Raw genomic sequence first — 485647 nt, 5'->3', positions numbered from 1 at the left:
CACTGTGCCACCCAGACCTGCTGGGACCTGCCAGGAACACTGGGACCTCCTGTGCCACCAGGACCTACCACCACTGGGACCCACCATGCCACTGGGACCTGCTGGGACCACCGGGACCCACTGTGCCACCCAGACCTGCTGGGACCTGCCAGGAACACCGGGACCTGCTGTGCCACCAGGACCTACCACCACTGGGACCCACCATGCCACTGGGACCTGCTGGGACCACCGGGACCCACTGTGCTACTCGGACCTGCTGGGACCCGCCAGGACCACCAGGACCACCGGGACCCACCACCACCAGGACCACCGGGACCCACCACCACCGGGACCACCGGGACCCACCGCACCCACGGCCTCCCCGCTCACCTTGCAGCCGCAGGCGGCCAGCGCGGGGGCGAGCGCCAGGCTGACCTTGTCGCCCACGCCGCCCGTGGAGTGCTTGTCCACCAGCCGCCCCCGCCAGCCCGGCGGCCACGCCAGCGCCCGGCCCGAGGCCGCCATGGCCCGCGTCAGCGCCAGCGTCTCCTCCGCGTCCATGCCCCGCAGCCGGATGGCCATCAGCATGGCGCCTGCGGGCGGCGGGCCCGTGGGGCGGCCGGCGGCACCGGCCCCACGGCGGTGGCCCTGCTGCCCCCGCGCCCCGTGGGGCCCCGCTGCCCCCGCGCCCCGCAGTGGGGTCCCCATCGCCCCTGCACCCCACGGGGCCCACTGCCACTGCACCCCACGGGTCCCCATCGCCCCTGCACCCCACGGCGGGGTCCCCATCGCCTCTGTGCCCCACGGGTCCCCGTCACTCCCACGCCCCATGGCAGGGTCCCTGTCACCCCTGTGCCCCACAGGTCCCCATCGCCCCATGGTGGAGTCCCTGCCACCCCTGTGCCCCAGAGGTCCTCATCACTCCTGCGTCCCACGGACACCCACCACTCCCGTGCCCCACGGCAGGGTCCCTGCCACCCCTGTGCCCCATGGTCCCCATTGCCCCATGCCCCACAGGTCCCCATTGCTCCCGTGCCCCGTGGTGGAGTCCCTGCCACCCCTGTGCCCCATGGTCCCCATTGCCCCGTGCCCCACAGGTCCCCATCAGTCCTGTGCCCCATGGCAGAGTCCCTGCCACTCCTGTGCCCCACAGGTCCCCATTACCCCCTGCCCCATGGGTCCCCATCACTCCCGTGCCCATGGCGGAGTCCGCACTGCTCCTGTGCCCCATGGCAGGGTCCCCACCACCCCTGCACCCCACAGGTCCCCACTGCCCCTGCGCCCCACAGGTCCCCACTGCTCCCACGCCCCATGGCGGGCTCTGCACTGCCCCTGTGCCCCACAGGTCCTCACTGCCCCTGTGCCCCACAGGTCCCCATCACCCCTGCACCCCACAGGCCCCTGCCACTCCTGTGCCCCACAGGTCTTTATCACTCCCACGCCCCATAGCAGGGTCCCTGCCACGCCTGCACCCCCCAGGTCCCCGTCAGTCCTGCACCCCACGAGTCCCCGCCGTGCCCTGCAGACCCCCAGTCTGACACCCCCGGGACACCCCGCCCTGGGGTCCGGCGGGGCACCCCCTGCACGCCCGGCCGTGTCCCCACGTCGTGTCCCCCCGGCCACGTCCCCCACCACATCCCGCCAGGCCGGCCCTTGGCCATGGCTCCCCTGCCGTGTCCCCTGCTGCGTCCCCTGCCGTGTCCTCCTGCCACGCACCCCGTGCACCCCCCAGGTCCCCTTTCGTGTCCCCTTGCCATCCCTCAGCCCTGCCCTGCCGTGTCCCCACCGTGCCCTCACCATGTCCCGCTGCGCCCCATGGTGTCCCTGTGCCCCCGTGGTGCCCCACTGTGCCCCGTGCCCCTGCTGTGCCCTACACCCCCGCCGTGTCCCTGTGCCTCGTGGTGGCCCTGTGCCCCATAGTGCCCCATGTCCCCATGGTGCCCCATGTCCCCACGGTGCCCCACAGTGCCCCGTGCCCCTGCTGTGCCCCTGTGCCCCATAGTGCCCCATGTCCCCACGGTGCCCCGCTGTGCCCCGTGCCCCTGCCGTGCCCCTGTGCCCCATGGTGCCCCGTGTCCCCACAGTGCCCTGCTGTGCCCCATAGTGCCCCTGCCGTGCCCCTGTGCCCCATGGTGCCCCGTGTCCCCACAGTGCCCTGCTGTGCCCCATGCCCCTGCCGTGCCCCTGTGCCCCATAGTGCCCCATGTCCCCACGGTGCCCCACAGTGCCCCGTGCCCCTGCCGTGCCCCTGTGCCCCATGGTGCCCCATGTCCCCACAGTGCCCTGCTGTGCCCCATAGTGCCCCTGCCGTGCCCCTGTGCCCCATAGTGCCCCATGTCCCCACGGTGCCCCACAGTGCCCCGTGCCCCTGCTGTGCCCCTGTGCCCCATGGTGCCCCGTGTCCCCACAGTGCCCTGCTGTGCCCCGTGCCCCTGCCGTGCCCCTGTGCCCCATGGTGGCCCGGTGCCCCGTGGTGCCCCGTGTCCCCGCGGGGCCGCGGCCGCCCGCACCGATCTGGCCCTCCTGGACGGTGCCGGCCGTGACGCCCTGCACGAAGCGCTCGATCTCCTCGTCGCTCAGCCGCTCGCCGTCGCGCTTCCTCCGGATCAGCGCCGGGATGGAGGCCTCGGCGGCCATCGCCCACGCCGCACCTCGCAGCCCTGCCCGCCCGCGGCGGCTCCCGGTCCCCGTCCTGCTCCCGGTGCCGGTCCCGGTGCCGTCCCGCCCCGTCCCGTCCCACCCCCGAGGCGTCGCGGCGGCTGGACTCTGCCCCAGCGTGCGGAGCAGCGGCAACGGGCCAGCACCACCGCCCCGCGCCCGGGGCGAGCTCCGTGTCCCCGGGGCTCCCGGGGCTCTGCCGGGGCGGCGGCGGCTCCGGAGCTGCTCCTGGTGCCGGGACGGGCACAAGGGCCACCGCTCCGGGTGCAGGGATGGGCACAGGGGCCACCGCTCCGGGTGTGGGGACGTGCGGGGACGGGCACAAGGACCACCGCTCCCGGTGCGCTGGGACGTGCTGGGACGGGCACAGGAGCCACCACACCTGGTGCACCGGGACGTGCTGGGACGGGCACAGGAGCCACCACACCTGGTGCACCGGGACGTGCTGGGACGGGCACGAGAGCCAGAGTTCCTGGTGTGCCAGGACGTGCAGGGACAGGCACAAGGGCCACCACACCTGGTGCACGGGGACGTGCAGGGACGGGCACAAGGGCCACCACTCCCAGTGCACCGCGATGTGCACAGGGGCCACCGCTCCTGGTGCAGGGACGTGCCGGCATGTGCACAAGGGCCACCGCTCCCGGTGCGCTGGGACGTGCAGGGACGGGCACAAGGGCCAGCGCTCCTGGGGCACTGGGACGTGCAGGGATGTGCACAGGGGCCAGAGTTCCTGGTGCACTGGGACGTGCACAGGGGCCACCGCTCCTGGCGCTGGGACGTGCCGGCATGTGCACAAGGGCCACCGCTCCTGGCGCTGGGACGTGCAGGGACGGGCACAAGGGCCAGGGCTCCTGGTGCACCGGGACATGCACAGGGGCCACCACTCCTGATGCAGGGATGTGCAGGGACAGGCACAAGGGCCACCACCCCCAGTGCACCGGGATGTGCTGGGACGGGCACAGGAGCCACCACACCTGGTGTGCCAGGACGTGCTGAGACGGGCACAAGAGCCAGAGTTCCTGGTGCGCCAGGACGTGCTGGGACGGGCACAAGGGCCACCACCCCCAGTGCACCGGGATGTGCTGGGACGGGCACAGGAGCCACCACACCTGGTGTGCCAGGACGTGCTGAGACGGGCACAAGAGCCAGAGTTCCTGGTGCGCCAGGACGTGCAGGGACAGGCACAAGGGCCACCACACCCGGTGCCGGGACGTGCACAGGGGCCACGACTCCCGGTGTGCCGGGACATGCAGGGACGGGCACAAGGGCCAGCACTCCTGGTGCAGGGATGGGCACAAGGGCTCCCGGTGCTTGGACATGCTGGGATGGACACAAGGGCCAGCGCTCCTGGGGCACTGGGAGGTGCCGGGATGTGCACAGGGGCCAGAGTTCCTGGTGCTGGGACATGCAGGGACGGGCACAAGGACCATGGGTCCCGGTGCGCCGGGATGTGCTGTTACGGGCGTAAGGGCCACCGCGCCTGGTGCTGGGATGTGCAGGGACAGGCACAAGGGCCACCACGCCTGGTGCACTGGGAGATGCACCAGGGCCACCGCTCCCGGTGCAGGGACATGCGGGGATGTGCAGGGACATGCCGGGCCTCCCGGTGTGCGCAGCGTGCCCCCTCCCCGCCCAGCCTCGCCGCCCGTGCCCCCCCGGCGACGCACGGCACTGGGAGACGGCTCTTTGCAAGGCGTCGTGTTGCGGCCCCGCGGCGCCCGGCCCGCCTAGTCGGGCACCTCCAGCACCAGCGGCGCCAGGTAGTCCGAGTGCCGCACGCCGAAGGTGATGCCGCGGGGCCGGCCGCGCTGCGGGGCGAGGGGGCGGCCGTCAGCCCCACGGGGCGCCCCACGCCGCGGCCGCCCCCCAACCCGTCCCCCCTCACCTTCTCGGGGCTGTAGGCGCCGGGGCCGGGCTGCCGGGAGCCGGCGGCGGGCGGCGGGTTGCGCGGCTGCATGCTGTACCGCGGCGCCCGGCGCTTGTACACGTCGGCGTCCACCACGCGGTAGCCGCAGGGCCCCGGCGTCTGCGGGCGGAGGCGGTGAGGGGCCGCCGGCCGCCCCGGTCCCCCCCCCCCCGGTCCCCCCCCCGCCCCGTCTCACCTTGCTGAGGTCGGCGCAGAAGCTGCCGGCGGGGCGGCGGCCCAGGATGGAGAAGGTGGGCGCCGAGCTGCGACCCACCACGCGGGGACCCAGCATGGGCGGCAGCTCGTAGGCGGCGGGGCCTGGGCGAGACGGGCTCAGCGGGGCCGGCGGTGACGGCGGCGGTGACGGCGGCGGCGGCTCCCGGGCCGGCCCCGGGCCCTACCTGGCGTCTGCTGGGCGGCGCGGCCGGCGGTGCGGGCGGCGAGGGAGTGCGCGGGGGCGCGGGGGAAGGCCCACTTGCCCGCCAGCTCCGGGCGGTAGCGACCTGCGGCGAGGGCGGGCGCTGGCACCGGGCCGCCGTCCCCGTCCCCGTCCCCATCGTCCCCGTCGTCCCCACCTGGCCCCGGCGTGCGGAAGGGCGGCGGGTCGCGGGGGCGGCCGTGCAGGGAGAAGGCCGGGGAGGCGTCGCGGCCCCTGGCCGTGGTGCGCGCCGGCACCAGGTAGGCCGGCCCCGGCGAGCAGGCGTCCCGCGGCTGCGCCCGGCGGCTGCCCAAGCTGTAGGCGGGCGCCCGGTGCCGCGACGGGTCGTGCAGCTGGTAGCCTGCGGCGCCGGGGAGCCACGGACGCCCTGGGGCCCTGCCGCTCCGTCCCGCCACCCCACGGCTCCGTCCCGCATCCCACAGCTCCATCCTGCTGCCCCATGGCTCCATCCGCACCCCACGGCTCCGCACCATGCCCCACAGCTCCGTCCCATGCCCCACCGGTCCCATTCTGCCATCCCGTGGCTCCATCCCGCATCCCACAGCTCCATCCTGCTGCCCCACGGCTCCGTCCCGTGCCCCCCCCAGCCCCATCCCGCTGCCCCATGGCTCCATCCCGTGCCCCACGGCTCCTTCCAGCTGCCCCGTGGCTCCTTCCCATGGCACCAATGGCTCCATCTTGAGTCCCACAGCTCCATCCTGTGCCCCATAGCTCCATCCCATGCACCACCGGCCCCATCCCACATCCCACAGCTCTGTCCCATGCCCCATGGCTCCATCTTGCTTCCCCATGGCTCCTTCCCGTGCCACCAATGGCTCCATCCCACATCCCACAGCTCCGTCCCATGGCACTGATGGCTCCATCCCGCTGCCCCATGGCTCCATCCCACACCCCGCAGCTCCGTCCCACCACCCCACGGCTCCATCCCGCTGCCCCACAGCTCCATCTTGCCACCCCACTGGCCTCGTCCCACCACCCCATGGCTCCGTCCCACCGCCCCACGGCTCCGTCTTGCACCCCACAGCTCCGTCCCACACCCCATGGCTCCATCCCGTGCCCCACAGCCCTGTCCCACTGCCCCGCAGCTCCATCCCGCTGCCCCACGGCTCCATCCTACCGCCCCGGCAGCTCCTGGCCTCCGGCCTGCCCGCCCGGCCGCCCCGCTCGCCCCCCGCTCACCTACGCTGCTGGGGAGCCGGTACTTGGGCCCGGGGCTGGTGTAGAGGGCCGCGATGGGCCCCCGGGGCCGGTGGGGCCGCCAGGTGCCCACCCAGCCGTCGGCCGACATGCCGGGCGAGCCCCTCCGAGCGGGACCTGCGGCGGGGGGGGGGGGGGTGCGGAGCCGTGGGGTACCCGGGCGCCCGGGGCCGAGCTGCCCCCCGAGATGTGGGGGCCCCGCGGCCGGGACGCGAGCGGCTCTGCCTCGGCCCAGCGGCACGGTAGCGGCGGTGGCGGCGGCGGCTCCGGCAGCCTGCGGCTCCGCTCGGCCGCTGTCACAATGGGCCGGGGGGGCGGAAGGGCTAGAAGCCCCCCCCGGGCTCCGCCGGCCCCCGGCCGCGGCTTGCGGGGAGCAGGGATGAAGCCCCGGGAGGAAGGTCCCCGCTCCCCGGGAGTGCAGCCCCGGCATCCCAGGAATTCAGCTCCTGGAGCCTGGGGATGGAGCCCCAGCACCCCGGGGAGGAAGGACCCGCTCCCCAGGGATGCAGCTCCCGGCAGCGCCTAGATTAACCCCCCCGCACCCAAGGGTTGCAGCCCTGGGCATCCCGGGGATTCAGCCCTCAGCACCCCAGGGAAAAAGCCTTCTGGATCCCATGGGTGAGACCTCCAGATTCCCAGGGATGTGGCTCTCAGCCTCCCAGGGATGCAGCCCTCAGTGTCCCAGGGATGAAGCCCTCAGTGTCCCAGGGATGAAGCCCTCAGTGTCCCAGGGATGAAACCCCCATCGCCCTGGGGACAAAGCCCTCAGTGTCCCAGGGATGTGGTCCTCAGCGTCCCAGGGATGAAGCTCCTGGCACCCTGGGGACAAAGCCCTGTGGATCCTGTGGATGAAACCTCTAGGATCCCAGGGATGCAGCCCTCAGTGTCCCAGGGATGCAGCCCCCCAGCCTCCGGGGGATGAAGCTCCCAGCACCATGGGGATGCAGTCCCCAGCATCTCTTGGAGTAGACTCCCCACACCCAAGGGATACAGCCCCTGGAATCCAATGGATTCAGCCCCTGGAACACCAGGGATGAAGCCCCAACGCCCTGGGGATGCAGCCCCCAGCATCTGATGGGCGAAACCTCCGGCAGTGAAAGGATTGCATCCCTCAGCATCCCATGGATGAAGCCCCCAGGATGAAGCCCCCCAGACGGGCTGGGCTGGGGACGGTGCCTTACCGGGTCTGCCTGGGTTTGGGGAGGTTTCCCGGTCCGGCCGCAGAGCTCTCCTCCTTCCCTCGCCAGCCAGTTACTATGGCACCGAGGACAACAAACCCGCGGCAGCCCTGCGCTTGCAGCCCTGGCTCGGGGCAGGGCGATGGTGGCCCGGGGCTGGGCAGGGCCTGACCGACTATGGCCATGACCCCCCCGGCGGCACTCTGCAGGCTGGGACCCCCCGAACCGCCCCTGTGCAGGGACCAGGAACCCAGCACCCTCGTGGCCTTTCCAGCCCAGGCAGGGCTGTTGCAGCCCGGGACACTGCTGATGTGTGCAGTGATGCAGTGATGCAGTGCTGGGACGCTCTGCTGCTGTGTGCAGTGATGCAGTGATGCAGTGCCGGGATGCTCCCCAGCCGCGTGCAGTGATGCGGTGATGGGACGCTGCCCAGCTGCATGCAGTGATGCAGTGCCAGGATGCTCCCCAGCCGTGTGCGGTGATGCAGTGATGCAGTGCCAGGACGCTCTGCTGCCGTGTGCAGTGATGCAGTGCCGGGATGCTCCGCAGCCGTGTGCAGTGATGCAGGGATGCAGTGCCGGGATGCTCCCCAGCCGCGTGCGGGGACGCGGTGCCGGGTGTGACCGGCCAATAAAGCCCCACAGTGGGAGAAGTCTCAGAGGAGACAGATGAGGGCGAGGTGCCCATGGAGCTCAGGAGTAATGCAGGATGTGACTCATTGACCACGTCTGCACACGAAGCGGAGCAGAGGGTGGCCTTTGGTTTAGACGAGCAGTGCAAATGTTTCTCCCCGAGATAGCCAGACCGGCCTGGGGGGAGCGTAGACGTGGCTCAGCCCAACACAATATAAAACCTGAACAACTAACAGAGGGATTTCAGAGAGAGCAATGGTCCTGAGCTGGCTTCAACCCACCTATTCCTTCCCAGCGCCTGGGGATGCCCAGCATCCTAACGTTGGGCGTGTTATAGAGACGGGTGATGGGAACCACACTGGTGGTGTGACCGAACTGTGTATTGCAATTGCTGTATTTTGCTAAGTGCAACTTACACTGGTATTGTGATTTCAGTACATTGCTGTATCACTCTGCTAAACCAAAAGTCCCACGCAACATCACATACCTTCAGAGTAAACTTTTATATTAAACATTAACCCCCCCATGTGAGTGATATCTAAGGGAACAGGGTCAGGGAGCCCTGGACTCTGACACGGACCCTGGCCGGCCTCGCGGTCGGGGCAAAGTGTGATAGTCACAGCGGGTGCCAGGTACCGTGGTCATTTCCCTGCCGTGCCGCTCCGCACGGCTGCTTCCCTGGATTTCGGACCTCTGTGGATCAAGCTCGTACAGCTGCTGAATTTGTCCACATTGGCTGTGAGATAATGAACAAAAGGAGAAGGGTTTTGACCAGACTTTTTTGGGGCAAAGCAACATGAGTCTGGCATCGTAGCGCAGCGTCTGGGCAAGAAGCATTGGACGAATTTCTTGAAATGTTGCCATTTGGTGAATCCCGCGTTGGGGTATCGGACTGCCAGCAGCAAGCAGCGCTGCTTCAAGCAGAGCTTCTTGCTGAGAGCCCAAGCCCCCGGCAAGCCGGTGAGGAGGACCGCGAGTGGCCGCCCGCCTTCGGGACTGGGCCACCGAGTGAGGACTGGCTGCGGGAAGCCACCTCTTTCCTTCGGCACGCTGACGTTGGCTGTACGGCCCGTCGTTCCCCAAGCGTGGGAGCGGCTTGCTCTTCCCGCTGCACCCGTCGTTGCGGAAGCTCTGCAGATGTCTGCACCATCCCAGCGGCCACGGCTTCAGCGGTAAGGAACCTTAAAATGCAGGACATTGCTGCTGTTCGCCCTCAGCATTGCATTAGGTTCAGCCGTGAGCTGTTGGCATCATCCCTAAAATGCCTTGCATGCAGCAGTGCTGCCACTCACAGACCTTTTGTATGTAGTATTGGATGCTGAAACGCTACTGTCGGAACTCATAACCCTCTTAATGCACCGTTCCCACCAACCACGTAACGGCTTCAACTTGATCCGTTTTCACAGTCGCATCTTCCCTCTTTCGAAGATGTTTGTGGCGTGTCTGTAGGATTCTCAGAGCTACTTTCAGCTGGTTGCAAGAGGCTGGGAAGGATTGACGGGGACTTTTGCTGTTTGTGAAAGTAGCAAATAAAGCTCCTGAGTGTGCAATCTCTCAAAAAAAAATCTGTCGAAAGGCTAAGGTTACTTCCTTGGTATGGAAAAATCAGAAGGATTAAATATTCTTCAGGTTTCCTTTTGACTTAGGCTTCTCAGAATTTGGTTGCGGTTAATATACCTTGATTCGTACATGGGGAATACTGAGCGATTCAGAGCTCTTACGCCGACAGCTCTGCTAAATGCGTGTAAAGGACTTCAAACTGATTACCTTGCTTTTGAAGCCTTGCGGTGTAAGAAATCAGTTAACAACACTTCTGTCTGCTCTATTAATTGTGCTGCCATGAAGGATGGACTATTTTTTCCCATCTTCAGCCAAGTTTTAAATTCCTGTTTTCTTTTCAGGAAACATTGTATTAAAGAAGCGGCACTGAAACCTGCAAGTTTTCATTCCGTGTTGTTTTTCTAGGAAGCACTGTAAGACCAGAGCAGCACTGAAGGCACTTTTATCTAGAAAAGCTGCTTCGATTATCGTGAGCGTGGAAGGAGAGAAGCTCTGAACACAAATTGTGTTTTCCTCTCATGCAGAGTTGAACTCTGTTTTCATGTGTGGGTGGGGGTTTTTGTTTGTGTTTTTGGTTTTAATTTACCTTTAATGTTTTTTTAAATCCTGCGATGGGATAGCAGCAAGGTGGGACGGATTACTGAAACAACAGCTACGGAAGAGTGAATCCATGAATCCCTGTAAATGGGGATCCTTTTGTGGGAAGTTGAGTCAGCTAAACAAGCCATCACCAGAAGCCATCAAAGTGCTGCAGCGAGTGTCACCCCCACGCTCATACTGTTAGTAGTCACTGTGTGGTCATTTACTGTAACCTTGCGCTTGAGCTGCTGTCTTAGAAATCGAATAGTACACATGAACGAAACATTGGCTCAGGTTAAGTCACATACCGACCCGCTGTAAATTACCGGTTTCACACATATATGTGTTCTTAGCCTCACTGCGCACAGGGAAGAGAGCTGCTCACGCATACGATGACTGTGTTAAGTTCACGTGAGACACCAGAAGTCGTAAATGTTGCCCTGAGCCGAGGGGTGGAAGGTGACCGGCCAACAGCCCCTGCGGCGGAGGAAGGCTCGGAGGAGACGGGCCAGGGCGAGGTGCCCATGGAGCTCAGGATGAGGGAGGAACCACGCTGGTGTTGCAGTGGGACTGTACATTGCAGTTGCTGTTTTGCTGAGTGTAACTTGCACCTGTACTGGACGTCAGTGAGTCGCTGTGTCACTCTGCTAAAGCAAAAATCCCGTGCAACATCGCACACCGGCCAAGAAAACTTTCGTATTTAGCATCGCACCCTCCTGCGTGCGGAATAGCTAAGAAAGCCTGGTCAGAGCGTGCTGGACTGTGGCACCGGGACGCTGCCCAGCCACGTGCGGGGACACGCAGCAGCGGGCCCGGGGCTGCAGGGGCGAGCGGGGCTGCCCCGCCGTAGGGACCCTGCCCCACGGGGCCTGGAGGCACCGCGGGAGAGGTGGGTCCCCTGGGGGCACGCGGTCCCACGGCGGTATGCTGGGGCCATGGGGGGGGGGGCCCTGGGGGCTGTGGGGTCTGCTGGGGCCATGGGGATCCGTGGGATCCTGCCGGGACCATGGGATCCTGCCGGGACCATGGATGTCCTGCTGGAGCCATTGGGGTTCTGCTGGGGCCAAAGGGGCTCTTGTCCCTTGGTCCATGGTGGTCCCATGTGTGCTATGGGATCCCACCAGGACCGTGGGGATCCTCATGGGGCAGTGAGGGTCTGTTGGAGGCATGGGGGTCCCATGTGTGCTATGGGATCCCACCAGGACCGTGGGGATCCTGATGGGGCAGTGAGGGTCTGTTGGAGCCATGGGGGTCCCATGCCTGCTATGGGATCCCACCAGGACCGTGGGGATCCTGATGGGGCAGTGAGGGTCTGTTGGAGCCATGGGGGTCCCATGGGAGCCGTGGGGTCCTGCTGGGGCAATGGGGGCCCAGAGGGGCCGTGGGGATCCCCTGAGGCCATGGGGGTCTATTGGGGCAATGGGGGTCCCCCGGGTCCTTGGGGGTCTGTTGGGGCAATGGGGGTCCCCGGGGGCCACGGGGCTCCCACGGGACGTAGGGCGAGGCCCGCTCAGCTGCCCCCCAGCCACCCCGGTGCAGGAGCCGGCCCTCCCACGCACCGTTCCCCGTCCCGCACTCGCCAGCGTTCGTGTCCTGGGGCGGCCAGGGGCCACGGAGCCCCTTTCCGAGCAAAGGGAACCGGCTCGGCACGGGGACGCATCCTCCGTGGCCATGCATCAGCCCGGCCGTGACCACGCGCCGGGGCTCTGCCGCGTCCCGGGCTCGCACAGGGACGCCGCGGCTCGCAGAGGGACCCCCCCCCGCGCCCGGGGCCCTGCCCTGCCCTGCAGCCTGCGTGGCTGTGCCGGGGCCGCGGCTGCGTTTCCCGGGGGCTCAGGGACAGGGAAGTCCCTCTTTCGGGAGACGGGCTCGGTGCGTGCAGCAGAGCCCGGGCACCGCGTGCGTGTGAGCCCCGCGGGCGGGTGCAGCCACCCCGTGCTGCCGTGCCAGCAGCTTCACGGCACCGCCGGGTTTGACGGGCACCAACGCAGGTTCCCCGGCCCGGGAGGACAAGGCCCCCGTGTCCCCGAGAGGCCGCGGGACGAGGGACGAGCAGACGAGGCTGAGTACTGGGAGACGTTTACTGCCGGCCACCGGCCGCGAGGGTTTGCGCGGGATGGAGACGGGGCTGGTGGGCCGGGGGCGCGGGGGGCCGCGGCGCGGGCCGGGGGCCGGCGGCGGCTGCCCTAGGTGCGGTAGGCGCAGATGAAGGGCTTCCTGTCGCTGCAGAGCTCCACGTCCCAGCTGGCAAAGTCTGGAAAGGAGAGAAGGGCCCTGAGCCTCCGGCCGGCCCCCTGCCCGGTGGTGCGCCCGCGTGTGCACGTGCGTGTGTGTGTGCGTGCACACGTGTGCGTATGTGCATGCACAGGAGTGTGTGTGCATGCATGCACGTGTGCGCGCGCGTGCGTGCATGCATGTGCGTGCAGGTACATCTCTGTGCGCATGCGGGAGTGCCTATGCGTGCGCACGTGCGGGCGTGCATGCACACGCGTGTGCCGCCTGCTCCGGCGGGAGCCCGCGCAGCCCTTCGCTCACCCGCCGTGTCCTCCAGCGCCGCACAGGCTCTCCGCCGCGGCAAGACGTCCCTGTACCAGGAGCCGTAGTCCAGCTTGGTGCCGTCCGACCACTCCCAGAGGCGCCTCTGCGGGGCGGGAGGGGATGGGGCGCCGGTGCCGGGGCGCTGCCGGGCTCGGGGGCACGGAGAGCCGGGAAGGCGCCGGCAGGAGCGGGCCGCGGCGGTGCGGCTCCCCGTGCCCGGGCCGCGGGCGACGGCAGGCACTCACCAGGGAGAGGCGGAGGCCGATCCAGACGTCGCCGTTGGCCTCCTGCTCCTCGCTGTCGCTGTAGGGCTGGGAGGAGGCCAGCATGCTGATGATGGCCTGGTGCTCCTCCTCGTTGTGGATGGAGACCAGGTGGGTCCTGGCCCCCAGCCTCTGGCAGAAGCTCTGCGGCAGGAAGGGCAGCGTGACGCCAACGGGCACGGCAGGCCCCGGGGACCGGCACCGGGGCTGGCCTCGGCCTCACCCCGCTCCTCCTCGCAGCCCGGCACGGCTGGCGTGGGGCGGACGGACGCTCTGCTTGGAGGGAGCTGCCTTTCCCACCCGGGCACGGCCGTGCCAGCTGCTCCAGCCCGCGGCGGTCACCTCCTCGGAGAGGCTCCCTGGCCGGGGGACTCCATCCTGGAGCGCGCCGGGACCCAGGTGGAAGCCCGGGGGCCGCCTGGAGACCCCAGCTCCCGGCCCTGCTGCCTCTCGGCAAAGGCCACGTCCCACCGCGCTCCCACGGGTGCTCGCTGCGCCGCAGCCGGGGCTGTTTCTGCATGCGCACACGCACGGGCATGCAGATGTGCACACGCATGGGCATGCAGATGTGCACACACACGGGCATGCAGATGTGCACACGCATGGGCATGCAGATGTGCACACACATGCGTGCACACACACGTGCATGCAGACATGCACACACACACACATGCTTGCGGATGTGCGCACACACATGTGCACGCACACATGCATGCAGACGTGCACACACACGTGCATGCAGACGTGCACAGACATGCACATGCACACGTGTTTCTGCTGGGCTGCTCCAGGGTGCCGCTCTCAGAGCTGGGGACACGTGGGGCCAAAGCTGTCCCTCGTGAGGGCCCCCCCCCGGCCGCGGGCCCCCCCGGCCCCTCACCTCGGCTCTCCTCCAGCTCAGCTCCTGGGGGAAGAAGCCGTAGCATCGCCCGTCGAAGGGCACCCAGCCGCTGGTGCAGCCGATCTCCTCCTCTCCTGCAGAGGGGCAGCGTGGGGGACGCCGTGAGCCCGGGGGCAGCGGCAGGGCTGCCCCGTCCCCCCCGAAACCCGGGGCCGGCAGCGCCGGGCGGGCGCTCACCTTGCAGCAAGGGCACGAGCAGCAGGCCGCCGAGAAGGCCGAAGCCCCAGCACGTCCTCCAGCCCATCTTCTGCTTCCCTGGGGACACAGCACGGCAGGGCCGGGCAGGCGGCTGCTCCTCTGGCATCCCGGGGTGGGGGGGCACCCAGCCCGGCACCGTGGGGGCATGGGGGGGTGCCAAGCCTGGTAAGGTGGGTGTTGGGTGCAGGGCAGCCCGTGGTCATGGCCTGGGGGGCCCAGGGTGCTCTGACAACGTGCGCAGGAGCAGAGGTGAGATGCCGAGGTGAATGCCGGCCATCAGGAGGTGAGAGCATCCCCGTGCAGGGGCGTGGGAAGTGCAGCTCTCCCTTTCTGGGGAGCAGGGCGTGGGGCGGGGGGGCAGAGCGTGGGGTGCAGCGTGCAGGGTGTGGGGTGTGAGTGTGCGGTGCAGGGACGGAGGGAGCAGCATGCCGGATGTGGGGTGCGAATGTGTAGCGCAGGGACGCAGGGCACAGGGGAGCAGCGTGCAGGGTGTGGGGTGCGGGTGTGGGGTGCAGGGACGCAGGGAGCAGCGTGCAGGGTGTGGGGTGCGGGTGTGGGGTGCAGGGACGCAGGGAGCAGCGTGCAGGGTGCGAGGTGCAGGGCGCATCGGCGCAGCGCAGGCAGTGGGATGCAGGGGTGAAGGACGCACAAAGGGGTGCGGGGCTGCAGTCTGAGGGGGGCAGGGGGGCAGTGCATGGGGTGCAGGACACAAGGCGCAGGGTGCATGAAGGCAGGGGGTGGGGCGCAGGGATGCAGGGTGCAAGGTGCATGAATACAGGATGAGGGCTACCAGGGTGCAGGGTGCCTGGTGCAGGGGTGCAGGATGTGGGGTGCAGGATGCCGGGTGCAGGGTCTTGGGTTACAAGGATGGGGGATGCGAGGTGAGCAGTGCCAGGTGCAGGGCGTGGGGCACAGGGTGTTGGGATACAAAGGGTGCTGGGTGCCCAGTGCAGGGTGCAGGATGCAGGGTGTGGGGTGCAGGGTTCGGGATACAGGGGTTTGGGGTGCACAGTGCAGGGGTGCAGGCTGTGGGGTGCAGAATATGGGGTGCAGGGTGTGGGGTGCCGGGTGCACGGCGCGGGGGGCAGGGGCTCCCGGGCTGCTGCGGCTCCGGGGCTGGGGCAGGGGGGCCCCTGGGCAGCGCCCGCCGAGCCTGCGGGCCCCGCGGCAGCACCGGAGCGGGAGCGGGAGCAGGAGCGGGCGCCGACTCACCTGCGGTCCCGGGGCGGCCGGCACAGCACGGGCGCTCGCTTCGGCGGTCCGGGAGCGCCTGATCGCCGCGGCGGGTTTTATCCCTGTGCGGCCGGGGAGGGGTGGGCAGCCAGGCGCCGCGAGCGCTCCGAAATGTCATCCCTGCCCCAGAGCAAACAGGGCTCCCGCGCCCGCAGCGCCCATCGACGCACGCGGCGCTTCCAGCCTTTGATGGGGCGGCTGTGGGCACGGCCCTGGCTCCCTGCGCGTCCCGGGGGGCCGGACGGGCTCGGTGCCCCGCAGCTCCCGCCGGTCCCGCGCCAGGCCGTGTGCGTCAGGCGCCCGCATGCCGCGGCCAAGTGCGTCCCACGAATCGCTGCCAGCGCCGAGCGAGCGCCCGTGCCACGCGCCTCCCCGGCACCAATGGCACGTGTCCAGCCGTGGGGCAGCCCCGGCTCCGGGTGGGCAGAGCGGGGGGTCCGCAGGACACCAGGCTGGGGGACCCGGCCCGGCACCTGCCGGGGGTTTGCCGTGGTGCAAAGGGCCCCAGTGGGGTCCCACGCTGCAGCGGGGCATCGGCATCCTGCATCTCGCATCCCACATCCTGCACCTGCATCCTGCATCCCGCATCCTGCATCTTGCATCCCACATCTGCATCCCGCATCCTGCATCCTGCACCTGCCGCGGCTCCCGGCCGTCACCTGCACACCGGTGGGTTTCCCGGCTCCTGGTGCTGCCTGGTGCGGGGTCAAGACAAGTTCCCGGCACTGCTGCAGCTCCCGGCCGTCACCTGCACACCGGCAGGTCTCCCGGCTCCCGGCCCAGCTCGGCTCCCGGCAGAGCTGTGCTCCCGGCACCGCCGCAGGTGCCGGCCAGTCGTTGCAAGGTGCCCGACGCTCTCCAGGCAGCATCCTAAACTGGTTATCGGGGAAAACGATCCCTCAGCTCGCAGTCAGCTCTTGCAACTGCATTAGCTGCGTGTAAGGACATTTTGGGGGGGAGGTCAGATCTCCTCGAGGCCGGATGAGTGGCTCTCGTGCTGCCCTCGCCTCTCCGGAAGACCCCGGCGTTTCCGATCCCTGGCACCAGGAAAACGCAGTTAGCTGAGTCTGTAGGATGGCAGAGCCTGCGGACGGGGCGGCTCCGAGGAGAACTGGTCCGGCAGGCCCGGCGAGGGCAGAGCCGCCCCCGGAGAAGGGATTGTCCTGGACACGCTCCCCCGGCGCCTTCCCGGGAGCTGCCGCAGGCACTGCCAGCAGCGGGCACCCACGCATGCCGGCACGGCACGGTGCAACACAGCACGGCACGACATGGCACGGCACAGCATGGCACGGTACAGCACGGCACGACATGGCACGACGGTGCAACATGGCACGGTGCAGCATGGCATGGCACGGCACGGCACGGCACGGTGCAGCACGGCACGGCACGGCACGCTCTGCTGTGCCACCGCCCCGGCCCTGGGGACAGGACGGGTCCTCCGCAGGGAGCCTTGTGCCGGGGTGCCGTGGGGCTGGGGGCACCGGGGGCTGCCCCACACCGGGGCCAGGCCCGGGGTCCGGCTGCACGAGCGGGGTGCCGCGCTCAGCCCTGGCACGGGGCCACGGCCGGCCGCTCGCCCGGGGCGACGTGGCATCGGCGCGGTGCTCTCTGGCGTAGGCCGGCCCCGGGCACCCGGCGAGCCGCGCGGAGCCGTCTGCCGTGCAAATTGCTCGGGAGCGATTCACGGCGCCGGATCAAACGCTGCCGCTGTGCAGCGAGCCAGGCCTGCACCGCCCGCCGGGGCTGCCGCCGCCACGGGGGGGGGGGGGCCTTCCGCGCCCCGCTGCCCCCCGCCCTGGGAGGAGCGGCGTGTTTCGGGCACGGAGACGGGGTGCACGGCCCTGCTGCCCCGCCATGGGGGAGGTTTTGGCGGGGGGGGGGGGCAGAAGGCGACAGCACCAGGGTGGGTGCCGCAGCACGGGATGGTGGGAGACGAGCGCAGGACACGGGGCGCAGCCCCCCCTGCGATGCCGCCCAGTGCACGGGCACGCGGTGCAGAGGGGCCCAGGCGTGCGGGAGCAGGGGGCCCCTCGGGTGGGAGCAACCAGCTGGGCAGCAGCAAACGCTGCGTGGCACGGGCAGGGTGCAAGCAAGGCTCCCCCCCCCCCCCCCCCCTTGGGACGGGATGCTCCAGCCATCCCAGCCGTCCCGTGCAGCGGGGACGCAGGGCCGGAGCGCGCTGTGCCGGTGCTGCCTGGGCTTGGTCCCCGCACGGGCTCGGCTCCAGCCGCCCGCTCGGCGCAGCCTCGGGCCGCACACCCACATCGAGCTGCTGCTTGTCCAGTTGGGACTCGCAAACCTCCGGGGATAGAAATCCCGCGGCTGCTCCGAGCGCAGGCTGCGCTGCTGGAGCGGCCGTGGAGGAAGGCTTCCCCTCGCCCCCAGCTTGCTTGCATCAGCAGGTTCCTGCCACCGCTGCAGGGACCCGCGCGGAGCAGGCGGCGGTGGAGGGGGCCGCGGGGGTCCCCGGGACGCCACGGCCTCGTCCTTGCTCCTCTGCAGGTGGAGGAGGCCATGGGATCCGGCACGTGCTTCACCCTCGTCTTCCTCGGCGCCCTGCTCCGCAGCCCAGCCCCGAGCGGTGAGTGCCGGCCGGCCGCCGCGCTGGGCTGTGCCGGGACGTGGGACGGGGCCACCGGCACCGCTGGCCCCGCGGGGGCAGAACGGCCGCCCCCCCCCCCCAGCCACCCGCGTCCCACCCGGCCGGCGCTGGCAGGGCCTGCGATGGGGCTCAGCACCTCTGGGTGCCCCATGCCGGGGGGGGGTGTCTCAGCACCACTGGGTGCCCCATGCTGGGGGGGGGGGACAGGAGGGTTCAGCCCCACTGGGTGCCCCATGCCGGGGGGGGGGCTCATCCCCCCCAGGTGCCCTCGCACCGGTCCAGTGTCGACTGCCCAGGCTGCACGGGGCTCCCTGGGGCCGAGAGCAGTGGGGCGCGGGAGCACCTCCCTGCCGGGTCCACACCGTCCCCGCGGCTGTCACCGGCTTTCTCACCCCTCTGTGCCCGGAGACGCCTGCCCCCACGCCGCAGCCCACTGGGTGCACGGGCCCCACGGCACCCCGCAGCACCCCACGTCCCGCCGGGTCTCCCCACGTCACGGCTGCCTTGCACGACGCCTCGGGAGGCTCCGTCCCACCCCGGCGTCCCGTGCCGCAACGCCTCGACGGCACGGCTGCAGTGGGGCGGTGGGCACCGGGGGGCTGGAGCCCCCCCCGGGGCGGGGGGGACGGAGGGGGTCCCGGCCATGCAGGCCAGCCCGTGCCCTCGCTGTGCCGGTGCCGCCAGGGGCGGAGGGGAGCTGCCACCCCGGGCTGGAGCAGCACGAGGACGGCAGCTGCTACGGCTTCTTCCCCGGGGAGCTGCCCTGGCGGGAGGCCGAGGTGAGGGACGGCAGTGGGACGGCTGGGGCGGGGGGTGCAGGGTGCCGGGTGCACGGCTGCCTCGCTCCCGAGCTTTCCGGGAGCTTCCCGCTCCGGACCGCGGCTTTCTCAACCCGGGGGTGTGTGGGGCCCTGGCATGATGGCGCAGGTGGCAGCGGGGCAGGCAGCTGGCTATGGGGCTCATTGCCTGGCTGTGGGGCTTGTTGCTCCGCCATGGGGTTCAGCACCCGGCCATAGGGCTTGTCACTGGCCATGGGGTCATTGCCCAGCCATGGGGCTCGTCGCTTGGCCGTGGAGCTCATCACCTAGCCGTGGGGCTCATCATCTGGCTGTGGGGCTCATCATCTGACTGTGGGGCTTGTCTCACAGCCACGGGACTCATCACCTGGTCATGGGGCTCATCGCCCAGCTGTGGGGCTCATCACCCAGCCGTGGGGCTCCTCTCACAGCTGTGGAGCTCATCACCTGGCCATGGGGCTCGTCCATGCAGCCATGGGGCTCAGCACCTGGCCGTGGGGCTCATCACCCAGCTGTGGGGCTTGCCACCCAGCTGTGGATCTCATCACCTGGCCATGGCACTCGTTGCCCAGCCGTGGGGCTTGTCACCTGGCCATGGGGCTCGTCTCACAGCTGTGGGGCTCAGCAGCAAGCTGTGGGGCTCAGCACCCGGCTGTGGGGCTTGTCACCCAGCCGTGGGGCTCGTCTCGCAGCCATGGGGCTCGTCTTGAGCCGCAGCTGCAGACGTGCCCCTTGCACCTGCCGTCAGCGGGTGCAGCGGGTGCAGTGGGCGCAGCGGGCGCAGCGGGTGCAGCGGGTGCAGCGGGTGCAGCAGATGCAGCAGGTGCAGTGGGTGCAGCGGGTGCAGCGGGTGCAGCGGGTGCAGCAGATGCAGCAGGTGCAGCGGGTGCAGCGGGTGCAGCGGGTGCAGCAGATGCAGCAGGTGCAGTGGGTGCAGCAGGTGCAGTGGGTGCAGCGGGTGCAGCGGGTGCAGCGGGTGCAGCAGGTGCAGCGGGTGCAGCGGGTGCAGCGGGCGCAGCAGGCGCAGCAGATGCAGCGGATGCAGTGGGTGCAGCAGATGCAGCGGGTGCAGCGGATGCAGTGGATGCAGTGGGCGCAGCGGATGCAGTGGGTGCAGCGGGTGCAGTGGGTGCAGCGGGTGCAGCGGGTGCAGCGGGCGCAGCTGCCCGGCCGCGGTGCTGCCAGTGCAGGACCTTGCTGCCCGGTTCTGGCGCGTCCGTGCTCACAGCCCCAGCGCCCGGCCGGTGGGGACGTCTGAGCCCGGTGCCACCGCGGTCACGCGCCGTCCCCGCTGCAGGTCTTCTGCTGGCGGCTGGGCGCCGGCACCCACCTGGCTACGCCGTGGCCGACCTCGTGTCCCGCTCGCAGCACTACGACGTGGACCGCGTCTGGGTCGGGATGCACGTCACGGTGGTGAGCCCCCCCGTCCCCCCCCCGGCTTGCGGCTCGCTGAGGCCGCCGTGCCCGCAGGGCCTCGTCTGGACGTGGACGGACGGCAGCGGGCCGGGGTACCGGGCGTGGGACGCGCACGGCGGCAGCAGCCCTGCGTGGCGCTGGAGGCCGTCGCAGGTGGGCGCGGGGCCGCCCCGGGGCCCGTCCGCGCGGGCGGTGGCATCACGGGGCCGCGCTCAGCGCCGCTGCCCGTCCTCGCAGAGCACCCGGCGTGGGACAGGAGGCCCTGCGGTGACGCCCACCCCTTCGTCTGCGAGGCCGGACCCGTCCCTGCCGGGCCGCAGCGCCGTGCACCGCCGCATCTGCCGGGCCGCCGCCGCCACGGCGACAGCAAACCTCCCGCGAGCATCCGCCCGCTCCGCGCATCCTTTGCACGCCGCGTCCCGCCGCCGCGTCCCGCCGCGCTCCTGGGGACCAGCCCCGGGGCTGCCGTGCCCATCTGGGGCTGGGACCCCCGACCAGACCCGTGTCTGGGCTGATGCGGCAGCTCCGTGTGCCGCCGGCGGGAACCGATGCCGTCGCGTCGGCAGTGTTCGCTCAGGGGAGGCTTTTCTGCGGTCTGGCCACGGCTAGCGTGCATCTTCCGTGCCGTGTCGTCGTCCCCTCGTCCCTGGCCGAGGTGCAGGGAGGAAACAAGTCTTTCAGGGGTCTGGAATCTCCAAAGTGAACCGGTCAGTCGGATTAGCCTGAAAGCTGGTGGATGAAGCCGGAGGCTGGCATGAATTTCAGAGGGAAATGGCAAACGCGAGCGGCTGCCCGCGAGCCCGGGCTGCAGGACGATGCCGGGCCGGGCGCACGGAGCTGGGCAGGGAGCAAACGGGAAGCGGCAGCAGTGGGGAGGAGGGAGCCGGCCGCGGCGGCTGGGCACGGGCAGAGCTGCGGGCCGCGTCCTGCCCTCCGCGGTGGCCGCGCTACGGGGGACACTGCCGCGGGTGCTTCAGCGGGGGGAAGACCTGGGCGAAGGCGGGGGTGAGCGCGGAGGGGGACGAGCCCCGGGCAGCCCCGGCTCGCAAGGCGGGCGCCAACTTCGTGGCGCAGCAGATGGGCCGCCTGGATCGGGCTGCGCGACAAGGAGCGGGGGGGTCCCGCATGTCCCCGACCCCCCCGCCCGCCCTCCGTCCCACCCCGTCCCGTGCTGCTGCCGGGGTCCTGGCGCCGGCGCATGCAAGGATCGTGGCGGTGGTGGGTGCCTCCAGCTCGAGCTTTGGGCGCTGGGCCTGGGGCAGCCCGGCGAGGACACGGACACGTCCTGCGCCGCGGTGCGGAGCCGCGGGGGCGGTGGGGAGGGGGTGTGATTCACGTGGGGGGAGCGGGGTGGGCTGAAGGGCGGCGACAGGCACGGAGGGGGTGGGATGGACACGGAGGGGGTGGGATGGACACGGAGGGGGTGGGATGGAGGTCAAGGGCTGTGATGGGGGTGGAGGGTTGTGATGGCCACGGAGGGGGTGTGATGGGGGTGGATGGGTGTGATGGGGGTGTGATGGGGTGAAGGGGAGGTGGAGGGCAGTGACTGGGGTGGAGGACGTGTGATGGACACAGGGGGTGATGGGGGTGCAGGGGGGTGATGGGGAGGTGGGGTGGGGGGGTTGGAGTGGTGTGATGGACGTGGGGGGGTGGGGAGGTGGGGCTGGAGCAGTGGGATGGACATGGGGGGTGGGGGGGTGGAGGGGGTTGGAGCAGTGGGATGGACATGGGGGGGTGGGGGGGGTGGAGGGGGTTGGAGCAGTGAGATGGACATGGGGGGGTGATGGGGGCGGGGGGGGGGTGACGGGGGCTCCCTGCCGCAGGTGCCGCCGGAGCGGGCCGAGGGGGCGGCGGGTGGCCCCAGGGGTCCGTCCTGGCCCCGGCCCCGGCCCCCCGGTGCCCTACCCCTCCCCACGGATTTCCTGGACTGGCACCGCCGCCCCTGCAGCTCCCGCTTCCCCTTCGTCTGCAAGTGCCAGCTCCAGGCGGGCGCCGCTCCCCGCCGGGCCCAGGGCTGAGCCCGACCTGCCCCACACTGACCGGCCCCACGGCACCGCCAACGCCGGCCCCGTCTGCCCCACACCCGCCGGGCACCCGCGCGCCCCGCCAGCAATAAACCTCAGCCTGAGCATGCAGTGTGTGCGTGCACTGCGCTTGCGTGTGCATGTGTGTGTGTGCATGCATGGTGTGCATGCACGTCTGTGTGTGTGTGTGTGTGTGTGTGTGTGTGTGCACTGTGCTTGCGTGTGCATGTGTGTGTGTGCATGCATGGTGTGCATGCACGTCTGTGCGTGTGCGTGCACCGTGCTTGCGTGTGTGTGTGTGTGTGTGTGCATGCATGTGTGTTCACGTGCGTGCACCGTGCTTGCCCCCTTGCTCCTTGGCCCCGTCTCGCCCCTGTCCTCCCTCTCCCACACTCCTTGGCCCCGTCTCGCCCCGTCCTCCCTCTCCCACACTCCTTGGCCCCGTCTCGCCCCTGTCCTCCCTCTCCCACACTCCTTGGCCCCGTCTCGCCCCCGTCCTCCCTCTCGGACGCTCCTCCGGGCTCCCTCAGCAGCGCGGGAGCTGCAGGCGCAGCCAAGGCGAACCCGGGCGCGCTGCGGCTGACGAGCGGGACAAGAGTTTCCCGGGCGTCGTTCTGGCGGGCGAAGGCGGCGCGAGGGCCGGCCCGTGCGGGCTCTCCCTGGCAGCGCCGGGATCGCCGAGCGGGGAGGGGCTGGAGCTGGAAGCCCCCGGGCCGGGGCGGCTGCCTCGCCCCGGGGCGCAGGGGAGGGGGCGGGAGGCGATGGGGGTCCCCGCCGCGGGGCTGGGAGAGCCCAGGGGTTGGGCGGCGGTCGGGGGCTGCTCCCGCTGGGGCCGGCGGTCCTGCCCGGGCCCTGCCCTGCGTGGGTGAGGGCGGCTGCATCCCGGGGGGCCACGACGGCCTGCCGCAGACAGCAACCCCGGCCCCCCCCCGTCCCCCCCTCGGCCCTGCTGGGGCTGGGTGCCAGCGGCCAGGAGCTGATTCCCCTGCAAGGTGGGTCTGCGGTGCACGGACCCACGGTGTGTGCCTGGACCCACGGTGCACGGACCCACGGTGTGTGCACAGACCCATGGTGCACAGACCCACAGGACACGGACCCACGGGTGTGTGCACGGACCCACGGTGCACGGACCCACAGGAAACGGACCCACGGGTGCGTGCACGGACCCACGGTGCACGGACCGACAGGACACGGACCCACGGGTGTGTGCACGGACCCACGGTGCACGGACCCACAGGACACGGACCCACGGTGCATGCACGGACCCACGGTGCACGGACCCACAGGACACGGACCCACGGGTGTGTGCATGGACCCACAGGACACGGACCCACGGGTGTGTGCATGGACCCACGGTGCACGGACCCACAGGACACGGACCCACGGTGCGTGCACGGACCCACGGTGCACGGACCCACAGGACACGGACCCACGGTGCACGGACCCACGGTGTATGCACAGACCCACAGGACACGGACTCATGGTGCATGCATGCACGGTGCACGGACCCACAGTGTGTGCACGGACCCACAGTGCACGGACCCACGGGTGTGTGCATGGACCCACAGGACACGGACCCACGGTGCGTGCATGGACCCACGGTGCACGGACCCACGGTGCACGGACCCACGGTGCATGCATACACGGTGCTTGGGCCCATTGTGCACAGACCCACGGTGTGTGGCCCCACGGCGCCCCGATCCATAGCTCACAGCCCTACAGTGTGTGCCCCCTTGGTGAGCACCCCTGCGACGCCCGCACCCGCAGCGCGTACCCCCACGGTGCACCCACCCGCAGCGAACGCACCCGCCGTGCGCAGCCCCCCACGCACGCCCCTGCAGTGCCTGCCCCTGCGGTGAGCACAGGCGAGGAATTGTGGGGCTCTTCTGTGTCCCTTTTCCCGTGCCAGCTGCTGCCAGGGTTGATGCGGGGTCCCTGCGCCCGTGGTCCCAGCCCTGGTGTCCCCTGTGCTGATCCCCTGCACGGTTCAGCAGGAACCAAACCCCTCGGGCCCTTTCCGGTCGCTGGCCCTGACGCCCGTCGCGACACCCCACAGCTGCCGGCGAGCCGGGTGCTGCGTTTCCGCAGGGAGCATCCAGGCTTTGCAGCCGGGGGGGGGGGGGGGGCAGAGCCCTGGGCACAGCGGTCCGGGGGCAGAACCGTCCCGGCTCTGCTACGGAGGTGCAGCGGGTCACCGGGCCGATGGGGCCAGGGATGTCTCCAGCATCCCCTTTCCCAGCTCCCTGGGAAACAGCTGCAGCTCCGCCTCGTTTCATCCCAGTTTCCCCAGCCAGGTCCAACCCAGGCGGAGGGTGCAGCGAGCTACCGGGGTCTGCGCCCCCCCCCTCCCCCAGCTCGCTCCCCTCCCCAGGCTGCTGGGGCTGGTCCAAGGGGTTTTACAGCTGCATCTCTCCCCTGCCCACTGAGTAAAACCCCACCTCTCTGCATCAACCACTGATCAAATCCCTCCGGTTTTCCCTTTCCTCTTCCAAGCTCTCCAAAACGAACATCCCCATGCTGCATGCAAAATAGGGTGAAATTGCCCTGTGGTTTTTTTTTTCCAAACTACCATAAATTCTCTTCCGCACTGGGAGTTTTCCACCTCGTTTAGCCAAGACAAACTCCTCTCCCCGGCCATGGGGACACCTTGCCACTCACCCTCCGCACCGCCCATGACGGACCAAACGCAGCCCCCGGCACAACGCAGCCTCGCAGCACCCCTGCCCGGGGAGACGCCGCCCCCCCGCTTCACCCGCTGCTGCCGCCGGGAGACCACAGGGAGCCCAGGGCAGCGTCCCGGGGTCCCTTCGTGCCCTGCTTGAGGACAGGCAGAGGGGGCCGCGGCCCGGAGGAAGAGGCGGGTGCCACGGCGTGCTTTGGGGGCTTTATTGCCGGTTCACGGGGCCGTGGGGGGGGCGGCGCGACGGCAGCGGGCGGGAGGCAGGGGCGAGCGGGGCGCAGGGCCCGGGGGAGCGGGGTGCACGGGGGCTCGGGGTGCCATGCGGGCGGGGGCAGCTCGGCGGCAGCCCCGCGCCCTAGGCCGCGTATTTGCAGATGAAGGCGTTCCTCTCGCCGCACGAGTCGTCCTCCCAGGACAAGAAACCTGCCAAGAGAAAGGGGGGGCGAGCGCTGCCGCGGGACCCTTCCCTCCGCCCTCTCGGCGAGCGCGTCCCCCCGCCTGGCCCGGGGACCGGGCGCCCCGGTCGCGCTCCGGGAGGCCGTGCCGGTTCCGTCCTTGCCGGTTTTCAGGACCCGGCTGGATAAAGCCCTCGGCAACCCGCTCCCACGCCAGAGCTGAGCCCGCCGGAGCGGGAGGCAGGAGGAGACCCCCCGCCGCTCCCGCACGTGGCCGCAGGCCACAGGAGCATCCCTGCCCCGGGGGGACGGTCCTGCAGCAAACTGCCCCCCCGACCTGCCCCCTCCGCCCCGGGGACGCGGCGGGGCGGGGAGCGTCCCCCGAGGGCTGCCGGGGTCCCCTCCCGGCGCGCGGGGCTCCGCGCCCCCCGCTCACCCGAGGAGTCCTCCAGCGCCGCACAGTAGTTCCCCTTCGTGAACTCGTCGTCGTCCCAGGCAGAGTAGCGCATCTTGGACCCGTCGGACCACGCCCAGAGTTTGACCTGGAGGCCGCGGAGACGGGCAAGAAAGGAGACACGTTGCGCAGAACACGAGGGGAAGGAGAGAAGGGCCCAGGGCTGGGCGGGGGGGGGGGGGGGGGGGCAGCGGGGAACCGGCAGCCTGCGGCAGCGCAGGGGACACGCGCCGATACCGGCAACAGGGGAGACACGAACAGACGCAGAGGTGCAGCGGGTGGGCACGGACACGGGGCAGATGTTGCCCAGATGCAGAGGTGCAGCGGGTGGGCACGGGCACGGGGCAGATGTTGCCCAGATGCAGAGGGTGCAGCGGGTGGGCACGGACACGGGGCAGATGTTGCCCAGATGCAGAGGGGGCAGCGGGGGATGCAGGGACGCAGAGCAGATGTTGCACAGATGCAGAGGTGCAGCAGGTGGGCCTGGACACGGGGCAGATGTTGCACAGATGCAGAGGGGGCAGCGGGTGGGCACGGACACGGGGCAGATGTTGCCCAGATGCAGAGGGGGCAGCGGGTGGGCATGGACACAGACAGGGCAGATGTTGCCCAGATGCAGAGGGGGCAGCGGGGGATGCAGGGCTGCAGAGCAGATGTTGCCCAGATGCAGAGGTGCAGCAGGTGGGCACGGACGCAGGGCAGATGTTGCCCAGATGCAGAGGGTGCAGCAGGTGGGCACGGACACGGGGCAGATGTTGCCCAGATGCAGAGGGTGCAGCAGGTGGGCATGGACACGGGGCAGATGTTGCCCAGATGCAGAGGGGGCAGCGGGTGGGCACGGACACGGGGCAGATGTTGCCCAGATGCAGAGGGGGCAGCGGGGGATGCAGGGACGCAGAGCAGATGTTGCCCAGATGCAGAGGGGGCAGCGGGGGATGCAGGGCCGCAGAGCAGATGTTGCCCAGATGCAGAGGGTGCAGCAGGTAGCCACAGACACAGGGCAGATGTTGCACAGATGCAGAGGGTGCAGCGGGTGGACACAGACACGGTGCAGATGTTGCACAGATGCAGAGGGGGCAGCGGGTGGACACAGACACGGTGCAGATGTTGCACAGATGCAGAGGGGGCAGCAGGTGGGCACGGACACAGACAGGGCAGATGTTGCCCAGATGCAGAGGTGCAGCGGGTGGGCACGGACATGGGGCAGATGTTGCCCAGATGCAGAGGGGGCAGCGGGTGGGCACGGACATGGGGCAGATGTTGCCCAGATGCAGAGGGGGCAGCGGGGGATGCAGGGACGCAGAGCAGATGTTGCCCAGATGCAGAGGGTGCAGCAGGTGGACACAGACACAGGGCAGATGTTGCCCAGATGCAGAGGGTGCAGCAGGTGGGCACGGACATGGGGCAGATGTTGCCCAGATGCAGAGGGTGCAGCAGGGGATGCACAGACGCAGAGCAGATGTTGCCCAAATGCAGAGGGGGCAGTGAGTGGACACAGACACGGGGCAGATGTTGCCCAGATGCAGAGGGTGCAGCAAGTGGGCACGGACATGGGGCAGATGTTGCCCAGATGCAGAGGGTGCAGCAGGTGGGCACGGACACGGGGCAGATGTTGCCCAGATGCAGAGGGTGCAGCAGGTGGGCACGGACGCAGACAGGGCAGATGTTGCCCAGATGCAGAGGGTGCAGCGGGTGGGCACGGACACGGGGCAGATGTTGCCCAGATGCAGAGGTGCAGCGGGTGGGCACGGACACGGGGCAGATGTTGCCCAGATGCAGAGGTGCAGCGGGTGGGCACGGACACACACAGGGCAGATGTTGCCCAGATGCAGAGGGTGCAGCAGGTGGGCACGGACACGGGGCAGATGTTGCCCAGACGCAGAGGGGGCAGCGGGGGATGCAGGGCCGCAGTCCGAGCAGGAGCCGCGCGCGGGGCTCCCGGACGGCGGCAGGAGATGCCGGGGTGCCGCCGGGGCTGCCGCGGCGGGGACGGGGCCCCGGGCGCTCACCAGCTGGCGGAGGCCGATCCAGACGTTCTCCTCCTCCTCGCCGCGCTGGCACTGGGAGACGAACCTGGCGATGGCTCTGTGCTCCTCGGCGGAGTGGATGGAGGCGAGGTGGCAGCCGTCTCGGAGGGCCCTGCACCACGCCTGCGGCGGGACAAGGGGCAGCCGCGTCCCTGCCTCGGTCACCCGGCCCGGCGGCACCGAGGGCGGCTGCGGGACGGGGACGGGGACGGGGACGGGGCGCGGGGCGGGGGTCTTACCTGGGCCTTCCTCCAGGGCAGCTCGTGGCGGAAATAGCCGTAGCAGTTCCCTCGGAAGTCCAGCCAGCCCTTGGGGCACGGGCTCGCTCGCACCCCTGCTCGGGGAGAGGCAGCGGGGCCGGGCAGCGGCAGCCCCGGGCGGCGCGGTCTCAGCGGCCGGGAGAGCAGCAGCGGCGGCGATCCCGGCTCGCGGCCCGGCGCCGGCTCCGCGGGCGGCCGCTGCCAGCCGCGGGGGCCCCGAGAGCCCCCGGCGCCGGCCCAGGGCTGCGGGCCGCCCGGCGCGGGAGGGGGCGAGGGGCCGTCGGGCGGGGGGCAGAGCGGGGGCGGCGCGGCGCCGGCGTCCCCCCCCGCGGCGGGCAGCGGCTCACCTTGCAGCGCGGGGCGCAAGGCGCGGCAGCCGAGGAGGCAGAAGCCGAGGCCGAGGCCGAGGCCGAGCAGGGCGGGCAGCCTCATCCTGCCCCTCCGCCGCGGAGCGCGCAGACGCCGAGCGCCGAGCCGCCCGGCCCCCCGCGCCCGCCGCCTTTATAGCCGCCGCGGGGGCCGGGCCGGGGCGCGGAGCGGAGCGCGGCGGCGGCGGCATCAAAGCGGGGCCGGCCCTGCCCGCGGCGCCGGGGCCCCCGCCGCCCCCCCGGGCCCCCGCCGCCCCCGCGCGGCTGCCCCGGGCGAAGCTCCGCCGGGCGGGAGCGCGGGCAGCGGCCGCGGCTCGGGGCGGGGGGGGGGCTGCGGGGGGGGGGCGGCTCGGGGCCGGGGTCCGTCGCGGAAGAACGGGCCCCGGGGCAGCGCCGTCGCCGCGGCTGTGATGCCGTCGCGCCTCGGCAGCCCCAGTTTCCGACGCTTTTAGCGAAAAAAAAAGGAAGGGAAGTACTGGCCGACCAAGCCCAGGGACAGCGGGAATCAAGGAGAAAGAGCAAACGTGCCGCTCACCGCTGCGGAGAGGTGCGCGACGGCTCGGGCAGCGCTGGGTGCGGGAGCTCGGCGCGGGCGGTGGGAGCGAGGGCCGGGGGGGCCGCGGCTGCGGTGCAGCCCCAGGCACCGCGCAGAGCCGTCGCCCCGAGCCCGCGGGTTCCCACCCGGCCGCCCCGCCGGAGCCCCGGGCAAGGGGGGCCTGCGCTGAGCCTGGCACCCGGGCTGGGCACCGACCCGGGCACAGACCTAGGGAGGGACCTGGGGACAGACCTGGGACAGACCTGGGACAGACCTGGGCACAGACCTGGGGACATGACCTGGGACAGACCTGGGCATGGACCTGGGCACAGACCCAGGACAGACCTAGGGACAGACCTGGGACAGACCTAGGGACAGGCCGGGGCATAAACCTGGGACAGACCTGGGCACAGACCTGGGGACATGACCTGGGACAGACCTAGGGACAGACCCAGGACAGACCTGGGCCAGACCTGGGCACAGACCCAGGACAGACCTAGGGACAGACCTGGGCATAGACCTGGGACAGACCTAAGGACAGACCTGGGACAGACCTAAGGACAGACCTGGGCATAGACCTGGGACAGACCTAGGGACAGACCTGGGACAGACCGAGGACAGACTTGGGCACAGACCCAGGACAGACTTGGGGACAGACCTGGGCACAGCCTGGGGGTGCTGGGGAGGAGCCACCCCCACCGCACTGGTGCCCACATGTTGTGCACATGGTTTCCCCTCCGAAGCTGGGGCTGCCGCTGAGGAGCAGGGGGTTAACGCCCCGCAGCACCCGGGGACCTGCCAGCACTTGGAGCAGGGGGTTAACGCCTGCAGCACCCCGGGGACCTGCCAGCGCTCTGTGCCTCATTGTTCAGGGAATCAGATAAGGGAGCGAGCTGGTGGGGCTAAGGACCATGAGGCTCCAGACATGGATCAGCAGCTCCCCGTCCCTCGCCCGGGAGCTGGGAGGCTCCACCCGGCGCGGCCCAGCCTGGCAGAGAAACACAGACGGGGCTCCGCTCCCAGCCAGAAGATCCTCCGGGCCCTGGGGCTGAGCCAGCCTTCGGGGGGGCCTTGCTGAGCCCTGCGTCCCGCACGGCACCAGGGCCCCAGGGAGCCCCCGGGGCGCAGGACGCATCCCGAGCACAGAGCCCACGGCGCAGGATGCATCCCAAGCACAGAGCCCACGGCGCAGGATGCATCCCGAGCACAGAGCCCCCGGGGCGACCGCGGGACGAGGGCACGAGGTGACGGCCACTGTCTGTGCCTGCTCTGGGGGGATTCGCTGCACTCCGTGGTGCCACCCCCAGTCACCTGCCCGCAAACCTGCCCCTTCGTGGGGCGAACGGTGCCCGTGCGGGAAGCGGAGGAAGGGGAGCAGAGCGGAGCGCTGGGAGGGGGCAGGCAGCTCCTGCCCGGGGGTGCAGCGGCTCAGCCTCCCCGGAGCCGGGGCTGCCCCTCACTGCCCGGCTGCTCAGCGGGACGAGGCGGCACCTGGGCTGGGATCCCTTAACGCAGGGGCTTGCAGGGAAGCTGGCAAATTAACCGTATTTGCAAAAGATTGCTCCGTCGCCAAGAGATTGTGTGGCGCCTGGGCTTAGACCTGCCTCGCACCAGTGCCAATGTCTGCCCTGTGTGTGCACACGTGAGCGACGGTGCCCGCGCGAGGCCGCGAGCGCCCGGGCTGCAGCCCGCTGGCTGCTGCTGCACGTCTGTGCAAACCTGCCAGGAAACCCGCAGGGGCACGGAAAGTCCGGGAGATGCTGGCGCGTCCCCATGTCCCACCAAGACCCCCAGCCTTGCGCAGGACGAGCCTGCGGCTTGCAACCACGCTCGGTGCTGCAGGTCGCGGCACCGCGAGCCCCGAAATGCAGCGGGGCGCACGCTCCACCGGACGGGCTGCCCCCCGCCAGCAGCACGTGGGGTGCCAGCCGTGCTGGATGCGGCCCACGGGCGCCGTGCGGCCCCGCTCCGAGCGCCGTGCCCCGGTGCACAGCTCCCGTCACAGCTACGCAGCTGCGCGCCCGCTCGGCGGACGCGGCTCGGCGCTCCCGGCCCCTTTCATCCCGCCGCCGCAGCCGGCGAGGAGCCCCGCCGCGCCTGTCGCAGCCCTCCGGCCCCGGCCCCGCGGCTGCAGTGGGGCAGGGCCCCCCAAGACCCCCAGGCTGGTGTGGCACGAGCAACCTTTATGGAGCATTTGCAGGTACAGACGGCCCTGGCCCCTGCCCCCGCGCCGCAGCTCGCTCCCCGCGGGGTCCCTGCGGCATCGGCCGGTGCCCGGTGGCCGGTGGCCGGTGGCTGGTCCCTGCTGCGCGGTGCCCGCGGTGCCCGGCCTCACTTCCGCGCTGCCCGGGGCGGCACGTCGAAGAGCTCGGCGATGTCCAGCATGGCCTGGCGGATGTGCCCGGCAAAGCGCTTGGAGTCCTGCGGGGCGGCAGCGCATGGAGCCCCGGCACGGACCCACGGCAGCCCCACGGCAGCCCTGGCACTGCCCCTGCCCCACGGCAGCCCCTGGTACAGCCCCTGTCCCATGGCAACCTCAGCACAGACCCTGCCCCACGGCAGCCCCTGGTACAGCCCCTGCCCCATGGCAGCCCTGGCACTGCCCCTGCCCCACGGCAGCCCCTGGCACAGCCCCTGCCCCATGCCACCCCCTGGCACAGCCCCTGCCCCATGCCACCCCCTGGCACAGCCCCTGCCCCATGGCAGCCCCTGGCACAGCCCCCTGCCCCATGGCAGCCCCAGCATGATCCCTGCCCCATGCCACCCCCTGGCACAGCCCCTGCCCCACGGGAGCCCCGCACGCCCCCGTCCCCCCCTCACTGTCTCGGCGCTGGAGTGCTTGCTGGACACGTGGAAGGTGATGAGGTTCTCGCCAGCGATGATGTAGGAGACGCCGTAGCCGTCGTCGGCGACCTGCCGGCCGCGGGGCTCAGCGGGGAGGGGGTGCCGGCCGCGGCGGGGGGACACAGGGCGTGGGGCGCGGGGGGTGGTGCGGGGTGGGGGTGAGGGCGGCGGGATGTGGGGCAGGCCCTGACCCAGAGCCCTGGGGGCTGTGTGCTGCATGCCCTGCATGGCCCCCCCCGTGCACACCTGCATGCCCCCCCCTTGCACACGCACATGCCTCCCCCTGTGCACACCCACGTGCCCCCCCCGTGCACACCCGCATGCCTCCCCCTGTGCACACCCACGTGCCTCCACCCGTGCACACCCACGTGCCTCCACCTGTGCACACCCGCATACCTCCCCCCGTGCACACCCGCATGCCTCCCCCCCGTGCACACCCGCATGCCTCCCCCTGTGCACACCCACGTGCCTCCACCCGTGCACACCCACGTGCCTCCCCCCCGTGCACACCCGCATACCTCCCCCCTGTGCACACCCGCATGCCCCCCCCATGCACACCCACGTGCCTCCACCCTGTGCACACCCACGTGCCCCCCCATGCACACCCACGTGCCCCCCCGTGCACACCCACGTGCCTCCACCCCGTGCACACCCACGTGCCTCCACCCTGTGCACACCCGCATACCTCCCCCTGTGCACACCCACATGCCTCCCCCGTGCACACCCGCATGCCTCCACCCTGTGCACACCCGCATGCCCCCCCTGCATGCCCACCCCCCCGTGCACACCTACCGCTCCCACGCCTGCACGCTTGTCCCGTTAGCACGCACACCTCCCTGCCCCTTGCACACCCGCCCCCTGCACACCAGCGCACGCCTGCCCCGGCACCCCGGACGCCCGCCCCACGCCCCGGCCCCCCCAGCCCCAGGGGCTCCGCCGGACTCCCCCGCGGGCCCCCGCAGCACCCGGGGCGGGGGTGCTCACCGGCCCGAAGCCGCCGCCGGTGGAGACGTGGTCCGGGTGCTTGTCCAGGTCGAACATCTTGAGCTGCTGCTGGGGGGTCTGGCTGGTGGAGAGGCGCCAGGGCTCGGCCAGCACCTGCGGGGCCCGGCCGTGAGCACCCCGCCGCGCCCCGCCGCCCACGGGTGCACGCGCGGCCCCGGCCCCCGCACGCGGCTCGGCTGCCGCACGGTTCGTTGCCACGGGCGCAGGGCGCAGCCGCCGCATCCGCGCGTGCCGGCGTCCCGGCTGGTGCATGTCGCCGCGCGCGTGCGTGCGTGCCCCTGCCCACGCGTGCACCGTCCGTGGTGCCGGCGTCCCGGGTGGGCCGGAGGGGCCAGGCCCCGCTCACCTGCGCCAGGAAGGGCGACCGCACGCCCAGGTAGCGGGACACCACGTAGAGGCAGAAGAGGTGCCGGTCGATGCCGGCGCCGGTCATGGCCATGCGGCACATGTGCTGGTGCTTGTCGGCCGCCAGCGTGAAGAGCCGCTTGCGCTCGGCGCGCTGCGGAGAGCCGTGCTCAGGGGCCGGCGGGGGGGCTGGGGTCGGCCCGGCCCAAACCGACCCCCCCCGGGATGCCCTGGGTGTGGGGACCGCCTCGGTCCTGCCTGGGGAAGGCACCCGCTCCAGCGGGGGGGACTCGCCGAGGGATGGGGACCTCCCCAAGGGACAGGGACCTCCTCCAGAGATGGGGACAACCCCAAGGGACGGGGACCTCCTCCAGAGATGGGGACAACCCCAAGGGATGGGGACAACCCCAAGGGATGGGGACCTCCTCGAGGGATGGGGACCTCCTCCAGTGAGGGAGACTTCCCAAGGGACAGGGACCTCCCCAATGGATAGGGACCTCCTCCAGAGATGGGGACAACCCCAAGGGACAGGGACCTCCTCAAGGGATGGGGACCTCCTCAAGGGATGGGGACAACCCCAAGGGATGGGGACCTCCTCAAGGGATGGGGACAACCCCAAGGGACGGGGACCTCCCCAAGCGATAGGGACCTCCTCCAGAGATGGGGACAACCCCAAGGGACAGGGACCTCCCCGAGGGATGGGGACCACCCTGAGCAATGGAGACTTCCTCCCGGGACAAGGATCTTCCCAAGGAACAAGGACTTCCCCAAGGGATGGGGACCTCTTCCAGAGATGGAGACATGCCCAAGGGACAGGGATATGCCCCAGGGACAGGGACCTCCTCTAGAGACAGGGACAACCCCAAGGGACAGAGACCTCCCCAAGGGATGGGGCACTCCTCCAGAGACAGGGATGTCCCCAAGGGATGGGGACCACCCTGAGCAATGGAGACCTCCTCCCGGGACAAGGATCTTCCCAAGGAACAAGGACTTCCCCAAGGGATGGGGACCTCTCCCAGAGACGGAGATCCCCCAGAGGGACAGGGACCTCCCCGAGGGATGCGGCACTCCTCCAGAGACTCGGGGACAGGGATTTCTTCCAGAGACGGAGATCCCCCAGAGGGACAGGGACCTCCCCGACGGATGTGGCACTCCTCCAGAGACTCGGGGACAGGGACCTCTCCCAGAGATGGAGCTGCCCAAGGTGACAGGGGCATCCCCAAGGGATGGGGACCGGTTCCAGACACAGGGATGTCTCCAAGGAATGCCCCAAGGGACGGGGACGCGGGGGCCGGGGAGGAGGGGGGTTGGAGACCCGTCCGCAGCGCGTCGGGGCCGGGAGGGACCCCCGCGGCGCCCCGCTCACGCTCTGCCTGGCGTCCGCCATGCTCCGCACGAAGGCCGTCGACTCGGCGGTGCAGGACCTCACCGTCTCCGTGCGGCCCTGGCGGAAGAGCCGCGTCATGGAGGCCTCGTAGGTGAGGCAGAAGCAGCCCTTGTCCTGGGGGGGGGAGGCCGGGGTGAGGCGGCGCGCGGGGGACGCGTCCCCACGTCCCCGGGGCCGGCGCGGCGGGGGGTCTCACGCGGAAGTGGGCCAGCTGCAGCGACAGCTGGATGAAGGCGTCGGGGCTGGTCCGGCACTGCTTGATGAGGCCCTTCCCGAACTGGGAGAACTGGAAGCAGCAGAAGTCCACGTCGTCCGCCAGCGCCTTGGCCACGCGGTAGGACCTCTCGATGGCCTCCTGGCACTGCGGGGACAGGCACGGCGTGGCCGCGAGCCGACCCGGGGGACCCGGGGGACGCGGGGGACCCGCCACGCGCCTGGCACCGCCGGTCGCTGCGGCCGGGCATCGCGGGGGAGCGCGTGGCGGGAGCCAGCCCCGCGTGCCGACCCCCAGCTGTGCCAAGGGGCCACCCCACAGCAAGGCAGGCTGGGGGGCACGGAGCCTGCGCCGATGCCGTGGGGCTGGGGGGCTGCGTGGGGCACGGAGCCTGCACTGATGCTGTGGGGTTGGGGGGCTGCATGGGGCACGGAGCCTGCACCAATGCCGTGGGGCTGGGGGGCTGCGTGGGGCGTGGAGCCTGCACTGATGCTGTGGGGTTGGGGGGCTGCATGGGGCACGGAGCCTGCACCAATGCCGTGGGGCTGGGGGGCTGCGTGGGGCGTGGAGCCTGCACCGATGCCGTGGGGCTGGATTGGGCATGGAGCCTGCACTGATGCCGTGGGGCTGGGGGACTGCGTGGGGCATGGAGCCTGCGCCGATGCCGTGGGGCTGGGGGGCCGCATGGGGCGTGGAGCCTGCGCCGATGCCGTGGGGCTGGGGGGCTGTGTGGGGCATGGAGCCTGCACCGATGCCGTGGGGCTGGGGGGGCCGCATGGGGGGGCATGGAGCCTGCACTGATGCCGTGGGGCTGGGGGGCTGCATGGGGCACAGAGCCCGCGCTGATGCCATGGGGCTGGATTGGGCATGGAGCCTGCACCAATGCTGTGGGGCTGGGGGGCTGCGTGGGGCACGGAGCCTGCACCAATGCCATGGGGTTGGGGGGGCTGCATGGGGCACGGAGCCTGCACTCATGCCGTGGGGCTGGGGGGCTGCATGGGGCACGGAGCCCGCGCCGATGCCGTGGGGCTGGGGGGGCTGGATAGGGCATGGAGATTGTGCTGATGCCGTGGGGCAGGATTGGGCATGGAGCCTGCACCGATGCTGTGGGGCTGGGGGGCTGCATGGGGCATGGAGCCTGCACTGAAGCCGTGGGGCTGGGGGGCTGCGTGGGGCGTGGAGCCTGCGCCGATGCCATGGGGCTGGGGGGCTGCGTGGGGCACGGAGCCCGCGCCAATGCTGTGGGGCTGGATTGGGCATGGAGCCTGCACCGATGCCGTGGGGCTGGGGGGCTGCGTGGAGCATGGAGCCTGCACCAATGCCATGGGGCTGGATTGGGCATGGAGCCTGCACCGATGCCGTGGGGCTGGGGGGCTGCGTGGGGCATAGAGCCCGCGCCAATGCCGTGGGGCTGGGGGGCTGCGTGGGGCGTGGAGCCTGCACCGATGCCGTGGGGCTGGGGGGCTGCGTGGGGCGCGGAGACCCCAGGGTGCACGGACGTGGGGCCAGGGCTGGGGGCAGGGCTGGGGGGCTGGCAGGCTCAGCCGGGGCGCAGCGGCGCCGTGGGGCCGGACCCACCTCCGGGGCAATGTCCCACTGGAGGCGCTGGGGGGGCGCGAGCTGCGTGTTGGGCTCGCCGCGGCAGTGGCCCCCCTCGTCGTAACCCAGCTGGAACTGGTCTGTGCCCAGCATGAACTGGGAGGAGAGACGGGGCCGGAGCACGGGGGCGGCAGCCCCACGGCGCCCACGGCACCCTCTAGGGCAGCCCCCCCCCCCACGCCCCCCCCCGGGGCAGCCCTGTCGCCCCCCCAGGGGGACCCCACTCACCCCCACTCAGCTCCCCTAAAACAGCCCCATGCACCCCCCCAGCGTGGCCCAACCCCCCCCCCCCCGGCAGCCCCATCTGCCCCCCAGGGCCATGACACCCCCCTCCCCAGCAGGGCAGCCCCATCCAGACCCTCCCGGGGGGGGGGGCACCTCCAGAGCAGCCCCCTTGGACCCTCCTTGACCCCCGCCCGCGACTGCACATCTGGGGGGGCAGCCTGGGAATGCACATCTGGAGGAGCCCAGCCTGAGTGCACATCTGGGGGCACTGCACACAGGTGCAGCCCCACACAGCTGGTGCACATCTGTGCCAGCTTGGGGGTGCCCTGTCCAGAGGTGCACATCTGGGGGCAACATGCAAAGGAGCAACCACACACAGCTGGTGCACATCTGGGCCAGCTTGGGGTTGCCCAGCCTGGAGGCACAGCACAAAGGTGCACTCCACACATCTGGTGCACATCTGGGCCAGCTTGGGGGTGCCGTGTCCAGACATGCACATCTGGGGGCACCACGCAAAGGTGCACCCCACAGGGCTGGAGCACATCTGGGCCAGCTAGGGGTGTCCAGCCCAGGGGTGCACATCTGGGGGAACTGCGGATAGGTGCCGCCCCACACAGCTGGTGCACATCTGGGCCAGCCTGGGGTGCCCTGCCCAGGGGTGCACATCTGGGGGCACAGCGCAAAGGTGCACCCCACACATCTGGTGCACATCTGGGTCAGCTTGGTGGTGCCCAGCCCAGGGGTGCACATCTGGGGGCACCGTGCAAAGGTGCAGCCCCACACAGCTGTTGCACATCTGGGTCAGCTTGGGGGTGCCAATCTAGGGGTGCACATCTGGGGGGGCAACGTGCAAAGGTGCAACCCCACACATCTGGTGCACATCTGGGCCAGCTTTGGGGTGCCCAGCCCAGGGAGGCCAGCCTGTGGTGCACATCTGGGGGCACTGCGCAAAGGTGCAACCCCGCATCGCTGGAGCACATCTGGGCCAGCCCGGGGGTGCCCGGCCCGGGGGTGCACATCTGGGGGCACTGCGCAAAGGTGCAACCCCGCATCGCTGGAGCACATCTGGGCCAGCCCGGGGGTGCCCGGCCCGGGGGTGCACATCTGGGGGCACTGCGCAAAGGTGCAACCCCGCATCGCTGGAGCACATCTGGGCCAGACCGGGGGTGCCCGGCCCGGGGGTGCACATCTGGGCGCACTGCGCAAAGGTGCAACCCCGCATAGCTGGAGCACATCTGGGCCAGCCCGGGGGTGCCCGGCCCGGGGGTGCACATCTGGGCGCACTGCGCAAAGGTGCAACCCCGCATCGCTGGAGCACATCTGGGCCAGACCGGGGGTGCCCGGCCCGGGGGTGCACATCTGGGGGCACTGCGCAAAGGTGCAACCCCGCATCGCTGGAGCACATCTGGGCCGGCCCGGGGGTGCCCGGCCCGGGGGTGCCCGGCGCCCACCCGTTACCTCCCAGAGGTGCCCGACGATGGGCGCGTCGGCCCACGAGTGCTCGGCGTTGGCGCCCAGCTTGCCGTTCTTGTAGACCACCAGGGTGAAGGACTTGTCGAACCAGCTGCGGGGAGGCGCGGGGTGAGCGGTGCCGGCGGCGGGGCCGCGGCGTGCCACGGTCCCCGGCGCTGCTCACCGGTCGTAGCACTTCCCGTGCAGCAGCGACTTGGCGTAGGCGTCCATGCAGTCGGCCCGGTCCGGCGTGTAGCCCTGCGCCTCCTCGTCCAGCGTCAGGAAGAAGGCCGCCCGCTCGATGGCGTCCAGGGAGACCTTGTTCCTGCCGTAGCTGAAGAACCTGGCCCGGGCCTCGGCCCAGGGCGCCCTGCCCGGCACCGGCGAGGGGTGAGGGCCGGCGGCGCCCGGACCCACGCCGCGGCCCCCGTGCCACCACGCAGGTGTCCGCGCTCCCCGCGGGGGCACGCGGGGTCCCATGAGGGCACCTCCTTGCCCCTCTGCGTCCCCCCCCCCCCCCCCCGGGGCACCTTTCGCCGGCGGTGAGGGCGGCCAGGCGCTCCTCGCCGGGCTGCGGGGGCGAGGGGTCGTCGAGGATGCGCTGGAACTGCATCTCCAGGTCGCGGGGCCGCAGCAGCGAGCCGCCGTGGAAGAGCCAGAGCTTGTAGAAGCGGCCCCGGTGGTACACGGCCAGGTGCTTGCTGTTCAGCAAGTGCAGCAGCGTGTCTGCGGGGACGCGGCCCGTCACGGCCCCACGGCGGGGCGGCGGCGGTGGGGCGGACCCCCCCCGACCCCCCCCGACCCCCCCTCCAACGCGGGGTCCCCTTTGGGGCCGCCCGCCGCCGCCTACCCGTGTCCTTGCCGGGGATGCGGGTGGTGTTGAACATCCTCTCCATCTGGTAGGAGCACATGGGCACCAGGCCCAGGGCCATCACCTGCGCGCGGCACGGCTGAGCACCGCCCGGCTGGGCAGCGGGGACGGGACACGCGCCTGCCCCCCGTCCCAGCCCCCTGCCGCCCCCAGCCCCACCGCCAGCCCCCCGCCTTGGCCCCCAGCCCCACTCCCACCTCCAGCCCTGGCCCCCAGCCCTGATCCTCGGCCCCACTCCCAGCCCCAGCCCTGGCCCCCAGCCCCACCCTGACCCTCATCCCTGACCCCCAGCCCCACTCCAACCCCCAGCTCTGACCCCAGCCCCACTCCCACCCCTAGTCCTAACTCCCATTCCTGGCCCCCAGCCCCACTCCCATCCCCAGCCCTGACCCTCAGCCCCACTCCCCACCCCTAGTCCTGACCCCCAGCCCCATTTCCATCCCCAGCCCCATTCCCTTCCTCATCCCTGACCCCCAGCCCCAACCTGACCCTCATCCCTGACCCCAGCCCCACTCCCATCCCCAGCCCTGACCCCCAGTCCTGACCCCCACCCCCAGCCCTGACCCTCAGCCCCACTCCTGACCCCCAGCCCTGACCCTCAGCCCCACTCCCACCCCTAGTCCTGACACCTGTTCCTGGCCCCCAGCCCCACTTCCACCCCCAGCCCCATTCCCACCCTCATCCCTGACCCCCAGCTCCACCCTGACCCTCATCCCTGACCCTCATCCCTGACCCCAGCCCCACTCCCATCCCCAGCCCTGACCCCCAGCTCCACCGCAGCCCTCACCCCGACCCCCAGCCTCACTCCAACCCCAACCCCAGCCCCACTTCCACCACCAGCCCTGGCCCCCAGCCCCACTTCCAGCCCCAGCCCCATTCCCACCCTCATCCCTGACCCCAGCCTTACTCCCACCCCCAGCCCTGACCCCCAGCTCCACTCCTGACCCCCAGCCCTGACCCTCAGCCCAACTCCCACCCCTAGTCCTGACCCCCATTCCTGACCCCCAGCCCCAATTCCACCCCCAGACCCATTCCCACCCTCATCCCTGACCCCAGCCCCACTTCCACCCCCAGCCCCATTCCCACTCTCATCCCTGACCCCCAGCTCCACCCCGACCCTCACTCCTGACCCCCAGCCCCACTCCAACCCCCAGCTCTGACCCCAGCCCCACTCCCACCCCTAGTCCTAACTCCCATTCCTGGCCCCCAGCCCCACTTCCATCCCCAGCCCCATTCCCACCCTCATCCCTGACCCCAGCCCCACTCCCATCCCCAGCCCTGACCCCCAGTCCTGACCCCCACCCCCAGCCCTGACCCCCAGCCCCACTTCCACCTTCGGCCTTGACCCCCAGCCCCACTCCCACCCCTAGTCCTGACACCTGTTCCTGGCCCCCAGCCCCACTTCTATCCCCAGCCCCATTCCCAGCCTCATCCCTGACCCCCAGCTCCACCCTGACCCCCAGCCTTGACCCCAGCCCCACTCCCATCCCCAGCCCTGACCCCAGCCCCACTCCTGACCCCCAGCCCTGACCCTCAGCCCGACTCCCACCCCTAGTCCTGACACCTGTTCCTGGCCCCCAGCCCCACTTCCACCCCCAGCCCCATTCCCACCCTCATCCCTGACCCCCAGCTCCACCATGACCCTCATCCCTGACCCTCATCCCTGACCCCAGCCCCACTCCCATCCCCAGCCCTGACCCCCAGCTCCACCGCAGCCCTCACCCCGACCCCCAGCCTCACTCCAACCCCAACCCCAGCCCCACTTCCACCCCCAGCCCCATTCCCACCCTCATCCCTGACCCCAGCTCCACCCCAACCCTCACTCCTGACCCCCAGCCCCACTCCTGACCCCCAGCCCTGACCCTCAGCCTGACTCCCACCCTAGTCCTGACCCCCATTCCTGGCCCCCAGCCCTACTTCCACCCCCAGCCCCATTGCCATCCCTGACCCCCAGCCCCACCCTGACCCTCATCCCTGACCCCAGCTCCACTCCCACCCCCAGCCCTGACCCTCACCCCAACCCTCATCCCTGACCCCCAGCCCCACTCCAACCCCCAGCCCTGACCCCCAGCCCCACCCCAACCCTCATCCCTGACCCCCATCCCATTCCCACCCCCAGCCCTGCTCCAGCCCAGGGACCCCACGCCGGCCCCACAGCGCCTTGCCCCCAGCCCTACCCCTCCTCTCCCCACAGCCGGCCCCCCAGGACCCCCGCTCTCCCCACCCCTCCCGGCCCTTCCTCATGCCCCACTGCTGCCCCAGAGCCCCCTGGAGCCCCCAGAGCCCCCCAGACCCCCCAGAGCCCCCCAGATCCCAGTGCCCGCTGCAGCCCCGGCCCCCCGGCCCCCGGCGCGGGGTGCTGACGGGGGGCAGCTCGCCGCGGTCCAGCTTGCGGCGGTACAGCAGCATGGAGTGCACGGCGTTGCCGGCCCGGGCCGCCTGCACGCGGCTCGGCGTCACGTACAGGAAATCCTGGGGGCGCGGAGGGGCCGGTGAGCGCCCGGGGGGGGGTCTGGCCCCCGGGACCTCCCCACGCCCCACGGCTCCTGTCCTACCATGGCGTAGTAGTTGCTGTTGACCATGAGCGGGCCGCGGCCCCGCAGGTAGATGTACTCCTCCCACCAGTCGCTGACCTGCCGGAGACGGCGCTGGGCGCACGGCGGGCACCGCACGGGGACGGGGCACGGGGGACGGGGACAGGGACGGGGGACAGGGGACAGGGGACAGGGATGGGGACAGGGGGTAGCAGAAAGGGATAGGACAGGAGATGGGGGACAGTGATGGGATGGGATGGGAGATGGGGACGGGGCAGGGGACAGGGGATGGGCAGGGGGACAGGGGACAGGGATGGGACAGGGTACAGGGATGGGCTGGGGACAGGGAGTAGCAGAAAGGGATGGGACAGCAGACGGGGGACAGCGATGGGATGGGAGACGGGGACGGGACAGGGGATGGGTGGGGGGGAGCCCCCTCCTCTCCCCAGGCCAGGCTGAGGTAGCCCCTGGGCTGCCCGGGCGCCCCTGCCCCACGGGGCTCGCCTGGGTCCCCAGGGCCGTGAGGAAGGACGGTGCCCATACGTCCCCCGCCCAGGACGCGGGCAGGACCGGGGCTGGGCGCTCACGTAGTTGGTGGTCCACCAGGACTTGAGGACCAGGTACTTCTGCAGCTGGGGCGCCGTCTTCTCCTTGAACTCCTCGGCCAGGGCCTCCATCCTACGGTACTTCTCCTCGTCCATCAGCGGGCGCACGGACTCCAGGTACTGCGGGACGGGCGCTGCGTGACCGCCGGCCCCGGTGGCCCCGCGGCAGGACGGCGGTGGCCCGAGCTCCCGCGGCGGCCCCTCACCCTGGTGACGGTGGCCTCCACGGGCGGGACGGGCAGCTTGGGCAGGGAGCTCTGGAAGCTGTAGAGCAGGGGCTTGCGGCCGGAGAGCACCTTCACCAGCGCCTGCGGGCCCGCCAGAGGCTGGGGGGGGGGGGGGCGGGCACGGCGGCCCCCCCGGTCCCCCCCGGCAGCGGGGTGCCCCCGCGGCTGCGGGGCGCTGCTCACCGCCCAGATCTTGGTGCCGCGGCTCATCTTGCCGTGGGGCTCGAACATCCAGCCGTGGTAGGAGAGCAGCAGCTTGAGCGAGTGCCGGCAGAGCAGCACCGCCGCCAGCCAGACGCCGGTGGAGAAGAGCGCGGCGCTCACCACGGTCCGGCTCTGCAAGCTCAGGAAGCGGCTGCCGGGGGACGGGATGGTGGGGACCCCCTCGGGGACGCCCCCAGGCTGGGACTGTGCCCGTGGGGCTGGGGGACGTGTGGGGCAGGACCCCTCGGGGATGTCCCCAGAGCAGGACAGTGTCTGTGGGGCAGGGGGACGTGGGGCAGGACCCCTCGGGGATGTCCCCAGGCTGGGGATGGGGCTGGGGGACATGTGGGGCAGGACTCCCTCAGGGACGTCCCCAGCATGGGACTGTGCCGTGGGGCTGGAGGACAGGTGGGGCAGGACCCCCTCTGGGATGTCCCTAGGCCGGGACAGTGCCCACGAGGTGGGGGGACGTGTGGGGCAGGACCCCCGGGGACATCCCCAGCCTGGGGATGGGGCGGGGGGATGTGTGGGGCAGGCCCCCCGGGGACATCCCCAGACCAGGACAGGACCCATGGGGTGGGGGGACGTGTGGGGCAGGACCCCTGGGGACATCCCCCAGACCGGGATGGACCCATGGGGCGGGGGGACGTGTGGGGCAGGACCTCCCGGGGACATCCCCAGACCTGGACAGGACCCATGGGGCAGGGGGACATGTGGGGCAGGACCCCTGGGGACATCCCCAGGCCAGGGATGGGGCAGGGGGACGTGTGGGGCAGGCCCCCCGGGGACATCCCCAGACCAGGACAGGACCCACGGGGCGGGGGGATGTGTGGGGCAGGACGCCCGGGGACACCCCCAAACTGGGACAGGACCCACGGGGCAGGGGGACGTGTGGGGCAGGAACCCCCGGGGACATCCCCAGACCTGGACAGGACCCATGGGGCAGGGGGACATGTGGGGCAGGACCCCCGGGGACATCCCCCAGACCGGGATGGACCCATGGGGCTGGGGGAACGTGTGGGGCAGGACCTCCCGGGGACATCCCCAGGCTGGGGATGGGGCAGGGGGACGTGTGGGGCAGGACCCCTGGGGACACCCCCAGACCTGGACAGGACCCATGGGGCGGGGGGATGTGTGGGGCAGGACCCCTGGGGACATCCCCAGACCTGGACAGGACCCATGGGGCAGGGGGACATGTGGGGCAGGACCTCCCGGGGACATCCCCAGCCTGGGGATGGGGCGGGGGGACGTGTGGGGCAGGCCCCCCGGGGACGCCCCGGCGCTCACCTGCCGGGCAGGTAGCAGCGGATGCGGGCGATCACCCCCATGGAGGGGTCGAGCTGGCAGTAGAAGGAGCCGGCGGTGGCCATGACCACCACCATCCAGCTGGAGGGGGACGCGGGGTAGACCCCGCTCAGGAAGCTGTTCTGTGGGCACAGCGCGGGGTCAGGGAGGCCGTGCCACCCGCGCCCCACGGCCCTGCCACCCCCGCCCCACGGCCGTGCCACCCCCGCCCCACGGCCGTGCCACCCGTGCCCCACGGCCGTGCCGCCCCGGCGCCCACCTTGGCGCAGACCAAGCGCTTCTTCCACGAGTAGACGCCCGCGAGGTAGAGCTGCTTGAGGGCCTCGCGGCTGAGGTGGAAGTCGAAGCCGTCGGGGGTGACGGTGAACTGGAAGGCCACGGCCTGGTGGGCCTCCGCCATCCTGGGGGTCCCTCGGCACCTGCGGGAGCCCGCGGGGACGCTGAGCGCGGGGACGGTGGCACCAGGAGCCCCGCTGCTCGCCAGGGATGCAGGGACGGTGCCGGTGACCAATGCCGGGCAGCCGAGGACATCTCGGGGACAGCAAAGCTTGCAAGGGGGCTCGGAGGCTCCCCGTGCCCAGGGGCACCGGGGTTTGCGGTGGAGGCAGGACCGGAGCCCCGGGAGCACCCGGGGTTTGCACGGTGCCGGCACCGGGCTGCGGGAACACGCGCGCCGCAGGCTGGCCGGGGCCGTCCTGCTCCTCTCAGCGCGGCCCTGACCCACATCCCGCCCTGCACCGGGAGCTGCCGGCCGGCGCTGGGACCAGGCTCCGGACGCCCCGGCCAGGGGATGCACGGGAACGGCCCGGGGGTCCTGGAGCTGCTGTACCCCAGCACCGGCCCCGCTGAGCACCGCGACGGCCCCGGCCGCCCCAGTCACGCCGTGCACCAACAGCCGCGCCGGGACAGCTGCGTCCGCCAGCGCCGGGCACGTGCCGCGTCCCCGCAGGCCGTCAGGCTCCGGGGCCCGTCCCATCACGCGGGCCTGGCCGGGCGCCCAGTGAGGGAAGGGTGAGATGCCGTCGGCCTCCCCGGGCTGCCGAGCACCGCGGCCGCAGACGCACACACACACGCAGCCCCCCGGCACGCCCGTCCCCGCGGCTCCGGGCGGACGGCCGCGCAGGCACGTCCCCGCTCACCGGGCTGCACCGGGAATGCCTCCAGCCGAGCCGGGCAGGGCCCAGCACCGCGGACCCTCTCCGGGCACAGCCGGGCCCCCTCGGGGGATCCCCGGGCAGCCCCGTCCCCAGGGATCCCCTCCTGGCGCGGGCGAAGCAGGTGCTGCTCCAAGGAGTCTGGGCTCCTGCTAGTGTCGGCATAGCTGAACCCTGCCCGGCTTCAGCTCCCGGGCTGCTCGGCACCTGGGAACGCCGCTCGGCACCTGGGAACGCCGCTCGGCACCTGGGAATGCTGCTGGGCACCTGGGAACACTGCTGGGCACCTGGGAACGCCGCTCGGCACCTGGGAATGCTGCTGGGCACCTGGGAACACTGCTGGGCACCTGGGAACGCCGCTCGGCACCTGGGAATGCTACTGGGCACCTGGGAACGCCGCTCGGCACCTGGGAACGCCGCTCGGCACCTGGGAATGCTACTGGGCACCTGGGAACACTGCTTGGCACCTGGGAACGCCGCTCGGCACCTGGGAACGCCGCTCGGCACCTGGGAATGCTGCTGGGCACCTGGGAATGCTACTGGGCACCTGGGAACACTGCTCGGCACCTGGGAACGCCGCTCGCCTTTCCGGCAGCAAGGGAGGGAGCGGGGAGGTGCCTGGAGATGCCCCCCCGGCGCGGAGTCTTCAAGGGCGCCCTTCCGTACAAGCCGCCGCGGGCTGAACCTGAACAGCAACAGCTCGACAAGAGCCAAGAGTCGCACCAGCTACCACCGCACTGCACTGCATTACACCGCACTGCAGTGCTCCAACCTGCACTGCACAGCACTGCACTGAACTGCATTACACCGCACTGCATGGCACTGCACCAACCTGCACTGCACTGCACTGCATTACGTCACCTCGCACTGCACGACACCAGACGCATGGCACAGCACTGCACTGGACGGTGTTACACTGCACCGTACCGCACAGCATCAACCACCGTTGCACTGCACTGCATTGCCCCGCATCGCACTGCACGGCACTGAGCTGCACTGCACCGCACTGCACGGCGCCGAAGCCCATCACAAAGCCTCAGGGCTGGGGCAGGGACCGCTGCTGGGCCCCGCTCACATCCTGGCCACGTCCCCCCTCCAGCCGCTCCGGAGCCGGGGGGAGCGGCCCGCGGGAGCAGACGCGCTTCACAAGGTCACGGCGGTGGTGCGGAGCTGGGACGGGCCTTGGCGGGACGCGGAGCACCATGGGGGGAGCCGTCCCCGAGGTCTCAGGTGCACCAGGGTCTCCCCAGGGGCGCAGCCCAGGAGGGGCTGCGCGGGCCGCCGTGGTGGCCGGGGCAGAGCCGTGGTGGCCGCAGCATCCCCAGAGCCTCCGGGCAGCGGAGCGGTGCCGGGACGGAGCGGAGCACGCCGGGCGCGTGCTGCTGCAGCCGAGGGGGCCCCCCCGGCCAGGACGTTTGGGGGGGGGGGGGGCAGAGAGGGCAGCTCGACCCCGCCGGAGCTGCCCGGGCCTGCGGGTCCCGGCGGTCCCTTGCGGGCACCAGGCCACAACCTTGGGGTCACCCACGGTCCTGCTGCGACCGTGGCGGGGGGCAGGTACCCGGGCACGGGGGGGGGGGGTCTGCCCGCCGCGGGGGGCCCACAGCAGCCGGGGGGCTCCGGGGGGCTCCGGCGAGGGCAGGGCGGTGCGGGCCGGGAGGGGGGGGCCCCCGCGGCAGAGCTCCGCTGCCCCGGCTCCGCTCCCCGAGCCCCCCCCCCCCCCGCCCGGTACCTGCTCGCGGGGCGCAGACGGCGCGGGCGGCGCCCCGGGACGGCGGCTCCGTGCGCCCCGCGCTGCTCCGCGGCCCCTCGGAGGACACCGGCCCCGCCGCCGCCGCACGGCCCGAAAGGGCAGGGGCGGCCCGGCCGCTCCTCCCCCGCGCCCGCCCCTCCGCCGGGCCGCCCGCACCGGCCGCCGGGGGCACCTGCACCATCCGGCCGGGGCTCCGCACCGCCCCGGGGGGACCCCGCACCGCCCCGGGGGCACCTGCACCACCCCGGGGGGACCCCGCACCGCCCCGGGGGCACCTGCACCACCCCGGGGGGACCCCGCACCGGCCGCCGGGGGCACCTGCACCACCCCGGGGGGACCCCGCACCGGCCGCCGGGGGCACCTGCACCATCCGGCCGGGGCTCCGCACCGCCCCGGGGGCACCTGCACCGCCCCGGGGGGACCCAGCACCGCCTGGGCAGGGACCGCATGGCCCAGGGAGAGACTGCGTCGGCGGGACAGGCACCCTGCACCGCTGGGACAGGGACCGCAGCAGCGGGCAGGGACCCCGCACGGCCCAGGCGCAGGCTCTGCACCCCCGGGCACGAGCTGCACCCCTGGGCAGGGACCCCGCAGTGCCCGGGAAGGGACCCTGCGCTGCCGGGCAGGACCGCGGCGCCCAGGCAGGGCGGTTCGGTGGTGCCCATGTGCTGCTCGCACGGAGCCGTGGGGACCTTGGTGCATCCCGGGCGTCCGTGCGGGGGACGGAGCTGGGCGCTGCCTGTCCTGCCCTGGGCCAGCACCCGCAGCGGGGGCCAGGCCTGGCACCGGAGCTGGGCCGTGCGCGGGGGCGAGGGCAGAGGAGCCCGGGCTGTGCCGGTGCCCCGGGCGCTCCCCTTTCCCGGCCCTTTCCCGGCCCTTTCCCGGCCCTCCCCGCTCCCACTGGGCCAGACTGGCCCCAGCCACCCGCCGCAGCCCCAAGGGCGCCTGGAGGAGACACGGCACCGGCACGGCTCTCCCGGCGGACACGGCACCGGCACGGGAAGGGGGGTCACGGCTGCCCCTGCTCCGAGCCCGGCGGGGAGCCGGGGTCCGGCCTGGCCGCGTCCCTGGGCCTCCGCCACGGTGCCCGGCGCGGGGGGCGGCCGGGAGGGCGCAGCGGGGAGGGGGCCGGGCGCAGCCCAGGCTCCTGGCCGGGTTATAAATAGCCTGGTATGTGGGTGAAAGAGGAGCTGGGCGAGCGCCGAGCGCGGGAGAGGGGCCTGTCCCGGCCCCGGCCCCCCCGGGCCTCCCCGGGCTGCGCTGCGCTGCGCTGCGGGGGAGCCAACGGGGAGATGCTCGTTGGGGCCGGGGGAGCCGGGGCAGGAGCCGGGGCAGAAGCCGGGGCAGGAATCAAAGCAGGGGGAGCTGGGGCTGGGGGAACTGGGGCAGGAGCTGGGGCAGAGGGAGCTGGGGCAGGAGCTGGGCAGGAGCTGGGGTCAGGGGAACTGGGGCAGGAGTCAAAGCAGGGGGAACCGGGGCAGGAGCTGGGGTAGAAGCCACAGCAGGACCTGGGGCCGGGGGAACCGGGGCAGGAGCCGGGGGCAGAGGAGCTGGGGCAGGAATCAGAGCAGGGGGAGCTGGGGCAGGAGCCGGGGCCAGAGGAGCTGGGGCTGGGGGAGCCAGGGCAGGAGCTGGGGCAGGAGTCAGGGCCGGGGGAGCCGGGGTGGCTCAGCCTGGCTGCAACGCTCCCCTCCAGCCCAGGGGCCCGGCACGGCCGCACACCCCGGCGCCGGCGCAGCATCCTCCGGGTCTGCTGCGCCTTGGACCAGCCCCTCGGCACCGGCCCCGACGCTCCCCGGGGCGTCCGTCCTGCAGCCCGGCTCAGCGAGGGGGCAGCCCCCAGGTGACCCCCTGCCCCAGCGCACTCCCAGCTCCTCTCCCCTGCTCCCCATCACCATCCTCTTCCTCAGCGGGTGGCAAGTGCAGCAAGGAGGGCTTCGCGGGGGAGCGGCAGGGCGGCGGGGGCAGCGTGTCCAGCTCCAGCGCGGCTGCCCCACGCGGTGCCCTGCCCCACCGGGCTGCCCTTGGGCTGCGCCCAGCCGTGGGGCTGAGGAAGGCCACGGCGCGGGAGCACGGGGACGCGGCCACTCGCCTGCCTGGATGTCGTAGCAGAGCAGCAGCTCCTCACCGGTGCCCTGCCCGGTGCCCGGGGCGCGGGCGCTGCTGCCATGGGCCGTGCAAAGCGGCACGTCACGGGACAGCGAGACGGTGAAGGTGAGGAGGGTGAGGGGCAGGGGGAGATGAAGGCCCAGGAGTCGCTCCGGGGGTCAGAGCGCTCCGCGGACGTGTGCAGCCCCGTGCTGGCATCCAGCGGCAGCGGCACGTCCGGGTACCAGCCCCCGGCCGCGCAGATGTGCTGCTCTGCCAGCACCGCACCCAAGTGCCGCCGGCACGGGAGGACGGGGCGCAGCGAGCCCGGGGCACGGCGCTCCCCCTGCCCCCAGGCAGCAGCCGTTGGAGCCCCTCGCCGCGGTGTCGAGCTAGGGCATGCCGACACAGCCCCATCCGCCGGCACTCGGCCGTGGCTGCGCCGTGCTGGGGAGGGTCCTGAGCCGAGGGCCGGGCGTCCCACGTCCTCCCCTTCCAGGGAGGTGCAGCCCGGGAGCTGGGGCCGTGCAGGCGATGGGGAGCTGGGGGCCTTCAGGAGCTGGGACGTCCCATGGGGGCCAGGGACCTCCAGGAACCAGGGAGTCCTATGGAAACCAGGGACCTCCAGGAGCTGGGGGGGGTCCTATGGGAACCAGGGACCTCCAGGAGCTGGGACATCCCGTGGGGACCAGGGACCTCCAGGAGCCAGGGAGTCCTATGGGGGCTGGGGGCCAGGGACCTCTGAGACTTGGGGCATCTCATGGGAGCCAGGGACCTCCGGGAGCCAAGGGGACCTAGGGGGTCCAGGGCCCTCCGGGAGCCGAGGCATCCCATAGGAGCCAGGGATCTCCAGAAGCCGGGGGGTCCTACCGGGGCCGGGGACCTCCAGGAGACGGAGGGGGGCAATGGGCACCGTGGTGGGGCAGGCCTGTGCCGGGGCAGCGGTCGCAGCGGGGTGGCTCAGCCCGCACCGGCACCGCGCCGGGAGGGCGAGGAGGGCCGGGGTGCCGGGCTCGGGGCTGTGCCCGGGGGACCAGCGCTGTCGGGGCGCGCAGGGGCCGCGGGAGGCCGTGCCGCAGGCCAGGCTGCCGGCCCAGACCGGGGGGCCTCGGCACCGGGTGTGGGGGGCGGCACGGAGCCTGGCACGGGGCATGGGACCGGCAGCCGGTCCCAACCGGGGCAGCCGTGCCGGGGGCACCATGCCCGCGGGGACGGTGGCACCACGGGGAGAGGGGACCGGCAGGAGCGAGGGAGCGGGCACCGTGCAGGCAGGGCGGGAGGGAGGAGGCTGGGCAGAGCCAGCGGGGCGGGGGGAGCCCGGGGCTGCAGCGAGGCCAGGCTATTTTAAGCCTGTTTGTTGCTGAGAGCTGAGGCCCCAGCGCGGTGCTCTGGCGCGGAGCCGAGCCCCTGGCCCACCTCCAGGCCCCGGACAGGGAGACGGGGACCAGGGGCAGCAGCAGCACACAGGGACCGGGGCAGCACCAGCGTCCCACGGGCCGGGACCCGCGGTGGGGCCGGGCAGCCGAGACACGGGGCAGGCTGCTGCCCTCGCCCACAGGGTCCGGATGGCCCCGAGCACCCGAGAGCGGGGCAGGGCGTGCGGAGGGCTGGATGCTGGGAGGGAGCACGGGCTGGGGCCTCGGAGCCGGGATCTGCTAACTGCGCCACGAGTCACGGGAAAGGAGGTGCCAGGGCACGCTGCCGGAGAGGAGAGGGAGGAGAGGCCCCAGGGGGGGACTGGCTGCTTCCGAGCGCCGAGCAGGGAGCTGCGTCCGTCGCGTGCCCCCGGGAGGACCGCGGGCCGGAGGTACAGGGCGGTCACGGCCCCAGGCGCAGGGAGAAACACAGCCGCGGGTGCACAGCCCTCTGCTGACACACACGCAGTCATCCACACGCAGGCACACACCCAGGCACACGTGCACACGCATGCACACACCAATGCCCATGCGCACACACGCACATGCGTGTGTACACACATTGATGCACACGCATGCACACGCCAATGCATGCACACACAGGTGCACATGCGTGTGTACACACACTAACATGCACACACCAATGCATGTGCACACACATGCGTGTGCAGGCACACACAGAGGCAGCGGGGCTGGGGCAGGCCCCGGCGGACATCGTGCCCCTGCGGTGCCCCCCGCTTGCAGGGCCCTGAGCTGGGGGGGGGGCAGAGCAGGTCGGCCCCTGACCGGGGCTGTTCCTGGGGGGAGTCAGAGTGGGAAGACCCTGTGCGCTTTGGGAGAAGAGCCACCCTGGCCGAGCAGAGCCAAGGACCCACCGGCACAGCCCGGTCTGCAGCCCCCTTGCGCTGCTATCAGTGGGGCAGCCCCCCAGGGCAGCCCGCAGCCCGCCTTGCCCTACTGGGACTCCCTCCCTCAGCCTGGCCCCCTGCAAGGGGAGGCCACAGCTGCAGTGGTCCCCCACCCTGTAAACGTGAGCTGCCAAGGTGGGCAAGAACCTCCTCTCCACACCCACCAGCGGCTGGAGAGGCACCAGCAGCTCCAGGATTTGGGCTGGATACGGGGACACAGCCGCGGGCGCAAAGAGAGCGATGCCCTGGCCGGGACGGGGCGAGGGACAGCGTGCACTGCGCGAGGAAGGAGTGGAGCCGAGCCCGTGCTGGGGGGCTGGAAGGTGGAGCGGAAGGAGCGGAGCCGAGCCCGTGCTGGGGGGCTGGAAGGTGGAGCGGAAGGAGTGGAGCCGAGCCCGTGCTGGGGGGCTGGAAGGTGGAGCCGCCCTGGCTCTTCCCAGCCTCTGCTCCCCAGCCTGGTTTGTGCTCCCCTCACTCCTTGGGCTTCCCTGGGTCCAAGAACTCGGTAACCGCATCTCCAGCACAACCTGCCCTGGCCCCCAGGCCTGAACGGACAAGGCAGCCCTGCCCCACGCCGACACCAGCTGGGGCACCCACCCCCCACCCCAGACTCTCCCCGGGAAGGGAGACATGGCACTGGTGGACTATTTTGGGGAGGGGGCAACGCACACACTGCTGTGAACTACCCCTGCCGTGACAGCACAGCCCAGAAGCGGGAGGACAGCCCGGGCCACCCGGGGCCGTGTCAAGCAGAGCGATGCCACCGTGCTGCCGCCCGGCTCCCGCAGCCCCGGCACGCGGCGGTCACGGCCCTCGCTGCAGCTCGCGGGACAAGGCGGCCTCCCCGACGCGGTGCACGAGCACGGAGGGCCCAGGGGCAGGACAGACTGCGAGCAGAGGCGGTGGAGCCGCCGCAGCGTTTATTGGTCTGCGGGAGCACAGCCTGCACTGCCGTCGGGTCCCCGCCCGGCCAGGGGAGCAGCGACACGGCGCAGCGAGCGCAGCCAGCGCAGGCCGCGGAGAGGCCCGGCCCGGAGGCAGCGCGGGGGCTTGCAGCACGGCCGGCAGCCCCGCCTCGGCCCCAGCGGCTCTGGGAGGGGGCCGGAGCGGGGAATGCAACCGTAGATCTGCCCCGAGCCGCGCTCCAAGCCCCCTCAGCAGAAGGCGGCGGCGGGGCCAGGCAGGAGCATGCAAGGGGCAGCCGGGACGGGCACAGAGCTACCCACTCACCCCTCCTGGTCCGGGCTGCACCAGCCTCCCGGCTGCTGGGGGAGAGGAACAGAGGGATCCCTTCAGCAAAGGGGGGGCCAGGGCTCCCGCCAGCAGCTCAGGGCCCTCGGCTCAAACCCCCACTTGGTGCCAGGAGCGCAGAGACCTGGGCGAGGGACACGTCACTGCGGGGAGAGCATGCCGGAGGGTGACGGTGGGTCAGACCCAGGCAGCGCTGCCGGGACGGGCAGGGAAACAGGGCAGCCGGGGGCAGCGCTGGCCCAACGGCTTCCTCGCTCTGCCAGGGGCCCTCGCTGCAGATGCAGCGCCAAAGGAAACTGAACGCGCGGGCGGCGAGCCCCCGCCTGGGCCGTTCACCCATAGCGGGATACGTCTCCTCTTTCCATGAGGTTCACGCTTGGGCAGACCCACCTTGCTGCCAACGCAGCTGCGGAGCCTTGAGGATTGAGCCACCGCACCTCCTCGTCCTCCTTCCCCTTTTATATACACCGTGGGGCAGCCAGGGCAAGCCCCAGCCCCCTGCTTGCCCCCGCACCGCTGCAGCATTGATCCCAGGCAACCTCGCAGCGCCTGCGCGCCCAGGACGTGGGGCAGCCCCTCTCGTAGCAAGCAAGGAGCCGGCCCACCCGCAGAACCGCGTACCCTGCGTCTGGCCTGCCCGCGGGGCCGCGGCTGGCACAGACGTCACCCGGCGTACATCCGTGCCAGGCCAGGGAGAGGCTGCAGAGTCCGAGCGCGGCACGGGCAGGTCCGGGGAGGCAGCAGGCCGCTCACAAGCACTGTGCCTTCTGCTGGAAGTAGGCCTCGAAGCGGCTCTGCGCGTAGTCCTGGAGGGGAAACGGTGTCAGAGAGAGCTGCCCTCGCCCTCGCCCCACCACCATCCCCAGCTCAGGGTACGGGGGATGCTTCTCCTGCTGGGAATTATCCTCAAAAGCCCGCTCCCATCCCGCCTGGCTGCCAGGTCTAGGGAGTCCAACCTCCCCCAGCCGCCCAGGCAGGAGGATCCCTTCCCACCCCGGCACGCTGTGTCAGAGCGGGGGTGACACGCAAGCGATTCCCAGCAGAACTCCTGCATCGAGGCCTGGCCCGTTCCACTGCCCCTCGCGGCACCGCGGGCAGCACTCACCAGGTACCCAAACTTGATGGTGGAGATCTTCGCCTGCAGAATGGACCACAGGCCCCAGAAGAAGTGAGAGGCCAAAGCAAACCTGACGGAAGAGCAGCCATCAGCAGTCAGCACCCCCTCCTACAGCCCCTCTGGGTCTCCCGCCTCTGCCCTACAACACCAGCGCGCAGCCAGGAGAGGGACACAGAGGATTTGGGGGATGCTGCCTTGTCTGGGCGCTGCGATGAGGAAACGCACACCCGGGTGCTGCTCCCACGGGGTCACAGCGACGCCCCTTCCTCCCCCAGGCCCGCTCCTCACCGGTTGATCTCAGTGAGCATCTCCTCCTCGATGCGTGCCTGCTCTTCGTGTGTAGTGTCCCCGCGTCGCCCCGAGTCCTCCGAGAGGTAGTGTCGAATGAAGTGCAGCTGCGAGCGGAACAGAACAAACAGGCTCAGACGCTGCCAGCCGCCGGCAGGGAGGCAGCGGGCGGCCGACCGTCCTTCTCTGCAGCAAGGGCCGTAAATGGCGCCTGCCCCAGTGCAAGCTCTCCGGCCACGGACCCCCGTGTCGCACCTCCACGCTCCGGCCTGGCAGCACCCCCTCCCCGCTGCGGGCGGTGGGACAGCTCTCACCTGCTGCTGCCGAGTTGGATAGTTCTCCGGGGAAGCCTTGTAGAAGGGCCAGGAATCGTGCGTGTAGTTGTACACCCACTCGCAGAAATGGTTGCCGATGTCAAAGCCCCTGGGGGAAGGAGGGGTGAGCAAGGACCCGGCGTCTCGCGAGGAGAGGGCCTGTCCCTGCAGCGCAGACCCCAGCGCCAGGCCCGGCCCAGCCCAGCGCCCTGCAGCCCACGGCCCCTCGCACCCACCGGTAGTTGTAGCTGCTGTACTCAAAGTCGATGAGCATGAGCTTGTCAGAGGAGGAGGCTTCGTGCCCAGCCAGCAGCAGGATGTTCCCTGCACAGAGACAGCGCTGGGTCAGAGCCGCTCCGGAGACGGGCGGGACGGGAGGAGCCACGAGCTCTCCCCGGAGCTGGGGAGCAGCTGCTGCAAGCAGGGGCAGGGGGACAAGGCTGTGCCCGGGGGCAGGCCAGGCCGGGGGGCAGCAGGCTCCAGCAGGGCAATGCAGGGAGAGAGACGGGCTGCAGCATCAGGCCTCCAGAGGGGAAGCGCTGGGGGAGGAAGCTCAGCTGTGGGGCAGCTCCAGCGCAGGCTGCAGAGCCACCTGCCACGAGGAAAACAACCCGCCCACCCACGCTCACCTTCCTGCACGTCGTTGTGGCAGAAGACCACAGGCGAGGGCGTGGACTCCAGCAGCTCCCTGCGGGTCGCGGAGAGAGATCTCAGCAGAGGCGGGGGCTGCCCTCGCCCGTCCCCTCTGCTGCTGCAGACCTGTTTCTGCACAGACCGATGCCCACCAGCCTCCCCGCAGCGAGGCCGGCTCCGGGATGGGTGTGCGAAACAGCGCAGCCGCCTGCCCCAAGCGGGGCCGCAGACAGGACACAGGGCCAGACTCACCTGAGGCTCTTCATCTCCTCCTGCAGGTTATAAGCCTTGAGGCAGTTGAACTTCTTCAGCTGGGCTTCCTCAGGGAAGGTGAGCTCTGAAATCTGCTTCAGGTACCTGCAGCACAGGGGACAGTCACTTCTGCAGGACAGACGCGCCCAGAAGCTGCGACCGCTGCAACAACATCCCTTCCCTCCTCATCCCAGCGCGGACCCGGGGGCTGCCAGGCCACCAGCCTCTCCGCACCACAAACCCCGCAGGATTTCAGAGGCTCAGGTGTGGACGCCTGCGCCCCTTGCGCAGGAACAGAGCTGCTCTTACCCCTCCATGGTCCCAAACAACCACTTGGGCTCCTTGTTGAAGGGCATCACCATGCCATGGAACCGAGACATCTTCACCGCGATCTCCCTGGAGATGTCGGGGTCCGACAGGTCCTCGGTCCGGAGGCGCCGGCTCTGGGGACACGAAGCAACGTGAGCCAACCCAACCTCAGGGCAGACGTGACCACCCTTGTCCTCCCCCATGGGATCCGACTCTGCCCTCGACGGCGCAAGAAGCCATCGCTGGGTGCCTCCAAAGGGAGGGAAGCACCTGCCGGCTGGAGCGCGCAGCCAGGGAGGAGAGGCCCTCGGACACGCGGCCTCCAGCAGGACGCAGGCGGCCGGGGGAGGGGAGTTTGGCCCGTACCGGAATGTACTGCTCCAGCCGTCCCTGCGGAAAGACCCCGTAGAGCCGGGGCCCCAGCGCCCGCTCCGCCAGGATGGCGAACATCACGCTCTCCAGCACCAGCGAGTCCACGCCCTGCGGGCACAGAGACGTGAGCAGCAGCGGCCCCTGCCCCGGGCGGCCCGGGGGACGGAGCGGGAGGCAGCGGCTGCCCCGGGGTACAGCCGGGCCTTGGCGCTGACGGGTGCGGCCCCTCGGCGGGGACGCGGAGGTCACCCCGGGGCACTCACCTGCAGGATGGCACCGTAGACGCGCAGCAGCACCTGCCGCGGCTCGTCCCCCACGCTCAGGACGTGCTCGGGCAGCGCGCACTTGAACAGCAGGTTGCTGAGCCCCCCGCTGCGAGGAGACGCCGGTCAGGGCTGCGGCACCGGGGCAGGGCCCGCACTGGGGCCGGGGACACCGGGCAGGGGCCGGGGACATCGGGGCCGCCCCGGGCGGGGACCAGGGACACCAGGCGGGGTAGTACCAGGGTCACCCCGAGCGGGACCGAGGGCACCGGGCGGGGACTGGGGACATCGGGGCCGCCCCGGGCGGGGGCGGGGACACCGGGCAGGAACCGGGGACACCGGGCAGGGCGGCAGCGGGGCGGCCCCGAGCGGGGACCAGGGACACCGGGCAGGGACCGGGGACACCGGGGAGGGCGGTGACGCGCCGGGGACGCCGGGCCGGGGAGCACGGGGCAGGGCGGCGGGTCAGGCCGGGCCGGGCGGCGCCGGGAGGCCGGAACCGGGGCGGGGCGGGGCGGCGGGTACCTGACGGGCGCGATGCCGAACTCGTCGGGGCCGATGAGCTTCCAGGAGCCGGCGAGGAACTCGCGGCACCACGCGTAGGCCTGCAATCGCGTGGCGGCGGGCACGGCGCCGCGGGCAGCCCCACACCCCGGCCCCGCCGCCGCCATGGCCGCCCCGCGCCGCCGCCGCCGAGCGCCGGCAGCTCCCGCTCCCGCCGCGCTCATTGGGCCCCGCGCCGGCAGCTCCCGCCCCCCTCCCCAATCATTGGGCCCTGCGCCGGCAGCTCCCGCCCTCCGCCGCGCTCATTGGGCCCTGCGCCGGCAGCTCCCGCCCCCCCGCCCCGTTCAATGGGCCCCGCGCTGGCCAACCGCCGCCGCGCTCGGGGGAGGGGGGAGGCTCTCCGGGGACGGCGGCGCTGATTGGCAGGCGGAGGGAGGGGAGAGCCGCGCGGCAGCCAGTCGCTGCGCAGCGGGCGTGAGGCGGCGCCCAATGAGGAGGCGCGCGTCGCGGCGGACACGTCGGCGGCGGTGACGCAGCGGTGCCGCGGCGCGGGCTGCCAATGGGCGCGGGCAGTGGGCGGGGCGCGCGGGCGCGCCATGGGGCGGAACGTGGAGGTGAAGGCGCGGCTGGGCGCGGCGGCGGTGGCGGCGGTGCGGCGCGCGGCGGAGCGGCTGGGCGGCGGCGCGGGCTGGGCGCGGCGGCAGCACGACACCTTCTTCCGGGCGCCGCGGGGCCGCCTCAAGCTGCGCCGGTGCTCGGTAGCGGCGGGGGCGCGGGGCGGGTGCAGCGCGTGGGGCTGGTGCAAGGGGGGGGCGGTGCGTGGTGCGGGGGGCTGGTGCAGTGCGTGGGGCTGGTGCAAGGGGGGGCGGTGCGTGGTGCGGGGGGGCTGGTGCAGCGTGTGGGGCTGGTGCAAGGGGGGGCGGTGCGGGGGGCTGGTGCAGTGCGTGGTGTGTGGGGCTGGTGCAAGGTTGGGGGGTGCCGTGCGTGGGGTGGATGCAGTGCCCGTGGAGGGGAGGTGCAGTGCAGGGGGCTGGTGCAGTGCATGATGAAGGGAGGTGCAGTGCACGAGGCTGGTGCAGTGCCCAGGGCAGGGGTGCAGTGCTGGGGGTGTAGGGGAGGTGCAGTGCAGGGACTGGTGCAGTGCCCAGGGCAGGGGTGCAGTGCTGGGGGTGTAGGGGAGGTGCAGTGCATGGGGCTGGTGCAGTGCATGATGAAGGGAGGTGCAGTGCATGGGGCTGGTGCAGTGCCCAGGGCATGGGTGCAGTCCCGGGGGTGGAGGAGAGGTGCAGTGCAGGGGGCTGGGGCAGTGCAGGGGGCTGGTGCAGTTCCTAGGGCAGGGGTGCAGTGCCGGGGGTGTAGGAGAGGTGCAGTGCAGGGGGCTGGTGCAGTGCACGGGGCTGGTGCAGTGCCCGGGGCAGGGGTGCAGTGCCGGGGGTGTAGGGGAGGTGCAGTGCAGGGGGCTGGTGCAGTGCATGATGAAGGGAGGTGCAGTGCAGGGACTGGTGCAGTGCCCGGGGCAGGGGTGCAGTCCCGGGGGTGGAGGAGAGGTGCAGTGCAGGGGGCTGGGGCAGTGCATGGTGGAGGCAGTGCAGTGTCTGCCCTGGGGGATGCAGTGCCCAGAGCCTTGCAGTGCCTGGAGGTGGGAGGAGAGGTGCGGTGCCTGGGAAAGTGCAGTGCCGGAGCTGGGGGGGGAGTTGCCCAGGGGGTGGAGGGGAGGGTGCAGTGCCTGCGGGGAGGGGTGGATGGTGTGCAGTGCGTGGGAGTCAGGGGACCTGCAGTGCATGGAGGAGGCTGCGGTGCCCACGGGCAGGTGAGGGTGCAGTGCACAGGAGAGTGCAGTGCACGCAGGGAGGGGGAGCACGCAGTGCATGGGAGAGTGCAGTGCACACGGCGGGGAAGGATGCAGTGAATGGGAGAGCGCAGTGCATGCGGGGAGGGGGAGAGTGCAGTGCAGACGAGGGGATGCAATGCAGTGCACGGGAGAGTGCAGCAGCCCCTCAGGACGCTCGTGGGGCCCTGCAGTGTGGGGCAAACGTGCCCCGTGCCCGTCCCGGGGGGCTCCCACCTGCCTGACCCGGTGCCTTTGCAGGAAGGACCGGCCCAGCTCATCTTCTACGAGCGCCCGGATGCCGCCGGCCCCAAGCTCTCCCAGTACAGCATCTCCCACACGGACGATCCCGAGGGCCTGGAGGTGAGCGCCGTGGCGGCCTGCCGGGGACCGGGATGCTCCCGCCCCATCCTGGGGCTGAGGGAGGCCGGGATGCTCCTGCCTTGTCCCATGGGGGCAGGCCATGATGCTCCTGCCCCGTCCCGGGGCTGGGGGGGGGCCACGATGCTCCTGCCCCATCCCGGTGCTGGAGGGGGCCACGATGCTCCTGCCTTGTCCCATGGGGGCAGGCTGGGATGCTCCTGCCCCGTCCCGGGGCTGGGGGGGGCCACGATGCTCCTGCCCTGTCCCGAGGCTGGGGGGGGGCTGGGATGCTCCTGCCCTGTCCCGGGGCTGGGGGGGGGTCTGGATGCTCCTGCCCCATCCCGGGGCCGGAGGGGGGGCCGGGATGCTCCTGCCTCGTCCCACGGGGGCCGGCTGGGATGCTCTGCAGGCGGTGCTGGCGCAGGCGCTGGGCGTGCTGGGCGTGGTGAAGAAGGAGCGTCTCCTCTACGTGGTGGGGCAGACCCGCGTGCACCTGGACAGCGTGGAGGGGCTGGGGGACTTCCTGGAGCTGGAGGTGAGTGCAGCTGCCTGGCCCGGCCCCCCCCGCGGCCCCCGCCGCCCCGCCTCACGCCGCCCCGCGCCGCAGGTGGTGCTGAGCGAGGACCAGACCCCGGAGCAGGGCGAGCTCGTCGCCCGCGAGCTGATGAAGGAGCTGGGCATCGAGGACGGGGACCTGCTCACCGGCGCCTACCTGGACCTGCTGCTGGCCCGGGGGGAGCCCGGCCCATGAGGCCGCTCTGGGGGGGCCCACGGCCCACTGCGCACGGGGACAGGCTGCCCTCGCCCGCCGCCGGCAGCCGCGAGGATGAGGATGGCACCGTGCCGAATAAAAGCTCTGGATGGATGGACCGGCCTCTCCGGTGCCGCTGTTGGGTGCTGCGTTGGGGCCCCGTGGCGGGGAGGGGGCATCCCGGGGGTCCGTAACGCGTTTCTGGGCCACCGCTGCCCCCAGCTCCCCAGCCTCGCCGGGGGGGACGGAGAAGGGTCGCGGCCGAGAGGGAGCTGGGGGCTGGAGCCGGAGCAGATGGGCGGCTGGGGTGGGGGGGCGCCGGGGGCAGCGGTGCTGCTCTGCCATCTGTTTCCCTGCCATCCGTGAGCAGGGAGAGACCATAAGCCGGTGTCGCCGCTGCCTGATCCCCCCTCGGGGAGAGGCAGGGCTGGGTGGCGGGGATGGATGGGGGTCCCTGGAGGGGTCCCTGCCCGGGGAGGGATGGATGGGGGCCCTGGAGGGGTCCCTGCCCGGGGACGGGGGGCCCTGGAGGTGTCCCTGCCCGGGGATGGATGGATGGGGGCCCTGGAGGGGTCCCTGCCCGGGGACGGGGGTCCCTGGAGGGGTCCCTGCCCGGGGATGGATGGATGGGGGCCCTGGAGGGGTCCCTGCCCGGGGATGGATGGATGGGGGCCCTGGAGGGGTCCCTGCCCGGGGATGGGGGTCCCTGGAGGGGTCCCTGCCCGGGGAGGGATGGATGGGGGCCCTGGAGGGGTCCCTGCCCGGGGATGGGGGGCCCTGGAGGGGTCCCTGCCCGGGGAGGGATGGATGGGGGCCCTGGAGGGGTCCCTGCCCGGGGATGGGGGTCCCTGGAGGGGTCCCTGCCCGCAGATGCAGTGCAGCCTCTCTGCAGGATACAGCGTGCACGATGGGGCGGTGCTGCAGGGTCCGACCGGGCCCGGGGGCAGCGGGCAGAGTGGGGTCCAAGTCCTCTGCCCTGGGCCCCGGAGCTGCCAGGGCCTGCGGCGAGCAGTCGGAGAGGGGAATCCGCACAACGGGTCCCTGGGCCCAGTGCAGTGCCATGGCCAGGCCGGCCCAGCAGTCCCGTGGGAGCACGGCCCAATCCCGCTGTGAGCCGGTTCCCAAGCAGCGGCCAAGCCCCTGTGGAGGGGGGCTGGTGCACCCAGGCCCACCACCCCCGGGCCCCACTGCCCGAGGACCCCAGTGCAACCTGCCCACCAGCGCGCGGACTCCCGTGCTGCCTCCCAAACCCCTCCTGCCTCCAGATCCCCCCCACTGCACCCTGCTCCCCCACCGCCTCCAGCTCCTGCGTGGCTGCTTGCAGCCCCCTTGACCCCCACTGCCTCCTCCACACCCCCGGACTCCCCCACCCGCCTTGGTCCCTGCAAGCGGGACTGACCCCCGGGCCCAGCCGGCCCAGATGCTCCTGCCTCGCGGGGGCTCTGCAGCCCCCAGCATCAGCCCTAGGATCAGCCCTAGGATCAGCCCCGGCATCAGCCCCGGCCGGGCTGGGATCAGCTCCGGTATCAGCCCCGGTATTAGCCCGGGCCGGGCCGGTATCAGCCCCGGCATCAGCTCCAGTATCAGCTCCGGTATCAGCCCCGGTATTAGCCCGGGCCGGGCCGGCATCAGCCCCGGCATCAGCTCCGGTATCAGCTCCGGTATCAGCCCCGGCATCAGCCCCGGTATTAGCCCGGGCCGGGCCGGCATCAGCCCCGGTATCAGCTCCGGCATCAGCCCCGGTATCAGCCCCGGTTGGGCCGGGCGGGCAGCGGCGGCGCCGGGACAGCTCCGGGCTTCAGCACCGGGGCCGGGACAGCTCCGCGCGGGGCCCTGCGCTGCCTCCTGCCCGCGCCCGCCTGTGCGGCCCTGCACCCCCCCCTATAGAGCCCTGCACCTCCCTATACAGACCTGCACCCCCCTTACACGGCCCTGCACCCCCCTTTTGCGGCCCTGCACCCCCCCATAGAGCCCTGCACCTCCCTATACAGACCTGCACCTCTTTATACAGCCCTGCACCCCCCTTACACGGCCCTGCACCCCCCTTTTGCGGCCCTGCACCCCCGCTATAGAGCCCTGTACCTCCCTATACAGACCTGCACCCCCCTTACACGGCCCTGCACCCCCCCATAGAGCCCTGTACCTCCCTATACAGACCTGCACCCCCCTTACACGGCCCTGCACCCCCCCTATAGAGCCCTGCACCTCCCTATACAGACCTGCACCCCCCTTACACGGCCCTGCACCCCCCTTACACGGCCCTGCACCCCCCCTATAGAGCCCTGCACCTCCCTATACAGCCCTGCACCCCCCTTACACGGCCCTGCACCCCCGCTATAGAGCCCTGCACCTCTTTATACAGCCCTGCACCCCCCTTACACGGCCCTGCACCCCCCTACACGGCCCTGCACCCCCCCATAGAGCCCTGCACCTCCCTATACAGACCTGCGCCCCCCTTACACGGCCCTGCACCCCCCTTTTGCGGCCCTGCACCCCCCCATAGAGCCCTGTACCTCCCTATACAGACCTGCACCCCCCTTACACGGCCCTGCACCCCCCTACACGGCCCTGCACCCCCCCATAGAGCCCTGCACCTCCCTATACAGACCTGCGCCCCCCTTACACGGCCCTGCACCCCCCTACACGGCTCTGCACCCTCCCTATAGAGCCCTGCACCTCTCTATACAGACCTGCGCCTCTTTATAAGGCCCTGCACCCCCCTACACGGCTCTGCACCCCCCTTATAGAGCCCTGCACCTCTCTATACAGACCTGCCCCCCCTTACATGGCCCTGCACCCCCCTACACGGCTCTGCACCCCCTCTATACAGCCCTGCACCCCCCCTGTAGAGCCCTGCACCTCCCTATACAGCCCTGCACCCCCCTTACACAGCCCTGCACCCCCCTACACGGCTCTGCACCCTCCCTATAGAGCCCTGCCCCTCCCTATACAGACCTGCGCCTCTCTATACGGCCCTGCACCCCCCTTATACGGCCCTGCACCCCCCTATACAGCCCTGCACCTCCCTGTACGGCCCTGCACCCCCTATAGAGCCCTGCACCTCTCTATACGGCTCTGCACCCCTCTGTACAGCCCTGTGCCTCTCTGTACAGACCTGAACCTCCCTGCATGGCCCTGCACCCCCTATAGAGCTGTGCATCCCCCTATACAGACCTGAACCTCCCTGTATGGCCCTGCACCCCCCTTATATGGCCCTGCACCTCTCCCTACGGCCCTGCACCCCCCTATGGAGCAATGCATCCCCCTTTACGGCCCTGCACCTCCCTGTATGGCCCTGCACCCCCTATAGAGCCCTGCACCCCCTATACAGCCCTGCACCTCCCTGTACGGACCTGCGCTCCCCTATACAGCCCTGCACCCCCCTATACAGCCCTGCACCTCTCTGTACGAACCTGCACCTCCCTATACAGCCCTGCACCTCCCTATACAGACCTGCACCCCCCCATACAGCCCTGCACCTCCCTGTATGGCCCTGCACCTCCCTGTGCAGCCCTGTGCCTCCCTGTATAGCCCCTTGCATGGCCCTGTGCAGCCCTGTGCCTCACTATGCAGTCCTGTGCCTCCCTGTACAGCCCTGCACCTGCCTATATGGCCCTGCTTGGCCTTATACAGATCTGCATGGCTCTATACAGCCCTGTACAGCCCCCTGCATGGCCCTGTGCAGCCCTGCACCTCCCTATACAGCCCTGTGCCTCCCTTTATGGCCCTTTATGGCCCTATACAGCCCCTTGCACAGCCCTGCACCTCGCTATACAGCCCTATACAGGCCTCTGCATGGCCTTGTGCAGCCCTGCACCTTGCTACACAGCCCTGCGCCTCCCTATACAGCCCTATAGAGTCCCCTGCATGGCCCTAAACAGCCCTGCACCTCCCCATATCAGACTTACGCAGCCCCCTGCATGGCCCTGTGCTGCCCCCTGCACCTCCCTATACAGCCCTATACAGCTCGCTGCACAGACTTGCATGGATCTGTGCAGCCCTGAAACTCCCTATACAGCCCTGCATGGCTCCATGCAGCCCCACACCATCTTATACAGCTCTGCACCGCCCTATACAGCCCCCTGGCACAGCCCTATGCTGCCCTATACAACCCTTCACCTCCTTCACAGTCCTGCACAGCCCCACACCTCCCCATGGGGCCAGCTGCAGTCCCCTATACAGCTCTGCACTGCCCTGCGCAGGCCCCGCATAGCCCTGCACAGCCCCTATGTAGCCCCTGCACAGCCCCCTGCCCCCCTTTACATAGCCCCTGTGCCCCTGAACACGACCCTATGCTCCTAAACTGCCTCCTGCCCCCTCCCTATACAGCCCCCCCATACAGCCCCCCACTGCTCCATAGACAGCCCCCCCACACCTCCCTGCTCCCTTCCCTATACATCCCCCTCTCCCCTCCCTATACATCCCCCTCTCCCCTCCCTATACAGCCCCCCACTCCTCCCTGCTCTCCTCCCATTACATCCCCCTGCTCCCCTCCCTATACAGCCCCCCCATACAGCCCCTCACTGCTCCATAGACAGCCCCCCCCACCTCCCTGCTCCCTTCCCTATACATCCCCCCTCCCCTCCCTATACATCCCCCTCTCCCCTCCCTATACAGCCCCCTCTCCCCTTCCCTATACATCCCCCTCTCCCCTCCCTATACAGCCCCCTCTCCCCTTCCCTATACATCCCCCTCTCCCCTTCCCTATACATCCCCCTCTCCCCTTCCCTATACATCCCCCTCTCCCCTCCCTATACAGCCCCCTCTCCCCCTCCCTATACATCCCCCTCTCCCCTTCCCTATACATCCCCCTCTCCCCTCCCTATACAGCCCCCTCTCCCCTTCCCTATACATCCCCCTCTCCCCTCCCTATACAGCCCCCCTCCCCTCCCTATACATCCCCCTCTCCCCTTCCCTATACATCCCCCTCTCCCCTCCCTATACAGCCCCTCTCCCCTCCCTATACATCCCCCTCTCCCCTTCCCTATACATCCCCCTCTCCCCTCCCTATACAGCCCCCTCTCCCCTTCCCTATACATCCCCCTCTCCCCTCCCTATACATCCCCCTCTCCCCTTCCCTATACATCCCCCTCTCCCCTCCCTATACAGCCCCCTCTCCCCTTCCCTATACATCCCCCTCTCCCTTCCCTATACATCCCCCTCTCCCCTTCCCTATACATCCCCCTCTCCCCTCCCTATACAGCCCCCTCTCCCCTTCCCTATACATCCCCCTCTCCCCTCCCTATACAGCCCCCCTCCCCTCCCTATACATCCCCCTCTCCCCTCCCTATACATCCCCCTCTCCCCTCCTTATACAGCCCCCTCTCCCCTTCCCTATACATCCCCCCTCCCCTCCCTATACATCCCCCTCTCCCCTCCCTATACAGCCCCCTCTCCCCTCCCTAAACATCCCCCTCCCCCCTCCCCATACATCCCGCTCCCCCCAGCAGCCTTCCCCCCCCCCCCCCCGCGGCGGCCCCCGCCCCTCCCCGCACCGCCCCTGCTCCTCCCTCGCTATAAGGCTCCGCGCGGCGCCCGGCCCCGGCCCCCCGCGCACCCCGCTCCGCGCCGCGGCCCCCCCCGCCGCCGCCGCCCGCCGCCGCCGCCGCCCCGGTGCCCGCGCGGCCCCGCCCGCCCGCGCGGCCCCGCGCAGCCCCGCGCAGCTCCGCAGTCCGGCGCAGCCCCGGCCGGGAGAAGATGGCGGATCGCGCCGAGATGTTCTCGCTCTCCACCTTCCACTCGCTCTCCCCGCCGGGGTGCAGGTGAGGCCCGGCCCGGACCCGCGGGGCGCGGTGCTGCGGGGCGGCGGCGGGGCCGGGGCCGGGGCCGGGGCGGTGCGGAGCCGCCCGGGACGCGGGGCCCTTTGCGGGCGCGGCACTGCCCTGCGCGACGCGCCGCCCTTGGCGCTGCTGCGGGCCGGGACCGGGGCCGGGGCCGGGCCGGGGGGGCCGGTGCCGCACGGCGGGGCCGGGGGGGGCCGCGGCGGCGAGCGGGGCGCCGCGTCCTGCGGGAAGCTCCGCCGCTGCCGTCTCCCCGTTCACCTTGGGGCTCGCTGGTGCCGGTGCCGCGGAGCAGCGCGGAGCGGCCCTTCCCCCGCGCGGACGCAGCTCCCGCTCCGGCGACGAGCGCTGCATCAGCCGCCGCCGCATCGCCGCCACGGCCAGGCCGCGCCGGGGGCCGCAGCCCGCGCCCCGCCGCCCCCAGCCCGCCCGCATCCCCCCCCCCCCTCCCCGGGACCGGCCCGGGGCGCGCGGGGCCGGCGGGTGCGACCCCGGCCCCACCGCGGCCCCCGAGGCGCGGGCAGCACCGCGGCCGCGTCCTTTGTCTGCCGGCACCCGCCGCCCCTCCGTCCTCCCGCGCCGCTGCCGGGGCCCTGCGTGTTCCCGCACCGGGAAGCTCCCGGGCCGGGGGGCTCCGGGCGAGGAGGAGGAGGAGGAAGGCTGCTGCCCGGGTCTGCCCGGCCCCGGGAAGCCCCACGCTGGTGCGCGGAGACGGAGCTGCGGCTTGGGTCGCTCTCGGCAAACGCCCCGGAGACCTTCCCGGTGCGAGCAGGCCCGGCGCTGCCGAGGTCGGGCCGGGGGGAGGCCGTCGCTGCCGGCCCCTCCGCGCCGCGGAGCAGCGCCCGGGCCCCGGTGCGGCCCGACGCAGGTCACCTTTCCGGCAGGTCCCGCGGGAGCCGGAGGCAGCAGGGCCGAGCTGCCGACCGGCCTCGCGCCAGGCGGGGAGGGCAGACGCCGCAGGGCTCTCGCCCGCCGGCCCCACTGCTGGCCTGGGCAGGGCCTGAGAGGCAGCCCTGGCTGTGGGGCCAGCTTGTGGGGCTGGATGGGAGCTGTGCCAGCGGCGGGGGGAGGCCGGGAGGTGGCCAAGCCGGGCTGGCTCAGCGTGGGGTGGTGGGGACCTGGCACCCGGGGGGTGGCGGTGGGCACCCGGGGAGGCCCGGGGGTCCCGAGGACCAGGGCAGCCGAGGTTCAGCCAGGATGCTGGGCATCTTCGCTGGCTGGCTCTGACCCACGTTGGGTCTCGCGGCTGCTCCCCACGTCATCCCTTTCCCCAGGTCGTGGCGGGACCCCAGAAACGTCCCTGCTTGCGGTGGTGTCACGGGGAGCGTGGTGAGGAGGACACAGCCTCTGCCGTGGCTGCTCTGCTCGTTCCTGCCTCCTGCTTGGGCTCCGGGCCCAGAGCAATTCCCCGGGGGGTCTTGGCCGCCTTTTCCGGGTGGCCGTGTCCCCCTCGCAGGGCTCCCCTGCCCAGCTCTCCCCATCAGCCCCCCGCAGCTCCTACCTACCCCGCCGCGCGATACGCGGGGGATCAGAGCTAGCAGGTCACCTCCGAGGTCGCGGTGCCAGGCCCGGGCCAGGGACACGTCCCCGCAGCTTCCCCGGCAGGGACACGAGAGGCAGCGGGGCCGGAGCCCTGGGCCCAAGCCACCCTCGGGGGCGCGGGGGAGCTCAGGGCCGAGGAAGGGTCTGGCTCCCGCCCCCGGGGAGCTCAACCCCACGGAGGGCATTGCAAACCCCGCGGCCGCGTCTTGGCCAAAGCCACGTCGGATGTGTCTCCCCCTGCTCCCGCGGCAGCAAGCTCCTCCGGCTGGGCCCCGGCAGGGAAACCCTCTCCTCCCACCCCACCCACGCCGCGCTTCCACGTCTCCCTCTGTCCTTGCGCTCCGAGGGACGCAGCAGCCGCCGGCTCCTGCCCGAGGCACATCTGCTGCTCTCGGGGCCGCGGACGATCCCTCTCCCCCCGGCTCGTGCCGGACGTTTCCTCGTTCCGCGTCTCAGGCCCCCGGTGCCGGCTTTGGGCAGAGCCGGAGGGCGGCGGGGAAGCCGGGTGGCGGGGGCAGAGGCCCAAGGAGCAGCGACCGTCGCGCGGGGCGCTGGGACCCCCCTCCTAGCCGGAGGAGGGTGCGGGGTGCCGGCGCTGCACCCCTGCGCCAGGGAACTGGGTCAGATCCCTGGGGAGCTTCCGCCGACGGCTCCGGGTCCGTGCCGGGGTGCAGGGGGGCTGCAGGCTCGGGGGGGTCCCCCGGTCCTGCCGGTGGAAGGGGCTGGAGCCCGGCGCGGCGGCAGCACGGTGCTGCGTCTTTGGGCCCTTCGCACCCCGCCGTGGGAGCGGGCTTGGGTGGGCGCCAGCCCCGCGGCCTCGGCTGGAGCCGGGGGGGCCCCGTGCCCCCCGCGCTGTTCTGCAAGGCACCGCGCCTGCCGCTCGCCAGCGAGACCCCCCAGCAGTGCCGAGTCCGGCTGCCTGGAAGTGTCTCCGTCTGGAAGACGAGGCCCAGGGGATGCTGCCGCCACAAGGGGAGCAGCATCTGCGATGCTCCCGACGGAGATGGGTGGATAATTCCTGCCTTCAGCTGGGCCTCGCAAGGCCTGAATCCACGGTGCCTCCTCCCAGCCGGGCCCTGGGGAAGGTCGCTCCCAGCCCGGGATTCGTGGAGGGGACGTTGCTGTGCTGGGCGCCAGCAGCGGGAGATGCAAAAGGAGACGTGCCGGGGGGCCGCTGTGAAAGCCTGCGCTGCGCACGTGGCTGGTCCGAGACAGGTCCTGCGTCCCGGCCTTGGGGACGGGCCACGGTGGGGACAGCCGCGGGGTGCTCCTGGGCTGCCGCGAGCCGCAGGCGCGGAGCCGGGCTCGGCATCGCGTTGGTGCTGAGCTCCCCGGGTGCTCCTCGCTGGCCCTGCCGCAGCTGCGGGCGCGGAGCTGGGGGGAGCCGGCGGCACCCGGGCGCCCGCTGCGCTGGGTCACCGTCCCCGGCCCTTTCCTGCGGAAGCAGCCGTTGCAATGTGACCACTTCCAGGGAGAACCGCCCAGGGAGCTGGTCTGAAAATAATTAGGAGAACTCAATCTTCCCGTGGCCTCGTTGTCTGCCACCCCCCCGCCGGGAAGCCTGGCCCGCGGCGCTTCGCCGTGCGCTTCGCCGGGCTCCTCTCCCCCCGCAGCGAGGTGCGCGCGTGCCCGGCGTTGCCGTCGCAGCTCCTGCTCCATTGCACTGGGCTCCCGTCCCATCCCGGGCGGTGCCGGTGCCCTCCCGGAGCATCCAGCTCCCCGTGCGCCGCATCCTGCTGCTCCCGGCGCTGGGCGAGCGCCTCTCCCTCGCGGAGCCCCGGCTCCGGTCCCGTCGCTGCAGCCCTCGTTATCCGGGGCCGACGGAGCGGTTATCCCGCCCCGGGCCGGGAGCGCGGGAAGGGGAGCGCAGCCAGGCCGTGGGGCTCGGAGCGGCCGTGTGGGGCGAAGCCCCGGCATCTTCCCGCGCTGGGGACCCTGCGGCGATCGCGCGGTATTTGATGCCATCTTAGTGCCCTACTTCTTGGAATTATGTGATTAGGGGAAAATCTGTAAAACCGGAGTGAGCTCCCGGCATCCGCGAGAGGAGCTTGAAAATGGGAGTTAGGGGTAAAAATAGAAAGCCAAGGAGGGAAACGCAACCCAGTGCAACTCGCTTGCAGCCCAGGTGGGCCGTGACCGGTGGTGCCGGCCGGAGGCTCCCGCCGGCCGGGTCCCCGCGTGGGACGGGAGCAGGGAACCCAGCGGGGCCCTGGGGGCTCCCCTGCCCTCTCCTCCCGCCGGGCAGCCCCAGGCACGGCGCAGACTAAATATTGGCCAGAAACGTTTAGTTTCCGTTTTCCTGATGGAAAATTCTGCCAAGAGTAATCTTTTTATTTTTTTTTCCCCTGCAGAAAATTTTGGTTTCCATGACACCCTCCTTCCTGACAGGGAAATGGCTCGGTTTAATTTTTTTGACCAGCCTTACCCCAGTATTTTTCGTGAGCGGTGGGGCAGCCCTGGGCTTGCCTGTCGGACCGTGAACATCGTGCTGGCAGGTAGGCGAGTCGAGAAATGCCGGGGATTTCAGGCAGAGCCCTGCAGGAGCGGCTCCGCGGGGCGCGGAGAGGAAATCTGTGCAAAGGCGCCAGGTTCTGGTTCGGGCCGAACTCGAAATAAATCCCCAAAGCCGGGAAAGCGGCAACGCACGGGAATCCCGGCGGCGTGGCGTCCCCGCTGCCGGCCGGCGCGCTGCTGACGCCGCGGCCCCCTCCCCAGGCCCCCCCAGGACATCAGCCTGGAGGAGTTTGACGACGAGGACCTGTCGGAGATCACGGACGACTGCGGCATCGGACTCAACTACGACTCGGACCACTACGAGAAGGTGCGGGCCGGGGTGGCAGAGGCGCCCGGCGCGGTGCGAGCCGCGGGGCCGCGCTGGGGACGGGGACGGGGCCGGGGCCGTGTGCCGCTGCCGCTAATCCCGCCCCGCGTGCCCGCAGGACTGCCTGGTGCTGGAGCGCAGCGAGCAGCCGCACCCCGTGTGCACCTTCCAGGACGACTTCCAGGAGTTCGAGATGATCGACGACAACGAGGAAGAGGAGGAGGAGGAGGAGGAAGAGGAGGAGGAGGAGGGCAACGAGCTGGAAGCCCCGCCGTCGCCTTCGGCCTCGCCCATCCCCTCGCCCGCCGTGGAGGAGACGCAGAAGCACCGGCCCACCACCCTCAACCTGACGGCTCCGGGCACCCAGGTAGCCGCGGCTCCGCTCGGCTCGTCGGGGCGGCCGCCGGAGGTGACCCCTTGCACCGGGCTCCCTGCCCGGGTCCCTGCGGCGGGGGTCCCTGTCCCCACGTGCGGGGCTCTGGGGCGCAGTCGGGGCCCTGGGGGTCCCTGCGTGGGGAGGGGTGCGAGGCGCTGAGCACGGCCCGCTCGATGCACGCCACAGCGGGGCGGCTTGTGCAAGGCGCCTTGCGCGGCATGGAGGGTCGTGCGTGCGCGTGCAAGCATGCGTGCGTGTGCACCCGCTGCCTTCCTCCTCCTCCTCCTCCTCCTCCCTCCCCCACGCGGGGGATCGGGGCTGCCGCCGGCTCCGGTGCACGTGGTGCCGCAGGGGCGTCCCCGGGGTCGGCACGCAGGCGCGTCCCCGCGCGCGGCTGCGCGGCAGCGGTGTGTGGGCAGCCCCGCGCGATGCTGCCGGCATCCATCCGGCGCCGTTGCCATGGCGCCGGGGTGTTTCGGGCTCCGCTGCCTCCGTCCGTGGGCGGCCGGCACCGCACGGCGCTGGGCTCGGGGTGCCCGGCCGGCCCGTGCGCGGGGGCGGGCGAAGCCCGGGGCTCCCCGCGTGCCGGCGCGCTGCAGCGCGGCGAGGGGAGGCGGCGGGGTCCCGCGGGGCGCGCGAGGATGGGGATGGCCGCTCCCGGCTCCCGCCCGGGCGCGAGGCACCGTGGGGCGCAGCCAAGCCCGCTCCCGCGCACCCCTCCCGCGGGGACGCCCGGCCCGCCGCTGGCCCCCAGCCCCGTCCCACGGCCCTCCCCGGCGCTGCCGGCCGTGCGCGTGCTCCGTGCCCCGGCGCTAATCCCCGCCGCCCCGCGGGATTATGGCTGGCTGCTGCTTGGCGCCCGGCCGCTCGCGGGACTGATCTGCCCGGCTGGACGGGGCGGGGGCGGCTGCGGCCCCGGCCGCGGCGCGGATGCGGGGTGCGCGGTGCTGCGGCGGTGCCGGACCCGTCCTGACCCCCCCCCCCCCCCCCCGCCGTGGCCCCGTCGCTGCGCGTCTGCCGGCTGACGGGCGGGGGAGCTGGGGACGTCCCGGCTTTAATCCGGATAAGCCCCTGGGCACGTGGCCCCGGCGCTGCCAAGCCGGCGGGGAGCCTCGCGGCGGAGCTGTGGGGTGGCCCCGGGTTGGGATGTGACCATGGGACGGTGCTGTGGTGGTGGCTGGTCCCACGTGAGGTGGCACCACGGTGGGGTGGCCCCGGGTTGGGACTTGAACACGGGATGGTGCCGTGGCGATGGCAGGTCCCACGTGAGGTGGCACCGTGGTGGGGTGGCCATGGGCTGGGATGTGACCATGGGACAGTGCTGTGGCAGTGGCTGGTCCCATGCAAGGTGACACCATGGTGGGGTGGTCCCAGGTTGGGATGTGAACACAGGATGGTGCTGTGGTGGTGGCTGGTCCCACGTGAGGTGGCACCACGGTGGGATGGCCCCAGGTTGGGATGTGACCATGGGACGGTGCCATGGCGATGGCTGGTCCCACGTGAGGTGGCACCACGGTGGGGTGGTCCCAGGTTGGGATGTGAACATGGGATGGTGCTGTGGTGGTGGCTGGTCCCACGTGAGGTGGCACCACGGTGGGATGGCCCCAGGTTGGGATGTGACCATGGGACGGTGCCATGGCGATGGCTGGTCCCACGTGAGGTGGCACCACGGTGGGGTGGTCCCAGGTTGGGATGTGAACATGGGATGGTGCTGTGGTGGTGGCTGGTCCCATGTGAGGTGCCACCGTGGTGGGGTGGCCCTGGGTTGGGATGTGACCATGCGATGGTGCCATGGTAGTGGCAAGTCCCACCTGAGGTGGCACTGTGGGGGGGTGGCCCTGGGTTGGGATGTGACCATGGGACGGTGCTGTGGTGGTGGCAGGTCCCACGTGAGGTGGCACCGTGGTGGGGTGGCCCTGGGTTGGGATGTGAACACGGGATGGTGCCATGGCGGTGGCAGGTCCCATGCAAGGTGACACCATGGTGGGGTGCCCCCGGGCCAGGCCGGCCATGTTGGCAACGCGTGGGCCAGCACACAGCCGTCCCCGTGCCTCTACGTGGCCCCACCATGTGCCTCCGTCCCCTCCGCTTCCCAAACACGGCCGTCCCCACCGGCTCCGCGCCCGGAGCACCTCCCCGCAGCTCCCGGCTCTTCCCTTGCCCAGGACTCCCTGAACAACAACGGCAGCTACCCGCCTCCTGCTCCCGCGCATCGCACCACGTGGCAGGACGCCCTTCTCCACTCCTCCTCCTCCTCCTCTTCCTCGCACGCTGGTGAGCACCGGCCGCGCGGGACGGGCACCGCGGTGCCGGGGGGGACGGCCGCCCCGGGGCTGAGGGCGCTCCGCTCTTCCTCCGCAGGGCACGCGTCTCCGCACCCCTGCATCCAGGACGGACCCTGCCCGGAGAGCCGGAGGGGCCCGGGGCCGAGTCCCGGCGAGGCCGCCCCAGTCCTGGTCCCGGTCCCGGCCCCGCGGCCGCCCGCCCGGTACGACGCCGAAGGCAACAGCCGCGGGCCAACAGCCGGCGGTCACCCGCCGCCCGCGAGCGCCGGGGAGGATTACAACATGAACATCATCTCCGCGCCGCCCAGACCGCCGCTCTCCCCGCCGTGCCGCCGCCAGCCGCCCCCCGCGCCGCCCCTCTCCCCCGCCGGCTCGGACCCCCGGAGCCCCGCGGCGCCCGCTGCCGAGCCGGAGCCGCCAGCGGCCGGCGGCGGGGGGAGCCCGGCGGCGGACGCCCCCCCGGCCCCCGCGGAGCGACGCGGCACCCCGCCGTCCGAGGAGGAGCCGGGCCCCGGAGCGCCCGCCGGCCGGGGCGCGGGGCGGGGGTCCCGGCCGCCGGGCAGCCACGCGGGGCTGGCGGAGCCGCTGAGCTCCGAGGGCGAGGGTCCCCAGCGCGGCCGGGCGGCCAGCGTGCGCGGGCGCCCCTCGGGCTCCTCGGAGACCACCTCGCCCTCCTCGGACCCCGGCATCGAGGCCGACCTCACCAGCAGGAACTCCAAGCCGTTCCTGCCCTGCAGCCGGCACAGCGAAGACCTCAGCTCGCCCGGCTCCGACTCGGAGGTGGAGGGGGAGATCGAGGCGGCTTTCGCCTCCGGGCGCCTGGTCAGCAACATGATCTCCTCCATCTCGGAGACGGAGCTCGACCTGAGCAGCGACAGCAGCAGCGGCAGGTCCTCCCACCTCACCAACTCCATCGAGGAGGCCAGCTCGCCCACCTCGGAGGCCGAGCTGGAGACGGAGCTGGAGGCACCGGGCGTTATGGGCATCAAGGACTCCCTGCTGCTGGACAAGGGCAAGGAGGAGGAGGAGGAGACGCTGCAGCGGGAAATCCCGGCCAGCGGCGTGCTGAGGAGGGAGAGCCTGGCCCAGCTGAAGACGGAGGGTTACTACGACAGCCTGAACCCGGAGGACTCCTCCGCGCCCCTGGACCAGACCGAGGTGTCTGCCTCCAGCCCCCTGGACCTGAAGATCGACCCGGACCACAGCCTGGAGAGCATCCGGCGCTCCTTCTACCTGCCCGTGGGGCCCAAGCTCATGCCCGAGGCAGACGACGAGGACAACAGCGAGTACGACTCCGACTCGGAGTCGGAGCCCGACCTCAGCGAGGACTCGGACTCGCCTTGGCTGCTCAGCAACCTCGTCAACAAGATGATCTCGGAGGGCTCCTACCCCATCAAGTGCCCGGACGAGTGCTTCCAGCAGACCCACTCGCTCTGCGACACCATCTCCCCCGCCTCCGACCTGGAGCCCGAGCTGCTGAGCGAGGCGCTGGACGGGGAGCCGGGCTTGCGGGACTCCCCGGTGAGCGAGGCGGAGCCGGCCGCGCTGTCCCGCTCCCAGCGCAGCATCGAGCTGGTGGACATGGAGACGCTGCGCAGCTCCCTGCAGCGGGCCGAGGACGCCGGGACGGAGCCGGCGCTGGAGCCGCCCGCCGACGACCCGGGTCCCTACCTCTTCCTGAGCAACCCCACCAACGACACCATCGCGCCCGCGTTCCCGGGGCGTCCCGTCGCCGTCGACCGCCTGGGCAGCTCCGAGGTCCTGGCCGCCTTCGGCTGCCGCACGGGGCCGTCCCGCGCCGTCCCACGCGGCTCCCCCGGCAGCACCGCCGGGTCGGAGGCCGCCCCCGGGGAGCCCCGCGCCGAGGGAGAGCCCGCGGGCGGCCCGAAGGACTGGGCCGTCGACAAGGACCTGGACTCGGGCATCCTGGAGGACAACGACATGATCGACGACGTCCGGTTAGAGCCCCTGGGGCAGGACCCCGACGCCTTCCCTCCCGCCCTGGACGTCTCCACCGCCAAGACCAACCGCTGCTTCACCATGGCCTACTCCACGGACGAGGACGAGGCGCCCTGCCCGGGCGGCCCCGGCGGCTCCCCCTTCCCCGAGGACCCCCGGGGCTTCGCGGGGGACCTGCCGCCGTCGCCGGCCCCCGGGGCGCCGGAGCCGCGGGCGCTGGACGAGTCGCTGGCCTACGACTCGGTGAAGTACACGCTGGTGGTGGACGAGCACACGCAGCTGGAGCTGGTGAGCCTGCGGCGATGCACCTCGGCGCTGAGCGACGACAGCGACCTGCTGCGCGCCTGCGACCGCTGCGACCTGGACGACGAGGCGGCCTTCGGGGACGGGCTGGCGGCCCCCGACGCCCAGAGCTCCTCCGAGGACTCCTCGCCCGAGGCCGACCTCCAGTTCTCCAAGAAGTTCCTCAACGTCTTCGTCAACAGCACGTCCCGCTCCTCCAGTGAGTGCCCGGCGCCGGGATGCGCCCGGTGGCACAGCGCGGGGTCTGGCCACCGCTGCCGACGGGATGGGGACGGGGACAGGATGGGACGGGATGGCAGCGGGGGCCGGTCCTTGGGGGGCCCCGCCATGGGCTTTGCCCCTGTGCCCTGCGCTCCCCCGGGGCCGAGAGGTTTGGCCGGGCAGCGGGTCCCCGCGCGTCCCTGCTCCAGCCCCTCTGCCCCGGGGCGGGGGGTCCCCGCGCGTCCCTGCTCCAGCCCCTCTGCCCCGGGGCGGGGGGTCCCCGCGCGTCCCTGCTCCAGCCCCTCTGCCCCGGGGCGGGGGGTCCCCGCGCGTCCCTGCTCCAGCCCCTCTGCCCCGGGGCGGGGGGTCCCCGCGCGTCCCTGCTCCAGCCCCTCTGCCCTGGGGCGGGGGGTCCCCGCGCGTCCCTGCTCCAGCCCCTCTGCCCCGGGGCGGGGGGTCCCACATGTCCCTGCTCCAGCCCCTCTGCCCTGGGGCGGGGGGTCCCCACGCGTCCCTGCTCCAGCCCCTCTGCCCCGGGGCGGGGGGTCCCCACGCGTCCCTGCTCCAGCCCCTCTGCCCCGGGGCGGGGGTCCCCACGCGTCCCTGCTCCAGCCCCTCTGCCCCGGGGCGGGGGGTCCCCGCGCGTCCCTGCTCCAGCCCCTCTGCCCTGGGGGGCTGGAGGTGCGACCCGACGGGGGGTCTCGGCAGTGGCCGGGGCGGCCCCGGTCCCCCCGGCGTGGAGGGGCCATGGGGCCGCCAGCCCCACCGCAGCTGCCGTCTGCCCCCAGGCACCGAGTCCTTCGGGCTCTTCTCCTGCATGGTGAACGGGGAGGAACGGGAGCAAACCCACCGGGCCGTCTTCAGGTGAGCAGCGCGCCCCGGCACGGGGAGCAGGCAGGCTCCGTGGGGCGGCCGTGGGGCGCGGGGGGGGGGGCTTGCCATGCCCCAGCAGCCCCGCGCGGCCCCCCGGCCCTCCTCCCACCCTCCCTGTGCGCAGGTTCATCCCGCGCCACGAGGACGAGCTGGAGCTGGACGTGGACGACCCCATCCTGGTGGAGCTGGAGGAGGATGACTACTGGTACCGGGGCTACAACATGCGGACGGGCGAGAGGGGCATCTTCCCCGCCTTCTACGCCCACGAGGTGGTCGGCCAAGCCCGCGACGTTATAGGTAGGGGCAGGAGGAGAAAAAGCAGGATGGGTCACGGAGGCTGGGCCGAGGCGGTGCTCGTGCACCCTCGTCCCGCCCGGTGCTTGTGCACCCTCGTCCCGCCCGGTGCTTGTGCACCCTCGTCCCGCCCGGTGCTTGTGCACCCTCGTCCCGCCTGGTGCTTGTGCACCCTCGTCCCGCCCGGTGCTCGTGCACCCTCGTCCCGCCCGGTGCTCGGTGCTCGTGCGCCCTTGTCCCGCCCGGTGCTCGTGCGCCCTTGTCCCGCCCGGTGCCCGTGCACCCTCATCCCGCCTGGTGCTTGTGCACCCTCATCGTGCTCGGTGCTCGTGCACCCTCGTCCCGCCCGGTGCTCGGTGCTCGTGCACCCTCGTCCCGCCTGGTGCTCGGTGCTCGGGCACCCTCGTCCAGCCTGGTGCTCGTGCACCCTCGTCCAGCCCGGTGCTCGGTGCCCGTGCACCCTCGTCCCGCCCGGTGCTCGTGCACCCTCGTCCCGCCCGGTGCTGGGTGCTCGTGCACCCTCGTCCCGCCCGGTGCTCGTGCACCCTCGTCCCGCCCGGTGCTGGGTGCTCGTGCACCCTCGTCCCGCCCGGTGCTCGTGCACCCTCGTCCCGCCCGGTGCTCGGTGCTCGTGCACCCTCGTCCCGCCCGGTGCTCGTGCACCCTCGTCCCGCCTGGTGCTCGGTGCTCGTGCACCCTCGTCCCGCCTGGTGCTCGGTGCTCGTGCACCCTCGTCCAGCCTGGTGCTCGGTGCTCGTGCACCCTCGTCCCGCCCGGTGCTCGTGCACCCTCGTCCCTCCCGGTGCTCGTGCACCCTCGTCCCGCCCGGTGCTGGGTGCTCGTGCACCCTCGTCCAGCCCGGTGCTCGGGCACCCTCGTCCAGCCTGGTGCTCGGTGCTCGTGCACCCTCGTCCAGCCTGGTGCTCGGTGCTCGTGCACCCTTGTCCCGCCCCGCCACCGGGTCTCCCGCGGGGCGGCCGTCTCCAGGGCTGCCTTCTCCCCGCCCAGGCCTCAAGAGAAACCCGTGCTGGGTGGAGCGGTTCAACGTGCAGTTCCTGGGCTCCGTGGAGGTGCCCTACCACCAGGGCAACGGCATCCTCTGCGCGGCCATGCAGAAGGTGAGGCCGCTGGAGCCGGGGCTCGCGCAGCTTCCCGGGCAGCAGCTGGTTTGCGGGGGGGGGGTCCGTGCCCCGAGGGTTTCCCTTGGCCGTGCCAAGGGCTGGGGGCGGCCGGGGGGGCCTCTGCCACCGAGGTGGGGCAGACCTGCCCGGAGCCCCCCCGCCTGACGCCCCGTCCCCCGTCCCCAGATTGCCACCACCAGGAAGCTGACGGTGCACTTGCGCCCGCCGGCCAGCTGCGACCTGGAGATCACGCTGCAAGGCATCAAGCTCATCCTGACGGTGAACGAGTACAGCCGGGACGAGGAGGTGAGGGGCGCCGCGGGCGGGCGCGTTGCGCGGGGTGGGCGGCGGGGCCTTCCCGCCCGCTCCAGCGGGGTTTTCTCTTCCAGTTTGAGCGGTGCAGCCACTTCTTCCAGATGAAGAACATCTCCTTCTGCGGGTGCCACCCCAGGAACAGCTGGTGAGACCCCGTCCTGCCCGCGTGGGGCTGCGGCCCAGCGCCGGGGGGCTCCCGGCTGGGCGGGGGGGCTCAGCCCTGGGGACCCCCGCTCCGTCCCTCGCCCCGGGGCCCGTCCTGCCGGCCAGTTCCTCCTCCAGTGCCGGTCTCCCTGGTGGGTCCCATCGCACCGTGGGTCGCGGGGGCTGCGGGGGCCCGGGGTGGGTTTCCCCACGGGCGTGGGGCAGGTTTGGGGGGGCCCCACGGCCCTAACCCTGCCCTCCCGCTGCAGCTACTTCGGCTTCATCACCAAGCACCCGGTGCTGAGCCGCTTCGCCTGCCACGTCTTCGTCTCCCAGGAATCCATGCGGCACGTCGCCGAGTGTGTCGGGTAAGCCGGGGCGGCCGGGCGGGGGGCGCGGGCTGGGGGGGGCCGCACCGGGACCGGGAGCCGGGGCAGCATCCCCGGCCCTGAGCTGCCGCCCGCCCGGCGCTTGCCTTGCAGACGCGCGTTTCAGGAATATTACCAGGAGCACCTGGAGTACGCCTGCCCCACAGAGGACATCTACCTGGAGTAAGGGGGCGAGCCGCTGCGTCTCCTGCTTCCGCGCCCCCCTCCAGCCCCACAGCTGGCCAGAGACTCTGTCCGACCCCACGACCAGCCGGCTTGGCCCCCCCCGCACATGCTCCAGCCCACGCCCCACGGACTCACCGCGCATCCTCGCTGCTTCGCCGGGGCCGGGGCGCCGTGGGGCGCAGCCAGCGCCGCCCAGCCCCACACGCCGCCCCCTGCATGAGCAAAGCCCCGCGGGGCCGGGGCGGCCCGGGGGCCGCGGCGGGGCCGGGGCCGCGGCGGGGCCGGGTACCGCGGGGCGATGGAGCAGCGCCGGGACGAGCATCTCCGGCCGCCCGCGGCCCCCTCGCCCCGGCCGTCGCCGCCAGCCCCCCGCCGCCTGAATGTATCTGCCCCACGCGAGGAAAGGCTGCCCCGGCGGGGGGACCGGCGGGGGGGCCGGGCCGGGAGCCGGCCCGCAGCACCGGGCGCGCGGCCGCCCCGCTCCTCACTGCTGTGCCTGGTGATTTCTTTTGCTTGCCGGCCCCGTATATCCAATCAGTGCTAGTTTAGTGACGGTAACTCCACTCCGCTCTATGTACCGATATTTATCTTGTAACGAAACAACAAGAGGAGTCCTGAGCAACTGTAACTTGTACAAAACCCTGGTCAAAGGTTCTCCCCTCACTGCCTTGTCATCCAGTTGGTCTTTCAATAAAATATATGCTTGGTGTGACCGCGAGGGCTGGGCCACTCTGTCGGAGCCTTGCCGGTGGCGGGGCCCCCCCCAGGGCCCTTGGGGTGAGGACACGTGTCCCCAGGTCCCTGCGTCGTGGTGGTGCAGGGTGGATGCACGGCACCGAGGAGAGCAGGGGGCACCGAGGAGAGCTGGGTGCACCACCATGGGAGCAGGGTGGACCGAGAGGCGTGCGGCAGGAGCAGGGGGTGCAAGGTGCGGTGGTGTCTGCAGGAGGACCAGGCTGTGCAAGGCGCAGCGAGGTGTGCAAGGTGCGGTGATGTCTGCAGCAGGAGCAGGGTGTGCAAGGCGCAGGGAGGTGTGCAAGGTGTGGTGGTGTCTGCAGCAGGAGCAGGGTGTGCAAGGCGCAGGGAGGTGTGCAAGGTGTGGTGATGTCTGCAGCAGGAGCAGGGTGTGCAAGGCGCAGGGAGGTGTGCAAGGTGCGGTGGTGTCTGCAGCAGGAGCAGGGTGTGCAAGGCGCAGGGAGGTGTGCAAGGTGTGGTGGTGTCTGCAGCAGGAGCAGGGTGTGCAAGGCGCAGGGAGGTGTGCAAGGTGTGGTGGTGTCTGCAGCAGGAGCAGGGTGTGCAAGGCGCAGGGAGGTGTGCAAGGTGCGGTGATGTCTGCAGGAGGAGCAGGGTGTGCAAGGCGCAGGGGGGTGTGCAAGGTGTGGTGGTGTCTGCAGCAGGAGCAGGGTGTGCAAGGCGCAGGGGGGTGTGCAAGGTGTGGTGGTGTCTGCAGCAGGAGCAGGGTGTGCAAGGCGCAGGGGGGTGTGCAAGGTGCGGTGATGTCTGCAGCAGGAGCAGGGTGTGCAAGGCGCAGGGAGGTGTGCAAGGTGCGGTGATGTCTGCAGCAGGAGCAGGGTGTGCAAGGCGCAGGGGGGTGTGCAGGGCGCACGGCCACGAGTGCAGGAAGAGCGGGAGCAGCAGGGTCTGCAGGGTGCCCTCCCCCCCATGCAGAAGCGGCAAGGAGCGCTGGGGGCACGGACACGCTTGCAGGAGCAGTGGGGTGAACCAGGAGTGCGGGAGGTGCGGGTGGGCCGGTGCAGGGGTGGGTGGGCCGCAGCGGGGTGCGAGGGTGCTGTGCTGAGCACCTCGCAGCTCTATGACCTCCCGCTGCCTCCAGGCCTGCCCACCTCTGCCCAGCTGCGCCGCAGCGGAGCTGAGGACCAGGCGCTGCTCCCACAGCCCCACTCATGTCCTTGCCTGGCACCGCATGGGGGGCACCGCGTGGGAGCAGGTCTGCGGGGAGGCTGGGGGCTCTTCTGGGGGTGTTCATGCAGCACGGCTGCTCCAGCAGCCCCTGCTCGCTTGCTCCCTTGGCACCAAGGGCTTGCAGCGTGCATGCAGCATGCACCATGCAGCACCATGCACCACCGTGCAGCACCATGCAGCGTGAATGCAACCCCCCATGCCCCACCACGCACCGTGAGGTTTGGGGTGCAGCGTCCCAGCTCTGGGGTGCTGGAGCACTCCGGGGGCAGCAGGCGAGTTACCCCCGGGGGGGTACCGTGGCAGACGAGCCACGGGCTGCTCCCTCCCCACGCCCCCGGGCGCTGCGATGTGGGGTGCGCGGCGTGGGCGCGCGTGCGGGGCTGCACAGGCCCAGCCAGCCCCGTGGGACCGGGCTCCGCAGCTATTGCCATCGCCCGCAGCACACGGGGCCACCGGTGACGTGGTGCCGAGTCCTGCAGAAAGCAGGTTGGTTTGTGTTGGCACAGGTTGATTTACTTCCTTAGGCCTGGGAAAAGGAGTGTTGTGATAAAATGCCCATCAGATGGTCGCGTCGGTCTGGCGAGGCTCCTGGCCTGGGCCCGAGGCGCGGAGGAGAGAAGCCATGAGGGGCGGCGTGATGGACGTGGATGATGGTGCAGGACAGGGACGGCCGGGCACGGGGATGGCTGGGCAAGGGGTCGGGTGGGCATAGGGACAACTGGGCATAGGGACAACTGGGCATGGGGACAGCTGGACAAGGAGACGGCTGGACACGGCTTGGCACAGGGACGGCTGAGTGTGGGGAGCTGGGCATGGGGCTGGCTGCACGCCGGCAGGGGTGGCTGGGCCCTGTTGGCAGGGCAGAGGAGAGGGCGGTGGTGGGACACGGGCTGCCTTGGTGGGACAGACGGGATGGGGGGACACACACCAGCCCCTCCGATCCCTGCTGTTGTGCTGAGGAGGAGGGACGCGCATCGTTCTCCCCCAACACATCCCCGTGGAGTGGGAAGGCCTCGAGCAGAAGTCCTTCGCCAGCTTGGGGACATCCTTGGGGACGTCCTTGGGGACATCCTTGGGGACAGCCTCCTCTCCTCGGACGGTGGTGCCGCAGCTCCCCGCCCGTGGCCAGCGGTGCTGGTGGGACACAGCGCAGGGACCCTGTGGATAAACCAGCCCCAGGTGAGTGCAGTGATTCTGGAAACGAGGGTGTTTCTGCCCCCGTGGTCGGAGAGCCCGGTGCAGCTGGTGCTGCCTCCTGCATCCATCCCGCCCTCCGGCCAGACCCCTCACGCTGCCGGACAGTGGCATGCACCAGGACAGGAGCTCTGCCGGTCCTCAGCGCGGTTGCCCCAGGGACCCGGCTGCGCCGTTGCCCTCAGCCGCATCCGCGGTGCAGCTCTGCCGGTGTTGCCCAAAGTGCTTCGGCTCGTGTATCGCCGAGGGTTTCACGTTTGCAGTTTTAACCTGCCTTCTCACGCCCAAGCTTCACCTGCACACCCCGAGGCTGCCGGGGCGGTGCTTCAGCCGGGGATCCCCAGTGCCCACATCCCCGTGGCATCACACGGTGCAGTCTGAACCATGGCTCTGCGTTCCCGGGAGAAAAGATCATTTTCAGTGTCTAAATCGCCCTCTTTCTTCTCTATTGCCTCTCCCTGTCGCCTTGTAGTGTCGTCTGCCGCCCTGGACTAAGGCCCCCTGTCCACCTGCTAGCTCCCGTGCTGCTGAGTCCATGTGAGAGTAGGCAAGGCAGGTAAGTGAATAATAGTCGTTTTAATATATTAAACTATTGCCCAGTGACAGGCGGGCAAAGTTTAGCAGCCAGTTAGCGTGCAGTGCCGGGACCTCCTCAAGCGCATTCCCGGGAGTCCCACCGGTGCTGTCAGACTGGGAGCAGCACCGCGGAGCTGGAGGCCGTGTCAGCGAAGGGTGCAGCCGTCCCGGGGAAGGCGGCCACGGTCGTCGAGGTGGCTGTGGCTCCCTGCGGGCGGGAGAAGGTGCCCGGGGGGACGCTGGGCCCATCCGGCCCCGCAAGGGCGGCTCGCAGGCAGCGCGGGGTGGAGAGACGACACGGAGCAGAGCACGGCTTTCTTATAAATTTATTACATAATAATAATAATAATAATAATATAATATAAGAAACATAGATCTCTGTGGGGTATGTGTATCACAACGTCAAGGGCGGGAGGCGAATGGCCACACCTCCATGACTCTGGAGAAGGAGAAATCTCCTCAGAAAATCCATACAAAATAAGGGTGAAGTCAAACTGACCCTGTAAAATTAAAAACAGAACAAAAACCCACAGGTGAGTTCATCCGGGTAAGAAACAAGAGTGTGGATGTTGGACACGTGTGCGTGTGGGGGTGTGCGTGTGTTCGCACACGCGTGTGCGAGGGTGTGGGCCTGTATATGCACATGCAGAGTCAGTGTGGAGGCGCACGTGCCCGGGGGCCGTGTGCGGCGTGTGAGCACATGTACACATGCATGCCGGTCACGAGGGGTCTGGGCACGTGTGCCTGGAAAAGTGATCAAGCTGCACTTCGTTGCTGTTCTGAAACGGTCGCAGCTGGAAAAGCTTCTAACCACCAGGAACAAAGTGCTTCGAGTTTTGCTTTCTTCTAAAGTCAGAATTATAGACAGAAGTTTATGAGGAACAGGAATTAATGAATTTAGTCTGGACAAAGAAAAATATCGACAACTTTTAAAAAAAAAGACTTCAAAGCAAAAAAAGTGTATCCTTTTTTTACAGAAGATAACCAAAGTCATTGAGAAGCCATGAGAATCACAGTAACCTCAGCACGCAGCAGATCCTGACGCGACCAGGATTTCCTGGCAGATGGGGTGTGGGTGTTCTCTAATGAACCGCACAGCAAGGTCTCGTGGTTGGGTTCCTCTCCCTGTATTACTCTGCCTTCTCCTGAATGGCTTTTCAAAATGAAATGTCTCACTTTGGAGATGTTTGGAACGGAGATGCCAATGCAATCAGAATAGATATAAAGTCAGAAAAGAGCTATCTACACATGGGAAAAAAAAAGTCCCCTTTGCTTCAGCTGAGAAAAAAAAAAAAAGTTAAGTAGCAGCAGCTGCATTAGCTGGAAAGTTACATTTCCGTCAAGGTGAGACTAGAAATGACCATGGGACAAGACCACTGTCGGCCTTCAAGACATTATGCGATCTGATTGCTCCGGTCACGCGACCGTCTTGGAACTGAACTTCTACGGGTGTGAACAAGGCAGGAGACTCTCCACAGCCAAGCGCGGGTGGGATCGCAAGACCTAAGCCCTAGGCGCGCGCTGCTGAAGCGCGGGATGCGGCTGCCCCAGACGCCGCTGCGAGCACGAAGCCGGGGCTCCGCGCGGGACACGGCCACCCGCCTCGCTCGCCAGCCGGAGCAGACGCGGCGGCAGATGCCTGAGCCACCCGTCTCCTCCGGCCGGCACGAGCGGCAGCGGTGCCCAAGCGGAGCACCTTCGCCCGGTGAGCGCCGGGCGCTGCCGGGACGGTGCTGTCTCCAACGCTCGTGAAGCTCTGCCCGGCGCGTGCATCCAGGAGGGATGCGGGCAGGGATGCAGCCCTGCCCCGGGGGGGGGGGGGGGGAGGTCTCCCGGATGATCCTGCCGCTGCTGCTCTGCGTTTGGGAGGGGAAGGGAAGGGAGCGAGGGTTCTGCCAGACCCGAGCAGCCACGGGGGGGGTGGCATGGCGGTGTGGTTGGAAGTCGCCTTCTTTCGTGTTATACCTGACCGGGACGAGCCGTGGTGTCCCTGGGGCTGACGGCCCGGATGCCGCAGCCGTGCTGAGGGATCACGCAGTGTTTGCCAACACAGGTACGGCTGCAGCTGCTTGTGGCGGTGGAAGCTGAGATGCACGGCGAGGGCAGCGCGGCCGCCGGGCTCTGCGGGCAGCAGAGGTGCATCCACCATTTCCAGCCCTCCCGAGGAGGAACAGTGCGCCGGGGCGGGGGGAAAGGGGGGAGGGGGGCGCTTCGGAAATGGCAAGAAGGCGTCCAGCTTTCCACGTCCCGGACTGAACTTTCTGCAGAAGAGTTAGGCTCTGCAGTCTTCGGGCCTCCTGAAGCAAGAGGCGGGTGCAGGCGGGGTCTCAGGGGATGCCCCAGAAACAGCTGCGGAAGGGGCAGAGACCCGGAGCTCACCTGGGGTGAGCTCAGAGAGCAGCCTGCACTCAGGATAACACACTAGTGTCACTTCAACCAACACAGCCACAGGGCCAGGAAGAGCCCTGCGAGGACGGGCCAGGGGAGTCACTCCGGAGAGCAGCACCGCCTTGTCCAGAGCCGCGTTCAGCAGAGCTGCGCCTCACCCCAAAACGGAGGCGAGGGGCAGCTCCGCGGGTCCCTGGGACAAGCCGAGCTGCTGCGGAGCATGAGGGGCTGTGGGGGCTGCTGGGGTCTACATCGTCTGCGGGTAAGATGGAGACTAAGCTAGGAGTGAAATGGAAATGCTGGGAAACTGGAAGAGATGAAATCCATGGTGGGGCTGAAGCGCTGGCTGGAAAGGGTGGGCGCTTTGCTGCGGGAGAGCGCAGAGCACGGGGTTGGGGACGGCAGCAGAGCAATGGGGCCGGGAGGCCCGGTGGCAGGACCTGCACCGGAGGGCGGGGCTGGGGGGGGGGCCCCAGGGCCCCGGGGAGGATTGCAGCGCGTGGTAGTGCCACGCCAGGGGAGCGGGGCAGCCGGGCAGCGTGGGGGGGCCGAGACGCCCCAGCAGCGGTGCAGAGCTGCGCATGCAGAAGCAAAGCAGGCTCCAGCTGACGGTGCCACGTCGGCCTGCAGCGTCCGGGGAGGCCAGGCACGGCGCTGGGAATGGCCCACGCGGGTGGTGCTAAAATGGAGAGCGGGAGTCAAGGGATGGAGCATGAAAGCCTGCACAGTGGGACACCCGGGAAAGCTCAGGTGCACAGCACAGCTCTACAAGTGCACGGGCCGGCAGCAGACAGAAATGCCAGACAGACCCAGCGAAGGATGTTACTGGCCTGCAAACAAACGGGCACAGGATTCCCATGGCACAATGCAGGCTGGAAATGAGCATTTCTACATCAGTGTGAGGCTCTAGAGCAACTTCCTAAAAGAAGCATTAGGAACAAACAGCCAAACTAACTTTTAAGAGACCTTAATGCTTACAAGGTTGATGAAAGAGACTGTACGATACAGATCCTGGGACATGACCTGATGGAGCAGCAAGGCCCTTCCAGGCCCAGTCTCCTTGGTGGACTGCAAGCTACATTGCAGGCATGGACTAAGCTGCAGCCAGATTGGTATATGGCATTGCAACAGAGAGGCTGCATGCGCACGGGCTTCAGCAGGACACGGCAGTGCTGCCTCACCAAGCATGGACGTGAAGAAGCAGCATCAGCCTGGAGAGAGACACGAGGAATTAGGACGTGATGCACAGGCAGCAAGCCTAGGTGCGTGGCAGGGTTGTGCATCCAGGGGCTACGAAGCACATGGGAGGCGAGAACAGGGGCAAGGCGAGGGGCCCGCACGGAGCAGGGGGGACTCTGGAGAGCGGATGAAGCAGCACGCATGGTGCCCAGGGACACGAGCGCAGCAGAGGCAGCGTTTGCGTGCACGCCCTTGCCGTGCAGGCAGGGCACTGCCAGGGGCACGGGAGGTGTCCGGCGCAGGACTGTCCCCTCCGCGGAGGGTCAGCATGCCGGCAAGCTTTTGCAGCCACAGATTACCAATTCATGCCAGTGCGGGCAGAGGAGCTGGCACCTGGGCGATGGAGGATGAGGTGAGCTGTGAGGAACCGAGTGCGGTGGAGCAGGGACCAGTCCGCGGTGTGTCTGTGAATGCTGCTGGCTTTGGGAGGCAGCACGTAGAAGCCATGGGGCAGATGTGTGGGGCTATGGCTGAGGTGTGAAGGGTGTCTGGGGACAGGGATCGGTGGGGCGAATGCGGATGGAGCTGGGGTACGAGGCGGAGGGCGAGGGGAATGACTGGTTATGGGTGCCAGGTCAGGCACGGGGCAGCGGCTAGCACATGGTCTGTGGTGTTTAGCTCCAGATGCAGAATCGTGCAATGACACAGCAACTGCGTTGGCACAAGTAGGAGGGGTGTGGAGGAGACTGCTGATGGGAAGGGATGGCCAACCTGGTGAATGAGGAGGTGGTTTTGGCAGATGCAATGGTTGCTATTACAATTAGGATGCCCCTTGGCTCACCAGGTTATTGGATGTGAGGCCTGGAGTACCCTAAGGTATCTACAGCAGGATTTTTGCTTGCAGAATAAGAAGGTACAGGTTGAACCCCCCTCTTACCGTCCCCATGCAACCGTCCCAGCTGAGAGCTCTGGGACGCAGCCTGGGGAGAGGAAGAAGTGCAGTGAATGCACAGAGTTCAGCGGTTTCCAGAGAGCTCTGGACAGAGCTATTTCGGGCACGGGGCGGGTTTGCCTCTCTGTGCCCAGCAAGAGAGCTCAGGGAAAAGGAGACAGCACCACAGCTTATCAGGCTCCGTCCCAAAGCGGGCCTGAGCCTGGCGCTCACACGCGGGAGAAGGGGCTGCAGCCCCAACCCTTGGCCTGTGCCTTTTCACCGGCTGAAGATTGTAAAGGTTCGGAGATGTGTGAGGGTCAGAAGGAACCTCCTTGTCCTTCCCTCTAGCACCAGAAGAGTTAATGCCTTCATGGGGGACTCAGCTTTTTGGGAACACCAGTCACCAAGCCATCCCCTCCTGAGCTGGCCGGGGCTGCGCCCCTGGCCACCCCTGAGCCTGGGCATGGTGATGCTTGGGGGACAGCGTGGCAAGGAGAGGAGCACACGAGGGCACCAAGGGGGTGAGGGGACCACGCGGGGGACGGGGAACCTGCCTCCTGCAGCCTCAGCCCCGCTGGGGCTGGCCTGGGGTGCTCTGACCTTTCAACCGTGTCGCATCGCCGCAAGCCCTGCGGTGTCCCGGGGACCCTGCAGCCGGCCCGCTGCGGCATCGCCTTCCCGGCCCCTGGCTGCCAGGGCTCCTCGGAAAGGCGGATCAGGAGAAGACCCCAGGCCAGGCCCAGGGTCTGGAGCAAGAGCTCGATGCCGCCCTCACTGCCTCCCTGCCCGCTGCACCGCCCGCTGCTCCGCCGGGCGCGCGCCCAGCAGAGCCTTCGCTAAGGATGACGATGATGATTAGTCCCCAGGACCGGAGGCAGGAGAGGGACCTGATGCCATGGGAGCCCCGCGCCTGCCAGAGGCGCAGGGTGTCTGCAGTGTAGTGGAAGCTCTCCAGCTCCATGCGTCTCTGCCTGGTGGGGATGGAAGACTTGGCGTGTCCCAAAAACCAAGTGCTATTTTGTGTTTCTAAATCTTTAAAATCCAGAGTGTTTGAAAGGAGCTGTTGGTTTTTAAAAAGACTTTAACATTCATTCAGTCAGTCACTAAAAACTCCCGTGAGTCACGAGCGTCCCAGGGAAGGGGTGCAGGCACCACCTCATCAGCATCTCAACAAGTCTAGAGATATATAGATTTAGTAAAATTATAACAAAATCAGGTGGCTATAGCTATAGATATAGATATATAGATATTTGCTCTCTCTTTTCAAATATATAGCTGATTAAAAAGATGCAAAATAAGGATGACTAGGACGGAGTGGGAATCCTGTAGTTCAGTATCATCTCTTGTAGATCATCAGCTGCTCTCTATATAAATGCACGGAGATTATATATTATCCATCAATGTGTCCCCCTTGGAAACAAGACCCCAAACCAAGAGGAAATAAAACACCTCCCCCCACCCCCCCCACCCCTTTGAACGTTGGCAAAGCATTTTCTGCTGGATTCCCCACCAGCCTCCCTCTGACATCCCCCAAACATGCGTCTATCCATGCGGTTTCGGTCCCTCTCTCGCCAGGGCAAGCCAAGGGCAGCGGGGCAGAGGAGCACACAGTCCCGCGGCTACTCTCGCGCAAGGCTCGCACAGGCTTCTTGCTTTCCTGGCAACGGGCTTGCTCCTCTCCGGGGCGGATCTGCCGGAGGAGCCTGGGGAGAGGGTCTGCCCGGGGGTGAGGGGCTACTGCAGGAGGCAGCAGGTCTGGCGTCACTACGGGGTCGTTCCCAGCCCCTTCCACGGAGGCCTCCGATCCGGAGCCCTTCCCCGTCCGAGCGCCCGGGGACCGCCGGGCTCGCCGGCAGCCACCCTGGTGCCCCGGGCTGGGCAGCCCCAGCGCCGGCCCTGCCCTGCCTCCTGCAGCAGCCCTGGCCGCCGGCCCTGCCTCCGCCACGCGCCTCCGCGGAGCTGCCGAGCCGCTGCGGGCTCCTCCCCGGGGCCGCCCGGACCTGCCCGGGATGCAGCGCGCTCCCTGCCTCGGCATGCAAACCGGCACCTCACCGCCTTCCCGAGACGCCCTCTTCGAGGGCCCGTGACGCGCGGTCAGGATGGGCCCACAGACAAGCCAAAGCAGAGCCCCTTTGCCACGAAAGCCTTCCCTGCACCGGGCTTGGCTCTCGTCTGCACCGGAGACACGGCCCCTTCCCCAGGCTGAGCACGGGCAAACCGGGTGTTACCATCCAGCACGGGTCCTGGAGCGGGGGGCACGGGCCCCCCAGGACGCGGCTCCTCGGCCCCTCCTGCCGCCAGCGACGCCCCTAGGGAAGAGCACATCAAGCGATATACAGGCCAGACTTTCTGGGAGAAACAGAAAAGAGGATGTATTTCATGCAACAGTCCTTTTCCCGAAGGCGTCGTCGGTCTGGTAGAGGCTGAGCGGGGTCTGCGTGTGCACGGCACACCGGGGCTCTGGGTCGAAGAGCAGGAGCGCCTCGGCTCCTCGCCCTTCAGTGCAGTGCTCGGAGTAGAAAGAGAATCAAACTGGGTTTTATTAGTCTAGTAGAAACGCCCCCCCCCCCCCAATGTGGTGGCTCTGGAAGAGGCCAGTGCTGCCTAGGACGGTCAGCTGTCTACCAGCTGCTTGAGTGCCCGCTCAATGTTCATACGGTGCCCGACCCGTGTTACCCCCAACTCCACAAAGTCCTCCTTGGTGAGGGCGGGCAGGTGCGTGCCCTCTATTTCATGGTCCTCAAACTTGTCTCGGTGCTCCACCAAGTTGATGCTTTCCAGCCAGTCCCCGACGTCGTACTTGTTCCACAGGTGGAGGGGCTTCTGCATGAAGGGCCGTGGCGGGTGGAGGGCGTGCAGGGCCGGCCCCGGAGAAGGGGAAGGGGACGGGGAGCGGCTCCGGGCGCTCACGCTCCTCACCACGAAGCGCACCTCCTTGGGCTCGTGCGGGATGGAGAGACTGGAAGATTTGAGGATGGTGGGAGGGGTCAAGCCGTAGGGCCGCACGGTGCTGAGGGGCTCTGTCCGATCCAGAGCGGGCTTCACGGGGCTGGGGGTACGGCGGGTTACGGGGTAGCGACTGCCAGGTCGAACTGTGTAGGTGGTTCCGGAGCTCCGCTGGGAAATGGTGCTGAGTTCTCCTAAACTACTGAAAAGTCTGCAGAAAGAACGATACAGCGAGAGAGAGAGAGAGAGAGAGAGAGACAGAGAGAGAGAGAGAAAGAGAGAGAGAGAGAGAGAGCAAAGGGCAGGGGTGAGGTGGAGGTCCCCAGACACGAGAACACACAGATACAATATACACGGGGGGTGGCCGCTGGAGGGCCAGGCCAGCCTGGGACAGGAGGGGTGGCTCGGTAGCAGTCGGGGGGACACTGCCTCGGAGAACTTTAGCCAAGACTTTCTTGCAAGGTCTGCTCCAGCGGAGGTAGAAAAGGGTTGAGCAAGGATCTCCAGAACCTCCGCATCCTGGCCAAACCTGCCCTAGGTGCAACAGCCCTGAAGCCCACTGAGACCTACCAGGGAGGAATCTGGTCTGAAGCCTTCTGCGCACACAGACTTGCTGCAGCTGAAGCCCCTGCACCTCACCCTGCCTTGCTCTTCAGGAAGGAGCTGCAGCAGAACTGCACTAAGCCGTAGGAGCCCCACTGCCCACCAGGGCCCACGCCAGCGGCCTCTTGCTAATGCCACTAACTGCACTTTGCAATCAGGTCCCACGACAGACACAACAAAACACAAAACTCCGGAGCACATCTGCCACCCGGGGCAGAGCCCTTTTCTGGGACAAGCGGGAACTTTCTGGCATCTCTCCGAGCAACGGTGTGTGGATGGGAGGACCATTATGCCACTCCAGGGTCTGACTGTCACCAGCACGGTGGTGAACTAGTTAGTGCAGGGTGCACAAGGGGTCAAGGCAACAGAAAGGTGTCTGGACTGGTTTTCATCTTGCATTAGGTGATGTCTACCTCCCTGGTAATTTTAAGTCTTGGTCTGCACGCTTGTGAGTGTGGGTTTGGTGAGGACACAGACAGGGAAGGTTGAGCAGTGGCCAGTCCTCCCCAGAGCAGTGAGTTTTACTTATCGAAGAGGACTGTCCTATATGCCTACGCACTGGTCAAAGTGTTCTCCACTGGAAGAGATCTGATGGGAGAAAAGCCACATTGCAAGAACCCTGTCCTTCTGCGATCACCTGCTTTTCTTTATTCCCTCTCTTGTCATAAACACATATTCTTGGTACTTGAAAAGAAATGGATCTAAAAACTGATAGGACAAATTCACGGAGGAGAAGTCTTTTGAGCATAGTGATCTAAAGGAGTCCTTCAGCCTGGGAAGTCTCGAGAAGGCGCACTGCTGGACTGGCCTCTCTGCTCACGCCCTGTTTTGAGTACTTTCTCCAAGAGCATCCACTGTCGATTGCTGCTGGGGGCAGGTTTCTGAGCTAGAGAGACTCTGGGTCTGCCCCACGTGGTGTGTCTCTGTTCTGGCGGTGAAAGCTAAGGTAGCACAGTGAACCACCCCACGGCTTTCGTTATTGCACTCTGGTAATTTCCGATGCCCTTGACTACTGCTCTGTGATTCGGCTGCACTTGGGTAACATGCACCCAACAGAACTTGTCCCGCCGTTACTGCGAGGTAAGGACACAAGCACAGAGCACTGCTGCAGAGCGGCTGGTGCATGGTGTGTGATCAACCTGGGACCCCTCAGGAGCCTCCTTGCACGTCACAGTCTCACAGCTCCCAGGAGAGCAGCAAAGATCAGGTCTGAATAGGGGCCCACGTCCCACAGCAGGTCGGGGCCTGGACGTCCCTATAGCACCAACACTGCAGATTCAGTCAAGTGTGAGTACTCTTGGAGGCAAGCAGGGCTCTAGTGGTTTGGGTCTGCATGCCCCTGTGCCAAGAATTACGGCATTATCAGTGCTGTTCTGGCTACTGCTCTGCTAAATAGTCTGTGTCCACTAATTTGGCTCAATATTGATTTGCTTCTTCTCTGAACTAACTGATGAAATGCCAGAGAACTGCAGCTCTTTAATGCTTCTAGGCTGGAGGCTGGTAAGAAAACATAGCGTGGCTTAACAAACTACCTCTTTAACCCAGCTACACCAGCGCCCAAAGGACAGAAGACAGTTCAAGTTCCTGCGAATCCAGTGAAGTCAGAGCTTGAAGTTCAGTGCTGGAAGGTGTCAACCTTGGGGCTTCCTTGCCAGCATGCACAGATGGCCGGTCATGGTGCTCCTTCCAGGTCCACAGTGAGCAGGGCTCTCCCACTCCTGATGTGGTTCTGAGGTAGGGTGTGAAAAGAGAGCACCTGCATGCGTGCGTGTGTGCGTGTGCGTGCGTGCGTGTGTGTGGTCCTCAGGGCTGTCTCTGCATGACACCTCCATGGAGAGCGCTGATACTCAGTATAGTACATGTGCTTCCCTACTACTCTGCTAGCACTGCCTTTGCATCTCAGGTCATTCCACCTGGAACTCATACTCTGAAAAAGCTGTGGATGGCAACAGGAATCCAAGGTTAACGTTAGCTGTATAAGCCTGCAGTCACTAATGCATGCATACCACACAAGATCCACACTCCTGGGAAGTTAATAAATACTAATGATTTCTTGGAGTGATGGCTCTGAGTAGATTAGCTTAAAAATACAGATGCAGAATGATTCTCCCTGAGAATAAGGGAGGAGGAATAATGGGCAAAGTGAAAACGCTGTGCAAGTATCTGCACTGAATGCCATCATGCCAATAGTTTCAAAAGATGCTGCAGAGACTGGGCATAAAGATGTCACTGGGACCAAAACACCTGCTGACTGCTAACATGTCTGAATATGAAGGTCTGTCCATGGTCTGTGGACTTCAACACATTTCCTCTTGTTCTTATTTTCTTGGTACCTTGGCACAAAAAGCAAAAGAGTTATAAAGAAGTGTGATGATGAATCAAATTTGGGAAGATCCATCAATATAAAGGAGGAAGAACTGAATGACCTTGAGGACTGCAGTAAAAGAAACAGAATGACAAGTGACAGTACAAAATACAAGGTCCTACTCACAGGGCTGGCAAAGAATCTCCGCTCTCAGCTAGTGCTCGTCTACTGGAAATGATGAAGGAAGAGAAAGTTCTGGGTCTACTGAAACACCCCAGGATGGCTGGGAGGCACCAACGTAGCATGGCCATGAGAAAGGCAAAAGAAACCCTGCACTATCTGAAGTGTGAATTTCTCACAAATATAAGGATACATTAATACCACCATAAAAGACACTGTTAAAAATCTCATTTGAAATTCTGAGTACGGTTCTGGTTATTCCTGTTCAAGAAAGATAAATTTGAACAGGAATGGATGCGGACTGTGGCAGCTGGTGTGCCAACGTCTTGTCTAAGCTGGCAAAGATGAGACGGAGAGAGAAATTATTGCCAGGGTCTGTGAAAGGAGAAGAGATACTTGAGCTAGAAGGTAACGAGGACTCCAGGTCACAAACACAGGCTCACTGGCTAGTAAAAGATGACATCGGGTTGTCGAATTGATAGCTTTGCTCGGGGGAAGCTGGTAGTCCACGAGACAGGCGTTTTTCACGAGACCGTAGAATCAGCACACCACTACGACACAGCGTGTGCAGCAGCCTGAGACAGAGCCACGTGGCTGGCTTTTAAGGCATGCAATTAGCAACACAAGGTTATTATTTGAAGATTCCTATTTTGTATGGTTTGGAAAACAAATCAAAGTCTGTGTCCAAGCATGAATTAATCCACGGCCCCTAGTATTAGAGGATGAATGAAGGCTGCTGCCTTCCCACTGACGATTTCAGAGGGCAGCAATGCACTACGTGTTCATGACTCCGGACATCTTCCGCACGGTTATACACCAGGCAGTCATTCAATTTCTGCTTGTACGGTGGGTGATGAAAGCTTCCAGGCAAGGCTCTGTGTGCTCTGTGAATAACATTTTATGTACCATGGAGTAACCAGGGGATTTAGGATGTGAACTCAGACAGTGGAGCCTTGCCCCTCTATTCCCGCAAGTGCTGCAATCTGTCCTGAGTACTTCTGAATTTAGTCTGTGAATAGAAAGGGTTCGTGAATGTGAGGCATCCCTCAGGAAGATCCGGAAAGCTCCATAAATGGGTCAATTGGGCCATTAGTGTCTGGTAGTGTTCTGGAGTTATTGCTGCCTCTTTTCTGAGAGGGTGCTAGGACCAGCATGAAGATGTGCCAGACAACAGCAACCTCAGCACCGCCGTCGCTACGCCTACACCAGGTTTTGACCTGCACGTTGACAAGTGATTAACCATTAGCTGCTGAGATGCTGGGGACACTGTGGTTGCCTGGTCTCACAGATTACATGGCCCCAAGCCCTGACCTGGGCACGTCTTTATCAGCTGCTGGGCCGTCCTCCCTCATCCACCAGCATCACGGAGGAGAGGCACAGAGGCAGCAGGGCCAAACACAGCGCAGTGCTGTGTGTGTGCATTCCCCATGGGAAGTGGGGGCTCCCTGATGGCTGTCCAGCAGCATGGGCCTTGCAGACAGCGAAGATGCAGGTCTCACATGGGACCCACACCACGTGGCAGGCTGCGGTGCCAGGCCCCCACTGCTTTCAGCGTGCGATTTCTCTTGTTACGTGGCCTGCAGGCTCTGAAAGGCTGGCTCTGCCTGCTCCCAGGGCAAGGGCTTGCTGGAAGAGCATGTGAGAAATCAGCTGGGTGCCCAAGCTTCCACGGCCGGCACATCCTTGAAACGCTGAGACGGCCGTGCCAAGACCGAACCTTCCGGGCACGGCTGGTCAGCAGATGCAGTCTGCAGCTCTGCTCCCTCTGCTCTCTGCCAAACACCGGCTTAGTCAGCGCAATGCTGTCTGCGATACGCTGCTGGCTCTCAGTGCTTCCAGCAGCCCTGCTCTGCCAACCACGCGTCCTGCTGCAGACAGTGCGCAAGGCTCTCTGATGGCCTGTCCAGCACTGATGGCTCACTTCAGTGCGGGTTATTAGCACAACTATTTGCTCGCAGGTCCTTCATCCTGGTCTGAAGCCGGGGAAGCTTCTGCGGATGCGCTCCTTTACAAGCAGCATCACAGAACAGTATCGTTTCGGAGGACTTGCACTTAGGCACAGCAATAATACCAGCTGAGAGGGTTTTCCCTAGATCATTGTTTGCTCTTCTTCACTTCAGATTGGAGATGATTTTTGCATGGTGGCATATCATGTCTTCTGCCAGAGGAATACACATTGATGAAGACGTGTACCAGGCAGCCGCAGCCAAGCTGAGGCTGTGCTGTATTTTAGGATGATGCTAGCTAGGCCTTTAGCTTTGTGAGGTTTAATGAATACTGAGGTGTTGTCTACTTCTGCTTTAGGTAGCATCAAGTCGATGCAACTCTGGAGCTCAGTAAGAAAAATGAAAATCTTCCTTCACTTTCCATTTATGTTAGTGCTTCATCTGGGCCTTGGAGACCAGTAGCAAAAAAAGGATGACTTTGATGTGTCCGAGGTTTCAGTGCGAGTTGGGGAGTGGAAGCCCTAACTGCTGCTTCAGGGCTGCCTTCAAGCTTTTCTTTTCTGAACAGGTGAAAAGCAGGATCTGGCAGCGCTTCACTCATGTCTCGTGGAGTTCAGTGGCTGGAATGTGTTAGTAACAGCAGGGTTGCTGGCTGTCTGGATTACTGCCACTTCAGCGTAGACAAAAAAAATTAGTCCTTTGAGACACGGACTGCAAGGCCTGATTCTCACTCCACAGCATATGAGTGGTACCGACTGAATTCAGTAAGAAGAGGAGAACAGGTCTCATGGGAAGTAACCTCCTAATACATGCAAAGAAACATCAACTTACTGAAAATTGAAGTTATAGCCAAAGAAAGAGGAATTGTGGATTTGTAGGACAGCTAATTAAGCCTTCTGGGAATATTTTTACTGAAGGTATTAAAAAGCAGATTTCTTGAATGAGTCACTAATGGATGAGCATTCTTTCAGTGAACTCTGTATTTCAGTACAATTTTCTTCAAGAACAACAAAGGCAAGGACAAATTCAGCAGCTGAAGTAATGCATTTCTTATCATTCCAAAGAGAAATGTATCTCTTGCTTAGCAAGACTTTCTTGGCACTGTTTTGGGCTCCCTAGGTGTTTTCATACTGACCTTAAAAAAAAAAATCCCCTGGCTTTTCATCAGAATTGCATTAACTGTGCTACAGGAAGGATTCACCTCCTGTGATGAACAACCTTCACCAGCCGATCGGCGAGACACAAGACCGCCCGTGTGGTCCTCCGTCAGCGCGCAGCGCGCCGAAGACTCCCGTGCAGATCTCTGCGATAACGAGGTCGGTGCTGCCCGTGACCACGACCAGCCTGTGCTTCAAGGTCAGGGTTAGAGACTGCTCCTATCTTTCTTTGCTTGAAATACAGATGGACACTTTGGATCTTCATGCTTAGAATGGCACATGTGCAGATGCCACCACACTCTATAGCTCCCATTTCAAAAGGACCTTGATTTTGCCTTCCAGAATTTTCTCATGAAAATCGTCTCTGAAGAGGGAGGGCAAGATGGAAGCGTATGGAAAGAGACTCTCTGGACAACCTCCAAAGCGAAAGCCAGAAGCCCTTCTGCTTCATGCCACCATGAGGACAACACCTCTGCCAAACAGGACATAAACTCACTGGCACTAGCTGGATGCTCTCTAATACACTGTTTTGTAAGTGAAGAAGATATGGAAGGGCAAGCAGTATTTTCCATCTTCCATCTGCAATTTAGATCCTGCTGACAGATACAGTTCAGAAAAAATACTTTTGGGGGGACTGCTGGTGAAGGAGTATGGGACTGTTTCAAAAACTAGAAGGAAATATGCTTCTTCACAAAAGCTTGATATAGTCCCTGTGATTGAGGGGCCAAGCAAAGCCTAATCATGAAGGAACTATGAAAGCCCTTCTCTCTCAAAAGCGGTAAGCTCCATCTAGACAGCAAACTCACAGGAAAAAGCTAGTATCGCAGCCATACTGCTTTTCACATAGTAACTGCAGTGGCAGCACACAGAGCTGCATTAATGGAATATTTATGAACTGTTGTCAGGGACCATTTTCCCGCCCACTGCTCTTCCTTAGCTGCTGAATTTCAGCAGGAAATTTGTTACTGGCTTTCAGCAAAGAGAGGCTAATATTTTCCCATAAAGAAACGTTGCTCAGAAAGGGGTGCACAGCAGTGCATGAGGCTTCTCTGAAAAACTACCAAGAACAAGGTTCTAAATTCCTGGTATCCTTTTCTTAGGGCTCTACTACCAAAGCTGGCACTTTCACTGGAGAAGATAAATCTGGCACTCCTAAATTATCCTCTTTCACAGTAGAAAAACAAAGGGATGCTGAGAAGGAACACCTGCAAAACTGATGCAAACAAGTGGGGTTCATTGCACACAATGTACTGTCCCTCCAGAAGGCAATGAAGTAACTGCCAGTATCTGCAGGGACTGAGGCTGCTGAAGAAGCACTGGAAGAGGCGTTCCTTTTCGGATGAACAGAAGGAGCAGAGAAGGAAGCAGGAAAGTAGCTCTTCAATTTTGTAACTATAAGGGTTGCTATACTTTAGCCTGGAGTCTCCTGAGCTGAAATAAACCCAGAACCTACAGGCAGCGCTTGTGGAGGAAGTCCCATGAGCCAGGGCAGCCTGGTCCTGTGGAGCAAGGTCTGCAAAGATAGACTAGTGCGAGCACAAGATCTTGGGCCCTTGGCAGATGTCAGACTTACAATGCATGGACAGATCAACAGCACTGAACATTTGCAACTGGTCTAGTATTTCCAGAAAATGTCAGACCCACATGGTGTCTAGAGCTCAGCTGTGTATACAGTATGTCCATATGAAGCTTTCAGAGGGGTCGGACACTTTATGAAGGGGCACAACTGCATTGTGCATGTGAAATAAAGCTGATACTTTCTGAAAACAAGTGATTTATTGCACAAGCACAATATAATCAATTTGTGCACTGCAGTGGCCATACACAGCACTTTCCAAATGCAATAGCTCAGTCAGAGCGACTGCACAGCAGTTTGAACCAGGATGCATCTGCCCAGAAACCTCAGGTAAACGTGCAAAATCCTCAAATTTTGCTCAAACTTTCCAGTGGAAAGGTACGCATTTCTGGGAGAACTCAGAAATAAGGCTGGTCTATACCCCTCTTCCTGGAAGAATAAGTCCTTTGGACCAGACAACAGGTCTGTTCCTTTCAGTGATGCAGCTGGCTACGAGTGCCAAAAGAGGTCCAGTGAATAGTTTGTGAACACCGTATTTGACAAAATAGCCAATAGGGCAGCAAACAAAACAGCCTTGCATGCACTGTGGTGTCTGGGGAAGGCAAGCCATGAGGCAGCTCAGACAAGGGGGCTAAGCGGGCACCTGCAGCGGGTTTGCCTCATGCAGCACCGGCCGTCTAACCAAGCAGGCGTCTCATCTCTGCCGTGGTTTAGCTCTACCCTCTGTGGTCAATGGAGAGGCAGTGCAGCCCCCAGGCAGCAACCCCTCCTCTTTTCCTTCCACTGGGTATAGAGTTGTCATGGCAACATGCTGAGCCTAAGTACCTAACGTTTAAACAGCTCATGTTTGGCAAGTGGCAGCCCACTCTTGCTGCCCAGTCTTGGTTTACAGTCGTTGTCCAGGTACACGGCAAAGCAGTCGCTGTAACATCACAGGAGTCCTCCTGCTCCTCTCTTGAAGGAAGGCATGAAGGAGGAGTGGGGGAACGGCAGGCTAGTCAGCCTCACCTTGATTCCTGGGAAGGTGATGGAGCAAATAATCCTGGAATCCATTTCCAAACGTATTAAGGGCAAGAAGATGATTGGGAGTGTTCAGCACGGCTCTGTAAAGAGGAGGTCATGCCTGACCAACCTAACAGCCTTCTGTGATGAAATGACTGGCTTGGTGGATGAGGAGAGAGCAGTTGATATTGTTGATCTCGATTTTAGTAAGGCTTTCAGTCAACACCATCTCCCATAACATCCTCATTGACAAACTGATGAAGTATGGACTAGATAAGTGGACAGTGAGGTAGATTGGAAACTGGCTGAACTGCCAGGCTCAGAGGCTTGTGATCAGCAGCATGAAGTCCAGCTGGAAGCCAGTCACTAATGATGCTCCCAGAGATTGATCTGCTGCCAGTACTAGTTTAACATCTCCATTAATGACCTGAATGATGGGACAGCAGGCGCCCTCACAAAGTTTGCAGACGATACAAAACTGGGAGGAATGGTTGATAAACCAGATGGTTGTGCTGTCATTGAAAGGGACCTTGCCAGGCAGGAGAAAAAAGGCCAATGGAAATTTCATGAAGCTCAAAGGGAAGTGCCAAGTCCTGCACCAAGGGAGGAACAAACCCATGTGCCAATAAGTGCTGGGGGCCAATGGGCTGCAAAGCAGCTCTGCAGAGAAGGACGTGGGGGTCCTGGTGGACAAGGTGACCATGAGCCAGAAATGTGCCCCTGTGGCAAAGAAGGCAACAGCCTCCCGAACTGCACCAGGCAGAGCATTGCCAGCAGGTCGGGGGAGGTGATCCTTGCCCTTTACTCAGTCCTGGTGAGGCCGCATCTGGAGTACTGGGTCCAGCGCTGGGCTTCCCAGTACAAGAGAGACATGGAGCTACCGGAGAGACTCCAGCGAAGGGCCACAAGGACGATTAAGAGACTGGAGCATCTCTTACATGAGAAGAGGCAGAGAAAGATGGGGTTCTAGCCTGGAGAAGAGGAGGCTCAGGAGGTCTTATCAATATGTATAAATACCTGTTTGGGAAGGAGTAAAGAAGATGGAGCCTGACTGTTCTCAGTGGTGCCCTGTGACAGGACGAGAGGCAATGGGCACAAACTGCAATACACAAAATTCCACTTAAACATAAGAAAAAGCTTCTTACTGTTAGGATGATCAAACACTGGGACACGTTGCCCAGAGAGGCAGTCGAGTCTCTGTCCTTGGAGATACTCAAAACCCGACGGCACGGCCCTGAGCAACCTGCTCTATCTGACCCTGCTTTGAGCAGGAGGGTTGTTGGACAGGGCGATCTCCAGGGGTGCCTGCCAACCTCAGCGATTCTGTGAGTCTTTAAACTCAGGCTGTGGGGGCCCAGCACAGGCCTGTGCTCAGCCAACAGTGTATGCTCAGAGCAGAAAGCAACGTTTCACACAAGCCTGTTATTATGAGTCACTCCTTTTTGGCTGTAGCTGCCCAGTGGCAAAGCCCTCTGTGAAGCTTTATGCGGAGTGCTTGCACTGATGTCATCTATACTGACCTTCAGCCACTGTCCTCAACTTTTTCTGGCCCACACGAAGCAATCGAACAGCAACATATTCCTGCAGCACAAAGCCTTGCCTTTCCTGCCAACCTGCACCATTTTAGGAGCAGCTTTAACCTCTCGCTGCCTGCGGCTGTGCAGAACACGGGAAGCCTTGTGAGCATCAGGTGCCCACAATTCATGGCTGGGGAATATGCTTTTTGGCCTGCAGATTTTAGCTTTTGCCCTCTGATGTCCATCTCTTCACACTGATTAACACTGAACTTTCTTTGTTGTTGTGCAGTTTATTCCTCTAGCTCGGCTAGTTTCCCCTCCAGTTCACCACTGTTCTCTGTAAGTTCAATGACCCAAGTAGCTTCACGTCTTCCGCAAATCATGATAACTCATTAATCACTGTGGTTTTCGGACAATTAATAAATCCACTAAATGAAATGTGACCCTAGTACAAAATAACGGAGTCTCTGCTACTAAACTTTTTCCACAATGAAAACTGACAACTACTCTTACTCTTCATTTCTACCGTTTTTTTTCCTCTGTAAAACATGTCAATATCGAAATCTTGTTTCTTACTCTGAAAGAACTCCTCCATATTAAGAACTCCTCTCCTATGCCTCAGGTGCCCAGTTCTTGAACCAGTCTGGAACGAGGACTGCGGGGCCTAACTCTGCTGCTTGCATATGGTGCAGCCGGCACGAGAGCACGAGCTCGACTGCCCGAGCGAGCGGCCTTCCTTGGGAGCGCCGAGAGCGGAACAAACGCAGTTCCCCTGAGCCACGCTTCCTTCCAGAGTCAAAGCACACTGCTTTTAGCTCATGTCTCATCACAGTATCTAACAACTGATAAAACAACAAAACACAAACAATGCACAGTCTACAGGGAACAAACCTCCCGCATCAAGGCATGTGCACCGCTGGCACTCCTCTGCATTAAGGCACTGTTTAGAGAGTGTCTCCTGGACCTACCGGTTGTGCGGATGTCGCACAACAGTGCAGTGCAAGGCTCCTCTTCTTGCAGAGAAGGGAGAGGAGAAATATTAGCTTTTAAATCTAAGAAATTTCTGAATCTAGGAAGTAAATTTCTTCTGGATTTCCTCAGTCTGCTCAGAATCTGACTTAATTCTGCTTATGTCAAGAGTGGACGTGGAAAGAAGTCCTAGACCTAGCCTGGATTCAGCATCTTCCTTGAGAGTGAGGATGAAGAAGAGATGAGAAAGCTGATTCTCACAGCCTAAGCAGCATGCGGTGACCATGCAGCAACCACCTGTTCGAGTCACATCAGCTCTACATTGCTATTCGGATGATCAGAAAGAGACCCTCAATGGAGCAATTGAAGGTTTTAATAAACTCTAATGTAGGACCAGCAAAGTTCGTAGGTCACGCTTATGACTAGAGGGCAGGAGTGCAGTGATGGGGACAGAAGCTCTGTGCTACGTGAGCACAGGAGCTGGCAGTGGGAGAAAGGTCTACAGTATACAGCTGTATACAACCACTTTTAAAAAGATGGAGTAACATACAGAAAGCCGCTTAACCGACGATTTCATACATGTCATAGCATGGGGCAGCGATTTCTAAACTTCTGCCACGCTGGGCTGCTATGGCTACAGAGCACGGCCAGCACAGAGAGTCAGGCTGGGTGCTGGAAGCGGCGTGCGTGTGTTCTAGCCGGCGGTCGGGGTAACACCCGTCATGCCACAACAGCGCGAGACTGCCTGTCTCCAACCTGGAGACTGTGCTGCTGCATCGGCACAGCCCGCTCAGCCGGGGTGGTGCATCAGGAGAAAGATTAAGTGACTTGCCTGTGGTCAGGAAACACCATCATGTACAGAAAACACCTTGTACGAAACACTACTCAGTCTAGCAGGGAAAGGAAAATGAATACATCAGTGGAAGCCAAAGGCCAGCAAACATGAATGGTAACTAAGGCCCATGTGTAAGGTTTGAAGATGAAGCTGCCCTGAATGAAGCAGCAGGGAAGACCTGTCCCTTACAACTCTGGGTGTCTTCAAAGCCCAGCAGCCAGGTCCGGGCGCATTTCTGGGGAGGAAGCATCAGTAAAAGAGAAAGCGCGGGAGCTTGAAGCTCTGGTCACTGGAGGAGAACCTAAGACTGATCCAGAGGAGGCTGCACTAGGTGTAAACGAATGATTTTCTGGCCTTGATGCGGTAAGGATGGATTCTAATCACTGTCTGATCACTTTTAAGAAGACTATGGAAATGTACTCCAGAAAGCTATCGCCAGGGTCACTACTTCAGGCCAACACCTCACTATGGGAACACAAAGCAGAAAATGTAAGCAATGCGATGGTATCATTGATGAAGCAGTTACTTCTACTTCTGTTCATTTACTGTTTTATAATGAATAAAAGGTTTTCTGTTCTTCACTCTGTGTAAATTGTCTTGCACGGGAATAGGACACCACTGCAGGCGTACTACTAATGGAAAAGGAGCTGAGAACTTGTGATCTTTCCTTGAACGGATGCTGAGAAGCAGTGGAAGGGGAAGGGAGGACATGGCGGGACACCCCAGTTGATGCCTGGATAACAGAAGAATGAAGTCACTGCGCTGAGACTTTGGGCTTTGGGGCAGCGCAAAGTGCAGCCTAAGACTGGGTCCTGAGTGGACGCTCTGCTCAAAGGGCAATATGGATTTATGATGGTGGAGATGAATTGTCCACTGCCCCAGGTCCTTTTACAAAATGCATTGCCTTTCTTCACAGATGGTTCCTGTATCAGCCTCGCTCATGGTCACATGACAGCAAATTCCATTTTTGTTATGTTTGTTGTTGTTGTTGTTGTTCTCCCAAACTGCTTATGAGACATTATCGCAGTAAAATACAGCGCCTGGATTTTGTGAAGAGCCAGCCATGAAAACCCTTGAGGTCTACTCCCTCTTATGGATTCTCAACGCAATGTCTCCTTGTTTCAAAACTTTTTTTTTTTCTCTCTCACTCTCCATAATTTCCAGCATTTCCCTCTTCTTCTGCCTGATCAAACCTCTGCAGCCAGAACAATAACAGTTATTCCTGCTGGTCATCGTTAGCTAATGCACTTTCATGCGAGCCCCAAAAGCCTAACTGCCCTTCCTTTACTTGTTCCTCCTAGTTCACCACACTGTCCTACGAATCTCAGTAGGACTTGTCTTTGGAGTCAGGACTGAGTCTAACGGTGACCAGTGTCTCTGTGGGCCCAGCAACCCCTGCGCAGAAGATGACGGGATGTTCGAAGCCACAGGCCGCTGGCCCAGCTGTGGCATCTGATGCACATCTGTAATTTAATGGGTCCCTTGTGGCACCTGGTGGCTCAGAAGGGAGGGTCTTGTCTAAAACGTGACTGGAAAAGAAGGACTCGGGAGTCTTCCTATTACTGCTCCTTGCTAGCTTCGGCCCAGCTGGGGATGGGGATGTTTGTGTTTGTTTTTCTCCTCCTAATTCCCAGAGAGGAGCTCTGAGAGCCAAGACAGATTATTCCTTCCTCCCATCATCACCAACATCAATACTGTGCAGGCCAAATTAACCCCTCGAGACACTGCCGTATTCCCCTGCTCTTCTCTCACACACGTCCAACGTGTTTGTGGTGTGGTCAGCAACGAGCCCTAGTTACCCGTTCCGCTGGGAAGGCACAAAGGAAACGCGGATCCAGCACTCCCTTTGCAGGGCTGGGATGAGGCAAGGATTATCAGGGCTGCTAACAGCAGCTCCAGCACTGATGTAAGGGGACAACCTGACCATGGGGGAAAAAATCCTCATTTTAGTTCAGTCGCTTTTCATTGCACACTACAGCAGCTCCTGCGCTCATCCTTCCCTCTGCTAAGAGCCTTCTGAGACACCTGTCCTTTGGGCTAGCAATGCCAGTGTTCACTGCATGCCTGAGGGGCATTCGTATCGGGAAAGGGTACAAATCCAGGGCGGTGCACGCCGGGCCGGGAGTGCCGAGCACGGGTGCAGCTCGAAATGGGACGGACGGGAGCCACCGCTTTACCTGCTTCGTGCCAGCAACAGCCAAGCTGTTTAAGTCCTTTCATTCAGACTCAGCTTGTTCTGTAAATCTCACTGACAAAGAAAACCTAAGCCTGGGTTACACAATCTTTTTTCTGCCAGATGCTGCAAATTATCGGTGCCAGTTGCAGGCTCGGTGTGGGGCCAGACACCACCCCAACACGGCTTGTGCTGTGCACGTCCCGGCCCCTCACCTAACTCACAGGAAGAAAAGCAGGTCTGAAATTCTAAACTTCAGGGGTTGTATTTTGTTATAGAGTAAAACAAAGTTTGGAGAAAACGACTAAGGTCAATGACCAATTATGGGACTAACGAGAGGGGAAGTTGGCCTATGGATGCTCGAACTCTGATGACACAGAAGGTTAACTTACAGGGTCAAAGGACAGGCAATTATGTACACAGAGCTGAACACACGCCTCCAGCCAGCAGCAAGCACTCGTGAAACTTCCCTGATCGGTGCCTGTTGGCTATAGAGTTGAGTCTCCTCACTTCTGCACCCTAAAAATACCCTGCTTTTACACCATCTCTCCTTTCCAGGAAATTAAATGCAAAAACCTGTCCTAAGCTAATATCAAAGGTGCTCATCTAAGCAGACACCAGTGAAAGTAAGCCTGGACTGAAGATCCTGTTTGGTCACCAATACTTTTGGACACAGACTCTACCTAACTTTTTCACAAAATAAGTAGGAACTACTTGCCATTAAGGGCTTTGTGCCCAAGGAAGGATTGCCTTCTACCTCTCCTGTCTGTGGCCAGCTCCCCTTCGCACAGGCCCTGGTCACAGGCGGAGCAGAGCTGCTGGCAAAGGGTCCCTTGCTGGTGCAGACAGTGCAGCAACGGTGTGCAGAAAGGGGGATGGAGAGTGGGACAGACGCAGCCGGTGCGAAGCTCGAGCACTGATGCAGGGGCTGCGGCGCTAGGGAAAGCATCAGCCAAAGCTCCCGCTCGCCCTAACGGTGCTGAGCCAAACACCGTCTGCAGCTTCCGTCCCCCGGACAGGATGGTGGGGAAGTGACGCTGCTCAGGGCTCGGCGGGGCTGAGACAGGCTCGCCGAAGCTTATGCTCACAGCCAGGCAGGGATGCTGGGCTCGGATGAAACAATGTCCAAAGCTCTCACACAAACAGGGCTGTGCACAGAGAGGCAACATCAGCTGACAATCACGTTCAGGCAAACGGTGCCGGGATGCGAGAAGGCACTGGCCGATTCCCCTGCACAGACGGACGCAGGCACGGGGGCCTTTGTCTGACATTTCTGTTCAGCTGACTGAGGATGGAGTCAGCTCCCATTCATTTCAAACACGGATGATCATGTTGATGCTTTCTGATGAGCTGGTGCTGCCACTAGGACTGCTGGGCAGTGTCCTAGGAAAGCGAGGGGTCAGAAGAAAGGTCTAAGCAGACTCTAAATTCACAGTACTGTGCCCTACGCAGCACAAAGCTGAGGCATTAACTTAAGTGCTTGTAGCACTAAGCTGCGAAGCAAATTTCCTCTGGGTACCAACACTCTGAATACTCAGACACTGCATGACACCAGCAACAGGACTGAATGCATGAAGACATGGGACTATGCAATGACATGAGAAGGACCCTCCCACCCCTGACCACGGGCAAATGAAACAAGATCTGCTGTGCCAAACCTGAGGCATGAATGCTCTTCAGCTAGCTCTGGCCAGGACAGTGCTCCATCTCCAGGCAAACCTAAGGGCTCTACAGCTCGGCTTTGTCTGCCAGAAGGACTGAAGTGAGCCTGACGGGTTTCCAGTTTCCCACATTTAACCTAGCTGTGTGCTGCAGCCTAGGAAGGGAGCAGACCTGCTCCTCGTGGAAGGCATCCGTGTGGAAAGCTATACAGGAGAACCAAATAGCCCAGTAGTGCTGTGTGGCATCTGGCAAGAGGCGTTTCCTAGCGCGCTGCCATTCTGTCCTCCCTGGCCAGCTGGTCACTGCGACAGGGACACAGACTTGGAAATTCAGCAACTGGTAGAAAATGACAAGTAAAATCAAACATGAGACTGCCCAGAGCTCTCCGCAGGCTCTGGATTTGCTTTCACACGTGGAAGCAACATTTGTGTAACTAGTTTCATACATACTGCGGGTTAAAAAACCACGTTGGACAGACAGACAAACACAGAAGCGGCACAACCAAGACCACACAGCCAGCCATGCACACTGGGGAAATCCCTGTGGTGGGAGCCCGGATCGGGAGCACAAGCCACGGGGTCAGACCCTCCAGTGCCTTCCCAAGCCTGTGGCTCACCTTCTGGGGGAGCAGGGAGGGAGAGGCGATCCCTGCCATTCAGGTGCGGTGACATTACTTAAGGCCTGTCTCAGGTCCCCCTGCCTAGTCCTGTCCGCTGTTTGGCCCCGGGAAGCCCAGCAGTACTCACACAGCCGCCACTCACGGGTACAGAAGAAGGAGGTGGGCAAGCAAAGATGTCTCTAGCAGCGGCTGTCAACCAGCTTGGTGGGGGGGGGGGTCAGGTGGAGGGGGGGGTCGGTTTTCTGAGCTATCCCAGGTCAACAGTCATCCAGGCTGAAGTGTGCGTCAGGCAGCCTGCGTCTTCCCTGGAGGCACAACCAGCCTCGTGGAGCCAGTCGCCAGGCTGGAGCTCCCGCAGCGCTGCGGGGGCCTCGCAGAAGCCAGCACTGCGCTGCGGGGCTCCTCCAGACACGGCCTGCACTGAGGGTCAGCTGGACCCAAGTCCCAGACTGCTACATGATTTCTAATGCAGAAATAACATAAAAGGCTGTTTTCTCTGTCTCATGATACTTGTACTGCAGGAGATGAGCTATGGCCATTCCCTGACTGGGAAGACATGAACCCAAAGGGAATGTGGAGCTTTGGGCACCTCCAAGCAATTGCATGGTGGGCAGCTGCTGGAGCAGGGGGAGCTAGGAAAAATAAATCTTCTGAGCAGGAGGTAGCTAACTCAGCTACACTTCTGCCCGAGCACCTGCTTACAGGGCGGTGAGTTGCACTAGAGGGGGTCCCGCCCCTACGCGTGCCTCGCCGGGCGTCCCCGGGCAGCGGGGACTGGGGCACGCGGTCTCCTTCGGGCCACGTCATGAGCCACATCAAAGCCAGAGGGAATTTCCTCAGTTCTCGCCTACAAGGCAGCAGCACACGACACCACAGCACGGGGACACAGACATGCGACTGGGGCACGAGGGGACAGGCGGGGTTGACATCCACGTGCCACAGCAAGCTCCGCTCCCTCGGCTCGCCCCGCCCGGGGCTGCGGAGACCGGGGCGTGCGATGGCACGTGGCACGCGGGGCGGCACAGGGGAGACGACATGAGCTCGCTATGAGATGAGAACATGCTCACTTACACAACTCGCCCACCCTCCTGAGGCCTGAGGCGGTTCTAGACAGAGCAGCGCGGACATGCAGATGTGAGAGCAAGAAGAGAGGCAATGAGAGAGAATGTTAGCATCAGTCCAGGGCGTCATCACAACACGGAGAATGAACAGACTTCTTCACAAACCATCCTGGAACCACTGCACCTCCCCGAAACCAGCACGGGGCCAAAGGGCTGGCTCCTCACACCCCCCGTCCCCTGCGGGGACCACGGCTGGACGGAGGGGCTGAGAAGGAAGGCCAACTCCAGCCCAGCCAGCGGGCTCGTGCACCGTTCCCCGGGAGCCGCGGGCGCTGAGCTGTGCCGCAGCAGCCCTGCACGTCCCAGCTGACGCGGTACCTGAGCAGCGCTGCCGAACCGGGGGCTGCCCCGGTCCTGCCCAGGCGCAGCCCCGTGCACTGCGCAGCACTGCGCGTTCGCTCGCCCCTGCCTCCGCTGCTGGAACAGGTCAACCCTTCAGCGCAGGAAAGAGAGTCTTTGACATCTGGGAGGGCCGTGACCGAAATTCAGAGAGCTCTAAGGTAGGTGTCATTCTTGGGAGACAGCAAAGGGACTGAGGAAATTGCCACCAAGGGGCTTTTGGGAGCCAGTTAAGTTCAGGTCAGCTCCATAGTCACTGAGTTTACATTCGTATGCCTACTGCAGGAAAGGGGACATTCATAACTGCAAGGGTTCAACAGCCAAAGCCTGAACGAGTCACCAGTGGTGTTTTTAACAGCTAAGAAAAGAAGGAGGGACGAGGGGAAAGAGAAAGAAGGAAGTGATATAATAGAAATTTGGGGAAAAACAGAAGATGGGGGAAAGGAGAAGAAGGAAAGAACATATGTATGAGAAAAAATGCTCCACAGCAAGAACAAGAGAATGAGAGTGGCAAATACAGTTCACCATCTTTTCTGACTTTACCAAATATCTGTGTTAAAGTGTTTTGTTTTTATGATTGTGAGACTAACAGCTACAACTAAAGGTCAATGGAATATTGTTAGGGCCTTGCAAGTGAGTTAACATTTCCCAAAGGGGATAATCACAGTTTCTCTGGTATGGAAGTTTACTTTAATCCTTTGCTAAGAGTCTGTACTATGACGAAGTGCTTCCCTTGGGCTGGCAAGCATTTCCCTTCAGGAAATGCTCTGGAGGAAAAAGCCCAACATTTGATCTCCAGTAAGTAGATGCACCAATAGCATCTTCTTGGTAGGGGAAAGAAAGACCTTGCACCCCCCTGCCCGGGTGCTAAACGGCTACGCTGTACTTTCCAACCTTTTCTCTTATGCATTGCACAATTCCTCACCAGTGGCTATCAAGGGATGGAGAGGACTCGTTTCAGTTGACACTGCCCACCTCTTCCAAACGGAAACTCCTCATCTCCCTGACCTGCGATTCCAGGGCCCTTCTGAGTCCCTGAAATTCCTCACTCTGCATCAGAAGCTTTCATCAGTGTTTCAGTTTGGCATTGTGGCTACAAACATAAAGGATCATCACTGGTTTCATTTAGCGTTTTATTTATTTTTTTTTGCAGGCAAAGAGGTTGCAATCAGAATGAAAACAAATTCGCAGGAGCAGTGCACAAGAGCACTGCTACCTCTTGCCTGCACCAGACTCCAAAAGAAAAACAAGAAGCAATATAATCAGCCAGTCACACTCTTCCAGTTCTCACTTTTTTCCATTCATCTGTTTGGCCAAACAAGGGACTGCAGGTGGAAAGTACTGGCTAGTAACTGGTACAGAACACAGATACCAGGATCGAGTGAAGACTGCACTGTTTCAGGTAGAGGATCCAGCTCTGTACTGAGCAACTCAACGTGAACACACACAGCCACCCACGGAGGTACGGCCTGGCTTGGGAGAAGCGTGGTTATCCCCTGGGGAACGCCAGTGGCTCCCTAGCGAAGGTGCCGTCCCGGCTGTGCCATGGCGACAAACCTGCTACGCTTAACGAGTCAGGTAGAAGAGCAAGAGGACTTCTGCACTCGCTTCGAACGGCGTCCCTCTCACGCTTTTCAATGCAAGAGGGACTGGGCTGGTAGCCGCTTTTCTCCTTGGGCGATTTTGCAGGCGGTGATATAAACGGAGCACAAGTCATTAAGACGTATGCGCTCCTTGCCTGCCTGTGCTGCTTTTTGGAACAGGGAGAATCAGGAACAAAAAACCTGGGTGTCAATAAAGAACATTTACAACAAGGGCAAGGTCAGAGCATTATGGACTTAAAATCTGCTTATGCCTTAAGTAAACGTTAAACTCTTGTTGCAGTATGCTTCCTTTGCCCTCCTCTGATCTCCTCTTTTTGGGAAAAGGAAATTTAGGGCTAATATCTATTGACTGCTTTGTTGTTGCAATTCTATGACAACTCACTTCATGCTCTTTCGAAATTCCCATACGCTCCAGAGGGGAAGAGGAACTTCCAGTCTCCTTGTGTGTTGCCTCTGGGCATCTTCAAGCCAATCTCTTAGTAAGCCTTCACTTGAGAGTTTGAATAAACACGACAGATTTACAGCAAAATTGCTCTAAGCTAGCATACAGGGATCTTTCTGTATGGTTGCTTTGCTTTCTGTTCATTGACAAAATAATTACGATTTGCATGCATCTCGTGGGATTTCTGCACAAGAAAGGAAAATCCCCTTCTCTGTGACCTCCACCTTTTGTCTGTTATGGCCCTGAAAGGAATACTAGCCCTACAACTGTTCTCCTGTGCTTGGGTGAGAAATAATTGTATCATGGGACTTTCCCAGGGCTATAATTAGCAATGAAGTGAAACTTTCAGGCTTTAATTCTTCTTTTTTTGGGCCACTTCAGCAATAACGTAATCTTGGTGGGACACAGAGTTCTTCTTACCAGCGTCTAGACAACACCTGCACTGTTCTTCCTAAATCACAGTCTGGGAGGGGAGCATGAGCTGAAGTCAAGGTTTGCTCTTCTACTCACTCTGCGGAATAATGGGTGCATGAGCTGTGATTAGTACATGTTAGTGATCAGATGAGGTGAAGCCAGCTGTGCTTGCTGTGATATGGACACATGCTGAGACGTATTGCCCACAGTGCCCCTGTCTCCTTGTAGGCAGTGCACGTCAACATCAAAACCAAAGCCTACCCATCGACCAGTGGCAGGAAGCATTGAACTGCTTTCAGATTTTTGCGTCACCTCTGAATCAAAGCACTCGTTTCCATGCAGCCTGAATTATTAATCCTCCCAGCATCCCTGAGAACCTCCCACCATGTTTTCCAACTACTCAGCCTCCATCAGCTTGTCTCTAAAATGGTTTGTGCTTTCCCCTTCTATTACTGTCTGTGGTGTCAGGACTAAAAGGAAAAGCCACAGAGGCAGACCGAGCTCAGGAACGCCACGTCCTCAGCCTCTCTGACGTCCTTTAGCGAATGCTGGAAAAATGACATGGCAACGAGTGAAGAGCACCTCCGCACACCGGAGCTGTTATCGCAACGCATGGCAAACTCTCCCGTCGCCGGGGAGCACTCTTAGCCCTGCCGGTGGTCACACTGCAGCAGGGCTGCAGGAACAGAGCTTCTTCACTCTGCATGTGGAAGGGGCTTCCCTGAAGGATGCATTTTCATAGTTTATAAAGATGCCTTAAGCATCTTTAAGTATAAATGCTGCAGGAAGAGAGAATTAGGACTCACCCTGCTTCCATTACTTGGCTGCAATTTTGTCCTACTCTTCAAGGGTGGCATGTTCCAGCCTGACCTATCGGGAAAGGTGGGGTATTCGTTGCTGCTCGTGTGCTCACAGAACAGCATACTGTTGCCAGCGTAACCTGGGGCCTCGCTCTCTCTAGGCAACCACAGGCTTGGTGATCATTAGCAGTGAGACTGTTTTAGAGAGGAATACAGGCATTCCCCGTTTCACTTCATCAAAAGACACTGCTCTCGGTCCAGTGAGACCATCTCCCTGTGACGTTAGAAGGGAGGAGTTCAGTCTGCCGATACACCTGTGCCTGGCACTGCTGCCCGTACGTTGCACGGGATTCTGGTCCTCAGCCGAAAGGCCATCTCTCAAAACATGAACACAGTGCAAATAACTTCCTGCGTGCCACTGACTCCCTTTAGGGAAGGTGCTGAGAAGCACGGATCTCAGCTGCCTTGATAAATGCCAATCTTCAGCTTTTCATCAGCTCTCCATGGACAATTCCCTTGACTGCGGACAGAAAATTCAGATCTGTTTCGTGCATGAGTTTAGACACCATGAAGAGACAAAAAGCCTACAAGGAAACAGGGGGTTGTATCTGCAGTGGCTGAAAGCTTGCACCAGAAATGTTACACCATTTAACTGAAACAGAATTAATTGATGAGTTTATATAGAAAGAGGTAGCTTTACCCTAGGAGCTAAATGCCTAAAGGGCTTATTTTTCTTCTCTCTCTCTTTCAGATCTGTAGAAATACAAAGCAGTTGTGGGTTTCCAGAACAGCACCTGAAAAACTCAGTTTTGCATCTAAAATTCTGCTTCACATGATACATTTGGCATGTTCGTTTTTTGCTTTAAGATAAACAAACAAACAAACAAACAAAAACCCTTTACAAAGCACCCTCTAACCCAGAGTCTTGGCTGAATTAGCTGGATCCCAAAACTGGAAATGTGTTGACACTTCAAATGCTTCTGGCTTGAGTCAACATCTGCTCACATTTAGCTTTAAGGTCTGGCGGAGCAGCATCATACCCAAGCTGATCAGCAGAGGTGGGAGGCTTAGGTCGGAGTTTGACTAGGCACAATGAGAGATGACACAACCCTGATGAGGCTGGATGGCCATGCCAGTCACGGGACACAACGACATTAAACAAGAATGCCATCTTAACATACGCTTTAATGCTGCACATTTAACACGTGAATCACCCTGAAGTGCCTGATTTCAGCCTTTGGTGCTAAGATGCGGTTTTTCAGCTGGCATTTTCATAGCTAGCTCTGACTCACTAGGATCACGGATCAGAAATGTGCACCTCCCATCAGTTAACTTCAGCGCTTTATTGTGAGAATGGATGTCACAAAACGAATACGTTTCAGTGTTCAGCAGTAGCTCTGAGCTGCGACTTCCTTGAACTGCTTCTGAACAGTGAAGGGTTGCAACACCAGAGGTACAACTGTGGGGCACATCTTGTTGCGTTAGCTCTGTCCCGGGGCAGCTCAGGAGCTCGTGTCACAGGAAACACTATGACACCTGGTCATCTTCCTGCTGCTCGCGTTAACAAAGCGTATTGCATGTTGGGACACGCAGTCTTCACAGATCACACTCATATTAAACATGAAGATAGCTGCTGCTGACTTCGTTGCGTAACAGACATGCTATATTAAAGTAACCGTCAGGACAGCTCCCAGCCGAGCGGTGTGTGTCCCTCGTTCAAGGGCCATTATACACTCCCACGAGACTGTACGGCTGGAAGACGTCACACCGCTCGGCTGTCATCGTCTCTGCCAAACGATGGGTGACTGCGAGCGCTGTGCAGAGGCTGTGCTGCACCTGAAGCAGCCTCGCCACCGCTTCAGCAGCCAAACCCTCCTCCGGGAACAGGCGTGCAGCGCACAGGCCCCGCACAGCTTCCCTCACCAAGCTCAGCCCTGGCCGGTGCCACCGGGCCTGAGGAACAGGGAGGATGGAATAAATAGTCTCTCTATTGATTGCCTTAACTCTGACCTTATGTTCTCATTCTCAGTATTTCTCGACCTCTTTTTCAGTCATTCTTGCCAAACATCCTCCTGTGGAAGACTGTCTTGGAAGGAGATATAGTCAGAGTTATTTTGGAGAAAGCAGTTTCTGTCTTCTGTTCCTGGAGGTCTCCAGCCAGGAACCTTACAGACCTCTGGAAGAGAAAGGCACCAGGGCCTGTGCTACAGACAACACTTACAAACAGAAGTTACCTGCTCTTAGATGTAAGTACTGTAAATTCAGAATTTAATGTGCTTGGGAACAAATTTCAATAGAGAAACCTGAAACTTCATGCAAGGTGTTCCACCTGCTCTCAGCAGCTCTTGTAGCTGCGGCAGCTCCTGCGAGTGACAGTAATAGCGACAGCAGCAATTACCGTGGATGGTTTCTGTAAGCAGCACCTCACTGCCCTAAAAGTCCTGCGGAATCCAGGAAACGTTCTGGCTTTAGAGAAGAGCTTCAGTTTGGCTCGTGACCAGTGTTAAACATAAGAACGGCAGGCAGAGCCGTAGCCCAAGCACGGACATCGCCCTTTAGCTCTCCAAACGCCTCACCGAGGGGCTGCGACACAGGCTCTGGCGGCAGCATCGGCCGGGCTTTCACGCTGCCTGACCAGAGGAACGCAGCATCCTCCACCGCGGAAGAGATGCTCAAGGACCTCCCTTCTGGCCGGGCAGTCAGTCCCGCACGGCTGCACCTCGCTCCTCGGCAGCACTGCTGTGTCTAGGGGTGTTTGTGGTAGGACCTTTTGGTAATACTGCTACTCTTAGGACAGCCCCAGAATTGGAAAGTATGTCCCGAAATGGGTCATCTAAGCTTATCTAACTGCTCTTTACATTATTTTCTGAATTTACAGTAATTTCATAAAGAGAGGAATTTTCACAATGAAAGAGAGTGACTGACATCATTAAATATTCTATGTATAGCTAACTTCCTGGGAAGTACTTCCAGTCTTTGACATAACCAAGAGTATAAAAATTTCAGAGATGAAAGGCCATGACTTCAGAAAAAGAAATGAGAAACATTTAACTTTACAGGACTCAAAAATGCCAAACACCCAGGGGCAGGGGAATAAAGGGGAGGAGGACGAACTGCATTTCCCTGCAACAGCGCTAGGCAGCGGGATGCCGGGACGGGGACGGGGTCTGTGCCCCGAAGAGCCCAGTGCAGCAGCTGTACGTCACAGGGCAGGAGTTTAGGCAGGGGGTCTGCTGCCTCCGAGGAAGATGGCACCAGGGAAACACACTGCTTACTGGGAACACGGGAACCAAAGGAGGTGGTGGTAGCCCTTGAGCTGTGAAGGACAGGAAGGGTTAAAGAGAGAAAGAGGACGGAGAACTGGTGTCGTCTGGAAACTGCGGGGCACACTTGCAGGTATACGCGGGGAGGCTGCACGGGGAACAGAAGATCGGCAGCGTACCTCACCGGATGGACATGGGAGGCGAGGGGTCTCTGGCAGGAAGGAGAGGGCGTTTCTCAGAAACAAAACATACATAAAGGGGTTACTGAGTTCTGACATCACGGGAGAGGCAGTGGGAGTCACAGACGCTTTTCACCGGTATCGCTAAGAGACCAAGTGGGACTGGAGGCATGTGGTCCAGCAGCCCCTCTAGCAACACCAGGGCAGGGAGGGTCAGCTGGGCCCCAAGAGAGGTCTCTGCAGAGGGCCAATGTCTGGCACAGGTAAGCTGTTCAGGATGCCATGCCTGGATCTCCGTTAAAAGCTGAGAACATCCGAGTTCACCAGCTTCACAGAAGATAGGTGCAGTCAGCACTTCTTAGAAACACGAGGCATAGCATGCCTGGTTTCAGAAGGGTCCCAAAATGCAATTTAACTAACTGCACTCAGTAGAGGACCCAGTGGTTGCCAGCTGAGCAGTGCAGGGAGGAGGGACCATGTGTGAGACACCAGTCGCTAGTGAAGGTCATAATGCGCATTTAGGGGCTGAATCCGGCAGAGAGATAAAAACGTGTAGTAGGGTGAGATCCAGAGACCTTATTCCACACAGTGGTAATAACCCCGAGTTTGGTACCCCCTGAAAGGTGGCTCATCAGTCCAGCCAGGCTGACACTGCCAACACAGACAGCAGCAGGGAGACAAGGGACAAGTTAAGGATGTAGCCACAGGAACACCTCTGGGGTAAGTCACTTTGAGACATTTGCTCCCCCATGCTACAGCCTGAAACACCATCAGCTGTGTTAGCACCACACGGAATTGTAACCCACTGCTGTGCTCACCTGGTCACAAAAACCTTCCCCCGGAGAAGGGCTCCTCTTAGCTCAGGGCACCTTGCTGACCCCCACCAATGGCCATCAGCATCTCAGATCTCCGTCTCTAATTTAGACGTGGTTTTGTTTTGTTTTGTTTTACAGTCAGATCTGTGGGCAAACAGGGGTGAAACCAAGGGCGAAAGGGGCCACTCTGTCCAGGAAAGCAACAGGTCAGGATAAAATTGTGTGTGCAGGCGCTCCAAAGGGACCGGCACCTGCAGACACACGGAGAGAACCTGGCCGGTGGCCGGGGCCGTCCTGGGTCCTGCCGAGGCCAAGAGGGCCATGGAGAGGATCATGAGGCTCAGAGAGAGCATGAAGGTCACAGCTGCAGTGTGGGGGAAGGAAACCGGTGTCTCCTACATGTTTTGAGGGATGGAGGAATCCTGGTACAATTTTGTAAGAGAAAGAGCCTTCTGCATATCCTGGGGATTCCTATCACAGCCTTCTGGACTGTGACCTTTTCAGACCCATAGGCTGGCCAGGCTCTGAGCAGGTCTGCATTTGGAGAAGAGGACTAAAGGGGTGAGAGGATCTGGCATGATGGGGCAGTGGTAGACACCTCTGAGGCAACAGTGGGCTCAAAGGCCGACTGGAGAGAGGAGGTGCTGCACGGAGACGTGTGTAATTCCGTGCTGGTGCTAAGAAGAACACAGTCGATGTGAGTGCCAAAAGGGGAGCAAATCTGAGGCCTAACTGCATGTCACTGTTAAGGGCCACGTGTAATTTCTCCTAATTACAAGCTGCCAAAAAATCTCTTTGCAGTTCAGTCAGAACTTATTCATCCCAGAAACTGAACTGATTTGTATCTCAGCTAATAAAGGTCACGTGTAGTGTTGCTGTGGCCTTTTTAAAGGCTATCATATTCCACCCTAGCGATGGCTCTCTTTCAGCTGTGACCGAGCACAGTTCTAAATACATAGTCTGACAACGTTTGGAGATCCTTTGAAATGAAAAGCACTAGAAAAACATACATTGTTATTAATTGTTCAGGAGAAAACATTTAGAAGTGAAACCCACAACTAAATACAGCAATTTAACAATAGAATCAAGACAGAGAAGGAACATGAAACAACAGGAAGGCAATTTAAAGGGAAAAAGCAACAGTGAAAAGGCTCTGCTTGTGGTGCATATTAGAGAGGAGCCATGACCAAACAGTGCCAACTTCTAGAAAGTATGTCTCAGCCTTTTCTCTGGCCTGTGCAGCTCAGAAGTCCTGACATCTCTGAAATACCCCTCAAAATGCACCCTGAATTATGCAGCACATGTACAGGCCACTTTTGCTTACACACTTCCCTGCCCTTTCGGGTACCTAAACTCCGCACAATCCCCTCCCCTGACCAGCGACCAGTGTCTTACCGTGCTGCGACCACAGGTGACTTCTTCCCGGGATCTAATGCGGACCCGGCTGGTTCCTCCCCCAGTGATCGCGTATCTTTATTCAGCTGCTGTAGTCGGGAACTTAGCTCACTGATCACAGTTGGCTTGTCATCATCAGCCCCATGGATTGGCCTGCTCTCCATGGGGTCCCCCCATAGCTTGGACCTTCTCTGAAAGAGGTAGCGTGGCCGGCCAATGCTGGCTGATGCCAGAGTGGCCGCATGTTGCTGGGAGATGAGCTCGCTGTCCGAAGACTGCTTCAAAAGTGGGTCCCTGAAAGTAACTGGCCCCTTGCTGAGCTGGGACTTGAGTTTTGGCTTTGGAGGCACTGGTGGCTTCTCGAGTATAAAAGTTTGTCCATCCGCAAAGGAAGTGTATGTGTCAGTAGGCTCCCCGCTTTCTGAGGACAACGTAGACATGCTGGAGACCGTAGAGATGGTGCTTGTGGTCTCCAAGTGATGGTCACTTGAACTTCTGGTGTCCACCTCTTCCACGCCCGAGTCTGCAGCAGACTCTGGGGCTACGGGGGCATCAGAGGGCTTCCCTGAGGGTGTTCCGCCAGTGGTAGAAGGTGCTACTGCTGCCGCTGGTATGGATGGCGTGCTAGGCGTAGCCAGGTGGCTGACTGGTGTGCCAGGGGTGGTGACGAGTACCCCGTTTGCAAACTCGTCTGGTGGAGGCACCAGCCCTATCTTGGCCAGCTCCTCCCTGGTCTCCTCATCGCTTGAAGACAACTGAGCTGGTGGGAGGGTAACTGTGTAGGGCTCTACTTCCTCCTCCGAACTCCCTTGTCCCAGTGTCTTGTCAGAGGCTGGACTGACTGGAGGCTTTCCCACAGGACTGGGCTGAGTCTCTGCTTTGGGGGACTCTGCTGGCTCCATGCATGTTTCAGGGACAGCTGGTTTCTCCTCTTTCACCTCAAGTCCTATCTCGTCTTGGCCATTACTTGTGGCATGAACCATGATGAGGCCAGCAGTCTTCTGCTGTGATGTATCCACTATACTAATGATCATGGACTTCTTGTCTTCTTGTTTTTTCTCCTCTTTTCCAGGTGTTTCTGCTCTTGCTTCAGTTTCTTTTCTCAGCGTGGATGGAGTCCCCCACGGGCTCTTTGCAGGGGCCAAAGTCCCAGAGTCTGTTCCAATTGCCCCTTTGCCTCCAGGTGAATACGCAGGTGACACTAAACTCTCCAGCTCCCCCCTCTCTGGTTCTTTGGTTTGGATGTCCACAAACAGAGGTGCCGCTCTTTCCGAGTCTGGGCTGTGAATTGGGGTGGGCGACCGGGATGGGACTTGAGTTGAGAGGGCCCGTTCCCTTGCGGCCAGCGCAAGCGCCAGTGGTGAGTTCGGATCCAGGGGCTTTCCTGTTAGGGGGTGGATGAACGTTGACGATGAGCTGCTAATTAATGGCTTTAAAGCTGAGACAGGGGAAGGCAGTAGTACATCTCGGCTTCCTAACAACCGCTCATCAATAGACCTGGACTGCTGCAAGGATGGCATGTCACTGCTGGGGGGGCTTCCTTCAATGGCCCCAACCGAGAGGAAGACAGTGGATTTCCGCTTCTCATCCAGACGACGTTCTCTGTCCTTCATGACTCCAGCAATGGCAGTGGCGAAGGGGATGCTTGTGGTTTCAACCTGAGCAATGCCAGTGTGGTGCTGATACTCCACTCCACTCAGGCGATGGCTCCTGCGGGTGGGAGACGGCTCCCGGGTAAAGCCTCCAGTGATGGACAGTGCTGCTCTTTCCTGTGCGTCCTCTACTTGTAGCTGCTTCACAAGAGGACTCTTCTTTCTCTGCGGCTTGGTGGGAGCAAACAGGCTGACATTGAACTGACCCATGTTGGCATAAGGGTTGTCAATCACTCTCCCTTTCCTTTTCAGCTTCTCTGGGGGGGTTGCAGATGGGCCAGGCCGGGGGATCTCTGTTGGCTCCACGGGAAGATGAGAGGAATCCTGTAGGATTATCATGGATCGGGCCCTCTTCTGCCTTTCAGGATAAGGTATGGAAGTCCTCGCCTGATCATACATCTCAGCTGCGCTAATGACCTGTGGGAGTCCATGGAGTTTGGCCTCCAGGCTTGGCTTAAAGCTTGATCTTGTGGTATCATAAGCTCTTCCTGGAGGTGGAGGTGGAGAGAAGGACGGAGGGGGGGCTGTGTCAAAGTAATATGGAGAAGGAGGTGGGGGTGGGGCTGTTTGAGGTGGCGGTGGAATCCCGTGTCCTTCCCTAACAGTGTCTTGCATCGATGTGCTCCGGGGAAACTTCCCATCCAGCAAAGAAGCAGCAAGTTTCTCGTCTTCACCTAGAAAACCAGAAGAACAGTGAAATCAGAGAGGACTTCTCCAGAACATCCAGAGTGACAGTACCACATATCGCATATAAGACATCCCTTTCTTCTCCCCACTCCACTTTCTTTCTGAAGTGACTTTCCAGTTCATCTTTTCTTTCTTTGGTATGTGCAACTGTAGTCCGGCCCTTTTGTTCATGCATTTAGACACTCGGCACAGAAGGGCAGTCACAGATTCTTACGTCTTATATTGTTTTAAATCCATCAGTCCTACCTAACACTCTCCAGACCATTGCAACAGTGACAGAGTCGAACGCTTGCTCTGAAACCTCCTGACACCCAACTGCCAAGGTGTGAGACAGCTGAGTGCAACCAGGTTGTGTAACTTGCAGCAAGCGCTGCCGTCTTTCCTGCGCGTTCTCACACTCTGCAGCTAGCTGTTCCCATGCTACACTTCCCCCTTCTTCCCCGTGAGGGGTTACATATGTTTAAATGTGCTAGACTGAATTCAGAAGCAGGGTCTAGTAGAAACGTAAGTTATGTGTTGCGAGAATTTGAAGTACCCAAGAAAGCCAAATTCTGCCATTACCGGGATCTGAGAAAGCCCTCGCTGTGTGCCCAGGTGGTCAGCTGGAGCTTTCCCAGATCCCAGTAATACTCAGTGAAAGAATATCAGAATCTTACTGTGTAAAGCAGTATAAAGGAAAATGCATTAATACAGCAAGCACAGTGACAGAGAAGACACAGGATGCAAGTTAACCCGTTCTGCTTGCTCTAGCCTTCTCTAAGAGCCTGTCCCTCTTTAGGCAGTCCTGCTTTGCTATCATAATCACTTACTTGCCATACCTGGTTCTTTTTAATCACAGTTCAGCTGTTCTCAAGGTTTAAAGATGGTCCTTAGAGAGAATGCTCAAGATGGCTTAAAGCCACATCTTGGCACAGCAGTATGATGACCACCATTTTTTGTCTCTAATGCTTTTTCTTTAATGCCCATAAGCATTCGAAGTGCTTTGGCAACTGTGTACTGCATTACTTAGCAATTTCACCAAATGCCTGTGGATACAGAGTCCGCTGGGAGGAAAAGGGAATATTTTTGCCAATGAGCATTGAATTTTACATCTCATCACATTTTTCTTCTTCAAAGCCATGCTATTTTTACTGAACACTTTATAGGGCTTTTTAATACCAGGCAGCATAATGAGCTGGAGGCATGAAACCAGTTTAGAGAGACTGGACAAAGCCATGGAGGACAATTTTTTTGTGGGCTACTACGTGCACAGAAAGCACTGCGCTGAAAATAGCAGCTGCCTGCGTAGGCGTTCAGAAGAAATATCATATCCTTGCCCTGTTTTCACTCTTCCCTGGGCATCTGCTTATGGGCAGTGCTTAAGACAGGATCTTGTGCCAGACAGAGCCATAGTTTGATTCAGTATAGACATGCTCGTGTACTTAACAGCATTAGGATCCAGGAAGGACCTCATGCCTTTATGCTTAGTTCTACTTCTCATTTGGGAATGGTCAGGTGTTGAAACAGGGTAACTTACACAGCACTGAGCTCTGTGTTTGTCACCATGACCGGACTGTCACAGTACATGATCTAGCCCCATTAAAGACTGTCTTTAGGATGTGCTGCCCATCTTGCAGACAGACACTGCTGGGCCTCAAGCGCAGAGATATTTCAGGATATAAAATGGGAAAGCTGGTTCATCTCTGTCTTTCCTAAATTTCCTGATCTGCAAAGAGCAGACTTGCAAAGTGGCTGCTGGGCCACCGGAAAGCATTATGAACAGCCACCGGCTGCTGATGATGCAAATTCTTGGCTGTTGACTATGAACAGCTCTGGCTGAATTGCACCTCTAGCAGCCACAAGTCCAAGCTCACAGTCCCTGCTGTAGATATCTTTTAATGTGTTAAAAACAAAGTTTTCAAGTGAGGAAGGCTGAAGGGGACAGTCAGATAATCTAAGTGTATTCATTGCACTGGTACTGGTTTTGTTTTATTTTAAATAGCCATTTTTCCACTTTTTCATTTTACTCTCTGCTTCCCACTTGTCATTTCTCTGTAAGTATCTCTCTTGCATTTTTTTTTTAATAAGGTGGTGAAGTGCTGCCCTGAACACTCCAGAAAATGATACCTGAAGAACTACTGAGTTGAATGACTAGCTAGACGTGCCAGGAGAACCTAGACAGGCTAGAGAAATGGGCCCGCAGGAACCTCATGAATTTCAACAAGGGCAAATGCAAAGTCCTATACCTGGGAAGGAAGAAACCCTTGCAACAAGACGGGCTGGGGACTGACGGGCTGGGCAGCAACTCTGTGGAAAAGAACTTGGGGGTCTTGGTAGACAGCAAGCTGAACCGAGCCAGCTGTGTGCCATGACAGCAAACGAGACCAAGAGCATCCAGGGCCATATGAACAGGACCAAAGACAGCAGGCAGAGGGAAGAGATTGTCCCCCTCACTGACCCCTCATGAGACCACATCTACACTACCACATCCAGTTTTTGGCCCCCTCAGTACGAGGAAGACATCAACAAACTGAGGAGAGTTCAGTGGAGGGCCTCTGAGATGGTCAGGGCTGGAGCACTTGACCTGTGCGGAGGGGCTGAGGGAGCTGGGCTTGTTCAGCCAGCAGAAGGAATGGCTTCGGGGGGACCTAATAGCAGGCTTCCCGCAGCTGTGGGGAGGCTATCAATGAGCTAAGCCAGGCTTTTCACAGTAGTGCATGGCAGGAGGACAAGAGACAATGAGCAAAACTGAAACGACGTTCGGAACAGATAAAAGGAAAAACTTCACTATGAGGACAGTCAAGCAGTGGAACAGGCTGCCCAGAGAGTTTGTGCAGTCTCCATCCTTGGAAATTTTCAAGATCAGACTGGAAAAAGCCCTGAGCAATATAGTCTGATCTCATAGTTGATCCTGCTTTGAGCAAAGGGTTGGACTAGAGACCTCCTGAAGTCCATTCCAACTTGAATTATTCTTTAATCCTATGACAGGGGAGAGGCTTCATTCCAGTTCTGATTCCCAAGCTAACCATCTCCACAACACTGCTCCTAGGAATACCAGCAATAATGTCTGTTCCCTGTAAAAAAGAACATCTCCTATTGCTCCTCAGCAAGAAAATCAACACTCAAGAGAGATCACTGATGGAAGAGGTGGGAGGAAAGCGAATTCCTGGCAGGCTCTTTCTTCACTACCTGCAGCATTCGCCATTCTGACATAGCTCCTCTGCTCACTTCATCTGTGTGCTTGCTATCCAAGTCCTGCATACACAACTATATCCATTTACTCATCTGCCTTTTCTCTGCACAGTTTTCTCACTCTCTCATGTTCTGTTGATGATACTGCCTCAGTGCTCCACTTGCTCATCTCTCCTCCAGTCCTGCCGAAGGTAAGGGTAACGACTCTGGCTTGGACCAAAGGCACATCTAGCCCAGTATCCTGCCTGAGAGTGGCCAATTGCATGAGGAAGGACAGAAGAACATGGCAAGCATACAGCTCTATTTTGCCCCTTCCAAATACTCTGCCAGCTACCATCAATTTGCTGATCAAGAACTGCCCGAGTCAGAGTGCCTTTGTATTTAACCCTTGGTGGACTTTTTTCTTCTACACATTTGTCCAGCGGTCTTTGAACTCATGCAAATTGCTAGCATCCACAATACCCTGCAGCAAAGGGCTCTGCAGCTTACCGGCACTATGTACTGAATTACCTCCTCTTCTTCCTTTTGAACCTCCCTCTATCAGTTTAATTTGATACCAGGCTGGTTTGTAAAGGCCTTTTACAAGGCTTTCTTTGAATTGCATCGCTGCGTTATTATGTTCTTTAGTTTAATCTTTCACTACCCTTCCTATTGTAATAGCAAAGTAAGGAAGTAAATCAATCTTTTTTTTTAATGCTTCCCACCTATATGTATATAGTATATTGTAAATACAGTCGTACTGGGTAAATTCCAGCTATCTCTCTAAAACCTGACTTACGGGATATTCACTCTACGGTCAGTATCATCCCATACTATCTGGACTCCAATGTGTTTTATCTTGATCAAGAATTATTAATAAAGTACAAGCATTATTCTATCTATATTTAATGTTGCTTGAATTGTAATATATTTAATGTTGTTTGAATTGTAATCACCAAATCACCTACTTACATTTTGCAAAATAGTCTTTGGTGTGTAAAGAAACCACTCAATGATGTTTAAATGTGATCACACAGGTCAGACAAAAACTCTCCCCTAACATGGAGAATCACCTGTTTATAGTTAAGCATGGGGCTAATCATTATTGAGTTTTATTTACTGTCTACACAGGATACGGTTCTGCTCAGAGTGTCTCTGAAGTTAAAACAAGGGCAACCAATAATCTCTTGGGAGCTGGCTTAAAACCTGATGTCTTGATTAAGCATTGAATTTATGAGTGCCATTTAGCCCTTGGAGAAAAGGTGGACTCTGCATAACCCCTACAGAGATAACAAGCATACGGCCATCCAGAAATCCCTTCAGTGAAAGCAATGCTGAAGACAAGGGTCTTGATAAAAGGTTAGGTGCCAGCCAGGATTTGTGAAAGCAGCCTAGCTGTTTTTAACCTGATGAAATGGATAGAGAGCGATTCTATTAGAGTTTATTTAAAATACTGGTAGCTAAAAGCATGGCTTTCTTTTTTCTATCTGCATTCCTACCGACTGAAATGTTAACAGTTAACTATTTGTAGTAAATATGTTCTTTTTTTACTTTTATCTTAAATTTGCCTGTTGCTAAATGCTGTTTCAGGTTAATGGGGAAATCACAGCCCAGGGGAACGGCAGTCTGTATGACAAGGCATCTGGCCAACGCTTGCAGCATTTGGAACCTTCCACGAGACTCAAAGGTACCCCAAAAATAGCAGAGCAGCTCTCTACTAATTTGAGCACTGATAAAACAGGGTATCAACTGAGAAGAAATGTTTCCCCATGGTAAGTGTAAGTCAGAGTCTCACCAACACGCAGCACAACAGCGGGGAAAGTTCCTGTAAGTTTTTAACTCCTGAACTAGACAGTCTGTTCTGTCAGATCTCAACCCAGCAAATACCAACATGCCACCTGAGATTCTCCCCGGGTCACAGGAACACACGCGACTTCCGAGCTCTCTGCCTCCAGGCACACTTCACTGCTAGGGACTGGGTGCTCCTGCCTCCTCCAGACCTTGTCCCTATACCACAAACCAACCTTCTGCCAGGTGAACACAAAATTTTGAAAGCTATTCCAAGTCCTCGTGATGGATGGTGGAGGTGAGGCTGATCACCGCGAAAAGAAAATACTCGTCTATCACAAATGGCATGGCACTCTGCGCTGCCAGCGACCTTCCTTTTTGCCTGGCTCAGATAGTTCATCTTCCACGTTCGTAACTGGAAGATTAAATGTCAACGAGAAATAAACAACTGTGACTTTTTGCTAACTGCACCTGAGGTTTTGTTACAGCTATCTTCAAACAGCATATTCAGTATCTCCACAGTAGTGGTGTACATATGCTTCCTCTAAGGAGCAGCAAGACATCACCAGGATCGCCCATGAACTACAGAGGCTGGGTGTGCAGGAATAAAGCGCTTGAGTCGAAAAGGACAGCTCTCCAGTGACCAGCAGGGACCGGTGAAGAATACTGCCTTTGAACACCCCAGATTAATCGGTCTCAAACGAGAATCGTGCTCCTGTGCGCGTGCCCCAAATACGACTTGGCACTACCACAAGCCTCACGGTAACCCCCTTGCCACATTTTACAACATGCTCAATGCATTTTTAATTTCTAAAGCAAACAGAAAAACCTCTCCATAATGCCTTCGTGACTGTTGCCATAACAGCCTAAACCCCTGCGAGACTATAACTTTGTGCATTAATTTGGGATGGCTAATGAGGTTCCAACCTTGCCTTCCCCACGCAGGGACGGCTGAGCAAGTCACAAAGCTGCCCCGAGCTCTCCTGGTTTACAGCTCGGAGCGTTAAGGTGCCAAGTGCCAGTGCTCTGCCCATTTTCAGCAGCGGAAAGTGGGGGGGCATCACAGTTCCCGGGTTCGTCAGGCTGACACCGGTTCAATGGCACACTGACAGCAGGAGGACAAGGAAAGTCAACAGCACTTCAAAGAGAAGTGAAAATAACAGACACCGTGCTGGTCGATGCTGCACAAAGTTTAAATCGCGACTCCTGAGAGCCTGAAAACCTGCTTAGAAAAGGGGAAGGCACTGGGAGCTCATCCCGTATCTGTGCAGGGAAGGACAGTCCTGAAAGGAGGAGGCCAAACGAGGGGCACCAACGCTGCTGGTAAAGCCTGCTCCTCCTGCACCAGCTGCCTCGCGCCAGGGCAGCCGAAGGAGGACGCGCGCTCCCCCCGCTCCCGAGCTGGCAGGCAGAGCAGGGGCGCCTGGCGCGCTCGGCATCCTTCCGAGCACCAAGTCACCCCTTCTTTCCTCAGCAGCAACGTGCTAGTCAACAAGGCACATCTGCCACCTATAGCCAGTTTCTGCAGCCCCTGGTGTTTTTAACTGACGAGGGGACATGAACTATTTCTGTCCTTGCAAAAACACTATCTACATCATTCTGATGCTCAGGGGAGGGATTCAGCAGGTACCAGGACCATTCTGCAGACTTTCAAGTGTTTTTAACATCTGATGCTGGAACAGATGGCATGGTAGTTATCTTGGAAGTCTGACAGAAATTCTCTCTCCTATCAGGCTCCACACTGCAATAAATTTCTTTTCTTCAAATTTTTGTCACTCTATTTCTTCTGGTCTACTTTCTTTGTAACAAATCAAGGGTTAATTACCTTTTCTCAGGAAATTTCTAGATGTAAACACGAAATGCTTTGACCTCTTTGCCATGAGTCCCTGGGACTCTTAATCAGCTGTACTTGTGGGGGATGCTGCAATATTCAAATAATTCAGTGCATTTCTTCACCAAAAAAAAAATCAAACCAAAACAACCAACCCCTGCTTATTTTTCATCAAGTTCTTTGCTGTTAGTAGTGGTTTTTATGATGAAGTCAACTGTATGAGCCTGTCATGGTGGGTGTAAAATGACAGCTCAAGGACTACTAAAACAAGTCAACTGCAACCCAATTTCTACTCCTTGGCTATTTTCTATTTTAGCTTATCTGGAATTCCAAACAAATTATCCGGTTGCTAAGCTGCACTGCTTCTGGTGCGCATTGTAAAGGAAAATTGAGAAAAGAAGCTGCTGTCCCCTGCTCAACAGGAATTGTTCTCGTTCAGTTCAAACAGATGGGGGCCACTCTGGGGCTGGGCGTAATTAACAGTTACTTCTGATTCTTTCTTGTTCCTTGTATTTATTGTAGGGTCATGTTTAGATGCTCTATTTGTGACAGCTGCAACCATTCTTGCTCAGCACAGGGAATCTCCAGGTCTGCTTTTAATCTTGCTTGACCCAGGTTAAATGTTGTGTTTCTAATCCCCTTGCTGAATGGCAGGTGCACACCTGTAACGGCTGGGAATCCAGTGCAATGATCAGGGTCCCAGTGTCTTAGGTGCCGACATCCCAGGGAAATCATGTTCCATGCTCATGAAAGAGGCAGAACTGCATTGTACAAACCCTACAGGCTTCCAATCCCTCCTCTCACAGCTCTCTACGTACAGCTATCCCTGAAAGTGCACCTGTGCAAAGAATGCCCAGCAGAGGTTTGGAAGGACTTCCAGAGTCACCGACTCTGCTTTCACAGGCAAAAAGGGAGCTTCTTACAGGCAAGTATTTCATATTTAATGCACACTTCTGCAGTTTTATGATCTCTTGTTGAGTTTAGATGCTAGTTCATTCAATAGCTCCCCTTTAATACGACTTCCAGCTGTTTGTGGCTTGATTATACCTTGAGTAATTTCTGCTTAAAAACATTTTCACAAATATGATATCTTATCTCACAGATGAAATAAACATCTGGGATTTAGTAGGTACTTTAGATATCACTTTAGATATCAACGCCCCGGTTGCTTGTCTAGTACCTCAGCAGTCATTAGATACTCCCTACAGTCAATGGGCACTCGTGCAGGATTCATCTCTTCCTAAGACTGAGTCTAAAACACATCAGGTAAATCATGTGTTGGAAGTGTCCATTTCTCTGTGTTCACTATAGAGGGATACTGAGCACCTTGCTCAGATGGAGATTTCTGCAGTGATGACATATAACGCTGGATGAGATGAATCCCATCCTCCCTGTACTACTGATAATTTTTACCCTAACGAGAAAATCCACTTGTTACTTTTACTCTAGGCAGACATAAGTGTGTGCGTCAGTGCTGTGGTGATCCCAGGTAACGAGGCAGTCAGATCTTCTGCCTTTCAACCATGTACATTAACAGTATTGCAACATATGACCAACAAATTAATGCCCATATTTGCTTCCAATATTGCATCTTATCATCTGTCCAAGTTGAGCTTTTATTTCAGCTTTTCAGAGTTACATGGATTTTATGCCTGTATATTTCAAAGTATGACAGAAGCATTATCAATACGGTATGTAAGTACACACTAGGGCAGTCCATTAAACGCCCACTCCCTTTTTTTTAAGATTATCTCTTAGTTTGTTTTTCAAGCTAATCATACACGTATTTGATTATCTCTAGCTTTCTACTACTCTTGGCCCAAGCTCACATGGGACTACAGGCAGCAGCTGATCTCATACAAACGCGAATATGAGGGATGTATGCACAGTAATTCTGTGCATCAAAAAGTGCATTCTGAATACTAACACTTGCCTTTTTCAGCTTATTTTTTTATATTCTTGCTGGGATTATGCTGCTCTCAGATGTGGCTCTAAGCAGAAGTTTACTTTCTTTTTGTGCTAAACACACAATCTGTTTTGGCATTACCGTCACTATCAAATTATGCCTCAGGGTTAGTTAAAATCAACACTTAATCATACAACACACAACTTTCTTTTCTGCCACTTTTCTTCCTGCCCCTTCTCTAGGGGCTTTCCCCCTCTCTAGGGGCTTCTCTACTTAAATAATAACTTACTCTCCCCAGCTCAAACCTACATAGCCCTCAGACATTGCTAACACTAGGGCTTTGCCATAAAAATGAATCAAATATATACATACTTATGCAGAGCAGTGACTCCCAAGCTCTTCTATGCGACGCACACCTCAGCAAGGCTTAACGTGAGGCTGTGGTGCTGCAGCGAGGGGAAGGGTCTGTCTCCCAGTGGGACCATGTAAGTGAATGCCCCAGTGACATCTGAGGACTGCTCACCACGGCCTCATGGACCACCAGTGGCCTGTGAACCTCTGGCTAAAACCCACTGATACAGAAAATCAAGAAAACTAAATGAGACCAACATACTGTCACTGTGCCACCACCCCTTGTTCACTGTTCCCTCCTCAAATCTTCCTCCTCAAGCATATTTTTGGTTGTAGTTGTATGGTAAGTCTTTGGGGACAGGGTCTAAAGGTCCTCACACAGTCTGCAGATGAGTGTTTGCTACAAGCCCCTATCTTGTTTGTTCTTAGAAAATGTCAGTTGTTACCTGCTCCAGCGGCTCAATCTGTTACAGCTCATGGTCTTAAGCTCAACCACCCATGTATTTAGCACACTGTGCTCCCAGCCCAACTGCAACACAGGCAGACAGAAAATCATCCATTGATCTCAGTTTGCAAGCATGGAGAGTGGGAGAAATTTCCCTACCCCTGGCAGTGCCACAAACAGAATCACAGAAAAAGGGACCTCTGCAGGTCTCTAGTCCAACCTTCTGCTCAAAGCAGACCTAATGTCAATGTTAGATCAGGTTTTTCAGGACACATGCAGCTTTCATATAGAAATCACATTACACATCCATTCTTAACAGATTTCAGTTATAAGATAGCTAAGGAGGCTGAGTCTTTTCTGCAGGCTCAGGTGCTGGCATGAACGCTTCATGAAGACTACCCTTCCTCTTTAGGAATTGATTTCCCCCCAGTTTGTCTTACCTACAGATTTTGTTCGTGGAATTCCTTTGCGCAGTGAAACATGGGGTTTCTCAGCTCCTGAAAGGACCCCTGAATGTGCTGCCATACCCTGGCGTTCGAAGAGTGACTGTGAAAGGAAAAAAAAAAGGAAATTTTCATTCTTGACATCTGTGAGAATGAGCTGAAAGGAAACAATACTTCATCTTAGTCCCTCTGATTCTTCTAACTCTGGATGAAGCTGGGGCTATAGCACCAAGTTAGTTTGTACATCAGACCCTGTCCCTGTAGTGCAGCACCTGGAAGCAGGCTCTTAGACAACCTAACAGAGGGAAGGAAGCCTTCCCTGGGAACGAGTACTGACTCCACAGTTTACCATAATCCCGTTCCTCACTCCTACCTTTAAAAATCTTTCTTCAATGCTTCTCCATCCAGAATGTCTTCAGAATTTGTGACATTAGCCCTTTAAAGGATAAACCCTTCCTCCTCCTCTCCTGCTTGCCTGCTTCCTTCCCCTTGCTGGTTCCTGAGCACTTTGTCACCATGGTGTGCTAATACATAGGACCTCTCTGGATTTCAGACTGCTCCATCAAGGACTGATGGCAGTGAATCCAGACACAGCAGCCTTCCTTGTGCGCAAAGGTTTCAGACAGGCCAATCCCTGCTCAGAATCATCTTGTTCCATTTTATCTCCTGTTCCAGAAGCTGCCTCCCACTGCCTGCAGCGTGCTTTCAGAATTCAGACTAACCTGGAGCTTGCGTCCTCACTCCTACTCCATCCCTGTTTCCCTTCGCAGACGACATTTTTCTCTTTTATGATGCCGCCTAATATCCAGGTTCACATCCTGAAAATCTCAGCCAGACTACGCTCTCCGACTAAGCTCTCCACCCTTTTTCAAATATATTCTTATATCCTTCCTGTCCTCAACCTCATATTTGCGAGAAAGTGCCCAAAGGCCTGGGTCAGCTCCTCCACCACCTGTCTGGGCCCCTGCTCTCCCTGCATCTCTACCTTCACCCAGACTCTGTTTTCCACTCCACCTCGTGAAACCACTTCCTAATCCAAGTCTTTTGCTGCCTGCATTCAGCACACGACCCAGTACTTTGTGCCCTTGCACCAGTCCCTTCCCTCTCCCACCACAAGCCCTCCTGTCTCACACTGATTTCTGCTGGCGTGATGCGCCGGCTTGTTGGTCGCTGCTTCACAGTGGCTGCCCTAGAATCTGCTTCGACAATGTCTGCTCTCAGCGAGGGCTCAGCTGCTGCCAAAATCTCATCCAGTTTCTCTGAAAATCCAAACAAAAGCAAACCGGTTAGCAAGGGCCATTGTACCACGGCAGATCCCCTAGGACAAGCCCATCCTCATTTGTGTGGTTAAGTAGAGAGCAAATTTCCACTTTTGGAGAATGGTTCATAGGCCTGTCGAAAACGGAATTTGAGAAAGCTGCCATTCAGTCTTCTCCTCCCCAACCAGCCCTGCAAACAAAGATTTCTTAAGCACTCATAGAACAGCCCACCCGTCCACTACGAGAAACCAAGCACCGACCTCGCACAGACGAGGGGACTCCAGCTGTGAGCACAGCACAGCACAAACAGTGCTGCACTGCTGCGCTCTCCCATCCCTGCTGCATCTGTGCAGCTGAGGGAACTTTTACCGTTTTAGCTAATGTCTGAGTACTGACTTGCCAACACTCAAGTTTGGGAGTTTGCTTCCAGCTGCAGGGTTTTGAGGCAGCCTATTTGTTTAGCTTAAAAGAGCAAACTTTTGCCCATATATATATATTTTTGCTATTCAGATTGAGATCGAATGTCCCCTAACTGGGTTAATGGGGGGAGGGGGGCAGAGCAACTCCAGATAACGGGAAAACCCAGATGTCACAGGGAACATAAGCTATGTAGAACATCACAGAAGAGAACTGCTCGAGCAACTCTATGGGAGTCGGTCAGGGTCCAGCAGCAGCCAGTAGCAAACTGGGATGTTTCCTCCCTGAGGGCACTAATAGGCCTTAATGGCCCTGACCAGACTCCCCTGGGGCCTCCAAGCACACGCCCTACCCAAGGGCCCAGGAGTACCTGTCTGCAGTGCTATCACAGCCGTGCCTGTGCCTGGCCACCGACCCGCTGATCGGGCCCCAACCCCTGCATCAGCTTCCTGCTTTGACCTTGGCCTTGCCTTGTCACTGTGGACCTGCCTGGCAGTCACCGGGCTGTGCCTGACCCTCATCACCCTCCCCAGACCATATCCTGACCCACTTCACGGCTGACCTCGGACCTTCCCCATCACTACAAACTCGCTTGATGATCTCGACTCCTGTTGAACTTGACTACCACCCAGGTCTGCCCTGCCCCACTTGCACAGACACTGTGGGGCCGGTGCAGCCCCTTGCCTGTTGGCCTTCTCATGCTTGGTCCTGGCTCCCTGTCCTTCAAGAGCAGCTGGCTCTCGCTGCTCCCTAATACCTGCAGAGCAACCCTGTTCTGCATTTCTTTCATACCGCTCACTGCCCGGAGGGCTTGCTCGCTTGGACAGAGCTGCTGGCTGCTATGGGGATTTTCTGTCTGGGGTGGTAAATCCTCCTGAAACTCAGGACGCTGGAAAGCGCAGTACTGAGACACTGGCTACCACAACCACTGACCCTTCCCGAGCTCCCTCGGCACGGAGCTAGACAGGGTCCAGCACAGAGCCAAGCTAACAGAGCCTGCCGGGCTGGTGCTCAGCTTATGTAGGGTCTGTTCGGGCATGGCTGCCCCTGCTGCTGTGGGAACCACGTGCAGTGTTAGTCCTGGAAGGTGAAAAGCTCTGCCTGAGTTCAGGTGGAGGCGTGTGAATGTCTGGTCTCCATCCAGCCTGGCTGTTGAACTTGGGACTGTGAAACGTCACCAGTGTGGTGTGGTGAACTGCTGATCCTAGTGACCCAAGTGACCTGCAGAGCTATGAGCATCACATCTGTAACCCTACAAAACCCTGCTGGGGCCTGATGTAACTCACTGGCCAGCTTCTGCACCTGTGTGCATTCTGGTCACAGGAGCCGTCTGCTCAGTATTTGTGAGACAGCATTTCTGAGTCATAAAAATTAAAACCAAGCCCCAAACATTTCAAAACACTTCAGAAGTCCAGTCTGAGGAGGAGTGAGCCCAGTGCAAGCAACATCTGGCAAATGGTCTTTCCCAAGGGGACTGCACACGACCTCTGGAGCCAACACCATGGTGAGACTAGGGACCTGTGCATATTCCAAGGAAACAGCTCAGGTCAGCTCCTGAATTTTCTTGGCACAGAAACCTTCAGGCCTTCATAGCAGACCTCCTGATGTGGTCATGCACCACCTTTTCTCCGGGAGATTTCACAATTTGTCCTCACTGCTAGGTGGGACTTGCACGGTGCAGTTACCACACCAGGCTCAGGATCGTTCAGCTTGCACAAATGGGAGCTGGCTCAGTCCTTATTGCTAAACACAGCTAAACAAGCCTGTGAGCCTATAACAGCAAGACCTCAAAAGAGGACTGGCCATAGGCTGATTTTTAGAAAAGAGCATTTACTGGAAATGTGCCTCCCGGGTGTCTCTGAAAGTTGCCCTGGGCAGCGCTGTAGTTACGTTCCGTTTCGGGACCCCTGTGTTGTGAGAGAAATAACAGTAACGTCTTAGCCCTCTCACTCTACTTCGGCCTCTGGTTTTATTCGACCTGCAATCTCCTAGCACCACTAAAGTGCAGGGAAACAAATCGTCACTAACTGCACTTTGAGCCTGTCGTGCCTTTGCAGGAGGCAGAAAAGCACTCGAGTGTATCCTGTGTCCCTTCACACTGCCGGCGGTGGGAGACGAGGCAGTGCTGGATGTGCCCTGAAAACCAGGGCTCTCCAAGGATGCTCCATCCTAGTTCTGGCTGTCCAAAGCCACAAGAGCTCTCCACCACGCACCTGCCGACAGCCACCTTCAATGTCAAGACATCCCTAGTGATCTCCTACTGATCCCTCTGATGCAGATGGCTTCTGCTCTACCCCTGTGTCTGAGAGGTCGTTCAGAGACCTTCTGTTTGTAAGCCCTGCTGGGCTTCTTCACTACTTTATCATCCTTAGGGTGAAAGAGTTAGTCCCTCCTATTTCCTCAGGCAGAAATAGAGTTTTGTTTCTGGAAAGATGAGAACTGGGGTAACAGCTCCAGGCTCCCTCCCCTCCACCCTGTGTTCACGTTAGAGAAATGCAGTGCAGTGTGTTGGGATGGGACGAGCCTTCCTGTTCTACTCAGGATTTTCCATTAGTGGCTCTCAGCTCTGGCAAGTACATCCTGTCTTTGTAGTGTCCCTTAGTCACTGTCCCTGCGTGGTGCAGTTGTCGTATACACAGTCATACTCGATCCAGCTTTACCCCCGCTAGCTTGGGCACTGCTAACGGGGCCTTCATAGCGGATGGCCCTCTCCACCCGGAGCCAGGACAACTGGTAGTCAAACCGGCTCTCCTCCCGGGTACCCAGGTACGCCCTCGGAACTGCCATCAAACCCTGACCGAAGAGCAGGATGTCCTCAGGTTATTCCTCAGCGCGGGACTGCTGGGAGAAGCAGGACATCCTGCACAAAGGCAGAAGCAGAGGCAGCACTTGCGTTTCTGAACACGGCAGAGCGTGTGGCTGCTACTTCATCTGACTGAATTCCAGTCTTGATCCAGGGGCTGAAGGAGACTGTACTTTAAGATCCCATAAAACATTCCTGTACAAGGTATATATTCACTGAGGAGCAAACACAAAGCAGTGTAACATCCTGGGGAAATCAGACCTTGACATTCACTGTGCCTGGGCTGACAAACGAGAATCCCTGTCTGTGCACGATGTGACCCCACAGGGTTTTGCCTCTTTGATGGCCTCTGCTAGAGCTGTGCGTGGTGACTGCTCCCTGCCGCTGCTGCACTGGGAGCGGAGGTCAGCCCTGCACACCTCTGCCATTACTCAGGACTTTCTTTAGACTAAGCTTGTTGATGACAACCAGGGGATGGGAACCTGGGGCCAATTCCTTGTGATGCATCATGACCTTTCTCTGGGGAGGACTGGGATGCTCTCTGGGTGTTTGACATGGAAGGGATGAGTCCCAGGATATGCAGTTTCACTCACCCCCTTTTCTTCTCCGCATGGAGGCTTGGAATCAAGAAACAAAACACACAACATGAATGGCATGCACAGTTCCTGCTTTCATTCCCAGCCTTATCCTCGCTATCTGCCTCTTTGCTTCTTCCCCACTCTGTCCTGCCTCCCAGCATGCCGGCAGGATCAGGCTCTCAGAGCGCAGGACACGTCGCTCCCTGCAGTTCCCCACAGTGCAGCTCTCCGGATTCAGGGTCAGGCAGCGCTTGGTCCTGGCCTCAGGCCTGCTTCTCAGATGTGACCGGGCAGCACCATGTGCAGCCTCCTTAGCTCTGCTACCACAAATGCGTGTTCTGGTGCTGTGCTCCGGCGTGACCTGACACAGGCCAGGCCGGTTCCCCCCTGCCCTGCGACTGCACGGTGGGAACGAGATCTGCGCTGACCCCAACACTCCTTTTCACTCAGACTAGCGAAAGAGAACGATGATCAGGAAAGGTGTGATACCAGAAGGAAGCAAGATCGTGAAGAGGCCTGGATGGCATTTAATGCTTGAATTGTGGAGAAATCCTTCAAAAAGCTTTCAATCCCTCCCTGCTCACTGAGCAGAGTCAGCAGTCTCACATACAAGTCTCCCAACGACAGTCTCCGGTCGGAAGTCAGGACTGGGGGACAGGAGTACTTCATTAGCAGCTCACTAGGAATCTGCTTTTCTAGGAGCCTTGGTACAACATGCAGCCTAGGAAATGTTAAGATAGTACCCTGGGCACAAGAGATGTACTACAAGCTGCCAGAGAGGGACAGGCTGACACCTCTCTTCAGGGAGAAAGAGGCAGGGACCAGCCAATAAAATCCCTTTTACGCTGTTGCAGGTAGAAATGCCCTTTCACTAATACCATCTTCTCCTCAGAAAAGGAGATGGGAGGCAGACTGAGCTCTAAATCTGCATAGCACTGAGCTGCGGGGATGCCGACCTGCACTAAAACCCTCCTTTGCAGTACAGGCAGGAAAGGATCAACCAGGAAGAGACAAAGTGGAAGAACAGTCCTCCATTTTCCCTACACCCTCTCCCTGGAGATACGTGATGGGACTGGCTATAAAACACTCCCTGTTCCACATGGTATGAAGCAGAGACTACTCTAAAACTTCCTGGAAAACACGGGGACTCAGAGCAATCTGTCTAAATCCCTCTCCTGGGAGATGTGGGGCAGATGCTTGCCCCGAGTCCCTCTCAAGATAGACGGGAAGCAGAATCTAGATACAAAATTCTTAGGGAGACCTGGAGGACTCATCTTTAATATATTCTCTGGCAGAGATATTCCTTCGCTTTTCGTGACTTCCCTCTCCACGAGTTTGCACCCGTCCCCCTCACGCCCGACAGCTGTGCTTGTCAAAACACATGCAAATTGTGCAGCGCTCCCGCACGCCCGTGCAGGCTGCAGCTTCCGAGGCGCAGGCTGTCCCGTGGCGATGGCCCCTGCTCCACCCGCACACTTGGGCAGTTCTTGCCAGGCGAAGCGCCCAGGTCTGTGTGTGTCTCTGCAAAGGCATGCACGTGACGCGTGCCAGTCTTCCACTCGGGCCTGGCATTCGGCAAAGATGGGCACATGCAGCTAAGGAAAATGCTCTCACGAAAAGCAACATGCTGCCTATCAGTGCAAGCAGACATTTATCATGCTGACTAGAAACCGTTTTCAGTACCAGTAACTGAGAGTAAAAATACGAACTGTGGTGCCTGCGCAGTATCTGCGCAAAGGGAAGAAGAAGAAAGTAGAAGAAACTGGCTAGTCTAAATCCTCTCCTAATGGCTACCACCAAACACAGCACTTCTTCAGGCTCACTGACAAAGGGTCTGGAAAAGCGGGGCACAGGCTAGGGTGAAAAACAGGGCAGTGCACTCAGCATAAAATACATTACTTGATGCACTAAGATTTCTCTCTCCAAGCCGTGTTTGAGAGCATGAGCCTTAAACCTCAAGGTCTACTTCTTTCAGGAGAACCTTGCAAAGCCTGGACAAGCAAGTATTAGGGTGACAGAGACACTGACTAAAAACAAAGAGCGCAAGGGTCAAGCCACAGCCCAGCAGGGCAGAGTGGAGTGAGAAAGGTCACGGACTTTATTTTAATGCCCTAAAAAGGAGGAGAGTGGTGGGGTCAACTGCCTCGACTCCTGTCTCTGAGGTGGTCTCTCGAGCAGGACAGGACTCTGCCACACACAGCGTTTCTGCCATGGCAAGCCACCACATCTGTACGCGTTACCACGTTTTCACGCAGCAAAGATATAAATACGAATAGCACAAGCAAGAGCCAGGACAGTAGGCAGTGCTGAGAAAGGTTCCTTCTTTAGCTCTACCAGTGCTCTAATTCTAGTCTTCTGGCATATCTGATTCCAGCCACGTGTCAGCCCTAAGCAGCCCATCTCAGCAGAGCCAAATACATATGCACCAGAATTGCAAGCCAGAGTTTGACTGTCCTAACGGGGTGCTCAAAAAACAAAGGGCAAGGAGGTCCCTCGTGCACCTTCTGGTGCCAGAACTTCAGACGACCACCGTGCGGTCACCTAGCCAACCAGCCTCCCTGAACCGCACAGCCGAGCTGGCACGTTACGCCTCCACGGAGGCACCTTCTCAGCTGCCCTCTGGCCTTGGTAGTGCACAGGACACGGCCTGCTTCAAAATGTGCATTAATTCTACGCACGAGAAACAACCCGCAGCAAGAAGGCGGTGGGAACACCACCACCCCTACGGCCCTGAGCAGGTCCGAGGCCATCCAGGAGCTCTGCGGGGAGACCAGAGCCTGGGAAGCGTGTGGGCTCGACAAGGTTGCTAGAATATGCAGAGTGAGGGCTTCTTCCCGGGATATCTGAGAGCGAGGACAGAGGGAGGGGGCGGAGAGGCTTTGGGAGAAGACAGGAACATGTAGATGCGAGCTGGGATACCAAAGCATCTGGAAATGTGGGCAGGCTCTGTAGTGGCGGCAGAACGCGTGAGTGTGTGTGCATATGCACGCGTGTGTAAGGGGGGGCGGGGGGGGAGTCCAGGGGGATGCCGGCTTATCTGGCAGCGTGTGGTATCTGCCGAGAGGCAGAGGAAAATAAAAACAACGGGCTGATAGGGCTGCGAGAGGGGCAGGGCGCCGGGAGAACGCAGGCACGGGGACACCAGCCCTCCCGCAAGCAGACACAGAGGCACCCAGCTCCCCCCTGCCCGGTCTGCCTCTCCGAGGAGGTGGCAACGAAAAGGTGGATTGACTCTGCCATGATCTGCTCCCCGAGCCTGCACTGCTGACAGCGACTCTCAGCCCCCTGCACCCCCCGCACGGCTAAGCACGACAGAAACTTCAGCGCAGAAGGCACGAACATCACCTTGAGCTCATACTCATGCACGCCTTAGGAAAACGAAGGCTGAGGGTGCTGTTTGCTCTCAGCACGGCCCACGCATGCTCACCATGCACCGCTGCATGCACGCACGTGCCCCGGGCTGCTGGCTTACCGAGTTCCTCCAGCTCAGCCGTCATGGACTTGGAACGCAGAGTCAGGGTGGTGCTGGGAGCTCTCTTGGGAGGCGGCGGAGCTGAAAGGAAGAGAGACGGCATTTTGCATTTCTTGTCCAGGAACTTACGAGGAGTGGCCAGATGTAGATGCCACTTCTTCTCCACAGCCTGGATCTCCTCGTACTCGCGGGATGAGGAGTCGCACTGCTGCAGGATCTTATTGAGGCTGCGTGTAGAAGCAAACTTCTTCATCGTCTCGGTAGCTCGGTCCCAGGGCATGGGGCAGGCCCCCGGCGCAGAAGGGCTGGCGGCTCCTACAAGGAAGTGCACACGGCCCAGGGTCCCACAGCCCTCAGCAAACGAGAGTCCAAATCATGCCCCTGCGCTGCTCATGCCCCCCCGCAGCTACAGGAGACGCTACGGCTGTGAAAGCCGCTTTCTCAAATTAAATCTGTCCCAGGCAGCTGGCTGCCTGCCTGTGGGACTCAGCAAACAGCTCTGATGGCTGCTTCCCCTCCGCACATGCCATGGGTGGAGGGTAGGAGGGAGAAACAAGTCCAGGAGGTCTGACTTCAGTCTCTCATTCCCGCCTCGCAGCGCAGTGCAGCCCTCAGTGAAACAGCCACCCACCCTCGTCTCTCTCGATTCAGTCTGTATCCAGGGCTGGACGAGGCTCCCGGGGCCCTAGCGAAGCTCTGGAGCTGGAAGCCTCCGCGCCAGGCAGCCGGGACGCATGGCCGGCAGAGCGAGCCCCGCGCCACGGGGCAGCGGCGCTACGGGGCAGGGGGGGCCGGGGGGGCTCCCTGGCCAGGCCCGCCGCCGGTGCTGCCGCGGAGCCGATCCATGCCATGAGCTGGCGGGAGCGGGGACGGGTGGAAGGCTCTTCCTCTTCACTTCGGGTGCCTCCTCCTCGCCTGCGCGGCTCTAACAATACAGGATTCAACGCTCCGGCGTTGCCAAGGGAACCAGCGCTCGGCTTGTGCTGGAGCCGCCCGCATCAGAGACCCCGGCAGGGGCGGATGCAGGCGGAAAGCGCCAGTCCCGCACGGGCCTCCATCACCGGCGGCAGAAAAGGCGAGCCCAGGCTCGGGGGCTCGGGGGGCCCGGCCCCCGCGGCGGCGGTCCCGGCCGGGGGCAGCCCGCTCGGCGCCCGGGGCTCTGCTCCGCGCGGGAAGAGCCGCCGTCCAGGTCCTGGGGCCAAGCGGCCGCAGCCAGAGGCAGGAGCTCCGCCGCGGCCAGCTACGGGCGGCTGCTCCTCGCAGGGGCACGGAGGGCTGAAAGCACCGGGAGAAGCGGAGAGCGGCACCCACAGCGATCGCGGCACCGATTCCCGAGCCTCAGCCTTTCCCACGACTCCTGCTCTTGTGCAGCGACAATATAATTGCAGCTCTTGGTGTCAGCACGCAGCGCCGTCTCCCTCCCCCTCTCCGCGCGTGGTGCTTTCGGAGCGCCTCCATCTCCATGGCTCAGCGCCTGGCTCCCGGCCACGCTCCTCGGGACGACGCTCCTGCCCCGCCGCCCCTCCTGCCGCGGCCGGCTGCCCCAGATGTGCCCCTGCCCTGCACAGCTGGCTGCTCTCAGGATGTCCCCTTACCCTCCACAGCCAGCTGCCCCAGATGTGCCCTGCCCTGCACAGCTGGGTACGCTTGGGATGTCCCCTTACCCTCCACAGCCGGCTGCCCCAGATGTGCCCTGCCCTGCACAGCTGGGTACGCTTGGGATGTCCCCTTGCCCACCACAGCCGCTGCCCCTAGATGTGTCCCTGCCCTCACCATCATCTGCAGCTGGCTGCCCCCAGATGTGCCCCTGCCCTGCACAGAGCGAGTCTTGGGATGTGCCTTCACCCTGCACAGCTGGCTGCCCCCAGATGTGCCCCTGCCCTGCACAGAGCGAGTCTTGGGATGTGCCTTTACCCTCCACAGCTGGCTGCCCCCAGATGTGCCCCTGCCCTGCACAGAGCGAGTCTTGGGATGTGCCTTCACCCTGCACAGCTGGCTGCCCCCAGATGTGCCCCTGCCCTGCACAGAGCTAGTCCTGGGATGTGCCTTCACCCTGCACAGCTGGCTGCCCCCAGATGTGCCCCCGCCCTGCATAGCTGGCTGCCCTCGGGGTACGCCCTTAGCCTGCACAGCTAGCTGTGCTTGGGAGATGACCCTGCCCTCCACAGCTGGCTGCCCCCAGATGTGCCTGGGGGACCCTGACGCCCCCCACAACACCAACCCCCCCGCCCTGGGAAGTACTCCTCACTCCCAGAGTCCCCCTGGGATCATTCACCACCCCGACACCCCTACACTCTCAGGGGGCCAGTTCTCCACCGTGACACCTCCCGAACCTCCGCGGGTGCTGCTCTCCTCCGTGACACTCCCACACCCCCACGGGGGCAGTTTTCCACCACAGTACGTCCTGCACCCCTGAGGGACAGCCCTCCACAATGAACCCCCCCCTGCACCCCTGCGGGACAGCCCTCCACCCCGACCCCCCCGCACCCCTGCGGGACAGCCCTCCACCCCGACCCCCCCCGCACCCCTGCGGGACAGCCCTCCACCCCGACCCCCCCGCACCCCTGCGGGACAGCCCTCCACCCCGACCCCCCCGCACCCCTGCGGGACAGCCCTCCACAATGACCCCCCCGCACCCCTGCGGGACAGCCCTCCACCCCGACCCCCCCGCACCCCTGCGGGACAGCCCTCCACCATAACCCCCCCGCACCCCTGCGGGACAGCCCTCCACCATAACCCCCCCTGCACCCCTGCGGGACAGCCCTCCACCATAACCCCCCCTGCACCCCTGCGGGACAGCCCTCCACCATAACCCCCCCGCACCCCTGCGGGACAGCCCTCCACCATAACCCCCCCTGCACCCCTGCGGGACAGCCCTCCACCATAACCCCCCCGCACCCCTGCGGGACAGCCCTCCACCATAACCCCCCCTGCACCCCTGCGGGACAGCCCTCCACCCCGACCCCCCCGCACCCCTGCGGGACAGCCCTCCACAATGACCCCCCCGCACCCCTGCGGGACAGCCCTCCACCCTGACCCCCCCGCACCCCTGCGGGACAGCCCTCCACCCCGACCCCCCTGCACCCCTGCGGGACAGCCCTCCACCATAACCCCCCCGCACCCCTGCGGGACAGCCCTCCACCCCGACCCCCCCGCACCCCTGCGGGACAGCCCTCCACCATAACCCCCCCCCAAGACCCCCAGCAGGAGCATTCTCCATCGTAACTGCCCCCTTCCCTCGAGAGGAGCCGTTTTCCGCCCTGGCACCCCCCAAGGCCGGCAGGAGCAGTTCTCCACCACGACATCCCCCTACACGCGGCAGGAGCAGCTCGCCACCGTGACGCCCCCCTTCTCCCGACAGCAGCAGTTTCCCACCACGGCAGCCCCTCACCCCCAGAGGGGCAGCTCTCCACCAGGACATTCCCCGTAGCTGCAGCAGGAGCAGCTCTCCATCGTGATGCCCCCCTACTCCCGACAACAGCAATCTTCCACCACGACAACTACTCAAGCTCAGCAAGGGCAGTTCTCCACCGTGACACCCCCCAGGCTCTCAGCAGGAGCAGTTCTCTATCATGACTCCCTTTACCCCCCAAAACAGCAATTTTCACCCATGACAGCCCCTCACCCCCAGCCGGGGCAGCTCTCCACCATGACATCCCCCAAAGCAGAGGGGGCCTCTGCTCCCCGAAGCCCATCTGCCCCCCAGCACAGACTGCCTGCCGGCCGTATGGGTCCTCTCCTAGACTGCAGGAGCCAGGAGCAACTCCGCTCCTGGGAGGAGCCAGCTCCGGGCTTCACTGAGAGCAAACACCAGCAGCGTGAGAGCAGAGCTCTTGGTGCCCTGTGGCCTGGTGCTGAAAGGGACTTGCGGGAGCCTTGGCGGGAGGCTGGGCCGGCAGCCCTTGACTGTGCCCAGCTTCCCCAGCAGCAGCTGCAATGCTCTGACTCAGCCTCCCCACCTAAAGCCCGTCCTGACGGCATCACTGCCTAGTTACGTCCCTGCTACGACGCACGTCCTGGTTTCAGCACGGTTCCTCAGTGCTACACGCTCCGGAGTTTCATGCCCTCAGCAAAGGGCGGCTCCACTTTAGGCGGTGAGTGCCAGGCTGGCGTGGGCAGGTACTCTGCACACCGTGCCCTCCTCTCCCAGAAGCTACCGCTCAGCGGCCTTGTCAGCTGTCCTCGCTACACATCTTGTACGCCGCGCAGACTCATCCCGACAGGCCCCCATGCTTCTGCACGTCTTCTTACATTCCAGCCATGCAAACCCCGCTATTCGGAATACCAGGAAACTCTACACCTACCCTTTTTCCGAACAACTTCTTCTGATTCTGGCTTGCGGCTGACGGAAACAACCTTCATCACCAGGTGATTCCCCCCTTGCCGGATCAATGAGACCACCTGCTTGTGCCCCACCTTCACCACGTTCACACCATTCACCTAGGACACAAACAGAAACAGACCAGTATAAGAACCGCCTATGGCACAGAAAACAGGCAGAGAGCAATACCGCCTGACGACAAGACCCAAACCAGATGATTTTGCATCTCCGCAAATCTTTTCATGCTCCGTCATAGCACATTTTCATGGTTAAACTATCCCTGTGGGATCCCACCTATTCGTGACCTCAACCTTCTGAAGAAGCTGGGAGAGCTGCAACAGGCCAGTAGAAACCAGCACGTACCAGGGCTACTGCCAGGTAGCAAGAACTGAGCTTCCACCTTTCTACTGGGCTGTCAAGACAGATCACTAAAAATTGGGCATTTCCAAGTTCTGGCTGTGTATTTGGCAGTTGTATGGAAGGTTCCTGGATGTGCAAGTCCTGGGCTGCGTCCCAGGCCCCCAAGACACACTGGAAATGCACCTGCATCAGCGCAGAACAGGAGAGGGGGTACAGGCCTCTCATGGGGACCAGTTCAGCTGCCCTGACTTCAGCAGTAACAATCCATATTTCACAGGTGGAGAAACTTATCTGGGCAACCCAAAAATACAGCCCCTCTAGTTGCCGGCAAGCCGATCAAGTCTTTCCAGCAGTCCGCAGAAGACACGCTGGAAGCTCGCTCACGTCACTGCTTTTAGTGCTGGTATAATACATCGGCTTCTTAGGTAAAAAGCACTTGGTTGTGACACCACACTAGGTAGTAAGACTAAGACAGGAAAATAAGAAATAAATAAAAATGAAGTCTCACTACTCAGACATTTAACAAGCAGCGATGAACACAGGGTTCGCCGCGGTGCATTAACGGAATGGAGCCTCACGCCGGCAGCGGAGGTTTAGGTATGACGGCGATGAGAACGCCACGGTTTCGACTGTCCGCAGATGGAAAAACTGGCTTCAATTTTTGTGACTTAGTTACCCACATTGTAAAAAAAAAGACTGACCTGCACACTTTGGCATTCACTTTTTACATCTCTTGTACATTCCAGGGCTGCTGTTACTGGAGACATTAGCTAATTAAAGGTGGCAAATACGAAATATGATTATCTATGGGCAATACTACTAATGTGACTACTATGGGTAATATAAGTGTTTATGCTACGAGAACACATGCCTCCAGAAGTGAAGCACTCAAAAGTTAGGTAATGACAAGATTTAGGTCGTCCATGCAGCGTTAATTTTGTCACCCTAAGTTTAAAGACCAGAAGCATTCTGACCTCTCTTGCACACCACAGGCTTCTGAATTTCACTCAGTTATGCCTCTCGCCAGCCCCACAGAAACGTTTTCAAGTCTCTACTCCAAGATAGCAGGAGATGGAGAATTCAGCCTTTCCCCTAATGCTTATCCCAAATCTTCAGCAATTCCCACTGCTTGAAAAAAGTCTTCCTATTTTAAACTAGCAAGAAATCGATTTTCTATCACTAGTTCTTGTCATACCCTTCTTTACTGCACAGTCCCACCCTCCTCACTAACAGTATCATCCTCTGCATTATAGAGCACATACACTGTGATCGTACAAACAGGCTAAAACGCAGAGTGTCCAGGATGTTGGAAACTTTGATAGTCCAAGAATGCTTTTTTCCTGTTTGTTTCAAATACAGCTGGAGATGTTTTGTCTTACAGTAAATAAAATCTAAGGTGCTTTAATTAATATTAATTCAGCATAGATTGAACTGTTGTTTAAATAATTAAAAATATGTAGGTTATTATAACATTTGCAATTTGTAAGCAGTAGTGCTGTTTCTTGGGAAACAGCATAAAACTATAAAAATGAAAAAAGGCATTGAACTAAATTCTGAAATGGAACATCAACATTTTCTAAGATACAATGCTTTTAAAATTATTGTTTTACCTCAAATATGTCCCACATTCAGTTTTCATGAAAACATACACTTGCCTCTGATTTGAACATCTGATTGTGATGAAATTACCAGTGTACTCTAGTTACATCACTTCTTAATCTTCTTTTTGGATGAACCTGACTGAATGACTGAATTCTGGAGCACAGTTATCTTGTATTTTCTTCTGATCCCAAAACACTTCAGTGGTTATTCTTTGCAAGCTCTTTAATTTTTTAAAATACACTTAAACAGCAGACATCAGGGCTGCATGGAGTATTCCAGTACTGATCCCACTTCTTCGTCTAGCTTCTTTCATCTTAGGATCTTATTTGTACTTCTGCCACAGCACTCGGTGACTACTCACAGTATTCATAATCCTACAGTCATTTTCAGAGTCACCATTTTCCTGGTTTCTGCCTCACATCCTGTGGCTTTGCCTCGCAGTGTTTTTCCCTAGAAGCAGAACCACGTGTGGCTGTATCAATTCTGTTTTATGCACTTTGCCTTGCTAAGTGGTTCAGCTCACTCTGCAGATCTGCTCCGCTCCCTCGTTACCAAACACTTTAGACCTTAGGTCATCTGTAAATCTAATTAGCAGTGATTTCAGGTTAATTTCAGAACATTTATGAAAATACTAAATAGTTTCAGGTCTTGAACTAAATCCTAGACAGACCATCTAGAAAGAGCTAGCAAGTGATGCTTCCTCACTTAATTGACAATTACTTGTCAAGAGCTGTCATTTAGCAAATTTGTGAACCATTTAACATGTGCTCCACTGATTTTGTTAACCACTAATTTTGTAACGGGAATGTCACACAGCACTAAACAACAGCCTTACAAAAATCTGTTACATCTGAACAGTTACCTGTCACCTGAAAGAATGAAATTAATTTCGTTTTATGAGACTTTCTGGTCTACCCTTTAATTCTTTATCAGCTGACTACAGTACCAGCTTGTCCATTTTTTGCCAGCAACTGATACCAGCCTCACAGGTTTATAATTAACTGGATCATCCTTCTTGCCCCTTCTGAACATCAGCACTCTGCCCGTCTTTTGGCATTTCCCCAGTATTATAAAATTAAAAAAATGAAAAAAACATAAAAAAATTACCACCTGGAAGATACCGACAGCCTCAGTTACTAATGGACTGGAAAGTATTTCATCATCTGCATGTGATACACGCACATCACCCTGCTCCTTTCCAAATAAAGAACAGAAATACTGATAGAACACGCCTATGCTTTCTGTTTCATTTTTAATCATCCGAACATGTCCACCCAAATGGGCAGCAGCTTGGATTTTTCAGGTTACTAGAATACAGACAGGAGCAAGAATGAGAAGTTTTGATCCTGAGGGCTAAAAAGGTGAGACTTTCTCTCCCTTCTCCGTCCTGTTGCAGCACTTGTGGCAAAGGCCAGAGCGTGTGGTCTCGAGGGAGCCCTAGCTGCTGGCACTGCTTGGCAGAAGCGGTTTGGTTTGGACCTCAGCATTCATAGTCTATCAGTATTTTGGCAGGCTGTTGAAGTTTGTGCTGACAGCTCAAGTGACAGATGGAAAATGTTGATTTTCAATTGTTTATAACTTAGTAAGATCTGGGATGAAGAAAAGGTATTAATGTGGTTAGAGAGCTTTTTGCCCAGCATGTCTCAAATGCGACCATACATGAATAACTCCTAGAAAAAGCCGTAAGAAACCAAATCATAGACTGCATTAGGCAATTTTATTCTGCTGTTGGGCATTCCTTGACTGTCCAAAGCATGAAAAAGCAGCAGCAGAAGAGATCAACATTAGCTTTACTAAGCATGCTAAGGAACCAGCTGTGAAAGATGGGGAAAAATATGACCTTCGGTAGTAACTGCAGAGATTCTCAGTGCCAGGCTTACCTGGGGAAGCTGAAAAACTGACTTGACTGTGACTCTCTTGTGACAACACCCTTGGCCAGAAGAATGTCAGCCCAAAGCCACAACCAAACTGGCCAGAAATGTGCCAGAGCTGGGTTAGGTTACCAAATCTGCAAAGAAAATCTTGATCATTGGGGTCTGGAATGTGACAACAACTTGGCCTATGGGAAAAAATAACATGTCTGCTGCTGACCAAAACAGGGGGAACAGCACTCTAAAGGTCTTCCAGCTGACAGCCTCAAAGTATCTGTCACATTTTGCCAAGCCATATGTGGAAGATGGAATAAAAACAAGCAGGTGCTCAAAAATCAGGAAACTGCAACTCAGCCTGACCAGCAACAACCATGTCTTGCAAAAAGCAGGTGAGAAAGCAGTCAGGAGGCTAAAATAAAATAGGTCAGTAATGAATGATATAGGGCAAAGCTAACCACAGAGGAAACTGGTCAGACAGTTGCATGTACGGTGCAGGGACGTCTGGAAAGAAGAAAATATTCCTTAACAATATGAAGTCCTGATTCACACCTGGTCGTTGGTGATACCCAAGAAGATGAACTACCAGACTCTGCAACTGTGAAGTTTTTGGTTAAACACGCATCTGAGCAAAGTTCCTCTAATGGCTCATCTCAAAAATTTCAAAATACAAAGAGAAGAACATGTTGGAGAAATAGGTTAGCTCACAGTTGGACACAACTGCTTGGTGAGGATGCCCAGCTGTGAGAGATCATGATTATGGCCCGGAGGAAGGCAACGGATCAAGAATCAAACCATGCATAAAGCAGCTGCAAAGCATAAAAGAGCATACACAGGAATCTGAAGATACCATGTCAAAGTCTGTGGTTGATATAAACTCTTCTGAATAGCGAAATGAGGTATCAGTGCTGATGAAATCCTGGAGGACTCCTCAGACTGAGTTCATGGCAAATGAGCATCCATGTTTCTAGCGAAAAGTCATCCGAACAACGCTATGTGATGCTGAACATGCAACCGGCAGTTACAACTCCAGAAAGGTCTCGGAGTCAGTACTGACAGCTCTCAAAATCATGGGCCCAGTGTGCAGCAGCAGTCAGAAAAGCCAACAAAATATATCAGCAGTGAGGAGACGGAAAGCAAAGTGGACAATGTCGTTTGGGAGTATGTCGATCCTGTATGCACACACCTTCAGTGCTGTGTGCAGGTCTGCTCTCAGCATCTCAGGGAGGAAGCCACGGAGCTAGAGAAGGTCCAGAGAAGGACAGCTAACACGATCGTGGGCATGGAGCATCTGCCCTATGAGGAGAGACCGAGAAGGCTGGGAGTCTCCAGGGTGGAGAGGAGAAGGCTCAGGGAGAGACACAGCCAAGTACTGGGAGGAGGGGGCACTCGATGAACTGCTAGTGGCAGATCAAATTAAAACAGACAAAAGCAAGTACTTTATGCAGCAGGCCGTGAACTTCTGCAGCCTGCTCTCATGGGAGGCCGTGCAGGCGGACGGTACCGGCAGGTTCAAAAAGAGATTAGATGCACTCGTGGACAGCAGGTCCAGACACAGCTATTAAAAGGACTCAGCAGGGTCACTCCTGCTAGTGTCCCCAATATTATGACTCTGGATGCTGGAGGTTACAAGGAGAATGGACCACCCAAAGTGGCCAGGCACATGCGCACTCCTTAAATAGCATCTCCTAATACTGGTGTCAGAGACATGGAACTGGGCTAACGGACCATCGGTCTGACCCAGTTGGGCACCTCGTACATTGTCTGATCCCTCCCAGCAGTTGATAAGGATATGAGCTTTTAGCAGTCTGTCATAGGAGACAATGTCCCCATTCCCCTGATCGTCTCAGTAGCTTTTCTCTGCTCCTGTTCCTGCCTGAATTCATCTTCCTTGGACACAGGTGTCCAGGGTGGGATGTTCCTCCAGATGAACTCTTAGTGCCGAGTGTAACAGTACTAATCCTTCTTTGTGACCAACCAGTGAACACCTACGACGGAAGAAGGCTCAGAAGGGGCAGGCAAAGAAAGCCGAACTTATCTCAATGCAAAGGGAACTGGAGGTGGCCTTTGCTCTAGATAAAAGACTGTATGGGCTGAATGGGTGAGCTGGCTCTATCAGCTGAGTAAATCGACTGACTGCATCAGCTGAGTGGATCAACCAGCTGCGTAACTGTGCATCCCCGCGTTAACGGAAAGAGTGCAAATGTCCTCCTGAGTCAGCCAGACCAGCACGGGTGGGGCAGAGTGTGTGTGTCCATCAGCCCAATGTATAAAAAATGAGGAGCAACATAAAGAACTTCATAGACAGCAACGGGCTTGAGCTGATTTACACCGATGTATTCCTGTCTAGAGACTGGGGATATCCAGCATCATGACGGTGAACATGTTACAGAGACTGATAATGAGAATCACATTTGTACCGTGATTCAGCTGTCTACTGCAACTGCTGTATACGGCAACTGCTATATTCCGCTAAGCATAATTTATACTTGCATTGCGATTTAAGTATGTTACTGTATCACTCTGCCAAATCAAAATCCTGTGCAACATCAAATAACGTCAAATAAGCAGATTTTGCATTAAACATTAAACCCTCCACGTGTGGAATATCTAAGAGAAGCTGGTCAGAGAGAACTGCACTCTGACACCCCTCTCTCTGCAAGAAGAACTGCACAGATCAGTTGGCAGATTTCACGGTTATTTGCAGACGACCTCAGTGTTGCTGTGCTCCAGATTCCTTCCCTGCCTGAAATTCTGAAGATCTGGAGTTCAAATTATTTTTCTCCAGATGGAATTCACCATATATTTTAAAAGAGAATATTCTTATTTGTCCATGTTTCCTGTCTTTCCCCATTTAGTTACTTCTCTGTTCTTTTATATATTAATTTTGCCGATGTCCTGAATGCTTATAACTCAGATAAGGTGCAGAACTGCTAAATTGGGTTCTGCCGACCATGGTCTTCCACTCCAGCTCTCCCCTTGTGCCCCCGGCACTGCTGCAGGCTGCCCAAGAGCAACTCCTAACAGTGATCTCTTTTGCTTTCTTTTAATCTAGATGCATGGAAGCCTCTTCCCTCTTTCAGCAGATTATCTCCGCTGATGAGGATAACGGGCTGGCTAAGTCTGCACACTTAGGTGTAACTATTTGTCAGCAGGAGGAGAGACGGGTACCTTTACCACTACGACAAAGAAGGAATAAAACTAAGGAAAAATAAAAAGGCCACATCTCCAGAAGTACTCTGGGACTTTTGCGGACTATAACAAAACCTGTACCCACCTTCCTTGAAAGCTATTGCCTGCTCTTGTGGTGGTCTCAGTCCCCACAATTGCTTGAGATATGAATCTGGGTTCAGCACAACTAGCTACGCTAAAACGTTTGAGCAATCTTCTGCTCCAAGGAAATGTCACCTGTGTGGAGATCAATGTTACATTCAGCAATCTCCAGCATGGTGCAAATACTGCTGAGACAAACTAAATGTTCCTAGTTAAGGTTAGACTGTGGGAAAAAGATATAAATAGCAGCTTTCTCTATGCCCTTGCAATTGGTTAACGGTTACCGATATCCACAGTTATGATAATGTAACGTGATTGTTAAAGGATGACAAAGGCGATATCCTTGCAGCTTCAGCAAGCATGCTGCAGTCCCATCCCGGGCACTTCATCACCCAAACGACATTAACCAATGAGCAATTTAGCGAAACGCACAGCATTATCAGAAAATTGGGAAGACTGAGTTCTGAAGAAAGACAGAAAGAACCAAATTTATGTGGTATCTGTCTGCACCTTCACAAAGCGGTACGTAAAGAGAAGCCTGACCTGACCGCGAATACCAACAATCAGCTGAACAGTGCAAATTCCAAGGAGTAGGAAGAATGACCTAAAGGAGTGCGAGCTCTGAGGCCAGAAGTAAGTTTGTTCTGTCCCAGAGCTCAGTTACAGCCGTCTGCCAGGAGCACAGTGAGCTCACACACCAGGACACACCAAGACCAGCAGACAAACCCAGGGTGTCGGGGGGGGGGGGGGGAAATCTTCACCCACAGGAACAAACTCATATATCACTCCAGAGAACAGAGCTCTCTGAACTTCCGATTGCCAATTTCAGCCCTTCGGCATTTCAAAGAATTCAAATCTGAGAAAGGTTCCAAGATTCTTTAGAGTGTGATTTATGTCACAAGCTGCTCCTGCTCCTTGTGTCATCTCGACCTTCTTTCCTACCCCTCCCAGCAATTTCATTCTCTGGACAGAGCATGTAGTGGTGCAGAAATGCTTTGAAATGGGATTTCACTAAAATTCATGACTGCAGTATCCAGGGGAACTTCTGTAAACACATTGAGATCTACTGTGATCGGTCTCCCTTCAAACCAGGCAATGGAATTACACATCTGCACACCAGAGTTATTGCCCCTCATCACCCTCCGTTCAACACACTGAACAAGATGAATTCCTAAAGTCTCACAAGCCTTCCTTCATCTCCTGAGTCATTTTGAGGGCCTTTTTTGAATGCTACTCCGTAACTCCAGATTCATCCTGCGGTGTGAATACCTGACTTGCACAAAGTAATTTTTTAGTAGTTTCCCAACGCTGCAGCTAGATATGCAAGTTCACGTCCCTCTTGAAGTTTATACAAACTACATATACAGACAAAATATCTCTATCATATCCTACACAAGCAGATAATTTTAACACAGCTTTCTTGGAGATACCCACGTCCTTTGCTGAGTTAATTTCTCCAAGGTAATCCTATATCCTGTAACCTGTATTTCTGCTTGCAGATATGTTACCTCGCACGGTCACTGCAACTCCGCTGGAATGTGGCTGTTTAAGCAGGAAAGCCAGATCACTGTAACAGTAACTTATCTTTATTGTTAGCTATTCCACCAGTGTTTGTGATGTTTGCAATCCTTATAAACACAGTTTTTTTGTCATTGTTTTGAACACTGATAGAAGTGTTCAGCTGCTGCGATCAAAAAATTTCAGGAAACCTTTTTGGGAAGGGACCCACAGACTGGTGCTTTCTCCTTCGCAGAGGTGTTCTGAAATTTGTCACTGAATGACTTTCTAATGTATCTAAGACACACTCTCCCTGTTTATTCCATTTAATTTAAGTTTATTCATACATATCATAGGGTTATTAAGGAGAAATCAAAACATGCTATACAAGCACAGTCCTCATTTTAACCAGGCCTATAAAGCTGTCAAGAAATACAACAGGGTTACTTCCATCTTCCATGGAACCACACTGTATGATAGTCACTGTATTTTCATTGTCTAATTCTTTGTTGATTGAGTTCCAAATTAAATTCTTCAGTGTTTTAGACAGCATTAATGTTAATCTAAACAAACTATACTTCCCTGAATCACCTGGAATAGCAACAGTGCTCTACCAATGCTTTGGAAATTCACAGATTATCAAGATTTTTTAAGTATTAACATCAGTGGTTCAGGCAACTCCTCAGCTAGGTTCTTTTAGACACTTGGGTATATGTTATTCGAGTCTGTTAATTTGAGTATGTTTATTTTTAGCAAATACTATCTCACTTTCTCCTTGGTTACAGCTGGGAAACTTTCTGTTCCAAGCACATCATATGGGATGGATACATCCTCCTGATTTGTTTCAAATCAGAACAGAACATTTCTGCCTTACTTTTTTTTACACCAGAATATGCAATTTTATCATTTACATGTAGAAATGGATCTCTACCAGATTTTTTTTTTTGCTTCTAATGCTCTAAAATTTCTTATTATCTTTACATATTGGCCTTTGATATTTTCTTTGGCTTCCCTTATCAACCTCCTACACATTTTAGCTCAAATTAACTGCATTTCCTTCTCCTTTACTCACTAACCTTTCCAATGAGCAGGGGTATACATGTGTCAGTGAGTAATATTTAGCTGCTTCTTCATTATCTCACTAAAGTGGGTGATGTCTTGCCCAGCATTTTTTCCCTGACTTTTGGGCTGCATTTAGCACTATGTCCTCAAATAACACTTAGATTTTGTTAATTATGTAACATTTATATTCCCAAACAGCAAAAACTCTGAGGTTCATAAAAATGAACCTTTCAGTCTCAGGAGATACTTACGGGTTGATGACATACTCTGCACATGCTAAGCGTAGCCAAATACTGACTATCAGAGTTGGAACTACACCTGTAAATTTTCAATTGAGCCATCCAATTTTCTTAATCTGTCAAATGAAATCAATATTAAATTACATTATGTGACAGCAATGATATTTAACTAGTGGCAAAAGAGATAACAAGAAAACGTTCTCCTGTTGAACTAACCTCTTACACAACAGGTTTTCCCCATAGAATACTAACAAAGAATCCTTTCCTACAGGCCTAAAAACACCCCTGTGATATCCTGGGTCAATTATTAATTTCATTCTTCTTTTCTTCTAATGATGCTTTTGTATCACTATATAATATATATTTAAATGATGAAAACATTTAGATATAAATGTATATCCATATTTGTATTTGATATCCATAAGTTCTGCGTGTATACATGCACATGCGCAATGCATGTATAAAATGAAAGTGTACTTAAGAAGGTGGTTTTCCACATCACTAGTTATACAATCTTCAAGGAAAAAATTCAAGTATCTAAAAACAGTCAGGCTCAGAGGAAGATACAAGGCTAGATACTACAGACAGCATTCTTGAATTCTGGTCATATAAGAGAAGATTTTCAAATCCTACATCCCAATAGCTCATATCTTTAAAATGACACCCTCCAGATAAGAAACGCTAACTACTAGTCCTATAACTGTTGCACTTTCACAGATAGATGCGATTCCACTGATTCTGGCTAGCCGGATGAACATAAATTGCATAATAAAGTAATTGTTTGCATGGATTTCATTCTGACACTGGGCATAGAGAGGCAGTCATCTGGGTACTCTGTGCGGTAACCAGCAGATTCAAATTCCTCTTCATCCAAAGCAATCTCAAAAAAACCCCAAAAAACATTGCTGAGCTCTGCATGACCATCTGAATCTTTGCAGTTTGAAACCTTCCTTCAAGAAACACAGCATCTTTGTGCAGAACTGCAATTCCTATTGAATTTCACCCAGCTACATGATATTTTAACAATCAATCACATTCATTCCCTCTGCCTTTTAAAGATTATCTGCTATTAACTAGAGGTTCTTCAAGATGCATTGTCCACAAGCACTTTCACACTCTGGGTGGGTGTACTGCCAAAGACTCAAGCCCAGATACTTTTTGCCTCAGTAGCATCTGTAGGATTTACTGACCTAGGCTGTCTAAATATAGTATAAAAGAGTAAAGCACATCCCACTCCTATAGGTCATCTCAATCTTTTAATTCCAAGTGAAAGAGCCTAGAAGGCATGTTGTGGCTGCACACTGGATACCACACTCTGAAAAACATGCAGTTCTAGTCAATAACCTTCCTTCTCCTTCAGTCCTATGTTCATCTTTACTAATGGTTAATGCCATGCAGTAACACCAAAGTGAAGAGGTCACAGGAGAAGACTGAGTTCCTGGACAAAGAGGTTACAGCACTGCTTTCCCCAATCCTGCATCTCACCTGAAGGTTCCACCACTGGCAGTGATGTTAAGTGCAGTATGCACTGAACTCCAAAATGGAGACCCTTCTCAAAGACAACCTGGAGGTCACAAGAGCCCTACTGAAATATGCCTGAGAGTCGCTAGCATTTCCACCTTAGCTACCACACAAAGCCTTGCCCTATGCTGCTATCCAGTAAGACAGTCTCTGCACCGAGATACTGCCTTCTCAGACCTCTCTGTTGTAGGATTTGAGATACGAAGGGGTCTTCCCAAAAGATTTTGTCACATAAATAAAGAAAAATGCATTTAAGAAACAGTGAGAACTCTACTTTAACTGGTCTCTGGAAAGAAAACAGCCAGATACAATTCAGAAGCTAACTTGGGTAAAAGCTTTCAGTATTTCTGCAGAGTCATCTTGTCCTGCAAAAACTGGGGAACCTTATTCAGGGCTTTTGCTCCTTACCCTACCAGAGGTTATTCTCATGGGGAAGACTGTCAGCCATGAGAGACACATAGGACAGAGGCACCATGTGCAAGTCACAACTATTGTCCCGGAAAGTTTGCTGCCTGCCCAAAGCCTGGATTGGTGGTGGTTTGGGAAGATTATGGGGCTCATCTGCCCTTCTGATTTCTATCCCTTGCTGCTCATCCAGGTGGGTACCAGTGATACAGCCAGAAAAACCACAAGCTGCTCAAAGGTGACTACAGGGATTTGGTGTCAAAGGTGGTAGAGACTTAGCAAGAAAGAGTGGTGTTCTCAATTCCTTTGGCTGAAGAAAAGGCCTAGTGAGGAGCACACACTTCTGGTAGGTTGATGTCTGGCTGTGCAGATGCTGCTGCCAGCTATGATTCACCTTCCTTGATCCTGGCATCTCATGGGAGGATGATGAAGGACTACCTGGAAGAGATGGACCCCATGCAGCCAGGAGCGGGAAGAACACCTTTGCAGCTCTGCTTGCTGACATGGAGAGAAGGACTTAAAACTGGGTTCACCAAAGAATGGGGACCTAAGCCCAGAGATAATAGAGGAAGAGCTACAAATAGAGAAGATATGCCAGTAAAAGGGCGATAAGAGGGACATCCATATTCCTGCTCAGAGGATGCAGTATTCAGAGCCCCTCCTCAGGTGCACCAAACTTGGGCAACAGACACAAAGAACTGCAAGTCCTGCAGTGGTTGCAGGGCTATGATGTGGTCAGACTAGTGTAATCTGGAGTAGAGCTGGCTAAGGGCTCATCTAAAAGCAGCCTACAGCTGTTTGAAGGGCACGTACAAAGATGGCTGAGCCAACCTCTCCTTGAAAGTAGCAGATAGTGTAACGAAGGCTGGAATTGTGTATTCCTGTATTCCTCACGTCGGACTTTAGGAAAACTTTTTTCCCAGGAGGGTGGTACAGCCCGAGAACAGATCACCCAGAAAGGCTGTGACAACGCCTTTGCCGGAGGTTTCTAAGGATTGGCAAGGCAAAGCCACAGCCAAACTAATGTAGTCCCCTCTAAGCACGATCTCCAGAGGCAACAGCTAGGTGGGCTGAGAATTCACTGGGCTGCTGGGTGAGAAGGTAGTGACCACTGGTCCAAGCAACGCTGCTGTGATTGTATGGAGAAGAGAATATACAGCTGTGCGTTCAAAACCTAGTTTAGGAGGAAGATCAGCACAAAATTACGGTTTTATTGTGAAATAAAGTAATTTGCTGATGAAAAAAAACCTCAAAAATCCCCTGAGAGGTCTGGCAGGGAATGATGGGGGAATATTCTCTCCACTTTCCCACTGGGAGCTATTTGGTGACTGTACTAAGACACATGCTCAAGGAACTAACAGAAATTCCCTCCACTTCAGGATGTCAAAAAGACTAACACGTAACGGGGGCACAAGTTTCTACAATGGATAAGGATTTCATCATATCTCAGGCTGGAGCCACAAAGATCCATCTGGTAAATGTCCTTCTATTATTAAAAAGAATATTTCTCACTGGAAATGAACAGTCTTCAGAGCCATCTGACATCCAGGCCACGGAGTGAAAAGCTGTCCAGTTTCCAGAGATAGCTAAGAAAAATGTCTGGGAGATTGGAGACCCTGTGGAAGTGCACTCAGCAGCCAAAGGGAGCTAATTGCAGTGCTAGGGGAAGTACCAAAAAAAAGGGGGGGGGGCATATCTCTGGCAGAGACTGGCCAAGTCCTGGCACTATTTAAGAGACAGTACAGTTGATGGAGGCATCTATCGCAGCACAGTCACGGTGTGGCTTTCAGGGCTACGCACAGAAGGAAGACAGGCCTGAATGCATAGCACAGGGTGGCTGGGGTAGGGTATAACATCCTTGCTTACTGCCATATGGCACAACACACCTAGACATGCGGGTCTCTGCAGTGATGACCTTGAGGAAAGGCTTCTGCTACTAAAGTTCTTGGCCCATCATGAGCTGGAGATGACTTCTCTGAGACAGATGGACTGCGCTGACAAAGCAAGCACCCTGGAGACCAAGGAAATGAACCGTCCCTCTTCTTGAGGCAATGAAGTTATCATGCTCAAAATCACCCTCCAAAGACTGAAACTCCAAATAAAAGCGTTATGTCCTGGATGGCTTTCCTTTTTCCACTCCTTGAGGACTGCAGATAAGACAAACTCATAGCAATCCCAGTGTTATTTCTGAGTCTCCAGAGAAGCCAGCACTTCAAAGCATATGGACACCACAAAATTATCTGCCTTCACATGGGAGAGGCACTGCCAACTCCTTGTCAAAGCTTTGCTGCCCATGAACCTGAGAAGGACCAGGGGCGACTGCACACACAGCTATACCCATGATATAGAGGACATTCAGATGCTAGCAGTCCCTCTGAGAGAGAACCCCAACCCCACCAGTGCAAAGAACAAAAACTAAATGCTCCAAGCAGTTGCTCTATGCTTAGTATTTCTCACCTGCAGTGCTACAGAATAATGTGCTTTTTGCCAAGAGATTGCAGTGTTGGGATTCACTGGCAACGCGCTGCCTACAAAATGGGCGCCTATCTTGGAAAAAGTTGCCCTGGGATCTCTATCCAATAAGTGCAGAGTTGGTCAGTGAAGCCACCGGATCTTGAGTACAATTTGTCACGTCCTAAAGTAGACCCTAGGTTAGGTCATATAAACTACTCTCTGAATTCCACCACCAGATTTATTTGGTCTCCACGGATGCACTGGCAGCCTAGACAATGCGCTCCAATGTAGGCACCCAGCGAACTGAAGCCTCAAGTGAGGTGAGATGAATCGCAGCAGGTATCTCTACCAAAGGCAGTGCCTTGAGATCATTTCTCTCTGTGATGGCACAGCAGCACCATGGGATGCAGGACCACAGACGCATTTAGGAAATTATAGAGTGCCCCATGGAAAACTGGCACCTGGATGTTGAAAAGTGAACAAGAACATTGATGAGCCAGCGTGAGCCAAACTAACCAGAAAAGTTAACCACGTGCTTTCATGTTACAGCTGCTTCCAACCACTCTACTTGGAGCACATGTGATGGAAGCACAGCTGAAAGAGACCCTAAGTAAACACTGAGGTTACTTACCTAGGTATTTATATACCTAGACAGGTTGTGGGAGAGCTGGTGAGAGGTAGCATGTCTTAGCACTGGAAGAACAAGGGCAGAGCTCAACGCCTCTGACTGGTCTGTCCTAGGAAAGCAGAAGCCTTGACACTTTTCTTTCCCTTTGCATTCCTGGAACACCTCACATTAACCTACACGAAAGGCAGGACTACCCATGACTAATCTCAGTCATGCTCACCACAGATGGTGAAGGTCACTAAGAAGACAGGGCAGCCTTGTTATTTGTGGTGAACTGATGATCTTACTTGAAAAGACCTGATGATAAAAATAACTTTGTTTTAGCCTAAGGATCTGCAGAACAGGATCTTTGATTCTTGGCTCAGCAGATAACAAAGGTGTGGAGCAGGTGCTGCTGGAGTTTCATCTGGACTGCTTTTCCTAAAACCTGGGCAGATGAACATTTTGGAGGTACCTGGGCCTTTGCCAGGTAAATGAACCAAGCAGTGAGTACGTCCATCTGAAAGCACAACCAGAGGCACTGTTTTGAGCTCAACAGAGATGCCATGGCGGGATCAGGGAAAGGAAAGACAGGGATTATGAAGTAAATGGAAAACTAAAGCCAAGAGTGAGAAAAGGTTCATGGGGAAAATGCTGACAAACGGTAAGAGAAATGAAACTCTGACTCAGCTGGATGGCTTGGCAGCCTTGGGGGGCCGGCAATGCCCTGCCCACTTTCTGCTTTCAGACAGCTCGAAGTGCAGCAGTGAGGCAGGAAGCCTCCGGCCAGACTCATAACGTGGACAGGCCCTCGAAGGAAAGCAAAGCCTGATGCATCTCCCTGTTCTACTTTCGTGTGATACACGAAATGACCTGTGCATCCAATCTGTCTTGCAAGCTTTATTCTTCTCAAGGCAGAATTTTCTCCCTTTGAGCATGTCACTAAATAGGCCGATTGCATGCCAGGTACTTTATAGTTCCCCTGGCAGCTTACAAAAATCTTAAGTAATGATAAAATTAGTGGGTGAAATCTTAAGTAATGGTAAAACTGGGATCAGAATCCCACCCAAAACACACTGCAGAAAGCAGGGGCTGAGTCAACACAAGAAGGAAGAGATTTAGCACTTGTGATCATTCCACAAGTTTTTGTCGGGATTTAAAAAAAATCTGCTCACTCCAATATGAAGAGAAGGCTTAGGTTTTTAGACCTCTTGGGAGACAGGATTTGAAGCACGACAAAGGAGAGGGGAAAAAGGAACAAGCCTAGAAAGCCAGGAAAAAAAAAAGAGAGAGTGTCCCTCTGTGGAAGGAGAGTAAGAGTCATATATTCCAGTCTATTAAGGTATTTTACAGCTGCAAATACTTCCTGCATCTCCCTGCAGGAGACTCTGCTGGTTTAAGGGTCTTGGCATAAGCTGTTAAGGGCAAAATTTTAAATACACTCCTGATGCTTGAATTTCTGTTGACAACTGACCTTGTAGGACTGAGGTTATTTCTTTCCACAGCTCCAGGTCCCCTCTACCAGAGCTCAGAGGTAGAACAGAATCAGAGATGAAGATTCGTAAGAGAGCCATGCAGCCTCGCACAGCAGACTCTTCTGTTAAAATTGTGGGATCAGCAGGAGCTAAAATCCAATGGAGATGAAAAAGCAGGCGAAGGACATGACTACGTAAAGGCTACAGACATGATGCTGGGTAGTTACTGTTATATTATGTGACTAAAAGCTAATTACCATAATCGCAAAGAAGCAGAGGAACAATGACAGGTAGAGGAACCCCCATAACCTAATCAGTGTCCACGGAGCACCCTGACTCCGCAGGAGGACCGTCAGCCCATGGTCTGTGTGTGACACTCATCGGACAAGCCAACGGGAGAGGCTCTCTCCAGATCGCCTTGCAGACTGAGGGAACTACTGTCTATGGGGGTACAGGACTCGTAACGGGATGCCAGGAAGAACATTCTGGGATTGTGCGAGACTTAGGAGCTGTTTAGAGGAAGGACAAAAAGCAGGGGAAGGAAGGGATCAAAGTGGGTCAGGGAAGAAAAGCATGGAAAAGTAGAGGGATAAGGGGATAGTAGGGGCCAGTTGAGTGTACACAGATTGCTGATCAGTATGTGCACCTGGCCATGCCCTGCACCTGATCCACAGTCTGTCCTGTCTTATTATTACACACTGTTTCTAACCATTTTCCTGGGTGAGGATATTCTCTGAGCGTGTGTGTAGGAGAAGGCCTAAGTGCCAGCAACTGGGGAATGGGTCCTGGGTGGTAGGGGCCCGTAAGTCCGGGGTGCCAGCAACTGCGGTGCCAACAATTTGCTAGCAATTTCAAGCCAGACTAGCCAGCAAATAGAATGAGAGGCTTGCAGCCTGGTATCAAAGAGGCCATAGGTCTAGGCCAGATACTGGAGAGACCAGGGGGTCTCCGAGTCAGCTATTGGTAAGGCCGTATGTCTGGATCAGCGAACAGGAAGACGGGTTTGTACGTACGTGTGCCTGTGCATGAGGCATCTGGGGAGACCAGGAGATCTGGGACCTGCTGCTGTGCAGGCTAAGTATCTAAGGCCAGTTACCGGGGAGATCCAACGTGTGGGTCTGTGGGCAACTGGAGCAGGGCTGTAGGTCTCAGGGGTTCATATGCCCAGATGGCAGCGACTGGGGAAACCAGGGGCCCTGCAGGCCAAGCTACCGGAGACTGGATGTCTCAGGCCAGCTACTAGCAGGATCCATATTGTATATATGTGTATATATGTATATATTCTCCACTAATGGGCTTTCATTCTGATCAGCCGGAGAGGGAAACAGGATCAGGCCATTCGTGCTGTTTTTGTTTGCATGAGCGCTGCGTGTTTTCCATCGGTGCTGAACTGTGCGGCTGGCTGTGTATATATGTATATATGTACACACATTATGTGTATGTGTGCTTGCGTTCCTACTGGGGATACATGCTCAATCTTGCTATTGACTGGACATGGGACCTTGGGCCTGCAGCAGGCCCACGTCTATTGGGCAACTGGATTCAGAAGCTCCAGACAACTACTATGGAGCTGTCGCTTTCTGCTTCAAGATTATCTTTGTCTATTCCTTGTGGAAGGGTCTGGTGAAATTTTCCACCTTCACAAAATTAGGCAGAGGTGTTCTTAAACATGGACAAAGACTAGTCTTGCTAAAGAAAGCATCAGGTGAAGACACCAGTGCTCTCCAAACGAGTATACTGAGCTCCATGCAGCCATCCCACGGATCTCACTCATAAGACTAGTATCAATGCACCCCAACCTGCTGACCAAACAGGCTTATGCCCTTGAAGGCTTAAGCCCTTCAAGACTGTCACTTTGGTACAGTCTAGTCGACGCCTTCCATTCACATGGAAGGTGCTGATGAGAAATAAAGGCTAAAAGGACTGCAGAAGCAGCGTGGCACATCAGGTTTGACCAAGGGGCTAGGACATTACAGTTTAAACATACTACAGGTAAGCCAGGTTTTGTATTACAGTTGCTATGAGGTGGTTGCTATTAATCCATCCAACCGCCTCAGTACTAAACGCTGAATTTGCTGGAACTTTTGCTCACGCTTTAAGCAGCAGCTTCCCCTCCGCAGGCCTCCGTCGGTAGGATGGTATTTGCTACCTCGTCCAATTCACCACCAGCTGGACCCCCAGGCATACTTTGAGAGGGCAGCTCTGCTGTCTGTTCAGTTGGAGCTCTTCATGCCAACAACCCAAAGAAATACATTTCCAGTTTCCCCAAAGGGGAACATGCAAACATGCCTCATGGGGGAAAGAGAACTGCCTTATCAGCCACCAGAATTCTTCAAGCCTTTACCTTCAAACATCCATGCTCAGTCACCCTTCTCTCAGCTTCAGAGGCTTATTTAATTCCTGAATTAGTGTGAAGAAGACTATAATAGTTCAGGGCTTGCTTGGAGCTGTAAGCAGTGTCCCTGTCACCTGCTTCTCATATGAGAGAGCTGTTTTGTGCTTATTGGGGTAACTGTTTCCCATCACCGGGCAATCCCAGCTCTCACGTCAGGGAACACTTTGCAGCCCTTAAATGCATCTCAGGTCTTTCCACATGCACTTCTTCATCTGAATGTGCTAATTCTAACATGAAAGTATCTTACATGTGTCTGTTTATCTAGAACTAATCTCCAAAACTAAGAAAGGCTTAAAGCTGAAAGAGTAAGGATTAATTCCAGCAAGAGATGGGCTCAGATTATGAGTTACAAGGCTGGAAATGAAGTCACAGATTTAAAATGCCCATGTAATTTTGATCTAAATTTAACTGCTAAGCACACCTCTAAGCTATAAACTTGGACAGAAGGATGAAGATGTGTCCCAGAGACCTATACAAGGCTTCAAGCAACATCTCCTTTTCTGAATGTTGCCCCCAGGATGTGGCTTTACACTACAGCAAAACCGATGTGCTCATTCTAAACCCAGTTCAAGCTTCCCTCCCAAATGAAACCACACATTCTCATTGCTCCTCTTGCAATGGATCTAACGATCACGTAGCCACAGTGGAAGTCAGTTCAGCTAGCTGATCCAATAGAAAACTAATCCTGCTGAGGGCAGGTTACCAACTACCTACACTCCTTCTGCAGCTGAACATTCAAATTGGGAGGGAGGGGAGGGGGACTGCGAACCTCAGCCAGGGCAAGGCTGCTGGATTGCAGCACTAAGTTGCTCATTGCACCCCATGTGGCTTTATACATGTTTAAAATTCTTTCTTGCTTTACAACATTTCTTATACTACACATCAGAAAAAGTATCAGCTCTATAATGATTTTGTCAGGTTTAGGATAATTGGTATTTTACTGTCTTTCATTAGAGGCTACAGAAGACACATTAACAACACAGATGACTGAAGTGGAATCAGAACATTTGGGTCAAGCAGGCTTGCCAGCATCCTCTTGTTCATAGCTTTCAGGTGACTTTCAGGCTGTTACAATTCTGCCCATGTGTAGGATGAAAAGAGCTAATGGCCCTACCGGGAGCTGCTCATTAGAAGGTTCAGCACAAATACAGGAGAGGAATCTGGGTCCCACTGTGATAAGCAGAGCTGAGGAGAACTGGCCTAACACTGACTGCAACACTGCTCGTATACCCTCAAGCCTGGCTCCATTTGCCCCTTCTTGCCGCAGTCTACAAGCCGCTGCAGTGGAGCAAGAGGGACTGCATGAGTCCCAGAGCACGCAGCTCCACTTTGCGTCACCGAAAGTTGCTTTTAGTGCTCCTGCCTGCACTACGGCAATGCAATAAACATGGGCACGGCATCAGCTGTGGGAGTTTCCATTTTCCCCAAGAAGCTATAGCACATTCAGCACCTTGCCACAGACACAGAATCACAGAATGGTTGAGGTTGGAAAGGACCTCTGCAGATCACCTAGTCCAACCCCCTGCTCAAGCAGGGTCACCCAGAGCACATTGCACAGGATCGTGTCCAGGCGGGTTTGGAATCTCTCCAAGGATGGAGACTCCACAACCTCTCTGAGCAACCTGCTCCAGGGATCTGGCACCCTCACAATAAAGACATTTTTCCTCACGTTCAGACAGACCTTCCTGTGTTTCGGTTTGTGCCCACTGCCTCTTGTCCTGTCACTGGGCACCACTGAAAAGAGTCTGGCCCCATCCTCTGGACACCCTCCCTTCAGATACTTGCACACATTGCTAAGATCCCCCTGAGCCTTCTCGTCTCCAGGCTGAACAGGCCCAGCTCTCTCGGCCTTTCCTCGCACGAGAGATGCTCCGGTCCCCTAATCATCTCTGCAGCCCTCCGCTGGACTCTCTCCAGCAGTTTCATGTCTCTCTTGGACTGGGGAGCCCAGAACTGGACCCAGTACTCCAGATGTGGCCTCACCAGGGCTGAGTAGAGGTGGCAGATCACCTCCCTCGACCTGCTGGCAATGCTCTGCCTGATGCACCCCAGCATACCCTTGGCCTTCTTGGCCACAAGGGCACGTTGCTGGCTCATGGGTTACTTGTCCACCAGGACTCCCAGGTCCTTCTCTGCAGAGCTGCTTTCCAGCAGGTCAGCCCTGTCCTGGTCCATGGGGTTATTCCTCCCCGGCTGCAGGACTCTGCACTTCCCTGTACTTAACATCATGTTAAGTACTCAAATCTCTGAGTTCTGCCTTTCAGCCAGTTCTCAATCCACCTCACAGTCTGCTTATCTCACCTGCACTTCCTGAGGAAGTTGCTACGTTGCCTATGAGGATGTTATGGGAGACAGTGTCAAAAGCCTTACTGCAGTCAAGGTAGACACCTTGCTTTTCCCTCATCTACCCAGCCAGTCGTTCCATCACAGAAAACTAGCAGGTTGGTTAAACATGATTTCCCCTTTGTGAGTCCATGCTGACTACTCCTGATCACTTTATCTCCTTCATATGCTCGGAGACGGCATCCAGGATGAGCTGCTCCATCACCTTTCCAGCGACTGGGGTGAGGCTGACTGGCCTGTCGTTCCCTGGGTCCTCCTCGCCCTTTTTGAAGACTGCAGTGACATCTCCTTTCTTCCAGTCTTCAGGCACCTCTCCTGATCTCCGTGACTTTTCAAAGTTAATCCAGAGCAGCCTAGCAATGACATCTGCCAGCTCCCTCCGCACTCAGTCCCACCAGGGCCCACGGACTTGTGGAGGTCAAGTTTGCTTAAATGATCTCTAAACTGGTCCCCCTCCACCAAGGGAAAGTGCTCTCTTCTCCAGACTTTCTCCCTGGTCTCCAGGGTGTGGGACTCCTGAGGGCTCATCTTAGCAGTAAAGACTGAGGCAAAGGTGGCATTCGGTACATCAGCCCTTTCCGTATCATTTGTCACCAGGGCCCCTGTCCCATTCAGCAGCAGCACCACCAGTCCCCAGCTTTCCATCAACTACTGATTCAAGTTCAAGCCTCATCATTGTATCTCAGGCTCTTGGTCTGGAAAAAGCATCCCACAGATCTAAAAAGATCCCACAGAATACTGAAGGGAGATCTGTGGTACATCAACTCACTGCTCATTACTGAGGTGATGAGCACATCTGAAAAGACCGTTTTTTTCCAGTGTAACCTTTAGGTTGTGGAACGAATCACACAGCAGCTGAGCTTGGGCAGAGCCTCACCCCCACCTTCTCCAGGCCCCAGAAGCATTTCTGAAACTAGTAACATTTCACATTCTCGTGCTAGGAACATGCAGCCCTGCTTACCTTACACCACACACAACCACAACTGACACCACCACCACACTGACCAGTGTAAATATAATACTGCATTACTGGTTTTAAAGCTTCATGATGAAAAACGAAAGCAAGCAAAATCACATGACATGCCTGTACACTGACACATCTGTTCAGTGAGCTTTACTCAGTATTTGCTGTGAGAAGACTCACAGCGCAACTTGACTACAATTCACCTTATAATCTTTCACCTGAAGCTCCCTTTCCCAATCCCACTTGAGACATGCAGCCATTTCACAGATTCAGTATCAGTTAGGTATTACTCCACCTCTTCCACCACTGTTGCTCCCTTGGTAGAGGCAGGATTCATCTCACATCATTTCCTGCACCTACAGGGTATACATCTCCACCCAAAACAAACTCCCTGGAATCCCTTTACAATTAAGGCACAGAAACAGACACCTTGACTGGGTGATTCACAAACACTTTAATCTTTCCTCAGCTGGCTTATTGTGACAACCTTTTCTCTGGCTTCAAGAAATGCAGACTTGGCTTATTTATACTATATCCATTTGGCATGAATTCTGAACATAATTTCAATTTCAACACCATAGTAATTTCTCCTAGATTTTCATCATATAGTGATGAAAACCTCTAAACATTCACAACTTAATATTATCATTCTCTTTTAAATCAGTCCTTAAAAGTATCCTCTGTTGTGTTCGCTAGAAGATTAAGCAGCTGATATGCAAAGACTCCTCCCTGCCACGCTGGCCAATATTATCTCACTCTCTCTGGTATTCCAGTGTGTACCGAGGCACAACCATCATCTCTTGTATCACTCAGGTGCAATGTACTCGTATAGCACCTAGCACAATGTTGTCCTGATCTGCCACTGAGGTTCTAGTCGTACGTTAATATGAACAATGACAAAATAATAATAATGCCAAGCTACAGGAACAAGTAGGTGCTGTCATGGCTGAAGACTTGTCAGCCAACTCCAGAACCCCGTCCAAATTTTCAGTTATGCCTCTTTGTCTGTGTCCCAGGGAGAAAGCATACTAGGGTTTAGTCTCTCTATACCCTGCTGAACCCTCTAGTACCTTTTTTACACAAAGTTGCCAACAACTCCAATCTTTGCTTTTTTTGTTTTAAATATAACATGGAAAATCTAGTCAGTTGTGACCTTAAAGCAGAGCAAAGGCAGTACACAGCCTTTACCATGACTTTCTCAAGAAAAGGAAAGCGCTAATAAAGAGATACAAGAACAGCAGAGCACTATCTATCTGCTAAATCTAATTCTTCCCTATAGGCCCCAATACTTACACCACAGACTACACTGGACAAAGCTCTAATTAATACCAGGATGAAATGATCCTGAACTGGCCTCCAGGAAAGGCAGCTAATGAGTCTTTTCATTGACTTACAGTCTCCTTGTAATTCCAGCTAGCAGATGGGGACATAGGACGTACCAACTTGTTTTCTGGCATGGAAGGCATGTATCTGCCTGAATTATTGTATCTGAAGAACATTTGTTCATGAAGACATTCAGGCAGCAGGCATTTTAATAAAAATTATTACCCAGCTCTCAAACCACCTTATGAAGGAAAATAATTTTGTGCAAGCTGTAGGCTCTTGTACTGCAGAGGCAGATTCTACTGGCAGTCATCAGTCATTCTCCTTGCTGTGTCTGGGCTTACCTCAATCAGAAAGTCTCCTGTGCGAAGTCCTGCTCTCCAAGCAACGCCTTCCACATCCACTGATTCCAGATACTGCAGTGCTGGGAAGGCTGGGGTTGGGGTGAACTCCTCAATTGGGGTTTCAGCTGCAAAAGACAGAGAGAGACTGAGACATTCAACCGAAAACGAAGTAGGAGGCGGACAACAGTGTCCAGAAGCCTAGAAAAAACTCTATAAATTGGATTAGAAAGAACATGCATACAAGGCTCAGCTTGACTTTAGTGCAGGAACCAGAGCGAGTATTACATGTCTAGTGTTCATCAGCCTAGACCCTGAGATGGCCCCAGACCCATGCTTATCTACAACAGTCTCCCAAAAGTCATGTATATTCCCATAAGATCCCTAAAGCCTCATTCATGTCTCAGCATCACAGACAAAATTGGAACGACATCTATAAATAATGCCAGGAGTGGTGGAACTCATCTATTCTGACTTACTATGGAAGAGTTGTCTGTATCTGAGTTAGGAGCTCTAGGCCCCTTTTATAATCAACAGAGAGAAATAGCTGCTAACCACAGAATTGCAGAGTAGCTGGGGTTGGTAGGGACCTCTGGAGAGCATGTAGTCCAACCTCCCTGCTCAAGCAGGGTCACCTACAGCATGTTGCCCAGGATTGTGTCCAGGTGGCTTCTGAATATTTCCAAGGATGGAGACTCCACAACCTCTCTGGGCAACCTGCTCCATTGCTCTCGCACCCTTGCAATGAAGAAGGGTTTTCTTATGTTCAGCTGGAATTTCCTGTGTTTCATTGCCCCTCGTCCACCTCTGCTATTTTAGAAACCTGCTTTTGGTACTCTAGAGTGGTGCCTCTCTCACTGCTGGTCCTACACGATTAGCTCAGGGACATACAGCCTCTTGTTGATGGATGTCTGCATTAGTCATACAAATCCCGTTCTTCTTCACTTAGGTTTTAAATGCATTCCTGGTTGGAAAATCTGCTCCTGCCCCCAAACTTTCCAGGGAAGGAAGTTTCTCAGACAGACCCAGGCAGCGCACATGTATTATCCAGCCCCATCCCATCTTGCTCCACAGCCCATCTACAACAAAGTAATTTTGCATGGGAGATGCCCAGCTCACAGCAGGGAGGAGCATGGGGGACTCCTGCCTTGTGTGACGTGATGAAGAAACAAGCTTTCTTTGTCTTTCATGAAGACTGTTGCGGATGTTCAGAAACATCAGATCCAGCAAGGAAATGATGCAGACAGGCCGCAGGTACTCTTTATATACCTGACTAGACTTTGGTCACCTGAAAGAGTAGCAGGGGCACCCAGATGGGTTGCTTTCCTTGGCACTGGGTATACGAACTCTGGCTGTTTCAGGGGCTAGTTACAATTCTCAGGAAAGATTTTACTTTCCCCTTTGCCTATTGTGAACAGAGCTGCTGGCTGCTTTTGTGCAGAGGGGATTAATGTGTTACTACATAAGACCACATAATTGGATCAGTGAGGTCTGCTTCAGTGGGGCCTTATATGGCTAGAAACATAAAAGTGGATCCTGGAGAAGCTTGAAACACCCCTTTTCTAATAGCATGCTATCTCATTACCGGCTCTTATATGTTACCAGAAACATGGGCTTTCTCCATAATTAACTCCACAGGAAAGGGAAAGATAGAGAAGTAACCTTTCCAAGGAAAGTGCTTCCTCCTGGCACTATGATAACTGGCCACATGTTTCCACAAGCTTCTAGAGAGCAGTATCTATAGGGTCACTCCCAATGCTATCTGCACTTAATGATAGTCTCAAGATTAGAGAAGGGATTGTGCCACCTCCAGTGAACTGCACTGTAATGACTTTGGAGCTGTTCTCATCTGGCAGCAGTCTCAAAGATGAAGCTCAGGATAGGCTACAAGATACAGTGCTCAGCAGGTTTTTTGCGGGAAGGGGGACAGACAACACAATTCTGAAACCAAATATGCCAATTATTCTGCCTTCTCTGCCTGCACAAAGAAAAGAAAGTTCCAGGTCACCTGGCTCTGTCACAGTCAAATAAAATTACCAACACATTAGGAGTAAGATGTGGCTGGAAAAACTAGACACCCTTTGACAGATCCGCACTCTCCTGAAAAAGAGTGATACATACTGGAGGGTCAGCCAGTGGGTTTCGTTAATCTCTGCCTACCTGGGATACTCACTTTGCTCAAGGTTAGTTGTCAAATAACAGATCACAGTTGTACAGCTAAGGTGCTTTCCTGTATAGTAGTCCTTCTGCTGAGAAGCTCTTGAACATATATAAATCAGCAGTAGGAGAGGGTGCTAACAAGCCGACTGTTTTGTCTAATGACCCAGTATGTCATGCACTAAAAGATGTTAGCGCCTAAAGAATAAATATTTTAGATACTGACCAACGGCTGTTTGAGAGCACAACATTACAACTTGCACGGGCTAAGTTTCAAAGCCTGTGATGCACAGCTTCTGGCATTGATTGGGCTGCTCACAAAATCCTAGAACGGCTGAAGTTGGAAAGGACCTCTGGAGATCATCTAGTCCAACCCCCTGCTCAAGCAGGGTCACCCAGAGCACATTGCACAGGATCGTGTCCAGGTGGGTTTGGAATCTCTCCAAGGATGGAGACTCCACAACCTCTCTGAGCAACCTGCTCCAGGGATCTGGCACCCTCACAATAAAGACATTTTTCCTCATGTTCAGACAGACCTTCCTGTGTTTCGGTTTGTGCCCACTGCCTCTTGTCCTATCACTGGGCACCACTGAAAAGAGTCTGGCCCCATCCTCTGGACACCCTCACTTAAGATATTTGCATACATTGCTAAGATCCCCCGAGCCTTCTCGTCTCCAGGCTGAACAGGCCCAGCTCTCTCGGCCTTTGCTCACGGGAGAGATGCTCCGGTCCCCTAATCATCTCTGCAGCCCTCCGCTGGACTCTCCAGTAGCTCCATGTCTCTCTTGGACTGGGGAGCCCAGAACTGGACCCAGTACTCCAGATGTGGCCTCACCAGGGCTGAGGAGAGGGGAAGGATCACCTCCCTCGACCTGCTGGCAATGCTCTGCCTGATGCACCCCAGCATACCCTTGGCCTTCTTGGCCACAAGGGCACGTTGCTGGCTCATGGGTTACTTGACCACCAGGACTCCCAGGTCCTTCTCTGCAGAGCTGCTTTCCAGCAGGTCAGCCCTGTCCCGGTGCGTGCGGCTGTTCCTGCCCGGCTGCAGCACTCTGCACTTCCCTGTGCTGAACTCCATGAGGTTCCTCTCTGCCCATCTCTCCAGCCTGTCAAGGTCCCTCCAGTTCTGTATCATCAGCAGACTTGCTGAGGGTGCCCTCTGTCCCTTCATCCAGGTCACTGATGAATAAGTTGAACAAGATTGGACCCAGTATTGATGCCTGGGGGACACCACTATCTACAGGCCTCCAACTAGCCTCTGCACCACTCATCACAACCCCGTAGGAGTGTGTCTCAGTTCACAGCTCTACACAAGCAGTACATTTAGATCTAGTCTTGATTGGAGCACAGGCAGATTCCTAGCACCTGCTGCATTTGACGCAATAAGCATTACTTTGCATTACCTTCTCTGAAGGGCCAGGTAATACAGGAGCTTGAGGAGAGGCTTGCATCAGGCTCTCTAAATGTCAAGTAAAGAAGTTATATCATGATAATGAGACATATGGTCTCTGTGGAATATCAGCAATGTACTTCACAAGACGGAAGCATCAACATGACATATCAGTACTGCCTTCTTATAATACATGCATCGTAATTAAGTCATGAAAAGGTTAAGTGCCAAGTCCTTCTCCCTGGGAAGGATAGAATTGGACAGATGACAATTTAATTGGTTTCCTAGGCAGAAGAAGGAGCCTGATGTGAGAAAACAATGTCTCACAAAAGACAAAAGAATAAGAAAAAAATTATAGTCTTCCAATTGCATGCTCACAAATGTCCAGCACAATTCAGAAGCGTAGAGGAAGGAAACGTCTGTGCACATTGGCAAGGGAATGTGGAATGGCTTTTAGGATTCAGTCTCCTTTATGTGCTCTTTCTGCCCCACAAACACAAACACAGTAAAAGACCAAGACCAAAACCAGCACTGAGAGGAGCAATGTCAAGTAGCATGTCATGGAGGTTACCAACAGCCCACTGATGTCAGAGAACTCCTAAATCACAGCTTAGAGACGAGTCTTTTGAGGTGCAGTTCGAGTTTGTGTTTTTCTTATTGATAATCAAATTGTAAACTGATAGGGAATACAGGTAAAATTCATCTAGCAAAAACAGTCTTATAGCCTATTTTATCATCTGTATTACTTAGGTGTTATATGAGGACTCAATGCACACCGTTTTCTGTGGGCTGGAAGCTATGTCTGCAGCAACTGCACGTCATGATACATGATTTATAGTTTCACTAGAGCCTTAAAGATTCACTAAACAAGAAAATGTACCCTGAAGTCAGGAACGTATCTTGACAAAAAGTAAATACTGGAAAACATAATTTAATAAAGGAAGGGAAAAGTGTAGAAGAAGGAAGTAACCAGCTCTCTCATGCTACTGCTTGTAGTCCTAGTACTTAGTTACAGGGAACAAGAAAAGCTTGAATAAGGGACAAGTAAACAAGAATTAAACCATCCCATCTCCACACAGGGAACGAGAAGGTCTGTGAGAGCAACTGTTCCAGGTGTCTCCAGCAGCAGCATCAGGCAGGAGATGGAGAGGAGCCGCAAGCTCCAGGAGTAGGTGCAAACCAGCACTGGATTTCCCAGCTGCCTCAATTAACTCAGCCACTAAAGCAATGATGGAGAAACCAACTGTTTAGCAGAATCTTGAACTGTGTTTTCTTGCTTCATACTTCTCCTTTACAGCTGCTTTTAGCTATTCAATCAACTATATCAGTGCTGTGCTTGTACCTAGTCAGTACAGAGTCTGCTCTATACTTTTCTGCAAAGGACTTGCTATAGCTGTACCTGCGGAGATAATCTTCCTGCAGCGTACGGCAATTAAAAATTCTTGGGTAAGCATCAGAAAAATTGTAAAACCAGCTTACCACCCGAAAACCCAGCACTGTCCTGTTTGTCAAGCTGATAGGTACCAGGCACATTGTTTTCTCAAAAGAAACAGAACTAAATAAAAAGTATGTTGCTAGCAGCCCTAGGGAACACCCGCAAACCAAGTCAAGTTTAGGAGACCTTGGTGGCAGGTATGTTTTCTTCCAAACCACAAGAGAGAGCCGAGAGGGAGAGCATACCTCCAGAGGATACTGGTCTGGCAAAGGGTAAATGGTGAACAGAAAATCTATTACTATGGAAGAAACCCAGATTTGTCTGGGTCACACCTCTGCCCCGAGGCAGTCTGTCCCGCTCAAGAGTCTGATGCCAGGAGAATCTGTGCTCCTCTGGGGCTCTGGGAGATGGAGCCCCTGTACAACACACGTTGCTCCAAACACTGCCCTAACCCCTGGGATGCACCGACATCCAAGCAGTGGCTGCATGCAGTATAGCTTTTAAAACACCTTGGACTCAGCGCCAGCCATGATTAAGTGACAAGAGTGCCAACGGCTCAGAGTAAAACCTCAGGAGCAATCTCTGCTGGATCCATCCTAAATGCCGCTGCCAGGAAGCAGTGGGTAGATGTCAGCGTTGTCAGGGCTGGGACAGGCACCAGCAGAGCACCGAGAGGCTCAGTCCGGCCGCAGGGGAGTTCTGCAGCTCGCCAGGCAAGGCACGCTGCCGTCCCCGTCCGACTGACCAAGGAGCAGATCTGACACTGTGATTTGTCCATCGCAGTTGGTTTACTGTCCCGTTTGGGCTGTGGTGATCAAGCACGTGGCTGCTCAGCAACTGCCCCTGCCAAACAGCCCCGACCACACGATATCCACACCTTATTATCCTTTTCCCCATTTCCTGATGCTCCTTTTCACTTCGCCCAGTTTCCTCTCAAATGTACAATCTGCTTATAGCTCTTTTTCCCCATTTGCCCCAGTTTTGGTACATCCGTATCCAAATTCGGCATCTCCAATACCATTTCCTCAGTACCCTTGGCCCCCTCTGGCATTACTGACCCGGTTACCTACTCCGCTCTCCAAAAGGTCCCCAGTGCTCCCTCTCAGCTTTCGAGGAGAGTGGCCATTTCTCACATCGTCCCCCTTAACCACTTATGAAATCCAGTTGTACCTCACAGTGCTGTTTGTAACTCTGTCACTTCTAACACCATCCTCTGTCATGTCCAGCAACTTCTCCGGTCACGTCTGGCAGTTCTCCACCTCCTTTTCATCTAGCCTAACCTCAGCTCAGGGCCTATTCAGCAGCCTAGTCATTTGTCTACAGCCCTAACACCAACAAAACAAGAAATATTAACCAGAACAATGCACAGCGTTCACAGCCGTAGACTCGGTGATGAGGTGTGCAGACTGTCGTGTATACTCCTTAGGAAACCTGACCTCTGATGTCTCATGAAGGTCCGAGTGAAGCCTCAGAGTGGCAATCCAGCCATTACAAAAGTCAGCTTGGAACTAGACCCTCCAAAATACCTTTTCCGGATTAGAGTCTGACAGAAAAGCTTTAGGTCAGAAGTATGTAATATGGTGACAATTTATCTGTAAGTACCTACACAGGAAGAAGATACAATTTAAGGAGGTTCTTTTATCCAATTGACAAAGGCAAAACTAAATCATAAGGGTCAGGAATTAAATTACGAAAATTCATACTGGTAATAAGGTAAAATTTCCTAACAAGGAGGACCACTGTTCATTGCAAAAGCTCACAAGACTTTAAATCATAGAAAAGATAATTCTTACCACTAAGGAAATTATCATGTTAATACTACAGCTTTTGTTGTGCTTGACGATCACTGTGGCCATTTCCTGGTCTTAAAAATCTATTAATCTGGGCTCCCTTACTCCAGAGAATTTAACTTTAGCTGCATCCAGAGAAGTGAGAAGTCCTGAAAGAGCCAAGTAAAGTCAAAAAAGGCTATGAAACCCCCCTTCAACACTCCAGCCATCAGGTTACGGCCCTACAGCACCAAAGTCAAGCCCTTTCCAAAAGCAGCTCTGGCAGCACTCCAGAAATAAAGGGAAAGGGTCTCTGGGAGAGAGGTCGACTCCCTCTCCATCACAGAGCTGGTGCCAGAGAAGAACTACTGCTGGCTTTCCAAGTCTGCCTGTGGCTCTCATCAGCCATCTAAGATTTAAACCAATGTCACAAAGCTATTTCATTGGTATCTACCATGACTGGAAGACTGCCCAGACCCGTGAGCTGTCTGTTCCTGTGGGCTGCTAAGTTTTGCTAGGAATTGCTCCCTAGTACCGTGTATTGTAAATCCCAGACCTGATTTTGACTCTTGCAGCGTCCCAGTCACACAAACTCATTTTGAGATGCAGGCTTCTAAGGACTCTCTGCAAATACTGCTTTACTTCAACAAGTGACTCTTATTATTAGACAAGCTTAAACAAATAATATTGCAAGTTAATTCTAGCAGAGCAAGTTGTTAACATCCCAGTTACTTCACTGGAAACACATTTATAGGGTAAAAAATAAAATGATTATTGTATTTACTGCAATATATCTTCTTATCTGCCTTGGTAGTTCTCACCTAAAATCCCGAAGGCATGTCTCAGCTTAGAGGCCAGGGTAACGACACACACATCCTTTTGGTACCCAAACAGTGCACTGGAGCAACCAGTACCTGCTTGCAGCCAGCTGGTCAGCAGGTATCAGGCACTCATGGAGTATGTGTATTTGGATGTGGGAAAGAAGAGGTGCTACATCGGTCATTTAAGATCGTCTGCTGATTTTTTTTAGATTTCTGAAGCATGTCCCCTAAGGCTGTGCAGTGCAGAGGCTGAGGCGAAGTTAGAGACCCTGGTCAGGGTAGTGAGCCTCAACACCAAGCAGTTCACAACAACCAAAACCCAGGTTGCAGAGGCTTCTGCTGCTGAGCCTAAAGCCCTCACACCGAGTATGGAACAGGGTATGAAACTAAAACTCCCTCAACCAACCTACTGCATTCTAAGCAAATACAGAGAGTTTGGATGGGAAGAACACTGAATTCACCCAAGGTGATTTGCCTCAGTAATTCCAATACCAAACCAGGAAACTAGTATGCTTAAGGATGTCTCTCAGAGAATGAAAGGGGTTAATTTATATCCCCCTCAGACTCCAATGTTTATGTTCTCCCAGAAGTTACAAAAACGTAAGAATGGACATACTGAGGTCCATATAGCCCACTATTCTGTCTCTGACAGCAGCAATAAGCAGCTGCTGAGGGAACAGGATGGAACAAGGGCAACATATGTGATGCTTCCTCCTAGGACTCTCCCATGGTTTAAGCATGTTCAGCTCAGGGACCTCCCGAGCTCCCTAGCAAGTGACAACACATGAAGGCCAAATACCCGTACAAGTCAAGGCATGAAAAATGTGAGTGGCCACACCCCTGGAAGCTAAGGCTTGATGCAAAACTGGACCAGAAGCACTAGTCAAGTAAATACAAATTGAAGTGAATATAATATGTTCGTCAAGGACAAACATCAGCAGGCCTCTTCTCTACAATGGTACCTGGGGAGCCAATCCAGTATTTGTACCTCGAGCTGTGGGGCTGGCGATTTCTACTCCCATGGTCTCAGAGTTAGGATCACAGCCAGAGCAGCTCCGTATCCGACTGTGGAGCTCCCCAACTGCTACTTCTCAAGGCACACTGATGGCACTCAAAACTTACTTTTTAGCATACCCCCTTTGCAGTGAGCTGTTTCAACTCTGACTGTCCTTTAAACAAAGGGATGCAAAACCAAACATCTGATACTGAACATCTAACTTTAACTTTCTTGCAGAGAAAATATGGCAAAAGACAAGTGGGAGTTTGGGAAGCAGAAAAATCCTAAAAGGACATCCATCTAAAGAACTTCCATCACCTGAGCATTCCTGTATTCTCTGAGCATCTCACACAGCCTATACCTTCACAAAGTCCTGCGAGATCAGGAACTGGGTCGTGACCTCAGAACTGAATCACTGGCAAATTTTGAGTGTGTTTATACAACTGGAGAAGGCATCTTGAGATGGGTATGCACAGGCTAATCCGATGACGAGGAACAGGCACAGGGACATTCGAGAGAGCTGCAGGAGCTTCCAAGCTCAGGACTGGAAGCTGTGCAGTTGCAGTGGCCAATTTTCCTGTGGTGCCAAACACAAAACGTTCACAGGGAGTGCTCCAGAGAGACTGCAGGGGCTGAAGACAACGCTAGCTCCCACGGCATCCTGCCGTGCCCTAGCAGGAGGGGACTGGGCTGAATCGCAGACTGACCCTTCACGTGGACCCCGCCTGGTATCTCACGATTGGCACTGGATTATCTGGCAGCCCCGACACCAGCCGGACCCAGCTGCCAGCCACGCGAGATAGTCCCTGGCAGGAAATCCACGCCTGGACAGCTTGAGACCATATGTGGAGCAAGAGACCCTGTCCCCAAAGCACAGCGATACCCACATCCTGCTGTGCCCAAGCTAATAAGCTCTGACAGCTTCACCGCGTGACTTACTGGTTTAATCTGGCCCCACGGGGGTTTCTGCATTACACCCCACTGGACCTGGCAGCTCCTCCCGAGTGAATTTCCCAGGACCACAGAGGAAGCCAGGGACAGCGCACACCACTGAACAGGAGAGGACCTCCCAAGGCAGCCCCAGCCTCAGCAAGGTCCTCCACCTCCAGAGGATGCCTCAGGCAACGTGGCGAGTCCCACAAATACATACTGGTTTTTATGATCTGTGATCTGCTGATTTTTCAAACTCTACTTAACAGTCTAGTTCAAATGTGTGGACTGTCACTGAATGTTAAACGGGGGTGGGGTAGTTGTACAGTCTGGAGGACCCAAGAAGCTGCACCAGGCAGAGAGGGAGGGCAGGGAGAGGTGTGGAGCTGCAGGTAGAAGAAAAGGCACCCGGGGTTGGCAGAGCCGACGGAGCACGAGGCTTTTCCAGGAAGCGGCAAGAGTTGTGAAATGTGGCAAGCCGGGTACAAACCTGGAAAGGGAGCTTTCTTGAGCCAGAGCAGGTACACACTGCAAAAACATGGAATGTTTGCTGTACAGGGGAACTGGCAAAGAAGTAAGAGTTTAGCCACGTTATGGAAAGAAGTAGGAGGAAAACAAGCCCCGTATTGAATCAACACAGTATCTTCTCTCCAATAGAGAAAGTACCAAAATTATAGGAAGTAACAGTCTCAGGAAACCTCCTGAATAACCTGCCCAGCCTGGAAGTTTCTCCCCAAATCAAGCAGTCAGTAGAAAGCTCATGCCCTGAAGCAAGGACTTAGAGCCACTTCCTGCTCTTTTTTAGCAATTCAAATTATTGGTAATATGTTTGCCATTCAAAAAATTATATACTCCTCATGTAGAGTCAGGGATTTGGTGTCCTTCTTACACTTCTACAGAACCCACCATAATCAGATGTCAAACGAATATTAATCAACTTAGAAATAACAGTCCTCTGTTTAAGGTACTGCTGGCATGGGTTTGGTGGGACCTTATGTGAGATGCAGTCACTGTATCAACTGACAACCTCACTTTGTAGGGATGACCCTGGTGAATTCAGGATTTATAAGGCAAGAAATACCATTTCTCAGCATTCTGAGCACAGGTCTATCACCTGCGCATGTGAAAGGCAGGGATGGTCCCTCTGGACAAAGAAATGAGTAAGTAAATCCAGCTGCTCATCACCTTCCTTCATGGATGTCGAGTGAAGGACTGCTACACTGCTTCCCATCTGCTCCATATAATGCTCTAAGGCTGCAAGCAAATCCCATGTCAGAAAGCTGCAGATCATCTCCTGCAGGGATCAAAATAATCTTTGCCCAAATGCTCAGCCGATTTGACTGGGACAGTACATCCTCCAAGGAACTGGGCAGAGATGGAGACGGACAGGGCTGGAAGGGACTGGCTCTCTGAGATGGGGGACAGCAGTCTCTCTGCTAGCGGTGCAGCTGATGGAGCAGCATCATGTGAACAGGAAAATCTGAGGTCGGGAAGGAACCAACCCCCAACAAGACCGGTAGAAACTGTACAAGGTTTTCACTGTTCTCTGCAACCCCAGGTGCTGTTTTCTTTGAGGGTCCCCCAGGCACACCTCACTCAGTCAGTCCCTCCCCTCTGCAGGGACTCCACGGACACGTGAGCCCCTCCTGCTCTCAGACTCTCTCCAGCTCACCTCAAGAGGACCTGAGGGTTTGGGTTTCGCTGATGTCCCTCGACTCAGCGCAAGTAACTAAACGAAGTGTGTGCAGTGGTGACGCAGACCAGGCCAGACCAGAGAACCTAAACACTCTTTCCAGCCTAACTCCCCTGACAGCACCCAGCACCAGACAGGCTGGGAGCCACGGGGCTGCTTCGAAACAGCCACCCCCACCTCCTGGTCCAGGGATGCTGCTCGCCCAAGGGGCCTCGGCAGACTCACCGGTAGCCCTGCCCCAGGAGGCAACACCACGGACCGTGTCCACCCTTTCGAGCCATCACCCCTGCAGCCAAACCCTTCTCAGTTACCCCCGCAGCAGTGGCAGGCTGCGAAGCTGTAAGCCATGCCTAAGTCCCACACAGCCTCACGCCCACCGCTTAATCTGCTCAAGGTCCTCGCTTTCAGCCTCAGCAGACAAAGGAAAATCAGAGCCCATAAATGTTGGGATGGAAAACAGAGGATGAAAAACCTGAAACAGGGCAAAATTCATCCCATTTTGTCCTAACACAATCTACAAGTCTGATCTTGCAAAAAAATGGATGCCATTTTGAGCCCTGAAGTTTCACTTCACAATATACAGACTGATGTGAGCAGTGCACAGACGAACACGTATGTCACATATACAGGGGAGAGGAGGGAGAAGGAAGGAGAGAGACAGCAACCATATTCTGACAGAAACACAAACACACCCACTTGCACAAGAACCCTTCCGTGATACGTGCAGAACAAAGGCAATTCAGGAATCCTTACAGAAAATCACACCTAAGGCTCAAGTCCAAATTAAAAAGATCTTCAGCCACACTGAGGTCTACAAAAAGAGCCACTCGTTTAATCTTTCCCTCCTGCAGCCTGTATCCTACACGAAAGCAAGGGGCAGAAGCATGCACCACTATGCCTTTGCTTGCAATAGCCGTATTTCTGAGCAGCCCACAGCCTCTCCCGCCAGTCCGGCATTGCTGGGGAGGTGACCCCCAGCCTCAGGTGGATCTGCCTCCAGGTACTCCCGAGCCCAGGCGAGGAAGCTCGTTTCCTATGTGGGCATGAACACATTCGTTACCAGTCCCGGAGAGACTCTCTTTTTGGCAGCATAAAGATCAGTTCCCGGGTAACGGAAGCCACAGTACCAAGGTCCGACATGCCGGCTGCACGGGCACAGGTACTCCAGGGCGGGCAGGTAAAGCGCGCCCCGGACACGAGCAGAGCCTTTCTTGCAGGACAGGGTCAAAGACACGGTGACAGCTGCGGAATAGGAGTCTGCCAGCCTGCCCTCATGTCGGGGCTAAACCCCAACGCTGCTAGAGCCGGCAGAAGAAGGACCCCCAACTCTGTATGGTCAAAGTATACGGAAAAACTGAAGCATATAAAAAATAAAAGACCCATAGAGGGGCTTGCGTCTATACCTAACACAGAGCAGATGCGCTTTATGTGGCCAATAAATAGGCAGAAGTGGAAACTCCTACAAATACAAGGCTAAGAATACCAACATCTGTACCAGAAAAATACCCCAAAACGTGCAACAGATGCACACCTACAGTGAACGGCATTTTCTGTACGACACACACAACCAGAATTAGACTGTGCTCACACTGCCTAGCTGGGAGATGGGGAGAAAAGGGAGTCGGTCCCTTCAGAGACCCTGATGGACAGGGGCTCCAGGGCTGCTCGGCGCAGCCCGAGGAAACAGGGTCCTGAGCATTAATAGCAAGTGCAGCGAAGGAGCTTCCCCCCAGCCCCAGGAGCGAGTGAAAGAAGCAGCCCTTACCTTTGGCCCCTCGCAACACAAACCCGAATCCCTCATGCTCCCTCTTCTGCAGCACGGCCGTCTTCTCCTCAATGATGTAGTCACTGGGCAGGAAAGAGCACAAGAGAATGATGCTGGGGTTAGATTTCAGCACCATGCTGCCAGGCGGAGGTGGCCTCTGTGACTGTGACAAGGAGACCTCTTCCGAGCGACCACTTCATCTCAGCAAGGAGTTGGGCACAATCTGCTCCCCTCCCTCCCTTGCCCAGAGTCGGAACAAAAAGACGAGAGCTACTTTCCCTCCATGTGCAGGTGAGGGTAAACCCTGGCTGCCTGGATCACCCGTCTGCCCACCGGCCCCCTTCTCGGTCACCTGCATACGCATGCAGGGAGCTTACTGATCCCCCTCGGGGCTTCCCTTTAAATGCTGCCCTTAGCGTGTAAGTGGAGAGCGAAGCGGCTGAGCAGAGGAGCTGCGGGGGGAGGCAGGCAGCCATCCATCAGGGAAGGTTCTCTGAGACTCTCCAGGTGCCTCTCGTATGGAAAAATCAGGAGCCTGACAAAAGGGAAGGTGCCTCCTAGGCAAGTTCCCGGGCAGCGAGACCAGCAGAGTTTATATCCTCATCCTGGTGCTCTGATCTTCTGCTAAAATCCCCCCCGCGTTGCTAAGAAACGGTCCCTCACTGGAAGAGGGGGGACGCATCGCATTGTCCTATCCTAACAAAGCCGCTCTCTGCCCTCAACGGCAGCTAGGCGAGAAGAACGAAAAAAATCCCGTGGCAAGGAGAGAGAGAGGAACGCAGAGCTCGGAACGGACCCCACGCGCTAGCGACCCTTTCAACAAAAAAATGTCTCCACATTTCGAAAGCGGCAGGGAGGGGGCACGGGGAGGGGGAAGGGAGGGAGGGAGAGATGGAGAAAGGGATCCTCTCAGCAAACGGGAGCTTAAATGCAGCCCTGCAAATCCCTCCCAGCAGAGCCGCATGTCTGACATCAGAGTGGAATTAATCAGACCTCCGTCCTCTCGGCGGCACAGGGAAGGAGTTTTACACGCCGAGCCAGCGCGGGAACGGCGGAGAGGGCGCGGGGACGCGTGCCAGCCCCGAATCCACGCGCACGTGCGCAGCCGGTCGCGGCAGGGAACAAAGAGGCAGAGCCCCGCCGCACTGCACGGAAGCCCGCGGGCCCCGCGCATACGGGCACGGGCACGGGCACACGCACGCGTGCGAAGGGGAGGGGAGAGCCGGGGGCAGGCGGCAGGCAGAGCGGGCTGAGCTGACACGCTGCGGCATGAGGGGCCCCACATGCGCCGTGCCGCTGCTGCATGCGGACGCGGAGCCGGCAGCGCTCCCCTGCCCCGGCTGCGACCCGCACGGGCCACCCCGCCGGCACCGGGGTGAGGGAGACGTGTTTCTGGGTGCAAGACGAGGGACTCGGTGCTGCTCCTCACTGCTGCATGGACTCAGTCGGCAACCCACCTTCTTGCCTTCCTTTAAAGCCACGGACTGCCACAGATCAGCGTCTGAGCAGGATGAAACTCCTCGTATCCTGCACTGTCTGTGGTTTGATCAGCCGGTGACTTGTGCTTAGAAGCATCAAATCCCTTTCTAGGTAATTAGTTCCACGATTCTGCCACTAACATCACACAATAATATCCACCCCCCCATCACGATAGATGGATCCCCTTGTTTTCCAGACCACAGAAGGTAATCACAAAAGACGACACATGCAACGGCTGCGGTTATCCAAGCACTCCAAGAGATTTAAGACAAATGTCTTCCACTGAAATCAAAAGACACAACTCTAAATTTCTTGGACTTCCTCGATATTTCACTTTGACACTGCACTGTAATTTTGGACATCCTTATGCACGATCCCCAGAAAAACTAGGGTGTCTATAAAACCAATGACTTCACGCAATAAAATACCTAGACGTGGAAAAATTTGAACAAAACTACATGAAGTGCTTTAAGGGAGGTGGCTGCTGTCATACAGTCACCCATTTGTGTGACACTTCCAACACATCCCATATCTTTCCACAGCAGAGCTGCCTATGCATAGGTTCCTCAACAGGCATAAAACCCTCCCCTCTGCAACGAAATCCTCTCTCAAGTGCAGAATGCCCTACTAGGAGCAGATCCGTAACTATTACTCCCAAAAGAGGCCATTACGGTAACATCATCCTCCCTTCCACATAACAAAGTCAGGCAACCTCACACTGCGATTCCTGTATCGAGCTTTTATCTTGTGTTTGAGCTATGACTTAACTATTTAGGAAGAGAGCTAGACCCAAGTAAGACATTTCAGGAGACAAAGAACACATCACATCCGCAGGTACATCCCTCTTCCCTGTCACATGTCAATCACCGGTAGATGACTCATGTCAGATCTTAATCTTATTCCAAGAGCAAATTCTACCCCCTGCACAAGCGTGTGTGTGTGTGTGTGTGTGTGTGTGTGTGTGTGTGTGTGTGTGTGTGTGTGTGTGTGTGTGTGTAAGAGAAAGACAGAGAACGGGAAACAAATATTACTTCAAAAAGTTATGATTTTTACTTTACCTGATGGTGGGCTAATGTGCCCAACTAGTCCTGCTGTGATGAGTTTGTCAATGAGAAAGTTAGGAATCGGTGATAAAAGATTAACTGTAATTCTTCCCATAGGACCTATGGTGTTGTTTCACCCACATGAGAAACCAAAGAAACTCTTGACAAAACTGCTTATATTCTCATTCTCCCTTTCTCTCTGTCTCTCTCTCTATAATTTCACCCACCAATCCTCACCTGCCAAGATTTCCTGCGATAATGTAGACCTTTAAATAAGTACAACCTACTGCTGCTCTTATCAGAAGTTATTCTGCAAAGAGAAGACTTGATTCTTTCCATCACCTCCGAATTATTCCTCCTACAAAATAAACTGGCAAGAAGTACTTCAATTCAAAATTCTGAGCTAGTCAGAAACAGTAGGAAAATTCCCCAACGTACTTGTTTCTGTCTCTGGAAGCTCCAGAAGTGTATAAGTAGAGCCACATGTGGGAATTTTTAGAAATAATGGATATACATATATTTTAGCTCCCTCCCTTCCTTTCTGAGATGTATGAAGTTAGATTTCCAAGAGGGATCCTGTAAGATCACTTCCAGTTTAAGTTCCTCTGGAACCTGAAATCCCTTTTCTTTTTGCCATCTACATCTGTAGGCACCTAAAACTCTTCAGGCTCATAACTAGCCAAAGTAAAATTCATTGGACATCTTCACTTGTTTAATATGCAAAATCCCCAACTTGACACCAGTTAGCAAATCAGTCTCTTTCTCACGTTTAAGTACTAAAAGTGTTCCTCCTCCGTGTCACCTGAAGGATACTTTCGGTAGGAGTGTTATTAAAGTAATTAGCCCCATACACACGACAGAGGAAACGACTTCCGTATACCGAATATCCCAGGGATGAGAGCACTCGCTGCAGAGGCTCGGACACTGCTCTGCCTGAGCGGAGGTCCAGCTCTGGTGAAAGCGTGCTAATCGCTGGGCTCTCACCCAACCCAGGGCTCGATCCTTCCACTGCAGATGCACCACATTTTATAAAAATACTCGAGCACTGTCTGGAAAAGGCAACTCTCGTCTCCCAGGTGAGTGCCGTGGGTGTCAGGCTACTGACCCAAGCTGCGCCCTGCTAGCAGATGCACAAGCAGTATTTTACCTTTTAAGCAGAGTAAGGAACAGCTCTGCAAGAGAGGACGAAACAGGCCCACTTTAGGTTAACCCCAGGGGCCCAGAGTTTAATGCGCTGTCCCAGGGCTGGCACACGTGCAGGCTCACGGCCCTGCTCTTACCCGGGAACCGTCACAACCCATAGCAGTGCTTTACGGGTACGGCATGAAGGCCTCACCTCCCAGGTGAGTGCTGGCTGGCTCAGGTGTCACTCAGAAACAAGCCTGCAGCAACGACTTCCGAGCAAGGGGAAACATCTCTAGCGCAGAAGCAGAAGCCTAGCATTTCGGAAAAGAAGTTTTAAGCCTTGGCTGTCTCCTTAGCGTACACAGCTCCTGATCAGACTGCTGGTTTCTGGATCGCTGTTCACAGACTGGGCTCTCCGGGGCCCGCTTTCGGGGACTGACCTCCAAAGGGCAGCAGCGCAGTGCAGGGCAGGCACGGGATCTAACCGCATCCATTTAACTACTTCTACAGGTAGGTGCATATAAAAAGGGAAATAAAACGTTCCCCAATTTTTGTGAAGTGGAAGTACGGGGAAGTAGCGTGACACCTGAGATGCTGCTGATTGACGCTGCTGGAGCTCCGAGGGCTATAAAAGAAACAGTAAAAACCAGTCTGGGGAAAGAGATGAAGGCGTGTAATCAAGGATCTATGATAGTGCCATACTGAAAAAAATAACTCACTTCTCTATTTTTGTCTAAATAAAAGTAGGAACTTTCAAAAGGCAAGAGGTAGTAAGGAGTTAGTTATTTTAATTTTAAAATATCAGAGTAAGATTAAGCAAAATAATGACTTAATATTATTGTAATATGTTAGTGAAGTTATGATAACCAATGCAAAATAGTACCTTAAGTTCATTATCAGATTATTATTCCATACATATAACTGGTAAATGAATATAGAAATTAGCTGACATAATGATACAGGCAATACAAAGGTAGAGAATGGCTTTTCACACCTTTTCCTCAAGGTGATATAGGGCTGACTGGTTCATCTTGTTTCTAATACACCAGGGCTGTGAGTGTCAGATCTCCTGTTTGTTTGTCTTTTCTTGGAACTAAATTAAAGAGAGTAAACTCAAACTATGCTTCACTAAGGCAAATTATCATTTTAATAACTTTTGATTTTTCAGAAGGACAGACCTAATAAATCTATCAAATTAACAATTAAAAAAACATGGTTAACGACTGTACTAAATAGCTAGTTATCTATAATCACCCTGGTAACACCGTAACAGCAGAGATCAGCTCTGATTCTAGAGTAAAAAGACAGGTTTTCAGATTGTCTTGGCACGATGAAATTCACTGAAAGTAATTAGCAGCCAGGTCAAAAAACCTGGGAGCCGTGATGGATCGTCTCTGAAAACTTCTGTAGGATATGTGACACTCCGGAAGACTGGGGGGGAGTGGGGGGCAAATATAATGCTCACCTTTAAAAAAAAGGAGTGAAGAAAGATCCAAGGAATTATTGAATGAGGTAACCGATCTTTAATTCCTGTGAAAATCCAGGAACTAACAAAACAACAGTTCATTAAAACATCTAGAAGAAAAGAAAGTGATAAACACTAGGCAGCATGGGTTAGAAAGAGCTAACTGTGCTAACTCAACCTAATTTCTGTTTCAACACGATAAGTCTCATGGATACAGGCAAGGCACTTCTGTGATATACATCTTGACATCAGTTAAACATTTTGAGGGGTCTCACATGACATTCTTATAAGAAGCCAGGAGAACATAACTACCGCAGGGTGAGTAAATAGCTGGGCTGACACACGTTCCAGTGTCAGGCTGGAAGGACACATCAAGTGGGATTGCACAGGGGTCTGTTTTGGGACAAGCTGAATGTTTCACCAATGACTAGGTTGCAGTAGGGAGTAAGGAAATTTGCAGAAGATACTAACTGAGAGGACAACGGCATGTTGGAAGAGTAGACGTGGATTCAGGTGGTACAGTCACTGAAGAAATGGTCTGAAAAATACTGGAGGAAGAGGAAAAACGCAAGACACTACAGTTAGGGACAATGAAAAACAGGAACAGAAGATGGAGAATGACTGTGTCAGTAGAGAGCTTGCAGAAAAGGTTATTGGTATCACTGTGGATTCATGAGCATCAGCAGCAGTGTCGGACTTCTGCGAAAAAAGGATGGACAAACTGCTTTGGCACACACAAACAAGAGTGCTGCCCAAGACTTGAGATGATCCTCCTGTCCTGCTCCACGTGGCAGTAGCCTTGGAACTCCTCTAGTTAAGCGTGGGTGTCTATACAACAGGCACCGACACTGAGCAAGTGGCTCTGGGCTCCTCTAGACTCAACGGAGAGCTCCGCAGTGAAGTCAATGGAGCTGTGATTCATCCCATGCCGAAATAACGCCTACATCTTGCCAAATGAACGGCACCCCTGGCTCCAGACTGCACACATGGCACCGACTCTGAGGGCAGGCCAGGGTGATGAGCTCAGACACCTACGCGAGGGACACCCACAACGAGGTGGTATGAATCACACTCCTAAAGTTAGATAAAACGAATCCCACTCTAGCTGTCCAGCCCTTAGCAGCACACCTCAGGAAAGATGTGGGTCAACAGGAGAGTTCAGAGAAAGAGAACCTGGAAGATAAAAGACCCAGGAAACACGGTCCTGAGCAAAGACCTGAGGAGCTGGTTGGACTGTTCCTGAGAGCCAGTGTTGGAGGGGTGGCACACAGCCTTTCTGAGGTAGTGATACAGCAGGACTGGAACGGGTGTGGTGGCGAGAGTCAGTTATCGGTAATTTTTAGTTAAATCTCTCTCAAGATAACTTTAAGTTTAGCTAAAGCTGATGTTGGTAGAGATATGAACTAAATGATCTATTTTAGGCCTCTTCTAATAAAAGGCACGCTCACATATTGTAGTGCTCTACGTTCACAGCTAGACAGTGTGAGTAGAGTTTAATTCTGTTTAGGTGTATTTTGCAGAAAATGTCTGATACAACAGAAGGATGATTTATAATAATAGCAAATACGTGGGCCACAGAGTGTGCTCTGTCCCCAGAAGCAAGTGGCAGAGTCCAGGTCTTTATGGACACCCTTCTTCTTCTCTCTCCCTGAAAAAGTGAGAACAAAACACAGGGTAGCCCTACCCGAACTGCATTTTGGAAGTGGTCTCGGCTAGGGCCGGCCTTGAACATGGCTGGGCTTGACTAAGAGTGTGCAATTTGACCCGGATCAAACTTACCCCATGGAGCAAACTAACAATTAAGCGGCGTGGATGACTGCGAGGTCGTGCCAGGGCCTGCTCCCTAGCCCTGCTAGCGTAGGTCGAGTTTAGGGAGAGAGATCACAGACCACGCTCAGATTTATACACCGACACTTCAGCTTCGTGCAGGAATCAGCCAGGAATAGGTGCCTGTCCTGCAGGCTTGGGCTCAAGTCATGATTAAACCCTTTCCCAAGCACACCGTCTCGCGCAGCAGCGGCATCGGTGATCTGCGCAGAGCTGCGCTGGGCAGAAGCTCCCATCACACCGTCCTGCCCGTCTGCACCACGGAGCCAGCCAGAGCCTAACGCAGCGACGTTCGTTGGCTTTATCCGAACGTGACAGAAGAAGAACGGCCACAGCAGGCCAGACAAAGTGTCTCTAGCGTTCACCAACGGCAGAAGCCCAGAGGAGAACACAGGAACAGATCCGAAGGGTACCAACATCCCCCAGCAGTCCCTCACCCTCCAGAGACGGGCAGCAAGGGGACCTCAGCAATCGCCCAGGAAAAACCGTAACATCAGAAGTGAAGCTGGGAGAAGAACTGTCCTGAACCAAAAAAAGAACAGTTTAAAAAACCCTCGTAAAGCAGGAGATCTCTGGAAATGCGGGTGACAGTGGTGCTTTTGTAACGAACGCAAAGGACACCAGGAAACGGAAAGGGAGCTAGAAAGCAGCTCTCTATGTTTGTAAATCATCCCAAAGCACTTGATACCATCAGCAACATTTCTGCTTAATTCAGTCAGCAGGCAGGTAATCAAGACACTGATTATAAACCAGGTCAAAAGCAAACTGACATCAAAACCAGCTCTTCCTCCTGAAGAAACCACCTTCCAGTCACAAGATCAAAAAAGTGCAACAAAAAATCCTAGGAAGGACATAATGTTTGAAATCACATTTCCTTCAACACTGGCTGAATGCGTTTCAGACCTCCGCTAAAAACCCCAAACCAAGGCTGTTCAGTCTTAGAAGAAATACGGGTTGTAACTGCCAGAAAATTCTGAAGACGAGATATTGCAGCAAGTGATGAAGATGATCAGTGCAAGGTATCAAAAAGCAGTATCTTAGTTCCTAATATCGACAGTTTTCACAGGATATCCTCAGTACTGGATTTATTTTATTTAAACACACCGAGCTGATAACTTCTAAGGAGTTAACTAAAACATTAAAAAATAAGACAGCTCATTAAGGGAATGAGAAGTGCAAGAAAGTCTAAGATACGTTTTGCCGTGTCTTCAAACTAACAGCGATACTGAGAAAGCCATTAAGATTTTGCTGTATATGCCAAAATGTAGTAAAGTCAAGCAAAAGATCCCATCATAGAAACCAGGAAAGATAAGTCCCCAGGATAATCAGTTTGTATTTTTACTGGTGTAGGAAATATTTGTGCTGGATTTTTATCCTCACTTGCCAGAAAAGGCGTTGTGACCACATTTTGCTATCAGATTCACCCTCACTAGACACGTTATTCACTTGACGCACTGTACTGACACACAGACCACAGCTCAGTGCGCACGATTTCAATCTGCAGAGAGACGAGTTCAGATCTATCATCCACCGGCTTCCGTTATCATTTCTGCAGCAAGCCGTGGAAAATGGTGTCTACCAAAAAAGGAGGCAAAGGCAGACTCTGATCCGCGCTTAACGCTGCTAAATTACAGAACGTCACCTGTGGGAACTGTGCTCAACAGAAGCAGCGTTGCTCAGAGCTGACATCGGAGTCATTTGCTTGTGCAGATGCGCAGGGAGGCAGATAGAGTAAAACACGATGCCATTGCAAATCTCAGGAGATCTCGCTAGCTCAGGAAATTTATACTGTATATATTCAAGAGAAAAAATGGTCACAAACAGAGGAATGCTACAGGAGTTAGTCCCACTGTTGCCTTCAGTTGTCACATGTACTGGGAAAGAACAGACGATACCTGCGAAAATCTCCCTTTGCTTGAATGAAAGGAGATGAAAGAACATTATGTCTGTTTCTTGCCCAATATGTGCTCAGGAAAGAACAATGCATATTTCTATAAATAATAAAAACAAGACCTAGAAAATCTGAATTCGACAATGTGGATTTATTCCATCCTCACCAAGTGAGGCAGATGGAGACCATTTAAGGACACTGTGCTGGAGACAGTGCAAATACATGCCACATACTGAGAAAGAACAGAAAGAGGCTGGCATGGCTAAACAGCAGGGAAATGGAGGTTATTAAACCCAAGAAGATAACTTTCACAAAGCTGAAACCATGTCTAAATGAGGAACAGAGAAAGAATCATAATCTCTGGCAGGTTAAATGTAAAAGCACAATAAGGCAGGCCAAAAATGAGTCTGTGGAACAATTTGCAACAGCCATCAAAAGTAATAATAAATGAATTTTCAAGCATATATGGAGAGGACAATCTTGGGGGTCAGATGATCACAGTATTAAAGCAGCACTGAGAGAAGGAAAGGCCGTAACAGAGGAACTAAATACATTTTTTGCTTCCATACTGTGGAGATGTTTCTGCTTCAGAACCCTTCTGTATAGAGACACATAGAAAAATACATCTGAAACTGAAGTGTCTTTAGAAGAGGTTATGAAGCAAAAGAGGACAGGCACAAGCCACCAGAACCGGACGGTATGCAGTTAAGCCCTTAAAGCATCTCGTCGGTGAAATCGCTGTACTGCTAATCCAGAAGCCCTCCGGCACCCCAGGCCTGCGCTGCGGACGCGCACCGCCGGTTTTCTAGAGGATTTCAGGAGACGGTCAAGGAGCTACAGGCCTGTGGCCTGATACCTTACCGGGAAAGTTTCTCCTAACTGTAATAAAGCACAGAGCTAGAAAATACATGGATAAATATTACACTGGGGAAAGTCAGTGTGGCATTTTAAGGGAAAGTTTTGCTTCACAAACTTACTGGATTTCTCTGAAGAAGAACATACGAATACAACGGGTGAGGGAGATCTGTAGATAATGACGATAAGCTGAATCTACAGGCTACAGTCACCTACTTCGGGAAGCGATCTATGGTCCCCAAAGCTAATCCAAGTGTGTTGGCTGCACCTACATTGCTCAGGGCCAATACGCTTTAGGGTACACTGCCCGTGCCCATGCTGCACGCTGCTGGGCCTGGCTTTCCGCTGGAACCGAACACACAATCCTATTATTTAACGTGTTTTGGTTCAAAAACGCTGAAGTAACCTGAACGCTGTGCAGCACCTGATAAAGCAGTGTTTTACAGCACGGTGCTATTGCAGGGTGTATTGCAGGGAGCAAGGCATGAGGACAGGCAATAGTGTTTGAGGGTACAAGGCCGGCTAGGATTATACCGGATGATCATGCAGGGTAGGGAGAGCCAAACTCGACAGTCGTATCAGTGGCATCTGTAGGAGCGGTCACTGGAATTAAATTGTCCCTAGACCCACAACCAGCTTTTGTTCCAGAGATCCCATGAGCTCGCATCAGAAGAGAGCGTGGGGTGAGCTGACATACAGGCAGCGAGAACGACCAAGGACCAGGACCTGGGAAAAATGCAGAGACCCAAGTTCTCTGACAACAGAAACTCAACCGTAGTCTATTTAGATTTCCAAAAGTATTTGGCAAGACCCTTCACCAAACTTGCTGAGGAAACTAAGCTGCCATGCAATAAAAAGGAAGGTTCTTGCACATTAAATAGGTTAAAGGTAGAAAACAGAAATAAATGATTGGATTTCATAGCAGAGGAAAGGTCAGCAGTGGAGACTCACAGGGATCGGTGCCAGGGCTTCAGCTACTCCTAGCTCATTTATGAAAGAGAAATGAAGTGAGGTAAAGACATGATAATGCTAAATTTTTCAGGATAAAAAAGAAGAGGAAAACTGTGAGGAACTGTAGAAAGATCTTATAAGCCTGGGGTTAAAGCATAAGATGAAATGTCGTGTGGAGAAAAAGTGATGTACACGGGAAAAAACAATTCTCTCTTCATTCATAAAATGACAGGCCCTGAGCTGACCATTACCATTCAGGATAAAGAATCTGGGGATATGGTGGATAGTTTCATGAAAAATGCCAGCTCAATGTCCTGCAATAGCCACAAAAAGAAAATAAAGTTAGAAATTATTAGCAAAGAAAAATGCATTAGACAGAGAACCATTACTCCACTGGCATATGCAAAGCGGCCACCCATCTTAGATGCTTAGGACAGTTCTGCTCTTCCCCTTTCAGAACAGAATATAGTAGAACTGGAAGAAAAGAAAGGTGACAGAGACTATGGAAAGTATCGAATGATTTTCTGTATGTGGAATGATGCAGCTTAGTATTCCTTAACCTGGGAAAAAGACAACTCAAGGGAAACAGATCTACGAAATCATGAGTGCCATGGTGGGGACTACCAGTGGTGGCCTTCTTATTGTCTCAGCACAAGGACTAGGGTGCAACAAATGAATCTAGAAGGTAAGAGTTTCAAACCAAACACTATTTTTCACACAACATGGAATAAAGCTTCTTCTTGCCACAAGATATTGCAGATGCCAAAAATTTACATGGAATCAAGGAGAGACTGTACAAGCTCCTGGAAGAGAAATACAATATGGATTATTATGTACAAGGCACCACTGTGGATGCAGGATCTCTGATCCACAAGCTGTTAGATGCTGGGGGAGTCGGCTGAGGAAGCATCCCTACATATATGCTCCATTCTTACACTCTTCCCTGGTCATCCAGAACTGGTCTGTGTCAGAAACAGACCAGATGGACTTTTTGCCTGATCTGGCATGGCCATTCTTACGAAAGCCTTTCTCAGCTGGTAAACTACACACCCGTGCTGAAAAGGCCTAGGTCTGCAGTACGCACACACCATGCTACTCAAAGCCTTTTCTTCCAGAAAACCAGCTTATGAGTTTGAAAAGAAATATGGCTCTACGGAGTCCAAACTGTCACACCTAAGCCACTTCTGAAAGCTTGTTGGCAGAAACTGCAAGAGCAGCAGGCTTGGATAGTGAAGACGTATTTGAAGTCTTCACCCAGCTAGAGTCACACTCACTGCACACACTCGTAGCTGTGACAACGCAACGCGAGTTTCTACACAACAGAGCAGAAGGAGACTCCACAGCACATACAACTCAAGACTGTATTTCCACGACCCGTTCAGGAACACGTACCAGTGACCCAGAATGACTAGTGTACTCGCTGTTCTGGAAACACTAATGTTTTAAGTGATTCACATCGATAGCCCTGTTCATGCAGATCCTATCCGGAACACTGGAAAAATCTTCCACATAAGACAAAGGATCCACCTTTATTTGACTTCTCTCAGTAAGTTGACTGTATCCACTCACATTCCCATACCCACATACTCAGAAGTGCCAAAATGTGAGTTACCAAGTAATCTAAGATCACTTGTGTGATGCCGGGTACAAGGGACGCTAGTTGTTAAGTTCTCACCGTCTCCTGGTTTCCTCTTGTTTAGCAAAAGCAAACTGTATTTTGGACAGATATTTTAGACTCTTTAGGTGTCAGCGGTTATGATGACATGATCCTTGTCCTGAATCTTTCTTACTTCATCCTCTGCAGATCTTAGTAACATTGCCACCAACTATTTTTTCTTTCTTCACTTCGGGTGTGTGGTAAACTTGTCACCGTCCTCCTGTTACCGGAGTGCAGATCTTCTGCTGAGGAGTCACCTGTGCTGTGGCATTACGCCAGCACGGGCCTTCTACCCCAGCACAGGCCTTCTGCCGAACACAGCACGAGCACCGCGGTCAGTGCAGCTCAGCAACGCAGCCCTCCGCGTTCACCAGTTTTATTGCTGCTGTGTTTTCGTTAACAATATAGGCTATTCCTTCACTCCTTGATCTGTTGTTTTTCTTGGTGCTTTTTCATACAGACATTTCCAATGATATTCCAATCATACTAGCCTTAGTATTTCTCTTACGAATCTAAGGACTCTCCCAATATCCGATTCATCCAATATCTGGAAGTCCTGTCTTCCCGGCAGAGGAACTCTGGCAGGTGTCACCGTCTATTAGTGGTTATGCTGACCAGCTCCATTTGAGGTTTGCAATAAAGTCATAGCTCATACATGTGCTGACATTTCTTTAGGCTTTTCTTGGTTGCCAATCTCAGGCACTTGGCTTCTCGATAGTGCATCTGCTATGACACAGCTCCTACCAAAAGTAAGATCATATGAATTTCTGCTCTTTGCAGGCAGAGAGAATGGACAAATTAAGATGTTTTAACATGGGCTGGGTTCTCAAGATTTGTGGTCATTTCCAAGAGACACAGCAAGATTTGTGATGAAATCCTGAAAGCAATCATACGTGCGGGCAAGGGAGCTTCCTCTTTTACTTACATGCACCTCTCCTCCATGCAAACCAGGCATGTGCTATCATTCTTTCCTCACTATTGATCTGTGTCTGACACAGGAGAACTCACAATGTGTAAGAAGATGCATCAGTGGACGTGATGGTTGGTCTGTTCAGACAGAAAATGGTCACCTTGGAAGTGTAGCACAAGATTGGCAACACCTTGTCAAACGCTTTCACTGGTCCCCACACTCACTTTGATGAAATACGCACTGGTGGAATGCAGCAATTCATTCGAGGTCACCAGATACCAGGCTTTCTTGACAGAGGCTTGTCTAATGAGCTGATCGTGCTCAGGCAGTGTTTTGGCTCTGTACCTGAAGCTTCCGCACTCTGTGGATGGTCTCCAGCCTTGCTCTTTGAGTTATCTAATGGTACTGGTGGTTATGTGGCCCAAGACATGGCAACGTTTTCTTCCAAGTCACATCTGTTTGCATTAAAGATAAATCCAGCTCCGTAGTCATAGTCACAGTACCTTCTGCAATGATCCTCATGAAGCTCAAAGGTAGATCCCACAAATCACTAAGAACAACTGTCTTATCATCTTTCGAAAGATCTTAGACTCACAGGATATTCAAAACAGTAGGAGCAGGAGCCTGTACCCCCTAAATGGAGTAATGAACGCTATGAGAATATATTTTTGCTGGAACAACGCATTGGCATGCAATCTGCTGAGCGGTTCAGTACCTCACAGCCTGCAGAGGGAGGACCTGTGTTTCACACTTGCTGGCACGGGGCGGTACTCCAGTTTTCCATTCTTGCTGAAGTCTCAGTGCATAAGCACACAGCCTCAGAGGGCTTTGTAATGAGGTCCACGAGCGCACACCGAAAACTCGTCAACCAATCCATTAACTTGCTTGGGGGCCATATGTTGGAACTGATTTTGAACAGTTTCCATCAGTGGAGGTGGATCTCGGTGAGGCATGGCGAAAAAGAAGGATTGAGTAGCCTTCTCAGCAGGGGTCTTGTAGTATTGTTTCAGTTTTTCCAAGCTGCTTTACAAGCAAAGGATTTTATTGTACAGCGTGTACTCCTGCAATTCGATATTTGACCAGTTTAGTCCTAATTCTCTGACAGCCCAAGAACAATTATTTGATTTCTCTGAGAATACAGATGCCACGTATGCAAGCACCTTACACGGCAGCTGCTCCCTTGCTGTTCTGGCAGTCTGCAGGGATGACTTCTGGTGCAAGCAGATTCTTGTCATCAGCTGGTTCATGAGATGAGTCAGAAGAGACCTTTAAATCTCTTGGTGATATCATTAATTGCCATGCCCACTTTGAAGCAGCCTGGTATGTATCAGAATAGAAAAACCCCAAAGCTCAGCTCTAGTCACCAGATCATGCACCCGGACAGCATCCCACTGTTATCATCGGCTGTTAGCCCTGAGGCAAGGCCTTTCCCCTGACTGCACGCATGCACATACTGATCACTCGTGCAACATCTGCAGCAAAAATGCCCTTAGCACCTAGGCATGTCCAGACTGGGCATACATTGCGAGTCAGAAATCTCAAAAGATTATGCTAAGTTTCAAACTCAGCATAAGCAGTGTAGTCACTAGGGAACAAGACACCCAGTATGGGCTTAACTGACAGTACCTTCTCTTTAATGAACGACTTATCACCTCTAGAATGAAGAAAAAACCCTTGACTGTTGTTTTTTGGTTTTATGCCTTCACTTGTCTAGATACCACAACTGCTTTCCCAGGAATCTAACCGTGGAGGAGCTGCAATGTCTCTGACCCAGGATGATCCCTCTACCGTAAACAGCATAACTTCGCTTCCATACCAGGGCTGCACACAGAGCTCAGATTAAATCAGCTGTCACTGCGCTTTGCTCTCAGAGACCACGGACACTGCACACAGTCCTCCCTTGGCTTCCTGGCTCATTTTGAGGCACAACATCATGCAAAGATCATCTCACAGCTTTACTCACAAGACGGAAAGAACTCAGCTTACAGTACTGGACAGGTCCACTTCTCAAAACTGTTTTGCAGTGTTGGGTGACAGGAAAAAGCCACGAGGAAAATCCTCCCCTGTGATCACCAGAGAGCAGCCTCCATCACCATACTCTCTGTTTTCTTCCTGGACTCACATTTCCATGTCTTCCTCATGATACCCCATAATTTGCATGATTCTCCTTCTAATACAGCAGTTGTTTTCCATAGGTTTGACAGATTTCCTTTGTAGTAATTATTATCATTAACTTTTTCAGGGTAATTAAGAATGACCCTATGCTTACACCCTGTGGGTCTCTCAATTATCTTTTGTCATTTCTGTTTAGAACCCAAACACCCAGAAACAACTCTGCTTTAATACCTCACATGCTGATTTCACATCCAGTGCTTATGGTAGGCTTCTGCCTAGAAATCATGTGAAAAACAACTACTTTACTAAGCTGCCTCCTATGTTTATCAGTTATTTCTACTGACCTTAGTGACTACTTTTTTATTTCCTTAGCCCTGCAAAGCTAAAACAGGTAAAAGAAGTGTTAGCTAAATTGCATTTGCATAATCCCAATGACAGCAATATCTAACACAAAGAGTGCTCCTTTGCTCCAAGTCCAGGTAGATGCAGAAAGTATCTTTTCAAACTTACAAGCAGAGCAATTTAGACTTGAATCATCAAGAGATTGTTGCTGTCTGGCATGAGCCAGTTTTCAGAATATTACTGGATTTTATCACCTTCTCTTTCCTTCCCCCTCCTCCCTTGCTACTGTCACATACACGTAAAAAGGACTACAGACACCAAACAAATCTCTCTTAGAGGAAGCTGTACCAGAAATGTATTTATTTCATTTAATTTTGTACTGATAATAATACATGCCAGTTGTCCAGAGCCTTAAGTATACTTCCATCCATGAAAAAGCACCTAGAAATGAGACATACTACCATGAAAAACCATCCTAGCTCCACCTCCGCACAGCAACACGACAACAGCCCATCTGAAAAAGCAACCAAGGACAGTTTCCCTGCTGAAGGACAGTTCCAAAGGACGAGTTCCTCGGAGCACCAGACCTCCACACGCCACAGATGAGATCCAGGACCTGTCAGCCAAAAAGCCTTAGCTCCTTTCTACTCCAGGAGAGTTCACACTAATTTTTAAGAGAGCCCAGGTCACAGCTGATGTTCTGAGTTGGAAATCAGTGCTACGCACATGTAATGATGTGCTTAGTGCAGCTTTCCTTGCTGCTAAGCAAGCTGTCTGTCACACCATGAAACTTCCAAGTACTCTTCAAAAGATGAGAAGAACAATATGACCATGACATAAGCAGGTAATACCATGATAAGGATTGTTCGGGAGAGAGAAAGTAACAATCTGCTCAAAAAACAGATATAGAATAAAGCTTTCAGCCATATTTGCTACTCGAGTAGGCAGAACATATGGATTTGAAACTGCATTTCTTTGATTGTCTGAAATAAAGGAAAGCATACCACCTACCCGGGCAGCAGACACATTAAACAGTCCAGCAGAAGCTCTGCAGACACCAAACCATCACCTCCGTATTGGTGATTCTCAGTTTCACTTTACTCTCATTCAAACTCGCAGCAAGTCTGCACAGCTCCACAGCCACAAAAACACAACGGCAAAGTCAGGTATCATGAGCACAGAAGTAACATGCCAGAGGCTTCTCCTAACACCAGAGCATGATGAACCAGAAAAAATGACCATATTTATTACAGACAGCATTACAGTGCTTTTGACTTCATAATGAAGTTATACAAGGGATTAATTTGTCCACATCTCTTTAAACAAGTAAAAAAGTATTTGTAAAGGCAGCCCTTTAAAAAAACAGCAAGAAAAACCCCAAGATAGTAACAGAAATGGAAATACTTTGATAACTGGTACTTGCACCACGTGGACAAGCGTATATGTATTTCTCATGAGGCAGCAAATGTAGAGCAACCCTAGCAACAATTCCTGAAAAGCCAGGAAAAAACTTAAATGTAGCAGAAACTTAAGGAGTGGAATATTAGGGTTTTTTTTTTCTTTTTTAAGATAAGTTAGCCAAGTAAACACCAGCCTGAAAGTCTAATCAGCACTCCTAACAAAACAAACATTGTAAAATCACCCTCACGAAAATTCACGAGCAGCAGTAGCACATCAGCAACCTTGACTGCTTTGAAGTTACCACTGCACCATCAGTGAATGGAGGAAAAGGGACAGATTGATGGTTTGATTTTCTTCTGCCCTGCAGCTTGAGTCGTAATTTACACCCACACAAAATAATTATAAAACCTATCATGACTTGTTAGTATGTTATTCCTACTGTGCACATGACTGTTAGTATTCATACATGCAAATATATGCATCCAGCATACGGGCAGCTCTACACAGTCTTTTCTGGGCAGATGTGAGCATCCTTTGTCCTAAGAGGCTGAGATCCAGCACTCAGCTGGAAAATGAGCAGCTGCATAAGCTCTAGCAAGTACACTACGTTATTATTCAGGCTTAGTGCCACACAAACAATATTTGGAGGTAACTCATGTTCAGCCAGGAAGCGATAGGGAAAGACTTTCTTCCATATGCCTTAAAAGTGCCAGGTAAAGATGCCCTTTACAAGCATGGCAGGAGAGACTGCAGGGCAACTTGGCAAAGGCTTTTTGCCCCTCTGGCATCAGTGACAAATCTGGAGCTGGTAATTATACTAGGAGATGATTAGCATTCAGGCCTGCTGCTGACAGATTTAGCTCATTATTTATAGATGGGAACGCATGACATGGCAAGTGCAATCCTGGAGATGGAAAGGTGGGTGGAAAGGAAGTTTTATGACTGTTTGTTGATTTTTCTTGTTCAAACCGCATTTATGTTGTATTAATACCATACATCAGGGCTTCTGCTGCTTTCTGGCATTACCTTTACGCCTAGTTTGCATTCTGCAGTTCTTCCGTGCCTTTTCCGAGGCACTGGCGGGCCGCCCTTCCCAGAGGTGGGCTGCTGGCTGAGCATGCTGTTGCTCCCAGCGGTATCGAAAAACGTCTCAAACAGGTGGTTGGTTAGTGCATCTCACTCCCATTCTCAGAGCTAAACTAATTAATATGCAGTCATGAGGTTTTTCTTTAGACTGCTAAGTACCGCAGGTTAGACCATCATGCACTCTTTGTTTCTCTCGCCTTCCTCAGTAACACGAAGCTTTGTCCACCCCCAGGATCATTTCAGAAGTTCAACTCTGTGCACAATTAGGAAACTGCTAAAGAAGCAGCAGCCTCATCTCCCAGCTGAGCTTCCTCCAAGCTTTTAGGTTCAACCTTCTTCTGCCACAAGATCTACGAAACCCACTAGAGAAAGCATGATATTTAACATCATGAGGATGAGACCAATTCTTCTAGAATGCCAGTAGGAACCATTACTAAATAACATCTCTGACTGAAGCTTCCAGTTTCCCATTTGGTGATTGAATTTCCCCTTACCCTCCTGAGGCCTTCATTAGGGAAACCTTTATGTAGAATGCCAGAACCAGCTATAATCATTACTCTGGAATGAATCTTCTCTTCCTCAGCATCTCCTAGAGAAGATGGGCCAAGAAGCTACTTTCAAATCCCTGCAGCTGATGTCAGCGTATTAAATTTTGTATTAACTGGATTCAGTTCAGTTCAAATCACAAAACAAAGACACTACTATTACTGTTGTTTGAACTCCAAGAGTACGTACATACTGAGCAGGTCATGGCCTTTGGCAGAAGACCCCTGCCCAGGACCCTCATGACTGCCTGGGAGTCAGGACACTCCTCTGCCCAGCTCCAGCCCACCCAGCAGCTCATCGGAGGCACCCAGCTCGAGCTGTAATTACTGCATGCGCACCATTAAAATTTATTTATTTAATTTGCTTTGATTTGGCTCCGAACTTCTCAGCGGGAACCTAGGTCACCTGTAACGGTGACCGGCGAGCCTAGCCTTCCGTAACACTGGACAACCTCAGCTACTCCAGCCCCAGCGAGCTTGCAGTCTGAAAGAGCTACACATGGTGTGAGAGGACTGATGTGCTGCTGCAACGGCTCGGGGCTGGGTCACCTCACGTGCCTTGGCACTGCTCACACTTCATCCAACGTGCTCTCCACGGGAACCACAATGCCAACCGCTGGAGATTAGCAGTGGTGATGAATTTGCTCTTGCTATCAATCAGAGGGGGGAAAAACGTATTTCCATCATCTTCAGCTGCTGCAGTGTCTGAGACAACTAACGCTGAACTACCACTACCACCTAAGGAAGCCCAAGGGACAGAACGCAGGAGATCTGAACCTCCCTGCGGGGATCTGCTCAAAGCACAGCGATGAGAATTGGCCTCTTTTTCGCCATGCTCTGCTGCTTGTGGTCCTTCTACTCTGTCTTCAGGGACCCAAATTTTTGAACTGTCCTTATTCAGTCAGGTATTACATCGACAACTGCGGCATGACATCCAGAGACCAGCCGAGGCACTTCTTTTGACAGTCCAGGTGGCCAGTCTGTCACAGGTTCCCGTGAAGGAAGGAGACTGTTTTCATCAGGCAATACAATCTCCTGTACAGAAGAGGACACAGGTTTGCACCATCTAAGTCCTGCTCAGATGCATGTCTGCTCGGTGCTGACTGATCATCTCAGAGAAGGGACTCTATCACATTCCTCCATCATTCAAAAATAAATTACCCTCACTGTTAAAAGTGTTTGTGTTATTGCCAAAGTGAAGGTATTCAGCTTCCAGCCAGCAGACTCTAGTCTTTCTTTGCCTGCTGGATGGAGAAGGCTCGTATTATCCACAGACCCACGGGGAATCTCCCTGGTTCAGCATGACCTGCCACGTCACGATCAGACCAAACCTGCACAGGTAAGCAGGTCTCAGCAGTAAAACAGTGATCACAGTATTTCAGACTGGATGATTTGCAACAGACTTTCAGTCCTTTTTCTTATGTGTTTTGCTGACAGATGTACCAAAAGGATCTGAATTACCCTCCTCTGTAATCTAAGCGTAAGTCACAAGCTACTTCCGTGGAAGAATTACAGCCAGCTGAATTCCAGCAATGCAATCTGAATCAAAATGACACCATAAACCAAAAGCATGTGTTGCATTTAATTCTTTATGATGCTACCAGCACAAAAAATATCTTGGCGAACAATTGCCAAAAGATAGTTTAAAGTACCAAAAAACTAGACTGTAGTAGAATTATCTCTTGTCTTAATTGAGTACAGGGGATGCTATAGTTCCTACTTCTGTTGGAAAGCTAAAACGAGTCCTGCTGAAGTGATCTGATTTCACAAAACTCTAGTGTTTGAATCAGCATGGGTCATGTGGGGCAAAAGATACTTTGTGCACTTGCTAAGTGTTTAAGATGCATGATTCTTCTTGAAGTGTCTGACTCCTTCAAGAGCATTTACAGTGTGTATTATACACCAAAGACTGTTTCAGCAGGTATTCTTAATAGTCTATAAACTAGACCTAGCTCAAGGACGAGACCAGCATGTGGCACATGGTAAAATATAAACTGTAAGGCAGAAAAGATAGAAACGACCAGTTACTGTTTTGGTTCTGAATCTGGAACAAAGAAGGCCAATGTAAGCACCTACATGTCCATGACATGGACAGAATAGAAAATTTGTCACACCTAAGGAAAACACAAGGTAGCATCTGTTGAAAAAAAGCATTTTAAAATCCAAAAGCCAGAATGCTTTACACTGAAGAGCCTTAGAGAAAACAGCTAAGGAGTTATCTCAGTCACAAGCATCAGTATTTAAGAAATTCTGGAAATTTGGAAAATTCCAAAGCCTGGAAGGACTGCCAGAAATGAAACAAGAACTACAAACTAATCGGCCTGATACCAATCCCAAATAAATTAACAGAATGGTTTTTTTGGAAGATGAAGTAAGAAAACTTTTTGGTGTGGTTAATGAAAGGTAGATCATACCAAACTTCTTGTCAAGATACTAAATATAATCAATAAAGGAAACAATAGAAAACCATTTACTGTAGTTTAGAGGTTTGGTATCAATACACACGAATTAACTGCATACAGCGCAAGCTTTTAATAGGGTTTACTAGATTACATTTTGTGAACTGTCAGTGAGCCCACTTTTATTAACCGTAACTGCGCAGACATCAGTGGGGGGAGTTTTCTCTCGTTAGTCCCAAAAGACAAATCCTAATCTGCAACACAAGCAGTGAGCTATCTCTGCACTGACCAATTTTTGCACCTTTACAGCTGTGTCACACCTTCCGCAGACTCACACCTCAGAGCGTGGTGGCTGACTGCACAGACGCCAGGAGACATCCCCAATAATTCTGCAGATGAGATAGAATCCTACGATAAATCACATCCAGTTTGTGGATAACGATGAAAAAACATGATTTAGAAATACAGGACCTTTTTGACGTTTGCAGAAGGCGCACAGAATGCTGCTGTAGCAGAGCAGGAGGAGCGATCGCTAGAGTGGTCTGAATTGTGCCATTAAACAATCAGAACAACAACAAAAAAAGTCTGATACAGGTAAATGCAAGATATGAAAAACACAGGCTCTACTTTCAGTATAAGAGACATTCTTTAAAAGCAACAACTCAAGAAAGGGCACGACATGAGTGCTCACTGCAGTCAAGTGAAGAGAGGAAACCTCTGGACTTACAAAAATGACACAGTAGAAACAGAAAGAGCTCTTCCCCCTGAACACATGGGTAAGACTTTAAGGGAACGGTCCAGCCACTGTCTTCAAGAATGACATGAAAACATTTGAGAGTACAAAGCGATGAAAAAGAGGCCCAGGAGCAGGAAAAGAAGTCTTACAATGTGAAACTTGATCTTGATTTATTCCTATCAAAGAGGAGGTCAAGAGGCATCCACACCGTTACACACAGGTATTTATAGAAGGAAAAATACTTTCAACATTTTAGAATTTTCAAACAATGTTGAGGAAAAAAAATCAGATCTCAAGATGTGACTCAAGAGCCTTGAAATAAGACTTAAATTCCCACTAGAGAGGGCAATTAAGCATTGAACACTGTGGACTCTGGCTTGGGGTTCTTCCGAAGGACAGCTCAGAGATCGCTTTCATCTAACCTCTACAATTACGTATGGGAGAGGAGTCAGCTGTTTGGAAGCTGTGATTCCTTCTGGTCTTGAAGTTTGTAATGCTGACAGCCCCCCACCTTCCCCTTTCGCTCCCTTTCTTCACGGGTGCTGCTTCAGGGAAAGGTGAAACACAAGAAAGCAGCCAGAAGAGGAGGTAAGACAACGGACGGGGCAAGCCAGCTCTCTAAAATAGCAAAAGGATGCTTGCACGCTCGTAGTCAAAACAGCTGCCATATCTGAAGAGGGAAAGAAACGACCTCTCAAATTACACTGTTAAAAAAATCCAGGAGTTCTCACCTTCCTTTGCACTATATGATGCTAGTCATCTGCTGGAAATCTGCATCTTTTAACTTCCCCCCAAAGCAGAAGGGCTTTGGAGGCAAACAGCCGTTTAGTCTTGTGAATGTGCTAATGCCCCAGTCTAGCAAACGTCTTTGTACTCAAATGTGATATCTAGGTAAAATTTAATGGGCTGTTATATACAGAAAGTCAAATTAAAGGTAATTGCCCCTTCTCACTCACACCCTATCAAAACAGAAAACACCTCGGGGAAATTCTTACCTATTTAATTTAACTGCTCTGAGCTGAAGAGGTGTTGGAGAAAAGAATATTTGATACTGCTTTTCACTTTCATTTGTTTATAATGACCTGATTACCTTCTGTCTGGAAGAGCAAGAACCAGCAGTTTCTAATCAAAAGAAAAATCCACCAAAATACATTAAGAAGATGCTGTAAGAATCTGCAGTCTTACTTGCATAGCAGTATCTTTTATAATTCCAGTTTCTGCAGGCAATTATATAGCTCAGAGAAATACGATAAGCTCCTATAATACCGGTGTTTAATTCATTCCTGGAAATAATTACAAATAACTTACAATTCTCCTATGTTGAGGAAATATTTTGGCTTCCTTTTTCTCATGACATGCAAAGAATGGCTACCAAAGCTTGCAGCCACGTTACCTGAAGCCCTGTTGATCAGCAGTGGAATATCTGGCAAAGGTCTGTAGAGACTTGGTACACGCGTGGTCAGAAAAAGCACAGAAACCAGCCCGTGCTTTTGAGAAGGCCTGCCCCATGGCAGAACCAGTTACTTGAAAACATTCATAACAGATGTTTGTCTAAAATGCTCTTTGAGTGTCCCGTGAGAGACCTTTAACTATCTAGACAATCCTTTCTAATGCTAAGCTACCCTTATAATTAGAAATTTTCTCCTACTGCCTAGCCTAAATTTTGTTTGCTGTGCTTGTTGCTGATTACTTGTCCTATTCGAAGAGGACACCATGCACAGTTTACTCTGATGTCTGCAGCTTAGCTTACGTATTTGAAGAATGCCACCACGCATTCACTCGGAGCTCCTCCAGACTAAAACTAGCCAGGCCTGTTCAAACCATCCTCACACTAATATTGTCCAGGCACCGTCGCACTTGCCTTTCCCCCTATAGAATTTTCTCCTTCATATGCATCTCTTGACATTTGGTGGCAAAACGGGACACAACACCTCAGTTTGTACTTTACCAGTGCTAAGCTGGGGAAAATATTTATTTTCCATGTTTATTGGGCTTCTCTTTGAATACCCCAATACCTTTCTTTTTTACAGCAGTTTGATATTGCTTTTTGATGTTTTGTTTACGATTCACTATAATTTCTGAATCTTTTGGGTAGAACTGTTACATAACCAATTGCTCTCCATCCTGCAGTTGTGCAGTTGATTATTTCATAAGTGTGATAATTTGTATTCCCTCTACTGAACTGCATCTAAGCATTTTCAGATATTTTCTATCTGCCAAGATCATTCTGAATTCTTGTCCTGTCTACAGATACATTTGCAGTGACTCACTGAAGGCATTTACTATGTCTCCTGTCCCTCATCAAGTCAGCATTCTTGCCCAGGAAAGGGGAGGAGGATGCTTGTTCCAGTGCCTACCCCCTTTGGGAGCTGAAGTCAATAGAGGTGCTCTGGGGTCTTCTGCTCCTTCAGGACTCCAAGTCAGTAATCAATACTGAGGACACCGAACGCATTCACAGTACGTGGGAAGGAACCACAGCAGCAGCAAGTCTTGGTGCAAAAGCGGGGAAAGGTATCGATTGTGGGGGACGTGCAATTTCATTTCAAGCAACGTATCTGAAGTCAGACAAATCTTGCTTGGAAGACCCTGCTTTTCTGCACCAACTTGCTGGGCAGTTAAATGAGTTGTTTTACATCACAGACACCTGGGGCAGGATGCATCTTGCTTATGTTTTGACACTTATAATGTACATTTCTCCATGTGAACTAGTGCCCCTGGGCTTCCCTCCTAATCTATGGAGGGAAAGATGCCCTACGAAGACATGAATGTTTGTTTTAGATGAAAATGAAGGGCACCCTGGAAGTCCCCTTTCCCACTTCATATTATGAAGGGAACCTTGGTGATAAGGTCAGGTAGAGAGGTACTGAATCGTATAAAGTTACACAAGGTGAACTTCACCCCAAAAGTCAGATGATAAAAGTCTCTCTCCTCCCCCATTCAATAGATGGGATAGAACCACTGCGCAAAGCACAGAGTCAGAGAAAACACCCCCACACTGCTCAAAGACACCGAATTGTTGATATGAAGATATGGTTTTCAAAAACCAATCGAAAAACTGCACTGAGGAAGAAAACATGAAGTTGTTCCACAGTTGTGAAATGGTCGAAGAGACAAGTCCTTCATCTCTAAAGGTGGCTGAGGAGAAATGGAAAGTCTTCAACATGTTCTAACTTATTTCATTCTCTCATCTAGCACAAAGGAACAAGGATATTCCCCCCATGGAACCTGTGAACTTCTTCTGGTTAACAGTAAGTCTTGAGGGACAAAACGCACCCGCAATGTTAAGGTGCACAGAGAGAGACTGATTCCTTTCACCTAATGTCTTTTTGCAATCCAGAACGTAAGAACAACGATACTGCGTAAGACGAGGGATTCGCTGACGGGGTCCTTTCTCCAGTAATGGTCAGCAACAATCAGTAAAGGAAAGAGCATAAGAAATAGAATAAAAGCACAGTGATCCACTTGTGTTGTACCTTCTCTGCTCCTAAAAGCCAGTAATTGAATTCTTCATCTCAAGCCTGTAAACAGATCGTTATGTTTCTTGGTCACAAACACATTTACTCTCCACTAATTTTGCATTCCCTTTTTGAATCCATTTATATTTTTGGCCTCCACAACATGCAGTGGGAATAAATTCTACAATTTAATCACTTGCTGTGTGACAAAGTACTTTGTTTTATTTTAATCTTGCTGCTTGATAACTCCACAGAGTGCCACCTCACTCTTTTGTGCTGAGAATAACTATTGTTCCAGACTCGCATGCTCCTTGCCTACTCAGGATTTCATAAAACTCCATCAAACCCTTCTCAGGCACCTCTTCTCCAAGCTGAAGAGTTCCCGTCTGTTTAATCTCTCCTCAAATAAGAGGTGGTCCATACTCTGGATAAACTTTTTTACTTTGCTCTGAACCTTTTCTAGTTCTGTTTTTTCACATGGCTAAACTACAACTGAAGTATTTTTCAGAAGATAAACAAGCCATGGAGTTACACAGAAGTACAATACTATTTTTAATGGACTTTCTACTTCTTCCCTACCTCCTAACATCCTATCAGTGTTATCAGCTGCTGCCCCAGCTGATAATTTCTGAGAACCATCCACATGACTCAAAAATCTGAGTAAAATATTTCACACAGAATCTTTCATTACGTAGGTACATAGTTTAAAGACTTTCAATCTGAAAAAAGGCAGGAACCAGTAAGACTTTAGTCTCATCTTTCATTTGTAGAAAGTTTAGTGACCAACAGCTCTACCAGTTGTCACCGCTTTCAAATTTTATCTGTATTACCTGACTAAAACCTATTGCAAATACACTGCAGAAAAGAGGACTCCTTCAACCAAGTCTCCTGACAAAAAATGAGGTTGCTGCATGCCCCTTCTCCCCCCACCACATACACACACCACTAAGCCTTTGCCCTTCAGCATTCTGCCTATAGTGGCATTCCCAGCAGTGACATTAGCCATGGCTTCTTTCGCTTATCTAAAAAAGAAAGGAAAGAAAAAGCTAATGGAAATCCCTGCTAGCTCTTCTGCACCTGGCAGATTTCATTGCTGTTCAGACAGAATGCTTGTATATTTTCCCAGGATCTGCTTTTCAAACTCCTAAACTGTTTTCCTGAATATATTTTTAAAGAGAAAAAGAAAGAACAGGGTTCAGTAAACAGTTCCCCTTTCAAATGCTCCTTCAAGCAGTAATGAGCAGTTCTAAAAGCTGTAGCTGTTTAGCTCGGGTACCTTTCTTAACAGACCCCACTGACTGGCTGCACTCTCTTCTAATCATTTCATTTTATTATTCATTATTCATCTGGTCCTACCTCTTGTATAAACCAGGCCACAAAACCTCATGCTTACCATCAATTCCGACTGTGCCGGAGGAGATTCCAGAGGCAGCTGACCAGTCTGCGCTGGGATCACAAGTACAAGGGATGATTACGAAAAAGCAAAGTGGGAATTCACCTTTTACCGCTTCATGTTCCTAAAACTCTCCGTGAAAGAGGTAAGTGGTCCCAAAAGACAACGTTCACCAAAAGATCTTAAAACACAATTTTGAAGGCACTTTAATATGACAAGTGGGATTATACAAAGCCTTTTCAAGAAGAGATTTAATCTTCTCCGTCTACTCCTTCGTTGCTATAGAAATAAAGGTTGCACTAGCCCAGTGCAAATTACCTTCTCCCAACTAGCTGTGCTTGCCGTTACGAAAATCTCTTTCTTCTAATACATCAAAAGCAGGCATCCTTCCACAGCAGCCAAGGCTGACTGATCAACAGTTAGAGTTACAAACTAGATTTGTCAAAGATTCATTTACCCTCGTAGTTTCTAAGCATTAAACTCCTTTTGCAGGGATATTTTCCATGAACCGTTCTGTAGAGCCATTACCTAGGCCTCTTTCAAATTCCTCACTGATCCCTGCTGGTAACACGGATTCTCTCAGAACCTGGTAATTGTCACAACTAGACAGAGCAACAGAAAAGCTGATACAACTTCCAGTTCCCCATCTGCTGCTTGCCTTCTGGATAAGCTTGCAGGAGCAGGCATCAAGCAGGGTCCCACTTGCATAATGCTCAGCACGCTTCAAGGACAGTCCTGTACAAACAAGGCACCAGGGACTGACGGGGCAGAAACAACCAACAAATAAGCTTTGATGATATGAAACTGGGAGGAGTGGCTGATACCCCAGAGGGCTGTGAGGCCAGTCAGAGGGACCAGGACAACCTGGAGAGATGGGCAGAGAGGAACCTCATGGAGTTCAGCACAGGGAAGTGCAGAGTGCTGCAGCCGGGCAGGAACAGCCGCACGCACCGGGACAGGCTGGGAGCTGACCTGCTGGAAAGCTCAACCGTTCTGTGATTCACAATGGAAAAGAGTAAAGAAAGCTGTCTCGGAGCCACACACAGCCAAGAAATAGCTTGATGAAATTCAGAACAACTCCTTTTACTTAGTCTGATCTGGAAACCAGCTCTTTGCTTAAACATTACCACCACCTTTACGGTGCTGCCCATCCTGGAGGCAGACTCCTTACAAAATGAGTGTGCAGAGGTAGTGCAAAGGAGACAGCAGGTTACAGTGACCGGCATAAGCAAAAGTGCTTGGTATCAATAGAGGAGTGAGAGCTGGGACTCCCACTGCCAAAGTGACTACTGTGACTACTCATCATTGCCAAAAAAGATGAATCTTGAATAGGATCTAGAGAAAAGAAAGCAATGGAAGCCATTAGACTCAATCTATATAGGGAAAACTGGTACTATTCTTTTGCATGCCAGGGAAAAGAGAAACTGCAAGTTATTGGTGCAGTCCTAATGATTTCTAAGTGACTGTACCAATCACTTATGTTATTGATTTCCTCATTCAGCCCACCAGGATAGTCAGGGGCTGGAGCACATGATGTAGGAGAGACTGAGAGAACTGGGCTTGTTCAGCCTGGAGAAGAGGAGGTGAAGGGGAGACCTCATTGCTGTCTGACACTACCTAACGGGAGGCTGCAGAGGGGAGAGAGCAGGACTCTTCTTGGAGGTGCAAAGGGATGGGACAAGAGGCAATGGACACAAACTGCAACGCGAGAAATTGCAATTAGATATACAGAAAACTTTTTCACTCTGAGGGTGGTCTAACAGTGGAATATGGGCCCAGAGAGGCCGAGGACTCTCCAATTCTGGAGATATGCAAAACAACCTGATCTAAGTTGGCCCTGCTCCGAGCAGTACATTGGACTAGAAACCTCCAGACATCCCTTCTAACCTAAATTATTCTGTGATCCTGCGTATCCACCCATTTGGCCAGTCACCGCAGTGGAAGTGGAAAGGGACTGCTCCATGCTTCCCCCGTCTTTTAAAGGGAGGCCCTTCCAGATGGCTTGTGCCTGCTCACCATTGTAATCTCTCTCCCTGGTCAACTAATCCCTGTGATTGATTGAATAAAAAACAATCCTGAACTATCTACTGCTCCCAATTCTTCTACTTCCCAGCTGTGCTGTGTAGGATGTGGGTGCTTAATTTTATGTGGACTTAATTTCAAACCACTTTAATCTCTTTCCTTAACATAGTTTATCAGATAAGCCAATTCCCTTTGAGATTGCCTCTTTCTCATAAGAACAAGCTCAGATTTCTCTCCCTATTCGCTTATTCATTTGTGGAGCTCTGTCCTGTACTCCTCATGCTCAGAGGTCCGGGGCAGGTCCCCACTGCAGGCTGGGTGACCTTGGATGCCCACTACACCTGCACTCTGGAGCGGATTTGTGCTTTCTTCTTTAACTGCAGTTATGCTTCAGAACGATTCCGAATGAGAGGTGGATAACTTGCCCCAGAGCAATCTCTTACGCTATGCCAAAGCGGACTGAATACCTATTTTTTGTAACTGGCAGTGTACTGGCGAAGTTTAAAACCCTGAAATAGTGCTTCCCCAGGAGGCTGATTCCACTGAAGAAAAGATTTTTATTCAAAATACAATTCAGAATCTTCTCATATTCTCATATATATCCTTATATAGAAGTATAACTTTCTTTTCACCTTTTAAGAAAAAAAAATCATTTACCCCACCCAAATCTGCTATGCATCCATATGAATACTGCTCCCTGCTCCATTTCATAGGACGTGTGTTCAAACCTGCAACTATTTCAAAGGCTTTCCCTGAAAGTTAGTCACTTGTGTGTAATTTTCTCAAGTACTTTAAAGTTGTTCCTCACTGTCATTATGTTCATCTTTTCCCACATTTGAGACCTCCAGTGAAGTGAGAGAAGATGGAATAAGCACTCTCCTGCAAATCATTTTAATCTATCTGCTGTACTGATCTTGCAGCACCTTAGTAACTCCCTCATCTCTGCTCTAAAGGTATCTGTTAGCCCAAATGTTTAATTTTTTAAAGAATGGAAAAAACATCCATTCTGTTTATGCTATTTATTCAGGCAATCCAAACACTACCAACTAAATACCCGTACCCTATTCCTGCACACCTCCTCGTATGCACATTCTGCCTGGATATCAACTCCAAACTCCATTTCCAGGCCTGTAACACTGGCAAAACATGTCCTCACGCTGCTGGTGCCTCTCCTCTGCTCTCAGCACTCAGGTACATGCTGTAATCCCAGCTAGCAGTGCAAGCTACCCGCTCCAGCAGTAATCACACTCTGAACTCCACGAAACAGAGCAGACAAGCTTCCACTGCAATGGAAAGACACTGCTTCTGTCTCAGGATGTCCATTGGCGAGAGGACGGCTGATGGCTACTGCAGTGCTTTTCACGTCATTCACCTCCGGGCCTCTAGAGAAGGACAGCCAGCGCTGCCCCGGCTTCGGGACAGCCAGCGTGGGGTCTCAAGGAAGAAGGGGAACAACTGCGGTTCCTTGTTGTACCTTGAGCTGGTTTCACCTAACTGAATGGTGAGGCTCTGTTTCACTTTTGCTTTCAAAGCAAGCTAGGAATGAATGACAAGTTTGTATGTTTTATGAAATTTCTAAGTATTTTGACAAAACAGGAGAAGAAGATACGTGCATCGCACTATTTAACACCATCGCTGTCTCTCACCGTCTCCTCCAATGCCAGTCCTAGCTCCATTTCAGGAGAGAGAGTGAAAGCACTTGAGTTACATGTCACTCGGCAAATTAATGGAATAAAGATCCATTAAAGGCTATTAAATACAAAGACATTGCCTCTGGCTCAGGAAGACTGAGCAGTGAATTGCTGCAGGCAGGAATAATATTTTGGGGAGGTACTGAAACATGCTTATTCTGCTCTCATAACTGCACTCAGTACCTGCCACTGGCCACTGTGTGACACCTAACACCGGCCTAAAGGATCCTCAGCGAGCCCTAGAACGGCCATTCTTATGCTGCATGCCTACGCACCACGTTACGGGGCTGTAGCTGATGTCCTTTAGTCTGTTCAAATTCAACCCCCCAGAATCTGTCAGAACCCCCCGCGTTCACAGCCGGCGTTGGCACTGTTACTGCGATCCCAACCGCACCCCAGCAACGCAGCTCAGTGCATCCGGCGCTGTTCTGCGTGTATGGACTGCCTGGGAACGCCAAGACCAACCGGACTACGGTCCATTTAAACTTAGCTTCCGTATCTGATTGGCCATTAATAAACGCTTCTGGAGAAGATGTAAGAAGCCATCTATGGTTGTGGGGAAGGTCCAGAAAAGGCTTTACATCCTGACATATAGTCCTGTGGGACTTCAAGAAGGAAAGACCTCCCCTTCTTCTTTGGTGAGTGGTGTGGTTAAAGACATGCATGTAAACACAGCTGCCTGACCTCCTCCCCTCTTCTCTCCCAGCTGACTCTGCTGCAAAACCATCACCACTAGCGCAATTTGTGTAGTTTGCCTCCAGCTGCCCTCTTTTACGAGGGTCCCTGGAGACCGAGTTATGGGACAGACGGGATAGCTACCTATTCACCTGTGGGAGACCACTCCTGCCTGCCATCCTTCCCAGGGACTCCACGACCCTCCTCCACGGCGCAGCCTCTCCATACAGAGCAATACGGATGTGGCGTGCACATGGCAGTGGAGGGGTCTCCGGTACGAGGGAGAACAGGAACAAGCCACAGCCCAGATGAACTGTTCTGCAGCAACATACAACCCACAGACTGTGTGATGTGCACTCTTCTCTAAGGAGGGTTTTTGTTTTGCCTTACACAGCAAATATTCAGACCCTTACTTTAAGGCCAGCTTAAGAGGCCTGAGTTGGCAAGGGATTCTGAAAGCATGCACCACGTAATGTGCAGTTCCAGAAAATCTACTCAAACACCAGGTTTGTGCCCATTTAGAAGTAGTTCAACAGGGCTTAAACGTTGTCTCAATCTACATCTGCCATTTGGAAAATTCCAGACATCCAGATCAGATTCCCAGGCTTCCTCTGTCACGGAATGAAGAGTTCAGAGCCCAGGAGCAGGACCATAATCTGCCAGGTAGCTGACCACAGGGCCATCTTCAGCAGCCATATAGGACACCGAGGAAGAGGCCAGGCTTTGAAATCTGCTCTCTGTAGGGCTGGGGAACCTCACCTCAGGCTTCAGAGAAAAGCCTCCTTCACCGCAGCTCGTAAGAACAGCCGTACAGGGGCAGGCCAGCAGTCCTTCTGATTTCCTAGCAACAGTGAATCGTGCAAAAATGACGAAGGAAGGAAGAACTGCCTGCGAACACCGTGGTGCTTCCCCACAATGCACGCCTAACCTCCAGCGCTTTATGACTAAGTGAATCCCTGAGTCAGAATTAGTCTCTTTGTGTGCAGAAGCCCACAACGGATTTTTCTTTCTTTAGTTTGTCCCGCTGCTTTCTGAACCCCTGCCAATTTCTAGCACTCAGTGCTATTTAGCAAGGAGTTGCACAGTTTAATTGCACGTTACATGGAGAACTCCTCCTCTGCTCACTGTCACCACTCCACACCCTTGTTTCATTCAGCACCTCGGGGCTGTTGCACCGGAAGAGAGAGAAATCAACTATTCTCTGTTCGCCTTTTCGCATCACTCATTTGTGGACTTCTGCCAAATCCCTGCGCATTCACCATCATTTTCCAAGCTAGAGAGTTCCAGGCTATTTAGTTTCACCTCTTATGGAAGATCTTTCGTAATTTTGAGCATCTTTGCTAGTTTTCTCTGCAATTTTCCAAGTACTACTTTTTAAGTTTGAATGACCAAAACAGTACCCAGTTTTCAAGATGTGGGCACACATAGGTTTATACAAAGACATTAACGAGGTTTTCTCTTCTGTTTTTTCTCTTCCTAATAATTCCAAAAATTCAATTTACTTTTGCAGCTTTGGGCTGGAAATGTGATGGAACAATCTATCTACCCCCAGTTCTTGTTCCTGAGTGGCAGAAGTCAGTCCAATGCCTACACTGAATGTGAAATACTACTACGGCCTCTTCCCACGCGCATTACTTTTTATTTGTCTGTGCTGGAGTTCAGCTGCTGTTTTATCATCCAGTCCCCAGTGTCACAACACTCAGAACTGCATGGTTTTTCTGCAGCTTTCTGCAGTTGGCCTGCATTTTTCTACCCTGACAAACTCAGAACTGCTGACGAATTCTTTTGATATGCTGAAAGAGTTCAAGATAACTAAGGAAACCGAGTTTTTGTAAAATGAGTTCTCACAGTTTGCTCCTGTCATGTCATAAGCAATAATGCCCATTAAGTTATGCTAATGGCCAATAATTATTACAAGTACTGAAGTCTGACAGCAAGCAGAGATTATATTCCACAGAGTAACCCTACATTTATCCCTCAAACACGCCACATAGAAACCCAGTTTCAAAAGCGTATCCCTGTATCCAAACAGTAGGCCTATTCCTACAACCTGGTCTTCTATAAACATGTCCACCACCCCATGTGTTCATGACCAAGCACAAAATAGCAGCATCACCCCTGCTCCCATTAATGATTCCAAGTTTAATATTGTATTGACTTTAATCATCTTCCAAAAGGTCAGTCTTCATGTTCAAGTGAGTACATTCAAATGTCATGTAGCAGAAGACCACTGGTGATCTACAGTCCAGACAGCACATTCAGTACTACCAACAGGCTAGTGACTGCTGTCTTCATGCCATCCCATGCACAGCAGAATCTTCTCTCCCGCTTCAGAGCAAAGCTGCCACTCTACATCTGCATCCAACACAAGTTCTGCTACTCCCAGGGTGCCCCAAAAAATCCCTGAGTCTTAACAAAATGTCATTTTCATGATCCTGGCCTCTCCCATGTCAGAATCTTTATTCCTAAACTAAGACGTGAGCCAGACTGCCCTGTTCAGCGTCAACATTTTATTCAAGTAACTCTCATCTATGACTTATAGTTCAGACTATAACTGAATTGACCAAAACAACTAGGAAAGTTTCCTTCCCATGAAATTAATGCAACATATACTGCTCAGCCAGGAAAAGGAGATATTACTCCATGGAACAAAAACATCTTGTAGTTGCGAAGAAAATACGTGGATGCTTACCTGTGAGAGGTGAAATTGTCATAAGAGCCCACAGTATAATGTCTGAAGAGACGCTTTGTCCTGTCTTCTCTGGTTTCTACAAGAAAAAAGAGACATCACAAAGCTGAGAGCTAAAAGAACGCTGGCCATTGCCTCTACTTTATCTAAATGTGAGAAACAGAGCAAACCCTACTTTCACAGAAGTGTTATATAATAAACAAGCACTAATCTGTGTGCAGGCATGTACTGATATGCTCATTCCCACACAAATTCATATACAGACCCACATGCACACAAATCATTCTGTGAATGTAAGATCTCTTCACTAGACCTTTTAAACCTGCAGAGCTTAACCTACAACAGAAAGGCCTCAAGTTTCACCAAAGCACCAAAGTGGAGAATCAAGCCCAGGTAAGGCAAAAACATACTTCATGTCCCACGGCAGCAGTCACATTCCTTTTCCTTACTCTGTCTGGCCACATGAATCTTATGTGTCTCAAGGCACAGCGGTGCAGTTCCAGCAGAAGAGATGGCAATAGCCCCAGTTAGACTTGCTTCTCACCTGGCAGTCAGTGAGCTCCACGGGTGTGTGGGAGTGACAAGGAAGGAAAGCCGAGAACCAAGACAGACTTCTGTCACCACTCACCTGTTGATCACCGGTGGCATCCCCAACTCAGTGCACCAGGTATTTCAGGCCATACACATTGGAGCAAATCCCCTTTTGGATGTAATAATTCAGGTGTCTACTTGCCTGCCTTAAAACTGAAAAGGCACGAGAACCTACCAGCCTGATCAAACCCGCATTTCTGCACCCAGAGGAACTCCGAAGTCAACAACAAGAGCCATGCTGGGTGCCTCCAGGTAGCTGGATGATGAAGAAAGGCAGCTTGGATTAAGGCTAAGGGGAGACAGGTGCTACTGTAAACAGCTGTAACAGGGTTTGCACCTAATGTGCTTAAGAGAAAGCATTACAGGGAGATGCAAAAGAACTGAAGCCAGACATTCCTAGTGACCACTTTCCTAACACAGGAGGAGTCTGACGACATTACCAAAATGAATTTATTTGTGTGACCCAGGATTAACACGTGAGACTTACCCTGCAGAAAATAACCAAGGCCACACATTACACAGGACCGAATGTGCTACTCTGAACAAACTCATCCACAGCTACAGCGGCGTGCCAGGACTGCCAGGACTGCTAAGATACCCTGCTCCAAACAGCCACGTAAATTCACTTACCTACTCTGTCACCGCTTCCTCACTTTCTTCTGAAGTATTTGGCGCTGCTCACTGAACTCCTGGCTACAACACCAGATTGTTGCTCTGATTTAAGTTCAGCTATTCTTTAAGCATGCTCGATAAGGTAGTCAGCAGGAAAGAACAAATGTGGAAAGAGAGGAAATGAAGAGTAAAAGCAGAGATGAGACTCTCACTTCTAACCTCATAAGGGACACAGACCGTTTGCACCCAAAGCTGAAACAATCCAGAAGAAACATCTGCTTTTCTCTGTGCTGAAATTCAAAATAGCTACAGCCAGTGCGAAGGGGCTGCCTGCGACAGCACAGGGCGCAGGAGTCCCTGCTGCTGTCTGTTACGACTTGGTCCATTCTTAGGAACTTTTTTTAAAGCCAGGATATTTTTTTTAAAGCCAGGATATGATATGCTTCCAAACCTTTCACTCTGGTCTCGCCATCGCATGAAACCACCTCCGCTGTTACAAACGGGAACGCTGCTGCCATGGTCACGACTCCGCTGCTGCCTCGGGGACCGGCGGCAGCGCTGGACGGGCCAGGGGCGGACGCACCACGACCAGCCTCCCGCCTCGCTAGCGGCCCTGCGACCCTCTGCTGCAGGCGCCGTGTCACCTCTGCTCCCCCGAAGGGGCCTTGGCCGCGCACACGAGGTCGGCGATGCTCCGAGGGGGACCGGGGAGCCCCGGGGGCGCGGGCCCCTCTCAGGCCTCAGGGCCGCGGCCTCGGGGGCGGCCGGCAGCGCGGGAGCTCCGCTCGGCAGCCGCAGCCCCGCCCGCCGCCGGCAGAGGGCGCCCGCGCTCCACGGCCGCCGCCGCCGCCGCCGCTCGGCGCCGCCTGAGGGACGCTCCGTCCCGCCGGCCCGGCCCGGCCCGGGAGGCCCCCGGGGGAGGCGGGCGGGGGCGCAGGGAAGGCCCCGGCCGGCCGTGGCCTAAGGCTACACGCAGAACACGTAACTCCCGGTTCCCCACTGCCCTTCCCGTTGAGAAAGGGAAGAAAAAGCTGCATGCGACCATGTTCCCTCTTCCCACCGCGGTTACAAACCTCACGGGTACCCGCTTCCCCCCCGCTCCCCTCAGGCTCTTCCGCCGCTCCCAGCAAGGAACTTGTGCAAAACCCAGGCACTGACATCACTTTGGTCACGGTAATATTTAACCACCTCTGTCACAAGTCTAGGCAAGCTTGTGGTGAAGGCCCTCGGCGCTGCCAGCCGTGGCCCGTGCTCCGAACCCCCAAAACGGGGCAGCGCAGGGCGCAGCCCACGCGCACCGACCCCCGGGGAACGCGGCAGGGCGTATCCGCAGCGGGAACGCCGCCCCGGCCCGCAGCCGTCGTGTGCAAGCGATGCCCGCCCGAAGCACGCTCTGCTGCCAGCCACGCCAGCCGCGGCCTCCCAATTGCCACGGCGGAGACCCTTACGCAGGTGTGTGGTATCTCCACGAAAAAGGTGAGGGCACAGCAACAGCCTTGAGCAGGGCCATGCAGGCAGCAAACACAAGGACGAAGCACAGGGCTGATACCGCCCATAGCGCTGTGTGAATACCGGTATGACCAGTGCCGAGCAGCCCGGCCTGTTACGAGCGTTCACTGCAGGACATCGCCGTGCACAGGAAACGTGTGCGCAGAACAGCCCCTTCGTCCTCACCACCATGATCCACCTTGCTGTTCGGACTTCCTTGGGGCCTTGCTGCTGTGCATCAACGGCCCAGGGGCATTAACGGAAGACGTTTACCTAGTCCGGAGTGAGATTTCCTGGAGCTTAATAGGGGAGCAATGGGGGTTGATGGCTCCGCAAGAATCTTCTGATTAGTCCATCTTCCACTGAGTTCCACCCCTGCTGTCCTGGGAAAAACCGCCTCAAAGAACCAAGGAATTAATTTTACTGACAAGAAGTCTTACTATGGCAAGAAATGGACATGTTAAGGACTGATCGGCACAGCAAAACAATGCAAAGCACGACCAGATGGCTACAAAAGGAGATAACCTTTTCACCTGAATTTTGAAATCATCTGCACCAGCTTCTCCTCTTGCTCATAACCCCCTCAGAAGCAGAAGATTCTCAACTCCTAATTCCAAATGGGGATGCCTGAATTTTAATGCCAGTAGCACAATAAAAGCACATTGCAGCCATAAAGAAAAGGAAGTGTCACATGTTCTCAGAAGGGGGTTGATATGCTGTCAGAGAAGTATCTGCACCACGCACCAGCTCTTTCCCCGCTGCTGTGGAAGTGTTCAGACAGCGGCAGGGAGCAATGCCCAGCTTCAGCTGTGTCAGCACAGCATAAGCCCAGCTGGGCAGCGGGGTTCTGCAGCACGTCTCACTGAGGGAATGCAGCAGAGGCCTAAAATATGCCCGAAACATCAGGTCAAAACTTGTATTTCTAGGAAGTACTCAGGGCCAACAAGCCTGTGAAAAAGTTAGCACCCACAGCTCTTTACAGCTTGACATGGACATGCTAAAAGCGGGAGGGGAGGCGGGGAGAAGAGAAGGCAAAGAAGGCAGTCTCTTTTGGAGACAGCAGAATGCATAAACTAAAGAAGTAGATAGATATATGCAGGTATATGTATAAGGAAATAGACAGAAGAATGATAGTTAAGGTGAGCACATTCACCCTTCTCTGTCTTGTTACATGAGGACACTCTTCAGGTGGGAGACATCTGTAATCCCCTTCGATCCCTGTGAGGGAGGGAACGTGCTGCTGCAGCAGGCGCAATGAACACTGCTCCACACACACACACACCTTTTTCTCCTGCCATTCTCTTTATCACTCATTCTTGCAGGCCTCTAGAAAGTCCCACCCCTCCACCCCTTGCTTTAAACCCTTCTTCCCTTTTCTTTGCCACCCTGTCTCCTCTTTCTTCATCTCCTGCCTCCCTCCCACAGACATTTATACCTCATCTGCAAACATCTCTATCGATCTCATTCCAGATAAAAGAATGGTGATTTCATGAAGGGAGCTGGATTTATGGGCTGTCCACAGCCCAAAGGCTCGTTCGCTTCCTGACTTCTAAATATAGCTGCTGCAGAGTGTGTGTTTAATGGAGCCGTCAAGGAGGCATCAGGAACTGAGGCTGATGGATGGAGAGGAGCGAATGATTTGGAGATAGGTGTGGAGAGGGAGGCTCTATATTTAGAGGAGACGGAGCAAGAGGACACTAAGGTGCTGGATGACGGATCAGCTCAGAGAAGAGCCAGGGGCAGCCCCGTGGGAGGAGCTGTGCTCGCGGGAGGCAGGAGCTCATCGCTATGCATGCGGCAGCCCCGGCAGCTCGCAGAGGACAGGCACAGGCAGGGAAACAGGAACAGGGAACACAAAGAGCTGGAAAACTGTGGCCTGGAAACCAAAAAGAGCATGTAGAGGGATGCAGGCTGTACTTGAGCAACTCTGCATGCTACCTGTAAAGTGCTTTTGCAAAGTTTTTAAAAAACAGTTCTTTCTAGGTAAATCTGCCTCGCGCATTAGATAAAAATATAGGAATATTAGCATCCCATGGCTGACCAAGAGAGGCCAGGACATGCCAAAGAAAATGTCATTGGAGAGAAGCAGCTTTCATGCAAACCGACTGGATATAGAGCCCTGCTGGGCCATGGCTGATTGACAAGAAGCTTGAATGCCATTCTCACGCATCCTCCAGGACCTAGATTATCCCAATCCTCCTCTCTCATCTCAGAGAAGAAAAAATAGGTTGTAAACAGAGAAAATAAATCTTTTGGAATGTGAAAATATACCTTCTTATTTCTACAGAATGTTGAATTTACATTTCTAAATATTACACTTAATCTTATCATATGCAAGATTTATGCATCTCTAATTATTCAACTGCTCAACTGCTTCTGCATCGCAACAGACATTTTAACCTCTCAGAATGCCTGCTATTAATAGGCTAATATTACTGATAGACAGAAATATACTGTGCCAGCCAAACACAGAGTGGTGCCTTGCAGCCAGCATGCCCCAGCACTTCACCTGACGGTTCAGAGCCTGACTGCACTTTGGGCCAGCATGACACAGATCCTGGCACGGGAACACTGGATGAAGCATGAAAAGTCATTTTGTCGAAACAGATCTTTTTAATCATGTGAGGCAGCAGCAGGGACGTCATGGTTCTCACCAAAGAGCCACATAAAACCACCTGAGAGGTCAAGGTCACAGCAAACCATACAGCCAAACAGATAAGGAGTTGAGGATGGCAGATAACATCAGACTGCCCTTTTCAAGAAAAACGGTTTAAAATAGATACTGTCTCCTAAAGCTGAAGTTCTACACTAAGAGCAGTAACAAGCAAGTCAGAGGAGATGAGGTCTCAGGAAGAGGGAAGACTAGGTCTGTATCTGTACCTTCTCCAATACATGGACACTTCTTGTGCCAACGGAGCCCTGGCAGGCTTACACACACACTGTCTCGGTTTCAGTGATCCCTCATGGGAATACTGATTCCTTGCTTTCTGAACCATCTCATCCACTCCTTCCCTTGACCCTGGAAGAGATACACATTCAGATGATGCTCCTGGTCAAGAGAAACGGTGAATGGTCTCATCTTGCAGCATGCCAGATCGTGAGTCCCTCAGATGCTGCTCCCAGTGCCAAGGGAGAGCTGCACGGCTCTGTCGGCACAGCTCACGCTCACCGAAGGGACTGTCAGTGGCAGAACCCAGAAGAGGATTGCAGAGCTGAGCAGGGGGATTTAGTAGGCGAGAGCTTTGGTGCCCTGGTGAGTCTGAGACCCAGTGCTCAGCCCTGCTCGCAGGTGAGGCCCTGCAGCCTGTGTCGCAGTCCGAGAGTTCCCAGTCCCGGCTTTCCACCCGGCGCACTCGGCGTGCCGCGCTGACAGACTGAGCCCACCGTGGGTTTCACCCACGCGTCCCAAACAGTGCACTTCAGCACCTGACTCCGAGGAGGTGGATGAGCAGATGCCACCACAATTAAAGCCTCTTCCAGGCTCCGTGCCAGTCAGCCAATCTGGCTGGGGCTGCCTTAGAGCTCTCATGCTGAAGAGAAAAAAAGAATTATTTCAGCTGAACTACGCTGAGATGGGGGAAGGGCAGGCAGTAGCTGAGATCAGGGAGGCTCCTAATGCTCCTCATTACAGAACAGGGGCTGCGGAGGCAGGTGAAGCCCTGGAGTGTATCACCTCTGTCCCCAGCTGCGGCCGTCCCTGGGAAGTGCTCCTTTAGCAGCAGTGGTTCAGTTCAGGCAGGGGCTGTGCACGCCGACATCGGGGAACCTGATTTCAAATGCAGGAAAGCATGGAAGCCCTTGAAGGAAGGCTCTTCCCTTTCTTACGGGACTGTCAGGAGAATATATTAATTCATATCCCTAGGGCACTTTGGTCTGTTGACTGAAAACAGAGAAAAGCCCAAGAATGTATTTGCTTAGTGATTCATGCTGTTACTATATCTTATGCAGAATGGCAACTAATTTACATTTTCCCCATGACTGATCTTTACTCTATGAAGTTCAAATACAACTTTCCTCTGAAAGTAAATACTTTCAGAAGCGTTGCTGTATCATTCGTAGTTTCATACAGTAATTTACGTGCAAGATAATGATGTATTTGGTGAAACTTTGGCCTATGTTGCACAAATGGTACAAGGAGATAATTGTACTTGCCCCTCTAGCCCTTAAATTATGACTTCTACTTGCAATAAAATCACGCTTTTAAGAGTTTTCTGTTTACTTACAACTGAAAAAAGTGCAAATAAAATGAAAGCATACAGTCAAGTGACCATGAGTCGGAGAGCAGCATCTGTGCGTTACGTCTCATAACGACTTAAACAACCAGGCCGTCACTCTAAGAGGAATGGGAGGTCAGAGAGCAAAACCGGTAATGCTGCACTGCCAAAGGCAGCAGCAGGGTCCTAGAAAGTAATGTTCAGCAGGTCTCTAGAGCTATTTGATCTAGTTTTATACAAATTTCTGTTAACAGAAATATTTTCAGGAAGGGTCGTCGAGGCAGTTGTTGTCTTACATGAATAAGCCCCAAGCCCTCTGAGGGAGAGCTCTAAACTTTACCTTCCTTTAGTGTAATGCTTAGGTACTTAGCTGGTGAATGAACGAGGCAGTCAGTCCTCTTGCACGATCTCCTCAAAGGTTGTATAAAGAGGCCAGGAAAAGCACCCAGCTACACTCCCTGAGCACACTGCTCTTGCTGGAGTCTCTAACTCCATGAGCCCATCAGCCAGACGTATCCTTCAGCAGAGAAGTAATTCCTCTGCAGCACAACAGAGAAGAAAACCCTAATCTTGACCTTCTCTTCTAGCCTGATAAAACAAGCCTCTGAGGATCAGGAACTCCCATGAACTGCCAGTTACCTCCAGGAAAGACCAGCTGGGCTAATGGCTTCCACAGTCAAATTCTAGCTTAAATCCTGGCACTCCTGTACCAATCGTTCTGCATTGGGACAAACGGGGAATCTGAGCAAAGGCTCCTCCTTGCTGTCCAACAACTCCAGCACCATGCAGGTGTCACAGACATGATCCATAAGGAGTCAGTTTGGGTTCTCCAAACCCAAGACCTAGGACATGCACAGAAAATGGGGAACTCAGAAAGCAAGAAACTATAGAGAGTAAAAACGCCTTCTGCATTGACAGTCACATTTGCTTTGCCATGTCTCCAGTTACTGCCTGGTACACGTTACCTCTCTAGACAGCCCTCCTCCCCTCCGGGAAAGGAAAGCCCATCTTTGCTGCGCAGGAACCCCCGTGAGCCAGACTTCCCCCGTTTAAACGGGCCCAGAGCAGGTCAGGTGCAGCTCTGCTGACACAACAGGGCCTGATTTCCTCGGCAAAGCACAAGACACCATTTTCACTCAGAGCACTCGCACAACAAATTACTATCCCACCGTTATAGGGCACCCCAACCTTGCAACCAAGTGCTGAGAAAATACAGGGTAAGCCTGAGCTATATTCACAGCTCCAGAGAAAAGAGGTAGTTTAGATATATGTCAGGTACTGTGGGTGTCAATCAAAGGGAGACGAGACAGCAGGGGAGAGCATTTAATGGTACCAGGCACAGCAAGAGAGAAGCGGATCAGCTCCTCATGTCCACCTGTGAGGTACATGGTTAGGTCAAGTTATCTCCGTGAAGCAGATGGTGCCTGCTTCGAACATAGTTAAGAAACGCCAGGATGAAGTTACCTAAATGTTAATTAGATCCCTTTATGTTGGACTGACTCCCCACTTTATTTCTTTTCTTTGGAAAAGCATCTCCCCCCGCTTCTATTGCATCTCCCATCTGCACTTACTTACCTATGCTGACGGGGGTATAAAAGCAGCAGAGACCATTAAAAACTTTCACCTTTCTCATCACACTTTCCGAAAGTGCAGATGGGTCATGTACAAACGTAACTAATCCCAAACGTAGCATTCAGGTGTTATACAGATGAATCAGTGGTTTTGGTTTTGTAACTGAGGCTCCAAAGTACTGTTTCAAAAGTGGTTTGGGCACCCAAGAATAAGATAGTTGTAGTGCAGGTAACACGAGACACCCAAGGGCAACACAGGTGAAACATTTTGCACCCCCAGCCACTGTGCTTGTTTAACCGGTCCCAGTTCAGAGTCCTCATCTCTACCTGGGTGCCACCAAAACCTCAAACTCCTTCCAGAACTGCATGTTTCCTTGCTAGAGCTTCCCCAATCAATCCCCCCCCCCCAGCAATACCTACATTCACTGCTCCCGACCACTCTGACAGCTCTGCTCTCTCCTCCTTGCTACCCTACAACCACTTCTCTCTTACTACCAGAGCCTTTTTCATCAGAGAACTCATCCTTCTATCCCACACGTTCTACCCACAATTCCCACCCTGGAACAGAGGCTTTTCACAGAAAATAATTAAAACTAAACATAACCCATTTCCATCATACTAAAGAGGAGATTTACACGTATGCACATGCTCAGGTATAAGACATCTCCTTGCTCCAAATTCTTCCCCCCTTGAATCCCCTATCCACGCTTGGCAGAACTGGGAGCAAAGGTGCCTAATTTGTGAATTGCTGCATTAACACAAACAATTAGCCCAGCAGCTAGAATTCTAAATCCTTAAGTGTTTTTGTGGCAGAAACGTAGGGCTAGGCATCTACTTGGCTAGGCAGATTTTTCTGTTAGTGGTAGACACCTAAATCCCATTTGGAATGCAACGTAAATAATCAAGTCTCTTTCCAAATTAGGGCCAGAGTGCAGAGCTTAGCTGCTGCCAGCATGTTGACAAAGACTTGTTTCCCATCTCACCCAAGCTTTACTTAACCCAGCTCTAGCTAGGTTAAAACCTCCTACTTGTTTATCTTCTCTATCATTTCTGTATGCCTTTTATCAGTCGCACTCTTTCCTTCCCTTCACTAATGCTCCCTCCCTCCCAACCCTTTCTCTGAACTGCTCTTTTTTCTCTCCAAGTTTTGTTCCTTTAGTGCTCGCTCTTCTTCCCTATGCAGCACACACCCTTTTGCAGTTCCTTCTGCCTCTCTTCTCCCTGAACTTTCTGGGCCTTGTGGGAAGGACACGACATGGATGAGCTTTAGCAGGAGAGCAGACAGAAGTGCGAGGCAGCCAGCTGACAGTGAGAAGATAAACGCGACTGTTTCCAGGCTCTCCCTCAGCCTCTGCCACTACCATCAACTGTGGTCCAACGAGGGGTACCAAAGCCTCCGCACTGAACAACTGTCCTGTGACTCCTGAGGCCCAAAAAAGCAGAACACGCAGCAAGGACCTACTTGATGATGAGCCAGAAGGATCTAAGCACAATGATGAAGAGAACAAAGCCCAAGCAGATGTGGTGCTCTTAAACAGGGCATAATACCAGCAGTACACAGGTTATCTTCCAGATGCAAAGGCTCTTTAGGCCCATTTCCCCACTCTCTCATTTCAGCAGCAGACCTAGATCTCAGAGGTGCACAGACCACCACCTATACTCAACACTCCTCAGACTAGTACCTTTTATCCAGGCTGTCTCATCTCCAGACTTTTTCTGCAATTCTCCATTACGAAATCCTACAGCTGCTCCCTTCCGTATTTCTTATCCATCAAAGCCTCTGACACACATAAACCCCAGAAGTTCTAACATCTCATGGGAGGATTCATGACCGATTGGAGAGAGCTGTTTAATACCACCATCTTCTAACAGCAAAACCTGTCACAGATCCCCTTAAATCTGTGAAATTTTCCAGGCTAGAAATTTTCCTCCGGTAACTCTCACATCCATCTGGAGTATCCAGTGAAAAGAATTTATGGCCAAGAGCTAGGAGATAGCTACCTGCTCTGCAGCTAGCTGTATTTTCGCTTGTATAATCTAAGGTCTGCATGTCAAAAACACCCTTCCCTCTCCCTCCCCTCCCAATACCCCAAAAGCCTAATGGAGCAGCAATGTATGAACATATATATGAGAGAATGTATATTAAGACAACTTAACTGCAGGGTCCCCTTCGCTTTCTCAGTAACTCTTCTGTCCATACTCCCTTACAACATTCATCTTTTCTATTAGTCTTCTTTCCCTTCTCCTTCTGACTCTACACCTCAACGCTGATTTCTTGGAGGTTATTTTCAAGTACCTTTAAAAAAGTCCAAATTGGCTGAGGTGCCAATTCTGCACAAGGAATGCTGATCCCACATCATTCTCCCAGGGAACTTTTCAGCTTTTCCATGTAACAAAAGGCAATAAAAACGTGCATGTGAACAGATGCACCAGCACATGCTGATCTGCTGGAAAGCCGGTCTGCAGAGAAGGACCTGGGAGTCCTGGTGGACAAGCTGACCATGAGCCAGCAACGTGCTCTCGTGGCAAAGGCGACCCGTGGCTCCTGGGCTGCGTCAGGCAGAGCGCTGGCAGCAGGTTGAGGGAGGCGATCGTTCCCCTCTGCTCAGCCCTGCTGAGGCCACAGCTGCAGTGCTGGGTCCAGTCCTTGGCCCCCCAGGACAAGAGAGACATCGACATACTGGAGTTAGTCCAGTGAAGGACTACTAAGGTGATCAAGGGGCATCTGTCAAATGAGGAAAAGCTGAGAGAGCTGGGAATGTTTAGCCTGGAGATGCTCCACCTGGAGAAGAGAAGGCTCAGGGGGACTTTATCAATGTGTATAAATATCCGAAGGGAGGGTGTAAAGAGGATGGGACCGGACTCCTCTCAGTGGTGCCCAGTGACAGGACCAAAAGCCGTGGGCACAAACAGAATCATGGGAAGTTCTGCCTGAACTCAAGGAAAAACTTCTTTACTGTGAGAGTGACTGAAACTGGAACAGGTTGCCTAGAGGTAGTAGAGTCTCCATCCTTGGAGATATTAAAAAGCCATCTGGAGCCCTAAGACAGGCTATTATCCTTGCTGTACAGTTTGCTAAAAACTAACTGTTAAAAATCTCATACATATTTGTCTTGGATTCTTTGGTCTTTTTTCTTTCAGTGGCATTTTTGGGTCCTTTTTAATATTCATGTTAGTTGTATGAAAATAGAGATAGATTACATACACTTATCAAAAATTCTCATTCACTGTCTTTTGCAAGAAGTCTTTGTCATCTGTCATCTCCAATTTCAGAGAAAATATGCTAAGTTTTTGTAACCATGGGAAGAATCTGGGAAAGATTCATTTTTCCATTCCTTTCCAGTTTAAAAATTGCTCTTAAGACGTAATATCGGTACTTTTCTAGCTAAATAGTATAGTAAGGTACAGCTGGAGAATATGTGCAGTACATTGGTTTCATTAACTTTTGAAGTATTAGGTATAGACTTCTGCAAAATGCAGCTTATCAAACTATGCAGAGAAAGAACTGGTTGCATTTTCAGTCCAAATGGGACTTTGACATTAATGGCTTTCTCTTTAGCTATTCTTTGTTACAACACAGAACAAACTTATTTTATAGAAAAATACTGGCACAAGATCATAAATAGATGCAGACCGGAAAATCAGAAATATCACTGATCAACAGCACAGTGAGATCCTGGAGCAGACTTCTAGTCTGAGCAGGGGACAGACACACACAGCAGTGTGAGAACAAAGCATGACAAACACGGAGGCTGTCTTTAGTAACAGGGCCCCTCCAGAGCAAGCAAGACCTCCATTTTACAGCACTCAGTCTTCACTGGACCTTTTTATGCCAAACGTACATGGCCATCCCAATGCTGGCCAGCTGTTTCACTCTTACGGGATAAGAGCACTTTGGTCACATTTATGCCTCTCATCCTTGCCCTCTGCAGACAGAGCCCATGTCCCCTTGCCTTCAAGGAAAGCTGCCTGCAGAAACCTTTCACACAGATGATCCAGCTCCCCAAAGCACACCCAGTGCTGACTTGAAACTCGCTGGAAAGGTTTCAGGGTCTCAAGACAGCCCTGCAGTGCTTGGATGAATGTGGTTTTGCATCTATCCTTGGCATGAAGATGACACAACAGAGAACAATAGTCCCACCAAAAATTGCATATTGCTAGTAGGGTCAGAGCTCAAGCCGAAAGGATCCTACAGAAGATATGATAGTGGCCAGGCCTGTGGCCTTAGTGGCCAAAATACTCAGGGCAGCCTGCACAGAAGGTCTGGCTATGAACTGAACCTTAACCAAAGTCTGTATTGTCCTTTCCAGAGCTCACAGAATATGCAAATGCAGACATAGCTAGGCTATCCGGGGTGGCATACATTGCAAATGAAGAGTATCTGGTCATCTGGCAAAATGAAAAACATCAGAAGACAAAAACATGCTCTTTTGCCCAAAGCATCTAATTTTCCTGGGTTCAGACCTCAGGGCCCAGCTTAACTAGGCCTTCAAGTGGTACTCAGGACCATGTGAGAGGGACAGGAAGGTATGCGATGGAAAATTCAAGTCCTTTTTCAGAATCTGGTACTATGTCTATTTTTAGAGCTGCAGGTTTTAGCAGGGAAGGAAAATACCAGATGGCCTTAGCAGGTTCCACGATGACCTCACTGACGAACAGGGTCACTTTGACAGAAGCTATGTAGCGACAGACATCCAAGAGCACATATGTTCCCACTGCTCAGAGTGCGCAAAAGATGCAGGAAGTGTGATGTGCCACTGAAGAGGCCCTGAAATGACATTCAGTAAAGCCCACAGAGGATGGTGAGCAGTCTTCCCACGAGGGTCACGCCTCAGTGAAAAGCCCTCTCTCTGATGAAGAACGCTATCCCAACACCCAGTCAAGAGAGGGGATCAGGAAGGGGAAAGAGGGGAAGCTGACAAGTGAGATTTGTCCCTCCAGTACAAACTATTGCCACGCTGAGAGCCACTGGCAGCCCAGTCAAGCTGGAACTTGGTACCAGCTATGGAGAACGGAGATGCTGGTGATGTGGGCACCCACTGGGCCAGTGAGGATGGCAGCTCTGCCAGTAGTGCAGGAGTTAGAACTACAGCCAGTCTGGAGAGAGTAATTCACACTTCTGTCTGGTGATCCTCAAACATTATACTCCTTCCACCGCAGGAGGAGGAGACCTGCATCACACTGACTGTGCAAGAGGAGCTGTGGAGAGCAATGGACACAGACAGGCCCTTGAATTATAAGTGCAAGCATGACAGCCGAGCATTCAAAAGGCACTGTTACGGTCAGCTCAGGCTTAGCAAAAGACTGGCCATTACTTTAAGATTTAGATATGGCAGTCTCCAGCTTGGCCAGTACCATGAGGAGTGGGTGGGGAAGGAGCCTCCAGCCTGACAATGATAAATAACGTGTTGCTGATTCACTGTGCGCTTGGTGCCAAGAACATAGCACACCTGCAGAGGGGAGTCCGTGGAGGCTTTCATCAGGTCTCCTCACGCAGGGTCCTGTATGGACCTGGAACAGTTATGGCCCTTGTTCTTTGGCTTAGTCCGTGGCACCAGACCCACTGCATGAGGACTGGCTCCAAAGACGGAGCTCTCATGCCCCATGGTGACCTACAGGACTGCCCGGACAGAGAAGCTGGCAGCTGGGAGGCTTTGCATGTTGACGAACAGCAGTGGTCAGAGCAGAGGCTAGGGCAGATGCTCTAACAGAGAGGAACAGCGTGCTAGCAAAGGCTTCATTTCTTCCCCTCAGCAGAGAGGTAGAGTATCAAAATCACTACTTTATTAAATCTAACAAACGCAGCCTCCACTAATCTATCTAACCTCCTCTTGGAGCTTTTAATCTCCACAACTCACTGTGGCAATGAGTTCCATAACTACGCGTTGTGTGGAAGAAGTACTTAATTCTGTTGGGTTAAGCTTGCTGCCTCGTTTCATTGACCATTCCTTAACTCTCACGTTAAGAGAAACAAGAAGTGTTTCTGCACACCCCAGCTATTTCAGACTTCCACTATATTCTCCTGACAATCTCCCCACACTTTCCTCTGTTTATTCAGTCTCTCCTCACCTGGAAACCATCCTGTGGCCCACCACTGGCAATGTCCATCCGCTGTAGAACCTGCCTGTTTACTTCTGTCCTCTTTCAGTTAATTAAAAGTAGCCTTTGAGAAAGCCTATTTAACAGCTTTTTAAAAGCCCAAGTACAATATATCAGCCTTCACCCCAATGCTTATTGACTCCTTCAAAGACTTGTAGGACATCTAGTGCACTTCCCCCTACAAAGGTTTGAAAATGAGGAAAAGTCAATAAAATGATGCATTTTTTTTTTTTATTCTAGTGTCCACTAATCTGCATAATAAAATAAATAAATAAATAAGACTTGCTGGTCTTTATACCCTGGCAGTGGTACTGGTCTATTATATTAATGCAGAAATAATGCAGCTAAGGCGAAACATTAAGCAATATTTGTTCTTTTCCTCATACATAGAAAGGATGACACATACCAGTTATGTAGCTTTTATTCTAGTAGTAATTACAGAAGATGCTAAACAACAACTACTGCAGATGAGCACCTTAAAATTAGCAGTTCTGGGTAAGAGTTCTTAGCTAGACTCCTAACTGATGTTCTCTCTGAACATAAAATTTTCAGTAAGCCTGGGAACATTGAGAAGGTAACTGAAGACGGGAAGAAAGCTAAGCGAGTGCAAAGTTTTTAAAGCATGCACAGGGAAGAATCTTGTAGTTAAGGCACGTAAGATTGACACTGAGCTTCAGGAACACGTGAAAGCCTATAAGAACTTGATTAATTAATAACTTGATTGGATTGCTCATTTTGATATTACTCAAAGGGGTCAGCTGGAGCATAACAGCAGTGCTGTATCGTGCTTTACCTCCTGAGTACACATCGCAAACCAGTTCAAGTTGCAGCGCACATCCAGATTGCCCAAAGAGACACCTCACCTTAACCAGTGCTCCACATTAACAGTGAGATTCCTGGACCCAGCAGGGCCGTCCCTACCACCCAAGTTCTCCATGCGGATAGTGGTGGGACAAGTCTTGCTGGAGGCCTCCAGAGGATGAGTCACACCCCTTAGAGGAGGACTTGAGCTGCCCTGTCCTGCATAAAAGAGCTTCCTGGAGCAAACATCTGGGACATTTTCACATGCACCCATTAGGGATTCAGACTGTCCAGCCATCTCTGAGGACAGGCACCTAAGAGCAAGGCCTCCACCCTCAAGTGTGTGAGCAGCTCTGCACAGCAGGCAAGAGAAGCTGCCCCTGAACTAGAAGTGTTGTAGCTAGCTAGCCCCTCTTCAACTGGAGAGGGAGAGAGAGCGCGAGATGGACAGACAGAGAGAAGGAAGGTGCAGCTCTGCCATCCTAAAAGCAGCTCCCCACGAAACAGTCTCGTGGATATATCGAGTGCAGACTCCCCAGGCCCTGCTACTGAAGCCGAGCACTGGGCTCCCAGGGGCGAGACCCAAAGGGGACGGAGATCGCGCGTGCAGAGCCCGGCTCCACTGCAGCAGCGGCATCACTCAGTAGAGGCAGAAACAGCAGCGTGATGCAAGCTCCCACAGCCGATTCCACATCCTCATCCAAAGTCTGTCCAAGGTAAGTGTAGTAAATACTCTTGAAGTGGGGAAAAGAATCCCAAGAACTCCACGCAGCCCTTCCCAGCCGAGTGCTCTAGTCCTTACACTGGAAACGCTGTTACACCCATGAGTCCTGCGGGACAACGCTCACACCAATCTAACCCAAAATTTATTTAGAAGTTGATCAGGGCTTGATTCTGTTCTTGGTGCGACAGAGACTGCTGTGAAAAGTTAGGTCCATGAGCTTGGTGCAATATTTATAATCTAGTTACAACCCTCCATTAAAAGGTGTTCTGTTGTAGTTCTGCTATATAAAATCTTATATTCATAAACTAGCCATTTGTTGCAAGCTCTAAAAGATAAGAAAGTTAACTGAAAAAACAGAAATATACATGGAGGTAGTTATAGATAGAAAACAGATATAGAATATAGGTAGAAATAATGGGAAGTGCACAGTTGGAAGATATTAGCAACTAATAAAGATAGCTTCAAAATATTAAAGGAAATTGCTTAAAAGGCAGAAATTCTAATTTATCATCTGAGCTAATATCAAATATAGTTCTTTAAATGAACAATACACAAAACAGCCCAAACCAAAAGTGAACAAAAGATGCTAACTCCTGTAACTTATATAGTATCAACAGACATAGCAGAAAACTTACAAAGAGGAAAATCAGGGAGATAGTGGACAAGCTCCAAATGACAACAAAAAGGACTGACTTCTTTCAAAAATTCTAGAATAAGCAATAGATAAATCTAAGTCCACCATGTAGAAACCGGTGCTTTGTTGAAATAAAATATGCAGAATTCAGAATTATTGCCATTTAGACTGTCTATAGACAAAATTTCCTTTCCTCACAGCCTACAAGGCACAAGCAGTAGCAGTGATAAAATCTTCATTCCAGAGATTCTCCTGCTCTTTATGTTCTGTAATGTCAATGAAATAACGCTGTTAAGTCCAAATTCTTTCTGTGGGAGGCCAAATAGCTATGTCTTAACTACGTAATGCTACAGACGTTTTTCCTTCATAAGCCTGAACAAATCAGCCCAAGAGAAACCATTGCAAGAAGCTGCTTTTTTATATTTCATATTCCTTTGCAGTCTGAACAATTCAAATACCAGCCTAATAGTGCTGTAAGACATCTACATCCACACTCCTTGGAGACACACTGGAGGTGTGATAAAGGGGTGCTAAAGCATTGATAAGAGGTTTATAAGTTACCGTAAAAGGAAATCTTGGTACCAGGTGTTCTCTGAAGGTCCCTTCCAACCTCAACCATTCTGCGATTCTGTGTATTGTTCCTTGATCTACCAGCTTGACCTCGATCCTGTTTTAACTGTCACTTTAAGGAATATATCTAAACGTTCAGCTCATGACTAGAACATTTGTTAGCACCTAAATTTCATTACTAAACTACTCATTATACATGCACATTTTTGTTGGCAAGTGGTCAAATCAGTATGAAGTGTACTGATTTGAGATACGTCAAGGTAAAAGTGGATCTGAAAAAAAATCTAGTGTCAAAATAGCAAGTTCCAACTCTGAGATGGGGAAACAGTAAAAATGGGTTATAACAATACTGGCAGATCTATTAGATCTTACCTTTAAAATGTAAGCTGCATGTCAGGATATTCATAACATTGACCTTTATTCTTGACTGCAAGAGGAGGCCCCCAGCAGAGCAGCAGATTAATCAAAGAGAGGAGCAAAGTTCGGAGTAGCAAAGGGAATCGCGGTTAAAGGCAGCACAGCCAGATGGGAAGCTTAACCTAAGCAGCAAGACAGTGAGGGCAGGATCGGGCTTGGAAGAGAGTCAGAAAAGGGAAAAAGAAATTAAGAAGATCTTTCAAACGCTGGATGAAGCAGCCCGAGGTCTCAGCCCCATGTCGTGCACGGCACGCAGGGCACGCGGTGGGGGAGAGCAGCCCTGCCTGGAATTCAGATGGCACGTGGGGCCTGCGGGGAGATGGGAGGTTATCCGAGCTGTTAGAAGGTGGTTTTAATTTGCACACTTTTTCAGCAGCAGCTCGCTGGCCTTGTCAATCAGTGCTCCATAATCTGCAGCTCCTGTTGTCATCAGGTCTTCAGCCTCTTCTGCTCATGCTCCCACATGTTCACGTGCTGCACGCACAACGCCAGCCGAGACACCAGTCAGCTGCAGAAAGCTGAACACAAGCTTCTAGCGATACACGAGGAAATTCTGATCCTGCCAGGGAACGGTCGGCCAGCTTACGAACACGACAAGTGAGAAGTCTCATCTCTCTCCAGCCTGGAGACCACGGTAACAGCAGATATATTTCTTTTATCATTAACAAGGAAACAATTCAAAGGTGCAGATCTATTCTCATCACTACTCCTCCACACAGCAAGTTCCTCTTTGTGAAGTTTACCCACACCGACTATGAGGGCACCCCTGTTTTACCCTCTACAGCTTCTGCACCTCTAACAGTCTACAAGACCGGTGGCTGCAGATGTCCCCTGCATCCTTGAAAACTACATTGTCCATGCACATGTCTATTGCAGTTTACCATTTCCTGACTTCTTCTCCTGAGCAGAGGTTAGAATGTAATTAAAAATGTGTTTTTATCCACTTGAGCGTGAAGTATCAGGTTATTAAACTTCGCACTGAAAAACCAGGAACTTTAACCTAAAGAACTGATGATAGTCCCCTCTGCTTGAAAACTTCTTGTCCTGACGTAATTGAGTCTAAGCATTTTAAGTTACACCTAGTACTTTCCAACCCCCTTAAGAGAAACATTCCTGGACCCATCAAGATCCTGGCTGCAGATGAGGGTGTTGGGGAAGGGTAAGACATGCGTGCAAAGCAGTCAATATGACTACCAATAACATAACCTGTTTCTATGTGCAGACAACTCATTTATTTCAATTAAAGTATTGAAGGCAGCCAGATGAGACACACATTTCCTACAAACATGCATCTTCTGTCCTACTAATTCCAGTCTTTCCATCCCATTACCTCATACCTCAACGATATCACCAGTTACCCCACATACGTCTTCATGCTCCTTCTCCTGCGCTTTAATCCTTGCTCCCAGGACCTTTCCATACAATCCCGGGATCACATAGGTTGGAATCCTATGTATCACCTGCAAACTTGCTGACAGTGAACTCCACTCCATCATTCAAATCATTAATAAGACAGTAAGTGGCACTGGTGCCAGTATTGATCCCTGAGTGACACCACTGGTAACCACCTGCCAGTTGGACTCTGTGTTGCTGATCACCAGCCTTTGAGCCCAGCAGTCCAGGCCATTTTCCACCCACTCTTATCATCCACCCACCCAAACCAGGTCTTACTAATCTGGCTGTAAGGATACAATGGGAGACTGAGTCAAAAGCCTGATAAAAAAATCAAGGCATAAAACATCTGGTCTCTCCTTGTTCACAGAGACAGCCGTCTCAAAGTAGAAGGCAACAAGGTATGTGAGGCATGATTTGCCCATGGTAAATCCACAAAGGTTGTTCCACGCTTCTGCTGCCCAGCTTCCCTCGCTCCTCCTATCCCAAGCCCTGCGTTTTGTGCTGCCTATTTACCCCCCGGGCAAGGACCGAGTCCTGAGTGCACGCTGAGCGATGATTAGGCAGCCAGCAGGCCAAGCAGAAGAGGTCCATACGGAAGTCTTTTCCCAGGCACCACTAACTGCGCAGACTAAAGGAGAAGACGACTTAACTCAAAGTCAGAAGGTGAAACACAGAAAAGTTAGAGCTGGGCAATTTACAGCTGTGCAACCCGTGTGCCAGCTGTCACGCGGCAACCCTTGTGAGTAAGCCACCTTTGCATTCCACACCAAGCACGCACATAGCACTTGTCACATAGTGCTATGGTGGAAATTCACTCCCAACTTGACTGCAGTAAAGCGTTTGCACGCCCATCTTTTTGGTAATCATTCTGCAACTTCGTACCGAAGAGCTAGAAAAGCAAAACGAGCATCTTCCCACAGAGCTTTGCTGATGGACTGCTCTCTGACTTTTGAGGCTGCGCTTGCACCGCTTTGAGACTCCCAACACGTTACTCCGAGGCAGGTACTTCTCCAGGAGTTCCTGCCTTTAGAGAGATACTCACTCACTCACTCAAAACAAACAAATAACAGAAAAACCACAAACCCCCTACACACCCCCACACCCAACACCAAAAAAACCCCCAACTCAGAAAACACACAGTGTATAGACTAAGCACTCAAGATTCATCCAGGGCTTTTCATTTTAAGCCTCGATGCTGGAAGTTTAGCTAAGACAATTTTTTTTATTTCCTTTTCTGCTCTCTGTACTTCCTCTCCTAGTGCAGCCCTTCTTAAAAAAGGTATCTGTTAAAAGCATCAGCCACTATCCAAATGACTGATAAATTAGGCTACCTATTACAATGAACCATGCAGGTGCTATCTGGGAACCACTACAACCAAATCCGTGAGACCCGACGCACACGAATGGCCAAGGGGACACCAACGGCAGCGGCGCCGCGGCTGCAGGACGACAGTTCAGCACCATTCACTCTACACACTATCCACGCTTTCACCGTGGGCGAGCTGCATCTCTGAGATAGGTTCAGGACTACCCCAACTTCGCATTAGCACACAGATCCCCAGAAGAGCATGTCCACGAGTCAAGCCAGACTCCATGATGTACCAACCCTTCCTCCCCCCCTCGCCCCCCCCCCCAAAAAAAAACCCCTCAAAACCCCAAAACCCAAGAGAGAAGGTGGAATGGATATCTTGTGCCTTCCCATGCAGGATGCACTGAAATAAAGTCACGAAATGGAAAGGAAAACAAAACAAGCAGACCTCCCCAAAGGCTGGTGCAGACATCCAGGAGGGAGCCAATCAGTTCATCGAAGGAAATTATAGAGCTGTATTTCATTAAGGTACCAAAATCCTCCACAGTCCTCCTCCTCCGAAACCTACGCATTGCATCACCTGAGGTTGATGTCAAGCACGCAGTGAAGAACAACAGTGCCCTCTACCAAGAGAAACAGCCAACGACTCCTGCAGCTTAGCATCCCCAGCCCAAAGAGCAGGGAAGAAACACCCGTGCTCTCCAACGCAACGCGGACTGCCACATCGTGCTCTGGAGAACGTAAAATCCAGACTCAGACTAAGTCACGACACAGAACTGCTCTTTGGCACTGAGGGCCAAACATGCGCACAAACACGTCGTGTTCCTCAGGGATGATTTGCTCTGCTGTCTTTGATGCACCAGGCTAGAAAGTACTTCTGACTCTCTTAAAAAACACAGCAGTCATGGATGACTTGGGGATACAGAGACTGTAACCAGCCTCTTCATCCCTTTACTGTATCATCTGCTCTTCTAATATCTGTCCTGACCACTGGCAGAGACAGCGAGGGGACGAGCTCAGCTGACAAGATGTTCTCACCACCTAACTTGTAAATGATTTTTGAGGGATACAACAATCGTTATTACAATTTTAAAACATTTCCTATATAAGAAAAGAAAATCAGTTCTTGACCAAAAAGATGGTTCAAGCTCTTTCTTCAGAAAAGTCTTTCCACAATAGGAAGAAGTCATCACAATTCTACCACCTCCCCTGCTACCCCCAAATACCAAGTAACCAAAAATATTCCCCTCCGTCAGAGGGGAACGAAAATCAAAACACCCTCTCTACCCTTAATTTTTTTTTCTTTTCCTATGGGAAAAAAAAGAAGTGTTAAAGACTCTATTAAGTGCACTAGGAACTTGGTTAGCAGTTTCATGCAAAAGTAGGTGAAATGCTATGATGACAGAAAGCAACAGAAAATCTTCGTACTAATAATCAGGCAGAAAACCACTGATAAGGATAAAGGTTTCTGTCATTCTAGGCCATGCACAACACAACTGGTTCACTGGACGTTACTGGCTAGTCACGTCCTTCTAAAGGGATCAGAGAGAGAAAAACTGAACAATCTGAACAAACTGAACAACGAAGACGCTCATGCCATGGTTACTACATACCCAGGACTGGCCACAGCTCTTAGTCACTGCCCTGCATAACACACGCTTCCTCTGCAACCTACATCACAGCTCCTGCTAAGCAGCAGATTCCTGAGCCCCCCAGGTCTATATAGTTATGCCTCTGCTTCTCCCAATGCCAAAGGCCTGGTCCTCCTCAGAGGACGTCTCTCCCGAGGAGCAGCGTATTCTGCAGCGCACCATCTCCTGGTCCCCTCGCTGTCCGAACCGAGGCATCCTCAGCGCACCTCACGTCCCGCATCTGCGTCATCTCCCCTGCAATCCAAGGGCAACGGAGGGAGGAGACAGATATATGTCCATGAAGGACTGGGAAGCTGCCACAGAAAAAAAACCAGACCCAGTAGGTTTGTAGGTGCCCTGCAGCCCACCATTTTAGACACAGCCTAATTAAGTTTGTGGAGAGAAAGGTAAGAGAGGCTCTTTGCAAAGCCAGCTTTGTGCACGGAAATGGATAATTAGCAGGGAATGTTTCCTAAAAGGGAGAGAGGATACAGCCCCCCCACCCCACCCCCCCAGCCCCAAACAAACAAAACTTGAGAGGCAAATAGTAGCAAGGTGATACCAAAGAGCCTTGGATTCCCACCAAGGCCAGGTTCCAGGCTTGCAGGGCACGGGGAGCTTCTGCTCAGCTATCGCACCTTCTCTCAGCCCGTGCACGAGTTGCTGTGACAACAGGCTGCCGGCACAGATGCATCGCAAGCATTTGGCACGTTCTGCTTCACAAAACCAAACCTGCCCTTCGATTTCTTGAGTATCTTTTCCTGAAAGATCAGCGAGCTCAACATAGTAGGTGAGTTATGTTTCACTGCTGAAATTAGGTGGAAAGACAGCCAGGTTTTACCACAAAAGGTGCAAGAATGTGTCTGTTTTGAAAAACGCAAAGGGGTGGGTGGCAGGGGAGAGAGATGACAGCTCAGGGTGAAGTGATCCCAGATTGGACACGCTCCCATGGGCCTGGCACACTTTGAGGCAGCGTCAGGAAATGCACATTTTACAGTGCCTGCAACCTGTCCCAAACAGACAGCTACTTTGCCTTAACTACAGGTAGTAAACGTTCCTCAGCAATTTCATTCAGAATTGCAGGTGCTTCTCCCATCACTTCCCTAGACCACAGATTCAGGATCCAAAGCGAAATGAGTTGTGTTCAAAGCCGAGGCATGGACAGTCCAGTGCCAACTTCTGCAGAAAGCTGAAAAATTAATACTCATATTTAATTTCATGTATTGTGAACAGCCCCTAAGGATACTACTGAAAATTCTGTGTGTAAATTCAGCACGTACAGAGCCCAAGCCCTAAGAGCTGCTACTCAGCTCCCTTCTCACAAGAGATCCCGTGCTCAGGGCTTTGGTCTCTTCCTGAGCACACAAAGGTTGTCTAGATTCTCATTTTATTCTAGATTCAGCATTTTATCCTGCTGAATTTCATCCTATTTCTATTACACCAGCTCACCTAGTTCTTTCGGTTAAATATTCTCATCTTATACTACCTCACACGGAAACATCAGCAGCACATTTTGGTTTTCTCATTATCACAGCTATTAGTGAGAACAACCAACAACAGAAAATTTGGTCTTGAGATTCAATCACTCATCCAACTTCCTCCTTTTAATCTCAACATGTGTCCCTCCAAACCCACCGATACTGCCTCATTTATCAACTAGTGACACAGGACAAATTTCTAGTGCTCCCCCACTTTTCCTCCAACTTCACTAATAATTTCACACATGATACTCTATTAAGCACTGTCCTGAAATCCAAGCAAGCTTTAACACTCACATTTCCTTAGTCAATGCAATCCATCATCTTAGCACAAAAACACAGCAAGTCTGGCACAATCTGTATCTGGATAAACAATGTTCTATCCATCTTTCCCATCTTCCTTCATATCTTTCTTCCCTTCCTTCAAAATCTATTTTAAAGACTTTTGTACCAGTGAAGTCAGTGACATGTCTTGTGGTTGCCCAGAGTACTTTTCCTTGCCTTAGACAAGATTTACTGTTACCTCATTTGAAATCTTTGCTAATCAGTGGTTTCCCATATTTTTTTTTTGAGAATTTTGATACGATTTGTTCTTTTTAACTAAAGCACAAATTCCAGCGTTGAACAGCGCAAATTCCAGCGTTGAACCTGCCTTTGCCTGTCCATCCAGCATCACCCATTTTGGCACTCAGGCAAGTGTTCAGGTGGACTCAGAGCTATAGCTAGTTAGCTCTGACCTTATCTCACTCACTGCTTAGCAGCTCTACATCTTCTTTGCATATTCTTTTACTCACACAGCTGAAAAATCTATTATTAGTTCTTTTAAAACTCTCCAAGGTTTAACTCAGCTGAGTTTTGGGCAAATCTCATTTTATCTTTATGATTTCAGATCCCCCTGATATAGATTTCCTTGCAGATGAATCCGAGGCTCTGTTCTTTACAAGAAATTTGCTTATTCTCAGTAGCCTCTTTTGGACGATCACATCTGGATTCCCTACCTGCAAGTGCTCTCTGCTGCCTGGAATACAAGTTTAAGATATCTTTTGTAGCTTTGATTTAAAATATTGACTTAAAATGCCAACTCTATTTTTAACTCACTGAAGACAGTCAATTCCATTTATTTCACTACATTTTTCTTCTTAATCAAAAATAAAAATCTAGACTTTATTCATATTAACAAAGTATCTTATGCACCTTTAAATTGCTTTGAAAAAGGATGGTGTGCTTTAGTGCTGTCTGTGTTTATTTACAGTCTGTGCATCACATCCCATCCCAGCCCTCAGCTTCATCCTTTACTTCTATCTTTCCTTAGGGCACACACGCCACTCTGCCACGTTCTCACTCATAACAGCTACTACACTCACTGAATCACTTGGTTTAGCTTCTTCCCCTCCATGCTCAGGAGCCTGGCATTCGTATTCTAAATATCTCGATTTTATCTTACTGCCCACCACCAATTTCACAGGCAGGGAAGACCCAGTCTCTTCTTAAAATGCACTGCCTATTTTACTGTTGCTTTCATCTGTCCACTTGCCTGCTCTCCTGTGTTCCTTTAGGCAAAGATATGTCAACATCTATCTGATTTTCCTCTTCCTACACTAAAACTAGCAATGCGGATTACTTAGCCTGTCCAAATCGTCACCCCTCACTTCTTGGCTTAAAGCCACCTTGATCTGAGACCCCAGGCGTTCGGGCAGACCCTTCACAGCACACTCTTCCTCCGAGCGCCTTCAGCAGCTGAATGAAAGGCTCCGTGCCAGCGCGTGTAATTCTCCAAGGACGGCCGTACCGACGTACCTGGGCGTTGCCCGTGCAGGCAAAGGGCTCGTTGGCGCTAGCAGGAACCGCAGGGGCCAGGTCTCCTGCCCTCATTTCGGGGCACAGAAATGCTCACACTCAGCCACCCCTGTGCTCCCCAAACCCCAAACTACAGGGTCCTTGGGGACACTGAGGACGAGAGGAGGAGAACAGGAGGTGGACACGTACGTGGGCTGGACGCGTTGAAGAACAGTCGCTGACCAGCGACCTCTTTTTTTGTTTCAGTCGCAGGCCCACGCACGTTCGCACTACGTCACTCGGCGACAACCTGCAGTCCAAGGTGCTCGTACAGGTGCGTCCCCCATCCCCGGGGACCCTCTGCAGCTTCTCCCAGAGCGAGAGTGAAGCGCCGAGGGCCGTGCCGCAAGCAGCAGTGCCAGCGCGGTCGCCCAGACCCCAAGCTCCGCTGGCGGCTCTGCAATGGGAGACCAAGATGTGGCTCTGCAGAACCGCTGGTGCAGCCTGGGAGCTAAGGGAACCCGCTGCCTCAGGCAGGTCTACGAGTGTTTGCATGAAGACTCTCAGAGCTATGGATCTCAGAGACTAACAAACAGCTGTGAGGGACATCTGATGAGCCTGACCCGGTGCTTACAGAAAGACAAGGCCTGTTTCAACCACGTGGAAGGTACAAAAGAGTCAATTCCCTGGATTCAACAGAAATGTCACACCACTTAAAGGAGGCTACAGCGTATAATCTTAGAGGAGGTGCTGCTAAGCAATCAAAACGTATGATGAAGTGATGGGACTGTCCACTAGCACCTGGATCTCCTCCCGGGATGTCAGAATGCCACAAGAAACACCACCTTTATGGGAAGGTGGACAAAGGCAGAGACCTCTGACTCAGCAGGGCCAGAAGAAATAAATCCAGATCCTAGAGAAAAATGGTGCTTTTCACAGGGAAAACTGTTCAGGCCCAAAGGAATTTCAGTTTCACAGACTGGACATAGCTAAGGAGACTCCCCCCCACCTCCCACTGGGGAGAGAGGAGCTTAAATTTCTGCCCTGGGACCTGTGACAGAGATGGGGGACAGCACATGCTCCTCCTGAACCAACAAGGATGGTAGTGTCTCTAGAACTGGGGTCTCCAAGGGAATCGGTGACCTAGAGGCACTCAGAGAAGAAGTCGGCTCATTTAAGTAGGCCAATATGCAGGTACTCAAACTCGCTGCGTGGACAGGCCTACGCAAAATCCAGGACATCAGGCAGAATCTGGGGAAGATTCCTGTACAGGCAGTCTAGGGAACAAACCAAGGTCCAGACCTGGGATGGGCAGTGTCCACACTGCTATTTAAACAAGTCAGGGACCATTTTCTGGTTCTGTGGATGTAAGTCATGATGTGCCACCTGGCCCCATGGCTAAACCCATCTCCCCCTCAGCACCAGCTGCCAGGAGTGGCCCCAGACACATGCTCTCCTCCCGTCCACACCTGGGCCTTGTATGGGAGAAGGCTAGTGACAGACCAGAGCTGTGCTGGAAAGCATGCTAAGATGGTCATGAGCCACTACGCATCACCAAGACACTGTCCCATTTTATTTACTAGTATAGGGATGTATTAGTAACTGCTTGGAGTGCTGATCTGTGACCTCTGGACCAGATGACATCACAAGGACTCTTCCAACCTAAATTAACCCCACAAACATTCTGCAAACATTAGTTCATCTGAATGTGAACTTGCTATTACAGCCTTCTCAGCCAGACAGGGATCAGGATTAATATTTGTATTTGGCTTTACCCTGCAGAAGCCCTCCTGAAGACTGAAGTGAAGGGATAAGCATACACCACCCTCCCAGACTGGAAGCCTTCTGCACACTAGATGAGGGGTTCAGACACAGGCCAGCTCTAGGGCCAAGAGCCTTGCACTTCTTATTAGGATCCGCGACAAAGAAACTGTCTATGGATGTAAAAGAGGTGGTCTTTGTGACAGATTACCTGGCAAATCTTTCAACCTATTCTCATAATCTATCAGAGTAAGATGAGGACACTGGGAATGAAAGACAAAATTTTGAGCAACTTGCACAACCAATCATCTTCAAAACATTGTCTTCAAAATACTAACCCTAGAACTTGCTTTCTCTGAATTCCAGCGAAGATCACATGAATTTCCCAATCTGCTCTCATCCTTGTCACAGTCATGTTCAAGCTGTTCCAACATGAGTCTAGTCAAGACAACTGCCATGCTACCCTACTACTCTCATGAATCTATAAACACAGTTGGAGATTATTAGCAAGCCTGATACGGCTGGCTTTGCTCCCCAGCAAAGTATAGTCAGGCCAAAACCTTTCCATCAGTGCGCAGCACAATCAGCTGCTAGGCTATACCTAAACTCACAAAATACGTGCTTCCCATTCTCTGGCCTTGAGGGCAAGTGGCAGAGCAACATCATGTCCATACAACTAAACTTTCATCTGTGCACAAACATCGTGGACTTATCCAAACTACCTACTGAAAACAATCTCCAACTCAAAACTGTGTCCAGGCTTTGTCTGGAAAAGTGAAATTTGGCACAAGCAAAAACCATGCCAGGGAACAAGCTAACAATTCATCAGTACGGACAATTGGATGAAAGTGTTCACGCCTACGCTCCGGCTGTAGTGTCTAAGCACCATTTATTTTTCACTGAGGTTAACTACACATAGCCTCAGTTTAACCCAAACATGAATCATTCTCCAAGAAGCACAGCACACAGCAAGTATGAACGCCTAGAAACAGGAAGGGCTGATTAGTTAGGGGCACCAATTAGTCTTCAAGTCTTCACTGACATCAACGGTTTCTCATCAGCGCAGCAGAAGCACTTTTGCTTCGTTTGTCCGGGGCCCGGAGTACAGCCAAACACCCAAGTTCATAACACCAAGCTCAGTCGGGAGCCTTCTCTGCCCAGGACAGTGCAGAGGCAGAGGTGACCAGTGAAGCCAGCTGAAGCATAAAGAGACACTTGGAACAAAGAATATGAATGAGCATGAGGAACACAAGCTAGAAGTGCAGGTGGGCAAGCTAACAGCTGAACTAACTCAGAGATGGAAGAAAAGCTCTGCTGAACAGACCCTGCTACATGCATATTCCATGATACTACTGATGGGGCAGCACTCCTGCTACACCTTCCACGGCCACAAGACCAGGTCCCAAGCGCACATAATGCTTTATCTGCAGTGACTGATGTGCCAGTGCCCTGGAGCATAAACTGCCACATACCCATCGCAGCATGCCCAGACCTAGCAGCAAACTTATGGAATCCAAACATCCTGGGTAAGGAGATGCCTGATGGTGTACGCGTTTACATCTAACACTCTCAGGAAGGACTAGGATTAGAGCAAAGAAAAGCTTTGCAGGTGCGGACGGGCTTCCAGAAACTAACTGAAACTCACTGTAGAGTATAACTGAGAACTGCATTTTATTGATCTGGTTTCTTCTTCTTCAACTTTGTTTCCAACTTTATAATCAAAGTCTAACTTTCACATACCAGAATTCACCTGTGTGAATATAACCTAATATGCAAATATTAGAATGCAAACATGCTCATCTATGCAAAGTGTACTCCACTAAATCTGTCAAATCAGGACCACTTCTTCCCTCTCCTAAATCAGACATTAAAAAAAAATACAACAAAAACAACAAAAAAGATGTTCTCTTTAGTTGCTTTAGACCTGGACAAATCCCAGAAGTGTGTTTCCCACCCAGTTCTTTCAGTCCAGGAGGGGAAATCTGCCCAGGCAGCTGTCACTGACAAGAGGCCAGCTGTGGTGATACAACCCCCAACTGCAGGTACCCCACGAAGTCACGGTGACTTCCGAGAGCACTGCACACTCGGCACTTGCCGTCAGCGGCTCCTCCTGACACGGTCGTCTGAGGGCTGCTGTCCTTCAGGAACAGCAAATACTTGTTATGGCTCTGCTGGCACTGGAGACTGTGAGGGTCAGGACTGCCAGGGCTGAGTCACAGTCATTTTTAATATTTCATGCTGAACTAGAACAAATACATGCAAATTACTCAGGATCCAGCTGCTATTCTCTTTTGAAGGCTCCTGTAATGTTTAAGATCACTCCCACTCTTGCTCCATCATCCACTGTCACCGGCTAAAGACCCATGCTGCTGCGACAATGTCTCAAGAGGGTCTAATGATTACTCTTCTCGTGACAATACCACAAACTTACCATGATCAGTATGTCTGGATATCAATGCACACAGTAAAATAAACATCTTGAGCAAACATCAGATGTACCCACCACTCAGTGCAAAAAATGGGCAAACTCAGAGACTGCTACAAATTTAAAATCAGTACTTCTGAATTTCTGGGGATGGACACAGCTGTTCAGTGTGTCTGCTGAGACGCTTGGATCCAAGAAAAAGAAAGTTTACCTTGCCGTGGATCGTACTGTCGCATCTGCACCTCCTCAACACATTCTGCTGGGAACCAGCCAGTCCTGCCTTTCACAGTTCCTTCCCAAAAGCCACCTTCGCCAATACTCAGCACTGTGGAAAGAAAGAAGCAGGTAATTAGGAACAAAGAGGACTCCCAGAAAAAGGGAAGGCCAGAATGTCCATCACGAAGTGCTAAGTCCATGGAAACACACAAGAGGGGAGTACAGAAATCCTGTCTGGGATCAGGAATGTTCTGGAGGAAGAAAGCCTTTGAAAGATTCTTTCCTTTCACCCATGTCACGGAGGGAGAAAGCATAGTGGCCTTCATGTGCTTTCAGTGGGCTTCCCAGTGGCCTTCATGCCACCGCGCGTTGGGAACACAAAACAGTGAATCAGCAGCATTCGGAAAAATAGAAAGGAAGAATTTGGCCAAGGCCACAAAACAAGTCACTGCGAGAACGGCCCATGTTCAAACAGAAAGAAAGAACTGTTTCACTCTAAATGGGACACCAAACATGAAGGCACTTCAACATCATAGCAAAGTTCTCCCAACCCATTAAGCCTTGCTTTTACTTGCTCACAGCTTGGAAAAACAGAGAGGAAGGTTTGAAAATTGTTCTGAAAATTAAATGAATTCAGAGTTGAGGAGGTTTTAGCCGAGAATCACATCAGGGGTATCCTCATTAAACCAGGGAACTATCAGCTTGAACTCTTCACCAGCTGCTGGATGAAAAAGGATGCCTTCCAGGTAGCCAGGATCCAAACTGCTGAAGAGCTGCAGACAAAAATCAGCACCTCTGACTACACCTGAACATGGATATGGGGTCCAAAGCAGATTAGCAACACATGAAATCTGCTATAAGAACCATCACCAGCCAGTACATGTTTGGTGTCGGCTGTCGTTTCCTAATTCCCTGCAACTGGATCCCCCCCCACCTTATGCTAGCAGGCTCTGTAAGAAAGATCTGGACCATTTGGGAACATTTAAAAACGCATCAGACATGACCACCACATTGTCGATAAGCACCGAGAAAAGGCCCATCATTCCCAGAGCATCCAAGTGAACAAAAGTGTGTGCAACGCAAGAGGTGAACAACGCGAGCTGAGAATCATCACCAACTTTTCTGGATGCCCCCCGTTTATATACTGCATGCAGAGTATGCAAGTATTACCCCTGTTCTGTGCAGAAACTGGCTGATGTTCACCTCTCACTTGAATTCAAGCGGTTACAAGAACAATTATCTGCACCATCCTTTTCCAAGGAAATGGAGAAGGAGAGCAACTACATATGTTTTCAGGTTATCCTGGCTCACAACACGTTCCTAACTCTTTGTAACACAGTGGCCTCTGGAACAGATTGCGAATTAATGTGTTATATGTAGTCTATAAAATGCTATTAGATCAAGGGAAACTGCTGCACATCAACCAAAAGTGATAAGCTTTTGATACATCGTTTGGAAAACATTGCAGTGTAACATTCAGTATTGCAATTCGCTTGACATCCAGACAGAAAATAAACAGAAGAGTCAGAATCCCGGGGTCCCAGCTGTCAGAGCGAAAGCCCAAATGATATCAGAAGTATTCCCTTAGCATTATCTAGATAACAAGGTCTTAAAAACAAGCCCATCACATAAAGAGATCCCCTTAATTAGGGGAGAGACACGGGGTTTCTTGGGACTTGCTTTGAAATTTCAAGAGCAGCTACAAAACCGTCTCGTACAAACAGGAGACACATACCCAGGGATAACCTCCCACTCGAAGACATACCTTACTGGCGAGGTTCCACCAAACTGAATTCTTAATCTCCTTAACAAATCCCTGAGTAACAGCTAAAGTAAAAGGTTGATGTCAGGTCTATTTTAAATGTGCATTATCTTATCTTACGCTTTTCCTTTATAGCTGTGTTTCCAACTTCATAATCATAACTTAACCTCATGGCTTTGATAGAATAAAATTTATCTTCATTTGAAGCTGGCCTATGATCTGAAGCGTACTCTAATGAATTTGACAGTTAAAAACAGAGCAGCTTCTCCCAGAGGCAGAGACTGCAGGTTCGCAGACAAGTCTCGGGATCTGTCCCCGGACAAACGCAGTAGACTTGGAGGCTGCTGTTTATTCCGTCCAACCATCAGGCAGTCCCCAATGAAAAGAGGAGGAAACTCCTTTGGCAGGTTACCAAAAAGGCCTTTTGGCAATGGGATGACAGTGATGAGGCAACCAGCAATCACAGGGGAAATCCTTATGGTCTCGTTTTCCTAAGACTGCATCGCAAACAGGCAGAACGAACAGGGATGATCAATAGAGTTACTCAGGTCTACCTGCAAGAGGAAACCAAGCAAACGAGACCACTGGTAAAACACGATGCCCAACAACCAGACCTCTGGTCCTCAGGAGGAATGGCTCTTGAGATAAAGTCCGTGACAACAATAAAATCTGTATTACAAAGCTATGCAAGCATCCTAGGACTGTGCACGCTGTCAGAGCTGCACAGACAGCAACTATTGCTTGTCTTCTCCACAACACAAGAACTCCGCACAATGATTTGGCATTTTGAGTGTCCTATTACTCCTTACTTTTTTACTTAACACCTAAGAACAGGCAGGGCTCTCTGCAGAACACACAAAAATGCTCTGCTCGAAAGAGTCCCCACAGTCAAAAAGAGGTCCTTTCAGCTCATCTTAAGCACACGAAGCCCCTACGAGGATACTTCCACCTCTAGCTAAAGTAACGTGAGGCATTTTATTGCTGACCTCCCAAGGGGGAGAGGAAGTTCGCACACTTGACTCGGCTCTCCGGCATGTCCTTGCTTCACGGTAGCACTGGGTGGCAGGGCGGAGGCAGGAGCACCGTGCTTAAACGATGGCATTGCTGCCTGTGACCTCTGCACCATCCCACCGGCCTCCTCCCTCCCTGGGGTCTCTCCTTGCACCTCCTTATCTTCAGCATTTAGACTGCATGCGACTTAGCGGCACTGCTTTTTGCCTTTGCTGTTAACCTCGACACGAATCGCTGCATAACCATCTCCTTTTGTTAGTGCAACGGTGCCTCCCTAGTCAGAGACCTCCGAGGAAAACAGTTTCCCTTCTCTTTTCCTGTCCTGACCCAAAACAGCAGCCCGGACAGCCCAGGTGCCACACGTGTGTCTGTGCTCTCAGTAGGTCCATCGGGGCCGTTACCTCCAGGAACTCACTTTTGCTGCTCCTGGGATTCATCTTCCTCTCCGAGGAGCTGTTCGGACCGAGCACAACCAGCCCTGCCAGGTGTGCAGACAGGTGCTGGTGACGGCAACCCAACGTGAGGCTTAGTTCCTGCCGGCAGAATTAAGACGCTTCCAGCTCAGGAAAGAGAGCGTGCAGTTGCACGTAGGGCAGCACGCCTTAGGGGCGGAAGCCGATCCCCAGCACGGGCCAGAGCAGCACTGCCAGACTGGGGCTTCTGCTGCTGGCAGCCAAGTGGACCATCTCTATCTTCTTTTTTAATAAGGTAAGAAATAAACAGCGTCCTGAGAATTCGCACCTGAATTACTACGGTATTTGGCATCCTGACTGGCAGGAGGCACAGACCCACCCGCACTCTACCAAGCGCTGCTCCCTTCCCAACGCCTCACAGACGACACCATCGGAATTAGTTCTGCATCTATCACCACAGCGCACGTGTGTCGTTCACAAATAAATGCAAATACCAAAGTTATTCATAAATTAACACCACTCCACACAAAAACTCCATAGTTTCCCATATCTAGGCATTAGTCTTATAGGAAGCAGGGGAAAAAAAAGCCTGATTTACAACCCAAAAAGGAGATTCACTTAAGTCTCTTCTCTAGAGCCTTTCCTGAGATGCAATGCTCCTTGCTCTCCAAAGGTTAGGGTGTTGTCACAGTTTGGAAGAGACCCAAATCCCAGAACTAATTTCCCACTGCTCTTGTCCATGCTATAAAAGCTCTGCTAACACTTGCCAGTGGAAAGTTTCCCCTGGCTAGTACTTTGTATTTTCAGCTTCCGAACCAGGCCTTGGTGGAGGGGAGCTCCTCCAGTTCTTCACAGCCTCCTGTTCTTGTATTGTCATGCTTGGCACTTTAACCACAAAACAGTACTCTTGCTTTAAAATTTGCTACTTCTCGAGAACTGGAAGGACTGAGATTTCAGCCTGTCTGGCATCATATTGAACACAGATTTTAATGTAACAGCAAACTGAATCTACTTAATGAGATGCAAATCTTGAAGAATCAGATTTAATAACTGGAGACAAAAACAAAAGAAATTAACATGTCTTCAATCTATTTTTTCTGTTTTGACTTGAAGATGGTTTCTCTGTTCTGTTCAGCCAGCAAACCTGAGCTGACCTAGCTCAAGACAGATCCAGAGACTGACAGTGCTAAGATTCGGTTCTTCAGGAAAGCCCTTTCTCTGCACTCTGATGAATCGAAAATGGATACTGAAACAGGACAGAAATCCCCTTCACACATCTCCCCTCCCTTCCCCATGTGTACATTTGCATGAAGGGCTTCTTATCACTCTTGCTGTGCCAACTGGTTGACCTCACTCTGCGCAGTTGAGTTGGACTCTGACCATGGAGACTAACGGAAGCAAGCCGGGGGGGGGATGTCCCACTGTGAACTTACTGCCAAAAACCACTTTGAAGTGATGAAAGCTTCACAACAGCACTGGACCACAGCTTTGCCAGTGAAGCAGCATCTAAAATGACTGACGACCCAGTCGGAGTTTTTATAGAGTCTAAGCATTTAATACGTGCATTTTAAAATTCTTCAGCCATAGTGAATGGCTCCAGAACCTGAGCAAAGATCCAAAAATTGTTTCTAATCCTCAAATAAAACATAGGAAAGGATGACCTCCAAGTCAACAGATCTGCAACTTGATGGAGCACAAGTGCAACCTGAAATTGCAGCTTCAAAAGTTGTTCGTCTTAATGTGATAGTTCTGAAATCTAGAAACTACAGTGCAAAAACAATATCAATATTTTTAACAGAAACTGCTAGATAACATGCTTATTGCTTGATCCCCAAAGCGTCCCATGCTTCCACAGGAACCAGCCTGTTCAGGTGCTCTCCACGGTGCAGTTAAATACCTCCATTACTCGAGCCAACACCACAGTTTAACATCTGAGCACAGGAAGCACAAGACAAACTGCGTCCTAAGACTCAACTGCAGGCAGGTGAAAAGATGGTATGTTTATACAGAGATTCTTCCTCATATTTAATGACGTAAATCTCATGTTTTAAAGGCACCTGAGGTCACGACAAGGTTCCTCAGCAGTCTCCAGGTCCCATCCTGTTCACCAGGCAGCACAGATCTCCGAACTGCCCCAGAACTGTGACCAACATGGAAATTCACAGCAGCTGCTCTTGCATGTTAAAAACCACAGTTTTTAAGGGTTGGTGCATGGAAGTTCACATTACCAAGCACGGACAGGCCGCTGGGGAATGCACGTGTGCATCTCTGCGGTGGTATCTGTGCATGGCAGTAAGGGCCTCACACCGCCTCTCCTGTTTTTGCTGCTTCTTGCTCACTTCAGGCTCCGACTCTGCGCAGGTTATGTCGCTTCCCACCGCGGCTACGGCAGTCTGCTCTTAAGGACCGCTTAATGTTACACTGCTGCTCCAACCCGCCTCCTCGGTCCCTGCTCAAAATCATCACTGGCTCCCTAAACAACTGCACACCCAGCTCATTCCTCCTCATTCTTCCGTGAAAAACACCCCGACACGCAGGTCTCCTGCCACAGCCCTGGCCTGCAATGGAAGTCGCCTTCTCCCTCCATAGGCATGCATTAAAGATGATCTCTATACAGCTCCTCGGCAAGCCTTCACCCAGCTCTTTCAAACTCTCCTTGCCATATAAGCACACAGCTTCCTTCGGAACGAGGGAGAGCGAGCACAAGCCTTAGGCTGGCAGAGCAGAGAGGTGCCAAGGAAGCTGCAACAGGTCATGCCCGGCACGCCGAAAGCAGAGCAGTCAAAAAAGCAGCCTGGATTCAGGTGGATGTCAGCAGGTCCTGACGGGAAAGGTGGATGCCATCTCTCTGCAGTCTTTCCTGGAAAGTCACCCCTCCAAAAGCCTGCTACATTTTCTTCTACAGAATCACGTCTTTCTCCTTTGCTGCCACACAAAGGACTCTCTGAGCTCCCTATGAGTAAGGACATAGGCCCAACTTAGCTGTGACAGCCATCACCTTCTGCAGGGGCCCTGTCGGAGTGGGCAATACCAAAACATGCAAGGAAAAGCGGGAAATGTCAAGAGAAGAGAAACAGCGGCCTAGAAATCACTGATTTGAGATGGGCAACTCACACATACAACCATCAGCTCCGAAGGTCACTAGTAATGTGAATCTCTCTAAACCTAGCAATGAGGAATACATGGAGTCATGTTGAGTCATACTTAAATATGCTTGGAAGAAATTAAATAGAAAATACATATTGGAAAAAAAATTCTTACAGAGAGCAAGTCGTGCCTAACCAATCACCTTTGGATCCAACCCCTAGACAGCTAAGTCCCAATGCAATTTGCCAGTGTTTTGCTGTTTGCCACGTGGCATGATCAAACAGAGCCCAAGTGACTGCCACATTCTCAAGCTGAGTTTGTCTACCAAGATCCTTACGCCTGCTGCTGAAGCATCCCAGAGAAAAAGCCAGCAGCTGCTGCTAGTCATCTTGGCTTTCTTTCAACCACCCTTCTCTCAGTAGCTCCCTCTCCACCTCCACACCAAATGCAGACGTTCCTGCCATCCCCTTCGAGGTTCCCTGGGGCACCTTCCATAGTTGTGCTACCACGAATCTGACTGTGTTTTCCTTCGCTCTGTTCTAAACCCTTATTCATCTCAAATATGCCTTTCAAACAACTGCATGCTTCCTCTTGTACGCTGCACTGTACCAGCACTTCTTCCTAGGAGAATCCTCTGTATCATCCCTCAGATCTTCTGGAAAACTCCCTGCTGAAATGATGCCTATGGACCCCAGCCAGCTGCAAATGACGAGGCAGTTGTCCCGACCAAGCACTACTTTTTGCTTTGTGTTCCTCCCGTTCTTTCAGTTCCATTTAACCCTTAGAGCCTGTAGCACAGCACCAGCCCGGCAGGGTCAGCTCTGCAAGACCATCTGCTTGCATGCTGTATTTGCGTTGCCGGCTGTTGTACTGTTCGACTCTACAACGTGCGGGACCTGCAGTCCCAGTCCACAGAGGAGGTCTCCAGCTTGACAGGACGCTCTAATTGCTACCAGAATACCCCTTTTACAAGGGCTAGCAACATCAGAAGTGGCTAGGACTGCAAAATTCTTTAGTTTTTTTCCTATCTCTGCCTTTCTTGAAGCTCCTATTTTCCATTGTTTCAGAGGGTTCCAAGACAAAAGGAAAAAACAAACCAACAAACAACCCACAAACTGTGGCCGTAGGTGTTCCCTTTCCTGATTCCCCTACAGACTGATTTGTGACTGCTCCTCTCCAGAGTAATCCCAGCAGTTGCTTTCTTAAAGAGTCTCTCAGATACAGATTTGTCTTGCTTTGATTTGTCACTGTTTCTTCTTTATTAGAAAGGTCACTTCTAGCATCCAAATTGCTCATTTATTCACAAGGCTGGGCTCAAGCCAACCCTCACCTCATTCACTGCTCAAGCAGAATCCTATTTTTTGTTCCATCTCCCAAGACGATGCTTTTCTGACATTTCCATCTCCTGCTATATTAGCGCAGGGATCCCTCTGGAATGTGCTAGGGATGCAGCAGCTACTAGCCCAGTTTCCATGCTGTTTCCTTATGAGACACGTTCCCCATCCCACTCAGAGAAACATGCGATCTCCCTTCAGCATCAGAGTTTTTCCCATTTTTATGGGAAGGATGCACTGCTACATTCCCTCTCCTAACTTCTCCTTGGTGCGTCCCGAGGATGGCACCACGCCTGGCAGCACAGCCCGCAAAGCGCTCCAATTCCAGGTCTTGCTCGAGAAGCAGCACAACCCAGCCGCGCTATTCCTCTACGGACTCGGCTTGAACGTGGGCTGCCTACAGACTCCTCCGGCCTTTGCAGCAAGCGGCAGCAGGGATCTTTCAGGAAACGTTTGCGCCGTCATTCTTGTCTAAAGCCACTACTGCAAGGAGAGACGAGAGCATGAAGACCGGGATCCACCTGCGCTGCAGAGAACATGCCCTGGCAAAGCCTCCCCCAGGGAATGAATACCTGTGGAGTCACCCATGAGCCGTACCCGTAGGACTGCTCCCGGCAAGCAGTGCAGAGTGGCAGCTCTTTGAGACGCAATCCCACCCTCGGGGCCTCTCCACCCTTACGGCACTGGTGCCGTAGTGGTTTCTCCAGAGCTCTCAATCCGTTGCCTCTGCTCCTGGATGGGAGGTAAGATGGGCGGGTAGCAGTGTCTAACCGGCTCAGGGCACCTGCCCGCTCTCGTGCTGGGGGGCATCCTTCCCGTTTGCATCCTTCCCGCTCCCACGGCTACTGGCACTGAATCAGCTCATAACACACTGCGCCCATCATCTCGCCCAGCACAAAAATCCACCAAACGCCGATTTCACTGCTAAGCCCGACTCAACACTGCCCTCACGCACACGGCCTCTTCCCTCCTCAGGGACCGAAAGGACACCTGCCACAACAGTGCAGCTACTGCAGGATGCAGAACTGACTTTCAGCCCAGGTTCTGCCGTGCTACAGGCGAGTTAATGCATGAGTAGAGACAGAGCGACTCAGAGGCCAAGGAAACAGCTCCACAAGCCCCGCTTCCTAACCTGCAACACCCTTCATTTCATTTTTGGTAGACTTCCTCATATCAACAGCTCCAACCCATAGCTCTGCTCATCTACCCTCTGGACTCCCACACTCAGCTCTGCTGAGGTCCGTCACTCTTAACTCACCACCATGGCTTCCCACGCCTTGCTTTAAGGATGTCTTCAAATCCCGATTCCTCACCAGTTCTGAGAGGGGTCTTGCTCTTTCCAGCACTCAACTGCAAAGTGGCACAGGCTGCATTTGAGGACAGTCCTCTGATCCTCTCTAAAGCTCTGGTACTAACCTTCTCGCTACGAGTTTCCCTAGGCCATTCCAGTACAGCTGAGACTTGCCGTTTCCTTTGCTGATCCGGGAATTGGAAGACACAGGACCCTGCTGAATTCCCTTTGCTCCTCGTGCCCCTACGGCTTCCTGCCAGCTCCTCACAGACACTGCAGCTGGGATATTACCCACTGCATTGTTTGTCTGTGGGTTTTTGTGCCTCTTTCACAGCTGTCATGGCCAAATTCTTAGATAACAGGCTAATTTAGTCAGGCCTGGGGGGGCGGAGGGAGAGACACATCAGTATTCACATCTCACGTATGGAGTTACAAACAAAGGAGAAAAGTATTCTGTTTGTTTTATCTATTAGACGGCTGTCTAGGAGCCATCTGGGAGACAGAGACAGAACCCGAGTCCAGAGACTTTCAAACATTGTGATAAGGCTGCTTCAAAACCCAGAGGCATCACACCGGGCCTCTGCAACAGGCAACACGGAGACATGGGCCGAGGCCCAGAGAGCAGGGACTTCTTGCTGTAATAAGACAGGACTTTCAGAGACCTTCCCTGACCACCATGATGCAAAGGTCACCCAGAAATAAAAGTCCATTCCTGAAGCCATCTTGTCCAGATGGGATGCACTCAGTGGTGAGGCAGAAAAGCTGACACAAGCTCAAGCTGTTTCAAACCAGACACCTGACTCCAAGCGACATGCCTGCACTGCTCGTTAATTCGTGAGGATAACTACTGGGGAGCTTGGCGGTATCAGCACTATCGCCATCCGTGTGCCACAGGGCTTCCCAGAGGCATACTGGCAGCTCCAGATTAACTACTTTATGCAGCTGTCCTGTGCACTCACTTTGGATGAAGCCCTAACCTTGACTGCATTGCTGATACCTTGTTCCAGCCCAGGTCCAGTGCAACCCCGGCACAGCTGGTCCCCGAGAGACACATGACAAGCCAAAGCGAACTCCAGAAGGCACCAAGAAGAAGTAAAAAACGGAACAGGTACCGTGATCTCCCTCCAAGCCGAGATGCACATCGTACCACCGAAACGCCACCATTACATTACATTCTTATTTCCAGAGGAAATCGGTGCTGCTGTGGTACACAGGTCTCCAGACAAAATAATTTCTCGGCAAACACTGCCTCAGATTACACAAGCAGTCCATGCCCAGGACAACTTCCCAACTAACCTGGATTTTATACAAAGCCCTCAGATCTCTGAGGGACTAAGAGGGAGGCTGCACGGCCTGCCTCTCTCCCACTCTTCCCCTTTCTGAGCTGCTCCTGTACTAGGGACCCAGAAAAACAGAAGCTGCCAGAACCACGCCGACAGAACAGTTTTGATCAACGTCAGCTGTAAAATACTGAGGCTAAGCTTTGAAAAATCATCAGCAACTGACCCGTTTTCGGTCCAGTCCCTCGCCCGAACAGCAGTATTATGCCCTGACCTTCGGTTAGTTCCAGAGCTTATCAAGCTCCGAGTTTTTCACTGTTATTGTTTTCCTACACCAGCAAAGTTTTCTCCTTTCCGTTTAATTTGTCTATGACTAAACTGAGGCACAGTCAAAACTGGAAGTAAGCCAAGCAACTTGCATGGAAAGTTTCATGTTGCTTTAGATCCTTTGAGCTGAGCCTAGCTAACTCCCAGCTCAACTTGAGCACCCAAGCACCCTGCTCAGGGGTGCACAGGCAGTCAGGTGAGCCTGAACACACTCCCGTGCACAGACCACATATTCCTAAGTGCACAGTTACTTGCACTCGATCCCAAAACCCAGCATCTGTGTCTGTGAACTGCTGTTAGCCGCATCCTCTTTCAGAGGAAGCCCAGAGTCAGTACCAGGCACGCAGGTCTCGGGAGCGACAGCCCGGGGAAGGGGCAGTCTCCAGTGCCTTCACGCCTGGCTACAGTCTTCCTCAATCCCAGAACCTGGGAACTCTCCAAACTCATCTGAAGAAGGAAATCCACAGGTCACTGATGGGTCAAGCTGTAAAATCCAATGTTTTTAGAGTCAGTGAGTCCCCATCATGTGACACAACAGCCCTAGTTTTTACTCTGCACTGCTGCTTTATTTGTTATAAAATTAAAATGCAGTTGTAAAAGCTCATTTTAAAATGCACCAAATTGATGAGCTGCCTGCATACAATCCCTCTGGCAGGTGTTGCAGGGTCCTTTCATCACGATAACGGAAACAAGGGAGAGACAATTTGGCAGTTAAAAAGATTAGGGAAAGTAGGAAAGATTCACCTGGGGACCACCCAGAAAGGGAGGAAGAACAGGGTGTCACCTGCCTTGCAACCCTCCAGCCAAGAGCCTCACTCTAGAGCTGGTGACAACGGCCGAGAAGCCAGAGTCCGCACACAACATGAAAATGAAGCTCTGCTATTGTTCAGGCATAGAAACAGATATCTTCACGTCAGCGATGCATCCGCCACCCCACTGAACGCATCTGCGTGCACGCAGACCTCAGAACGCAGCAACAGCTACGCGTGGACAATGAGCCATTCCCACGTGGCCCATGGACAGAAGTATACCCAACTGCAATTTGGGCTCATCAAAATCGAAATTACAATCAAAACCGCAATTTGGTTCATCAAGGAAAGCATTGTGCGTCTCTCCAACGGAAGTTCTGCAGATGCTCCGAGGCTGGACTCCCTCCCCAGGGCGTAATTCTCTCTAACGAAGGCATCCACGTGTCTCCCCGCAGTCCAGCAAGCAGGACTTCTCCCCAGCAAGTCTGCAGCAGGAGAGTTATGCGCCTTGTACACCCCACGGGCAAGAACCTTTACAGAGATTTTTGCCTCAGTACAACATGCTTTTTAAGCGTGACTCATCCTCAGCACATCCCTTCAGGTTAGTCCCACACTCAGCATTCAGTGCTGTTTACCGCATCAACAACTTAGCCTCAACACAGAAGCTCCAGGTACCTGGTTAGCTGTGCCACTGTTCGGTTGTGCCAGGACGCAAATGCGCATGAAGCTTCCTACATCAGTCTGGTCCAAACTTCACACGACTGCCCCTCCATAAGGGCCATTTGACTCCTCTCAAGCACAACTATTTCCTAGATATAACACTTCATGACAATTAAAAAAAGTCTCAGAGCAAAATAAGTGGATTTTCCTCATTCAAAGATTACCCATTTTCTTTAAAATATTTGAAAAAATTACTACGGAAAGAATTCCAACACAGAAAGTGTTATCTCAAGAGAAAGGCAGACATTCTGCCACCAAAATGGCAGTCCCCAACACTGGCAGCTAATAAAAGGTAAAAAGAGGAGGACGGTAAAGGTAAAAAGAAAGCTCCCAGAATCTCCAGTCACTTGCTCATCTCAGCTGAGTGAGCAGACACTCTGCAGTCAGAGACTGACCAATCTTGGTGGTTGGTGGAGATCTTGGCCCAAAACCCATCCACAAAAACGATCAGAGTGAAAGGAAAACTTCACAGTCTGCTGTGAAAATTTACTATTGCAGCAGAATAATGTTTCTGCCCAAATAAAGAAAGAGCTAGAAACTACCCTAATACCAGAGCAGATTTTAGGCACAGAAAGTCTCTCAAGCAAGATAGTTTATCAGATGTGTAACAGCTCAGAGCCTTTGCCCTGGGTTGCTTGAATTGGAGCCTCCGGTGACCCCACGAAGTTGTTGGTATGATTTATAGTCATCCAGTGGAGACACAAAATAAATACTGCAGCTGCGTGTGCTGGCCTGAGTCCAGGGCGAGACATGCCACGCAGAACCGAACAAGCAGAGAAAACTGCCTGTTTCCAGCTACTCATCGGTGCGCGGCTCCCGAGGAGAAAGCAAGCTCTCGATGCATCTTCAGAATGACAAAGCCAGCAGAACTGGTGTTAAGGGCAAGCAATTTGGTCGACCACTCAGCGTGTCAGACCACAGACTTCCAAGTTAGGCATAAAATACAGATCATTCAAAGACATCGGGGAGAAAAAAGAACCCCAAACCAAAGCTAGCTCTGAGGTCCTGGTTCCCTGATTTGCTTCCTGCACAGAAGGAATCCAAGATGACGGACACAGCATTTGGTGCCCTGCTAATCTGCAGTCGTAATACTTTATATCCAAATGAGTTCTAAAGCAGAGAAAGGGGAGCAGGAAGGAAAACCCTCACAGCTTTACTAGAGAGGGTGGAATGTGTTTCTTCACTGGTACTGAGGAAATCCTGGGAAGAATTCAAATTTACAGTGATCCAAAGGATCAACTGAGTAAAGCTGAAACAGCCACCTACACCCTGGTTCAACACGTAATGCATGGAGCTGGAGACAGGAAGGTTGTGGACGGTTCTTGGTGCAAGAGTTTCTTCCACAAGCTCGGACCAGCTTTGCCCATAAAACAAGAAGTCTTACCTTTGGTAGGGACTATGCTGCTATGACCGAGGAGCAGCAATGAAACAACTGCTCATCCCGTCCCGAGCGCTCAGGCCCACCAGAGCAGGCGAAGGGCCGGCACGGACCGCTTCAGAAGTGCACAAGCCAGGCGAGCCTCGACGGTACGGCAGAGGTGCAGACATCGCGGCAGGGAACAGCGTGCTCCGAGCTCTCACGTCGGGCAGACGGGGCGGGCACCGGTCTGTGCTGGCAGCTCTGTGCCTCCTCCGCCGTGGAGACCGGGCAAGGGACATGTCTGAGCCGACCAACCGCGCAGTCTCGCAGTCTGCCCGGGCCGGGGAGCACAGCAGCAGCACTGCCGGGACTGACCGAACGAGGGGGTCCAGCCTCCCCTCGCCGCTCTTCCCAGCGGGCACAGCCCGTCCTTACACGCTTCCAACCCCAGACACTCAGCAAGTCTCCTCTGCAGCTGCTGGACCATCTTTTGCTACTAACACACAACTTGCATCTGTGATGCATGTGATCTATTTGTAGAGACAGGTAGTTTTATACCTTCAAAACAAAACAATTTCTCTCAGTGTGAATTCCCATCATTCCTTCAGCAGCGTACATTAACAGAGCCTGCAACATTTTCAAAACTGCCCTTTAAAACCATGTGCAGTGTTCATGCTTTACTAAGCCTATGACCTTCAGCTTTTTCCATGGACTATACTGACACGGGCACAGCACAAGCAATAGCCTGAGGCAAAGGGCACTTTATAAACTGCCTCTTCCATCTCCGGTTAAACTTGGGGCTCCAGCCCCGAGAGCAGAGGCACTGCTGGGCCCAAACGAGATCTGAGCTAACACAGAACTCGTACGACAACGAAGGAAATGAGATCATTGTGGGATGAATGGGGACGTGACCTAAAAAGAGGGCACAAAGAGGGAACTGGCATGGGAAGAGAGAGAGCAGAGACCACCCTCTCCCACACCATCTGCCACTGACTCTATTGCAACTTTCCTGGCACCTTCGGATGCAGGCAGGTAAAAGCAATTAAGCCCAAGGTCTGGGTATCTGAAAAGTCTCCAGGAGCAGATGGACTCCACCTGATCGTCACTGGAGGGGCTAGAGCAGAAATCTGTACATAGAAGTGGTAAGAACCAGAAAACACAGTCTTTGGCCCTACACGTCCTGCAACACAACGCATTTGGTCCAACAGACACAAGCCACAAGCTCTGCAGGGGGCCATAGGCTTCCTCTACTGGGTCATTTCTGAGCTATTCAGGCTTCATATCGTGCTCATCAGTGCTTCAAGGACACACCGGAGAAAGGCTGGCCACTGCCTCTCCAACATGTTTCAAGCCCACCGCTCCTGAGGGACTGAATCTGCACGAGCAGCGAGCGTTTGGGGCTGGCGGCTGGACAGGGAAGGACCCGGTTTTGCTCTTCTCTAACTACCCGTGCACGCTAGCAAGGGTGGCTCGGGGAGGAGCAGCAGTGCCCGGAGCAGGAGGCAGTGAGGCCAGGAACAGAGCTTGGGGAGCTCTCAGGAAGCTCCGTCCCTGTGCTGACACATTTTGCCGTCGTGCGGGACAGTGCCATGGTGCCCCATGTCATTGCTCATCTGTCCGCCACTGCCTCCACCCAGAGCCTCAGGCTCCCCGCGCTGGGCAAAGGACCAAGACCTTGACCTTGACTCAGTCGTCTGTGGGACGCGGAGGCTGGAGGCTGCTGCTGATGCAGAAATACATCATGTTTTGTAGCTTTCTTCATGCCACAGCTCTGTTCCTCATTTGCAGGAATCCAAGTTGTAAGCAACGATGACACATCTGTTGCTGAGGACACCACCCTTCTCCCACCTATTGCCTGTTTAGGGGGAATTCCTTAAGACAGAAGGTGTTTCTTCAGTGAACCTCTGTACGGCACTCAGCACAATGGGTCCTCAACCCGGGGTCTGCGAGTGCAACGGTGGCAGAAATACTGAATACAACCAACTTCCGAGCAGATTCCACACCGCGGCTGCAGATTTCTGCGCTGAGCTATTCCAGCCCCTCAGCCTCCAGCTGCTAAGCTGATTTTTATAATCATCTTGCTTTTAATACAATCATTATACAGTCATTATGCCTTTAATTAAGCATTTATTGTAAAAAATAGTGCCAATCAAAGTCAGCAGGTTGGAATAGGGAAGGGAAGGAATTAATGTATTCCCAAAATGTTAATGAGGACTTTTCAGCCTAAACGAGCTTCAGGATCTGGTATCCAACGAGTACGTTCAAATCGTGATGTATGTGAAGCTTGAGCAGGGTGGTCCTGACCCAGAAGACCAGAGCTAAAGGGGACTAATGCAGGTTTTTCCTGCTGTCCATGCTCATCCTTCTCCTCTCCCGGCACTGGCTGATCTTCCTCCTTTCCCTTCCCTACTGCCCAGAGACATTAATTCCCTCCAGGGCCACTCACAGCAGACGTATTTCCAGGTACAGATTTCACTCCCCAGGCAACCCGACCCTGAGCACACCTTTCCCTTTCCGGGGCCAGTTACAGACAAAACGGTGCATGCATCAAGTCCGCTGGACGTCAGCACTGAAGAGCCCTGGCACCAGAAACTCGCCCAGACCCAAACTGTCTGCTGATGAGCCGTCTTTAGGGAGACACCTCAAGACACCAGGCCAATCAAGCCTTTCCTAAAGCCAGGTCTACACTGGAAAACTCGGATGAACCACCACGCGAGTCACCGTGCCTGATACCCCAGCCTTGGGGGCCAGCCCGCAGGGCAGCACCCGCGAGACCCGCGGGCGAGGACCCTTCCCGAAGGCCTCGGGACGTTCCTGTCGGCCAGCACATGGACCCCACCAGGCTCCGGCTGCTCTGCTGCTTCAGAAAGCCAGCCACGTAGCTCAGCGCCCGAATCCTCCACAAACACAAGCTTTCCCCAGCTCCAACTGCTCCTGCAGATACGATGCAGAAAAATCCCAGGCAAGACGTACGCCCGTGCCCTTCGCTCCCAGGCCCTGCGGAAGGAGGTACGGAGGAACGAAGCGGCGTGAAGGCAGAACGAAGCCAAGCTGCGGCGATTCCTCAGCACAAAGACAACAAACAACAGGAGCGTTGGCAGGAGTCCTGAGACATCCTTGCAACGTGGGGGGTCACACAGCAAACACCCCGACCGGCCGTGCTACCAGTGCTGAAGCTAGAGCCGAGGGGTGTTAACAACCATTTGTCACGGTCGTAATAAGGCAGGTTGACACCTCCAGCCCTGACGTGGTCCTTGCAGAGACCTGTAGCAGAACTCCCGGCACTTCCAGACCTCCCCGGGCTCAGAAAGCTTCCCGACAGGAACCCAGCGCTTGGTGTTAATACTACGTGCTGCTACGAAAAAGCAACAGCTTCCACAAAAACCGCTACAAGACCTAGCTGGGCCCACAGCCCTCTTATGGATGCTGGCAGCCGCTTCCAGGATGCCAGCTGCTGTGGAACATCTGGGAGCACTGGGAGGATCCCATTGCTCCTGCAATAGGGCACACGTGATGGGCTCCAGCCTCTCAAAAAGGTCTGGCAACATTTTGCTCATCGTCCTGCCTGGCAGGGCTCCAGGCCCTGGGAGGGAGACGGAAGAAGGAGCCCAGGGAAAGCACCACGGAGAAGCAGAAAAGTGAGACCACGGAAATTATTCCTAACGCATTGTGCAACACCAAGCAAGTGGATGATAAAGTGACAGATTAAATTCAATACAGGTAGACGTGCAGCGGATATATATGAGAAAAAATAACTAACATTACATATACGATACCGAGCTCTGACCTATCACCTCTCAGGAATGAGATCTCGATTTAGATTTTTCTGTGAAAACAGTTCAGTGATTGATACCAGCAAAAAACTAACCAAGCGTTAGGAATGATTAGGAAAAGAAAAGTATACTGAACGCTACATGCGGTTCAGTTCCTTCAGCTCAAAGAGCACACAATGCAACTGGAAAAGAAACAGAGAAGGGTAACGGGGATGATGAAAGGTCTGGAATGGCTCCCAGCGGAAGAACGGGCAGCCTCCAGCCTGGAAAAGAAAAAGAGGCTGTGATAAAAATGCATAAAGTCATGAGTGGCACAGATGGGGTGGATAGGGAACCACCGTCCACTGCTTCTTCCAGCAAACAAATTAGGCATCATCAAGCAGAGTTAGCAGGCAGTAGACCAAAAAATAATCCAAAAGAAAAGGCTTTTCACACAATGCACAGTTAAGCTGTTGTGGGTACTAAGAATTTGTATGGGTTAAAACAGCAAATAGACAAGTTCCCTATCAAACAAACCAGAACTCTGCTATTAGTGGCTCTGAACACAGCGATGCTGCTCACAGGTCAAGAAGTCTCTGAGTTTCATGTGCTCAGTCTCTTCACCAGGCATCTAGCACCGGTCACTGCTGAAGACAGGCTAACGGGGCCTTTAGGCTAACGGGGCCGTCGGTCTGTCCCAGCATGGCCATCCTCACGCCTGCTCCAGCAGGATCACACCATCCGGAGTCAAGGGAGGAACAAGCTTCTGCAGACTTCCTGCAGCTTTCAGTACCTGGCTCTGTGAATCGGTGCCTTGTAGCTACAGTGCATCGAATATTAATTCAGAATAGACACTTCCCCCGGCGCCAAAGGGAATGGAGACAGCACACGCCAAATTGCGGGTTGACGGGCTGTCTCTCCAAAAACCACGAGCAGCAGCCCAGCCGAGAGGACGTTTCGGGAAGCATCCCGAGGTGCCCGCAACGCAAGGGCGTGCTGCACCGCCAGGACAGCGCTGCGAAGCAGTGCTTCTCCTCTCCGCGGCTGGGAGGAACTGCAGCGGCACCGGGCCCACGGGCAGGGAATGAGCAATCCTCCACCTACACTTCATCAAGGCATCCTGATATGCATGCTCACGGGAGAACACCGAAACCTCACAGAAAAAGAAAGAAACTTTGGACAAAAGCATGTCAGAGAGGACCAGCGTTAGAAGGACTGCTGGGAACAAACTCCCTCACAATCTCCACTCTAGCTAGCGCCAGCTCGCTCCCCTCCTCTCTCCAAAGAGCACTGACACATCCAGCCTTTCCAATTTGTCCATACCGATCCTTTCCTTGGTCCTCAGAGAAGTTCCTCCAAGCTTTCACTTTCTTGAGAGAAGCCATCAGGACTGACCTAAGACTCCCACAGAGCCGCTGCTGCTTCTTGAACGCAACTGGCCCCCTCACCACAAGCCTGAAAGCTTCTTGTTTGTACGTGTTCAGCCTCTTTTCATTCTAGCTTGGTATAACAGACCTGATGGGAAATCCTTTGGGAGCTCTCCTGGTGTTGCAGACTTTAATCACATCACAGCTCCTCATCCGCTCTCTGCATGACTAATGGCAGCCAGGCAGAGAAGGGAGGGGAGAAGCCCACACTCTGCTCCCTGGGGCGTCTGAAAACATCCCAGGGAAATTCTGCTCCGAACTGAAAAGCAACTCCGTCCACGCGCTTCACTTCACATACGAGAAACATTCTCAGTTTTGCCGAGCAAGCAGCACTTCCCCTGAACCTGCTGCTCTCCTTTGCTCGTCCGTATCTGCCTCACAAAATGGACAGATTTTGGGACAGCGTGTGCGGACACCTCAGACACACGTAAGCCCAGGTGCAGGGCACCGGTGCAGCGGGACTGCCCTGCGCAAGCAAGCGCGGCGTGAGCAGCACGCACAGCTGGGCAGCACGCACAGCTGGGCACCTCTGGCGCAGCAGAGCGGCTCAACGGGGCAGCAGGGGAGCGGGCAGGGGCAAACAGAGGTGCAGACGGGCGTATCTGGCACTCTGTGCAGCCAGAAGAGCAGACACAAGCACAAGGCACCAAAGAGGTCGGCGTTAAGGGGCCCTGATCAGAACACACAGCTGGTAATTACACAGCAATCGATCCCTTCCCATAATGACTAACTGTCCACCGGCTCGAGAGAAGCCGAGACAGTGGCCTGTAAGTAGGTGGGCTCAGAGATCAGGAAGGAGGAGGAAAAAAGGGCATCTGGGAATTTCCCGAGTCCCAGCGTGGTCCTCTCTGAGTGATGCAGCAGTATGGAGAGGGGTCTGCTTGTAATGCTGCTTCTTCTCCCCCTCCTCCTCCCCCCCTTTCTTCTTTAATTACAGGGGAATGACTACTGTGGCATCCCAGGTGAACAAAAGGGGGGAAAAGGGCACAGTCCTGTGCACCTTACATAACCTGCACACACAGAGGTACATAAAACACACACATCACTCACTCATTCCCTGTTCTTCCCACCTGACACCAACACATGACAGCCCAGCGGCAGTCACACCTGACAGCCTCGGCATCTGGCAGCCCAACCGAGAAAAGCTGAGGCCTGGGGACGAGCTGAAAGCTACAGAAATACCAATCTCAGAAGGATGAAATGGAAACTACTCAATAATCACAGGTCAGAATACTAAAAGCAACAAACATAAAACCCAGGAAACAGTCCATTTTCACCTCTGCTGGTGATTAGGTGTGAATGTGGCAACTCGCAACTCCTAACTCTGAGAAACTGCTGCTGCTGTGAACACAATCCCACCAAGACTACAGGGCAGCTGTACGCTACAATTCACCTTGTTCCAAATTCTCAGCTTTCTGCCCATCACGTAGGTCACCAAAAGGCCAGCTCAAGCAGCTTAAAGCCTTTTAGCTAACTCGGGCAGCTAACCAAAGCATCCGCTGGAAGAAGCATCAGGTGACGAGGGAACACGCAGAGGAGCGGAGGAAGCGTCCCCAGGAGCGAGCCAGAACCTCCATGGTCTGAATCCTTTCTGCAGAAGTCGGGCCACCCGCAAGCAGAGGCCACCACGCACAGCTGCTACGGCACCACGACACACGCGGCACAGGAGACCGGCAAAAGAGGAGGAAACCTGAGCAGGACTTCATCTAACCTGTGTGGAAGGAGAAAGAGCCAGACGTTTCAGGGAAAAGAGCAAGGTTCTTTCTGATGGATAACGGAATCACTTGCCTTTGCCGGGGGGTGGGTTGGGGGGGGGGGGGGTGTCTTCCCAAATTTGTCAGAAAAGGTGGTTTGTATCTAAATCCGAAGGTTTTACACGCACCTGACTTCTGCCACGTGTGTGTGACTGCAGGTGTGCCCCATTCGCACACGTGCCCCGGAGATGGCTCGGGCGCCCCGGAGATGGCTCGGGCGCCCCGGAGATGGCTCGGGCGCCCCGGAGATGGCTCGGGCGCCCCGGAGATGGCTCGGGCGCCCCGGAGATGGCTCGGGCGCCCCGGAGATGGCTCGGGCGCCCCGGGGCAGCACCCCCGAGACGGATCTCTCACCCGCAGCCTGCGGCAGAGGCGGCACTTTGCCCCCAGCAGCGCAAACACGTCCCACGCTGTCACCGGCAGCTCGCTCAGAAACAAGAAGAGATGCGACATTAAGGGTTACGGAAGCTTCTCCGCTGCAAAACCATCCCCTTTCCACAAACCAGGAGCAGCCCCTCAACAGCCGGTACTGCACGCTGTAGAGGAACAGGCGGAGGCCGTGGCCTGGTCAGCTATGACGTTTCTGACAGCTTCCGAAGTGGGACCAGCGGTGCAACTCCCGCTATCACGTCCCTGCTGCCTCTGCTCTCCACGGTGTGCAGTCCCTCACCGACCCACGAGCAAGGCAGCAACACACACCAACGATTTCAACACCTACACCACGCTCAATGCACATAAAACAAGCCACCAGAAATTAACCACTCGTCAGCAACGAGTCACAGCCAAGGCTTGATACCATTTTGTGCTTTCCAAAGCTTTCACCGCTCAGAGAGGGCTGGAGAGACGCTCTCGCACAGCTGACACGGCACTCCACGCTCGTTGTCCTGGGACTTTGCTGTTTGGATCACGAAAAATTTCAGCTGCAAAATCCAAACACTTGTCTCTTCCGTCATCTCCCTCAGATGTCTGCGGACGGCTTCAGGACACACGCAGGCCTGGTTTTCAGGGTGCACGTCCAACGAGGGACTCCATAACCAGCTACTGCCTTCAAGAGTCCCGTGTTTCATCCAGTCAACTCTCCCCCCAAAATTCCCATAGCCACCGGCACTCTGCTCGCACAGACCATGGAGCAAGGCGAATTCCAACATGCTCAAGGATTCAGGGCTTTGCAAGTTCACATTTTTCAAGGATGAAGGAAACTGCTGCGTTAATCTTGCTTTTCCAATTACCAGGATCTCTGCATCCTGCCAATTATTCTGTCCGAATTAGAACAAGTGCTTTAGGAAGAAACAATAAAAAAAATCTTCATTTAACCTCAGGACATTATGAATCTACCACATCCCAGGTTCAATTCACTGACTCTAAGACCGAGCGGGTCCCTAAGGTAGGGAATCCACCTCAGCCCTCGATAAGTTACTCCAGTGGTTAAATATCCTCAACGCTAAAATAAAAACTAGTTTAAGTTCTCATTTCAGCATCTACCACCATGTTTCATCCCGTGTTTGTCCCTACATTGCAGAGCCCCTTCTGTAAAGCCTCTCCCGTGCAGTTGTCACGTAAGCTCTCCAGTTATTGGATCATTTTCCTAGGTTCTCCTCTACTATTTTTCTAATTTGCAGCTGGCAGGACACCAGAGAACTTGCAAAAACAGAAGAAACTTTTAAAAAGACATACCCGAAGAGAGCGGCAGGCAACTATATTCCTGCTGCCTGATCCCTCACATGTCGAGCTTTTTAAGGACCACGATTTTCTGGTACTATTAACAGCTGCAGGCAACCAGGAGGTGAAACCGCAGAAGTGGAGCTAAGAACGACATGCAGCTAAGAGCAGCTCTGCTCCTCTTCCACCACCTCCATCCACACAGCCCGCTACCTGGCAAAATACTCATGGGGAGCAGTTAGGCAAAGCTAAATATCAGAAAGACGGGATTTTGAAGACCTGGTGTTGACCTTTTTGGATAGAATTACATAGACAAAACTAACTCAAGGCTTAGGAGGCTCCTGAATTCCTCGTGATCTTGAGCACTGCAGAGCAGTATACATAAAACACACCTGCAGGACGCCCGGTCACCTATAGACTCTGCCTCATCCTGAAGGACAATAACCTGGGTTTTATTTCACATGCTGTGCTATTAGATACGGGAAACAACAAATCTAGCAATAACACCATGAAAATTGAAGGACTCCCGTCATCCCCAGTGTACATGCCTCTCCAGCCACACACAAGGGAGCAGCTCTTTCCCTCTGCTTTCTGCATCGGTTTCTCAAGAACACTTAAAAGGACCAAGAGGCCGGTGAGGAAGACCCCAGCGAAGAAGACCCCAGCAGAAAGTACTCTCTGCTCCTCAGATGTCAAGACATTTCTCACTGCAAGGAAGGCAATGGAAAAGCCTGGATCCTTTTCTCTCTGCTAGCCTTTTTTTAATCACTAATACACACACAGAGCACAGAACAAGTGTAATATATTCAATAAAAATGATATACAATCCCTGCCTGATTTCCCCGTGCAGAGAACGAAGGAGAACTGCACGCATCTAGTGCTAGTCATAGCCCACAAGGCGCTCGGCTGTTCCAGCGAGAAAGGTCTGGAGAGCAAGATAAACAGAAATCAGCACTTTCCCTCTCCAGCAGAGCGGGCAGAGGGGAAATAACAAGCTGCCCAGCACAGAGCACCCACAGTCAGCAGGTACTGCTGGCGTTTATTGCCTTCCCCGGCCGGGTGACAGCGATTAACTCGTCCAGCCAGGCCGGCGCGTGCCCGTGGGGAGGGGACGCTCCACCCCGACACAACTCAGGACCCAGCTCGTGCCGTGCTGCTGCCACGCTGGCTGGCGGGTTGCGTCCCCATGGCTCCACTGCAAGGTGACTTTGTGCAAACAGAGACCACAGCTCAAAGCCCTCGAATAGGGGTTTCTATCGCATCACCCACGTCCTCCATACAAAGGGGCGACGCACAGAGAGCGCCTTTGCCCACTCTCCCAGTGGCCAGTCTCAGTTTCCTTCTCAGCACAAGACATTTCATTTCTTTCGTCTTATTCCCATTCCACATGCCTTTGCCCACCTCATTTCCAACCCTCCGCTGGGCCATCAGAGGGGACGGCGGGGCCGTCACGGCACTTGCCGCAGAGCCCAGCACTGCCGCTGTCCTGCTGAGCTCGCCAGCCTCTCGCCACGCCAGCCATGTTCGTTAGCGGCGCGCAGCGGGACGCACGGCGGCGGCTCGCAGGGGTCACAGGCTTTCGGCAGCACCAGCAGCTTCGCTGGCGTGAAAGCAGCAGCAGCGCACGCTTCCCTCGCTCTTGCGGAGGGAAAAGCGGCCAGAGACCAAACCCTCAGTAGAGGACTCGCGCTGACAACTATTGCCCACAGAGAACAAACTTACAGCCACAAACGAGCCCCAGATTGGCTGGGAGAAGAGAAACGTAGGAGATACTCAAATACTCTGCTAACCTGCATCATACTACTTATTCATTCTCCCCCCTGCTCCTGGCCGACAAGCTGTTTTCCTGGAAGAGCAGCCCAAAGTCCCGCAGCCCAGGAAATCCCTGTCTGTTTCCCGAATCCTCTCTCCGTTAAAGTGCTGTGACATGCTCTGCTGTATTAACTCCACTCAAGCAGCTAAAATGCCTAGTCAAAGAAAGGCAAGAAAGCATCTTGCAGGTTATTACAGGCTGATGCGATTTTGTAAACCCTTGCTGAATGAGCCCGACTCTGAGGAGCGTTTCCAGATCATACGCTTACAAGGGGACTGGCAATTGCAATTCTAATTTACAGCTGCAGCTGAGAAAGCTTGTCCTTAAAGACAGGAGGATTAGGAATCCCCCAGAACCACTAAAAAGCAATATAGAGAGTAAATCCAGGACCATAAAGCAGCCAGTGGCCTCTTGGGAAGGAATCCCTACTCTGACACATCACTCTCACAAAAAGCGGATGGAAAAGCAGACAAACTCCATCTCTGACTAGTACAGGCTTCCCGCTGAGGCTTTAATAGCCATCCATCAGCTCCGAGAGCTCTGGAGTGAAAGCTGCTATCCAAACGCTCTTTTCAGGACCACCAGAGCCAAATGAAACTCAGCAGCTCGGAAGCCCAGACAGCAGAGCGGAGGTTTGTGAGCACCCACGAGCTCACGCTGCCCTGCACGACGCTCATTCTCCCTCTCCTCCCATTGCACATCACGAGCAGCACACAGCACAGGACTGCTCTTGCTCCTCTCACGTTCCAGTCTCGGGTTGAAAACAAGTCACACACATTGAAGTGGCCAGCAAACTCCAAGAGAAACAGAAAACCTGGTTCCACACCCAGAGGAGGAGACGTGGGCATGGTCAGATCAGCCAGACTGAGTCCAACCCAAGGCTTACGTATCCACTGCCCCATCTCCAGCACCCTCGTACAAGGGCGGCTGCTTAGAGAAAGGCCATAAGAAATGCAGGACATAACGATCCTCCTTTTAGTACCTCTCAGCTTATGTGATTTTCCTGAGCTGGAGACTGCAGGAGTCCTAACGTCTCACAGATGCTGACAAACTTGTCTTCCATAAATGTATCTACTCTGTTTTTAAAATCCATGCACATTTTTGGCCTCCACAGTGTCCTGCGGCAATAAATTCTGCAGTTTAATAACACATTGCACAAAAAGAGTACTATCCTCTATCTTAAGAGTGGAGCCAATAATTTCCTTGGTCACCTTGGGGTTCCTGTATTACAAGGATTAGTGGTTAGTCTTTCTCCAAACTATCCATGAAATTACAGACTGCTGCCACACCATCCTCCACCATTTTCTTCCAAACCGACAAGTCCCAAACTGGATGAGGGCATCTCCCTGCACGGAGGCCTCTGAACACTTCCGATCACCCTCATTACCCTCTCCACACTTTGCTAATGTGGCAGCATGCCTTAGAGAGGAGGATTTAAGCTGTCATACAGATGAGGGCACATCACGGATTTACACCATGCATATTAGTGTTTTCTGGTTTTGTATTAAGAGCTTTTCTGATAATTCCGAACTTTCTGTTAGCTGGGGGAGTTGAGCAGCTACTGACCACCGTACTGATTTTACTGACCGTGCTTCTGGTTGTCTTTTGATTTGTATTATTGACAATACCACTGAGAAACTGCTACTCCAAGATCTACTACCTGAATGACAATTACTTTACTCCCATTGCTGTGTACACGCCATTTGGGCTACTCTTACCTATATGCATTATTTGTATTCACTAATCCTGAACTTTAACATGCTATTGCTCAGTCTTTCTGTACCGTGTTACCCCTCTCCAGCTCTCCGCGGTCAGTTCAGAGTCGGCCACCCTGGGCGAGCACAGACGCCGTGCTGTCTGCAGAGTGGTCGGAGAAAGGGAGCGAGATGCAGCGTTCTCTGGCAGCACCCGCAGACAGCTCGGAGCAGCTACTAACCAGTACGACCAGTCTCATTTTCCTTTAACTATCTTTCCGTTACCTTTCCTGGTAGCCACACCACCCCTGCCTCCCCTCCCCAAACTGCCGGATCCGGTACCCCTGAAGCCCACCGACACCGCTGCAGCTGCAAGCGCCGGGAGCCTCGCTGATCTCCAGCGAGCAACGCAGACCTCTCCTCCTGCCCAAGGCACTTGCAGCATGACTTTGCACTTCCCAGGAACAGAAGTGCAGCACTTGGAAAATCAAACATCTTCCGTGGTGTTAAATAAGTGGTATTGGATGCAAACGCACAGAGCACAGAACCGGAGCGCTGTCAGGGCTGCCCAGCTCATCGCTGCAGCCACCGCAGGGATATCGCCCCGGCTTTTCTGTTTCTCGCGTTGGCTGAGCACAAATTGATCCAAAGGGCAAATCACTCCCTAGGATATGGTACCGCGAGGCCCCGAGAAGCCCGAACACTAGCAAGATCCCAGGAAAGGGGCAGGAAAAGTTACCATGTTTCCCCCCAGTTTGCGCCTCGTGCCACTCAGTTTTTACATTTAGTGTCGTCTCCCATGGAGGTGCTGCCGAAAGACTTCACAGTTGACCTCAGCACCTTAAAGCTGCGCAGGAAACAACCACGGCCACGTGGGAGATGAAAAGCTGGGGAAGTTCTTTACTTGGAACCAGCACCGGGAGGAGGAACCACCTGCTCATGGGCCAACGTCCAATCTACAGTGGAAACACGAATGATCACACACAGTCATCAGCAACATTTCTTGTGAAAAAAATACAGCTCGGCCCTTGCGGAAACTTCAGATTCATTAATACTGCATTTAACGCCCTCTTCCAAACTCCATTACGGAAAACCAGGCGACGTGGTGCTCGGGGCCAGCGGGATGCTCCCCGGAGCTCCCGGCAAGCCCAGCTGCTGCAGCCGCCGGCTCCCAGAGCGGGAGCTGCCGCGAGCGTCCGTGCTCCTGGCTCCCAGAGCGGGAGCTGCCGCAAGCATCCGTGCTCCGGGCCAGGCATCGCTGCGCTCTGGACGCCTGCCTGCACACTCGCCACATCTCCCGCAGGCTCTGCTTCATCAGCCCGCAATCCAATTTCCCCCAGACAGAAACACCCACGCCAAAGCGAACGAGGGAACGGAGCAGATGAAAGGAAGGATTCGTTTCTGATTAGCGCTGCCCCCGCAGCAACCCCCTGCGGCGGCCGTGGAGGGACGGAGGGACCGCGGCCAGGCCAGGGAGAAGCTCGCTCCTGCGGCAGCAGCAGCAGCTCCTGGCAGCACCCAGCAGAGCCGGGCGCGTTGCAGCAGCCAGCGCAGCGGGAGCAGCCCGGCCGCTCGCCTGCTTCTCCAGCGGCCCGACGACGTCCAGGGCTTGCACACGGCGCTCGGGCAGCCCGGAGCGGAGCGATCACACGGCTGCAGCTCCCTGCTCTCCCGTCTGCAATGTAACTGCACAGATTTCCTTGCTTATCCACCCCTTTTCCTCTCCTACTTTCTTTTCCCAGCATCTACCACTTCATCCCTCCATCACTACTTTATTCCTTCTCATTTTTTGTCTAAAACTTGGGTTAGCTTAGGAGGATTATGATGCCGCTCTGAACATATGACCAAAAGCTGCTGAAAACAATACCCTGATAAACTCATATCGTATCGAGGCTCATCAGGTCCTTGAGCAGCTGATATTTCACGCTTTTCTAGTGTTTTCAGAGCAGCAGATCTGAAAATGAGAATATATTTATGATTCACAAGGTAGTTCAATGCATGGACACCCAAGGCAGCATTAGCAGTGGAAGCTACATTTATTGTGTCTTAAGAGGACCAGATTTCACCCAGTAGCTCTAGACTGTCACAGCTAGCTTTCACTTTTCCTCCCCAAAAAGCCAGATACTATAATAAAAATAAATTAAAAAAGGGGTGGGGGGGGTCAAGCACAAGGCTTTTGAATAGAGCTCCCTTCTGGTACATTGAGAGGAAGTGTTAAAATGAAAGTCTTATTTACTCCTTTAATTTTTAATGTTATGTTTTCTTTAATTTCCATATTTAATACAAGGCTAAATGGCTTTTAAAGCCAGTTTCTGTAGGAAGAATAAGCTGGTAATAAATACCCTGATGTAAACCCTCCTTTAGCCATACTTAGTGAAAAATAGCATCTTCTTTCTGCTAGACCTGAGGTGGTTCCTCAGCACTACCTCTCCTCAGGTTAGGAGAGGCTCTAATATTGTTGTTCTGTCACTTCACCAGGTTAAGTAAAACCAAGCACGAGCAAAACTATCGCTAAGCCACTATATAACCCCAAACATGCCCCCTTATTTCAGACCATGAACATTTCCAGTCTCGTCACTTCAAAAGTGACGCAGCAGAGCAGGAAGAAGTTCCAGAGAAGGGCAACAAGAACGACCAAGGGTCTGGAACAGCTTCTGTGCACGAAGCAATACACAGAGCAGGACTCTCCAGCTTGGGAGCCCTCAGGGGAGCAGGACGGTCAAAGGGTTGTGAGGATCATGCACGGCCTGGAGAGGACCAACACGCACCCGCTGCTCGCTGCTTCCCGCAATGCAAGTGAGACGCATCACCTGAAACGCCAGACAGCAGGTTTAAGACAAAACAGAGATAATTCTTCATACAACACTTGCTCAACTATGGAACATTTTGCCACAGAATGTTATTGGCACTACAAGCCACTGTGGGTTCAAAACACCACTAGAGAAATTAATGAAAGAAGAAGAAAAAAAAAAAATCTACCAACAGCTATAAATTAAGCCCGGAGTTATTGTGAGGATAACTTCCCAGCCTGCAGCAAAGTATCACTATGCACCTTGCTCTCTTTGTATTCCCCAGCCCTCTGCTTTAGGTCACTATCTAAGATAGGAAGTAGAACCTGATGGTCCTCCTTCTGCTCAGACATGACCATTTTTACATTCTTACACTGAGCTGACATCGTACAAAATTACTGTTGCTAATTGGAACAAAGTGATTATGCAAAGAATATCAAATATATATACATATATATATACACATATAGCCCAGCAGGGAAAGTGGGTCACAGAGCCACAGAGAGCATTCAGTACGACGTGCACCACGCAGTGCACTTTGGAAGAGAAGCCTGCGGAGCTCACGCTTCCCTGCATCCAAAACTAAGCGGGGCCCCAGAGCGAGGAGAGCCCAGGAATCACTGCGAGCGGGTGGTAAGATTTCTGGGCAGGAGCCGTTATTACACAAGGAACAAGGGGCCATGACGAAGAAATGAAATAACGAAACATAACATCAAAACCAACAAGCATGTGTAGGACAGTACTTAAGAAAGAAGAGTTTCCTGCTAAGTCTGTCATTGGTAATCCTGATGTTACAGGGGATCTAGGGAGAGACTAGAAGTTAGCGGCCCAGTGAGGTGTGCATGCAATAAATACTCGGTATGGTGTGTGGTTTATAACATATGCTATCCGTAAGTGTTGCAAAGTTAAGACAGACCTTTAAAGGGAGAAGAAATACGCTAATTAGTGAAGCTGCCAGGGAAACAAGAAACCTGTATCTAGAAAATAGAGATGGGAAGGAATTATGAATCCTTCATGGCCACAGTCCATGCAAGTCCTAAAGCAGCATCCCTGGCATAAAACAACCAGACAGAAAAAAATCAAAGAAAATGATGAGGAAGGAGGAAAAAATATTCCACCTTTGGGAAAATTCATCAAGGAGTGCTTATGAAGTAGCCCAAGGCAGGCAGGGGTAAAGAGCAAGTAGCTAGCAGACAGTTAAAGGAGCTACTCCGTTCCTGAACTAAGAGTCAAGGGCTTCTGAAAGTTACTGCTCCAAAAGTGAACACTCAAAGCAGGGAGGGTTGTTGGAACTTCCCCGGGAAGAATGGCTGGAGAGACCCGAGCAGCGGCTGAAACTGCTAATTTTGAAGCAGATCTTGGTAATACTTTTTCCTTAGCAGTGCTTCCACTCTCCAGTAAAGCACCTCTTTTTATACTTTGCCAGGCTGATCCGGTATTTTTTACCTTTGTGTCTGGCACTGAGAGCAGCTTCAAGGTACGCTGGCAAGCACTGCCATGCCCCAAAGAACGGTGAACCCCTCTACAGTAACGTTCAAATTCGCTGTTGCACCTCACCTGTAAGACCGGGTCTGGGGTGCTAGAGAGCTGGGGTAGGCTTCACCGACCAGCCTGCAAGACACAATTCAGAGACTGATGACATCAGCTTTCTGCTGCCACATCTTCGCTTTCACACCGGGCTTGGCTGGCACAGTGGTATCGATCGGAGAAAGTGATTTCGCTTCACAGTCCCGGCCAAGGCGGCTAAGCAGACAGCTCCAACCCGGATCTGGTCTTGTGAGTCAGCAGAAGCCCAGGAAACATTCCCCAGCAGAATCAGCACTTGCAAATCTAATAGCATTTCAGGGAACATTGGCAACGCTTTACAACAGGATAAATTATTACAGTGGAGCTGCCATTAAGTTATGACGCCTTAAAGTTTTTTCCACTAAGACATCCTGGTTTCAGTGGCCTTTAACGTCCCAGAATGTATCTGCTTAGGATGTTTTCCCAAACCAAGTATTTGTCTCAGAATAGTCTTTAAAAGAAAAAAAAATACAGCTAAAACTCAGACTGAACTGGAGTTCAGTTGCTGTTCATAACTAAAACTGAAAGAAAATGTTTTCACAACGTCTAAAACAAAAACTCTTACAAATATCCTGACGAGAAGCTGTGACTTGTACACTCTGGGCGAGGGATCTAAATCTGGCAGAAAAGATCTGTGTCAGGTGCTTTTTGCCACCCACACAAAAAGACAACCACATTTGGGAACAGTTTAAGTTTCAGAAAAATTACAACTCAACACATGCTTGGTACACTTTTTTCAAGTCCACAGGTAAATTTTTGGGTTCTATTCACGTTGAGACTGCTGTATTCCTCATTCCTCTGAGGGCTAACGGGACCAATTTCGTTTTAGGGGTGTAAAACACTTCCCAACCTGCTGCTGGACTTCTGCCCTCTCTCTTTTTCTGTGTTCGCTGGGGCATCCTACCCTGAAAGCAGTCCCTACCTGTCCACAGCATCCCAGTGAAATTGTGCCCTCCTCTTCCCGGTTTCCAGGGTGGGAGGCTGGTCTCCCACGCCTGCGGCCACAGCACAAACTGTGGATGGGAGCAGCAAGCCTGGGAAAGCACAGAAAGTGCATGGCAATTTCAACTGCCAGCCGTGCCTGTGATTATAAATTACTACAATGTTTAAGGGCAGATGCCAGCTATTATTTAATGTGAATTAGGAATACAATTTCATTTTTCATACTGTTCCCTCTATCAGTCCTGCATCAACTACAGGTTAGCATTACCAGGACCAACAGCCCAGAGAAGGCAGAGTCCCAGATTTCAAGCATTCCTTGGTCATTCCTTGCTGAAACAAGGGGTGAAGCTGTTTGGCAGTACGTGGACATCTGGCCATGGTTAGCTGGGCTTCCTCAGCAGACACTGCAGACACATGGGCATTTTGAGAGTGACTCAGCTTAGCATCTCCCCCAGAAGAGTGGGACGGGAGCGGATGGGGAGGCTGGAGGTGCACACACCCTGACCAGGGCACCTCCCGGAGCCAGTCCTGCCTGATCAGATGCCCCCAAATCACATCCTCACAGATCTCAGGACCAGGTCTCCGGCCTGGGCAGAATCACAGCATCACAAAGGAGGGTATCCACGCCCCTTACAGAGTTCACAAGCACTTACACCCTATCATCAAAAATGCAAGCAACCTACCCCAAGACCACCTGAATTGGGTGCAAACTTTCACATTCTTTTTCTTAAACAACATAGTAAGCAGCAGGGTCTGGTACTGTCCTTTCCTTGCTGTCATGCACCTCCTCAGCAGCAAGCAGCAGGAAGACAGCTAGCATTTCTGCAGACACTCTCCTGGGGTCTCCCAGCTCGCTCCTTTCCGCAGCTCTCCCCGGACACCAGAGGAGCATCTTCTTGGGAAGCGTATGCACCTCCCCAGCTGGTCTTCCCCAGTACTTCACAAGAGACATACAGGAACAGGGAAACTTCAGGGACTGTAGGAAAAATAGGTGGATGGGAAAGGGAAGCCCCACTTCTTGTGCTTTGCCACCCAACCCCACCCAGACTAGACAGCAGGAGTCAAGGAAAGAAGACAAGAGATCAGTCTCCAGAAGTCCTGATAAGCTCCCACACACAAAGGACAAGCAAGGAGAAAAGTGGAAAAGGATGAGCAGAGGGAAAAAAAAAGGCAAAAAAGTTTATAGTTACCTAGTTCACGAGGCTGCTCATCTATTGTGAAGCATGAATGAAAGCGAAAAAGAAAAACAATGGGACACATGCACCAGTTGAGAACAAAGCAAAGACAAAAAACAGAAGTGAAGCACAAGGGCTGTCCCCAGCTCAATCACTGGGGCACATCTAGGCCATGGTGTAGCGACAGAGCACTGACAACACGGCTTCCTATGGCCCCACAGCTTCTCTCAACACCCAGATTACCAAAGCGCAAAGGCCTATGTGCTTTCTAAAAAGATGGGTTTTAGTAGGCAATGCTTCTTGAGTCCTCTACCCCATGGCCTCCTATCCATGAGAGGAACCCACTCTGCAAGGCCTTTCAGTTCAAACATAACAGAAAAGGGAGTTCAGTTTATAAAATAGTCTATAAAAAAATGCTTCTGCCCTCCCACCTAAGACCAAAAAAAACAACAAAAAACTCATTTTACTCTGCATCATTTCCTGTCCAAATCTGGACAGCCTGCTATATTCTTCCTCTATGCAGCCTGACCACCTACAGATCCACCTCTCCCTCATACCTGATACACTGTGTACAGCAGCTATTCTGCATAAGTTGACATGCTGTTTATGCAGCCAGAAGCTCTAAGTCACATAACATATGTCTTGCTTAAGCAGTGCTAGAAGCCAATGAGATTTTGGGTTCCTGAAAACTCTACCCAAACAGATGTCTCTCTCCGGTTTGTCCAATGAAGTCCTCAAGAAGATCCAAGTGATTCCAGATCCAAACGAATGGTCTCACTATCAATAAACATACCAACATCTTTTTTCCAGCCACTGTTTCCTAAATTATCTTTTTTTGATGGTTTTCCCCGCTGCTGAGTCCTTGCCCTGCCTCTTGCCTACGTTCAGATGCTGACCAACACCTACTGAACCCCCACATATTGCTAAATAAAGACACGCCTTACTCAAATGAGCACTGAACCCCTTTCACTTCACCACCATAATTTAGTGCTGAAATGCCAATTCCTGTATCACCCAATCTGGGATGTGGTGGTGAACTGTGTAGAGAGAGCATCTTCCCTTCCAGCTCAGCACTGGGATGCCTGTGCCATGCTGCCCTACGCAGAAGTGTCCCAGCAGCTCACAGAGCACTAATGTCAAACCGACTCCACACTCTAGGCTCAACCCCTCCCAGGCCGATTCTTCACCCACTCTTGCGCTCAGGGCACCGTCAGAGGCACTTGCAGGGAAAACTGCTACTATAATGCTGTAAAAGATGGTCAGGGAACGTTACTCTAGAAGAACATAAGCAAGCAAGAGGAGGAGAATGGAGCTGGTGAGCAGTCTAGCAGCCTCCTGAACAAAAGGTCCTAAAGAAAGCACGAGCACGCACGAATGCCCTGCAACGGCAGGGGAAGATGGCCTTGCACGCTTTGCTACTTCTTGACGTTGTGCAGAGGAGATCTGAACGGTTCTACGCTTTCAGCTAACACCATCCTCAGGACAGTCCCTGTGCAAACTCTGAGGGGGCAAAACACACATTCATCTCACGAGCATGGACTTGGAAGCACCCGACCAGCGAAGTCCACCAAGACTGCACGCACTTCTTCCTCCGACTGTCCCAACAGCCCCTGCCCTCAGGGTGTTTTGGGCTCACTCATTCCCAGGTCCAGCTCCGAGCCCTCGGACTCAGCTGCAGGGAGGATGCTGGATCTGCTCAAACACTTGCTGCACGCAGACAGTCAGCATCCGCAAAACAGATCCCCAGGCAGAACGATGAAGAAACGATACCCTGATTCCGGAACAGTTTGAATACCAATAAAGGGAGACTTACACGGCCTTTTCAAATCTCCTGCCACCGTTCGACTGACAGGTGCAGAGACTACACAGCAGTATAGAGAGAACCACGGGCTCACGGGGCAGCTTTCTAGATGTCCAAGAACTTGGCTACATAAGCAGGTTCTTCAAGAACACAGAAGCATGCAAATATCCATCCAGTGCTTCAGCTGCTCTGCAGAGCTGCCCATATACACAAACGCACCTTCCTGTGAACACAGCACATACAAGGTAGTTTATCCCTCTTCCAGTGAGGAAAAAAAGCTAAGTTATCCCAGTGCACATCAATCTTATAGCAAACAAAGCTGTGATGGAGCAACTGATGCCTGACAAGTTCATACCCAAGTTTTCCCTGTAGTAATGTGTCTGTATGCCCCAATAGTCCAAAACTGGGACACTACTAAGGTCAAGCTGAGGCATGCAGAAGATGCTGACTTGAATTAATGAAGCATTTTCTAATTCTGGAAGGTAAACAGGGACAGCTGCCAGCTCAGTGCACACCTGAATATATTTGACTGGAATGGCTTACTAATTTAAGTGGCCTCCAAACAAAGACTATGTATTACTAAAATGGCATCCCCCAGTTCCAAAAGGTCATGTTTAGAGGTCATTTACAAAACATTTTATCCTCACACTTGTTTGCCATTTTGTCTGGCAGGAAGACATAGCCGTACTGTGTTATCGGGTCTTGGCTGCAGGCAAGACAAGAGGCAAGTCTATCTGGTATTCTTAAGACAACAATTATCCCCTCGCCCCCCCCGCCAAAGCCCCCCAAACCCAGACAGCATCCCATTGCCAAGGAAGACTAAAGATACTGCCTTGTTGACATGCATGTGTAGGCATGCCCCACAGCTCTCAAAAATGACTTATTTATAGCCTACAGAAATCTCAGTGGGGAAAGGGGAGTATAAGCAAAATCTTTCCCAGGGACAGAGTTCCCTTTAAGGAAAAACAATGCCCAAGAGCCATGAATCAGACCAGGCGATTATAGATAGAGCAAGAAGCAGGTGCCAGGAAACCTAAAAAGATCCTAAGTATACCTTAACGGAGAGAGGGGGGTTGCTTGTTTAATTTTTAAATGTACAGTTAGTTTGCTACTGGGTATGTTTGAAAGTTTGTAAATACCAGCGCTGACAAAGCTGTGTGTACGTCCTGACCACGCGGTACCGACCGAAGGCATGCCACCAGGAGCAGCCCCTTCCTCTGCCTGTCACCGACTCAGAATCCGCTCCAGTGTCAAGGCTATGATGTGCAAAAAGATTAGTTAATTTATATCAATGATCTGAACTGAAATGGATTAGTCACAGCAGATCATATTTGTAAGTGGATGCTCTTATTCAGAATTAAAGTGAATAAATTTCTTTTATCATAATTATCACTTTGGGAGTGAATTGAACTAAACCAAATTAACTATTTTAGTCCCAGATCAGAGGTCACTACTGCTTTAAGCACGTGAACTGGTCTAGTACAAAGGCCAGCACAGACTGGCTCTTCTGGGTGCCCTATGTAGTCAAGCCCTAAATGAAAAAAATGAACTGTGGGGGTCTAGCAAGCAAAACCTCAAAGGACCATAGTGCTGACAAACAGACGCTCCTCATTCAGCCCTCTGTGCACATCCTCGTTACAGCCAGCCAGTTAGCATGCAATCCCGGGGCTCAAGAACAATGATGGACTAACGTTTTAGCTAAACAGTTACCGAAAATCCAGCAGCAGATCTAGATGTTAGGGCCGTGGAATAAAACTGAATATAAGCGCAGAGAGAACTGCTGACCGGGTTAAAGGCCAGCAGGAACAATTACAGCTAGTCCGATTTCTTTGGCCGCACACACCAGTCCCACCCGGCAACTTCTGGAGCAGTAATTCTGGCAGACTAGAACAGGGCTGGGCACTGTCCTGACAACCAAAAGCCACCTAGGAAAAATCTTTCTATGGCTAAGGGCACGTCTTCTGGTTCCACGTCAGGCTGCACTCCCTCCCCACAGGCCTGCATCCTGGCTGGGAACCGACAGGGAAGATTCTTCTTCCTGGCTTATGCTCTGCCCCCAAATGACCCCGTCAAGTTTACTGCAAGAGATCCTTGCTGCCTTTCAGGCACACATGAAATCTGTATAGCAGCGCTGGACACCAAAAGTTACCCACTACATCTGCCTTAAGCAACTAACTGCCGTAAGCATCCTATAATACTTGCTCTTCTAATGAACTGCAAGTATTCTTACAGTTAAATGCAACTAAACAGTAGTTAGAGGTAATATACAGAAACAATAGCAAATCATACTTGTTACCTGTATTTTAGATATAGTGTAGGTTCTCTCTTTGTCAGCCTGCTAAAATCTGCTGGGACATCTATGCTGCCCACAGATGGGATCTGAGATCTGTGTCCTGGGTTCAGCGTTTACAGAGGGGAATCTGAATTTGAGGACATGCATATCATTACATACCCAAGCTCCTCCCAAGGCTCAGTCCATATTCTAGCTTTCCCAGCACTGACATGCTGGATAAGTTACAGCACCGATCCTAAAAAATTACTAATTCCTCACCCATCGCTTCGGAAATGCTGATGCTCCCAGGTACACAGAGGCAGCAGCATCTTCTGCCCAGTCTATAAGGCTGCATTAACAACCGTCCCAAAACATTACTCAGCTACGAGCATGAGTAAAAAGGAAATGCTGCTTCTGACAGGCAGCAGGGGATCAAACGAAAATGATAATACGCCTGTATGATTTGACAGCAAGCTCGACACAAAGAGCAGAGTAGGTGCATCATCACTAATTCCTGATCGAGACAAGCAACAAACACTTTGAGGATGACGCTTCTTGCCCATCAGCTCTTCCCAGGCGGTGTGAGAGCAATGTCCCCAATTTAAGAGGCTGTGACACGATTTGGTGAGCCACAGAGGCAGCCCCTGCTGCGTCTTACACGTGTCAGACCCAAGGCCCGTATTTAATCCACAAACGCGCGGCTGGATCCAAAGCAAGCTGTTACTGTCAGACACAGATTTCTGCTGGCACGCTTCCTCCCAGAGCTGAAGATGCAGATCACCCAGCGAGCGCCGTGCCAGCAGTCCCGGCAGCCACACGGCAGACGTCTACCTTGGGAGGGAGCTGCGGAAGCGCCAGGCTCACCTCTCCCGAGCCGGAGAGCCTCAAATGGAAACACATCCGATCTCCAGGCAAAAGACACCCCCGGGAGGTCTGTTCAGGGGTTAGTTAACTCCACCATTAAAACACCACGGATACGAACTCACTTTTTTTAATGGAGCAGCGTAAGCCGAGAGGGCCATGAACACCTGTGTCTCGCTCCCTCTGCGAAGCGACGCTTTGGCCACCTGGAAAGCAGTCTTTACTACGAAAGTACGGTGATTCATGAGGGAACGTTTTGCTGGTTCCAAGAGAAGACCAGTAACTCTGGCTCATGCCCACCTGGTACGGGCGAAGGCCATCGGATTGAGGACTGCCCTTTTCATTAACTGCAGTAATAGGATGCCACAGAAAGCAGCAGAGCACACTTGCTGGACAGAAAGGAGATGCTGAAGTCAAGCAAACCCTTGCTAAGGCTTGCAAGAGCCACTGCTAATGGTCAAGACAGATGAAAGACAGCTAAAAGGTCATCTGTATCTGAGCTAGTCAACAGAGAAATAGGCTATTTCAGGGTGTGATTCATCAGGCTTGTTTTAAATGTCGAACTCGGGATAAACTAAAACGCACCTTGGAAGAGCTATTTCTCACCACTGACTACGGGGAGTCTAGACAACTCTCTCAGGTGTAACTGTGTACATCACGCATCCGCACACACACAGATGAATCACAGCCGCCGTCTCTGACGGCCTTTAAAACTCCCTCCTGGACGCGCTGAGGGGGAGCTTCGCACAGCGACGGCTTTGCTAGCGATGGGGTTACCCCGGTCCCAAAGAAGAGTCTCTGAAGGAGGCCCGCCGTGGCCAAGGACCTTGGTGGTGCACCTGTACCCTAAGGGACTCTCCAGGAACAGCCTGTCTGGAGCCACCAACTTTTTCTGTATTTTAATGTTATCTTCTTCTTGCCTTTAAGCATACGCTTCAGTCAAAGGTGCCTCGGCTATGACAGTCTCTAAATAGGAGCTCAGACCGCATAAGAATACATCTTCACTTCTGCTGCTCCTTTCCAAGACTACTGATCAGCCAGAGAAAGCCTACAGAAATCTGGCTGGGGGAAAGAAAAAAAAGACTTTCTGCTCTTCACAGAAACAGCTCAGCGGCAATGGACAAAAACACTTCAGAAGAAAAACTGGGGAAGTAGCTGGGGGACGAGGATGAAATCATCTTGCACCAGGAAACTGCTCAGCAAAGAGCGATCTCAGAAACTGCCTCTTTGGTCGCAACCATACCAGCTTTTGCTGGAAGGGTACATGGACTGTGAAAACATCTGATTCAGTAAGTTATCTGCTTAAGAATCATTCAGTATTAAAAAAGTAACCAATAACAAAAGAGTGATCAGTTAAGCACACAGGCACACAAACATTAAATAGCAGGTAACAATGGGGAAAAGGGGACCAAAACTCCGTGGGTCACCGATTTATGGGCCACTAAAGACACTGCTCAGGCATAGCCTGGAGGAGAGTCAGCCTGAGCTTTTTAACCGGTCAGAAGGGGAAACATGGTAATCACATGGCAATTAACGGTGTATAGGGGCCATTGGGCTGTGAAGCGTATTATGGGATCTCAGAAGGGGTTTGTAGGATCACGTAAAGCTTCTTACGGGATGTTTAGGAGAAGGGCCAAAGGTGGCGAAGGGGAAGGATCGGGGTGGATCAGGGAGGAACAAACATGGACAAATGGATGGGAGGAGGGTTGAAAGGGGCCGGTCGCCTGTAAGCAGCCGCTGGTCAGCACGCTTGTCGACTGAGCCCTGCGCCTGACCACTGCAGTCCATCCTATCTTCTCATTAAGTCTTTCTCTTAATGATTATCTCTTGTGTAATCTTACTCTGTGCTACACGTGAGCACTGCAGGATCTGTGTGGCAGCAACTGAGGAGGTCGGCGTGCAGGAACGGTCCATGCGTCAGCAGCCGGAGGGACCAGAGGTGCCAGGGCCCGTAGGTCTGCGCATCAGCGACGGGAGAGGCCGCGGTGTGCGCTTGTGCAAAAGGTCTCGGTGACAGCATAGGGAAAGACCTGGGTGGCTTCATATGATCTGTATGAAACTAGTTCTTACATCAAAATTATACTTATTACGTAAGACAGGTAAAAGCACAAGTCAAGGAGCTTGAGAGAGTCTCGAGATCTCCAGGAAAATAAGAACTATGAACGGGCCAAAGAACATCAGAGGTTGAACTGGTTACTGGAAGCTTATGAGACCACATGCATACATTTATACACACACACACCCCTATATATCCATATATATGAACATGACACTGTCATAACCTTACTCAGATCTCAAGAGAAAAAAAAAGAGTCATGGGCAAGGTAGAGCAAAGAAGAGGACTGTTTGGCTAGGGAGTGACAGTGGCTCAGAAATTACCAGGGGCGCGTAACTTGGTTAAAGCAACTGAAGTTAGTGTCTCAGGATCTCACCTTGCACAGGCATAAGACAGGACTGCACTAAAAGAAAGAGCTGCTTAATTTATCAGCAGTGGTCCAGAAGTGGAATGGGTTGTGCTCGCAAGAAGATGGCTTGGTGCTACCAAATACCATCTGTCAGGAATTTGACTAAAGACATTTGGCAGATAAAGCAAACGTCACTATAATTTGATTTAAGGCAGAAAGGCAATGCTAGCTGTCAGTACCTGATTGTCCTGAAAGCGCATCTGACAGATGCAAGAAGTAGAGGAGCATGTGGTAGATGAGATGAGACATTTGTATTTGTCCTGCACTTCCTATGTCAACAACCAGAAAATGTCACTGAGTGAAGGAGAACGCTACCTTGCTAGAAGAAACTTTGAGAAGCAAACAACCTTGGATGTCATTTTGGTGAGCAGCTTGGTTCAGAAGCCACTCGCGAGAACGCTTTTTAAATCCTGTAAACTTTCAAACGTACCGTTTACAGTGCACGGTTCATAAACAAGTTTCTCTTTGCTGTAGAATTCAGATGTAGCCAAAGCAGAGGACATTCAGAAAGGGCTTCGGGAGGAGTTCAGGAGTATAAATCCCTAAAAAACACTTTTTGGAGATCTCCCTCAATGTTATTTTCAGATGATTGATTTTACATTTTTCCCCAAGAATTTGCATTTGTAAGCACTGCAGCGCTAGAAGAGCAGCCAGTGGATGCAGGATAGATTGGCTCACAGGTTTGGTTAGAACAAATTAAAAAAAGTCTTCAGGAGACTTTTTTTTTTCCTAAGAAGGAAAAAGTCCAGCCAAAATCAAGATGCAAGGAAGAGATGTAGACACAAAAGTATGCTGAATAACCTGTTGGGAATAGGACTAATAAAATAAAGGACATTTGCTGTGCTAGTCAAGCATATATGTTCTCTCTGTCCTCTGAAGAGAGCATGGATTTTGGTCCAGCTATTGCACTGGTGCACACAAGCCAAAAGCCCCAGTAAAATCTGCAAGGAGCAGTCTATTTCTCCACTATGCAACTGGGCTTAAGAAACAGCTGTACATACCAGGCATCCGAAGAGAACAAAGTAGGAGATGGAGAATTCCTGTAAGGGAAGTAAGAGTTTTGATGGTATCTTGTTATTTTGACTAGAACAAAGTTTCCTCCACTACAGTGACAAGTTGATAAGAATTCTCAATGTGTTATCTCGGATACCAAATAAAATACTATCAACTTTATGGCAAAATGTCGTAATACAACCTCACCCTAGGTACCTATATGACTTTCAAATAGCACTTGATCTACACACTGAATAATTTCGTTTTAATGTATTTCAGACATACCGAGGTACTATCACTCATTGCTGATTATGTAAATGCAAAGTTGTTGACATAGGAAATGCTTAGTGCCATTCTCTTTTAATGAGAGAAGAAATTCCGTTACCAAAAAAGCAGGTCAAGAAAGAGTGCAAAATTCAGGACACAGCAGAAAAGAATCATCTCGACTCACAGGTTTTAAGGGCACTTCAACGTTTCAGTGTAAACACACAAAGGCAGCTGAGCTGAGACCTGTGTGGGAAACAGGCACAATAGGACAGACTGTATAATTGTGCGATTTCCATTAATACAAACTCTGATACGGTTATCCTCTTTCAGCATCTCTCTAATTATCTCATCAGTATGGTGTTACATCTGTAATGAACAGCATCTTTGTAGAAAGCTGGTACTGAAAATATCTGAAAAGTTCACGTAAGTTCTGATGAAAGAATATATGTTGGAAAAAAAAAAAAGCACAAAAAAGTTTCAGAGATTTGTTTGTCATCAGTGAGCAAAATCGATTCACCCTTGTACCTGAACGGAAAACAAAGCTGGGGCAAGTGGACTACAACACTTCAGACCAGTTTTGTCTCCCCCACATGCAGCAGAGAACGAAGATCCCTAGATTCTGTTCTTCTGTCTGACATTGTCCCTAAATTCTTCCCTCGTATGGAGAGTTTTTTCTCTCCAAATTGTTAAGCAGAGAATTTCTAGTCAACACCTTGATTTCCAAACGGATTATTTGGCCTCGACAGAACATTTTCAATTTAGTAGTCCCAACAGTCCAAAAGCCGTGCTGTTGACCTGCAAAACTTAAGATCGCAGTGGAAAAATCCTGCCCTAACCTCAGGTAAAGAAATTTAGCAGAGAAGGAAGCAGGACTTACGACAGAGAGCAATCCCAAGAGGTTGTATAATTCTGACACCAGGCTACAGCAACCAGCCGCATCTTGGCTTCTTCCCATCTCTTTCAAAATGACCTTCCCAGTAGGCAAAATGGGAAGGAGCAGAGATTTTCCTGACCCCAGCACAAAGGAAAAGCTTCACCAGTAATTCTAGGTCCCTTCCATCCCTGAGGTAGGTATGGAGACACATGCACAGAAATTTTGCTGGAAAACGGAATACAGGATCAAGTTTTGGATAAGTTTTGTTGCTAATGATCATAAAACTCAGCCTAAGTGTCTGCCAAGATGCTGTCTTCTACCCGCAAAAAACAACCACTAGAGTCTGATCCAAATACCTGTCTAGAGAGCCGCCAGCAGAGATACGGACGCTGATATCCCACACTGTCTTCAAATAAGACGACTCTGGAGATTAACCCCTGGCGCCAGAATGCACAGTTTATCCATTTTTCTGTGTGCATTACTTATTTCATTCGGGGCGGGTTGGCATTGCCTTTTCCAGCATCAGTTCTGTGCCCTCCCAAGGCAGGTCATGTCCTGAAACCCGAGGTACTACCACAGTACACAGAAGTATTCCCTTCAGCTGGAAACACACCTATTTCTTCGGATCACACTGAAAAAGCCTGACTGTGTGCAGCCTGATCTGTGGCAAAAATTAAACTTTAAACAGAGTGAGAAAATTTTAGGCCAGACCAATTTTTCCAGCCATAGTTTAGGAACACTAAAAATAGAGTTTATAATGCCAACTGGTGGCAGCTTTAATAATCGTAGAGGGATTACTTGGTCTGCATGTCCTCGGGGAATTGCTGTTTCTTCTTCGCACTGAAGTAGGTTTTGACACTTCTTCCAATTGCACTGTGCTCATTAGATCCCCCCCAACCTTCTTCCTTAATTGCTATTAGACCATAAACAGCATTTCAGAAATCTCACAGAAATCTAATAAGCTGCTTTCCTCTCCTCCTCCATGGTCGACGTGCCTCCCTGACCGATGGGTTTGCTTGTTATTTGTTGCCAGCACTCGGAGCACAAACACCTGGACAGATCCCTGTCTGCTAGAGGCCGTCCAGGCAGAAGCAAGTAACAAGCGTATTTCTTACCGCCTGCATTTATCGGGAAGGCCGGGTCCTCAGAACCGAAACCCCCTCACACTCCTACCCAGGCTTTTTTAATGTTTGTTTCTAGATTGTACTGCTGTAATGGGAATAACTCAAAATTGTTCCAAAGCTGCAGCCAGCTCTGAACAGCATAGACTGCTCACGAAATACAGCTGCCCTCCAAAAAGCACATTCCTCCCGTAGTCGAGGTCTGTTCCAAACACAAAAAAACTAGCAAGCAACACTGCAGGTACCGGGGCCCAAGTCAACGCTAGCTGCCCAAAACTCGCCTCCTGCTCTCCCAGGGAAAACCAACCCAACCACGCTACCTGTAAGAGCAACACCACTTCGTACCGGGGAGCTCCGGACAGTCTGACGCTGCGACTTCCCAGCGTACTCCAGGTAACCAGCCCCCTCTGCAATAAATGGGGGGACACAGATATAGGATGATACTGGAACAACTGGAACAACTGCATAAACTACAATCCAAGACGTAAGATGTTTTCTGGAGAAACACCAAAGATAAAGGACAATCATCTTCACTTGTACCTTAGATGCTGATAGCATGCTCAGCCCATGTAATCAGTGAGTAAACACGTGAAAACAAGAGGAAACGGAGCCATGATTCATAGCTTAAAGCTAAAAAAGAAAAAAAAGCCTTAATTTGATATTCCTAAACTCTGAAAGGTAAAACAGTGAATGTAAATTCTATGTTCTCTTTACTTTAAATCATTTAGCACCATAGCAATGCAAGGTCCATCAGGGTACCACCCAAGATTGCAATTGCCAGAAACCAAAGTGGTTCAGCGAAGAGCAACACAGCTGATCAGAGGCATCAGAAATTAATTGCAGGAAAAGATTAAAAGGATGAGGCACACTAATTGCAAAGCAATGTGTATTTAAGCAGACACAAAATACATACAAAATGGTGAGTGGGATCTCAAAAAAACAGAACTTCTGAACAAGGGAAAACTTAACTGAACTGAAAAGTAACGTATTTACAAACCAATAAAACTATATGGTTTTCTACATCAGGTATAATTAGCCTGTCTCGTGACACAACTGGCATAAAGAGCACAGCAGGGATCAGAAAGAGGTCAGATATTTATATAGGAAACAAGAACAGCCAGCGCTATGCTAGGCAAGATATAACAAAGTTTTATGGCTTTGTAGCCCGTAGCTGAGCCGCAGAACCATCTCCTATAAACCCGCCAGCACTACGTCCATGGCCCCCTGTGCGGCGGCAGCCCTCCCCGGTACGGTGGGATCTGCTGCCCGCAGCGCCAGCACCTCGTCCCGCTGCAGATCCCCAGCTCTGCCTTTGCTCTGGTCTGGCCGCAGAACAGATGACGTGTGCTCGGCGGCCAGGCACGCTTGGCACGGGAAGTGGTCACAGCCCCACGTTCCCCACACGCACTTCTACCTGCTGGGGGGGAACGGTCCCCAGCGACGGTCTCTGCCCACCCCGACCTGCTGCAGGAACTTGGCCGTGAAACCTCCACGCACCTAAGTTTGGCTGAAATTGTTTAAGGGGTTTGAAAGTTGATAGGAAGCATAAACAGAAGAAAACAGAAACAACAATTGTTTATGTCCAATTGCCTTAGAAGAACAACCTACAAATAGGGACCACAAGCCAGACAACAGCCAAGAGGCCCTGCTGAGGGCTGGTCCTTCCGGGGGTCAGCGCGTGCCAGCCCCCCTCCCAGGAGCCCCTGGCCCTAGCACAGGACCCTGCTCAGACCTATCAGAGAAATTACACAAGTTCGTGGTGGAGAAGTGTGACTCGCATGTCCCACCGCCCTGAGAGAGAACGGGATCACACCCTGTCACCGAGTCACTGCAGGCTTGGCCACTGGTTTCACATAGCATAAGCAACAAAATTCCCATTTCTTCAACCTTTTTTTCCCCTTCAGATCTCACGCTTAAGATATTTTCTTATTTGATTCATTTTATTTTGTCTTTTATATGCAATTCTTATTTTCTTTTCTCCTGTATGACTCATTTTTCAAATTTCCTATCAACCACAAAAGGAAATTATTTATCTCAGTCTCAAGAAGGCCTCATTACTCCTGAGAAAGCTTGTAATTTCCAAACACGGACCACTGGACAAACAGCACAGACGCCTCCAAGCTTCCACAGCACATAACAGTCCCTCAGCCCCCACTCAGGACGTCCATACTCGGCTCCAGAGCAAGGCATCACGCTAGTCCTACCGCAGGTGCCTTCGAGATGGCCACGATCACAGCAAGCACCTCCGGTAAAGCCACGGCGCGCTGGAACGTAAGGCGACGGGTGGGGAGGGCCCTGCGCTGCAGGGGCTGCAGTCGTTCCCCTCCAGCACACCGAGTAAAAGCTGAAAGATAACTGCTACTGTTCTCCCCAGGCCTGATGGGATCCACGCTGGTGCCTAATTATTTCCACTGCACTTACAGCTGGAAAGGTCCTGAAGAGCATTCATCCACTTTCATAGCTCTCAACAGCTTTCCAGGGCTAGACTCAAAGGCCCAGTCCCCTAATGCATTTCGGTCCCCTGGACAGTAAATGGCTCCTCGGACAGAAAGCAGGAACGGGCAGCGTCCGAGGGCTACCGCAAGGCAGCGGAGCAGAGCACCCCGGGCTCAGGCGGCAAAAGGGCCTCAACAACGGGCAGCTCTGCTGCTGCTGAGAACGTGCTGCACGTCAGAGCGGGGACCGGACAGAGATGGCTCTGGCCGGAGAGACGACCAGCAGCAGGAAAGGCTCTGCAGTTAGGTGGGATACGGCTTCCACACACCACTGAGGCCATACACAGCCCTGAGGGCCACATAAACCCCACGAGTCCTATTCGGTTGCTCACTAAACTAGGATAAGCCGGCAATACTCACGACTGAAAGTCATTCCATCTGCTAAGAAAGGGAAAAAAACAGCCTCCTTCTTCCAGCAAAGGATTTGCTCATAGTGCCTTTGATGTCTCACAGCTGGATTACAGCAGTTTGTTGTGTCTGAAGCACACCAACAAATGGCTCTAAAATGGCCGTGAATGCTTTTGGCTACTCGTGGCTATTTCAGAAATTAGAAGAGACCGAGGTATGCAACCTGGAAGGTTCTGGAGCAGCCTCCCAGTCAGAATAGCAGGAGGACAACTCCAGTAGTGCTAAAGGTGGAACATGATCAGTTCACAAGCAACTGTATAGTAAAGCCATATAAAGCCATAGGGCCAAGGACTCGGCTTGCTGCCCCAAGAGATGCCTTCTCCATTTACGTTCATCCAACACCAAGAGCGAGAAAAGTGAAGAAGTGGCAATCTGGTAAGGAAGCAGCTGTTTGTCACCCCTCTGATGGGGATCACCACGGGCACGAGTTGTTTGAGGGAGCAGCTTGAAGCTTTGGCTTAATCTTCCAAGTTCTTAATGGTTCAGTCTCTAATCACTTGCATCTAAATGCCAGAAGAGCTGCCCTCCTGCAGGGTCCTACAGCCCAGGAGATGGGCACGAGCATGCCCTCAAGTCCTGGCTCAATAACGTCCAGAAGAAAGCTGCTGGCTGACCATCAGAGAAAAACCGCATAACCTTCCTAACAAAAGCATCTTCACTGTGCAACAACTTTATGCACAACTAAACTAATCTTCTCTATCTAAAAAACCTCAAGCACAGCTAGGAACTACCACTACAACAATAATTCAACAAAGCCGTAACCCGCAACCAACCGAACTTGGAATTGCCATTTATTTCACAGAGGGTTAGGTTAGATACTCCAGCAGTAAATGTCCCTAAGGAACCACGCCACAGAGAAAAACTTACTGTGAGAAGCATATAGTAACAATTTCTCACAAATAACTCCTTCTAATCAAAAAGTATAAAGAAATGAAATTCCAAAACCAACAGGTTCATAATGTTCCTAAATTTTCCCTAGTTTCTAGGCTGGAGATTGAACACCCTTGTTCTACCCTGTCTGTGAACCGTTTCTCCCTGTGACCTTGTGATGCTAAATTCCAGTGCTGGTGACTGCTGGTTCTCCCTTTGCTTGGGGCTCTCACATCTCATTTCATTGCTCATTATCAGTAACGAGCAGATCAAGGACAGACTCTCCTCTGCTTGCATTCTCTAGCTATCTTGCAAATGACATATCTATATCGATTATTGTCTTTTGTCATCCAATAGCTACCAGAACAGTTACAGCACACAGTCAAGATATACACCCTAACATCCAAAAAAGTCTTGAAACCAAACTGCCCTTTACCTCCTACTGAAAGCCCCTGAGGAAATCCATCACGCAATGCAAGATCCAATGAGAGCTCTTGCACCATCAAATCTAGCACAGAAGACCCTTGCTCAGCATCAACTTTCAGCAGAAACTTTGCAGGAATCCATTTGCTTTTAACAAGGAACGTGACTTCTAAACGTAACCCTGGGTGAACGTTCCAGGACCCTCAGCTTTCTCTCTAGGCACGACAGCAACAAGCAGCATTTCCTTTGTAAAACTGTCATGCCTCAAACAGGGAAATCCAGAAACCATCGTACGGCTCACACAAGACACAGGTACTCACGTTACTCCACCGTGAACTTTCCTCCAGCATCTCTGCAACTCTAAGAATAAAAACTGTCGGATATTTTGCCCTTCTCCTCCTCTTTGATACTAATTCCTTGCAGCTCTAGCCATATGACACGTGAAATCACTGAATTTCTTCACTTCAAACTGATGGTTGTCAAACCCCCTCACTAACACAGGGTAAGACAAGACACAGGTCCGATCACCGCTTCCAAGCCAGCACTCTCGTGTCCCCAGCCGCCTCTCGCCCAGCGCTGCCCTCCCCGAAGGGCTCCCTGCACACAGCACACGTGCCTTCGGACAGCTCCTTCACTCAGACTCGCATCTTGGGGCATTTTCCTCCCCCAGCATCATGCTCTCAAAGAGCTCCCCCCACTCAGGGCTCTCACCCCTGCACATCTCACCAAACACAGCTCCCTCCTCATCAGATAAGCGTCTCTCACAGTCGTTCCGGTTCTTTGACAACACTCCCCATCCTTCTCCGAACAGCTCTTCTGCTCATACCCAACACGCTTAAACTCTTCCTCCAATGGCCCCCCAGAACCTCCTCTCCCAATACCCCAACACCCCAATTCCCAGACAGATCAGTTTGCACCGGCAGGGTAGGGACCCGGTACATCCTTCCCAAGACCCCGACCCGAACGTCCTCAGCCTGACAGCAGAGCTGACCACCCCCTTCTTGGAAAGGCATGGTGCCGAGCTGCACTTCCCGGTGCCTCTCACGAATACTGCCCACGCGCTGACATCCTGGCACCCCTGCTAGCTCAGAGCAGAACCCCAGCATCCTCTCCGTCAGGAACCGTGATTTCTACCAGCTTCTACTTCTTGCAAATCAGACGCAAGAGAATCGTTTCCACCAACTGAAGATCACGCCCTATCTCCAAAAGGGGTCGGAAGTCCACCAAAAAAGACGGAGCACCAACCACAGCAGTTCTGTGCATTCTGTCAGCTTCCATTCATCCCTATCACTCCACCCGTCTGCAAAGCTGGGACATCCTATCTCATAACTGCCAATATTCCTATTCTCACAAAAATAAATAAGCACCACAAAAGCAGTAAATAACTAAGAGCTGCCATCTACGCTGCCTCAATATCTTTCATAAGTAAGTCACTAAAGTGATTTTCTTTTTTAACTCTTATTAAGCCTTCTCAGTTACACGTTAAGAAAGCAAGCTGAGAACGCGTCCAGCTCAGAGGGATCGCAGCCTTTTCTTCCTCACCACAGCACGTCCACAAGTGGCTTTCTCTTTGGAGACTATATGAAGAAGATATGCAAACAATTACAGGTGAACACAGGAATTAAAGATTCTGGCGCAGTTAGAAAGGACTGGAATAGGGACTGCTTACCTAATGCAAGAGCATTAAGAGATGGAGAATCACGTGACAAAATCACTGAACAGTGGGTGAGGGCAAAAGAAAAGATGGGAAAAGCACTTTGACCCCAAAGTCCTGTCCATCCGGTGAGTCCTTTCAGCCTCGCAGAAACAAACACCTTAATCCCATGACCACCACGCGCAGCTTCACAAACCAAACGACAGTAAACTCCAGCAACTCTGCCCCGTGAAGCCTCACTGTCGGGCACACCAGCCAAGGCAGAGACACTCCAGGTCTGCCTCCTCCACTCAAAGCAAAAAAAAGCACGTTGGTGGGGCAGCAGGAAAGTCTGCTCAGATTGTCACCTCCAAACTGGGGTTTTTGGCACCCACAGCTGGTCTAACATGCTTTTTAAACAATGATAAAGAGCATGGAAGAGCAAGCACTATTTCGCATTCCCAAGCTCGGACTCACATTACAGCTAATGTAACTAGTCCGATTAGTGATTCTTCCAGCCTGTGCTACAAGAGACACCAGCAAAAAAGTGGAGGCAGGAAGATGAAAAGAAGATTCGAAAACTTTGTGGAAAAACTATGGAATTAGCCTGCTTGCCGAGGAAGTCTTTTCTTATCCCTGCCTGCTGGAAGCTGACTTACGACCTACCGCAGGGGTTTACATGTCTTTCAAGCAGCCTACCAAAATAATGGGCAATCCCATTATCCCTCTAAGCCTCCCCGTGAGTTCGGCATCACTCGTGGCTCCGTGGTGCGTGTGGTAAGGAGCTTTGCTTAGGAAGCGTTTCTCACCCATTTCATCTTCACTGCTCTCTGCTCATGCTGCCTGTGCCCAGACGGCTGCGAGCTACAGAGCCAGGAGACGCTCTGCCCCTCTGCCAGCACTCCGACGGCACCGCAGCTCGGCTCGGCACCGAGCGATGCCCCAGGCAGGGCAGGGAAGCGTCTCAGCGGAGGGACCGAGACAGTCGCAGAGGCACCAGCTTCTCCAGGAGGGTCCCAGCTGGGCAGGGGGCCCTGAGCCCCGGAGCTGGGCTGAAGACCCAGGACCCAGCGGCCCAACCAAGGGCCCCGCAGCCGCACCAGGCTGCTACAGCCCCCCAGCCCGGCCGAGGGACCTGGGCCTGAGGGCCAGACCAGGGTGCTACAGCCCCTCGGCCCGAGTGACAGCCCCCCGGCCCGACCGAGGGACCCCCAGCCCTCGGGACAGAGCGGAGGTTTAAGCCCCACACCCCCAGGCCTGGGGCCCTGCACCCTCTGGGGCCTGACCAGGGACCCCCAGACCCAGACCCAGACCTGGGGCTGACTGGGGACCCCCAGCCGCACTGTCCCCAGGCCCGGACCCAGACCCCCTGGCCTCAGGCCTGGACCCGAGGCTGCCTGAAGACCCCCCGGCCCTGCTGGCCCCAGGCCCAGACCAGGGCCCCCCAGCCCCAGGCCCAGACCAGGGCCCCCCAGCCCCAGGCCCAGACACAGGGCTGACTGCAGAACCCCTGGCCCCACTTGCCCCAGGGCTGGACCCAGGGCTGATGGGGGACCCCAGCCCCACGAGCCCCTGGCCCCAGGGCTGATCCCCGGGCCCAGACCTGGGGCTGACCAGGGACCCCTGGCCCCACTTGCCCCAGGCCCGGCCCAGGACCCCCCAGCCCCAGGCCTGGACCCAGGGCTGACGGGGACCCCAGCCCCACTTCCCAGGCCCAGAACGGGACCCCCTGGCCCCACTCACCCCAGGGCTGGGCCCGGGGCTCACCAGGGACCCCCGGCCCCACTCCCCAGGCCCGGACCGGGACCCCCAGCCCCAGGCCCAGATCCAGGGCTGACCAGGGACCCCCAGCGCCACTCGCCCCAGGCCCAGACCAGGACCCCCGGCCCCAGGACTGACCGCGGACCCCAGCCCCACTCCCCAGGCCCGCACCGGGACCCCCAGCCCCCGCGGCCGGGCTGGGGGGGCGGGCCCGACCCCCCGGGCCGGCCGGGGACCCCCGCCCGAGCCGGCGCTGCCGCGGCGCGGCGCACTCACCCTTGACGGCCTCGCCGCGGTTGAGCTGGATCTCGCCCTCGCCCTGCGGCGCGTAGCTCTTCACCACGATGAACTTGCGGCCGGGCACGGCGCTGTACAGCTTCCGCTTGGGCCCGCGCAGCGGGGCGGGCGCGGCGTGCGGCGCGGGCTCGGCGCCGGGGCCGGGGCCGGGGGGCCCCGCCGGGCCGCCGGGGCTGTAAACGAAGACATAGGTTACGGTGCTGATGCCCGGCAGCTCGTAGCCGGGCCCGGCGCGGCCCGCGGGCTGCGCCATGGCGGGGACGGCCGCGGGGCTCAGCGCAGCCCCGGCCGCCGCGGCGCCGCCCGGGCGCGGGCGCGGGCACCGGCTGCGGCGGGGGGGGGGCCGCCGCCCGCCGCCGGCTCCATGGCGCGGCGCCGCCCGCCCCGCGCGGCGCTCCGCTGCCTCCGGCGCCGCGCCGCCGCCGCGCGCACCATGGCCCGGGGCAGGTGCCGCCGCCGGCGGCTCCGCCCCCTGCGGGCGGGCGGTCGGGCGGCGCCGGGCGCGGGCGCGGCGGCGGGGACGGCGTTGGGGATGGGGACGGGGATGGGGACGGGGATGGGGATGGGGACCGCCCTCGCCGCCTCCCCGCCCCCGCCCCCGGCCGCCGCCGCCGCCGCCGCCGCCCGGAGCCGCCGCCGCTCGGGGCCGGGGCCGGGGCCGGGGCCGGGCACTGCGGCGCCCCCTGGCGGCCGCCGCGCGGCACCGGGGCACTGCGGGGGGCGCGACGTGCCGGGGGGGGGGCCGTGCTGGGGGGGGGGAGTGTCCAGGGGTCCGTGCTGGGGGGCAGCGCCGGGGGGCGATGTGCCGGGGGGGGGCGATGTGCCGGGGGGCGATGTGCCGGGGGGGGCGATGTGCCGGGGGGGGCAGTGCAGCGTCATGCGGGGGGGGGCAGTGCCCAGGGGGTGATGTGCCGGGGGGACGATGTGCCGGGGGGCAGTGCCGGGGGAGGGGCAGTGCCGGGGGGGCAGTGTGCATAGTGGTGCCTGGGCATGGAGGGGGGGGGGCAGCGCCCTGTGCAAGGGGGGCAACAGCAGTGCCTATGCATTGCGGGGGGGCAGTGCCCAATGCACGGGGGGGCAACAGCAGTGCCTATGCATTGCGGGGGGGCAGTGCCCAATGCACAGGGGGGCAATAGCAGTGCCTATGCATTGCGGGGGGGCAGTGCCCAATGCACAGGGGGGCAATAGCAGTGCCTATGCATTGCGGGGGGGCAGTGCCCAATGCATGGGGGGGCAACAGCAGTGCCTATGCATTGCGGGGGGGCAGTGCCCTATAAATGAGGGGCGTGATGGCCCTGCCCTATGTGCGGGGAGGGCAGTAATGCCGTAGGCATGGGGGAGGGGGGGGACAGCAGTGCCCTGTGCATCGGCGGGGCCACAGTAACGCCTGCCTGCGGTGCAGGAGCGGTGCCCTGCGCGTGCGGGAGGTGGGCGTACGGCCTGTGCCAGCCCCCCATGCCCCCCCGCAGCCCTGCACCCCCACACCCCCCCCATGCAGCCCTGCACCCCCCGCCCCCCCCCCCCCCCCCCCCGCAGCCGGCTCCCCGACGCATCCCGGGGTCCCGCAGCGGAGCGCAGCCACCCCGCCGGCGCCGGGCCCCCGCCTCGGCTGCTCCCCGCTCCGCCACGCGCTCGGCGTCACGCCGGCCCCGCCGCCCGGCTCTGCACCCGCAGCCCCGGCCCCACACCCGCAGCCCCGGCCCCACACCCGCAGCCCCTGCCCCACACCTGCAGCCCCAGCCCCACACCTGCAGCCCTGGCCCCATGCTTGCAGCCTCGATACTCTGCACCTTCAGCTCGCCTGCCCTACTTGCAGCCTGCCTGCCTGCCCCACACTTGCAGCCCCACTGCTCCACGCTTGCAGCCTGCCTGCCCCACGCTTGCAGCCCCACTGCCCCACACTTGCAGCCCCTTGCTCCGCAGCTGCAGCCCCGGCTCCACGCTTGCAGCCCCCACCCCGGGTGCCCACCGTGGGTGCCCACGTGCCCACGGAGCTGTGCTTCCAGGAGCAGCCGTGGGACCTTCCCCACCCAGGGCCCGTCGGTAACCGCTGCTGGAGCGGGCGCTCGCAGCACGCAGACCGCAGCTCCCGCCGGCCCTCCTGTGCTGAGGGATGGACTGGACGCGCCGAGACGGCAGGGAGAGCTGGTCCCCGTGCAGCCCCCAGCACGGACCTGATCCAGACACAGCCGCCGAGCAGGGGACAACCGGGAAAGGGAACAGCTCCAGCCTGCCGGGGACGGCCGTGCGCTTCCCGCAGGGAGGGAGCCCCACCGGCGCCGCGGGGCGGCTGCTGCCAGACACCGGCCACGCGGGCACAGTTACCCCCTACGGAAACCAACACCCCCTGCGTTGCCCCTCAGCCCCCCGCCGCACTGTCCCGCCGGGGACGCGCGCGGGGCGACCTGCCAGCGCCGGCGCGGGAGCCAGGCGGTTTCGGTACAGCGCTCCGTTGCAGCCCCTCCCAGGGAAAAAGCGCTTTTAACGACGAAATAAATCGCTGCCCTTTCATTGCAATACCCCGAACGTCACTTCGGTGTCAGCTTCAGTCAACGCAGAGATACCAGTGACCAGCGCAGATCTCTGAAAGGCCCCGCTATGGCTTTAGAAACGGGCACAAGAAGTAGCAGAAAATGTAGGTATTGCAGAAATACCTGCTCGATGCACCCAGCTGCGGCCGCTCTGCCCCTCGCGGCGTGACCCGGGAGGACGATCAGCCGCCGGGGAGGACGTTTGCCCCCCGGTCATTACTGCCGTGGCACAAACGCTGTTCTTTGATAAATAACCATATTGCCTACACGCACTCAGCTACCAAAACCCCTATTTCCACCACCGATCCCAGCACCCAGCACCCTCCCAGCAGCTCTGCCGCAGCTTTATGTAGCATCATCTGGGTGTTTTATCAACAACAGCTTTGCATTGTCTTTTGCACGATTTTTGGAAATACCATCACTGAACTAGGAACCAATCTTTGCAGGAGACACAAAGATCAAAAGAGCCGCAAAGAATACTACCATTTTTGTTTGTTTTTTCCATAGGCTCAATTTCAATTAAATGACGTTAATGAGCTTAGTCATATTTCATGTTAATGCCTTGCTGATAGAGACCCGTGTCAGCTGTGCGGCTGCTCCAGGTTTAGACTCGGCTCTAGGAGCATTTCTACCTATATTCCCAGCTGGGAAATGTCAGCAAAACAGCCTGGAATTGGCTTTATGTTTCCTATCAGTCAAGAGCAGAGTATCTCTGGGCATGTTTCCACACGAACTGACAATGTGTTTCTTCACCTACTTTATCACCTCATGCCATGAGGCACCTTGAGGCCTGAAAGAGCAGGTTTCATCCTTTGTATCGCCACGTTAAGCTTCAGCTAATCACTGCTGGGTCCCTAACTTGCTCCTGAATAGGCGCCAGCATGCCTTGTATATTATTAATAAAATAAACACTAAAGCGGCAGTGTTTATTGAGAAGCTAAGGGGCTCCTTAATGTCCCCAGTGCGTAATTTGATTTCACGGAGCGCAGTGCCGACATCCTGCTCCTCCCCAAGACACCGAGGACGGCGCGGCCAAAACCGCAGCCCCGCTCCAACCTCGGTGCCGGGGAGAAAGCTGCTCCCCGCGGGGGGGACTGGGGACAGCAAAAACAACACCTGGCCGCTGCGAAAGCAAAGCAGCCCTTTCTGCTCCTCCCTGAGACCGTCCACACAGGCATCCTGCCCCGGTGATCACAGACGTTGCTCTTTACGGCGGCAGGAACCAGGGGTCTGTCAGAACCTTGTGCACCTGAACTGCAAATCACATTTCACAGCGGTCACCGGAGAACAATATAAAGCAAATAAGTTAAGTGCGCAATAGGTGCCTTTCCGCTTGCAGGAGACCACAAAAACACGCGGACAAGAGGGACAGTTCTGGTTCGAGTGAGCTCCCACAGCAGACGGAGGAGGCATCACACCAACATCGGGTGCTGTCTCTGTAATCAGCAACCTGTTTTGAAAGCTGGCACGTTGACTTTGGATTTCCTTTCCATGTTTCACCAAGAGCCGCAAAGAGTCTGAGCAATCTGCCCGTGACTTTCCTCCCCGTAAGGTAACGCAGAAGCACTGCTGGCGGTCAAGGTGCTCAGTTTTGGCTCTCCTACAGACAAATGGGTGCTCCAGAAACACTGGCGTAAGCCTATGCATCAGTGTGAAAATGCGATGACCCACCTTTGTGTAAAACTTACGAGTTCTCACATTTCTTCTGCCTGACGAAAAAAATTATTTGAGATGAACCTGATGTGTGACTCTACGCCTCGCACAGCTCGCAGAGATGTAGCCCCAGAAGTCCTGAGGCCTGATAGTGCCTTGACGCAGTGAGTGGGATCTGAGCATCCGAGAGGTGCCTCCATCGGAAGCCTGCGTCGGATGCCGGTCTGGAAGAGCCTCCTCATGAGAGAGGACACCTAGCACTAATCCCCCCAAACAGCCACAGCGGGTTGAGGGAAAACACAGGCTTCCCTTCCCCAGGCTGGCGGTACCTGCATACCACCACAAGCGAGTGACTGAAACACAACCATCGTTTCCGACAAGCAGTCCCAAACGGCCAGGACAACTGCTTTAATTTTAATGCACTCTCAAGAGGCCGATCAGAACAGAATCGCTTTTTTGTACCTTCATGTAAGTTCTGGCGAAGGACTCTCATTTGAGACTAAAGCAGTCCTCCCTACGTCAGGGGTTTCCCACCCACCAGTATCATTTGCAGAGCACGCGCGATGGGACACGACGGCACCTGCATCTCAGGGTGCGTAGCCTGTGGTCTACGTCAGCTACAGCCTTCGTGGTCACATCACGAGCTGTGAAGCCATGGCCAGAGGGATGCGGCTGATCCAGGCCAACGAGGCCATGTCAGAGCCGTGAGAACAACCTAAGCTCTGTCTTGGCACATTTCTGCAGATCTCAGGAAGGCGGTGACAACGGCAAGGTGTCTTGCCCACTATCATGAAAGTACCAATTTCAGATCCTGAATATCTTCCCCCTTGAGAACAGAGTATCAGTTTTTTTGTTGCTTTAGGATATAGAAAGGTTTTTGCACGAGGGAATTTCCTACCATTGCAAAATGTACTACAACTGAGTCCTTCAGGGATGAAATGTATTTGGCTGCTTTGCAGTGAACACGTTAGCCTTTCCTGGAGACTGCGACTGCTAAACTGTTCTTGTTTACGCAGTACCAATCCCAATAGCTTGCCTTTTTTTTTTTTTTTTTTAAATGAATCGTCTCTGATACTGGAGTTGCCTTTCACTTCAGGCATGGAAGAAAGGACTTGTAAACTGCTCCTCTTGCTCTGAGGATATTTATGTGCTCTCGCACATACAGCTCTGGGCAGCCCGAGTACTTGAAGACGACGTCTCTGTGTGAACCTTCCTGGAGGCATCTACAGCCAAAGCCGTGGTGGGCACAAGCACACAAGCGGTGTGTCCTGGCACAGGTCTTCTGGCTTTGCCTAGCCAGCGAGAGCTGCAGTGACCTCATCTGCAACTTGTGCACTCCAGTGTTTGGGCAAAAGCCTGATTTCACCACCTGAAACACTCAGAAATGACATCACACAAGCAGTGTTATAAAGTTCAACAAGGCCTTATAACCTGGTAGTTTTGGACCCAATTTGACTGACGACTGAACCCTATTTCTCAATTATGCCACTACTTGTCCTTTGGAGGAAATGCTTTTGCTGCTCTGGCGTTTCAAACTCTTACTATGAGCGTGGCTGATGGATACGGAAATAGATTGATTTCGTTTGGAAAGGTTTTCAGCCACAGCAAAAAAACAGCTACTTCACCACTTCCAACATTTTGAGCTGAACCTTCTGAACCAGACATGGACGCAGGGCAGGGCACACGTGCGGTCTGCTAATGAGCACGGATTTTATCCCACTGCCATTTCCAAACACGCCGAGATTAGCTGCCAGTGTGTAAATGAGCCCTCTGAACCCTCGCCAGCTTCCCAGGGCCGTGTCCCACACCCTGGCAGTCTGCACGTGGTGGTACATAGCCCATAAATCAAGGTAGGGTTGTGGATCAGTCTAAGGAGCCCAAGCCAGGACATGTCAGAAGAACAATGCGCTAGGAATCAGAACTTGTTGTCTCGGTCCCCCGTTATGCCATTCAGTGCCAATTTTCCCCAAACAGGTCTCTGAGAAAGAAGCTAACTTCAAAGAACGAAGAAGTCTGCTGGCTTTTGTGTATCAAAAAATGCAGCCATCACAAGTGTGGGACCCAAAGCTGCTTTTGCCTGCCCTGGCCTTTCTAGAAAACAAACAGCTCTTGGATGGGACATTGAGGCTGGTCATGACCGACTCTGGAGACAGTTCCAGCTCCAAGGACCATCCTACAACACCTAACAGGTTGCCATACACTGACATCGAGACTCTTCAGAGCAGAGGTACAAAGGCGACTTTGCTGCTTCAGAGCAGCCTGGGGAAATGCTGAGCCTGAGCTGAGGACCCACATTTTCCGACACGATACATGGGGAGATCCAGGCACGTCGGAGGGTATTTCTGGAAACTCCGCGGCGAGTGCATGCCCATCCACAGCAGCAGGTAGGACAGTCTGAGAGGACAGGGGAAGCCACCCCCCACCTTTAAGGGAGGGAGATGTTTTACTCTAAGCTGCAGTGTCCTGTTTCAGATGCGGGGCTTCTCTCCCGGAGTACTTCTTCCAAAAACCACCAGTGATTCAGTGCTGTCCTCGAAGAACAGACAGAGCAAGAACAGCTGGCTGCGTCCAGCTGTGAGCACTGGTGGGAGCATCCACTGGGGACTGGGACACCCAGTTTGGAGATGCCGGTTTGGAATCACTTCTCTGCCTCCGGAAACGTGAACTCAGCTTCTCACCCGCCACGAGAGCCGAGCGAGCAGACGGCCATGCACGCCGCGGGCTGTGCCGTGCTGCGGGTGACCCTGCCGAACACCCAGGGAGGCGCAGGCTGGTCCCAGCCCTCCCGCTCTGGGGAAGGCGCCTGATCCCACAGGCATCGTGCTCACCTGCTCACCTGCTCTCTGGCTCTAACGATATTGAAGCAATCCTTACAAAAATGAAGAGCTTCAGGACAAGGCAACAGCATGGCACTGTCCCACGTCCTACCCAGCACAGCGCTGTGCTGGACACGATCCTCTCTGGGGGAACGAGAGAGAAGTCTTCAAAGCCATCCGGAGGCAGAGAACATGCAGATATTGCTCCACCACCCTACATGCAAGGTCCTGGCCAAGGGACCGCAGGAGGGCTCCAGGCTTTCTCCCTGCCTTGGGGCACGCTGAGACATTTTCAGAGCTTGTTTGTCCTTGGAGGAGTGGGAAAGGTTTTGAGGGACTGCCTTACACTGGGAGACATAAAGAGCTCAATTTGTGTGGATCTCATAAAAAAAAAAAAAGACAGAGAGGTGACAATTACTATGTCTATGGCAATGGCTATGAGCCTTCCTGGCAGGATATGCTGGATCTGTAGGGACCACCAATCAGGCAAAACAGCATACAGTGGGAATTAGCAGTGGAAGGAGAAGCCAGATACACTGAAATTAGAAATAAAACTATATTTTGCAGGTAAGGTTAGTTAACCTTTGGAGCAAACAACCTCAGACCGAGCTGGAGCTGCCACCCCCTGATGTCACCACTGCAAGGCTGGATACCTTCCTGGAAGATGCTTTTGCCATGCCCATGTTATCAGCATGAAAAAATAGGTCTCAGGAAGCTTAACTGCAGGTCACGACTAATGGTCAGTCTGCTGCTTTCTTCTGCCATCAAACAGTGCGGAACTTCAGTCCAAACAACTAATCCATGCAGACTAGAAGCGATTGTTGCTATAGAATCAAGGCTACTTAAACCCTAATATCTTGCTGTCTTTTAGGAGAAAATAAGACTTTTGCACAACCTGTGTATCTTGGTAATTAGATACAGCCAATTAACTCCCCTCTAGCAAAAGAAAAAGGAAGAAAAATTCATGAACCAGGAAACTCAAAGGATTTTGGGGAGGCCAGACTTTGTGCCCTGGTGCTGCGAAGACCTGAGAAGCCGGGGTTACAGTCCGCTATACGACCTCTGCTAAAATGGGCCACGTCAAGGCTGGTCCGAGGGAAGCATTGACAGACTCACCAGAGGGTCCCAAAAGTGGAAATCTGCCCTGGCAGTATTAATGACGTGAATGACATTGGAAAGGGCCTTGACCCAAAAGAAAAGGACACAAACCTGTTCTTGAACATCCAAAACAATAAGCAGTGCAGGCATGCTGCACTACAGACCACAGGACCATCAGGGTGCAAATGGCAGAGGGACGTTTGTCGCTCCAGAAACACAAGCTGTGTTGGGAAGGTAAATACTAGGCTTGAAGGCAGCTAATCACGGAAGCTGACTAGCCTTGGGATCCTGTTTCTTTCATATTTTCGCTGATGCCTAGGACACAAAGTAAAATTGATGTACGGTTGGGTGGCAGCACAGAGGAGGAACAGCCCATCCTGGGGATATTGCACAGGAGGAGCTGCATGACCCTTAGGATTCCAGTTATTGAAGTGAGAGCACCTTCAGGAGGTGCAAATGGTTCACTCAGAGACTAATCACAGCTATTGCTGCTATATATTAGAATATTTCTTGTTAGTAAGAACTAAAGAAGAGAAAGACTTCCAGAAGAGAGTTGATCATAGGAGCCAATCATCATCTAATGTGATTTGACAAAAAGTGCAGGAGTACCTTCCCTGGGATGTGTCAGGAGAGGCATTTGCAGGCAAAGTCGGACAGTGCTGATGATTTTGCAAAGGAATGAGGAACCGTCCTCTGAAGCTCTGTTTGCAATTCCAGTCAATCATGTTCCACAAAAAATGATCCAAACTGGGGCAGATGCAAAGAGGAGCTGCTGGAGTACCACGGAAATGGAGACGAAAAGAGACTGACAGAGTACGTGATTGTGCTTTACACGTGCTACATTAGACAGGAGAGAAAGAGCTTGAGTTACAGAAGATGCTTCCATTAGAAGATCCAGCTCGAAGCTCTGAGCACTCAACAGAGTACACTGAATTTTAGGATTTATTAGGAAAGGGATAGAGATCAGCACGGAGAACGCCATCACGCCACTGTGTAAATCCATAGTGCACCATGTCTTGAAGCCAACGCACTGCTATAGGTCATTTCAAAAACATTTCATAGAACTGGGAAAAATTCAGACAGGGAAACAGGTCTGGAATGGCTTTCCCACAAGAAACAACTAACTGGGCCAACTCACCAGCCTGTAAAAGAGACGACTGAGGAAGAAGAGGATATGGGTGAATGAAATCACTACTGACCCGAAGAGGACAGACAGAGAGTGACTGTCCACTGCCTCTTCCAGTGCAAGGACAAGCAAGCGAATCCAGCAGGACACAGTTTCAGAGCAAGCAAAAGGAGGTGGTTCCTCAGGCGATGTGGGATTAAGCTGAGGAACTCCCTGCTGAAGGAGGCTATGAAAGCCAGCAGAGAGCAGAAACACGTCTAGAAGAGAACCCACGGGGATTAACTAATTACACAGAAAATCTGTCTGGCTCAAAAGGTCCCTGAGCCACAAGAGGCCGGGAGGGTATTTGGGGAAGTCATTCGCGTTCCCTCTTCTCCTCCGACAGCCACGAGACCGGCACTCCAGCTAATTAGTGCAGCAGCCCGAGTAACTATTTAAACCAGGCACCAAGGAGCCCTCGGGCCAGATCACAACATCTCGGAGCAGCAGGAATGCGGCAGCCTCGTTCCTCCCGCAGCAACGGCACGACGACGGTGCGCAGTGCAGCGCGGCATGGGAGGAGCGCAAAGCAGGACGATGCGGTGCAACACGAGCATCAGCCGCCAGCCGCCAAAGACCAAACACGAAAACCCTCAGAGGAAGCACGAGGCCAAGGAGAATCGTGATCTACATGAAACTCCAGAAACTTGGAGCGAGATTCTGCTGCCAAGAACGCAACGCACAGATAACGGCCGAGAGCGCTCGCCAAAGTGACAGCTGGAAGAGGTCCTGTCGGCAACCTCCCCTCCGGACAGTAACTTACACTTTAGTGAAGTTATTAGTCTGGACTTTGAACTATGCTCCTGGAAGTATAAACACCTCTGCCTGGCTGTGACTACAGCCCTACAAACAGGTCTGGCGAAGGTGGAGTAGTACTGGAAACCCTAGAGAGACAATTAATTAAAAGGTTTTGTCTCCCTTTATATAATTACTGATATTGACTCACTCTTTAAAATACTCCGCATGCATCTCAGCCAGCAAAACCTCCCTGGTGGGGGCTGGAGTTGTGCCTCCACCCTGAGCGTCAGAAGTGTTTTATACTGCCTGATAGCTCCATCAGATCTTAAAAGTCCTGTTGAAAAGACAAGATATCATTTTATCAGTTAACAAAGGGGATAACAGGATCTCTGAAAATTGTGCCTCTAATCCTGCCTATCCTGCAAGATCACAGTCCTTAAGGATCGGGCAACTTGTCTGCTAAGTCTAGCAAATGCAGTAACAACTATATTGAATTAACATGCACCTCACTCTCTGGCGGACGCTCTTCAGACAGGTGAGAGAAAGCCTAGTTTTGCTAAAGGTGCAGGACAAGTTTATGGAAGATAGTGACTGACAGGAGCTGCACAACGCTTACCAAACTCCACACCTCCTTGGAGTATGGAGATAAAGGTTTGGGTGGATCTTGCAAATGCTGCTAATCAAGACAAGATATTTCAAAAACTATGCTTTATTTAAAAAAGAAAAAGAAAAATCATATCAGCAATATCTCCTGGCCAGTTCTACCCAGGGCCAAAGCAGATGATTAATCAGTCTCTCCCTGCTGTCCCTGGACACCTCAGTCAGCAACTAGATCCCATTTATCAACCACGCACTTGAAAATTTGCTGCAACAACGCTGGTTGGTTTGGTGCCTACGTACTGCCTCAGCACCATCTCCCCAGACGTGCCAAGCACCGTGGACACAACAAACAGACTGCAGAGAGAGTCTTTCCAAAGCCATCCCAATGCGTCGTCCGAGAACATGGTGGTAAGTGCATACCTGCACCAGCGGAGACCGGATTTACAACCTAGCAATGCAAACACCAAAATAGGCAGATGCTTTATTTGTGTGACACACTACTATTGTTGTTATTTTATTAATCAGAAGCCTGCAGCTAACTGCCTGACTTATATTAGCATTTTCCCCTGAAGGAAAATGTTGCCACCTCTTGGCCAACTCACCACAGAATAACCATCGGCCCACTTTCAAGTTCTGCTCAGTGCATTCGCCACCTTCTACAACCTGACACCCTTCCTGCACACCTTCCTGCCAGCGATGCACAGCTCACCACCCCTCTGAGAAACCAGCAGGGATGATCCTGAAACCACCTTTATCAAGCTAAATATCCCAACTCTTCTAGATGTGTTTCAAGAGTCAGCACGAAGACGCCAGTACTTTGCTCTAGACAGAACCTCCACTACTATGAACTCCATTAAGCTGATGCCATGGCTTGCCTGGACTAATGCCCGTAGATCGTTATCCTCTTTTGTCCTTGGAAACAAGGAAATCCAGAGCTCTTAGTGGCTCCTTCTCTCACGGATCCTGCGGACTCTGACTGTCTTTTTCTGTCTGTGTGACTACAGCTGTAAGCGGCTTTCCAGCTCTCTCTCAATGCTGAATTTGAATAATTTGACCAAATCATATCCACTCACTCTGCCCACGTAGTTCCTTAATCACAGAAGCAAAGAGACCAGCGCTCCTGAGACACTGGCTGCAGGGTGTTCACCTGCAGCTCGTTGCCCTCCCCACACTGGCCCTCCTGCACCCTTCACACCCTTCTGCACAACCACCCTCAAGGAGCCCGGCCCAGTGGCTCTGGGGGGACTCGTGCTCTTTGCAGCCAACGTTTGCGTGCCGAGACTTGCGCTTCACGCTCCACAGGACAACCTCACGTTCCTGAGCACCCGTCATTTCTGGATGCTAATTTAAATGATGACACTGGTGACAGGACGTAACGACTGGGAAATCTGAAACCAGTCTTACAGACTGGTTGAACTGGGATGCTCATTGCACTATCTGCTCGTGCAGTAGGAAGGCGCAGGGAACCGGGGACTGCCACCCGTACCCAGACAGACCACAACACCAGGGACCCGGGAGAAGTGCCGGCTAAGAACTGCCGACGTTCGCAGTGAGGAAGCTGCTCCTGGAGACCAGCAGTCTTCCAAAATAAGAAAAATGAGCTTGTTTTTCTCCTGGATCTCCAGAACAACACTCGTGTTTGTCCCAGGAGACTGCTGCCACTGAGTCCAGAAGTTACTGGAACTGTTAAAGGATTAAAATAAGGCCAAAGAAATGGAGCCTGCGCAGAAGCATATCCCACGCTGCCGAAGTGTATTTCACCATAACACCAGAGGGTGGAAAAGCAGCTGCCACTCGGTGCAGAGTGCAAGGTCAGAAGCACAGCGACTGCGCTGTCCCCGGCAGAAGCGTCACAGGGAGCCTTCGGCGTGAGGGACGCAGGACATGTCTCAGATGCAAAGGCAGCAGGAACTCTGCACAAAACTCCCACCGCATTTGCAGAAAGAGTGTGAAGTCTTACTTCTTGGCTTATCCATGGCACTCACTTTCCTCTCCTGCTTTTGCACAGTCGAGAGAGGAGCCACTGCCATTTAATGACACCAGGAGAGCACAACGTGCTGCAGAGAGTGTCTGCAACAGCGAGCAGTGCTGCAGCACAGGAGACGAGAGCAGAGGCACCAACGAGCTGACCAGCACGCAGCTGAGTACCTCCCCAAAACATCACAGGCACCGACAGCAAAAGTGGTCTGCAAAGCCCTTGCTCAGGCTTTGGCTCTGTTTAGAAAAGAGCAGCCTCTGAAAACTGGACTGTGAAGCACTTTAGCAGGCATGATAGGACCAAACCTGCCTGTTTTTCCTGACGTGAGACCAAGCACTTGGAGCTCCAGCCTGGGATGTGGCCTCCGGTGGTGGCCGTGGCCATCTCCCCTTGGCTTGCATATCACTCAGATCCAGAACTTTGGTCAGAAATTGCTCTTCCACTAAAGCTGTCGTGGCCCAAAGATGAATCAAAGACAACTGCTGATCTGCTTGGCCCAAAGGGAAGAGATTTCTTTCTGAAGGACTAGAAGTTTGGGAATAGCTCTGTTTTCCTCTCCATAATGTTGTAAGATACCCAACCATGAAACCTTCTTTACTTGAAGTCACAGCACCATGAATGTTTTCTCCAGGGCAGAGGGCACCTCCAGGGAAGAGGACTGGACCCCTTGGAGACGCACAGCCCAAGCCAGCAGAGGTGATGAAGACGCAGCAGTGAGCGTGCCAGGCTCACTGGGACTAAAGATGCTGGGAGCAGTCAGTATGCTTCTCTTGAAAGGTAAAAGAGGTCTGGAAACAACTGTTGCCTTGCTTGTGATATGGAAATCCTCTTTTTTTGGGGGGGAGGTGGCCTTTTCTTGTTCTGTCTTCCATATTGTTGCTTGGAAAATACAGAGCAAAAGCAAAATAAGGAAAAACACACAGGAGACACATTCCCCAGCAGGCCTGGCAGGTCACCACCTTGCCCAAGAGACCTCAGGGCACCCTAAATGCTGCATGGTCCTGCCACGGGCCTGGGAACCTCCTTGGAAGAACCCTGTCCAGAAACGTGCTGTGTGGCTCTGGCAGAAGTGTCGGTACCGCTACTGCAGGGCCCCAGTCTTGGGCTGAACCTAAAGAATTTCATGTGGGTGATGCAGACCAGGAGATTCACTGCTGAGGAACAATAGTCATAATTAGAATTTTCCTGGGACTCAAATTGATGTTCAATTTTATTCCCTTGGAAGGAAGGATGTGTCTGTGTCAGATGCCAAATCAAGGGGATTCTTTGTGTAGGAAGTGTAATTGATTCCCATTTATTCTGAGTCTGTATTTCTTAAAAAAAGGAGCATGTGTGAGTCATACACTTGGGCAGACTTTCTTGTTATGACGCCGTTAGCAGACAGGCACCTAGGAAGGGGTATTTTGTCTGCCCTGGTGCCAGAAATATTTTGCCATCACCAAGTCTGACTCGGGATCCGAGCAGCACCAGGGGACAGACACTGTTCTTGCAGCTGTGACGAGATCGACGGGGAGACGGGGCAGTCTGCTCATGCAGCAGGGACACGACCTTCACGAAGGATCTGCCCTCAGCCACGGCTGCCACGTTTCCCCAGGGTGTTCACAGTGTTTTCAGGCTCAGGAGCTGTGTCTCAAGCTGTGCCTGTCTGGCAAAACGCTGCGAGGACAAGGTCTGCAGACAGACAGCCACAGCGGGTGGAAATGGGACCCATGGAGGGGCAGCAAGAGGGACTGTTAAATCCCTGGCTTTGCTTTCACTCCAGGAGCAGACAAAGATATCTTTAAGACTCTTCTATTTCCTAAGACCTCAGGCTTTACTCTGGTCTCTCAGCGCTCACAGAAGCAATGGCTACGCAGAAAAAACCAAAGCGGAAGTTTCTACCACTAATCCTAACTCACCGAGGTTTAACGAAGGTGCTGACGAGATGCTGAGAGGGATCAGCTTGACGGGTCCCTGGATCACGTGCCTGTAGGAAAGGTGGCCCCATGCCCTATTCCTTAGTGCTCCTGCTCAGCAAAATCAGGACTGAACAGCAGAAGTGTTCAAGGCATCAGTGCAGATTGTGCAACACCTCTCACCCTCACAGTAATGCAACATCACAACCGGTGAGCGTGCACGTGCATGTGTCACCCCAAGAGAAACAGGCAAACAACTGCTCAGGAACGTGCAGCAAACACAGTAATGTCCCCTTTTGTTCAAAATGATACACTTTGGATCCAGGACATCAAACCTGCAGAATAAACTATATAAGATAAAGCCCCCAAAGGGTAGTTTTTTTCACTCTGCAATGGTCCTTTTCATCTATAAAGGACTGTGATTCTTTTACTAATAACTCCTAATATTCGTAGAAAATTTTTTCCTTAATATTTAATCTCTCTATATATCAAGGAATAATATTTAAGGGAATAATAAAGCCAGATATACTTTATTTTATGCTATTGATGCTTTAATTTTACTCAAAGTTAGAACAACTTTGCATGAAGCATGCAGTGCGTGTGATGACTCTTAGCACTGGAACAGCAAAGAACAGGTATAGCGCGTTCAAAGCACTTCAGTCTGACTCTACCACGCTCAACTCATCTAGGTAATTCCACGGTCCTTAGAGGGCTTGGTCCTTTGAACAGAAACTATTCTTTACGTAGGTTGGCAGCTTTCTCCCATAACCTTAAAGTACTCCACTAAAACCTGCAAAACTAACCGGAACAGGTGTCCCAGCACAGCGGTACAGGTGCTACGGAAGACCCTCCACGCCGTGCACGGCCCGGCAGAGGGTGGGGGCAGCCCGGGCCAGCAGTGCGGTGACCACCCCCGGCTCTGCCGCACGCCTCAGTGCCGCGGCTCGGCAGCGCCCGCGCCAACGGGACGGTCTGGGAACCTCCGAACACGCCGGGATCACGTCCCGCGGACTTTCTGGTACTGAGCCCCCGACAACGCCCAGTGACAAGGAAATTGTGTAGACATTAAAATAACAGCAAAAATAGCTCTAACAAGCTAAAATCAAGCCTTCGGCGCTTCATTTACTATATTTTGTCAATGTCCAGAGGCTCTGCGGGACAGCTGTTAGCACACTGACAACTTCTGGGTGAGTTTGGGAGAGAGAAGAACGGGATGTTTTAAGAATCCAAGGCGCAAGGTCCCATTTAGAGAAGGTGCTTGAACGTGCAACACAACCTGAGAACAGGAACAGCAGAATAAAGACTCTCTCATGCATTTCCTCACTTCAGACAGCTCTGGGCTTGCACCTTTAGAAATAGCACGAAGGACTAATGTGGGAGACGAAGCTCTTTCTTCACAGTCTAGATGCCCTCAGATAGGTTTTAGAGGATACTTCAAGGGCACAGACCAAGAGAAGATGAAATAACATATTCAGAAAAGACCTAAGCTCAATTCAGAATGGGTTTTCCTTGCCAGAAGGTATCAAAAGATATAGCAGCCACCACACCAGCATACGAGGATCGATACACCTAGCCTGATAATATCCTTCAGAAAGATACATCTGCAACAGTACTCGGTGGACACAGGATTCTTTCCTTTCATTCGTTTCCTCCCATCTCCGTGGTCTTCTCCTGCACTCTCTCCTCTGCAGCGGAGTGCAGGTTCCTCGTCCCGGTGTGTGCATTCCCTGTCTGTCCGGCGCATCGCCTCACACACCCAGCCAGTGCCTGCGAGGATTAAAGCAGGGAAGGATGTGCAGGGCTGTTGCTACAGCTCTGCTAAAGCAGTACCTTGCCTATAGCAGAGGCACGTGTCTCTGGGCAGGAGTTAACAAACGCTCAAAAGTCTCTAAGAAAATGTACGTTTGGGCTAACACGTTAATCTGCTTCCCAGATACCTCTGTGACCTCTCTGACTACCTCGTACTGTTTTCCTCTGCTTTGAGAGCACAGACAGGAGACGTGCGCTGTGGGTGACTTCTGATCTTCTTGTGCGCAGAAAGCCGTGAACTCCCTGACCAGCTCACAGAGCATGCAACAGGCTCCATCCATCCCCGACGGGCCCTGCCGGACACGTTCACGGGAACACCGAGGGCTGCACAGCTTCCGAGCCAGGGACCGCCGGAGCTCCCACGCACCCACTGCTCAGCCATCAGCCACATTTCCCTTTGCAACTTGCTCCATCTTCATCTCCCCCGTCAGGAGCTGGGAATGTTAGATGCAAGATGGCATGTGCACAAATTGAAGACAAATAAGTTATGTTTCCCAAAGTAACTACAAAAATCGCTACGTGTGAACAAAAGACTAAGTAATTCTCATATCTTCTATCTGACCAGCACTTGCATGCAGACTCCTAACACCTCTTCGCAGTCAGGAGTCACCTCGTAAACAAGAGGAGGCAAATGTCTCCAAGGCAGAGCAAAGCAAACCAAGGACAACAGTTCCCACAGTCAAGTGGTTAGTATGACACCTCGTGCTTCAGATGGAGAGGCTGCCTTTTCAAAATAATAAAAAAAATCAATGCACTTCGAGATTTCATAGTTAAGGGACAAGAGATGTTTGAACAGAAAAGCACTATAAAAATCACAGGCTGGACCCATAATATTAATAAAACAAGCAAGAGCTGTGATCCTGAAGCCAAGTGGTACAACCCGGCTCACATCTACGTGTCCTCCCATCACAACAGGGCGACTGCAGGCAAACAGCCGCTGCAGACGGTCCCGGGCCTTCAGCAGCTCCAGGCGACGGTGGCATTGCCGGGCATGGCCACAGACACGCCGGCCAAGCCTGTGCTAGCACCCTGCTTTACTTACTGTAAGAAGAAGAAGAAATGCAGAAATGCATAAGAAATGCAGCTGCTTCCAGCTCAGCAACAGCCTAACAGCACTCCAGGAGTTTCACCTGCACAGAATTACAGCGAGCGTAACCACGAGTCGCGGTGCACTAGGTCGTGAACGCGGACTCCTCATGTGTGCGGCACCCAAGGGGTGCAAACTAGCTCGTGTGCTGCAAACTCACTCCTCAGCTTAGTTAACAGCAGCTTCCTCTCGCAGACAAGCCGCTTGATTAGAGCTGTTGTGGTAACACAGAATGAGCTTATCACGGGACGCTGCAGAAGGGCTCTCAACGTCTCTGAACCTGGAAGGTCTAACCGCGAAAGGTATGCCGCCAGGATGACCACAGACAAGCTGTGCATATGGTCTGTAGAGCTGCGTGGAGGTCTGACGGGCACAGGATGCAAGTCTGCAAAAGCAAGAACAACGTGACAGCGGAAAAAAATGAAACCCTACGCAGATCTCAGACACCGAGTAAGCAGTTAAGGCCAGTCACCCAGTCAGTGAGCAGATCTGGCTAAGGAGAAGGCCCAGCCATGACTATAAGGTTAGGATCACAAAAAAACTCTGCTTGAGTGGGGAAAAGAGCATTCAGTAACCCAACAAATGTGAAAGGGTCTGAATGCAGACAGAAGGTTCAGAAGCTCTGTGCCTAGCTCCAGGGAGTAAGGACTAAAAGAGAAGCCAAACAGACCAACCAGGTAAGAAGAAGAAACCGCAACTATACACCGCAGAGGCAAAACAGGAGACCAGCGGGCGGGAGGGCCTTTCCCAGTTCACTGCCCTGGGCAGCCCAGACGCATCGCCTGTGCTGCAGGAGGACGGGGCACGTGGGCATCTCTGCAGGGAACTGCTGGTCCTCGGAAAGCGAGGGCTGTTTCGCCACGGCAGGGTGGCTGCACTGCCGGCACGCAGAGCACCGCGGGGCTCCTCGCTGGTCTCGGCGGCAGCCCGAGCGCCGCTGCGGCCGGGGCCGAGCTGGGGAGCCCCCCTGCACGCAGCAGCCTCCCCTCCATCCTCAGTCCCGATGCTGGTGAAGACGAGGGAAGTCTCGTGGTGGGAAAGCGTAAAGCTGGAGGAGGGGGGACGCTGCCAGCCAAGGCAAGGCACAGACTGTGAGATCTGATTACTGAGCACAGAGATAACCAGGTTTGTGATGAGCAAGTACACGTCGCGGTGACTAATGTCCCATTTGGTAAGACGGGATAGCTCATGGGACGTCTACACAGGCCCTTCAAAATGCTGGGGAGGATCTTGTGTATGCCAGGATCAGTGAAATGGGGAGGAGGAAGGGAAACCAACACCGGCATGTTAGCATTTTCTGATACCCCCAGCACCATGCAGAAGTCAGAGGAATGGGAGGTAAAATCCCACTGCATGGCTGAGAAAACCTTGTAATAGGGAAGGATGTATATTCATTAGGAGCTGGGGAAATCCTCTTAGAAAATGGAATACCTACGCAGCGAGGCAAACTACTTATAAAACACAGTGCAATCCAAGCTGCTGGGATTTAACATTCACAATTTTATAGGCGAGCTTTTAACTAAAGGAAGGAGGAAAGCTGGCATATGCAGAAAAACACCTGCTTTGGGATGACTCATGCTGTAGGGGTGAAGCCACAGAGCGATAGGACAGAAGCTGGCAAAAGTCAGATATAAAACCGTGAAGAGCAGTTGCACAAACAGAGTGAAAAAATAGAAACTCCAGCCTAATGCCAATGTTCTTCTGTACAGGAGCTCAAGGTCTAAGAAATAAGATAAGAGAACCAGAAAGCCTAGTTTTAATAAAAATATTGATACACTGGATGCACTGGAAACTCAGTGGAAGACACACACAGCGGGAGAGTGTAACACACCGCACGCAGGGAAGGCAGAGCAGGCGCTGCCTTGGGAGGACGAGCTGCATTGCAAAGACAGCTTAGAGCTAAATCACATTTACAAGTTAACTGTGCCAGCAAGGAATACAGACTTGCCACGGGCTGATGCTCCAGGCCTGCATAGCAGACGGACATTATTAGGATGACATTACCGAGCACCTCGGCAGGATGGTGACACTGCCGAGGGAGACCCGAGGGGACAGGGAACACCGGGGGGACAGGTTATGTCGGTTAATTCCAGACAGACCGAGCAAAAATCATGTTGGGGCATGATGGCAAGATTAAATTTTTAGACAGGGCCGATGGAGCAGCCAGGCAGGGAATCCACCAGGGCAAAAACGGATTCCTGACCCAGCACCGACCGGTGGATGTCCCACAGGTCACAGTCGATTATGAATTAAGTGCCATTATTTAACAGTGACCCTAGTATAGCTATATTCATACTCTTGCAGAAGCAATGGAAACCAATAAACCAACTATCACTGTGCTCAGTTTAAAAAAATGGGGACTTCATACAAATGAATTTTGGTAATGAGAACCTGAAAGGGCCGGTTAAAAGAGTAAAGCCTTTGCCAGGGTCTTGGAGACTATTTCAAGACACCACTTTGGCTGCTCTGATCATACATGCTGCCTACCAGGAAGGACTGCAGGAATACCAAAAAGCAGCCAGCAAGACTGAAGAACAGCAGGGCAGGTAAGGCTAAAAGAAGGAAGAAATACCAGTCAGAAAGCCGAAGTTGTATTTAAAAGAGGAAACAAGAAGAGATCACACACTTTTTCAAGTTAAATGGAAAACAAAACAAAACAAAACCAGGCCAAAATGGAGTTGCAGCAGCAAACATCAAGAAAACCTAAAAACTAGTAAATCATTTTTCAGAACCATTCAGAACAGAAAGCCTGTCCAGGACTTAAAAGAGCAATATATAACTGAGATATAAGAGAATTGCTCAGAGAGAATAAAGCCACAGTAGGAAAAAAGAAGTAAACTGTCATCTATGTTTTCTGGAGATGGGACAGAGATTGAAGAAGTCCCACGCTGGATCCCTTCTCGACTGATGGCAAACCAGAGACCGTCTCAGTGTGCACAGGAGCTGATAGAAAAACAAATCAGCAAAGGGGCAGTAGATGATCACCAGGAATATAGATTTGAAATAGCCGAACTAGTGATGGCGGTGTGCAATCTTCTGCTCAAGCCTGTTTTTAGTGCTGGAAGGTGGCAAGTGAGACCCCATTTTCTTTAGAAGGTTCTAGTGGGAGAATTACACAGCCTTAAACTTGCTATCTCTACTTGACAAACTGAGAGACTATTTAAAGATTAAGATTACTGTACACATGGACAAACACGAATTCCTGGGACGAGTCAGCCCGGCTCCGTGAATACCCTGTGCTGTTCTGGCTTCGGCTCCGAAAGGCAGCTGCAGAGCTGGACCAGAATTAGCCATTAGCCAGAGGATTTGGGGCTAAATGGACCTTTAATCTGGCCCTGCTCAGCCAGCTTTACGTTGTTAATTTAACTAATGGTAATGCTAGAACACGCACTGTTTCATCTTCTTTCAGGTGCTGCTCAGCACTCTGAAAACCAGTTTCACTGAACTGCCTGTTCCTGGCAGGCACTGTTTTATCCCATGCCACATTTTATCTTGAAAAAAAAATTTTTGAGTTATTACAACAATTTCAATTCTTTTGACTTGTAAGATAAAAACTGGAATACATCAAGGGTCTGCAGTTTCTCCCCCCAAATAAATTGCTACAGGAACATGGGACTGGAAGGTATCACCAGTGAAATCAACCTCATCTTGTGCAGATGACTACATCATATACGGTCAGCGATGAACTTATTACTCTCTATTTTAAAACTAGTTGGATTGTTTGCCCTTAATGCTCTTACGGGAAAATCATGCCCCTTACAGCTCCCGGAGTCAATGACTTCTTACTTTCCAGATCCACATTTATGTATGGAATAATTATACCAATTTGTACCTGTGCAAACATTGCCTCTCATTTGTGTTGATTTTGGCCTTTCCTGACACTTAATGCCATCTCTGTCTCCACCTCTGTAGGATAAATAAGCCAATTTTCCAGTGCCTTCACATTAGATAAATTGGTGTCAGGGACACGGAGCGTTTAACGCCGGAGGAAGGAAATGCCTTTCTGTTTGGCGCAGAGTTCAGCAGTGGGGCCAAGCACTGCAGGATGCTCTGAAAGCCAAGAGCAGAGAGGACTTCAAAGAGGACTAGAGACACTCGCGGAAGACACTCCACGGCTGGTTAATAATGGCAATAATCCACATGCAGCCGTTGTCTGCAGGAGCCCATGGACTCCTGGTCACTGGCTCCAGGCAGATCTGCCACGGAGCGGCTGCGGGGCGCTTGCACGTTCCCGCGTTTTCCCTGTGCATGCACTGCGTGCTGCGGTGGGAAACGGGACCTGGGGTGAGGGACACGGGTCCCACGCAGGCCCTACACCCCCGCGGCCCTGCCAACACCCCTCCTCTGCTTGGCTCCATCTTTTCCTGAGCATCTGTAACGGGGAACACCACACCGTGCTTTACTGAAGGCCTTACGGGATGTCGTGGAGCTCTGCCAATACTTTCCTTCGCACCACAACAGAAACTCGTCGTCCTCTTCTGATTAATATTCCCGGAGAGTCTTCCTCCAGCATTTCCAACAGATAAGAAAATCATGAACTTGTACTGGTATTTTTTGTTGTTAGCTTCTAAATATAACTTGAGCGCTGTTTTATCCTATTTATACTATTCCAGCCCTTCAAATTCTTACTAATATGCCAGTTCTCCTAAGCACTGACTTTACACCGTCGGTGAAGATCAAGAGCATGCCCCTCCTGTCAAAACCACTAGAGAAAACACTACAGACTCTTCAGAGACGAAGACTTGGTGGTTTTTCCTACCAACCTCCCTCCGGTCTGACAGTCCCCTCTCCGGCAGCTGACTGCTCCTGCACGCTCGGACCAGCGCTTGTTTCCCATACGAGCTCTGGCCTCGGTGCATCCCCTCCTCGTCCACGTCAAACAGGAGCCCTTGCGCCAGCCCTGCTCTGCTCGGAAACCCTTCGGCCTGAACAAGACATCGGAGCAGCCCCCTCATTTCGGCGGTGCCACCACGGTGCCGGCACAGCCGAACCTGGCACAGCCGACCGCGGCACAGCCGGCTTCGCACCCTCCACTTGCCTGTGCACCCCGGGAGCTCTTCACCCGCTTTTACACCTTCTCTCCAACCTGCCTTTCACACATGCCCCTGTAGGTCCCTCGCAAACACGAGCACCGCTAGTCGCCGTCCCCTGCCCCGCGCGGTCCTGCGGTGCGTTCTGGGGAGACACAGCGTGCCAACTTCTGTGCAAACTCTGCTTGTGTGGTAGTGCATTTTCCTCAGCTCCCTTGCAAGCGTGACCCACGGCCGCCTAACCCGCACCCCCTCTACCCCGGGCCTCCACCGTGCTCCCCGTTGCCCAGCATCTCCAGCCGACTCTGCAATCGCAGAGACAGACGGCAAAGCAGAAACCTCAGCTCTGCCCGGCACCCTCGCCACTCCCGGGTGACAGGCCGCTCCGGGACCACCTCGCGGGTGCCCACCCGGCCAACCAAGGCCTCGGGGAAGACACGGACCTGCCTGGCCTGACTCCTGCACCCGCCACGCCAGGCGTTGGCCCCAGGCGCCCTGGTACCTGGGCAGAGCCCTCTGCACCCGGCAATGCAAACCGAGGTGTCACCACTCAAGGACCTCCAAGACTTCACGAGGACTGGAAGCCATGGCTCCCAGCGCAACGCGGTCCGTGTCAGCACGCTGATACGAGGTGGCCAGCACCATTTCGGGGAGCTGCCCAGGGCCGGCTCTTCACCTGCGACCAGACCGTGCCACCACGGGGAAATCTGCTGGTCCAGTAATCTCCACGGTTACGCACCTGATGGCATCTGCGCTTGCACCGAAACCTTCAAGCAGAGCTTTCCACAGCTACAGCAGCAGTAATTAAGCGTCCCTGTCCCTCCCCAGGCGAAGGCCGAAGGACAGTGATGTCACTGAGCAGGGAAATCCCGCCACGTCTGGGGTGGACGACCAGAGCCGGTCAGCTGCACGCAGCAACGCTACGGATCACGTCAACGTAGGAAGTGCAGCAGAATGCCGTATTAAATTCAAAGTACGTGGGGAATTTAGATAAGCAGATTGTAAATATACGAAACAGGAATTTAACCAAAGGGAAGATGTTGCTTATCAGTAACTGTAATTCTTCAAGCAGATTGTCACCATAGTATCTATTCTTTGTCTTTGCCTAAGCCTTCAGATTGTGACGCTGATAAAACCCTCCTGCAGCAGTGACTGCTGAGGCTGTTTCCTCAGCTCAACACTGTGGACCACGGGCATGTAAAAGACTTCAACCCCAAGCATCCTCCAGGCCCTCTCCCTCCACAAGAGCCCCCAATAAAGGGAAACTGAGGTTTAGACAGGACCTGTGTCTAAAATATGCAAAGCTGGAACGGCAACAGACAGCAGCCAAATTACCTGCCAGCACATTTGATACTGGCTGTATTAAAGCCTGCATCCTAGCAGACAAATTAGCCAGTAGCACAATAATTGGGTTTAAGGATGTCACAAAACAATACTTTGCTGAACTGCATCCACTGAAAAGCATGAAAGCATGTCAGCCCTTACTCTCTACAGGGACGCTGAACGAAAAAACACGCCGAGCTCCATCCGCCGCAGTCCTGCGCACGCAGCGAGCCCAGCTAGCCTGTTCTGCAGAATATGAAGTTCTTCATTTCTGAGAAAAGGGAAAACAGAGCTGCACCTTTAAGAAATGCTAAGGGAACAACATAATTTAATATGCTACAATAATAAAAAACTCTGCCAGAGTATATTAGGCAACTGGAAAGGGGATCTGATTGAATTTTAGAAACAGGTCTTGAATATGTGAATTATATTAAGAGGAAGCTGGGTAGAGCTGATGGAAAAAGTGGGATATGGCTAGCACTCAGTGTGCAAGGATCTCCAGAGCATGTAAATGCCATAAGAAGGAAATATTAGTTACCTTAGATGAAACTCTAGGAGAACAAATGGGACTTCTAACTTCTGTATTTCATCTTCCCTTTTGAGGCAACCCAAAACAATTCCCAGATGCCCATAAGCTGCTGGAGGTGCGTTTCCCCCAGAGGAGGAACTTGGTTGAGCCATGCCTGGGGACGTACCGGAGCAGCACAAGAGCAGGCACTGGTCACGGGGATGGCAGAGAGGACAACGCAGCAGAGGACACGAGGAGTGTTTCCGCAGTACCGCGATGGGTGCTCTGCACAAAGTCGGACTCGATCTGGAGACGGCACTGGAGCAGGGGCGGAGGGCGAGGGGCACACGGCAGTGCTTACAGAGACAGTCTTCACATTGCACACTTCACATGTAGTGCAATTCCCAGGCCCCTGATAAGATCTGAACAACTTTATGCAAGCGCTCTGCAGGACAAACTAGCTCCTTCATTGATGCTATTATCTAAAGCTGCAAACCATAAGACAGACAGGGCTTTTCCAGGAGAGGTAACTGCCTCCCTGAGAGTCTCCTCGCTGCACGCGTGGAGGGACAGGCCCTCGCTGCTCTTGAGCTTCAGGACACCTCCAGAGCACACAGGCTGCCCAGTGCTAATCCACCCTCCCTCCTCAGCAGGCTTCAGCTGCTAAAGCAGCAGGATTTGGTGGGAATCAGGGGACAAGCAGGCTGGGGGACATGGCACTGCACAGACTCTCACCAAGACCAGCTTCAATCTACAGCTTGCCCAAAGACTTCTGAGAGTTGCTGCTCCTCAGACCTGAGCCAGCTCCTGTGGCAGATATTTCATTCCCACCTCACAGAGAGACAGGAGCTAGTGCAACAGAAGTGGTCAAGTGCTGCGGGGATGAGGCCCATGTCAGGACCTGGGCAGCCTGTTCAGAGCTACTCTCCTTCCTCTTTAAGGCATCCTCTGAGCTGCCACAACTGAGACTAGGGAAAGAAAACTTCAGGGACGTGGGCTGAGAAGTTCCACTTAACCAAAGATGCCCCGACAAAGCAAGCAGCAGTCCTGCCAGGACATCTGAAGTATCAGTGGGTGCATTGCTTCAGGCAGGGTTCCCACGTGCAGAAACACTACAGCAACATGAAGCAAAGCTGTGCCAGCTCTAACACCAAGGGAGGTAAAGCCTGAGGATGGAAACTGTATCTAACCTAAACAGATCTTTAAAATGACATATCTAAGGCAGTCAGACAACTGTGCTTTTTGCAATTGTGCAGTTGTTTGCAACTCTCAGCAGATACTAAAAGCCAGAAGATTTCCATCACACTTTCAACATGGGAATTGAAACACTCTCTACAAACTTCAGGTCAAAGAAACAAAACACAACAACAACAACAGTCTCACTCTAAGGTGATTAACCAATAAAAACATATGAAATACTCTACTGGACCAGGCTGATGGTCCATTAGCCCAGTTCCCTGTCTCTGACAGTGGCATTAGGAGATGCTATTCAAGGAGAGCACATGTGCCTGGCCACTTTGGGTGGTCCATTCTCCTTGTAGCCTCCAGCATCCAGAGTCATAGCACTGGGGACACTAGCAGGAGTGACCCTGCCGAGTCCCATTAGCATCTGTGTCTGGACCTGCTGTCCACGAGTGCATCTAATCTCTTTTTGAACCTGCCGGTACTGTCCGCCTGCACGGCCTCCCATGAGAGCAGGCTGCAGAAGTTCACGGCCTGTTCTGCATTCACTGTATCCACTGCCTTGGTGATTTTGGAGGCCTTGGCTGTGTCTCTCCCTGAGCCTTCTCCTCTCCACACTGGAGACTCCCAGCCTTCTCAGTCTCTCCTCATAGGGCAGATGCTCCATGCCCACGACCGTGTTAGCTGTCCTTCTCTGGACCTTCTCTAGCTCCGTGGCTTCCTCCCTGAGATGCTGAGAGCAGACCTGCACACAGCACTGAAGGTGTGTGCATACAGGATCGACATACTCCCAAACGACATTGTCCACTTTGCTTTCCGTCTCCTCACTGCTGATATATTTTGTTGGCTTTTCTGACTGCTGCTGCACACTGGGCCCATGATTTTGAGAGCTGTCAGTACTGACTCCGAGACCTTTCTGGAGTTGTAACTGCCAGTCACACGTTCAGTATCGTGTAGAATGGTTTTTCCCTAAAAGCATTATTTTGCATTTATCCACAGAGAGGCTCATCTGCCACCTTTTGCCCATGAGCTCAGTCTCAGCATGGATGAGTCACTTGCTACTTGAAAGAGTTTCACTCTTGGACCCGCAAGTTTCACTGCACACTTCTTCTCTGGTTCATTGATGAAGACAGAGAGTGAAACAGGTCCCAGCACCAACCCCTGGGAACCCCACTGCTGACTGCTTCATCCTGAAAAGGGACAGTTAACGCCCACCCATTGCTTCCTCCCTTTAACAAGCTTTCAAGTGATAAAGAAATCTTCCATCCAGTTCTTAGTTTCATTAATAGCCTTGATGTGAAACCTTGTCTAAAGCTTTTTGGAAAATGCAGATATATTTTGCCCACCAGATCTCCCCCATCCAGAGGTTTGTCAACACCTTGTACAGCTCTATCAGGTCAAAAAAGCAAGTTTCCCCTTGCAAAAGCCATGCTGATTCTTTCCCAACAGACTCTGCTCATCTGCATGCTCAGTGACCTCATCCTTTACTAATTACAGGCACTGCCATCACACGAAGGGTGTCTGTCGCTTCTTGGATCCCCTCTGCAACCCTTCTGGTGCATGGGCCTCACGGTGGCAACCCCAGTCCTCTGGCAAGTGGCAGTTTGCGACGGCAGGCTTCATACCTCAGCCAGACGTTCTGCAATTTCACATCGAAACTCGCCCAGGCTTTCCTGCGGATCCTAGTTTAAACGCTCCTCCACGACCTGTCGGTTCTCAGAACCAGCAGCCTGGCTCTGTTTGAACCAGCTGCAGCCACAGCTGGTCCCTCTTGCCCAGGTCCCTCCCTGCTGCCCTGAAAGGTCTCCCCACTCCTCACACGCCTGAACCCCCCGCCCTGCCCCGTCGTGATCCGTGCACCCGGGTGCCAGCCCTGTGCCTGCCCTTGGCCTCACGCATGCAATGGGCAACGTTGCAAGGATGCCACCGCAGAGGTCCTGCGCTCTCTTATTTCACCCCAAGTAATGCTTGCACGAAGCTCTTGGAGAACATTGTCCCTTCAGAACATTATGAAAATAGCACAAGCCAGGTAAAACCATGCCCTGCACGCTCCTGATGGTGTGCACGTCCTTCAGCTGCTTTTAGGTGACGCCTGCTACCTCCTGCCTCTCCCAAGCTGGAGCATTGCACCCGGTCATCCCTGCTCGAGCCCACAGCTGCAGGGGGGCAGGTCCTTTCGGAGGCACCCAGTCTCAGCGGCTGTAGGTCTGCTGTGTGCAGAAGCCAGGCTTGCCATTCCCTTGCAACGCGTGCTCAGAGTTTGCAGGCCCTCCATGCCATGTTATTATCATAAAATTTTTTTGGATGAATTAAGTGTAACGACATCCAAGTCCTTTCTGCAGGCAATATATTCCAGAACACCAGGTTCCTCACTGCATGGCAACCCTCCGTTCTGTGATCTGCAGGAACACGTATGCATTGAGTTGTACCTAACACGCAGACAAGTCCATACCCCAAGGAAAATTCAGGATGCTTCCAAGCGAAGGCCAGCATCTCACAAGGAGCCCCCACCGCAGGCACAGCAAGCAGGAGGGCCGAACTGCAGCTTGGCTTCATGCGGCAGTCTCCGCACTCAGAAAGTCACGCTGCCACTAAGCTCCAGGGCTGTATCCAGGTGTGTTTCCCCATTTGCTTGGCCTAGATCATATTCAAGAGGGTCTGCGCTGGTTTTTGCTCTCAAGAATGCCATGAATGATGACGGCTCCCAGTCTGAGTGCCTACGTGACTCAGTGGGCCCAGGTATGTCATTCACTGCTGGGAAGGGAGTTCAGGCGTCTTTCTCTCCATAGACAGAACAAGTTAGGAGCAGCAGGGTTCAGAAATAAGCAACTAAAATTCTGGGAAGACTTCGGTATGAGAATAAGGTAAAAAGACTGGGACTGTGTAACTGCAAAAGTCAATCTGAGGTAAACCTTGGAAAGGAAATTAAAACAAATAAGAAAAAGCTCTTCAGCCGTGGAGAAAAAAAGAACGCAGACAAAAGAAGCGAGGTGCTGTGTGGTGAGAATGGTGCAAAGATAGTCTAAAAATTAAATTAATACTTTGCCTTGGTTTATGATAAGAATGTAATACAAAGGTTGAATGGCTAATGGAGATGAGACTATGGAAATCAGCACATACAAAGTGCAAGCAAACCTTAGAGAGCTAATTGTATTCACACAGGGCAGTGGATAATCTTCATCTCAGATTTCTAAAAGAACTGACATACGACCGCACTGGACCAGTAGCAAGTATTTTCAATGAATTTATCAAGTCAGGGAAGGGTACTGTATTACTCAGAGCCTGGTAAGTATTTTAAGGAGAGGAAAATTGATATGGGCAACAAAAAAACTTCAGTAACACCCAAAGCACTAAAGCAGCCAGTGCGGGACCCAAAATTGTCCACAGACACAGATGACACAAGGAACATTTTCCCAACAGGTACAAGGGTAATTTAGCAACTATGGGAACGCCAAATACAAGCCTGAGAAGGTGACGGCTTGCAACGAGGAGGGCAGACACCGCGGCGTCGGCAATAGCCCATGAGCAAAAGGCTTTGTACAGAAAACTGACACCGTGCCAGGGATTCCAGACCAAAGACGGACTCTATTGCTCCAGTGATCCTGGAGCACGGAACTAAAGAAGTGAAAGTGCTAAAAACTACACAGAAGAAGGCGGGAGGAGACAACCACACGTAAGGCACATATGCCTGGTCACAGTTCGGGGCAAACCTTGGCTCAAGAAGCAATGCTGCCCACCAAGACCTAAACTTACCTGCTCATCATCATTCAGGAAAGAACTGGAGCCCTTCCGAATGAGGTCCAGTGGTGTTGTGGGGGAAACGAGAAACGATCACAGCCCCAGGTTCCTACTATAACTAGTACGTCAAACGCTGAGCTCCGGACTGGGTTTATAAACAGCTCTCGCTCTGCCCGTCTCGTAGAGCATCCCCGTATCAGGAACGGCAGCTTCCCACACAGACCGTCCTCAAAGGAGAAAGCAGGGTTAAGTCTAGGACCTTCACAAAGCGTGCCCTCGCATCTGCAAGGGCCCTGGAAGCCCAGCCGCATTCCTGCCCCTCCAACAGCACGTCCAGCAGCGGCGGCTCTCCCGGCCCGGCACCCGGGATGCGGGCAGGAGCACCGGCCCGGAGGAGAAGCACGCGACGCCTTGCCGACCTGCCTCTTCTCCCGCACCTCGGCCACGCTCGCGCCCTGCCGCGGCGCAGGGCTCGGCAGCGTTGCCGGGAGAGGCCGTTCCGCGATCGAGGGATGCCCGAGCCCCCCAGCATCCCTGGGGGTGGGCTGGCCCCATGCGGACCAAACGTGCTCGGCTCTGTTGGCCGCTCACCCATCAGCATAAATAAGCGCGCGCTTGCTTGCGTTTACAGAAGCAGCCACGGTATAAGGCAGGTGAGTGAATCACTGCAGAAAAGGCCTCCCCAGACCTGCTCTGAGGCAGATATTTATGCGATCTATGAATTTTAGGGTCTGTTTCAGGATTCTGAGTGCGAAGAGTCATCACCAGCTTAAGTGCTTAGCGCAGTGAAATGCAGGAACGTGCATCACCTCCTCACGACACGTCTGGGAAACGAGGGCCTGCACTTGGTTTCTAACGGGCGCACGGTGCTGTGCAGCCAGCTTCCAGGCAATTTCGTGGGGGAAAGGACCAGCAAGAGACTGAAGGAGGAGGGAAATGAAGCCAAAGCAAAGCTCCCCGTAGAGGTAAGACCTAGACTACGACAGAATTTATGGGACCCTGATTTAGTAACCTGTCATTTATAAACAAATACACAAGTACAGAAACCTTACTTTTTTAATCCCTGCTACCATGCAAAACGAGAATTCATTTCCTCTGAAGCACTAACTTCCACCTCTTTGTTTCACTGCTAACACCCATATAAAACATTAGCTTTCTATCACACGGGTTTTTAGAAGCATTATGTCTATTCAAAGAATATATTGCTATTGCATTTTTCCTTCGCCTTGCCTCATTTCAAAAATTCTGGTCCATTTTAACTGAAATAGAGGTAGAAGCAATGAAAGGACTTGGACATTTCAGACTGGGAGACATTTCAACAGAAAGATTAAAAAATAGCTAAAAAATTCTTCACTACAAGCAGTCTAGCTCGGTACATGCCACTGGTGAGACTTCTACCCGCTGAAAAGTAATGGCTCTATAAAAAGGAAACAAAACCACTTTACAGCAGCCGAGCCTGCTACCCAGTGTCAGCACTGCTGAATTCACGGCAATATTAGCAATTTCTTGCCAAGCTATAAAGTTTGGTCATATTTGGGGTGCAGATATCACAGCTAGGGAGCCCTATAAAGATGTGCAACAAATAACATGTCGTTAAAACGGCAATGATAGTGTGTTAAGTGCCCAGGGTCACTCCATATGGCTGATGCCGGAAAGCTCGGGGGGTCCCAGATGCCTTTGGCAGTGTTACAGGAGATGCTGCATGCTGATCGTGAGCTGCAGGAGCATCAAACCAAGAGCAGCCTTCAGGACCGGACCTCTCTTCCTCATGGAAAAGGTGTCCTGGGACCAAAATCCCACCTGAACGGGGCACCGTAAGCACCTCCTCCTCCTCCTCCTCCCTGGCCTCGTGCCCACACACACAGTGTGCAGCGTGGAGGCAACTCGTGCCGGCGGTACCCAGCGTCTGGCTTAATCTCAGTCTCCTCTGGGCTCAGAAAAGCCCAGCACCTCCCCAGCTTTCTGCTGCGAGACCTTGGTGACCCGGACGGCGGTGCTGCGGGTGAGCAGGGCTCCTGCCGCGTCGGGTGGAGCGAAGCCGCACCGGCACCTCCACGTCAACCGTGCAGGCGGTTCATGGACCTGGCCGCGTGCAGGGTTAGGAAGCGCTGGAGGGCTGTGAAAAAAGGCTGGTGTCTGGGATGGGGCAGGGGGCTCGGTGCTCTCTAGTCCCTGCTTGGCCAAGAGTTGAGCACGCTGGACCAAGCTCTGCTGGCTGGAGCACGTTACGGCCACATCTGGCCGTGCTCTTACCGACCGGGGCAGCACGCGCTGGCAGGCACCGAGGCTGGACATCTCGGGAGGCTCATGATGGATGACGCGTGCCACGCTTGCCTTATGAATCAAGATAGCTTATGGCAAAGCAACAGTAGGTACCTAGAAATGGCAATTCGAAGCCCACCCTGCACGGTTTTCATCACCAGTGAGTGGCAGGACTGATCAGAAGGCAGAAGGTGTAAAAACCCAGAGTAACAAGCCAGGAATAATGTGCCCCCAGTTACAATTTCACTAAACGCCTAACACATGAGCTTAAACACCCCTGCCACAACGCCTGGGAGCAGCAGTGCTCGTCCCTCAGCCAGCACGGCCCTGTTGTGCATCGCGGGGGGCACCTGGCCCCACGGGCTGGGGTGCAGCCCGCAGCCTCATCACCTGCTCTGCAATCACCTCCTTGTACAGCCTGTTGTTCTGCTGCTCGGTCCCTGCTTCCCTGTGCTGTGAGTCAGCCCTGCAGCCCGTGTCACCGCTTCTCGTGCTTTGGACCGGCCAAGCTGAAGTCATCGCCCGAGTGGCCTCCCCTGGCTGCACGGCCGTGTCCCCTGCCTCGCCAGGGCGCTGGGCGCAGCGGTGCCCCCGGGGGCAGAGCACCCCAGGAGCGCGTCGTTCAGCATCCATCGGCCGCTCCGCTGCTTGGCTGCTCCTCTATCATCTGTAAATAAACGCGTACCTGTTCGCATGTACAGAGACAGCTATGCCAAGAGGAATGAGGGAATCACAGTGGGAGAGGCATTTTCAGGAACGGGTTCCTCCACCTTGCTCCAGAGCAGACTCTCAGTTTTATGGCTTCTGCAAGCCAACGTTACATTAAACCACATCGTCCTTGTTCAGTCCTGTTTCTGCAGTAACAACCCCGTTCCGTCCAACATCGCGGCATGCGCAGAGCGTATCGCCAGGCCTCCGCCGAGGCGCAGCGTTCGAGCAGGCTGCCCAGCGACGCTCGCGCTATTCAGACAAGACCGTGCTGCTGGCTGATGCAAAGGCACTGCATTTTTTCACAGCTGCTCACTGTCCTCGCTCTTGTATTGCCAAACAGCCTGTTTACTTTTTGGCTGAGGCTGCACAGAGGCAAAGCCTCCCCTGAGCTGGCTGCAGCGATATCGCGGCTCCTTCCCTGCATTAGCACAAGAAAGTCGGGGAGCGGTCGCGGAGGAGCAGCGAGGCACACAGTGCTGAAACCCAGCGATGGTGCTGGGGATCGCGGGCATAGCGACAGGTTAAGATACACACGAGGCTAAAGATGAAGGAGAAAAAGTTACCACGACGGTATTAATCCGTGGAGTAAGGAGCTCAGCTGGGAGAGCAGCACTGCAGCGAAGCCCGGCAGCGGCGTGCCCGGGAAGGATGCCGGCATTCCCTGCGGCCAGCCGAGACACCCGCCGGCTCTGCCGGTGCAGCGTGGTGACCGGACACCCCGGAGCCACCTCCGGGGCACGTGGAGACAGCATCCTCCTCGCCCGACAGCACAAACCACAAGCAATAAAGCCAAGGGAGTTTCATAGCCCAATTGGGTACGAAGGAAAAAGCGTTTCCTTCCAGTAGTCTTAAATACCATCTTCCAATGTCGCTGACCGTTCTGTTTCTCTTCCGACAAACCCTGCCACCCTCCTCCTCCGAGCTGCCCCGGCTGCATCGCTGCCCTGCTCGCACGGACCTGCCCTCGGCAGCTCTGCTGCCTGTGTGAAGCTCCAGTTTATGTCTCCTATTAACTTAGGGCTACCAGTATTGCACGCTGCAGCCAGATAAAAATGTCCCACTGAGTGACAGAATAGCATTGTCATATTTTTGGCATTACTTTCTATCCCATCTTCTACATTCCAATGCTTTGTTCTGTATTTTAACAAGTGATTCCTCATAAAAGAGCGGAGATTTTTCATGGCGGTGCTGACAAGGAAGCCTGCGGGACTGCAGTTAATTTAAAATCCAGTAAAACGGAGAAGCTGTCTGAATTTCTTCTGTGCAGCATGCATTGCCTGTATTTATCAACAATGTATTTCATCAGCCTTTGAAGTTTTCCAGTTTACTCTGGTATAAAAACACTAAATCAGGGATCAGCAATGAAGAGAAGTCGTGCCAGGGAGGCACAAAGACCAGCCCTGAATGGTCTGCAATTGCTCCCGAATCCCAGGCTGTCCTGAATAACAAACTGGGAGAAAGTCGGGAGCTGCTGCCTGGCAGAGAGGCAACGTGCGACCAACCGCGTGTTCCTCGCTAGCGAGCATCCCCGCAAGGAAGCAGCGCGGCCTCCCGCCGAGCCCGGGGCTGAGCGGGAGTCAGGAGACGCCAGCGCCGAGATTAACCTCCAACCTGGGTGAAAATACAGACCGGCATGCCTCACTGCAAGGTTGTCAACCTGACTTAAATAACAATGTGATTTTTTTGCGATATTGTTGTCATTTCACTATTCATTTTTATTGCAGATAATTTCTTCTCTCTTAGATAATTTAAAGTTCATGACATTTCTCTGCATTATACCCATAACTGCTTATTTTCCATATTAACCTCATATGAGGGGAAACCTACTGAAAGCTCTCAAAACCCTTGAATGTTAGCTCTGGTCCGTGGCCCGCTTTACTTTGCTGTTGCACTGATATGTTTTCTCACTCCCATCTCCTGTCTGGCCTTTGCTCCTCATCCGCCATTCACCCTGCTCTTCCCAGCCTTGTACTATCATAAAGATCAGAAAGGTGTATGGGAAAGAAACACTCTAATGCACTATTTGTGTATCATTGCAACATTTATAATGTCATATTTCAATGTTTTGGACTGGTGAAACTGAAATCCCCTTCTAATAAAATCTCATTAGAGTTTAAGACCCTTCTCCCACATACTTAGCCACTACCACCTAAAAATATGTGCAACCACTTCAACGCTTGCCATCACATTATTCACTCTGCTCAGCAGGATACATTTTCTCTTCCCAAACCTGTATTTGTCCTGACAGTTTTAGTGTAAGAGGTCAGTAAAGGAATTTTCCTTCAGGTCACTTTTATTGTGCCTGTTGTGCTGGGACATTCACCATGGCTGAAGACTTCAGATACTGCAAGAACCCAAATTCTTTTGGTAAGATAAGATGATGTCAGATAAGACAGCTTTACTTTGCTCATAGGAGCTCATGTTGTCTTCCCTAAATCCAGATTCCCATTTCCAGCGGTTCCTTTACTCTCAGGTAGCTTCCTAGACCTGTGCCATGTAGCTACACTGTCTTACTGATGATCTCCTCTTCTTCTGAAGGTCCCATCTTGTGCAGGTCTGGTGGGGTTATTTGAGCAGATCCCATATTGTCCTTAAGGATCTTACTGCCTTTTTGATGAATTTCTGTTATCTTTTTGAAATTCCTCTTCTCAAGTTGGCACTGCAAGTGTTTTCGGTGTCTCTCCTTCCTCAAGATGGTGAGCCTAGTAAAACTGTTGTCATTCACTATTCCACGTTTTCTGAAATGCGGTTATTTCTGGAACTCTGTATATAGTATAGGCAACATGAACATAATGTGCAAACAAACCCACTGCAGCCTTTCCTCACGTACGCTGGAGGCAGGTATTCCCTGGGATGGTCATGTAAGGCAACGTGAGCCAGTCTCCGCAGAACTTGTGCACCAGGACACTCAACCATTGGGCACACACCATAAATCTCATTAAAGTGAAGCAGCTGTCCTTGTGGCCAGTCTCCTCTGTCCCCAGAGCTGGCCTCTACCAGCATCCTGTATCTGTGCCCTCAGGCTTTGGGATTTGCCATTGCTCCAGCTCTTCTGTATTGTTTTATCCACTCAAACTTCATCTTCTCAGACTCGACAAAACTTCCCCAAATACTGCTCCACCCATCCTGGATCTAATCTCCTCTTCTACATCTCAAATCAGACTTCGAGCTAGCCTGTTGCTTCTCCCTGTTCTACCACGTTTCAGTAATGCCCACCACATCAAGGCCTTCTTCTACTGCCAGATGCTCCAGTTCACCCAGAACAAACTAGTTCTCCATGAAGGTCCTATAAATTCTGTGGCACTTCAGAAATTCCGTACTATAGTTTGAAGATATGAAATCCAATCTTTTAACCAATAGAATATGTAAAAGCTTATCAAAATGTTTTGTTATTTATTCTGATGGTGAGTTCTGTTTATTTTACAATCTACATGCATTGCTTGCTCTCATTGTACTGCTGCAGATTTTTGTATTTGCTTTGTAAAAATCTCCAGGAAGAAAGTTAGAGCTATTGCCGTGCGGAATGGCCTTTCAGTCCTGGAGGCAGGACAGGCACTCATACTCTAGCAGAGGCGAGCACTCTGTGGGGTGTCTCAGTTCATTTGACCTAATCCCATTTTAATTTTGCTCAACTGAAATAAATATTCCTGAAGCTTTGTTGGTACCATCAGTTGACAGCATATATTCTTATGGGAACTTTGAAGCAAACAGAATAAGCTATTTTAGAGACAAACATGCCTAGCGTGGAGGTAATCTCTCTTGAATATTCCTCAGATTCTTTTTTGGTTTACCGAAACTTAAAAGGGATTTGGCCTAGTTACTTCAAATGTGTTTTGTTTTGCACGGGGGACAGCAGCACGTCTTGGAGCAGTTCTGGGCATGAGTGGTTATTTACATGTTTAAGGTGAGATTCCGTCCCCCCCAAAAAGCCTGCAGGAGCGGGAGTTGCTCCGCCGGCAGCAGTGCTCCTGCGAAGCGTGGGCAGCGGGAAGCGGCTCTGCTCCGGAGCCCAGACGTTCAGCGCCCGCGTGGTCTGCACCGGGTCGCGGTGGGAGCAGAAGGGCTGCTGTGCCGCCAGGGCGGCTGAGCGGGACCGGGGCAAGAGCCCGCGGCCAGGGCAGCGACCCATGGACGAGGCGCAGACCCGTGTCCTCGCACGGAGCAGCCAAACCCTTGGCACGGGCAGATCCTGCAGCCACGCCGAGGGGTAGGAGATGAGGGCTTCCAGCTGCTTTACCGACAAGCTTTGGGAGCCCGCTTTTCTCCTTTGAGTAGGACAGTTGGACCAGATGATCTCCAGCCATCTTCCAACTTCAGTTATTTTACAGTTCTGTAATGCCTTTGCAAAGACACATTATTTCCTGCATTAAGTGTCCAGTCTGACAACTGGCATCTCATGGTCCTTCTCACCTCACATCGCCCCAAGAAGCAGCGTCGCTCTGATCCTTTATTGGTCTTTGATCCCAGAACAAGGAGTTATCTTGGAGCAAAAGATCCCCTACTTATTTCTTCACTGTCTCACCCCAAAAGCAAACATCATACCAAAAATGTTAGGCTTGACAGTGGTGTTGCTGCACCGCTTTCAGTGATATCAGCTATGCTGCAAACCGTGCAAAAGCCACTTTAAACACACTGGTGACCCTGCAAGGAGCCAGAGCAGGGGGTGGCCTTTGCACCATCTACACCAGGTCCCCCCGCATCCCCAGAGAATTATTTTTGAGATGCTCTGATAAAGGTACCTAGGCTACAGCTGAGAAGCAGAAGGGAATCAAAATTAACAGCTGGTGCTAATCTGAAAAACTAGGCACAGAAGGAGAGAGTGAAACAAATTGCAGTAATTTCTTTTCAAATCCCTAATGCAGGTAGAACAAATCAAACGGATCTAACTCTTTCAAAAGCTAGGAGGGTAAAATAAAGCATCTAAGGCTTTAAATAAACAAACAAACCAGAAAGTTAGCATTTAGGGCAAAGATCTCATTCACATTGCTGAGGGAAAAGAAAAGGTTTGGGAATACTGAATCAGTTCATATTTTTAAAAATAATAATAAGAAAAAAGAGATTGGACAAGGCATTTATTTTGTTAAACCCCCCAAGGAAAGGTCAAGAATATTAAAAATAAAATCCCCAGGTTCTGGTTGATGAAATAACTGCACTTTTAGTAATTTTAGAAGGATATTTGCTCAAGGCAGCAAGTGCCAAGAACCTTGAGGAGAGGCGCTGGAAAGGAAGGCTCTGTTTATTTGCAGCCGAAGAACATTGAGCTCCATACAGTTTTTATGAAGAGCTCTGAACAGCATCCTACACTAGGCTTTCCGTCAGCGCACCAGGCAATTAGACATCAGTAATTCACCCTTCCTTTTGCAGAGATCCTCGCGGACGGGACCAGAGGAGGAGACGTTTCAGAAAGCGGGGAGGACAATCAGTGGCTTCCTCTGCACGCATCTTCTTCAAGCACACGCTGTGGGCAGCTATCGGACAAGATACTGAGCTAGGCAGAGCTCTGTTTTGACCCGGTTAAGTGGGTTTTATGTTACTCCCCCCACCGCCCCTGATGCCAGCTTATAGGACTTAGCGATAACAACAGATTGTATTTATCCAGAGGTCTAATGGGAAAGGACCAGGATGACCAGCCACAGTCCTGACAGCTTCTTTCTATAGAGAAGGTGCAGAAAATAGCCGCAGAAGCTCTTTTAGCGCTTTGATCCCAAGTGGCTGAACATGTGAAGGCAGAGCTAACTTTGGCAGGAATGATCAAGAAAAGATAAGTGTTCATATTTCTTAGGAAGAGAAAGGGAAAGACCAGCAAAATACAAGCAATGGACTTTGAGGTCGACTTCGACACATTCTTGAACACTGGAGGCAAGATTTCACCGAAAGTCAGCACAGGGGTGGACCAGATGACCCCAGTGGTCCCTTTCAACCCAAATTACATGAATCCATGACAGGGAAGGCTAAGGAAAACAGCAGTTTTTCAGAGAGAGCACAGTAATGACACAAGCACGACCTATCCTGACATGGAGGACATATAATTAGTGAAGGAAGAAACCAGCTAAATCGTAAGAGCATCACTGCCTTTAAACACAGCACAGAAATTGGAAGAAAGGGAGTGATTGCTATGGGCAGATATAAAGGAATAGCATAAACATACAGGAACAAAAATCCAAAAGGCACAGGCACAAGAGGGGATGCTACTATGGAAAGCAGCAAGTAAACCAATAAATCATTCTGTAAATACATTGAGAGTAAGAAAATGATCACAGGCATTGCTGGCACTTGGTGCCCTTCTGGCTTCTCACACTGTCACGTTCCCGCAGCCAGCTTGGGAAACACGACTGCGATCAGACTGCAGCGGAGCGGGAGAACGACTGGTTGGATAAACCAAACGCCTCGCTGCCAGAATGGATGGAAGGATTGGGGGGTTATGGGAAAGTCTGTCCTGGACCGGTGTTTTCACAAGCAAAACAAACGATGGACCGGAGAAGACCCTTACCAAATCTACAGGCAATACGAGGTGATCGCAAAATACTCCAAAGAACAGGGCTAGAATTTAAATGAACCTTGATAAGCTGAAGGTACTGAATCTACGCAGGAAGCATCAATTGCACAAGAATTCAAAGAAATACTGGTTATGTAGCTGGTTTTGAGGGAAAAAAAGTGGAGGCTATCACAAGCTGAATGTGAGTCACACATCACACACCATTTCATAAAACGTAACATCGTGAACTATCAGAACTACAGCCCGAAAAACACACCGCGTAATTCTGCTGTACTCAGCGGCTCTGCTCTGCTCTGGGTGCGACGCTGCCAGAGGGAAGGGGCTGGCTGGGGACAAGTGACGGGGCGAGGGCTAGGAAACCAGACCTTGGGGCAAAGACGAAGGAATGGAGGTCAGTAGCCTTAAGAGGAGATGACGCGGAGGAAAACACGATAAACAGCCTTCAGGACGCACAGGACTGCTGCAAGGGGGAAGGGAATAAGCTGTTCACCACAACTGCACCAGATAAAACATAACAAACAAACTGCAGAAAGAAATCTTCAGGTCAGAGACTAGAAAACTTTCCAGGGATGCAGATGGAGGGACACGGGAACGAGGAACACGCTGCAGCCCCTCCATCACGGGGCTTCCCCCGAACCATCACTGTGTGCTCTACCCTTTCCACGGGTCCTGCTCTACCCTTTCCACGGGCCCTCTCTGGACCCTCGGATCGATCCGCAGCACGACCTGAGCCCGGGGTTCAGAGCCAAATGCGTCAGCAACAGCCTCCCCCAGGGCTCGCGTCCCAGAACGGTTTATTGGCACGAAGGCAGACCACCCCCGAAAGGCACGTGGGGCCGCGCCGCGCTCCGTCCTCAAGCTCTCCTCCAGCTCCTCACCCGGGGACACCGGGGTCTTCGTGACAGCCGGGGAGGACACCGACTCCCGGCTGGCAGATGGGACCTTCTCCCTTGAACGGACCGGGCTCCCCGCGACGGTACTGCAGCACCGATACGTTAAAATGCTGAGTGCAGATGCTGCGGTTCTGGCCAAAAATTGGTCTCTCGCTTTGGTGATTATCACAAAATAAAAACCAAAAACAGGGCTTGGCCTCTCCTGCTCTTGGAACATGGAAACGTTTCTAGTAGCACCTGCCTGTCTGACCCATAGGTACCTACGCACATTCGAGTCAAAAGGATGGCAACACAGTCATTCCCGGTATTGGCCTCGCTCGTGCAGTGTTCAGTGGAAAAAACCCCACTTCTTTCCCTTTGTTTCTGCATGTCAAAATCCCAACAGTTCTCCTAGTTATTTGCATTAATTCTTACCATATGGCTAGCATTTACATTACAACATGGGGCCGGCCGCTCTGCAGCAGGCGTCTTTGTAGAGCCACCAAAATCATGAGGATGGCTGAAGTCTCGAGAGCAACGAGAATAATAAATAACTGGTCCTGCTCTTAGCGCAGCCGAACACCAGCGCCGAGGTTACCTGCTGGGGAGCCCATGGGCCCCCAAGGTGCCTGGACATGTCATTTCTGGGACAACGAAACACTAATGGCAGGCTAACTTTCATTTAAATTTTGTTCGCCATCCTGAATATATGCAAAAAGATTAGACTGTTGCTGGCAGTTTTCTTCCCCAGAATAGAGAATTTTGGTGTGTGCATTACAGACGTTGAACTTTTTTGGTATTTACTCTGGTAAAAATCTGATCCAGAAACGATTTTTTGCAAGACTTTTCAAGGAAGATGTGAGAGAACTTCACGTATTTATGGACATTTTGGCAGTCCTCACAAAGGGAAGGCTTGCTTGTTTAAAAAGAAAACCCCACCAGGACCTGAGCACTCAAATGAGATGGGGATGACTGCACCGCTGTTCCTCAGCCCCGGGGTAGATAAAAGCTCTCATCAAACTTAATATGAACGCACTGGGCACTGACCGGGAAAGTGATAAGGCCAAACAAGGAACAGAAATACTGGATCAAACAAAACATCCCTATTAATTACCGGCTCTAAGCACACGTTAGGTACAGATTCATGCTGAATGACAACAGTGTGCTTTATGTATCTGTGTAATTTCAAAGCATATCAACCCTTATCGCGGGTGGATAGTGCCCACTGCACAGCCCGTCCCGGCACGGCCTGCGGGCTTGCCATCGCGGGACACCATCGCGGGACACTGCTGGGAGCCCCGGCTGAGGCTGCGGAGGTCCGTCCCATGCAGGAACGTGGCTCTTGCACAGGCGCTGCTCACCCTCCCGGCCGCTGAACCTCCTGCCACCACGCAGCCCGTCCGAGGGGACACGGGACCGCGACTGCAGGGCTCGGCCCCCCCACCTGATTCAACAGCCAGCGTTTCTTCCTTCCCCTTGACTCGTCAGGGATATTTGTTCTTCTCGGGTCACTGAGACCACCTCCCCATGATCCCGACAGCTCTGAACTCGCCGGGGAGTAGAAGACATGGAGCATGTAGGTAGTACGTACGTGAATTTCATTTCCCCCAGTCTCAATGCAAAGAATTTCATAACCTTCCCATCCCTACAAAAATACAGAAGCATCTCAAAATAGCTGAATAAAATGAACTACCTAAAACTATTCCTAGCCAAGTGCTTCTATAACAAAGTCGCTTCCAGCAGTCCTTTACAACCTCACACAAGGAGACAGACAGAAGAAAGTGGGGGCAGACGCTCACCCTAAGAGCACTTGGCAGTAGGACCAAAGCAGCAGCTGCCTTCCTGGTGCTCTTTGCAGGTATTTGCGATGCTTGTAAGAGAGCACACCCGAGCTGAGATGGACGGCACGGCGAACAGCCTCCACACCCGGGTTCAGCACGAAACAGGTCAACCCGTGCTCAGATACCAACGAACGCAGGTGCTGAGGTTTGCACACCGGGTCAAAGAAGAGCCCAGAGCCTGCAGCAACGCCAGCCCTCTCTGCCACTTGCTAGGGAGCCAACGGGCAAAAGCGGGGCAGCAATTACCTGCGACGGAGCCCCGGCACGGCGTAGCCCACCGCTGCCCACCAGCTCCTCCAGCTGCAGGAGACCTGCTTCTGCAAAGACTCCGCTTGCCCTGCTCCCCAAGACTGGCCCTACATCGCCCAGCACCTCCAAGCCCAGCCCTGCTTCGACTCTCCTCCTCCCCGGGAATGGTCCAGCTAGGAGAGGCTCGAGGCTCCTCCAGGCCTGCCCTCCGCCCTGCCTGGCCATCAGGTGCTCCAGGCAATTCTGAGAATACTTCCAAAAGTTGACTCATTATAACCCGCCCCCCCCCATTATTTTACTCATGCCAACCTCCTCCTAATGCTTTTACCGTCAAACTGTGTTTCTGGTTTTAACAAGTTCCTGAGGCAGCAAATTCCAGAACTAATTGCAGATTGGAGGAAAAAAACCTGTTTCTTACTGATTTTGACTTTGCCTACCACTGATTTCATTGCATGTTCCTTTCTTCTTGTGCCATGAAACAGGCAGAGGTTCCCTATTTCCCTCTTCTCAGCCATTCAGTATTTTCAACATATTTAACATATTTCCTCCTATTCATCTTGTTTCTAAGGTAACAATCCTGTTCTTCTAAATCTCTCTTCAAAGCAAAGATTTTTTTCGTTCATTCCTGATCGTTTTCACAGCATCTTTCCGAAACCCTTTAACTCACACCATTTGCGCTGACCTGTAGTGCTCAGTCTGGTGTGCAGCACTCAGAGGTGTCAGCATTGATCTGGACCAAGATATCAGACTATTTTCCATATCATCATCCATCACACTCTTTAGGCAACCTAAATTCATTGCATTTTGTATGAAAGCTGCACATTGAACAGAGGTCTCCACTGAGCTGTTTAGAAAACATCCTGCAACTTATCCTGAGTTAAACTGTTAATTAAGAGCCCTACCAGGTGCTTGAGTAGTTCAAGTTTTTCCCCTCTAGTAGCTATTTTGCATTTATTTTCATTATTTTTTATTCACTATCATGTTTCTTTTTCCCAAAACTCTTTAGATTGTCCTGAAGGGCCTCAAAGCTGTTTCTGGTACGGAGTTAATGTAAATAGCTGTCATCTGCAGACTACTCAAATCCATTTCATGGTCATTAGTAAACACAGCAATAACCCCAAACCTGGTACCCACTCTTCAAGCTCCTGTTCTAACCTTATGGTATTACAGAGCTTCTCTTTAGCCCTTTCTGAGTAGATGTTTATTTTTCATCAGTCTTGGCTATGGTGAGTCTCACCTCTCTACTAACAGACCAACTAAAAAAGCAAAACCTGAATCTGGCTGTTACCAAAGGGACCCTCCGCAATGAACCCTCTCAAGCAACACTTATCCCGGGGCGGTCTCTGTCCACAGACGAGCAGCAGTCATCCTCCTTGGGCAGAAAGGGTGTTTACGCCTTTGCTCTCTCGCAAACCTTTCCCTTTGCAAAGGCAGCCACGAGCTGTGACAAGTGGGTGTCACATCTGCAGTCTGCATTTCACAGGGCCAGTGAAAGCCCTGGGAGCAGCGGGAGAACGCAAGGTTACGTTATTCCCACGTGCACCGCTCATCGCAGCCCTGCGAAACGCAACGAACGCTTTCCCACACTACTAACAGCAGCAGCGGCAGCTCTCTGCCCGGACACTGCACTTCCTCAGCGGAGTCTCCATGCTCCTCGATGGGTACGATGACGGTTCCCATCAAATATTTCCAGACCCAAAGGAGTTCTGGTGTCTACACGACAGCACAGCCGCACATACGCATACGTGTAGAGGGAAGGTGGTGACTGCCACCTGCACATCGCTACGGACGTATTAGATGTTGGCTTATCTGCAATATGCCACCTCGAAGGCTTCGTTTTCAAGATGCATTCATTGTCATAGCAACAACAAACGCAACACGGAATTGATGCACTTACCAGCTTGCAGAGGCACAAAACGAGACCGAGGGCTGGGGAGAAGGTAAAGGAAACTAACCCCCACTGCGCGTGCCCTGAGAGCCAGAGCGGAGCGGTGCCCCCGGTTTCCCGGACAGCCCCTGCTCAGGGCGATGCAGAGCCTCGGCCATGGGCACCTGCACCGTGTCGGACCCCACCAGCCTTCCTCGTCGCCATCCAAGGCCCTGCGGTCCCGAGGATCCCTGGGGATGCCGACACACGGGTGACGGCCATGCTGCCCCCGCTAAGTCCACCCTAACACTCGGTGCCAGGAGCAGCGACCAGTCCCGCTGAAGAGGAGAGGGGTCTGGCAGAGCAGCCCCGCACCCCCAGCCCCGCGGGAGCCCCACGGACCCTCCCCGCTCTCGGGAGCCGCGGGGCAGCGCGGCACCGGCCCTCCCGCTTCCGCGCCGCGCCACTCACCTGGCCTTGCCGCGGCTGCTCCTGCGCAGCGTGGGCAGCTCGGCCTCCTTCTCCTCCTGCACGCGCTGCAGGGACGGGGAGCGACTGTGGGCGCTGCGGGCGCTGGCCAGGCTGCCGTCCCCCGCGGCCACCTCCTGCATCTGCACCAGCAGCTGGGGCGGCAGGCTGCGCAGCGAGGGCACCGGCGAGTAGGACGCCCGGCTCTCCGTCTTCAGGTTGTTGTCGCTGGCCGAGCGCTGCAGCACGCGCGGGGAGGAGAGGCCGCCCGCGCCCAGGATCCGGCGCCGCTTGGTGTAACTGGGGGTTTCTCTGAAAGGCACTGCAAGAGAAGCAGAGAGCTGCGTTAGCCGCCGGAGGCACAACGCGACGTCGGGGGCGGCCAGTCCCGTCTGGGAAGGAAAAGGGGCAACGCAGCGGGGCTGGGAAGGGAGAGCAAACGCTTCCCGGAGGGAGCGGGAGGACTGCCGGGACGGGCAAGGAGGAGCTCCATCCACTGCCAGCCCCCGTCCCAGCAGCGGGGACGCTGCAGCCACACCGTCGTCCTTCCATGAAAAACCACCTTGCACCTTCGGAGCGGCACACGGGCAAGAGAAGAGCACGGCGTGGCCAGCCGCATGGTTTGGGGCTGCCACCACCCCAACACCACAAGCTGCGGGGGCAGGCGCAGCCTTGTTGGTTCACAAGCGGCAGCACGTACGCTGACACTGTCACTGTCACCGGCAGCTGCCCCGGCCTCTGCTTACTCCTCTGTTTGAAAGCACAGTAGGCTGAAGTCTATAGCTTTAGGCATGCACCAAGTGTAAGCCTCAAAACTATAGTGCACAGACTAAAACAGCTACTGCCTGCCCTACCCGACCCTTTACTTAACCCTGAGAAGTGTCCGAAGGAAATGGACCTCACAAAGTCACCTAAAGATGGAGATTCCTGTCTCTGCCAACCGTCTTGCAGGTGGAGAAAGAGGGGGAACGGTGACCCTCGCTTGGCTGCAGAGAGGAGAGCTCTGCGGTGAGGACACAGGCGTGCCGGAGCCAAGCCTGCGAACAGCAGCAGCACCGCAGGCCCTGGCTGAGGAGAGACGTCTTCTCCGAATTGTGCTTCCAACCTGAAGCTTAACACGCCTAAAGGCTGGCTGCTGTTTGTGGCAGCCTGCAGGGAACCCAGAGCGGACGGCATCCAGCCCATTTCTAGCACAAGCTTAGTGGCGAAAGCAGCAGGACAGCTAGAACACGCCATGCAATGCAATGCAGCGCAAAGCTCTCCCGCGGTCTCGCTGGCGGGCACGCGAGCGGCACGTGGCACCGTGCCGAGGACCGCCAGCCCCGTCGGCACCCGCCTGCCTCCCGGACGCGGCTCCTCGCGCGGGGGCAAGTAGACCCCGAGCACTGTCCGGCTGCCGCACCGGCAGGTCTCGGAGGAAGGGACCAGCCAGGCACCCGGGCAGGACGTCGCCTGGCATTTAGCGAGATCTCTTGAAACTTTCCAGCTGTGCCACACGATCAGACTCGGAATATTTTTCAGAGGCATATTTTAGGTTCAAAGTACAAGGATTTCAGGCTCCTGTAAATCTTCTCGTTGCCATAGCAACTCGATGCGTTTGTTCTCCGATGACTTCTAACCATGCAGTGCTGGAATTTCTCTCGGCGGAGTCAGTGCTCCCTGCAGCGGCTCGGCCCAGCTCCCCCGCCTCCGGCACCGGGACGCGGCTGTGCCCCTGCCCAGCGCCCGGTGCTCTGCTCCTCCGAGCCCCCCCAACGCAGAAAACCGGCTGAAACGGTCACCGGAGACCACGGGCACCCGGCGAGGTGGCAGGCGCGCAGGAGCAAAGCCCGGGCCAGGCACGCGGCGCAGTCCCTGGGGTGAGACACGCTGCGGTCAGGGGGGTGGGAGTCTGCACGGCTGCAGCGCACGGGACTTTAATTAATCGCCAGTGCTATTAGTGCAGTGCACTCGAGGGGAAGCCAAAGCCAGGGCTCATTACTGCCATTTCTGAGACAACTCTGAATACGTTTGCCTGACAAGGACTGAGTTCATGTACCATCCAGATACATGCTAGACCTCCATGCGATATTCAGCTTTCTACTATACCACTTCTCATAGAAAACCATTAAAAAAAATCAGAGAAGCAAATATTAAATGGATACATGTGTTAGCAACTGACAGGTTTAAAAATTATTAGAAATTGGAAGCGAGCACTGGAAACACAAGGAAGTTTCTCACAAGTCTCAAAGATCTGTTTTCAAATGAAGACAATTCACTAACATTAAGCGTGGTTCTTGAAAAAGTATAGAATTACTTCTAGTAAAAGAAGTGCTGAACAGTGGTGAAAGCAAATCAGTCCGTGGCCTGAATTCCTCTCCGGTCTGGAGCCCAAGGCACATACTGTTCAAATGAGACATCCACAGTGTGCGTCTGGTGACGAAAGACAAAGATGAAGCAGAGGGCTCGCGGGACCGTGCCCTGGGGACTGCCGTGAGCTCGGGGTGGCACTCAGCCGAACGTGAGCTCAGCACCGCTCTGCAGGGGAGAGACACAACCTGACCCCGTTGCGTATAACCTGGCAAATAACGAAGACCCAGCGAGACGCAGCCTCAGCAGTGCCCTACCGATAAGCAACCTTACAGCTGAAGAAGATGCCAAGTTTGGATCTGCACCTTACGAGAATTTGGGCAAACTGGAAATATTCAGCAAGAAAATATTCAAGATCTAGAAAAATCTGCCGGGCCTGTTTTTCCCTGCAGCACTGGAAGGAGCCTGATAGAGCAGTCAGCCCTTTCCAAAGGGCTGGTGCCGCCAGAGCTCGGCACTGACAGCTCGGGCACCTCCTGTGCACGCGTGACCCTCTTCGTTACTCCTGGAACGGCCGTCCGAAGTGTAAGGAGCATCCGTGCGCACAGCCGGGCTCCAGCCAGCACCGGTCCGGCTCGTCGCTCCTGGTCTTGGCCAGACTTACCACCGTTGGTCTCGGCACCAAATCGAGAACCGAGGAAGGACAAAAACAAGAGTACAGCAATGGAAAGGTCAGGCAGGAATTTGGCTTGAGCTGGCTTTCATTGTGTTTTATAAACTCATCATTAGTTTCTTGATGTTAACTACTTAGGGAAAAAAATCATATTTTGAACTGGTCACACACAAACTTGCTGTAAAATAATCCTATTGGCAAGCTACTTTTACCAACCTGACTTCAACTGAACGGGGCCTGGCTGGACTTGGCCAGAGCCATGTGACGGGCATAGTCCTTCAAGAAACAATTCCACAAACATTTTGGGGATAATTTGGAACTACTTGGAGAACAACGTTAGCATTGAAGACAAGAAAAAAAAGCAAAGAAGAAAAAAAAGTGGTGATTTATCTCGCAAGGAAAGGAAGCAGCGCACGGAACAGGAGATGCTTTCAGTCTGTGCTAGACGTCCTCTGCCCCTGGTTGTCTCAGCTCGACCGAAACGCCGTAAGCCTGTCTCGGTCCCGCGCGTGACGAGCGTGCACATCAAACTGGGGAAGCATCGAGCGTGTGCAGGGTCAGGGTCAGGCTCAGAGAGGGAGGATCGGGCCTGCTGCACGGTGAGACATTTACAGCAAGCGCCAGTTATTAGGCGATATGGCACGAACTGGTTGCTCAGGGGCTCACGGGTAAAAGGGAAGTTACTTTACAATTCTAGACACAGGTCAGGGTAAGTACTTTAATTTAGCCTGTCAGATGAATCACTTGGTCACCTGCTCTCACACGCTGCCCAAGAGTAATCGTCACCGTACACACTCAAAGCTCTCCACACCGAAATTATAGCATCCACTTTAAAAACAAAGAAAACTCTCTATCTCAGATTCACACCAGAGAAGAAGAGCGAAGGAGCTTGAGAAAGCAGCCCAGGACCCCTCTGCTACTCACTAACCCGGTTATAATACCATCAAGTTTAAGGGTCCCTGAAGCACAATATAACGTGGCATTTACAAGAGTAAGTGAGCAGGTATCCCCGTTGCACAGCAGGTTGTAAAGCCAAAGATTCCCGAGTATTAAACTCCAGGAGCATACGGAGATATCAGTATTACAGCTGCAAAGGCAGGAAACACCCGCACTATCTGTAGTTTTAATTTGGCCTCCAGTGCACAACAACTGCATAGAAGCTGAGACTAAGCCAGCCTATTTCATTTGCCAAAATGGGATTTAGGGGCAGGAGAGTCACATGAGTCCAGAGAATGAATCAAAAAGCCTCCTTTGCTGCACCCGTACAGGCACAGGCTCGCAGCTGATGTACTTAGACTGCGAATTCCCTAGGCACGCAGGTGTCCGAACGCACCGATGCATGCTGACCAAAGCACCTAGGACCCAGGCCTCTACTTTGGCATGGAGAGAGGAGTTCAGAGAGAGGCAGGACATCACGGAGGAGCCTCAGCTCAAAAGCACGGTCTCTGGAAATCCTGCCTGCCCTGACTTCAGCTCTCAGCCATCCGGGCGCTTCCGGAGCCCAGGCCACCCCGGGGCCCTGGGACGTGCTTAGAAAGCCCATTTCTGGGGCAACACTGCACAGCCAGGAGGGCGACGGACCGAGATCAGACACTTGTGCACAGAGGTCAGGGATCTAAACAAGACGAGAAGTGCCCTGGAAAGCCTGGCTTTAAGTGAGAACACTGAGGCAGCAGACATCCCGGTGGCTGCACAGGACGAGGACAGCTGCAGCTTGTATGAGTAACGGAGGACTTCTCTCCCCAGATGGCCCAGAGCTTATCCGCAGCCTTCCTCTAAGCGCAGCCTTATGTCCAGCCCGTCTGGAAGCTCTGCCCCTCGGACACAGCACAAGCCTGGGTCTGCTCTCAAGGCAGGATTTAGACACAGCCAGAGATACAACCACGTTCTCAGCCGGGACCTGCAGCGAGACGGAGACAGCAGAGGACACAAAAGCTGCTGCGCGAGAAGATTCTCTTCACCACGGCCAGACGGCAGAGGACAGAGCAGATATTTACGTGACGTCGGAGGTCGGCTGGGGCCAGTCTGCAAAACGGACCCTGAAATGAGTAAGGAACCCGTGGAGGCAGTCGGGTGTTGAAGGTCCTATGGGCGCACTTACGTGCATGAGAAAGTCCAGCAGGAAACCAGCATCTGACACAGGCAGCAGTGACAAGGACAGCAAAGGCAGCCGGCACGTGCCCGGGGACTGCGACCTACAGAAAACCGAGGCCGTCGTGCACACAGGGCGGCGATGCAGGCAGGCTATCCGAAGGAAAACACACCCACCGTGCTGACAGCAGGGACTGGTGCAGCGCTGGGAGCTCTCTAGGCATCAGTTTTATTGCTTTTAACGTTGCCTCTGAGCCCTTTTCTAGGAGAAGCAAACAAGGGACCGACAACCCTCCCATGGGGTCTCCTCTTTATTTCTCTCCCCGAGGCATCACCATGTGTTCAAAAGCCAAAATCCTGGGGAAACGCTGTGCTGTCTGTGGGAGACCAGGAGAAGACGAGAGCTTCACGGGGGGCTGGACACGCTGAACTGACCGAGACCCCTTGCCCCGAGCAGCCGTCAGAGGCCTTGGCTCCCTCCCAGGAGACCCGCATGAGCCAGCCACCTCCTCGCAACAGGCCAACCACATCTGCGCAGCTGCAGCCAGGTCTCCGGGACGTGCGGCCGTCCTGGGCCCACCCAGGGCCTCGGACACCCGGGAGGACCCCTCTCTTCCCAGGCCACGCCGTAGGGTGCCCGCGAGAGGGCTGCGATCCTGCCTCCGCCGCCAGCTGCAACGGAGGGCCACCACCGCAGCCGGACTGCTCTCCAGGGGCACAGCAGCCAGCGGGGAGGGCGTGCAAACAATAATCATTTACAACTGGAAGAGCCAATTTTGCCTGGGTTTGCCAGGTGCAATCCTTGCCAGGAGGCTCAGAGGGGCTCGTGCAAGGCCGCAGAGCGCGATCAGCGTGCCACGACGTCCAAAACCACCGTGGACATCCCAGTAATAATAGTGAGCCATTGAGCCCAAACTCCAGCCGCTGTTGCTAAAAGCAGGATCGTCTCAGGCTCCTGCCAGGTAACAGCTTCTGCTGAAGGTTTCCTCTCTCCCTCCCCCAAATCCTCTGTCCCCAAAGGGGAAGGGAGGAAAGCGAGAGCAATAAAGAAAAGACTTGGTTCAGGTCAGACAATCAGCTTTGAACATGCCTTTCTCTACCTTCTCCAGAGTTTAATCAAAGTGTGTTTACCGGGTTTCTCCCAGCAAAATGAGTCACTCCAGTTACCATGACAGCGCTGCTCACACCAGCGCAGCCGCGCTCGCGCCAGCCGGGCTCATCCGACGCTCCCGTTTGCTTTCTCGCCCTCCGGGAGGGGGGACGCGTCGCTGCCCACCCAAAAACGCCCCTCGTCCCCCAGGTGAGGCGGCTGCAGGCTGCGGCCGCGGCTCCCCGAGGAATTCCCGGCGCGGCACCGCGCAGCATCCGGACCGCGCGCCGGACCGCCCCACGCTGCCGCCTAACGAACTGAAACGCAATCAACGCTCCGAGGTGATTTAGAGATCTGCCGGCTCAGTGTTAAATATTCATGTAAGAGCAAAAGCACATGAAGAGCAAAAGCCTCCACAGTTCCAAGCTGAGAGGCCGCATTTACATTTTAATAGCGGAAAATTACCAAGCGGAACGAAGAGGCGGCGCAGAGCATCCCCCCGCGCGGCAGAGCATCCCCCCGCGCGGCAGAGCATCCCCCCGCGCGGCAGAGCATCCCCCCGCGCGGCAGAGCATCCCCCCGCGCGGCAGAGCATCCCCCCGCGCGGCAGAGCATCCCCCCGCGCGGCAGAGCATCCCCCCGCGCGGCAGAGCATCCCCCCGCGCGCCGTGCGGCAGAGCCGTGCCCGGGCCTCTGCTCCGCGCAGGGAAGAGGCTACGACAGGGACCTTCCCGGTGTTTTTGCTGGGAATGAAACTAAAGGAAAAGAAAGGAAAGAGTGATCAGGCAGAGCAGGAGCCTTGTCAGCTCTGAAGAGGGAGATGCTAATTTACTCCTGTACCAAGAAGTAGTCCACTGAAAGGAATTATAGCTTTTCTTTTTTTAATTATAAGAAAAAAATTATCCCCTAATCATTTTTCCAGTCGTCTCCATTTGCTTCTCAATCACCAGTCTTCACACCTGATGCTTCGTCCCTTGACACAGTCCCTCAGAGCTGCCTCCCTCCTCTCGCACCCATCACTCCTCAGTCCCTCGTCTTCGCGTAGGTCTCCTGCCTCGTCTTGCTCAGTGTGCCAGCCCTTCACAGCTGGAAACGGATTTTACTCTACATTTGTAAAACTTAAACTGAAACTGCTAAAAATATGGTTAATTAAACCTGCTAGTTTTCACCCACCAGCTATTCTCAAATGTGCTGTCAAATCACCTGCGAGTAGTGCATGACGTGCTTTTTTCAGCCCTTCTCTTCAGACAAAATCCATCAGCCCGAGACTTCTCAACACTGGAAATACTTTCAGTCTAGTGTCTAGCGTATTTTTCTTTCCTCTATTTCACCTCGTTACACTCAGCTCATCAAGAATCCCACTTGCACTATTAGGCCATCGCTAAAATCCCCACAGAGGAAATCCTAACATCCACAAATCCGTTGCAGAAAGGACACAATGGAATCAACAAAGAAGATAACAGAAAATCAGAAAAGAAATAGCAAGTATTTTCGATCTGTATCCGAAAATAGCTCCTATACATAATTCTGTACTAGGAAAAATACACACAAAACAAAGTGAAGTGTTTGAAACTCTCCCCCCATCAGTTCCAAGGACAGCATATCCAACGTTTATTCAGCTATGTGCCTTCAAATTAGCAGATCAGAAACTTCTACACCAAAGTTCAAAAGAATGTGCAAAACACCTCATTGGCCTATATTTATAAGACTCCTTTAAAAGATCCAGAGGATTGGAAGACAGCTTTGAAAGGGTCATTGGGATGATTCAGGTAACTCTACAGAGCTTAGCCTCATATAATTCCCAGGAAAAACCTGGAAAAGATGAAACAAGACACTTTCCAATTAAAAAAAAAAAAAAAAAAAAAAAGGAATGCAAATTTAATTTATATCAGCCAACAGGCTTTAAGAGCCTGACAAAAATAACTGCTGATATAATAAGCTTGGATGAAACTTTTGACACCCCAATGATATTCTGATTATATGTTTCCACTGTGCAAAATTACTAGGGCCCATTTCAACAGATCGAGACAATAAGAAATGCAATAATGAATTGCTAATGGAGAACAACAGCTGGGGACATTTCCAATACGATTGTTTAATAATTCATTTCTTAGTACAATAATATTTATATTTTTCTCTTCATCAATGACCTAGAAAAACCACAGATCATTGGTGATAAACATGCGGGTGATGCAAAGACTGGTGGAATGACATACAAGGGCAGGCCATCAGCACAGCGAAATCTCAGGTATTTGTTAAGACACAATCATTTGAACATGTTTCATCAAATCCTGATGCAAGATCAAGTGTCTGGGAAACACAAGCGTAGGTTATACAATGCAGGACTGTTACCTGAAAAGCAGCAAGACAGGAACAGCCCTCTGAGTGCTGAGACCAACCACCCAAAGATGAGCTCCAAAACCAATGCTGCGACCAGAGGAGCTAACACAGTCAATGGATATATCAGCCCCTGAAAACTGTCTCCTCACCCATAAGGTTATTATGGAAAAATGAATCGAAATTCAGTCTACATTTCTAGAAAGAATGTCAAAAAACAGAAAGAGTTCAAAAGAAAGGCAAACAATGGTCCAGAAGCCGGCAAACCTGACTTATATTAAGAAAATAAAGAAACAGAAGCTATTTATGATTTGCCAAGGAGAAAGTTAAAAAGTCACAGTCATAATCAAATTTATAAACTGGGAAAGAGTTCTTATGCAAGAGTCTGCACAGACTTTTGCAAGCTTTACTGCTTTCACCACGAGATGATAATACTGGGACATTCTGGTCTTAAAATTCATTGTTCCATCAGTAGCTTTTTGAGGAGTTTTTTTCAAACTCACAATGCAAAAAAGAAAGCTCTCCTGTTACCTCACCCTTGATCAGGCATACGGTCACCGGAGCGCTGACGGCATCCTCCCAGCTGCAGCGGGCTCTGCAGGAGGGGTGGCTAAGGGCTCTCTCGGAGAGGGGGACACAGGAGCATCCTGGCAGCAGGCTCACAAAGCATCCGGCACAGTCCCTGCGAACACTGAATTTAAGCTAAATTTTTCTGTGGACTTCTTTTAGCCTTTCCACAGGCTCAGGCTGCTGGATCAATGATAACTTAAGGTGATTCAGCTCTCACACAACTAGGAAAAGACGCAATTGAACAAGTTTCTTAAGTCTGCAATGAGCTCCATCAGGCAACTTGGAAGACTGAAAAAGGTACAGCAAGATTCAAGAACGGATTCTGTACCAGATATGTCACATGAATGTAGGTCCTCATGACAGGACCTGATAAAAAAAAAAAAAGGCTTTCCTCAATTCAAGATCCCCTAACCAACCTTGGGTGAAAACAAAGAATCAGTAACTGCCAATATTTCACCACAGAGAATCAAGTCTCCCAGTGACGTGCAGATACCTGAGCACCACGACAAGACGCAGGCATCCTCCCTTTTAAAGAAAAATCTAGTCAGATACTGACACCAAACACAACTCAGCTCACTTTTCTCAGCTAGGAGTGATTTTCTGTAAAAGATTTAGGTTCTATGACCATCCTATGACTTTTGCTGTAGAACATCTTTAGCCCAGGTGGCTGTGCCAAGAAGAGCACGAAATCCATGCCTACCCCATGGTAATCGAACCAAATCAACTTCTGGCAGGCCCTGGGAGCTGTTCCAGTTGTTCCACCATGTTTCGCTGCATTTTTGTAGAGAATCATACCCTTCCTGTAGGAGCAGCTGGACTGCTCAGACTAAGGCTTCACATATCTTAATGTTCTGTCTGACAACAGGGAGCAAAAATTGTTCATAGAAGGCACATAAGAAATAAGGGAACATAGAAAGTGATCCTTCTCTGACCATCCTCTTTTCTCTTGGCCATTGCCAGACTACAGATTTGCTATTATCCTTATAAATAGAATAAGCCCAGCAAGAACATCTACATCCGTTATACGTTCCAGGAAATATGACACATTTAGAAGGAAAGAAATAAAGCTTTCCATCATACAAGAACTTATTTATGGTTTCCATACAAAACTTTTCAACATCTACCCTCATTTAGCACTTTCTAAATATTTCACTGAAAAGGGGTCAAGGAAAAAGGCTAGAAATGAAGAAGAAATGTATATCATAATCTCTGCTTCTGCTTTTCATACGCGTTTATCTCAGTCATTCCATTCCATTCTACTATGTAGCTCCAAGAAAAAGTTACCTCAGAGCTTGGTCGTGGTTGGAAACAGTATTCAAACACAAGAAATCATTACAAAAAACTAGAAAACAAAGCAGACATTCTTATGCCACTGCAGAAATCCCCCATCTCAAAAAATACATAGTAGAGCCCAAAGAGGTTCAGACAAGGGCAACGGGGATGGTCAAAGAGCTGAAATGGCATCACATTTCCTTCATAAAAGGAAAACTTCAGTAGCTCAGACTCTTCATCTTGTAAGGGAAACAACATAAATGAGAGATGATGGAAGGCACAGAGATGGGTGGACACGAATAAGCTGTTTATGTCTCTCTTCCAAGTGAAGGTGGCAGCTGATGGGATGAAAACTAAACAAAAGCAAAATAAAAATTGAGGAGGTGGATCTCAACACAAGAGTGGTTAAGCTGTGGACTCTTCGCTACAGGCACCTGTGGATGCCAGAAGGATGAACAGGTTCAAGGAGAAACTGGATGTGTTTATAGAACAGAAATACATTGAGAACAAGGATGGAAAAGAGAATGAGACTTTGATACATGTCCTGATCCTCACATGATGCCATCCCAAAACCACGGCATTTCTCATCGTGTTCACAGGAGAGCAAGTGTGCACTGCTGAACAAGAACGGGCCCAAGCTCCAGGTTAGAGGTTTAACTTCTATGGTCTTCAGGGATGTTCCAGCAAAGGTGAATATTATGAACAAGCTATTGGATTTTAGCAGCAAGTGATCTGAATTCATAGTGCCCTAGGGAAGCAAAATACGTTGTCTTTTAAATGGATATTTCAAATCTTTATCACCTTGAGGGGCAGAAGAGGAAGAATCAGTAGAATTGGAATATTTTACTTTTTTCACATCCAGAGTAATCCCAGACTGAGCTCTCACAGACAGCTCCTGAGGGACAGCTTCACAGTGCAGTGGTGATACCTGGGACAGCTTTCTGATATGGGGGGCACCCACGGGACAAGGAGAAAGAAAGGTCTTGGGTTAGCTCCAGGACACCCTCATTAATGAGAAATAACTTATTCTTTTGGTTTGAGCTATAAAATGTCACAAAGCTGGGATTTCTCAGCAACAACTGACAATAAAACATTCAAAGCCTCATATAATCTTCCTAACACGTCATGGTCTAAATTAATATCCCGGTGTCAATGCACACAGAGAATGGAGTGACTAAGGAACTGGGTCACGTGCATCAGAGTATGAACTACTGATCAGCTCTCCACCAGGGAAGGAAGACTGGATTGGTAATGGTAAGTGGACACCTGACGAGGAGTGAGATGACTGGGTGATTTTCTGAATCTCGCTAGGTCCAATCATCATCATATATCCAAATACACTGAAAAAAATCTACCCAAAGTAGCAGGAGCGAGGAAGGATCTGCCCACAATGCTCAACCATTTAGAGCTAACAGAACCCAAGAACTGTAAGAGCTTGGACATATATGGGCCAAGGTAACTCAGCCCGAGAGCAAGAACTGTTGTGGGGCCACCGAGGCTGCAGAGTCAGTCCAAAGCGGACGTGTTGCTCCCCCAGCACTGCCTGTAACCACGTAAGGAAAACAAGTGTTGCTATGGGGTACTACAGTTGGGCAAACAAATGCTAGTGATCTCATACAAAGTTGTAGATCACCATTCTCTAACAAAAAAGGTATTTCACCCAATATAGGGTAACTATTTTGGTCCTCGTTATGACTGATAATGAATTAATCCCTTTGACTTGAAGTTGGTGGTTGCTTAGTGACCACGAATCATGAGCTGATTATATTTAGCATAAGAAAAGGGAAGACAAGACTGGTTGAAGTTATGTACATATAACACTTAAGGTTAATTTCTCAACATTGAACTGAAGTTATATTATTTCCTCCATATCTGTTTTCATGTGGGAAGAGAGAAATATGAATGAAAATCAGGAGTTTTAAAAAATTAGCAAACCAAAAAAGTTATAAAACCACAACTATGAAATAAAACAACTATAATTAGATGTCTAGTTGGACAAAAGTGACAAAATGAAGAAAGCCATTGGAACTGCAGAGTACATTTACTTTGTAATTGTGGAAAATAATTGAAATCAATATGAAATTACAATCTGAAAACTGATAAATGGAGCTAAAAACATGAAAGAAAAACAAATGGCTTGCAGGATGGAAGAAACTTGAAAAAAACCTGTTTGCTTGCTTTGGAGATACAGAAATATATTCAGAAAGAAGCAGGAAGAAGCACTTGCATCACATCATGATGACAAAGTATAAACAGCTACTAATTGGCTGAAACAAATACTTTAAAACTTGCGGGCTAAGAAAACTCCCCAAAAAGATGTATCAGAAAAAATTATAAAGAAACTGACATGGGATTCAAAAACATTGATGTACAGTTAATACCACTGTATATATTTTTATGGAAAACAGGTAATGTGGCATGCATCTGAATGTATTAACAGGAGTTACACACTTGAGTGATAATGCAGATGTGAATTTAAGACTTGACTCCCAAGGGGACAACCAAACAGGCAAGCCATGAGGCTGGCACCGGCACTCCAGAGAGGCACCGAGGTTCAGGTGCAATCCTGCTTGCGTGGTTTTCCGCTGGCCAGCTCTAGGTGTTCCTGTTAAACATGCAGTCTTTCTGCATTGCCATCCCCATCGGCTGTGGTGGGAACTGGACACACGGCTCAGGATCACTTTGGAAGGGAGCTGCCCTATTCATGGATATACTGCAGCAATGTAGGTTGCTAGAGTAGGCAGCATAAGCATTTCCCAAAGTCATCACAAGTAACAGCGCTTAACCGAGAACTCTCCCAAATCCATCTGGGGCAGTCAGAGGCAATGCTCTCCAGCCTTACCCGAGGAGATCTTCTGCTAAGGAAGAAGGTTAGGGCTGCCCTCACCACTCTGAAGTCACAGTTCCCGTGCAGGCAACAGCAGAGGCTGCACTGACCCAAAGATATCATGATACACAGGTCATGACCCTGACAAGTCCTGGTGACCCAGCCTCTCAGGTCCAACCAAGAGTGTTTGCTATATGTGTCATTCTTCGTCTACACACCCATAATACACAAGAATTGGAAAAAAACAGAAACGATGGAACAGCCCAACTTCCACAGTATCCACAAAGCATTTTCTATTTGTTAAAGCATGTTATCCCTCCCTAGGTTTGAAGCCTTCCAGTCTGACCTTCTCTGAGCTCAGTGCTGGTGGCTGTGATAAAATAAGTAGCTCTCATTGCCTGCACTGACCGAAGGGAGTGAAACCTGAGCACAGGAAACCACAGCTGAGCCTGCACGAGAAGGTCCTGCAGCCTATGGGGATCTGTAAAGAGAAACAGCTGGCATTGACGACCCAGCATCCACACTGTGCATGTTTTGGGGCATTTTACTTCAAATTATATCCACCCTAGACCCATGGGCTGAATGCCTGTTATCTTAGGGAGCACATCGGGTGCGCTTCTGCACCACATTTTCTGGGTTATTTTCACCTGAAAGAAATTCAGTTCATGCCCTCCAGCCTTGGTCTGCAGCATGAGACAAAACACAGCAAGTGAGGACAAGCAGCTCCAGTTCCGAAGTGCACACCTGATCCAAACTAAAACACCGACGTATGCTCCAAGAGCCAAAAGCACAGCTACGTGCTATGGGGCGTCACACAGAAAGGAGTGAAAGCTATTGCTAACCATCTCCCCTTCCACAGCCTCAACACAGCAAGTCTTCTCTGAGTGTTCCTCATGGCTGGGGCCACTAATGCTTGTCTCGCAGCCAGATCAGTTCAGCTTAACATTGGGAACCTGGAGAAGATTTCTGCAAGAACTGTCATCTGAGAACTATCATCCGCAATGCTGCATTGTGCCACCCTTTTCCATAGATTCTCACTTTCAGTATTTCTTCCACTGTTTTGATAGTGCTATCAAAGAAAAGGAACAACCACCAGGTTCTGCCCCCTTCTTCATACTGAATGACGCCAATCTGCTCTCTTCCAGTCAGCCATTTGTACTTCTGGATTCTTAATAAACTTCAAAAAATAATTTCTCTCTGCTTGGAAAGTTCATCTGCTAGTTCCACTGACCCCAGGTGGATACCATCTGGACCTGCTGGTTCGCGTATGATTAGTTTTGCAACTGTTTTCTGACCTATTTTATATAAACAGCTATATCTAAAACATGAATGTTTTATTCTCACCTGACATGTTTTCATGCCTCTTCTCCTTCCACTTTGTCAATAAAAAAATTAAGCCATTCAATCACAGATATAGATTCAATCATAGAATAATTTAGGTTGAAAGGGACCTTTGGAGGTCACCTAGTCCAAACCCCTTCTCAAAGCCAAGCCAGTCTTTCACCTTGAATTAATGGGTTGGCTTTCTTGTAAGCACTGTTCATTAACGTAGTTACAAGGAATTTTTAGGCTTTTTCTGTGCCCTGAATTTTATATCTTCTCACAAATTTTCAGCAGCTGTTTATAACAATAGCTAAGCTAAGAACAGAAGTGCTACAAGGATATCTTAAGGCCCAGCTTTCTAGATTCATGGCCACTTCCAAGAACCAAGCCCATTACTTGCTGGCTGCTCCAAACTCCAGAAGCCTTTTTTCACTTGCTGTCCTGACGACTGCTGTGGAGGAGCATATAGAGAACTGGCGCTTCTACAGGGTAAATCACTTTGGCACTTCCATTGCTCTAGAGAGCTCTGGACCAGTAAACTTCTCAGAAGAATTCAAGAAGGATCAAGAGGTAGTATGACTTTATACCTGACCTGAAACTCAGTTTAGCAAGGCATATAACACATAGCATGATAACATCTACACGACAGAGAGAGGAGATGTGTCAAGGAAAGAGACTGATCAGAGCATACAAAAACATCCCGCTGTAAGAAAGCAAGTGCAACCAGAATGGATGCTACTCCACTTATTTTACCTATAGGAACATCAGTGGGGGGCAGCTCCATAACCATTACCACTGCTAAAACAGAGGACATGTCTCCTTCCTGCACCAAGCCCAATTATCAGTCTTAGCAGGAGAGCATCTCTAGTAAGGAATGGCATCAAGGATGCAAAGGGGTAGAAATAGATAGGGAATTTTAAAGAAGAGCTTTCCATAATTACTCCAAACTAATGGTTTGATTAATTCTTCTGCTTGGCTGCCTCAGCCGTCACAAGCAAACGCTGCACTGAAACAACAAACTCACTACCGACGGCCTCAGGAGGAAAGCAGATCTGTATTACCACTCCCAACACACAAAACTAGCTGCAAGCTGCAGCTTCTCCTTATCATGGTAGGCAGCACCGGGACATCACCATCTGCATTAAAATAGCCCTGGACTATAGAGTAAGATTAAAAAGGGGGGAAACGGGGGGAGAAAGAAAGGTAAAACTCACCAACATCGGACTCTTTGTGGGTTTTGATGATTTCAGCCAATTCAAAATTTCCTGCGATGATGGCCACCTGAAACGAGAGGAAGGGAAGACAGTTGAGTGGTTCTGAGCAGCACTAATCCTGCGCCTGCTTGCACAGATCATGCCATATGGACTAACAACAGCTGCTTTCCATGAGGGATGCAGAGCCAACGTTTGTTCTGCCTCAGCTAACCCAGCCAGTCACCCCAAGGCAGAAATATGCTGTCAGCATTGCAGGAAGAACGTGCGTCAACGGCTCGTGCAACGGGAGGGTGGTGAATAGCTCAGGGATAACCATTCCCATCCTCTTAAGAGTTTGGTGATGATGTCTGGTGAACACCAGCTCGGAATTAGTTTCAGGTCTTCTGTGTACTGACAAGATGGTCTCAAGCCTGAAGTTTGGCAGTGGATCACAGCTAGCTGACGAAAGAAGGCAACTTAGCAGCAGCCGAGCTCTCTGCACGTCTTACCTGGATGATCCATAGGACTAACTCGCGCACACGCCAAGCTGCGCAGGCTGAGGAACCACCTCCATTCAGAAAGCTGCTGCAGCAGCTTGCCCCAGAAAAGTCACAGCATTTTAAACCAACATTGGATATTGCTTTGCCCACCACCCATCCTGTAGTTTCTCTCCACATGAAGAATCTTAAAAAATTCAAAGGAACGAGAAAAGAGGGGAAACCGAACGTGGAATCTGCCAAGGAAACACACAGACAAAAACGTTGTGTCCGACTCCAGGAATTGCTTCTGCATATGCTCACATCCTGGGAAACTGCAGAATGCTATCGGTCTTCAAGAAGGTAGGTTAACATGCAAGTAAGAGGAGAGAGACTGAAGTTACTACTAGGCTGAAGCAAGTATTCAGTGCATAGATTACTGACAATGCTTGAACTCTTTGTTGATTTTTTTACATATTTGGAAAAAACAACAGTGTTGCATCATAACTAGTAAGGCAGAACAATCCAATTTTTCCAGAGCAAAGTCCAAAAATATTCTTTTAAAATGTCAAAGAAACACAGCAAGATGGATAGGAGTACATGAAATCCATCATTAGTCCACAGGAAATTAAACTGGGAGAACTTTGAAAGACTGAACTGGTCGAGTCTGCACCTGCTCCCCCAAAACGCAGCCATTTCTGCCTTTCCCCTGCCACTCCCAGTGAGCCCAGTCCCTCCCAGTCATTGTTTCCCCCCTTAGGGCCGTGTCTTCACTCAGCAGCACCTACAAGCAGTTTGGGAATGAAAAGCAGCTGCATCAGGTTGATTCCAGGTAAAAACAAAGTGTTGTTTATTGGAGACTGAAAATGTTTTCAAGAACAGGCTGAGATCCTGCTGCTTTTTTTGCACAGACACTGCATGTAGCGTGACGCGGCCGCGGTGCAGGACCGCTCTCTGGGAGCGGTGGGCAGCCTGGGCAGGAATTCATCCCACCCTCCCTGTACCAGCACTGCCGTATTACCGACTCACATCTTTATCTGGCCTTTCCCGGATGCTTTTATAGAAATACTAAACTAGCAACAATCTTCCTCTCTCAGTCCTTACGCATCCTGCTTTCCCTTTGCATGTCCACATCATCATCGTCATCATGTCCAGGCCCCAGCTCAGATCATTAGAAGTCCTCAGCTAAAGTACAAGCACCTTAATTAACCCAGTGGTAGTGCAGCTGGCCTGTCTCAGATCTGCTCCCGTCTCCGACCCTGCAGATGTGCCCTCCGGCAGCGGATGCATGTCCTCTCTGTACGTCTCCAAAACACCTCTCAGAGGTCTCCCAAAAGCCAAATGCAAGTCACTAGAAGAGAGCTGAGACGCAGAAGGCACTTCTTTTTCCAAGATAAATCCAGTGTCACCGCTAATATCCAAATAAACTCCTTTGTTAACACGATACGATGGCCAAACTTGTCCAACCTAAGACCATCAAACCCCCCCCCCCCCGCCCCTTTTTTTAATTCAAACTTCAGGGTTTGGGGACAAACTGAAGAACAGGAAATTCCACTTGAACACAAGAAAACACTTCTTTACTGTGAGGGTGACGGAGCCCTGGAGCAGGTTGCCCAGGGAGGCGGTGGAGTCTCCATCCTTGGAGGTGTTCAAAAGCCACCTGGACACGGTCCTGGGCATCCTGCTCCGGGTGACCCTGCTTGAGCAGGGGGGACCAGTTGGTCCCCAGAGGTCCCTGCCAACCTCAGCCGTTCTGTGATCCGGTGATATTTGAAACACACATATTTGATCAGGCAGTCAGTAGAAAACAAACTCTTCCAGGCACTGGCAAAGCCAACCGCAACACTGGCAGCTCCAGCTGTCTGTTAAAACATTTTCCTGCCCTCCTACAAGAGCAGCTTTTAGAAATACAAGTTTCATTTGCATTTTACCACTAACTTGTGATGAAGGGATATATTTAACTGAGTGACTCAGTACACCACGCACACACCTCTACTATGATCCTTTATCAGCAGAAATAGTCTTACTATCCTCAGCCCAACAATGTTTACATGATTTTTTTTCTTTTTCTGCGGCCTAGAAATCATGTTTTAACTCCTCAGCCAAAATTGGAAGAGATCAGTTATGGTTGGAAGAAAGGAAATCTTCCTTTTTGCATTCTGAAAATTAGGCCACACGAGCAGAGAAAGTCGAGTAATAATCATTATTTTCCCCCAAGCTTGCTTCAAATCGCAATCTCTCGCACTCCTCCTCTCCCTCTCATACACTCTTACAAGGTCTGTTCTCCCAAAGGTCACATTCTCTAAACAGGCCAAGAGGAAAATGCCTGTACAGAAGGACAAATGACTTGAATTTTGGGAAAACTTGATGGCAAAAATACCCAAACTGACAAAAGACTGGAAAAGAGTTTTTAGAAAAAGCACCTGAACTTCAGTGTTCCTCAACTGTACAATTAACATACGGCCCACAGTCTGTGTGAAAAGCCAAATTCGATGTACAAATTATGAGTCTCATTAGATTCTGTATAGGGAATAATTCCTAAAATGCACGATTTTGTGGTGGATTTATTTGCCACAACCTAAGTGGCTGATGCCATCGCGCGTACCCCGGGGCGCCCGCCCGGCCCCAGCTGCTGCCGCAGGAGGAGGAGACATCCCGCGGGTCCCCACCGGCCCTGCCAGCCCCACGGGGACGTCGGGGGCACCAAGACCGCCGACACCAGACCCTGTGTCTCCCTTTATAGCCGTGAAAGCGTGACGACTTCTAGGAAAGGCGAGAAGAAACACGCTGGATAAGACGTCTGCTAAGAATATAATCTCATGTAAATCCCTAGGAAGGGAGAAAAGCGCTGCTGGCTACATTTTTCGGTCCAACTAGGAAAAAGCGAAGGAGATGAAAGTCTTTCACTTATTGCATTGTACTCCACACCTCCGCCGGGGCTTCACGGCACGCCGACCTCCCCAGCTAGCAAACCACGCGAGAGGTTCCCGCGCCCGGCTGCTCCTTCCTGCCCCAGCGCCAGCTCGCTCGACGCAGCTGCACTAATGAAATGGTTGGAGAGACTGCACGACAGACCGTGTCACTGAACTGTCCCAAGTCAAAAAGCAATTCCTTTCGGGGGACAGGTAAGCATGAAAAGGGAGTTTCATAGATGGAAACTGCTGAAAATAGATTTTTGTTTGTTTACATTTCAAAGCTAAAATTTATAGTGCTCGTAAAACAAAGTGGGAGGAATTGGTGACTACACCAGAAAAATGTGCCGACTTCCCCACAGAAGATAAATGATTTTATTTCAAACAAAAAGCCAGATGTCCAACACAGGAATGCCCTCTTAACATCACAGCCAAGCTACTCATCCTATTAATATTATGGAGATAACAAACACTATGCAAAGGGCTTTTCTCACCATGTTTTGTCCTCAGGCCACAATATAGAAGAATCTGTCCTCCTGCATGCCACAGAAGGAGCAATGAAAATCTATATTCGGATGGGAAAAGACACATCCATATTATGGCCACAGCACATGATTATTCTCTTTGATGCTTTTACACCTTGACTCATTCCATAGCATGATATCCGAGTGACTATGCTTTTTAATCTAACAGCAATTTATTTATTTTTACCTTTTTAGGCAAATGCAGTGATTTCTAAAAGGAAAAGAAGAAGGAGGAGGGGCATCTGAACAGGCTGTGCTGCATGTAGTATCAGTGTGCTTATAAGGACTGAGAAGTTAAGAGCAGAAAATAGAAAGTTCATTCCAGTATTCCTGGAAAGAGTCACAGCTGTGAGATCTAAAGCAGACTCTGTGGATAATAGTACTATGAAAACATCTCTGCACGTACGTCTACTGCAGCAGAACAGCTCTGCTGCACTGCTACTGCCTCTGCACGCTGTGCAGCTCTGCAGCACGAGTCTGCACGCTCCCCACGCTTACGTGCGCTCTGCTGCTGCTCCTCAGCACAGCCAACACCTACTTTTCTATTCCCCACTACTCAGTTCAGGGGATACATCCACTCCTCATCCAACAGCAAGCGGATGCCTTGAGGCAGCAGCAAGAGGAGCTGCAAGTCAGGACTTTGCTCCATCCCCAAAGCTAAGCTGCCCACAGCACAAGTCGGAGGAACGAAAGTGCTGCTTTTTCTGCGTGCTAGGCACTTGCCTTCTCCAGCCAGTCAAGGACAAGGAAGAAACCTGTGTTCCCATGCCCTCCATTCTGTAAAACCCTCTACAGAGTGGCATTTCTTCACAGAAAACTCAAAGGTGGTCATCTACTGTTGATGGTGTTCTACCTTTCCATTATCACAGATAAGAGAAATTCTTTTCAATCATCACAATTTATTTATTTAGGTAGTGCTACTGTATGTCTGGATTTTTTTCAAAGTTGCCTACCTTCACTTGGCCACGCAGACTTCAAGCATTTTCTATATTTGTTCTAGATTTCCAGAAATCTGGCAATCCTACTAGGTCATTCCTACTGCTTACATACGGTAGCTCCATCTGGGCTGCCATATGAGCAGAAATTCTAGATACGTTCACAGCAACGTGTGCTGTGATTATATTGCACAGATGCAGCTAGTCTGATGCTTTCAGGAAGTGTCTTTGGGGTCAGTCATTGCATGACTACACTGTAGACCCAACATTTCCCGCAAGCAAGAGACGGACCTCCTGTGCATGAACTACACAAGCTGATCTGGAACAAATGCATCTCAAATGTCCTTTGCACCTGCAAACCAACCATGCTATGCGTTTGCAATAGAACCAACACCTGCAAACCAACCATGCTATGCGTTTGCAATAGAACCAACACCTCCTGGAAACACCCAGCTTACTGCCCATCGTCTATACAGGGAATGAGTAATTTTTTTTTTCTATGAACCATACACACAGTCCTTGATTTAGAAAAGGAACTTTGGCCAGGCAGCCAGACTAACACTCTACCACTAAGCCTACAGGAAGTATCTGCTAATGATCTGCATCAGACAATAGATGCAGATAAACATGTATAAGAAACAGAATAATCTTCTGAAGCTACAGTCATTTAGCTCTAGGCCAAGAGAGACATTTTATCAGTATTTTCAGATGAGGCTTATGGAGCTGTTGGAAAAAAAGGGGTCGATTCTCTTAATGAGATGCATAAAAACTGTCCTAAAGAGAGGCAGATGATGCTGTGAGCAATGGGGAGCAGAGCATCCTTAATTCTGGATGCTCTTGTGAAGCTAACAAAGCATAAGAAGCCGTTGTGGAGCCAACGTGCTCAGGAAGCCTTCAGGCTGGAGGAGGAGGAGAACCTTGACCTGCAGACTCTGAGGAGTGAATCTCATCTCTTCCAGGACTGTCTTTTCCAGCAGGGCCGATAACCATCGGCACGGGATGCAAGGGGGCAGCAGCGATTGACCAGAGAGCACTGGTGCGAGCACCGACAGCAGCCTTGGTGTGCGGTTGTTACCTCCCCTACACCCTGCTACCAAAGACTATCGCAGGGCACATCAGCAGGGTGCCGGGCAGCCACGCGGGCTTGTGAGCGGGATGTCTTGGAGGTCACAAGTCCCATGAATTTGCCAGGGCGCAGAAAGGCTCTGGAAGTTGGCTGTGGCTTCTTACAGAGACCAAAGGTGCATTGGTCGCACCTCCTGAAAGTGTGGAGAAAGATTCTGCAAGGAAAGAGCAGCAGATTTGGTCACAGCCATGGTGGCAACTGCACAGACACCTACCAGTGCCATGAAGCACACTAAGAGATCAAATCATGGTTATTTGTCATAGAGAGCTGAGTGCAAGGTGCATGGACGATCAGCGCCTGGGGAAAGAGCACCCCAGACACAGGAGAGAGAGGAGGCAGAGCAGCGAGGATATTTCTTGGGTCTCCTTGTTCAGATGGAGCCACGATGGACAGTGCAATCCAGAGCAGGCAGCACAGGACAGAGAGGCCAGGCACGTTACCTTGGGGAAGAGTTGGTAAGAGTCTGGCCTCTGGTGCATGCAGCACCAAAGGATGCTCTGGAGGGCCTGCAGAGCACGTACCCAGAGCGGTCCTCACCGCCAGCACCAGAGACAGGTCTGCCGCACTTCCCGGGAGCTGCCAGACTCTCACCTGACGGAGAGGGAGATGCTGGGCTGCCCGTGCAAAGCAGACGCTTTTGTGAAACACCTGTAACCGAAGCGCGGCTGCTGCCGGTCAGGGAAGATTTCAAGTCGGCAATATCATCTTGATAATTGAAGCGGAGACGGCATCTGACTCAGAATTAGCTCAGTCTCACACCAAAGAGCGGGGGAGGAGTGGGAGGGAGCCAGGAGGCCAGAAACCTGATCAATTTTTACACGACAAACTTCAAATGAAAAGGGAGAGAAAGCAAATCAAATAAAATGAGGATAAGAAGAAAGCCTTGAGAGAGTAGGTAAATAAAAAAGTTTGTCAGACAGATGAGAACTGCTCCTTGGTAAGCAGTGCGGTGTGTTTAGTGCCGGGCACAGGCACGCACCTCTCCAGACCCCCGCCCGGGCAGCGCGCGGGAGAGGGGACGTGCAAAGGCCGGAGGTCCGGGGTACACATAGGGCACGTGCACCCGCTCTGTGAGCAAGCCCACGCTTGGCCTCTCAGAAAAAACAACTTACAGCCTGTTACACCATGACAAAAAGTCATTCAGGGCCAGACAGTCTTCCCATGCCCTACAAACTTATAACTCTAGCAGTGGGAAGCTCAGAGTTCAACTATACAAGGATTGAGAAGAGCAGCTAAATAAGCCAGTGATCTACCAGGAGAAAACATTTTAAATCTAGCACAAAGAAGAAAAAAAACCATGGGTCAATCACTGGTCCATCACTAGATGCAGATGATACAACTGTAAACAACAACACAGAAAAGGCAAGAAAGCAGGTATTTAGCAGAAACAAGGGAATGTATTCTTCCCAAAGGATGGCAGGAATGGAGCGGAAATTTACCTGCTATAATGAAGGAAGATGAAAGACAGCATTTGCTGAATGTAGTTAATATTCAGATAAAAAGGCCTGATAACTTACAAAACACCTTCAGAAAGACTAGTGGGGGAACTCTTCACACCATTAAAAGAACAGGTCTTAGAAAACTGGAGAAATTCCAGGGAATTGGAGGATCATCCGTGCTCTTCAACATTTAACATTAAGGAAAGCACTGACCTCCAAAACCGCAGACCAAGTTACGTGGCATCGGTCCCAGAGAAGGAATTCCTGCCTCCATCGTCCGCTGCCCCCCCGCAGAGAGCCCCCCCGCAGACCCGTCTCGCTGCGCCCTGGGGCTGCAGGTCACCAGCTCTCGCAGTTTAGCAAACCCAGCTCAGCCTCTTTGACTTCAGCCCCTCCACGCGTGTTTTTCTGGCACCTGCGCGGTCACTGAGCCCCAGCGACGAGGTCTGCTCTGTGCATGGCAGTCTGCAGTGGCTGCTCACAGCACAGGGCTTTTCTGTGGGGATCAGGGTCACCTGAGCACGCTAAACAATCCACAGTTTTAAAATAAATACAAGTTTTGTTCTAACCACGCAAAGGCTAGGTTCTGGATTACAGAGTAGAAATACTGTTAAAAAAAAAAAAAAAAAAAAAGCATTCTCTCTCTTCATGCATTTCATTCTGCTCCTCCCTTCCCGGTTTCCCTTTCTAATGTCCTTCCCTGTCCTTTTGCTACTAAGCAGCTAAAGTTATCTCCATATTTTCAGGTATGGTGATTCACACCTTTTCCCTTCTCTTTTGCTTTGCGATTGCATTTTTTGCCCACACCTGGGTTTATATTCCTACCATATTCATTCATTACTACATCTTTTCCTAGTTAACTTCCTTGCTGTTTGAACCATTTTCAGAACTCCCCCAATAGTTTATAATAATATTGCATAAGAAGTACTAACTATACTCACAATGTCTAGTTTGTTTTTTAACATCTTCACAGAAGCCACAGAGAGTACATGAATAATACTGATGCAGATTTAGCATTTAGAATGCTTTTCTGAATTATTTTCTCCTGCAGCCCTTATGCCAGTTTTGACAACTCAAAATCTAATTATATTTTTTCTTGTTTTTCAGATAATTTCCTTAGTTTTAGGAAAGTAAATCTTGTTAAAAAAAGAAAAGAAGAAGAAGACGACAAATACATAAAGTTTGACTGACAAGTTTATAAGCCTGGCTGACAGAAACAACTATGCAATCAGTGAGATGAAACTCAGTAAGGACTAGTACAAAGTGCTACACTTAGCATGGAGAAATCAAATGCACAAACACAAAATGGAGAATAAGTGGCTAGGCATCACAAAGCAGAAAACAACGTATGGTAACAGCAGAACACAACCTAAACATAAATCAACACAATGATGATGCTGCATAAGGACAAATTTTAATTCCAGGATGTATAACAAGATGGTAAGGCCCCATCTGGAATGATATGTTCATTTTTGGGATACAGTTCTTTGAGGATGGAAACAAATGCAAAGCAATAAGGTGAAAAAGAGTTTGAAAACATAGTGACTTAGGAAAGACTGAAAGAACTGGGCTTGTTCAGCCTAAATGACAGAAAACTAAGAGAAGATATGGTGACAGTCTTCCAAATCTTAAAAGAACATTACAAAAAGAATGGTGATCAGTTATCTTACTACTACACTGTTAGACAAAAACATATGCTTACTTTGCCAAAAAACAGGTTAAGAACTAAGAAGAAATTTCTGATTTTCTAAGCAGAGAGGAGCACTAGGACAAGCCACTTTGACCAGCTGTAGTCTCATTAGCGGAGAGTTTTGAAGCACATTTGACAAATGCCTGTGGGGCTGATTGCCTACATGGGGTAGCTAGAAAAAGTTATATCTTGACCTCTATTCAAGCCATTCGTGCCCAGGAATGTATGATACAATACATTTACCTTTTTCCATAACAGCATATTCAGATTGCAACCAGGATATGTTGATTACATATATGTTACGTGCTATGTATAATTTAACTAGCTCAAAATGTATTTGTTAACATAGAGATATCATCAAGCAGGACATTACTAAGTGGCATCATTCAGGTTCTTGGTCCTAATCTACTCTATGCTTGTAATGACCACTTAGCCAATGATATTGGCTCTCAGAAGGCAAAACTGAAGTCTGGTGGAATAATAAATTAGTTCTTGTTACAGCAGAACCTAAGCCTCGTGATGAAATGATCTATTAGATATAAAAGCCTTAAAATGCAAGTGTTAAAGGAGCTCAGACTATTCTGTTCATCAATGGAGAAAACTGATGGATGACCAGATCACTATGCATCAATGCTAATACATAGGGAAGAAATCCAATTGCAAGGCTTTCCAATTACTGCAACAGACATAAGATCCAATAATGGGAAGATTAAATTAGGTAGAATAACACTGAAATAAAACAGAACTTCCTAGCAGTGAAGGTAATTAAGCAGCTTACTAGGAGAGGTAACAGACTCAACCCCCTCCTTTAATCTGCGTCCTGCAGACTGCGAGCATGTGAGAGGAGCATGAACTTATCAGTCACAGCAAGAATTTCGTGCCTTTGCAACTGCGAAGCCATATGTCCCCCTCTTCCCTGCGTCTCTCCCGGGCCAGGGAAGAACAGGTTTGCCTGCCCTGTCCTTCGGTATCTTCATTCCTGAGCTCAGACAGGGACTGCACTGGTATTTTCAGACAGAAGGGCAGGAGGTTGCTTTACCCTGTAATTCCCAATAAGGCCTAAAGAGGCACCATGGCTGGAAAATGAAGAGAAGTTGTGCATGCACGAGCAAGCTTGTTACGCCTTTGGCGCATCAAGAAAAAGCCAGAGCGCTGCACGGGCAACTCCTCCTCTGCGGCTGGAGGAGCAAACCGAGACGGTGGGAGCAGATGCCGAGCACCCCGCGAGGCGCTGAGCTCTGCTTACACCACGCCGAAGAGCGAGAGGTGCCAGTCTCACACACGGAAATTGCTGTCACTCAGAAAGGCGCAATTAGACTTTACAATCACTAGCAGTTTATTTGCATTGCAAACTACTCTTTCAAAATCTGATTTATGAGTAAGTTTTTAATTAATTTCAAGTGTAAGAAAAGTTAGAATAAGCTAGGTTATCATGTTAGCTGATCGTTAAGGCTAACAAAGAGCTTAAGCACAGATAATAAATGCCTCATAGGGTCCCAAATGTCATCAATTTTATGTTAACGTTTAATGAACATACTTTTAAAAGCTGAAGAAATCCTGTTTTTCCACTCAGATAGCAAACGCAACAAGTTTGTGGAAGATGCGTTGCATTTTTGGTACATAACAGGTTGAATAACCATTCCGAGCACCAGCTAGAACTCCGCACCTCCATAAATTACTTTAATTTCTACAATAGTGGAGTTAGAGAGCAAAATCAGTAGTCTCCGCATACACTTATAAAAACCCACCTCCCCTTGAAATCCAAATGTTTGACAAGAGAGAACAGATGGAGGAGTACAAGGTTACTGTTGTAGTGACGACAAGAAAAATATGGAGCTTATTAATGAAAACAATGTTCTAGACATTCTTACATCAGCTAAGATTTTTGGCATAAGTTAGTTCTAAGTCTTTAAAGCACGTCAAACAGCAGATGCTGTTTCTGTTTTACACATGTTGAGGAACAATAGCAGCTTGCTAGCAGGAGTTCACAGTTAAGCTAACTAAACCGTAAAATAACTGCTAGCTTTATCTTCTTCAATGTATGCTCAACACTGAACACTTATAATCTACATAAGTAGAATTAAATGCATTATGTTCTATGACATCATAAGATAAGATGTCATTAATAAGTAAGAAATCCAAGCATTGTAAGCTGAAACTTAAGTTAAATTAGAAAAATCACAGTTAACTGAAGACATTCTTTAAAAAAACCCTCTGTTTGAGCAAATTCTGTTGCCTGGGCAACATAACTGCAAATTGTAGAGTTCAGACCATGGTGTCTATTTTACAGCAACAAGATAAAAATTTTTAAGGAAAATACATCTCACAATGTGCTTGCGTTCTACTAAAAAACTGATACAAATGATATGTTAAGATAACATCGAAGTGCAAATCTTTAAGGAGAACCATTCAAAGTGTTACCAGGTTATAAGGCCCAATCACATGTGTGACAGATGCAAAAAAAATTGAGAAAGGTCAAGGTACAAAATAAGAAACAACAAGTAAAGAATAGCCGGAAAACAGGAAAACCTATTATAATACATGAGCTGTAAGAGCAGATCGACAGAAGAGTGCACCTGCAGCTCGACAGGGGAGGAAAGCTCTGATACGAAGAATGCTGAAGGGTTTTTGCTTCCGTTTTTACTCCAAAATTGGCTGTGATCATGCGGCAAATACCACCAAATCAGCGAACCAGTTGGGCCTGATAAAATTGGCACGGTATTTGGGGGAGTACTTGCCTTTGTGCCTGTTTCTGCAATCAGTGTATGAATCACCTTTGCTTTTCTGCAAATCACCAGAGATTTGCAGACCATAAGCTGAATTACACTGCCAAAAATCTGTTAGAAGAAATCGCAGACATTAGTGGTTAAATTTGATAATCTTTGAAAGCTCTCAGAAAACTGGAACAGACATTACAGCCAGCTTTAAAAGGGTGTGGGACAGGAAAGAGAGGAGCATAGCACTATAGACCAGGCAACTTAATTTTAATGTCCAGAAAAATCCTGGGTGAAGCAGATAATATGTAAGCAGAGATGACAGATGACAGGATTTTATAAAGAGCAAACCAATTTTAAGTGATCCAAGTTACTTCTGTGACAAGGTAACAGACCAGGCTTTGTCAAGAGTAAAGAAGCAGAAGACATCATATAGTTGTATTCTGCAAAACTTTTGACAGTCTCATATGACACTCTCAGAAGCTACAGAAATTAAAGCTAGGTGAAACTACTACCAATTGGATGAAAAACTGATCAGAAAGCTCATCCGTAACTCACTGTCAGACTAAAATGATACGCTAAATGGGTTTCACAGGACTCTGTCCCTGCCTGTTTCACAGGACAGGTTCAGTAGTATGCATTTTCCTTAGAAACCTGGATGAGGGCATACAGAATATGCTTATTAGATTCATAGGTCAGATTACTTATTTGGGGGGGGGGGGGGGGGGTGACAGAAGATGAAGCCAGATTCTTCTCCAAGGTGCACAGAGAAAGAGTAAGAGGCAACGGTCACAAGTTGCAACAGGGGAAATTTTGCTTGGGCATAACAAGATGACTCTTCGCCAGGAGAATGAGTAAGCAATGGAACAAGGCCCGGAGAGGTGGTAGCACTCCAGCCTCAGCAACATCCCAGCCTTGCCTGGAAAGGCCCTGGACACCCTCATACAGCTCTGGAGTTGGGCCCTGTCTGAGCAGCAGGGCTGGACTAAACATCCAGAGGTCCGTTCAGTCCAAGTTATTCTGTGAGTCTAGGAGACTCAGCACAGATACAGGCTGGAAGACAGCAGGCAACGGTTCTACTGAAAAAAAGATCTGAGGCTTACAGGATCACAAGCTGAACATGAGTCAACAGTCATGCTGTGTTTGAAAAGGAAGAACATATTGGGATTTACAATTAGCAGTCTCACCAATAAGATGCAATGTAATCCCTCTGCTCTGTGCAGAACAGGTAGGGTTTCAGCTAAGGCTACTTTTAGGAACTGAATTAAATAGATGATACGGGGAGAATCCAGAGTAAATCAACAGTAATGATCAGGTTATGTTTTCAAGGTCTCTGTTAGGAAAACCTGAATGTTCTGGGGTATTTAGTCCAGAGAATAGGCAGGGAAGGAGTGATGAGGCTGTAAAACCAGAAAAAGGCAGCTGCAATGAGGACAAAAATAATCTGTTCTGAATAACATGGAAAAGTAATGGGCTTAAAATTCAAAAAGAAAGATTCAGGTTAGATGTCAGAAAAAGCTTTCTGACAGTAAAGACAGTTAAGCACAAAAATGGACTACCCAGGGAGGCTGCAGCCATCCTCCAGCATGGAAAGAGCTCACAAATAGGTTAGGGAACGCCAGTCATTAAGCATTTAGATAGAGCTAATCTGGGGGGGGAGAGGGACGGGGAGTGGTAGGAGAACAGACAAAATGACCTCTCAGGTTCCTTTTTAGTCCTAATTTTCTATTGCCTTCTTTGATGAGATGGCTAGCTTTGTGGACAAGGAGAGAGCAGGGAACGTGGCAATGAATTTAGGAAGGTTTTTGATGCGGCCTCCCATAGCACCCTTACAGCAAAATTGGACAGAGATGGTTTGGATAGGTGAACAACAAGAAATGTGGAAAGTTGGCTGGATGGCCAGGCTCAAAGGCTGGAGGATAGATACTGGGGCCGGTACCATTTAATATTGTTATTAACAAGCTGGATGGTGGGGTGGAGTCCACTGTCAGCAACTTTGCAGGTGATATCAAACCCGGGAGCAGCTGATATGCAGGAGGACAGGGCTGCTATTCAGAGGGACCTCCGCAAGCTGGAGAAATGGGCCAACAGGAACCTCAAGGCTGTGGGATCTCCATCCTTGGAGGTCTTCAGCACTCACCTAGTCACGGCCCTGAGCAACCTGCACTCACAGGCCCTGCTCTTAGCAGGGACAGAACAAGACGCCTACAGGGGTCCCTTCCCATCCATGTGATCCTGTAGTTGTATAATTTTATTAATTTTACATGTGAAACTAGCTAAGCTACATTATCACTGAAGAGCTAGGAAAGAAATCAAGCCATGATATAGACATCTGTCTCTCACCCTACAGTATATCTGAGGGATGAATCACACCCTAAACCCTGCCGACTCCGTTGAGTAGTTCCCCGGGAATCCCACAGGCAACCCCGACAGTTGCTCAGATCCAAGCGTTGCATTTCGTCAGGGGAATCCCATGCCAGGTAGTCAAACACCACGTTGGTGGCACCTCACCCCCTCACAGGTGCGTGAGTTGAGACCACCCACTCATTTCTTGCTGGACACATCCTAGAAGCTTGGGTCACCTCCTGACAAGCCCATGCCACCACGGCCAGAAGGGGACACCCTGGCCTCCCCACCAAGGGACAGCACGTGGGACACAGCGCTCCCATCCCCACACTGCAACCCCAGTGATGCCTTGGGTTGTCATTGCAGGCCAACAGTGTCCCCTGCTTGGCATCAGCCTGCCACAAAGCAGCAAGTACCAACACCGAGCAGAGTCTTGGCTGTGCAGGGAGACTCGGGTCCAGAGAGCAGAAATACAACCTTTATGCATGTACTCAGGTGGTGATTTCCTTATGTCAAGCTAAACATTTATCAGAAGTGCTCACAGCTGAGTTAAAAGCAGTCGAAAACCTCTGAGGTGTGCTTGAATTTCATTACCAAGGTTAGTTTTACTTGTCAAGAAGTACTGATTTTAGTATAAGTCACTGAGAGCACTGAAGCCAGAGAAACTTTCTACATCAACAAAACGGTTTTTTGTTGTAGTACAGGTTACTTGCTAATAGCATGAATTATCCACAAAATAAAACTGTTTAGAAGAATTGTGTGAAACATCACAAAAATGCAGTAATCAAAAGGACAACTTTTTGACAAAGAGAAGAAGCTCTGATTGTTAAATTTCAGCAAAATGAGAAGAAATTTGAAGTAGCTACTTGCATGTTATTTTTATATTCTGCATATGATAATCCTATGTATGTATAAATGGAAAAGTTCAACCATGAGTATCACGAGAACATAGAAATTTGTACAAAATTGGCATTTACTGATCATTAAGGAACTTGCCTGCATTTTAAAACTTACTTCAGAACTGTTTGGGATGAGGCAACACAAGCAATTCCACAGCTCCACTGGCATACAAGCTGGACAATCTATGTTTAAAGATTTTTAGTTCTAATTTCATACAAGAATCACCTGCTCACATACAGAAGCAAACCTTTAGCTCAGTATGAAAGATTGTGATAGGATTTTCAGATAATATCATTGAATTATTATCCCTCAATTGTTAGATCTTCCAGTTATGAGCCCACTTTTTGATAGGTCGTGTCAAAGGTGTGGTATCTTCCATTACTGCTGGGAAAGGAGGATTGGAAGGAATATATGTAGAAAGAAAGATTACTTACCAGTGACCAGAGATTTCTCAGACACATTTACCCATGTGAACTCAGATGTGCACTACAAACATCCTCATATCGACAGCAGAACTCATTTCCCTTTGAACTACCTAGGGACCTGTGACTGACCAGTAAAGCCCTACAGTGGAAGAAGGGTCAGAGGAGACGGGCAAGGGCGAGGTGCCCATGAAGCTCAGGAATAATGCAGGATGTGACTCATTAACCCCAGCTGTTGCACAGAAAGCTCACTTTATCTCAACACAAAGCAGACCGGAGGGTGACCTTTGTTTTAGATAAGCAGCTATATCCGTTGAGTGGACCAACCAGTGCAAATGTTTCTCCCCGAGATAGCCAGACCAGCCTGGGGGGAAGTGTAGACGTGGCTCAGCCCAACACAGAATATAAAACCTGAACAACTAACAAAGGGATTTCAGAGAGAGCAATGGTCCTGAGCTGGCTTCAACCCACCTATTCCTTCCCAGCGCCTGGGGATGCCCAGCATCCTAATGGTGAGCGTGTTATAGAGACGGGTGATGGGAACCACACTGGTGGTGTGACCGAACTGTGTATTGCAATTGCTGTGTTTTGCTAAGTGCAACTTACACTGGTATTGTGATTTCAGTATGTTGCTGTATCACTCTGCTAAACCAAAAATCCCATGCAACATCACATACCTTCAAAGTAAACTTTTATATTAAACATTAAACCCTCCATGTGTGGAATATCTAAAAGAACCTGGTCAGAGTATTAGACTCTGACAGGACCTCTAACTCCTCTCCATTGTCCCTCTTCTTCTGAGCCTGAACACGAAAGGTACAGCATGCCCATCATCATTTCAGATCTTCTTCAACCTTGCAGAAAGAAGTCAGCACCTCAGAGGCCTCTGGGGAAAGGTGGGGGCTCAGTAAGCCAGCACGCGGATGAAGCAGCTTGGGGAATCGCAACTTTTCACTGAGCCTGCCTGTATGTTTGCACTGTGGGTGGCAGTTGCAGCCCAGCTGTAGAGGGGTCCTGAAGTTTTTCCTGCAAGCACCAGCTGCAGACTGCCCTACCGAGTCCACATCAGCTCTGAGATGCGGTGATACCATTGTACCTGGGGGAGGCAGGGGCCCGGCTCTAGGTGTCCACACCAGAAACATCAAGAGTGGAAGTATTCAACAAGTGACCCTGAAGTCACTCAGGCACTAACCGCACACTTCTGCTTAGGGCTGGAAGCTCCCTACCGTTAATTACGGCAAGGTCTGACGTAGTCGTTATGGAGAGAAGGCTGAACCGAGGATCTTCCAGGAATATACAGGGGCAGCCCAAGGGACCTCCAAAACTGTCTGGACAAAAAAGATCCATCTTGATATCAAGAACACAAAGTACAGACTCCACGTTAGAGACAGGAGGTTTGGGAAAGAAAAATGGGAAGTTAGTATTTTTTCCATGGTAAAATTTGGATTCCTCCTTAGAAGGAAGCTGCTGGCATCTCTAACAAATCATTGAAAAATAGAGTGCAAGGCAGATCAGCTGTAAGGACCTGAACATCTCCTGCTTTTTTTTAGCAGAGGCAACGGCAACTGGAAAGACTACTTTTTATTTAATAAAAAGTTATTAAAAAAAAAAGACCCAGAAGTTTCAAGAGCAAGCTTGCTGAGACATGACACCTGTTTTAATCCTATCAAAGCACTGGATTCCTGAAAGAGGAAACACCTAAGTCAGGCCTTGAGACATCTGAAAACCAGGGGCAAAAAAAACCCAAGAGCTCGTGTACTGGCAGTGATTAGAAAGCAAAGGATGTAGCACAGTTAACGGAGGCGGAGGAAGTCATACTCACAGCTCGCACCAGAGTAGCTGGGATGACGAACCCACCAGGGAACGGTTGCTTTCGTTAGCCGTGCTGTGCAAACTGTGCAATACGGCTACTAAGCAGCAGCAATTCAGGATTCTTCTCCTGCTGTTTATAGGGAATTCTCTATGTGAAAAAGAGCAGGATTCCCATGGTGGCAACAGCTATCCAGCCCACATGACAAGGCACATTGTAGTGAGGCTGCAGGGAATCAGATGGCTCACCCTTTCTGAGACTGAGGTAGCAAAGCCAGCAGGTATCTCAGAAGACTCCGAGAAGGAAGACAGACTGGGCCTTCCCGTGTCTTAGCTCTATCTGTACAGAAGTTAGGACACTAGGGTCTGGATGAGCAGACAGCTAGATGGGCAAAAAACTGCTTGGATAGTTGGACTCAGAGAGTGGTTGTTCATGGGTTGTTCTCTACCTGGAGACCAATGACAAGCGGAACATCACAGAAGTCTGTCCTGACGATCACATCTTTATCAGAGATACGGAGCAGGTGACAAAGTGCACTCTTGTCGAGTTTGCAGGTGACATCAAACTGGAGGGGCTGGCCAATACACTCAAGGACAGGGCTGCTATCCAGGACAAGCTGGAGGAATGGACCAGTAGGAACTCCATGAAATTCAATAAGGACAAATGCAAAGTGCTGCCCCTGGGAAGGAAGAAATGCTGGCAGCGATATAGGCTAGGGAGCAGTTCTGTGGAAAAGGCCCTGGCGGTCTTGGAAGACAGCAACCCGGACATGAGCCACAAGGGCGGTGACTCTGAAAGAGCAGAGGTTATCTCCTTCCCTCACCCTTGTTAATGTCAACCCCAACAGTCAACCATTTCTCATCAGCTGGATGTCAAGCCCCAGTATAAGTCAGGGAGGCCATTTCACATGGCCCATCTACAACACAGATGTGAATCATCCATAAAATCTGAGCAACAGAACTTCTGATGGGCACCTCAATCCAGCAAGTCACATCCAGCATCCTATCAGAAAGGCAGAAGGAATTTCAGGAGCTCTCTTCTGTGGATATCAGCCTCATCCTGCCACACATAAATGGAAACTTTCTGAGTCCTGAGGATCAATGGAGGATGCACAAAATAAACATTTGGAAATAGCTGTGGTGTCAAGCAGATGACAAAGGCCATACACCCTAGAAGACAAGACAGTTTCTCTTTGGTAGCCCAGGCAGTGCCAAATCAAGGTTAGGAGAGGCTGTCTGCACCTAAGAACATGCTCATCTGGGAATCAGCAACTATTCTGATAAAGTTCAGCTTGCAAAGGTAAATGGTTTCATTTCCAAGTCAAATCATACCATTCGGATGCTCAAAAAGAGACAAACTCATTCACAGAATTTGAAAGGTTGTGTCTCTTGGGATTACTCTGTCAACCTGTCAATAAAGTAAGGGAAAAGAAACCCAAAATACTGCAATTGAACAGCAGCTAGCACTTAATGCTTTGGTAAAAAAAACAAGAAACTGTGGACAGGCTGACCTGAATGAAGGACTTCAAGCTGTCATGAGTCCCATGCAAGAACAAAACTGAAGTAGTGACACTGGATCAATCTTATCATAATATAATGCACCTCTTGAAGATCAAGACTTTCAGACAAGTCTTCTTCCTCCTAAAACACAGAACACTGCTTACTGTTGCCTTCTTGAACTACCCAGAGAAGGGAGCCAGGTTCAACCAAGAGTCAAGATTACCAAGGAAGTCCACAGTGACAAGGCAGGTCCAAGGTCAAGCCAGGAAGTCAGTCCACACACCAGGGTCAGGATCAGGTCTGGCGAGGGTAACCAGAGTCAAACACAGCCCAGTGATCACCAGGAGGGCCCATAGTGACAAGGTAGGTCCGAGGTCAGGTCAGAAGTCAGTCTGCAGGTCCAGATCAGCTGTGTCCATGGCCAAGCACAGGCATGGCTGTGGCTGAGCTGGAGACAAGTATTCCTATAACACAGCTCGTGCAAGGACTGAGGCCTGAGCTTAAATTGGCTCTTGGGCCCACAGGCAGGGGTGAGTGGAGTGCCCAGGAGAGGCTGGTCAAGGCCAGTAAGGCCTATTAGCGTCCTCAGGGCCCTGACAACATGGCCCTGAAGTGGATCCAGTTCTTTTTCTAGTGACAACACACCATTCACCCCCAGGCAAGACAGACTCATGAAAAATGTCCCTGAAAAGGGAGAGGGAAAAGAGGATTGTGAGTAGAAGTAAAGGGAAGTGGAGCACGCAGCTGTTGGTGATTGTTCAGTACCCAAGTGTCTAATGCTGTATGACATCAAGACAGTAAAATCCTAGCAGAAGTGAGAAAAGACACAGAAAGGGAGTCTAGAGGACAACAGCACATGTTGCATCTTCAGAGCTCCTGCCTAGTTCCATTAGTAGACTGGAAAGACTGGAACAGACCAATGACACATGCCTAGCTTCCAGAGGTCATTGGGTCACAGGGAAATCTGGAGGCCTCTGACCTTGAAAAAAATAGAAACATACCTGTCATATTTCTCAGGACAGAGGAAGAGGTGCCCACTGATTTTAGGATAAACCTCAGTCGGGGGGGGGGGGGGCAGAACTTCATCAGAAGAGAGAATAATTATCAGGTGGAAGGTTACGAAGGCCTTCTTACAGAAGAGGCAGTATCCAGTGCATCCAAAGTGGCCTGAAGGGATATTCTGGAGAACACACAAGCCTCAGAAAGGTGACCTAGCATCAGGGGAAAGGAAATCAGAGGATGGCAAACTCTGATGAGAGCTCAAGCTCATAGTGAGGAAGTAGCACTTCAACTGCTGCACAATGAAACTGCAACAAGACAGGTCAAAGGTGGAGTAAGAGTCAAGCAAGGTGATATGGGGTGAGCCTTTGGCCTTCACTGCACAAATTAGAGCCAAGATGTAGTCATGGCAATGGTGGCCCATTTGGCAACTTCTGAGCTACTTTGATGAGTCAGCAAGGACCAGACCTTTGCAAACTGAGGAAGCAAAAGCAAGACAAAGTGGCACCTTCCTGTGACAAGCTTCTGAGAAGAGCATCTATGGCTGGAGGTCCCTGATGCCTGCCTTGGCAGACATGGGGTCTGATGGGGTTTTCATGACCTTCTCATGCAGAAGATTTCACTGATCTCGCTCTCAGCCCCTTTTGCACCAAGCCAAGCAGAACGGTAAAAGAAACTCTTTCCAGGAATGAGATCTTCCCCAAGTGAGTGACGGTGTGGAGGATGATACTCAGCCATCATAAGTCACAGAAACTTAGAAGAACAAGCTGACACACAAAAGAAAGAGACAGAAAACAACTCGTTACACGGCTACAAGCCTGCAGCAGCAGAGCATACGATTTCAACAAGACAATGAAGAGAAAATGGAATGGTCCCACGTATCTCCTGCTTTATATAAGCAGTCAATGAGAACGAGGGACAGCAGGGCGTGCCCATGAAAGTGCTCATTGGTCTGACATGATGGGCATGCATGCCCACAGCGGCTCACACGTGGATGGTCAGGCAGAGGAAGGACTAGACACTGGATCTGCGTTCCCCAACTGGGAAAGCCACACTGGTGTGTTACAACGGCATCAGCTCTGATCTGTCAAATGTTCCTGGTGACTTCAGAGATCAGAGAATTGCAAGGGGAGAGGCAGAGGACAGAAAAGCAGGAATGAGCCTGGAGAAGACTTCTGCCCCTGAGAGCCCTAGAGCCACGCTGACAGTGTGGCATTTTGTCCAAATCGTAACCCTGCCAGGGAATGGGGAAGGATGTCGCTGAGTGATTCAGCAAGCATTCACCGTGTTTGTACGACTACCTGCCCAGTACATCTGTCTGCTTGTTCCAGTCCTCTGCTGGGTTATCCCTGCACTGTTTAAATATGATGGTGGTACAACACATGCACAACTGCAGCTGCCCATTTTCACAGCCCAGGCTTGAGATGAGCGCCTGTCCTGCCCTGCTTGCTGGTACGATGGACTCTGTGCTGTTTCTGAGCCATGAACACTGCACAGGAAGACAGAAGGCCCTTAAGACTCATTTCACCCTTCAAAGCGCTATGCTACTGGAAAGCTAATGCCCAGGCAGCACTTCGCTTCTGATCCTCCACTACACATACTGCTAAAGCAGCTGGAAGGGGGGGGGAAGGAAGAAGCTTTCTTTTCATCCAGTATATTTTGGGTATGCAATATCCTACCTGAAAAATGATGTCTCCATCCTTCAGGGAGAAGAAAGTGTTTGGATGAGGCTGTGGAGCTTTGGGAAGGACTGCATCTACACAGGGGACTCTCTTAGTTTATAGCAGAAATGCAAGCTAAGAGCAAATAAAGACAGAGATGTGAGTACAAACACTGGGTCAGGAAATTAGTAAGCTGCAGATTGCCAGAAGCTGGGAAGTGTTCTCACACTCCTTCCTGGAACCTGCCGTTAGGCACACGGAGGGGATAACGCGCTCAGCGCTCCCGTACCCCCATACGGACCGAGCACCGTGCTCCACCAGCGTTGTGTTAGGCCAGCGAGCAGCTGGAACAGCTTAACGACCCACACACAGAGAGGTGGCACACCACCCACCCCCCCAGCTAATTTGCCTCAAGGAAGATAACCAAGCAGATTACAACTTCTAAACTCTCTAAATTACTCAATGCTATCTCGAGTCATCTCAGGCCACTGACACCAAGCTATCTGATTAACAGTAACAATCAAATTAACAGCAGCTATGTGCAGCAATCTGACTAAATAGCCACACAAAAAGAGAGGTATTTATATGGTCTCTGGGCCCCAGGAGGACTGCTCTGGGCAGCACGCGTGCGCCCTCGCGCAGACTCGGGTTTCCCCTGCCATGCGGAAACTCCGCTGCAGAAATGCGGCATCCCATTACCAAAACCACACGAAGACGATACATGAGGAAGCGCCAGACTTCACAGCAGTGGGTGACTTACTGACATGCTGAAATACTGAGCAAACAGCCTAAGCATGGAGCCACACAGTTTCTGTTTGAAAGCTGGGAACTGATAGGCGCACGTAGCACTAATATCAAATTCTGGTTTGGATCGGGTTCTACTTATGTCAATAAACAACATGATTGGATTACAAAGCACAGTTTTCATTTTCTGGAACAGAAACTTCCAATTAGTCACACTACTTCAGAAAGGAAAAGAGAAACACTTTCTCCTCATTAGCACTCGCTAGGACTCTGCAGGACACGAGCAAAATCAGAGCAGAAGTCATTTCTTCACCACCCGCTATACCACCGCTCCTTCACAGCCACCCCACGTCCTGCAAATGCCAAACAAGAAGTTCCCCTTTGTCCATCTCTGGATTCCCAAAGTTCAATTCATTCGTAGAGGAAGCAGCCATTTCCTGGAAGATGCCCCTTTCTGGAACTGAATATTTTTAGGTTAAAGCAGAGAGATTTCCCAGAGCAAAGCTCCCCGAAGAGCAGCAGTATCTCCGAGCACGGCAGACCTTCCCTCCTCCATCACACAAGCTCTTTCATGACCTGTCTCCCAGGGTGGTACATAAAATGGAGCAGGCAGAGAAACGTCTAGGCGAAGGTGGACTTCACAGAGAAGAGCCTCCCACGGGATGATGCCCCTCGTGAAGGGCTGTCGGGCTGAGCCGACGCACCTCCTAGCACGTGCTGTGCATCAGCAAGGAACAGCAATGACACCAGCCGCTAAGAGCAAAGCTGCCCGGAGCGGCGATCCTCTGGTCCTGTGCATGCAGCACCCGCTGGAGCCAGGCACCTCGGGCTGCCAGGGCAGGTACGGGCGAGACTCCCCTCCTCCAAACACCAAACACCTGCACTTCGCCCCGTAAATGACACTCCTGCCTCCATCAGCTATTACAGGGCACCAGGCAACAGGATACAGTGCAGGGATCTGCACGGGAGACACTTAAACTCAGTCACATTCACTCTGCTATTGGTGTCCCACCACGGTGTAAACCTAGGTTAAAGTTCCCATATCTGACAAAATATTGGGCTGCCTATAAGAAACACTCAGTTTGACCTTCAGGACCTTTTTTTCTTTCAGCATCCAAACCAACATGTAAGTAACATGGTCGCAGTTTTATTAAAGAAATTGGTTCTAAACAGATTAAGAAAATAAGCTATATATTCATTTCCTGAAACTACATAAACATTTTTAGTTCCTTACACCTGAACACAGAAATATTTAATTAACTGATATCTCCACACAGATGCATGATTTGTACATACAAGCATGTTAATTACACATGCAAGTTATATGTACACTTTTTATGACTGTAAGCTTAATTCACATTAAAACATACGCTTACTTAAAATTTAAATGAAATTTAAGCAGGCCCAGCACAGCCACAACGTGGCAGGTTTCCAGCACGTGCAGAACATCTGCTCAGCAATTCCCTACCAGTTCCCATCCAGGACAAACTGCTGTTCTAGTGACAAGTGCGGATCCGCATGTCTAACAAGAGTGATTGCATGTGCAACAAGGCTTCTCACAGGGATCACTCATGATGTTTGTAGGGATTATACAACATCATTGTGGTCATACTTGAGACTCTACAGCCTCAAACATCTATAAATGACATGGAGAAAGAAGCAAGGAAAAGACTTTCTAGAAGGCAAATGGTTTGGGAGCTCGTCTGCAGGCACCTCAGCTGGTATTTGAGTAAGACACTGGCAGGCACACTCTGCTCTCAAGGGATACCTGAAGATTAGTATTAGCTGGACATTGATTCAAAACATTTCTGAAAGGTCCTCAGGCAAGTGACTGTGTTTCAATGAGAGCACAGACATTGGCTATTTCAAGATCAAAAACTTTCACAAAGAAGAGCAAAGCAGACTGTGGATGGGAAGCAACCTCCTGCATCACAGATTGCAGCCTACGGTATTTGCAGACAGTCACTTTCCATAACTTGATGAATTTATGGAAGAAGCTGCACTGTAAAATGACTGAGCTTCCTCCCCTCTGCTTATGTTCCCCAGAGCATTTACTTGAAAGCTATTGCAGAGTTTCACTCCTCTTCTGGCTACAGGTCTCTTAACTTTACTAATGGCAAGTTTAGATGCATTCATTTTTGTGGCAAAACTTGTTTCTAATGATTCTGTTCCCTCTCTGACATTTATCCCAAAATGTTTATAGACATTAATAGTTTCTCCTTTCAACCCCCATTACACATGACAAGATAAGCCAAGCTCTTTCAGCCTCTCTTCACGCGATATCATCGTCACAGTCCCTTCCACGCGTACAACATGTTCTCTTTCCTCCCTCCTGCTCCAGCAACTAAGGCAACGTCAGAACAGACATCCTGAATCAGTGGTTTTGTTCCAGTAAGTTTTATCACACATGTGCCTAGGACACATTGCAGATGCTGCCCTCGTTTGGGGGCACGTGCTGTACGATCTACGTACGAAGAGCTCGGCGAGAGGAGCCGAGCGCAGGGGAAGGAGCCCGGAGCTCTCTGCCTCACCTGGAACGCAGTCTGGCTGTTGTAGTTGCGGATCTCTTTGCTCGCCCCGCGGAAGAGGAGAACCCGAGCACAGCTCTCCTAGGAAAGCAAGCAAGAGGGGAAAAAAGAAGAAACCAATTAGCATTGCAGACTGGCGACAACAAAGTAAACTATGTGGTTTCATTATGCTCAGAAAGCTTCCTTTGGCAAAAGAAAGGAATGTGTAAGGATGTTCAGCCCCTTTTAAGTGGTGGTCCCTTGGTCACCAAGCTGACCAGGTCCATCTGCCTGTGTGCTGCTTTGTGGCTCCTGCTCCCTGGCCATGCCCTAACCCCACACAAGCAGCACAGCTACAGGGCCCAGTGGCCACACGCATTGCCGCATGGTTTTATTGCTATTTACTGAAGCCTTCTATCGCTTTTGTTTTGAATGCTCTGTGCTTCTAAATGCTAGTCTTTCCACATGCTTACAGGACACTGTAGTATTTAATTCCTCTCTGCCAATCCACCCCACAAAAAAATTGTCCTTTCCACATAAGAGTCCTTGGTGTGCAGAAAAACACATCTATCATATAAGCCACAAATCAGCATACATGTATCGATGCCTACTGCAAAGCATAATAGCATTCAGTTTTTCACTTCAGGAACAGAAACCACAAATTCCATTTAGAATCAAACCACATAATTCAGCTTATAAAGTCTCTAGGAAGTAACACAACTTACGAGAGAAATTCTTAGATACTAACCTCTGCTCCCTGGGCACAGGGCCTGAGATAAGATCAGAGATGGCTCTTCCACCACCCCTGATTTCTCCTGAACTGAGCTCAGTGACCACACAGAAAATAAAACAGATACTGTGCCCTGCATTGCCTAATACAATCTTCTTTAAAATTCAGAGATTGGTAGTAAGATGCTTGTGAGAAGGAAGCTGCCCCTGCCCTGGGCAGTGTGCAAACCACAGGCTGTGCTCAACAAGCCCTTCCTGGGCCAGGTGCCCCCTCTTACAGTTAAACCCAAACACCTGGAGCAAATTAGCACTCTCCACCCAGGCAAAGTGCTCCCTCCCAAACAGTGATGAGGGCTTGCTACACCTGGTGTGTAGTAGCAACAGAAACCAGAGGGAAAATTAGAATGAGTTAGCCAGAAAATCAGCAAAAACCTCTTGGGAACAGGAATACATTAAACAACCATCCCTCTGGTCACCTGCTCTTGAGAAATCTGAAATGAGACCAGTGCTCCATACAAAATCACCCTCACCCGAGGAAAGAGGACAGATACAATTCAGAAGAACTCTTCTAGGTCTGGAGTTGGAAACAGCAATAAGAAAGTGCCCCAGTCCAGTGTGGGTCCTCCCCACCTCATACAGTTTAGTGCCCTACGTCTTCCTGTTCTCCTGCCCCAGTCACACAGGTGTACCTGGTTATAGAGAGCACAGATGTGCAGGGCAGTGTTTCCTGAGGCGTTCTGTGCAGTCATATCAGCTCCGTAGAAGAGAAGATGCTCCAGGTGCTGAACATGGCCATAGCGACATGCCTGCTCAGAACACAGAAGGAGAGAAAAGAAACAGAAAATCAGGAAGGAGCACGAAGGCTATAACCCAAGAGAACTCAGGCAAACCCTGTAACATCCTCCTGCCTCTGCTGGATTCACCCAGGCAAGGAAAGTTGTATCAGGCTACAGCTGTACCTGGAGAGTCCTGTTAACACAAATGCAGTATTGCTATGTCTCAAAGACACACACTGCCGCTCCTTACAGTAATACACATGTGAATACATCTCAGACAAATCACTTCTATGAACAAGTCATAATCTGGGAAGGAACAACTGACTGAGGCCAGAATAAAAAAGCTTGAACGTTAGGCCTGGGATGAGAGCTGGAGCTGGTACGTCATGTGCAAATCTTCTGAAAAACCTGGCACCTCTGTTCCACCCAAACTGGTAAAGAAATACAAGGCGACAGGACAAGCCCCTCTGCCGCCAGCAGAAAGGCATTCATCCCGACAAGCTTCACGGGCCCCTGCTGCAAAGCGCAGAACGGGGCGAGCGCTGCGCCGGGGCCGCGGCCTCCCCCGCGGCTCACCTGGTGAATCTCCTGCCAGCCGTTCTCGTCGACGCAGCCCAGCCTGGCGTAGTCGTGCAGCAGCAGCTCGCAGCAGTAGGGATCCCCCCCCACCATGGCACTGTGGTACAAGGGGGTCAGGCCGCGGCTGTCCTTGTAGTCCGGGGAGGCTCCCAGGTCCAACAGCGTCTGCAAGGGAAGCGGGGGCTCAGACTCGGGGGCGAAGGGCCAGGAGACCAGCGGAGGGAACGGAGACGCTCCCGGCCATGGCGGAGGCAGCACTCGCCACCTCGTTTGCCAAGGCTGCCATTATCACTACCAAGCTTTTCTAATGAGCTGTGCTCCCCCTGAAGCACCGTGAAGACGGAGGCCCCAGCAGAGAGGTGCAGGCTGTGCACACAACGAAAGGGGGGAAGCCGAGGGAAGGCAGGAAAGGATGGGCAGCACCCCACAGCTCAGGACCGGGGCCGTCGGGAAGCAGAGCTCGTTTTCCCAGCAGGCCAGTGCTGGCAACGGCTCTTCCCCCGGGACTCACCAGCAGCGCAGCGTGGTTGCGGCACCGGACAGCCCTGTGCAGAGCCGTCATTCCCTCCCGCGTCCTGAAGTCCAGGTGGGCTCCCCCGTTGCGCAGCACTTTGATCATCTCCGCGCCGTGCTCCAGCTGCGCTGCCGCTGTCAGGGGACACTCTGCAGCACACGGAGAGAGGGCAGGGGTGAGGACCGCCGCGCACGCACCGGCATCCCCACGGCCACGCGGCCGCCAGAGCATCACCGGCCGCGGCGACAGCGCCGGCCTCTGAGCTTGGCCGTGTCTCCCGGCCTGGGCTGCAGCAGTGCTGCCTGCTCCCTGCTTCCCTTGGGACAGCAACACCAAGCTCCACTTTGCTCCCAGCCTGGCTGCCGCAGACACCGGCCGGTCTTTCCAAATACCCGGTGTGTAGCGGGTCTGGGAGCTGCCTGGAAACTTCCCCCTCAGTGTCTGTTGGTGCGTGATGACGGCCCAGGACAGGAGAGGGCGAAAAAAAGGGCTGGCAGCTTAACAAGCAGCAAAAATGCCGTTGTTGGCTCTTACAGCGCAGAAAAGGCAATGTCTGGACACAGCAGTTATACAAAGGGGAAAAGGCGAAGGGGGAGAAAACGGGTATTCTCACTCCGTTTCCCCGTGCAGCAGGGCATGGACACGGGCTGCTGCGTCAAGAGCTTCACAGTTGTGCGCCCTGGCACAGCAGTCAGCATCAGCAGACCCGGTCTCGGAGCCCTTTCGCACACAGCTCCCTGCAGCCAGCGCTCGCCATGTCACGTCACACACGAAACACTCATCTGCAGTGGGAGAGCCCCCCGCGCACCTCTGCAACACCTCGCTGACCTCCAGCGAGTCCTGCTGAGCCTACACGAACTCGCCCGGTGGACCGGACCACCGTCCCATCTCTCGCCAGGAGTCAGCTCGGACTCCCAGCACTGCTCCATGGGTCGGGACAGGCTCCAGGCAGGGGTGTAATTTGAGCAGGCAGTGGCAGAATGACAGAAATCCCCTTCTACAGTCCTCCTCCACCTCTCCAACCCATGCTCTGCATTGATTTTGCAGGCATAAGCAGGAGCCCCATGCCCATCTCTTGCTTTCTGTTGCTGCACGCAGCTCAGAGGATCCAGGGAGGCCCCTCTGCACCAGATGGCCAAAGCCACCTCCATCAGGAACCACCTTACACCTTTCAAATACATAAGTTTTCCAATGAGCATCTCTTGGCCAAGTTCAGCCTTCATGAGTTTGCCACCTCTAAGAGCAGCTCGCCCTTCACTGCTGGGCGTCGAACGGACGCAGCTGCACCTGCAGACACCCCACGTTGGTCCCTAGCGTGGATGGGCACGAGACATCCCTCCCTGGGTGGAGGCCAGCAGTGCCGACACCGAGGGACGGTGGTTCCCATCCTACTCTGCTGCGTTTTAAGAGAGCTTTGCTATGAAAGGACCATGCTCTTCTATTCATGGGCTGATTTCGATCCCCCTCATAGCACCCAAAAGGAAGAAAAATGTTCATGGATATAAAATGAGAAAAGTTTCCTTAAGAGACAGGATGTTTTTCTGAACACTTGGATTATAATTAAGTAAACTTATTTTCTTCAAAGTGCAACGTTATAAAAAAAGAAAAGATAAGCATAGCTTCTTTTTTCAGTGTTTGAGAATGGTCTAACAACTCTTTAGGTCTTTCTGTCCAAATCCTTCATACCATATACGGAGCAGTGTAGACACTAGCTAAAATAAGATTTAATCAGCTAGAAATATATCTCTGTATTTTTTAGAAAGGTACCTAATTTGCACATAAATTAAAATCTCCTGATTTAGTAGAAATAACTATTAAAATGAGAAAAATAAAATGGTTTGAGATATAAATAAAAAGCATATGAACATTAATTTTAGAGCATTACCATTAATCAAATTTCTAAATGAAATAGGTAGAGGCCAGACAGGTCCTGTGGCTTTGCTAAAACTCTATGGGTTTTGTGTTACAAGACACCGATATTAAAAATGAAGATTACGGAAAACTGCATTCAAAAGGACCAAAGACTGGTTCACCAATAAGAGAAATCACCAGTAAATGAGGATGGTGACAGCTTGGTCTTCTAAGGACCTTTCCTCAGCTCAAATACCCAAATGTGTATTTATAGTGCAATCAATGGTATAATGAGCAAAATGGATTCATATATATATTGCTTAATGGCAAACAGCGGATCACTGTATACCTAGAAAGGAAGGGATGCATTTTAAATAGTCAAATAGAAGGTAATTACCATTGTAACGACATATGTGTTACAAGGGAGTGCAACAGTGCTCACACGACCAGCAATGTCACTTGAGAAGTAGTGGAAATATTTCCTTAGCTCAGCAGCTGCTGTGAAAATGAGAGTCCGGTGGTGGGTTATCAGTAACGGTCCATCTCTCTTCTCACCCTGGATGCCACCACCAGGCAAGGGCAGTGCCGGACACGGCACAGGAAAACGTGCAGAAACGGCCCTGCGTGTGAACACGAGCGCCCTGGAGCACTGCCGGCATTGCAAAACGGCAGCTGCGGTGGGCAGAGGGACCTGGAAGACCTCGGCCGCACCTGCGGAGACATCGCTGTTGTTTCTGCAGCTCGGGAAGGCCGAGCGACGCGGTGGAAGCAGACACGGCCTGCTCCCCCCGAGGTGGGGCGGCAGCGGGGGTCCCGACTGGACACCGAGAGAGACGGCGAGAAGGTGACCTGGGGGCAGGACCTGCACAGTCCGCGCTGGAGCGGGGAGGTGAACCGGCCCTCACGAGGAGCGCGCGGTGGGAAGGCTCTGCCTCCCCAGAGAGCCTTCCTCCTCCTTTCCACCCACACCAGAACCGCCTGTTTTGCACCTCCCCGCTCTCATGCCTCAGCTCCTTGGCCAGATCCACCCCTAGCTGAAGGCAAAGGGGAGGCAGCAGGACCAAGAGGAGATGCTCACGAAGTCATCATCTTCTAAAGACCATCACTTATTCTCCATGCCAAATGCTATTGTTTACATTTCCATTGTTACTGCTGTAACTTTCAGTGACTGCTTTTCACCATAATAAATTCTCTTCCTCCTTTACGGTTATTTTAAATTATTTCAACATAATTTGGCCCTGGCAGTGTTATAAGGACTCACAGGCTCCCACAGACTTCAGAATGGGGCATGGAAAACGAAGTCTCCCCATCAGCTCCTGCTCCAGGCATCTACTCCTATTTCCACAGGCAGTAAAATCAGCAGTCTTTTCTCAGTACCCCAGTTTTAACGACCCAAGCTTCTCAAAGAGGCAAAAGACACAGAAAACAAGGCTCCAAATGTCCTTCTGCTCTCCATGCCAAACGCTATTGAAAATCTATCAAATTTTCTTGAATTCTCAAGGCTGAGGAAGGTCCACATGGGGCATTTCAAGATGCACTGAGTGAACTGCAGCTACTCATTCATTCATGATTTAACAGACCGCAGGCATTCCTACTATCTAGGATTTTAGTGATTACACTCTGCTAACTCTTAGAATTATGTATATCCAAATATACGCTTAAAGTAATTAACTAAGAAGTGAAGATGCATAACAGAAAATGAAAACTAGCAAGGCAATGCCTTGCATGTTGCACAGCACAAGAAACCAATCCATGCACATAGGAAGGGGCAGTAGCTTGGACTCCTTGCCTTGGGGCTGCTGGATCGCTGAACTCCACTGTGCAAGTCTGACACTCGTAGACTGTGTTACACTCGCCGCCCTGGTGAAACTGCTCTCGTGAAAAGCACCTGCGTGACAAACTCAGCACCCATCCGAGCACTGCGGCTGCTCAGAGGAGTCTGCTCCTTGGAAGAGGGGAAATGACATTCTGCAACCTAAATTCGCCATGGTGAATTGCGGCCAGCAGATGAGAGCTGCGCTTTGGAGCACCACGGGTGGTCAGAAGAACGAAGGCCGCGAAAGGAGCCGGCGACGCCACCCGGCCTCAAAAGCCGCTAGTGGAACTTCTCCTTTAGTCAGCGGGTTAAAGAGAGGAAGAGCTGGGGACTGTAACAGCTGCTTTGAGGATTTCTTCGTGCACATGGCACCCTGCAATCCACAAGTCTAACTGGTGAGCAACGCACCGAACCGAGCGGTCTCTGGAGGTCGGAGGCTGCTGAGCTGGCGCTGAGCTGCGGCAGCTAGAACGCGGATCAGGTAAAAGTCCCAAAGAGCTTGCAGCAGGTACCTTCTACTCTGTTCAAAGTAAAGTTTTCTCCGTATTCTTCTCTTGTAATTATGTTCTCTGTTTGTTTTGCTGAAAGAAGCTTAGGATGAAAAGCATTTCTAATGTTTTAATTATACACAAGGTATTCTGCCAATCACTGAGTTGGTTGTTTCTGTGAAAGCAATGAATCACATGAAAGCTGTGCTGCGGAATAAAACTTCTTAGGTCCCGCACCCAAGCCCAGAATGAGATTCCCGGTGCTGGGGCATGTTCCCACCACTCACAAGCATCTTAACACCACATCAGGTGTTATCAACCCCCGCAGAAGCTGGCAGCAAAGAGACAACTCGGGAGGGCAACCGCAGTGTCACAGCAATACGGATGCTATTCTGGAGCCTCGCAGAAGAAAGAAGCTGTGAAAGTTCGTCACATTTGCTACGTGTTATGAGGACTGGCATTCGCAGGGAGAGGCACAGGCAGCGAGGGAAGCTGAGAAACCCCAGAGATTATTCTTGATCATGTTGGAACAATCTCTTCATTCTGTTATCAGAATTTTTTTTAAAAAATCGTTATAACTTCAGGATTTAACTTTAGCATTTAGGAAACAGGTGGATCTGTCTTCAAGCTGCAGGACAGATGATACCAACCTTGATATGAAAGTTTTGCTGCAAGCTGCTAGAGAGGAGGGTTACTGTCTACACTCTGCCCCTGTGCAGACATATAGTACGTAGTGACAGAAAGCATCTGCCTATGATAAATAACACCTATATGTTGAACCTCATGATAGCCTCTTCCGTTGTAGATGAAAACATTACATAATGCCATTTTAACTCCAATTTCACTTAATTCAACCACAACATTTTTCATTAATCTGCATTGCACATTGCAGTGAACTGAAAGAGATGCCACCAGTTTGCTGACAAAAGGTTTGAAGTAACTGGATTAACAGATTTTAAACTGAGAAGTACCGTAATTCTATAAATCACAAGGCACTGGAGTTTCATCCAGTGGTTTTCCCATCTAGGCCAAACAACTGCTGGCTGAATCAAAGCTTGACTTTAGCTTCTAAAAATCAAAGTAACAGAATATATACTGCATGTTAAAGGTGAGTCATTCTTGTTATTAATTAAGTAATTGCACATTTGCACCTTGAATGCATTATGCCGTAGCTGGCAAAGACCCTGGAGTGTAGCATAGCCAAAACAGACGAGGAGCAAGCTCCAAACGCCTTGGGCAGAGGGTTTTTTTCCATAACAGTAAGCAGAAGGTAAAGAAAGCGCTGTCATGCACAGTAAGTACGTCTCGCCAGTACTTACTCCTGCTGCTACTTGTCCTCACCTCGTACTTGGGTCGCAGTCCACACTGCTGCACACAGTCCAAGAAAACCTCTCTGTGCATGCAGTGGCTTCCTCTCATTCTCCCCCTGGTCCCCAGCTGCCACGCTAGGTTAGATATGGGAACTGGCTTTCTCATTTCTCCATCCTAAACGATTACTCAGGCTTGAATCTAATTTTAGCATAGCGGTAACTTCTTAAGTATGTTTTTCATCCTTAAAATTTATCTACAGGAAACAAGTCTGAAAATTTAGTCTATTTTAAAGACTACTGATCTGTCCTAGAGTATCTTCCCAGAAATCCTGGAGCTCTGGAACACGAACTATAGCAAATTTTGCTGTGACAGTTTAAGAAATTGCACTTATCTGCTCTCTCACCCTCAGCAGAGTCAGGGGGAGGGAACATCTGCCTTCATTGCAGCTGCCTCAGTGTATCTTAAAACCACTTCCAACAGCAGCTTAAATGAAGATACCAGACTTTGCACTGAAGAAGCTGAGACATGGCCATGTCTTTCTGCTGGCTCTGCCACGAGGATGGCACTACGGAGCGCATGTTATCTTATGGTGCAGCCACTGGTATTCAAACTGGTATTCAAACTACTCTAACTGGATTTAACCCTGCAGAAATAACATTTCTCCAAGTGGAAGAGTCAAATTCACCTACAGAAAATGTCCATAATAAACCACTCAGAGCACAAAATAACTTCCTTAGTCAGAAGAATTTAGCAAAGGACAAACGTGTGACAGCCTGACAGACAATGCACGAGGTGACTCTGGTGCAACTGGATTGCCAGCTTTTCTGTGTCTCTAGTATACGTAACATTGGCCTAGGAAATAAATAAACAGGCCATTCTAATGGCAGAAAATGGGAAACACCTCCCTCCTAAAGGGGACAACATGGATGAAGAGTCCTGGACAGTGGCTGATCTGTGCCCTGAGAATAGGAAGAATGCACGCGCTAAAAACAGAAATTAAGAATAAATGCAAGTATTTGGATGACCCAGCAGAATCTACATATCATCTACAATACAAACATGTCCCTTTTCTGAACTTTTAGAACTGAAACCTCAGACAGGACTATTTGACTTTTCTCCTTTAAATGAAATATGCCCTGAGCAAGGGAGAAACCTTTTCTTTCTGCAAAACCCAACAGATTTCAGATAAGATCATTAACTTGCCTATGTTGAATGGGGTCATGCAGAACAGCCAATGAATACTTTCTGCATGGATGTTTTCTTCCCCAGGTAAAGAGAAGAAGAGTAAAAACTCAGAGAAATTAAGAGGATGAATCTGTTTTCTCAGGGATCTATACTGCAGAGTCTTTGAGACATAGCAATACTGCATATGCCACCTTGAAGGTCAGCAGAACAGTTTTAAACTGCCTTCAGACTGGGATGAAGGCAACCCTTCTCGCCCACAAGAGTGGCTGAAGAAGAAAGCTTTAGCTATCTAAAACCTCAAGGGTTTGAGTTTTCCCCCTCCCTCCCCCCTGCATGCTTTTGTAGGAAGAGGAATTAAAAATGGTGTTTGGAATTACCCAAGCTGCTGAATATCTGACCTCACAGAAAGGAGCACTTGTGTCAGGGCCTATTTGCAACACCCCTACAGGACTTATCCCTAGAGACACAGTGGATGAAAGAGCATTGTTAATAGCAATCCTGTTCTGGCTAAAAGACAGTAGATTTGCTACAGTGATTTTGTAAAGACAGCAGAGAAATTAAGAATAGAAATTATGCACTGCAGCTTTTCCTACCTTGGCTAAAACAGCAAGCACTGGAAACACAATGCATTCATTGACTCCTCTTGAAACCTTAGCTGGAGCTCTCTCTGGGTAACCAGCAATTCATAGATAGCCCTGAAAGCTCTGGGTTAAAAACTCAATGTAGAAGCACTCTCAACCAAGAAAAGGCTTACTCAAAGGTCTTCAGGGTATCTAGGAGAGGGGAAGTTCAACTCGGCAGCAGACTGGCTGTTTCTCTCTCCATGTGTACTGAGACTTTAAGCAACAAATCAGAGCCAACATGCACTGAGCAGCATTTAATTCAGGAACACAAAGGTCCCTGGCCAAATGAATGCTCTCTTTAGGAGATACCCCGCTGGACTGGAGATCTGCTGGGGCAAGAGCGAGGCTCCAGTGGATGAGCTGCCTCTGCAGCATGAGAGATATCGTCTCAGCAGGGTTCGTTTATGCAGCTCAGGAGCAGAAACAGAAATTTCTCTGAATTACAGACAAGCTTCACCTCTACACTAACCACAGCAAAAGGTTCACTTCCTCCCTCCATTGATTTTCATGAGAAGATGAGGGAGAAGAGCTCAGGATCTGATGGGAAGCAGGGACTGAGAAGGAATGAATAACCATTGATTGTCTGCAGCACTTGACCTGCACCGCTTCCAGCTGACCCTGATCAAAACCATAAAGGCAGCATTCAACCTGGGGCCTGGGCAGACAGATCCGTAACTCGACAGCAACATCAAACCTGCCCTAGGAAAGAGGGAACAGCGACAGTGCGCAAAGAAGGAACAACTTGGGAATTGCCATTTCCAACAGAGTAGGTCTCTGGTGGCATGGAAATGGTCCCCGGCTTTTGAATGGATTCTTGCATCAGGGCCACAACATCCCAGTCTAAAACCATGTTGCTGAAGAGTACAGAGAGATTATTCAGTGTGAGGGTTTAGGAAATCAGGTCCTTCACTGGCCATGTCCCCAAAGGTCACTTGGACGTCCTTAGGTAACTGTGACTGCTGTAGACAGCACGTTCTTACTGAGATGGCTGCAGCCTGGGCGAGGGGTCCTCTACGAGAGGGTTCATGGCAGACAGGGATATCTACCTCTCGGCTGCTAGGGGCTGAAGACGAGTCTTGGCAGCCTGAGGAACTTGTTCGGAAAAGGTAACTCCTCGCCTGTCACCCAGCAGTGCACTTCGAAACCCGTGCAATATTCAATAGAGGAACGCCAAATAAAGCTGGCTGAAGTGTGAACTCTGGGGATTCTTGTCTTTGGGTGCAGTCCTGGGCTATCCATTACACTTTGCTTTTCGCATGGACTACAGAGCCCACACAAGGACCTGGAGATGAGCAGTAAAAAAAAACACTTTTGGATGGGAAACTCTAAGACCTTTTGGAAAGAGATTATTTCTCTGTTTGCATCCTCCTCTAGTTTCAGGTTTTGCCGGACTCTCACACATCTGAGAGACCTGGCTGGTGAGCTGGGTGGGTATCTCCTGGCAAAGGTGGGGAGGAGCACTATTTCAGAAAGACCTGGGGAGGGGGATGCTCAAAAAGCCCCTGAAAGGCTGAAATAGGCCAAAGCAGAAAAATGAAAACATGATACCTGAAAAATGTAGGGATCCTAGAGATGGTGCAGTGAGGGACAGCTTCTGAATAGGGAACATTTTAGAAGTTTAGTGGCATCGTCCTTTCAGAAAGTGGAGAGCCAGAAGAGGATTTGTTTGTGGTAACTGTTTCCACTTTGGTTGTTGTGCTGAAATCCTGTTATGGGCTAAATGGATTACTCCATATACATGAAGTAAAGTACTGTTAGTCCAGTATTTAACACTGGCCACATCAACATCTGACCTGGCATCCAGAAAGGGAGAGAAATTCCCTCCTCCTTCGGCTTTGGGCCTAAACGACTGCTGTGCACTTTGACGAGCCCTCCCGATCCCGGGAGGCGTGCACGGCCAAAGCCTTTGTCCCTAAGTCTTGCTGACCAGCTTCTGAGCTTCTGCCGAATCCAGTGGCAAGGAGACGAGCACCACCGTTGCTAGCGGGCCAGGACACAAGTACATCGAGCAGTGGTTTTGTCTCAGCTACACAGCGCCTGCCCAGCTGTCCACTCGCGGGGTCTCCGGGCTGTCTTCCCACGGACAGATAACTGCTGGCACCCACCCGTCCGCAACCACGTCTGCAGCACGGCTCCGCAGCAGGCAAAGCCGGCCTCCTTCCTCCAGCTCCCCAGAGAAAAACCACCACATTCACGGCACTGTTCCTTGTCCCAGAGACCAGAGCATTTTCAAAACTCCACCTGCATCTCCAGACCATGGCACACAGTCAGTCCTTCTTCTGCCACAGGAGTGAAGTCTTCTGTGCAGGAATCGCAGCTTTCCCAGGTTTAACCTCAGAATATGGCAAAAGCTGTGCACGAAAGACGCTGCCGCGGATCTCCCCACCTCCTGCTCTAGCAGCGCAGCTTCGCTGGCCACCACGCCACGGGAGCTTTGCCACGAGAAGCTGGGCTGCTTTTTCAGCTCTCCCTGGCAGCTGGAAGGCTTGTTCGGTCCCGCAAGCGGAGGGGGTAATTCCCAGGCCGGGTAGATTCGTAGGCAGATTTGCATGCAACGATCGTGTTGAAGGCTGTGTGCTTCAACAGGAAGGCTTCCCCTCAGACCAAAACTAGGCTTTAAGAGAAACAAAATAAAAAAGCCAGCTCCTATAAAACTAGTCAGGTTCTGTCCAGAACTGTGGATACAGAAGCCAATTCTTAGATTAATTTAGACTTGCTATAATCAAAGTTCAAACCACCAAGGTTTGGTTCTAAGGTCTTCTGCATTCTGGAAGAGAATATTAAATATTTAATGCTGTCCTTTCTCCTGCCTGCTCTCTCTGCTTCCCAAGGAACTGGCAAGAAGATGGTGTCCTGCAACCAGACGTCACCGCCTTTAACCCCAGCAGCTCCCTCCGTCCTCTGGTTTCCTGCGTCCTGCAAGTGCCACGTGTCTTCCGCAGCTTGGCAGCCAACAGCTTCATCCTTTCCTTAACCCTGGGCGCTGCACACGCTCATTTTAGCAGATATCCTAGTAGACATCCTGTGTTGCAGGCTGACACTCAACACCTTTTAATATAAAACCGCAAGATAAAATATTCTTCCACCTAGCACCCTCGGCTTATCTAACATAAAGACAGAGCAGGAAGGACACAGAACAGTAAAATTTTTACTTTATCGTTATAGAATAAAACACTGTCTTGCACATATATCTATTACTTTCTCCCAGGACAAGATGGCACAAAAAGGAAACACAACTGACACATGTCAGTCATATCATTTAACATACTCCTCTAAAGTCCTCAGATATTATGGTAAAAATGCCAGTTTGAAAACTTGCAGAGGAAAATATATAACCTGAGAAAAATAATTCTTTCTCACCAGCCATGCCCAACACCCTAACATTCAGCTCAAAATGCCCAGAGCTTATAAGAACAACAACAACAACAACAGACACTGATCGGACAGAGGGAGAGAGGCCTCCAGTTACAGAAGTCCGCTCACATAATGATGCAGTACCTGTACATCAGGTACCACTGCTGGGTTTTTAAAACTGAATATATCATTGTTAACTTACTTGTAATGATTAGCACTACAAAACAAGCATCATTAATAATCCTAAAATCTTTACCAGGAGGTAGAGAGGCAGGTGTCCTTTCTAATCTTGTTTTCTAGCATAGCTTTGTAGACAGAATTATAATTTAAAGCTCTGTCCATATGTGCTGTCATGGTATGGATGTTCAATTTCTTTGACTAAAATTGTTAAATTAAATAAAAATAGCCCAAAGATACTTATTTTAATTAAAAAAAATATTTATCTGATTTTGTTAACCCTCTTCCAAATCAGCTTAAACTAAACTAGCTTAAACTATTCATATTAAAATAACAACGAGTTTTGTGCAGCCTTTAAAATTCATACTATAAATTATATCAATGCAATTTTATATGGGAACTCTGTCAAGCCTTGCTGAAATATCCTCTTCCAGCTGCAGTTGTGCCGGTTGAAGAGGTTACCTCCCCCAATGGCTTGTCACTGCCCTGCGCTTGGAGGACCTCCATCCCAGTGTGCTAGCTTCGCTATTTCAGAAACCTATTTCAGAAAAAATGAGCCACTTATTTTTCTAAATCTTGCATTAATTGCATAATTAGGTACTTGAGATAACTAATTTATCTTCTTGCAGAAAAACGAAAGAAAGGCACATTTGAACCGAAAGTAGATAGTAAACTCCAGAAACTTTTCTTTGGTGGGAACTGCTACATGCCTTTTCTGCCTTAACTCCAACTCATCCGAAAAGCAGGACAACAACATATAATGCCTCCAGGTTCAGTGCCTCAGCTGTGCATCCAGAGAAGCCCTACAAGCGACAAAACAATAAAACCAATGAACAGAGCTACAGATGACCATCTTAGGGCAGGGCCCCTCTCCTTCAGAGAGCTGTCCTGCTTTCGGAAGTCTGAGGTCCAACCCCAGGTATCAGCAGGGTCGTTTGCATGACTTCTCCCCAAAGCACAGCAAAAGTGGCAAGTGACGTTGGCAACACCCAGCAGGCTACGGATCCATCGAGAGACCAGCCAGAGCAGATCTGCTTGCGTTCCAGTCGGGGATGGGCAGTGCACTGGTAACACGGCAGTGTCACGACTCTAGACACATGCAGGACCAAACTGCACCACAGTGACTGACTGCTGATACTGCCGTAAGGCTTCACTGTCCGTAATGCTCTTCTCATACTCTGCCATGAAGGGTCTCTGCCTCCTCCTCAACTGCCATGCCGCAATTCAGGAAATCCTGGGTTAGCAAAGAAGTCCATCGCCAGGGAGACTTGGCAGGGCCAGCAGGAAAACAGGAGTGACAAATAGCCATTTCATAGGGAAATGGTTTCTTATTTTCAGGCATGGATCTGTTCCAGCTGCACAAATGGAACCCCTAGGTCGAGCTGGAAGCACCATCCCTGCCCTTCTACAGGGAGGAAGAAATAGTCCTGTGTACGAAGCGCAATGTGGTGACGAATGAAAGATACGGTTCAGAAGTGCACATCACACCTTTGTGCAACACCCGAGCTTACTGGACAGCTAGACAACGGAGTTAGCCCTAAAAGTAGCCCAAAGAGAAGGATCTGCAGGGAAGGAGCTGGGAGACAGAAATGGGGAAAACAGCCTTGCAACACGTCAAGATGGGCAACAGAACAGGAGTACCAGCTGCTACCAATGCCTCTGCAAGGGACCTGCCTTCTTAAAACGGAAGCAAAATGGGTATTTCAGAGATGGCTGCAGAAGGGAATTTCAGATGATTTCTTTCCAAATGTACTATATTTTCTTGCCTATGATTTTTATTTCCTTTCAGCAAGGCCATCAGACCATATTTAATGCGAGGATTCACGAGAGGCTCAAACCCTAACCAGAAAGACTGTTTTAAGTACGAGAGGTAGAAGGTCCAACAATACGCTGCCTTCCTCAAGTCATGCCAAGAGGCACGGGATTCAGCCTGCAAATTAAGATGCCTAGGTGTGGATGTGCAGATTCCCATCCCAGTTATGGGGAAGCAGTGGATAAATCGGGGAGCACGGCCCAGCTCACCCGGCAGCAGCCCGCAGGGGAGGAGGCGGCTGTCTGAGCACGGGCCTCCACAGCAGCCGGGCATCGCGGGGTGTCCGACCGGACCTGCCACGGCCACGGCGGGAAGAGCGGGGCAGCTCTCCCGTGAGCCGTGGGCCGCCGCGGCCAGAGCCGTGCGGGTGTCTTGGACACCCGCCGGCACCGGGAACAGAACGAGGTGCCCGTCCGGGTAGCTGAGTGCAGCCTCCGGGCTGGCAGCTGAACCACCCTCCGGACTCCCTTCATCGTAACCTGGAAGTTCAGCCAAGGGAACGGGAACCGAGGCACAGCCCACACCACACACCGACCTTTAGGTGTTTCAGCACGAAAGCTGAATCCCACCCACGATTTTCTTTCAATATTGGATGAGCTGGTGAAATTAAAGGGCAAGAATTCGCTAGGAATGGGGCATGAGGACACTAAAGGAAAGCTGAGGAACAGAAAAGTCCACGTGCTCGTCCCGGGGATCCTTTCAGTCTTACAAGCAAGGGGAGGCATTGCGCAGAAAGCACTCGCCGTGAATCGCTAGCTACCTGAGGGGAGCACAACTCAGAATTTCTGGTTTGGGGAACAGTGGCCCATTGTAGGGGATTTTCTCAGTGAATGACCCGCATTTCACAGGCAGGTGAGATAATGATCTTGGCTGAGAAATAGGTAGAACAATTAGAAAGACATTAAACTAAGAACACAAGTGAAATGATTCTGAGGAGGGAAATGCAGCACAAATGCACCATGTCAGAAGTAATTAAACGGATTTAATAAAGAATGTGAGAAAGAATTTTCTTCCTCTTTGTGCATTTCAAAATGCTAGGGGACTGGATAACAAGAAAAAGGATGTGGACCGCTTTTACTGATAATAAGAATTTTGATACAACTGTCATTACTGAAACCTACAGACAATTATACCATTTTAGAATATTAAAAACACCTGATTGTTATTAGAATGAGAAAGTAATGAGTAGGCAATGAGGACTAGAAAAGCAGTTTACATTAAAATCCCATCACCTATTACATGTCTACTGATGATTCAGAACAGTATCTAGAATGCGTATACATCAGCGTCCTAAGTTAAAAGGTCTTTTGTAAGATTTTGTTACAGACCACTAAAGAAAAAATGCATTAACCTTGAAGTGTTTATCTCTAAGTTATAAAATTAAACTTTGTACTATCATGGCAACTTTAACTTGTAAGAAATGTTGGATGTCCAACGCAGCCAGCAATAAAATATCGTTTCATTTTCTGAAAAAGAAAAACTGATCACTTTTCTACAGATACTGCTTTGTTCCAACGTAAGAGAGTGCTATGTTGTAGCAAAATACCTGACTATCCTCCAGCCAACTAAGGGCTACATGGAAAAGGGAAAATTCAAACCAGCCATTTCAATCTTTGATGCTTCCAAAGGGAATCAACCAAGGGAAATTAGATTAGGAAACTGATTATGGGAAAACAGGGAAATTTAAAATAGAAAGAAAGAAGTAAAAGGTGACTGTGCGTCCTTGAAAAACAATGTGTGTGCAACCCAAAATTACATTTCCATAAATCAAGAGGAGAACTATTATTTCCTGCTCAGTCCAGTTGAGCAGTGAAGTAACGACGACAGTTACGAACAAAGAAAACTGCAATAACAGGACATGATGAAAAAGACAGTGACCAACATAAAGTGAAAATTAGGAAGTGAGGGACAATAACAAGAACTAATGACACAGGAGTAAAGAAATCCATGTTTGGCACAGCAAAGGCCTATCAGAGAGGAGTTTTGTTGCTGTTGTGTAAAACACATAAGACAGAAAAGACTTCTTAGCACCAGTGCAAGCCAGTCACCAGGCAGATAGTGTATAATTGCTAATAAACACAGACAGCAAAATGACCAATAATTTATTTTTAATCTTGCTGCCTTGGAAATAAAATATTTTCCATTCCATTAACAAATAAAAGGGATGATATACAACATCCACTAGACATAATCGAGTTATTCAAGCTCGGGTAACTCATGCCAAAAATCCTTAACTTCTCCCTAAAGATCTTCCCGCTCCAATGATGTTCAATTTTAACACATTTTGAAATACTGGGACATTCCAAAAGACTAGAAGAATACCAGTGCTGGGCCAGTGTTCAAAAAGGGGTAGTAGCATGATCCATGAAACTACCAGCCAGAAAAATAATACTCACCCTGGGAAAATGCTGGGTACATTTATCTGGAATTTAATTGACACAGCATTAAAGAATAGCTGTATCATTAATATCAGCCAATCAGGTTTTACCAAAAATAGGTCTTGCTACTCACTCCTAATTCCTTCCCTTGATAAGTTACAGGTTTGATTGATGCAGATAGCAGTACTGATGTAAGACTCGTGTTCAGCTGAGTCCTACATGACATTAAAAACTAGCAGTATAAAACGTCAGTTAAGCGTGTTCTAAATGAATTAAAATCCAGCTAAAGAGTAGGACTAAGCGTGGTCACTGGTGAATGCAGTTGAACGCATTGGTACTTCCAACTCTTCGAGGTGTTGGATTTGACTCTATATTTTTATCAGTTATCTTGAAGTAAGCGTACTGACCATTTGATGAGATTCGCAGGTGATACAAAGCTGGGAAGATTGCTAAAGACCAGTAAGGACCGGGCAATCTCAGAACCAGAACCAAAAGACATTTGGGTCACACCACCCACAGGATGCATCTTCAGAAGAGCCCAGGTCGAGTGCTACCTTTTGGGGAAGAGAAGGTGGACTGTCCTGCCCTGCCAGTGGTGGCTGTGCTCTCGGAAGTCACAGCTTTGCAAAGTCCTCCTGTCTCCAGGGATGAAGCCTGGCCCTCACCACAAGCCCTGCTGCAGCCAGCAACCCTGGAAGGAGCAGATTTGTTCCCACCTCGCTGTTTCTGTGTTCCAGCTCAGGCTGTGCAGGGAAAATAAATGGGCACAAAACAACCTCTCCAAAACAGACAAACAAAACCCCCAAACAAGGCACTTTCTAGTGGTTTAGCTATGACCCAGCCCACATGCGCCAAACAAACCCCAGCATAAGGCAGAGGGCAGAACTGTGATGCAGGAGCAGGAAGAGGAGGAGTGAACACCTTGGGCCCCTTCGTCGAGCAGGAGCTCATCCACTTTGAGTGACAGAGGGCCCTTTCTCCGTGAGACAGGCAGCTCACCCCAGTGCTCTCCAAAAAGGTTGCAGCCCTGCAAGAGCTAATGTGGCCCTGGGATGCTGGACAGCAAGGACCAGAAGGGATAACTGTATCTGTGTTCACGATGAGAGTGGTACTGGAATACGCAGGATCTCCTGGTACCTGCACTCTTAAAAACCTTTTAAAAATGGAGCAGTGATATATGAACCACAAAAACGATAGGAAAACTGGAGAAAATACCTTCAGATGAAAGGTTGAAGGAGTTCAGTCTCCCTTTAGTTTAGCAAAAGGAAGATTGAATGTTGACTTGATTACCATGTATAAATACCTTCATATGAAGACATACCAGGTACTAAAGTGCTCTTTAATCTAGAAGATAAACTATAATGACAGCTGGAAGCTGAAGCATACAAATTTAAATGATAAACGAATTTTAAACAGTGTGGGTGATTAACCAAATAACGAAGGAAAGGCATGGATCCTCTGTTCCTTGGAGTCTTTGAATCGAGATTGATGACTTTCTGGAAAATATGTTTAGGCTTTGCTTAACACACACACGCACACACACTTGGACTCCACACAGTGTGACAAGGATCCAGTGACATACAGGAGGACAGATTAGATGGCGTAATAGGCCCATCTGCTCTTAAATTCTAAGATTCCGTGAATACTGAAAGGCAGTTTTATGTCATTCTTTGAAGCACAGGAAACAGGTTGTAAAGCAAGTAGTAATAAAGTGGTTTTGCACAAGAACGAGGACTCTGAAAGTGAGGTGTCCCAGGACTCACTCTGTTCCAATACTCTATTTTCACATCTCACAACATCCCCTGTGATTTTGCCTTGAGTTCTGAACCAGATCTACATGACTAGTTGGATCATTTTTTTTCTTCTTCCTCCTCTATATTTAAAAGTCTTTTCAGTACTCAAGAGCCTGCTCCTGTAATCATCTACTCTTCTGCGAGATAACATCCAGGCTGAAATCATATCAGATCCAAAACTTTCCCAAGACCCTTTCAAGCAGCACACTGCACTCCACAATATAATATACTTTGGAAAGTTGAATCAGCTTTGGAAGCATGGAGAACTTCCTTTAAAAGAAAGATCCCACAAAGCATTTGTAAGGTCTCAGACAAAAACCAAAAGCAACCAGAGTTGAGCAGTTTGGCTATGCTCCAGGGCAGAGAGAGGGAACACACTCACAGGTATTAACAGCTTATTTTTCGTACAAGCAGCAATTTGTCACGATAGGCCAGCAGGATCAGACTCAGCAGCTATGCCAGTAAATTAAACAATATAAACATTTCTGAGCACTACTTGAATGGTCCTGCCAGAGCTGGCTGAATCACTTTCCACTTTCCCAGTTAGGGAGTTGGCATAGGCCAAGGACTCTTTCCAAAAGGCAGTCTGGACACAGCCACCTTATCTGAGAGGATAAGAGAGGTCAATAGTAGGAAAGCCACCATACTCTGCCAGCTGATCTTGGTGCCAAAGAATGGTCTGCACACATTAAATTACCAGTACAGACGTAGTCACCGTTTCAGAACCAACCTGAGAAAGCATCCAGCTCAACCAGAAGCACAGAGAAAATTAATCAGATTGGAGACTGCTCATGGGTCAGAAACATGCCCATGATTAACACACACACAAGTCCCACTCGCTGTACTAAACACTAATAAACTGCATTATTATAAAACAGAAACAGAAGTAGTAACTCCTCTTCCAGAACAGCCCTACGACACTCCACACACTACAAAGTCAGAAAAGGAAAACACACTAGAGCCATTCTCACTTCTTACACCCAGGAGCACACATACAGCCCAACAGCAAGTGTTCTAGAGATCTGACCTCTCTAGGGTGAATTTTATTCTCATTTAGACTGAAAAATATTGAGGAACCCAGAAGGTAAGATTTCATTTTCCTTTCCAAAAATATTTCTTAAATCTTCTCACTGCTCCATGAACAGTTCCTCAGGCTGCAGTGTATATTCACCCAACTTGCCAGTCCCAGAGACAGCCTTATCCTCCCCAGAATCCCAGATCAACAGATGCACAGTCCCACAATTGCTCTATCTTATCCCATATTCCCGGACTACGCACCTTTTCCCCCACACTATCTTCTGCCAAGAACCTTTTGTAATTTTGTGTCCCAAGGCCTCCAAGACCCAAGAATCATATGAAGATACATTACTGAGAAATTCTACTTACACCCCTCTGTCCCAAACCTTACATTTCAGACAATAACATTTGCTATATCCCTTCAGAAACAACCGCTCCCCCCAAATCCCACGGCATCCCCTAGACACTTTCTCCCCTAACCACGTTTTGTCATCCTCCCCTCTCTGGAGAAGCTAATCTCACCTCCAGTATCCGGATCATGAAAGTTGGGGTCCAGGCCCTTCTCCAGGAGTCTGCAGACCTTCTCCGCATTTAGCATTTGCACGTACTCCATGAACTTCTTCAGATTCGCCTGCAGCCATGACATCCCAGGAAAACACACAATACACAGTGTTAACACCTCCGTAAGAGGAAAGAAGCCACAAGAGGAATAGACCCGTTCAGGAGACTCAAGGCAACGAGCAAGAACAACGGGACAGCATCCGTCAGAAACTAGGGCATATATTTATTCCCAGACCCCTGAACTTATTAGAGGGAATGCTGCAAATCTGTATAGGACACGCTCTTTCCCTCCCACCCCTCAAGACTGGAGGTCACTGGATCATTTCATGGAAATCACCAGGGGCTGATGGCCACCACCCTCTGCCCCCCCGTTGCCCATCGACAACCACCCACCCACCCTGCAAAGACACACTTTCGGTGCGTGCACACCACGAGGGCAAGCGTACGTATGACACAGCTGCGTCACAGAGTCATCGTCGGTCACGTAAATCTAACGCATCCTTCACTGGGACAGGGCGGTGCTGGCTGTGGAAGGAGGTGCGTCCACTGCCTGCTGAGCAGCAAACTAAGGAAGGTAAAACGTACCGTCCAGGGTTTTGTGTGTCTCACTGCAACATCACGTACACTGTTTTGTGGCCCGGCCTCACTTTCAAGTGATATAACCTATCTGCCTGCTGAACGTGAAACAATGAGGAAGAAAGACCAAGCTCCTCGAACACCGACTTGCTGTACGGAGTGATGAGTATGGCCATCATACCGATCGCTGCGAAATGGTTTTAGTGTTGATGTAATTTCCTGTCTTGGGACTAAATCTGCTCTCCTGAGGGGAATGAATGCTGAAAAGACTCTCCTTTAAATCCACCAGGTTGTTTCTGGGGATTTTTTCCCCCTTTCTTTTTCTCTTTTGGGTAGCTATACATGACAAATGCACTATTTTAACAATTTTCACAATAATGCATAGATCTAGAAATTACTGCTCCACCCCAGGCAGGCAGGCAGCACTTGGATGAACTACGGTGTGAACACACCCACTCCACACGTTTCCAATCCAGCTTTTCAGAGCTTCAAGTGCAGGCTTATATTTTTTTTCTTTGAGCTCATTTCGTCAAACCCTGCAGCAGCCGGCGTAGGGCAGGAGCTCTGGAAAGCGCCTGACACGGCAGAAATACTGTGCAATGAGCTGAGGGAGCGCTGCAGGAAAATCTTTAACCAACCAGCCAAGCTGCCATCAGTGGTCGAGGAACCGTTCTAGAACCAGCCCATCGTTGGCTGAACACTTCTGAGCAAGGCAGACTTTCCACCCTACGAAAAACCTCAAGTTTTAACATTTCCCCCTAATTTGACATAAAAAAATGAACTCTTCCATGAGACAAAATGAATTCCAAAGTGCTTCACTTCAAATTTCATTGCAAAATTTTCCAGTTGAAAAATACAAAAAAAAAATCCAAGAATACCAAACAGGACGCTGAAACATTTCCAAGTCTTTTCAAAGGCTTCTTAAAAATATATATATATATATATATATATTATTCTGCGCAATATTTTGATTTTTTTCAAAATTTAATTTTCTAAAGGAAAAATCCAATAGCACTTGTAGAACTAACTCTACAGAGGAGTCTGCAAATCCTAAAAGCTGGGACCCACCAAGTTCATCTTTCTGCTGTTTCTCTAGCATGCTGAGGAGGCAGTGGTGGGAAATTAGACAGAAAACACCACCAAGATGAGATTTCCTAAGCATGAGACAAATTAATGTTGGACTGTGAACCTGATTTAAACCAAATTCATTCTCTGCATGGTTCGTCTACATAACCAAACCCAAAATATGAAGCACTTTTTTCTAAAATCAGCACCATGGACTGATACCATAAAGAAGCCATACCGTGTTTTTAACGTTATCTAGCCATTCGAGGACATTATCCCCCGCAATGTTACACCATCTCAGCAGAGTTAATTAACTCGGGCAAAACATTAGGGTAATGAAGACCCGCTGTGCTTTAGCTCCCACCAAAACGCTTGCTCTGAACGTCCGCACAGTCACACGCAGAGCTGTGCGGAGACGTCAGTGCCACCGAAACGCACCGTCGGAAGCACAAAGCCACAACGTGCGGTTACAGGTTCCCTGCCCCGGTGTCCCCAGGACAGCAGCGCAGCAAGGTGATTGTCACGGGCAAAGAAGTAAAACTGGGCATTAGCTGGAGGTGGCGGATGCCACAGCCTCACCCCTCGGTGCGGAGGCGCAGCCCCGCTCCGCCTGCCCCACGGGGAATCCTCACTGGACGTGCCCCACCGTGTCCCTGCGACCACTGCCACCAAAGGAAGCAGCCAGCCGCTGGCAGGGTCACCAAAACCCACCCGGCAGCACGGCAGGGCAGTGCCGACGCACCAGCAACGAGGAGGCCAGGTCCCCATCATCAGGAGGTGCTGGAGATGTTCACCTGGCCAGCGATTCTCACAGCACCTGTGTCGCGAGCATGGCCAAAGGGGACCGAGCATCAGCTGCTGCAGGGCACAAACTTTGCCTTTTCCAACGGCAAGACATTCCCTTGGGCCTCGCTGCCATGTGTTACCCCTCCCCAAAAATCTCCCCTCGCTCCTTAAGTAATTAAAGCAAAATCCGTCTCCCAATGCGCACTGCAACATCTCTTCAGCTATTTCCATACACACTGCAACGCTGAAAGAAATCACACCTGCATGCGGGCACCAGCAAAGAGCGGACGTGGCAACTCCAGCAACCACTTCTAAGATGTGACAACAAAACGTCCCCCTTTCCAAGCACGACCCAGCTGTGCAGAGCGAACCCGGTTCTTCCCACTCGTGTTTGTCCTTATGTCCCCTCCCCGCCCCTCACGGGAGCAGCTTACAGGCAGCAAAGCGCCCCGGCCTCAACGAACGATGCTCGCCACCGGCCCTGCTGCAGCCGCGGGATCGCGGGATCCCCCACGGCTCCCCGGCGGCTCCGGCTCCCGGCGAGGCGGCGCTCCACGGGATGGCAGCATGCGCTCGCCACCCACGGCCTCGCCACCCACGGCCTCGCCACCCACGGCCTCACCGCCCACGGCCTCGCCGCCCACGGCCTCGCCGCCCACGGCCTCGCCACCCACGGCCTCGCCGCCCGCCCCGGGCAGAAGCCTCCCCGCGGCCTCCCGCAACGGAGACAAGTCTTGGGGGGCTCCTCCCCACCCGGCAGCAGCTGGGGCCTCGGCTGGCTTCCCCTCCACCAGCTCCAAGGCTAATCCAAGCACACCAGCACCCGCTGACTGACATACGTGACACAGAAAACCCTCAACCAGCTGAGCAAACCCCTCCCCGCCAGCCTCCTCCCTTCCCACCCTCCGCCAGTGTCCCACCCGCCTGAGAGGGCTTCTCGAAACGCCCGGGTAAAACCCTGCTGTGGGGAAGTCCATGGCGAAACCCTGAGTGCCCGCAGAGGCGAACCCTGCACCTTGGCCTGCGCAGCAGTGGTTCGTGACGATTTCACTTGCACGTTGTTATTAAACCCATTTCAAATAGTGAACTGAAGCTCTGCTCTGGCCGTTCTGCCTGTGGGTCTCCCATTTGCAGCTCCAGGAATGCATCGCACCCAGACCATCGGTGTCCACTAGCACATCAGTGGGCTGGAACATATTTCCATTATTTTAGATGCTCAGGAATTTAAAACGTATGTTTGGATACCAGGAAGCTGACGCAGTATGTCAACTTTAACGGAAGGTTTTATATTTAAAAAGGTAACTAAAGAAAAAATGTATGAGTAAAAAAGAGCATGCAGAGGAAGGCTTCCCCGATCCTGGGATTTGCGCTCTGTCTCTGCAGGTGCCTGGTTCCCATCACAGTTCCCACGTACCACGCACGCGGTAATGGCTTTACACGTGGAATTTACCTTGGGGGCAGCCAATCACTGTCTTGACTTTCCAAAGGAAGAACAAGGAAGAAAGTTCACCTATCCAAGGTTTCAGACCAAATCTATAGCAAAGCTCCAAAAATAATTTGTCAAGTCCAGAGACTTAACCAGTTAAATTTTACATAGAAGAATATTCCCTCTTTCCATCAGTTTATAGCTGCTCGTTTGCATGGCGGTGTGCTTGGGATGTGCATTTCGGTGCCTGAGGTAGGAGTTCACTGCCATTGACCAACTTAAAAACAACGGAGAAGGACAAGAAGAAGGCAGAGTGACTTCTGATCATTGCTTGCCCAGTTTTGTTCCTTTGAGTTTGGTCCTAGGCCTTAGCGAAGAACCAAAATGCCCAACAAAACCAAGAACATAAACAACGAAAAAGACCATTTACCAGAACTGTAACGTTATGACATTACAGGAGTTTCACACCCAGAATTTAGACGACATAACAGCTTTGCTCCACTTACAAGTGAATCTAAAATAAGGCATCGCAAGGAAAGGTACAAAACCAAAAGCCGTTTGTAACCTAGATCACGTCACTGATCAGGTTTCAGCATGGACTCAGTAAGAGCTGCGCTTGTGTGACCGAAGCAGTGGCGCGTGGCAGGGGACAGAACCAGCGGCCAGGCGCAGGGTCACCCCCAGCCACCTCCACTGCCGCCCAGACCCGCACCCTGAGCAACCAGGCAGGCACTCGGGGACTGGAGCAGTTCGGTTTCAGGCACGGAGAGCAACAGTGCTTGCAAAAGCTTCCTTAGGTCTCCCATCATGAAACAGCTTTTGGTTTCTTATCCTCTGCCAATGGAGAAGTGTATAATTAAACCAATTAAGCTGTTTTCCAGAATCAAGTTAGATAAAAATATATTGTTTCAGTCAAGTTAAATATTTCTATGATCACAGAGGGCCATTTCTACACGCGACTTCTCGGGAGGTGCTGCTGCTTCCCAAATAGCTACACGGGACTTTATCAGTAGTCACGTCTGGGACATAACAGAAATGAGACTACGCAAAGGAACAGGCAATTGCCAGTTGAGATCTCCCAGTCACTGTACACGTCAAACCGATGTACCAAGGCCCGGGAACTCTCACCCCTGAGGGCCCGAGGCCGGGAGCCCCCGCGCACCCCCCGCGCACCCCGATCATCGCGGCGAACCCGGCAGCGGCCGCGCGGGCGTACGCGACGGCACACAACACCCCACGACTTCACCTCAGCTTTGATTCTCCCATTTAAGTAGTATTTCAGTCACGCTAGAGGCATTTCTCAGCTGAAAAATACCCCTCTTTAAAACTGAGCTTGCGGCATGACAACTTGTGCTAAGGCCTGTACTTAGAAGCATTTTAAAAAAGGCATTGATTAAATGGTCTTCATGCCAACAGCCATGACTTAAAGGCTGCTTTTTCTGAACAGTGTTGAGAATCAGAAACAAAACATATTTAGCTTTTGAAGTCAGCTTAAATGACTATAAATGTCACAACAGTGTCCCAGGCTGGGGACAGTATATCCAGTTCGCACAGGGAGGCAAATGGTGGTATTTACGTTTTTCCATGTTGGTTTTTCAGTTCATGCAGCATGGAAAAGCTTTCTGTGTGATCGTTTTTCGTTTCATTTTAGCTAGAAACACAGTTAGTTTATTTTCCTTATTATCTGGACTGATTCACTCACAGCTGAAGGAAGATTTGAGAGCTGAGAAAGTTAGGAAGCTTGCTTTTCTCACCCGATCTATGAAAAAAGCCCTGGTGGGAAAGGAATGAGATCTCATTATTCTAGGAACTTCAAGGATTTGGTGCCAGGTTTCCAAACGCATTAAGGTGACCAGACATGGAGAGAAGAGAGCAAATGTCAGGCTCCTACTGAAATCAAGGGGAGCTAAACAGACGCCTAAACCGCTTAGGCAATTTTAAAACCTCACCAGATACTTTCTCATTTTCTGGCATCTAAATACCTAAATACCTCTGAGAATCTGTGATAAGAACCGCTACCGCAGACCAAATCTTCCTTTGTTTAAAAGATCAGTCAGCTTTAAATACAAAAGATACATACTGATAAATTACTTTTCCTGTTCTGTATCCAGTATATTTAAGGAACATTTATTTAAGTGATAAAGACACTGTTTAAAAAGTTATTTTGCTTTAATTTTAATTGAATTTCAGCTTCCATCCAAACGTAGTTTGATACACATGAAAATGATATAAAATAATCATAGGCTCATAAAAATATCACATCCCATTTCCTATATGCAAAAATTAAAACTTAAATGTATTTATATAAAGCTATCCAGCTGCTTAAATAAACATTCATAATGTATCTTCCCATGAGCAAAGGCACCACAGTTAGCGTAAAGATTATGGTGATTTGCAAATCAATATGTTTGAATGGCAATACTAACCAGGGAGAGGCAAGCTTCCTCTGGGGAGGAAAGCCAAGAAACGACCACAACTCATGCAAATAGAATTAAAGACTAGAATAAGATTCGCCTTGCTGCTTTAAATTAGTGTTTTAAGCCTCTTATTTCTCACGCGCCTTCCTCGCCGCCGCTTTCCACAGGCCCCATCCATCTCCATCATGCCGCTGCTGGAGGCGGCTGCGGGTGGCCGGGCTGGGGGGCCGGAGCAGTGGGCTGGGGGGGCCGGAGCAGCGGGCTGGGGGTCAGAGCGCCGGGACACGGCAGCCCCGGCTCCGGCTGCCCCGGGAGCAGAGCTGGCACAAGCTCTCGCGACCTCTCCGATGCAGAGCAGCGCACCACCTACTACGTTTCCTACCGTGTCACCTGGAAACCTATCGAGAAGAAACTCTTTCATTGCGTTGCTGTTCCCAGAAAAGGAGATGGAAGAGCCTAGTGAGAACAGACAGGAACCGGACACCTGGTCTACCCTTATCCCACAGCCCGGGGGCCGCAGGGGCTAACGCCCGAACCCCTGCAACCTCTTGCTCCAGCTCCTCTCATGCAATTAGGAAGTCTTGGTGCTTCAGCTCAATTTGCATATCATTACCTAAAACTCTCCGTGTCAGCAGATGACTGCTAAGCAAGTTTGAGGCATGTTTACAAAAGGGAGAGTGAGGTTAATAGTCAGGAATGTTCCTGGGAAGGAAGGGAGGGCAGCTCCCAGCCGTCCAGCTGGCAGCCCTTGTGTCGAGGCCATTATCCGCCATCAGCAAGAGATTGCAAGAAACATCAACAGCCCCCAGAAAAAAGCAGCTCATTGAGAGGAAACTGGTTTGAGGGAACAAGCTTCTCTTGAATTGAAATGAAAGAAAGTAAATGAGATATTCTTCTTGCAGAGAAATTATTCTGTCACTTACAACTACCGCAGGCTGGGTGCAGAGGGAAGCCAACCGCAGAGACCTAACTGCTGCACGGCAAGGACGGAGGGACGAAGCAGCCCCTTCGCGCCAGGTGCACGCCCGTGTTTCTGCTCAGCAGCCTCCCTTCGGCCTGTGAGCGAGCTCAGTACCGAAGAAAGGCTGATCTTCTCCCCGGGCCTGGTTCGCTCCAAACACCAGCCAGAATTAAGACAAACCACCCGACTTGCAGAGCGTGACAGACGCCGCTGGGACACAGTCCCTAGGAAGAGGCTGGCTGGAAAGCGCTGACCTCCTCCCTCAGCCCCAGCAGCCTGACAAGCTCTCGCAGAGGCTGTTCGGCAGCAGCAAACAGACGTGTCATCGATTCCCACCGAAGTGTCAAATAATCGATTTCATTACGCACAAGGAGGTTCAAACGCTGCCTCTGGGGCCGCCTCAGAGCTGCTCTGAGCGCTGACCGAAGCGCTCCAGACAGGGACAAGGCCGAAGCCCTGCAGCGAGACGTCCTGCTCCGAGGTGCAAGCCCTGGAGGAGGGAGAGGACCGGCACGGCGCAGACACCCCAGCCGGTACCAGGTTATTCTCCGTTTATTCCACCAAGCTGGTTGAAGGCAGCGTGCACGCGGTGCCCCAGGAGCTGGTGCGATTATGCGGCACCTGCGTAGCTGCACGTCTGCTCGTGGTGCTTTCCTGCAACCCCTTGACCACACAGCATTTACTTCTGGCATTAACAGGTTCCTTCTTCTCTTCAATCCAATGTTCAGTGAAACAACTACATTTAAAATAGAATTGCAGACTGGACTGGCACCACGGCACCACACCTTTAACGGGAACTCCCAAAGTGTGTCTGGATGGCCTGATCCCTCCTGGGCTGCCGGTCCGTCTTCTCCTGGAGAACATCGCACAGCACAGCGCCCTGATGTTCCCTAAGGAACTAGGGACCAGTTTTAAAAGACAAGCCCTTTTGTACAGGCAGCAACAGCAGTGCCAAAATGCCACCTGTCCACAACGGCGTGCAGGGAGGCCTCGTGCACCAGGAGCTGATGGCAAGGAAAAACAGCCTGCAAATTATCACCACTGCTGTCCAGCCACAGGTTTCAAATTCTTGCCCAGGCTTTGATCACCTTTAACCGCTCTTAATGCAACATGTTTTTATCTGCAATGCAACCTCATCCACCTAGAAAGGAGCTACAGACCCTCTTCACACACCGCTTCACTCCCCAGCATCGCCGTGGTCACGACACTCGCTCCCAAGGCAAGCACGGCCCCGGCGTCTCCGCAGCCCCGCACGCGGAGCGGTGCCGGCATCCTCCCTCCAGGCATCGCAGACCCCTCTCCTGCTCCAGCGCCTACGGAGAGGTTGACGACAGCTTCCCTGCTAACATGCTACCAGTGTTGTCTACCAACCTGACTGTCACTCTCATTGTTTCTTCATCCTCCTCAGTCTGTCGGCGCCCATCTGCCTGCACTCACCTCACCCCTGTGTCAGGTCTGTCTTTCGCTTCTGTAACCGTACGGCGTGCAGTATAACGGGATCTCTATCCGTGCAGTATAACGGGATCTCTATCCGTGCAGTGTAACGGGATCTCTATCCGTGCAGTATAACGGGATCTCTATCTGTGCAGTACAACAGGATCTCTATCCGTGCAGTGTAACGGGATCTCTATCCATGCAGTATAACGGGATCTCTATCCGTGCAGTGTAACGGGATCTCTATCCATGCAGTATAACGGGATCTCTATCCGTGCAGTATAACGGGATCTCTATCCGTGCAGTATAACGGGATCTCTATCCGTGCAGTGTAACGGGATCTCTATCTGTGCAGTACAACAGGATCTCTATCCATGCAGTGTAACGGGATCTCTATCCGTGCAGTATAACGGGATCTCTATCTGTGCAGTACAACGGGATCTCTATCCATGCAGTGTAACGGGATCTCTATCCGTGGTTATCGCTTCTGGGGTCTGCACTAACATCAGTCATCTGCAACAGCAGTGGAACATGTGCTGCTAATAATTACTGGGTTTAAGTGTGCTACTTCTCTCCCCTTCAGGTTGGCAATATCCCAAGACTTTTAGTAGGACAATGTCCTTTCCGGACATTTTGGTAAATGCCAAGATTTTTCTGTCCACTTTGAAGTAAAATGGACTTGTCCTTTTCTATCAAACATTTCTGTGCACTCCCATTTCAAAATGGTCCACTGCAATTCAGTGGGAAAGATCTATAAGAAAAGTCACTGCCTGCGGGTCCCAAAAGGTACAAGCCAGCGTTGCTGACGGACTGGTTTTACCTAGTTACTTCGTTATCCCTGGCAACCTGAGAAACCAGTTTCCTCACTTCGTGGAACAAGTCCACTGGCACTGAAAAAGGGGAGTTAATTTTGATTTTTCTTAAATTCTTAAACATCAGGTACGAATCACATTTCAACATCATTACCCTGACGAAAGATTAAAGTAGGATACACTGCTGCTAAAAGCCACACACCACAGACTCTGAAGAGTTTTGTACTCTCATTCAAAGCAGCCCATCAGCCACAGGCCTAAAGATTTCATGGGTACCACAGCCCCCGGAGCGGTCCCGCAATCCCAAGCCCTAAAGCTAGTCCCTCACAGCACTTGGAAATGATGCATCTAGGAACAAACGGTATTTCACTGCCCAAGACCTTAGGCATCGCTACAAAAAACGTGGAATCCACCCCAATCCCATGACGTTAGAGACACTTGCAGCCTGCACCATACCGCACACGAATCCGCTCCGTGCACCTGCTTTCCTGCACCCTTAATGCACGAAAGGCAGGAGAACCCCAGGCAGCGGGCGACCTGGACGTGCAAGGCCACGCAGGTGAGCAGTCACGGAGCAGGGCACTGAGCCACGTTCCCCGACTCGTCTCGGAGACACCTCGCAGCACCTTCAACGTGGAGCCGGGGCTCCCCTGCGCCGTCCTCCTGCGCGCTTTGCTGCAGGGTCCCTCCGCGGGGTCGGGGCTCAGCCCTGAGCCCCCCCCACCCCCAGGGCCGGCTCCCAGCAGCACCAGCCACACCGACAGCGGAGGGGACAAAGCAGCGGCAGGCGGTACCTTGCTCCGGGCTCGGGGTCTGCTGTCCTCCGAAGTTCGCCTTTTGTCTTTCTGCTCGGCCGGCTTCCTTCCCAGAGAGCACCCCATGTCCGGCCGCGCGCCCGGCTCTCCGTGCCCCCGTCATCCTCGGGCAGGCGGCAGGGAGGGCGCTGAGCACGCACGTCCACACGCCCCGGCCTCACCCTCTCCGAGCAAAGCAGCAGCAGCACGTGCCGGGCGGGCAAGTCGCACCACCACCAGCCTTCGGAGCCGTCATCTCCCCAAAGGAGCAGCCGGCACGAGCCTCACAGGCGCACACACGCGCATCCTCGCGCTCCCCCTCCGCGACTGCCTCCTCTTCCTCCCTTGCACCGCACTGCTGCCGGGAGCAGCCTCGGGGCGGGCTGAGGGCTCCCCTCCCGCGGGCCGATCTTCAACGCGCCGGTGTCAGGGGCAGTGGTGCCGCACCGAGGCAGGGAGAGGGCCGAGCAGCGGGAACGCACATCGGCATCCTCTTGGCAGGAGGGAACGGGGAGCAGCAGCCCAGTGTCTCACTGAGATGCCATATCTCAGTGGCAATGTTAAAAATTAAAAGAAAAAATCCTTCATGTTATCTCTAAGTGGAGCTTCAAGCACAGAGATTAAGTAAACACTAAATAAAGTGCATCTATGGTCACCACACAGGCTCAGGGGAAGTCCTCAGGTGCTACTGCTTGGCTCTCCCCGTCCCAGGCATCTTCAGCCCTCCCTTTGGGAAACCCGGTCCCTGCACGGCAAGGCTCACAAGTACCGCGATCCACATCTGGCGTCAGGAAGGTGCTGAGAGCTCTCCAGATTTGCTGCCTCGATATTCCTGTGCTGCTAGACAAAATCTTCATGAGTCGAATCTGAACCCTAACAACAATTTGTTTCTTATTTCTGCAGCTCTGCGAAAGAAAGATGGGACCTGCTTCTTCCCATGAAGAATTTCGCCTGGTGGGACAAGCCCACTGGGAGAACGTTTCCTTCCCTTCTGTTTCACACCTGCGGCTCCACTTAGCTCACCTGTTGCTGTTTTATACGTTAACTGAGAACTTGCAACCCTTTCCTGCCTCTGCGTTGAAGAACACGTGTGACAGAAGTGAAGACCGCCCGGCAGCACCCTGCGGACCTGCACTACGTAATACGGGAACACGGAATCTAGCAGGGAGCCCTGGAAACCTCCGCCAACCCGACATGCTTCTCAAATAAGGAACGCCCAAAGCCTCTGGGCACTCTCCTCTACAGCACAGGGGCTTCCGAGCTCGGCCCCCCCCGAGGTGGAGCCTCTCCACATCACCACCCTGACCTGCAGCCCCAGCTCTCCGCCGACTCTCCCCGGAAACGAGCCAAGCTCAGTGCGGGGGCTGAGGACGCTTCACGCTGCCTTGCTGCCTGAACGCTGCTCCGCCCGTTAGAGCCACCGAGCTGTGCGCGCAACTCCTGGCAACGGCCAGCCCCGCGGCTGGTGCCCCTGTTCCTCCTTCGCCCACGGTTGCCTGCACGCTGCTGACCCTCGCCTCGGAGGAGCCGGCATCAGGGGGCCTCAGGCTGTCTCAAGGCTCAATTAGTAGTAGTGGAAATCCTCCGGTGGTTCCAGGCCACCCTACGATCATTGCTCTTAGCTTCTTAGATGAGAAACAAAGCTGGGGGACGCCCACAGCTGTCTGGGGAAGAGCAGTGCAAGAGGGCATCAGCCAAGGCGTGCCAGGGACCGGTCACCGTCAGCATCCCTGGCCCCCAGCACGGACCCGCTGTGCCTGGGCAGGGCGTCCCAGCTGCAGAGCCTGGGGGCTTCGGCGGGGGCCTCTGCTCCCGGGGAACACCGCGGCGTGCACATCGCAGGCACACAAACCATACCTCCTCGTGTCACCCCTGCCTCCTAACACACAGCAGTCCTTTCCAGCACCTGCCGTTAATCTTTACGCTAGCCTTGATCGCTGCCCACGGTGTGCGGGGGACGCAGGATACCAAGAGCACTCTGCACATGGGAATCCCAGCAGCAAAACCCTGATCCGCACACAGGGGTTAAAGCCGGGGACGAGGCAGGGAGTTTGTGTGCACAGCGACGGCACGCCGCAGCCTCGCCGGGGGAGGGAACGGCGCGCTCCCGCTCCTCAATGCGCACCATTGTGCCCTCCGAATAAAGCATCCCTTCAGCTGTGCCATCAGGCGCTCCTCCTGCCTCCCCACCGCGGGAAAGCCGGCCCCAGCTGCCCCGCAGAGCCCAGCCCAACCGCACGCCCAGCCGCCAGGCACACACAAGCAGTGCGACCTGTTCCCACGCCGGCGCCCAGCAGCAGCGTGGTGGGGACCTTCCGCCGCCCTCGGCTGCACGACTCAGGCTCTGCAGGCACCGTGCAAGGCCTGACATTCCCTCTGCGATAGACCCCGTCTCGTCGGGACGGACCATCTGTGCTACACACGCTACCAGGGCTTCGAGCTCTTGCACTGGACTCCAGCCTTACCTTTGTATGGAGTTTGGCAAACTGCTTGTCGTCCAGCAAACTCTGGGTGTACACACGCCTCTTGTACCGGAACTGCAAGAGGGAAGAAGGGCAGATGTATGAGAACGAAACCCACTGTCATCATCACACACCCCTTGAGCAATTCCAGTAAAGGATGTCTTACATGAAGATATTCAGTCTAGATCCGAAAACAACCATAGACAGAAAATCCACTCTTGTCTTTCACGATTTCTTCTAATAGTTAATCACTTCCCTCACTAAAGAATTCTGACCCGTCTTTCATACGAATCTGTCTGGTTTCATCTTTCAAAAGCTGTGGGGTTTGTTCTGTTTGTTCTGCTTCTCCCCAATAAATTAGGGATCGCTCTAACAGCAGATTTTTTTTTCTCCCCAGTAAAGTTTTTACACAAGTAATCTAGACCTTCCCTTAAGCAGATTGAGCTCTAAGCCCCTCACTGAAGAACCTTCTTTTCTGTTCTCAGATATTTTCTGTTATTCTTTTCTAAGCCATTCCTCTTTTCAGTGTCCTTTCAAGTATATTGACTTTCCCCCCAACACTGCTCCAGTATCAACCTCTTCCACCGCAACCACTCCTGAAACCACCTCACCGCTTGCCAGTGTATGCATCGAAGGATTACAGGATCGCTTTTGGCCACAGCATCACACCGGGAATTCACTGGAATTCATTTTGGCTTGCTTGACCAACAGACTAATAAAATTTTCTTCAGAAATTTCATTTTCCAAAATGAGAGTCCCTCCTTCGCAAACAATCCTTGTGCCCGTATGTTTGTCATTTGGCTGACTTACAGTATACTTCAAGGGTCTCTTTTACCAAATGATCTAGACAACGCCATCTGCATCACTGCATTCTCTGCCATACTTTGTCTCATCATCAGACTCTATCAGCAGTGATTTCACACTTACACCCAGCTCCCCGGTGTAACTTTATTAAGCTTGATGTCAGTCCCTAAGAAACTGCACTAGCATTTCCTCTGTGCAGCGATGATCCCAATGACAACTGCTTTTTATCATCGGTTAGTTATCCAGTAACAGGTTCTGCTGACATATTATAGTGCTAAGCCTGAATCTGAATATCACGTAGAACAAAATCAAGCACCTCCAAAGGTCTAACTACATTACCTTTGTATAGCTATCTTTATCAAGCAGAAATATGATTTCCTTAAAGAATGAAACTCTATTTGTTTGATGAGATTTTTTTTCCATGCATTAGTTGTATTCCTAGATTTTTAATTTGCTATGAACTTAATCCTCCATCAACATTTCATTATTTTGACTTGAACTGGTCAAAGTTGTCTTTGGCCTAAAGTAACCAAGCTCATCCCATTTACTTTTCAACATTGGCAAAACATTAGCACATTTTCAGTCTTCTGCAGTTTCTTTTGTATTCCAAAACTTACTACAAACTCGTATTACTGGGCAGATGTTTCTTCACATACTTTTTTGCAGCATTCCAAGGTAAAAATTGTCGGGCCTGCTGATTTGCAAATGTTCCTCTCTTGCAGACGCTGCCAGGTGTCAGGGTTCACTTGTGCATCCCTGCTCAGTGTGAGCACACTCTCAGGGGCTCCTCTTCGTCCTCTGACACCGAGTTGCAAGAGGCTGCAGATGAACTCTGCCCAAGCCCTCCGAGCCCTCTGCAGCGCTCTAGCCTAGGAGGGACAAGGCTTCCCCGCTGGCCATTCGCTTTCGGCCTCCTGCATGAACACCCTGGCTCAGGAGGGATGGTGACAACCCCCTGCCGCTCTCCCAGCCCTCAGCCTTCGGGGATCTCCTGCGGCTCCCCTACACCTCAGCTGCAAGCTGCTCCCACTGCGCGGTCACGGCCAGGGCTGTTGCACCAGTGGCTGTGGGGCAAGGACAACACACAGCTGCTACCCAGGGGCAAGGTAAAATCATCAGCAGAAAAGAGTCAAGTTGTAGAACAGTTTGCTGCTCAAAACTAAGCAGCAGAACTTTTGAAGAAGTGACTGAAGCAGGCGGCTGGCCCCAAGCTAGTCACAACCAGATGGTTTTGCTCCGATAGATCATGGATGGAATGGATTTGCACAGGGGGGACATACAGACCTGTAAATTTTGAAAATCTCCTTCAAAGTTACAAGGTGCATGAACTGAACACGCAAGGTTTAATAATGGCTAGGATACAACTGTGTGCTCGGCATACCAACGAGGTAACTGCCTCATCAGGAAGGACACGATAAGCTTCTGATGGTAGATAACAAGGAGTAGGCTACGGTGGGATACAGTAATACAATCAGCTGCCAGGAGGGCAACTGGACCTCGTCACGTGGCAGGTAGACCACACTGCACGCTGCCTGATCACCAGCCTGCTTCACTGCCATTGCTGTTTCATCCCAGTAAAGGAATGTGGATTATCTACAGTGAACTGCAGCGGAGGGTGAAGCCAGAGTCTCACCTCTCCAGGAACTCCTGCAGATACCTTCTTTTTAACTCCATATTTCTTCTGTCATTATACACAAAAACTCATTTATCTGATGACTTTCACATGCAGCCCTGAGTCTAATGTATCTCTGGGGCTCAAGAAACCTCAATGGTATCAGCATAGGATTAATGTCCTGTAAATAGGTTCTGGACTTTTTGTTTTCCAATATGATGCTCAAGTGGTCAGCTGCCATTCTTACCAAGTTAGGAAGAATCAGTGTGACACACAACAAATATCCATGTCAAGTCTGCATTCAGATGTGCATGCTAAGATATTAAGTACGGACATTATGCTAAATCCTACAAAAACAAAGCATTAAAGCCCATATGAGGAACATTAGCGAATTCTCTACCTCATAAGTTTATTTGCAAGCATTCTTCATGGTGTTCCAAATGTTTCCGTGTATATCACATGTCTGTTTGCTAAGAAATTGTGTAGTACTCTCTTTCCATATTAGCCAGGATTGGTTATAACTGCATTCATGTTTGCATTTATAAGAACATGCACAGTTTAACTGTTTAATGCTTTGTAAATACTCTGTGGGTAGAATATAGCAATGAGATCCCTAAATGCAGAGGTCCACATGCAGGTAGCTGAAGTCCCATCACAGCCAATGGGGATCTCCGCAGCAACAGTCAACGGAGCCCAAAAAATGCTTCAGTTCACCCTAAAATAGACATCTACATTTGACCGACTGAATCCTAGCCCAAGAGAAAACCTACACTGTGTGTCAGCAAAGAGTTAATTTAGTTAATTTCTGTTACAGAAAATTTAGTTGATTTTCTGGAACAGAAAACATAATGGAGTGAAGCCTAACATTTATCCTGCATGCTCATCAAACAAATGAGGTCCATACAGGAACAGTCAATTGCTGTCAAAGCACACAGCTGTGTTCTAGTCTCTACACTAACTATAAATTAAATAAAATATTAAACTCAAGTAGTTCAGCCTCTTAGTCAAAGGTCTCCTTAGGATTTTCCCTCTGTACTTATGACAGTGCCTTTCCATCTGTAACTTTAACTTCCCATGACAGTTATGACAAGAAAAAAAGAAATTTTGATCAACGGGGTCAGAAAATAGGGAAGCTGTTTCATAGGGCTATGACAGATGTTATGGAGCTCTCTGCCAGACAGAGTCATGAAAAACTAAAACTCAGAAGCACTTGCCTCAGCTTTCCCTCAATTAATTCTTTGTGAGTAAACACATACACCCACACGAATCTCTATGCTTTCACTCTTGGAAGGGAAATGCTAAAAAAAATGGGTCTGGGGGGTCTTAATATCTGTGGTGTATTTAGAGACTGAAATGGAAGGGATCATAAGAGTCCTATGCTTATATATACACACATACACACACACGTGTGTGTGTATATATACACGTATGTATACATACATATACATATGTGTATGTATGTATACATATGCACATATATACATATTAAATATGTATATATGTGTATATATATATATATGTACTAAGAGTGTGTGTGTGTGTGTGTGTCTGTGTGTGTGTGTGTGTGTGTGTTCAAAAAAGACAAATAGCTACCTCCAAGTAAGGGACAGGAGTGTCTGGATTCAGGGGGTACTCCCTCAGCAGGCGCTCCTCGTCCAGAAACTTCCCAGCCCTGCCATTGAAGGCTGGCTGGAACAGTCCATAATTCAGAACATCCTTCAGGCTGTGGTTCAAAGTGCAGAGAATGCGCTGTTTGGAAACCCATACAGGAACGTCTGGATTTAACCGTAGACACTTCTATGGAGAGAAATAGAGGGCAATTAGAGGTGAGCATCATCAGGGCCCTGTAATCCATAACCATACTCGGGAACAACACTAGTGATAACAAGGAGAAGGATAAAATGGGAAAGCCACAATCTTTTCCATGTCCGTTGATTAGTGGAGGGAAAAAACAGATTTCTACAATTGGAGAACAGTAAGGCTTAGCATATTCCCCTCTAACCCATTTTGTGAGGCTCAGGGCAGACTCACACCCTATATTGTAAAAAATTCCATAAAACATGAGAAGTCCTGAAGAGTATTGCATGGCAATACTGACAGTTAATGACAATGTAATAGCAACACTCCACTTAAATATCCTTCCGATAGGGTACAAGGAGTCTATCGAATACTGCGGAAAGTTTTCATAGGTGTGCAAATAAAGAAGCTGTAAAACAAAGTCATTGTTGGGAGCTCAGGGAATCCAGCAAGCCCCTCAGTCATTTGAAGAGACCCCGAGGAGGAAAACAGCATTCGAGCGCTAAAAATCATATTCCTAAATTCCATCCCGTAACATCCAGCGAGTTTCCCAAACAGCTTCCCTCCCTCCTCAGGACTCAAGCCACCAGACATTTATAGCCCATCATTTTACGGCTGCGTTTCCCATAGCTCCACCACCCCAGCCCTGCCCCGAGGCCGCGGGAACGGCCTCCACCCGGAGCGGGTCCCGGTTTTGCAGCAGGGATGCAGGTGCTTTGGTACCGCGGCTGCTGCCTTCTCCTTGTCTCAGCAGTTTCAGAGCAACGACAGGCTCTGCCCAGCATCCACGCTTGCGGGCAAGGAACAGAAAGGCAAACGGACTCCACAGCAGCAACACCAGAGGTCCGTCTCGGCGACAGCCCGGCCCCATCAGTAACCAGTTTCCCCTTCCAGGCCCCTATTTTTATATTTTGGCCTTTAACCTGCTCTCATTCCAGTCACTTTATTCTCCTCCTCGTTCATTTTCTCCCCCCTCCACCCTTTCTGGGGGAGGAGAGAACAACAGTTAGTCATGCTTCAGCATTTCATTTAAATGAGACCGACAGGCAGTGACTTAAGATTCCTGATTTTTGTGTTGGAAGACAAAGCGAACAGCCGTCCCCTGCTCACTTCCTTCCCGCCTCCGCAGCACTCCCCCAAGTCGCTGCTTGTCCAGGCTGAGTCCGAGCCCATTCCCACCGTACTCCTGCCCATCCCTGTTGTCCTTTCTGGACCACGATCTCATTCCTGAAACGGGAGACTGGAGGTGCACACGACAGTCAAGGGGTAGGTGCAGCACGGATCCGCACTGTGGCATAACCATATTTTGCTCAGGAACGTGTTGAAGAGTCGAGGCCTGAACACAGATGCCTACTTGGACTTCGAAACAGAAACTATCAGACAGATCTGGTCTCCACCTTCCCTAGGTGCTCCGCAGCTCTTCCCAAGAGCTCCAGCAGATCCACAGCGCCTGAACTCCTTCTACCACCGGCACGTCGACTTCTCCCAAAGAGACTGAGAGAAGGTGAGCATTCACCCCAGGACATCAGAAGCAACTCTGCACGTCCTCGCCCACTCCTTCCAGTAGTCCTACCTGCAGTAGTCCTACTTCCAACGGCAAAATTTAACCCAAGAAGCTGTTCTGGCCCTCTCTCCCCTTAATAGCATCTGTTTGGTTCTCTGAATTAAATAGGCACTGTTTTGAAAAATTAAACAGCTTTGCCCAGAGAAAAGTAAGTGATGCTGCTGAGGCACACGGTGGGAGACAGCAGGGCATCTGCGCTGGACTGCGCTGTGCCAGGCTCGGTCGTCTCCGCACCGTCATCCTGAAAAGTTATCGTGTAACACGGAAAGCCACGGCACTGATGTGATGTCTCATTTTTCTCAGCTTGGCAGCATGCATTTGTACCGCAGACAGAGGTCAACGCTATCTATTCCATCGCTGACCATCAGCACGTTAGCACGCTTATCAACCGTTGCGTTGTCCTAGAGCAGATACTAAGGAAGAGGCGGCAGCTTGCTGGTACGAGAAATCAGGAGCTCAAAACCTTCAAGAAATGTCAGCTTAGTTCTGTTCCAGTCCACAAAGAGAAGTGGAATATGAATCATTTTTCAGGGACCCTTCAATAAAAAGCCAAACACTGCCTATGTCTTCCTACGTGCTTTTTCAGCCTCTACAGCTTTTCATTATTCAAATTATGCTTTTCAGTACTAAAATACGTGGCTAACAGAAAGACCATGGACCGACAAACACATGCAAATGTGCACAAGCACAAGCACCAGTGGAAGGAAGGCTCCAGCATAAAAATTTTTGAATTTTATAGCAAACTTTACATTGCAGAGGTACAGTCTGTAGCGTATTAACATTCCATATTTAAGAGAGCAAGCAACTTCCATCTCCTAATGTGTCTCTTCTGTTCTCTAACTTGTGTCAGAAATCAGGAGGAGGAAGATGCCTACTTTAGCTGTTAAGTCAAAATGCTACACAGTCCTTTGTGGGCATAATCCAGCTATTTAAACGTCTACTTATGACTCTGTTTCTCCAAATACTACCAAATGTATTAAAAACTTTCTCATATCAGAGCTCCTACAACCAAACATGCTTATTCCACTCAATGACATAGCACATCCACTCCATGAGCAATCCACAATATGAGATTAACCCCACAGACGCCTGCCAGGAGAGCTGCAAGGGGAATCTTTACGCAGCCGTAACTCCATAGCCTGCTCTGATCAAGAGGAGGAAGCTGCTGTACGCCTGGGGAGGCTGTGCTCGGGTTGCTCGCAGAACAAGGGGAGCGAGGGCTCCTCTGTCGCAGCAGGGCTGGTGACCCTGCAGACACCGTGGGCCCGTCCAGGGGCTGGAAGGGGGAGAGGGAAACAGGGCCAGAGGATGAGAGGGACAGCAGCAGCACTCAGAACAAGCTGTTCGCTTGGGCTCATAATCACAAGTGATAATTTTTTCCATACAATTACAAGTTGCGATCACAATAATCAAAGCCTTAGAAACAGCTCCTGAAAGAAAATGATGCAGATTCCCAACTCTTAGACAGCATGGATGACTCTTTCCTGAAGAAAGAGCCCACAGCTTCAGGTTCAACCCTGAGCACTGCGCAGGATGACAGACAAGATCTATTCAAGAGCCACCCTGTAATAACGACAATAAAGAACTCAAACTCGACAATCCCGTAAGAGCAAAAAAGCCAAAAAATATTCACCGAAGAGCACAAAAATGAGAAAGAGTTGAAAGAAAATTAAAAGCAGCAGCTGAAAAGGTGATGTGCTCCCAGGCAGTAGCATAGAGCAAATGTATGGCAAAAATGAAAAAACAGCCACTAAGAGGTCTCCACAAAAAGATGGAACAGTCGAATCAGAGCAAAGGAACTGACTGAAAGTAGAACGATTTCCTTTGCTAGAAAGAAGAAAGTAGAAGTTGCTTCCAAATGAGAACAGAAAAGAGCGTAACTCTTGACAAGCTACGTGCAAAATGACGACAATATTAAAGGCAAAAATTAACAAATGCAGAGGAAGAAGGGAGCCTGCCAGAAAGCAGAGGAGGCCAGCAAGCGACCGAGAGGCAAGAGCCGCTCAGGGAGGAGTCCCTGAGCCCCCCCGTAAGGACCGGCTGCGGGGGATCCTCGCTGATCTCCACCGCAACGGGTGCTGGTGCAGAAGGACTCGCGGAGAATAAAAGCTCTCCGCAGCGGAAGGGTGAACGCTGCAGATCTGAGCGCACGCCCGCGAGCAGCACCACGTCACCCGGCCGGCGGCGTTCCAGCGTGAACCCGGCGAGGTGCTCAGTGCTCGGCCGCGCGCTGCACGGCCCGGCCATGCCGAGGGAGTGCGGGACAGGCGACCGCGGTCCTTAGACAGGGCTCAGCGACGTCTTGGTGCCCTGGAGAGCAAAAGGACTGAATGCTGCCTCAGGAAGATGGACAGGAACTACAGCAAAAACAGAACTAGTAGAGGTGCGAGGCTCAATATTTATGTTGCTGAGAGATCCACTTATTTTCCGTGAAGTCCTACCTCCAAAATCTACCAAGAGTGCTTGGCGGAAACCTACAGGTGCGAGAACAAGACCAGCTTGCTTAACAACTCATACTCTCATTTTCAAACCATTTTCAGCAAGGTCCCTTGCCAAAGGCTCCTAAGAAACTGAACTGCCACAAGCAAGAAAGCACTCTTTTGGATTAATAACTGACTAGGAAGATGGAAAGGAAAGGTTAAGATTAAGCAAGCAGTGTTCCTGATATAGGAGTTCATTAGCAAAGTTGCATAAGGACCTGTGCTGGGATTTGAACTAAAATGATGTAGAAACAGCCATTATGATACTCGTAAATTGGCAGCACATCAAGATCTTCTGTATCACGTGCAGCTCTGGTTACCCCATCTTTTCAGGAGACAACAGAAACAGGAAAGGAAAAGGAGGAAGGCAAAGGTGACGAGGGGCACGGGACAATTTCTAGGGGACAAACAGGGCGCACCAAGTCAGAGCGCTCAGCCCGAACGAGACGTGGCCTGGAGGGACAGGCAGAGCTCCACACACCTCAGATGAAGCAATCACGATGGGAGAACATCAACTCCTCATAACCAGGGACGGGGGTACCAGCTATGGGACCAGGCAGTATGTGTAACACAAACAAGCCCAGGGGACTTTTTTGCCTTTCCGTAAAGGACTATGTTTGCTTTTCTCCAATTACACATTTTTTTTTCCAATTACTTGTTCAAAGCCTATCTCCTGAAGCCGCAGATTCAGCAGCCAGCTCTCCCTGTGATGTGGGGAGGAGATGACTAGTCCCCTGCTCGTTCTTGTCCCACGAGAGCGTGTTAAATCCCCCAGGATCCTCCTCCGGCCGCGCTCGGGGCACACACGTCCCAGAGCCTCCGGGCTGGCCTTGTGCCTCCCACCAAAACGCTGCACGGCAGTTCACTTCTCGCAGAGTTTTCATCCTCGGACAGCGCAGCACACTTCGGACACCTCTGCATCTAACAAACTCCACTCGTATTTTCAAATTCATCTGAGAAAACATAATGGCTTCAAACACTTTTCTCCAGAAAAAGATGCACCTCCGCATAGGCATGGCTCCAGGGGAAAGGCCCCTAAGCAAAGACGGGGCTTGTCCTTCCCCTGAGCACACAGACACACGGCCGACAGAAGCGGTAAATGAAAAAGTGAAGTCTAACATGTACACGATTTTATAGACACGCAATTTTTCTGCTTTTTTTTTCTTCCTTTAAATGTAGCCCTGATTTGGAGATTTGTTGAGAAGACGGGAGAAGTGAAGCCTGAGAGGGACCTAAACAGTCAGACAGCAGCCGCCCCACATGGATAAAGAAAGGAGCTACGGCTGTGACAGAATTCAGCAGCGTCCCCATGAACATCCAGCATTGTGCTGGAGACAAACAGGAACTGTCCGAGTTCATGAGGAAACCCAGACGAGATGACAGAGGCTGCACAATCCTCCGGGGCGGCTCTGTTGCCAGCTCGGGCTGGGCCTCGGCCCGCCAGCCATCCCGGCGGACACGGGACAGAGGACGGACGGCCGGGGCGCCAGCGGGCAGGCAGCAGCGAGCAGCGCCGTGGGGCACAAAACAGCCCAGTGCGGGAGCTGTCTGGAGCATTCCCACCGGTGCCATCCTCAGTCCCACCACCAACGCCGCGGGGACACGGGACAGGCAGCGCCCCGTGCACGGGGCAAGACGCGTGGGGCCAGCCCTGCTGCATGGGCACCTCCAGCACAGCTTCTCTCCACTCGGACATCCCGGCTCGGGGATGGAGCTGGGTTTGGCGGGGATGGGCACAAGTGAGATCCACTCTGCATTTAGTGGAGAAGGTGAGGAGAAACAAGTGCAACCTTCCTGGGAGCCAGAAGCTGGAAACAGGGAACTGGGACCAGCTTAGAGAGCAAGTCACTCTAACTTAACTGGCCTCCGGAGGAACGCTTCGGCCTGCCATCGGACGGGCTGCAATGCCACGCTGGAGGAGGGACCTCCACCAAAAGGGAAGGTGATGAAGACCGGGAGGGAGGTTCTGCGCTCGCAGAGGAAAGGCGGCCTGGGCACAAGCCGTTCTTGCAGAGTCACGTCCTGGAGAAAACAAAGTATTCTGGCTCTACAGGTTTTCTAGAAAGATGGTCACTACTCACAAGCTGATCGCGAAGGATGTTGCTGACTATTATACACAAAAGCTGTATCATTTTCTGGAATCTGCAGCCTGAGACAGGAAGCCATCCACAGAGGCAGCAGATCTTTTAAAAATAAGAGTCCAACAGCCACCTTACTACAACTCTGCAGCGGTGTTAACTATCCACATCTTACAGTCCCAGCAGTCACTGCTACCAGGGGAGCAGCTGCCTCTGATGTGAACGCAGCTTGAAATCAATGTTTAAAGAGATCTAACTTCTGATTAACTGTAAATGACTGGTTCAGGCAAAAGCTCCCTCCTGCACAGAGCTACAACAGCTTAATTACTGGCCAGCTTCATGGAGAGGGTTACTGAAGAGCAAAGTGGCCAGCCTGTTTCATCCAACTGCTGAACTATTCACCAAGAAAGACAGCGCAGAGGAAATGCAAAGGAGTTTTGGACCTGTAAATCAAGCCGATTCCATTAAACAATCCGAGAGAGGCTCAAAAGACGACTATTACTTTCAGAGACCTGGAACTGTTTGTCTCTCTGCCTCTCTGTCCCATCACAACCAGAGCCACAAACAAATCGACGTCTAACTTTTGCTTAGATGGAAAATGAGGACCTGGGAAATACAGAACAAATCAAGTTTGCTAGAGAACGGAAAAGGGCATACTGTAGCTGGCTTCGCAGCACATTGTTCAACGTGCCCTCTGATTCACCAAATTTAGAAAGGCCCATGAGGTCATCTGGTCTAAGCAAAAGATCACTGCCCCATAACCTTCAACCAGTAACTCCCATAATGAGCCAAATTACTTGAATTTGGATAACGTAGTTTCCTGAAGAACATCCAGCTTGGGTGTAAGAACATCACATGATGGAAAACGCACTCCCTCCTTGGACAGATTAATAAGCCAAATGCTCATCCTCACTTTTAAAAGATATGTCTTAATTCCTATTTGATTTCTTTCATTTAAACTTCTGACTATCATCGTTTTTTACATCTTTTTCCATGATACTGAATAGCTCTTCAGTATTCAGTTTCTTTTCACAACGGTACCCCCCATTTAATGCACTCACCTCTCAATCCTTTTTAGGATGAGCTAATGAGACATCAGTCTCTTTCAGTTCATAAACTGTAGTGCATTTTCTCCAGATCTCAAATCAGTTTTGTTGCTCTTTTCAGAGCCCTCTTTAATTTTAAATACACTTTTTAATGTGGGAAATTCAGAGCCAGAGGCAATATTCTAGCATCTGTCTCCCAGCCGTCACATACAGCTATAAAATATTGTCCTTACCTCTCCTCACTATTCCCTCCTTCTGTCTCCAGGCATCACACTAGCTCTTTTCAAAGCACATGGCAGTGTGGGTTCAGTTCACCTGTGACCACTCCATCCCTTTCAGATGGCCAAATCCTGCATCCTTCCCAGAACAGAGCTCCCTGTTTTGTAGATCTGGCATTAGTCCTTATTGCTAGCTGTAAAACCTTGCATTTGAATGAATTAAAACATAATTTATTTTGATGGACCCAGCTCTAAATTACTGTATGTGTATATGCAAATGAGAAGATAGAGATGCAGCATCTGACAACCCTAACAGAGCAACTGTGGAAACTGGAGGAGCACAGGGGAAACGGACTGCAGAAAGTGGCCAGGCCTCATGCATTCGCTAAACAGCACGCCGTTTAGCCGCTGCTAGAGGCTGATACTGGGTTAGACGGACCACTGGGTTGGCCCAGTAGGGCTTTTTTATACTTCTATATATGGCAGTTATGCTCACATCTTTATTCATAACTCCACTGCTGCTTTTAGTCATATGAAAAATTTGTCAGAGATATTTACTTCTGCTTCCTTGCTTCATGCTTAACATACTGCAAAACAGTCATTTCTAAGGCATCCTAATAACTTGATCCATCAGGATCATATGGATCATAAAGATCCATAAGGAACTAAACTGCTATGTTAACCTCTGAGTCCCTTCCCAGTGCTGATGCATTCAGTTTAGACTATTGCACAAGCGTAAGTCTTTTATGTTTCCCTTTATTGCACCCTCTTTTGCATCCTCGACAATGATCTTTATCTGCCCTTCTATTATGCTTGTATTAACTCAGTTAAGTCCCCCTGAACGTCCTTTCTAGGTCTGATGTCTCGAAGATAGCTTTGTACAGCTGAATAGCTCCATTGCCCAGGGACAAGAGGGAAGGTCCTCACCTGCATAAATAACTGATTAAAAGATGTGCAACAAGGGGTATGGAGGCAAAAATAGACAGTTTTCACAACAGAGGCCAGTGGGAGGCCAGAGCAGATTCCCACGGGATTTGTGCCTGTGCTGCTCGCAGGTCTGGGATGGCCTGGGAAGGGGAGGTATGGTCTGAGACCACAACGAAGTCACCCAGTGAGAGCCAGCCACAAAACCCTGCAGAAGGACCTCACGGAGCCAAATGGCCAAAGAACACGGCAGATCAACCCAGTGCAGGTAAACGCCAAGTAAAGCCTGTGGGAAGAAAAAGTCCTAACGACAGGCTCCGAGCTGACTATGGCTGGCTGTGACAGCCTGGCCGGCAGCCCCTGCATCGGGGCAGCGCTCAGCAGTCCAGCACGACACCAGGAACCGCCACCGAAGGAACAGAAAACGTCACGGCATCGCCGCGTACGCCCTTGTCGTGCCCATGTCCTGAAGGCTGAATGGAGTGGAAAAGTTACAGAGAAGGATGATCAAGGACTTGGAGTAGCTCCCGTGTGAAGTTCAGCTAAATAGACACAACTCCTCAGTCTGGGAGAGCAAAGACGGAGAAGGAATATGACAAAAACGAAGTGGCACAGAGAAGACAAACAGGTATTACCTCCTTGGGAATTGAAGCAAACACCACAAGACGAGGTGACAGATAGGATATCTTCATTAGACGCGCTGACACTGATGAGTTCAACAACATGCCGCAGGGTTCTGGCAATCTACTCCAAATTGGTCCCCCAGGTACCTTCATTTATACAGCCACAACCACACATCAGTATTGTGCGCAGCATTTGTTATTTGGCTTAACCCAATCAGAACATCCTATCCAGATCTGACTCTAATTACACCAATAACTCTTAGTTTACAATTCACTACCACTCATTTCCTCAAAGTTACAACTTCTCTTATTTTACAGTAACCTACAGCCCTTTTGCCTCAAGGTCTCAACAACCCATCTGATGTCATGGCTGGCTCCTTTTTCTTTGTATTAAAGAACTCCAAGACTTTTGCATGTTCACCGCGTTTGTTACAACCTGCATTGCTCCTGTTAACACTCGCTAACTCCTACCCACTAACAATACAGTGTCTTCCAAAGCAAAACTCAGGAGGGTAGTAAATGTAACCAGCAGATTCAAAGCAGGACAAAATGCAATATTTCTCCATCACCCAGCATGTGTTCACCCACGGAGCTCTACACCACCGAATCACAGACTCATGTCAGGGGAAGGGTCCCCTGGAAGTCTCCGGTCCTGGTCAGAGCAAGTGGTTCCTCAGAGCTATGGCCAAGCGAGTGCTGAATGGCTCCAAGGACAGAGATCTTCTTGTCCTGTTGGCCCATTTCTCCAGCTTGTGGAGGTCCCTCTGAGCAGCAGCCCTGCCCTCCCGCATATCAACTGCTCCTCGAGTTTGATATCACCGGCAAACTTGCTGACAGTGACCTCCATCTCACAATCCAGCTCGTTAAGAACAGTAGTACACGTTATGGGCCCCAGCAGCCATCCTTGAGGAACCAGCCGGTAACTAGCTACTAGCTGGACTTCGTAGCTATGATCACCACCCTTTAAGCCTGACCAGCCAGACAACTTTCCACCTACATTATCGCCCACTTATCCATACCACCTCTGTCCAGTTTCACTGTAAGGATACCATGGGAGACTGCATCAAAACTCTTCCTAAATTCAGGATAAAAAGCATTCCCTGCTCTCCTTGTCCACAGAGCCAGTCACCTCACTGGAGAGGCCATCGGGTTGGTCAGGCACGATCCACCCTTGGTAAATCCACACTGACTGTTCCCCATCACCTTCTGTCCTCCGTGTGCCTGGAGAGGGCTTCCGGGGGGCTTTGGGCTGAACTGCGGTGACTGCACTCAGCTGCCGGCTGACTTTGCTACTCGCCTCTCCCAGTTATTCATACCCTGAACCCAGTTACAAACTTTGAGGTGTTTTCCCACCTGCCCCTTAACACGCTGCCAAACACTTCTGAAGACAAGAACTGATCGTTTGTTCCTGCTTTTCCAGCATTTGCTGCATCACAGCTCTTCAGATCTCCACATAGAACTGCTAAAGGAATTTCTCAGGGGCTTTTCATTGGGCTATTTCAAAGTCTTGATAAATTCTGGCAATCAGCTCTCTTTTATCCATCTTCTGTTGTTAAAGAATTAAAATAGACTAGGGAGACATGGTTTTCTTCCTCCGAAAATGCGATGGTTAAATCTTATCAGAAATGATTTTCCAGTTGTTTAATTATCCTGGTTTGATTAACAGTATAACTACTATAGCACATATAAGTTTATTGGTCCTTAGCTCTCCACATTGACACTACAGCTTTCACTAAAGACAACTTCAACAACTCCTCTTTACTAATCTCTTTTCCCTGATATAATAACTGTTTTGAATGAAAAGAAACTGCACATTTTTACTTCTTGTTGCTCTGCTCCATACTTGAAAATCCTTCAATAACTACTTACTGTTTTGTCCTTTTTTAAAAAAAAAATCACCGGTTTGCGTCAGCGCTCACCCGCTGATCCATCTTTTGTGGCGCTTCCCCCACGTTTTGCGCTGTTCATTCAGGTTGTTCCTCCTCGCCGCCGCACCCGGGCTCCCTGTGCGGCCGCCCTGCCCGCAGCCCGCGGTGCCTTGGCGCGCTGCTCCGGGCGCTGCCGCCCCTGCGCACGGAAGCGTCCCCGACGCCAGCTCAGCGACGCACACGCGCGAGTCGGCTGAGGAGCCGAAGGAGCAGCTGGAAGAGGCTCCTCCACCCGGTGGCTTTTAATTAACAAAGAATAATGACAGTGCTGACAAATTTGCAACCACTGCTCTGATGGTCGGTTCAGCCTGTGTCTGCCCAACCTACTTCGCCTGGGCAGCCTCTCGACAGCAACCCGAAAGCTTGACGGTTCCCAGGCAACCAAAGCCTTGCGGTTCACACACGGCAGCTTCTACAGTATTACCATGTTTTCAGTAAAAATTCTGCAATACAAGGGAATTTCAAGTTGTCAACAAACTATAGTTAGTAGTAAGTCAAATATATTAGACAGGCCTATATTGACTACCTCACTTCCATATTTTCTCATTTAAAAAAATAGCATTTTTTTTCTAGTAGCAGCTGCAGAGTTTGCAGGCTACTGCTTTTAAATACCACAGATTCCTTTAGGTCTATGACGGAATCGATATCCTGCTTCCCACATAAAACGAAGATGCTGAGGCACGATACAACTTCTCTTCTCACAGTGTCACACGCAGTGTTACAAACGCTAAACCAGCCCATTGAGGAAAAGGCGAGGACTGAACATGTCTTTGAAGTCAGATCTCAGGAAACACAGAGCCTATTAATGGTCTAACTACCAGATGAAAATGACAGGTCCTTGGTGTTCAACGGAGGCTTCCGGGCAAGGAAGAAAATGGTCGCTAACCATGGAAAAGCTTATCCATACATTAGTTTTGGTCTAATGCAAACTAAAACAAGGACATTGATTAAAAGAGCCCTGCTGAAACTCTAAGGAGAATACAGAGAGCTTTTATCAACACCACTGAGAAGGAAAAGGAAGAAGTCAACACAAGTAAGAAGTATGAACATTAACAAACATAAACTATTAAAAGGATGAGTTACCTTATTTCTAAGATTTTTTTCTTAACAAATAAAACATTTTAACAATTGTTACATTGCTACAGACATCCATAATTTATAATGACAAGGTAAGGCACGAACTGAGCACATCCTGAAGCACGTGCCTTAATACCAGCTAACTAGCTTATGTGAGTATTTTGCTCAAAATACTTAGAAATACAGGTATCTGCAGATCGGCTAGCTCAGAAGATAAAAATTTACTGAAATAACTAGGTGGTCTCAGAGGTAAATGTGATCTATGTTCTCCAAAAGCAGGTGATCTAAGCCGTTAGCACTAAGTTTAGCATTTATGCCTCACTTCAGGGCTCCGTGAGCGCTGCAGAGACCCTGCCCAGCGCTGCCTGCACAACGCTCAGTCCCAGCTCTCAGGGCTGAAACCCCCCCGGGACAACTCGCCGCACAACCTTGAGCCCACGTTCCCTGCAGCAGCTGTAACACCTCGTTACATGGAAAATTAATGCGAGGACATTACTAAGGGAACAGAATGAAAATGCCTTTGCTTTACTGAAGCTGCTCTAACGACCTCCCATTTTGTGTTTGGGCTATGACCTCTCTCCATCTATTAGCTGCTGCTGCTCTCCCGTCCGATGCTCCTCGCCGGCACCTCCAGCACCTTCTCCTTAGGTTTCCTAGCCCAGTAACCGTACCAGTACCGCAGACCAGTCCCAGGCACGCTGCTGACACACGCTCGGCGCTTTCTGCCCCCGGACTCCCCTTGCTGCCTTCCCCAGACACAGGCTACCTCCACCCTGCTTGCACTGCCTCGACATTCTGCCTGTTTGCCCCTGAAGTCCATTTTGTAAAATGATGGGCATAAAAAAGCATGAATTTCCACGGATAGACCAGTAACAAGGAGAGGCCAACCAGCAGCAGGGAGAAGGCTTTTGTTAGGTTAGCTGGTTGTTTAAGTAATTAGCCAAGCCTTTAACGACACCAAGGACCAGTGAATGCCAGGCCACATTTAGAGGATCAGTGGGCTACAGAAACACAGAGCTATAAGCCAAAATCAGTTATGGACAGTTTTATTAAAACTAGTATCACCACGAAAAGCAGGATTTTTAACAGACTGACAGAAGTTTTCTTTATATAGACAATCGTAAAATTACTCCACCAGAGGAATGGAGTAGATGCCATATTTAAGAGGCATGGGTTAATTAATCAAAATTGTCCTGGATATGCCACCATGGTACAGGCTGAGGGCTGAAGAACTGTATGGTGATGGCAATAAATAGTGTCAAAGCCCTGACTGGACAAATGGAGTTGGATGGTGGCTGGGGACAATCAAACAACAAGGATATTAAAAGGAAACAAGATGGCACTAATAAAGTTTGCATCCTAAATAAGCAGAACATACACACAAAGTGTTTCTAGTCAGTAACATGAGACTCAGCAAAGATGTATTCACGTTAGTCCTGCTCTGTAAAACTTCCCACACACGTACTCAGCAGAGGAGACAAAATACGCAAGTTGCAATGCCTGATAATGACCTACACATGAGACAGCAAATTAGAAATACATTTGCAAGCAAAAGCAGGAGGAGGGGAGAGAAAAAGAAGTGTTGTGGAAATATACGCTCTGCCAGATCACAGAAACACGGAACAGGGAAGAGAGATGATCCCCATCCAGCTCCAGTTCGGCTTCTTCTGGAAAAGCACTCACCAAATTAATCTGTGCCTTGATAAACAAGCACTAGCAGGGGGAAGACACACCATTTAGTTTCAGTAGCTGGTAAACGTCCTCACTGCTCGCGGAGGAAAACCTAGCAATCACAGCTGCTTAGCTCAAGGCTGGGCAAGGCTAACGCCAACACAGAAGGCTTGGAGATAAAGCGCTGTCGAAATGCCAGGTTTATGATCCCATGGGATCCACAGGGAAAGGACACAGTTTCTTCACCCATTCCACGCATACGACACTTGTTTCTTGTCCAGGTCAAGCTACAGGTCCTATCTTGACTGCAGCACTTCAGGGCCGCACGACTGCAAAGGGTCCAAGGGGAGCATCCTTGCACAGCCTCATGACACGTTACACTGCCCCACGGGACCACCAAGCTCCCCAGGGAATCTCCCCCAGCAAAGAGGCAACATGGGCTGTGATGCCTTACCCAGCACAAAGAGAAGGGACATTTCCAAACACCACACTCCCTTTTTGTCCAAGGGCAAGAGAACAGGGTGTGCTCCCTGCTCTGCCCGAGCGGCGCGAGGTGCTCGGAGCCGGAGCGCAGAAGAGGGAGGGAAGGGTTGGAGACACACCTTGGACGTGCAGACCAGTGTTTACTGTCAGCCAGCACCACCACGCTCACAGAGACCGTAAGTGGCTCCAAGACTGGGATCCAGTCCTCACAGCTACTGATACCAGCTATCCTGCTCCGTGCTGGTTTTCTGCTCTGTGCAAACACAAAGGGCTCATTCGGGGCTGCTCCAGTTTGTCTTGGAGGATGGTCTGGATGCCAAAGCAGTCTAAGGAGCAGAACGGTAGCGTGGAGTCCTGCTGCTCTTCATTTCCCAGCTCTGTCTGCCAACACAGCCCTGCTTCCCTTCTTCACACACACAAGGACAGAAACAGCCGGCCCACAGGAAAGCTGCAAGTGTCCGGAGGAAACACCTGGGCCGAGATGGCTCCCCTGCACGGCAGCAAGCTGGCGGGCAGGGCAGCAGCCCCACGCGCACGAGGCAGCGATCTCTCCCGGAGAGCGGGGGGCACAGCACCGACACCACCCTCCACGGGTGGAGGCACGAAGACCACCCGCAGTTCAAGCCGCCGGCCTGCTGAGGCCACCCCGAGCTGTGCAAGACACCCGAGATGGGCAGTGGGACACGAGACCCTACCCACTAGCAAAGGCAGCTTCAACGCCCACACTGCTACTAGCCCTTGTGACAACGGGGCTGACAGGGCTTTCCCACATCATCCTCGGAAAGAGTGCAAGCTGGGAAGGAGATCCGCATGGAGCTCCACTATGCTTAATTCCCTCTGGTGTGAATTAAGTCCATTTCTGTGCAGCTTACCCTGCTGGAACCAGAGCACCCCAGATCCCAGTGTTATTCCTCAGCCAGCCCTTGGATGGAGAAGTGTAATGTACTCATTGCTCTATAAATTTCCCTTACAAATTTCCCTTTCCCTTTCATAGCATAGTGACTGGCACTAAAATCTCGTAGAGACAGATAACGGATGATGAGAAAAAGTCAGTATCAGAGAATGTCTTCCCAGCAGCGGGGGATATTTGAGCTAGACTGGATGAAGAATAAGCATCAATGGGATGAGGTAGGTTGGGAAAACACTTATCGGATCCTAAATTGTTATGGTTCCTGGATTTGGAACTGCATTGTATAGCCATCACACCACAGAACAGGGAAGTAAATGCTTACCCATCTTTGGTGCATTTAAGATGATGCATTAGGTTTAGGATGCTTTGGTATCAAAAAAAATACTGAAAGAATGAAAGTATTTCAGAAAAAAAAATTGGCACTTATTTGTTAGTCTGAGGTGACTGATGGAAAATTTAACAAAGCAAACATTAAATGCAAAAATTACTTTAATGTTGCACAGTTACAAAGAGAAATAAAAAATTTATGGTTCTATTAGTAAAACTAAATCAATGCTCCTGCACGCCCCATTTATTTTATGCAACATACTAACTGGAAAAAAGCAGTATTCTGAAATGTAACTTTAACCAGGAAAACAGAAGTAAAAATAAGGATAAGATTTTCAGGCTGGAAATTTTGTCCTTGTATGTGTTTATACAACACCTAGCACACCGATACTCTAATCACAAATGAGACCCTGGGTATTACCATAAATATGTATCACTGTCTCAAGCAATTATGAAGTCCATAAGCCAGTGTGACCAATTAAGGTTGCTGCAAAGCTACAGGAAGAATTAGTGAGGTCCCCGGGACTCAATTACCAGCAGTAAGTGAGCAGTCTTCGGTCCTGTATTTTATTCACTATTGGGGTAGCCATTAGCTCTGCATCCATGCCGGAAGGTCCCCGGGATCACAACCAGCTCGTGATGAATCCAGACAAGACCCAAGCGATGTCTGCCGGGGGGGAACACTTTCAAGCATGAGCAAGGGGCTATTTCCCCACTTACGCTGAAAATGCACAGGTCCCATCCCAAAGCAACGTGAAATCTCCAGTCTTGTTTGACCAAAAAGGAAGTATCTTCTTTCATTTAACCCCTTTACTGAGCTTTGCAGTGACCCAGCCTGTTCTCTATCCTGACAGAATTTCTTTAATTCATTGCACCCGGTGCCGAATACAACCCAGTCCAGGCAGTGTAACGTGACACGAGGCGCAGCTACCTCCTCCAGGGCCGAGACCATCGCACACACTTATCAGCCCCGCGATCAAGTTCCACCTCTGATTCTCAGTCACTTTCACAGGGTAGTTGAAGGCCTTGTTCCTAATCCTACAAGTAATTAATTGACCAAGCCCCAGTTAAATGAAAGATAAAATTTCAATTTGTGAACTGCTGAGAAAGGAATACTCTGAGGCAAAGCAAACCGCACACATTACGCCTGGAACTAACAGCGTATAAAATTGTGTTATGCTAAGTCTTCATAAACTGCAAGTAAACCGAAAGGCAACCTGAAAACAATGCCAAAAACATTTTACTATGTAGTATGCAAAATATAAGATTATGGAGCAGAATTACATTCCATACAAAAAAACAATGGAATCAGATCAATTCCACTGACTTTTTGGAAGAAGAAATGAAGAGGCTGCAGATTACGTAGGAGAGTCTCTGGTGTGCAGAGATGCTTTTTCTCAAACATGGCTATATGTTGTGCTGAGATTCTCTTTAAAAAAGCAAGCATTTAAATGCAAGGTCACAATACTGAGACGTCCGATGGCCGCTTGGGAATGGGGGCTAGGGGGTGAGACAAGCTTTGAACTTTGTGTAAACATAAGCTAATTGGGGGAAAAAAGTATAAATAGGAGATGAAAATTTTTGCATCAGCAAGTGCTCTGAAAGAGTGACTTAGAGGCAGAGCACTGACAGGATGGCTTCCTGTAGCTGAAAAAGCCTTAGGAAAAAAATGTAAATGCAAGATACACTCTAAATCCGCACTCTGTTACTTCTTTTGTAACTGCACTGCTGACTTTGTAATCTAGGATTTAACTTTTTCTGCCTGCCGTATAAACTGGATTTGGGTGGACCAGAACCATGCCATCCTTTCACGACTGATGAATCCCCGTAAACCTGTGTTGAGAACAAATCTTCTCGGGTATCTGCAGATTCAGGAATCCATGAATTGGAGAGTGCTTCTTGTTATGGAAATCGCCTCATTTCATGCCAGCCCATTGTTTCACCGGTGCAGATGACAGTGGGGTTGTCCCCAGGCCATGGAGGACTTAACGACTTGAGAGCACTGGGTGCGCGCAGACACTGCCCTGATACCCAGCTACACCACAATTATAACTCGACTAAAACCAAAGAACAGACCGAATTTTCATAGTTAAAGCTCACTTATAGCTCCCGTAGCTCTTACCGCATCTTGGGAAGGTGCCACATGCCAAGGTGAGGAAAGACATCCGCCCAAAGCCTGCTATCCCACACTTTTCTGGAAAAGGCAACGCTGCTGTTGCCATCTAAGGCTACATGATACCCCAGTGAAAAGGAAGAGGTCGTATCTCCTGTTAACTCAGCTGATACAGCTGAAGAAGATGGACAAGCTCTCAGGCCCACCAGTCATTCTTCAGGTTTGGAAAGTTTTGTCCACTTTTTCCAGATACATTGATATATCAAGTGAAGGATATCTCCTCTCTACAGCCCTCTCCTGAATCTGACAAGAAGCAGACAGTAGAGAAGTGACCCAGACTTCCGGGAAAAAGCCCATATTGCCATAAAAATATCTGGGACAAGACACAATTAGAGATGGAAAAAAGCAGAGACTCCACTGTATAATGAGCTTCCACGGGAGATTTGGTGAATCCAAGTTTGAGCATTTGCAGTCTATGGCCAAACTCTCTGACAAAATCCCACCCGTTTCAGGAAGGACGACCGTCGCACAACCGACCTGCGCGGCCTGCCCATCCACGCACCCACGCGCAAAACCGCAAGCTTTAAAACAGAGGTGGGAACGCTGCGAGACCGTCACCGTGGCATTGGGTAACAAACACATCTCCAGAGCTGTCATGACACGACTGCCTAAAACCTCCCTCCTAAAGCCACTTTCTGTTACCCGCAGGTGTTGTGCTTGGTCCCTGCATGACACTAAGGAAGGATTAATTTCAATTATGTTTCTACAGCACCTGCGCAGATGTTCCCTTCTAAGGTATATGATTCACAAGCCCTTACTGCAACCCAAGAAATGCTGGGGACAGCGATAAAGCAATTTAAACCCAGCAAAACGTGCCGAAAGCGGCACAGCAGAGCAGCAAGGGCTGGCCAGGGCCGGCGCGCCTCGGGACGTCCCCTCCGCGGGCCGGGAGAGCGCGGCACGAGCCACCCCGAAAACGCCAATTAACCCCAATTAACTTACCAAGAGCGGGAATGAACAGAATGGGCTCGGGCGGCCGGCGGTGGGCTGCTGTGACAAGGCAGCACGTCCCCGTCAGCCACGGGAGCCTCCATCCCCAGCGCGGCCGGGCAGCTGCCCGCGGCCTCCCGCGGCGGCAGGACGCCCTTCGCGGCGACCGGGCAGGGGGCTGCACCAACGTCGTCTCTGGGCTTCGACTCGCTCCGATTTCGCTAAAAGAGCGCTTCTTCAACCAACGGCTCGCAATGGAGGTCACGGGCAGGCCTAGGAGCGCGGGCGCTCACGCCTGTCCCGCGCCGAGGCCCAGCCCCGTGACGGGCCGGCAGCCACCAACATGGCGCTTCCCCGCGGGGCCGGCCGTGTCCTAACGAGCGCCTAAGGGCGGAGAAGCTCCTTCCCCAAAATGGAGCCCCCTCTCCAGAGCCGCCTCCCGCCCAGTTTCTGTGTGTGCGAACAGTGGAGGCAGCGGGGTCGGGAAGGCGCGGGCCTGTAGCACGTTTTACCCTAAATTTCCAATCATTTGCATGGGGTTTTTTACTTAAGTCTTCATATTCACTTGGGGGGGGGGTTGGGTTTTTTTGGTTTTTTGGTTTTTCTGAAATGATGATAAATAACTCCAGACGTTCATTTAGACCTGGGCTTCGTCGGCACGTGGGGCGTCGTGTCACGGAGCTGCTGGGCGCACGAACGCCAACGCCTCGGCAGCCGGAAACAGCAGGAAGCTGCTTTCTGGGTTAAGCCACAGAGAACCATACATTAAAAATGAAGTTACCCTCAGAATTTTCCATCAACCCAGATTTTATTAAAAATAATCTCCCCTGGAGATGGCTGTAATATAAAGCTGCAATACTGCTTCTCATACTGTGGCCCATGCTTTCTTTCCAGTAACTGTGAATTATGGCTCAATTATTTTCACTTTGTCCTCTAAGCACAGGCAAGGAAAGAGAGGAAGGGCTGCCCTCATGCCTTCTTCCAAAAAGGAAAAGAAAAGATCCATAGCACAAGCCTGTGCCCGTTTCTGCGCTCCTAGCCGCAGGTACCAGTAGGGAGTCCTGCACACAGTGCAATATATTCTGCAAACATTTTCCCCCGAGGAACCGTGAAATCCACCCTGCACTGCCCTTCAGTGCTTAGAGCTCAGTAACAGTGAACCTTTGAGGTTCAGAAGTTCTGCCAAAATAGGTGAACTACAACTACAATAGGTCTACAGCTGCTCAGGACACAGAGCACAAAGACAGGAGAAAAGCCCATTTTGACAAATTTAACTCAGAAAAAACCATGCCTGTTATAGCCTTTATCCCTTGCTTACTCTGAAGTTTTCCCCCATGCCTTCCACAGAAGTTACCTGCTCCCCTCACGCAAGGCTGCTCAGGCTCCTGCCCTCGCACCCCCACAGTCTGCCTTCCCTCCAGCCCGCTCTGCTCCTCGGGGCTATCGCAGCACAGCTTCCCTGTGCGTACCCTGTTCAGAAAGCTAACACATTGCAAAGGGAGGGCCAGTAAAGCAGCAACTGTTGAACAGACTGAAGGTAGTGTCTTCACAAGAAAAGAGGTTTTCTCTTTTTAAGCAGAAAAGCAACAGCGAAGAAAATTTTCGCTTGGTAAGTCCACCTGGTCTCTGACCGGGATACATCTCACACCCCCAATCTGCTCTCTGACAGCAGTCTTGTGTCCTACAGTGCATTGCATAAAACAGCACAAGAATATTATTCAAGAGCACAGGTCACAGATATGCAACAGGAGAAAACTTCCGCAGGGACCTAGAAATCTGTCGTTCAGCTAACATCGACACTTTTTAAGGAGGCAACACAACACCTAGTGTGCTCTACCAAAAAGCCAGCTCTCAGCCTGGCATCAGACAGGGATGGAGAGGAGACCTGTCAGAGCATCAGCAGTTTTACCCAAGGATGCTGGAGGGCCCCGAGTGAACCTCACTGACACGAACAAAAAAGTGTTCTCCCTTATATACCAAATGCACTTATTAGCATGACCAGCTGGGAGTCAGGGAAGCAAAAGCATAACCCATGTCAACGAGGGAAAAATTCTAACTCAGATTTGCGGTCGTTATAGGTGATAACCCTTTGGTCTCATTTGCAAAACTGCAGCCATTACGAGGCTTGTGCCAGAGGTCTCCAGAGAGGAGACGTTGTGTCCCACCAGTCCACCTCTCCACTTCTGAAATAAATGCTATCTGGTGAGCAATGCCTGGGAGCATGGCCTGCCCCTCGTTGCACGAGCCACCTCCGGCAGCATGTGCCGCTTCCTCCCAGCCGTCACGTAGCCAGGCACCTCCAGCAACGCCAGACTCGGGAAAGGCAGATTTCACTGCCAGTTCTGCCACGGGCTGGAGTGAGTTTGATGAGACTTCAAAAGGAGCCGAGCACAGCTACGGCACTGCCCTGACTATGCTTGTACCACCCAGCCCTTCATCACCAGTGCCGGTGCCCTGCAACAAGGCTCAGCCTTCAAACAGTGTCTGTCCCTGTCTTTCGAGGATCTACCTCACTAAGCAAACACAGAGTTTTGGCCACCTCAGTTGAAATTCTGCATTTATCTTATAACGCATCTCAGAAGGAAGTTCAGCGCTGTTTCACTCAGGCTAGTGATGCGCTGGAATAGACTGCCGGGAGCGGTGGAGTCTCCGTCACCGAAGGAGTGCTTTGAAGGAGTGCTTCAACAGCAGGCTAAACAAATGTGTCAGCAGCAACACAGGTACCGTTGACCCTACGGCGGTGCAGGCCAGCTGGCCAGACAACCCCACCACTGCGGTCATGCATTTCAGCCGAACCCCGGCACTTTGCTCGTCAGGCGTTCCTGCACGGCTGACAGCTTTTCACACACTTCTGTAAGCAGAGACGTTCTGTCGTGCAGTGCTTACGCCGCTGCTGCTCTCTGAGCTTTGAAGGATGAACCACGGCTCTTTGCCTCAGCTCTTGCACCGATGATGCTTAACACTGGTTTTGGCACCTGCCCTTCTACTGGTCAAGGACACGTCCTAAACATTAGCGTGAGGTAACTGTTATTGACCCGTCGTGCAGAAAAGCTGTGAAAGGCTGAACGCCACCACTGCAGGCAGAAATGAGACGTGAATGCCCAACTCTAGTACAACGGCTGTGGGGTGCTCTCACAACTGCTCCCAGCAGAGCAGCTCAAATGCAGTGCCCTAACAACCTGTAACCCCAGGCACTGATCTAACAGCAAGGCTACGGAGCTCCAGCCGCCTGCCTCCCCCCTTCTCGGCCCCGCGCCGGGCCGCACTCCCGCCTCTCCCCAGCACTACAAATGCACAAGCGCGACACGTTCGTGATAGCAGTTCTGGGGACCCACCAGAGTCATTCCCACACGCAAGACGCTGCAGATTCAGCGCCAGTCTCGTCTCTGGCCCAGAGAAGTCACGCTCAGTCTGCAGTGAAGGATTCAAACTCAAAACATGTACAGGGTGATGGAGGCACATGTCTTGTTAGTCAATTTAACGTTTAAGTCTTTCCAGAGCAATTCCACGAGGACACAGTTAACCAGAGAGGACTAGTTTAGAGCACGCAGCCAGCCAACGCGGGGAAAGGACGGTCAGAGAGGGCCAGGGAGGCAGCCTGAGCCAGTTCTTAGGATCTGCAGGTTCCCGCTGACCCATCTTTGCACCCACCATGAGAAATTATGCCTCGGGGGGGATCCTCACCTCATGGCTGCCCCCGGGACTACACAGACCCATGCTTCCAGAGAGAACCTGTTCTTTTTTTAAGCTGTTAAATCATATAAAAGGTTCAGAAAACCTGCTACTGCAGAGCTCGAGCAGGCAGACAACCCTGCTTTAGGGACCAGCCCAGCCACCGCAGCCTCCCACCAGCCCTCGCCGCACTGTGAGCAGTCACAGGAACACCCGCGACCAGGGACAAAGCGCAGGAAAGCCCTGCCTCACATCGCAAGCTGCAGTCCTCCTTCCGTGGGGCAGGACCTGACAGCGGCATCCCAGCCTTGCATCGCAGTCACTGTGCCTCAGACTAATCAGGGGCCAGCAAACGACCAGCCAGGAGGGTGAAACACCCTTTCTGCTCTTAACAACGACACCCCTTTCTCCTCCTGTTCTCCACCAGGGCCACGCAACGCTTGCAGAGCGGGACACAGGGAACGCTGCCTGCTCTGCCCTGCCGCGAAGCAGAGGGCTGGATTCGCTGCGCTAGCACACGCATGCATATTTACACGGCTTTCTTTAAATCAGATTTGAACAGTTTTATGCAAATAAACTGCTGTTATTCAAAACATCTCATTAAATAATTCACCCCCAATGTCCCAAAGGACATTGCACGGCACTTGGCAGCTAAACTTCCCAGTCCCAAAATAGTCAGCCACAGCCAAAGACCCGATGGTGTGACCAAAAGTGCTCCTGCTTCAGGCAAAGACTCCCTCCACACGCGTTATAAAGCAAAGTGGATTGATTTAAGTCAAAGTGATCACCAATTTAACCATGATAAATCAGCTGGCAGAAAATCTGGATATAAATAATCGAGTCTAATGTTGTTTTGCGTTTGTATGCTTAGCTATTTTCCTAAGGAAAGGCTGAGTCTGATCAATTCATAACCATTACATTAGATTAATTTGCAATTCAATATAGACTTTACAACCAAAAGTGGTTTTTGCTAAGTAGATACAGTGTAACTGTATACATCTATTTAAGCAATTATAATGTAAATATAAATTCATTTTTTAATTTTACACTAACATTTAACAAAAGAGTGAGTAGCATATTTCTTACTTAACAGACGATGAGTAGTTTTTTTACTTGTCATTCAAGTCAAACTGGACTAAGATAGGACCTGGCATTAAAATATGTTCATTCAGCATTTTAAAGTACTTTTTAGTAATAGCTAATTAAATAAAACTACCTTAAATGTGCTGGATACATAAGAAAAGTGTAAGTAACCAAAACATGCCTTGCATTTTCCATCAGTGGCCGTAAAGAAAGGACTTTTTTTTATAGTCACTTAAATAAACTGTTCCTTCAAGTTCATCAAGATTTTAGACTTGGTAGATCTCGCCCTCTTACAATTAACTTTTATGGCTGGATTAGAAGAAAGCAAGTTCTGCTTTTCCCAACCTCCACCTGGTTCCTCAGTTTTGGATCTACTAATCTGTGACCTGAACTGGCTGAGTAAGCCGAAAGCAGTAAAATATTTTCACTTATTTCTGGTTAAAGTTTGGTCTAGTATTTAAAGTAACTTCACACGCTTGACCAGGCTTCTGTCAGACCACTCGTGCGACTGACTCCGAGTGACCGCCCGGGAGACGCATCCCAGCCGTCGCCGGAGCAGGACCAGGCTCCGCGGCCGGGACCACCCGAGCCCCCCGCGCGTCCGCAGCCGGAGCTTCTCCCCTCTCGCCCTCCCCGGCGCGTGGGCGGCTCTGCTCCAGCTCCTCCCGCCGCGCGGCTGGCCTGCTCCCACGACGGCTTCAAGGGCAAACTTCGGCAACCCGAGCCAACGGGTTTAGTATTAATTATTAAACTGCAGCCTGAACCACAGGCTTTTGTCTGAAGTATGTGACCCGTGTCAACGACCGCTGTGCAAAGGTTGGTCTTCATCTCTCTGCTCCTCGTCTCCCCTTGTGCAAGGAGGCAAAACGATACGCCTTGGGGACATTTCTCCAAGGGAACCGGTGGGCTCCGTGTCTCATGTGAGCTTTGTATCGGGACTACGTGCTTTTCAGACGCTGTGCAGTAGCCCACCCCAAACTACTCAGCTTGGTGTAAGGGACACTAGATAAAATTTGATGGTTTGTTATACCCAGAAGATCTGATGATCCTACTTTCTGGATGCTGAGAGAAGGCTTTAATTTGTGTGTTAAATCAGGAAGATGAACACAACAAAAAAAGCTACAAAGGCTCTTTAAAATATGTCATGTCTGGTGCCGCATGCAACAGCGTAAGTAAACGAAGCATGGGGCTGCACAGTGAATAAGAAAGATAAAAAGTACTGAACAGCTGCCTCATGCATCGAACACTATTAATCTGATCTGAAAGAGGCAGGGCTCCTATGGAAAAACAACATGCAAGCTTGTAATCCAAAAGCATCTCAAAGTATATGCATAAGTGGTTTCATTCTCCCATAAAAGAGGTGAAAATCAGACACAACTATTGATATCTGGAGACTTCACACCATCAGAAGGCAGAAGTTTTGGCCAAGGATCAAAGTTTTACATTCATGTTTGGGTCATTTAGGAGGTCATTTCCTGACCTCCAGATCTTCCCTTTGCAACACCGATGCTTTTCTAAGTCTTTTGCTTGTTTCTTTGCACTGCTCACAGAGCTGAGACAAACGGAACGTGGAAAAATGAATTTTAGGATCTACGTGGTACCGGGAAACAGGCTAAAGAGGAGATGAGCCGGCAAGCCCGGCAGCCGAGGGCTGGCGCGTCACACCGCGGGGCCAGCACGCAGCCCAGGGCGAGCCCCTCGCAGCGGCGGCCGCAACGCGAGCCCCGCTTTCCTCGCCTGCGCTTCCCGTGGGGCTCCCGCTCCCGCTCCCGGGCCACGGCGCTGCTTTACGGGAACACGCTGCCAGCCCAGCGGTCGGCTGCAGGGACCAGCTCCCAGCTGCCCCTCAGCATCGGGGAGAGCACAGCCGACGCTTTCCTGCGGGGCCGCAGGACGGAGTAAAACCTGCTCCCTGCCCTTAGGGGAAAGGATGATGTCCGCTTTCATGAAGAAAGGCCTTTTTAGTCTTTGACTCAAAAACGACCTGGAAGAAGATGCACCACCACAGTAACCTGAATTTTGTGCTCTTTATTCCTGCTTTGTGATAGCAAATAAGGACCTAAATAGAGTATGGTGTGGGTGGCTATATATTTAAATAGCTAATTAGCACATGGCTGGGTTTTATCCACTCTGTCAGGAGCTCAAAATACACATCTCTGCTGCTGGTAGCTTCAAGGTCCATTTAGATATCTGCACTAACACTAGCCACTTTTTTGGCTGCATTGATTTCACCCCGGATCTGCCCCACACCACCGGGGCAGCACCAAGGTCGACTCTGCACAGGGCAGGAAGGAGCAGCCAGTTTCTGCTAGTGGCAACGCCTGTTAGCATCATCTTAAACTAGATCCACCCGGAACACGATCCGGACGACACAGAAAGCCTTTCCCCACTACGGATGCGGTCTGCAGACACATCAAGCTAGTGCAGCTGCTCAACGGGGACCATCTCCTCGCCCAGCCCCACCGGCGCACGCCAGACAGCGACCCGACCCAGGGAGCTGCCGCAAGTTAAAGCTAATGGGGGGAAACCTTATTTTAACCTCCAGTAGCTCCTTAGTCTGGTTTTAACATGATTTAAAAGAGAAAAGAAGAACAGTTGCCAGCACACAATGGAGAAGAAAAGCCCTTGGAAATCTCCAGGAGGAAGTCTCATCAACTGAACATTTCTGCTCCTCTAGATCTTTCCGAGCTATTTCAATGAGCTCCAGCTCTGATAGCAGCTTCCTAAGTACCACTCATCTGCAAGAGGCTCTTATCTCTCTGCATACATTTTTTATGCGATGTGCTGAGCTGTGATTCCTCGGAACAAGTTTTCCCTTCTTCCAGTGAAAAAAGTAAATAGCAAACCTGTGTCTCGTTGCTCACCAAATTATAGCCGTGGTGGCCGTGGCCGTGCAGAAGGAAGCCAGTGCTGCCCACCACCCGCAGCAAAGCGTTTCCCCTGGGATACGTCCCAGGTTTGGCCAGGCACCTGCCAGGATTTCAGTGCCTCCAAGTCCCCAGCCCACGCTGCAGACAGACGGGATGTAGATGACTGCTGGAGGCACTTTTGCTCTCTCCTAGTTTATTCCTACATTACTCCCTTTTCCTACCAGCAGGGCCCAAGGGGAAGCTGAGAGCCGAATCCAAAGCGCTCCAGCTGCAAGGCTTTAACAATCCAATTTTCAAATGAGTTTGAACAATATGGGGCTGCAATTCAAAGCAATTCCAGAGAAACAAACCTCAGCTTGCCCATGTCTCTGTCACCTTAAAAGATGGATTGTAATCTCCTAAATCCTGTTTTGGATAACCTCATCCTGGATCTCCACCGCGCTCCTCCACAGAGCCGTACAGAGGGCCGAAGCCGAGCTGAGAGGGCTCTGCCGGAGGACAAGCAGCCGCGGGCTGGACGCGGGGGCAGGCGGAGGCGAAGCAGACGGTCCCCAGCGCTGGGGAGCATCCTCGGGGCCTCGCACGTCCTCTCCCTCTACTTCTGCCCTCTTTCCAACGCCCTCCCTGCGTGAGGGCCGGCGCCAACATGCACCAGCGCCTCGCGCGGACCGGGGTTAACGGAGGAGGCTGTTTCTGGGTTATCGAACTGCAAGCGAATTACTGTGCTGGGGGTGACTGCAGAGCGCAGCAGCCCAAACTGCTAAACAAATCAATCCCCTGCCCTACAGCTACCGCGCGAAACGGGTCAGTGGAGTGAACATCCCCCCGCACCAGCAGCGCTGCGGGGGGGCTCCACGCCGGCACGGCCCCGGGGGGGGGGGGGGGGCTGGAGCCCGGGGGGCTGCCGGGGACCCGCCACGCGCTCGGGCTCCCCGGCGGGCACCTCCCTGGCTCCCCGCCGCCCCTCGCCACCTCCGGGAGAGGGTCCTGCTGCCCCACGGGCATCGGGCGTCCGCCCGCCCCGCCGGCACTCGCGGTGCTCTGCCCGTCGTGAGCACGGCGCCGTGCGGTCCTCGATTACCCGCCGCACGCCGGGGCTCAGAGGCTGCGCCGCCGCCCGGGCTGGTTTTCTTCCTCCATAACACAGCAGCAGCGGCTCGCGTTTTGCCGTGCGGCAGCGGCTGACACGCTTTGCAAGCAGGGACTTGGCAGCAGGAATTCTGTGCAGCCGAGCTAATTCGTATCGCGGCGTGCGCAGGGTTGGTCTGCCCAAAGTCTGCGTTTTAACCATTTCTGCAGCAGCGGCGGCAGAGCCTGGTGAGGAGCCAGGGCTCCGCGGAGGGCGCGGTGCTGTCCCAGGCCTCTGCCCCCCTCCTCCAGGGATCCTTCCGCTTTCTGCCAGCACCTGAACCCTCTCGGGGAGCACAACGGGTTTGGGACAGCAACTTACACAGCTCATAAATGCAAGCAGGTTTTCACTACGATTTTTGCTTTGGGATTTTTAACCCACAACAATTTTTAAGTATAGTTTCATTCATGCTTTTCATACCAATTCCCTCCATGAACTCAGCATTTCTATGCACTGGGGTACCCACTGCCCGCACCGTGTTACTGAGCACACGGCACAGGCACAGCCGTGCAGCACACAGCCCCGCACAGCTGCAGGAAAGCGGCCAGGGTGATGGGCTGTGCCCTGTCGGAGCGGCCCCGCGGGCAGGTTTGCTGCCGTGCCTGCCAGTGCCGCGCTGCGCAGCCCCAGAGCTGGCTGGCGGTGAACCACCCCGAGTGTCTGCAGCCACCAAGCCAGCGCAGCCTAAAGCAGCTGCACCTTGTCACGTGCTTTTTCCATCATTCAGGTCGATCCTGTGTCAGGGGCTTTCGTGAGGGGGCAGGTTCTGGCTCAGAAGAAATGTGCCCAGTGGCATTTCCTACGCCCACTGCCTTCTCTCTGCTTTCATTTTAAGGAGACGTAACACAGCAGCAGGTAGCAAATTTTGCAGAAAGGGCCTTTTTATTTACTGACACAACAACTCTCCTTTTGCAAAACCCCCAGTCAGTAGGAGCGTCCCTCACTGCACGGCTCCTCCGCAGAGTCCAGAGCCAGGCCAGCGCGGGCGCCTGCAGCCCACGCGCCCCGCACGCACCCCACCACGCGCCCCACACGCACCGCACCACGCGCCCTGCACGGTCACCTGCAGCCCCTGCACCCTGCACGCACCGCACCACGCGCCCCGCACGGGCACCTGCATGGGCAGAGCCACGCTGCCGTCAGCAGCAGCCTCCGGGCCCCCGCTCGCAGCCCCTGCCGCAACACCTGGCCGCCCCTGCCGCAACACCTCGCCAGGCCGCAGAGACGCAGCCACGGTGCCGTTTGCTGGCTGGGCTGTTGCTGCTCTCACAGGCTCACGGCGCGATGAATCTGAACCAAATCCCGACCGAATGGCCCACAACGCCAGTTCTTGGCAGCCTTCCTGCCCACCATCAGCCCTGGCTAAGCAGAAGTTCAGGAAAAGTTTGCCTCGCTCTCTTTCGTAATAAGAAAGTTTATTTCTCCATTTCCTTTGGCTTAAAAAAAAAAATCAATGCTTTGTGCACTGGTTTCCAGGCTTTGTTCATTTGCGTTAGGGAGATAACAAGCCAGAAAACATTATCCTGAAGTCTCAGGTGACAGGAAAGAGGGACCAGGGCAGAGCCTCTTCTGCAGCCGCAGGGGCAAAGGAGCAACGACAAACCCGCAGCGAAGGGAAGCCCTCGCCCCAGCGGTATCGCCCCCTCCACCAGCCTCCCGTAAGGGAGCTGGGCGATCCGACGCCTCCAGGACCGCTGCCTGCCCCCAACACGGGACGTCTTCCGCTGCCGGTCCCAGACACGTCATCAAAACCCTGGGAGAGGGAGGACGCGTCTCACTGGACACACACAGGTCCAGGAGGGACGTCTCAAAACCCGCAGCCTGGACATCCAAGGACATCCTTCCACAGCATGAGCTCCCGGAGCAGCTCCCGAGCCCTCCCCGCCGCAGTGCCAGGTGCAGGACCATCCTTCAGCCTGATCCCATCACGAATGAAACCGAATCCTCCTCAGGCTGGCAACACCATCCCGGTATGCAACCCTGGTAGTCTGGAAACTGATGATCTGGCCTGACGCTGCCACGGCCTGTCACCAGCAGGACAGCGTCCAGACGGTCCTCCAAGAGAGACCGAGGGTGCCCACGCGGCACTGCCCGAGCGGCCCGGTGCCGCCCCGGGTCCACGGGCCCGGGTGAGGCGGAGCGGAGGCCGCGTCCCAGCGAGGTTCCCCAGGGCGGCGGCACAGCCAGGCTCACGCGCTGCCCCGCGGTCGGGCTGGGACGGTCCCCGTCCCCGTCCCCACGGGGAGCCAGGCTGTCCCCACGGGGAGCCCCCCGCAAGCCCAGGCAGCCGCAGCTCCCCGGCGGCAGCATCGAAAGCAACGCAGCCACGGCTCAGCGTCTCTCCCACACAAATGGCTTTTTGTCTCTCATCCCAGATTAGCAGCCGCCCCTCCGAGGGACTGTTTGCTCTGGATACCGCTCTCTTCCCCTCCGCTGCAGCATTAATGATCGTTGCTACCTGCTCCCCAGCATGACGTTTGTCACCGACTGGGGCTTGGGGATGTGGCTCGGGAGCCATCTCCTCTGCCTGTGGCTCCCACCGCTCTTTCGGTGACTTCGAGCACCCGGACGAGCCTCACGTCCGCCAACCGCACAACCAGTTTGCTCCCCAACTCGCACAGCTGCACACCGAGCCCGGCCTTGCTCCACACTGAGCACGCACCATCCCCGGTCACAGCCTTGGTGGCACTCCCAGTGTCACCAGCCCTCCCCACCGCGCCGACCTCCCCCGGGCGCAGGGGGACGGGCACAGCCTCCCGCCACGGCCGCAGCCCTCGACACCACCCGCCTTGTCTTCCGCCAGCACGGGGCTCCCAGGGCAGCTCGGAGACCAGGCACCCCATCCGCAGCGCCCACGCTCCGCGCCGGAGCACGGCAGGCCAGTGGCGTCTGCAGCGCCGGAGGGAGGAGCAGCGGGAGCCGGGAGCCCCGTCACGGCAGAGCCCTGCAGCCCAGGCGGGGCCAGGTGCCTCCCGCATTGCTGGGCCCCCAGACACACGATACCGCAACTCAGAGCTAGCGGGTCCTTTGGGAACTGCGCTGGGAAGGGAGAGGAGGAGGGACGACTCAAGGGAGGAGGGACGCACAGGAAGGCAACCTGCGTCCCCCTGAAATGCAGCAACGCCCGGTGCCGGCACTGGGGCCGATGGGGCGCGAGGGAAGACCACCAAAGCCCCTGCGGGAACGAACCCTCGGTACTGCACACGGGATGACTGCAGGAGCCAGCATCACAACACTGCTTCTTCCAGGCGCTCCGATGCTCACTGGAAGCCTCTCACCAACACAACCCCCACCACACTCTCCAGCCATCAGCGCAGCCCTCCCAGCCCCAGCCGCTCTCAGGACGAGGAGAGGGCAGTGGGACAAGACAGAGCCACAGCAAGTGGCAAGCAAAAAGAAAATGAGTCTCCTGTCCCACTGCTGTTGGCTCGGTATTTCCAGGGCACACTCAGGAGACAGGCCTCCCTGTCCCAGCGGCGAAACAAACTCAGGAATCATAAGGGAACGTCAGAGAGCAGCAGAGCTGGGGAAGCCTCTTCCATGACACCATCCCGGGGAGGGAGACAAGCTTTCTGCAGCCTCCCGGAGCTTCCCGCAGCCTCCCAGTGCGGCCCCCTCCGCAGCACGGCTGCGCCGCGAGCTTTGGCCACGCTTTGCATCTCCTCTGCCTGCAGAAGGTCAGGCACCAGGCAGAGGCAAGGAATGCTGATAACTCACAAGCCCGCAGCCCGGGATAGGGAATATTGGGATGACCCTCCTCATCCTTCATCGCCCTGGTCTGGGTGGCAGCAGGGACCTGGCAGGGTTGCTGCAGCTCCTGACCACGGCCCCCAGCACAGGAGCAGCCGGCCCGCGTGCCGAGCGCTGCTTGCCTCCCCCACCCAGGGATTCACAGCCCGTTTATGGCCCCTGCAGAGCTCTTCGCCTGCGTGGCAGCAGATGCCACCAGTGACTTCTGCGCTGTGCGAAGGGGCATTTCCTCTTGGTAGATTAAAACGTGCTTCCTTTCCACCCCAGCACAGCCCTCCCGGGTGCGGTACTGCAGGCGAGCCCGTCCCCCCGCCCCAGCTCCACCTGCCTCCACGTTGGGATGCGTCTGCACGGAGCAGGAGAGCACGCTGCAAAAACGTCACGTTCTGCGTGTGCCGCAGGTTCCATTTCTCTGCTGTTTATACACGGGTAGGGCCGCTTAATCTCTTTTTCCGGGAGCTCAGCGTTGCTGCAGGTTGCTCGACTATTTAACCTAAGTGCTGGCCATCGTTAGGATGTAAAGAGTGAGGTACGTGCAGAGACCGCCTTTTCAGAGACAGGGTCACAGCCTCGGGTGCAGACCTGCCCCAACAATGGGAACCACTAAGAGCGAATTCAAAGGCTTTCAGCCGAACAAAGATGGTAAAAGAGGGTTGCAAAGGAACGTAAAAGAGGCTTGAGACAACTCCAAGAGAGCCGGGAAGCTTGACTTGAAGAGTCAGCTACTTCACAAAGTCTAAAAACCCACCTGGGGGCTCTAAATCCGACAGGAGACATAAATTCAAACAACCGGAGCTCTGGCCAGCCGAAGACTTGATCCCTGAAACACTGATCGCTAATGAAGTCCAACCTGCTGTTGAACAGCTTCTTGTGCACCCCGTGCCTGAAGACGCCACAGGGAGATGAATCCCCACCTCCAAGCAGAGCTCGCCGGAGCGAAGCCCGTGCCCATCGGCAGGGCGACGTGGCTGCCACGCCGGCGCCCAGGAGCCTCCCGTGGGGAGGCTGCTCCAGCGGCCGGGGCACAGGGTCACGTCGGACCGCGCAGGGCTGGAGCTCAGGGAGCAAAGCCCCTTCGGCACACAGACCTGTCGGCAGCACGCGGTCCCGCGGAGAGCAGCCATTCCCGCTGGGGACCCATCCCTTCTCCTTGGATTTGCACCCGCCACAGAGTACGCAAGAAAGCCTCCTCCCTGGATGATCTCTGCTCGGAGCAGCTCCCGCTCAGCTCCAGGACGGAGACACGGAGCAGGGCCTGGACGGACAAGGTGCTCCGTGGTCCCAGTCACAGGGCGAGCATTGCACGTGCCTTACCCTCTGCTTTCCTCAGCTCCCCCCGTCCTCGTCTGCTCCTCCAGGCTGGCAGAGCAGCTGAGACCCATCCCAGGGCACAAACACGAACCTGCCCTGGAGCGACAGCCCCACACGGACCCACGCAGCCGGCAGAGCGGCCACCTCCCTGTCCACCCACTCCGCGTCCCCCAGGGAGGGCCACCGCCGCAGCAGAGCCAGGCAGCCGGAGGGGGGAAAGCAGAAGGGCCTCTCCGAGAAGATGCCTGTGCCCCAGGGTCTTCCCTGCCTCCCCCTCTCCTCTCCTCTCCTCCCTCCCCACCCCGGTGCAGCAGGCGCTGGCAGGGTCAGCGCGGGAGCCATCGCAGATCAGCCACACGCTGCGGAGATTCAAGGAGGCTCCAAGCCCGGGAGCTGAAGCGTGCGGCGATGCCGTCTCGCGGCCAGGAAACACCAGGAGAGCCACGGGCTCCAGCGCCCCTGAGGGCTCCATGCGGCAGGCGATGGGCAGCGGGGCCTGGCCCGGCCCTGGGCACCAGCCAGGCTCTCCGCTGGCGACACAGACTCGGGGACAGCGGCCCGACGGCAGCGCTGAAACGCCAGGGCCCAGCCCCGGGAAAGGGGTCTGAGCAGCAGGAGCCCCTGCTGATGCCAAGCCAGGGGACCGCGGGGAGCAGCAGGACCCATGCGCCCAGGAAGCGGGGCGGTGGCAAGGGTGCAGGAGCCCTGCGGCTCTCCGGCAGAGCAAGACAAGGAGCCCAGCACCCCGTGAGAGGGGAGGAGGGGGCAGAGGATGCACACAGCCCTGCAGCACCTTCCCATCAGCTTCTCCAAGACACAGCAAGCACCCTCGGACACATCCCGGAGCCCAGAGCGCCCCACGGACACCCCCAGACGCGTCCCAGAGCCCCACGGAGGAGGCGGGAGCATGAGGGCAAGCACAACAGCGGCAGATGGGACCGGCTCAGTCTCTTGTTCTCCCCTTGTCCCCTTTCACACCGGATAAGCCCTGGTCTGCTGGGACGGCGCTCTGCAGACGGGCACCATACTGTCTGCCCAGAGCCCAGCGCACGAGCGCTGAGTGCCCAGAGCCGAGAGCTGACGCGCGGCGGCGATCTGCAGGGAATGCAGGGGCACTCGGAGGATGCTGCGCAGCGTTTAGGGATGCACGCCGTTCAGCCAGCCAGGCCCTTCCCGCCTGTTCATCTAAGTGATGGTATCTCAGCACACAAGAGGAGTCTGCAAAACAGGCAGCTGCTGTTTGGGAAGTCAGCCCTCACCTGAGCCGTAAATACAACAGCCGTCCGCAGGCACGGCCTGGGTCCGGAGGAAAGGGAGGATCTGAACAAATCGCCAGTCCCAGCACTGCTGTGGGCCCAACGTACAGGAGCACAGACACACAGGGGTGACACGGGGTGTCCGGCTCGCCTGGCCGGGCTTGCAGGACGGCAGAGGGGTCTGGCAGAGCAGCGGTCCTGTCGCCCCGGCCCTTCACCGCTGCACAGAGCAGAGGAGCTGCGCGGGGCTGGCCCTGCTCTGCAGGCTCCCAGCCCAGCCTCCTCTCCCCGGCCCTCACAGCGCGCTCCGCAGCCGGGGGGGCGCGGGGGCCGCAGCGGACTCCCCTGCACGCTGACCACGCGGCCGAGCCTGCCGGTGCTGTGCCGCTCTCACCAGCGCCCAGCAGCCCTGCCCCGTGTCCCTCCGAGCACGCAAAACCCTCCCAGGCGCTGCACCCGGGACTTCTCCTCCGTGCAGCTCCCTGACACGCACCCGCTCCGTGGGGACGGAGCTCTGGGAGGAAGAGTCCCACTGCACCCACGCAGAGATGCTGCGCTTTGCAGAAGCCACCCCCTTCCCGCCACGGCCTTCGCCAGCCCCGGGTCTGGCCGGGCTGAGCTGCCTCGCTCCGTCTCCGGGACTGTCCCCGGGCTGGAACGGAGGAGTCTCAGCCGGGTTTACAGCACACCATCGCATTCACCACGGGCATCGCCGCTTCCCCCAGCGGCCATGCACATCCCCGGAACAGGCGACGGCAGGCAGGGAGAGGGGGAGCAGGGCCGGATCGGCGGAGCGCAGAGGTGGAAGCCATGGCAGCGTGCGGAGCAGCGGCGCTCCCGGACGGCCCCGGCCCTGCCCCAGGCTGCATCCACGGCGGGACGCGGGGTGAGGAGCGGCAGCGGGGCACGACCCAGCCCCGCGCGTCGGCCCGGCACGGGTGGGCACAGAGGGGCGGAGGAGGAGCCGATGCTCGGGGGCTCATGCTGAAGGGAGAGAGCGGGCACCGTGCCCGAGAGGCCGGCTCTCAGCTCCGGCACGGCTGCCGCAGGCCTGGCTGGGCAAACGCGAGCGGGTCCAAAGCCTCTCCCGCAGCGCAAGGTCAGTCCTCACCAGCGCGGCGCATCTGCCGGTTCGACTCCTCGACAGCCGCGGCAGCGCCGAGCGCCCAGCACCGCCGTCCCGGGCCAGGCTCCCAAAGAGCACCCTTTCCCCGCAGCCGGGAGGGCTCTCGCCCCCCTGACCCCCAGCAGGGCTCTGCTCACCCGCGTCCCCCCACCCTCGTCCCCAAGGGCCCCCTGCTCCCGCCTCAGAGCCTCCTCCCCGGCCCAGGCGCGCCCCTGCCCCGCAGCCCACACCTCCCCACGCAGCCGTCGTTAGGGCCACAGCTACCTCAGCCTTCAGCGAACTTTTTCTCCCGTCTTGCCTCAAAAACACCTGTCTCCAAACGGCCCTGCGAGCCTCGGCGCAGCTCGGGCACCGAACACCCGTCCCACGCTGACCCCCGCCGTCTCCAGGCTCCTGCTCCCACCCCCAGCACAGCTGCCCGGCCGAGCACTGCCCCTGCCCCGGGCACCGCGGTGCCGCGTCTCGTGGGGCCTCGCAGCGTCCCGCAAAAACCCCTTGCACCGCATGGCCTGACCCAGCCAGCCCCACGCACATAACGGGTCCACGCCGCGGGGACACCGTGTCCTAGCACAACCCGTCACCTCCGAAACACCGCGAGGTCCCACAGCCCCCGAGGACAACCGTCCCAGCGCTGCAACACCCCACGACAGCACGCGGTGCCCCCCACGGCGCACACACGCGCTGCCCCACGGCACGGCTGACGCACGGCGGTGCACGGGCTGACACAGGCGGTGCACAGGCTGACACACGCAGTGCACGGGCTGACACAGGCGGTGCACGGGCTGACACAGGCGGTGCACAGCGCCTGCCGCGTCACACCTCGACTCCCCGCCAGCGACACCTGCGCACCGCGCCGGTGGCTCCGTGGCCCTGTGCCCGCTGTGCCTCTGCTCGGTGCCGCTCTCTGCCCAGCACCGGCTGCAACTCGCGGCCCCGCGGCCCGACGCCCCGACCCCGCAGGTGCCACGTCCGCACGGCGCAGGGCCTGTGCACGTCGGCGCCCGGTCCCTGCCCGCGCCCCTGCCCCGTCCCGCTCGTCCCCTCCACCGCCACCGGCTCTGCCGCCCCGCTGCGGCCCCGCTCCCACCGCCCAGCCGGGGCCGGAGCCCCCGGGCCGCCCCCAGCCGCGGTCCCCCCGCGGTCCCCCCCACGGCGCTGCCGGTCCCGGTCCCGGTCCGGTGCCGGTGCCGGCGGCGGGAGCGGCCCCCGCGGGGCGCTCGGCGGGGCGGCCCGGGCCGCTCCCCCCGCGTCCTCCCGGCTCTGCGGGGCGCCGGGAACGGGCAGCCGGGGGCCGGGAGCGGGGGGCCGGGGGCCGGGAGCCGTCCCGCCGGGTCGCCGCCGCCCCCGCCCGCCGGCGGTGCGAAGTTTGCCCGGCTGGTGCCGGCGGTGGCGGCCCCGGGGACGAGGCGGCGCCGCTGCGGGAACCGGGCCGGGGCAGGGGGCGGCCGGGGCCGGGGCCGGGCCGGGGTTGGGGTGCGGGCCGGGGGGTGGGTCGGGGTCGGGCGCCGGGGGCGGTTCGGGGGCCGGGCCGGGGGGGGGGGTTCGGGGCCGGGGGCCGGGCCGGGGTGCGGGGCCGGGGGCCGGGCCGGGGGGGGGGTTGCGGGTCGGGGTCCTGGGCCGGGGGCCGGGCCGGGCGCGGGCACTCACCGTCTGCTGGAGGTCGGGGATGCCGATGCGGACGACGATGGCGCCGGGCGCGGGCTCCTCCATGCGCGCCGGGGCCGCCAGCTTGGGGGAGCGGGGCCCGCCGGGGGCCCGGGCCGCGTCGTGCCGCGTCTCCTCCCGCAGGCCGGCGCCCGGCTCCCCGGCGGCAGCGGCAGCGGCAGCGGCGGCGGCGGCGGCGCGGGGCTGTCGCTCCGGCGGCGGCTCCGGCGGCGGCGGCTCGGGGCTCTCATGCTGGCTGCCGGCGGGGCTCAGAGGCATGCTCCGTGCGGCGCGGCGGGGCGGCCCGGCGCCGGCGGCGGCACCGGCACCGGGGGCCGCGCTCACAGCCCGCGCCGGGGCCCTGCGGGAGACACGCGGTGAGCGCGGCGCCGGGACCGCGGGGAGCGGGGACACCCCGCCTGCGGACCCCCGCCCGCCCCGCGCGAGGACCTCGTGGGGACCCCCCCACGCCGAGATCCTCATGCCGGGGACCCCGTGGGGACGCCCCCCACCCTCCTCACAGGCACCCCACACGAGCACCTCGTGGGGACCCCCCCCCCCACGCAGAGATCCTCACGCCCGGGACCTCGTGGGGACCCCGTGGGGACCCCCCCACCCTCCTCACAGGCACCCCATGCCGGGGACCTCGTGGGGACGCCCCCCACGCCGAGATCCTCATGCCCGGGGACCTCGTGGGGACCCCCCCACGCCGAGATCCTCATGCCCGGGACCTCGTGGGGACCCCGTGGGGACCCCCCACACCCTCCTCACAGGCACCCCACACGAGCACCTCGTGGGGACCCCCCCACGCAGAGATCCTCATGCCCGGGACCTCGTGGGGACCCCGTGGGGACCCCCCCCACCCTCCTCACAGGCACCCCATGCCGGGGACCTCGTGGGGACGCCCCCCACGCCGAGATCCTCATGCCCGGGGACCTCGTGGGGACCCCCCCGCACACAGGGCCCTCCCCAGGGAGCCCCTGCCCCGCTCGGGATCTCGCGGGGACGCTCCCCGCACAGCCGTCCCCACGGCGGGACCCTGCGGAGGGTCCCCCCGCTCCGCACCGGCACCTGTGGCAGGGACCTCGCAGGGGAACCCGCTCCCCGAGCTGGGGCTTCCCGGGGAGCGCTGCCCTGTACAGGAACCTCCCCCCCCACCATGGGGTTCCCCATGGCAGGGACCTGGCAGCGACACCCTCCCCACACAGGGGCTTTGCAGAGGACCCCCCCACACCCCACCCGGGAATCCCCATGCCTGAGACCACATGGGCCCCCCACTCCCACCCCACACAGGGAACCCCATAGCAGGGACCCTGCTGGGGATCCCCCCCCGCCAGGATCCCCATCACAGGGTACCCCTCCTCCCACCCAGGGATCCCCACAAGTGCCCCCCCAGCAGAGGCCAGCTCCCCCAGCCCCCACGGTGGGCTCAGCTCCCACTGCAGCGGCTCCCACCAGCCGCCCAGAAGTGGCCCCCGTCCCGGCAGAGGGACTGGGCAGCAAAGCGTGGCCCCCACGCCCTTGCTCTGCTCCTTAGCGCCAGAGGCATCAACCACCTCCTCTCCTCTCCTCCCCACCACCAGCACCCCCAGCTCGTCGCAGTGACCCTGCCGTGCTTCTGCAACCATCACCCTCCACCCCTGCATCTGCACCAGCGCATCCGCATCCGGAGGGTCTGCCTGGCTCCTTCCCCTCCGCAAGGGAGGAGCCGTGAGCAAGGCTGGACGTGAGCAGCACAGGGAGATGTGGCTTGGCGAGGGCTCACCCCCCGCTTGTCCCCGGGTTTTAGGGAAAGGTCTCAGTTCTGGCCCTGCGAGCTGTTTCTCCTACAGGTGCGGGAGTGCGGTGGGGTCGCAGCCACGGAGAGCCCTGCTCGGATGCTGGCCCTGCCCAGGACACTGCTGCGCACGGCAGCCAACAGCTGGGCTGGACCCTGTGCTGCCCCCCCAAGCAGCACTGCCCCCCCCAGCAGCACTGCCCCCCCAAGCAGCACTGCCCCCCCCAGCAGCACTGCCCCCCCAGCAGCACTGTGCCCCCCAGCAGCACTGCCCCCCAGCAGCACTGCCCCCCCCAGCAGCACTGCCCCCCCCCAGCAGCACTGCCCCCCCAGCAGCACTGCCCCCCCCAGCAGCACTGCCCCCCCAGCAGCACTGCCCCCCCCAAGCAGCACTGCCCCCCCCAGCAGCACTGCCCCCCCAGCAGCACTGTGCCCCCCAGCAGCACTGCCCCCCAGCAGCACTGCCCCCCCCAGCAGCACTGCCCCCCCCCAGCAGTACTGCCCCCCCAGCAGCACTGCCCCCCCCAGCAGCACTGCCCCCCCCCAGCAGCACTGCCCCCCCCCAGCAGCACTGTCCCCCCCAGCAGCACTGCCCCCCCCAGCAGCACTGCCCCCCCCAAGCAGCACTGCCCCCCCAGCAGCACTGCCCCCCCCAGCAGCACTGCCCACCCCAGCAGCACTGCCCCCCCCCAGCAGCACTGCCCCCCCCAGCAGCACTGCCCCCCCAGCAGCACTGCCCCCCCCAGCAGCACTGCCCCCCCCCAGCAGCACTGCCCCCCCCCAGCAGCACTGCCCCCCCCCGCAGCACTGCCCGCAGCCCATGGTGCAGGGGCAGCACTGTCCGCCGGACACTTCCCAAACCGGCCCGCAGGGCTGCGGGGCGCAGCGACCTCCTGGTGCCGAGGCTTTGGGAGCGGGTGGGTGACGCTCACAGCTCCCGCTAGCGCCGGCGCACAGAGCCCATCGTCCCGCAGCCACCGCTGCCGGCTGCTCTTTCTGCCAGCCCCCGTGCCAGCCCCCGTGCCAGCCCCCGTGCCAGCCCCCGTGCCAGCGAGGACTACTTAAAGACAGGAGGACCCAGCAGGCCAAGTCCTTGCTCCCGGGCGGGGACAAGCCGGTGACTGCCCTGCCAAGAGCAGATGGGACGCCGGGCTGAGCCCCGCAGGACTGTGCTTGGGACCGTGTCCTGCCCCTCGCTGGCTGGGATTCAAGGCTTTAATCCTCAAACAGAAATAGCCCCCAAACCACTGAGAGCTGGGGAGATTTACGGTGTGGCCTGGATCTGTCCAGGAAATGAGTGATGGCGCTTCCTCCGGCCCTCCCACCGCGAGGCCGAGGGACGGCGCGAGGCGGGCACCGCGGGAGCCTGGCTCCGCCAGGGCCCCAGCCCTGAGCAGCTCCCCAGCTGGAGCAGCATCTGCTGCAAACGTCCTGCACGGGCAGGGCAGGCGAGACAGGGCAGGCTGCGTGCTCACACCTGGCAGTTCAGGGCAGGGGTCCTGAAGCATCGGCACTGCAGCTCCATGGCGCTAGCCTCAAAACTCAGAAACTGGGCTGATTACGACAAAACCGGTGAGACCGGCCCGGAAGCAGCTCGTTCTCCCTTTCCTCCCACCCCGACCTGCGCCCTGTCTCTGGAGAGCCGCGGGTCCTGGGCTGCTTTCACAGCTGCGAGGCAGCACCGTCCCCAGCTCCTCACGTGCTCCCTTCACCCCTGGCCTCTCAGGGGTGCCCCGGCATGGGCTGAGCCTTTGGGCACAGATGGGCAGACACGGTGACATGACAACCTCCGTGTCCCCAACCAGTCCCTTCGTAGTGTGACAAAGTGCCCTTGCCCTGTCCCTTGCAGCACAGGAAATCTGAAACATCCCGTTCGAGGCTGCCTGTCCCACAGCACCTCTCCCGCGGTGTGATCCCCGGGGCCCAAGATCAGATCTCTAGGGGTGCAGCAGGGAGAGAGGGGACAGGACGGCGGCTTTGGAAAGCATCCTGCACCCAGCACCTGCCCAAGCCCCAGGCACGCCAGACCGCAGCTCTGCAAAGAACGCGCTGGGGCTGAGTGGCTTGTAGACTCCAGTGATGGGACACTGCAGCAGAAAGGGTCATCTTGCAATAGCGAGGGCTACAGGGAATAGGCTGGGCTCTTGGGTTTTGAGTCAGGACACCAAGGACAAGGTGGGAGACGTGAGCCTTGGGCTGAGATCCCTCACAGCACGAAGCATGTCCGTAGACCAAAGGGCCAGAAAGGGAAACATGGAAAGGCTGAACGCGAGAGCCAGCAGCCATGGACCGCGCATGGCAAAGTCAGAGCTGTCCTGCGCAGAGGGTCGGCTCAAGGCTGAGAGCGCCCCAGTGAAACACGTAGCCACAAGCTCCCGTGCACGGCGCTTCTCACGGTACCTGCCGCCAGCAGACCAGCTCTCATGCAGAGAGGGGGACAGCTGGGGTGGCACAGCATTCGGGAGGCAGGCGGGTCCTTACGCACAAGCCATCTCCATCGGGAGATGCAGCAGGACCGGGAGGCACGGCGTGCGGCCGGCACCAGGCAGGACAGCCCAGAGCCTGCCACGGCGAGGGCTCAGCGTCCCGCAGCGAGGAGCTCACGCAGGCGTGGGCACCAAGAAGCCTCAGAGACGGGGAGCACGCAGACCAGCCCGTGCGGGCTTGACCCAGCACAACCAGTTAACGACCCCGAGAGCCGGTTGTCAAAAATCTCAGCGGCTGGTTTCCCTCAGCAAAGGGCTGAAGCTGTTTGTTGGGGAAATGCCCCCGACCAACGGGATGCTGAAGGTGGAGGCGGGGGGCTGAGGGGCGGCAGGTCCGCACGAAGGACGCTGTGCTGCATGGCAGGGGCAGGGGGTGGGCGGGAAGGGGACCGTGCTGGAAGTCCCAGACTGGGATTTCTCCTGGAGGCTGGCTGCTGGGCTGGCAGGGACCCGGGACGCAGCTGCCCTGGGATGGACATCACGCGTGCGATGCTCTGCCCGCCTGATCTCCTGGCCTGAAAGTAGCTGGAAGGTTGGGTGCAAAACGCCACCCCTGCCCAGCTCCAGAGATGGTGACTGGCACAGAATGTGAGGCTGGGCCTGGGCCTGGGCCTGGGCCTGGGCCTGACTTTGGTTAGTGACTGGCTAGAAGGGAACAAACAGCACATTAACGAAGTACAGTATGAAACTGGGAGGAGCTCTAAGAGAAGAAAGGCAAGAGAATTAATACAAAAGGCCCTAAAGAGATTAGAAACAAGAGCAGGAGGAACATGAAATTCTGCTTGCAAAAATACATATAATCCATAAGGAGATAAATAATCAGAGAAGCAAATCACTCATGGTCTGACTGCACCCCGTGGGCATGCATCCACATGCAGGCACGTGGACCTGGAACAAACCGCAGTGCACACGTGTGCACACTCACGGGCGTGCAACGGAGCAGGAAGGACCCTTGCAGCTGGTGCACGTGTGCACACGCATCTTCATGGGGCAGGCGGGGATCTGCGGCGTGCACACAAATCCGTATGCTCACACGTTGCACAAACGCAAGCACAAACCCCCATGAGACACAGTGACCTCATGCACAGACATACGGAGCGGACAGGACCCTTCTGCTGCAAACGTGCACGTGCACACGCACAGAGAAGGCAGGACATGGCCTGGCACGAGGCAGCTCTGAGTGCTTGCCTTGGGACACACACGTTGCACTGGAAACTGCGTCCCCATGAAGAGGTTTAGAAGATGAAGGAAGGCTGGAGGCCAGCACAGAGGAGCACCTTGGATGGGGACCATCCGCCTGAAGGTGCTGGGAAAGGCTCCTGCGCTCGATCCGCCACCTCTCTAGGCCACGGCCATGCCACGCTGGCAAGGGCCCGCCTCGCCGACGGCAGGCACCGTTCTGCACGAGACCTTCCCGGAGCCACCACTTTTCTCCAAGCGTGCACCGTGGCACTGGGACCGGGTCCACACCTGCTGCTTTCCTCCTCCCGCCACATCCCTGCAAAGGGATTTAAGCGAGAGCAAAGCCACGACTGTCCCTTTGCGCTGCCTCGGCGCAGCACAGCTTCAGCCACCGTCAGTTCCCGCCGAGCAGGGTCAGGCCAAACCGGCCGGGATTCAGCCTGCCAACCCGCCCTGCAGCCACCGTGTCCAGGCATCACGGGGGCTCCGGCTCGGGGCAAATCCCCCCAGGCAGCCCGGCAGCAGCGCTCGTCCCAGCACCGGCACGGCAGAGCCTGCGCTGCACTGCCTGTGGTTCCACTTTACTACTGCCGTTCCATGATTTTATTTCCTTTTTTGTTATTTCACTAGGGGGAGAAATTAAATGCTCCAGATGGTAATTGTCAGGATTATTCTTGCCTTTTTTCCAATATTCCGGTACCTCATTAGTTCCCGATATTGTCTAAGATACAACTGTCAGTGGTTGGAAAAATGCATCGGCCACCCCCACCCCCAAAATCCAATACAGACTTGCCGAGTCATTCACATTCATTTTCTCTTATTAAATCAACTGCTCTGCTGAAGAAAAAAAATCACTTATCCTGAAAAAAAAACAAGTTGGGTATCTTAGAAATTATAATCCAATGTGTCTTATTCTAATACCGGCCAAAAAATGGATGAAAAATCATCAGAGAGAGTTATAAAAATCCTTCAAGAAGATTTTATAGTGACAGGAACGAGTGAGTAATGCTTCCATCAAAAGGAGTCACGCCTCGCTAGTCCGGCGCAGCTGCCTGCGTGTGCCGCAGGGGCGCAGATAAAGGAGGCCCGGGGTGGAGCAGTGTGTGTGCATTCCCACTTGCTCCTCTCGGTAATCCTCACCGGAGGTCCTGCAGCCCAGCAACCTTTAGCTCTTGCGCTGAGAAACAGCGGTCCCCGGTTACGGGGGTGCCGTGGGGGCCAGGTGCCACCTCCCTGCCGCCTCCCGCAGGCCCCCGGCGAAGGGCCACCACCGCGGGGACCGTCCCGCGCGGGCGTCCCCGGAGCAGCAGCACGGCACGACGGCTGCGGGGAGGTGCTGCCGCTGAGGGTCTCCCTGGGCACGGAAAGCGCCCGCTCCGGAGGGTCCTGGCCACGCTCGGCGTTGTCACCGAGGCGACACCCCAACGGGGGCAGCAGGAAAGCCTGGAGAGGGACGAGCAGCCCCAGGGCACGGTCGGAGCAGGAGGAAGAAGCCCCGGCGTGCCGCAGCGCGGGCGCCGGCTGCAGCTGCCTCCGAGACGAGACGGAGCAGCTCGTGCGCAGCTGGGACCTCCGGGGTGAAGAGCAGGCAAGGGGAGCGGGAGGAGAGCCCTGCAAGGGGGGAGAGGGCCTGTGCCTGGGCGCTGGTGGAGCAGGCGAGCCCGGGGCCGCGGGGAGCGAGCAGGGCTGCGGCAGGGCGGGAGGCTCCTCTGCATCCTCACGGACGGTGCTGCCGGCACACCGAGCCCAGGTGCCACGTCTGAGACCCTCTCACCGGACTCCCTCCTCCAGGGCTCCTGCCCGCTCCTCTTCCTGGAAAGCTGTTGCAGACCTTTCTCTGCTGTGAGGGTTAGAAATGACCTGATTTCTAGCCCACACATTCAAGGCTAGTTTACCCCATCCATTCTTGCGTCAGCACTGCCTGTTAGCCTGCCCAGCTCTTCTCACCTCCTTTCCTGATGTGGGTATTTATACACATCTCGCAGGCAGCGACGAGCTCCACACGCAGTTTTCGCTTTGCAGGCCGAACGAGCGCAGGCTCTGCAGCCGTCCCCTGCACGCCCCCCCTTCCCCCAGAGCCACCGCCGGCCAGCGCGTCTGGGCACTGAAACAGCGGCACGGGGGACCCTACGGAAGCGGGGTCCCGGCCACAGCGCGTGCACCACAGCCGCAGCTTGGGTTCATACCTAGGGACACAACATGCGGTGCTTCCCAGAGAGCACAAAGAGCTTCTGCTGCAGGGGCTCTTGGATACCCAGGTGTTTTGGCCACAGATACCTGGGTGACCTTGCACCCAGCCACATGTTCCCTCGCGGAAACCTGCAGACACCAGCCTATACGGCAAGCAGCGCGGCCTGCCTGGGCCCGGCCCGGTCTGCCCGGCTGAGTCAGGGCTGAATTCCCTCCCCGTCCCAACGCCCGCTCTCCCGTGCACGGCAGGCCTGTCGGTGCACAGACGCGGCCGTGTGATTTGCTCCGGGTTTTTGCCTCGAGCTTTGCCTCTGCCTTCACGCGCCCGGTGACTGGTGGTCCCGTAAGACGCGGGCCCGGAGGAGCGGGGTCCCCCCGGCGCGGCGGGCCGCACGGAGCACCCTCAGGTGCCGGCACCCGGCGCAGCGAGGGCTGGAGCCGGGCCTGCGTCGCGCCGGCTGCTCACCGCCACAGCCGCTGCCGTCCTGAGCGACAGCGGGGCGCGAGAGACGTCGCAGCACCAGGCCTGACGGGGACCCGCTCCCTGGTCCCTGCTCCTGCTGCGCTGGGGAGAAGCACGCGCCGGCAGCTCCCACCCGCAGCCGCGGGCTGGCGGCGGACAAGGTGGCTGCCCTCGGGGCTCCCGGTGCGGCAGCGTGCGTGGGGACAGCACCGCCACGGGCGGGAGCCAAGGGGACGCGTGGCCTCCTGCGCGGTGTCGCGGCTGGGGCGGGTGCGGAGCGGCGCGGGGGTCCGGCCCTGCCGGCAGCGCTGGGAATGGGACCCATCGCCCCCCCCCCCCCCCCCGAGGCCCCCACGGACCGGGGAGCCCCCCGAGCTATCCAGCAGCCCTGCCCGAGGCGGGACGGCCCACCGAGCCCCGCACCGCCGCGGGGGCAAGCCCTCGCCTCGAAGGTTTGGGCAGCGTCCGCTCCCGCCCGGCTCGCGGTGCCCCGGGGCTGCCGCCACTGATTTACCCGCAGCGGCCGTGGGAGCGCGCGGTCGATCGCTGCAGGGCGGGGGGGACGGGGACCCCTAACCCTAACCCTAACCCTAACCCTAACCCTAACCCGGACCCCCCCAGCACGCAGGCCGGAGGCAGCTGCCGAGCCTGGCCGGGGCGACGCGCGCCGGATCCTGTCCGCAGAGCGCTGGGGCAGTAGGGAAGGCGTCGCTGGCACACCGGTTTCCCAGAGTTCTTCCCAGCAGCCGTGCTGCAAGCCGCCCTGCAGCTCCCCGCTGCAGCGCCCAGCGAGTGCGGCACTGCCAAACCACACAAACGATTCCCCGCTGGCCTCAACCCTCCTGCCCGGCCAGAGCGAAGGCTTTCTGCTCCCTCCTGCCGCCGTCCCAGCCGGAGCCGACTCTCCGGGCCAGCAGCACAGACGCGGCAACCTCTGCTGCCAGGCGCCTGCCGCCTCCCCGGGTCGCCGTCCTGGCACGGACCCCGGCTGCCCTGCTGCCGTGGGGCAGCGCGTCCCCAGCCCCGCACACGGGGGGAACTGACTGCCGCAGCACCCGCGGGGACGCAGGACGGCCCCTCCACGGGAAGCGGCCAGGTCCCTCGGCCACCTGGCAGGCAGCAGAGCCTCCGACAGCCCACGGGCGCGGGGACGTCCCCACGCAGCGCAGCACGGAGCGGGTGCGCGAGCCCCAGCCTCAGCGACAAGGTCGGATACGGCGTTTTGGTGCCCCGTATCCGTCCCCGCTGTCAGCAAAGCGGCAGCGACGGCGGCCCTTCCCCGCCCGCCCCGCGCGGCACCGGCGAGGCGGTGAGCCGGGTCCCGGGGACGCGGCAGGGCAGCCGCCGCGAGAACAGCCCCGCTGGGAAGCCCCGGGGGTGCTGGGGGCCGCCCGCACGCTCCCACGGAAGCTCTGCCGAGAGCGGTGCTCGTAGCCATGGGGACCTCCCTGAACACGGTCACCCTGGTAACCGCAGCAGCCCGCTCTGGTGCCGCACACGCCAGGCCCCGTGCGCCCGCGGTCAGGGTCCCCAGCGCCCGCGCCCACGTCACCCCCCGTGCCACCCCAGCCCGCAGGTCACAGTGCCCCGCGGGACCGGCGGGGACGGGGACAGGCCGAGAGCCTCGCCGGCAGCTCTGCTCCTTTCAGAGCAGCTCGGGAGCGCTGGGAAACCCGCTCCACGCGCAGGCGGCAGCCAGACCCGCCTGGCCACACACCCCGCTGCCTGGAGGGGTCTGTCGGACAGACGGGCAGCTCCGCCGTCTCCAAAGTCATCGCGCTCCCCAGCCCCAGCCCTTGTCCCTGCACATCCCTGCGTCTCAGGGGCAGCGGGCGCTGACCCGCAGCACGGCCAGGCTCGCGCCCAGCCCCGCTACGTGGGCGATGCCACGGCCCGGCTGGCCCTGCTTGCCGCCCTGCCCGGCCCGGCCCGGCCCCACAGGCAGACCCGGAGGTGCCCCGCTCCGTGACAGCCACGCGCCGCGTCCCGGGCTGGTCCTCCCCGCTCCGGCCCCGGAGCAGCACAGCGCAGCGGGAGGCTGGGAGCCTGCGGCATTCCTCCCGGGAGCACAGACACGCCATGCCGCAGCCACCCGGACAGCACCCCGGGGCTCCGCACCCCGCTAGCAGGGCGTATCGCCCCTCCGGCACCGCCGCCAGCGGGGTCCCAGCACCCGCCCACCACCCGCGGCGGCTGCGTCCGCCTGGCACAGCCCCGCGCTTCCCCAGCTCCACCAGCCCCCCGGAGCCCCGGGCCGCCGCGCCGAGCCCCACGCCCAGGAGCACGAGCCTGACCTCTTCCCGGGGACTCGGCGCTGCCCCCGTGCAGGTGCTATCCGGAGCCGGCGTCGCGGGGACTGCCGCCCCTGAAATGCATCCCGCCGCTTCGGGGGCCCGGAGCACCCGCAGAGCAACCGGCCAGCGCCTCAGCGCACCGCACGGCTTCTCCCACTTAGCCCGCTAATAGGATAACGCTGCCTCCATCTGCTCGTCTGGCCCCGAGGCGCTAATCGCCTCTCGGCACCCCTCGCCTGGCTGCACCCCTGCCCTGCCCTGCCCTGCCCTGCCTCCAGCCCCCGTCCCCCCCGCGCAGCGGCAGCCGGGCCAGCGGCGAGGCGGGGCGGTGGCAGCGCGCAGCCGGGACGGAGCGGGGCAGAGCCCGACGGCGCCCAGGCTCCCGACTCGGCCAAGCTGGAGGAGCCCCCCCGCATCTCCCGGCCTTGGGTCTCCGCTGCCGCAGGGAGCGGCATCCTGCCTCTTCGGGGTTGGGAACCAGGCCCTGCAGCGGGGATGGTCTGCGCCAAGCCCAGCTCCGCGGTGCTGCTCCCACGGGGATCTGCGGCCCTGCCCCGGAGTGAGGAGGGCAAATCCGCTCCCGAAGCGAGGCCAGGTCAGAGCGTTGCTGTCTGGGGACTGATCTGCTGCAAGTACTCAGGAACGGTGCTGCCGCATCGCTGGTGTCTGGGCCCAGCGCAGAGGTGGCGGCACTGCTGGGCCGGGCGGGACTGGCTGTACTGAGCGCACGAGCCAGCAAAAGGGCCCAGATCCATGACCACATCTCCACGCAAACACGGCTCACCCCGTCGCAGCCGTGCTGGGGCACCGGCACAGCCCGGCACCCCGGCTGGGAAGCAGCCTCACGGCACAGCGGCTCCCGGCTCCGGGCCGCCGGCACGGCACAGCGACGCCCCTGCACGGGCCCACGCGCGCGGCCCACGCGGCACGGCCCACACGGCACGGCCCACGCGGCACGGCACAGCCAGCCCCGGCATGAATCGCAGCGCAGCCCTCGCAGCGCAGCCCACGCAGCGCAGACATCCCTGCACGGGCAGAATTCATCTGCAGCGTCTGCGAGGTGAAGCGAAGCACAGTTCGGAGGTCTGGGAACGAAGCTGCTGGCTGGCAAAAGACCCTGCCGAAGCCAGACCCGTGCTCAGAAAAAGCCTCACTGCTCTTGTGTGCTAGCATTTGTGTTTCTTCTGTTTCGCCCTCTGGCTTGCAAGCCTTCACCCTGACGCCTGGCAGCAGAAGAAAAGCTTCCTGTTGCACCTGCAGATCTGCAGCTTGAGCATGGGTTTAGTGCCCTGGGCACAGCAAGGACAAAGAAGACGCTCCCCACCGCCCCAGGCGGGCCACCCCCTCCCAGACCGGGGCTGCAGCCTGTCCCCGCCGGCCTGAGCTCTGCTCCCCCCAGCTCCTGTCGGGAGGCCCGAGGGGTTTCCAAGGCAGAGGAGGAGGAACGCAGCGGGGCTTACCTGAAACGGCAGTCGCGGGCACCGGGTCACGGCCAGTCCTCCTCATCAACCTGCAGACAACACACGGCGAGGACAGGGTCAGTGCGACGCACCGTGCGCGGGGCCCCGGGCTCTGCCCGGCAGCAGCCTCAGCCTGGGACAGCGTGGGAGCCCCCCGGGGCTGCAGCGCTGCAAGAGGGAGCGACCCCCCCGCAGGACCCCGGGAAGAGAGGCACGGTCACCCCGGCCGTGCCAAGCCCTGCCACCCCGCCGCAGCGGCATCCCCGGCCTCTCTCTCCAGGCGCGAGCGCTGCTCTCGGCACCATCCCGCCTGCAACGCGCGTCCTCACCCCGGCAGCAAACGCTGCCCGCTGTCCCCGGGAGGCAGCCGCGGGGGCTCTCGCCGTGCCCCCCGCACGCCGGAGGGGCAGCGGGGCAGCGCCTTCCCCGCCCCATGGCACGGCTCGCTGAGACCTGGCGTGCCGGCAGCGCGGCCTCCCGGGGAACAGCCCAGGCGGGAGCACCGGGGCGGGCGGCACGGCAGCCCCTCTCCCCCCCCCCGGACACCTCCGACCCCGGGCAGCCCTGGGAGGGAGGCAGCCCCAGCGCAGGGCCTGGAACTGCACGGCCAGCAGTGCGGGGAGAAACCTCCCCCGGCCGTCGCAGGGCATCTCCCCCTCCGCAGCTGGCCCCCCCGGGCAGGGCATGAGCTGCAGGGAATCGGGGCCCAGCCGAGCCCCTCTCCAAGAGGAGACACGGCAGCTCTGCCAGGCTGAATTTAGCTACAGGCAGCCAGAAAAATAGGAAACTGCATCTATAATGCCTCTGCCCTCTCATGTGCTGGAAACGTGCGTGCTCTCTCTCCGCGCTTCTCATTAACGATCCTTTCTGGGTGAGTGGCTGAAATGGCTGCTCTGTTGTAGAAAATTAAAAATGTATGACTTGGGATTTCTGGGAGCGCGCCTGTTGTGCTGCAGCTGGAGTCGGCAAGCGTGGTGCCGGGGGGAAGGGGCCGCTGCCAGAGCCCGGTTTTGCGGGGAGCTCGGGGGGTCCCGCCGGAGCGGCCGGGGTGCCACCAGGCTCCAGACCGAGCGTGGGAAACACTCCGGCCTCGGGCGGCAGAGGGAGCACAGACGCCGAGACTCACCCGAAAGCCTCGGCATCTGCTGTGCGCCTCTGAAAAATGACCCTGCCCTATTGACTTCTGCCCTGAGAAGAGCTCGCGGGACTGCTGTGCGGTGAAAACGGATGAAACCTGCTGCAGCTGTTTGTGCAGGGCCTAAAGAAAACGGCACAAGGCGGGCGTGTGCCCCGCCTGGCGTTCAGCTGCCGGGAGCCGAGCCTCCCTCCCCGGCCTCGGCACCAGCACCAGCCAAGGCCCCGCACCCCGCTGCCGTCACGGCACAGAGGTCCCGCGCCGCGGGGACCCGTCTGCTGCAGCGCCAGGAGCCCGGGAGGGGCCGTGCGGCGCGGGAGGTCCCCGTCCGCCCCGCAGGCGCGTCCCAGCGCGGAGGCGTTTGCTGCCGCCCCGCTCGCCGAGCTCGTCGGGTCCCTTCCGCAGCCGCCGCGCCAAGGCCGCGGCCGACGTGGGCTGGAGCCGCGCGGCAGGGCTGCGGGCGTAACGCCGACACCCCGCCGTGCCTTGCGGCTGGGCGCCGCGCACGAAGCCGGTGGGGAGCCGGCGCCCCAGCCTGCCCGGGCGGCAGCCGCCAAGGCCCCGGGCGGCATCGGCGTGACCTGGGAAAGCCGGGCTGGGGACGCCCGCGGGCACCGTGGCCGGGTTCGGCCCAGCGCAGGCCCTACGCGAGCACCGACCTCCACGGGGCAGGGGGCCCGGGGCACTGCGGGCGGCACCGAGAGAAGCAGGCAGCGTGGGGAGCACGCGTCTGCAGAGCTCTCAGCAGCACAGCCCGGGGCAAGGCGTGCAGGGCCGGGCACCCGGGCTCGCACGGGCGACCGCAAAACTGTGGGGGTTCAGAAATGGGAGGCGAGAATGACCAAAGAGCTAGAAAAACTCCCAGAAGAGCAAGCAAAGAGCTGGTAGTTGCCCACCTTAGAAAGGAGGCAAGTAAGTAGAGACACAGATAAAAGGCTGTAACATCCTGAACGGTCGACAGAGAGGAGACAAGGCTCCTGCGCTTTTAATCTCGCAGCACAAGGGCAACGGAAAACATAACGGAATCTAAGGCTAAGGAAAGGAAATACTTTTCGCATCACCCATAATTAGACCGTGTAACTCACTGCCGCAGGAAGCCCTTGAGGCCCAGAGCTTTGCAAGTCCCCAGCCAGAACTAGATGTTTCTGTGGGTAACGACACCAGCCAGCACTATCAGTGACAGTAAAATCTGGCGAAGATATTCAGCCTCATCCCCCAGGGCTCCACTGCGGCCGGACGACCAGCAGGACCAAGGCTCACGTGGAGGCGGCTGGTCCCGGCTGCCTGCAACCCCCGCCGCCCCTCTGCAGCCTCCGAACAGCGCTGGAGATGGGCACCGGACAGCAGACTAGTCCGAAGGGGCAACTGCTAATTGCAGAGCGGTTCCCAACACTGGCGGAAACCCTGTGCAGTCTCCAAGAAGATGGAGCCCCCCCCCACTCTTCCCGGCTCCGTCTGCACGTCCTCCTGCCCGTCCCTGGCTGCCAGAGCGGATCTGGGCTGGCGCAGGTGGGCACCGGGTTCCTCCTGCGCCTGGGCCCCCGGAGACACCATCCTTCCTCTCCTTCATTGATGAGGCCCAGTGGAGCATCAGCCCTGCGAATAGATACCCTGCGTCCGTGAATAGATACCCTGCGTCCATGAATAGATACCCTGCGTCCGTGAATAGATACCCTGCGTCCAGCAATGTCAAAGGCACCAGTCTGCATGGGAAGCAATCCAGGAGGTAAATTAAATGCTTATAATACGAGCATCTTCTCCCAACCCTAATAACAGGTAAAGGAGATTTATGAGTTTATTATTGGACCTGATAGATTAAACTCTTCACAGAAGAATAAATTATGCAAATGATCTGTGATGTATTTAGACTGTAACCCGTACATTGCCAGTATCCGAGGCCTCTGAATCCCTAAGGAGTCTGCTGTCTGTGGACCAGGGAGTCCTTGTTCACAGAGGCAGCGAGGGCTCCAGGGAGGCCGTTACACCTCTTGCTCATGATTCTGCCTTTCACTTGGCTAAGTTGGACTCCTTTATTGCAAATGCCCAGATTCCCTGCTTCTCCTTCAGCTTCTTCCATTTCTGGGCAAAAACTGTAGACTCACAGCAATCACAGCAGCTGGTCCCAAGCAGTCTAACAAACATGAAATTATCAGAAATGACAAGTCAGTGGAAAGAAAACTGTCCCCAAGATAGAACTGGGAGCTGGGAAGCATCTGGAGATTCTTATCCTAGATGGATGTGGGAATGTCTTTCTGCTGGGTTATCCGTGGGGTTATGGTGTAGCGGTGGGGACACACACACACGCCTGTGATCTGAGATCCACAGGACGGAGATCAGGCAGAGGGGACGTGCCCATCTCTGTCTGCTGAGGTCTCTGGGGGTCCTGACCCAGAAGAGGGACGATGCCTGGGGCCACCCACCTGCTCCCTCTCGGCAGCACCATTCCAGCTGCACCAGGGCAAGAAGTACAGGGAAAGCCTTTCGGGGCAATAGCGGCAGCGCAAACCCGAGGTGAGGGGCGGAGGTGCCACGAGCAGAGACCACTGCACACGTGCGCAGAGCCGGGCTCAGCCACCCAAGGGTCCCGGCACGCGTGCAGCCACGCTGCCGCGGCTGTGCCTGGCGCGCTGCGGTCCCGCACAGCCGCTCCGCCTCCCGGGCCGCTGACACCCGGACAGGGGGTGAGCAGAGCACCGGGCGAGCTGGAGCAGGACGGCCACACGCAGCCGGCTCCTGCCGCAGCCCCCAGGGCCTGCGAGCCCCCGGGAACGGGAGCCGGGCCCGAAGCGGTGCAGCCTGCAGCCCCCGAGGCCCAGCGCGCGGCGTGGCTGTGTCCCGGATCCCCGCAGCATGCCGGGAGCTGTAGTCCCTTCCCACGGCAGCCCAGAGACGCCACGCGTCCTGCGTGGGCTCGAGGTCCCGAGACGCGCGCCGAGCCTCCCCGGGCCCGGAGGGGTCCCCCGCCTGCCGCCGGCTTCCGCCGCCCGTGCAACAATAGCGTCCTGGGCCGAGCACTGACGCGCTGCTGCTCTTCCTGCCATTCTTCGGGCTCCCCTCAGGATGTCTATAAAAAGCAAAAGGCTCCAGACCAGGAAGTCTAAACCGCTCCTTAAATAAGCTAAGAATACCAGCCTCTCCCAGAGAGACGGAGCCTCGCAGTCCGGGGGGGGGGGGGGGGACCCTCAGGAAGCACGATACAGCCCAGGACCTCCTGCTCCATCCTGGGGCAGAGCACAGCCCCCAGCCAAACTGCGTCCCCCGGTTCCTCAGTGCGAACAAAGCCCGTCTCCAAACTCAGCTCTGCCCAGCTCTGCCTCCCCGCTGCTCCTGAGCTGGCAAAGCCATCCGCCCTGATAGGAAGTGGGAACCCAGAGAACCAGCTCCCTCTAAAGCAGGCAGGGGCTAAAAGACGAAACGCCAGCCGGGCTGGAGCACGACCACCTGGCCGAGCGTTGGGAGGTGCGTGCTGGGTCGAGGCTGCCAGGGGCTGTTTGCGGGGCACCCGTCCCGCAGCCTGGGGCACGGGGGCTCTGCTCTGCTCTGCTCTGCTCGGGGAGCGACTCACTGTGACGAGCAGCTGGCACCGGTGGTCCCTCCTGCACCGTCCCCGACTCCGCACCGCCCCATTCCCATCCAAAGTCGCCTTTTGCAGACACAGCCGAGTCTTTACGCAAAATCCAGAACCATAAACTCGCAGAGCTGCTGCCAGGGAGTGGAGAGCACGCTGCAGCCAGAGAAGATCTTTCAATATTTAATGATAGGAGAGTCTCCTGATCGACCTGCTTCTCGGGTTACGACAGTCCCCATCCACCCTGCTTCCCATGACAAGATGGGTTCCCCGATTGTCCGGTGTCAACACAGAAACCTGATCCCCAGAAAGCTTGGACTGATCTCTGAGAGACTTCCACAAGGCTGGTGCCGGTTCCCCCTTCCCACGCTGCCAGCGGGAGCCAAGACACTCCCGAACCAGAGCTGCCGCCCGTTGTCACAGCTACAGCAGCTCGGCTGCATGACGAGTGGGATGGCGATTTACTCCTCCCGCTCGTTATAGCTCCGAGGCCTCCCCCTGCTCCAGGCCTGCCGCTGCGGAGGGGATCCCCACCCCGCGGCACAGCCCCGCTGCCGCCCCGAGAGGCGGTCGGGCCCCGGCTGCGCCCGGCAGCGCCCGCGCCCGTCCCCGGCGCCGAGGACGGGGCTGCACCGCCCTCCCCACCTCCGGGCCGGGCTGCGCAGGGAAACCCTGCTCCGGGCAGGACGCGAGCCAGGCCCGCTGCCGGCCGGGAGGAGACCCTTCCCCTTCCCCAGCGCTGCAACATGACCGTGGTTTCACTGAGCAATACAGCACAAAGCACAAACAGTACAGACTATCTGCTACCAAGATAAAACTAACAAGACAAGCATACTTAGGCATTACACATTGGAAAACAGAAAAGATGGTCATTATCTAGAAAGCACCCTTGTAATATTCTCCCTTGTGTCCTTTTCTCGCACTCAGTCCCCACCGCCACACGCCCTGGAAGCTTGGGATAGCCAGCAAACTCCGCACACAAGGCCACTGGGTAGGTGCACAAACGCACAAGAACTCTGCATTGCATTTAAGCATTAATAGAGAAAAAAACAAGTATGGAAACCTGTTACTTGTTGGCTCCATCAATTGCATGTCACTACTGAGGCAGATGACAAGGTTTTTAGTGACATGTATAAAGTGCTGGTGGGTTAGGGCCCTGCCATACCCCAGGCGCAAGCCTCAGGCACCCATCTGCGGCCGCTCCGACGCACACCCAGCCCCGTGCCTGCCCGCCCGCACACAAGCAGCGCACGCCGTGCACCCTGCACGTCCCATGCAGCCCTGCCGTCCCCAGAGCCACTAGCTCCTGCGCACGCTCCCGGAGCGTGGGGAGCCTCGTGCAACGCCTGCGCTCGCGGGAGCAGCCAGCGCTGCTTGGCCGGCCCGGGGGACGCTGACCAAGAGCGACCGCACAGCCTGGGCAACGGCGATCTCCAGGGAACCCAGACCAGGAGAAGACCAGGGCCCTGCGGAGGTCGGTTCCCAATCCTCAGCTCTTCTCTCTACGTCCCAAGACTCTGGCACAAACACAGCGGACCACAGCTAAAAGAGCAGCTTAGACATTAACTCTGCAAGACATCTTCCCACCAGGCCTCGCTACAGACTGAGCTGCAAAGCTGGCCTCATGCTGGACCGCAGGGCTTGGCAGGTACGACCCTCGTGCCGCTGGAGGCTGTGAGGACCCCGGTCCTTGGGGCTCAAGGCAAGGAACAGCAGGTAGGGTTCCTGTCTAAACCCCGCTGCCTTCCAAGGCCACGCTCCCTTCCTCCAGCACCTTGATTTACACAGACAGACCCAGACATCCGTGTATGCCAGGACCTGTGCAGTCAAGTCCAGCCCTGGGGCTTCCCGATTCCTTGACCCAGTTTTAGCGGAGGAGCAGGCTGCCAGAGTCTCGCCTTTCCAGCAGTTCCCCAGGATGCCGGGGCAGGCCAAGACTGCAAACTAAGGCCCAGAGACAGAAGCACAACCACACAACTCCCGTTCGTAAGACTGTGCAGCACAGCCAGAGCCCAGAGAATAAACCACAGTCCACGAGAGACCGGGGCAGGGATGCTCTGCCACACAGACCGTGCTTACAGGCAGACAAGCGCGCACAGCAAGATGGTGCGAGCATCAGGCAAAGGTACGCGTGAAGCCCTGAACGCAGGCACGCCCAGTTACGTGCACATACGAGGCTCACGACCAGACACCTTACAACAGCAATGGCCTGCTGTTACCAGAAGTCAGCGCCCAGGCTGAACACATGGAGCACACCGCGGGCACCGTGGTGCCCTGCCTCCGAGGCGTGCATGGGAAAGGCAGGGCTCTGCTTCCCCGGCACACAGGCCTCACCACAACCGCGGCCCCTCCTTCCCAGCGCACACATGCCACTGCAAATCGTGGCACGCATCCGCAAGCACCTGCCCTCCACTGCAAACCACAGCCTTTACCCTCAGAATATCCACCCGCTATAACCACAGCCCCGCTCTCCGGTCTGCACAGCCCGCGACACACCACAGCCCTTACCACCAGCACAGACCCGCTGCCAAATACGGCTCCTGTCCCAAAGTGCGGGCATCCCACGCAAACCACGGCTCCTGTCCCAAAGTGCGGGCATCCCACGCAAACCACGGCTCCTGTCCCAAAGTGCGGACATCCCACGCAAACCACGGCTCCTGTCCCAAAGTGCGGACATCCCACGCAAACCACGGCTCCTGTCCCAAAGTGCGGACATCCCATGCAAACCACGGCTCCTGTCCCAAAGTGCGGGCATCCCACGCAAACCACGGCTCCTGTCCCAAAGTGCGGGCATCCCACGCAAACCACGGCTCCTGTCCCAAAGTGCGGACATCCCACGCAAACCACGGCTCCTGTCCCAAAGTGCGGACATCCCACGCAAACCACGGCTCCTGTCCCAAAGTGCGGGCATCCCACGCAAACCACGGCTCCTGTCCCAAAGTGCGGGCATCCCACGCAAACCACGGCTCCTGTCCCAAAGTGCGGGCATCCCACGCAAACCACGGCTCCTGTCCCAAAGTGCGGACATCCCACGCAAACCACGGCTCCTGTCCCAAAGTGCGGGCATCCCACGCAAACCACGGCTCCTGTCCCAAAGTGCGGACATCCCACGCAAACCACGGCTCCTGTCCCAAAGTGCGGACATCCCACGCAAACCACGGCTCCTGTCCCAAAGTGCGGACATCCCATGCAAACCACGGCTCCTGTCCCAAAGTGCGGGCATCCCACGCAAACCACGGCTCCTGTCCCAAAGTGCGGGCATCCCACGCAAACCACGGCTCCTGTCCCAAAGTGCGGACATCCCACGCAAACCACGGCTCCTGTCCCAAAGTGCGGACATCCCACGCAAACCACGGCTCCTGTCCCAAAGTGCGGGCATCCCACGCAAACCACGGCTCCTGTCCCAAAGTGCGGGCATCCCACGCAAACCACGGCTCCTGTCCCAAAGTGCGGACATCCCACGCAAACCACGGCTCCTGTCCCAAAGTGCGGGCATCCCACGCAAACCACGGCTCCTGTCCCAAAGTGCGGACATCCCACGCAAACCACGGCTCCTGTCCCAAAGTGCGGACATCCCACGCAAACCACGGCTCCTGTCCCAAAGTGCGGGCATCCCACGCAAACCACGGCTCCTGTCCCAAAGTGCGGACATCCCACGCAAACCACGGCTCCTGTCCCATGGTGCCTGCGCCCATGCACACAACAGCTACCGTCACCCAGGCTGTACACCCCACCGCCAGCTGCAGCCACCGTTCCCTAAAGGATTCATCTACCTCCCAGCACGTGCACCAACCACACACTGCAGCCCAAATTCCCCGGCACTTGCAGACACCCTCCTGCACCCATGGCCCCTGTCCCCCGCACATACACCCCACCGTGACCTACAGCCCCTGTCCCCCGCACATACACCCCACCGTGACCTACAGCCCCTGTCCCCAGCACATACACCCCACCGTGACCTACAGCCCCTGTCCCCAGCAGATCAACCCACCGCCAGCACGGCCCCGCCGGCACACGGCCCCGCCGCCAGCCACGCGCCCATGCACCGTTGCACGCACCCGCTGCAAGCCCCAGATCCCGTCCCCCCGCACGCACGGCCCCCCGCGTGCCGTAAAAAAGCATGTTGCCTTTCCGCCGGCACACACGTCTCTGCGCCCCGAGAAACCCAGCACCTCTCCGCGGGTGCCGGCACGCAGGCACACGTCTCCCAGGGCACCAGGGCCCGCCGCGGGCGCCCGCGCTCCCGACGCCCATCCCAGCACCCATCCCGGCGCCAGCTCTTCCCGACGCCCATCCCAGTGCTGGCTCTTCCCGACGCCCATCCCGGCGCCGGCTCTTCCCGACGCCCATCCCAGTGCTTGCACTCCCCGACGCCCATCCTGGTGCTCGCGCTCCCCGACGCCCATCCCAGTGCTCGCACTCCCCGATGCCCGTCCCGGTGCTCGCACTCCCCAGCACCCATCCCAGCGCCGGCTCTTCCCGATGCCCATCCCAGTGCTCGCACTCCCCGACGCCCATCCCGGTGCTCGCACTCCCCGATGCCCGTCCCGGTGCTTGCACTCCCCGGCACCCATCCCAGCGCCGGCTCTTCCCGACGCCCATCCCGGTGCTCGCGCTCCCCGACGCCCATCCCAGTGCTGGCTCTTCCCGACGCCCATCCCAGCGCTGGCTCTTCCCGACGCCCGTCCCGGTGCTCGCGCTCCCCAACGCCCATCCCGGCGCCGGCTCTTCCCGACGCCCGTCCCGGCGCCGGCTCTTCCCGAGGCCCATCCCGGCGCTGGGCCCCGGAGGCCCTGCCGCCCCGGGCCCGGCGCGAGCCCGCTGGAGCGCGGCGCGGCTCTTACCGTTGGAGCAGAGCCGGCTGGCGGCGGCGGGATGGGGCGGCCGGGCCCGAGTAACCATAGCAGCGCGGCGGGCGCCGGAGGCAGCCAGCGGCAGCGAGCGGGCGAGCCGCGAGAGCAGCACCGGGGTGGGGGCGGAGGGGGAATTGTGGAGAGGCTCGGCACAAGAAGGATGAATTTCTCCTGCGAACTCAGCCCCCCTGGCAGCCGGGGGAACCGAGTGTTAGTTTAAGGTGTTGTCATGGCGACGGAGGAGTGTGTGCGAGCGAGGAAGGGAAGAGGAGGGAGGGAAAGTTCAAAGCCAGCTGCTCGGGTGGGCACCGGGCCCGGCCGGCCCCACGCTGCGCCGGGGCCCCTCCGTGCCCTGCCCCGCGGCCGCCCGCACCCGGGGGGCCGGTCGAGGCCCAGGGCCGGGCTCGGCCCCCACGGCCTCCTCCCGCCGCCCCCAGGGCCCGGGCGGGGCGCGGCTCCCCCCGCGGCACCCTGCGGAGCCAAGGGACCAGGGGACAGCGGGGCGGGCAGGGGCAAGGCCCGGGCGCGGGGCAGAGGAGGCAGGCGTGGGAGGGGGCAGGGCGTGGGGCAGGGATCGCAGAGTCACGCAGGTGTTGAGGTCGGCAGGGACCTCCGGAGAGCGTCACGTCACCCAGAGCACGTCGCACAGGATCGTGTCCAGGCGGGTTTTGAACATCTCCAAGGACGGAGACTCCACAACCTCCCTGGGCAACCTGCTCCAGGGATCTGGCACCCTCACAATAAATGTATTTTTCCTCATGTTCAGACAGACCTTCCTGTGTTTCGGTTTGTGCCCACTGCCTCTTGTCCTGTCACTGGGCACCACTGGAAAGAGTCTGGCCCCATCCTCTGGACACCCTCCCTTCAGATACTTGCACACATTGCTAAGATCCCCCGAGCCTTCTCGTCTCCAGGCTGAACAGGCCCAGCTCTCTCGGCCTTTGCTCACGGGAGAGATGCTCCGGTCCCCTAATCATCTCTGCAGCCCTCCGCTGGACTCTCTCCAGCAGCTCCATCTCTCCCTGGCTCTGCCGAGCCCAGCACCGCACCCAGCACTGCTGATGCGGCCTCCCCAGGGCTGCGCAGAGGGGAAGGATCACCTCCCTCGACCTGCTGCCAACGCGCTGCCCGGCGCAGCCCCGAGCACCGTGGCCGCCTCGGCCGCCAGGGCACGTTGCCGGCTCGCGGTCGGCTTCTCGTCCGCCGGGACTCCCAGGTCCTTCTCTGCAGAGCTGCTCCCCAGCCCGTGGCCCCAGCCTGTGCCGGTGCGTGCGGCTGTTCCTGCCCGGCTGCAGCACTCTGCGCTTCCCTGTGCTGAACTCCATGAGGTTCCTCTCCGCCCGTCCGTCTCTCCAGGCTGTCCGGGTCCCTCGGAAGGGCAGCACGGCCCTCCGGGGTGTCAGCCGCTCCGCCCAGTTTTGTATCACCAGCAGACTCGCTGAAGAGGCAACCTGTCCCTTCATGCAGGTCACCTGGGAGAGGGGCCAGGCATGGGGCAGGGATGGGCGAGGGGCCAGGCATGGGGCAGGGATTACACAGATGAGAGAGAGACTGGGTGTGGGGCAGGGATGGGAGAGAGACTGGGCGTGGGGCAGGGATGGGTAGGGTTGGGAGAAGGGCCGCGTGTGGGGCAGGGATGGCAGGGGTGAGAGCAGGGCCAGGCGTGGGGCAGAGAGGGGGGGGGGTCGGTGCAGGGGCTGGCAGGGGCCCATGCAGCCGCAGCCCCCCATGGCACGGCCCCCCGCTCCCCACAGCCCTTTGAGGACGCGTCCTCCCCACGGCCACCCCCACGGCACCTGGGGGCCATGGCCACCGCCCGGCTATGGGGCCTGCCTGCATGGGGGGCCCACAGGCCTCCCTGGGGGGGGGGGGGCAAGGGCTGGCCCCAGCACAGGGCCCAGCGGGGCTGGGGGGCAGCTATGGCAGCCGGTTCGGGGCTCCCACGTGTCGTGGGGCTGGCGATCCCCAGGGCAGGGCCGTGGGGCGGCGGGCAGCCCCAGAGAATAGGGCAGCGTCCCTTGCCGCAGGGTCCCAGACCCAGCCGGGGCCCAAAGCTCTGCCCCACGGCCCAGCCCCACAGCCCAGCCTATGGCCCTGCCCCATAGTCCAGTCCCACGCTGCCCCACAGCCCCGCCCCATGGCCCAGCCGCAGGATGCCCTACAGGAAGACCTCTCCGTGGGGCAGCGGGGCCCATGGGGGCAGCTGGCTCTGTGGGGCAGCCCAGCCCATGGGGCAGCCGGCTCCGTGGAGCAGCCGGCAGGGATGGACGAGCTCTCCTCGGCTGCGAGCGTTGCACGTGCCCCACTGCGGCTCGGGGCCGCCCCAGAGCGGAGCCCTCACCCCACGGCACCGCCAGGCTCTGACCATACCCACCCTCCCCACAGCAAAGCACTGGGGCCGGTCCAGCCCCACCGACCCACGGCAAAACACTGGGGCTGCTCCAGCCCCACCGACCCACGGCAAAACACTGGGGCTGCTCCAGCCCCACTGACCCACGGCAAAGCACTGGGGCCACTCCAGCCCCACTGACCCACGGCAAAACACTGGGGCTACTCCAGCCCCACTGACCCCACGGCAAAGCACTGGGGCTGCTCCAGCCCCACTGACCCATGGCAAAACACTGGGGCTACTCCAGCCCCACTGACCCCACGGCAAAGCACTGGGGCTGCTCCAGCCCCACTGACCCCATGGCAAAGCACTGGGGCCAGCCCAGCCCCACCCACCCACAGCAAAGCACCAGAAACAGTCCAGCCCCACTGACCCCCACGATGAAGCACCAAGACCAGACCAGCCCCACGGCGAAGCACCAGGTCCAGCCCGGCCCCACTGACGCCAGGGCAAGATGCCAGGATTGTCCCAGCCCCACTGAGCCCACGGAGGGGGCAGCGTGCACCCCAGCCCCATGCTGCTCCGGGGGGGGGGGGTGGCAGCCCGGCTGCCCCACGGCTATGGGGCTCAGGTGCCGTTACCTGCCGCGGGCTCCGCGTGGTCGTGCGCGAGCTGCTCTGGCTCCTCGCTGCCGGCAGAGCTGGAGCCTAAAGGAAACCCACAGCCGCCGGCTCTGCCCCTTTCCTTCCAGGAAGAGGACACCCTCCGGCCCGGCCAGCTCCTGCCCCACCTCCGCCCCCCGCATCCTGCTGGCCGTGGGGCTGGGGGGGCCAGACCGGCCGCGCAACGGGCCCTGCACAGGCCTGGCCACGGGGCCCTGCGTGCACACGCGTGGCTGTGTGCATACACGCGTGGCTGTGTGCATACACGCGTGGCTCTGTGTTTGCACGTGCAGGGCCCTGCGTGCACACGCGTGGCTGTGTGTGCACATGTGTGGTCCTGTGTGCACATGTGTGGTCCTGTGTGCACATGCATGGCCCTGTGTGTGCACGTGTGGTCCTGTGTGCACATGCATGGCCCTGTGTGCACACATGTGGCTTTATGTGTGCACACGTGTGTCCTTGCGTGTGCACACGTGGCCCTGTATGCACACATGTGGCCCAGTGTGCAAGCGCAGCTGCACGCGCGAGCCCCGGCAGGGCTGGGGCGCATCCGCACGGGCGCGCGCTCGGGGGTGCCGGCGCGTGCACGCGTGTGCTGGCGGGGGATGCGTGTCCGTGCGCAGCTCCCCAGGGGTCTGCGCACACACTCGGGCGGGGGGTCAGGATGTGCCGCCCACATGCTATCCGCAGAGCCAGGAAACACCTTGCCACAGCAGAGATTCTCCCTTCCTGCGGCGAGCACCATCCGGCCGGGAGGAAACCCCCGCCGCAGCCGCTGCCCGCGCCGCACGCGGAGGTCACACCGCCAGCACCCGCCGCAGGCTCCCGGCGCACACAAGGACCCTGCCGCTGCCGGGGGGCCAGCCCCGCCCCGGGGACCCGCGCTGGCGGTGCTCCCCATGCACCAGCCTTCCCCAACGCCACATCCCGCCCCGGCACCTCCCGGGCGCCTGCCCCGTCCCTGCCCCAGCCCGTCACTGGGTCACCGGCAGCCTGGCACCGGGCTCCAAGAGCAGCTCCGGGGCAGCGGGAGAGGGGCTGGTCCGGCGGGCAGCTCTTCCCACGGGACAGCTTTCCAGCACCCGGGGACCCGCGCTGGCTTCCGCGCATCCCCGTTCCGCTCTCCGAAGAGAGCCGGGGTCCTCGAGGGATGGGTTTTCCTGCTGCTTTCCAGCGCAGCCGCCACCCCAGAGGCTCAGCAATACCGTCCAGGCTCCTCCTGTGCCTTTGGCCTGGTTTTGATCACGAGGTTTTTAAGCACAATTCTCTGGGTATTCCTTAGCTCGTGGAGGCAGATTTCCTGGCTTGCTTCCGCGGGCACGGCGAGCTGGGAACACGCTGTCCCCGTGACGCCGGGAGCAGGCGCGTTGGAGGAGCCCAGCGCTGGTGCCAGCCGAGAGGAGCCGGGGCCGCGACAGCCCCACGGCAGCGGGAGCAGCCCCACGCCCGTGTCTGCGCAGGCGCCCGGCCCCGGCGTGCGCACAGCCTGGGCGGTGAGCGCTGAGCAACCCGGGAGTGGGAACCAGCCCTGCTCCTGCCCCTGCGGGAGCCCCAGCACGGCCCTGTGGAGCAGCCCACGCTGGTGAGCGTGCGCAGGCGGGAGAGCTCGCGCACACGTGCGTGCACGGCCGTGGGGCTGCGGCCGTCCTGGTGCCGGCACGACGACACCTCTGCAAGCACAGGGGACATCCCTTGAGGCCGGGCCAGCACAGGGAGAGCAGCTCTGCCTTGGTGGGGTGGGACCCCGCAAGGGGCAGCTCTGCTGCGGGTCCAGGCTCCTGCAGCGCCCCAGCCGCGGGCCGGCACGGGCCGGGGGGCTGCACGGGCCCAGCCCGGGGGCGCGGGGTCTCGGTGCCGCGCCGAGCTCCCCGCCTGCCCGGCGCTCTCCGAGGGCCGGGGAAGAAGCGCGTGCGTGCCGGCGAGGGGGAGGCAGCGGGAAGCGGCGTCTCCCAGACGGAGCGCGGAGCCCGGCGGAGGCTGGCCCATCTGCGCGCGCAGCCGGCAGGACGGCACACGGGGACGGCGCTCCTGGCAGCTGGCCTCGGAAAGGCCGGAGGAGCGGAGAGCCCGGCAGAGCTCGGGGGCTCGTCCTGCAGCGGCCGCGGTGCCAGCCCTGCTGCGGGAGGCAGAGGCGGAGGGCGGCCAGGAGCCTCGCGCCGGGCGCTGAGCTGTGCTGCATCTGGAGCGGGGGACCTTGGCTGAGCTCCCCTCGGCCCGGTCGGGGTCCCACGGGTGCAAGCTGAGGGGCGGCAGGGCCCAGTGCCAGCGGCACAGCTCAGGTTTCCTTTTGCTCCCCTGTCACATTTTCCCCTTCCCCTCCAGCCCGAGGCCCAGCCGGGATGGCAGGGAGGCGGGAGGCCGGCTAGAGCCCCGGAGTGCGGCCTCGGGAGGGAGGGAGGCGGGAGCAGAGGCTGCCCTGGACCGGGTGCTGCTCCCACCCCTCCCGAGGCACTCCCAGTGCTTGGGACTGGCTCCAGGGACGGGAGCCACTGGCTGCAGCCGGGCCCAGGAAAGGCCAGGGCTAACGCAGCGGGCAGAGCATGCCAAGCCTTCGGCACCGGGCATCCCGCTGCAGCCGGAGGTTGGTGCCTGCTCCCTGCAGCCCTCAGGGTCCTGCTGAACCCCACACAGAGCCCCATTGGCGCTGCACTGCTGAAACCTCTGGCTGCGGATGATGCTCCGTCCATCCTGGTGCAGGACAAGCAGCTACAATGCAAAAAACATTGCAGTGCGGCTCAGCAGCACTGGCTGCCTCAAGTACAGGTGCCTGAGGCTGTGGGCAGAGGCTGTGGTGGACAGCTGAGCTCCCGAGGCACCACCACGCTGTCCCCCGCAAGGGCAAGACACGTCAGTGCCAGGACCAAACACGTCAGTGCAAGGACAGAGCTTTCCGGGAGCTCCCCAGGCTCCTGGCCTTGCTGCTGCAGGCACTGCTCCTCCTCTCCGAGCCACCTTGGCAAACGTGGTGCAGAGCAGCTAAGGCGCTGGCTGCGCAGACCTCGCCCCACGCCGACTTCCCAAGTGCGCGGGGGCTGCGTTGCCCGTCGTGACTGCTGGTGCCTGTGCAGTAGTTGCACTTGGGCTCTGCTTGCACCCGTCGTCTCTGGGCCTGGTTCTGCCTCTGCCTGGCAGCTCGCGGAACACGCCGGATATTTTCCAGGGCCTCTCCTCTGCGCTGGGTCCCACTGGCTGGGTCCCAGCTCACAGTCTTTTCCCTTTACTGCCATTTCTGGGTGTTCGCTCCAAAGCTCCTGGTCCAGGAACAGCTCTCAAAGGCAGGACAAGCTCTCGTGTTTTCCGGCTGTTGATGAAGGCAGCAGTGCAGCCCTCTCTTTTCCCTGAGCTCCTCGTGTAGAAGCAGCTGCCGTGGGACTCCGAAAGGTCAGATCTTCCAGCTGTGACAGATGAGCCCTGGGCTCTGCCCGCAGCTGCCTCTGAGCACCCAGCTAAGGCCACCCCACGCCTCGCCGCTGCGCCGGCAAAGGGGACTTCGACGAGCGCAGGTTTCCCACGGTGTAGCTGCCCGATTCGGCTGTGATCCACCTGGGCAGAGAGCACAGGAAATTCAATCTGAACACGAGAAAACCCTCCTTCACTGAGGGCGGCTGAACACGGGAACAGACTGGCCGGAGAAGCTGTGGAGTCTCCATCCTTGGAGCTATTCAAGACCAACCGGCACGGTCCTGGGCAATCTGCTTACCAGGGAGGCTGGACCAGATCATCTCCAGACGGCCCTGCAGTTTCGTGAGACGCCGGCAGAGCAATGAGGATTCCTGCCTAACCCGGCCGCGCTGCCTGCACGAACGCAGGAGTGTGGACGCCTTCGGGGATGGGTGCGTGCCGGGCAGCCCTGCCGCCCTGAGCAGCCTCGCCCGGGGCTACACAGCATGGAACAGCATGCCGTGGTATGGCGTGGCACAGCTCAGCACGGCACGGCATTGCAGAGCACGGCATAGCATGGCATTGCAGAGCACAGCACGGCATTGCAGAGCACGGCATAGCATGGCATTGCAGAGCACAGCACGGCACAGCACGGCATTGCAGAGCACGGCATAGCATGGCATTGCAGAGCACAGCACGGCATTGCAGAGCACGGCATAGCATGGCATTGCAGAGCACAGCACGGCACAGCACGGCATTGCAGAGCACGGCATGTCACGGCACGGCACAGCGTGGCAGGGCACAGCACGTCAGTCCCACGCCACCTCCCCACAGCCATCGGTAGGGCACCGGCCGCCCGGCTGGCTCAGGGGCACGGTGCCCCTTCCGCTGCATGCCCCGCGGGCGCACGGAGGGCCTCGCGGCGGGATGGGCATCACAGCACGTCCCAGGACACGCTCTTGTTGGTGGCACGGCGTGTCAGTGCCCGGCAGCGTGCGGGGCCTCGAGAGCGGGGCAGAGCCGGTCCGTACTCGTGTCCTGCCGGCTGGGCCCCCCGGCCCCCCAGCAGACCCCGGCCCTGGCAGGGGACCGCTGCGAAACGTGGCAGCAGGGCCTCTCCCTGCCTGGCACGGCGCTCGTTAGAGGTGCCAAGCCCGGAGCGTTGTTCACTGCCGTGATTACACATTCAGAGAAGCACGAGTCGTGCGGTTATTGCCATGTGATTGCAGCTCGCGCTGGGATTAATCAGGTCTCTCGCAAAAAGCCTGGAAGTCAGTCACAGCGATGTGCAGCAGCCAGCGGGAGGGGAGGGAGCTGCCAGGGCGGGGACAAGGACGGGGATGGGAAGGGGAATGGGGACGGGGACAGGGACAGGGATGGGGACCAGGATGAGGATGGAGATGAGGAGAAGGATGGGAATGGGGATGGGGATGGGGACAGGGATGGGGACCAGGATGAGGATGGAGATGGGGAGAAGGATGGGGATGGGGATGGGGATGGGGATGGGGATGGGGATGGGGACAGGGATGGGGATGGGGATGGGGATGGGGACAGGGATGGGGATGGGGATGGGGACAGGGATGGGGACCAGGATGAGGATGGAGATGGGGAGAAGGATGGGAATGGGGATGGGGATGGGGACCAGGATGAGGATGGGGATGGGGATGGGGATGGGGACAGGGATGGGGATGGGGATGGGGATGGGGATGGGGATGGGGACAGGGATGGGGATGGGGACAGGGATGGGGACCAGGATGAGGATGGAGATGGGGAGAAGGATGGGAATGGGGATGGGGATGGGGATGGGGATGGGGACAGGGATGGGGATGGGGACAGGGATGGGGACCAGGATGAGGATGGAGATGGGGAGAAGGATGGGAATGGGGATGGGGATGGGGATGGGGATGGGGATGGGGATGGGGACCAGGATGAGGATGGAGATGGGGACAGGGATGGGGACCAAGATGAGGATGGAGATGGGGAGAAGGATGGGAATGGGGATGGGGATGGGGACCAGGATGAGGATGGAGATGGGGACAGGGATGGGGATGGGGACAGGGATGGGGACCAGGATGAGGATGGAGATGGGGACAGGGATGGAGGTGGGGATGGGGATGGGGACCAGGATGAGGATGGAGATGGGGACAGGGATGGAGGTGGGGATAGGGACAGGGACAGGGATGGGGACCAGGATGAGGATGGAGATGGGGACAGGGATGGGGATGGGAATGGGGATATGGATGGGGACGGGGAAGGAAATGGGGATGGTGACAGGAATGGGAATGTGTCCCACGGGGACATGCAGCCTCCTTGCACAGACAGGAGCACAGGGGAGGTGCAGGTGGGGACAGCGAGTGCACCCGTGCGCCACGGGACCATCCCCACGGGACACCGCGGGTCACCACCCCAACGCACGGCACCCAGGGACGGAGCAGGCCCCGAGCCCGGGGCACCTCGTGCACCTCGTGCAGCCACCTCCCACCTGCCCTGGCATCGCGGGGGGGTGGCCGCGCCGTGAGACCCCACAGCAACGGGAACTGCAGCGCGTGCCCTTGCGCGGGCCGGCCCACGTGACCCCCTGCCTGCTCCAGGCACCAGCACGTCCCCAAACCGCCTCTGCAGCAGGGGCCAAGGAAGGGCTGGGGGCACAAGGAGCTGCCCCGGCTGCCCCACGGCGCGCGCAGGGGCACGAGCTGCACGTGGCTGCCCGGTGCCTGGGTCCAGGCCGGAGGGTCTCGGTCGCCGCGGGGCGGCACCGGGCAGGCGCTGAGGAGGAGAACGGGCCCCGGAGCGCCCAGGGCTGCAGCCCGGGGAGCCTTGCGGGGTGAATCGCCCAGGACATCGCTCTGGAGCACGTCATCTGCCGTGTTTTACCACTTTGTTCCTAAACAGTAAATAAAGCAGGCGTTTCTTCATCCAGCTGCAAATCGCTCGCCAAGCGGCAGGGCGGGTCCAGCCGCAGCCGCTGCCCGCGGAGACCTGCCTCCACCAGCCCTCGGCTCGGTGACAGGGACGGGGCACGTGCGGCCGGGCCCAGGACCGGCACCAGCGCTGGCACCAGTGCCCACGTGGGGACCCCGCAGCCGGGAGCCGGGGCTGCCGCCCGCAATGCCGCACGGCCGCACGCCGGTGGTCCCACCGTCCAGGGTCTGCTGCATCGCCAGGAAGCGCCAAGACCCCCAGAAGCGGCAGGCAGAGCTCACGGCACGGGGACAACCTGCCGCCCGCGCTCGAGGTGTCGGGTAGCAGCTGCCCCCGGCCTGGCTCTGCCCCCCGCGCCCTGGCCAGAGCCCCTCCCGCGCCCCGTGGTGATGGGCCGGCGCTCGCCGTGATGCATGGGGTTATCGCACCGAACACCGAGGCATTAAATATTGAGCGGCAGTTAAATGCTCGTTAGAGAGATTTAAGCACTGAGACCCAAAGAGCCATTAAATATGCAGTGGGCGGGGCGGGGGGATCCGGTGATTGACTGCAGCACCGTCTCCTCTGCGCCGAGCTGCTGCACCCCCCCCCCAGCCCACCCAAAGCTCCTCTGCTGTCGATGGGCTCCGTCTGCTCCGTCTTCTGACGCGTTATCTCACAGCAGCCTCTGGCAGCCGCGCACGCAGGGGGGATGCGCCCGGGGAGGTGGCAGGCGCCAGAGAGCGGCTCGGCACGTGGGGCCTGCCAGGTGCCCCCAGGGGCACGGCCCGCGGCCCCCACCTTGCAGCCGTGGCCTCTGCACAGCTCCCAGCGCCGCCTGCCCCCGCCCCGGCCCCAGAGACGGGGGGTCCCCCGGCCTCTCCCTGAGCCTGTGGTCTCCCCTCCCCGTGCCCCGGGTGACCCCACCCGCTCTGTCCTGCAGCGCGGACCCGACCCTGGGAGGAGACCGGCCTCCCGCCCGCCGCTTCGGCACTCAGGCTGCCGCCGCTCCCAGCTGCGGTGGCCACGGCATCGGCTGCGGTCGCTGGCGTCGTGCTCTGCCCCGCTGCCTCCCCCCCGTCCCCCCGCCCTGCTCCCAGCCCGCTCTGCCCAGCAGCACCTTCCCGCCCCACGCGCAACCTGCACGGCTGATCCCGTCCCCCGCGGTGGTCCGGGAGGGGGCCCGGGACAGCCCCCCCCAGGGCTGCGAGCCCTCCCGGCCCTCGGCCACTGCCTGCCAGCAGGGCTGCACGGGGACCAGTGCTGTCACCACGAAGGCAGCCCGGGGGGCCAGGGCGGGACCCCCGGGGCAGGGCACCGCCAGCGCCTGCCCGGGAGCCCCGGCCAGCGGCAGCCCCGTCTGCTGCCGGGGGGCTCCGGGGGCTCCGGTCCCTTGGGATGCGGCAACGCCCGTGGCGGGAGCAGGCCGGGATGTGGCCCCGCTCCTGCAGGGAGCAAACACTCCCCGTCGGCTGAGGCCGCCCGTCACAGCCCTCCCCTGCAGCCCCGAGCGCTTGCGGAGACCGGCCGCAGCCCTGCCCCAGCCGCCCCGGCACGGCTCCTTAAGGAACACGGCCGCGAGACGGGCGCCGAGGCAGGCAAGGCGGTCGGGGCAGGCAGGGTGGGACCGTCCCCCGCAGCAGCCCCTTCCCTGCCCCTCGACGCCTGGCGTCCCTGGTGCTGGCGGTGGGAGAGGATCCCGCAGAGATGCTGCCGCCCCGGGGCGAGCGGCCCTGCTCCCCTTCGGGGCCGGCAGGGGCGGCTGCTCTGCAGGCAGGGCGGGTGCAGAGGCAGGGGCACCGGCCCGACGCAGCCGCTTCTGCGTGAGCGCCAGCCCCGCAGCATCCCGCACCGCGCAGCATCGCTGCCGGCCCCTGGCACCCGGCCCGCGGCTTGGGCACGCAGATGGCAGAGAGAGACGGGGCACGTGGAGAATAACGTCAGGAACGGGATCCGAGCAAACCCTGCAGGAGACTCCAGCTGGGGGCCGGGGAGGGGCAGCCCAGAGCCATCTGCCTCCTGGAAGCGGCGGGACGCCTGCCCAGAACCGCCCCCGGGCTGGGAACGGCGAGGCCTTCAGCTGGGGCCACCCCCCGCACGGCACCTCCTGCCCCACGGCCGCCCCGCGTTAGCGGGCAGCAGCAGCTCCAGCCCTTCTCTCCCGCACTCCGGCTCTCTGCGGATTACCCCCTCCACGCCCGCATCCCCCTCGTGTGATCCGGCGTCCCCGCTGCTCAGGCAGCCGTCACCCACCCGCCTGGTCCTGCCGCCGGGCAGGAGCTGCACGCGCTGCCACCGCCCTGCTCCCCGCTCCGGCACCGCCCCGAGCTTCGCGCTCCTCTCCAGGCCCGGCCCGAGGCACGCAGGGATCTCTGGCTGTTTGCAGCTCTGCCTGTAGCACCTGGGTTTCTGCAGCGCTCTGCACGGCCGTCAGGCCGAGACAACAGCCGCGAGCCCCCCAAGCACCCGGAGCTCGTCAGCGTCCCTGGGGCCCCCCCCACCCAGCACCCGCCTCTGCCAGCTGCAGCGCCTCGAGCCTTGCCCCAGCCTGCAAACGCCCTGCACCCCATCCTCCACCCCGCAGCATCCCCCCGCTGACGAGGGACCCCCGGATCCTCGGAGACAGGTCACGGGACCACCGAGCAGACGCTGGGCAGTTTTGCGAGTTCGTAAACGGTCTCTGTAAGAACCGTGTCCCTCCCCGGAGCTGCACGCGGCATCGGTGCCGCGCGGATGCTGCTGCTGGGGGCAGGGAGGGAGCGGGGATGCCCTTGGGGCAGCGCCCGGCCTGCGGCTCTGCCCAGCGGACCCGGTCCCGCTGCCTGCGGCCCCCCAGTCCCAGGGCGAGCGTCTCCCCCCCGGCTCAGCCCTGCTCACCCCCGGCACCAGGCAGCCTCAGGGGCTTGCTCCCTCCCCTCGGCACTAAGCAGCGTCCGGGAAATGCCACCCGTGCCGTCAGCGCGGCGTGGGCGAGACCCGGGGAGCGGCAGAGCTGGCTCAGAGGCCGCTTTGTGCCGAGCGGGGCGCAGGCGGGGCATAAAGCAGCTCTGTATGGAGAGATGCCGGGCCCAGCTCCCAGCTCCTGCGGGTGGAGGATGAGGGTGGAAGACGAGGCAGATGCCAAGAACACTGCTCCCAGGGCTGGGGGTGCAGCCCGAGCGCCCAGCGTTGCCCCGGTTGTGTGCACAACACGCACATTCACCCCAAGACCTTCCTCTCCACTCACCCTCACCGCGGAGCACCCCCCGTCTCTCCCGCCCCTGCTCCATGTTCTCATTAGCAGCCGTGGACACTGGAAAACAGGATCGTTGAACTCGGGGATGTCCAGAGCACCTGTAATTGTCACACTGCGCTGGAGAGTTGCTGGCGCTGGGTGCGGCAGCTCCGGCGGGTGCCCCACGCAGTTCTCGCCCTCTGCCCTGTGCGCAGCCCCGGCTCCCGCCTCGCAGCCCCGGTGCCCCTGCAGCCCTGCTAGCCCAGGCTCGGGCTGCCCACGCAGGCCTGGCCCTGCCCAGGTCTGGCAGACGGGCCAACATGAAAGCAGACTGGTTTGAGGGCGTTACTGGTCCCCATAGTCCAGGAGAGAGCAGCGCTCATTAAAAACAGCGAGGCAGCACAATTATCTGAGATGAAAGTTGTGAACTCCAACTCCCCGCAAAGTGTTTTGGCTTCTTTGCAAACCTCAGGGTGCAGCAGCTCTAGCTATCAGGATCCGCAAACATCTCCCCTCTCTCAGCCTTGGGCCGCTCCTCGCGACAGCAGACACACTGTACACGCGCGGCGGGAGGCGGCGTGTGCGGAGCCAGGATCAGCAGACGGGAACCAGTGTCCCGGAACAAACAGGGCACGGGGGCCAGGACTGCACCCGGGATCGTCCAGCCGCTCGGGGACCACCGGGTCACCCACTGCCCTGCCGCGACCCCGAGCGCAGCAGGGACCCTGGCCCGGCCCTCTGTGCGCCCCATCGTCCCCCGCGGCCAGGCTGGGGCCCCGGGAAGATGGGCACCCACCAGAGAGGCCACAGCGGGGCGGCCGCAGTACGTGGTGCCGGTGCACGGTGCCAGCACTGGTGTGCCGTGCCAGTGAGCGGTGCTGGTGTGCGGTGCCAGTGAGCGGTGCCGATGGACAATGCCGGTGACCGGTGCCAGTGAGCAGTGCTGGTGAGCAGTGCTGATGCACAACACCGGTGAGCAATGTTGGTGTGTGGTACCGATGCACGATGCTGGTGAGCAGTGCTGGCAAGCAGTGTTGGTGGGTGGTGCCAGTGCACGATGCCAGTGAGCAGTGCTGATGAGCAGTGCCAGTGCACGGTGGCAGTGCACAATGTCAGTGCACGGTGCCGGTGAGCAGTGCCGGTGCACGGTGCCGGTGGGTGGTGCTGATGCACGATGCCGGTGCATGGTGCCAGTGAGCAGTGCCAGTGCACGATGCTGGTGAGCAGTGCTGGTGCACAATGGCAGTGCACAGCGCCGGTGCACGATGCCGGTGAGCAGTGCTGGTGCACGATACCGGCGCACGATGCCGGTGCGCGGTGCCGGTGCGATGCCCGCGCGCGGTATCCCGAGAGGCGGCGGCGCGGGCGGGGCGGCGGCGCCCCCTGGTGGCGGCGGCGGAGCGGGGATGTTACGGCGTGTGCGCGCGTGTGAACACACGGGGTGCGGGTGCGGGTGCACGCACACACACACAGCATGAACACACACACGCACACACACACACAGCATGAACACACACAGCATGAACACACACACACACAGCATGAACACACACACACACACACACACACACACACTCTGTGCATTCGCACAGCATGACTGCACAGACGTAGCGTGCAAACTCCCAGGCTCACCTACCCGAACACTGGGTGCGTGCAAGCAGAGTGCGCTGACACAGTGCACGTCCCTACAGTGCGCCCCTACACAGTACGCCCACACACCGTGACTGCATGCACAGCGTGTGCACACTCGCAGAGACTCC

General features: G+C 54.4%; 8 protein-coding genes across 13 annotated transcripts; 1 reads left to right on the top strand and 7 right to left on the bottom strand.

The window, feature by feature from the left end:
• Window positions 1-243: 243 nt before the first annotated feature.
• TYMP (thymidine phosphorylase) lies at window positions 244-2718 on the bottom strand. The gene is made up of 2 exons (XM_064505371.1): window positions 2490-2718; window positions 244-572 (listed from the first exon to the last, which is right to left on the bottom strand). The coding sequence occupies exons 1-2, from the start codon at window positions 2614-2616 to the stop codon at window positions 244-246; spliced, it is 456 nt and encodes a 151-aa protein (XP_064361441.1). The 5' UTR covers window positions 2617-2718.
• Window positions 2719-4353: 1635 nt separating this feature from the next.
• Window positions 4354-7412, bottom strand: CIMAP1B (ciliary microtubule associated protein 1B). The gene is made up of 7 exons (XM_064510320.1): window positions 7361-7412; window positions 6162-6296; window positions 5119-5322; window positions 4945-5046; window positions 4740-4861; window positions 4523-4663; window positions 4354-4445 (listed from the first exon to the last, which is right to left on the bottom strand). The coding sequence occupies exons 2-7, from the start codon at window positions 6268-6270 to the stop codon at window positions 4365-4367; spliced, it is 759 nt and encodes a 252-aa protein (XP_064366390.1). The 5' UTR covers window positions 6271-6296; window positions 7361-7412; the 3' UTR covers window positions 4354-4364.
• Window positions 7413-12215: 4803 nt separating this feature from the next.
• On the bottom strand, window positions 12216-14175 carry LOC112996137 (dromaiocalcin-2). The gene is made up of 4 exons (XM_064505370.1): window positions 13810-14175; window positions 12840-13073; window positions 12664-12808; window positions 12216-12382 (listed from the first exon to the last, which is right to left on the bottom strand). Exons 1-4 carry the CDS (start codon window positions 14173-14175, stop codon window positions 12315-12317), a joined length of 813 nt encoding a protein of 270 aa, XP_064361440.1. The 3' UTR covers window positions 12216-12314.
• Window positions 14176-24982: 10807 nt separating this feature from the next.
• On the bottom strand, window positions 24983-28387 carry LOC135328071 (dromaiocalcin-1). The gene is made up of 5 exons (XM_064510247.1): window positions 28264-28387; window positions 27896-27990; window positions 27639-27779; window positions 25612-25717; window positions 24983-25203 (listed from the first exon to the last, which is right to left on the bottom strand). The coding sequence occupies exons 1-5, from the start codon at window positions 28346-28348 to the stop codon at window positions 25136-25138; spliced, it is 495 nt and encodes a 164-aa protein (XP_064366317.1). The 5' UTR covers window positions 28349-28387; the 3' UTR covers window positions 24983-25135.
• Window positions 28388-30982: 2595 nt separating this feature from the next.
• Window positions 30983-46648, bottom strand: CPT1B (carnitine palmitoyltransferase 1B). Of its 4 annotated transcripts, none has more exons than XM_064499355.1 (19): window positions 46520-46648; window positions 43896-44055; window positions 43619-43758; window positions 42311-42482; window positions 42107-42208; window positions 41883-42020; window positions 41317-41394; window positions 41126-41233; window positions 38741-38825; window positions 38421-38616; window positions 38075-38260; window positions 37897-38002; window positions 36193-36309; window positions 34597-34761; window positions 34380-34514; window positions 33015-33167; window positions 32648-32761; window positions 31640-31732; window positions 30983-31240 (listed from the first exon to the last, which is right to left on the bottom strand). In XM_064499355.1, the coding sequence occupies exons 2-19, from the start codon at window positions 44034-44036 to the stop codon at window positions 31151-31153; spliced, it is 2319 nt and encodes a 772-aa protein (XP_064355425.1). In that variant the 5' UTR covers window positions 44037-44055; window positions 46520-46648; the 3' UTR covers window positions 30983-31150. The 4 variants fall into 4 exon arrangements, with proteins under 4 accessions (XP_064355425.1, XP_064355619.1, XP_064355550.1 ...); XM_064499549.1 differs by having other exon boundaries at window positions 34380-34457; XM_064499480.1 differs by having other exon boundaries at window positions 38741-38786.
• A 5188-nt stretch (window positions 46649-51836) lies between these two features.
• CHKB (choline kinase beta) lies at window positions 51837-56494 on the bottom strand. Its single transcript, XM_064499089.1, has 11 exons — window positions 56276-56494; window positions 55751-55859; window positions 55482-55595; window positions 55116-55249; window positions 54807-54911; window positions 54551-54609; window positions 54158-54245; window positions 53922-54030; window positions 53608-53714; window positions 53308-53389; window positions 51837-53008 (listed from the first exon to the last, which is right to left on the bottom strand). Exons 1-11 carry the CDS (start codon window positions 56476-56478, stop codon window positions 52952-52954), a joined length of 1167 nt encoding a protein of 388 aa, XP_064355159.1. The 5' UTR covers window positions 56479-56494; the 3' UTR covers window positions 51837-52951.
• An 8256-nt stretch (window positions 56495-64750) lies between these two features.
• MAPK8IP2 (mitogen-activated protein kinase 8 interacting protein 2) lies at window positions 64751-78476 on the top strand. Of its 2 annotated transcripts, XM_064499006.1 has the most exons (13): window positions 64751-64958; window positions 68870-69013; window positions 69234-69339; window positions 69458-69706; window positions 71881-71989; window positions 72077-74461; window positions 75252-75327; window positions 75461-75633; window positions 76639-76748; window positions 76938-77057; window positions 77141-77211; window positions 77480-77578; window positions 77693-78476. In XM_064499006.1, the coding sequence occupies exons 4-13, from the start codon at window positions 69533-69535 to the stop codon at window positions 77763-77765; spliced, it is 3390 nt and encodes a 1129-aa protein (XP_064355076.1). In that variant the 5' UTR covers window positions 64751-64958; window positions 68870-69013; window positions 69234-69339; window positions 69458-69532; the 3' UTR covers window positions 77766-78476. The 2 variants fall into 2 exon arrangements, with proteins under 2 accessions (XP_064355076.1, XP_064355027.1); XM_064498957.1 differs by lacking the exon at window positions 68870-69013 and having other exon boundaries at window positions 64752-64958.
• A 3290-nt stretch (window positions 78477-81766) lies between these two features.
• On the bottom strand, window positions 81767-450395 carry SHANK3 (SH3 and multiple ankyrin repeat domains 3). Of its 2 annotated transcripts, XM_064498806.1 has the most exons (22): window positions 449996-450395; window positions 413516-413719; window positions 409510-409581; window positions 396735-396843; window positions 378404-378555; window positions 377890-378057; window positions 377227-377343; window positions 375833-375910; window positions 351126-351192; window positions 335443-335761; window positions 291502-291695; window positions 241072-241185; window positions 211368-211443; window positions 177613-177695; window positions 164656-164780; window positions 140907-141042; window positions 136603-136683; window positions 133146-133169; window positions 129205-129332; window positions 128071-128176; window positions 115821-118146; window positions 81767-89115 (listed from the first exon to the last, which is right to left on the bottom strand). In XM_064498806.1, the coding sequence occupies exons 1-22, from the start codon at window positions 450269-450271 to the stop codon at window positions 88572-88574; spliced, it is 5499 nt and encodes a 1832-aa protein (XP_064354876.1). In that variant the 5' UTR covers window positions 450272-450395; the 3' UTR covers window positions 81767-88571. The 2 variants fall into 2 exon arrangements, with proteins under 2 accessions (XP_064354876.1, XP_064354938.1); XM_064498868.1 differs by lacking the exon at window positions 133146-133169.
• Between the last annotated feature and the right edge of the window lie 35252 nt (window positions 450396-485647).

This window comes from Dromaius novaehollandiae, chromosome 1, assembly GCF_036370855.1.
Source record: "Dromaius novaehollandiae isolate bDroNov1 chromosome 1, bDroNov1.hap1, whole genome shotgun sequence".
NCBI lineage: Eukaryota > Metazoa > Chordata > Aves > Casuariiformes > Dromaiidae > Dromaius > Dromaius novaehollandiae.
Note: the sequence above shows the minus strand (reverse complement) of the source record. Positions and strands in the feature narration are given on the sequence as shown.

Bases quoted from the DNA above. Each gene is read 5' to 3' on its own strand.
- LOC135328071 (XM_064510247.1), bottom strand. From the start codon at position 28,348: ATGAGGCTGCCCGCCCTGCTCGGCCTCGGCCTCGGCCTCGGCTTCTGC. The intron at 27,780-27,895 runs GTAAGACCCCCG...GTCCCGCCGCAG, and splicing joins TGCCCTGGAGGAAGGCCCAG to GCGTGGTGCAGGGCCCTCCG. The intron at 25,718-27,638 runs GTGAGCGCCCGG...CGCGGCCTCCAG, and splicing joins GGATCGGCCTCCGCCAGCTG to GTCAAACTCTGGGCGTGGTC.
- CIMAP1B (XM_064510320.1), bottom strand. From the start codon at position 6,270: ATGTCGGCCGACGGCTGGGTGGGCACCTGGCGGCCCCACCGGCCCCGG. The intron at 5,323-6,161 runs GTGAGCGGGGGG...CCGGCGCCGCAG, and splicing joins CCGGCTCCCCAGCAGCGTAG to GCTACCAGCTGCACGACCCG. The intron at 4,446-4,522 runs GTGAGGGGGGAC...CTCGCCCCGCAG, and splicing joins GCGCCTACAGCCCCGAGAAG to CGCGGCCGGCCCCGCGGCAT.
- CPT1B (XM_064499355.1), bottom strand. From the start codon at position 44,036: ATGGCGGAGGCCCACCAGGCCGTGGCCTTCCAGTTCACCGTCACCCCC. The intron at 42,483-43,618 runs GTGAGCGCCGGG...GTCCCCCGGCAG, and splicing joins CGCTGCTACCTGCCCGGCAG to CCGCTTCCTGAGCTTGCAGA. The intron at 32,762-33,014 runs GTGAGCGGGGCC...CGGGCCCCGCAG, and splicing joins GGTCGCCCTTCCTGGCGCAG to GTGCTGGCCGAGCCCTGGCG.
- MAPK8IP2 (XM_064498957.1), top strand. From the start codon at position 64,894: ATGGCGGATCGCGCCGAGATGTTCTCGCTCTCCACCTTCCACTCGCTC. The intron at 71,990-72,076 runs GTGAGCACCGGC...CTTCCTCCGCAG, and splicing joins CTCCTCTTCCTCGCACGCTG to GGCACGCGTCTCCGCACCCC. The intron at 74,462-75,251 runs GTGAGTGCCCGG...GTCTGCCCCCAG, and splicing joins CAGCACGTCCCGCTCCTCCA to GCACCGAGTCCTTCGGGCTC.
- LOC112996137 (XM_064505370.1), bottom strand. From the start codon at position 14,175: ATGCCCCCACGGTGCCGGGCTGGGTGCCCCCCCACCCCGGGATGCCAG. The intron at 13,074-13,809 runs GTGAGGGGCCGG...TTCCTGCCGCAG, and splicing joins TGAGCTGGAGGAGAGCCGAG to AGCTTCTGCCAGAGGCTGGG. The intron at 12,383-12,663 runs GTGAGCGAAGGG...TCTCCTTTCCAG, and splicing joins GGCGCTGGAGGACACGGCGG to ACTTTGCCAGCTGGGACGTG.
- TYMP (XM_064505371.1), bottom strand. From the start codon at position 2,616: ATGGCCGCCGAGGCCTCCATCCCGGCGCTGATCCGGAGGAAGCGCGAC. The intron at 573-2,489 runs GTGCGGGCGGCC...CGCCGCCCGCAG, and splicing joins CGTCCAGGAGGGCCAGATCG to GCGCCATGCTGATGGCCATC.
- SHANK3 (XM_064498806.1), bottom strand. From the start codon at position 450,271: ATGCCTCTGAGCCCCGCCGGCAGCCAGCATGAGAGCCCCGAGCCGCCG. The intron at 377,344-377,889 runs GTGAGCCGCGGG...TGTTCTGAGCAG, and splicing joins GCTGGCAGGAGATTCACCAG to GCATGTCGCTATGGCCATGT. The intron at 141,043-164,655 runs GTAAGCCCAGAC...TTTGTGTCCTAG, and splicing joins CAGGAGACTTTCTGATTGAG to GTGAATGGTGTGAACGTGGT.
- CHKB (XM_064499089.1), bottom strand. From the start codon at position 56,478: ATGAGCGCGGCGGGAGCGGGAGCTGCCGGCGCTCGGCGGCGGCGGCGC. The intron at 54,912-55,115 runs GTAAGAGCAGCT...CCTGTGCTGCAG, and splicing joins TTGTTTGGGACCATGGAGGG to GTACCTGAAGCAGATTTCAG. The intron at 53,715-53,921 runs GTGAGAGCTGTC...TTCCGCTCGCAG, and splicing joins ATCCAACTCGGCAGCAGCAG to CTGCACTTCATTCGACACTA.